This window comes from Schistocerca americana, chromosome 9 (assembly GCF_021461395.2).
Source record: "Schistocerca americana isolate TAMUIC-IGC-003095 chromosome 9, iqSchAmer2.1, whole genome shotgun sequence".
NCBI lineage: Eukaryota > Metazoa > Arthropoda > Insecta > Orthoptera > Acrididae > Schistocerca > Schistocerca americana.
Window position 1 is genome coordinate 104,052,980 of NC_060127.1, and position 504,824 is coordinate 104,557,803.

The 504,824-nt window shown below is 42.4% G+C and overlaps 3 protein-coding genes across 4 annotated transcripts; 2 read left to right on the forward strand and 1 right to left on the reverse strand.

Annotated features, from left to right (window-relative positions):
* Positions 1-36,110: 36,110 nt before the first annotated feature.
* On the reverse strand, positions 36,111-213,437 carry LOC124551143. 2 transcript variants are annotated; one of them, XM_047126106.1, is made up of 3 exons: positions 213,274-213,437; positions 117,040-117,145; positions 36,111-37,114 (listed from the first exon to the last, which is right to left on the reverse strand). In XM_047126106.1, the coding sequence occupies exons 1-3, from the start codon at positions 213,312-213,314 to the stop codon at positions 36,986-36,988; spliced, it is 276 nt and encodes a 91-aa protein (XP_046982062.1). In that variant the 5' UTR covers positions 213,315-213,437; the 3' UTR covers positions 36,111-36,985. The 2 variants fall into 2 exon arrangements, with proteins under 2 accessions (XP_046982062.1, XP_046982061.1); XM_047126105.1 differs by lacking the exons at positions 117,040-117,145; positions 213,274-213,437 and adding an exon at positions 69,743-69,830.
* Positions 213,438-213,594: 157 nt separating this feature from the next.
* Positions 213,595-314,469, forward strand: LOC124550913 (inositol-tetrakisphosphate 1-kinase-like). The gene is made up of 11 exons (XM_047125706.1): positions 213,595-214,466; positions 222,900-222,924; positions 233,725-233,823; positions 246,660-246,804; positions 267,347-267,439; positions 282,154-282,197; positions 291,359-291,518; positions 292,279-292,521; positions 300,038-300,181; positions 304,442-304,595; positions 310,033-314,469. Exons 1-10 carry the CDS (start codon positions 214,360-214,362, stop codon positions 304,585-304,587), a joined length of 1,206 nt encoding a protein of 401 aa, XP_046981662.1. The 5' UTR covers positions 213,595-214,359; the 3' UTR covers positions 304,588-304,595; positions 310,033-314,469.
* Positions 314,470-330,879: 16,410 nt separating this feature from the next.
* LOC124550706 (fibrillin-1) lies at positions 330,880-462,844 on the forward strand. The gene is made up of 5 exons (XM_047125428.1): positions 330,880-330,989; positions 363,735-363,819; positions 407,747-412,026; positions 442,737-442,888; positions 461,766-462,844. The coding sequence occupies exons 1-5, from the start codon at positions 330,880-330,882 to the stop codon at positions 461,870-461,872; spliced, it is 4,734 nt and encodes a 1,577-aa protein (XP_046981384.1). The 3' UTR covers positions 461,873-462,844.
* Positions 462,845-504,824: the final 41,980 nt, after the last annotated feature.

A 504,824-nucleotide genomic window follows, 5' to 3' on the forward strand; every position in this document is an offset into this window, starting at 1 on the left:
TTGCCCTGTCTCCCTTGTAATAATATTCCAAATTGTTTTGATTTTGTTATCAGAGGTATTAATCTCAGACATGGTGCACATGCTTCTGGACTTTTTAATAACCTTTCTTAATGTAGCACAGTAGTTTTTATAATATTTGGCTGTTTCTGGGTCATTACTCTTTCTTGTTGTTAGATACAGTTCCCTTTTGTGGTTACAAGATTTTTTATTCCTTTAGTAAGCCAAAGTTTTTGCATAGTTTCTTATAATTAGAATATCTGAACACATAGGGGTGGTCTGTTGTGGAGCTCTGTGTTCAACAGTATATGATGAACAGTGTACTCTGAAAAACTTGCGCCTGCACCAGCATTGTGCTCTTTCGGCAGAGATACCACAATTCACCATCTAATCTACTTTACAGAGCAGACAAGCCTCCATATCTCACATTCTAAGGAGCGTCATGGATGTCCAACCATTTGCCATGTAGTAGTAATTTCGAAGTCCTACCCCTTTCCATAGATGCTCACGACAGCAGCACGTGAACATTCGACCAGTTTCACCATTTTTGAGGTACTCATTGACTGTCACTGCGCAACAATAATCTGCCTTTTCTCAAAGTCGCTCATCTCAACGGATGTCCCCATATGCAGTCCATATCTTCGCTAGGGTGATCCCCTGTCTGTGTCTCCTCCACTTACATACTTTTCTTGCCACATCACATGCTTGCAACGCCACCAGATGGCATCCAACATCACAGGTGGCACCGGTCATAATTTTTTGGCTTATCAGTGTATATATTATACGTAAATGTGTGATTTTGTTGCAGACGTTGATGAGAAGCAAATTTAGGGACTAATTTTGTGAAAGAAAGGAGAGATGTTCATCCCTGAATTTTTTTGTGAAATCACACTGCAAGCTCAGGTCTGAGGAGGCCAGCTCAGGGTGGGTGTACCATGCAGAATGTCAACATAGTGTATCACTGATCTAGCGGAAGACACAGTGGTGGATGCAGAAAAACCTCAAGGATATCTTGAGCTACCTTTACATTTACCGTAATAAAAAATAATCAAGTCACATGCAAATTTTAAGAAAGTTTTATTTAAACTGAATACTTACATATACAAGACAATGCCATCTTATGATTGGAGAGAAAATGGACATGACAAACTATAGGCTAATTGCTATACTATCTGCCTTCTCAAAAATATTTGAATACTGTATGTTAACTAGATTAGAAATGTGTTTAAGTTCTAACAACATAATCACATCTTCCTAATATGGATTTTGGAAAAATGGGTCCACCACACATTCTCTGTATGCATTTCTAGAGAAGTGCTCAAGTTCTGTTGACCATAAACAACTTGCTGTAGGTACATTCCTTGATCAGTCCAAGGCCTTTGACATGGTCGACCACAAGCTGCTGCTTATGAAACTCCATAAGTATGGGATTAGAGGTGTAGCCCACAATTGGTTCCATAGCTACCTTAGTGAAAGAAAGCAATATGTAGAAATTAGAAAATCAGAGAGATTGAGGCACTGCAGGTCAGATATACTACACACAACAAATGGCGTCCCTCAGGGATCTGTCCTTGGCCCTGTTCTTTTCATATTGTTCATAAATGATCTCCCAGAACACATACCAAATGCCAGCTCCTTTCTGTATGCGGACGACACAGATATCCTGATAACCAGTAGAGGTGACACATTGCAAGAGGCAGTTAATGAAACTACTTGTCATTTACAATCGTGGTTTGAAGCAAATAGACTACTCATAAATACTCAAAAAACTGTAAGTATGAACTTCCATACTAGACAAAATCTAACCCCCTTCAATGGAGTTATAGTTATCGGCAAAGATGACATTATGTACAGGCAGGACACCAAATTTCTTGGACTTACCATCAGTAACACACTAAATTGGAAACCACATATTGAAGCATTGTCACAAAAGCTTAGTGAAACCTGCTATCTATTACGATCATTAAAAGACACAGCCAGTGTAGATACCTTGAAGCTGGTGTACCATGCCCTGTTTGAATCTGTCTTGAGCTATGGCCTAATCTTCTGGGGAAAGAGCTCTGATTCCCTCACAATTTTCAAGTTACAAAAACAAGTAGTAAGAATAATGAAATGCAAAAAAAGAACTGATCACTGTAAACCACGGTTTCAACAGCTAAAAATCCTGCTACTGCCATGCCTCTATATATTGGAACTAGCTTGTTTGACAGTACAACACTTGGACGCTCTCGACAGAAATGCAGACCACCACACACGACACCAGAAACAAAACACAGTTACAAATTATAGCCCACAACACAAAATTATATGCAAATGGGGATAAATGTATGGGCATTAAAATATACAACCACCTCCCAACAGACATAAAAACAACCAAAAACCCAAAAATAATGATAACTAAATTAAAGGAATTGCTGCTAAACCGCTGTTTCTATTCCGTACATGAATTTCTTGAAACAAAATTTTAATTACTTCTAATAAGCTGTGTATTCACTTGTAGATATTTCTACTTACTAAGATAATTTAATTATTGTTTGTTACTCATATTCTGTCTGTATCTCTTATATGTTTTCTGCTATGTGCAGTATGCACCACTGTCATCTCTCATCACACACCACTTTTTTATATTTTGTCTATGTATCCTGTATGTATTCTGCTATGTGAGTTATGTACCACTACTGTCATCTCTCGTCATATACCATCTTAACATAATTTTTCAAATTGACTTGTCCTATATCATGATGTGCTTTGCTGTACAAATTGTATGATCTACAGGACCAATAATAAATCAAATCAAGTGATATAAAAAAGTTCCAATTGTGGTTCTCTTCCTTAAATGCTTAATTCTATGCACGTTCTTACTGGCAAATTGGTTAATTACATTGTCAATAGGACAATCAATGTCAGGGTGAGTGTCCAACAGAGCTAACCCATTAAGTTGATTCTCCTCCATTGTCGACCTCAGCCATGTCATTGTACACCTCAATGTTGAAAAACTTCTTTCTACTATAGCAACAGATGCAGATAGACAAGCAAATATTTTGTACAGAGTGTGCAAAGTAGGATAGTCAGACCTAGGACAAACAGACAACTCTTGCATAACAGAATCACGATCATTAAGGGCGTTTGTGCTCATTTGCTTGTATTGAAGAATCTTTCCCATTAGTCTCCTTTTAATCACAAAGAGTGATTCTTCTCCAAAGAATGGTAGTAGTTCAGTTAAGCACTTTTTACTTATTCATTCTTCAGTCTTAATATTTCTGCTTCTGAGTGTAAACTGGCTTCCTATTCAGCAATTAGTCCATATTTTAACGGTATGTATTGGAGGTATTGTGTACAAGAAAACAGTAGAAAATTCGTGACTTTTTTCGCACAAATGTCAGACAGAATAACGTATTGAGATCACTAGAATGGCTGCGACTTTTCTTGTAGGTGTATGTTACCCATCCATGTGCCAGACAGAAATGTAAAATAAGATGACGCGGATGCGAGTGCTACATAGGAAAGTACAACTACTCGATAACTTGATTCAGTCCAGTCGACTGACGAAAGAAAAGAACGAATTGTATGTGGACTGGCAGGGGCAACGCGAGCGACCCCACAAGGGAGAGAAGACTGGACAGCACATGAGCATTGGCACTACCTCTAAGGGAGGGAAGCAGAAGACCGGCTGGTGAAATACAACATTATGGGACAGTGTGAAGTAACATCAGGCGTAGTGATGAAGAGTAAGCTGAAACTGAAGGGACTAGTCAGGAAGAAGTGGGATAAGGAATGACGAGATACAGTTGAAGTCCTTTAAGGCTATAGATATAGCAATAAGGAATAGCTCAGTAGGCATTACAGTTGAAGAGTAATGGCCATCTCTAAAAAGGGCAATCACAGAAGTTGGAAAGAGAAACATAGGTACAAAGAAGGTAGCTGCAAAGAAACCATGGATAAAGGGAGTCTACATTCTGTATCGCAGAAGTACCCGGATCATGCTATATTAGTCGGAGGCGACTTCAACCTACCTAGTATAGACTGGGATGTCTATGGATTCGTTACAGGTGGTACAGACAAGCCGTCGTGTGAATTACTTTTGAACACATTATCCGAAAACTGTCTTGAGCAGCTAAATCGACAGCCAACACGTAATGGAAATATTATAGATCCGGTAGCCACGAACAGACCAGACCTCATCGACGGTGTCAGTGTTGAGACAAGGATTAGTGATCATGATGTTGTCATTATGACTATGGTTACGGAAGTTAAAAAGTCGGTCAAGAAGGCTAGAAGAGTATTCTTACTAGAAAGAGCAGATAAGCAGTTGTTAGCATCCCTCTTCGTAAATGAATCGACTTCATTTACTTCCGGTACGATGGACGTGGAAGAATTATGGGCAAATTTTAAACACATTGTAAATCACGCACTGGACATGTAAGTGCTGAAAAAGTGGGTTACGGACAGAAAAGACCCACCGTGGTTTAACAGGGCAATTCGGAGAATGCTGAGGAAGCAAAGGCAGTTTCACTAGCGGTACAAGAAAGATCGGGAGAATAAGAACAGGCAAAAGTTAGTAGAGATTCGTGCTGCTGTAAAAAGAACGATGCGCGAAGCATTCAACCACTACCACCGTCATACCTTAGCAAAAGATCTTGCTGAAAACCCAAGGAAATTCAGGTCTTACGTAAAATCGGTAAGCGGGTCAAAGGCTTCCATCCAGTCACTCACTGATCAGTCTGGCCTGGCAACGGAAGACAGCAAGACGAAAGCTGAAATTTTAAATTTAGCATTTGAGAAATCTTTTACGCAGGAGGATCGTACAAACATACCGCCGTTTGAGTCTCGTACAGATTCCCATATGGAAGACATAGTGATAGACATCCCTGGGGTTGTGAAGCATCTGAATGGGTCGAAAATAAATAAATCGCCAGGTCCTGATGGGACTCCAATTCGGTTTTACAGAGAGTAGTCTACTGCATTGGCTCCTTACTTAGCTTGCATTTATCATGAATCTCTTGCCCAACGTAAAGTCCCGAGCGACTGGAAAAAGCGCAGGTGACGCCTGTATATAAGAAGGGTAGAAGAACGGATCCTCAAAATTACAGACCAATATCCGTAACATCGATTTGTTGCAGGATTCTCGAACATATTCTCAGTTCGAATATAATGAATTTCCTTGAGACAGAGATGTTCCTGTCCATGCATCAGCACGGCTTTACAAAGCATCGCTTCTCCGAAACGCAACTCGCACTGTTTCAAATGATATCTTGCGAACCATGGACGAAGGGTATCAGACGGATGCCATATTCCTTGACTTCCGGAAAGCGTTTGACTCGGTGCCCCACTGCAGACTTCTAACTAAGGTACGAGCATATGGGATTGGTTCCAAAGTACGTGAGTGGCTCGAAGACTTCTTAAGTAATAGAACTCAGTACATTGTCCACGATGGTGAGTGTTCATAGGATGTGAGGGTATCTTCTGGAGTGCACCAGGGAAGCGTGGTAGGTCCACTGTTGTTTTCTATCTACATAAATGATCTTTTGGATAGGGTGGATAGCAATGTGCGGCTGTTTGCTGATGATGCTGTGGTGTACGGGAAGGTGTCGTCGTTGAGTGACTGTAGAAGGATACAAGATGACTTGGACAGGATTTGTGATTGGTGTAAAGAATGGCAGCTAATTCGAAATATAAATAAATGTAAATCAATGAGATGAATAGGAAAAAGAATCCTGTAATGTTTGAATACTCCATTTGTAGTGTAGCGCTTGACACAGTCACGTCGATTAAATATTTGTGCATAACATTGCACAGCGATATGAAGTGGGACAAGCATGTAATGGCAGTTGTGGGGAAGGCGGATGGTCGTCTTCGGTTCATTGGTAGAATTTTGGGAAGATGTGGTTCATCTGTAAAGGAGACCGCTTATAGAACGCTGGTGCGACCTATTCTTGAGTACTGCTTGAGCGTTTGGGATCTCTATCAGGTCGGATTGAGGGAGGGCATAGAAGCAATTCAGAGGCGGGCTGCTAGATTTGTTACTGGTAGGTTTGATCATCATGCAAGTGTTACGGAAATGCTTCAGGAACTCGGATGGGAGTCTCTAGAGGAAAGAAGGCGTTCTTTTAGTGAATCGCTACTGAGGAAATTTAGAGAACCAGCATTTGAGGCTGACTGCAGTACCATTTTACTGCCGCCAACTTATATTTCGCGGAAAGACCACAAAAATAAGATAAGAGAGATTAGGGCTCGTACAGAGGCATATAGGCAGTCAATTTTCCCTCGTTCTGTTAGGGAGTGGAACAGGGAGAGAAGATGCTAGTTGTGGTACGAGGTACCCTCCGCCACGCACCGTATGGTGGATTGCGGAGTATGTATGTAGATGTAGAACAGAAGATATACTTCAGCTGGTTGATGAAAGAAGGAAGTACAAAAATGTTCTGGGAAATTCAGGAATACAGAAATACAGGTCGCTGAGGAATGAAGTAAATAGGAAGCTTCGATGAAATGGCTGCATGTAAAATGTGAAGAAATGGAAAAAGAAATGATATCGTAGGAGTGACTCAGCATACAGCAAAGCCAAAACAACCTTCGGTGAAGTTATAAGTGAGGGTGGTATCATTAAAAGTACAATGGGAATTCCAGATGCAGCGGATAGAGCGAATAGTTGGAAACAGTACACTGAAGGCCTCTATGAGGGGGAAGACTTATCTGATGTGACAGAAGAAAAAACAGGAGTCGATTTAGAGGAGATAGAGGATCCAATATTAGAATCAGAATTTAACAGAGCTTTGGAAGACTAAAGATCAAATATGGCAGAAGGGATAGATAACATTCCATCAAATTCCTAAATTCATTGAGGCAAGTGGCAACCAAATGACTATTTATGTCAGTGTGTAGAGTGTTTGAGACTGGCGACATATCATATGACTTCTGGAAAAATATCTTCCAAACAATTCTAAATACTGCAAGAGCTGACAAGTGTGAGGATTATCACACAATCAGCTTAACTGCTCATGCATCCCAGTTGCTGGCAAGAATAATATACAGAAAAATGGAAAAGAAAATTGGAGATGTGTTAGATGACAATCAATTTGGTTTTAGAAAAGAGAGACAACTCTGACGTTGCAGTTGATAGTGAAAGCAAGACTAAATAAAAATCAAGATAATAGACAATATGTACAAGAGCCAAGAAGGAATGATAAGGAATGACAAGACAGGGATGTAGCCTTTCGTCTTTACTACTCAATCTGTACATCGAAGAAGCAATGAAGAAAATGAAAGAAAGGTTCAATAGTGGAATTAAAATTCAAAGCGAAAGCATATCAATGATACAATTCGCTGATGACACTGCTGTTCTGAGTAACAATGAAGAATAATTATATGATCTGCTGAATGGAATGAACACTCTAACGAGTACAGAATATGGACTGAGAGTAAATCGAAGAAATAGAGTAATGAGAAGTGGCAGAATTGAGAACAGCGAGAAACTCAACATCAGGATTGATGGTCAAGAAGTAGATGATGTTAAGGAATTCTACTACCTAGGCAGTAAAATAATGAATGGCGGATAGAGCAAGGAGATCATCAAAAGCATACTGGCACTGGCAAAAAGGGCATTCCTGGCCAAGAGAAGTCTTCTAGTATCAAAAATAGGTCTCAATTTGAGAAAGAAATTCCTGAGAATGTACGTTTGAAGCACAGCCTTGTATGGTAGTGAAACAAAAACTGTGGGAATACTGGAACAGAAGAGAATCGAAGCATTATGTGTGTTGCTACAGACGAATACTGAAATTAGTTGGACTGATAAGGTAGGGAATGAGGATGTTCTCCACAGAATTGAGAGGAAAGAAATATGTAGAAAAGACTGACAAGGAGGAGGGAGAGGATGATAAAACATCTGTTAAGACATCAGGGAATGACTTCCACGGTAGTAGAGGGAACTGTAGAGGGCAAAAACTCTAGAAGGCGGAGATTGGAATACACCCAGCAAATAATTGAGGACATAGGCTACAAGTGCTACCCTGAGATGAAGAGTTTGGAACGGGAGAGGAATTCGTGGTGGGCCACATCAAACCAGTCAGAATACTGTTACTGTTGTTGTTGTTGTGGTCTTCAGTCCTGAGATTGGTTTGATGCACCTCTCTACGCTACGCTACGCTACTCTATCCTGTGCTAGCCTCTTCATCTCCCAGTACCTACTGCAACCTACATCCTTCTGAATCTGTTTAGTGTATTCATCTCCTGGTCTCCCTCTACGATTTTTACCCTCCACGCTGCCCTCCAATACTAAATTGGTGATCCCTTGATGCCTCAGAATATGCCCTACCAACCAATCCATTCTTCTAGTCAAGTTGTGCCACAAACTTCTCTTCTCCCCAATCCTATTCAATACCTCCTCATTAATTATGTGATTTTCCCATCTAATCTTGAGTATTCTTCTGTAGCACCACATTTCGAAAGCTTCTATTCTCTTCTTGTCCAAACTATTTATCGTCCATGTTTCACTTCCATACATGGCTACACTCTGTACAAATACTTTCAGAAACACCTTCCTGACACTTAAATCTATACTCGATGTTAACAAATTTCTCTTCTTCAGAAACGCTTTCCTTCCCATTGCCAGTCTACATTTTATATCCTCTCTACTTAGACCATCATCAGTTATTTTGCTCCCCAAATAGCAAAACTCATTTACTACTTTAAGTGCCTCATTTCCTAATCTAATTCCCTCAGCATCACCGAATTCGACTACATTCCATCATCCTCGTTTTGCTTTTGTTGATGTTCATCTTATATCCTCTCTTCAAGACACTATCCATTCCGTTCAACTGCTCTTCCAAGTCCTTTGCTGTCTCTGACAGAATTACGATGTCATCGGCAAAGCTGAAAGACCTGAGCTAGTCAGTGCATAATGATAATTGCACCACAGCATGGCAAGGATTGCTGACAAGACCAACAAATGAGGGCAAATTCGGTTCTTCGCTCCTAGAGACCACTTCGGAGGTAGGGCTCGGCTCTTGAAATACGAGGACTTTCAGTGACACATACAGTCGTGCCACCATTCTGTCCGAATCATCAGTACCAGAGTTGATGTCGGTCTATTGAGTTTCACTGAAACCACAACAAGCTGATCGATGATGGTCTGTCTGTTTTCTGCTTCCTGACAACAACGCCAAGATGCAGCCAACTTGAAGCAAACCACAGCTGTGGCCTGGCGTTGTGCAGCCCCTGGTCAACTCCTGATCATCTGATGCAGTCTTTTTGATCTGTAGTGCTTGGCTAGGGCTTAATATTCGCAACAACCGACATCCTGGACTGCCTAAGTGGACGACCGGCTGTCTATGATAGTGCAAGATGTATGGCGCCTGCCCATCTCCACACTGACGCCTGCACGACAACACAGTGACCTGTGGATCTGACATCACGACTCACTGCCGATGCACGTCTACACTTCTCTGCGGCAACCGCTGACACCTGGCAGCTTCATTATTCTGTAAAATCATCCTGGCGAATAAATGTTATTAAAGGTACCACTGTGTTTCTAACTCTCAGTCTACTCTCTGCACTCAGTGCTCAGCTTCTGCACGGAAGCTATCCGAGGTCCCCACATCTCGACAACAGCGAAGAGCTTGCAGTAGAAGGAATGTGTTTCACAGCAGTGAAAATTAATAAGTGCTCATATCTCTTAATCTGGTACCGCGCACCGCGGGTTTCGAATCTGCGCCAGGTAGCATGGACATTGAAGACCACTAAAGTGCACGTCATTTATGACGGCGGCCGAGTTTAGGTTCGTTCTGCGCATCTGACGTCACAAAACACAGTTAGCCAATGAACAGAGAACGACGTTGCCAGAGCTCCACTGCAGTGCAGAGCATGGACGGGTGTCTTTGGTTTTAACAAAAGTAATGTCTTGATAGCAGACTTTCTTTTATAGAAAGTTTGGAAAAAACATTCTTTATACCAATTGCTTCATATTCTGTTAATTAATTAACCAAACAAGCAATAAGCCTCCTAATCCAGGCGATAGCAAGGAAAGGTGTTTGTATCATTTCTCACTAACAGCTTTTTCGCAATAAAGAACAGCGGTCATTGTTTATTTCCTATTGTACTTCGACGAAACGTGAGTAATTCATAGTCATCCAACAGTGTTTGTCGGTATTTTGCGTTATATTGTAAACTCCTCTGGGAGACATATCGGATGACTAGCTGCGTTAGCGGAATGGTTAAAGTGTGTGGCTTCCAAGCGAAAGGTTCAAACTTCCTGCAGATTCCACTGCAGACTGCAATCGCCAGAGTCCTTCCCAGCCTGTGACCCTCAGCACCGCCACCAGCCACCTCACCTCACCACACTCACCACGAGAAGAACGTGTGCAGTGATAGTGAACAAGTGCAACACAAAAGATAAAGTGCTTTCTCTCCTCGCATCAAATAGTGAAGTATAGTAGTATAAAGTGTTTCTTCTTAGTGAAACAAGTGATACAAAGTCCTTCTCACCAAACATCTGTCATGCTCACAGCCAAAACAGTGTCAAAAGTATGCACAGTAGTACTACCAGTTTTTTTTAATTAACTTTTCTTCCATTATTTGTACTATACTGAATAGGAAACAAGCATTACTTAGTGGAAAGTGCCAACTACTCATTATTATTATTAGATTTTTTTTTTAATGATTTCCTTTACTTTGTGCGTATAAAATTCTATTGATTACTCACACTATCCTTTCTGCTTCTCTTATGTAATATGACAAAATTTTCTCTCTTCTTCAATTTAGGTATATTCTGTAGTATATGTAAAAAAAAAGTTTCTTCCACTTCTGCTCCACCTATCATGGTGACATTTCCCTCATACTGTCCCACTTAACAGTGTATCTAGAGGAAGAGATCAAACCAGAATACACATTGTGCCTGTGGCATCACAAGTACATCACATACAGAAACATAAACTCAAAATCAATGCATCGATGCCAAATATAAACTGTTATGTCTGTCCTGCAATGTCTACCCCCTCAAAAAAAAAGACGACAAATGGCCATGTAAAAGGGTTTAAGGAACAACAATAAGAGAAAAACGAAAAAGGAAAATATAAAAACGAAAACATATAAAATGACAGTAAATATTAACCAACACTAGGAATATAATAGATTAATAGAATAAAATGTCTTTTTTTAATGTATTGTTGTTAATATATTTAAATAAATATATATGATTACAAAAAAAAAAAGAGTTCAGACATTGTTTGGTGCCAAATATTTTCTTTATTTAAAAACAATATCGAAATGTCTTACTGCATGAATTTTATTCGTTTGAATGTAATTTTTTGCAATTTCTAGTGGCAACTAAAATCGACCATACAGAAAGTATACGCTATGGACTCTTACCTCTGCAAACTCTTCAAAATTTCGTGCAATAGTTTACTACATCTAATGCTGCACAATAACTGCATTGAACATCGAAACAAAATTAAGTCATTTATGGGGGGAAGGTATCAGTCAAGAAGATGCGTAAAAATCAAATTTTTGGGCCAAATAGTTTTTGTGAAATCGAATGATAAAGTGTGTCAAAGCAGTCGAAACACCATGTGTCTGCACAGGCGAGCAGTGCAATGATGACAAAATCGCGCACATCATGGAATGCGGGGAGCACGTCTCTGTAGCAGCGAAAGGGTTAATGTGGCCATGGTGGCTTTACTTCATAAACTGCGCGCACCCCCCTAAACGTAAGTTTGCGAACTATACTACGGCGCTGCTTCTCTTGGCGCGTACAACTGGCAACGCAGCAATCTCCCGCGTCTGGGCGGGCATGCGCGAACTGCCAAGATAAAAGAATTGATCAATAGAGGCCTCTGCCCTGTTGCGCTGTAAGCCGTGGTGGCGCGCGCCTCCTGGCCCGTGTATAATATGAGGGCACCACAGTGGAACACGTGGTCCCACTGGCCAATAGCGACGTCCCGGATCACGTATTTAAGCGCCTGTCTCTCCCTCAGCCAGTCAGTCTGATCTTTGCGTGCGTCTATCGACATCTCACCTACAGACAGAGTGTTTACATTACTTCGTTCCATGTAAGAGTGGACGTGGTTGATTCGTGAGGTTCTCTTGTGACTCCATTGCTTCTTGCGTGTTGTTGTTCATAAGGTCTCTCTCAGTTGTCATTCATTGTTCTTGTCCGTCATTTCCCATTTGTGTAGTTGTTGCGGGCCGCTTCGTGGGTCTCGCCGTGCTTTCCTTCACAGCAACCATTCTGGTCACGGGTACAACACTTTAAGGATGCGTTTTAGAGAATAGTTTAATTGGACCTTCTTCCTTTTTTGTGCTCCATACTACCACCTCTGAAAATATGGAATACTTTTCTAACATGAAATGCTTAACTGATTTTTTAAAATGTTCCATTACAAATAAAAGTCCAGAAGTATTACCTCAGATCAATTCTCATAGCACTGAAAATGAATGAAATACGCAGCAGTGGAATGAAATGATCACATTTACAGATCCCTCCCATTTTGACGCACAAGTTTGAGATTTGACTTGAAGGTGCGTGTGAGAGGTTTCGTGCACGCTTTTGCATGTCGGCTCTCATTTTCATCAATCTTATTAATGTTTTATGCCATTGCACAGTGGTAACAGACTGAATAAGGTTATTGTGATGAGAGTATTTCTACTGAGAGCTCAGAATACTTTTCACTTGATTCCTATGCATGTTGGGTTACTTCCCTGGGTAACCTGTGCGAGGCGAGTACCGAAGGACGCGGCACACTGCGTTTCCGGTTGGGGGCTGCACTTCTGTGAATACTGAGAGAATGGGCTTAAGCACCTAGCGGAACGACTGACGTCGGTCAAGTTTCGCCTGTTGTATGCAGGGCGAAACTACCTGCGAGACGTCTGAGTGTCGCCGCAGTTTACCGTTGCGGCGCGTCCGGAATGAAGACTGCTAGCACCGACTGACTGCATTGTCCTCATGATGCTGTGAATACTTGTGAACTGTGCCCTGTTGGGCGCAACTGTCTGGCGCCAGATAGCCAGTGGCCTAGGTACATTGTTTTCGTAGCTGGTCAAACGGCAAGTTCAGTGCCCTCAGCTGAATAGCAGAGGCATGATTGGTAAACTTAAACTGAGGCTACTTGACGTCATAAAGCCCTGCTCGAAATTCGAGGGAATGATCGCTATTGGCGTGAATGATTTTCTGAGACAGTGTGCGTGAAATTTTGGAATCAGCACGGAATGCTAATTCGCGGTTTTCGTGGACAGTAGGGAGTTCACCAATGTTGCCTTCACTCTTGCACTGTGCGGGCGCAGAGCATTCGGTACCTGAACACTGTTGGAGTCGCACTTTTTCGGCAGAACTTAGAATTCTCGGACAGCTTTCGAGGCCAGGGGTTGACACAGAGTTGCTGCACGGCAGAAGTAGGCGCCTACATCATCAGGACGCTGCCTACCGACGAAGTGCTGCAGTTTCAGGTCTGGTTCGGTATTTTGCGGCTCCGGCGTAGTAGGACCTTATCAATTTTATACTGAATCCCTCAGCAGCACATGCGCTCGCCTTGCCACAAGTCCATCTTGCTTGTTTCTCCATGCGATCGAATTTGAGCTCTCACCACCAATTGCGATGCTGCAATATAGTCGGGAGAGTAATATTTGATTCATTAGGAACTCCAGTCATTATCGTCAGTCTATTGCATCACAGAAAGTAGGAGCCCCTTGTTCTCGAGTCAACTCTTATTCTGATAAAAGTTCAGTATACCCTATCCTTTGCCGGCCGGGGTGGCCGAGCGGTTCTAGGCGCTACAGTCTGGAACCGCGCGACCGCTACGGTCACAGGTTCGAATCCTGCCTCGGGCATGGATGTGTGTGATGTTGTTAGGTTAGTTAGGTTTAAGTAGTGCTAAGTTCTAGGGGACTGATGACCTTAGAAGTTAAGTCCCATAGTGCTCAGAGCCATTTGAACCATACCCTATCCTTTAACCTACTGTTTGTGTCGATAATCATGTGCCTTTATGTTCTGATGTATAATAAATTTCATTGTAATATTTAATCTGCATGCCATTTGGTAGATATATGCAGAATCTCATGTCCTCTTGTTTATTATGGTAAACTTCTCTTTTTCTCTCTGAGTAGATTACGATTTTTACTAAATTATTGTGAGTGTGCACTCCTTATTTTACCAGCTAGCAGGGTCCAGCATCATTTCCTTTCGTTACGTTGTGCTCATAATTCATTAGGTGGTAGGTAAGTAGGGTGTCAAGTGCATGTCTCGCTCTCAGGCAAAACTCGTCAGAATGAAAGAGGTACAAACTCTTCTCCATGCCGGCACCCCTCACGCACAATGTTCCTCTGTAACGGTGCCAAAGCGTGATGCCATGTAACATTACTCTTGGATTCGACAACGCTTCAAACACCAAGGCGTCGGTATTTGCGAAAAAAAGGTAACAGCTCAGAAGTCCACGTGGTAGCTAAGGTGGATTGACGATATCATATTGGCACCAAAATGTTCAAATGTGTGTGCATTCCTAAAGCACCAAACTGCTGAGATCATCGGTCCCTAGACTTACACATTACTTAAACTAACTAATGCTAAGAACAACGCAAACAACCATGCTCGAGGGTGGACTCGAACCTCCGCTGGGACGGGCCGCGCAATCCGTGACACAGTGCCTTAAACCGCGCGGCTATTGGCTCCCAATTTCACCACAGTTCTGTCCAGGGCCACCGAGGCCGTGGTCACACGATCTGAAGGTCGTCACACCCCGTCTTTACCACATTTAGCCCCTTCTTTTGAGGGGACTGATGACCATAGATGTTAAGTCCCATAGTGCTCAGAGCCAGCCAGCCCTTCTTTTGACGCCTCAGCGATGGAGGCAGCAACCGCGACCCTCGGCGTTGAAATCACGTGGTTTCCTTACGAGTGGCCCAGGAAAACGTTCCGGAGACACCGCCGCTCACAATTGGCAAGAGCTGGCCGCTGTGACCGAGCGCTTCAGACCGGAACCGCGCTGCTGCTACGGTCGCAGGTTCGTATCCTGCCTCGGGGATGGAGTGTGTGTTGTCCTTAGGTTAGTTAGGTTTAAGCAGTTCTAAATCTAGGGACTGTTGACCTCAGATCTTAAGTCCCATAGTGCTTAGAGCCATTTGAACCATTTGAACTGGCACGAAAGGCTGCGGGTAGTAGCATAAAAGTTCATCAGTGAAATTACCCCTTTCCCTGCGCCCTTCAACCCATTTCGCGCCCTAAAACGAAAGTTCGCAGCACGACGAGCAAGAGGAAGACGTTCTTCACAATCTTTGGTTCGGCTGACACACTCCGGCGGTGCAAACCTTCTCTAAGGACATCGTGGGGATGCATCACGGTCGAAGTGATCACACCCGTTTGAAGTGTAAAATACACCTTGTAACCACAAGGGGCCATTTAACACAATTCGACGAAATTTGGACGTGATCCGAAGCAGGTAAAACTGCTTATGCTTCCTCGCAGTTCCTATTTTGTGTCCTCCTGTGGCGTGAGCATGTGGGATGGGGACATTGAGACATGGGTGAATAAAATGACAAAGAGTCTCTCAGAGACCCGCCAGCTTAGCAGACCTCCCGGTGGAGCTTGAAAGTTTTAAAAATGCACCTGTACAGACAGAACACATGACGGGAGAGTCAGAAGGGGCGTGCAACTTACAAGCTGCTCTTTCGCCTCTACAATGCTGCTCTTACGCTTATTAGTAGGAATTGCAGTGTGACATAGGGGTTGCGCAAATACACTCTTGAGAAAAAACAGAACGTCTTTAACGATTAGAGATAGGATGTTCCTATTCACAGGACATGTACACTCCTGGAAAAAGAAATAAGAACACCGTGAATTCATTGTCCCAGGAAGGGGAAACTTTATTGACACATTCCTGGGGTCAGATACATCACATGATCACGCTGACAGAACCACAGGCACATAGACACAGGCAACAGAGCATGCACAATGTCGGCACTAGTACAGTGTATATCCACCTTTCGCAGCAATGCAGGCTGCTATTGTCCCATGTAGACGATCGTAGAGATGCTGGACGTAGTCCTGTGGAACTGCTTGCCATGCCATTTCCACCTGGCGCCTCAGTTGGACCAGCGTTCGTGCTGGACGTGCAGACCGCGTGAGACGACGCTTCATCCAGTCCCAAACATGCTCAATGGGGGACAGATCCGGAGATCTTGCTGGCCAGGGTAGTTGACTTACACCTTCTAGAGCACGTTGGGTGGCACGGGATACATGCGGACGTGCATTGTCCTGTTGGAACAGCAAGTTCCCTTGCCGGTCTAGGAATGGTAGAACGATAGGTTCGATGACGGTTTGGATGTACCGTGCACTATTCAGTGTCCCCTCGACGATCACCAGTGGTGTACGGACAGTGTAGGAGATCGCTCCCCACACCATGATGCCGGGTGCTGGCCCTGTGTGCCGCGGTCGTATGCAGTCCTGATTGTGGCGCTCACCTGCACGGCGCCAAACACGCATACGACCATCATTGGCACCAAGGCAGAAGCGACTCTCATCGCTGAAGACGACACGTCTCCATTCGTCCCTCCATTCACGCCTGTCGCGACACCACTGGAGGCGGGCTGCACGATGTTGGGGCGTGAGCGGAAGACGGCCTAACGGTGTGCGGGACCGTAGCCCAGCTTCATGGAGACGGTTGCGAATGGTCCTCGCCGATACCCCAGGAGCAACAGTGTCCCTAATTTGCTGGGAAGTGGCGGTGCGGTCCCCTACGGCACTACGTAGGATCCTACGGTCTTGGCGTGCATCCGTGCGTCGCTGCGGTCCGGTCCCACGTCGACGGGCACGTGCACCTTCCGCCGACCACTGGCGACAACATCGATGTACTGTGGAGACCTCACGCCCCACGTGTTGAGCAATTCGGCGGTACGTCCACCCGGCCTCCCGCATGCCCACTATACGCCCTCGCTCAAAGTCCGTCAACTGCACATACGGTTCACGTCCACGCTGTCGCGGCTTGCTACCAGTGTTAAAGACTGCGATGGAGCTCCGTATGCCACGGCAAACTGGCTGACACTGACGGCGGCGGTGCACAAATGCTGCGCAGCTAGCGCCATTCGACGGCCAACACCGCAGTTCCTGATGTGTCCGCTGTGCCGTGCGTGTGATCATTGCTTGTACAGCCCTCTGGCAGTGACTGGAGCAAGTATGGTGGGTCTGACACACCGGTGTCAATGTGTTCTTTTTTCCATTTCCAGGAGTGTATATTAACATGTTCTGCAGAAATGATTACCATTTGAACAATGTCAGCCATGGGTTCGAGGTCAACTTCGATATCACGGTGCAACACCACCTACCAGTGAAATGTGCCTGCAGCTCTCGTCGTCGCTATAAAGCAAAGGTAATGGTTCAAATGGCTCTGAGCACTATGCGACTTAACTTCTGAGGTCATCAGTCGCCTAGAACTTAGAACTACTTAAACCTAACTAACCTAAAGACATCACACACATCCATGCCCGAGGCAGGATTCGAACCTGCGACCGTAGCTGTCCCGCGGTTCCGGACGGAGCGCCTAGAACCGCTAGACCACCGCGGCCGGCAGCAAAGGTAATGGATCAGTGTGACTTGAGCACACATGCAGCATGCCTCACAGACATATGCATAACTGCACCGTCAGATCTGTGAGTATGAAAGAGGGTGCAGTAATGATATGAGAGAATGTGATGCACCCATCTGAGGAACTGCTACTTATGTGGGATGAAGCGTTTCGGCAGTGCAACAGATGTGTGTAGACTGGTTCATGGAAGCCTGTAGAACATGACGAGATGGGTCAGGTCGCATCACAAAGACCAACCCCCGGGAAGATCAACATCTCGTCTCAATGGCTTTGCGAGACAGAACTGCATCGTTCTGGACTCTGATGCAACAGTGGGACAATGTAACACATACATTAACAGTGGTGACAGTCCATCGCCGTTAATTACAGCAAAGGTTACATGTGCATCATCCACTTTTCTGTCTACCTTTCAAGAATATGCAGAACAAGCTAGACAGCAGTGGTGTATGGAACGATGTCACTGGGGACAGGAATGCATCAGATACTGTGTTCAGACGAATCCATGCTCTGTTTGTTTCAAAATGGCGACTGCATTTTGGTTCATAGCAGATAGGGGGAGTGGCATCGAGGTGGCTGCACTTGCACAAGACATAAAGCGCCAGCTCAAGGCCTTATGGTGTGAGGTGCTACTAGGTACAACCGCAAATCACAGCTGGTGCGTGTCCAGGGCACTGTGACCGGTGTAACTTACGTGAGTGACATCCTGCAATCCGTAGCTGTACCCTTTCTGCACAACACGCAGACCCCATTTTTCAGCAAGACAATGCACGATCACGTGTTGCTGCATGAACACGTGCCTTCTTGGTGTCGCAGGATGTCGGCCTTCTGCCCTGGCCTGCCAAATCACCAGACTTGTTTCCGATCGGAAATGTGTGGGCTATGGTGAAACGATGGGTGGATCACTGTGACCGCCACAGATAAGGTGAATGCAACACAGATGGCTGTATCACAGGACGACATCCGTGGGTTATATGCATCCATGCCATTTATTTGTTTATTTATATACATTTTTTGTGTGTAGGCCATCAAGGTGATGTCTTTTGCAAACGTTATACAAAGGTTCAGTAGATTACTATAGACAGCATTTACATACACTAATGGTACATACATTTCTCTTAATATTCTACTTATACACACATAAAAAAAGTTTTGCATCACCTCGGTACAGAGCGTTCCGGAACCTGTACGGAAAATTGGAATAGGGATCAACATAAATATCCTTTCCACCCTTTCCATGGCTCATGAAAACCATACACTGCACGTAGTACCATGATACAGCGAGACCTTCAGAGGTGGTAGTCCAGATTGCTGAACACACTGGTATCTTTAATAGCCAGTAGCACGTCCTCTTGCATTGATGCGTGCCTGTATTCATCGTGGCACACTATCCACAAGTTCATCAAGGCACTGTTGGTCCAGATAGTCCCATTCCTCAACGGCGATTCAGCGTAGATCCCCCAGGTGGTTGGTTGGTCACGTCGTCCATAAAGAGGCCTTTTCGATCTATCCCAGACATGCTGGCCACTCTACTCGAGCGATGTCGTTATCCTGAAGGAAGTCGTTCGCAAGATGTGCACGATGGGAGCGCGAATTGTCGTCCATGAAGACGAATGCCTCGACAATATGCTGACGATATGGTTGCACTATCGGTCAGATGATAGCATTCACGTATCGTACAACCATCACGGCGCCTTTCATAACTACCAGCGGCGTAGGTCAGCCCCACATAATGCCACCCCAAAACAGCAGGGAACCTCCACCTTGCTTAATTCGTTGGACAGTGTGTCTAAGGCGTTCAGCCTGACTGGGTTGCCTCCAAACACGTCTGCGACGATTGTCTGGTTGAAGGCAAAAGGCGAAACCCATCGGTGAAGAGAACGTGACGCCAATGCTGAGTGGTCCGCTCGGCATGTTGTTGGGCCATTCTGTACTGCGCTGCTTGGTGTTGTGGTTGCAAAGATGGACCTCGCCGTGGACGTCGGGAGTGAAGTTGCATATCATGCAGCCTATTGCGCACAGTTTGAGTCGTAACACGGCGTCTTGTGGTTGCACGAAAAGCATTATTCAACATGGTGGCGTTGCTGTCAGGGTTCCTCCGAGCCATAATCCGTAGGTAGCGGTCATCCACTGCAGTAGTAGCCCTTGGGCGGCCTGAGTGAGGCATGTCATAGACAGTTCGTGTCTCTCTGTATCTCCTCCATGTCCGGTCACCATTGCTCTGGTTCACTCTGAGATGCCTGGACACTTCCCTTATGGAGAGCCCTTCCTGCCACAAAGTAACAATGCGGACGCGAGCGAACCTACATCTTTGAGCGGGCTTAGTGACATATCTGAACAGATATCTTCAGGAGTTCTGGGAACTGGGGTGATGCACAACTTTTTTTGACGTGTGTATTACGTGTTACAAGAGATGGCAAGCAGATTAAAATTCACTGAGTGAATATAAACATTTATTTACTAAGAGGGCTTTTAACGCCCTTTGGAACAGCTTTGGGTCACAAGTTTTCAAAGCTTGTGGCAGCTTGCTGTGCCATACCTGCCCATTAATAACTTCCTGATGTAGTCCCCTTACTTTTAGTATCATACGAGGGCAGTTCAATAAGTAATGCAACACATTTTTTTTCTGAAACAGGGGTTGTTTTATTCAGCATTGAAATACACCAGGTTATTCCCCAATCTTTTAGCTACACAACACTATTTTTCAACGTAATCTCCATTCAATGCTACGGCCTTACGCCACCTTGAAATGAGGGCCTGTATGCCTGCACGGTACCATTCCACTGGTCGATGTCGGAGCCAACGTCGTACTGCATCAATAACTTCATCATCCGCGTAGTGCCTCCCACGGATTGCGTCCTTCATTGGGCCAAACATATGGAAATCCGACGGTGCGAGATCGGGGCTGTAGGGTGCATGAGGAAGAACAGTCCACTGAAGTTTTGTGAGCTCCTCTCGGGTGCGAAGACTTGTGTGAGGTCTTGCGTTGTCATGAAGAAGGAGAAGTTCGTTCAGATTTTTGTGCCTACGAACACGCTGAAGCCGTTTCTTCAATTTCTGAAGAGTAGCACAATACACTTCAGAGTTGATCGTTTGACCATGGGGAAGGACATCGAACAGAATAACCCCTTCAGCGTCCCAGAAGACTGTAACCGTGACTTTACCGGCTGAGGGTATGGCTTTAAACTTTCTCTTGGTAGGGGAGTGGGTGTGGCGCCACTCCATTGATTGCCGTTTTGTTTCAGGTTCGAAGTGATGAACCCATCTTTCATCGCCTGTAACAATCTTTGACAAGAAACTGTCACCCTCAGCCACATGATGAGCAAGCAATTCCACACAGATGGTTCTCCTTTGCTCTTTATGGTGTTCGGTTAGACAACGAGGGACCCAGCGGTAACAAACCTTTAAATATCCCAACTGGTGAACAATTGTGACAGCACTACCAACAGAGATGTCAAGTTGAGCACTGAGTTGTTTGATGGTGATCCGTCGATCATCTCGAACGAGTGTGTTCGCACGCTCCGCCATTGCAGGAGTCACAGCTGTGCACGGCCGGCCCGCACGCGGGAGATCAGACAGCCTTGCTTGACCTTGCGGCGATAATGACACACGCTTTGCCCAACGACTCACCGTGCTTTTGTCCACTGCCAGATCACCGTAGACATTCTGCAAGCGCCTATGAATATCTGAGATGCCCTGGTTTTCCGCCAAAAGAAACTCGATCACTGCCCGTTGTTTGCAACGCACATCCGTTACAGACGCCATTTTAACAGCTCCGTACAGCGCTGCCACCTCTCGGAAGTCAATGAAACTATACGAGACGAAGCGGGAATGTTTGAAAATATTCCACAAGAAATTTCTGGTTTTTTCAACCAAAATTGGCCGAGAAAAAAAATGTGTTGCATTACTTATTGAACTGCCCTCGTAATTATGTGTATCACTGCACATATTTAGTCTGTTTTTACTACTCAGAAAAATATAATAAGTTTATACAAATACAAGGAATATACTTTCGCCCATGGAACAAGTTATCTGGGCCCAAAGGCAGACCCTGTGCCTACTAGGCAAGAGGACACATGCTTAACCGAAGAGACTGAAATCCTAATCATTTCTGCAGAACATACAAATATACAAGTGCTGTGAATATGAACGCTCTCTCTGTAGTCGTTCAATGTGTTCTGCTTTCTCTGAACATGAGTGTACTTATATGCCTCCACCAGAGTATTTGTTCCTACGGTTCGCCTTAATAGGACCGAGAATATTCCCTATTTCCCGAATTTTGTTCTTTATTTGAAGTTGCTACAGACCCTTCACCATCGCATCCATAACGTAAAACGCCGATCTATGCTGTTATTGATGTGGTCTTTATTCATGAGACTGGTTTGATGCAGCTCTCCATGCTACCCTATCCTGTGCAAGCTTCTTCATCTCCCAGTACTTACTGCAGCCTACATCCTTCTGAATCTGCTTAGTGTATTCACCTCTTGGTCTCCCTCTACGATTTTTACCCTCCACGCTGCCCTCCAATACTAAATTGGTGATCCCTTGATGCCTCAGAGCATGCCCTACCAACCGATCCCTTCTTCTAGTCAAGTTGTGCCACAAACTCCTCTTCTCCCCAATCCTATTCAGTACCTCCTCACTAGTTATGTGATCTACCCATCTAATCTTCAGCATTCTTCCGTAGCACCACATTTCGAAACTTTCAGAAACGACTTCCTGACAGTTAAATCTATACTCGATGTTGACAAATTTCTCTTCTTCAGAAACGCTTTCCTTGCCATTGCCAGTGTACATTTTATATCCTCTCTACTTCGACCATCATCAGTTATTTTGCTCCCCAAACAGCAAAATTCCTCTACTACTATAAGTGTCTCATTCCATAATCTAATTCCCTCAGCATCACCCGATTTAATTCGCCTACATTCCATTATCCTCGTTTTGCTTCTGTTGATGTTCATCTTATATCCTCCTTTCAAGACACTGTCCATTCCGTTCAACTGCCCTTCCAAGTCCTTTGCTCTCTCTGAAAGAATTACAATGTCATCGGCGAACCTTCAAATTTTTTTTTCTTCTCCATGGATTTTAATACCTACTCCGAATTTTTCTTTTATTTCCTTTACTGTTTGCTCAATATACAGATTGAACAACATCGGAGAGAGGCTACAACCCTGTCTCACTCCCTTCCCCACCACTGCTTCCCTTTATGCCCCTCGACTCTTATAACTACCATCTAGTTTCTGTACAAATTGTAAATAGCCTTTCGCTCCCTGTATTTTACCCCTGCCACCTTCAGAATTTGAAAGAGAGTATTCCAGTCAACATTGTCAAAAGCTTTCTCTAAGTCTGCAAATGCTAGAAACGTAGGTTTGCCTTTCCTTAATCTGTCTTCTAAGACAAGTCGTAGGGTCAGTATTGCCTCACGTGTTCCCGTATTTCTACGGAATCTATGCTATACGAAAGTAATTGCAGATACCTGAGCCATGAGGTAAGCGTTTGGGAGCTACGGTTGTGTAAGGATGGACGAGTATATTGGATGGCGGACTACCACTGTAGGAGGGGTGGGAAGGATAGTGGGCAGGACATTTCTCATTTCAGGGCACGACGAGAGATAATCAGAACCCTGGTGGAGATGTAATTCAGCTGCTCCAGTCCCGGATGGTACTGAGTTACGAGGGGAATGCTCCACTGTGGCGGGACTGTGGGACTTGGTGAAGTGATGGGATACTGGAAATATAAGGCACAGGAGATAATTGTGTGTATCTTTTTGTTATTCCTGTCTCCGCTATATGGTGAGTTGCAACTTTCCTTCTCTAATATTGTTACATTCCATCCTGAATCTGCCAAATTTTAACTAAGTAAACTACAAGACTGTTCTCATCACAGAATAAGTGTACAGTACACAAAAGCTTTGCTCTTGCTGCTGCAGGGTCTCTGCATTCCATTAAACATGTTCGTCCATCACTACATTTGCTAAATCGAAAACCGAGTAAATGGAGAAGACGAAGATGGAGGTCTCTGAGGCAGAATAATTATTTTTACATGGAGATCACCTCGAGTTTTTCTAGCCATCAAATACTATCCTCTGCCATAATAACCAAGTAAAGTTCTACAGCGAAGTTTTTGTTCAAATCGTCAATTTTGTAGACTACTCTTATCATTTATATCCCTTTCTTGGAGAATCAAAACCCGTACTCGTATGTGAAGATTCAAGCAACATTGCTGCACTGTTACTGGTAACTGTAGTTGATTCAGATATACCACAAGCTTTTGCTGTCTCTTATGAATCTGCACAAAATTTATGTTATTGCTGGCCTCTTCACTATTGGCCAATGGCCTCGTGGTAACACCAGTTCCCATCAGATCATCGAAGTTGAGCACTGTTGTACTGGATGACACTCAGATGGGAGACCATCTGGTCTGCCGAGCGCTGTTGACAGTCAGGGTGCACTCGGCCATTGTGAGGCAAACTGAGGAGCTACCTGATTGAGAAGTAGAGACTCCGGTCTCGTAAACTGACCCCCAGCTGGGAGGGGAGTGTACTGCTCACATGCCCCTCCATATACTCATCCTACGACACCTGAGGGCTGAGGATGACATGGAGGCCGGTCGGTACCATTGGGCCTTCATCACCCGTTCAGGCAGAGTTTAGTTCTTCACTACTGGCCAGACCAGTATAAAAACTTCAGTTTGTTCTATATGAAAATTTCAGTTCATTTTAGAATATCTTGTGGCCGTTTGCAGACACCGACAAGCGTAGCACTACACCTAGTACTGCATTATGCACACTACAAGACACAGGTCAAAGCAACTTTTCTACAGAAGACTGAAACAACACATGAATGCACAATAGCACATGGGGCACTGAACATATAACAGGTACTGACCTCCATCACAGCTGCAGTGTGTATGTGGCAAGGAAGCTGTGAAGCAGACAAGTCACAGCACTTTGCGCCTGAAGACATCACACAGCGTGTGTGACCTTGAGTTGTATACTTTCTTGATGGCCACTATAGCCATGCCACAAACAACACAGTCTGAAGGGCTAGTGGTGAGTAGATGACGCACACGGCGACTTCGTAGCCTCTGCATGAACATGCACAGATGACTGAAATCCATGTGTCTATAGCTCGTGCAAGGGCAAGTAAAAGCCCCCAAAATTTGCTCTAATGGTATATGAACTGTAATTTACGTATTTTTGATCCCCATCAATTGCAACAAGTTAGTTTCATTAGTTGGATACACATTTTTCAACATCTGTGTGAAAATTCACAGACAATAACGAAAATTGACATGAAATATGTCACCATAGCTAACAACCACCACCATTACAAAGTACACTGAAGCACCAAAGAAACTGGCATGGACATGCATATTCAGAGATAGGTAAACAGGCAGAGTACGGCACTGCACAATTGTTAGATCGGGTTATTGCTGCTACAATGGCAGCTTATCAAGATTTAAACAACTTTGAACGTGGCATTCTAGTCAGTGCAGGAGTGACGGGACACAACATCTCTGAGATACTGATGAAGTGGGGATTCTCCCATATGATCTTTTCACGAGTGTACTGTGAGTATCAGGAACGCGGTAACACATCAAATCTCCAACATTGCTGTGGCCAGTAAAAGATCCTGCGAGAATGGGAGCAACAACGACTGAACAGAATCATTCAACATGACAGAAGTGCAACCCCTCTGCAAATTGCCACAGATTTCAATACTGGGCCATCAACAAGTGACAGCCTATGAATCATTCAATGAAACATCATTGATATGGGCTTTCAGAGCCACTCGTGTAACCTTAATGACTGCATGACACAAAGCTTTATGCCTCACCTGGGCCTGTCAACACCGACACTTGACTGTTGATGATTGGAAACATGTTGCCTGGTCGGTCGAGTCTCGTTTCAAATTGTATCGAGCAGATGGACGTGTAATGGAGACCTCATGAATCCACAGGCTCTGCATGTTTGCAGGGAACTGTTCAAGCTGGTGGAGGCTCTGTAATGGTGTGGGGAGTGGACAGATGCAGTGATATGGGGGACCTCTAATACATCTAGATACGACTCTGACAGGTGACACATACGTAAGCATCCTGTCTGATTACCTGCGTCCATTCATGTCCATTGAGCATTCCGACGGATGTTCCAGCAGGACAATGCGACAAACGTCCAGAATAGCTATAGAGTGGCTCCAGGAAAACTCTTCTGAATTTAAACACTTCCTCTGGCCACCAAACTCCCCAGACATGAACATTATTGAGCACATCTTGGATGCATTGCAACATGCTTTTCAGAAGAGATCTTACAGATTTGTGGGCAGTCCTGCAAGATTCATTAGTTGAGTCCATGCCTTGCCATACTGCATACTCGCACGGTCCCTACACGACATTATGCAGGTGTACTAGTTTTCTTGGCTCTTCAGCGTATATGTTTGATAACAGGTTGTCTCAAGTTAGTTATAGATTTTTTATTAGTTTCCACAGGCATGTTTGAAACGATCCTTGCCTGCCCTCAGACACAATGGTAGTTTGCACACTGTCCATCTGTACACAGTTCAGACTGGGGTTTTTCTTGAACTACATGTCACATCTTCGAGACACTGAGTGAATGAGCTGGTGGTTAATGCTTTCATGACAAGTACTCGTGTCCACATATTGCCAACGTTTGAGTTATATATTATTTTCATGTTTTTGCTGGCAGCTTCTGGAAAATTATAAAAAGTTTATTCTCCCTCCCACTCACCAAACACAACTGCGTGTAGATCCTGCAGTTGCCCATATGGTTGCAGTCCTCTGCCTCATACCCTCATCCATCAACGATTTGTTGTGCCACTGCTTCACCAGGCACAACGAACTGTCCCTCCATCGACCAGCAAAATGATGTCATAGAGAAGGAAGTGGCTGTCAGCCTCAAGACCAGGAACTATTGAGCAAGAAGGCCTACTCAGAGTGTAGATAACTTACAGGGGATTCAAATGGCTCTAAGCACTATGGAACTCAACATCTGAGGTCCTCAGTCCACTAGACTTAGAACTATGTAAACCTAACTAACCTAAGGACATCACACACATCCATGCCCGAGGCAGGATTCGAACCTGCGACTGTAGCAGCCACATGGTTCGGGACTGAAGCGCCTAGAACCGCTCGACCACACTTACACAGGATACTTACAAAGTAGGAGGTACCAGCAAGCATCCCTGAAGGCTGAAGTTGTGAAATCCTATTACAGCTCCATCAGAGCTTCTGAGGGAGCTGACTAGACAGGAAAACCTGGGAAGTGAAGTCACTGATGCCCAGTGATGACACCCAGGCTCTCCAGGCTGTTACAGAATCCAGAGTTGGAGTGCCACCATCAGAGAAATACTAAATAGCCGGCCAACATACACCGATCAGCCAGCATATTATGACCACAGACTTACTACCGATATAAACCCATCCATGTAATAGTTGCGTCAGCTGGGGAGGAATTAGTGCTAGTCAGACACACATATGTTGCATGTAGTGCCCTTGTGTAGAACGGGGAAGGCTTGCAATCTATCTGAGTTTGACCGAGGGCAGATTCTGATGGTCTGGAGGCTCAGCTCGAGCGTTTCAGAAACATCGCGACTTGTTGGGTGTTCGAGAAATGCTGTGGTGATTGTCTTCAGCATGTGGCAAAGTCAGTACTGGCAGCGAACTGTAATGGAACTAGGATCAGACTTTAATGCTGGGCAGCGTACAAGTGTGTCTGAACACACAGTGCACTGAACACTCGTAATTTTGGGCCCCCACGCAGCTGATGATCCGTGCATGTGCCAATGTTGACACAACAACATAAGCAACTACTACTGAAGTGGGGTGCGAATACGTCACCTTCCAGGAGAACAGTTCCTTGACACCTGTACTGTGGGACACAGACAATCTGGCGGTAGCTCCATTATGCTCTGGGGAACACTCACGTGGACATCCATGGATCCACTGGAGCTCCTACTTGACAACACCCAAGGAGCATTGTATACTGGCTGCGGACTACTTATACCTCTTCATGACGATCATGTTTCCCAGAAGAAGTGGCATTTTTCAACAAGATAATGCGCCATGTCACAACACCAGGACTACCGTGGAATGGTTCGAGGAACACAGTGGCCAATACAATTGATATGAGGGCTCCCCATTTGGCCAAATCTGAAGCTAATCGAACACATCTAGGATGTGACTGAATGTGGCGTCAGAGCTCATCGCCCCCCCCCCCCCCCCCCCTCCCCAGTATTTATGGGAATTAGGTAGTGGCGGCTGTTGTGTGAGAGCACAGGTGCACGTGGACACCCTAAGTTTGGACACCTTGCGGATTTATTGGTTATTTTTCTTTGCAGTCTGTTAAAAATAACATAGATGGTGCAATCTGAAAGATACGGCGCTTACATCTACCACACTATTGCTGCTTGACTCCATGAAACTTGACAACAGAGTCATGAGCACACCTTTATTTGTGTACATTTTAAGGAGCTTTTGGGCAGGTGCAGTTTGTGTGACATAACTGCCTTACAGACCAATTACATATGAATTTGATGAACAACGTTCACGGTTCACGATTTTCACAGCTAGCCCTTGCCACTCAGCTAGAAGTTTACGTCAATGTCACCAGGTAGTACCTAATTGCAGCAGACTTTTATCCCCATTCGCTCATCATAAATCGTGCTAGATGACAGCACGCATCTCAATTACGCTAATTCACTCACTATACAGGGTGAGTCACCTAACATTACCGCTGGACATATTTCGTAAACCACATCAAATACTGACGAATCGATTCCACAGACCGAACGTGAGGAGAGGGGCTAGTGTAATTGGTTAATACAAACCATAAAAAAATGCACGGAAGTATGTTTTTTAACACAAACCTACTTTTTTAAAATAGAACCCCGTTAGTTTTGTTAGCACATCTGAACATATAAACAAATACGTAATCAGTGCCGTTTGTTGCATTGTAAAATGTTAATTACATCCGGAGATATTGTAACCTAAAGTTGACGCTTGAGTACCACTCCTCCGCTGTTCGGTCGTGTGTATCGGAGAGCACCGAATTACGTAGGGATCCAAAGAGAACGGTGATGGACCTTAGGTACAGAAGAGACTGGAACAGCACATTACGTCCACATGCTAACACCTTTTTATTGGTCTTTTTCACTGACGCACATGTACATTACCATGAGGGGTAAGGTACACGTTCGACGGGCGTTTCATAGGACGTGGAGGACGCATAAATTGGCCAGCCCGTTCTCCTGATCTTACACCTGTGTACTTCTTTCTGTGGGGTACGTTGAAGGAGAATGTGTACCGTGATGTGAATACAACCCCAGAGGATATGAAACAACGTATTGTGGAGCCTGCGGCGACATTACACCAGATGTACTGCGGCGTGTACGACATTCATTACGCCAGAGGTTGCAATTGTGTGCAGCAAATGATGGCCACCACATTGAACATCTATTGGCCTGACATGTCGGGACACACTCTATTCCACTGGTAATTGAAAACGGAAACCCAGGGTTATTGTGAGGTTCGGCCCCCAGTGGACCCCTCTCCCCCACCGGGAACGTCTACATCTACATTTATAATCGGCAAGCCACCCAACGGTGTGTGGCGGAGGGCACTTTACGTGCCACTGTCATTACCTCCCTTTCCTGTTCCAGTCGCTTATGGTTCGCGGGAAGAACGACTACCGGAAAGCCTCCGTGCGCGCTCGAATCTCTCTAATTTTACATTCGTGATCTCCTCGGGAGGTATAAGTAGGGGGAAGCAGTATATTCGATACCTCATCCAGAAACGAACCCTGTCGAAACCTGGACACCAAGCTACACCGCGATGCAGAGCGCCTCTCTTGCAGAGTCTGCCACTTGAGTTTGGTAAACATTTCCGTAACGCTATCACGCTTACCAAATAACCCTGTGACGAAACGCGCCGCTCTTCTTTGGATCTTCTCTATCTCCTCTGTCAACCCGACCTGGTACGGATCCCACACTGATGAGCAATACTCAAGTATAGGCCGAACGAGTGTTTTGTAAGCCTCCTTTGTTGATGGACTACATTTTCTAAGCACTCTCCCAATGAATCTCAACCTGGCACCTGCCTTACAAACAATTAATTTTATATGATCATTCCACTTCAAATCGTTCCGTACGCATACTCCCAGATATTTTACAGAAGTAACTGCTACCAGTGTTTGTTTCGCTATCATATAATCATACAATAAAGGATCCTTCTCTCTATGTATTCGCAATACATTACATTTCTCTATGTTAATGGTGAGTTGTCACTCCCTGCACCAAGTACCTATCCGCTGCAGATCTTCCTGCATTTCACTGCAATTTTCTAATGCTGCAACTTCTCTGTATACTACAGCATCATCCGTGAAAAGCCGCATGGAACTTCCGACACTATCTACTACGTCATTTATATATATTAAGAAAAGGAATGGTCCCATAAAACTCCCCTGTGGCACGCCAGAGGTTACTTTAACGTCTGTAGACGTCTCTCCATTGAGAACAACATGCTGTGTTCTGTTTGCTAAAAACTCTTCAATCCAGCCACACAGCTGGTCTGATATTTCGTAGGCTCTTACTTAGTTTATTAGGCGACAGTGCGGAACTGTATCGAAAGCCTTCCGGAAGTCAAGGAAAATGGCATCTGCCTGGGAGCCTGTATCTAATATTTTCTGGGTCTCATGAACAAATAAAGCGAGTTGCGTCTCGCACGATCGCTGTTTTCGGAATCCATGTTGATTCCTACAGAGCAGATTCTGGGTTTCCAGAAATGACATGATACGAGAGCGAAACAACATGTTCTAAAATTCTACAACAGGTCGATGTCAGAGACACAGGCCTATAGTTTTGCGTATCTGCTCGACGACCCTTCTGGAACCAGACGAGTGTAGCCCAAATGTTTACGTGGGAGAGTAATGATGGTGCACGCGTATGTCGAGACAGTGTTTGCGCAGCAATCGCCGACAGAGTGTAATTGAGGCGGAATAAGGGGAACCGGCACACATTCACTGAGGCAGATGGAAAACCGCCTCAAAAACCATCCACAGGCTGGCCAGCACATTCGACCTCGACACTAATCCGTCAGCGGTTATGCGCCAGGGACCCGCTTGGGAAGCAGCGTATTAGAGCGCGCGGCTAGCTGGGCTGGCTTTATCCAGCGGTACCGAGGTGTGTGTAGTATATCCTGCAATGCTATCCCTGCCAGCTGGTGACTACGAGGCAGAGACCACATGCAGCACAAGATGAAGCAGCCACCTGCCATTCGTGGACTTTGGTCGCAGCTAAGTCTGCATGCGGTGAACTCGGTGCCTCCGCTCCACTGGGTTATCAGCTGGGTGAATGCCTTCTTTTGTTGACACTTCCCTGGTGCACTGCGAATTCAAGTCTGGATGTGCTTGCTGTCCAGCTATCATTTTAACCATTATTAAGCACTCAATTCGCTGTAGCCTTAGAGAAATTTTTATATTTTTTGTCCTTTATATTATTTAAAAAAGCATTAACAACTGTATACCAGTAAGACTGTAATAATGAGAAGTGTTTGCTGTTGGATTTAGAAGCATCCGACCCACCTTACATTTCAAGGCAGTGGGTCACTCTTTACTGTTAATGAAATAAATAAATAAAAGAAATTTCCAGCTACACCATAGCTGAAATTTAACGCGGACTTCAATGTGCGATGCTTACAGCAGTTTTCACAATGAAACTTTCTCTCGAAACCTGGCAGAGAATCCAAAGAACTCCTGGTCCTGTGTAAGCAGAATCAATGCCTTCTCTGCACGATAGCACTGGAAATACTATTGATGACAGTGCTGCTAAAGCACGGTTACTAAACGCAGCCTCATAAGATTCCTTAACTTAAGAAGACAAAGTAAATATTCCAGTAAATTAAAAGTAGATATCCTCGGGGTAGTGAAGCAACTTAAATCAGTTAATAGAAGAATGTCTTCCTGTCCAGTCTGTATACCAACTAGGTTCCATTCAGAGAATGCTGGTGCAATGGCGCCATGCTTAACAGTCATACACTACTGCCCATTAAAATTGCTACACCAAGAAGAAATGCAGATGACAAACGGGTATTCATTGGACAAATATATCGTACTAGAACTGACATGTGATTACATTTTCACTCAATTTGGGTTCATAGATCCTGAGAAATCAGTACCCAGAACAGCCACCTCTGACCGTAATAACGGCCTTGATGCGCCTGGGTATTGAGTCAAACAGAGCTTGGATGGCGTGTACAGGTTCAGCTGCCCATGCAGTCAACACGATACCACAGTTCATCAAGAGTAGTGACTGGCGTATTGTGATGAGCCAGTTGCTCGGCCACCATTGACCAGACGTTTTCAATTGGTGGGAGATCTGGAGAATGTGTTGGCCAGGGCATCATTTGAACATTTTCTGTATCCAGAAAGGTCCGTACAGGACCTGCAACATGCCGTCGTGCATTATCCTGCTGAAATGTAGGGTTTGGCAAGGCTCGAATGAAGGGTAGAGCCACAGGTCGTAACACATCTGAAACGTAACGTCCACTGTTCAAAGTACCGTCATTGCGAACAAGAGGTGACCGAGACGTGTGACCAATGGCATCCCATACCATCACGCCGGGTGATACGCCAGTATGGCTCAATTGGCTCTGAGCACTATGGGACTAAACTTCTGAGCTCATCAGTCCCCTAGACCTTAGAACTACTTAAACCTAACTAACCTAAGGACACCACACACATCCATGCCCGAGGCAGGATTCGAACCTGGGACCGTAGCGGTCGCGCAATTCCAGACTGTAGCGCCTAGAACCGCTCGGCCACTCCGTCCGGCGTCAGTATGGCGATGACGAATACACGCTTCCAATGTGCGTTCACCGCTATGTCGCCAAACACGGATGCAACCATCATGATGCTGTAAACAGAACCTGGATTCATCCGAAAAAATGACGTTTTGCCATTCGTGCACCCAGGATCGTCATTGAATACACCATCGCAGGCGCTCCTGTCTCTGACGCAGCGTCAAGGGTAACCGCAGCCATGGTCTCCGAGCTGATAGTCGATGCTGCTGCAAACGTCGTCGAACTGTTCGTGCAGATGGTTGTTGTCTTGCAAACGTCCCCATGTGTTGACTCAGGGATCGAGACGTGGCTGCACGATCCGTTACGGCCATGCGGATAAGATGCGTGGCATCTCGTCTGGCGTTGGGATCCAGCACTGCGTTCCATATTACCCTCCTGAACCCACCGATTCCATCTTCTGCTGTCAGTCATTGAATCTCGACCAACGCGAGAAGCAATGTCGCGATACGATAAACTGCAATCGCGATACGCTACAATTCGACCTTTATCAAAGTCGGAAACGTGATGGTACGCATTTCTGCTCCTTACACGAGGGATCACAACAACGTTTCACAAGGCAACGCCGGTGAACTGCTGTTTGTGTATGAGAAATCGGTTGGAGACTTTCCTCATGTCAGCACGTTGTAGGTGTCGCCACCGGCGCCAACCTCGTGTGAATGCTCTGAAAACCTAATCATTTGCATATCACAGCATCTTCTTCCTGTCGGTTAAATTTCGCGTCTGTAGCACATCTTCGTGGTGTAGCAATTTTAATGGCCAGTAGTGTGTGTAACCGCTCGCTCGACGAAAGATCCATTCCCAATACTGAAAAGCTGCATACGTCACTCCAATATTCAAGGGAGCAAAATCTACTAAATTACAAACCCATATCATTAATTTCGATATGCCGCACGATTCTGGAACATGCATTGTGTTCGGACATTATGAATTATCGTTGAGAGAACGATCTATTGACAAATATGCAACACAAATTTAGAAAACGTCGTTCTTGTGAAACGCAAGTAGCTCTTTACTCCCGAGAAGCGTTGAGCGCTACCGACAAAGGATTTCAAAATGATTCCATATTCCTAAATTTCCCGAAGGCTTTTGACAGTATACCTGACAAGCTGCTTGTAATCAAATTGCGTGCTTATGTAATATCGTCTCAGTTATGAGACTGGGTTCATGATTTCCTGTCAGAGGGGTCACAGTTAGCAGTAACTGACAGAAAGTCATAGAGTAAAACAGAAGTGATTTCTGGCGTTCCCCAAGGTACTGTTATAGGCTCTCTGCTGCTGCTTACCTGTATAAATCATTCAGGAGACAATCTGAGCAGCCCTCTTAGGCTGCTTTCAGATAATGCTCTTGTTTATCGTCTAGTAAAGACTTCAGAAGATAGAGACAAATTGCAAAATGATTTGGTAAAGATATCTGTATGGTTAGAAAATTGGCAATTTACTCTGAGTAATGAAAAGTGTGAGGTCATCCACATGAGTTGAAAAACGAATCCGTTCAACTTTGGTTACATGATAAATCCATCAAATCTAAAGGCCATAAATTCAACTAAATACTTAGGAATCACAATTACGAAAAACTTAAATTGGAAAGAACACACAGAAAATGTTGTGGATAAGGCGGATCAAAGACTGTGTTTTATTGGCGGAATACATAGAAGACGCAACAAGAGCTGCTAGAAAGACTGCCTACACTACGCTTGTCCGTCATCTTTTGGAGTATTGATGCCTGGTGTGGGATCCTTACCACATAGGATAAACGGAGTATATCTAGAAAGTTCAAAGAAGGGCAGCTTGTTTTGTATTGTCGAGAAATAGAGGAGATAGTGTCACGGACATGATACCAGATTTGGGACGGACGTTATTAATAGACAGGCGTTTCTCGTTGCGCCGGGAGCTTCTCCAGAAATTTCAAACACCAACTTTCTCCTCTGAATGTAAAACTATTTTGTTGACACCGACCTACACATGGAGAAAGGATCATCATAATAAAACAAGGGACATCAGAGCTCGTACGGGAAGATGTAGATGTACGTTTCTTCTGCCTTCTGTTCGAGATTGGATTAAAATAGAACTGTTGTCAAGGTGGTTCAATGAACCCTGTATCAGTTACTTAAGTGGTATTTGCACAGTAGCCATGTAGATGGTGCTGTAGTTCCAGCCTGTGTGGGCCTACACTTTTGCTGACCATCACCCATGGTCAGCGCTTTGGTCATGCTGATCACCGTGATTTAAACACCGTCTGCCAAGGCATAAGAAGTTACTTCTGTCATACATCGCTGACGACACGCTGATGGCAGCATTGCCTGCCGTGTCGTGAATTGCTGATGCCAGCACATCTACATCCGCAAGCCACCTAATGGTGTGTGGTGGAGGGTACTTTCGGTACCACTGCCTGATCGCTCCAACCCTGTTCCATTCGCGAATAGTGCGTGGGAAGAACGATTGTCGGTAAGCCTATGTGCTGCCTCTAATTTCTCGAATTTTCTCCTACGTGAGATGTATGGCGGGGGGGGGGGGGGGGGGGGGAAGTAATATGTTGTCCGACTCCTTCTGAAAAGTGCTGTCCCGAAATTTCAATAGTAACTCTCTGTGCACCATGACCACCTACGTCACCCAGACTGGCAACCCGTCACTCCAGCAGGGCTTCTATCCTTGTAGCTGACACAAATAAAGAACTATTATAACCATAGATCTTTTACTGACGGTTCACCGCGTAATGGTACTTTAATTACGTAACTATTACGGCACCTCACCTTAGCCTCTCGATACCAGCAATATTGTACTGTGTTTCTGTAAAATAGTTGACATATTTCTGTGACAACAATCAGATTTGATTTGATTAATGTAGAGGTACTTCGAAACATTTATATGTATATATTGCAATGATATTATTCTTATGTGTATTCTTTCTTTTGTCACTATGATCTTTGACGTACTTGTAACTCTGATTTTTGGGCGCGTAAGCGGTTATTAGAGAGTCAAGCTTTGGCCGTCATGTTAAAAAGACGCAAATTGTAGTCAGTTTATGAAATGTGAACTTTAACAGTGAGGAAGATATTTTTAAGTATACTTTATATTGTGAAGTGATGTTCTGGAACGAGTTACGTGATATTGCAACAAAAGTAATAAAAAAGAAGTGTAACTAAATTCGGAGTGCTGATTACTTTTTTACATCACCAGTGTCCTAACTTGCAAAAGTTTAATCTTCAAGAATGGTTTATGAAACCCATCTATAAAACTTTTGAATATCGCAGAATAACACCTAAGCCTCTTTGCATCCGAGCTTGGAATCATCACTACCTAGATTTTCGTCGATTGAGCCATGAGTTCACAACGAGACCAGCGTGGGAAACACGAAAAGATGAGTGCCTAGTTTATCCAGTATTTCAAGAAATGACTTTATTAACTGTGCTCTAATGACACCTGCCACATAATATAACTTTGTTGTTGCCCGAAAATGCAATATTTAGCAGCGTGAGCAACTCTACAATCATAATTAATTTTTGATCTTTGTTGTGGTAGGGTTGTTAGAGCCGCGCGATTCCACTTACCAACACCTCCATAGCTCCTGCCTCATCAGGGAAACAAGGTTCCATCCCAAACTGCCAGCAAGCGATTCACCCACCACTGTAGGTGTCACGTCCTGAACCCTAAAGATTTCTCAGACCGACAGAAAGACAAAGAAAAGTAAGCTTTTTTATATAATGTTTATTGGCTCTAGGCTAGATCACACATATAGGCAGCAATAAAGTGTTTAATATATGTTCTTATCTGTATCTACAGTCACAATAATACTTGAAATACGATATTTTTAAATTCCAGTTACGGACAGAAAGAATATTTGAGTTTGCATTCCAACAATGCCAAATAAGATATCTAAAGCGTTAACTGTTTAATAGTAAAGATAATGGAAAAAATTACCAACAGACTCACGAAATAGTACAAAAACTAGATTTGTATTTGTTTTCAATGTCTTTCCACTCAGACCAGCTACATGTTAGGTTTTCAGGGTTTGTACATAGTCTTTTCTTCCATTTCTTCACACACTCGCACAATTCTTTGCACGCATTGTTGGTTTCCGCAGCTCCGGATCCTAACAGCTGCTTGAGTTCCTTGCAGATTTCACCCCTAATTTCTTTCACGCCCTTCTGTCCACAGAACATGAAGAAGCGTTCCATAAAACCGGGATCAAAATTATTTTTAACTTCCACAGGGTCGAGCTCGAAAATACAGCCGCCGGTGTGCAGAAGTTCCGCACCCACGAGAGCATCTGTCTCTCGTTCGTCGAAGTAGTCCCAGGCGTTTTCGTGCATGGACACGTTTGTTGAGACCACCAGTGAGTACTGAATACCGGTGTCTCTTAAACTCTTCTCGACTCTTTTGTAATAATCGTGGTACTTGTTGATGTTGAAATCGGATTTATTATTACTACTCGACGAAAACAGGTCAACTTTTTTTATCGGTTCAGATTCCTTCGACGCAATGTGCTTCAGCTGCACGAACAGGGCGTATTTGCAGCGACTGCCGCTCCAGATCACGCAGACGTCGTTAAACATGCTCGTTTCATAAGCATTGCACGTGACCTTGAATTCGGGGAGCTCTTTTCTGAGGCACCGAAGAAAGACCAGCACAGTCACCAGCACTTCGTAGTCGAACTCGTCGGCTGCCTTTCGTGATCCTTTCTCTGAGTCCCTGTAAAGAAGAAAGAGAACCCATTAGCGCCGTGTGTTGCCATATGGCAACGTTTGTAACAGTTTTTTAAAATCGTTGATTCCACGACATCAACCAAGCGAGAGTGTTGGCAGCACTGGATTCTGTTCCGCAAGACTGTAAAGATCACTACAAAGGAACAGTTTTAACAATACATTTAAATTCTGCTGCGTAAGCAGTGTTGGAAGTCGTTGTTTGCTGAATGACGAAGAAACATGGAGTATAAGGTCGAGTAAGTATGTTTTACACAGTAACTTACGATATATAATTTGGTTTTTTAGTATGTCTGTGCTTTAAATACCGAAATATATATTCTTTGGAGGTTACTGCTTGCTGTGAAATAAATTACGTTCATTTAGGCCGTTTTAACGTCGGTGTTGCCATATGGCAACGCTAGGCACTTTTACTCAGTAAAAGGACGAATTTTCCCTTTTTTGCTTTAGAAGAGGTTTCTCGCTTGCTTAGGCGCTGGAGATTCTTTATAATGACGATATTGAAGGTGATGTGTTTGTTGAGCCCCAAAATTATTTTCCAAGAAAGATCGGGGATATTTTGAAACAGCAATAGAGAAGAATGATGAATTAATGTATGTGCACTGGCTGGACAACTCAGTTGTCACAATGATCTGTTTTTCATGTGGTGCACAAGAAGATGGCCAAGTCAAGACATTCTCGCAACTAAAAAAGCGAAACATAATGATTCCCATACCAAAGCTGGTAATCAAATATAATACATATATGGGAGGTACTGATCAGATGGATCAGAATCTAGCATGTTATTGCAATAAGAAGCAAGAAATGGTACTGGTGTCTCTTTACATGGATGTTAAATGTCGCCATACAAAACAATTGGATTTTGTATAATAAAGCAAGAAACCAAACTATTTCTCAGCTTGATGTCAAGAGAGAATTAGCAACAGTGTACTTGCAAAGACACCAAGCATTACCAAAAGGAGCCGGGAGACCTGCATCAAGGGCATGTTCTGACAGCCGCATATCAGATTCAATTAGGTTTGATGAGACTGACCACCTCGTCCAGCACACAGAGGAAAGAAGAAGAAAAGGTGTGCACAAGAGGACTGTAAAACTATTGTGAGAACAGTGTGTTCAAAGTGTAATGTGGGATTGTGTATTGACTGTTTTATTCCATTTCATGTAAAATAATGCTGAGTTCAAGATTTGATTTTTGATTATTAATTGTACTGTGTTATAAAGTATCAATTGTATGATGAAGACTGAATAATAAATTTCCACAAAACTTGTGTATGTAATAAGAAATTTCAATAACCTACTTATTTTAGTTGAAGTTGTAATCCATACAAATTTAGGTAATGAAAGCGCCTAGCATTGCCATATGGCAACATCAAATATCTCGCTAATGGTGGTAATGACTTTTGTCGAAACAAAATTGTGTAATTTATGCCTTTTACAGACATAATAACGCAATTTTTTAAAAAAAAATCACGAAAAAATTAATTCCGGCGCTAATGGGTTAATTTTACTCCGAAGGTCTCGCTCCTTAGCTCATTGTCACTTTAATTTATATACACGGTTATTCTAAATGATGGACCCATTTTCAAAACTTCGTATGTATTCAAGTTCAAATCCGAAAGCTTTGTACCAATGAAAAGAGGAAGTTTCAAAGTGTTTGGCGGGCGGTGGCGCGCGGGCGGTGATGGTTTCCGACGCGGCCGGTAGAGTTTGCGCGGCATCCCGTTTCCCTGTCGGTTGTGAGTGAGATGGCGACTGTGAAGCACAAGGTTTCCTGCGTTCTTGTGTTCGCGAAAAGTGAGTCGCAAATCGCGGTGCAGCGGGCATTTCTTACCAAATTCGGTATTCAACAACCAACTCGCGAAAACATTATTCGTTGGTTTAAACAATCTAAACATACTGGGAGTGCGTGCAGAGGATAAGCAAAGGCCGACCGCGAGTGGCAGAGGATGATGTCCGACCAGGGGCGCCCGTAGGTTTTTGTCTCAGCGGGGGCAAAAAATTTTCACCACACACAATATATATTCCCAGATTTTAGATTTTATGTTTCCGAACCGTATTCTGACAATAAATTGTTTTCTTACCATTCATAATTGTTTCTTGCGATGGATGTGGAAGTATTTATGCGATATTTTCCTATTTGAACATAGCAAGACTCACCTAGAACGTTCCGGAAATGAAGGTAGCTCACGCCACACCCTGCTAGATCGCGTTCGTTGACAGTAGTTCCAGTGACGAATACTGCCTACTTCTACAGACAAGTAGCGATATTAGTGGCCACACGGTACCCTCGAACACTTCTTCAGCAAACGAAATGGAACATAATACAATACGCTAATTTAAATTAATGTCTGACAATTGTTAACCATTATTTGAAAATTGAAAGAATAAAATTTTGCCGAGTGTGTTTTGTTGTGCAATTGTACTGTGTTGCCAGTTGAGGTATATGAAGAGGTTTGTACCTAGCGAGGTGGGAACAGAGAGGGTGACATTTTAGTACTCTATAAGTCAACATTTTCGAGATGGAACTCTCACCATGGGTACCATTCTTAATGGGACCACGTACACATGTAGTAGTTTGTCGATCGGCAGAATCGCTTTATTTTATTATAGCTTATTAGTAATGCCCAGAGTTTGTTATCATGTAAATGGGCTATCCTTATCAGATATGCATTGTTTACAGTTATAAAATCTCGAATATTCCGGCTATAGATATCTATCTTTAATTTTGTATTTTTCGTCATATAGATACTGTATCGTAGATTATTTTTCAAGGAAGATATCATTTTTTTACGTTTGTGTTTAACGTCCCTTTATGACACAACTGATTCTTTTAATATGTAAAGAACGAACAATGGGCGTGCCTTCAGGAAAAACGCTTAAATGTTGCTCAATAATGCATTAGTAAAAGTTAACAATAAACTGCTGGTTCAACTGATTATTCCCATCATTGCCTCATTTGCTGTTGTTTATTTCTACCACGTGGGTGTAGAAATAAAAATAAAGATACTTCGTAGGCAATAGCTGTAAGATGGATATATATAATAATTTTGCACATTTTCAACGAACGAGATTTCTTAAAGAAAAACACACAACTTTTAAATTTATCATCATTTTTTAATTTTAGTTCGATTCTCCTTTAAAGTTTTTCATTGCTCTAGTTCCTCCTGTAATTCTGTTTACATATGTTTTATATCATTTTTACGTCATTTTATCGATATTTTCCGGTTATTTTAGTGGTAATTTTACAGGTATTTTAAATCATACATAACTGAGCCCTAAAGTTACAGGTATTTTTTATATTTGTAAACTGAATGAAGTCTCACTAGGGAAACAGCCCCTACTGCCCCCCGCCCCCCCCCCCCCCCCCCCCGGCGGGCGCCCCTGTGTCTGACGGATTCAAGAAATTTTTGTGCGCATTCCCAGTAAGTCTAGTAATAGAGCCAGTTGAGAACTTGAAATACCCCAAACAACTTTATGGAAAGTTCTGAGACAGCGTTTGCTGTACAAGCCCTACCGATTACAACTTGTGCAGGCTCTCAACCCCAGTGACAAAGAGTAGTGTCTCGCATTTTCTGGTTATGTGCTAGCAAAGATGGAGAGTGACACATTCATACAGTGTGTAATTTTTAGCGATGAAGTGACGTTCCACGTTAGCGGAAAAGTCAACAGACACAATATTCACATGTGGTGTTTGGATAATCCACATTCACCGTTGCAACACAAAAGAGACTCACCGAAGATCAGTGCGTTCTGTGCTGTATGCTGTACAAAGGTTTATGGACCATTTTTCTTTGTGGAAAGAACTTCGATGGAAATCACGTACTTGGACATGTTGGAAGAAAGGCTATTCCCTCGAGTTATGGAAGATTCCCAGAACTTAATTTTCCAACAGTCTGGAGTTCCGCACGGTAATGTACGAGGCTTTTTTAACGATCCCCTTCCTCAGCGCTGGATCAGTCGCAGGGGACTTGAGGACCTGGCTCTGCACTTAAGGCCACTGAGATCTCCTCATCTCACACCCTGCATCTATTTCTTATTGGGTTATGTAAAGGAAGCTGTTTACATCCCGCCCCTACAAACCACTCTGAACAATCTGCAGAACCGGATCACTGCTGCCGTGCACTCAGTAACAGCAGATATGCTTTCGAGTGTGTGGGACGAGTTTGGCTACCACATCGATGTCTGCCGTGCAGCCAACAGTGGCCACATTGAAGGTTTATAACACTTGTCACATTTCTAATCATTAAATAATTATTAAAAAATAATTAATTACAAATTATTAAATTTATTAAATTGACATCAAACACTCTGAAAAAAGCTTTGAAACTCCCTCTTTTCGTTGGTATAAAGCTTGTTCGTTTCAGATTTGTACTTCAATAAATGCGAAGTTTTGAAAGTTGGTCAATCTTTTAGAATAAACCTGTATTTAGTCCAGCGATCATACACAGCACAATCTATCGGATGAAGTCAGGCTTGGCTTAAATCTGGTGTGTTCTGATTACAAATTATAAAAACTAAAAATTACAGATGAATCAAGACTTGTTAAATGTCCTTAACTCCATTGGCTCTGCGTTTGATACACCAGAAAAAAAGTGTTTGCCATATGGTTCAATTTTGTGGCTTCCATTCAAACTAATGTAACTTCTGCTACATGCTTGGATGTGTTTACTACAACAATTTTCATTTCAGAAGCAATTTAGATGTATTTTAAAGTGATTGTAGTCCATGGAGGAATGAAATAAATAGTAAGTGCAAGGAACCTAAGACGAAAGAGCTGCATGAAAAATGCGAAGAAAGCTAAAGAGAAATGATTGTTGGAAGGACTGACTCAGCATATATAGAAAAGTCAAAACAACCTTCGGCAACATGGTGTGACAAAAGAAGAAACAGGAATCGCTATAAAACATATAGGGGATCCAGTATTAAAATCAGAATTTAAAAGAGTTTTGGAAGACGTAAGATGAAGTAAGGCTGAAGGGATAGATAATACTCCCTCACAGTTTGGGAAAGTGCTAACAAAACGAGTTTTGGTGTGTAGAATGTATGAGTCTGGCGACATACCATATGACTTTTGGAAAAATGTCATCCACACTGTTCTGAAGACTGCAAGAGCTGACAAGTACAAGAAATATCACACAATCAGCTTAACAGCTTATGCCTCCAAGATGCTGGCAAGAACAATATACAGAACAATGGAAAAGAAAATTGAGGATGCATTAGATGACAGTCAAGGAAAGGTAAATGCGGCAGAGAGGCAGTTCTGACGTTACAGTTGATAATGGAAGCAACACTAAAGAAAAAACAGGACACATTCATAGGATCTGATGACCTGTAAGAAGCCTTCGACAGTGTCAAATGGTGCAAGGTTGAAACGTCCCCTTAGAAAAATTATACATGACTGTGCTTAAACTGACACACAATATTTTTGGCGCAACGCAATCTGACTTTCAAAAATCCCTACAAAAGAATGGCCCTGACTAATATTAACCTATACGTTTCACAAATCACTTACCTCACAAAAATCTTCGTTACTCGAACTACTGCAATACAGCGAGCGCCACTACTGCCAGCTAAATAAAAGATTCAAACTACTAAAGGCACTAACTACTGATAGGCATAGTTAGCAAACGAAAGATTTTGACAGAGAACAAACAATGTATTGACCTTAATAGTGTTCAAAAGTCATAATATATATAGCAGTTCGTGACATCCAGTCTTACAAATTTCAAAACTCTGCCGTTTCTCTCCCCACATCCACCACTGCTGGCGTTTCACCCCCAACTGCCCAACGCTACGCGCTGTTAACAGCCAACTGCCTAACACTACAATAGCAGACAACAATGCAAACTAGCCACAGACTGCACACAGCACAGCCAGTGATTTTCATGCAGAGCCCTACGTGGCGTTACCAATAAGAAAACCTAAACAGCCTACTTACAAGACGTTCGAAATTCTGAGACAAATTGGGGTAAGCTATAGGGAGAGACGAGTAACATACACACATACAAGAGCCAAGAGCGAATACAAGGAGTGAAAGACCGAGAACGAAGTGCTCGGATTAAAAAGTATGTGAGACAAGGATATAGTCCTTAGCCCCTACCGTTCAATCTTTACATCGAAGAACTAATGAAGGAAACAAAGAAAGGTTCAAGAGTGGAAACAAAATCCAGGTGAAAGGATATCAGTGATAAGATTCGCTGATGACATGGCCAGCCTTAGTGAAAGTGAAGAATTACAGGATCCACCGACTGGACTGAACAGTCTAATAAACACAGAATATGGACTGAAAGTAAATTGAAGAAAGACAAAAGTAATGAGAAGTAGCAGAGATGAGAACTTTGAGAAACTTAACATTTGATGAATGGATAAAGGAGGTCATAAAAAGCAGATCAGCTCTGGCAGAAAGGGTTTCCGAACCAAGAGAAGTCTACTAGTATGAAACGTAGGCCTTAATTTGGGGAAGAAATTTCTGAGAATGTACCTTTGGAGCATAGCATTGTATGGTAGTGAAATATGGATTATGGGAAAACCGGACCACAGCAGAATCGAAGCATTTGAAATGTGGTGCTACAGACAAATGTTGAAAATTAAGTGGAGTGACAAGATAAGGAATGAGGAGGATCTGTGTAGAATTGGAGAGGGAGGAAATATGTGGAAAACACTGACAAGGAGAAGGGAAAGAATGATAGCACATCTGTTAAGACATCTGGGAATGACTTTCATGGTACTATAGGGAGCTGTACAGGGCAAAATCTGTAGAGGACGACAGAAATTGGGAATACATCCAGCAAATAATTGAGGACGTAGGTTGCAAGAGCTATCCTGAGATGAAGACGTTGACACAGGAGAGGATTTCGTGGCGGGTTGCATCAAACCAGTCAGATGACTGACGAGTCAAAAAAAGAAAGAAAGAACATTCGTTTGTAAAAATATTCCAGAAATAGTGTTTCCTATTTTTTTATATTGTTATTCTCAACTAGAATCATATGCTTTGCTCTGAAAGCATTATTTCTTTTTTAAACTCAATAGTGGGTTAATAAATTTTCCTGAATGACCGCTAAAATCAAGTAAAACAGGTTATCTCTTACATTTCTGGAGGTATCTAACAATATTCCAGGAGTAATATCATTCAATACTTTCAGAACATCCAAGCAAATAATAAACAAAACATAAACCATGGTTTTTAAACTTGGCACGAAATCAGTGATTTTACAGATAATAGTACAATATTCGACGATTTTCGCAGTTTCTTGCGACTGTTTATATACTATAATCCTTTTACATCAGCTAATTTTATTATATTCCTTGAAAATAAAGTGTTGTTCCCCTCACCCTTCCCCTTTTTAACATTTTTTGTTGTTTCATTGACTGTTACGCCAATTCACCCATCTTCAAATTCTAAAACAATCACGATAAATAAAAAATAAGAAATTCGCAGCTTTTTCTCTATTATCTTTGTGGTCACAGATTATTCTATTATTTCCACATGCAACGCCATTCATTCTGTTCACATACAGAGGTTGGTCTTAAGAGGACATATGTCCTGGACTAAAGTTCTACTGGCACTACACGAAAACCTGAAACCTCACTGTTTGGGCAAGGCTAGGTAGGAGTAAAATCCTTTTAACACTAATGGATGTATTTATGTGTGAAGATCTAGATAATATACACTATTGGCCATTACAATTGCTGCACCAAGAAGGTATGCAGATGATAAACGGCTATTCATTGGACAAATATATTACACTACAACTGATATGTGATTAGATTTTCACGCAATTTGGGTGCATAGGTCCTGAGAAATCAGTACCCAGAACAACCACTTCTGGCTGGAATAAAGACCTTGATACGCCTGGTCATTGAGTCATACAGAGCTAGGATGGCGAGTACAGGTACAGCTGCCCATGCAGCTTCAACACGATACTACAGTTCATCAAGACTAGTGACTGGCGTATTGTGACGAGCCAGTTGCTCGGCCACGATTGGCCAGACGATTTCAATTAGTGAGAGATCTGGAGAATTTGTTGGCCAGTGCAGCAATCGAACATTTTCTGTATCCAGAAAGGCCCGTACAGGACCTGCAACATGCGGTCGTGCATTATCGTGCTGAAATGTAGGGTTTCGCAGGGATCGAATGAAGGGTAGAGCCACGGGTCGTAACACATCTGAAATGTAACGTCCACTGTTCAAAGTGCCGTCAATGCAAACAAGAGGTGACCGAGACGTGAACCAATTGCACCCCATACCATCACGCCTGGTGATACGCCAGTATGGCGATGACGAAAACACGCTTCCAATGTGCATTCACTGCGATGTCACCAAACATGGATGCGACCATCATGATGCTGTAAACAGAATCTGGATTCATCCGAAAAAATGACGTGTTGCCATTCGTGCACCCAGGTTCGTCGTTGAGTACACCATCACAGGCGCTCCTGTCTGTGATGTGGCGTCAAGGGTAACCGCAGCCACGGTCTCCGAGCTGATAGTCCATGCTGCTGCAAACGTCGTCGAACTGTTCGTGCAGATGGTTGTTGTCTTACAAAGGTCCCCATCTGTTGACGCAGGGTTCGAGACGTGGCTGCACGATCCGTTACAGCCTCCAGATAAGATGCCTGTCACGTTTCACCAGGCAACGCCGGTCAACTGCTGTTTGTGTATCAGAAATAGGTTGGAAACTTCCCTCATGTCAGCACGTTGTAGGTGTCGCCACCGGCGCCAACCTTGTATGAATGTTCTGAAAAGCTCATCATTTACATATCACAGTATCTTCTTCCTGTCGCTTAAATTTCGCATCTGTAGAACGTCATCTTCGTGGTGTAGCAATTTTAATGGCCAGTAGTGTACTTCACTAAAAAGGCGAAACTGCGCTTAAGCCCTTTTAACAGATCATGATTCATATATTGAAGTTCATGTATTCGTGTAATGAACTGAAGCAGTGATCCTGTAGATAGTCTTCAGTACACTAGAAGATCAGAAGCACCCACACACGCTATGTAATGCGGAATCGACTGCTAGATGTCATGAGAGACGGATCAATCACCATAAATGGATTATCTATAGAGAAGCGGTGACAGCGGTGTAGCAGGAGGGCTGAATGACTTTGAATGTGGAATAGTAATTGGATGTCACTTGAGTAACAAATCCGTCAGGGACATGTAAAGCCAACTGTTGGTGATGCAACTGTGATGTGGAAATGCGAAGGAACAACCGCAGCTAAACCATTCCAATCATCCTTATGACCGAGAACTCGTGGAGCGTAGGTGCAAAATATCAAATGAAATCAGCAGAGCAAATCACTCATGAGTTCTACGAGATGCATTCAAGTTCTAAGGCCTCCGATTTTTTTTCTCTGGACTGGAAAGAGATAGAAACATGTGCATTGTTTTAAAATGAGGCCGCATTCATTGTCAATACGTCCCAGAGATGGCAGCACCGTACGGCAGATGGAATTTTATCACCAGCGGCGAGAATGAGAACTGTTTTAAATACTTAAAATGGCGACGTTTTCCTTAGTTGAACAGCGTGCAATCATTCGTTTTCTGAGTTTGCATGGTGTGAAACCAACTGAAATTCATCGACAGTTGAAGGAGACATGTGGTGATAGAGTTATGGATGTGTCGAAAGTGCGTTCGTGGGTGTGACAGTTTAATGAAGGCAGAACATCGTGTGACAACAAACCGAAACAACCTCGGGCTCGCACAAGCCAGTCTGACGACATGATTGAGAAAGTGGAGAGAATTGTTTTGGGGGATCGCCGAATGACTGTTGGACAGATCGCCTCCAGAGTTGGCATTTCTGTGAGTTCTGTGCACACAATCCTGCATGACGACCTGAAAATGCGAAAAGTGTCATCCAGGTGGGTGCCACGAATGCTGACGGAAGACCACACGGCTGCCCATGTGGCATGTTGCCAAGCAATGTTGACGCGCAACGACAGCACGAATGGGACTTTCTTTTCGTCGGTTGTGACAATGGATGAGACGTGGATGCCATTTTTCAATCCAGAAACAAAGCGCCAGTCAGCTCAATGGAAGCACACAGATTCACCACCACCAAAAAAATTTCGGGTAACCGCCAGTGCTGAAAAAATGATGGTGTCCATGTTCTGGGACAGCGAGGGCATAATCCTTACCCATTGCGTTCCAAAGGGCACTAAGGTAACAGGTGCATCCTACGAAAATGTTTTGAGGAACAAATTCTTTCCTGCACTGCAACAAAAACGTCCGGGAAGGGCTGCACGTGTGCTGTTTCACCAAGACAACGCACCCGCACATCGAGCTAACGTTACGCAACAGTTTCTTCGCGATAACAACTTTGAAGTGATTCCTCATGTTCCCTACTCACCTGACCTGGCTCCTAGTGATTTTTGGCTTTTTCCAACGATGAAAGACACTCTCCGTGGCCGCACATTCACCAGCCGTGCTGCTATTGCCTCAGCGATTTTCCAGTGGTCAAAATAGACTCCTAAAGATGCCTTCGCCGCTGCCATGGAATCATGGCGTCAGCGTTGTGAAAAATGTGTACGTCTGCAGGGCGATTACGTCGAGAAGTAACCCCAGTTTCATCGATTTCAGGTGAGTAGTTAATTAGAAAAAACATCGGAGGCCTTAGAACTTGAATGCACGTCGTACCAGCAGTTCACCTAGCGACTGTGCGTAGGGAGTTAAAATGAATGGGATGCAATGACCAGGCAGCTCCTCATTAGCCACCCTTGAGGTGGTGTTGGAAGGTTACAATCCGCCTGGCTTGCCTCCTTCCATTTATGCTACATTTATCTGCCACTGATCACGACTGTCGATTTGCAGCACACTTTAGTCGCATTACATTGATTTATGATGAGGAAATGCATTTTATAAAATTTCGGTGGTCGTCGGTAAAGGGGCTAATGGTTCCAGTCTGTGAATACGTGAGAACTGCACAGCCCGCACCATACTCTGAATGCGGTAGGTGTATCGTGGGGGCTGAGAGCTTTGTGCTAGGTTGCACTCGTCAAGTGGTCATCGACGGAAACTCGGGGAACCTACCAGTCCTTTTCACGAAGTCGAAGTTGCGGTTAGTCGCCTGTGGCACGACTTATCTCTTCAGATGGCCAAGGGAAAAAGTTTCAAGTGCCTGCTGGGACATCACGATTTATATCGGAAAGTACAAGTCTGGGAATGAGGTTTGAAGTGTTAAACTATGCTCTCATTCACCCATCGCCTGCTGACGTCAGAAGCAAATTTTCTTGGACAAACCAGCAAGGAAGATGTGCTCTGACTGGACCATGACTGACAACATTCCGGAGTGGGAATTTGTTAAATGTGGCATTAAGACGCTGCTGGCACAAAAGAGTAACATTTTCCCGATTGGCGTCTGTGGCCAGATCGTCGCAAACTGGTGGAAGAAAAAGGGACACGCTTGGTTTGGTGGTGGATGGGGGCAGGTCGCTGCTTCGAGCCATCACTGCATTTGGAGGTTTACGAGTCCTGACGAGCGAGCTTCTGATTTTCCACTACAACACGGCCGTCCGACCTATCACCACAGCAGACTGGGGAGGGGATACGGCTGCTCGGCTCACTAGATGGGGGGGGGGGGGTTGATGTTTATATAGGAGGCTTACTGCTCCACAGCTCCTCTGAACGAGCTTGATGCCTTAGAACAGTTTGATGTGCTGTTCAATCAACAACTGGAGTTTCTAAATTAATTGTTGGGTTGTAATGGATTAACGATTTAATGTGCAGATAGGGTACAGTAGGCATCCCTCTGCTTGCCTATCTTGCAAGTTGTTGTCAGGAAATAGCTTTGTTTTCTCATTCAATGCTCATGCAAGTACTTTGTAATTGGTTAATACACAGAGACTGGTGTCGGGACGCGTATGCAAATAAAGAGATACGTAACCAGGCAGAATACGGCGCTGCACTCGGCACCGCCTATATACAAGGGGAGACCCAAAAGAAACCGGACTCTGAGGGCGCTACCACTAGTAGACGTAGTGCAGGGTTCTCACGCTAGATGGTGTTAGTAGAGACCTTCATGAAACAGCTGTGCAGACGGCGTCAGTGTAGAGCTGAACGTGCAAGTGTGGTATTGTGTTTGACTGTTGGCGGATTACCTCTGCGAAGTCGTTATGACAACTTTAAAAGAACAAGGAGTGTGTGAAATTTTGTTTCCTGCACAAAAAAAAACTGCAACGGAGATACACCAAATGCTTCGGGAAGCTTTCCAGGAGGATGCTATCAGCCGCACACGGGTTTTCGAGTGGTTTGGGCGATTTAAACTTGGTGAGATGTGTGTTGAAGATCAAGCTCGTTCTGGACGCCCTTCAACATCGCGAAATGAGGAGAACATTGAAAAGGTCCGCCAAAAGATCAACGAGGATCGTCACCAAACGATCGACCCAATTTCAGCAGAGGCAGGAATCAGTTGGAGCTGGTGCCAGCGGATTTTGAGTGAGGATTTGCACATGAGACGTGTTGCTCCTAAATTTGTTCCGCGCCTTCTCACACAGGAGCAAAAATCCATCCGCATGAATGTGTGTCAGGACTTGAAAACAGAGATTGCACGTGATCCAGACTTCTTGAACAAAGTCATTACAGGGGATGAGAGTTGGTGTTACGGGTATGACCCAGAAACCGAGCAAGCGTCAAGCCAGTGGAGGACTCACAACTCTCCCAGACCAAAAAAAGCAAGACAAGTGAGGTCGAATGTGAAGACGATGATCATTGTCTTTTTTGATGTTCGTGGAATTGTGCATCGGGAATTCGTACCCCCTGGCCAGACTATTAACCAGCAATTTTACTTGGATGTTTTAAGGCGTCTGCGAGAGGATGTGAGGAGGAAACGCCCGGAACTTTGGCGGTCAGGTGACTGGTTTCTGCGTCACGACAACACTCCAGCACACACGACCTTACGAGTGACCCACTATTTGGCATCTCAGAGGTGGTCTGTCGTTGCCCACGCTCCGTATTCGCCGGACCTAGCCCCGTGCGACTTTTTCCTATTTCCACGAATGAAAAAAACGCTAAAAGGGGAGCGTTATGACGATGTGGAGGCGGTAAAAACAGCTTCGCAAAGGGCACTGGACAGTATCAAACTTGAAGAGTTCCAAACATGCTTCAAACAGTGGGAAAAGAGACTTGACAAGTCTCAAGGTGACTGAAGTAATTTTGTAAAAAGGTTCATCAATAAATTTTTATGACAAAAATCCGGTTTCTTTTGGGTCCCCCCTCGTAAGACAAGTGTCTGGCCCAGTTGTTAGATTCACAGGTGTACCGTGAATATCCCGAATCCGGTAAAACATCAAATCTCTGACATCGCTGCTGCCGGAAAAAGATCCTGCAAGAACGGGAGCAATGACAACTGAAGAGAATTGTTCAACGTGACAGAAGTGCAACCCTTCTGCAAATTGTTGCAGATTTTAATGCAGGAATATCAATAAGTATCAGTTTGCGAACCATTCAACGAAAAATCATTGATTCTGGAGCCGAAGGCCCACTCATGTACCCTTGATGACTGCACGACACAAAACTTTACGCTTGGCCTAGGCCCGTCAACACCGACACTGGACTGTTGATGACTGGAAACATGTTGCCTGGTCGGACGAGTCTCGTTTCAAATTGCATCGGATATGGGGACAGCCTCATGAATCGGTGGATCTCGCACGTCAGCAGGGGACTGTTCAAGCTGGTTCAGACTCTGTAATGGTGTGGGGCACATGCAGTTGGAGTGATACGAAACCCCTGATACCTCTAGATACGACTCTGACGGGTGACACGTACGTAAGTATCCTGTCTGAGCACCTTCTTCCTTTCAACAATTGATTTCTCCTGAAGTTCACTATTGTGTCAATAAAATTGAATGGTTTTGTTTTATTATTATTTATTTCGTAGTATTTATTTTCTGTTAGTTGCAATTTTAAGCCAAACAGCTTTAGACGCTAATCTGACACCCACTGAAGACGCCTTGTAAATAAGGCAAAATGGGTCTGTGTGCACAAGTTAAATAAAAAAACACTTAATGTGTAGCTTGAAAAAGGCCTTTTTCTTTTAAACTACTGCAATTTATATACAGCCTCTGCAAAAACTGCCACCACAAGTAACTTGTTTATGTCATTTTATCGTAACTCTCATGAACCAGTCTGCAAGAGTTGTAATATAGTTGGCAAAGCAAATTACAGTAAAATAAAATATATTTCAATATGTTCCCACTGGAATACCATCATGAGATTTAGTGCATACATTAAAAATAGTGTGTAAATAACAGTTTTAAAGGAACTCTAATTTTGAAATTTTAAGAATTAAAAAAAATGGGTTTGGAAGAATTCAGAGTTTTTGTGAAACTATTAAAGTAGCACACATCTTTAAACCTTAGAAGAAACTGAATAAAGTGGTACAAATTTCAGGTCTGTAAGTCAAATGGTTTTGGCATTGTGGCCTTTTTAAGGTTTCAAAGCAAGACATAAATTGCAGAATTTTGGTCATTTTAAAAATTAAGAACACTAAAATATAAAGCAGAAAAAATATTCAATTTTGGATTTTTCATCATTTTAATAGAATAAAATGAAATATGCAAAATTCCGAATCATCAACGTTAAACTAAATTTTGTACTGGTGGATTTCACAGGGAAAGATCCTGGTGTTTTCATTATTAAAACTGCTAATTTGTGTGTAGTTAAAAAGAAGTGTATAGGGCTAATGAAACCATCAATCCCGTTATAAGTTCTGGATTTGCAGTGTAGAAACAGGTAAGTTTTAATGTATTAGCGTATGAAATAATTGATATAAGAGAAATTTTGTTGAAATAGTGATGTGCGACACTAGAAATGATAATATGTAGCCAGAGAAAAGCGTTTCTAGAAGTGCCTGCCAGTAGAAGTTGCTCTTTGATGGACGGAACTGTATGACTGCTCTTTGCAGGCAAGCTGCTCAGCGCACAGGCCTTCTCTCTAGGTGGCGTAGCCTGGACTCGATGGAACGCTCCTGGGACACAATGGAGCCAGCTCCCGCAAACCGCCAGTCCGACATTTACAGGGACTGCGTGGCATCTGGGGCCACGAATCTCCGAAAACTACCGAGTGCTTTTCGAATCCATGGCACGCAGAACCTCTGCTGTATTTCGTTCCAAAACTGGAGCAACAAAGTGTTAAGGGGGGTAGGACATCAAACGGGCCGACTTGGAGCAGGAGAGTCACCATAGGAGATTTTAATTTCTACTGTCTATACTTTTACAAATAAATTCATAAAACTTTGTCACCGTGGCCAGGAAGGATTGAGGACTCACATTCATCACAGTGGAAGTTCAAAAACGTAGCAAAATACCTTTTTTTACATGTGAAATTTCATCATTTTTTCTCTGATTACTGGCTGCATTTGTTGCTATAGGTACACTTTTCTTCCTAAGTAAGAGAGATTCTTCGATGAATTTTTCATAGCATACAAACAGTAGTTACGGATGTATGAAACTCTACAATTTTCCAAATCTATTAAAAACTGTGGAAAAAATGGACATAATTAACTATAAAACTTGAGTTTTTTCTAAAAATGAAGTTTAGAATGTAACAGTTCATTCATTTTTTCATAAGTTAAATAACTTCTAGCGTTTCATACACCTGTAACTATGGTTTGTATGCTGTGCAAAAGTCATCGAAGAATCTCTCTTACTTAGGAAGAAAAGTGTACTTATAGCAACAAATGCAGCCAGTAGTAAGTGAAAAAATGATGAAATTTCACATGTAAAAAAATGTGTTTTGTTACATTTTTAAGCTTCCACTGCTATGAGTATGAATCCTGAATCCTTCCCGGTCATGCTGTTAAAGTATTATGAATTTATTTGTAAAAGTATAGACAGTGGAAATTAAAATGTCCTGTGGTGCCTCTCCTGCTCCAAGTCGGCCCGTTTGACATCCTACCCCCCCCCCCCCCCCCCCCCTTAAGCAGGTGACAATAATGTTTTGATTCATCGTTGTATGGTCCGAGTGACAGCGACTGAGGTCTCTAAAAAAAATTCCGGAACATTCGTAATTTGGCGCCAGTGATGTGTTGGAGCGAAATGCGGTTGCCATCCCTGCACATGCCTGTGTTTAATGTGTAACTTCCGGAAGTTTCATTGTTGTATGTCTGTAAGTTATTGTTCAGTGCTGTATGGAATTGAACGTTGTGTCGCACAGTTTACGAATTTCGAGATGGCGGAGTTAGAGGAGCAATGCTTCCTCATTAAATTTAGAGTGAAACTCGAGAAAACCTTTACAGAAACACATCAAATAATGCATGAAGCCTACGGTGGCGAGTACTAAAGCCGTGCTCGATGTTACGCATGGTTCATGCAGTTTTAAAATGACCGGATGGAAGTTAAAGATGACCCTCGTTCAGAACGCCTACCGACGACGCTCAAGCAGCATCGTCCACGAAACTGTGATTGCCAATCGAAGACAGACTGTCCGAGATATTGCAGAAGAATGTGATATTTCAGTTGGATCATGTCATGAAATCGTGACACAGCATCTCGGAATGAATCGTGATGCATTCGTCCCACGGCTCATGGTTCAAGACCAGAAACATCTTCGTCTTGCAATCTGTGAAGAGATTTTGCATCGCGCAAGTGAGGACATGTTCTTGAAGAGAAATTTTGGTGATAAACATATCAGATGCTTTCATACGGCATCATATTTTGGGGCAATTCGTCATTAAGAGAAAAAAGCGTGTAATCAGAATAATAGCTGGTGCCCACCCGAGATCACCTTGCAGACATTTATTTAAGGGTCAAATGGCTCTGAGCACTATGGGACTCAACTGCTGTGGTCATAAGTCCCCTAGAACTTAGAACTACTTAAACCTAACTAACCTAAGGACATCACACACATCCATGCCCGAGGCAGGATTCGAACCTGCGACCGTAGCGGTCGTGCGGTTCCAGACTGTAGCGCCTTTAACCGCTCGGCCACTCCGGCCGGCACATTTATTTAAGGAACTCGGGATATTCACAGTACCTTCGCAATACATACCGGGTGATCAAAAAGTCAGTATAAATTTGAAAACTTAATAAACCATGGAATAATGTAGATAGAGAGGTAAAAATTGACACACATGCTTGGAATGACATGGGGTTTTTATTAGAACCAAAAAAAACACCCCATATTGCTAGACGCGTGAAAGATCTCTTGAGTGCGTCGTTTGGTGATGATCGTGAGCTCAGCTGCCACTTTCCTCATGCTTGGCCTCCCAGGTCCCCAGACCTCAGTCCGTACGATTATTGGCTTTGGGGTTACCTGAAGTCGCAAGTGTATCGTGACCGACCGACATCTCTAGGGATGCTGAAAGACAACATCCGACACCAATGCCTCACCATAACTCCGGACATGCTTTACAGTGCTGTTCACAACATTATTCCTCGACTACAGCTATTGTTGAGGAATGATGGTGGACATATTGAGCATTTCCTGTAAAGAACATCATCTTTGCTTTGTCTTACTTTGTTATGCTTATTGCTATTCTGATCAGATGAAGTGCCATCTGTCGGACATTTTTTGAACGTTTGTATTTTTTGGTTCTAATAAAACCCATGTCATTCCAAGCATGTGTGTCAATTTGTACCTCTCTATCTACATTATTCCGTGATTTATTCAGTTTTCAAATTTATACTGACTTTTTGATCACTCGGTATATCCACTTATGAAATTTGTCATTAATAACCCATCCCAATTCAAAAATAACAGCGAAGTGCATAGCTACAACACTAGAAGAAAGGATGTAATTAACTATTCTGGATTAAAACTCACTTTGGCACAGAAAGGGGTGAATTATGCTGCCACAAAAATCTTCGTTCATTTGCCAGATAGAAGTAAAAATCTTACAGATAGCCAACCAACATTTAAAAGCAAATTGAAAGAATTTCTGAATGACAACTCCTCCTACTCAATAGATGAATTCTTAGATATGAAGTAGTAACTGTAAAGAAAAAAATAATTAAGTAATTAATTATTTTGTGTAAAGAAAACTTACGCTAAAGTGGCTCGTTCCACATCATTACGAAATGTCGTATTCATGATCTCTGGAACAAGGATAAATGTATGTATGTATGTATGAATCGCAACCGGTAATGAGATGTGAGTCTATGGTTATGATGTCGACACCAAGGTTCGATCTTCATAACGGGTCGACAAGGGTGCTCGAAGACCAAACAAACTCGTCAGGTCAGGTCAAATATCAAAGCCGCGTTAATAGTTTTATTTGACTTTGATAGATTAGTTCATCATTAATGCGTGCCACAGAGACAAACGGTTAATCTATGGTACTATCGAGACGTGACAACGCGGGCGAGAAGATAACGGCCTAAAATGAGGCGAGACAATTACGGCTCTTGTATCACGATAACGCACCCGCTCATTCATCCCTGTTGGTGCGTGACTATTGCACAAAAAACGAAGTCACTATGCCACCTCAACCTCCGTACTCTCCCTACCTAGCCACTGCGGACTCTTTATTTCCAGAGTTGAAAACCCCGCTGAAAGGACGATGATTGCAAAGATAGACGGGATAAAAGAAACTTCGCAGACGGCGCTTCGAGCGATCCAGCAAGAGGCGTATCAAGACTGCTTCTGGTAGTGGGAATGGCGTTGGGAGCGGTGTATCAATTGTGGAGGAGAGTATTTCGAAGGAGACCATGTACAGTAAGTAAAAGGTAAGTGTAGAAAAATTGTGGACAAAGTTCCGGAATTTTTTGAACGGACCCCGTATGTGATCTGTCAACCAAGTTGAAGAAACAGAGTTTCTGAGTGTTAAAAAATATATCGGCTCAACCACTTGTTTATAGTGTAAAACACTAATATTGACGCGTTTCGGAAGTCAAGCTTCCATCGTCAGAATAATAAAAAGTAAAAGAACCTGTTAAAACTCGCTAAAATGGAACATGCTCCGGGCACAATAAAAATGATAATAAAATTTGAAAATCGTGGCTACTTCCCTTGTTGCAGCCGTGTCTTCCAAGGTGCATCTACAGTCGTCAAAATATAAAAAACTCTAAAATGGTGTCGCCTATGGTGTTCAACATCTAACCACATGGCTCTCTCCTCTATCGTCGTAAACCGCCCGTGCGTCTTCGTTGATACCACACACCACGTAGCCAAACACGACACTGAAACGCGAGTGAGCTCACGAGCAAGTAAACAAGGAAGTCCAGAGGTGTCTATACAAACAGATAACGTATACAAGTTACAAGGACCTCATGAAATGATGGTATCCTGCCAATTGCTAAAAATGTAGTTACCAAAAGAAACCAGTGCAATGTTTGAAAAAGTTATTTGTATCACCAGTTAGCTGTTCATTCAGTGTCTCCTGATTATCCACACTATGTATCGTAATTTCCAAACCTTTTAAAGTTGATACCGCTTTTCTGACCAATAATACGCTGCGATTTAAAATAAGAAATAATTTACAGCAGGAAAGCGATAAATATGAGAGAGCTGGGGTCTATAAAATTCAGTGTAACACGTGCAAGGCCAGCTATGTAGGTCCTTTAAAGTACGTTACAAAGAACATAGCGATGCTTTCCGGCTTAATAATTTCGAAAAGTCAGCTGTAGCCACGCATATTTGGGAAACGAGACACCCCATGTTGGGAATAGATCAGGAGCTCATTATTTTACATAGACAGGACAAAGGCAAAAAGCTGGATCTACTAGAACAGCTGGAAATTACGATACATAGCGTGGATAATCAGAACACACTGAATGAACAGCTAACTGGTGATATAAATAACCTTTTCAAACATTTGACTGACTTCTTTCAGTAACTACATTTTTAGCAATTGGCAGGACACCATCATTTCATCAGGTCTTTGTAATATGTATACGTTATCTGTTTGTATAGACATCTCTGTGACTTCCTTGTTTACTTGCGCGTGAGCTCACTCGCGTTTCAGTGTCGTGTTTGGCTACGTGGTGTGTGGCATCAACGAAGACGCACGAGCGGTTTACGACGATAGAGGAGAGAGCCATGTGGTTAGATGTTGAACACCACAGGCGACACCATTTTAGAGTTTTTTATATTTTGACCACTATGTGGAGATGCACCTTGGAAGACACGGCTGCAACAAAGGAAGTAGCCACGATGTTTTAATTTTATTATCATTTTTATTGTGCCTGGTGCATGTTCCATTTTAGCAGGTTTTAACAGGTTCTTTAACTTTTGATTATTCTGATGATGGAAGCTTGACTTCCGAAACGCGTCAATCTTAGTGTTTTACACTATAAACAAGTGGTTGATCCGATATATTTTTTAACATTGGCATTCACAACCACGACTTCTCATCCAGTATGGATAAAATCGGAGTTTCTGAGGCTGCACGACCGGAATCTAAAGGATAAATCATTGCGCCGCGGAAACATTATGACACTGCAGTGATCATCTCTGGCACACTCGTGTAGAAGCTGCCTTTTCCAGGTTTATTTACATATGTATGAGCTACCTCAGGGATTTTGGTTTGAGTGAGACTCTGTGTGCCAGATAGGCAGGTTTACTATGTAAGACCATCCAGGGCAATAAAAATTTTATTTTCAGCATGGCACTTCATACAATTATCGACCTAATCTAAAACTTTAAAATGCTATCATAATCGACTCATTGAGAGGTACAGGGTGTTCAGAAATTCTCTCCACAATGCCGTATGATTGTTGTCCGCGCGTGCCGTATGATTGTTCGCCTGCCCGGGCTACTTCCCTTCAAGTGGACTCTCCCAACATTCTACTGTTTTGTTGATCTCAGCCAGCGTCAGTAGCATCGTTGGTGTGTGTCGTTACGTGTTGACGTAAACGTTTCAAAAAATGGTTCAAATGGCTCTGAGCACTATGGGACTTAACTGCTGAGGTCATCAGTCCCCTAGAACTTAGAACTACTTAAACCTAACTAACCTAAGGACATCACACACATCCATCTCCGAGGCAGAATTCGAACCTGCGGCCGTAGCGGTCGCACGGTTCCAGACTGTACCGCCTAGAACCGCTCCGCCACCCTGGCCGGCTCGCATAATTTCACAGGGACTTTGGCCTCCACGATCGCCTGACCTAACACCACCCGACTTTTTCTCCTGGGGCGCAGCGAAAGCAACTGTCTACAAAAACCGTCCAAAATCCACTTTCACTGCTTCTGTTACAGAAGTAATGTTACAACTTGTGTTTGGAAACATAATTAGACGAATTATGTGTTCAACAACAGTGGGGGACACTTTCAACATTTTATGTGAAAATTTGTAAGTAAAGATGAATATTCAATAAATTAATAACTTGTATTTCACTGAGTTTCATTTCGGTATATTCACTGTGGCATACGGCACGCGCAGCTAACAATCATACGACCCTGCGGAGAGATTTTTTGAACACCCCGTACCTTAACCATGACGGCGTGCGAATAATTTGCAAACTTAGCTGTTTCGGAAATTCAGTATATTCAGTGGCATATATGGGTACTGAGTGGAAAATATATTGCGAATGGAGTTAGTAGCATAGAAGTAATAAATTTCAGTGTCATGCAGCGTGCAGCAGTTTTACTCCACGATGAGCGAAAATGCACTGAGCTATAAATCTTTTTCCTTTCGTTTTGAGACGAAGATTCGCTGGCTTTTTATTTTACAAAGCATCTTAAGTGGCTGGTTTGTAAATACAGTGTGAATTTACATCTGTTGGTGAGAGGACAGTGAACTAAAAAACACTAGATCAGTGTTCGAGTTATTTGCAGACTAATAATTATAGTTGTTACAAGTCGTATGTTTCTAGGTTGGTTAGTACTTCTGGGTGGCAAGAGCAGGCCATTAATGCTTATTTTTCTCTGGGCAACATGTGTTGAAGTGTGGAGGCGCGGTTGCGAAACATGTTGTCTACACTGACAGGTGCGATCCACTTTAGGTTGCTGTTATGACCATGCAGAAATCCTCATGTAATACAGTTTGCAGCATGTTTGTGGGAAGACTTCGACGCAGAGAAAAAACATCCAACACACTGACGTGTGTACATAGTAAGGTACCACTTTTAAAAAAGACTGCACTTACACCTGTTACATCCCACATAGTACAGATAGACATCTGCATCCGTACTCTACTAGCCACCTTACAGTATGTGGCAGAGGGTACTTTGTGTATCACTATCATTTTTCCCCTTGTCGGTTCTGTTCACAGATGGCGCATAGGAAGTGCGACTTTGACATGAAATGAAATGATCGTATGGCATTGTTGGCCGGGAGGCCTCATGCGGGGAAGTTCTGCCGCCATATTGCAAGTCCTTTTTAGTTGACGCCACTTCGGCGACTTGCGAGTCAATAATGATGAAACGATGATGAACACACAACACCCGGTCATCACGAGGCAGAGAAAAATCCCTGACTCCGCCGGGAATCGAACCCGGCACCCCGTGCGCAGGAAGCGAGAACGCTATCGCAAGACCACGAGCTGCGGACACTTTGACATGATCTCTCATTTCTCTGATTTTTGTGTCGTGGACATTTCACAAGAGGTATGTGGGACAAAGTAATACGTTATCCGACTCTTCTTCGAACGTATCTCTCGAAATTTCCACAGTAATCTTCTCTGTGATAAATAACGCCCTCCCCACCCCCACCCTCCCACCCCCTCTTGAGCGTCGACTCGACTGCCATCTGTGTGAAGGTGTCCACACACGTAACTGCGTGCTTGACGACTGCGCTTGCATAAGCCTGCTTGAGCGTGTGTGGGATAAATTTGCACAAGTGCAAGAACTAAACAAGTAGCTTGATGCTTGATCAAATTTCAATTATGCATGCTTGCATAAGAGTTACTAGCTGTCATGTATAATTTTCGTATCTAAATACACTACAGGCCATTAAAATTGCTACACCACGAAGATGACGGGCTACAGACGCGAAATTTAACCGACAGCAAGAAGATGCTGTGATATGCAAATGATTATGTTTTCAGAGCATTCACACAAGGTTGGCGCCGGTGGCGACACCTACAACGTACTGACATGGGGAAAGTTTCCAACCGATTTCTCATACACAAACAGCAGTTGACCGGCGTTGCCTGGTGAAACGTTGTTGTGCTGCTTCGTGTAAGGAGGAGAAATGCGTACCATCACGTTTCCGACTTTGATAAAGGTCGGATTGTAGCCTATCGCAATTGCGGTTTATCGTATCGCGACACTGCTGCTCGCGTTGGTCGAGATCCAATAACTGTTAGCAGAATATGGAATCGGTGGGTTCAGGAGTGTAATGCGGAACGCCGTACTGGATCCCAACGGCCTCGTATCACTAGCAGTCGAGATGACAGGCATCTTATCCGCATGGCTGTAACAGATCGTGCAGCCACGTCTCGATCCCTGAGTCAACAGATGGGGACGTTTGCAAGACAACAACCATCTGCACGAAGAGTTCGACGACGTTTGCAGCAGCATGCACTATCAGCTGGGAGACCGTGGCAGCAGTTACCCTTGACACTGCATCACAGACAGGAGCGCCTGCGATGGTGTACTCGACGACGAACCTGGGTTCACGAATGGCAAAACGTCATTTTTTCGGATGAATCCAGGTTCTGTTTACAGCATCATGATGGTCGCATCCATGTTTGGTGACATTGCAGTGAATGCACATTGGAAGCGTGTATTCGTCATCGCCATACTGGCGTATCACCTGGCGTGATGGTATGGGGTGCCATTGGTTCACGTCTCGGTCACCTCTTGTTTGCATTGACGGCACTTTGAACAGTGGACGTTACATTTCAGATGTGTTACGACCCGTGGCTCTACCCTTCATTCGATCCCTGCGAAACCCTACATTTCAGCAGGATAATGCACAACCGCATGTTGCAGGTCCTGTACCGGCCATTGTGGATACAAAAAATGTTCGACTGCTACCCTGGCCAGTGCATTCTCCAGATCTCTCACCAATTGAAAACGTCTGGTCAATGGTGGCCGAGCAACTGGCTCGTCACAATACGCCAGTCACTACGCTTGATGAACTGTGGTATCGTGTTGAAGCTGCATGGGCAGCTGTATCTGTACACGCCATCCAAGCTCTCTTTGACTCAATGCCCAGGCGTATCAAGGCTGTTATTACGGCCAGAGGTGGTTGTTCTGGGTACTGATTTCTCAGGATCTATGCATTCCAATTGCGTGAAAATGTAATCACATGTTAGTTCTAGTATAATATATTTGTCCAATGAATACTCGTTTATCATCTGCATTTCTTCTTGGTGTCGCAATTGTAATGGCCAGTAATTTGGTATTGAATCGATTGTGAGCAAGCAGCGATGTTGTAAGCTGTATCGCAGAAGTTAAGCGAGTATCTTTGAGCTGCGCGAGGGTAGGGTGGAGCGGTCAATTTTTAGCGTTGGTAGAGCAGTCGAAGTTCTACTGTGTTGGAGTTAGACTGATAATGTAAAACACTGTTAGAGACAGGAAGCTATGGCAATACTAAGATTCAAATTTAAGGCCTCAATTCATCATGTGGTTCAATCAACAAGGCTGACTGATTTGTGAAGGAAGAAATCTAATGGAATGTCAGGTAAATACACTAATGTTACTTTTTTTTCACTATTGCTGCGCCATCGAACTAACTTGTTTATTGTACTGAAAGTTGTTAGATTTGTAAGATAGGAAAGTGTATTGTTTGGATGTTGAGAAGTTCATTAAATTTAAAACCTGCCTTGAGCACTTTTCCGCAATATACAAATAAATATGGTGTTGTCATTTTTGTGCATATTTCTTTTTCTTAAGAACCTTTCTCTTACAATTCTTTTTAATGGCTCATCCAACCAAGTATGTTCGATAAACTGTTCGATTTGCAATTAACAGAGAACACATTGCACCTCTCGAGTGTCTCTGTGTAGGTACAGTAACCTGCAGCTTTAGCATACCAGCACGCAAGACAGAGCAGTACTGCAACGCTTTATCCAGATTTGTGCAGAGAAAAGATTATGACTTTTTTTATTCAATCAGGGCTAACTTATGTTATTCAGCGACATTTTTATGATCAATATTTGCAAAGCCAATTACTCTAGGTTTCATGTCCAAGTTAATTATTCAGGCAGTTTATACCATTGATCAATAAACAAGAAAATGTCACCAGTTGGAATCTTTTGTGATCTGTCAAAGCATTTGATTGTGTAGATCACAAGATTCTACTAAGAAAGGCTGAGCATTGTGGCTTAAAAAATAAAGTAGGGAAGTGGCTTGAGTCGTATCTTGATGACAGAAATCAGAAGGTAGTATTAAACATTTGTGCAAAGGCACCTGCCAGCTCTGATTGGGGTGCATTAAAATGTGGAGTGCTGCAGGGCTCGGTGATTGGTCCTTTACTTTTCTTAATCTTTGTAAATGACCTCTCATGGTGTTGACCCAAAAAGCACATTTCACCCTATTTCCAGATGACACAACCATTATGCTTGACAAGGTACCCAACTGCAGTCTAGAGAACACCACGACCACTATATTCGAAGAAGCTCTAGATTGGTTCACTGCAAATGGTCTGTCCCTCAATGTTAATAAGACTCATTTCACTGAGTTTCAAACAGTAAACAAAAAATCGAAAATGTTGAAATAAAATGTGGAGACAAAGAAATAGTGAAAGTTGTATCTTCCAAATTTCTGGGTTCACATATTGATAACAAACTGAATTGGTCTGTCCACATCACTGACCTATGTAAAAGACTGAATTCAGCAGCATTTTTCATTCGCTCAATTGTATCTGTTTGTGACATGGAAACAATCAAAACTACATATGTTGGTTATTTCCAGTCACTTATGACATATGGCATCATATTCTGGGGAAATCAACCACAAGCAAATAAAGTCTTTGTTGCACAGAAGAGAGTTATCAGGATTATGAGTAGAGTGCATCCTAGATCTTCTTGCAGAATTTTATTCAAACAGCTGGGGATCCTCACCATGCCTTGTCAATACATGTTGTCACTAATGTGCTTCATGAACAAAAATTATGCAATTTACAAGATGAATAGTGCGTACCATGATCACAATACAAGAAGAAAACATGATCTTCACAAACATTTAAAATATCTCTGCATGGTACAGAAAGGAGTTCATTATTCAAGTATAAAAGTGTTCAATAAACTTCCTGTCCGTATCAAATCAGTCATTGGGGATCCTAATAAATTCAAAACAAAACTATAACATTATCTTTTGGATAATTCTTTCTATTCTTTACAGGAATTCTTTGATAATGTGTAATACTTCTTGAATTTTTGTTTATTTTCATGCATTTCTAATAGAACTGATTATGTAGATTAGCATTTCACTTGTTGTCAGAATATTTTTTAGATGAATTACTTTAAATTTGTTTATGTAACCATCTATGTCATTACTGCACTATTAATTATGCAATCATCTATGTCATTACTATACTATTATCTGTGTTATCTGAATTTTTGTGTGTAATTATTGGACATCTGGATGTCCTTTTTTATGTAACTGCTTATATATGTTAAATTGGTTGCTTCATGATCATCTACATGTGGCTATTACCGTAATAACCTGACAGGTTCTGCATCCTAGCGATACATTCGCGTCAAGGTTCCACGGAACTCGAAAATAAATAAAATAAAAATAAAGAAAATTCTTATACTCAGAGTGCTAACTTTTACAGTATGAGACTTCCCTTTTCATTACGACAGTTAATTACTTTTACAGTGCAACTTGTCTTTCACATTACGAGAATACAAGTTTCATTACGACAGTTCAGTTACTATCACAGCACTGGCCTGCAATCAGAAACAGAGTACTTCAGTCATATTTTTATTATTTAAAGACAACTTTCGGAGCGTGCATGATTCAGCGTGTATACCAAGAGTAAGGAGGCTTGAGCAAGCATTCGCCAGTGATTTGACCTGATTTAATTTTTATTTTGTCCTGTTAGATTACATTATGTACAAAGGTTGCAGTGTAATGCAGGAAAAGTCAAAGAATACAATATTATATAGGGAGACAAAGAAGAAACATGGGGAGAGTGTGAGACAGGTTCCGTACCGTGTTTACTGAGAATACTTAATATGCGTCTGATATTTCCGTTTCTTTAACCGCTCTTTACTCCATGTATCGCGTTTCCTCCTTTTTCGTAACACAAGCAAAACGGCTGGTAAAGCCAGCGCATCTTCGCCTCAACTCGACATTTTCTGGTGAAGTACGTAAAGTCGTATGGCACGAATGGCTGGGAGACCTCGAAGAGCAGGTTCAGCCGCCTAATTGGAAAGGTTTTCAAAAATGGTTCAAATGGCTTTGAGCAGAATGGGACTTAACTTCTGAGGTCATCAGTCCCCTAGAACTTAGAACTACTTAAACCTAACGAACCTAAGGACACCACACACATCCATGCCAGAGGCAGGATTCGAACCTGCGACCGTAGCGGTCGCGCAGTTCCAGACTGTAGCGCCTAGAACCGTTCGGTCACTACGGCCGGCAGAAAGGTTTTCGTTATTCCCGCTGGCACCTCTCGGACGCGAAGTACGACAGTTGTGTGAGTAAGTGTATCTGTTACGTGTAGGTGACTGTAATGTGTGGGTGTGTAGTGTTGCGTCTAAAGTTGCGCTCTGCCAAAACCATGGATCGGTAATTTTCGTACAATACATAGATGACGTAATAAATGTTAGAATTATCAGTAGTATTGGAAGAATTAGCAGGGAAAGAAATACAAATGAATGTGTAAGAGAGAAAATGGAAGACCATGCTTCCCTTTGTTTTGTTGTTTGTTTGGTTGGTTGTTATAAACATAATTGATACCGCACATTACTCAATGTTAGTCCATTGCGTATTTCACGTCTGCCTGCTTAGCTGAGTTGTTGTTGTTGTTGTGGTCTTCAGTCCTGAGACTGGTTTGATGCAGCTCTCCATGCTACTCTATCCCGCGCAAGCTTCTTCATCTCCCAGTACCTACTGCAACCTACATCCTTCTGAATCTGCTTAGTGTATTGATCTCTTGGTCTCCCTCTACGATTTTTACCCTCCACGCTGCCCTCCAATGCTAAATTTGTGATCCCTTGATGCCTCAAAACATGTCCTACCAACCGATCCCTTCTTCTAGTCAAGTTGTGCCACAAACTTCTCTTCTCCCCAATCCTATTCAATACCTCCTCATTAGTTACGTGATCTACCCACCTTATCTTCAGCATTCTTCTGTAGCACCACATTTCGAAAGCTTCTATTCTCTTCTTGTCCACACTGGTTACCGTCCATGTTTCACTTCCATACATGGCTACACTCCATACAAATACTTTCAGAAACGACTACCTGACGCTTAAATCTATACTCGATGTTAACAAATTTCTCTTCTTCAGAAACGATTTCCTTGCCATTGCCAGTCTACATTTTATATCCTCTCTACTTCGACCATCATCAGTTATTTTACTCCCTAAATAGCAGAACTCCTTTACTACTTTAAGTGTCTCATTTCCTAATCTAATCCCCTCAGCATCACCCGATTTAATTCGACTACATTCCGTTATCCTCGTTTTGCTTTTGTTGATGTTCATCTTATATCCTCCTTTCAAGACACTGTCCATTCCGTTCAACTGCTCTTCCAAGTCCTTTGCTGTCTCTGACAGAATTACAATGTCATCGGCGAACCTCAAAGTTTTTACTTCTTCTCCATGAATTTTAATACCTACTCCGAATTTTTCTTTTGTTTCCTTTACTGCTTGCTCAATATACAGATTGAATAACGTCGGGGAGAGGCTACAACCCTGTCTCACTCCTTTCCGAACCACTGCTTCCCTTTCATGCCCCTCGACTCTTATAACTGCCATCTGGTTTCTGTACAAATTGTAAATAGCCTTTCGCTCCCTGTATTTTACCCCTGCCACCTTCAGAATTTGAAATAGAGTATTCCAGTTAACGTTGCTAGAAACGTAGGTTTGCCTTTTCTTAATCTTTCTTCTAAGATAAGTCGTAAGGTTAATATTGCCTCATGTGTTCCAACATTTCTACGGAATCCAAACTGATCTTCCCCGAGGTCCGCTTCTACCAGTTTTTCCATTCGTCTGCAAAGAATTCGCGTTAGCTGGGTACTTTGTAATAAAAAAACTGAGCGAACGAATCAACGAACAAACTGAACGGCTGTCATCGGACGTCCGCCCTGAACAAATTCAACGAACAATATAGAACAAAATGAATTTTTTTAAAAAAAAAAAAAGGTGGCAACGTGCCTGCCTCCCATGCAGTGAGTCCGGGTTCGATTCCCGGCCGGGTTGGACATTTCCTCCCTTCGGTGACTGGGTGTTGTGCTGTCCTCATCATCATCTCATCCTCATCACCGGCGCGCAAGTCGCCCAGTGTGGCGTCGAATGAAATAAGACTATCACTTCGCGGCCGAACTTCCCCGAATGGTGCCTCCCGGCCAACAATGCCGTACGCTCTTTTTGTTGCGTATTTCATATCCTTAAAGGCTAAAAATTGCCTTTTATACGTAATGCAAATTAGTTGACAACGTAAATTCTGCGATTTTGTGTAACCAAAGCAATTTCTTTCGATGCGAGTACAGTTCACATCCATAGACACAAAAAATATATGTTATTTTTGCTTGTTATTTTGTACTCAGTAGCAAATTCTTCACCATGATCAAGGGCAAGAGTTATTATCGATAAATGCCAAAGTTCTTTATGAGTAACAAAAACATGTTTCATACACATTCGACGAAGAATTGAAGCGATGTTTGATATATTTTTCTTTTGTGTGTGTTTTTTTTTATTTTACCTTTTTGTTGACGAAATTACGTTTTCTAGCGTTAAATGATAAATCGTATTCTTTTCTTTAGCTTTACTACGACATCACTGCTTCATATTACAAATGAACAATTTTAGAATAAAACCTTAACTGAACATTGTCTATTTCAGTTTTTATGTAACTACTGTTTCTTGTTTTGTAACAGACAGGGCGACAACTATGTAGAATGAAATTGTTCTGTAGGTTGGTTCACTGCTTTTTTTCTTTGCTGGAATCTAATAAGACTCTGATTGCACACATAAAGAAAGTGATCATTATGAGGCTAGCGCCCAACAGGTATGCAACACACCCGACATACAGGTATTGTGGGTACTAGTAGAACTACAGTAGTCTATGGAAACCTACAGTAGTTTTACAACTCTGGTCGTCTGACGTTCGTGTTGGAAATGATGAGAGATGGGAGAGGGTGAAATCTTGTGCTGGCACACAGTGTGCTCCTCGCCTGCTTCTAAATCACCAAGGGCGCCACTGAGCTTAACGTCCCATCATATTCCCTCACTTCGTGACACGCTGCTCCGAGTTTTTGGAATTTAATCCAATATATTGGAATTTGAGGAGATGGGACCTTGACAAACTCAAAGAACCAGAGGTTGTAGAGAGCTTCAGGGAGAGCATAAGGGAACAATTGACAAGAATGGGGGAAAGAAATACAGTAGAAGAAGAATGGGTAACTCTGAGGGATGAAGTAGTGAAGGCAGCAGAGGATCAAGTAGGTGAAAAGACGAGGGCTAGTAGAAATCCTTGGGTAACAGAAGAACTATTGAATTTAATTGATGAAAGGAGAAAATATAAAAACGCAGTAAATGAAGCAGGCAAAAAGAAATACAAACGTCTCAAAAACGAGATCGACAGGAAGAGTAAAATGGCTAAGCAGGGATGGCTAGACGACAAATGTGAGGCTGCAGTGGCTTATCTCACTACGGGTAAGATCGATACTGCCTACAGGAAAATTAAAGAGACCTTTGGAGAAAAGAGAGCCACTTATATGAATATCAAGAGCTTTGATGGAAACCTAGTTCTAAGCAAAGAAGGGAAAGCAGAAAGGTGGAAGGAGTATATAGATGGTCTATACAAGGGCGATGTACTTGAGGACAATATTATGGAAATGGAAGAGGACGTAGATGAAGATGAAATGGGAGATACGATACTGCTTGAAGAGTTTGACAGAGCACTGAAAGACCTGAGTCGAAACAAGGCCCCGAGAGTAGACAACATTCCATTAGAACTACTGACGGCCTTGGGAGAGCCAGTCCTGACAAAACTCTACCATCTGATGAGCTAGATGTATGAGACAGGTGAAATACCCTCAAACTTCAAGAATAATACCAATCCCAAAGAAAGCAGGTGTTGACAGATGTGAAAATTGTCGAACTATCGGTTTAATAAGGCACGGCTGCAAAATACTAACGCGGATTCAATACTGACAAATGGAAAAAACGGTAGAAGCCGACCTCGGGGAAGATTAGTTTGGATTCCGTAGAAATGTTGGAACACGTGAGGCAATAATGACCCTACGACTTATCTTAGAAAATAGATTAAGGAAAGGCAAACCTACGTTTCTAGCATTTGCAGACTTAGAGAAAGCTTTTGACAATGTTGAATGGAATACTCTCTTTCAAATTCTGAAGTTGGCTGGAGTAAAATACAGGGAACCAGATGGTAGTTATAAGAGTCGGGGGGCATGAAAGGGAGGCAGTGATTGGGAAGGGAGTGAGACAGGGGTGTAGCCTATCCTCGATGTTATTCAATCTGTATATTGAGCAAGCAGTAAAAGAAATTAAAAAAATCGGAGTTGGTATTAAAATCCATGAAGAAGAAATAAAAACCTTGAGGTTCGCCGATGACATTGTAATTCTGTCAGAGACAGCAAAGGACTTGGAAGAGCAGTTGAAGGGAATGGACAGTGTCTTGAAAGGAGGATATAAGATGAACATCAACAAAAGCAAAACGAGGATAATGGAATGTAGTCGAATTAAATCGGGTGATGCTGAGGGGATTAGATTAGGAAATGAGACGGTTAAAGTAGTACATGAGTTTTGCTATTTGGGAAGCAAAATAACTGGTGATGGTCGAAGTAGAGAGGATATCAAATGTAGGCTGGCAATGGCAAGGAAAGCGTTTCTGAAGAAGAGAAATTTGTTAACATCGAGTATAGATTTAAGTGTCAGGAAGTCGTTTCTGAATGTATTTGTTTGGAGTGTAGGCATGTATGGAAGTGAAACATGGACGATAAATAGTTTAGAGAAGAAGAGAATAGAAGCTTTCTAAATGTGGTGCTACAGAAGAATGCTGAAGATTAGATGGGTAGATCACGTAACTAATGAGGAGGTACTGAATAGAATTGGAGATTAGAGAAATTTATGGCACAACTTGACTAGAAGAAGGGATCGGCTGGTAGCGCATATTCTGAGGCATCAAGGGATCTCCAATTTAGTATTGGAAGGCAGCGTGGAGGGTAAAAATCGTAGAGGGAGACCAAGAGATGAATACACTAAACAGATTCAGAAGGATGTAGGTTGCAGTAGGTACTGGGAGATGAAGAACCTTGCACAGGATAGAGTAGCATGGAGAGCTGCATCAAACCAGTCGGGGACTGAAGACCACAACAACAACAAATTGTCGCAAGGACTGGCGATGAGAAACCTTACAACACTACTCCTACCCTTTCTGGCCAAATACTGGCAGTGAAAATTTTATCCACAACAAGGATTCGGACATTCCTACCAGCGAATTAGGAGCCACCCCACAGGTGTGCGTTACCAACCTCAGTTACATTGGCACGCAACATGTTCTTATAAATGAAGGTGAACTGCATGTGATGTAAAACTCTCTCAAATTTGCAGTACGATTAAGACAACAAATTGGACACACAAGATTATCATAATATACGTACCCCATACTCAACCTGCTACTGTTCACCTGTTCACGTCGAGATGCTAGATTCAGTCATCACAGCGCAAGTTCGGCCTATTTTATTCAAGATGGCCTAATCTTATCGTTTCCGCTAATCTCCTTTAGAGACCACACCCTGCTCTCTCAAATGTTCCAGACAAATCCCGCTAGATAAGACGAGGAAATAAAACGGTTCGCCAACTGATACAGACGAAACGCAGTGAAATTAATATTTCTCTTTAGTCCTCTTACTAAAAGAAGAAAATCAATAATAAGACTCAAACCTGAGCATTTCGGGTGTTTGTGATGCTTCTAATCCATACAAATTATAAAAATAGATGTACACTGCAGGTTTTTCCCAGTCGTCTAGGATTCAATCGACATGGTTACGGTTCCAGAAGACACGCTGCAGGCGATCTCCTGCGAAGGGATTCAAGCCGGTCGTCTGCTGCCATAGCCCATTAACGCCTAATTTCGCCCCACTGTTCTAGCGGATGTTTCACGCAGTGTTGCTTGTCTGTTAGCACTCAGCCGGCCGGAGTGGCCGTGCGGTTCTAGTTGCTACACTCTGGAACCGCGTGACCGCTACGGTCGCAGGTTCGAATCCTGCCTCAGGCACGGATGTGTATGATGTCCTTAGGTTAGTTAGGTTTAAGTAGTTCTAAGTTCTAGGGGACTGATGACCAAGAAGTTAAGTCCCATAGTGCTCAGAGCCATTTTTGTTAGCACTGACAACTCTACACAAACTGCGAAGTCATAGGTCTCACCAGATTAGGAAAGGATGGGGAAGTGAAGTCGCCCGTGTCCCTTCAAAGAAACCATCCCGGCATTTGCCTGAAGCTATTTAGGGAAACCACGGAAAACCAAAATCAGGATGGCTGGACGCGGGATTGAACAGTCGTCCTCCCGAATGCGAGTCCAGTGTGCTAATCTCTGCGCCACATTACTCGTCTGTTAAGTGAAGGCCGAAGGCCACTGCATTGTCCGTGGCGAGAGGTAACGCCTGAAATTCGGTATTCTCAGCACACTCTTGATACTGTGGGTCTCGGAATAATGAACTCCTTAACGATTTCCGAAATGGAATGTTCTGTGCGTCTAGCTACAGGTACCACTCCGCGTCCAAAGTCTTTTAATTCCCGCCGTTTGACCAAAGTTGGAATCTTTTCACATAAATCGCCTGAGTACAAACGACAGATCCGACGATGCACTTCCCTTTTATACCTTGAGTTTGCGATACTACTGGCACCTGTGTTTGTGCAGATCTCTGTTGCATGATTTTTGTTACCACACTGTATGTATGTACATAAGCATGGCCGACCGGAGTGGCCGAGCGGTTCTAGGCGCTACAGTCTGGAACCGCACAACCGCTACAGTCGCAGGTTCGAATCCTGCCTCAGGCATGGATGTGTGTGATGTCCTTAGGTTAGTTAGGTTTAACTAGTTCTAAGTTCTAGGGGCCTGATGGTTCAAATGGCTCTGACCACTATGCGACTTAACTTCTGAGGTCATCAGTCGCCTAGAACTTAGAACTAATTAAACCTAACTTACCTAAGGACATCACACACATCCATGCCCGAGGCAGGATTCGAACCTGCGACCTTACCGGTCGCTCGGCTCCAGACTGAAGCGCCTAGAACCGCACGGCCACTCCGATCGGCGGGGACTGATGACCTCAGCAGTTAAGTCCCGTAGTGCTCAGAGCCATTTGAATTATTTGAACATAAGTATGTATCTATGTTCCACATGTTCCCCTAAGCCACTGGACCGATTTGAACCAAACTTGGTACACATATCACTTACTGTTGAAAATCATCGCTGTTGTGGTAAGAACCACCTTCCTATCAAATGGGGGGGGGGGGGGGGGAGAATAAGTTGGTTGGTTGGTTGTTTTTGAGGAAGGAGACCAGACAGCGAGGTCATCGGTCTCATCGGATTAGGGAAGGATGGGGAAGGAAGTCGGCCGTGCCCTTTGAAAGGAACCATCCCGGCATTTGCCTGGAGCGATTTAGGGAAATCACGGAAAACCTAAATCAGGATGGCCGGACGCGGGATTGAACCGTCGTCCTCCCGAATGCGAGTCCAGTGTCTAACCACTGCGCCACCTCGCTCGGTGGAGAATAAGTGCAGCCTATGACGAGCGTATAGCCAGACTTTACCATCCAACATTTGAGAATGAGAGCACTTACCGAGCTGCAACAAATTTTACACATAATTTCAAATACACTCCTGGAAATGGAAAAAAGAACACATTGACACCGGTGTGTCAGACCCACCATACTTGCTCCGGACACTGCTAGAGGGCTGTACAAGCAATGATCACACGCACGGCACAGCGGACACACCAGGAACCGCGGTGTTGGCCGTCGAATGGCGCTAGCTGCGCAGCATTTGTGCACCGCCGCCGTCAGTGTCAGCCAGTTTGCTGTGGCATACGGAGCTCCATCGCAGTCTTTGACACTGGTAGCATGCCGCGACAGCGTGGACGTGAACCGTATGTGCAGTTGACGGACTTTGAGCGAGGGCGTATAGTGGGCATGCGGGAGGCCGGGTGGACGTACCGCCGAATTGCTCAACACGTGGGGCGTGAGGTCTCCACAGTACATCGATGTTGTCGCCAGTGGTCGGCGGAAGGTGCACGTGCCCGTCGACCTGGGACCGGACCGCAGCGACGCACGGATGCACGCCAAGACCGTAGGATCCTACGCAGTGCCGTAGGGGACCGCACCGTCACTTCCCAGCAAATTAGGGACACTGTTGCTCCTGGGGTATCGGCAAGGACCATTCGCAACCGTCTCCATGAAGCTGGGCTACGGTCCCGCACACCGTTAGACCGTCTTCCGCTCACGCCCCAACATCGTGCAGCCCGCCTCCAGTGGTGTCGCGACAGGCGTCAATGGAGGGACGAATGGAGACGTGTCGTCTTCAGCGATGAGAGTCGCTTCTGCCTTGGTGCCAATGATGGTCGTATGCGTGTTTGGCGCCGTGCAGGTGAGCGCCACAATCAGGACTGCATACGATCGAGGCACACAGGGCCAACACCCGGCATCATGGTGTGGGGAGCGATCTCCTACACTGGCCGTACACCACTGGTGATCGTCGAGGGGACACTGAATAGTGCACGGTACATCCAAACCGTCATCGAACCCATCGTTCTACCATTCCTAGACCGGCAAGGGAACTTGCTGTTCCAACAGGACAATGCACGTCCGCATGTATCCCGTGCCACCCAACGTGCTCTAGAAGGTGTAAGTCAACTACCCTGGCCAGCAAGATCTCCGGATCTGTCCCCCATTGAGCATGTTTGGGACTGGATGAAGCGTCGTCTCACGCGGTCTGCGCGTCCAGCACGAACGCTGGTCCAACTGAGGCGCCAGGTGGAAATGGCATGGCAAGCCGTTCCACAGGACTACATCCAGCATCTCTACGATCGTCTCCATGGGAGAATAGCAGCCTGCATTGCTGCGAAAGGCGGATATACACTGTACTAGTGCCGACATTGTGCATGCTCTGTTGCCTGTGTCTATGTGCCTGTGGTTCTGTCAGTGTGATCATGTGAGGTATCTGACCCCAGGAATGTGTCAATAAAGTTTCCCCTTCCTGGGACAATGAATTCACGGTGTTCTTATTTCAATTTCCAGGAGTGTACTTATGAAACCTTTCATCGTTCGCAACCCCCACAAAATGATGAAAGGAAAAAAGTTAATAGCTTACAATATTTTCCCCGTTTATGCAGTAAAATTGCGGCATGAAGCATTACTTTTTAACTTATTTCTTCTTTACTACTAACTGTACTCACGACAAAGTTTTCAGACTACTCACATATACCACTCAATGTACGAGGTAAAAAATATTTCATTTTAAGAATTCAGGAAATACGACGTCATGAAAACTGAGATCCGTGAAAAACTGCCGCATCATTCATGACTTTTTATTTTATTCCCTTATTGCTACCAACTCTGTTCACAACGCATTTCGCAGGCAGTAGTCGCAACGCCACCTTACGTACCTGCAAAATTACGTACAGGACATAGTACAGGACATAGTTCATAAACATTCAGCTGCCTGAAAATGAAACTGCAGGGCGAAATTGGCTGAATATAAATGTGAAATATTTGTATAAATGCGTCTAAAATATATTAAATATGTGTGAAATATGTTTGATATTTGTGTACGTAGGCAAAGCCAGTTCTAAAAAACTCATCCTAAATCCCTGGAATGATTTCATCCAAATTTCTTTCAGATCGTTAGTGATATGTGTTCCAAATTTGGAACACATATTCCTTTCGATATTAAAGAAATTGTATGTGGGTAAGAGCCATCAACTTCCTATTGAGGTGATAACACGGTGAGAGAAGAGGGTTGAAGGAGTTGACAAACAGCGAGGGGACAGGGGGAGATGGACACAGATAGGAGAGAGGGGAAGTGGCAAATGGACAGAGCGATGAGTGACGGGGGGGGGGGGGGCGGGGGAGGCATGGACAGAGAAACGAAGAGGAAGAGACGGACATAGACAGGGAGGAGGAAAAGATTGACAGAGAGAGGAGAAAAGAGGAATTGAACAGAGATATGGAGAGGAGAAAATGAACAGAGAAAGAGAAGCCGAGGGGATGGACAGAGAGAAGGGAGAAGAGGAGAATGACAATGAGAGAGGGAAGTAGGAGATAGACTAGTAGAAGAGTGGAATGCATACATACCTGGGCAACTCTGAGAATATAGCTAGTAATACAATAAAGCATTGTTGTTATTTAATGTGGAACACTCTTCTTCAAATGCAAATGTTCGTTCTTTGGAAACTACCCACACACATCCTTTGAATGTGTAGGTGTGCATGAATGCGCAAACTGTTTGCGAAGTGGTTGTGTTACCACAGATGAGACAGACCAACGATGACGTCACTACACAGAAATCGTCATGTCAGTCAGCTGAACGATGGAGAGCGCTTGCACGCAGATTATCCAGTAAAGGTCAATTTTTTGTCACTGTAGCTTTTTTTAATATTATGGTGAAGTCGATGCAGCAATGGATTTCGTAAGAGAACATTTGAAAAGAAGTAATATGTTGAGCCATCAGGTTGTCTCAAAAAAACCAATTTTTTCTGACATGCTTTTTGAGATGTTGTTGTTGTTGTGGTCTTCAGTCCTGAGACTGGTTTGATGCAGCTCTCCATGCTAATCCATCCTGTGCAAGTTCCTTCATCTCCCAGTACCTACTGCAACCTACATCCTTCTGAATCTGCTTAGTTTATTCATCTCTTGGTCTCCCTCTACGATTTTTACCCTCCACGCTGCCCTCCAATGCTAAATTTGTGATCCCTTGATGCCTCAGGACATGTCCTACCAACCGATCCCTTCTTCTAGTCAAGTTGTGCCACAAACTTCTCTTCTCCCCAATCCTATTCAATACCTCCTCATTAGTTACGTGTTCTACCCACCTTTTTGAGATAAGGACACTGAATTAGGTATCGTAATGTTTCAAACCCTATTAAGAGCTGGAGGAAGAATGATACGCACTTGTGTATTAACAAGGACAGCAGTGAAATACGCAACTCTAAAACTCTTTTCTACCGTCTACTGACAGAAATAAAAAAACAACCGACGCTGTAGACTGGTATTAGTAACGATAACGTCTCCAGGATATCAACCAGGACTAGCTCTCTACCGGGCGGGGGACCGACCAATTGTGCTATCGCTCAGGGCAGGATGCGTTGCGGCTGACAAATTCTTGAATTTCAACATGGATCCAAAATAACGAATGAAAAAAGACAATGAAAGTTTCGTATACATGAAGAAGTGCGAGAAAAAGTTGTAAATACATATTACTCATCAAATCTAGCGTCTCACTGCAAACTACGGTATTGTGAAACAGATAACAAGAGAAGCTTTTGGAATTGGTCGCCTTGGTTGCGTCTTTCAAAATAGCAAAGATCGCCACTGGCAGTGTTGAGAGCTCTGTTTCTACCATGTGCCTCCGCAACACTTGAACTGTAGGCCTAACCAAGTCAGCCTGAAGGCCCCCACAGAACTGGATTCCTTCAGTACCTACACTGAAGAGCCAAAGAAACTGGTACACCTGCCTAACATGGTGTAGGGCTCCCGCCAATGCGCAGAAGTGCCGCAACACGACGTGGCATGGACTCGACTAGTGTATGAAGTAGTGCTGGAGGGAACTGACACCGTGAATCCTTCAGGGCTGTCCACAAATCCGTAAGAATACAAGCGGGTGGAGATCTCTTCTGAACAGCACGCTGCAAGGCGTCCCAGATATGCTTAATAATGTTCATGTCTGGGGAATCTGGTAGTCAGTGGAAGTTCTTAAGCTCAGAAGAGTGTTCCTAGGGCCACTTTATAGCAATTCTGGACATGTGAGGTGTCGCATTGTCCTGCTGGAATTGCCTAAATGCGTCGGAATGCACAATGGACATGAATACAGGTGATCAGACAGGATGCTTACTTACGTGTCGCCTCTCAATGTCATATCTAGACGTGTTAGGGGTCCCATATCACTCAAACTGCACAAGCCCCACACCATTACAAAGCCTTCACCACCTTGAACAGTCCCCTGTTTACATGCGGGGACCATGAGGTTGTCTCCATACCTGTACACGTCCATCCGCTCGATACAATTTGAAACGAGACTCGTCCCACCAGGCAACATGTTTCCACTCATCAACAGTCCGATTTCGGTGTTGACGGGCCCAGGCGAAGCGTAAAGCTTTGTGTCGTGCAGTCATCAAGGATACACAAGTGGGCCTTCACCTCCGAAAGACCATATCGATGATGTTTCGTTGAATGCTTCGCACGCTGACACTTCTTGACGGTCCAGCATTGACAGCTGCAGCAATTTGCGGAAGGGCTGCACTTCTGTCATGTTGAACGATTCTCTTCAGCCGTCGTGGACCCGTTCTTGCAGGATCTTTTCCCGCCCGCAGCGAAGTCGGAAATTTGATGTTTTGCCGGATTCCGGATATTCAAGGTACACTCGTGAAATGGTGGTATGGGAAAATCCCCACTTCATCGCTACCTCTGAGATACTGTGTCCCATTGCTCGTGCGCCGACTGTAAGACCACGTTCAGACTCATTTAAATCTTGAGAAGCTGCCATTGTAGCAGCAGTAACCGATCTAACAACTGCGCCAGAGACTTGTCTTATATAGGCGTTGTCGACCGCAGCGCCGTATTCTGCCTGTATACATATCTCTGTATTTCAATACACATACCTATACCAGTTTCTTTGGCGTTTCAACAACTTTGGCATTTAATTGTTTCTTTTCGGTACAATAAACAAAAGTGCTTCCGAAACTGCTTGTTTTGAGCCATAAATCAAAGTCATGGTATGTCGGAAAGCACGTATTCTCGATATTCCACCATAGCTATTTCTGCTTTATACAGGGTGGTCCATTAATCGTGACCGGGCCAAATATCTCATGAAATAAGCGTCAAACGAAAAAACGACAAAGAACGGAAGATGTCTAGCTTGAAGGGGAAAACCAGATGGCGCTATGGTTGGCCCACTAGATGGCGCTGCCATAGCTCAAACGGATATCAACTGCGGTTTTTTTTTAAACAGGAGCCCCCATTTTTTATTACTTATTCGTGTAGTACGTAAAGAAATATGAATGTTTTACTGGACCACTTTTTTCGCTTTGTGATAGATGGCGCTGTAATAGTCACAAACGTATAAGTACGTGGTATCACGTAACATTCCGCCAGTGCGGACGGTATTTGCTTCGTGATAATTACCACTGTTAAAATGGTCGGTTTACCAACTGCGGAAAAGGCCGATATCGTGTTGATGTATGGCCATTGTGATCAAAATGCCCAACGGGCGTGTGCTATGTGTGCTGCTCGGTATCCTGGACGACATCATCCAAGTGTCCGGACCGTTCACCGGACAGTTACGTTATTTAAGGAAACAGGAAGTGTTCAGCCACATGTGAAACGTCAACCACGACCTGCAACAAATGATGATGCCCAAGTAGGTGTTTTAGCTGCTGTCGCGGCTAATCCGCACATCAGTAGCAGACAAACTGCGCGAGAATAGGGCACCCGAACCTGTCCGGTCTTATGCGTGCCAGCAGTCCGCACAGAGCTGTGACTCCTGCAGTGTTGGAACGTGCGGACACTCTCATTCGCGGTGATCGAGCGATCACAATCAAACCGTTTACTGCACAGCTGGACGTCTCTATCGGTAGTACTGACACTCTCGTCCATGTCCGCAGCCTATGGGCTAGTGGCTAGCATTGCTGCCTCTGGATCACGGGGGCCCGGGTTTGATTGCAGATTTTCTCTGCCCGGGGAGTGGTTGTTTGTGTTGTCCTCTTCATCACCATTATCATCATTCGCGACATTGGCTAGATTGGACTGGGTAAAAATTGGACAGTGTAAAAATTGAGACTTTGTACAGGTGCTGATGACTGTGCAGTTGAGTGCCTCAGAAACCTATCATCATCATTGCTCATCCACCAGTTGGGCTACTCAAAAGTGTGTACCAAATGCGTCCGTCGCCGCCTGCCAGAAGACCATAAAGAACAGCGAACGACCACCTGTCAGTAATTGTTTGCACGTCACGAAGCTGATCGTGACAATTTTTTGTCGAACATTGTGACGGGTGATGAAACACAGGTCCATTACTTTGAATTGGAAACAAAACGGCAGTCCATGGAATGTTGCCACACCACCTCTCCTCCGAAGAAAAAGTTCAAAGCCGCGCCCTCAGCTGGTAAAGTCACAGTGATAGTCTCCTGTAACTGCGAATGGGGTTGTTCTATTTCATTTCCTCCCTCATGGTGCAAAGATCAACTCTGGAGTGTACTGTGCTACCGTCAGGAAATCGAAGAAACTACTTCAGTCTGTTTGTCAACACAAAAATGCAGATGAACTTTTCCTTCTTCATGACAACGCAAGGTGTCAGACAAGTCTCCACATCTTAGAGGAGCTCACATAACTTTGTTGCACAGTTCTTCCACATCAACCCTACAGCATGGATCTCGTACCTTCTAACCTTCATCAAGGACACACACCACGAGAATCAGTTCGTGGATGAGGAGGTTACTGACGCAGCAAGACGTTGGTTCTGACGCCGACCAGTACAGTGGTTCCATGTGGGCATACAGCCCCTCCCCCCCCCCCCCCCCCGGTAAGGTGGCGTAAAATTACATTGAAAAATATTGTTTTGCAGCCAAACGAGCGGGGAATAACATGGTGTATTGGAATCTTGAATAAAACCAACCTGCTTTTAGGAAAAAATGTGTTGCATTACTTATTGAACACCCCTCGTAGTTTTTCATGCGAATGTGGTGATGTTTCGATAGCCAAATGCCGCATATGAGTCGTGAGCCACTTAGGGCAGGATGGCCCTCTTTGTGTCCTCAGACAATGCAGAACCTTTGCATAATGCATTCGGTGGAGACTTGCCCACAGCAGTCACTTTACAAGTCCCGTAGGGGTTCTTTGTGGTCTGTTCCCTGTTTAAGGGGGGGGGGGGGGGGGGGAGGGGGGTCAAATGCTGACTTCAAGCAGGAGAGGCACCACAGGACATTTTAATTTCCACTGTCTATGCTTTTACAAATAAATTCATAAAACTTTTTTCAGTATGACCAGGAAGGATTCGGGATTCACACTCATAGCAGTGGAAGTTCAAAAACATAACAAAATAATTTTTTTAAATGTGAAGTTTCATCATTTTTTCACTTACTAGTGGCTGCATTTGTTGCTTTAGGTACACTTTTCTGCGTAAGTAAGAGAGATTTTTCGATGAATTTTGTACAGCACACAAAACATACTTACAGATGCATAAAACTCTACACCATCTTTAATTTATGAAAAATTGAATGAGCTGTTACATTTTAAACTTCATGTTTAAAAAACCTCAAAATTTATAGTTAATTATCTTAATTTTTACCACAGTCTTTAATAGATCTGGAAAATTCTAGAGTTTTGCATTTGTGTTTAATAATCATACCAAGTTTGAAAGCAACAGGATATTTATTTTGGATGTTATATGTAATGAAGTACAGAAATTTGTGTTTTGTGTAAAATGGCTGTTAAAGTTTCTACTTGTATTTGGCATTCCTATAGAACCGTCCAGCACCATAAGCAGGTTCTTCTTCATCTTCTAAATCAGTTTTCTTCCTTTTCACATTCCTTTGATGCACTCTTCTTGATTTTATCACCTCCAAAAACGATTCATCTGCTTTCACTACATGCTCTCTATTTATCACATACAAACCTTTGATACAGTTCACTCCAGACTTAATCCCCATTTTCTCTAAAATGTATTTCCTTCCTTCCACGCCATCATTAAAACATGAAACTGCATCGTAAACACCAATATCATGTGTATTTCTTCCCACAAAAATGGTTTTTGGCAATCTTTCCCATACACATTGGTTAAAACTTTCATTTGGGTTTATTGGTTTACTGCCATTAAGCCATAAACGAACACAAAACAACACAGCCAAATGAAAATGGTTTCGAAATTCGCAACACCACATTGCAAGGCCTTCAAAACAGAGAGCAAATAAAATCAGCGATCAAAACAATGGAGCAGAGAAAGTATCGATATCAATAGTCCTTCATTTCACGTGCGAAATACACTTACGTATTATGACAGAAGAATGCTGTACAAAGGGGTGTGGCGCTGCATCTTGGTACATGTAAGACCAAATAACGTGCCTTATAATCCCTCAAAATATATGTTTTATACATCAAACTATTCAGGAAGATGTTCACTACAAAATAGGCATATTTTTGAAAAATCGAATTTTTAAAAATTTTGACTCGATGGCTTCAGCCCAAAAACGATAGCCGGCCGCGGTGGTCTAGCGGTTCTAGGCGCGCAGTCCGGAACCGCGCGTCTGCTACGGTCGCAGGTTCGAATCCTGCCTCGGGCATGGATGTGTGTGATGTCCTTAGGTTAGTTAGGTTTAAGTAGTGCTAAGTTCTAGGGGACTGATGACCACAGATGTTAAGTCCCATAGTGCTCAGAGCCATTTGAACCAAAAACGATAGCTGAGAAACTGATGGCCATTTACGCACCCTGGAGACATACTGGCACCAGTACTGATTAAGTAGGAATTTACACCTCTCACATACGTACTGACACCAAAGGTGTTTCCCAAAAACGTGGGAAGAGTTGAGACACTTTCGAAAAACAAGCAGGATAGTAGGAGTAGATATGAGCATTTTATCGTGTCTCATAGGCTAACGCCTAGACTAGAGCTCACATTGTGATAAGATATTGCAATGCCTGTGTTGTTCAGAAGTACAGTCCAACGTTCCTCGGACATGCATGCCTGTCCGAAGGAAGAGGCGCTGACGTGACTGCAGCTGTCATTAAATACATGAAATGTACATGCTGTTGCGAATGTGGACAACCATCAGCTGCATAATTGAATGATGGCAATGAAAATTTGTGACAGATCAGGACTTGAACCTGGATTACCCACTTATGAGAGTGGTCATCTTACAATTAGGCTATGCGAGCATGCTCCACGACCAAACTCAAATTTTCATATGTCACTAACCGTGTGTCTACAACCTGCACTCGTAGATTCGTTATGTGTACTTCTGTACAGAGGAGACATTTTATGTAAAAGTCACTAGTCTGGTGTCGGCAAATAAATACGATACTGCAGTGCTTGAGTTGTTCGCAAGTATGATGCAATGTTCCTTCTGACATTAGAGCAAAACCGAAGGAACAGGGACTGCAAACAGGGACTGTAAACAGGGACTGCAACGACTACAGCCATTATAAAATGCATAAAATATATATTCGTAGTCGCGAATAATGACAATCATGAGCTGTATAATGGAATGACAAAAATGAAAATTTGTGCTAGTCTGGCACTCGAACACAGATTTCCCCTTATCATTTGGCTATCCAAGCAGGCCCCCCAGCCAGATCCAAACTTCTGTATGTCGTGAACCATATGTCTTCAACCTCTACTCTTACATCCATTATGTATATTTTGCGTTATAGCTTTCCTGTCACGGCAGTATGCCATTGCAAGACAATGGGACATTGAAAATGCACCACAAACATGTCACACTTGGTACGATTTCTTATTATTCAATCTCAGTTAATGACGTAATGGTGGTGAAAGCCCTCAGAAATCCTAAAATGGATAGTAATATTGTACAAGGTAGCATGTGTTCAGTGTGGTCTTCTGGTAAGAGATATCAAGTTTGATGGCTGAAGGAAATAGGTTAGAGTCTTGCTATATATATATATATATATATATATATATATATATATATATATATATGACAGATTCTAGAACTTCCTTATTAATGTAGTAGATGTACTGAGTGTTTAAAATTAAACTGATGGCATTATGCTCGGCAGTGTGGGCTGTATAGATCATAGAGCACTGTAACATCATAGGTATGTCCATTAATCGCTGCGTTAGCGAACTATAAGAAAAAAATAATAGTTCCGCTTCCTGTCACCAGCTAAAAATATGGCGCTGTAAGCAATCATAACGTGAAGTCTTTCTCGATTTGACATCAGTATGATGGGTAAGAACAGCTGCTTGCCATTGTGGGAATATTGCTGACAGAAATGGCTGCAAAGGGGGCTATTGTCAATAAATGGGATAAATTACATGATCAAGAAATTTGAGAAAAAAGATGAATTAAGCGGCGTAGTATGGGGAGGGAGGCGGACCATTCCCGTGCAGTTGTCAATGATGCAGCTGCTGTTCCTACAGCTGACCTTGCAGCACATGCGTCAAGCTTTGCAGCCAGTACTCGATCTGTGACACGGGAATTGTCTCTCTTTCCTGGTCGACAGTTCAAAAGATTTTGTGGCGCATTTTACACATACTACATTCAGCATGTGCACCAAATGAAGCACCAAGAGAACCTACAATGCGTTACTTTGTCCTTCATTTTTTGGCTCTCATGGAAATAGATGACATGTGGCCAGGGAATAATCTTTGGACGCTCGACCCGCATTTTACTCTGCATGGTGCTGCGAATGCACAGAACTGTCGCGTGAAGGGTTGTACTCCATCACATATTGTGCAGGAACATCCACTGCACTCAGTTCATGTGAGTGTATGGTGTGGTTTCACAAGCTCCTTCCTTTCCAGTCCATTTTTCTTTGGAATGATACCTCACGGCCCTGTCAGGTGTACAGTGACATCTGCACATTATAGGGTCCTTTTTGTGTAACACTTGATTCCAGCTATGCAAGAATGCAACTATGTCCACATCACTATTTACATGCGAGGTGGGGTGACACGACATGTAACTTAACAGGTGAAAGATTTGGTTTCAGAAATCTTCAGTAGCAACCAAATCATCTCGAGGCAATTTCAAGATGTGTGGCCTTCCAAATCATCCGATCTAAATCCATGTGACTTTTGGTTGTGGGGATTGAAAGGGTGACAGTCATTGAACTATATGAAAAAAACGTAAATTATTTACAAACTACAGCGTGCTCACGGTGTATTCAACATGTAGACGACTCTACAGATATTCCGATTTAGGTTATGACATGTTCAATATGCCTGCCATCCTTGTCGATAACGTGGCGCACACGAATAGCGAAATTCTGTATGACCCGCTGAAGTATCGGAACCTCGATGCTGTCGATGACCCCTGGAATGGTCGTTTTCAGCCCAGCGATGGTTTTGGGGTTATTTCTGTTAGAGCTTGTCTTTAATAAAGCCCCACAGAAAGGAGTGGCATGTGTTCATCTCCGCAGAATATGGCGGCCAATCGAGGCCCATGCCAGTGCCCTCTGGGTACTCCAGGGCCAGAATGCAGTGCCCAAAGTGTTCCTCCAGCACATCAAACCCTCCCCTGCTTCGGTGGGGTCGAGCTCCATCTTGCATGAACCACGTCTTGTCGAAATCAGGGTCAATTTGAGTAATGGGAACGAAATCCTCTTCCAAAACCTTCACGTGCCATTCGATAGTCATCATTAAGGAATATCGTACTGATTATTCTGTGAATGGACATTGCACACCACACTGTCACCCATTGACGGTGAAGAGACTTCTTGATCGCGAAATGCGGGTTCTCAGTCCCCCCAAAATGTGCCAATTTTGCTTCTGACGAACTCATCCAAATGTAATTGGGGTTCGTCGCTAAACCAAGCCTTATTCGCATGAAAGTTCTGTTCGTCAATTCTGTGGACAATAGTGTTAGCAGAACACAACCGTTGTTGCATGTCCCTGGGTCTTAATGGCTGATCGGTTTGAATTATGTATGGGAAGAGATGCAGATCTTCAACAACAATTTGTCAAAAAGTCTCCCGGTTGATTCCCACATGTTGTGCAGCTCGTCTGACCGATTTCCTGGGACTGTTTTGAAACACAGCGCGTGTCTTCTCGATGTTTTCGTATGTTTTCACCCTTTTTGGATGACCGAGACTGTCATCACAAACGCTACCCAATTTCTAAAACTTTCAAACCAAATTCTTGATTGTTAGCACCGGTTGTCTTCAGCTTGAATTCGCTCGCAAACTTCCTTTGAGCTCCAGTTGGGCTGGTGCTGCTCGCATAGTAGGCCATCACATACGCTACTCACTCAGACACGCTGTACCGTGACATTTTCACATGCAAATGGCTGATAACAACAAGGTGCGTGCACTTGCACGCACCTCACCCCGCAGTCAACTGCGCAGTTTGAACGTCCTAACGCAAACTGTTCACAAGTTGTCGCGATTTTATTTCATATAGTTCAATAATTGTCATTTTGTACAAAATATCGTGTCTTTCAGGTATGTATCCAGACTCTTCCTGATATCAAAGGTAGACCACATTGAACACATGTTATAGCTTGTGACCTTATCCTAATAAATGTGCCAGAACCACCATTGCCATGTATTTCATTGTTCCTCCTCTCTTCCTGCACCCACACCACATTCTGACTGCCTACAGCGCCATATGTTCACCTGGTGGCAGAAAGTGGAACTATTATTTCTTAAGCGCACTCCGCGAGTGCATCAAAAAGTGAACAAACCTATGATGTTTCAGCATCCTGCATTGTATACAGCCCACAATGCAGCACTGGAATCACTATTATTTTAATTATTTCTACAATACTCGTTTTATTTGTGTAATGGTATGCTCTCTCAGGAATGAGATTCTTCAATTTTGTAACTTATGTCCGATTAAAAACCGATGGAAGAGCTTGTGAGTATAATTTGTACAACTGTGTTAGCCAGACAGGTGGAGACAGTGTATAATTAAAGCATAACAGCATAGAGCTAATTTTAATGATCATCTGACCATGTATTGTCCATATTACCAGTTAACAGATTCTAAAGAATGTGTGCCTAAACCAATATAGTATGATGATAACTAGGCACTTTTCTAAAACAAAGTATTCATAAGTCACTCTGATCTCTGAGGAAATGGAGATAAAGACAGTTTGCTCATGAGTTTTCTGATTAAGCTAATGACCTAGACCATGGTACATGCAACAAATCAGCGCATCATTCATCTAATAATTCATAGTTACATTCATATGCTTGAGACTTTTACCATCCAGTCAAATTTATAACTGCACAGTGTATCAGCCTGTGACCGCATTTGAGGTTATCACACTTGTACCTTCTTTTTAACATATTTTAGTTACATATAGCCGAAGCTCCATGCTGCACACTATTGATTACTGATAGCTCTTCTAACTGTTTACAAAGTTTACGCCCGACAGGTGAGTCACGTCACTTGTGTCAAACGACAAGTTATGGACTAATGTCACCTGACCACATTCGTTACAAACTCAGATGCCTTCCTTTAGAGCCGGCCGTTGTGACCGTGCGGTTCTAGGCGCTACAGTCTGGTACCGAGCGACCACTACGGTCGCAGATTCGAATCCTGCCTCGAGCATGGATGTATGTGATGTCCTTAGGTTAGTTAGGTTTAATTAGTTCTAAATTCTAGGCGACTGATGACCTCAGAAGTTAAGTCGCATAGTGCTCAGAGCCATTTTGCACTTCCTTTTGACGTTGTGAACGTTACTCAATGAGCACACATTCGACTACAGATATTGATGCACAGTGTCCAGGAGGAGAGTTCCAGGTTTACATTTTCTCACATTATAAATAATAATAAGAATATGTATTTACCTCAATATCGTATGATTCAAACTCTAATACTTCTGTAGAGTTCAGTGACCTAATAAAACATCAGATACAATTCCTTATAAGGCGAACTTAAATAACAAATATTACTCCAACTTCCATTCTGAAGGTGCAGGAAATAGATTCAAGTTATTAGTAAACAACATAACTTGTCATTGTGTAGTCCGTCATAGTAGTTTCACTGTTATTGAACATGCAACTCCTGAGCATATACACTCCTGGAAATGGAAAAAAGAACACATTGACACCGGTGTGTCAGACCCACCATACTTGCTCCGGACACTGCGAGAGGGCTGTACAAGCAATGATCACACGCACGGCACAGCGGACACACCAGGAACCGCGGTGTTGGCCGTCGAATGGCGCTAGCTGCGCAGCATTTGTGCACCGCCGCCGTCAGTGTCAGCCAGTTTGCCGTGGCATACGGAGCTCCATCGCAGTCTTTAAACACTGGTAGCATGCCGCGACAGCGTGGACGTGAACCGTATGTGCAGTTGACGGACTTTGAGCGAGGGCGTATAGTGGGCATGCGGGAGGCCGGATGGACGTACCGCCGAATTGCTCAACACGTGGGGCATGAGGTCTCCACAGTACATCGATGTTGTCGCCAGTGGTCGGCGGAACGTGCACGTGCCCGTCGACCTGGGACCGGACCGCAGCGACGCACGGATGCACGCCAAGACTGTAGGATCCTACGCAGTGCCGTAGGGGACCGCACCGCCACTTCCCAGCAAATTAGGGACACTGTTGCTCCTGGGGTATCGGCGAGGACCATTCGCAACCGTCTCCATGAAGCTGGGCTACGGTCCCGCACATCGTTAGGCCGTCTTCCGCTCACGCCCCAACATCGTGCAGCCCGCCTCCAGTGGTGTCGCGACAGGCGTGAATGGAGGGACAAATGGAGACGTGTCGTCTTCAGCGATGAGAGTCGCTTCTGCCTTGGTGCCAATGATGGTCGTATGCGTGTTTGGCGCCGTGCAGGTGAGCGCCACAATCAGGACTGCATACGACCGAGGCACACAGGGCCAACACCCGGCATCATGGTGTGGGGAGCGATCTCCTACACTGGCCGTACACCACTGGTGATCGTCGAGGGGACACTGAATAGTGCACGGTACATCCCGTCATCGAACCCATCGTTCTACCATTCCTAGACCGGCAAGGAAACTTGCTGTTCCAACAGGACAATGCACGTCCGCATGTATCCCGTGCCACCCAACGTGCTCTAGAAGGTGTAAGTCAACTACCCTGGCCAGCAAGATCTCCGGATCTGTCCCCCATTGAGCATGTTTGGGACTGGATGAAGCGTCGTCTCACGCGGTCTGCACGTCCAGCACGAACGCTGGTCCAACTGAGGCGCCAGGTGGAAATGGCATGGCAAGCCGTTCCACAGGACTACATCCAGCATCTCTACGATCGTCTCCATGGGAGAATAGCAGCCTGCATTGCTGCGAAAGGTGGATATACACTGTACTAGTGCCGACATTGTGCATGCTCTGTTGCCTGTGTCTATGTGCCTGTGGTTCTGTCAGTGTGATTATGTGATGTATCTGACCCCAGGAATGTGTCAATAAAGTTTCCCCTTCCTGGGACAATGAATTCACGGTGTTCTTATTTCAATTTCCAGGAGTGTACAATTAGTTAAGCTCAGGTTACTTACGAAAATTTTAGAAAATTAATAACAAATAAGGCGCAGAAACTTCATGTTAGGTTATTCACATAGTAACATCAATGTTTTGTGCTTCCATCTTAAATTAATCACAGACACTGTCCAGTAATTAACATAAATTTCGGCACTTACTCATATAATTATTGTTACTGTAGTTTATTATTTTGTATTTATGGTTTTGTTATATAATACCAATGGCTGTCAAAAGGATCACATGACACAGCGCAGTAACAGTAAAGTTTGCATTATCAGTGCATGTGGCTATCAGTAGAACAAACATAAGGAAAGCGATAAAGAGTTTTTTGTGGGAGTCGGACAAACAACACGGAACGGCGGTTATTGATTCAGTGAGATATTGTGAAGAGTTAGTACAGAGTTGACAGTTATTTCTGTTTATTTGATAAGACGCGATTAGGTGAGGGAGAAACTTTCATGCTAGTTACACAAGTCTCCTGTCGTGACTCAGGTCAGTAGAAAATCACTTGACCGCCTGTTATCAGTTGCACACTACCTACATGCCTCCAAAGTGATTAATGTGTTCTTTTAAAGTGGCAGCTAATCATCTTGTGGTTGAAGCTCTTTCTTTTTGTCAGGAGTTGCTTCCTAATATGTAGCATGCAAAACATGGTTCTGCCATGAGCAAACACAATTCTACATCTACATCTCCAAACCACCGTGAGCTGCATGGCAGAGGGAACGTCCCATTGTACCAGTTATAAGGGTTCTTCCCGTTCCACTCACGTATGGAGCGCGGGAAGAATGATTGCCTGATTGTACTGTATTCCTAGAGTCATCATTTAAATCCGGTTATTTAAATTTTATTAATAGATTTCTCGGGATAGTTTACGTCTATTTTCAAGAGTCTTCCACTTTATTCAGTATCTTTGTGACACTCCCCCACGGATTAAACAAACCTGTGACCATTCGCGCTGCCGTCCTCTGCTTACGTTCAATATTCTCTGTTAGTCCTATCTGGTGCGGGTCCCACACACTTCAGTAATATTCTAGAACCAGTCGCACGGGTGATTTGTAAGCAATCTCCTTTCCAGACTGATTGCACTTCCGCAGTATCCTACCAATAAACCGAAGTCTACCACCTACTTTACCCACTACTGAACCTATGGGATCATTCCATTTCATATCCTTACAGAGTGTTACACCCAGGTATTTCTATGATTTGTTCGAGTCCAACAACGACTCACTGATATTTCAGTCATAGGATACTATGTTTTTCCGTTGTTTTTTAAGTGCAAAATTTCACAGTTCTGAAAATTTAGAGCAAGTTGTCAGTCTCTCCACCTGTTTGAAATCTTATCACGATCTGACTGAATATTTATGCAGCTTCTTCCAGATAGTACTTCATTATAAATAACTGCCTCATCAGCAAAAAGCCTGCTGTTACTATTAATATTGTCTGCAAGGACATTAACATACACACATCAGAAAAAGTTTTGCGTCACCCCGGTTCCGAGAGTTCCGTAACCTGTACAGAAACTTGACTAGAGATTAGAGATAACATAAACATCATTTCCAAACTTCTTATTGCTCATGAAAACCACACATAGCATGTTGTACCACCATACAACGAGACCTTCAGAGGTGGTGGTCTAGATTGCTGTACACACCAGTACCTCTAATAGCCGGTAGCAGGTCCTCTTGCACTGATGCGTGCCTGTATTCGTCGTGGCATAATATCCACAAGTTCATCAAGGCACTGTTGGTCCAGATTGTCCCACTCCTCAACGGCGATTCGGCGTAGATCCCTCAGAGTGGTTGGTGGGTCAGAAAATGGTTCAAAAGACTCTAAGCACTATCGGACGTAACATTTGAGGTCATAAGTCCCCTACACTTAGAAGTACTTAAACCTAACTAACCTGAGGACATCACACACACCCATGCCCGAGGCAGGATTCGAACCTGCGACCGTAACAGTAGCGCGGTTCCCGACTAGAGCGCCTAGAACCCCTCGGCCACAGAGGCTGGCGGGTGGTGGGTCACATTGTCCATAAACAGCCCTTTTCAATATATCCCAGGCATGTTCAATAGGGTTCATGTCTGGAGAACACGCTGGTCACTGTAGGCGAGCTATGTCGTTATCCTGAAGGAAGTCATTCACAAGATGTGCACGATGGGGGCGCGAATTATCGTCCATGAAGACGAATGCCTCTTCAGTATGCAGCCGTTATGGTTGCAGGATGGCATTCACATACCGTACAGCCATTACGGCGCCTTCCGTGACCACCAGCGGCACATAATGCCACCCCACCTTGCTGCACTCGCTGGACAGTGTGTCTTTGGCGTTCAGCCTGACTGGGGTGCCTCCAAACACGTCACTGATCATTGTCTGGTTGAAGGCATATGCGACACTCATCGGGGAAGAGAACGTGAGGCCAATCCTAAGCGGTCCATTCGGCATGTTATTGGCCCATCTGTACCGCGCTGCATGGTGTCATGGTTGCAAAGATGGACCTGGCCATAGACGTCAGGAGTGGAGCATCATGCAGCCTATTAACCATGGTTTTGAGTGGTAACACGACATCCTGTGGCTGCACGAAAAGCATTATTTAACATGGTGGCGTCGCTGTCAGGGTTCCTCCGAGCCATAATCCGTAGGTAGCGGTCATCCACTGCAGTTGTAGCCTCTGAGCACCCTGAGAGAGACATGTCATCGAAAGTTCTTGTCCCTCTGTATCTTCTCCATGTCCGAAAAACATCGCTTTGGTTCACGCCCAGACGCCTGGACACTTCCCTTGTTGACAGCCCTTCCTGGCACAAAGTAGCAATTCGGACGCGATCGAACCACACTATTGAATGTCTAGGCATGGTTGAACTACAGACAACACGAGCCGTGTACCTCCTTCCTGGTGGGCTGACTAGAACTGATCGGCTGTCGGACCCCCTCTGTCTAATAGGCGTTGCTCATGCATGGTTGTTTACATCTTTGGGCGGGTGTAGTGTATCTCTAATAGTCAAAGAGACTGTGTCTGTGATACAATATTCACAGTCAACATCTATCTTCAGAAGTTCTGGGAACTGGGGTGATGCAAAACTTTTTTTGATGTGTGTACAATATGAACAGCAAGGATCCCAACACACTTCACTGGGGCACGAGCAAAGTTTCTTCTACATCCGACGATGGCTCTCCATCCAAGATAACAAACTGTGTCCTTCCTACAAAAAATTCTCATTCCAGTCACAAATTTCACTTGATACTCCATACGACCGTACCATGGATGTATGTAAGGGGAGTTGGGGGTTCAGGGGCTCCGGACCACCACCACCCCCCTATCTTACGCAGAAAACGCCAATATTACCCAGATATCCGATTTGTGAAATCCCATGCCACAAGTTAGTAGTTACGCAACGCAGTTGGTTGAGATAGCAACAAAACATGGAGTTGCGATGCAATAAACGATACGGGTTTGTCCACCGCTCACCTCTCCAGCACCTCTTCCCCGCCCACACCCAGCGCTATGCGCTCCACAGACTGAAGCCAGTCGGATGTGTAGCTTCACTCTGGGCAGTCAACAATTAACGATGATAGTTTGTAAAAACTGTGAAACGGACAAGTCAGAAATCTCTTTCGGGGTTCGACCATCAGGGAGAATTTTCTTGAATTTATCTACGTAGAAGATGTTACAGCTCAACGACGATTATATCGCATCTCGTATCTTGTAACTTGGATATGGATAAATTTATTGGTCGAGGCTTTGATGGTGCTGCAGTGAAGAGCAGCCGGTTGGGAGGCGTAAGATCAACCACTGCCGAACGTTACCCAAGAGCGCAATTCATACACTGTGTGGCGCACGTTCTTAATTTAGTTCTGGCGCATTCACGCCAGATGTCTATAATACGTAACTGCATCGGAACTATAAAGAGTGTATCAAACTTTTTTCGACAATCTCCACGTCGGGACAACCTTTTGAAGAAAATTGCGGGACAAATTAACTATTCCCATTCGATTCTTATCTCACTATGTGAGACGCGGTGGACCGAAAAGCATGTGACCGTCGAAAGATTTGCAGAAACGCTTCCTGTAGTATGGGCATCACTTGAGACACTTCAAGATGCTGCCAGTAGGGATCACAGGAATGATGTTTACAGTGCTCATGGCATGAATGAAAAATATAACACTTGTGCTAATAAAGTACTTACCTTATTTGAACGCTATTTTCCCCCAAAACTAACCAAGCTTAGAGCAAAGTCTACAAAGAAGCCACAGGTTACTCAAGGAATAGAGGTATCTTGTAAAACAAAAAGAAAACTGTATCTGTCAGTCCGAAACAGTTCTGATGTTGGTGCTATAGCACACTACAAGTAATACTGCAAAATATTAAAGATAGTAATACGGAGACCAAAGCAAATATATTACAAGGAAAAGATAGTCATATCAGATAACAAAATAAAGACAATATGGGATATAGTGAAGGAGGAGACCGGTAAAACCAGATATGAAGAGGGGCAAATAGTATTAAGAGTAAATGATAACATTGGTGACAGATGTGTATAGTGTTACAGAGCTTTATAACAAACATTTTATAATTGTTACTGAAAAGATGAGGTTGTCAGGTTCTGTAGATGCTGCCATGGGATACCTCAGACTAGACATTTCAAGTAACTTCCATAATATGAATTTTGACCCTCACTACCCCAGCAGAAGTAATGTCCATCATAAAATCTTTAAAATAAAAAACATCTAGCGGGTATGATGAAATATCAATAAAGTTAATTAAAGAATGTGATTATGAGTGAAGTAACATATTAAGCTATCTATGTAACCAGTTGTTTAATCAGTGGAATGTCTCCTGAATGGTTGAAATGTGCTGAAGTTAAGCTATTGTTTAAGAAGGGAGATAAAGAAATAGCGTCAAATTTCAATTTTGTCAACATTTTAGAAAAGGCAATCTACAATCGGCTATATAACCATGTTATCACAAATAACATATTGCCAAAGTCGCAGTTCGGTTTTGTAAAGGGTTCTGATATTGAAAAGGCTACATACCCTTACAGTGAAAATGTACTTTATTTGTTAGACAAAAAATTGCAGGCAACTGGTATATTATGTGATCTGTCAAAGGCATTTGACTGAGTAAATCACAATACCCTTATAAATAAATTATAATATTACAATGTAACAGGAAATGCTGCAAAATGGTTCAAATCTTACATCTCTAACGGGAAACAAAGGGAGTTATTAGGAAAGAGATATGTATTAAGCTATCATCCAAGTGGGAACTAATTACATGCGGTGTCCCACAAGGTACCATCTTAGGGCCCTTACTTTTCCTTGCATATATCAGTGACCTTTCATCAGTAACATTACCTGATGCCAAGTTTGTTTTGTTTGCCAATGATACAAACATTGCAATAAATAGCAAATCAAATGTAGTCTTAGAAAGATCGGCTAATAAAATATTTGTGGGCACTAATGACTGGTACCTACTCAATTCTTTGTCACTAAACTTTGAAAAAACACACTACATGCAATTCAGAACTTGTAAGGGGTGTCCCACGAGTATATGCCTGACATATGATGACAAGCAGATAGAAGAAGTGGACAGTGTTAAATTCTTGGGATTACAGCTTGATGATAAATTCAACTGGGAGGAGCACTCCACAGAACTGCTGAAGTGTCTAAACAAATCTCTATTTGCAATGAGAATTCTGTCATACATACAGGATATAAAAATGAAAAAGCTGGCATATTATGCTTACTTTCACTCCATAATGTCATATGGGATGATTTTTTGAGGTAATTCATCATGCCAAGCTAAAGTTTTCTGGGCACAAAAACGTGCAATAAGAGTTATATGTGGTGTGAACTCAAGAATTTCCTGAAAAGACCTGTTTAGGGAAATAGGGATACTAACTACTGCTTCCCAATATTTTTATTCCTTAATGAAATTTGCCATTAAAAATATATCGCTTTTTTAAACAAACAGCTCAATTCATGGAATCAGTACTAGAAATAAGAATAATCGTCACAAGGACTTAGTCACTTACTCTTGTACAAACAGGTGTGTGTTATTCTGGACCACACATTTTCCATAACTTGCCAGCAGCCATAAAAAGTTTAACTTCCAATGAAATTCAGTTTAAGAGAAGCCTAAAGGGTTTATTGGTGGCCAACTCCTTCTACTCCATTGATGAATTTCTCAGTAGGACCAACTGATTTTGTGTGTGTGTGTGTGTGTGTGTGTGTGTGTGTGTGTGTGTGTGTATAAAGTACAATCCATCTTCTGCACCATTTCAGTGCAGTAAGGTGTTCATTGTAAATAAGTATTGTAGTAGTTCTAGTAAATGAGTGTTGTAAAATGATCGTTTCATATAGTGTTAAAAAAAAACAAAAAAAGACGAACATTTCACTTTGCACCTATGGAAGGTACATTAGCTTATTTGTTTTAGTTGTAAATATTTGTCATGTATTATTGTTTTTCTGACATGTTCTACATCCTTCAGGACCTCCTCAGTATGGATCGATTGGAATGAAAGTAAATCTAATGTAATATAATGTCTCCACTCAAGCATACCAACTGCAGACCACCTTAGAAAATAGCCGGTTCATTGTGTTGATAGTTACATTAAGAAAAAATTTTCATATACAGCGAACGTAAACAAAGCAATGCAGAAAGTCAATGTGGACTTGACCAACATTTGCAGCTATGCGAAAACAATAACAACTACTTTGCAAAATATTCGGAATGAAAGTCAGTTCTCAATCCTTTTTGAGCAGGCAAAACAGATGAACTCAAGGGGCATAGTTGTTCCAAGAACGACTGCAACGCAAACCCATCGCAACTATGTACCAGGAGAAAATAACGAAATATTTTACCGCCGAAACGAATTTTTCCCCTTTACGGGACATGTGGTTACGGAACTCGATGCTCGTTTTAAACCACATGAAGGAACGATCCAAGGGATTCAGATGCTTTTGCCTGAGAGAACCAGTAATGACCCCAGGACAAAAGAAAATCTTAAAAAGATGGCACAAATATTTCTGAGTGAAAATGCAGGCGCACTATTTCTGAGCGAATGTGAGGTACGGCACAGTCGCTGGCAAATTGTTGAGCAAAAACGAGCCACTGCAGCTGAAGCTGTTGATTAGTGCAATGAGCAGTTTTTCCCTTTGATAAAAAAGCTTCATGTCATTTTAGCCACACTCCCAGTGTCTACTGCGACCCCAGAAAGATGTTTCTCCACTTTAAACAGGCTATAAACTTACGTTAGAAATAAAATGGGAGATGACAAACTTACTGATCTTGCTCTAATGAGTGTCCATCGTGATCTAGCAGTGCAAGCAGATTCCGAAGAAATTATAAATAAGTTGGCAATAAGACGTAAAAGGCTAAATATAATACTTGAAACTAAAGTCTTTTGTTATTTACTAAATTACAGTAACTTATGACCTGAAGTTACAGCCAAACGCAAACGTGTCAAAAACTTCAATATAAACAAAAAATACTGCAATAATATTGTAAAATTTTATTATATACTACAATTAATTATATAATTTAATAATATATAAATATCCACAATTTTAGATTTGTTTCTTTTGTCATCCATTAAGTACCTTACCACTTACATTACACATTTTTTATTCGAAGGTGTATCTTTCCTTGCATGTGACATTGATTCTATTGTGCTTATGAAATTTTTAATTTCGTACTGATTGATTTTATTGGGGTTAAACAGCAGTCCCTTTTTATGGCGTGAACGAAGTTTTGGGGGAAAATCTAGTTCACCATTATACAGTGCAGTGATGGACACAGCCCCTTTAAGAGCTATAGGTACGTCAGTGGGTCGTACATTTGACAGTAAGCATAGGTGTTGTACTGAGTCAAATACATTTCGGAAATCGAGAAATATTGCATCTACTGACTGCCTCGATCCAAAGCTTTCAGTATGTCATGTGAGAAGAGTGCAGGCTGTGTTTCACATGATCGATGTTTTCGAAATCTATGCTGGTTGGCATTGAGAAGGTCTCTCTGTTAATGATACTTCATTCTATTTGAGCTCACAATATGTTCTGAGATTCTACATCCAATCGATGTCAAGGATATTGGACGGTAGTTTTTTGTGTCACTTCTACTACCCCTCTCGTAGATGGGTATGACTTGCACTTTTTTCCAAGAACTGGGGATGGTTTTTTGTTTGAGGGATCTACAATAGGTTGTAGTTAGAAGAGGGGCTAACTCAGCCGCAAATTCAGTATACAGTCTAACAGAGATTCCATCGGGACTTGGAGCTTTGTTTAGTTTTAACGATTTCAGCTGTTTCTCCACACCACTGACACTAATACTTATTTCATTGATCTTTTCAGAGGTATGAGGATTAAATTGGGCAATTCTCCTAGGTATTTGTCTGTAAAGGAACATTTGAAAACGAAGTTAAGCATTTAATCTTTTGCTTTGCTACACTCAGTTTCCGTTCCTGTCTCATTAGCTAGGGACTGGACACTAACTTTGGCGCCACTAACTGCCTTCAGGATTTAAAAACCATGGAGAAGAAATAAAAACAGCGAAGGACCTGGAAGAGCAGTTGAACAGAATGGACAGTGTCTTGAAAGGAGGATATAAGACGAACATCACCAAAATCGGAACGAAGATAATGGAATGTAGTCGAATTAAATCAGATGATGGTGAGGGAATTAGATTAGGAAATGAGACACTTAAAGTAGTAGATGAGTTTTGCTATTTCGGGAGCAAAATAAGTGATGATGGTCGAAGTAGAGAGGATATAAAATGTAGACTGGCAATGGCAAGGAAAGCGTTTCTAAAGAAGAAGAATTTGTTAATATCGAGAATAGATTTAAGATTTAAGTGTCAGGAAGTCTTTAGTGAAAGTATTTGTATGGAGTTTGGCCATGATGGATGTGAAACACAGACGATAAATAGTTTAGACAAGAAGAGAATAGAAGCATTCGAAATGTAGTGCCACAGAAGAATGCTGAAGATTAAATGGGTAGATCGCTTAACTAATGAGGAGGTACTGAATAGAATTGGGGAGAAGTGGAATTTGTGGCACAACTTGACGACAAGATGGGATCGGTTGGTAGCACATGTTCTGAAGCATCAAGGGATCATCAAGTTAGTACTGGAGGGCAGCGTGGAGGGTAAAAATGGAAGGAGATGAGTACACTAAGCAGATTCAGAAGGATGTAGGCTCCAGTAGGTACTGGGAGATGGAGAAGCTTGTAGAGGATAGAGTAGCATGGAGAGCTGAATCAAACCAGTCTCAGGACTGAAGACAACAACAACAACAACAACAACAACAACAACAGCGCCATCTCCCCTAATTATTGCTCCATGGTAATTTTCTTGACAAATCGGACTCAAGTAAATTTAAATATCATAATCACTGCTGAGCAGCACAGAAGTTCAATACTTCAAAATTACAACCCACCCCTTTAAGAAAACAAATCAAGTCAGCACTCATTCAATAATGTTCACTTCATAAATAGGCTGTAAATAACTTCACTTTCTTATCTTGACATCAAAACGAAAATATATTTCTTGAAAATGTAGTCCTGTTAACTCATAAACCTCATGTATTAACTATACTTTCCCTGTTGACAAGGCCAATTGTATAAAAATATACCGAACGACTGATAATAAACCTTCTAACCATTCTAAACATTCAGCCAAATTTTCAAACACACATAACTGGTGAAGTGAATAAGAAGCAGCTACTCGTGTTCAAAGTCAGAAGTTTATTCAGATATAAATAAAACAGATACAACCTTTCTCATATCTTCAATATTTCAGGACGAAATTTGTATGTCGTAGCTAGTAACAAGATACCAAACTGAATTAATAATATACATGGAGTAAACAGGGACAGTGCATCAACGTTGTGCTGGTGTGTGGTGGCTACCGACGAGCTACACGGCAATGTGGCCCATCTTCAAAATCGGCGCATATTTTCCAGCACTCACCTTTCACAGGAAAAGGGGAGGAATATAGTTCTTATAGTAAAAGAATGAACACGTACTGTAACACATAAAAGATCGTATTAAACTTTCCTTGTACATGCAGTGGACTGAGTACCGCTATAAAGCCCCCTTTACATGATAAACTTTCTTATCTCAACTGATTGCTTAATACGAGTGAATTTACTGCAGCGCACCTGGTGTTTCATTCCTGTGCCGAGCCTCTTCTCTCGAGTGATCATCTCATTTACACGTCAGCAGCAAATTTGTGTGCGTTGTGGGAGTGGTCTGTTGTGCGGTTTGACACCTGAACGGCAAAACTGAGTATGTGAGAGACTAGCCCTTCTACAAAAATAAAGTCGAAATATGGTAAAAAACCGCAAGGAAAAACAAGAGTTTTTAATGACTAAAGCAAATTTCTTAGCTGATGTTCTTCTTAAAATCCATGTCGTAAATTCGCTTTACTCTGAGAAGTGAAAGAATAGGAAAAGTCTTGTCCAAATATTTCAAAACATACACATCTATTTGCTCGAGAAAATATAAGCCTATTTTCAAATATATCAAACGATATTTCAAAAAATATTTTTGGTTTACAAGCCGCGTCACTTCAAATGAAACACGCCAGCTTTCGATAGCTGTCTCCGCTGTTGTCATCGGGACTTAAAATCACTGATTGCCAGGGCTAGTACCGTGTTCTGCTTATATACAGGGTGAAAAGTATTTAAACCGACAAATTCTGGGAGGTTGTAGGGGACAAATATTTTTCCCTGATGTCATTTTTTCCTGTGAGGATCATTTAAACCGGTGGAGGCCGTATTATGCTCTTCAGTTGTTAGACGCTGAATTACTATCTTCAGTTGTTAGAGGGCGTATTACTCTCTTCAGTTTTAGGCAACTGCTATCCACCAGTGTAGCAGTGCATTGTCTCTGTTTACTAATGGAGCCTGGAGTGAGTACACTGAATGGTTGGCGCTCAGTCCGGAACCGCGCGACTGCTACGTTCGCAGGTTCGAATCCTGCCTCGGGCATGGATGTGTGTAATGTCCTTAGGTTGGTTAGGTTTAAGTAGTTCTAAGTTCTAGGGGACTGATGACCACAGAAGTTAAGTCCCATAGTGCTCAGAGCCATTTGAACCATTTTACACAGCGGGTTTATCAACAACAATATCCTAATCGCCGTGTCCCGCATCATACGACCTTTGCTGCTGTGTAACAACGCCTGCGTGAGACCGGGCCATTTAGCAGATTACCTGGACAGGGACGCCGTCACACGGTAAGAACGCTGCAATTTGAGGAAGCTGTCTTGCAGCATATGGAGCGGGATCCTTCAATCAGCACTCGTGCAATTGCACGTAACGTGGGGACGAATCAGACGAATGTAAGAACAGTTCTTCGAGAGCAATTGTTACGTCCATTTCACATACAGCGTGTCCACAACCTGGAACCAGTGGATTATCCAACCAGACCACAGTTTCCACAGTGGTTCCTGGAACAGTGTGAAATGCATCCTAGGAGAACCCACATGCCACAGTTACTAGCGCTCATCGAGTGCGCTTCTTCGTTAATGTGTGGGTCGGTGTTGTTGGGGACTGTTTAATTGGGCCGTATCTGCTACCTAGGCCATTAAATGGCAGGCATTATTACAATTTTCTCGCCAGAGCATTGCCAGAATTGCTGGAAGACGACCCTCATCCTACAAGAGAATGCATGTGATTCCAAGATGGCGGGGCACCGGCACCTTTCAGTCGTCGTGTGCGTCGATTCCTGGACCGACGGTTCCCAGAAACGTGGATTGGCACAGGTGGTCCTGTACCGTGGCCTGCTCGGTCCCCAGATATGTCCCCTCTGGACTTTTTTGTGTGGGGAGAGATGCGCAACCTTGTTTACGCAACTCCTGTTGCATCAGAAGAGGATCTGGTTGCCCGGATAGTAGCATCAGCAGGAACAATTCAGGATACTCCTGGGGTTTTTGCCTGTGTCAGACAGAACATGATCCAACAGTGTCACCTTTGCTTACGTGTCAATGGAGCCATTTTTGAAAATCCCCTGTAATTGAAATTGGGTTGTGTTAATAAGTTGTCTCTTGGTCATAAAAAAATGGAAAAGTGATTGTTGGTTTAATTAATTTGCCGCTAGAGAAATCTTCCTCTGCCGGTTTAAATACTCCTCATAGGAAAAAATGACATTAGAGAAAAATATTTGTTTTGATGTCCCTTACAACCTTCCAGAGTTTGTCGGTTTAAATACTTTTCACCCTGTAGATGCAACGCCAGCGTCTGGAACCTTCCAGAGACAGCCAGAATGGCACATGCGCCGAAGCCGGTTCCTGGAAGTTCGGTGCAGCCACGGGACGGAGCAACATCTCGTGGTATGAGGGCCCAGCTCCATTTTTGAAACTTCTCCTCCCACATCCATATAAGCGAAAAGCCTCCGTATTTTGCTCTCACTGCATGTCCAGAGCCTGCACCCATGCCCTTCTACCAAAAGTGTGTACCCTCGTCTCTGATAAAAATTGTAGCTGTTTATTTCGATTTCAGCCATTTCTTTCATAACAGAATCCCAATATGATGATTGATCCAAAACATTCGCATTTTCACACCGTATTTTATCCCTGTTCTGCAGGCACTGTCCAGACACAGTTGACCTCTGGTTCCCTTTGTTCAATGTGTCCTACACTATGTGATCAAAAGTATCCGGACACCTGCCTAAAAATGACTTACAAGTTTGTGGCACCATCCATCGGTAATGCTGTAATTCAATGTGGTGTTGGTCTATCCTTAGCCTCGATGACAGCATACGTTCAATCAGGTGTCGAAAGGTTTCTTACGAATGCCGGCCCATTCTGAGGAGAGATATTGATGTTGGTCGATGAGGCCAGGCACGAAGTCAGCATTTCAAAACATCCCAAAGGTGTTCTATAGGATTCGTATTAGGACTCTGCGCAGGACACTCCATTACAGGGCCGTTATTGTCGTGTAACCACAGGCTGTATATTACGAACAGGTGCTCGATTGTGTTGATAGATGCAGTCACCATCCTAGAGTTGCTTTTCAACAGTGGGAGGCAAGACGGTGCTTAAAGCATCAATGTAGGCCTGTGCTGTGATAGTACCACGCAAAACAACAAGGATCCAAGCCCCTCCATGAAAAACACGACCAGACCGTAACACCACTGTCTCCGAATTTTACTGTTGGCACTAAACACGCTGGCAGATGACTGTCACCGGGCATTCGCCATACCCACACCCTGCCATTGGATCACCACATTGTGTACCGTGATTTGTCACTCCACACAACATTTTTCCGCTGTTGAATCGTCCAATGTTTACGCTACTTACACCAAGCGAGGCGTCGTTCGGCATTTACCAGCGTGATGTGTGGTTTATGAGCAGCCACTCGACCATGAAATCGAAGTTTTCTCACCGCCCGCCTAACTGTCATAGTACTTGTAGTGGATCCTGATGCAGTTTGGAATTCCTTTATGATGGTCTGGATCGATGTCTGCCTATTACACATTACGGCCTTCTTCAACTGTCGGCAGTCTCTGTCAATCAACGGACAGTCGGCCTGTACACTTTTGTGCTGTACATCTCCTTCACGTTTCCACTTCACTATCACATTGGTAACAGTGGACCTAGGGATGTTTAAGAGTGTGGAAATTTCTCGTACAGATGTATGACAAAAGTGACACCCAATCACCTAACCATGTTCCAAGCCAGTGAATTCTGCGCCCCATTCTGCTGTCTCGCGATGTCTAATGACTACTGAAGTCACTGATATGGAGTACCTGGCAGTAGGTGGCAGCACAATGCACCTAATATGAAACACGTATGTTTTTGGGTTTGTCCGGATACTTTTGATCACATAGTGTATGTGCTCTGCACGACACTCAGCAACAGTGTGAATAGTCGTCCGGCCATCTCTGGAAGCTTCCAGACGCTGCCATTCTATCCATATAAACAGAACACAGTACCAGCCTTGGCAGGCAGTGATCTTAGCTCCTGACGATGATAATGGAGACAGCTATCAAGAGCTCAAGTGCTTTATTCGAAGTGATGCAGCTTGTAAGCCAAGAAGATTTTCTTGAAGCATGCCACGATGAAAACTCCAAGGACACATCAAAGAATACCTACAATGTAGTAAATAGCAGCTTTTCCCTTATCGTTTGTATCTTGTTTTCTGGCTAGATGCCAAATAACATCGAAAATTATTATTCTTGTCAAGTAATTCGACTTCTTCATTGTAGAAATAATTTTCTTTAAATTATCTTTGTCTGTTTATCTTCTTATTTAAGCATAGTTTGGCTTTTGCTCTGCAAAGCACAAGTAACTTTTTACTTTCAGATATTTTGTCTCTCTTATAAGAGAAACACTAGCAGCAAAAATACCAGTACCTTGTGCAATCTTTTCGGTGTATCATGAAAACAGATCAAACAGTACATTAAAGATTAACAAGACACGAAAGCCCTAAATCCACTTCAATATTTCAATAATAGGAGTGAACTCAGCCTGAATAGATTAATATCCACTGTTAACAGACACCACTACAGTCCCCTGTTTCTGCACATGTGCATTGTGCAGCCTACTTGGAAAATGAGGACTCCACACTTGTCGCTGTTTAAACTGTGGTGATAAATGTCATGGAAAAGTGATATGCACGTACATGGTGTTTCCGTAAGAGCGTGCAAAAATGCTCCACTGATACAATTTAAGGTAGGGAACCTGGGGTCAGGGGCGCCAGCCTAAGGATATATGGAAGTAAACTTGTCTACCTAGCATTTCTGTTTTCCAACTTACTTACAACTAACATGCATACAAGTTTACATGTACTGTGCTGTCTATTAACATGTACATTCTTTATTTCCTGCGAGGAAGCAGGGACAATGAGCCTCATTGCCAGGAAGTCATGATAGAGGCTTTTCTTGCCTTTGTAAGGTGGCTCTGTTGTTTTGGATTTACATTGTCGCATGACAGAATGTGCTATGAATCAATGACAGACCCATTCATTACTCAGTGCTATTCAGAGACATATAGGATAACACAATGGAGCAGTACCAGTACAGTTTCGTAGAACTCACTGACATGCCCCCTCGTGTATGGGGAAGTACGTCGCAATGCTCTTGCTGCTGAAAGCCTGTACAGGGAACGATTTTCTAATAGCTATCACCTGTCACGGCGAGTGTTTATTTCCCTCGATTGGTGAATGCTGGAGGCTGGTTCATCAGAAAGAAGAAGCATGGTACCTGACAACATGGAGACTGAAACTTCCTGGCAGATTAAAACTGTGTGCTGGACCGAGACTCGAACTCGGGAAGGTAGGAGACGAGGTACTGGCAGAAGTAAAGCTGTGAGGACGGGGCGTGAGTCGTGCTCGGGTAGCTCAGTTGGTAGAGCACTTGCCCGTGAAAGGCAAAGATTACGAGTTCGAGTCTCGGCCCGGCACACAGTTTTAATCTGCCAGGAAGTTTCATATCAGCGCACACTCCGCTGCAGAGTGAAAATCTCATTCTGGAAACATGGAGACTGCTCGACCCGATTTTGAAAAGGAGGTGCTGGAACGTGATGTAACAGACCCCACAACAATTACTCGTCATATTGCATGTGAAGTGGGCACTACACATGCTTGCATATGGCGAGTAACTCCACAGGCAACAATTACTCCCTTACCACCCTCAATGAGTCCATGCAATGCTAGTGGCTGACTTTGCACCAAGGGTTGCATTGTGTCAGTGGTTGCTCCAACAGTGGATTGATCGACCAGATTTCCTCCAAACCGGGCTTTTTACTGACGAGGGCTCATTTGATCATAATGGTATTTCAAACTGTAGGAACAGCCATGTGTGGGATATGGAAAACCTTCAGACTGTGGTAGAATCACACCATCAAGTACGTTTTGCTGTGAATATCTGGACTGGCATTGTAGACGACAATCTCATTGGCCCATATCTTCTACCTGGACATCTGAATGACCACATGCACTTGGGGTTCGTGCAAAGAGTTCTATCTGTGTTGCTGGAGAACACACCCTGGCCTGTTGGTGAGAGGATGTGGATACAACATGGCGGTGCGCCACTTCAGTGTGGATTTTTTATGACCAAGAGACAATGCATTAACACAACCCAATTTTAATTACAGGAGATTTTCAAAAATGGCTCCATTGACACGTAAGCAAAGGTGACACCGTCGGATCATGTTCTGTCTGACACGGGGAAAAACCCCAGGAGTATCCTGAATTGTTCCTGCTGATGCTACTATTCGGGCAACCAGATGCTCTTCTGATGCAACAAGAGTTGCGTAAACAAGGTTGCGCATCTCTCCCCACACAAAAAGTCCAGAGGGGACATATCTGGGGACCGAGCAGGCCACGGTACAGGACCACCTGTGCCAATCCACGTTTCTGGGAACCATCGGTCCAAAAATCGACGCACACGACGACTGAAAGGTGCCGGTGCCCCGCCATCTTGGAATCACATGCATTCTCTTGTAGGAAGAGGGTCGTCTTCCAGCAGTTCTGGCAATGCTCTGGCGAGAAAATTGTAATAGTGCCTGCCATTTAATGGCCTAGGTAGCAGATACGGCCCAGTTAAACAGTCCCCAACAACACCGACCCACACATTAACGAAGAACCGCACTTGAACAGTGCTAGTAACTGTGGCATGTGGGTTATCCTCACTCCAAACATGCGAATTGTGAATGTTGAAGACTATCACACCCGAACGTTGCTTCACCGGTAAACAACACTGTGGATGGAAATGTAGAATGCATTTCACCCTGTTCCAGGAACCACTCCGGAAACTGTGGTCTGGGTGGATAATCAACTGGTTCCAGGTTGTGGACACGCTGTAAGTGAAATGGACGTAACAATTGCTCTCGAAGAACTGTTCTTACATTCGTCTGATTCGTCCCCACGTTACGTGAAATTGCACGAGTGCTGATTGAAGGATCCCGCTCCATATGCTGCAAGACAGCTTCCTCAAATTGCAACGTTCTTACCGTGCGACGGTTTCCCTGTCCAGGTAATCTGCTAAATGGCCCGGTCTCAATACTGTATGTCCTGGTCGCTGGACTGGAAGGGCAGGTCCTATTCCATGGCCTGCAAAGTCGCCTGACCTGAATCCCCTTGACAATTTCCTATGGGGATTTCTAAAGTCACTTGTGCGTGAGACCCCAGTGGATACAGAGATGCAGTTACTTGTCAGAATTGTAGCTGCCTGGGATGTGATTCGAAACACACCAGGGAGTTTTTTCTAGGTGTGTCAGAATCTTGTTTGCTGATGTCGTGCTTGCATTGAGGTTGATAGCCATCAGTTTCAGCACAGTTTGTAAGATACTGTACAAATGGCACCTTCATTTTGTCAATGATGGTATCTGCAGTTAACTGTAACTAGTGTAAATAAAAAGATACCCAGCAGTGTCTTTTTATTCCTGTTGTCTCTTTAAGGTGGCTTCTCTGACCCCATGTTCCCTACCTCAAATTGTTCAGTGGAGCATCCCCTACATCCAGTTAAATTTTTGCTTGCTCTTACAGAAACACTTTGTATACAGATGGTGGTAGTATCGCATACGAAAGGTATAAAAGGGCATTTGCGGAGCTGTCATTTGTACTCAGTTCATTCATGTGAATAGGTTTCCAATGTTATTGTGACTGCACAATGGGACTTTGAACGTGGAATGGTAGTTGGGGCTTGATGCATGGGACATTCCATTTCAGAAATTGTTATGTAATTCAATATTCTGTCAAATTTCATGCATTTCCTCTCACCACGGTCAACGCAGTGGTCAACGGCCTTCACTTAGTGACAAAGAGCAGCAGCGTTTGCGTAGAGTTGTCAGTGCTCTGTGAAATAACTGCAGAAATCAATGTGGGACATATGACGAACGTATCTGTTGGCACAGCGCAGTGAAATCTGGCGTTAATGGGCTATGGCAGCAAATGACTGATGGGAACGGCTTTGCTAACAGCACAACATTGCTTGCAGCACCTTGTGACAATATCGGTTAGACCCTACGTGGCTGGAAAACCGTGGCTTGGTCAGATGAGACCCATTTTCATTTGATAGGCGCTGATGGTAGGGGTCAAGTGTGGTGCAGACCCCTTGAATCTATGTACCCAAGTTGTCAACAAGGCACTGGCGAAACCAATGGTGGCTCCATGATAGTGTGGGCTGTGTTCACATAGAATCGACTGGGTTCTCATATCCAACTGAACTGTCCATTCACCAGACATGGTTATATTCAGCTACTTGGAGACCATTTGTAGCCGGTCATGGAATTCATGCATCCAAGCATCAATATAATTTTTTTACATGACAACACACCCTGTCACCAGGTCACAATAGTTCACAAATGGTTTGAAGAATATTCTGGACAATATGAAAGAATGATTTTCCTACCTAGATCACCCAACATGAATGCTATCGATCATTTATTGAATATAATTGAGAGGTCAGTTCGTGCACAAAATCGTGCACTGGCAACACTTTCTTAATTATGAATGGCTGTAGAGGGAGTGCGGCTCAGTATTTCTGCAGGGGGCTTACAGTGAGTTGTTGAGACTACGTCACATCAAGCAGCTGCACTAAGCTGGGGAAAAGGAGGTCCAACATGATATTAGAAGGTGTCTCACGGTTTTTGTCACTGACATTCACACTATAGACACACTTGTGATGTGTTTGAATCTTGTTACACTACAGAGAGAGAGAGAGAGAGAGAGAGAGAGAGAGAGAGAGAGAGAGAGTGTGTGTGTGTGTGTGTGTGTGTGTGTGTGTGTGTGTGTGTTTTGTGGTGTTGCCCGTATCACCCACTACTGTCAGAAACATATGTTTATGGACTTCTTGAAATATTCCTGGGTGAGTGGCTGCATGTTAACAGTCAGTCACCCTCTGGGAGGAACTATATACAGTGATCACATTGTCTCAAATGAAAAACAGCCCACAGTTACACTAAATTATGTTTTAAACCTTGATCATGGTTTCTGCTATAATAATATAGCCTTCTTCAGAAGTCCTAAAAAATTGATCAAAATAACATCTAGACCAATGATACAATCTACACACAAACTTCAAAATTACATAAGTGATAACATAATACTTACATACACACTAATAAATGAAAACTCTCTGAGCCCAGCGGCTGCATCACGACCAATAAAATAACTTCAACAGACATAAGCCTGTTTCGAACATAAGTAAAATTACATATGGCACCGTATGTCCTCCGCCATTACCTGTGTTATACTGGTCGCACGGTCATCAAACATGCTGCACCCCATGCACCATACGTGGCACTCACCACAGTGAGCTACGTCGCACCATTTATCAGGCAACTAGTCAATATATATGACAATAAATTAATAACAAGCCTACATGTGCAAATGAAGGACCATATACTTATTACTACAAATGTCCAACAGATGAAATACTGTTGCATATGATCATTAGAGTGGTAGAACATTAACAATTTCATATAACAAAGTTTGTCACATCACTATTTGATGAATCATTCAGAAATGAGACTATCATATGCAAATATAATTTCAGCTTACATTATATGCTCTAATAGCTTATAGGACTGATTCTACCAACCGACCGTAGTCATTGGTCATTAGTTCTACGACTAGCACCCTAGTGCATGAGTTTTTGTTGTGGTCTTCAGTCCTGAGACTGGTTTAATGCAGCTCTCCATGCTACTCTATCCTGTGCAAGCTTCTTCATCTCCCAGTGGCTACTGCAACCTACAGCCTTCCGAATCTGCTTAGTGTATTCATCTCTTTGTCTCCCTCTACAATTTTTACCTCCCACGCTGCCCTCCAATACTAAATTGGTCATCCCTTGATGCCTCAGAACATGTCCTACCAATCGATCCCTTCTTCTAGTCAAGTTGTGCCACAAACTCCTCTTCTCCCCAATTCTATTCAATACTTCCTCATTATTTAAGTGCATGAGTGTGGTAACATAATACAAGATAACAAAGGGCACATTAACATATCTGTCTCAACATAAAACACTGTTAACAAAAAGTAGATTATGACTCTTTATGACATATTCCTATTGGAGCTTTGTCTTGAAACATTAGTTTATCTCAGAACATAATCATACAATCATATGGCACAATTGAGTAACTACTAGTGCCTATCTGCTACGCCCATTACGGGCTGAAAACCTTCAATTAAGCTGGAATTTTTCAAAAAACACTGATCATTCAGTAAATTCCTATTATCAAACTTTTCGTGCTTGTAGACATTTTTCGTTTATTAGTGTGTATGTAAGAAATATGTTATCACTTATGTAATTTTGAAGTTTATGTGTAGATTGTATCACTGGTCTATATGTTATTTTTATCATTTTTAAGGCTTCTGAAGAAGACTATATTATTATAGCAGAAACCATGGTCAAGGTGTGAAATAAGCATAATTTAGTACAACTGTGGGCTGTTTTTCATTCGAGACAATTTTGTAACGTTTGCTGTTGTTGCTGTCATGACGAAAATAATGACAGGTGACCAGATGTTGACAGACCATGGGTAGGTCAGCACATAGCAATTGTTCCTAACCTGGGGTTAATTGTCATTTCAAGGACAAAAAGAAATTTTCTGAGGGTAGGAACAAAATGATTTGATTGGGTTTCTGTATCAAAACTAAGTCATTTTTAAAAGATAATCGGTATTATCACCTTCCATAAGACTCTAATACTGATCACATAAGTTACTAAGTATTATCTCTTTTCATAAGACTCTAATACTTATTACATAAGTTACCAGTAATCATGTGAGACAATTGTATGAATGCCTTTCTCATGTAGTCCATGCACAACACACATAATTTGTACTTTGTACCATTCATCTATGAAAGTAAAATTTATACATGTCATATATGCTTAAATATCTCACGTGAATGCCTACTTTGAATTATAGGTAGTGCCTGTAGTGGGTAAGAAGCTGCTTCATTATTCACTTGATAACAGATAAACAAAGTAATTGGCAGCACAACACAACAGAAACTGTGTAATGGCTTCCTCACTGCTGTGGGGCCCACACTGTATAATTATGATTGTCATTGTTGTTGTTCTTCTTATTATTATTCCTGGTGGCAGTGGTCAGGCACAAAGGATTGCCAGCCTGAAGTCTTCCCATTTCTGCCACTTCAGAAGAAAGCAGTCCAGCAGTCAAGCAATTTAGAAACAGTAAGTATAATGCACTCATTGTAACTTGGTTAATTTTGCATGGGAGAGGAAGGTATGTTTGAAGCACCTGTCACGAGGGAGAGGAGTGCGGCACAGGAAATACGTTTCGAACCAAATGTCTGCTCTCAATGCGGACAGTTAGCTTTCTTTTCGCAGGTGTTCTAGATAGCACTCACACTGGACTGAGAACTGCGTCATTCCATAATAAAAATTTAAAAAAGTTGTTAGACAAAACAGTTTGCGTTGTCTTATTGACTCATTAGTTTGTGGTTTAATTAAACACCTACAATATCTTCCATCTTCCATCATTTTAAAAATAAAAATCTTCAAAGAAAATTCTTTTACATTCTAAAGTTTAGTAATGCAATAACGTTGACTGTTGATCATAGTGGGGAATGGAGGGGGGGATACTGGTCAATATCTGATTACATGTAGGGGTAGAGTTGCGCTACACAATGCCAAATGCATTGAGAGTGCTAACAATAAATGCAAAGCTGCTTGGAATATCATAAACAGCATTGTGAAAGAACAACAAAAGGTCAAACCCAAGCATCTCTTCACAAGATTTCAACGAGTATTTTATTAAATTATTGGAGGAATCAAGCAATTGTATTAGTAAGCCTAATGTAAGTGCAGCTGAACTATTAGAAAGAAACTATCACGGAACAGCCTATGACAATATTCTCACTTTCTGTGAGGTACACCAACTACTATTTCAAAAATAGTTAGGAACTTCAAGTCATCAGATAGTGTTTATATTTATGACATGTCATGCAACTTGCTGGAAAAAAATTGATTCTATTGTGTATCCATTGACCCACTGCATAAATAAATGTATATCAGGTGGCTACTTTCCAGGGGAGCTGAAACTATCTAGGGTGGTCCCTGTCTACAAAAAGGGTGACAAAGACAACCCTGCAAGCTTCAGACCAATATCAATTGTTCCAGTCTTGGCCAAAATAATGGAATTTATCATATACCATCAGTCGTCAACCCACTTCGAAAAACTTGGAATATTTAATGAATCACAAAATGCATTTCGAAAAAAATTATCAACAATTGATGCAATAGACTCCGTAGTTAAGTATATACTTAGTGTCTGAGGAGAACGGCTATGCTCAGGCCGCTTTTTGTGCCTTGAGTAAAGCGTTTGACTGTGTAGGACACGATACACTGCTAGCGAAACTCCGTTTATATGGCATTAGGGAAAATAGCTTAAAACTACTAACTTCGTATCTCCAAGACTGTAGGCAAGTTGTGTGTATTGGCTCAGAAAAATCTACTGAGAAACATACTAAGATGGGAGTTCCGCAAGGCTCTGTCTTGGGACCATTTTTGTTTTTGGTTATGATAAATGACTTACCCTCCTTTATAAGTTCCAGTACAGTCCTATTTGCCGATGACACAATCTTCCTAAACTACAGTTATGACCTGAATAAGCTAAAAGATTCTGTGGACAATACACTTGCCCAAGCAAAACATTGGTTTAAGTCAAATGGTTTTCTCCTGATTAGATTAGATTAGATTAGATTAATACTTGTTTCATAGTTAATGAATATGACACTTCGTAATGATGTGGAACGTGTCAGGTTAATAAGAGATGTCTGTACAAGATATTACATTACACAAAACATTGCTTGACACTAATGTTTAAGTCGGTTTTTTTTGTTTTTTTATTTTCCCCCCTTAATTTATATCTAAAAATTCAGCCAATGAGTAGAAGGAGTTGTCATCTAGAAATTCTTTTAATTTATTTTTAAATGTTAGTTGGCTATCTGTCAGGCTTTTGATGCTGTTTGGTAGGTGACCAAAGACTTTTGTGGCAGCATAATTTACCCCTTTCTGTGCCAAAGCCAGATTTAACCCTGCATAGTGAAGATCATCCTCTCTCCTGGTGTTATAGCTATGCACACTGCTATTACTTTTGAACTGGGTTGGATTATTAACAACAAATTTCATGAGCAAATATATATACTGTGAGGTTACTGTGAGGATCCCTAGATCCTTAAATAGATGTCTGCAGGATGACGGTGGGTGGGCTCCAGCAATTATTCTGATTACACGTTTTTGGGAAATGAATACTTTTCTACTCAACGATGAATTACCCCAGAATATGATGCCATACAAAAGCAGTGAATGAAAGTAGGCATAGTACGGTAATTTACTGAGATTCTTATCACTAAAATTTGCAATAACCCTAATAGCATACAAAGCAGAACTCAGACGTTTCAGCAGACCATCAATGTGTTGCTTCCAGTTTAACCTCTCATCAATGGACACACCTAAAAATTTTGAAAATGCTACCTTAGCTACAGACTTCTGTGCAAAGTCTATATTTATTGCGGGAGTTGTGCCATTTACTGTACGGAACTGTATATACTGTGTTTTATCAAAATTTAAAGAGAGTCCGTTTGCTGAGAACCACTTAATAATTTTGTGAAAAACATCATTTACAATTACATCACTTAGTTGTTGGTTTTTGGATGTTATTACTATACTTGTATCATCAGCAAAAAGAACTAACTTTGCATCTTCATCAATGTGGAATGGTAAGTCATTAATGTATATCAAGAACAGTAAAGGACCTAAGACCAAACCCTGTGGTATCCCGTACTTGAAAGCCCCCCAGTTTGAGCTGTTGTTTTAACATTACATGAACCACTTATTTCAACTTTCTGCATTCTTCAAGTTAAGTATGAATTAAAACATTTGTGCACTGCCCCCTTCAAACCATAATGATTTAGTTTATCTAAAAGAATTCCATGATTTACACAATCAAAGGCCTTTGAGAACAAGACACAAAAAATGTTATTTAGCCTAAGGAACAAAAGCCCTGTTAATGATCCCAGCTATGTAAAGTTCTTGGGGATATACTTAGACAATAAATTGTCCTGAGAACAACACATAAAATATATTAGTATCAAACTGTCTAGAGTAATTTATTTATTAAGATGTCTTATAAAATATGTACCAGCAGCCTATGTTAAGACTTCCATATTTTGCATTCTTCCTAAGTATTGTGTCATATGGACTTACTCTCTGGGGAAACTAAAACCATGTTAAAAATTTATTACTTCTGCAGAAGAAAGCAATCAGAGTCATTACATGTTCCCAGCATAAAGCATAAAGCCCTTGTTTGCCGAACTCAAAATAATGTTATAAATCTGCACATATACCAAGTGTTAATCTATGCAAAAAATAACCTACATGAAGTGAAACGTAGAAATAATATCCATGTACACAAGGAAAAACAAGTCCATATATACATCATACTGTAGATTAGCAAAGACAGTCAATAGCTATGAGCTAGTGGGCCATAAACTATTTAATAAGCTTCAACAGACAGTACAAGATCTTCCAGAGTGTGAATTTAGGAAAACATTAAATAAGTAGCTTGTTGCCAACCCCTTTTATGAATTAAAAGAATTATTTGACTGGGACATTGAATTGTAAGTCAATAATGGTTTATTATTCTGTTTATTAATGTAACCCTTGTGCTGTACAAAAACTTGTCTATTGTGCAAAAATTTGTCTATTGCTGTAATGGCCTAACGACAATAAAATTATCTTAAAAAAATTATCTTATCTATACTAAAATCACAGTTTGCTTATTTTAGTGCAATACATAAATGAAATAGTAAATGGTGGGATTACTGATAGTATTGGTAGCACTGATAGGGAAAGAAACGTAAATAAATGTGTGAGAGAGAAACTTGGAGCCAATTTGTTTTTTGGTTTGTTTGTTTTTCACCTAGTTAGAATCGCACATCATTCAGAGTTAGTACATTGTGCATTCTAAACACTCACAAATACAAATTGCATTTTGCAAGTAATAAAAATTAGTTTGTCAGATAACGTCTGCACTTTTATGCAACCAAAGCAATTACTTTTGATGGAAATATGGTTTACATGCAGAAACATAAAAAATTATACTATTGTTGTTGATTTTTGTATTCAATAGAATCATCACATATATGGGAAAGGTAAATGTAGTTAGATATAAGCTTCCAGCACATGTAAGTACAGATGCAATGGAGAGGAGGAGTTGCCATATATTTTAAAATTTAACATAGTGTGAAAAATTTAGAAACTAAAATATGTTGTGTAGAGCAACATACACAGGATGGAGAAAAATTGTGTCACAAAATTTTAACCCTGGATAGCTGATGTCAGTAGGAACCATATTTACTACTGTTGTGTAGGTCGACAATGCACTATTTTTAAACTATAGAAACTTGGTGCCACATACTCCAATTGGCTGTGGGATTGCTCTGTTGCGAAGAAGAATTAATGGATTGCATTCAACATGCCACCAATCACATCAGGGCAATGGCAGGAATCTTTGAAAGAGTTCAGCAAAACACCATTTGACATTACCAAGATTGTGTCGTGTCAGAGGGTCAGCAGTATGAACACTTGCTTTGAGCAATCGATGTCCAAGCAACAAGAAAGGCCCTTTCCAGGAGCGAAACAATTTGTAAAACACTTTCTGTACATGAACTAACAGCTGTAGATGGGTTTATTCCCGGTACGTCTTATCATGAAACTACAATGGATGTGTTGGGACAACAGTGGATCTGCCTCCAGAGTGGAAGGCTGGCGCGTTACCACTAAGCATCCAGACTGCCTTGGATACATCGCAATCTCCAGCAGGAAAAGTATTTGCAGTCATGCGTTGTCCAGAGGATCCAGCAACAAAGCAATCCTGTGCCCAATTGGAGTGTGTGGCACCAAGTTTCCATAGTTTCAAAGTTGTGCATTGTTGACCTACACTACATTAGTAATTTTGGTTCCTTCAGGCATCAGCTATCCAGGGTTAAAATTTCGTGACACAATTTTTCTCCACCCTGTAGAAGCATGTGCATGTGAGCTTAAACTAAATAATGGTACTTTTATAATTATAGCTGTGTGTAGGTCCCCAATAGGAAATTTTCAGCTATTTTTGAAAAATTTGATTTCTTTGTTGTGCTATCTGTCAGGCAGAGGGAAGAAAATTATTGGGGATTTCAATGTAGATTTTCTGAAAGAGTCCAATAGAGAGCTTGACCTCGAAGTCAATTTGACACCGGTTACAGATTTTCCTACTTGAGTGGTACAGGAAAGCAGCACACTGATAGATAACGTTTTTATAGACCAAGATAAACTTATCTAAAAACAAAGATGATGTGACTTACCAAATGAAAGTGCTGGCAGGTCGACAGACACACAAACAAACACAAACATACACACAAAATTCAAGCTTTCGCAACAAACTGTTGCCTCATCAGGAAAGAGGGAAGGAGAGGGAAAGACGAAAGGATGTGGGTTTTAAGGGAGAGGGTAAGGAGTCATCCAAATCCCGGGAGCGGAAAGACTTACCTTAGGGGGAAAAAAGGACGGGTATACACACATGTGTGTGTGTGCAAGTGTATACCCGTCCTTTTTCTCTTGCAGCAGTCTCTCCGCGATATTTTCAGAAAATTTTATAAATTATATAACTCAGTATATATCTCGAAATATCTCTTCTTATCTTACCGATTATCAATGCAAAGTAGTTTCAAGCCCAATTATTCCTTGGAGCCATTTACTCCCTCGGAATAGCTTCTCTGCTATCTGTTTTCACTTATGAAAAGAAGTGTTCAACAATGTAAAATACTGCAAGATGTTCAAAATACTGAGAGAAATAGGAATAAGCTGTAGGGTGAGACAGGTAATATACAATATGTATAAAAGCTAAAAGGTGAACAACCAAGAAAAAAGTGCTCAGATTAAAAAGAGTGTAAGATGGGGATGTAGTCTTTCCCCCCTACAGCTCAATCCGTACATCGAAGAAGGAATTATAGAAATAAGAGAAAGGTTCAGGAGTGGAATTAAAATTCAATGTGAAAGGATATCAATGATACAATTCGCTGATGACACTGCTGTTCTGAGTGAAAGTGAAGAAGAATTACATGATTTACTGAACAGAATCAACAATCTAATGAGTACAGAATATGGACTGAGAGTAAATCAAAGAAAGACAAAGTAATAAGAAGCAGCAGAAATGAGAACAGTGAGAAACTTAACACCAGGATTGATGGTCACAAAGTAGATGAATTTAAGGAATTCAGCTACCTAGGCCGTAAAATAACCAATGATGGATAGAGCATGGAGGACATCAAAAGCAGACTAGCAATGGCAAAAAGGGCAGGCTACAAGTATCAAATATAAGTCTTAATTTGAGGAAGAAATTTCTGGGAACGTAAGTCTCAAGTACAGCATTATATGGTAGTGAAACATGGACTTCAGAAAAACTATAACAGAAGAGAATTGAAACATTTGAGATGAGGTGCTGTAGAAGAATGTTGAAAATTAGGTGGACTGATAAGGTACAGAATGAGGAGGTTCTGCATAGAATCGGAGAGGAAAGGAATATGTGGAAAACACAGATGAAGAGAAGGTGCAGGATGATAGGACATCTGTTAAGACATGAGCAAATGGCTTCCATGGTACTAGAGGGAACTGTAGACAGTCTCAGTATTTGGATGTCTGTGTCAGGACCTTGGTTTGGTCATAATCCAACAGCACACTAGACTGCAACAGCACAGTAAGTCAGCAATCACTGAGCGTTGCCTGTTGGAACTCCACAGCGTGGATTATGACTTCCAAATAGGGACTGTGTCATCAAAGAAGCCATAGAGATCAGAGTAATGGAGCCACAACTAAATCGTGACAGCGGTTACATCCTTAGCAAGGTGTGTGAACCCGCAATCACCCACACTAAGAAGAAAAAGGATATTTCCCAGAGTGTACCGACTTCAGGGGAGGAGGGAAGAATAATGAGAGCAGTGCTGGCAGCCCTCCCTGAACGAGAAGACATAGGACGCAGCACCCAGATGGTGGGAGAATGGACACAGACCACACCGAATCATAGGAAGCGCCTGAGGGAGGAGTGGGTGGGGGATTGTCCTATATATACATGGCGCCAGCCCACTGCTGGTCAGTAAATCAGAGCACCTGATGATGGCAATGTGGTCGATTGCCGAAATATTGTGTCCTATGCACACTCATACCGGGCTGTTCACCCGAGATTTATTTCATCATAAAATATGCCTGGAGAAATTGAAGAATCACAGGTTAAATATTGTTAATATTATAGCAAAACCAAAGTAGATAGCACAGTTAGAGATCACTCTTGGCAACCAGAGTAAAATAATAACTGGATTCTTTTATCAAGCTCCCAATTAAGGTGATACAATTACTGAAAGGTTCACAGAAAACTTGAGTCTAATTTCAAACACTTATTCAACTCATACAATTATAGTTGGTGGTGACTTCAATTTACCCTCAATATGTTGGTGAAAATACGTTTTTAAATATCCAGAGGACACATAAAACATCATCCAAAATTCTGCTCAATGCAGTTTCTGAAAATTATTTTGAGCAATTATTTCATGAGCCCATTCAGATAGTAAACAGTTGTGAAAACACACTTGACCTCTAAGCAACGAATAATCCTGAGCTAATAATGAGCATCAAAGCAGATACATAGATTAGTGCTGCATACCACAGCTCCCAAATCCACCAAAGGTTCACCTGTCGCCTTCCAGCGAGACTGTCTCCATTCCTTGCGAACTAACAGTATAGGTGTGACTTGAATTCAAAGAAATAGTATTGACAGCAACTGAGAGATTTATACCAAATGAATTAACAAATCATGGAGATGAACCCCCATGGTGCACAAGTAAAGTCAGAACACTGTTGCAGAAACACCAAAAAAAGCATGACAAATTTAAATGAATGCACAACCCCCAAAAAGCTCAAAATTTAGTGTGGACTTCAATGCAAGATTCTTATAATAGTTTCCATAATGAAACTTTGTCCCGAAACCTGGCAGAAAATCCTAAGAGATTCTGGTCATATGTAAAGTATGCTAGTGGCAAGTCACAGTCAATGCCTTCTCTGTGGGATAGCAACGGAAATAATATCGATAACAGTGCTACTAAAGCAGAGTTACTATACACAGGCTTCCAAAATTCCTTGACCAAACAAGCTGAAGTAAATATTCCAGAATTCAAATCAAGAACAGCTGCCAACATGAGTAACTTACAAGTAGATATCTCCACAGTAGTGGAGCAACTTAAACCACTTAATAAAAGCAATCTTAAAGTCCAGATTATATACCACCAAGGCTCCTTTGAGAGTATACTGATACAATAGCTCCATACTTAACAACCATATACAATTGCTCACTCGATGAAAGATCCCTACCCAAAGACTGGAAAGTTAAATAGGTCACACCAATATCCAAGAAAAGCAATAGGAGTAATCTACTAAATTACAGTCCCATATTATTAACACTGATATGCAGTAGGATTTAGAAACATACAAGGGTTGTAACTTTAATAGTGGCAACTATTTATTTACAGTGTGTACAAAATAGATACATGTTTCAAAGTTTTACTGACCTTCAAAATAGTCACCAGCATTGCGTATAACCTGTTGCCAGTGATGTGGAAGTCGTAGGATACTCTTAAGAGTGCCAGTTGTGTTTGAGCGGTGCCAACTGGTGATCTGTAAATGGCCAGCATATTGCCACTGACATATATCATGTATATGTAACCTGTTAACTGATTCATTCCACATCATCCACCACAAATTAATGGAATTTAATGAGCATATTTCAAAAGTTCTGTTGACCCTCACAGTGACATTTCCATCTTAGTGTAGGTTTGTCAAACATTACTGCAACTATTTAGATGTAGTTCTCAACATAGTATGGCTTGAGCATATGCATTTGTAACTTAGTGTCATCTTTCATACTTTGAGAATGACCAAACAATTGGCATGAGGGACATGGAAGCAATGTAATGACAAATAATGGAGACAATTGGCTGTGGTACAATGACTGCATAACAAGTGGTTGAGATGGTCTCAGGATAACAGTATGGCAAGAAGAATAGGCTGGGCCTTCCACAAGGATTACTCCATGAGAAGATTATAGGACTGTTTGACTGGCTCTGGCAAATAGAGAGATGACAACAGACGACATCTGGGTAGAGGTTACAGGCAGAGTGTCATCATGGACTACCAGGAATAGATTACTGGAAGCACCAGATGACATTTACCACTGACACCATGCCTCAGGCAACAGAGACCTGCATGATGTGGAGCAAGGATCACCTGAGACATTGAGTGGCATAACCGTTTGGTATCTGCACACCCATTGAATCAGGCTGAAAAGTAATTATCGAAAGTAGGCTACTTCACATGATGTAGTCCACAACAGCTTTGCAGTTCAGACGCTTCAACTTCACTTTGATGTTGAGTATCCTACAATTTATGGCCACATAAAGTCTCATTTACTATAATTTATAAACAGATAAATGGTTGGACACATACTATATTCTGTTGATGTCCTGTAATGAGATTGCTGGAGAGTGCTAACCTAACACTGGAGTAGCACAGAAGTTCACATGTGGCAAGTAAATCATTAATACATTCTCTAATTACACTGTCCTTCCAAGTAGACACCCACACAAAAATGAAAATGATTTGCACAGTAAGTATAATTTGGAGGTAACAACACAGTTCACAATTTGATCTTACTATCACAGTAAGCATTGTTGAAGTCTGGCACAGTCCATAATAATTTTTACACACTCCCTGTCCAATCAATCATTGAAAACAGTCACTAAATGCCAGAGTGATCTCCTGGATGCAAAATTTAGATAAAACTCATCACATTATACTAGCCTTACATTCATTCAGTGATGAAACTTGTCTCAAAAACATGGACCAGTTTAAAAACAACAGTGACATTCAATGATTATAAGAAACATTTACACTACTCTCTACTTAATGTATCTTTGGCTCAGAAAGGGGTAAAATGTGCTGCTGTAAAACTTTTCTATAAATTACCAAATGAAATAAAGTCTCTGAGAGTCAGCAGTAATAGTTTCAAAAATAAATTGAAATCATATGTCCTTGACTACTCCTTCTATACCAAAGATGAATTCTTGAATACGAATATATAGATCTGTAGGTATAATATACGCATTTTGTGCCATTTAAAATAATAATAAAAATTTTAAGTTTTTTTTTAATTTATTTATTTTAAAAGGAAAACTTGATTCATGTGTGCATTTCTTATGCACTTGGCTTGTTCCACATCATAATGGTCACCATGATATTGATCAATGGAACACATAACTAACTAACTAACTAACACCACAAACACCTTGAGTAATAGACAAACCCTTGATTAGCCTGCCCAGTTCCCTGATTTGAAATCCATAGAGAATGTCTTGGATGCAATGGATAGCCATGTACAGGGTCTTTATAAATTAATTATAGAAAAGTAGCCTTTAATTGTGAAAAAGGTAAATAAGTTACAGAAATGTTTGACACAGCACTGACTACAATATATCTTCAAGTTTTATGTACAAATGTTCACTGTGTCTACCTTTTGTAACATGACAAATGTCCCATCTCTAATCAATTTTAATTTTGTTTCAGACTGAAGCCAATAACAGCAACTCTGAACAGAAAGAAGGAAAAAGGATAGATAACACCTGAGATTACAGTATTATTTTGTGCTAAGATGAGAGCTCTTCCAGCCTATCATTAAAAAGCCAAACTTGTGCAAGAGACTCAAAAATAAAACACTTGTACATTATCCTACCAAATACATACACCACATTCAGAAGTTGCTACAGCCAGATGATTTGTAGTTTGTGTCACTTGAAATTCGAGGCGCACGAGCTGATAACAACAGGAGTGTTGCAATACAACATGACTTGTTTTCATTGAATCTTTTTCATCTCACAATTCCTTATTGTCTAACAAAGCTATTTTTCTATGAATATTTATAAGGAGCACACTAGAGGGAGTGAATCTAAAATGAAAAGCAAGAGAGTGTTTCCACAATATAACTGGAACAGAAGTGACACTGTCACACAGTGTCAGTTACCAGCCATGTCCTCCTGTATGGTTGATACACCAACAGTAATTCCTATAGTGTAGATACAAATGAATATGATCTCCTGTGCTATATTACAATTCTGGAGATGAAGCTATAGAACTTACATCTCCCCACAGCAAAAAATTTAATTCTTTGAAATAGTGTTTTGGTCTAAAAATGTTTTAAAAATAGAAAATCAAGAATTTTTTCTAAAACTGCACAATAATTGATTATGTAATTTGTAAATTTTCAAGGCTATTGTTAAAATACACCCAAAATTGTAAGAGAGACTACCATTCATAGCCCAGAAACAAAGCAGCATATCTAAAATATAACATACAAAACCCTAATTCCATAAATAAATATTGTAAGTAAATGAAGATATTAAGAATTACTGTCTCTATATGCATTTCTTCTGATATAGGAAAATTCCTGAAATATGTACAGTACATTATACATTAGCTACAGTTTTAGTGTGTCCAAGCAGCCTTCATTTCTTTTATGTATTAGTTTGGTGCATTAAGTCATAATGTTTCTGTTTTGCATGCCGATATTCCAACTGCTGTGGGTTTATTTCTCAACTGTCCTTTTTTATTTGTGGTTCACTGTTGCTGTTTGAGTTTAGTATCATTATTTTGTCATTTGGAGATACTGAGTGGAGATGTGGATGCTAGAAAATGTAGTGTCAAGTGGGTAAATCAGAATGTTTCTGAACATTCTTCTGTTTGCACTCAACAGAGGCACGAGAGCAGTGGAGGCAGCCAGTAACATTTTTGCTCCATATGAGGCTAATGCCATTGGATAGAGAATGGCAATAAAATAGTTTACTCATTTTAAGGAGGATTCTTTTGACATTAGTGACTCTCCACATTCAGGAAGACCTTCAGGATTTGATGAGAATCATTTAAATGCATTAGTCCACAACAACCCACTTCAGAGTACCTGAGAACTGGCAAATTTGATGAACTGTGATCATTCCACCATCATGCAACATTTGTATGCAATGGGAAATTTCAAAAATAGGGTGTATGCGTACCACATGCTCTAAGCCGAAATCATAAAAATCAGCCTGTGATCATACGTGCATCTCTGCTTGCTCGTCATCAATTGGCTTGTGCACAACACTGACCATTCCTACCATGTGTCATTATTGGTGACAAGAGATGGTGTCTTTTATGATAACATAAGGAAAAGAAGGGAATGGTTAATACCAAACAAAGCAGCAATTCCTCTCATTAAGACCTGCTTGCATCCACAAAAGATAATGTTATACATCTCGTGGAACAGCAACAGTGTGGTGTACTATGAAATGCTTCTCTGAGGTGTAATCAGCACTATTGACATTTATTGTTGACAACTAAGACGTCTTGTAGATACAGTCCAAGAACAACAGCCATGAAGATTTTCATGGGCCGACGCTAGTCCACGATAATGTCCGCCTGCATTCTGCTAGACTGACAAAAACACAATGCAGGAGTTAGATTTGAAGTCATTCTGACCCATCTTATTCACCTGATCTTGTGCCCTATGATTTCCACCTCTTCTGCTGTCTGTTGAACAACTTTCAAGGAAATTCCTATACCTATGTAAATGCACCCCTAACATGGCTTGACAAGTTCTTCACCTCTAAACAATATGGTTCCTATAGCCATGAAATTGAAAAGTTACCCCAGCACTGGCAGACTGTTGTAAATAGCAAAGGAAAATTTTTTATCAGTGACTAAAGTCTCTGTTATGTGGATCTGTTCTCTTTATTAAACTTACACAAAGACACTAAAAACTTATGCGCCTATCTATTGGTGTGTACTGTTTAATGTAGTTTAAATGTTCTGTACTTTTATTCATGACCATTTTGAGTTTATATGCTTCTCAAACCTTTGGCACCATCTGTTCTTACATAGCAGTTTAGCATTATTACATCACATTTCTATATTTCTACCAAACAATTCATGAAATTCCTGCTGAGTTTACAACTTGTGTACTGTCTTCAAGAAACATACATTAAGAGGATACATCACGCTTGTTTCATCAGTACATTAAATTGCTGTGAATAACAAAGATCCTTTTTAGCTTCTTTCATTAAGTAGCTTCCATAACTCACCAGTCTATCCCTTGGAATCGTCTGCACTTCCAAGGCAAGCCAAAGATCCATGGAATGTTTATTCCCATGTTTGAGCATGTATTTTGACTTGCAAAGTCACTGCAGTTGTGACCCCATGCTGAAGATATACATCATTGCTTGATATAGCTCACCACAAGTAAAATAAAAATAACAACACTGCACAACAATTGTACCTTTAAATCAACATGTTCTTTTATAACTTTTAGCTCCCAGTTTCATTCGGCCGTACGGAGGAGTGCACATACACATCACAATACAAATGCATGGGTGAAAGCAAATATTTGTACACAGATTAATACACAGCATAGTTCCATTGGACTAGTGCTACTTTCCCCTCACACAAATAGCCTAACCGCTCTGCAATAATTGCATTCATATTACTGTGACCCGGGGATCTGGAATCACATTGTGAGCAGGAGGGTAGGCACAGAGTGTGAGAGAGTGGTCCAGTTTCCACCTGAAGGCATCAGTGACACAGTGGCATCTGCAAAAACATTTATTTCTCCTGTTGAGTTTACAGAGTTGTAAAGTGACTCAGAGAGCTGTACAGCGGCCAAGCAAAGGTGTGTGCCGTAAAGAAGAGCTGACACTTCATCAGTGAGTCATGACATCATAGCTGTAGGTCAGTGACCCACTCCTGCATCCTTTGCTGGTGGCAGCCCAAGGTTGGAAAGGTGCCTGGTCTAGCGGCTAGCATTGCTGCCTCTGGATCACAGGGGCCCGGGGTCGATTCCCGGCTGGATTGGGGCTTTTCTCTGCACGGGGACTGGGTTTTTGTGTTGTCCTCACCATTTCATCAGCATCATTCATGACAATGGCTAGATTGGAATGCAAAAAAAATTGGACTGTGTAAAATTTGGGGCTTTGTACAGGAGATGATGACAGTGCAGTTGAGTGCCCCACAAACCAAACATCATCATCATCACTGTGCAGTAGTGTGTGACCCACACCTCGGTTGTCTCATAAACAGCCCATCGCTCACTCAGATGAAGACAGCTGACCGTATGGACCACAAAATCAATTTTCATGAATACTAGGCCCTGTGCATCCACCACGAATCGACCGAGGCTACAGCTGATGCTCACAAGTCGGCCAGAGGGCTGCACGAATGCACCATTAGTGCAGAGATGACAGCTTGCAGATCATCCACAATTGATCCTCAGTGGAGGAGGGCTGGCTCACACAGTCTTCTTCTTAGCCATAACATCGTAGTAGGCAGCAGTGTCAGACCGTGGTCGTGGACTGCTTCAAGCTGTGAGTAGCAGGCAGACTGTCGTCGATCAGTTTGTCGTGGTTTCTCTGAATCTCACTAGACCGGCATTCTCTCTGCTTCTAGCAACACAGACATCTTGGCAGCATGACTAGAAAGACCTTTGAGCTCTGAAACCTGTTATTTAAAGAGTCAATCCTGTGCCTATTATGCAGCGCCTCTGGGTGTAGGAGTGGATTTACCCTCATTAATTAGTCCCACCAGTGCTCCTTGCCTCACTGTAGTAATTCAATAATTATTGTGTGTCACTGAGCTCAGGCCTTTCTGCAGTGTTTGATATTTGCAGTGGCACTCTGCCACTGAAGTTGCTAAGTGTTACTTCAAACTGCATTGTTATGCATCATAGCAGCATTCGCGTTTCTGCTTTCCTCAATCAGAGGTTGTGTGGCAGTGCCTGCCTGGTGCCCCGACATCAGTCACATCAGTTGACATGGTTGACATTCCAATTGGCACACCAGCCAAGAGCTGAAGAGCTGCTTCTCTGTTCTGAGCTTGCCTGGTAGAACTTTAAGTAAGTACAGCTAAATTATACTGTACTGTAACAACATTATCCTCAGACTGCATATAATATCTATATCAGTACAGCATGCAACTTAAAAAAAAACATTTCTTCACTTTATAAATATGATATTCTTTCAGTCTAAAAGCATATATAACATACCCTTTGATAGCAATCACAAATTTTAAGCTAACTTTTTTAAAATAACTTGTACAAGAAAATTGGTTCTATATTTTACTTTCAGTCCCTGTCACAAATAAGTGAGAAACTTCTGTATTGTTCAAAGGTTGTACTTAACTATTTCTTCTCACATAACTCAAATATACTAGAAGCAGTTGAAATTTTCTATGAGGTTATTATGATTTAAGACCATGGAATAATGACAAAAGATGAATTCCACTATGTTGACTTTAATTACAAAGGAAACTAGTACTTTCACTCACTTTACCAATCAGCCATGTCTTCTTTATGGACTACTCTGTGGGTTGTATACACTGCAGGAAGCAAACCTTGTTTCCTGTAACCCAGCTATACCATAGATATGTCTTTGAGGAGTATTGGTAGAGTCTCAGAAGGTTCAATTTTCCCACACACAACCACAAACTGTGGAAGTATGTATACTGGAAGAGATACAGTTCACCCCTGTCTCCTGTTTGGCTCTCCCTTTTAATCAATGATTTGACAGATTTCCACAATTTTTCTATATTCTGTGTGTGAACAGATAGACCATACAAAGAGACACATTCCACAGAATTATTAACAAATTGATATTGGAATGTTTCTTCAAGCCACTGTCAGACTTAAATCTGTCTGTTATCAGTTTGGTCACTAACAAGATCTAGTGCTCAATAATAGGCACTTTCTGTTTTCTTGCCCTAAAATATACTAAACTACGAAGCACTTCCAGGATTCTCTTTCAGTGCCTCTGATGATCCATATGGGTTCACTTTCATTTTTTTTAGTGGTCATCCCTTCCTGTATTTCTTAGTGGCTGTATGCAGATAGTCTGTTTCAACCATTTTCTTTTGTCTATCAATATAACTACCCATGGTAGTCAGAAATTTTGTATCTCAATAGTTCAGTGTCAGAAGTGGTTGTTTGTAGGGTATGGTCTCTTACCCAACACACAACAAAAGTAAAGCTCTTTTTGATGGTCAAATTGCAGTTATCGAACTATGTGTTTTCCCTTATTAATGTCCTTTTCTGACACCTCACACAGTACAATTGAAAAGGAAAACCCAGGATCAGCACCTTTCTCTTGAAGTTTCACACAGCTGTCTCCACAACAATTCACATAATTACTGAAATCATGATTTGGCAGAAAATCATATTTCCAACACAAATACAAAAAAGACTGCACACTACACAATCAAGGAATTAAGTATAAGGACTAGAGACTAAAGTGGCTTCACTCATTCCTATTCACAATGCTAAACATTTCACAATGTTCCCTTGTTGTTGTTGTTGTCTTCAGTCCTGAGACTGGTTTGATGCAGCTCTCCATGCTACTCTATCCTACGCAAGCTTCTTCATGTCTCAGTACCTACTGCAACCTACGTCCTTCTGAATCTGTTTAGTGTATTCATCTCTTGGTCTCCCTCTACGATTTTTACCCTCCACGCTGCCCTCCAATGCTAAATTTGTGATCCCTTGATGCCTCAGAACATGTCCTACCAACTGGTCCCCTCTTCTTGTCAAGTTGTGCTACAAACTCCTCTTCTCCCCAATTCTGTTCAATACCTCCTCATTAGTTATGTGATCTACCCATCTAACCTTCAGCATTCTTCTGTAGCACCACATTTCAAAAGCTTCTATTCTCTTCTTGTCTAAACTATTTATCGTCCATGTTTCACTTCCATACATGGCTACACTCCATACAAATTCTTTCAGAAACAACTTCCTGACACTTACACCTATACTAGATGTTAACAAATTTCTCTTTTTCAGAAATGCTTTCCTTGCCATTGCCAGTCTACATTTTATATCCTCTCTACTTTGACCATCATCAGTTATTTTGCTCCCCAAGTAGCAAAACTCCTTTACCACTTTAAGTGTCTCACTTCCTAATCTAATTCCCTCAGCATCACCCGACTTAATTCGACTACTTTCCATTATCCTTGTTCTGCTTTTGTTGATGTTCATCTTATACCCTGCTTACAAGACACTGTCCATTCCGTTCAACTGCTCTTCCAAGTCCTTTGCTGTCTCTGACAGAATTACAATGTCATCGGCGAACCTCAAAGTTTTTATTTCTTCTCCATGGATTTTAATACCTACTCCAAATTTTTCTTTTGTTTCCTTTACTGCTTGCTCAATATACAGATTGAATAACATCAGGGCAGGCTACAACCCTGTCTCACTCCCTTCCCAACCACTGCTTCCCTTCCATGTCCCTTGACTCTTTTAACTGCCATCTGGTTTCTGTACAAATTGTGAATAGCCTTTCGCTCCCTGTATTTTACCCCTGCCATCTTTAGAATTTGAAAGAGAGTATTCCAGTCAACATTGTCAAAAGCTTTCTCTAAGTCTACAAATGCTAGACATGTAGGTTTGCCTTTCCTTAATCTATTTTCTAAGATAAGTCGTAGGGTCAGTATTGCCTAACGTGTTCCAACATTTCTGCGGAATCCAAACGTAATGAACTAAACACTGTCATTACCTACTGCCACAGCAGCCATATGTTTGACATATTTCATCGATCGATATATGTCATTTGCAGCCTGCGCATTTGATAAGTAATGCTTCTTGGAAATTACCCACAAAACAATGACTTGTCAGCTCCCTTGAAATCCTTCCTTGATGATTTTTGCTTCTGTGGACAGTTGGACTTATAGTGGCCACACTTCCAGCAGCTGAAACATTTTATTTTCTTCTTTTCTTGCTTGTCTTTGGACAAAACCAGCAGTGATTTCTTACCATATTTTGTGAAGAAGGCACTGTCACCACCACCCTTGTCAACCTTGGGATATTCTTCCACGCTTGCATTTAGCAACTTTGCTTTGATGTTTTCTGATGTGAAATTTACATATGTTTTACTGGAAGAGTGCAATGAAACCATCAACTGTTTTTTCCCATGTTCTACAGTTATTTGGCTACATCAATAGTATGAGTAACATAATCCTGCAACTCTGCAATGTTCCGGAGATTCATTCGCGTTGCTTTATTCTTTCTTACCAGCAGGCAGATTTTCCAGGGTACCACAAGCTTCCTTTTCCTTTGTTGCATATCCAAATGTGCTTACAGAGATCTATCCATATGCATCTATATCCTCCTCTGCATTCATAACAGTACTTGCACATATGTCTAATCCCATAATTTTCCTCACATTAGAATGAGTTTCATTTAACTTCTACATGTTGTAATCATCCTTGTTTCTCAGTTTGCCTGCCACTGGAGTGGTGATTTTAGTCAAACTTATATTTGAAAACATTTTCTGAAACCTGAATTCACAGGCATTAAATCGTGCAACTAATTTCTCTTGAAAACCAAGAGTTCAAACACCAGTGAATTTGATGAAACATAAATTGAAACAAGTATCACTCACACCATGATGACATAATGTGATATGCCTGTGGCGACTATCGACCAAGTCGCGTGTAATATCGAAGTTCCTATGCTTACTGTGTCACCTCCATGACGAACTGGATCTGATCTGCGACATTGTGGCTTCGCCCCCCGCTACGGACAAATATGCGTTCGCCCAACTCATCATCCTCGAGCGACTATCCACATCGACAGAGGAAGCTATCCGCCTCATCAGTCAGGAATCGCTGGGATCCAAGTCCCCGTCGCAACTCTGGCGTCATCTCCGCGCTGTGATTGACACGCATCACATGCCGGACATTACACTTTGGACCATCTGGTTGCTGAAACTTCCCCCGCAAGTTCAACTTCACCTTCTACATGTAACTTCGGCCCCACTAGATGCCAAACTGAAGATCGCAGACCAGGTTTACAACATTCTGCCCCCCCCCCCGCATACCCCCCCAGGGTGCCCTCAGGCCTCAGGGGTTGGCACACCTGCGCGGCAGTTCCCATCCTGCAGTACAGAGTGCGCACGACTCGCTCCACGCATGCGCGCGGAGCCAACGCCGCCTGGCAACCGCCGCAGTAACTCCTCTCCTACCAGCACTACTGCAGCGTCGCCATCGGAGGGAACTACGAACAAGTCCCCCTCCACTGCCGCTTCGACCTCAACCAGCGCGACGGGCGACGCCACGCGCCGCCCCGCTTGGTGTTATTTCCACTCCTGCTTTGGCGACGTGGCTAAGAAATGTCGTTCTCCATGCGCGTTCCCAAACTAATAACGCGACCCAATTCAGGCGCTATGGGCCGCGTTGCGCCGCACAGACGCCTATCACTAAATACGCGCCAGGACGCTTGTACGTGAAAGATGCAGTGTCTTGCCTTTCATTTCTAGTCGACACGGGGGCCGAGGTTAGTGTGATACCTTTGTCCGCAGGTATTAAATTCGAGCTTCAGCCTTGCCCCCCGCTTCGAGCCGCCAATAATTCCCTGATCCGCTCTCATGGAATAACGAATTTAAGCCTTAAACTGCAGGACATTAATACGCCCTTACAGTTGACTTTCGTTATCGCGGATGTGGATGAACCCGTGCTTGGGGTAGATTTTCTCTTAGCCCACGCACTGTCACCCAACCTACAACGAGGTACACTAACCTTTAACTCGGGAGACCGTACCACCGGTTCAGATATCTTACCCCTCTCATCCGAAAGCGCCATTCTGCTGTGTGAGCTAGCGGAAACTGCTGTTGCAGTGCTTTCTCTTAGATCACACAACGACGAACTTCGGGACAGCAATGGGGCCCTCCGCTTACGCATCGCCGCCGTGCAAGCCAAGCTCACGGACGCGCGTAAGCAGACCGCCCAGCTGTCGCACACGGCCACGCCCCCAACCCCCGCACCACTTCCTCGCACCTGCAGCCGACGCCGCGTGACATTTCTACTGCCGGACGGAAGCTGTACCCGCGACGCTACCAGGTACCCCACTGAGCTCTTCGACAAGGACTACCAGTGGATCACCGCCACTGCTGCTGAACTGTCGGCCTTGGACACACACACGTGTGCATTACAGGTTAGTCACAGTGCAACGGGTGCTGGTCCAGCATCCCCATCGGTGTTCGCGATCAATAACGGTACTGTCCACAGAATAAATACCACAGAAGGCCCACCGGTACGTGCAAAGGCTAGGCGTTTAAATCCGGAAAAACTTAAACACGCTAAAGCTATTGTTCAGGAACTTTTAGATAATAAGACTATCCGCCCTTCTTCTAGTTGTTGGTCGTCACCCATTCATTTGGTGCCCAAGAAAGATGACACTTTCCGCCTCTGCGGTGACTATCGGGCGCTTAACGCCAGAACAATTTTAGATAATTATCCCGTCCCAAATATTCAAGACTTTGCTTCCCAGCTGCATGGGGCACAAATTTTCAGTGTAGTCGATTGTAATAAGGCATACCACCAACTGCCAATGGCACCTGAGGACGTTGAAAAGACCGCTATCATCACCCCGTTCGGGTTGTTCGAGTATTTGTTTATGCCATTCGGCCTTAAAAATGCTGCACAGACGTGGCAATGGTTCATCGACTCGCTGGTTGGAAAACTGGACATATGCGTACCTGGACGACTTGTTAATTTTTTCTTCCTCCCTCGAGGAACATGAACAACATTTAAATACAGTGTTCCAACTATTAAAAGCAAACGGTATCGCAGTGAACAATACTAAGTCACAACTCCGCCGCACCAGTGTCACTTTTCTGGGCCACAGAGTTTCTGGCGACGGCATCCGCCCCCTAACTGAACGGGTGGAGGCCATTAGTACGGTGCCTTTGCCCAAAGATTTTCAGGGCCTCCGCCGCTTCCTTGGAACGGTAAATTACTACCGTAAACATATTCCCCGCGCCGCCGACATACAAGCCCCACTGACGGATGCCCTCGCAGGAAAAAACACATCAGGGTCTCGGGCGGTCACGTGGACTCCAGATATGCGTCGCGCATTTGATAATCTAAAGTCAGCCTTACAGACAGCTGTTACGCTTGCTCACCCCATTCCTGATGCTCCCATCTCGCTTACTACAGACGCAAGTGATACAGCAGTGGGGGCAGTACTTCAGCAATCCGTGGGTTCTGTTGTACAGCCGCTCAGATTTTTCTCCCACAAATGACCGCTTCCCAACGTAAATGGTCGACCTTCGACCGGGAACTGTTTGCTATTTACGCTGCTATCAAATATTTCCAAGACGATATCGAAGGTCGCCATCTCGTGGTATTTACCGACCACGAGCCATTGGTTTACGCTTTCCGTAACCCAGGTAAGGACTCATCCCCGAGACGTTTTAGGCATATGGACCTTATATGTCAGTTTATGAATGATATACGTTATGTCAGAGGCGCAGACAATGTCGTCGCTGATTTTCTGTCTCGGGTGTCGGTTTTATCTTCACAACTGGACCTCAGTGAGCTCCCTAAATTGCAGACAGAGGATACTGAACTCGCAGCATTGCGTTCTGATATCAAAACAGGACTCAAACTAGAGTTACGGACACTTCCTGGGTTTTCATCACCCATCTGGTGCGACATTTCAACAGGACGCATATGCCCGGTGATTCCTGCACCTCTCCGCCGGGACATATTTAATAGTATCCACGACTTGGCACACCCTGGCATTCGCGCCTCCGCACGTCTGGTATCTGAACGTTTTGTTTGGCCCGGGGTGATAAAACAGTGTCGCAGTTGGGCACGAGCATGTGTGGCTTGTCAGCGCGCAAAGGTAGGACGTCATGCACAACCCCCCATGGGTACGTTCGATGTGGCAAAAAGAAGATTCCAGCACATACACATCGATATCGTCGGGCCCTTACCCCCCTCAGGCCCCTTCCGTTACATACTGTCCGCAATTGACAGGTTTACCCGCTGGGTAGAGGTAACTCCTCTCACTACTATCACAGCCGATGCAGTGGCCCGAGCCCCGCTGTTAATGTGGATCTCGCGCTTCGGCTGCCCAGTCTCTGTCACCACCGACCAGGGCCGCCAGTTCGAGTCTGCCCTCTTCCGACAGCTTTGTGAACTGTGTGGGGTGAAACGATTTAGGACTACAGCATACCACCCCCAGAGCAATGGGCTTGTGGAACGCTGGCACCGAACGCTTAAAGCTTCCCTGATGTGCCACGGAGGTGAGTGGGCCGATGCCTTACCGTGGGTAATGTTAGGCGTTCGGGCCGCGTACAAAGAGGACCTTGGCGCATCCCTGGCAGAGGTACTGTATGGAGAACCCCTCACACTCCCAGCAGAGTTAGTCGAGCCTTCACTTCCTCCAGATCAAATCTGCGACTCGACATTCGTCGGGCAGGTCAAGGAGCTAATTGCTAACATCCGCGTGCCGCCTCCTCGACCACACACGCCCCCTCCCGTATTTCTGCATAAGGACTTGGCATCGTGCACTCATGTCATGGTGCATGATGACACCATCCGACCGGCACTCAGACCTCCATATACGGGCCCGCACAGAGTCATATCACGGCGTACCAACACGTTCGAAGTGCTCATTAACAGCACGCCTCAAACGGTATCCGTCTGCCGCCTCAAACCTGCATGGACTCTGGGAGAACTGCCCGATACCCCACCCAGTCAGACCCCATCCCCTGCTGCACCCACCTCGCATGAGGCATCTACCGACAGTCCGTGGATGAGCGACGCCCATTCCCACATGTGTGACATTCCCCACTCCCAGTCGTGTGACAGTGCTACAGGTGCGTGTGACATTCCTATGCAGAGTGATGCGTGTGATGACTTACCCTCCTACAGGCAGCCCCTCGCCTCTCCCCTGTTAGGATTCAGTGATGTATCAGGGACCAGCCTCAGAGCGTGTGATGTCACCGATGACGACTCGTGTGGAGATTCTGTCAACCCGTATAAGGAAGTGGTAGTGAATGTCAACACAGATCTTATTTGCAGCTCTAATGTGTTTTTTGTTATGCAGCCGGATAATGTGTACATCTTCTACGAACAAGCCAGCTTCCCCAGTGACAACTTAACTCACATTCATCTCCTCCAGTCTGTCCCCTTGCCTGTTGGTACTGACCCATCAACGGTCAAAGTCCTACGTACCGCCACAGGCATTCAGATCCGCTATCCTGGCCCCTCACAACCCACCATCCCCTCCCCAGATCCCTCAACTGCTGTACGAGGATTCACCCGGTCAGGCAGGACCATCCGCCCCCCTCGCTGGCTCGAAGACTTCAATTACTAATGTAATGTAATGTAAGGTATGGTTTCTGATTAAACACCCTCTCCCTCCCCCCTGGGTGTTCCCTTTACATGTATGCCCCAGTATTTATGTTTGTGCTCCACACTCTAGGGGGGGGGCTAATGTGGCGACTATCGACCAAGTCGCGTGTAATATCTTTGTTTTTGGCAAGCTCTTTGCCCCAGTCTGTGGTCGCGCGTGAAAGTGTACGGACGTGTACCGAGAATTCAGAATGTAAACAACTGTATATGTGTGCTTACGAGAAATAAAAATAGTGTTTATTACATGTGGTGTAGCGTGAATCATTGGATTCGGCAACCCTACAACGCTAAACACATATGCCTTTGCAGTTATCTTCCTACCTGCACAATATATGTAATTCACTGCATGGATTTACCATTCTGGACCCAAAACCTGTTAACATAGCAATCTTTGTGGTGGTAAAGACAAATAACAATTACATTGTCCATAATATCCCCCCCCCCCCAATACATCCAGAACATATACATAACTTTTATTATAACAGGTAGAACAGAAACCCAAAGTACTTCTCATGTCATTACTTTTTCCAAAAATGTTTACAAGTCTAATATAGTGTGGTGCACAGTTTGTACCAAATAGCACAATACTTCCCAAACGTGCAAAAAATAAGTATAATAGTCTAATAACTTCTCATAAACAATCAATATTCTATCAGTTAACCTCCTCTAAGCCTATAAAGTACAGAAACACAAAGCATTGTTAAATCTCATTTCATGCAAAACATTTTCTGTTTGTTGCAGTGATGTGCAAAATGATGTAACAGTTTGCAACAACAAATGAGAGTTCACTTACATAAATTTCCTTTAGCCAACCAGAACAAAATATAAACCATAATCATTGTCATTCCATGCGAAAAATATTTTTCTTCAAATGCAGTAAAACAGGTGTGCCCCATTTTCAAAACAAGAAAATTTCTCATCATCCAAGCACAACCATAAATAAGTTTTGTAAAGAAGAGAAATGGCAGCATCAGTCATAAGTAGTTTGAAATCATTTATTACAGCACATCGATTTCAGTCACTGTGTGAGTATCTACAGTTCAAGGCGGTTTTATTTACAAATCAAATACTGTAAAGACTTGAAGACTCAACATTGTGTCTATACAGAAGAACATAGGAGCTGATGAACAATTTTTTTTCCTTTAATGTATTTATAAAACTCAATGGAAGTCAGCTTGTAGTTAAGCTACCGTATGATCTATCCAATTATTATTGCACAGTGTTTGTACCATACTACATCATAGTATAACTTATGGACACTACCTCTTGGAAATATTCCTGTGGCATATTTTATTATTATGGTGCTTAATATGCATACTACAGTTAATTGACATTAGTTTGTTTTATTATTACATATTCATATGTACTACTACATGCCATATTATACAAAAATGATGAAGCCTATTTCATTAGAATGCTGTGTAAGTGTGCAAAGCAAAATACTATCTTGAAACCATATGTCAAGTGTTATAGGAAAAAGCACAGGGAAACTATAATTGCTGCAAAAAGGAAGGACAATCATTCATATATCAGAAAGGGTAACAACAAAATGAAATCTATGTGGAAAGTTATCAATAATCATACAGGCAAACATAGAAATGCAACTAATAAAATCATCATAAAACACAGAAATGTAATTGTTGATGATCCACTTCTAATAGCGAATATATTTAATGATCATTATATTAATGTAGCACAAAACCTGATCACCATTAAATATAATCCAAAGACAAAGATAACAACTCCAATAAATGAAAGAACAATATATCTACTTCCCATAACACCCAAATAACTACAAACAGCTATCAGCAAACTAAAGAGTAAAATGACCTGCAGATTTGATAGTATCCCTGAAAAAATTATTATATATAGTACCGATAATATTGTCTCCCAACTTGTGGACATAATCAATGACTCCTTTCAAACTGGTGTGTTTCCAAGTAAACTTAAGCAGTCAACAGCAATACCAGTTTATAAAAGTGGTGACAAGTTTGACATTAAAAATTTCGGACCACTATTATTATTATCTGTATTTTCGAAAATAATTGAAAGAATAATTTACGACAGATTGCTAGACTTCCTAAACAAAAATAAGATTCTTGTAAATGTTGTAAATGCCCAGAATGGTTTCAGAAAAGGCAAATCTACACAAACAGCTCTCTTCAGTTTCCTACAACTGGTTTACAAAGCTGTTGAGCACAAACAACTGATCTGTGGGCTGTTTTTGGATCTTTCCAAAGTGTTTGATCTAACAAATCATAATCTACTGCTGTTAAAACTGTATAGTTATGGTGTCCGTGGTATTTACTACGAGTGGTTCAAGTCGTATTTAACTGATAGGGAACAAAGAGCACAAATTTCTCAGGATGGAAATGTGTACCATTCTGGATATAAAAAAGTTAATTATGGGGTGCCCCAGGGCTCGGTATTGGGACCATTTTTATTCTTGATTTTTATTAATGACCTACCTCAACAGTTTTCAATGGGTGATCCGATGTTATTTGCTGATGAAGCCAGCTTCATTATAAAAGGGAAGAATGATTATGAGATGTAGCAAAAAATCGACAAAACAGCATAAGTGGTAGAAGAACGGTTTAAAGATAACTATATAGTTGTCAATGTCAAGAAAAGTGTAGGGATGAACTTCAACCATATATGGAACAAAAATAGGACCAATGTAAAATTCACATTATCAAATAGCCAAATTCAGCAAAAGAATCATATAAAATTTTTACGATTATGGGTGGATGAGCATCTAAAATGGGAAAAACATGTAGAAATGCTTAACAAAAAATTAAGCAAGTACTGCTACATTTTAAGAGTGCTTAAAGATTGCTGCAGCACTGTAACAGTGTTAAGTGCTTATTATGCATACATGCATAGTCTACTGAAGTACAGTATGGAATAATGTTCTAGGGAAATACCTCTTTTGCAAAGCAGTCTTTTAAGCTCCAAAAGAAAGCTTTAAGTGATGATGCATGCACAGCACCATGTAGAGGTATCTTTAAGGAATTAAAAATCATGACTTTACCATCTATACTTATATTTGAAAGCATTTGATTAATTAAAAACCAAGTTTCAGCTTTGAATAGTGAAATCCATGATTATCAAACAAGGAACAGGGATGACTACCAAAGGGATGTTCACACAAAATAAATATATCAGGAAAGTGTTGTTTACAAACTAAAAATTCTGTACAGTGCATTGCCAGTTAACATCAAAAAAATACCAAGCATTAACACATTCAAATAGAACTCAAAAATCTACTAATAAACAACAGGTTCTAGAGCATTAATGAATACCGTATCTGGAATTTTGCTCTAATCTGTAGGTTTGCTTCATAGCCCTCTAAACAAAAATTCGTAATTGTCAACCATTCCTAGATAAAACCAAACTTCTTTCACCAATGTATGTATGTAATTATGCACCTAGCTTTTGCGCTGTATGTTACTATGCCTAGTTAACTAAAGTTTGGTATTCAATAGTTTTAGTAAAATGGACCAAGGGGTTTCACAAGCTTTTATTCCATCTGTATGTATGTAAGCACAATAATGTTTTTGTTATAAAGGTGTATTGATACCAATGATAAGATTTTGTACATAATGTAAATATGAAATATTTCATACTATTCTATACTTTAACAATTCCAATGTCATGAATATGATAATACAGGTGCAAAAAAATAAATAAATATAAAATAAATAAATAGTAAAATGATCAACAGTAGAAAGAACTTCTTGATTCTCAATTCCACAGTCTCTGACAGCAGTCGATTTCTTTCATTAGTCCACTGGGCCGACATAGCAAAAACAGTCTTTCCACAGTAGTGTTGTGGGTGGGAAGAGACAACAAATAAATAGAAAACAAATACATAATTTTGGCAGTTGGCATTTGCATTCAGGATTTTCGGTTTCCATAAGAAAGTAAATCCACCTTTCTGCCACGGAGTGTTTAGATTTCCATTCTTCCGAGTCACGCTTTGTTTTTAAAAGAACCTCTTCAGATACGTATATTCCTGAAACAACAGTAGCCTAAAATCTTCACACGATTTTTTGCTCAGATATATTATACTGTTTTCTATCATCACTCTATCTGGTGTTTCAGATAGTATCATCCAATCAAATAATTGACATTTACTAAATGAAATAGCCCATTTTTCTAAGTAATCAAGTGCTGTGGTATAGAAAGTCTTTCTCTCTTCCTCAGATTTCGAAATCAAATTAATTATTTCTCGGTTAGGGTTCTCATTCTTTAATTTATTCAAATTCATCTTGATTGTCGATTAGTACATTTCTAATCTCAATTATCGAGACTTTGTTCTTCTTTGTGGTTTTTACATATTTTTCAAACAGAGCCGAGTCTGACTGGAGACACATGAAGTAAATTTCACTGATTGGGCCACTGAAAAAAATGTGAAATTATTTTAGGGGCCTGTCTTCGGCGTCAAAAAACTGTTTCAGTGGAATCCAAAGCTTAACAATTCTCTCAACTGCGGGCCGGCATTAAGGACGGCCATCTTGATTTCGGGTGAGACAGAAGAGTCTGATGACTGATATCAAAGTATAAGCAGAAATCTTGCAGCTTCTCTGTCCTTACTGTGTGTACTGAAAAATAATTAAATATTTTCATGACTATTATTGCAATGTCAGCATTTAAGACCCCAGCAGCGCTTGATATAGAATTGTGGAGAATATGGGCTGGGCATCCAATTCCCTCTACGTTTTTTCCTAGTTCTTCTTTAATTTGGTGAAACACATTCCACTGGTCACAGTCGATGAAGCTCTCAGAAGTTAGTACTGGTATGTCTCCACAAAAGCGATTAATTTATCTAATGGAATTTGTAAGTGTCTTAAAGTGTCTGGACAAAACTTTGCAATCGTCTCCAATGTTTCTTTATTCAGCGAATCATACTTCAACAGCTTCTGTTGGATTCCGTCAGTTTCAATGAAGTATTGAACAACTAAAGGAAAGACCTTTTCAGCCTTGTGGTTCGATGCGTCAGTGCTTAAGCTGTCAAATGAAACTTCTTGAAATTGTTTTATGCGCTCGGACATGCAGTATGGTGCAATTATATTTTTAACAATTACTGTAGCTTTGGTCCCGGCTGTACACTGTTTTGCGGAGACTCGGGAGTCAGGATACATTGCGGCATTCACCTGTGTGGTACGGTCAGGAGAACTGAAGGATTGATGATGTTTGAGAACCTATAAGTTGTTGCTAGTTCTGCAGCAGCAACGAGCAATTCCTCCTGGGTATCTACTTTAATCATGAGTGTAGAAACAGGCTGTGACGTCAATATTACTGTGAATCTATTTGTATGATTCTTTGAAAAAATATGATGCCTCACATCCGTGAGTTACTGAGATGAAACTGTTACAAATCACATACAACACTTCCTGATCTGTACGTCCTTTCTTGACAAAAGACCACTCTATTTCGTAATCATTCGAAAAGTGACACTTTCTCTTTCCATCCTCAGGAATTTTCGTAAGCTATGGTAAGTTTACTAGCCTGTAAACAGTCAATAATAACACTTTCGTCGTCGAAGTACACGTCACTATATGCTTCACGCCCTCTAAACCCGCAGTAAACATTTCGAACATTACTAACATTCACTCGTTATTCGTATTACGTTTAGAAAGAATCGTCGTATCAGATCACTGTATAAAATGAGAATTGTTCTTCCGCATGGCGCTGCTTAAATAGTTCCAGTCCCGTACTACTGGATGAGTCTGGTATTTTCTGGAATGATGGTGCTGGCATCGTCGATACAGGATATGCAGCGTGCGACGCCTTCTGTGAGACGACCTTGTCAGCATAAAATTGTTGACATAAATAAAACTAACTGAAGCTGCAATTACATGTTGCGCTAACAGATGGCATTATTACTCCAGTACTTCGTCCAAGCTTGAAACAGTATTTTACAAAACTGTGACAAACTTGGGTCTTTTCTGGATGTCAGTGCAAGAAGGTCCATAACTGTAACTGTCCCGATGTATCAGGATGGATGGCAACCCTAACCACAGAGGTGTTTAAACAATCATTGTTACAGTGCTTCACACGCAGTGGAATGGCAAAAAACCTTAATAACTGGTACAATGGTTCTACCCTCAACCATGCACTTCACAATGGTCTGCAGAGTATAGTTAGTCAGGACATGTCTCATAGATCACTTGAACGACTTTTTTATCTAAATGTTCGAGAACAAGTTGTTTTACAGTATATGTACGCATGATTAATGTTAACATTAAAGAACACAATATTATTTTTAGTCCTACTCATGAAATTACCCTGAATCCAGGGCAAACGATACTAAATATCTTGTAGAACAAAGTGGCAATTATATCAAAACGCAAGGTGCTTAAAAATGTAATTAGGAAGGCAAAAAGTATGTGGTATGCAGATAGAATGGCTAAGTCTCAGGATAAAATTAAAACCATATGGTCAGTCGTAAAGGAAGTGGCTGGTCTGCAGAGGCAGGTCGAGGATATAGAATCAGTGCGTAGTGGCAATGTCCGTGTTACTGATAAGTTGCATATATGTACAGTATTTAATAATCACTTTCTGAATATAGCAGGTGAACTAAATAGAAACCTAGTCCCAACAGGGAATCATATAGCGCTCTTAGAAAAAAGTGTTCTGAGACTGTTACCTGAAATGCTCCTCCATGATACTGACAAGAGTGAGATTGAGTTAATAATTAAATCACTAAAGACCAAGAACTCTCATGGATATGATGGGGTATCTAGCAGAATGCTAAAGTATTGTTCTATGTATGTTAGCCCAGTACTTAGCCATATCTGTAACTTTTCCTTTAGGAGTGGTCGGTTTCCTGACCGATTAAAGTACTTGGTAGTGAAGCCAATTTATAAAAAGGGAGACATTCATAATATTGACAATGTTAGACCTATTTCTATGCCATCGGTGTTTGCTAAAGTTATCGTGAAGGTTGTATATACAAGGTTACTGGAGCATTTAAATTCACATAATTTGCTGTCAAATGTTCAGTTTGGTTTTCGAAATGGTTTAACAACTGAAAATGCTATATTCTCTTTTCTCTGTGAGGTTTTGGACGGATTACATAAAAGGTTACGAACGCTAGGTGTTTTCTTTAATTTAACGAAGGCTTTTGACTGTGTTGACCACAAAATATTACTGCAGAAGTTGGACCATTATGGAGTAAGGGGAGTAGCTTACAATTGGTTCGCCTCTTACTTTAAGAACAGAAAGCAGAAGGTAATTCTCCGCAATATTGAGAGTGGTAGTGCTGTTCAGTCCCAATGGGGCACTGTTAAGTGGGGCGTTCCCCAAGGGTCGGTGCTGGGGCCAGTGCTGTTTCTTATTTATATAAATGATATGCCTTCTAGTATTACAGGTGATTCAAAAATATTTCTGTTTGTTTATGACACCAGCTTGATTGTGAAGGATCTTGTGTATAATATTGAAACAGTATCAAATAATGTTGTTCATTAAATAAGTTCGTGGCTTGTGGAAAATAATTTGATGCTAAATCACAGTAAGACTCAGTTTTTACTGTTTCTAACTCACAATTCAACAAGAACCGATATTTTGATGAGACAGACTGGGCATATTATAAGCGAGACGGAACAGTTCAAGTTCCTAGGCGTTCGGATAGATGGTAAGCTGTTGTGGAAAGCCCATGTCCAGGATCTTGTTCAGAAACTAAATACTGCTTTATTTACCATTAGAACAGAATCTGAAATAAGTGGCACTTCAACACGAAAGGTAGTCTATTTCGCATATTTCCATATCCTTATGTCGTATGGTATTATTTTTTGGGGTAATTCTTCTGATTCAAAAAGAGTATTTTTGGCTCAAAAACGGGCTGTTCGAGCTATATGTGGTGTAAGTTCGAGAACCTCTTGCCGACTCCTATTCAATTGTCTGGGAATTCTGACATTGCCCTCACAGTATATATTTTCTTTAATGTCGTTTGTTGTTAGCAATATTAGCCTATTCCCAAGAGTTAGCAGCTCTCACTCAGTTAATACTAGGCAGAAATCCAATCTGCATGTGGAATGCACTTCCTTGACTCTTGTGCAGAAAGGAGTGCACTATTCTGCTGCATCCATTTTCAATAAGCTACCACAAGAACTCAAAAATCTTAGCAGTAGCCCAAACTCTTTTAAGTCGAAACTGAAGAGTTTCCTCATGGCTCACTCTTCTATTCTGTCAAGGAGCTCCTGGAAGAGCTAAAAAATTAAGCAACTTCCAGTGTTACATTGTTGATTTTCTTTATTTAAACTTACGACTTGTCACCTGAATATGTTTTTTTATATTTCATTTTATCTGTTTCTAATATCGTGTTATAATTTCATGTATTGACTCGTTCCATGACCATGGAGACTTCTCCTTAATTTGGTCCCACGGAACAATAAATAAATAAACAATAAACAAATTAGATTTAAAACATGCTTCGCTACGTGTCACCCATTTTATGTTGTTGGGCAAATGATCAAAAATTTTTGTTGGTGCATACTGAACTTCTTTTTGAGCCACTGACATTTTAAGAATGACAGTTTTTCCTCTAGTCTTGTAGGGATGGACGTCACTCTTCGTCTCATATTGTGATGGATTATTTATGACGAATTTTATTACCGAATATATGTATTATGGCGGCACTGTTAAAATGCCTAGCTTCCTTAGGAGGTGCCTACATGGCTTCCATAGGTGAACACCACACATTATTGTTATTGCTCGGTTTTGTTTAATCAATATTTTGTTTCTAATTGATGAGTTACTCTGGGAAATTATTCCATAAGGCATTATTGAGTGAAAGTATTTAAAATATATCAGGAGGTTGATACATTTCCAAGATTAGTGATTATACAAAGAGCCAAAGTAGCTGAACTTAAATTGTTCGAGACGCACAGTAATACGCTTCCTCCAGTTAAAATTTTCATCAATATGTACACCCAAAAATTTGGAGCATTCTGCTCTATTTATTGATTCCTGCTCATGTGCTACCTCAATTGTTAGTGTGGCTGTATGTGTTATACTGAACTGAATGTTGTCTGTCTTTTCAAAATTAAGAGAAATATCATTTACCAACTCTTCTGTTGCTTTCTCACTAATGAGGTTTGCTATAACACTAGTATTGTCTGCAAAAAGTGCCAATTGTGCTTGTTGATAGTTAAATGAAAGGTCAGTCACATATGTAAGGAGTAGGAGAGGATCCAAAATTGATCCCTGTGGGACTCCCTTTGCGATTTTTTTTTTTTTTTTTTCCTCAGTCGCCAAAATGTTGAACCTTTCCAACATTGTCTGGGTTATTCAGCACAGTATTTTGCATTCTGTTTGATAGGTATGATTCAACCCAGCTGTGCATAAAGCCATCAATTCCATAAAACTCGAGTTTTTCGAAAATTATATAGATGTAGATGTAAATCAGGGCTTAATTTCGTTCTGGCACCTCCTAGGGAATGAGCATAAGTCAAATGACATTTAATGTATTTACTTAACATTACTCACATACCTCACGTCGCATCATGTATTGGTTTTCCTAACTTTTCAGAAAGCCAGAATTGTACGTGACCCCAATGAGCCAGGAGTAACATCATTGTCGTACATTCTTTACTATTAAAAATACTGGAAAGTCATTCACCGAGCACCTACAATGCAACTGTTTGAACGTCTAGGTTGGTAGCAGTCGAAAACATGACGTTATAGTCACAACGATTACCCACATGCGCCGATATGCATCTAGCAGAGAACTAGGGAGCAAAGTTCCACTGCTATGTTGACAGACAGTATCACCTGTTGTTTCTATTAAATCTTGTGGTTTTTATTGTTTTGATTATGAGTTTTAAAAATCCGAATTTAAGAACAGTATTTTGTAATAAATGGTTTCTCATTCTGAGTTTTTATCACCAGCTGTCAAAAATCTAAACTTGTGATTTTTTATGGCTGGGTTGGGGGGCAGTTAAAGAGATGCATTCCAGCGCTTAGAATTTTACAAATTAAGTGCTGATGTAAATGTGTGAAGGTTGGAAGTGGGGTTAGGGACGTCAAGTTTGCTTGTGTCGAAAAATGTTGTGTATCTCAATTTCTACTACAGTCAGGGCACATTCTGTCAGTGCCAATAACGTGTTGCCGTAGATTGCTTGTCATGAGATTTTCTTACTCTTTCCTATGGTTCCACTTGCCCAGTTTTAGTCTTCAGCACTGTTGTTTCAACTACTGTCAGCCACTGTCAACGGTCCAATTCCATGCCAGACGACCAGATGCTGTGGTTCCCCAATTACTTATGTCAATTTGTTATTTTTTAAAACGTAACTTCAGAACATCTTTGTACCACTTGAGCTGTTCTTCTTGTTTTCGTTATCCGTTTTTGATTTGGGTTCATTATTTGTTTCAGTAGACATTGTCGGGCATGTGGGTAGTATGACCAGCTCATTAAAAGTTTATGTTTTATGACGACGACCTCCATGCCGGTAGTATTTGTTTCCTCCATGATGCCGATGCTGGTACATCGGTCTTACCATTTCACTTTCAAAACTCTCCTGAGGAATCGCTGACGATATTTTTCAGCTTCAAGTATCTTCTGCAGGTGATCAAACCCATAATTGAGCGATGGGCACTAACGGACAGAAAAACAAAGACGCACCACGAAGGTGTACTGGTCACAAATTGATATACATACATCTACATCTACGAGGGGGGACCCAAAAATAACTGGAATCGTAATGCTGCACATCGTGCACTTGTAGTAGCAGGTTGCGCCGCCAGAGGGTTGTAGTAGGAGCTCTGCTGAGTAGTAGGAGCTCTTCCACGCGGCGTCACCCAACAGTGAGAAGTGTGGTTTCTTTGGCAGTTCTTTGAGTGTGCGTACAGTGGAGACGTGACACGAGGCAATGGCTAGTTCTTACGAAGTGCGGCAGTGAAGTTTTGGTTTTTTCTCGGCAAGGACGCAGCAGAAACTGTTGCTATGATCCAGACAGCCTACAGAGACCATGCTCTTAGTAAAACGCAAGTGTACGAATGGTTTTCTCGGTTTAAAATGGGAGAAATGGTGGTTGAAGATCAGCTCCATTCCGGTCGACATTCAACTGCTTGAAGCAAAGACAACATCGACAAAATTCCTGATCTCATCAGTGAAGATCGACGCAGGACAATCGAAAACTCGAGGACTTGTCCGGGTTGTCCTGGAGCTCAATTCAGCGCATCTTGACCATCGGTTTGGGGATGCGAAGAGCGGCAGCAAAATTCGGGCCGAAGATTATTACCAGAGATCAAAGAGATCATCGCGTTCAAGCCTGTCTCGAAATGAAGGATGCGTTCAAAGGTGATTCACAGTTTTTCAACAAAATCATTACAGATGATGGGTCATGGTGCTATGGGTACGATCCAAAAAGTAAACAACAGTCATCACAATGGAAGTCACCTGGCTCACGCCGACCAAAAAAAGCTCGACGCGTGAAATCGAATGTGAAAACAATGTTGATCTGTTTTTGTTTTTTTTTGACATCAAAGGGATCGTACACTCTGAATTTGTCCCTGAAAACCAGACAGTAAACCAACAATTCTATTTGGAGGTTATGAAATGGCTTCGCAGAAGTTTATCGTGCAAACGTCCGGCTTTGTGGGATTCTGGCGTGTGGTTCCTGCATCACGACAATGCTCCCCCGCACACGGCTCTCAGCGTTTGCCAGTTTTTGGCCTCAACAGAGACGACTACCTTGACCCACACACCCTGTTCGCCAGATTTAGCACCCTCGGACTTCTTCCTATTCCTGAAGATGAAAAGATATTTGACAAGGAAGCGTTTTGCGGATGTGGAAGACGTAAAACGCAATGTCATGAAAGTGCTAGCAGGTATCAAAGAGGACAAATTTAAAAGGTGCTTCGAACACTGGAATGTACGTTTGGACAAGTGTACTAATGCTAATGCAAAGTACTTCGAAGGAGATTAAGGTTGTATTTGAAAACAATAAAGTATATTCTTTCTAGAAAGAAATTCCAGTTATTTTTGGATTCCCCCTCGTACATGATGACTCTGCAATTCACAATTAAGTGTCTCGCAGATGGTTCGTTGAACTACATTTAAGGTCACTTGCTAGTGAATCTGCTTCAAAAATTCGATTTTTTCCGTCTTAAATCAATATTTAGAGTTTTGTGAACAAAATGGGAGCTAAATGAATCGATTCGGACACCGGGAATGTCTTTAAAAACAAATTTAAATATATGTCGGTATGCGGCAACGACCGTGTTTCCTCTGCGGTCGGATGTCAAATGGCGTCATTATTATTATTATTATTATTATTATTATTATTTTGCCACTTCGAAAAGATACACTGCGTAATCGTTTTCTGAGTTGGCAGCCCTGTTAGCACACACGCTTTCTGATGCTCCTTTGTTTTCCTTTCTATAACTCTGGTTTTCGAAAGTTGTTTGTGTTCAAACTTCTGTACGCTGTTGAGTTATTGGTGCTGTCTCATTCTCGGAAGTAGTTATGCCTCCAACAAGTGTTTTGGAACAGGAAAACGTAAGTTTTATGGTATCGGTTTAGTTCGTTGGAAATTAGAGACTGTGTAATTACATCCACAAACCAACTGAATGTTACGTCGACTCCGCGAAGTGCCAAGTGCCTCAAGACAGAAGCTACAATATTCGAGTACCCAGAGTTAAATTTCTATAAAATATGATCAAAACACTGTAATGGAATGTGTTTCCCTAATTGCTGAATTGAACACTTTATGTTTGCTTCTAAAGAATGCTGCTCTGTGTGCGCTTTGTGGAAAAGGTGGTATTAAAATCGTCGATGGTTTTGAAGGCAGGAAAAGTGTGGCTAGTAAGTTAAAAGTGTTTTGTGGTTTCTGTGGGGTAACTAAAACTGGGTATTCTTCTGAATTTGCCTGCACCTACAAGATTTGAGAATTACACACAGTTACTTCTTGAAAGTCTTGGTCAAGTGAGTGCTGTATCAATGAAGAAAACAGTAGAAGAAACTGTGTTATGCAATGAAGGTGACACTGATAAACCTGTAGCCTTTGATGAGACATGGCAGAAGCGTGGTCACCTGTCATTGAATGGTGTTGTCACCGCAACATCCCCAGAAAATGGAAAGGTGATTGACATAGAATGTATGACAAAGTACTGCCTTGATTGCAAAGGAAATAACCAGGATCATGTTTGTGTTCAGAATTTTTCTGGATACAATGGTGGAATGGAATCAGAGGCAGTTCTCAGAATATTTCAAAGGTCAGAAGAGAATTATGGTGTAAGGTACGTGAAGAACCTTGGAGACGGAGACTCTAAACGGTTTGCAAATGTGTTCAAAAATATGCCTTATGGAAGAACTGTAAAAATTGAAAAGTTGGTGTGTGATAGCTACGTCCAAAAGAGGATGGGCACACGTTTATGTAAGCTAATAAAAGACATGAAGGGGAAAAAGCTCATTGATAGCAAACCAATTGGTGATCAGGGTCGTCTTACTAAGGAAGAGGTGGACAAAATGCAGCTCTATTATGGTTTAGCCATAAGAAGGAATCGAGACAATATTGAAGCCATGAAGAAAGCAGTATGGGTTACCTTTTTCCATAAAGTTTCTATGGATGACCATCAACAGCATGCTCTCTGCGACAGTGGTGTAGGTACATGGTGTGGATACAAAAAAGCAAGAACAAATGGTGAGACCTACACACACCATCACTTCCTGCCATTTGAGGTACTGGAAGCAATTAAGCCAATATACAGGGATCCAAGTGCCACTAAACTACTGTCACGGTGCTTACATGGAAAGACATAAAATGTTAATGAATGTTTCAACCATGTGATGTGGGAACGCCTACCTAAATCTGTGTCTGTTGGTTTCAATACCATGAGATTTAGTGCATTAGATGCAGTTATTTGCTTTAATGGTGGGGCAGTTATCAGATGTGATGTTTTAGAGTTGTTGGGACTAACTCCCGGTTTCAGTATGAGACAAGCACTGATAGCAATTGATTCCTCGAGAGTGGCTGAAGGCGAAAAATGGGTTCTTGAGGCAACTAAAGATTCCAGAATAGCACAGAGGAGCAAGAAAAGGAAGAGAGAAGATGAAGAACACACAAACCAAGAACATTATGCAACTAGAGGGTTTTAAGAACAACAGAGGTAACAGATGAAATGTACCGTTAAACTGAATTTCCCGAGAATCAAATTTTCTGACATGTTTCTTTTATGCAAGGCACCGGCCTTGCCACAGTGGATGGGTGACCATCCAACCGCCATGTGCTGTTGACATTTTTCAGGGTGCACTCAGCCTCGTGATGCCAATTGAGGAGCTACTCGACCGAATAGTAGCGGCTTCGGTCAAGAATACCATCATAATGACCAGGAGAGCGGTGTGCGGACCCCATGCCCCTCCCATCCACATCCTCCTCTGAGGATGACACGGCGGTCAGACGGTCCCAATGGGCCACTTGTGGCCTGTAGACAGAGTGGTTATTTTATGCAAAAAAAGTTGAGCTAGAGGTCTGAAATCTGAAGTCTGGTTATTTTATGCAAAAAAAGTTGAGCTAGAGGTCTGAAATTTTGAGAAAAGTAGACTACAGACACCAGGAGGAAAAATATACCCTTATTAATTATAAAAAATTACCTTAATTTTGATTGTCTAATTTATGTATTTATTGTATAAAAACTGTTGATTGATATCATTTGATTGTAGTCTGCTTTTTAGATAACAATGTCATAAATGTGTGCACAAAGTTTTAAGCATCTAAGAAAAGTAGTTTATAAGTCTATAGACTTCAAACGGAGACTGGCAGGAAACATTTTCAATTACTGATCGACATAAATGTTTATATAATAAAGTTTATATCAAAGCTATTCTTATTATTCTTACACCAAAATCTTCATCCTTAAAACGCTTTCATTGTCCTAAAATATCTTTGTATTCAAAGTTCACATTATGTAGTCAGACCCTCATAAACTTTATGAACATTCTTAGTGTTTTTCCAGCCGTTCACTGGCAAGTTACCTTAAGCGACATCTCTACCTTTCCAATATTGAACAGAGTGCGGGAGAAACGAACACTTAAATCTTTCCACGCAAAACTCTGATTTCTCTTATTGTATTATTATGATCACTTCTCCCTATGTAGGTAAGCATCAACAAAATATTTTAGCACTCTGTGGAGAAAGGTGGTGATTAAAATTTTATGAGAAGTCCTACCGCAGCGAAAAGCGCCTTTGTCTTAATAACTGCCATCCCAATTACATCACATCCGTGGCACTATCTTCGCTATTTCGCGATAACATAAAACGAGCTGTCCTTTTTTGAACTTTTCGATGTGCTCCATCAATCCTGCCTGATGCGGATCCCACTCTACACAGTGATACTCCAAAAGGGGATGTTGAAGCGTAGTGTAGGCAGTCCCTTTAGTAGACCTGGTACATTTTCTGGGTGTTCTGTAGATAAATCGAAATCTTTGATTTGCTTTTGCCACAACATTACCTATGTGATCGTTCCAATTTAAGTGATCCATAATTGTAATGCTCAGGTATTTAGTTGACTTTGCAGCCTTTAGATTTGTGTAATTTATCGTGTAACTGAAATTTAGAGCATTCTTTTTAGTGCTCATGTGGATGAATTCACACCTTTTTTGATTTAGAATTAATCGCCATTTTTTGCGCCATCCAGATATCTTGTCCAAATCGTTTTGCAATTCGTTTTGATCATCTGATAACTTTACGTAATGGTAAATACAGCATCATCTGCAAACAATCTAAGAGGGCCACTCAGACTGTTTCCTAAATCGGTAATGTAGATCAGAAACAGTAGAGGCCCTAAACACTTCCTTGGAGAACGCCAGATATTACTTCTGTTTTGCTCGATGACATTTCGTCAATTATTATAAACTGCGACCTTTTGACAGGAAACCACGAATCCAGTCATACAACTGAGACGATATCCCTTTGGCATGTAAATTAATTAGAAATCGCTTGTGAGGAATGGTCTCAAAGCCTTCTGAAAATCTAAAAATATTGAATCAGTTTGACATCCCCTGTCGATAGCACTCATTACTTCATGAGTATAAAGAGTCAGTTGTGTTTCACAAGAAGGATATTTTCTGAATCCCTCTTGGCTGTTTGTCAATAAATCGTTTTCTTCGAGGTGATTCATAATATTCGAGCACAGTATATGCTTCAAAATCCTACTGCAAATCAACTTTAGTGATATGGGTCCATAATTCGGTGGATTACCCCTATTTTCTTTCTTAGACATTGATGCGATTCGTGGAACTTTCTAGTCACTGGATACAGATCTTTCTGTGAGCGAGCGGTTGTATATGATTGCAAAGTATGAAGCTGTTGTATCAGTACACTCTGAAAGGAACCCGTCTGGTACACAATCTGGACCGGAAGATTTGGTTTTTTTAAGTGTTTTAAGCCGCTTCACTACACCGAAGATATCTACTTCTAAGTTAATCATGTTGGCAGTTTGTTCTTGATTCAAGTTCTGGAGTATTTATTTAGTTTCTTTTGCGAAGGAATTTCTGAGATCATCTCTGCTTTAGTTGCACTGCCATCAATAATCTCACCATTGTCATCTTGCAGTGAAGGTATTGATTGCCACTGGTGTACCTTACATACGACCGGAATCTCTTTGGGTTATGTACCAGATTTCGAGACATAGTTTCGTTGTGGAAATTATTAAAAGCCATTTCGCACTGAAGTTCGCGCTAAATTTCGAGCTTCTGTAAAACTTCCGAAAGTCTTGGGGATTATGCGTTCTTTTAAATTTGGTATCGACGGAAAATGCAAAATTGTAAACTTGGAGGCCGATGAATGAATGATTGACGCTGCAGCGCAATTTCACCTCGCAGCTGGCAGTGGTAATAAAACAGGGGACCTGTCGACAGCCGGCCTTGTGGCCGAGCGGTTCTACGCGATTCAGTCTGGAACCGTGTGACCGCTACGGTCGCAGGTTCGAATCCTGCCTCGGGCATGGATGTGTGTGATGTCCTTAGGTTAGTTAGGTTGAAGTAGTTCTAAGTTCTAGGGCACTGATGACCACAGACGTAAAGTCCCATAGCGCTCAGAGCCATTTGAACCATTTTGAACCTGTCGACACTAGGTCACATCGTGTACTCGGTTGAACAGTAACTATGCCCCGCAGACAGGCACGTGAACAGTATACGCAGATGTCAGCACTTTAGAGAGGCCATGTAGTTGGGCTCAAACAAGCCGGTTGGAGTAATTGGCGAATCACTCGACATTTGAATAGAAGTGATGAGACTGTTCGACAATGTTTCCAGGAATTGGTTAACAACGGCCTTGCACTGCGTCAACAAGGAAACAATAATCCAGTTTGCAGTAGTGTCGGACACATTCGACCTGCAATCTGACTGCAGTAGAAGTGTCTTCAGCGTCGAGTCCCACTTCCAACTGAGCATCGTGCGGAGTGAAGAAGTGTCTGGAGATGCTCCAGACAGTGGCGGGATACCAACCCGATTGTCACCCGCCATACAGTTCAACAGCCAGGAGTAATGGTGTGGCGTGCCATTTTATTTCATAACAGAATCCTTTTGGTTGTCATCAACGGAATCCTTACAGTACATTGGAAAGGTGACGATATTCTGCGACCCGTTTTCAGAATGAAATTTTCACTCTGCAGCGGAGTGTGCGCTGATATGAAACTTCCTGGCAGATTAAAACTGTGTGCCAGACCGACACTCGAACTCGGGACCGCCTTTCGCGGGCAAGTGCTCTACCGACTGAGCTAGCCAAGCACGACTCACGACCCGTCATCACAACTTCAGTTCTGCCAGTACCTCGTCTCATACCTTCCAAACTTCACAGAAACTCTTCCAAGAGTGCTAGTTCCATAAGGTTCGCAAAAGTGCCTCTGTGAAGTTTGGAAGGCAGGAGACGAGGTACTGGTGGAAATAAAGCCGTGAGGACGGCTACTGAGTCGTGCTTGGATAGCTCAGGTAGTAGAACACTTGTCCGCAAAAGGTTTCGGTCCCGAGTTGGAGTCTCGGTCGGGCACACAGTTTCAATATGCCAGTAAGTTTCAACCGTGATAGTGTGCTACGATCCACTACACTATTTACACTCATCTCTCTCAAAGCGTTGTAAATTTTTGTTGGGTTCTTTCCACATAGGAATTCGCTTTGGTTTTTCAGCTTCCATTTTAAAACTGAAATACTCGCGACACAGCCAAGCAAACTAGCAAATTCACATAGAACCTTCACTTCTCAAGTCTCGCTCACAACTGACGTGAACTTCAACGTGATCACGCCACCGAAACGGTCGCGCATTCGCAATGTGTCGGACTTTTGGTTTTGGAACCACCCTCGTAATTACACATGATACGCATCTACCTAGCACCACGCCTCGTAACAAAGCTTTTGATATGCGCTATATGTGTTACATGAGAGACAACTTCCAAGGTAAGCAAAGTGCTCAACATTCCGCAGGATTTCACCACTGAATGTTGCAGTTGCGTCTTTATAGTTGTTATTTGGTGAAAATTGATGCAAAATGTGTGTTTCCCTGATGCTGACATCTAGGTCGATTCTCATGTATGCCTAACAGAATACTTTCAAAACTGCTTGAAGGGCCGTGTTAGCCATATCAAGTAATTAATAAGTACTAAGTTGTTGCGTAATTTCGTAGCGTTTCTGTTTTGTAAGTTGGTATTCCGGTTGTAATGGGTTTATTTATCCATTGCCATTTCTTATTTGTAGTTCACCGTTGTTATCTGAGACAGTACGTATACGCTCTCAGTGTGTATACTGTCCTTTATGATTTGGAAATAGTGAGTGGAGCAGTGAACCCTAGAAAATAGATTGCCAAGTGGAGAAATCGGAACACTGCCAGTGTATTCTTCTGTTTAAATTCAGCAGAGGGGTAATAGCAGCGGTGGCGGCCAGAAACCATTGCGCCGTGTATAGGGATAAGATTGTGGTGGTGGTGGTTAGTGTTTAACGTCCCGTCGACAACGAGGTCATTAGAGACGGAGCAGAGCTCGGGTTAGGGAAGGATTGGGAAGGAAATCGGCCGTGCCCTTTCAAAGGAACCATCCCGGCATTTGCCTGAAACGATTTAGGAAAATCACGGAAAACCTAAATCAGGATGGCCGGAGACGGGATTGAACCGTCGTCCTCCCGAATGCGAGTCCAGTGTGCTAACCACTGCGCCACCTCGCTCGGTAGGGATAAGAGATAATGTCATTGGATAGAGCATGGGAAGGAAACGGTTTTCTCGTTTTAAGGGGGAAGTTTTAGACATTAGTGACTCTCCACGTACAGCAAGACCTTCGAGGTTTGATGAAGGTCGTTTAAACACATTAATCCACAATGATTCACGTCAGTGTATTTGAGAACTGAAAAATGTGATGCGACATTTGCTTGAAGTGGGAAAGGTTCAAAAATCAGTTCTATAGCTACCGCACGTTCTAGGCCAAAATCATAAAAATCAGAGGCTGGCGATAGGTTCCTCTCTGCTTGCTCGTCATCAATTGGCTCATGAACAACGCCGATCATTCCTATCCTTACCATTACTGGTGACGAGAAGTGGTGTCTTTTTGGTGACATAAGGAAAAGAGAGGGATACTTACCTAGCCTAACCCAACCCAACCCAACCGAACCTACCTCAGAGTCTAAGCAAAGCAGCAACATCCTTAAATGAAGACCTGCGCGCATCCACAAAAAAAAATGTTGCGCATCTGGTTGAACAGGGGCTGTGTGGTGGGGTACGAATTGCTTCCAAGAGGTGTAATCATCATTGCTGACATGTACTGTCAACAACTGAGACGTCTTGCAGACAGAATCTAACAAGGAAACCTCCCCATCGCACCCACCTCAGCTTTAGTTATAAGTTGGCACAGTGGACAGGCCTTGAGAAACTGAACACAGATCAATCGAGAAAACAGGAAGAAGTTGTGTGGAACTATGAAAAAAAATAAGCAAAATATACAAACTGAGAAGGCCATGCGCAAGGTAGGCAACATCAAGGAAACTCTGAAGTCAAGAGCGCCGTGGTCCCGTGTTTAGCGTGAGCAGCTGTGGAACGAGAGGTCCATGGTTCAAGTCTTCCTTCGAGTGAAAAGTTTACTTTCTTTATTTTCGCAAAGTTATGATCTGTCCGTTCGTTCACTGACGTCTCTGTTCACTGTAATTAGTGTCTGTGTTTTGCGACCGCACCGCAAAACCGTGCGATTAGTAGATGAAAGGACGTGCCTCTCCAGTGGGAACCGAAAACATTCGATCGCAAGGTCATAGGTCAACCGATTCCTCCCCAGGAAAACACGTCTGATATATTCTATACGACACTGGTGATGGCATGTGCGTCACATGACAGGAATATGTTGCCGACCCACCTAACTTGTACACTTGGCGAATGGGTAAAAAGATTCTTCTACCTTGCCCGATTTAGGTTTTTTTGTGGATGTGATAATCACTCCCAGAAAAGTGATGAAAACATAAGAGTTTGTCGCATAAACTGCAACAAATTAATGCAACAGTTTCACAGTTGCACGCCGGCCGAAGTGGCCGTGCGGTTAAAGGCGCTGCAGTCTGGAACCGCAAGACCGCGACGGTCGCAGGTTCGAATCCTGCCTCGGGCATGGATGTTTGTGATGTCCTTAGGTTAGTTAGGTTTAACTAGTTCTAAGTTCTAGGGGACTAATGACCTCAGCAGTTGAGTCCCATAGTGCTCAGAGCCATTTGAACCATTTTTTTCACAGTTGCACAGTTTTCCCTGTGCTCTGTCAAAACATATCTTTTTTACGTTTTCAAATTTTTCCGTACGTAGACCGTCAAATCCTGCCTATGTCCAAGCAAATCTGAAAATGTCCTGGAATTTTGGAGAGCGAAGTTGATTATGTGTGAGTGCCTGAACTTTGATAATTGTTTGAAAATAAAAAAATTAAGCTTTTCACTCGAGAGAAGAATTGAACCAAAGACCTCTCGTTCCGCAGCTGCTCACGCTAACTACGGGATCACGGCGCTCCTGAGCTCACACTCTCCTTGGTGTTGCCTGTGTTGCGCGTGGACTACTCAGTTTGTATATTTTGATTTTTTTTTCATAGTTCCACACGACTTCTTCCTGTTTTCTCGATTCATTTGTGTTCAGCTTTTCAAGGCCTATCCACTGTGCCAACTTATAACTAAATCTGAGGGGGGTGCGATGGGGAGGTTCCCTTGTAAGAACAATGACATTGTACATAGTTTAGGAGACATGATGTCATAAGCATTGAGATGCGTGAAACAATTCTGCATCATACATGAAGTTTTACTACGGCTATTCCTTACGACTACTCATACCGTCGACTCAGCTTAGGATATCCCTGACACCTGGCAGTGCTTTTGACAGCTTCCGACTGCAAAGAGCAAATGGTAGTAGGCGATAACGACAGTCGTCTATAGAGCTATGAAGAGGCTTTGCCATAGAGACATTTACAAAAACGCGCTGTTGACACGCGACGCCGCTGTACTTTATGCATACTTCTTCGTGTGACTGTTTCACAATTTCAAAGGTGTTTTCATGAATGAATACACAAGCAATGCTGGGTTTGTCGGCTAGTACTGAAAATATTACAGATAATCTGCGGCCGGCCGCGAAGCCCTGACGACTGGGGGCAGAAGTGTCTGGGCGTGAGCCTGCCTGGAGCCGCCGTCGGTGCAGATCTTGGTGGTAGTAGCAAATACTCCAGCGAGGCCATGGAGGGCTGACACGGAGAAGGGTTTCGTGTGAACAGCCGTTGCACACAGTCGATCCTAAGCCCTAGGAGAAATCCGATTTGATGGCGGCCGTAACACAGGGAATGGCAATTGAATCTCAATGTAGACAAGTGTAATGTACTGCGAATACATAGAAAGAAAGATCCTTTATCACTTAGCTACAATATAGCAGGTCAGCAACTGGAAGCAGTTAATTCCATAAATTATCTGGGAGTAGGCATTAGGAGTGATCTAAAATGGAATGACCATACAAAATTAAACGTCGGTAAAGCAGATGCCAGACTGAGATTCATTGGAAGAATCCTTAAAAAATGCAGTCCAAAAACAAAGGAAGTAGGTTACAGTACACTTGTTCGCCCACTGCTTGAATACTGCTCACCAGTGTGGGATCTGTACGAGATAGGGTTGATAGAAGAGATAGAGAAGTAACCAACGGAGAGCAGCGCGCTTCGTTACAGGATCATTTAGTAATCGCGTTACGGAGATGATAGATAAACTCCAGTGGAAGACTCTGCAGGAGAGACGCTCAGTAGCTCGGTACGGGCTTTTGTTGAAGTTTCGAGAACGTACCTTCACCGAGGAGTCAAGCAGTATATTGCCCCCTCCTAAATATATCTCGCGAAGAGACCACGAGGATAAAATCAGAGAGATTAGAGCCCACACAGAGTCATACCGACAATCTTTCTTTCCGCGAACAATACGAGACTGGAACAGAAGGGAGAACCGATAGAGGTATTCAAGGTACTCTCCGCCACACACCCTCAGGTGGCTTGCGAAGTATAGATGTAGATGTAATCATGATGGCCGTATAGCTGAAATACGCCTATAGTTCAAATAAAAATATTCATAGTGCCGCAATTGGTGATACACATTTATTATGTCCTTATTTGCCCGCCCTGTTAGCCGTGCGGTCTAACGCATGGCTTTCCGGACTGGGTAGGAGCGCCTGGTCCCCTGCACGCATCTGCGTGGCAGACTCATATCGAGGACCGGTGAGCCGGCCAGTCGGTGGATGATTTTTAGGCGGTTTTCCATCTGCCTCAGTGAATGCGGGCTGGTTCCCCTTATTCCGCCTCAGCTACACTATGTCGGCGATTGCTGCGCAAATAAGGTCTCCACGTATGCGTATATCGCCATTACTCTACCACACAAACATAGGGGTTACACTCGTCTCGTGTGAGACGTTCCCTGGGGGGGACCACTGGGGGCCGAACCGCACAATAACCCTGGGTTCGGTGTGAGGCGGCGGAGGGGTGAAGTGGACTGCGGTAGTCGTCGTGGGCTTGTGGACCACTGCGCTTCCGGAGACAGATCCTCTCCATCGTTTCTAGGCCCCCAGTCAACATACAATACAATACAATATCCTTATTTAATCTTTGTTGTCAATGGAAGCCATTAGATAGGCAACCTGGACTGGAACTGTGAACCATGCGTCGTTTTAGCCTTCAGTAACATACACTGGAGCCCCAAAGAAACTGATGCAGGCGTGCGTACTCATATACAGAGGTGTGTAAACAGGCAGAATACGGCGCTCCTGTCGGCAACACCTATAGAAGACAACAAGTGTCTAGCGCAATTGTTAGATTGGGTGCTGCTGCTACAACGGCAGGTTATCAAGATTTAAATGAGTTTGAACGTGCTATTATAATCGGAGCACGGGCGATGGGACACAGCATCTCCGCGGTAGCGATGAAGTGGGGATTTTCACTTACGACCATTTCACGAGTGCACCATGAATATCAGGAATCTGGTAAAACATCAAATCTCTGACATTGCTGCGGCCGGAAGAAGATCACAGGAACGGGACCAACAATGACTGAAGAGAATCGTTCAACGTGACAGAAGTGTAACCCTTCCGCGAACTGTTTCAGGCTTCAATGCTGTGACATCATGTGTGAACGTACAAACCATTCAAAGAAACGTCATCAATATGGGCTTTCGGAGCCGAAGGCCCACTCGTGTAGCCTCGATGACTGTATGACACAAAACTTTTCGCCTCGCCTGGGCCCGTCAACACTGACACTGGACTGTTGATCACTGGGCACATGTTGCCTGGTCGGACGAGTCTCATTTCAAATTGTATTGAACGAATGGACGTGTACAGGTATGGAGACAACCTCTTGAATCCATGGACCCTGCATTTCAGCAGGGGACTGCCAAAGATGGTAGAGGCTGTGCATGGTGTGGGGCTTGTGCAGTTGGAGTGATATGGTTCAAAATGGCTCTGAGCACTATGGGACTCAACTGCTGTGGTCATCAGTCCCCTAGAACTTAGAACTACTTAAACCTAACCAACCTAAGGACATCACACACATCCATGCCCGAGGCAGTATTCGAACCTGCGGCCGTAGCAGTCGCACGGTTCCGGACTGCGCACCTAGAACCGCGAGACCACCGCAGCCGGCGGAGTAATATGGAATCCCTGATGCGTCTAGACAAAACTGACAAGTGACACATACAGGAGCATCCTGTCTGATCACCTGGCTCCGAAAGCCCATATCGATTATGTTTCGATGAATGGTTCCTATGCTGACACTTGTTGATGGCCCAGCATTGAAATCTGCAGCAGCTTGCGGATGCGTTGCACTTCTGTCACGTTGAACGATTCTCTTCAATCGTTGTCGGTCTCGTTCCTGCGGGATCTTCGTTCGGCCGCCGATTTGATGTTTTACCGGATTCCTGATATTCACAGCACGCCGGCTTGTGTGGCCGAGCGGTTCTAGGCGCTTCAGTATAGAACCGCGCGTCCGCTACGGACGCAGGTTCGATTCCTGCCTGGGGCATGGATGTGTGTGATGTCCTTAGGTGAGTTAGATTTAAGTAGTTCTAAGTTATAGGGGACTGATGACCTCAGATGTTAAGTCCCACAGTGCTCCGAGCCATTCACAGTTCACTCGTGAAATTGTCACGCGAAAATCCCCACTTCATTGCTATCTCGGAAATGCCGTGTCCCATGGCTCTTGACCCGTTCACACTCACTTAAATCTTGAGAACCTGCCATTGTAGCAGCAGGAATCGATACAACAACTGCGCCAGACATTTGTATTATATAGGCGTTGCAGGCCGCAGCGCCGGATTCTACCTGTTTACATATCTCTGTATTTGAATACCCATATCTGTACCAGTTTCTTTGGCTCTTCAGCGTATATTACTGAAGGCTAAAACGACGCACGGTTCACAGTTCCAGTCCAGGTTGCCTATCTAACGGCTTCAAAAAAAATGGTTCAAATGGCTCTGAGCACTATGGGACTCAACTGCTGTGGTCATCAGTCCCCTAGAACTTAGATCTACTTAAACCTAAATAACCTAAGAACATCACACACATCCATGCCCGAGGCAGGATTCGAACCTGCGACCGTAGCAGTGGCGCGGTTCTAACGGCTTCCATTGACAACGAAGGATAAATAAGGGCATAATAAATGTGTACAACCAATTACGGCACTATGAATATTTTTATTTGAACTGTAGGTGTATTTCAGCTACACGGCCATTACCAGACTATCTGTAATATTTTCATTACTAGCTGACAAACCCAGCATTGCTTGTGTATTGATTCATGAAAACACTTTGAAATTGTGAAACAGTCGTACGACGAAATATGCATAATGTACAAATGTGTAAGCGTGTCAACAGCGCGTTTTGGTAAAGCCTCTTCATAGCTATAGGTGTATAGACCGCTGTGGTTTTTGCCTACTGCCGATTGCTCTTCGCAATCGGAGCTGTCAAAAGCGCTGCCAGATGTCAGGGATTTCCTAAGTTGGCTTGACAGTATGAGTAGTAGTAAGGAATAACCGTAGTAAGACTTCATGTGTGGCGCGGCATTGTTCCCTGCATCTCAGTGCTTGTGACAGCATGCCTCTTCAGCTATGTGTCGTACAATGATGTATCTGTGTAGGTACATTCAGCGGCATATGTTGTTACTGTCTGGGAAATATGTTACGAGGAGAGTTAGTAACAAAGAAGTAATAAATTTAATTGTCATGCACAACGTGGCAGCTTTCCACATATCTCAGTGTTTATGACGTCACATCTTCTGAGCTATGTGTCATGCAGGGATACTATTTTGTAGGTACATTTAGTGGCACATGTGGTAACTGTCTATGAAATTTATTGCGAATAGAGTTAGTACCACAAAAATATTAAATTTAAACATCATGTCATGCATGATGCCACAATTTTTCACGCAAGTCATTGTTCATCACCTCATATCTCCTGAACAATGACAGGTAGATGGTTGTTACCCCGACAGCGATTGTTGCCTGACATTGAGGGACGTGTGTACAAAGTTTGGCTGAAATCCATCCAATGCTTTAGGATGGGGATCTGGACCCCCCTGGACCCCCCTCCCCCCCCCCCCCCACACACACACAAAGAGAGAGAGAGAGAGAGAGAGAGAGAGATGCATACATTTTTATTATCTTTATGGATTTTACATTATTATACCCAGAATTTAAAAATTTAGAATACTGTCATAATCTACTCATTAAGAGGTATAGCATTACGTTGAAGGTTTAACACAGTAAATCAAACTTTAATATCGGAAAGTGTGTATTTTCTTGAGGTAATGCAACTAACGGCGGCAGATTATATTCTTCCAGAATTTGTGAATCAGAGCACTTAACGACTTGTAATAAATTTTAAAGATAAGCTGAAACTTTTGTGAAACTTTTTCTCGCTGATACCCTTCCAGAACATAATGAAAGGAAAGATGTTGGTCGGTTCTGAATGACAACTCCTTCTGATCAATTATTAGATATGAAGTAGTAATTTGGAAAAAAGAAGATTAAATTGTGTTAAACTGACACGTTCCACATCATATCGAAATGTCGTATATCTGTAGAACAAGTATTAATGTAATGTAATGTTACTAAATTTTCACTCTTCATCTACGTCTGATTACTCTGCTATTCACAATAAAGTGCCTGGCAGAGGGTTCAGTGAACCATCTTCAAGCTGTCTCTCGACCGTTCCACTCTCGACCGCCGGCCGCGGTGGTCTAGCGGTTCTAGGCGCTCAGTCCGGAACCGCGGGACTGCTACGGTCGCAGGTTCGAATCCTGCCTCGGGCATGGATGTGTGTGATGTCCTTAGGTTAGTTAGGTTTAAGTAGTTCTAAGTTCTAGGGGACTGATGACCATAGATATTAAGTCCCATAGTGCTCAGAGCCATTTGAACCATTTGAACCACTCTCGACCGGCGCGTCGGAAAAACGAGCCCTTAAATTTTTCTGTGCGAGCCCTGATTTCTCTTATCTTATCGTCTTGATCGTTTTTCCCTATGTAGGTTAGCGCCAACAGAATGTTGTTGCAATCGGAAGAGAAAACTGGTGATTGAAATTTCTTGAGAAGATCCCGTCGCAACGTGAAACGCCTTTGTTTTAATGATTGCCACTCCAATTCATGTATCATGTCTGTGGCACTATTCCCCTATTTCGCATGCAGTAAAACTTCAGGAATGGTGTTTTGATATATTAACTCTTTTCTACTAACTCTGATCGCAACACATTTTGCAGACAGTAGCCACAAACACCACTGAAGGTACCTGCAAAATTTCATTGCTCTACGAGACATAGTTCAGAAGATATGATATCATAAACATTGAACGCGTGAGAAACTAGCTTTTCATTAAACAGAGCTCAGTTCTTTAACGAATTAGGGTATGAGACGTTACTGGTACACATTAATTGTCGATTTTCTTGTAAGCTCTTCGAAAGAAAGAATAGATGAGAAAACGTGTGTACACTATGGAAGTCTCGACTGCTTGTGCGCTGTTGAAACTCATACTGCATGCCAGATGTGCGTCGAGAGAAGCAATGACAAGCATAAAACTGTCCCACTCAAGTATCGGTTTCCCGCGCTCTGTCGCTTTCTCCAGGAGAGGTTACTGCCCCTTCTGCTGCTGGCCCACTTGCCTGCGTAGTCGGCAGTGTCTGGGACGAGTCTAGAGTTGCTATGCGACGAACACGCTTCCTCCACGGCAACGAACAGTCTTAACCCTAGGACGCCTAAGGGAGGGGGGGTTCGTTGAACCCACAATTTTTTTACGTCCCCTGCTTTTGCCCAAGTAACTTTCATACTACATATTACCTTTGAGTTATTGTTTATTGGCTATTTTATGAAACGTTAGTGTCAATATATTTTATAGAAAATTCCTCCTTTGAAAGAAAAAATAAATAAACTTATTATGTGTCCAACAACCCCCCCCCCCCTTAGGCTTCCATGCTATAGAAAATTTCCCTTAGTAGGATTTCGTATTTCTCATCTCCACAATGCAAGTTAGTTTCTTGTTGGGTGGTATTCTTGATATTCACAACAATCAGTTTACTTTCAGAGGAGGTGATTGTTGATGTCAGTCAGCTGTTATTTCTCTTGTAAACTTGCAGAGAGTTAGTGCAGTTCCCAACACGTAGGCCTCCAGTAACTTTGGTGTCCTACACAGCGACAACGAAACCAAGTAAGAACTTGCTGATGTTGTCAACAATGCACCAAGATAAAGGCACTGTTGGAGGAGAGAAGAATAACACAGAGATAAATGCATATTTCAATTCCACTAAAGGTGGAATTGATACCATTGATCAAATGGCGCGTACGTACAAAAAAGAGGGGAACAAAGAGATGGCCTCTATCTGTATTTTACTCTCTAATCGACATTTGTGCTATCAATGCAACCACCACATTCATCCAGCAACATCCAAGATGGAATGAAGAGAAACACAACAAACGGAAACTATATCCTCTGTAAGCTGGGATGGAACTAGTGAAATTGCAGGCAGAAGAAAGAAGTGCCAATGCATGAGGGTTTTCTAACCAAATTGTTCAATCAATGGAGACTATTCTACAAAATAAAATCAAAGAAGTGACAACAGAAGCACGTCAGCCTCCTGCAGGGAAAGGTTGGTGCCATATTTGTGTAAGAAAAGCTAACACAAAGAAGCAGAAGTACAACAATCTAAGTAAACCAAAACAGTATTGTGGACAGTGTCATCAACATGTGTGTATCACACATTCAGAAAAAAATTGTGAAGTGTGTCTCTTGCCTTGAAGTTGAGGACTCAGAGTAGTCTATTGTACATGAACACATTGTAGTTTGTATTGTAATATGTCAATTTTTTATTCACTCAATCCAACATTTATAACAATTAACAACATTTATAAACCGATGCCTTAGTTAAGATACATAAACCATTTTGAAAGTTGCAATTTTTCGTCAGTAAATTTATTTAATACCTGTGGGCTCGCCGAACCCCCCCCCCCCCCCCCCTTAGGCATCCAAGTTAGAAAAAAAGGCTTGGGCGTCCTAGGGTTAAGCCATCATCAAGAGATAAGCGATTCGGGGGCCAGAAAATAACTCGGAACAAACGCTCCTGTATTCTCACTGTTTATTTGCAGCGCGTCAACAACTCGGCATTGCAGTACTGTAGTTATTATGTTGGTGCATAAGTTCGTAGCGTTTTTACATAATTAAAGTTACACGTAACGGAGATTTTAGCCACCAATAATATATTCTCCTTCACAATCTAAAACCGTCTGCCAACGCTGGGATAGCTTTTAGATTCCCTGAGTGTAGAAACCACGTGGCTTCGAGGAAAACAACTCGTCGACCCATATTTGGAGCGAATTTTCATCCGGAGAGGAAGTTCCATGAAGGTTGTTCGATAGAGAGCGGAAAAGGTGAAAATCTGAGGGCGCAATATTAGTGAATATGATGGGTGTGGAATTACTTCCCAATCCAACTTCTGTATAGTCCTTGCCACGTCGTGTTGCGGCATTTCTGCGTGCTCGCGGTGGCGCAACTCAATATTTCGCAGCTGTTCCACATTATTTGGCTCTTGAGTGTCGATACCTGCGAGATTCGACCCAATGTTACATAACCCACCGCCGCATAAGCCAGCAGGAAATACAGTTCACTAACAAAAATTTTGGAACACATTTACGAAGTATTTATCCCCACACTGCATTTCCTTGAAGAAATACGGCAACTAGTCACAGATTTATTTTATGCAAAGATACGTTTCGGCTTTTCATCCACCCATTTTCAACTTGCGAAATAATTTAGATCTGTATTAATATAAAGTCTTCCTTGACCACTGCTCGAATGCCATAGCTGCCTTTTATTCTCTAACTTGCGATTCGTTTTTCCACATTTTTTCACTGAAGCTGCCCAGCTTTCACCATTTGACCGACTAATTAGTCGGCGCAGATCTAAATGTATTATGCCAGTCCAAGAAGGGCGAAAGCATAAAGTAAAGTTGTTCAAAATGGCTAGCCGCCATATTTTTCCAAGAAATTCAGTCCTCAGCAATGGGACTGAAGCACCATTAACATGCATAAATTGAAGGGGTCGGCAGAAGAAAAAGCTAATCTACCACATATACGAGGGTGAGTCAAATGAAAACCTTAAATATTTTTTAAAATATTATTTATTGTGCTGAAGTGGTACAAAGCTGTATCACTTTTCAACATAATCTCCCCCACGCTCAGTGCAAGTCCTCTAGCGCTTACAAACTGCACAAATTCCTTTAGAAAAAAATTCTTTTGGTAGTCCGCGCAAGCACTCGTGCAACGCGCGGCGTACCTCTTCATCAGAACGGAACTTCTTTCCTCACATTGCGCCTTTGAGTGGTCCAAACGTATGGGAATCACTTGGGGCATGGTCTGGTGAGTATGGTGGATGAGGAAGACACTCAAAATTCGGGTATGTGATTGTTGCAACTGTTGTACGGGCGGTGTGGGACCTTACATTGTCATGTTGCAAAAGGACACCTGCTGACAGCAATCCACGTCGCTTTGATTTGATTGCAGGCCACAGATGATTTTTTAGGAGATCTGTGTATGATGCACTGGTGACAGTGGTCCCTCTAGGCATGTAATGCTCCAAAATGACGCCTTTTTCGTCCCAAAAGATAGTCAGCAGAACCTTCCCTGCTGATGGTACTGTTCGAAACTTCTTTGGTTTTGGTGATGAGGAATGGCGCCATTCCTTGCTCGCTCTCTTCGTTTCCGGTTGGTGGAAGTGAACCCAGGTTTCGTCCCCAGTGACGATTCTTGCAAGGAAGCCATCTCCTTCTCGTTCAAAGCGCCAAAGAAGTTCTTCACAAGCATCAACACGTCGTTCTCTCATTTCAGGAGTCAACTGCCGTGGCAACCATCTTGAGACATTTTGTGAAACTGGAGCATGTAATGCACAATGTTGTGTGCTGACCCGTGACTAATCTGTAAACATGCTGCAATGTCATTCAGTGTCACTCGGCGGTTTTCCTTCACTCTGGCTTCAACTGCTGCAATGGCCTGACCTGGACGAGGAGCATCTTCCACTGAAGTCACATCATTTGCGAACTTCCTACTCTATTCGTAGACTTGCTGCTGTGACAGACATGCATCACCTTCTGAACCTTCATTCGTCGATGAATTTCAATAGATTTCACACCTTCACTACGCAAAAATCGAATAACAGAACGCTGTACTTCCCTGGTGCAAGTCGCAAGTGGGGTGGCCATCCTTATACTGATACTGCGACGGTATGTGTGCATCTGCACTATGTTGCCATCTACAGGCCATTCTGCACGCTGTTTCTAGCACGCTTACCAGCTTGCAGGATAACAGCGCGAAATTTCGATTTGTTTTTACAAATTTAAGGTTTTCATTTGACTCACCCTCGTATAATTGAGGCTCAGCACGTCGATCACTGAATCGCCGTTGAGTAATGAGGATAATGGTGAAAGGGCACTACATCAGTGGTGTTTGGAAAAGTTGAGAATTTGGATCTGACGGGATACTGTCAGGATTGTATATGCAGTTGCGCTGAGCACTGTGTCAGGATGGCGTAGTGATCAACGCATCTGTATAGTACGCGGGAGACCCGGATTCAAATCCCGATCCAGTACAGATTTTCAACTTTACCCATTGATTTAAAGCAATGAGCACTGGCAGTTAATGTTATTAACTGCTTCATGTTACCAGAGTGCTTGTTAAATTCAAAGACAAGAACATTAATACAATAAGACAAGGGTTATTACCTTTACAGTTTAAATGAAAAAAATTGTGAGAATGGGGAATTTGGAAATAAATAAGTCGCAAAACTGAACCAATACCTCTGAGCAGGAATAAAAATGCAAGTATGGTAAACTTCCAGAATCTGCCGACAATTTCGCATTTCGCTCAGAAAATAGGATAGAAGCAGTTACATAAATCTCCCAGAAAATAATAGCGAGTGGAATTGGTCTCAAATATCCAGATAAAAAAACAAAATTGATGGCAAATTTTTTAAAAAATACTCCAAAATATACAGAAGCAAAATTAAGTAAAACAGAGCAAGTTAGTAAATTTAAACATGTTGGAGAAACTATACGACAGAATTGACTAAAAAAGTTTGCAATACACGCAAGGGATGATAAAATGCATAGAGCACATTGTTTGACAAAAAATACCTACAGCAAGAAATACACATCTAGTAAAACTAAATTAAAACATTGTACCACAGTGGTAAGATCAGAACACTTAACGATGAACTATGAGCTGGAAAGAATAGAGCTACCTGAAGGATGGATTATTATAAAAATAATGGATACAATACAAACTACAAGTGGTTGGAAAATTAGAGGTAAGGAGGAGATCCAGGAAAATATAGAGAAAATATAAGAAGTAACGGCAAAAAAGGATAAAAATTCTTTGGAAGCTCTGGCAAATGGATAACAGGCTAATGGAACAAATATTCCTGCATTCCAGGAGAAGAAATCGACAACAGCATGAATTACAGAAATAAGAAAAGAACTAGAAGGGAAGACTATGGAGGAGTAGTAGGAAAATGCGCAACCACAAAGAGAGAAGAAGATCAGAAGTTGTCGAGTGAACGTAGTTTCTCAATATGAGGACAAAAAGACAAAAAATTTATGTAGCAGACAATTCTTTCAAGCAGTACATACGCAACTGCTTTTTACCAGCATGTAGTGAATTCTAAAAAACGATAGCACGATCATTGTAATCCTACTAAATTTCTTCTGCTGGCCACTTCAGTTAACAGAAGCAGAAAGCTGCTATCCAGGTAGCTGGTTGTGTTTGTGGGTTGAACACAACGGTTCCTTACATTAGATTAGGTGACCCTCATTCCATTCCAGACCATTCGACACCCTGGGCATTGGTGCCAGACCCAAAAAATCCCCCTCACAAATGGGACTATCAACATAGCAGTATTCAGGTTCCGAATCATTCGCAACCAAACCCTAATGCCCGTAAGAAGCAATGCAGCCCACTTAATGCAAGGGGCGTTTCATATTGATTTGTACGTTGCAATGTGAACATGTCATTTTGATTTTTGTATGTTATCTTTCAGAGAGACAGAGAGCAAGTTGTGGTACTGTTCAACAGTCTTTGATCTTGTAGTGGCTGAGTCTTAACCTCTCCGCAGTCTGATACATTTTTAGTTGAAGTGCGGTAGGCGATGAACACATGCAATACTGCTTTGTTGACTTGTGATTGTATCTGTTTCTGTTAGACGAAGGAAGCCTTATTGTAAAGGACAACAAGAATAGGTATGATGTATATACTGAAAGGCGAAAACGATATCAATTTCGAATAACCTTTTTTTAGCTTTGTTCACTCGCTGAGAGGTGAGAGAAAGACCACCCCACTTTCCTGAGTAACGCATTAACATATCAGCTGATTAAGGAGGGATGTAATGGATTTATAAAAAAATCAATTTTTCAGAAATATTATTTTCTTGATCTACACAGTTTAATCTATGTTATGTGTGAATTTTATCGTGATAGCAGGTTTGGAAATGCATTTAAATTGTTAAGCTGGGTAACTCTGCACTGGCGGCCACTCCCACCTTTTCCAACACTTGGGAAACTGCTTGCTTCAGCGGAATTTTTGTGTGTGAAGACTGTTCTTTTACGATATCTTTGGCTGACATCTATATCTCTGGCTGACATCTATATGTTTGCCTGAAAACTTTCTTGCGCCTGGTTTATTTATGTTTTGACAGCGAAAGGTTGAATTCGCAGACCTTTACGTGGAAGTCAAGATTTATGCATAATGGGTGGTGGAAAACTGCGTTTAAGAGACGGTGGTTTCATAAAAATCGGTTTACCAGCAAAAAAGAGGAAGCAGCTCGAAATGAAGAACACAGGCTCTCGGCTTCAGCATCGGAACTTAAGACAGGAGAATTGTACAGGTGCGTGAATGATGTTGTTATGGATTCCACTGTATTCAGACTTATTGATTTAGAGCTTCCCTGCCAGGCTATAAAGTTTTCATGTTCATGTGTTAGCTGTAAAAATATGGAATGCATGCTTGCTGTTGAAGAAACAAGAGTGGGAATAGCTTGTGATTTTAAATTGCTGCGGAACTGCCAAAGTTTCTGTGAAGAAAGCAATGGAGTAATTGGTAGAAATAAACCAAAAAGAAATAGGTCCTGGGGTAGATATTCATAACAGTCGATCTCCTACAAGTGTTACTGACCTGTGTGTGTGTCTGTCGATGGGGCCTGGATAAAAAGGGGTCATACGAGGTATGGAGTTGCATCTGTTATTGGTATTGACTCAGGTAAAGTTTTAGGTGTAGAAATTACGTCCAAATATTGCCACCAGTATGCAATAAGGAAAATGTCCAACTATGAAGACAGTGAGAAAATTTGGCACGAAAAATATGCAGTAGCATGATCTAAAAATTATAGTGGTTCAAGTGGGGGCATGGAGGCTACAGCAGTTGTGAGGATGTTCTCCAGATCTGAGGACCGGTATGGTGTTAGATATGCGAAATACCTTGATGATGGGGACTCCTCTTCGCTCAAAGCTGTAAAAGATAAAAATCTGTGCCATACAACAATAGAAAAGTAGGAATGTGTTGGTCACATCGAAAAGAGGCTTGGTGGTAGGCTTCGTTGCTTGCTGAAAGAGAAGAAAGGTGAAGCACTTGAGGATGGAAAACCACTAGGAGGAAAAGGCAGGCTTACTCTGAAAGAAACTGATTCTCTGCACTTATTTTATGGAAGAGCTATCAGGAAAAACACACATAATTTACAGGCAATGAGGCGTGTTGTGTGAGCATATCTTTTTTTTTTTTTTTTTTTTTTTTTTCTTGAAAACCTTAATTTATTGAGAAAGTGTCGTCACAGAAAGACACAATATGCAAGTGAAAGCCTCAATAATTTAGTTTGGATTAGATGCTAAAAAGGACATTCTGTGAACTTGAAGTACTCAAAATAGGTATCTACACTCCTGGAAATGGAAAAAAGAACACATTGACACCGGTGTGTCAGACCCACCATACTTGCTCCGGACACTGCGAGAGGGCTGTACAAGCAATGATCACACGCACGGCACAGCGGACACACCAGGAACCGCGGTGTTGGCCGTCGAATGGCGCTAGCTGCGCAGCATTTGTGCACCGCCGCCGTCAGTGTCAGCCAGTTTGCCGTGGCATACGGAGCTCCATCGCAGTCTTTAACACTGGTAGCATGCCGCGACAGCGTGGACGTGAACCGTATGTGTAGTTGACGGACTTTGAGCGAGGGCGTATAGTGGGCATGCGGGAGGCCGGGTGGACGTACCGCCGAATTGCTCAACACGTGGGGCGTGAGGTCTCCACAGTACATCGATGTTGTCGCCAGTGGTCGGCGGAAGGTGCACGTGCCCGTCGACCTGGGACCGGACCGCAGCGACGCACGGATGCACGCCAAGACCGTAGGATCCTACGCAGTGCCGTAGGGGACCGCACCGCCACTTCCCAGCAAATTAGGGACACTGTTGCTCCTGGGGTATCGGCGAGGACCATTCGCAACCGTCTCCATGAAGGTGGGCTACGGTCCCGCACACCGTTAGGCCGTCTTCCGCTCACGCCCCAACATCGTGCAGCCCGCCTCCAGTGGTGTCGCGACAGGCGTGAATGGAGGGACGAATGGAGACGTGTCGTCTTCAGCGATGAGAGTCGCTCCTGCCTTGGTGCCAATGATGGTCGTATGCGTGTTTGGCGCCGTGCAGGTGAGCGCCACAATACGACCGAGGCACACAGGGCCAACACCCGGCATCATGGTGTGGGGAGCTATCTCCTACACTGGCCGTACACCACTGGTGATCGTCGAGGGGACACTGAATAGTGCACGGTACATCCAAACCGCCATCGAACCCATCGTTCTACCATTCCTAGACCGGCAAGGGAACTTGCTGTTCCAACAGGACAATGCACGTCCGCATGTATCCCGTGCCACCCAACGTGCTCTAGAAGGTGTAAGTCAACTACCCTGGCCAGCAAGATCTCCGGATCTGTCCCCCATTGAGCATGTTTGGGACTGGATGAAGCGTCGTCTCACGCGGTCTGCACGTCCAGCACGAACGCTGGTCCAACTGAGGCGCCAGGTGGAAATGGCATGGCAAGCCGTTCCACAGGACTGCATCCAGCATCTCTACGATCGTCTCCATGGGAGAATAGCAGCCTGCATTGCTGCGAAAGGTGGATATACACTGTACTAGTGCCGACATTGTGCATGCTCTGTTGCCTGTGTCTATGTGCCTGTAGTTCTGTCAGTGTGATCATGTGATGTATCTGACCCCAGGAATGTGTCAATAAAGTTTCCCCTTCCTGGGACAATGAATTCACGGTGTTCTTATTTCAATTTCCAGGAGTGTATGATGCAGTTTTATGTTACAGTAACGGAAATAATGGAAGAATTGAAGTGCTGAAAAGAGCTGGTATAAATCCTGGCGTGTTCACAACAAAAGCATTTTACACCATCGACGAGAGCAGGGTCAAGAAAGCTCAGATCAGTGTCTTATGCAAATACACGCCAGGCAGATTCGAAGAGGAGAGAAGAGAAACCTGGAGGATGAGGAGGATTTTAAAATTGAGTTAAGCTTATTACATCTAGAAGTATGAGAAGAAAATCTTTGAACGGTATTTTCTCTGTTTTACATTTTTTTACGATATTAGAAGCCTTTTCTCAAAAATTATATGCGCTAATGCTATGAAATTTTCAGGAACTGTTCGCAACGTGTTGCTGTCTCCCTGCAACTAAAAAATGCAAGACCTTGATATTGCATTCCGATTTTTAGATGACTGTATGTAGAAAAAAAGTTAATTTTGGATGTGCAAAATTAAAAACTCTGTTGTAACTCTTCAGGCTTTCCCGGCGATCTAATGACATCCTGGGTTGTCGGGTGTTCTGCCGGATATCAGCGTCGTACTTGCATGATATTTCGGTCACGTAGCTCGTAACCTTCATCAGGTACGACCTGAGACTGCTCCTTGAGTGGACGCTGATATCCGGCAGAACACCCGACAACCCAAGATGTCAAAAACTCTGTTAATGATACAGTTTGTACCATATATTAATAACCATAGTTCATTGTTCTTATAATCTTCTCAAGACACTAAAATAAAATTTTCAGATTAATGCATGATTAGAATTTGAGTTGTGGCTTTTTATAAAAAAATACATTTAAAAATTAAAATTTCTGGAAAAATATTAATCCTGCATATTTCATTATATTTTTCCATCAAAACACAGCTTGGTTGCTTTACACAAGTAAAATTTTAGATTTGTGCATTAATAAATATGGCTGTAATGATTTTTAAATAAATGTTTACATTTTCCATTACATCCCCCCTTAAGCTGTTTGGTTTTATAGAAATTCTCTGTTAACATTGTTCCCTTTTTAAATCATTTTTCAATTTGTTAAGCATAGTATTGTTTAGACCAACGTTATGAGTGAAGATCATGTAAAGTTTTACTCTGTCTTTTTAAATATATCAAACAATCGAAAATCCAGGATGGAATGTAACAATATTATGAAAAGGGAAGTTGCTACTTACCATAGAGCAGAGATGCTGAGTCACAGATAGACACAACGAAAAGACTGTCACAAATAAGCTTTCAGCCAACAAGGCCTTTGTTAAAAATAGACTACACACACACACACACACACACACACACACACACACACTAACGCAACTCTCACACACATGATCACAGTCTCTGGCAGCTGGAGCCAGACTGTGAGCAGCAGGACATTGTGGGAGAGGCAACCGAGTGAGGGTAAGGATGCGGCTGGGACAGAGTGGGGAAGGGAGGGATAGCAGGGTAGGTGCGGGGATGGTAAAGTGCTGCTGGGAGCATGCAGGGATGAGGTAGAGAGTGGGGCAGCTAGGTGCAGTCGGGAAATTAGACGGACGGTGGAGGAGAGAGAGGGGTAAGTGTAAAAGGAGAGAAGTAAAAAGACTGGGTGCGTTGGTGGATCAGACGGCTGTGTAGTGCTGAAATGGGAACAGGGAAGGAGCTAGATGGGTAACGACAATGACTAATGAAGGTTGAGACCAGGAGGGTTACAGAAACATAGGATGTATTGCAGGGTGTGAGATAACGGGCGAGTGTGGTGCCCTGAAAATATTCTATGTTCGGAGTTGGCGTGGTCGCACTGGGGCCTCTCGGCGGGCCGCGGCAGCCCAGGTCCAGCCGTGTGGCTGGGAATTCCACGGTGATGCTGTGTCGATTAAGGAGACATGCCGAGAGCGCCAAAGATGGCGGACTTCATGAAACCTTAATGGCAGACATTTCGCAGTTCGTACAGAAATTAATAGTAGCCAGATGAATCACGATAACTCAAAAAGAAACGTGTACATTACCACTGCTTGCATGACCATTCTGATGGTGTAATCAGATATTCAATATCTTTATTAATTTAAAGTTTAGTATCTGATGATCAAGTAACACCCAGCAACGAATTTCCAAAATCTAAACGGTTTATCCGATTTTGTCGATCGCCGTGTGGCCAATTACTATCGATCACGTCAGGCCATAAGTACTCCACAGTTACACGAAAAAACTGTAGCAGCATGCTTATAGATATATTTATTCACCTATGTCTTTGTTTATATCCGACCTATGTCTTTGTTTATATCCGGTATATACTTTTCATGAAGAAATTGGTTAAATATTTACTGTGTTTTAGAAAGCACAGAGACATTAGGCTATTCCTTTGCTATATGTTTATTAATTTGTTTATGTATTTAATAACGTGTGTTAGAACATGTTTATGGTCCAGCAGTAGGAATATTTATTTAATTTCAAGTTGTTGCTGTTGTTGTTGTGGTCTCCAGTCCTGAGACTGGTTTGATGCAGCTCTCCATGCTACTCTATCCTGTGCAAGCTTCTTCATCTCCCAGTACCTATTGCAGCCTACATCCTTCTGAATCTGCTTAGTGTATTCATCTCTTGGTCTCCCTCTACGATTTTTACCCTCCACGCTGCCCTCCAATACTAAACTGGTGATCCCTTGATGCCTCAGAACATGTCCTATCAGCCGATCCCTTCTTCTAGTCAAGTTGTGCCACAAGCTCCTCTTCTCCCCAATTCTATTCAATACCTCCTCATTAGTTATGTGATCTACCCACCTAATTTTCAGCATTCTTCTGTAGCACCACATTTCAAAAGCTTCTATTCTCTTTTTGTCCAAACTATTTATCGTCCACGTTTCACTTCCATACATGGCTACACTCCATACAAATACTTTCAGAAACAACTTCCTGACATTTATATCTATACTAGATGTTAACAAATTTCTCTTCTTCAGAAACGCTTTCCTTACCATTGCCAGGCTACATTTCATATCCTCTCTGCTTCGACCATCATCAGTTATTTTGCTCCCCAAATAGCAAAACTCCTTTACTACATTAATTCGCTACATTCCATTATCCTCGTTTTGCTTTTGTTGATGTTCATCTTATATCCTCCTTTCAAGACACTGTCCATTCCGTTCAACTGCTCTTCCAAGTCCTTTGGTGTCTCTGACAGAATTACAATGTCATCGGCGAACCTCAAAGTTTTTATTTCTTCTCCATGGATTTTAATACCTACTCCGAACTTTTCTTTTGTTTCCTTTATTGCTTGCTCAATATACAGACTGAATAACATCGTGGATAGGCTACAACCCTGTCTCACTCCCTTCCCAACCACTGCTTCCCTTTCATGCCTCTCGACTCTTATAACTGCCATCTGCTTTCTGTACAAATTGTAAATAGCCTTTCGCTCCCTGTATTTTACCCCTGCCACCTTGTAAAAATGGAAATGCAAGTCCAGTATTTTGAATGAAACACATTGAAAATACTGGATTTACAATAAAATATTAATTTCAAGTTATTTAAATGCAAGTCCAGTATTTTCAATGTGTTTCATTATGTTTGTGTGGGTGTGTGGTTTGAAGTCATGGTGTGAGCGCTCTAGCCAATCACAGGACTCGTGAATGGGGAAACTGGGTGGAAGTGGAAGAAGAGTATGGGACAGGACACAGGGAGTGCTGGACGTGACGGCGCGATGGACAGAATATCGCGCCAGAGACTTGCGGAGTGTGGAGCAGGTTGCGTGTGGTCACGGCAGATAGAAATACTTCGGGTGCTCTTGTGAGATTTCCGTGGCTTCTACAGTGAAGACGTAGCGTGCCTTTAGAAGTGAATATCTTGTGAGCTATGTTGTTGTTCATAACTAATTACGTGCAGAAGGAATTTATTCAACTTATATTTTATTTAACTGCTGGACCATCGATACCAATAAGTGTTTTGCAGAAATATACCGCATTCTCAAAAGTACTTCTACTACCGTACTCATCATTTAAAGTCGTCAAAATAGTACCTGCAGATTTTATGTAATTGCCATCTTTCTTTTATAAATTTCTATATTAATTCGCAATTGCCGAGTGATAGGAACCTTCGACCATTCAATTCATGTGTGTATTCATATTGTATACTATAGACTCAGCAGTATTTGGCTTGTAATACGGCAACTACATATCCCAGCCACTAGACAACGAAACCAGCCAGAACTTTTAATATTTCAACTCTGAGACGAAAGGTACGTAGTTGAGGGCCACTCACACCACACATCATTTTTATTATTTGAAAGCCCACAAGGGAGAGTTCCCACCTGTGCAGTTCAGAAAAGCTGGTGTTGGGAAGAATGACACAGGCTATGAAGCAGTCACTGAAATGAAGGAAGACGTGTTGAGCAGTGTGCTCAACAACAGGGTGGTCCAGTTGTTTCTTGGCCACGGTTTGTCAGTGGCCATTCATGCGGACAGACAGCTTGTTGGTCGTTATGACCACGTAGAATGCAGCACAGTAGTTACACCTTAGCTTGTAGATCGCATGACTGGTTTCATGGGTAGCCCTGATTTTGAGGGGATAGGTAATGTTTCTGACAGGATTGGAGTAGTTCGTAGTGGGAGGATGTATGTGAGAGGTCTTGCATCTAGATTTATTACAGGGACATGAACCATGAGGCAAGGGGTTGGAAGCAGGGGTTGTATAGGGATGGATGAGAATATTGCCTAGGGTCGGTGGGTGGTGGAATACCACTATGGGAGGAGTAGAAGGGATAGTGGGTAGGACATTTCTCATTTCAGGACACGACGAGATGTATTTGAAACCCTGGCAGAGAATGCAATTCAGTTGCTCCAGGCCTGGCTGTTACTGAGTCATGAAGGGAATGCTATTCTGTGGCTGGATGGTGGGGCTTTCAGAGGTGTTGGGTGGCTGGAAAGATAAGGCATGTGAGATCTGTTTTTGCACAAGGTTGGGAGGGTAATTACGATCTGTAAAGGTCTCAGTGAGACTCTCAGTATATTTCGAGAGGGATCACTTGTCACTAAACATGCGACAGCCACAGATACCTAGGCTGTATGGAAGGGACTTCTTGGTATGGAATGGGTGGCAGCTGTTGAAGTGGAGATGTTACTGGTGGTTGGTAGGTTTGATATGGACAGAGGTACTGATATAGATCTTTGAGGTGGAAGTCAACATCGAGGACGGTGACTTGATGGATTGCGTAAGACCAGGTGAAGTTAATGAGGGAGAAGGTGTTTACTAGAGAAATGTGGATAGGATGTCCTCAACCTCAATCTGTATCATGAAGATGTCATTATTGAATCTGAACCATGTGAGGGGTTGGGGATTCTGGGTGTTTAGGAAGGAGTTCTCCAGATGGCCCATGAATAGGTTGGTATAGGATGGTGCAATGGGGGTGGCCATAGCCATTTATTTGTAGGTAATGCCTTCAAAGGAGAAGTAATTGTGGGTGAGGACAGTTGTTCATGGTGACTATGAAGGAGGTGGTTGGTTTGGAATCTGTCAGATGTTGAGAAAGGTAGTGTTCAATAGAAGTAAGGCCATGAGCATTATGGGTGTTAGTGTAAAGGGAGGTGGCATCAATAGTGACAAGTAGGGCACTGTGTGGTAAAGGGACAGAAACTGTGGAGAGTCTGTGGAGGAAATGGTTGATACCTTTTGTGTAGGAGGTTTGGTTGTGTGTAATAGGCTGAAGGTGTTGGTCTACGAGAACAGAGATTCTCACAATTGGGGCACAGTAAGCGGTCAAAATGGGGCACCCTGGGTGGTTGGGTTTATGGACTTCAAGTAGCACGTAGAAGGTAGATATACAGGAAATGGGAGGGGTGAGGAGAGAAATGGACGCCAGTGGGAGGTTCTGGGATGGACCTAAGGATTTGAGCAGAGACTGATCCTGCTGGATTTCTGGAACAAGGTCACTGTGGTATGGTTTGTAGGTGGATTAATCCGACAGGTGGTGGAGTCCTTTTGCCAGGTAATCCTTGTGGTTCAAAACAATACTGGTGGAGCCTTTGTCAGCATGTAGGATTATAAGGCCAGGATGAGTCTTTAGGTGGTAGATTGCGGATTTTTCTGTGGATGCAAGGTTGGTTTGTGTGTTGAGGGATTTGATGATGAGGCAAGATTCGAGTTTAAGAAATTCTGGAAAGTTAACAGGCGGTGTTTTGGGGCAGTGGGGGTGGGTCACGGTTGAATGGACGAGTGAACTGAGTCATGCACATTTCAACATTGGTCTTTGGTTGAGTCTGATTGGTAGGGTTGGTGGAAAAAAAGTGTTTCCACTGTAGGGACCAGAAGAAGGAGAGAAGGTCTTTAACAAGTCCTGCATTATTTAATTTGGGTGTGGAGAAAAATCTTTGGAAAGGACTCATACCTCTGTGGAGCTATGGCTTTTGGAGGAAAGGTTCATGACTGTGTTTCAGGTCTGTTTAGGTTCTGGATGCTGTGTGGTGGTGGGAGGGAATTTGGAGGGTGGGGTAAATGTAGTAGGTCTGTGAGACAGGGTCTGTGTGCCATGAGGGGACATGAGGGAGGTTTGGAGGTTGGTGGGCAGTGGTAGTCCAAGATGGGAGTAGGAAGTGAGCAGGTTGGAGACTTTTTTGAGGTGATGTTGTGGATGTTGCTCTAGGTAGGTCCTGGAGAGCAAGAGTTTCAATGTGTGTTATGGGATCCAGGATTTTGGGATTGCATAGCAGTAGAATTTTAAGAATGGAGAGAAGGTATTGCAAGGAGGTTTGGGCCTGATTGATACAGTTTTGAAGGATTATATTGGTGAAGCCTAAAGATTGGCGGAATCTGAATAGATGATGGTCACTGTGGAAGGAAGGGTGGCAGCTGGAGATGGGTAATTTGATGGTAAGGCCATTTGGGGACTCGTGAGCCAAGCAACAACGCAGGAACAGTATGTGGGACTGGGTACCGGCTAGCGATATGGAAACTATTCTGTACTGATGCAAATGGAAGGAGCAAGGATCCATGGTGGTGGGAAAAACGCGAAAAATACTTAAATAACGTAGAAATACGTCCAAAAAAATTTTCAAAAGTTCAGTCAAACACGTTTGAAAAATTACGAAAAGGAAGAAACGGATGAAATAAGAGGCAACAGGATGAAATCTGAGGGAGTAGGCCGATAGCGAAATGCGAAGGTGTGAAGTCACTATGAGACCAAAAAATAGAAGAATTGGTAATGTGGGTTGCAAGTCTGTGGGTGCGTAAAAGTCAAAAGGGGGACTGCTAAAGTGACTAGATTAGGTGAAATTAGTAGGTACGAACCGAAACAGAGGGGAAGGAGAGGCGAATCTGGAGGGGTTGATTGGATGTGAAACAAGTTCGTGTGGCACACGAAAGATGCGGGAGAGAACGCGTGAAAATACGCGAGGGTGACGCAGGAACAGTTCAATACAAAGGTATAGGATTAATGATATCGGCGAGTGTAACATGAGACATAAGATGCTACACCAACAATTAGCGTGGTCTTGTAACCGACTGTTGTGCGCGAAACTAAGGTGTGGCTCGTAAGTAGGGGATGCAATGCGGTTTGTAAAGCGATAAGAGAAAAACAGGAAAGGAGAGAAAGAAGGACTGCCACTGGGTACATAATATATCGGAAAATAGTAACAAAGGAAAACAACACTGGGTTGGAATGGAAGAAACGCCGTCAGGCAAAATAAAACAACGGAAATCCAAGATGGAATTAACAATATAATGAAAAGGATAATTGCTACTCACCATACAGCGGAGACGCAGTAAGGTACAACAAAACGATTGTCATGCAATAAGCTTTCGGCCAAAAAGGCTTTTGTCAAAATTAGACAACATACACACACGCGCATACTAGCGCAAACGCATCTCACACACATTTTGTATATATACTTCATTCTAAGAAGGTTGTCTTGAAATATCGTTTGGAAGCTGAAGCTGGAACTAACATGGGTGCCCATATAGGAGGGCAAGGGAGGCTGTGCCCCTCCCCCCTTTCCAGATTTCAGGGAAAGGAAAAAACATTCTGCAGTCACATTAATTTAGTTCAAGAAATAAATAAATATATATATACATATATATATATATATATATATATATATATGTGTATGTGTGTGTGTGTGTGTGTGTGTGTGTGTGTGTGTGTGTGTGTGTGCGTGTATGACAGAGAAGCCTCCCCCTCCCCCCCCCCCCCCCCAGCCCCTGCAGACTGTGATACGGCGTCCATAGGGACCAATTTTACACAGTAACTACTCACTGCTCGGAATATAACAGTGTTCTATAATTGTTATACTTTATTAAAGTTTACACTAAAATAAGTAAAAAGCGTCAAATTACAATATAACAAATGTCATACAAAACATAACACACATTCACCGTTACTGTATAATAATGATGCACCAAAATATTAAAGGTTTATCAAACATTTGCTTAGATAACTTTACACAACTTTTAAAAATTCAGTGGCTGGTCTTGGCGGAGGTTCGGGTCCTCCCTCGGGCATCGGTGTTTGTGTTTGTCCTTAGGATAATTTAGGTTAAGCAGTGTGTAAGCTTAGGGACTGATGACCTTAGCAGTTAAGTCCCATAAGATTTCACACACATTTGAACATTTTTAAAAATTCAGTTGCTCATGCCCCCATATTCCTGTGATGAATGAATTTTATTTAACAAAAGCTTGCTTTCTTTTAAGTTTAGAAAATCATAGAATTCTGAACAACTGTATTTCAGTTTAATCTTAACAGCCAGAATTTCATTTGAGATGTCCACATCTTATCATAGAAAAGACACACTCGATTGTTGCATTTGTACCTGGAAGACACAACGCAAGTGCCACAGTCCTCGAAATATTGTCATAAGGAATTTGTTTCGATGTGAAGTGCTGAAACATCTGTACCCAACGCATATTGGTGTCAGTTTTTTCTATGTTCCATTTGTCTGTTTTCTGAAGGATGACAAACTGCTGTATATTAAGACACTCTTGAAATTGCTGCATATTAAGACACTCTTGAAATGATTCATTGTCATTGATGTCACAGTTTGGCAACACCTTTATGAGAGATTTTTGACGTTTTTGGACCTCAGCCCATGTAGGTACATCGTTTAAGAGAACCCATTTGAAGACCAAAAATGCATTAAAATGATCTGTACACTGCTCAATATATTGTGCACTGCTATCATAAAATTCACATATGGTTTCAGTGAACTTAAGAACGTTTATGTCCCCCTCACATCCAAGTTCGCTTAAAGCACTTCTTATAACGTTTGGCACCAATCTGGTTATTCGTTTCTCTGTCGTGTTCACTTTTAAATCATGAAGCGCTTCTCCAACCTCTGCATCTCTGCATATGTAACATGCTGCCCTTCTATCTTCAACATTGCTGCTTGAAAAGTTGACATTTGATTATTTAAAAACATAAGGGGGCTTCAGAGCATGGGTTTTCAAAAAATTTCCTTAGTATTGTTGGGCATTTTTCTTCACTCAAAAACATTATTTTAGTGATGCAGCTCTTACGAATCGTATTGGATAGCGTATTATCAAAGGAGCTAGCGTAAAACCGTTTTACTTAAAATTTATCTGGTGAAATTTGAACTGCTGTGCAGACTTTCATGGAACATAGCTAAGAACCATACTGATTAAACCAGCTGTCAAATAAAAAAAACTGCATTAAAATCGGACCTTTCGTTTGGAAGTTATGGTACCACTGACATACGCATACAAACACACTTTAAATTTGTAACACCCCTCTGTTTGCGTCGCCGGGGTGCAGTAGTAGTCCAGAGTTCTGGCATCCATGCATCACATCCAATTGAAAGAGCCCACTTCGATTTGCGTGGGTGTGTCTTATATCACAATAGAAAAAAATTGTTGCACTTTGAGAGACGATCCATAGTAGTTGAGGGTTAATTAAAAGCAGAGTTACCACACTGTTTATGGCACTGAATTATGAATATGTTATTTACCTCTCATGAAATTAGGAACTGAAAACGCAGTGATGTTTGGGCGTTGCGAAGCTGGTTACAATCTGTACGCGCTACAATACTCACGCCAACAAAACAATCACGAAAAGGCTACCGCTATGGAAATCCAGCTCAGCAGTACCAACTTCAGGGCAAGTATTATTGAAGGTCTCGAACTTGAACGCGTCAGCAGACAGGTCGTGTAAACGCATTCCATAATGTGGTATGTCAGGTTTGGGATATGATATGAAAATAAAGTGTAAAACACTTTTACAGTGCTAAAAATGTGAGAAGCTACATGTTGAAACATCCCATGACCGAGACTTGGATTTGATTTGTAAAAACCGGAACATTTAGGCGTCCCGGGTGAACCCAGCCGGGGCAGGGGGACAGGACTCCAAAAACCGGAACTGTTCCGGCCAAATCGGGACGTCCGGTCACTTTATTTCATAGGAATAATTAAATAATTACTCTCTCCATCCCAAGGCCTCTTCTTCTTCTGTAGTGGTCAATCCAAGGATTGGTTTGCAACAGCTACAATGGCAGCTTGTCACCATTCTGTGCGTCTTTCAGCTTTTCTCTTCATTTCTTTATAGGTGTTACATCCCACATCTTTCACGATTTGATCCATGTACCTCAGCCGTGGTCTTCCTCTTGATCTTTTTCCCACGACATATCCCTCTATGATTGTCTTCAGGAGTCCTTTATGTCTTAATAGATGGCCTGTAAATTGCACTCTTCTTTTAACAAAGAAACTCCAGAAGTTTCTCTTCTCACCTGCTCTTTCCAGAACCACTTCGTTTGTGACCTTGACGATACATTTTATTTTGAGCATGCATCTATAGCACCACATTTCAAAAGAATTTAGCTTCTGGTCTTCCTCTGTCCCGAGAGTCCATGTTTCACACCCATAGCATGTCACACTCCACACATATGATTTCAAAAATCTTTTCCTGATTTCAAGGCTGATGCACTTAGATGTTAAGATGTTTTTCTTCTTGTTAAAAGCAGCCTTTGCTTGAGCAATTCTACTTCTCACTTCTGCCTTGCTCCTTCCATCCCTGGTAATATTACTGCCCAGGTAAGTAAATTTGTCAACTTGTTCAAGCAGTTCATTGCCTACATGAACTTGGACTTTCACTTGATCTTTTTTGTCGCATGCCATTACTTTTGTTTTTGCTTTATTAATTCTCATATTATATTCTTCCCCCATAACTTTATCCATTCTATTCAGTAGGACCACAAGATCTTCTTCACTTTCAGCAAGGACGGCTATATCATCGGCATATCATATCTATTCGTTGGCCATGAATTACTACACCTGTCTGTGAATTTTCCCTTACTTTTTTCAGCGCCTCTTCAATGTATAGGTTAAAGATAACAGGGTATAGTGTGCAACCTTGTCGGACACCTTTCCGTATCTGCACCTCTTCTTGTTTTGTCCGTCCACGGATAACTGCTGTCTCGTTTTTGTACAGGTTCCATATCATTTTTCTATCTTTATAGTCTATTCCTACTTTTTTGAGTACCTCAAACTTATCCCACTTAACATTATCAAAGGCTTTCTCTATATCTACGAAAGCTATGTATGTTGTCGGGTTCTTATCTAGTCGTTTCTCTATTATTAGTTTTAGAGCAAATATTGCTTCTCTGGTTCCTCTGTCTTTCCGGAATCCAAACTGGTCTTCGGTGAGTGTATCTTCGACTCTTTGTTCTATGCGTTTTAGGATAATTGTGGTTTCTATTTTAGAGGCGTGAGTAACTAGGCTGAGCGCCCTATAATTTTCACACCTTGTAGCATTTGCCTTCTTTGGAATGGGGATCATAATGTTTTTCTCAAAGTCTGTAGGAATTTTACCCTGCTCGTACATGTTGAAAACAAGATATACATCTCCTGATTCAGTTTTGCTCCTCCAGATTTCAGAAGTTCAGCTGGGATATTGTCTATACCAGGCGATTTCTTGTTTTTTGATTTTTTCAGAGCTAGTTCAAACTCTTCCTTAAATATAGGTTCACCTATGTTGTGTGCGTCTACTTCTGTTTCTTCTTGCATGATGTTTTCAGACAGTTCTGGTCCGCTGTACAGTTTTCCTATATATTGTTTCCATCTTCTTGCAACTTCATCATCGTCATCCAACATATTGCCATTTTCATCCATCACAGCCCTACACTTGTTTCTTCTGTCTCCAAAGAAATGTCTCACACAGGCCTTGTCAATATTTCCATTTCTCATGTTGTCCTCAACTGAAATACAGAGATCATCAAGGTATTTTCTCTTGCTTGTTTTGCCTCTCTGTTAATTCTGTTTTTCAGACTCTTGTATTTCTCTGGTCTTCCCTCTTCACAGAATTTTTTAATTTCCTTCTTTCTTCCATCATATTTAGTAGGTCATTAGTGATCGATTCCTTCCTTTTCTCTGTCCTTTCTTTTCCTATTACTTCTTCTGTTGCTTCGAAAATACCAGTTTTTATTTTTTCCCAGCTGCTTTGGATGTCATTGCAGCCCTCTGTGTTTGTTTTCTTGTCTGTTTCTAGTTGATATTTTCATTTTTCAGGTATGTCATATCCCATTTACATGTACTTCTTTTTTTAATGTTCTTGAATTTTAGTTCAGTCGTCATCATAACGAGTATGTGGTCACTTTCCACATGACAGCCTGAATATGATCTGCTGTCCTTAACTTGGTTTTTAGATCTTTGCTTCACTAATGTGAAGTCAATTTGATACCTGTTAATGTCACCAGGCATTTTCCAAGTATATCTTCTTCTTAGATGATGATTAAAGAAGGTATTTGTAATGCAAAGTTTATATCTTTGGCAGAATTCTACAAGTTTATCCCCTCTTTCATTTCTTAATCCTAATTCAAAATTCCCTGCCACACCCTCTTCTTTACCTTCCCCAAGAACGGCATTCATATCTCCCATGATGACAAGGTTTTCAGCTCCCTTAATTCTGGCAATTACTTCTTCAAGGTGGTCATACATCATGTCGATTTCATCATCTTCGTGCCCCGTAGTTGGCATGTATACTTGGATTATGATTGTGTCTCTTGGTTTAGTTTCCAATCTGACATAAATTATCGTCTCACTATGTTGAACAAATCCTTTGACTCTTAACCCCATCTCTTTATTGAGGTTAATTCCCACTCCTGCAATCCCGTGGTTGTCTTGTGCAGTTCCAGTGTGTATGATTCTGTAATCCAATGAACAAAAGTCACCAGCGTTTGGCCATCTCACTTCAGAGACTCCCAGTACATCAATATCCATTCGTTTCATTTCCATTTTCAAATTTTCCAGTTTACCACATTTAAGAAGTGAGTTGACGTTCCATGTTGCTATCCTTCTTACATGAATGCTTTTGGATTTTGGTCTCTCTTTAGTGTCCCCACCCGGAGATCCGAGTGGGGGACTATTTTACCTCCGGAGAATTTAACCAAAGAGCTTTCCATCATAAGCTGTTGATACTTGAGATACCCACCTGGGCCACCTTGTGGTTCCTCCGCCTTTAGGAGCAGTTTCCCACCCCAAGGGCAAGAGAGTGCCCTTCCTTCTAGCCGGTCATCCGCCCTCCTAGAAGGTCGTTGGCACTTGATAGAAAGTAATCTCCTTATCCCGGGAGATATTCGGCTCAGTAGAAGTATAGGTCTGAAATGAAAGACCCCTAGCCGTCGAAACCTAATAGCGTCAGGGTCGGAAAAGAACAAGAGTTGGCCGAGGGTGGCCAAATAGGAAAGATAAAAGTGAGGAGCCTGGCATAAAGTAAGTGGAAGCAAGGTCAAGACTCAGCTCGGGACCCCGTGGTCGCCAGCCATGTACTCACTAGGTGTGAGTCCCTGGGGACGGTTTAAAGAAGGTTTATTATAACGCATTGCAACATTTTTCCATATGGTATGCAACAGTTTGAATATTGTTTGGAAATTATATTTAAAAATAGAAAACTAGCTTAGCCACTGCCTGCTTGCTGTTTGCTGTTGTGCTTTCGAGAAGTCAGCAACATGTCAATACTCAAGGTAGATGGAGGTAGGAGGAAATTTTGATTAGGTCCAAACGATTTGTAGGGAAGCAGCATACTCACGCCTTATAAAATTCACATCAGTCTTTCCATTGTGTGCCAGCCAGTCCACTGTAACTAGCTCTGACGTCATAAATGTTGCGCAATACTTTAAAAATCAAGTAAATAACCTGAAACGTTTCTAGCATGTCAGGAGTAATACTAAATCAATATGTGTTGAATATCAGTTCAATAACTTTAACCATTTTCGAAATTTGAACGTTTTTCTGTAAAAATCATTGGCGCAACAGAAAAGAGCTAGAAACTTAAAATTTTATATTTAAATTCCTTTTGCATAATAATTTAGTAGAAACAGTATTCTGGATCTTGCAAATTAAAATTTTAGTTGAAATTCATGATTTTCTTGTTTTTGTCTTAGAAATTAAGGAAGCAAGATAGATTAAGTAGGCGAATAAATAAAGCTAGGATGTTTAAATTTAAATAGAAGTGAGATCCGCTATAATCATAAAACTATGAGAAGTTTCAACAGAATAACTATAAAACTATAGCTATAGCGTATCTCCAAAGAGCAAGTTCAGACCTCGTCTACTGCGTGTAGTGTAATTAAATTAATTCTCTCGCCCAAAATATTTGACTTAGCCACGTCAGACTATTATTATGATTACTTACTTGTGTGCTGATTGCACAATTAAATTGAAAGCTTCATCGGCCATCAGCAAAGGAAGCAATGATTTATTCAATAACTTAAAGTGGTGCATTACTAGCCCAGCGGCTAGTCGGGAGAGCAGATTTGATCAGGCGTTCCCTTAGCCGTCCGCACCGCGGCTTTATATGTAAGAACGCTGTGCAAGAAAGAAGAAGGCCCCAGTTCTCTCCAGACGCTGATTAGCGCACCACCTGTCGTGTAGCGTCGTTATCATTGCTATAAACAGCCTAAGATGCTGTAATAAGTTACTCGGGATATGTGTAACCATGAAATCGTTTTCGAGTGAAGTGTTAATTCTGGGATGACTTTAATGATCTATCTTCAGTTGCGTATGTCGCATTTTCACGTGCCGCCGCAGGACAGACATTCTACCATTATTTAGCGTGGCGTTTGATGAACATTATCATCAAATTATGGCCAGCATTCACTTAAACATTTAATTTGAACAGTTATAGTGGCATCAGCGCATTAGACTCTGAACTGCTCTGGTAGTTGGATTGTGTGGATTCTTTTTGGTCTGTGACTTTCAGAATATAGTGAACACTTTAGAGAGAATGGTTTTTGATTATGAATCCCAGACAATCTCCTAATTTCTCAGAGCTATAAGCTGTAGCTATAAATGTATTTCTCAGATGAAGTGGGCACTAGGAATTCTAATTACAGGCTTCACGTTTTGCTAATCACTTTCTGGTTGCCAATATTGTAGTTAGAGAGCCAGTGTTGAGAATGGCAAACAGCATAAATACAAAACATTTATTCTATTATTCCACCTGCCGCCCCACAGATTGTTTTACTTCAGTTAATCATTAGACAAGTTGTAACCAGACCAGTTATAGTTCAATTCAAATTAGGTTCTGTTTAGTCAATGGTTAGTTCAACTCAAATTTGGTTCTGTTTAGTCAAAGATTAGCATATGATTTTTAAGTTGGATAACAGTTTGTGGGTACATAGTCTTGGTACTACATAGACTATTTATAGACTGGGAGATAAATTTGGGCTCAATTTCATTCAGAAACACGTAGTGTTTCTACAAGCTTTTAGCATGTAGGATAAATGGCAAAGGTGAAAATAGAGAAAAACCTAGGATAGAGTTTGGCAGAGCTCCTGATGTATGGCTGGAATGGTTCCATGAGTAGAGCAATGAAAACGCTGAAGTGATATTGCTGACTCAGAGAACGCGGATTTTGTGGATGAACGTGGTTATGGTTAAGAAATGATATAAGAAGTGGCAGAAAATAATGAATATAACTCACAGGAATAAGTTATTCAAGAGGATGTATTTTATTTAGGAAAAGATGGAACAGTTGAATGGAGGAAAAGTAAATATCCTACCAACGTTAGAACAAGATCTTGTAATATTATTAGGCATTTACCTAGACCCAGAAATAAAGCATGTATGACAAAGACAGAAACAGGTATTTCAAAGTCAATTTTGGCTGAATGTGTAATACCCCCCATTGCAATGTGTACTAATTAGATTAGATTAGATTAATTATTCATTCCATAAACCCACGAAAGAGGGAATCCTCCTGGGTGTGGAACGTTTCAGATAAACACATTACAAAAATGTAATTAGAAAAACTTGAGTTTCATTAATTTTAATGATCCTCAGTCAATAAACAGTAAAATTATGTACATGAATTAAAATTAAACTTCTAATATTTACAGGTTTTATACTTGCGTCTTCTTTCATTGAATCCATCGTTCTGACATTTGCTAGTTTCTCTTCAGTGAACCTCAGTTAAGGGTATATGGAACGCCCCATGCTTACAATGTTACATTGAGCTAAAAGTTAGGAACATTTTCTCATTTGTTATTTGGACGATACTCTTGATTTTTTCACAGAACGCAGAGATATGTTCTGCTTTTATGCTGAATTATTAATTTTGAAAAAATAATGTATAGTTTTTCAGATATTTTATTTTTTGTAAATGTTAAAAAAAGTTATACATTTTAACAAGTATTTTAAAATCTACATCCATTAATACAAAATAATTCCACATATCTTTTAATTAAGATATATTAGAAGGTCTTAAGGAACAACTACAGAAAATTTCATCTTTCTACTATAAATAGGCCCGGAGAAAATGTACCTTATACACAAAAAAACTAAAGTTATGGGAAATTAGCTTCAAAGTTTTTACTTCAGTACAAGCCTGCTCCATAGCTTGTATCATCAGAATCGTCCAACAGCTTCCTCTTGATGGCTCTGCTACGCTGTCTAGCCATCTTTGAATATACTTTTATGGCATTATCTGAAGACCTGAGCTGTTCCTTGCCCAAACAAGTTCGTAGTCCTACACAGAGCCCCAACTTCTGCAGAACTTTGCACTTTGTTATATTGCCCTGATTGAATGATGAAACAGCATCATAAATGCCAAAGTGAAGTGTGTTTATACCCACGAACACAGTTTTAGGTAGTCTATTCCATATCACATGGTCCACACACTGATTTTGAGTCCAGCCATGAAGACATTTCTTTAGTAGACTAATATCTACGAGGTCTCAGAATATTGGTTTTATTTCATCCATTATGGCAGGTGGCAGGTGATGACGGTGATTGTATTGTTTCTTAGTTACCTTGCCTCTGTTGCACTTGCACCAACTATTGTCTCCTTTTGGACATAGCCCATGTTGGGGAATCTCATTGTTTGAAGCTGTATGAAAAAACATAGCCCAGACTGCTCTTCTCATTAATTCTGCATCTGCTGTATTCTGTCTTATTGTTAGACCATATCACTTCTGAATATGATCTATTGTAGCATCTGTCAGCCTATTTTTCCCATCTAAAGTTTTTCCATCGCTCAATTTCTTGCCTTTCATGCGAGCCTTGGGCTGTCGAAGTCTTGATCCCATCCTTTTCTGAACATGGCCAACACACTCCAGTTTGGAAATTTTCACATTGTTACCATAGGGTCTCAGTTCCTCAATTTCTTTGAAAGCCTTTGAGTCACCATCTCCAAGATAATTTATGTATCTAACGTTGTACCATTTTACTGAGCGTTGATAAATACTTCTTACACCAGCAACTTCCATAACTCTCTTCTGCCAGCTTCCATCAAAAGCTATGGACAAGTCTCTGCTATTATTATTTTCAACAACTTCTTCCTCAACAGCATCTTTCATGTTTTCCTGTGCCACATCTTCTACAGCAGAGCCTATTGCAATTATGTGTTTGTTAAATTTTGAAGGTGGAGGAGGGACTTTCATCACACCACACAACATGGCACCTGCAGCCCTGCCCTTTCCTATAGACCATAATCCATAAACCAGTCTAATGTTTATATCGTATAGTTTACCTGTATCTGCAGTAACATGTGAGGAATTGAAGAAAGTAACACTGTGTTTGCAATAACTGCACATCAACTCTAATTCACAAGCAAGCCCTACATGTAAGTTTGTTTTCAATGAAACACCACATTTTCCACATTTTTTGCAGCACACATTGTTCTCCAAAACGTCTGATAATAAAGAGACGTTAATTACCTAATATTTTGTAGTCCCAGCATTTAGTTTCTTGTATTCTTCTTCAATTCCAGCTAGTTTTCTTCTTGAAGCACTTTCCGGTGTAGTGGCAGCAGCATCACTCAATGTATCACTACCAGTGTTGAAGTTAGTCGCTACTGGGACATCAGATACTGATGAAGATGAATCAGACGAACTTTTACTACACTTTACTTTCTTGCGACAATGTACACGCTTTCTAAATACCTTCAGACTAGGTCTTGGCATGTTGAAGGAAAGAAAACTCAATGACTTCTCCTCATACGACTTTCACAACAATGACATGGATGTACTCACAAAGGAAACAATACAAATGGTGCAGAATCTATTGTGAACTGTCTAACAGTGTAGCCAAGAGAAAAGCTAACTCTCTTGTGCTCAATTATATCTCTGGCAAGGCTGTCTATATCAGGTATATTTCGCGTCTCATATACAAGATGTGGAACATAGTGTGTCGAAATTATTTTAAAAAATTATTTAAAATAGTTCTATTCACGTCATCCAAATATTTTATACATGGTATTAAACGGGAGAGTCTAAATTTTTCGAAAATGCATTTACCCAAAAATCGATTTTTTCATCGAAAACTCATTCCGTATACACTTAAGAACAGACAGATTATGTACAAGATTTAAAAATAAACTTCCACTATTTACAGACTTAAGACGTACATCCGCTTTCCATACATCCATCATTCACACAGTAGTAGTTACTTGGCTGTTACAACCAAGTAGTGTCAAAAATTAAAGTATATTAAACTTTCATTAAAATGCTCTACTGCACTTGTTGAGAAACTCATGGATGGAATAGAAGGAGTTGGCCACCAAAAATTCTTTTAAATTATGTTTAAATTGTGCCTTGTCTGAAACTAAACTCTTAATGGTTGCTGGTAACTCACTGAAAATATGCGTTGCTGAATACTGGACTCCTTTCAGGGCAAGAGCAAGTGATTTTAAATCTTTATGTATATTGTTCTTATTCCTAGTATTGATACTGTGTACTAAGCAGTTAGTTGGAAAAAGAGATGTATTATTTACAACAAACTTCATTAAGGAATGTTTACATCAACGAAGTTCTTGGCAAGTTTTCTAGCGGAAGGAATGCTAAACAAACAGATGTTATAGAAATCAAAGCTTTCATTGGTTTGTAATATCCGAGGATCTATGAGACTTTCTAGCATGAGTTTTTCGAAGTTGTGGGTAAGTTCAAAGGGCAGTGAACATGTATCATGCTATTTATGCATGAGTGAAAAGTGACGCAGGTTGCACATGAGATATTTGAGGTTTGTAGTATCCCTGAAAGAGGTGTTTGTAGAGAGAATGACAAGTTGGCTTCTATCGGAGAGTTAGTGGAGCTATTTAAGAAAAAGTAATTTTCGAGAACATTTCTCGTGGAGAATAGCGGTTTTTGTAGTACTTTAAAATGAACATAAGCGCTCTCGACCTCGAGAAACCTTTACTTTTGTGGTCACCGGCATTTTTTTTTAATTTACGAACCGTTGCCAAAAGTATTTATCACATAGTATATGCCTTATTATATTTGTGTGTTAAGTGTATTATACTTAGGTTTAAATAAAACGCTCTTAACATTCCTACACACTGTTGAACGTGTCCAAATACACCGTTTATGTTGCGGATGACACCTGTGTAAATACACCGTTTATGTTGCGCATGACAACTGTGTGTCAGGACTTATCGCTCGAGGAAGGAAGGGTTAAGAGATTTAGTTCTGCTGCCGTTTAGATAACGTGTGTATCACAACATGCGAGCGAAATGGAAACGTACTCCAAAGCCGAAATACGCGGGTCAGTGCGAATCTTGTAGGCAAAACGTCTAAATTGCACACAGATTCACTACGTTTACACGCGACACATCTTCCGAAAGACGAAAACCGAATTTCGGAAACTGTTTTTCAATGTCGTGTTTACACAAGTCAGAAGTGGATTTGCCAGCCTAGTTAAATATGGTGCCTAGAAAACAACTGATACAGTTTACGATTTAGTCAGCACAATCGCTACTTCTCTTCAGTTCGACGAGGTGTGAACAGCTCCAGTCTAATATTTCTACATATCCTTCACTGTACAAAAAGCCACTCCGTCCGCATTAACCAATTTTTTTTTAAAAACAAGATGAAACCTGTCGGTCCAACCACGTTTCAAAACCGGCTGCGTTTACATTGGAGCGGAAATCGATTGCGGAACTGGAAAATCGGCAACCAAAAGCGGATTCCAGAATCGATTTTGAAGTATTTACTTGAACACCCAGGAGCAGTATCGAGAAATCTGTTTACGAAATCCGCTTTTACGAGCCCCAAGTAAACGTGGGAATTCATTGTGAGATTCTAGCAGTATTCAGACCAAATACAATGTCGCATCGAACCCTACTGAAACGGTGCCAACGATTTGACCAAGGCCACACGGTCGAGAACGAAGGCCACCGAGATAGGCTTACCATATGTCCGGTATTAGCCAGGACAGTCCTGCATTTTTTATGCTGCCTGGGGTAACGTCCGGCGTTGCAAAGATGTCTGGGGTTTGAAAATTTTACAGCTGGGGAGGACTTTATAAATTTTAGAACTAGATACTCGGCATCGCGTTTTTAAAGATTCTCCTGCGGCCTTGGAGCAAGTGCCACAAGCGATGGGGAGATGTGGTTACTGGAAATGGGGAAAACCGACACCGGTATTGTAGTTCTGAATGTATTTTTCGGTATTTCTTTGGTTGCTGTTATAACAAAAAAATGGTTCAAATAGCTCTGAGCACTATGGGACTTAACTACTGTGGTCATCAGTCCCCTAGAACTTAGAACTACTTAAACCTAACTAACCTAAGGACATCACACACATCCATGCCCGAGGCAGGATTCGAACCTGCGACCGTAGCAGTCGCGCGATTCCGGACTGCGCGCCTAGAACCGCTAGACCGCCGCGGCCGGCGCTGTTATAACACGTTGTTTTGCTTTTTACAAATAACAGTAAAAAACCAAAATATCAATTAGCCATAGCAACAGTGCTAACATTTTTCGTTTTCAAACAAATCCTTTCTGAAAAAAAAAGTAATTTTTATTCGTAAAATTTGCACTGGTTTAAAATATTGCGTTAGTGTAGAAAATGGGAAAAGCGATCAGCGCTGTTTTAATAACAATGCCGACAGTAAAGAGCAACAAACGCGTGGCATAAAAATTTTTACAACAGTGTTGAGACAATAACGTTGCCGTTACCCTGTGTCGTGCCTTAAAGTTACGCGTGTACGTATAGCGTGCACTACTTGCAGTCGCCTGATCTGCACGTTCGATTCTCCAGTCGTCCCTGGACACCCATTGCGTTGCACAATAGCGCCAATCTTAGCCTGGAAATATATTTACTAGCAATCAAGTACAATGGCTTCGTTTGCTTTAAAAGATTAAAGATTTGTCTGCCCATTTCTATGAAACAATGAGAGAGGAATGGAATTATGGTAGCCGGCCGTTGGTGGCCGAGCGGTTCTGGCGCTACAGTCTGGAACCGCGCGACCGCTACGGTCGCAGGTTCGAATCCTGCCTCGGGCATGGATGTGTGTGTTGCCCTTAGGTTAGTTAGGTTTAAGTAGTACTAAGTTCTAGGGGACTTATGACCTCAGCAGTTGAGTCCCATAGTGCTCAGAGCCATTTGAATTTTGGAATTATGGTAAGGGCACTAAATTAAAAACTTAACAATAATTTGTTCATAGTACACAACAAAAATAGACAGAAGTTGATCTGGTATGTCTTTCTACATATTATGCCGTTATCTGCTCGTAGCCCTTCAGAATGGAAAATTTGACGTGAAAAACAGAGTTCTTCAACCTCGGTTTTTACCCTTTAGCACTGACTATTAGTAATTCCAAAATGGTATGGTCCCCGATTACAGTATGATTTCTGAGCAGAGTTTCAAAAAATTAGAATCAGTCGGAGAGTAGTACCGACTTTTTGTAGTATTCAACCCCTTATCCTGTTTCAAGAAAAGCAGCAGTCGATGAACGGATTGTGTTTTCTTTCATTTGCCTATTTTATATTTTGATTCTATGTATCTTTAAACTGAGAGAGTCCAAATGTTTGAAACTTTGTTTATTATAGGAAATAACGTGAATAAAAAACTGAAAATCTGATATTTCAGAAGCCGGTTATTTTGAGCGGTTGTAACAGTCAGTTAAACTGGGGTGGAAAAAAAACGATATAACCGAAAACCGGTTGTTTAACGGATAACCGCTATCCCTAGCGGCTACGTTTTCACCTCAACTTTTCACTTCGTCATTTGGGCAGAACAACAGGGAAAATATGTTTATGTTGTTTTCGTGCGTGGAGTACCTTTTCTATAAGTTTCTGATCATATTATCTCTATTCGGTTTTTGGTTCACCGTTTAGCGCTGGGGAGAAGGAAGCGTTTTTTTTTTAAATGTTAACCTGCAACAAAAATTCAAATTTTTGAAATTGTGTAATGACAGTAACAATGAACGTGTTCATTGCACCCTGTGTACTGGAGGACTTTCTGTTGCGCGTGAAGGAAAGCGTAATATTAAAGACCACGTGAAACCAAATAAGCGTGGGAGTACTTACTATCAATGCTACTACTTCACTCAACAGATTTTTTTAAAAACAAGGATGGGACGAACAGTGACCGGGAGTTTGCTGTTAAAGAGATTACATTTTCACACGAGACTCCTAGATACGACCTCTGTTTCAAAACATCAGACTGCACATCTAAACTGGTTAAAAAATTATACGACTCAAAATTTGCATTTGCTAGAACCAAACTGAGGTAGTTATTGTTAATGTTATTACAACACATGCTCGTATATATTTGTAATGTGTTGCATTCTATGGAAACCATGAATTTTATACCAGGTACGACCCCTGTAAGATATTTCAGTCTGGAGGAGTGATTTCAAGTTAAACTTTTAAATTGTGATGAAGTGTCAGATGAAACTCCTCAAATTTTGACTCAGTATCTTTTTCAGTGCACGAAAAAATACAAAGGCGAAGATAAGTTCGTCTTTTATACCGTTGATAACGATGACAGTAATTTTGGTGGTGTAAGTCATGGCTAGTGAAAAATACACTGTGTGATCAAAAGTATCCGGACACCTGGCTGAAAACTACTTACAAGTTCGTGGCGCCCTCCATCGGTAATGCTGGAATTCAATATGGTGTTGGGCATCCTTAGCCTTGAAATTGTTCAAATGGCTCTGAGCACTATGGGATTTAACATCTGAGGTCATAAGTCCCCTTCACTTAGAAGTACTTAAACCTAACTAACCTAAGGACATCACACACATCCATTCCCGAGGCAGGATTCGTACCTGCGACTGTAGCAGCAGCTCGGTTCCGTACTGAAGCGCCTAGAACCGCTCGGCCAAAACTGCCGGCCCTTTGCCTTGATGACAGCTTCCTCTCTCCCAGGCATACGTTCAGTCAGGTGCTGGAAGGTTTCTCGGGGAATGGCAGCCCATTCTTCACAGAGTGCTTCACTGAGGAGAGGTATAGATGTCGGTCGGTGAGGCCTGGCATGAAGTCGGCGTTCCGAAACATCCCAAAGGTGTTCTGTAGGATTCAGGTCAGGAGTCTGTGCAGGCTAGTCACTTACAGGGAAGTTATTGTCGTGTAACCAGTCCGCCACAGGCCGTGCATTATGAACAGGTGCTCGATCGTGTTGAAAGATGCAGCCGCCAACCCCGAATTGCTCTTCAACAGTGGGAAGCAAGAAGGTGCTTAAAACATCAATGTACGTCTGTGCTGTGATAGTGCCATGAAAAACACGATCACATCATAACACCACCGCCTCCGAATGTTACTGTTGGCACTACACACGCTGCCAGATGACATTCACCTGGTATTCGCCATACCCACACACTGCCATCGGACCGCCACATTGTATACCGTGATTCGTCATTCCACACAACGTTTTTTCACTGTTCAATCGTCCAATGTTTACGCTCCTTACACCAAGCGAGGTGTCGTTTGGCATTTACCGGCGTTGTGTGTGGCTTATGAGCAGCTGCTCGACCATGAAATCCAGTTTTTTCAGCTGCCGCCTAACTGTGATAGTACTTGCAGTGGATCCTGATGCAATTTGAAATCCCTGTGTGATGGTCTGGATAGATGTCTGCCTATCAAACATTACGACCCTCCTCAACTGCCGGCGATCTCTGTCAACCAACAGACGAGGTCGGCCTGTACGCTTTTGTGCAGTACGTGTCCCTTCACGTTTCCACTTCACTACCATCTCGAGTAAACTGTGCCTCACCAGTAAATAGAATGTATTTGCTTAACCGCCGATTAGTATTTAACCAGTTGCACAACTCCAAGTGAAGGGCAGGATCTTACGGAAGTAAATGATGCACTTTTCGTTTATGGTAAGGATACAGATTATTATACTTCAGTGTACACCATTCCTCAGATTGTGAAACGCCGAATCGTTGAGAGATACGTCGTATACTGGTACCCTGACTACGTTGAACAGCATCCATAATATCCTTATCATCATCTTCACGTATCGAGCGCTCATACTGATTGTGAACGCTAGGCAAAGAACCTGTCTGCCGTAACATTCGAAATATTTCGCTAATGGTTCGTGGATTCGGAATCTTCCTAGTTGGATAGCGTACGCGATTTTCGTTAACTACAGTCGTAGCATTACCATCATATTTTTCATAAATAAACACCATATCGGCGTATTCCTCTTTCGTAAATTTGAAAGGCACCCCTATTTCGTAAATAATCTACAAACTACAATAGTTACTATGTGGTTCCACTTAAATACACTCCTGGAAATGGAAAAAAGAACACATTGACACCGGTGTGTCAGACCCAGAGGGCTGTACAAGCAATGATCACACGCGCGGCACAGCGGACACACCAGGAACCGCGGTGTTGGCCGTCGAATGGCGCTTGCTGCGCAGCATTTGTGCACCGCCGCCGTCAGTGTCAGCCAGTTTGCCGTGGCATACGGAGCTCCATCGCAGTCTTTAACACTGGTAGCATGCCGCGACAGCGTGGACGTGAACCGTATGTGCAGTTGACGGACTTTGAGCGAGGGCGTATAGTGGGCATGCGGGAGGCCGGGTGGACGTACCGCCGAATTGCTCAACACGTGGGGCGTGAGGTCTCCACAGTACATCGATGTTGTCGCCAGTGGTCGGCGGAAGGTGCACGTGCCCGTCGACCTGGGACCAGACCGCAGCGACGCACGGATGCACGCCAAGACCATAGGATCCTACGCAGTGCCGTAGGGGACCGCACCGCCACTTCCCAGCAAATTAGGGACACTGTTGCTCCTGGGGTATCGGCGAGGACCATTCGCAACCGTCTCCATGAAGCTGGGCTACGGTCCCGCACACCGTTAGGCCGTCTTCCACTCACGCCCCAACATCGTGCAGCCCGCCTCCAGTGGTGTCGCGACAGGCGTGAATGGAGGGACGAATGGAGACTTGTCGTCTTCAGCGATGAGAGTCGCTTCTGCCTTGGTGCCAATGATGGTCGTATGCGTGTTTGGCGCCGTGCAGGTGAGCGCCACAACCAGGACAGCATACGACCGAGGCACACAGGGCCAACACCCGGCATCATGGTGTGGGGAGCGATCTCCTACACTGGCCGTACACCACTGGTGATCGTCGAGGGGACACTGAATAGTGCACGGTACATCCAAACCGTCATCGAACCCATCGTTCTACCATTCCTAGACCGGCAAGGGAACTTGCTGTTCCAACAGGACAATGCACGTCCGCATGTATCCCGTGCCACCCAACGTGCTCTAGAAGGTGTAAGTCAACTACCCTGGCCAGCAAGATCTCCGGATCTGTCCCCCATTGAGCATGTTTGGGACTGGATGAAGCGTCGTCTCACGCGGTCTGCACGTCCAGCACGAACGCTGGTCCAACTGAGGCGCCAGGTGGAAATGGCATGGCAAGCCGTTCCACAGGACTACATCCAGCATCCCTACGATCGTCTCCATGGGAGAATAGCAGCCTGCATTGCTGCGAAAGGTGGATATACACTGTACTAGTGCCGACATTGTGCATGCTCTGTTGCCTGTGTCTATGTGCCTGTGGTTCTGTCAGTGTGATCATGTGATGTATCTGACCCCAGGAATGTGTCAATAAAGTTTCCCCTTCCTGGGACAATGAATTCACGGTGTTCTTATTTCAATTTCCAGGAGTGTAGTTACTTTCGAAATTGATCACACATTAATTTCATTAAACTAGAACAATTCCATTTTTGATATGCGCATGTCATCAGCAAAGTGTCCAATTGGACTTGTCTAAGACTTACTCTCCTTCTCCCAATTCCTACAATGGAAAAAGCTTTGCCGTCAATCTCTCCAACCGAAGCCCGCCTAATTCCAACACTGAACCCAGCCTCTTCCATTTCATACCACCATCCATACCGTGATCCTTGCCTCCTTCCACCTAACCACCCACTGGTCACCTTCCAGGAATTCCTTCCCTCCAACTTGGCCTCATCATCCTTCTCCAGGTCCCTTCCTCGGAACACCAACATTTCAGCAGAAGAAAGAATAGCCATACACAACCTCAAAACAAATCCTGACCTAATCTTTCTACCTGCAGACAAAGGTTCCACCATTGTTGTTATGTATTCCAGTGACTACCTGGCGGAGGGCCTCTGCCATTTATCCAACTCTTCCACCTATAAACTCGTCTAGGGTAATCCCATCCCAGAATTCCAACACAACCTCCAATCCCAGAGTTCTGAATTAAATGTTCTTGGGTCATGTTTTCTTGGTACACTTAGTACAGAAACGAAGTCTCGAAAGATCGAATTAGAGTTAAAGTTAACAATGAGAAAAATTGATCAAAACCAAAATTGAGACAAACACAGAAATATGACAAGTCAGCGATATTTTCTAAGTTCAACGCAGCTGGTGACAAGAGAGTATTAACATACATACTGGGTGATCAAAAAGTCAGTATAAATTTGAAAACTTAATAAACCACGGAATAATGTAGATAGAGAGGTAAAAATTGACACACATGCTTGGAATGACATGGGGTTTTATTAGAACAAAAAATAAAGTTCACAAAATGTCCGACAGATGCGCGTCGTTTGGTGATGATCGTGTGCTCAGCCGCCACTTTTGTCATGCTTGGCCTCCCAAGTCCCCAGACCTCAGTCCGTGCGATTATTGGCTTTAGGGTTACCTGAAGTCGCAAGTGTATCGTGATCGACAGACATCTCTAGGGATGCTGAAAGACAACATCCGACGCCAATGCCTCACCATAACTCCGGACATGCTTTACAGTGCTGTTCACAAAATTATTCCTCGACTACAGCTATTGGTGAGGAATAATGGTGGACTTATTGAGCATTTCCTGTAAAGAACATCATCTTTGCTTTGTCTTACTTTGTTATGCTAATTATTGCTATTCTGATCAGATGAAGCGCCATCTGTAGGACATTTTTTGAACGTTTGTATTTTTTTGGTTCTAATAAAACCCCATGTCATTCCAAGCATATGTGTCAATTTGTACCTCTCTATCTACATTATTCCGTGATTTATTGTTTTCAAATTTATACTGACTTTTTGATCACCCGGTATAATCTGAAGCAAAAGGCCTCTAGAACGAAAGCAAACATTGTTGGAAAACGTTACTAGCTAATAGTTACTTAAAGTACTACGCTAAAAATTACATGTCCTGATAGGACTGTGACAACTTTAAGGTTCCAGTATGGCGAAAACATGGTCAAGTCCAAGGCCACTCAGAGTGTACTCACGTCCCGCCCTAATTACAGCCATCGGCGCCAGAACACAGCCAGTCTTGCTTCCTGTCATGTGGCCGGGGTAGGAAAGGGGTCTGTGATATCAACCACTTCTGCTGGTGCTTCACTCGCCGTCTGGTGGGCCTGTGAACCGTGCCAGCCCTCGAATGTCATCTGTAAGGTAGCAGGTTGCCTGCACAACTTGGATGTAATGTGGGTTGCTGCAAGAGAGGGCGTGAGTCCACTCTACAACATACTCGTTGTCGAGATACGGTTACCAACGTCTGGCCACCACAACGAATGATGGCCTTATTGTGTGCCCAATACATCGTAATGCTGGCGAGAGCGCTACGCCCAGCTGTCAAACCCCATCTACATTTTAATTAAAATAACTCCTGGAGATACAAGAACGTTTCAGATAGATTATATAATGGTAAGACAAGAAATTTAGGAACCGGGTTTTAAATTGTAAGACATTTCCAGGGGTAGATGTGGACTCAGCACAATCTATTGATTACGAACTGTAGATTAAAACACAAGAAACTGCAAAAAAAGGTGGGAATTCAAGGAGATGGGACCTGGATAAACTGAAAGAATCAGAGGTTGTACAGAGTTTCAGGGAGAGCATTAGGGAACAATTGACATGACTGGGGAAAGAAATACAGTAGAAGAAGAATGGGTAGCTTTGAGGATGAAATAGTGAAGGCAGCAGAGGATCAAGTAGGTAAAAAGACGAGAGCTAGTAGAAATCCTTGGATAACAGAAGAGATACTGAACTTAATTGATGAAAGGAGAAGTACAAAAATGCAGAATATGAAGCAGGCAAAAAGGAATACAAACGTCTCAAAAATGAGATCGACAGGAAGTGCAAATGGCTAAGCAGGGATGGCTAGAGGACAAATGTAAGGATGTAGAGGCTTACCTCACGAGGGGTAAGATAGATACTACCTACAGGAAAATTAAAGAGAACTTTGGAGAAAAGAGAGCCACTTGTTTGAATATCAAGAGCGTTGATGGAAACCCAGTTCTAAGCAAAGAAGGGAAAGCAGTAAGGTGGAAGGAGTATATAGAGGGTCTATACAAGGGCGATGTACTTGAGGACAATATTATGGAAATGGAAGAGGATGTAGATGAAGATGAAATGGGAGATATGACACTGCGTGAAGAATTTGACAGAGCACTGAAAGACCTGAGTCGAAACAAGGCCCCCAGAGTAGACAACATTCCATTAGAACTACTGACGGCCTTGGGAGAGCCAGTCCTGACAAAACTCTACCATCTGGTGAGCAAGATGTATGAGACAGGAAAAATACCCTCAGACTTCAAGAAGAATGTAATAATTCCAATTCCATAGAAAGCAGGTGTTGACAGATGTGAGAATTACCGAACTATCAGTTTAATAAGTCACAGCTGCAAAATACTAACACGAATTCTTTACAGACGAATGGAAAAACTGGTAGAAGCCAACCTCGGGGAAGATCAGTTTGGATTCTGTAGAAATGTTGGAACACGTGAGGCAATACTGACCTTACAACTTATCTTAGAAGAAAGATTAAGGAAAGACAAACCTACGTTTCTAGCATTTGTAGACTTAGAGAAAGCTTTTGACAATGTTGGCTGGAATACTCTCTTTCAAATTCTGAAGGTGGCAGGTGTAAAATACAGGGAGCGAAAGGCTATTTACAATGTGTACAGAAACCAGATGGCAGTTGTAAGAGTCGAGGGACATGAAAGGGAAGCAGTGGTTGGGAAGGGAGTGGGACAGGGTTGTAGCCTCTCCCCGATGCTATTCAATCTTTATATTTAGCAAGCAGTAATGGAAACAAAAGAAAAGTTCGGAGTAGGCATTAATATCCATGGAGAATAAATAAAAACTTTGAGGTTCGCCGATGACATTGTAATTCTGTCAGAGACAGCAAAGGACTTGCAAGAACAGTTGAATGGAATGGACAGTGTCTTGAAAGGAGCGTATAAGATGAACATCAACAAAAGCAAAACAAGGATAATGGAATGTAGTCGAATTAAGTCGGGTGATTCTGAGGGAATTGGATTAGAAAATGAGACATTTAAAGTAGTAAAGGAGTTTTGCTATTTGGCGAGCAAATAACTGATAATAGTCGAAGTAGAGAATATATAAAAGGTAGACTGGCAATGGCAAGGAAAGCATTTCTGAAGAAGAGAAATTTGTTAACATCGAGTATAGATTTAAGTGTCAGGAAGTCGTTTCTGGAAGTATTTGTATGGAGTGTAGCCATGTATGGAAGTGAAACATGGACGATCACTAGTTTGGACAAGAAGAGAATAGAAGCTTTCGAAATGTGGTGCTACAGAAGAATGCTGAAGATTAGATGAGTAGATCACATAACTGATGAAGAAGTATTGAGTAGAATTGGGGAGAAGAGGAGTTTGTGGCACAACTTGACAAAAATAAGGGACCGGTTAGCAGGACATGTTCTGAGGCATCAAGAGATCACCAATTTAGTACTGGAGGGCAGCGTGGAGGGTAAAAATCGTAGAGGGAGACCAAGAGATGAATACACTAATCAGATTCAGAAGGATGCAGGTTGCAGTAGGTACTGGGAGGTGAAGAAGCTTGCACAGGATAGAGTAGCATGGAGAGCTGCATCAAACCAGTCTCAGGACTTAAGACCACAACAACAACAACAACTCCTTGATTTACGTTTCAGCACGTCAAGTAGCAGGGGCGAGCCAGCAATCCGACACACTTCTTTGTCGAGTTCCACCTTCTCGCAGTACTGCGTGTTTTGTATGGGGATGCAGAACCTTCTCAGTTGTAGATAGCTGCGCGCCAGCAATCTGTGCATTAGAGGTTTAATCCAAGTCGGACTTAGAACAATCACGTTCCTACACATGTGTATGTGCCATCCGAGAACTAGTAATGGACTGCCCACAACATTCTATCTCACCGTGTACCACTGGCCGGAAACTAGCAGTAGATGGATGAAGAAATTACTGTCCATGTGCTAGCTGCGGTCAACACCACAACACGAACGGCTACGTTCGAATTGGTGCCATAACTAGGAACCACGTGCTGATAATGACTGGCGTCGCAATGTGTTCGCCATGAGACTGAGGTTCTGTACTACACTGGATGACCTATTCAATACTTCCTCATTAGTTATGTGATCTACTCATCTAATCTTCAGCATTCTTCTGTAACACCACATTTCGAAAGAGTCTATTCTCTTCTTGTCCAAACTATTTATCGTCCGTGTTTCACTTCCATACATGGCTACACTCCATACAAATACTTTCAGAAACGACTTCTTGACACTTAAATCTATACTCGATGTTAATAAATTTCTTTTCTTCAGAAACGCTTTCCTTGCCATTGCCAGTCTACATTTTATATCCTCTCTACTTCGACCATCATCAGTTATTTTGCTCCCCAAATAGCAAAACTCCTTAACTACTTTAAGTGACTCATTTCCTAATCTAATTCCCTCAGCATCACCCGATTTAATTCGACTGCATTCCATTATCCTCGTTTTGCTTTTGTTGATGTTCATCTTATATCCTCCTTTCAGGATACTGTCCATTCCGTTCAACTGCTCTTGCAAGTCCTTTGCTGTCTCTGACAGAATTACAATATCATCGGCGAACCTCAAAGTTTTTATTTATTCTCCATGGATATTAATGCCTACTCCGAATTTTTCTTTTGTTTCCTTCACTGCTTGCCCAATATACAGATTGAATAACATCGGGAAGAGGCTACAACCCTGTCTCACTCCCTTCCCAACCACTGCTTCCCTTTCATGCCCCTCGACTCTTACAACTGCCATCTGGTTTCTGTACAGATTGTAAATAGCCTTTCGCTCCCTGTATTTTACCCCTGCCACCTTTAGAATTTGAAGGAGAGTATTCCAGTCAACATTGTCAAAAGCTTTCTCTAAGTCTACAAATGTTAGAAACGTAGGTTTGCCTTTCCTTAATCTATTTTCTAAGATAAGCCGTAGGGTCAGTATTGCCTCACGTGTTCCAACATTTCTACGGAATCCAAACTGGTCTTCCCCGAGGTCGGCTTCTACCAGTTTTTCCATTCATCTGTAAAGAATTCGTGTTAGTATTTTGCAGCTGTGACTTATTAAACTGATAGTTCGGTAATTTTCACATCTGTCAACACCTGCTTTCTTTGGGATTGGAATTATTATATTCTTCTTGAAGTCTGAGGGTATTTCACCTGTCTCATACATAGACGTCGACATATTTATATACTTTTACGCATACAAACAACGAATAAGTGTGTATAATATAAGGTTAGCACAAAATCGTTTGCCTTAAATTTTTTCTGGATACGCAATTCATCGAAAACACCTGGTTTATGATTTGTTTCTTAAAAGAGTAAAAATATTTATTAGTAACATTTTACTGAATTTGCAGCTTTTCCAGTTTTGCGCGATTTTTGACAATCATATTAAGTTCTTTTCAGGCATGTTAAGATCCTTTTCAGCCTTTTTTGTCACTGCAGTACCACTCTGGGCAAATTAGTAAAGGCGCGAAGTGCCCATTATGCAGAGACAGCATGTCATGAAGTTTTTTTATAAAAAAATGCTGACTAAAAACATACCTCGCTGAAAATAGAACCCTCGCGATGACCCTAGAGCCCTTGCCATGTGTTCACTACTACATTTACACCTCTTACCGGATGTTATGTGCCTACTTTACGTCCGTAAGTACGATAACTTTGAATTCCGGTTGTATGTAAAGGCTGTTAGAGGCACCAAAGTTAGTGTCCAGTCCCTAGCGAATGAGACAGGAATTAAAACTGAGGGTAGCAAAGCAAAAGCTGAAATGCTTAGTGCAGTTTGCAAATATTCGTTTACAAACGAAACCCCGGAGAATTACCCTAATTTAATCCTAATATCACTGAAAAGATGAAGGAAATCCCCAGGAGAATTGCGCCAATTTAATCCCAGTACCACTGCAAAAATGGATGAAATAAGTATTAGTGTCAGTGGTGTTGGGAAGCAGCTGAAACTGTTAAAGTTGAACAAAGCTCGAGGACCCGAAGGAATGCCTATGACATTCTATACTGAATTTGCGGCTGAATTAGCTCTCCTCTAACTTTGTTCTGTAGTACATCCCTCGAGCAAGAAACAGTGCCCAATTCTTAAAAAAAAGTCACAGGCCACACCAGTCGACAAGAAGGTTAGTAGAAGTGATCTACAAAACTACTGGCAATATCCTTGACATCAATTTGTTGTAGAATATTACAACATATTCTGAGCTCAAACATAATCTACATCTACATCCATACTCCGCAAGTGTGGCGGAGGGTACCTTGAGTACCTCTATCGGTTCTCCCTTCTATTCCATTGTTCGTGGAAAGAAGGATTGTCGGTATGCCTCTGTGTGGGCTCTAATCTCTCTGATTTTATCCTCATGGTCCCTTCGCGAGATATACATAGGAGGGACCAATATACTGCTTGACTCCTCGGTGAAGGTATGTTCTCGAAACTTTAACAAGAGCCCGTACCGAGCTACTGATCGTCTCTCCTGCAGAGTCTTCCACTGGAGTTTAACGCTCTCGCGATTACTAAATGATCCTGTAACGAAGCGCGCTGCTCTCCGTTGGATATTTTCTATCTCTTGTATCTATCTGGTACGGATCCCACACTGCTGAGCAGTATTCAAGCAGTGGACGAACAAGCGTACTGTAACCTGCTTCCTTTGTTTTCGGATTGCATTTCCTTAGGATTCTTCCAATGAATTTCAGTCTGGTATCTGCTTTACCGACGATCAAATTTATATGATCATTCCATTTTAAATCACTCCTAATGCGTACTCCCAAATAATTTACGGAATTAACTGCTTCCAGTTGCTGACCTGCTGTATTGTAGCTAAATGATAAGGGATCTTTCTTTCTATGTATTCGCAGCACATTACACTTGTCTACATTGAGATTCAATTGCCATTCCCTGCACCATGCGTCAATTCGCTGCAGATCCTCCTGCATTTCAGTACAATTTTCCATTGTTACAACCTCTCGATATACCACAACATCATCCGCAAAAAGCCTCAGTGAACTTCCGATGTCATCCACAAGGTCATTTATGGATATCGTGAATAGCAACGGTCCTACGACACTCCCCTGCGGCACACCTGAAATCACTCTTACTTCGGAAGACTTCTCTCCATTGAGAATGACATGCTGCGTTCTGCGTTCTGTTACCTACGAACTCTTCAATCCAATCACACAATTGGTCTGATAGTCCATATGCTCTTACTTTGTTCATTAAACGACTGTGGGGAACTGTATAGAACGCCTTGCGGAAGTCAAGAAACACGGCATCTACGTGGGAACCTGTGTGGGAGTCTCGTGGACGAATAGCGCGAGCTGGGTTTCACACGATCGTCTTTTTCGAAACCCATGCTGATTCCTACAGAGTAGATTTCTAGTCTCCAGAAAAGTCATTATACTCGAACATAATACGTGTTCCAAAATTCTACAACTGATAGCCGTTAGAGATATAGGTCTATAGTTCTGCACATATGTTCGACGTCCCTTCTTGAAAACGGGGATGACCTGTGCCCTTTTCCAATCCTTTGGAACACTACGGTCTTCTAGAGACTTACGGTACACCGCTGCAAGAAGGGGGGCAAGTTCCTTCGCGTACTTTGTGTAAAATCGAAATGGTATCCCATCAGGTCCAGCGGCCGTTCCTCTTTTGAGCGATGAAGTATCTTGAACAAAATGACCTCAATACCATCCAGCATGGATTCCGAAAACATCGATAATGTGAAACCCAACACACATTTTTCTCGCATGACATACTAGAAGCTTTGGATCAAGGCAGTCAGGTAAATGCAGTATTTCTTCATTTCCGCAAAGCATTTGATTCAGAATCACAACTGCATTTGTTGTCGAAAGTACGATCATACGGGGTATCAAGTGAAATTTGTGACTTGAATGAGAAGGATGGCCTTTATCGTAGTTTTGTGAGTAGTGGGTTATGGTGTGAGAGTGTGCAAAGTATTTTCATTGGGGTGAATGCAGCGGGGCACCCAGAGGGCATTCTAGCGAAATCCTTTCCTGGAAATGCCGAATTTGTAACGGAAATAAATTGACAGAGGAGCAGTATCGTAAGATCTGTGCCCTTCAGGTGCAGTTACAAGACGCAAAGGAGGAACTACGAGGGCGGTTCAGAAAGTAACCTCCGATTGGTCACAGTGCGGGTTGTGGGGGGAGTAGCGACGCCATCTGTGCGTTCACGCACTCAACAGGTAAGTCGGCATCAAGCCGTGGTCGAGTGAACGTCGTACCTGCGCTAGTTCAGTTTTTGTGGCAGTTTGAAATGTGTGCTGCAATAGAAAACCCCGCCAAATGTGAAGTGCGTGCTGTCATAAGGTTTTTTACAGCCAAAGGATATTCTGCAGCAGCTATTCATCGTGAGCTTTGTGCCGTGTATGGACCAAGAGTTACGAGTGAAGGAGTTGTCCGTGAATGGGTACGTTTATTTAAAAGCGGACGAGAAAACGTTCATGATGAAGAGAGGAGTGGTAGACCATCATTGGTGACTGACGAACTCGTTCAGACAGTTGATGCAAAAGTTCGTGAAAATCGACGTTTCTCAATGTCGGGGTTGTCTTCTGGTTTTCCACAGATTTCTAAGACTCTCTTGTACGAGATAGTGACAGCAAGATTGGGTTACCGTAAGTTCTGTGCACGATGGGTGCCCAAAATTCTTACCGACCACCACAAAACTCAAAGAATGGCCTCTGCATTAGACTTTCTGTCACGTTATGAGGACGAAGGAGAACCATTGTTAAACAGAATCGTGACCGGTGACGAAACCTGGATTAAGTACGTGAACCCTGAGACAAAAGAACAATCAAAGATGTGGGCACATTCAAATTCGCCTACCAAACTAAGAAAAGCCTCGCAAGATTTTTCTGCCAGAAAACTGATGGCAACGGTGTTTTGGGATGCCAAAGGGGTGTTGTTGGTTGAATTCATGGAACGTGGTACGACCATTAATCAAGACATGTACTGTGAAACAATAAAAAAGTTACAACGGGCTATACAGAACAAACGCCGTGGTATGCTGACTTCCGGTATCGTTTTTATGCACGATAACGCCCGTCCTCACTCTGCTCGCAGAACAACGGCCCTTCTTGAGTCCTTCAAGTGGGACGTTATCAACCATCCACCTTACAGCCCAGACCTGGCGCCAAATGATTATCACCTCTTCATGCATTTGAAGAAATGGCTCGGGTCACAGCGGTTTGATGACGACGAAGAGCTCAAAGATGCGGTCACAGGCTGACTCCAGGCACAAGCGGGTCATTTTTATGCAGAAGGAATTTCAAAGCTTGTGAAGAGATACGATAAGTGCCTCAATCGCTATGGAGACTATGTAGAAAAATAGTGCAAAGATGTAGTTGTAAGATGTATACATTAAAATATTTTTATTTAACTTGGTGTATTTTTTTAAATCAACCGGAGGTTACTTTCTGAATGGCCCTCGTATATAGGTTGAGGAGGTGAAGGGCACCCGGGAATGGGAACTGGCAGTTGGTAAGAGGTCAGCTAGGAGGAGCAGATGTTCAGACAGTTGTACCTTGCGTATAAACAATAAATTTGACCAACTCTGTGAGCTGAATGGAGAGGAGCCTCTCGCAAATACTAACAGAGAGAAGAAAGTTCTGTTGTTAGGTAGTGGGCCACCAGTTGCAGGAAGTGTTGGGGAGTGAACACCAGGTCACCAGCATTGTGAAGCCTAGCGCAGGGTTGGCTCAGGTGACATAGGGGAGTTATGTAGGAATTTTACGAAAAAGGATCAAGTAGTGATCGTGGGTGGAGCTGAGAATAGTGTTGATATGGACGGGGAGTACGATGTAGTGGTGACCTGGTAAAGATAGCTACTCAAACTGGTGTCACTAACGCGCACTTCGTGCAACTGTTTCGGCGTCATGATCGGCCTCATCTTAATGCTTCTGTTAGGCGTGTTAATATGGTGCTGGAGAAGGCACTAACGGCGGAGGGCATGGCTCACATTGCAGCGGTGCCAGCTGATCAATAGATCGGGTTTCCCTAGGCATGGCCTGCACCTCAGTAGGTATGAAGGGGAGACTGACAAAGCTTATAGATGACAGTGTAGTGGGTGGCGGTGGGATCACTCATGAGAAAATTCCTGTAGAAGTTAGTGTTGCAGCTGCACTTTTTTTAGAGTATTGACAAGCGATTTCAGATCGATTCCGTATTTCTGGATTTCCAGAAGGCTTTTGACACTGTACCATACAATCGGCTTATAATGAAATTGCGTGCTTATGGAATATCGTCGCAGTTATGTGAATGGATTTGTGGCTTCCTGTCAGAGAGGTCACAGTTCGTAGAAATGGACTGAAGGTCATCGAGCAAAACAGAAGTGATTTCTGGCGTTCCCCAAGATAGTGTTATAGGCCCTTCGCTGTTCCTTATCTATATAAACGATTTGGGAGACAATCTGAGCAGCCGTCTTAGGTTGTTTGCTGATGACACTGTGGTTTATCGACTAATAAAGTCATCAGAACATCAAAACAAACTGCAAAACGATTTAGAAAAGGTATCTGAATGGTGCGAAAATCGGCAGTTGACCCTAAATAACGAAAAGTGTGAGGTCATCCACCTGAGTGCTAAAAGTAATCCGTTAAACTTTGATTACACTACAAATCAGTCAAATATAAAGGCCGTAAATTCAAATAAATACCTAGGTATTACAATTACGAACAACTTAAATTGAAAGGAACGCATAGAAAATGTTGTGGGGAAGGCTAGCCAAACACTGCGTTTTATTGGCAGGACACTTAGAGAACGTAACAGTTCTACTAAGGAGTGCCTACACTACGCTTGCCCGTCCTCTTTTAGAATACTGCTGCGCGGTGGGGCTCCTTACCAGACAGGACTGACGGGAGTACATCGAAAAAGTTCAAAGAAGGGAAGCACGTTTTGTATTATCGCGAAATATGGAAGAGTGTGTCACTGAAATGATACAGGATTTGGCCTGGACGTCATTAAAAGAAAGGCGTTTTTCTTTGCGACGGAATCTTCTCACGAAATTGCAATCACCAACTTTCTCCTCCGACTGCGAAAATATTTTGTTGACACCGACCTACACAGGGAGGAACGATCACCACGATAAAATAATGGAAATCAGAGTTCGTACGGAAAAATATAAGTGTTCGTTCTTTCCGCGCGATATATGATATTGAGATAATAGACAATTGTGAAGGTGGTTTGATGTAACCTCTGCAAGGCACTTACATGTGATTTGCAGAGTATCCATGTAGATGTAGATGTTGATGTAGATGTATATATTGATTCAAGTCAGTTCAAAATCAAGTATACCTGATTAAAGGAAGTCCGTCTAACAAAGGAATCACCTGAGGAAGTCAGGTATTCAAATAGACCAAACCTAATGGAAAAAAACCAGCTGATTTACTCAATTTGCCCGAGTTCGAGGAAGTGTGTAATGTTTAAATTTTGACCCTGTACTGAAGGATAGTTACAGTATGCCCGTTCTTTCGAGAGGTACACAAATGGTCATTAGGCGAAGGTCTTCGCAAAACACTTGACCTCTTATCTCTGTGATCAATAGGACCCTAGATATATGACCCCAGAAAAATAACATTTTTACACGCCGTTTTTTGGAACATACTGATACCGTGCATGCTACACACAGACGGATACATGAATAGCATAGCGTGGCCGTTATCTTCAAAGGCTATCGCGTGAACAGAATCAGGACGTCATCACAGAGTTTGTCGCGATTAAATTGTACAGTAGATAGGAACGGAGTCCTTGTACACCGCAGCAGTTAGGGAATAGTCGCCAGAATTGCACCACTGTGTTGGACTATTCCTTTTCTATAGCTCGACCTAACTGCTCGAGATAGCGACAGAGAAAAATGTGACTGTTTCGGATCTGTTCCACACAGATTCGCGTCCACCTTGATTGCAACACAGTGTCGAACCGCAACCGCGCCAGGGAAACGACATACTTTCCCGTCAGCTGTGTGAGAACAAAATCGTACATGACTGCGAAACACAGTATTTCACGTCGCTCTCGGAATTGTTAAATATTCGGTTTATTATAACCGCAGACGATCCTTATGTGAGAACTTTGTACTGAGTAGAAAGTCTATGCTCCCAGATTTGATTGAGTGACTGATTTCAGAAGGGGACATGTTCTACCTCTTGTCCTCGCTAGCGTCTGCTACGGAGGCCCATGCCTTGATTATTTCATCTAATTGAATAATGTGTCCAACACCTTCATAGTTCACCTATATGTAACTGAAACTCATTCAACCTGATACTTGAGCAGACCCATCACCTCAAACAGGTCCCATAATCGAAGTGTTCTCTGCGATAAAGCTGCAATAGTTTAGTATTGAAAGGTCTGATATTTCCCTTACTTACAGTTCCAATAAGCTTCAAATTGCATTACGCAGAAAGTACTGAATAAGTCTAATTTTTTAACTAACTGTCACACAGCTACAGCAAGTGCCAGAATAATATTCTGCATAGGCCTATATCTACATCTACATCTACGTGATTACTCTGCAATTCACTATAAAGTGCCTGGCAGAGGGTTCAGTGAACCACCTTCAAGTTGTCTCTCTACCGTTCCACTCTCGAACGGCACGCGGGAGAAACGAGCACTTAAATTTTTCTGTGCGAGCCCTGATTTCTCTTATTTTATCGTGATGATCATTTCTCCCTAAGTAGGTGGGTGCCAACAGAATGTTTTCGCAATCGGAGGAGAGAACTGGTGATTGAAATTTCATCAGAAGATCCCGCCGCAACGAAAAACGCCTTTGTTTTAATGATTGCCACTCCAATTCATATCTGTGACACTATCTCCCCTATTTCGCGATAATACAAAACGAGCTGCCCTTCTTTGTACATTTTCGATGTCATCCGTCAGTCCCACCTGGTGCAGATCCCACACTGCACAACAGTACTCCAGAATAGGGCGGACAAGCGTGGTGTAAGCAGTCTCTTTGGTAGACCTGTTGCGCCTTCTTAGTGTTCAGCCAATGAATCGCAGTATTTGGTTTACTCTATCCACAATATTATCTGTGTGATCGTTTCAATTTAGGTTATTTGTAATTGTAATCCCTAAGTATTTATTTGAATTTACAGCCCTCAGATTTGTGTGACTTATCGCGTAATCGAAATTTAGCTGATTTCTTTTAGTACTCATGCGAATGACTTCACACTTTCCCTTATTCAGGGTCAATTGCCACATTTCGCACCATGCAGATATCTTATCTAAATCATTTTACAATTCGTTTTGATCATCTGATGACTTTACAAGACGGTAAATGACAGCATCATCTGCAAACAATCTATGACGGCTACTCAGATTGTCTCGTATGTCGCTAATATAGAACAGGAACAATAGAGGGGCTATAACACTTCCTTGGGGAACGCCGGATATATGAGGTGTTAAAATATGTTGAATGATTTTTTTTTTTTTTTAAAAGTCTACAAATGGTAGAAACGTAGGTTTGCCTTCCCTTAATCTTTTTTCTAAGATAAGTCGTAGGGTCAGTATTGCCTCACGTGTTCCAATATTTCTACGGAAGCCAAACTGATCTTCCCCGAGGTCGGCTTCTACCAGTTTTTCCATTCGTCTGTAAAGAATTATCGTTAGTATTTTGCATCCGTGACTTATTAAACTGATAGTTCGGTAATTCTCACATCTGTGAACACCTGCTTTCTTTGGGATTGGAATTATAATATTCTTCTTGAAGTCTGAGGGTATTTCGCCTGTCTAATACATCTTGCTCACCAGACAGTAGAGTTTTGTCAGGACTGGCTCTCCCAAGGCCATCAGTAGTTCTAATGGAATGTTGTCTACTCCCAGGGCCTAGTTCCGATTCAGGTCTTTCAGTGCTCTGTCAAACTCTTCACGGTGTGTCATATCTCCCATTTCATCTTCATCTACATCTTCTTCCATTTCCATAATATTGTCCTCAAGAACATCGCACTTGTATAGACCCTCTATATACTCCTTCCACCTTTCTGCTTTCCCTTCTTTGCTTAGAACTGGGTTTCCATCTGAGCTCTTGATATTCATACAAGTGGTTCTCTTTTCTCCAAAGGTCTCTTTAATTCTCCTGTAGGCAGTATCTATCTTACCCCTAGTGAGATAAGCCTCTACAGCCTTACATTTGTCCTCTAGCCATCCCTGCTTAGCCATTTTGCACTTCCTGTCGATCTCATTTTTGAGACGTTTGTATTCCTTTTTGCCTGCTTCATTTACTGCATTTTTATATTTTCTCCTTTCATCAATTAAATTCAATATTTCTTCTGTTAGCCAAGGATTTCTACTAGCCCTCGTCTTTTTACCTACTTGATTCTCTGCAGCCTTCACTACTTCATCCCTCAGAGCTACCCATTCTTCTTCTACCGTATTTCTTTCCCCCATTAGTGACAATTGTTCACTTATGCTCTCCCTGAAACTCTGTACAACCTCTGGTTTAGTCACTTTATCCTGGTCCCATCTCCTTAAATTCCCACCTTCTGCAGTTTCTTCAGTTTTAATCTATAGTTCATAACCAATAGATTGTGGTCTGAGTCCACATCTGCCCCTGGAAATGTCTTACAATTTAAAACCTGGTTCCTAAATCTCTGTCTTACCATTATATAGTCTATCTGATACCTTCTAGTATCTCCAGGATTCTTCCATGTATACAACCTTCTTTTATGATTCTTGAACCAAGTGTTAGCTATGATTAAGTTATGCTCTGTGCAAAATTCTACCAGGCGGCTTCCTCTTCCATTTCTTCCCCCCAATACCTACTATGTTTCCTTCTCTTCCTTTTCCTACTATCAAATTCCAGTCACCCATGACTATTAAATTTTCATCTCCCTTCCCTACCTGAATAATTTCTTTTATCTCATCATACATTTCATCAATTTCTTCATCATCTGTAGAGCTAGTTGGCATATAAACTTGTACTACTGTAATAGGCGTGGGCTTCGTGTCTGTCTTGGCCACAATAATGCGTTCACTATGCTGTTTGTAGTAGCTTACCCGTACTTCTATCTTTTTATTCATTATTAAACCTACTCCTGCATTACCCCTATTTGATTTTGTATTTATAATCACGTATTCACCTGACCAAAAGTCTTGGTCCTCCTGCCACCGAACTTCACTAATTCCCACTATATCTAACTTTAACCTATCCATTTCCCTTTTTAAATTTTCTAACCTACCTGCTCAATTAAGGGATCTGACATACCACGCTCCGATCCGTAGAACACCAGTTTTCATTCTCCTGATAACGACGTCCTCATGCGAATGGGGGACTATTTTACCTCCGGACTTCTGACGCTACAACCATTTTATATATTTTTTTCCGATAGCCTGATACACAGGCAGAGTCAAGTTAAAACATATTCTGACTCGCCAGAGATGATAAAGTGAGGTTTTGTTTACCGTGTCTCGCTTTATGGATTTCGAGCGAAAATGTACCAAAAACGCATGACATGTTGAAATTGGTGTGTGACGATAGTACTGAAACTCTAAGATTGTTTATAAGTGGTATGAGCGATTTAAAAATGGAAATGAGTCGGTGGGAGACGAGCAACGTTCGGGACGTCCATTAACCCCAAATATAGGAGAAAACATGCAAAAAGTGGCAAAAATTGTTCGTTCAAACAGGCGACAAACTATTAAGAACTTATAGAAGAGCTTAGCATCTCGTATGTGTCCTGCACTTTCGGCCGCCATCAGGCCGGCCGCACTTTCAAATACGAGTGCCGTCTGTTACGCCGTCGCGTTTCATACAACCGCCACCGCGGTATGAGGTTGCTGCAACGGACGATTAGCTGCTGCCAATGAGATGCAAGCATCGCCTTTCTGGAGCACCATCGGAGGGTGAACTTGTTCGAACATTCATGCAGTGACCCCATCGTGTGTGTTTGCCAGTTGAATAACAGTTGTTGCTGCAAACTTTCACAGTGGCCAGGGGTCGATATCTTTTGAATAGACTTTGTACTGAAGTGTGACATATTTATAAATCTTTTTGTATCTGTATATATTTCTAAATTAAAATCTATTAGCAACTGACGTTGTCAATACAGTAACAAAGCAGTGACCCCATCGTGTGTGTTTGCCAGTTGAATAACATTTGCAAACTTTTACAGTGGCCAGGGGTCGATATCTTTTGAATAGGCATTGTACTGAAGAGTGACAGATTTATAAATCCTTTTGCATCTGTATATATTTCTAAATTCAAATGTGTTAGCAACTGACGTTGCCAATACGACAACAAAGCTATGTATTATTCTCACTATTTGATATTAGTTGTAGAATAAATTAATATGTGAATTCTCTGTTCGTGAATGGCATGTGTTCCTAACTCCTGTACCCACTAAAAAGCACACAGCGTGCAAAGGACAACACAATAGGTCCGTCCAAAGCATTTTAACCGGTAATTTGCAAGTGACATGGATGAGTTCAAAATTTGTTACCAGACTTTTGAGTGATGAATGGAAGGAAAATTTGTGTCAGTTTTCACAGAGATGAAGGATCGTCTTCATTCGGGTCTGGCCTTCTTTTTCAGGAAAATGGTTTAAGATTCGGAATTACGTAAGTTTTTAACAGTGTCGAATCTGGAACTTCAGCGTGCCTACTTACAAATCGCCATTCGTCTTACAAAATGTTAAATATCCTCCATATCCCAAACATTTCCTCCCCCACCCCCCATGCCCACCCACTCCCCTGCAAACTATGCTATGGGCGGTTTTGTTCATGTCCAGAATTGCATCTGGATATGAAATTTGGGCCTAAGAGTGCTACCATGAAACGAAAATTCGGAGTTCTCTATGGAAAACCAATGAACCTCCTCGTCTTGAAAACGAAAGTTATTCAGAATCGAATACTGAAGTCATATTCATTGGTTTTTTTTTCGATATTGAGGGCATAGTGTGATCAGAGTTCGTTCCATGAGGAACAGCAGTAAATGCTGAAGTTTACTAGGGCGTAATGCAAGATCTGCGAAATGGAAAGAGATCAGAAAACTAGCCCAATGGCTTCCTTCTTCATCACAACAAAGTGCTGTGCCACATCTCGCTTTTGATTCGCGAGTTTATGGATGGAAAAATTGTTCCTGCATGCCCATATACACCTTTCTCACCAGATTTAGCACCATGCGACTTCTGGCTCTTCCCTGGAATTAAAACAGGGTTTAAAGGAGAACGTTTTGACACCATTCGTGACACTGAATGGCCACGACAAAGCAGCCGAACGTCCTTCGAAAGGAAACCTTCGAGAAATGCTTCCAGTCATGGATTCAAAGTTCAGATAAGTACATCGCTAGCCAATGACAGTACTTTGAAGGAAATTAAATCAAATTTCATGTAAGCTTATTACTTTGTTTCTAATGAAATTATTCGCCGTATTTTTTGATCGCACCTCGCACATTTATATTCTGCAAACGACTGTGAAGTGAATAGCAGAGGGCGATATGTACAGGGTTACTGTATATTCCTCAAGTCCTCCTCTGATATTGGTTCTTGAAAATTTTTAGGTAGGCTTTCGCGGGATAGTTGGTTTCTGTTTCAGCATCTCCGTGACACTCTCCCAAGGGGGAAACAAACTTGTGATCATACTTGCTGCCCTCCTTTGTGGAATGTATACATTCAGTATTGCCTGATAGTCCAATTTCTCGAGCAATAATCTAGGATAGGTCACACAAGTGTTTCGTCTCCTTTGTGGACTGATCGCATTTTCTCAGTATCGTACCAGTGAATCGAAGGCTGCCACTTACTTTACCTACGTGAGGCAATGTGAACATTCCATTTCATATCCCCAGAAATTGTTATATCGAGGTATATGAGTTGACTGTTTTCAGTTGTGAGTCAGTGATATTGTAGTCACAGACTAATACGTTTTCTGTTTTTTTGAAGTGCATAACTTTATATTTTTGGACATTTAAAGCAAACTACCAATTTTTGCAACTCTTTGATGTCTCGCCGGCCAGAGTGGCCGAGCGGTTCTAAGCGCTACAATCTGGAACCACGCGACCCCTACGGTCGCAGGTTCGAATCCTACCTCGGACATGGATATGTGTGATGTCCTTAGGTTAGTTAGGTTTAAGTAGTTCTAAGTTCTAGGGGGGTGATGACCTCTGAAGTTAAGTCGCATAGTGCCGAGAGCCATTTGAACCTTTTTTTTTATGTCTCAGTGAATATTTGGACAGCTTTTTTGATAGAAAATGACATCATCTACGAAATGTACGAGACTCCAATTAATATTTTCCGCCAGGTCATTAATACACAATATGAAGAGCAAGGGTTTCATCCATCCTTCCTTTAGCATGCCTGAAGTTATATTTACATACCGGTACGTCGATGACTCTGCGTCCAAGATAACATGCTGCATCCTTCCATACTCATAAATTGTATGCGCTCGAACACAGAGAGCATATTTTCTTGTTTACAGTTATCTGTTATGGAAGGTTTCTCATTTCTGTGCTGCGTTCTCCGGCTATGAGTCAGGAGCCCAACCCAAACCTGTTTGTCAAGTGCATGCAGAAACCTTCCACGAATCGGCACGGCGCACCTTGCCCCCCTCTCTTGGTATCTGTGCACAGATCCCCACTCCAGACGGTACAGGTCACATTCCACTAGTCAAGGCAGGAGGGGGCGTTGCACGCGCGGATAACAAACTGGAGTAAATTAGCTGTTGGCCGCTTCTCGCTATGTGCTGCGCGACTCTTACGTCATTGGCACTGTAGTAAAGTTTATTTTAAAAGTACCATCGAATAATGAGTGCTGCCACGTGAAGTTAATCAAAAAAGTAATACAAGTCAGTGGCGGAAAAGTAAATGACACTCGTCGGTATTTCGTAATTTTGTTTTTCGCCCACGTTGAGAGTACTTTCATAATCGTTTGTCTCAGATAACATCTGTGCTAGATTACTTGCCAATCTGTGATCAGAGGGTATGTTTTTCAAACCTCATCTTGCTTCGTTGTGGTATTTGTTTTTGTAACCGGTGTTGTTTGTTTGGGTTGGCGGGTGAGTGAAAGTAAGGTTAAGGACGCAAGCTGGCAAAACTTCAGCAAGGTCACTCACGCTTTCTTGATCACGCCAGCAGTAATTGATGAATCATAAATTAGTGGCGTTAACAGCGGCTGTACTAGCGGGAGCTCAAATGTATATAGAACAGCCGTTTCCTGACGTGTTGCTGAATTCTTATCTTTCAGCTATAGGCGATAAATCGTACGACGTCACATTGTCGGAGGACGAAAAATAGACACTAATTATTGGATACTGATAAGAGATCTGTAGTAGTGAAACCTGTTTAAGTGTGTTTGCGCACCACCTTTTCAAAGAGATCTGCTGTTCAGAAGTTTTGTTGGGAATATGTGCCTTCCAGCAGAGTGAGAGTTCCAGTTCCACCGCACACGCAGAGAGAGAGAGAGAGATGTCCAAAATGACAGAACAGAAAGGTAGGCCACATATCATCGGATATTGGATGTCGGAGAAGAAGAGGCAGAAACTGAACTGGACAGAATTTGGAACTACGTGCAAGTAAGCGAATATCATTTAATACTTTTCAATAGATTACTGATAACTAATTCATTATGAGAGCCACAAGATATACGTAACCAATAAGTCATTGATAAACTGTTGAGTTGTATCCATTTAAATATTTCATAGTTCGTTGTTGCATGAAAAGCTAGCTAATATTAAAAGTAGGAGAAGTATCGGTTTAAATTCATCTGAGCTAGTTATTCAGTTAGCATTCTGTGACTCACAATCAACTTTTTCCCTGAAGTATTCATTTGGTGCAGGACACGTATTGATGCATGAAACCATTTCTGTGGTTGTCAGTGCATTCAGTCCTCCGAGACGGCAGAAACTTGAGCTTTCTGCTCAGTATATTAGGTTGCCGTTGTATAATCATAAACGTATATTGCTTTTTCCGATTTTATACGTTTCCAGTGAACGTGAATATGTTTCTGTACTTATAATTCCAACATGTAGCGTTCTTCTCTCTGTATTTATGTTCTTTCTCATACAAATTGTTGCCTCCAAATGTCCACCTTCTTTACTGGGTATTGCTACCAATTATGAGAACATCCTTCTGAAATATTTTACTCATAAAGCAAAGTAGTAGTTAGGCCTACTTGTATTTTGTAAGTTGTGTTTTGTAACAACGGGAATAATTTAGATAGACACACTAGTCTTTGACAGTAGGCCCATAGTGAGGAGATTTATGTATTTCCTAAGAGGTTCACAGTCCATTGCTTAAAAATATACCCTTTTATAATCTAGGCTCCCCTTAGATCATTGTGGATACTCTGAGTAACTTTTCACCAAAGAATTTGAAGTTAAGTCAGTACCTGGACTAGTGCCAATTCTTGACACACAAGATTTTCATATGTACCCAGTCATTGACAGTTAGCTGACTGCAAATTTAAAGGCTTCTAAATCATTCCATGGCAGTTCAGATATAGGGAACTTAGTACATAGAATATTATATAAATATATATCTTGTTAATGAAGTTTAAGGTGGTTAGGAAAGTTTGATAAATAATTGTGAACAGGAAAAGAAAACATGTCTAAACAATAACAGAAATCAAAAACATAGTTAATAAAGCTGTGGTCAAAATTTTTCACAACTGAGGCTTGGGAACCTGTTTTTTAGCCTTACTCCTGTGACCAAGAGAAATGTACTAATAACTTCCCAGCGGAAGAGTCGATACAGAGAGATTTATTGGCTGTAAAATATGTCTTGTGTTAGGGAACACTGAAATAAGCACTATGGTATACTGCTGTGAGAGCAGAACTCAGACATGTGTAATGTCAAGTAAGGTACACGACCGTCGATGAAGAATGTGATAGACCTCGGATTTATTGTTTCAGTTCTTGGAGCCAAGAACTCTCTCATTTGGGGAGGGGGAAAAATGTCATATAAGGAGTAAAATTACTAACAGCATTTGATTTTACAAATACAGAGAGATTTTCTTTGTCATCATGCCCTACACTGTATGCATAGGCCTGCAATGTTATTCCCCACACATGTGATTACTTTGCCTGTTGAGATTGCAAAGATCGACAGAAATTAATTTCCAATAGAGGATCGTATAATGTAGTTAGTTTTGGTCACAGGTATGTTTTGAACTCAATTTTAAAAATGTAAAAGTAACACCATGGTACCAGTCATTGATCATTGATTTTTGGGGGGGGGGGGGGTGAGGAGTGTTGCCAAAGACTGGAACATCACAGAAAATTATGGACCAGTCTTATATACTTCTGCTTAAAATTAACAGCTGGGACTGATCACCGTACAATATCATGGATCAGTCTGATGTAATACTATTGCTAAATTTTAACTTGCAGATATTTCTCATTATGCATTAGGGATGTGCTCTAGTGTAAATTTTGTCATTTTGAAAAAAGTAGAAGCTGGTCTCAGGCCATGGATCTGAAGACCTAGAAGACATACAATTTCCTTATGCATACTGAAGAGATAGGTTTTACTTTCTGTAATCATAACAAAAGACAAGTGTTAGTGACTGGAGCACTGGCAAAAACTTTTGCTTCTACCTCATCTGTTTCTTAATGGTGAGCTACTGTGATTACAAACAAGTATTAGTTAGTTAAGCTATAGATTTTTTTAAGAACTCTTTGACCATAATGTAATCATTGGAATTATTAAGAAGAGTGCTGCTGCATGACACTGTCTTCAATCTAAACTTGATCAATCCACCGGACTTCCAGGAGTCCCATTTCATAGGCTCGCATAACAGGGCGCATTAGCCTGCACCTGAAATCTTGTCTAGGCCTACACACTTTTATTCATTACAGAGCTCTGCCACTTTTTTTTAGAAATGATCACCTGTGATGGTACTAAACTGCAGATTTAGCATTGCCTAGAGCGACGTAAAATGGAGTGGATTAGCAAGCGTGGCATAACTTGTGTTTGATTATCAGTCTGTTCATGGTGAGTCATACCATTTCCTTGGCACAGCAATAGTTTCGATACTGTTTTACAGTTGTGGCACATGTGAAGCCTTACGGGACAGTGCTGAAATAGACACCCCAAATCTTTTATCTGTTGAAGTTTTCTTTTATTATATATTTCTACCCCATGTCAGACAAATGGTATCATTATGTTTTCACTTGTTACCAAGTCATCAGATGATTTGAGTACATAACATAGTAAAGTATAGACTGAAGAGACCCAGAGGAGCACTCGCAGTTTAAATTTGTCTATGTTTTGATATGTTTCAGTTCTAAATGCCCCTCTGAGCCTTTTCTATTGACAAATTGCTATGTCAGCTATTTAGATCATCTGATGACAGGAGTTGGTAATAAGTTATAACTGACAATGATACCACTTGTGTGAATTGAGACAGAAATACATAATTAAAAAAAAAAAATAGAATATTTCCCTAATGTGAGTATGCCTAGTCTGTATATGATTTCTGTGTTGGCATAATCTGTATCACTTCAGGCAGGGGGTTACCTTCATAGCCTTGGATGTTACTGAATTAAGCAAATGTTAAAATTCAGGAGTAACTAAGAAACACATGTTTTTCTGTTTTCTTCAAAAAAATTCCTGCTCCGAGATACAGGCCTCCAAAGATGAAACTGCGAACACCATTCTGAAGATGCGAATTTCGGAAAAAGTTTTTAAATGCTGTAGGCCTATCTCTGTAACAGTTCTAGATATTTTGTTATACTTTTTTTTTATTTGAAAGATAATTGCTTAATGATACAATGGTACCCTCCATTTGGACATAACTGTCAAAGTTCTTTTACTTTCGCCCTTTGAATCTTTTCTTTAAATTTACAGAATTTTTTTTTTTTTTTTTTTCCAAAAATGGCAATCCAGGAAAGTTTGATTTTTTTCTGTTGATTAGTACCGTGTAGTACAAGAAGTACAAGGCTATCATTGGAGTAATGTCCAGGTTTCAATTTTTACAGGAGTGACAGATTTTCAAAACAAGACCACAAGTGTTGCAGTTGTAACTGATGACACAGGACATGACAGCGCATGCTTTGCTAGCAATGCGCAAAATTCTTCAGCTGCAAACAGGGGCAGAGAAGATCATCATTATTTCTGATGGTGCTCCCAGTCATTTTAAAAATCATTACCAGCTGTTTGAATTGAGTAAATCACTTGTGCCGACTGACTTGGTATACAGTGCTATTGGTCATGGAAAGGGGTCTTGTCATGGTGTAGGAGGCCTGCTGAAGCACCATGCTACTAAACATAATCTTTCCAGACCAAATACAGTGGCAATTCAGAATGCTGAGGATTTTACGAGAGTCGTGAAATCTTACACATCCACAGCCCTCATTCTTTTGTCCAAAAAAGGAAATCGAAGAATTCCGTGAGCAGAAAAAAGAAGAAGAATGGTCCGAACAAACAACTCCTGTGAAACGAATACAGAAAACACATTTTTGTACTCAAAGTGATGGACGAACTCATATTGCACACACTTTAAAGAGCAAGAAAGAAGAAATTTTGTTTGTTCGTCCAACACCGCAGAAACAGCAGGATAATATTCAGATTCACAACCGGAGAAGGGGGATGTTTGTGGCTTGTGTGTATGAATGTGACTGGTGGATTGCAGAGAGTATGGACAGCAGTTATGAGTTAAACGAAATTGTAGTGAACTTTATGCTACCACATGGATCAACTGCTGGATATAGGTTTCCAGCTGAAGGACAGCAACACCACCATCAGTGCTCACTCCCTGTTCACAATGTTTTGAAGATTGTAAGTCCTCCAGTTCCTATTGGTTCAACAGGAAGGCATCACTCTGTATCAAAGGAAGATACTGAAGCAGTGGAACACATTTTTAGTTCATTGACTGGCTAATTTTAGTACAAAACAGAGCCCACAGAAGTTGTATAAATTGAAACCTTTAAGTCTTTGGACCTTTCACATTCACTTTGGAACCATTTAAAATGCTTGAAAAATTAATCTCTTACTCATCTCTCAAAACTAAAATTATGTTAAATAAAGACCAGCTTTCGATTTTTATGAGCCCGTAATGTGATAATGTGGTAATAAAACGGGTCATATGTATGGCAAAAATTTCAATTGTATATAAAACCTGTTCAACCTAAAAGTGGAAGCTCTCCTTTTCAGGGAATGTAGAACTTTATGGCACTAATTAACAGAAAAAAATTAAAATTTATTGGTTTGGTATTTTTGAAAAAAAAAATTCCATAAATTTTGAAAAGTTCAGAATGCTATAGTAAAAGAACTTTGACAGATAAGTCCAAATGGAGGATTTCTTTGTAGTCATAAAGCAATTATATTCCAAATAAAAAAACAACAAAATATCTAGAACTGTTCCAGAGATACAGCTTTTTAAAATTTTTCCAAAATTCACATTTTTGAAATGGTATGCGCAGTGTCATCTTTGGAGGGCTCTATCTCAGAGCAGAATTTTTTTTGGAGAAAACAAAAAATATATGTTCCTTCATTTTAACATATGCTAAATTCAATAACACCCGAGACTAGGAAGGTAAATTTTTTTCTTAGCCTGCCTGAATTATATGAACTATGCCCGCTTTCTTCCTCATACAGCCCTTACTGCTCTCCAGAAAGGGGCAGTTCGAACACCGTGCATAAAGTAAACGTTGCTGCAGTGTATCTCCCCAGTATATCTCTGTTTCTGTTCTCAAAAGCACATCCCCTTTCCCTGCAGCACAATTTACTCTCAACAGTACATTATCACACGTCTGTAGGCAAAAAGTGAACTGTCAGAGCTTGCTGAGACTGCATGTTCATCAAATTATTTCGGTTTATAGGCTGTGTCATTAGAAAAGACTAAAATACTATACCACAAATGTTTTGGCTGTATTTGCATTGGTCCTCTTCAAGGCAACTAAACTGCTAGATTTTGGACATGTTCTTCCTGCTCTGGAATACTGGTTTCATTCCTCTGTGATCCACTAGGACATAGTGTGTATAGGAAACCAATGCATACCAACAGATATCTGCATGCAGTCACATCACCATCCAGTACAAAAGATTACTGGGTCACATATGCAAACAGTCTGAGCTCACGTGATTAATGGTAGTGGTAGCCTCCAGTGTGAGCCAAACTAGCTCCAGTCAATATTCTGCATAAATGGATATAGGATTAAGAACCTACAGTGAGCAATGGGGTACTGTGATGTACAACAGAGGAACAGCTCAGTATTGCTCTCTTACCTAGGGTGAGAGGTGTCAGTGACCTTGTAGGCTAGGTGCTGTGCCACAGAGGAATTAAACCAGTACTCTAGAATGACTCTAAGATCTGTTGAGGTACACAAATGATTCCATAGATGCTCTCCACATTGCAGGCATCTATGAACCTCGATGTGAATGCATCAAAGTTGACACTGGTGGAACTGGGAGATTGATTAGCACTTGCTTGTCACAACATGTGCACTACTTGCAACTGCTGCAACATAACAACTGGCAACAGTTTGACACCACATGGACTGCGACTTACCCATCCATTTTCAGTGACATTATGTGCTAGCTCAGTAGCTTTGAATGAAGCAGTGGAAAATAAGAGAGACTATCAAAATGATGTCCTACCATAACGAAGAGGGAGAACGGCTGCAAGTCGCCAACAACCCGACTGCCGGCTATCTCAGTTTGACCGGGTTCTTGTGTTCACCAGCCAGCAACATTATAAAGAAGTGGCCATGAGAGAAATCCTGCGCAGTGTCAATACCTCGCTGCAGGAAAAGGCTGCTCCCGAGTCAGAGCTGCCGATTCATTGTTGCCAGCCAGCCTTCTGCCAGAGTAACACAGCCACCCATACATACGCATATTTGCTCGAACTGTCCAGCGGAATACCAGAATGTCACGTTAGCAATTACATCACCACCTAGCACTGGCAGTCAGTTATCAGGCTATAGCACACTGTAAATATTGCACCAAAAGTATGCCATTTCTCTTTGAATGCGAGTCCGGAATTGCACTAAAAATTACGCCATTTCTCTTTGAATGCAAGTCCGATACCACACTAAAATTGTGCCATTTCTCTTTGAATGCCTGCTGTTGTGCAAATAAAACAGATGAAAACCTGTTTTATAGCACCCTATCCATGATGACTAGAAAACTGTGTCGAGTGCTGACATGATGGTCAGCCATGATATGATCAACTCGGAGAAGGGATGCGGTTGTCTGTTTTCGATTGCACACACTCTGATGCGATGTCATCCTTCGTGGCACTGCGAGTGCTCATTACTCACAGCAGCGAGACAGTATATTTCTTTGAAAGTACATGTAATGTATTGTCCAAGCGTAGGATATGAAGGAGTTTTGAGGAGCAGTTGATGTAACAGTGCATGCCCGAGTGGTGAAGCACACTGTCAATTCATTTGCTTGGCTTTGATTCCGACTGTTGCCTTCCTGTTTTTTCCCTATTTAATCATCTCATTTTGTTCCTCACTGTGTTAGTCTATTAACTGTAAATTTTAAATATATTTAAACAGTTAAATTCATGAACATAAAATAAATATATCCAATTTAGTTACCATTACTACCAATTTAAGTTAAAAGGCTATAGATGGTGGTAAAAAGTGAATATATGAGGAAAATTTAGTATTGAAGTGTTTTTTGTAGATGATGTTCCAAAGAGGCCCTTTTGCAATAAGCTTTAGAAGAGAAAATCATTTTTTGAGAGTAAAGTAGATCTGCTCCAAATGTAATTCTAACAGCAGGAGTGTGTGGGATGAGGTCACTGATTTTGCTCTAACTGTGCGAGTAGAAGCAGGGAGACGCCCCATTCAAGCTCGTTGAATATTTCACCTGAGTGAGCTGTAGGGAAAGGTAAAACACACTTAGAGATTTACCCATAGGGTTTGAGGAATTTTTGAGCAGCAGTTCACATATCGGTGTGATAGCAGAGTGGTCAGGCACACTAACTGGTAATTCGTCTGCTCAGGTTCGATTCCTCCTGGTACCATAATTTCTTTTTCGTTGTTATTTTATTCCTCACAGTGTTACGTGATTAATTATAAAATTTAAATACATTCAAATATTTCATTTTATATATGAAAGAAATTAATATACTTAATTTAGTTATGATTACTAGCCTTTTAAGTCAAAGGCCGTAGGCTACCAGATGGTAGAACATTGGTAAAATTTTGGCTTAGCCACCACTGCATCAAAATAGGCATTATATAAGAAAGAACATCCTCAGGATCTCGTATCTTTGTCGCCCTAAAGAAGACCTCTGCAAAGATGGTGTAAATGTTGGTGGTATAGTCTTTGATAGTGACACAGCCTAACACAGAAAATAATTTTGTTCAACTTGACATTGGCTGTGGAAGCATACAAACTTATTCTATATATTCAGTTTAACATGACAGAGTGATTTTAGTAGGCTCCATAGAACACTGTAGGTGTGTTGGTCTATACTAGTTCCGTGGAATCAAAAGTGTCGCAAAGGATGAATACCATATTGTGCACCAGAAAAGAGAGAAGCAGCTTTGTGAACAAAAAAGTATTGGGTTCATAAAATCAAACATTTGAGAGACAATAACTTTTTATTTTCCTCCTGTCAAATTTTTATGATCACAAATTAGTTAAATTAAAATTGGCTGCCCCTTTCTCCCACTGTTGGCAAAATTTCTGTGGACATTCACAACATCATCAGTCTAATTCATTGGTTCACCTGATCTACAGTAATCTCCTGTAGCTCTGCATCTCAGAGGCTTCAGATCATTTGAGTTTTTTCTACATTTCCCTGTTGCACACCCACACAGAGCTGCAATACCAAACATTGCATTTAAATAATTTTAAGAAACTACTGTCTTTATGTGAACTCAGTGTCAGTAATATTAGGTAATTTCAACACATATTATTTTCTTATAATGTCAGCAACATTTGATATTGCTATGAAGTTAACTATATGATTTCTTCAGAGTTGTATTATGTCAACACGTTATTTAATGACAAAGTATGCATTTTCTTTTTTTATTTCTTTATTTCAGGAGGCACGGATTTGACTTAGTTAAGGTATGTTAACGTAACTATATTCAATCAGCATTGATAATTTGTTATTACTAGTTTATTTAAGATATGAAGTGATATGGTAAAATTAAATAATTAGCTCATTCCCTGGAGCTTAAAGTTTTTGTTGTGATACAGGTTCCATTACCGAGAGAGAGAAAAAAAAGGGAAGTGAGATGCTGTTATATTTATTAGGTTCAACTGTAACTGTGACTTGATTAAACTCAAATTTTCTGTGACCAGTACCATTAGAGGTGCAGCATAAACATATGCAGGGAGTTTCAGACGGAACTGTAAATATTTTATGATGTGGTCATTGTTATGATCTTTAGTCTGAAGACTGGTTTGATGCAGCTCTTCATGCTGCCCTACCCTGTGCTAGCCTCTTCATCTCATAACAACTACTGCAACCTACAGCCTTCTGAATCTGTTTACTGTAGTAGTTTCTTGGTCTCCCTCTATGATCCCCCCCCCCCCCCCCCCCCCCTCTCCAGCTCCTGCCTTTTCACACACAAATCCATCGAGTAATAAATTGGTCATCCCTTGATGTCTCAGAATGTGTCCCGTCAACTGATCCCTTCTTCTAGACGGGTTGTGCCAGAAATGTTTTTCCCCCCTAATCTCTTCAGTGCCTCCCCATTAATTACATGACTTACCCATTACAATCTTCAGCATTCTTCTGTAGTACCATATTTAAAAAGCTTCTATCCTCCTCTTGTCTAAACTGTTTATCATCCATATTTCACTTACACACATCTACATCCACACAGATACTCTGCAAGCCACCATATGGCGCGTGTTGGAGGGCACCTGCACCACTATTTGTCATTTCCCACATCTACATCCACACACGATCTTCCTACTCATTAAATTATATTTTTACAGACGTAGGGCTAGCTGCCATTCATCACACCAACTGGAAATTTTGTCTAAGTCGTTTTGTATCTTTCTACAGTCACTCAACTTTTGACACATTACCGTACACAATGGCATCATCAACAAACATTTGCAGATTGCTGCCCATCCTATCCGCCAAATCATTTATGTGTATAGAGAACAACAATGATCTTATCACACTTCCCTGGACACTCCTGATGGTAACCTTGTCTCTGATGAACACTCGCCGTCGAGGACAATGTACTGGTTTGTATTATTTAAGAAGTCTTTGAGCATCTTGCATATCTGTGAACTTATTCCGTTTGCTCGTACCTAACAGCCTACAATGGGACACCATGTCAAATGCTTTCCGGAAATCTAGAAATATGGAATCTGCCTGTTGCCTTTCATCCATAGTTGTCAGTACATTATGTGAGAAAAGGGCAAGCTGAGTTTTGTCCAAGCAATTCTTTCTAAAACCATGCTGATTCATGGACATAAGCTTCCCAGTCTCTAGATAGTTTATTGTTAATTTGTTCAAGGATTCAGCACCAAATAGAAGTTAATGACATTGGTCTGTAATGTTGCGGGTCTGTTCTTTTACCCTTCTTGTATACTGGAGTTATCTGCACCTTTTTCCAGTCGCTTCAGACTTCATGATGGGCAAGAGATTCACAATAAATGCAAGCTAGGTAAGGGGCCAATGCCGTCGAGAAGTCTTTGTAGAACCGAACTGGGATTCCATCCAGACCTGGTGATTTATTTGCTTTCAAATCTTTCAGTTGTTTCTCTACTCCAGGTATGCTTATTACTATGTTGTCCATATGTGAGTCTGTCTGATGGTCAAACGATGGTATGTTTCTACGATTCTCCTGTGTGAACGATTTCTTGAATGTGAAATTTAAAACTTCAACTTTCCTTTTACTGTCTTCAACTACCCCACCAGACCTGTCGACAACCCACTGAATGGAAGTTGTGCACCCATTTAGCTATTTTATATATGACCAGAATTTTATGGGGTTCTCTGCCAGATTAAGGTGTGACGGTAGTAGTTATTGTATGTTTTGCGTATAGCTCTTTTCACAGATACACAAATCTCTACTGACCTCTGCTCATTGTCATTCATGCGTTCCCTTTTGAACTGAGAATGCAACAGCCTCTGCTTCTATAGCATCCTCCAGATTTCATTATTAAACAATATTAGGTCTTTTCCATCCTTTATCCAGACACATACCTCTCCAGACCATGATTTACAATCTGTTTAAACTTTGCCCATAATTCCTCTACATCCATCTTACTGGAACTAAGTGATGCCAATTGACTGTCTAAGTGAGATGTTAATAACCGCTTATCTGCTCTATCTAGCAGAAACACTCTCGTAGCCTTCGTGACTGACTTACTAACTTTTGTAATCATGGTTGCTATAATGACATCATGATTGCTAATCCCCGTTTCTACACTGACATTGTCGATAAGGTCCAACGTATTTGTATCTGCAAGGTCTAAGATATTTCCATTGTGTGTATGTGTGTGGGCTGCCGGACTAGCTGCTCAAGACAATTTTCAGAAAACGTATTCAAAAGTACTGTGTGACACACAGGAGACGGACGGTTTTGAACTGCATAGTACTGAGGGCGCGGTGGTGGGAGGCGGTTGTGGTGGGGATAGTTCTGATTCACACAAGAAGCCATTCCATTTACTCAGTCACTATGGAGCAGTCGGACTTGCAACGTCGAATGTTTGTCTATGACTGTTTCATGAAAAGTGGTGAGTCTATTATTGCTACGCAGCGATTGTTTCGTGCGCGGTTTAATGTCGGTCGACATGGAGCTGTTCCGAGCCGTAACACAATCCTCAGATGGGTGGAAAACTTCAGATCAACTGGAAACACACTGGATAAGAAGCATCCTGGCCCAAGACGCAGAGTAACGACCCCAGAAAATGTTGAAAGGGTAAGGCAAGCGGCAGTCAGAAGCCCAGGACGGTCAGCTAGACGTCATGCTAGTGAGTTACGAATCAATCATGAATCGGTTAGATGAATTTTGCATAAAGAACTAAAATTCCATCCCTACAAAATGCTCATTGTCCAACAACTTAAGAAAACTGATTTTGCTGTACGAGAAGACTTCGCTTACAGAATGCAAGGGATTTTCGGATCGAGTGAAAATGAAATTTTATTGATGAGTGATGAAGCTCATTTTCATTTAAACGGGACCGTGAATAAGCAAAACCTATGTTACTGGGCTCCAGAGCATCCACACCTTATCCACCAGTGTCCTCTACACTCAGAAAAAAGGTAACAGTCTGGTGTGCTCTTGGCTCTGTTGGCATTATTGGACCCCTTTTTTAAAAAAAAGAGAACGGGGCCACAGTTACTGTTAATTCGGTTCGTTACATTCGTATGCTTGAAACATTCTTGAAACCAGAACTAAGAAGACAACAAATCCCTTTAAAACGCATTTGGTTCCAGCAGGATGGGGCAACATCGCACACCCCAAACACTTCGATGACAGTTCTTAGACGCATGTTTCCTGGCCGGATTATGTCACGTTTCGGCAATGTTCCTTGGCCTCCCAGGTCTCCCGACTTGTCAGTATGTGACTTTTTTCTGTGGGGGCACCATAAGAACTGTGTCTATAACCACAAACCACGAAATTTGGACGAGTTTAAGAATGCAATCGTTCAAGCAATTGCTACCATCCCTGTAGAGATTTTAGTCCATGTGATGGAGGATTTTGAGAAGATACTTGAGTCCAGCATTCGAAATGATGGACATCACCTTGATGACATTATTTTTCACAAATAACTTTGTTAACTAAAATGGCAAATAATGAGCTTTGATTTTGTATAAATAAACATGCATTAATTTTAAAGTTGGCTGAGTATTATTTCAGTAAAAACCGCCAGTCTCCTGTGTGTCACCCTGTATTTTGCATGTCTGTCTGTCTGTACCCCACACAATGAATCCCTGGGCGTCCCAGTCTGTACTCAACAGGTTAAAGTTTCCTGCAACTAGTATTGCATGATGTGGGTATTTACACACTATTGACTGTGGACTTTCTTTGAATGACTCTAGAAACTGTCACAGCAGAATTGGGTGGCCATTAAAAACTCCAGCAATTAATTTGGTTTCACCTACACCTGTTCTACGCATCAGATGACTTCACTGTCTCTCAGAGCTTTGACCTCAATAGACACCATGTTTGCATCAACTGCAATGAACACACCCCCTCCTATGGCCTTTAACCTGTCTTTCTAAAATATGTTCTGTGACTTGCTAAATATCCCAGAGCTTTCCACTTCAGGTTTCAGCCAGCTCTTGGTCCCAAGAATAATTTGAGCATGAGCACTTTCCTGGAGTGCAGTAAATTTGAGAACTGTATTACAAATACTTTGGCAGCTTACTGATAAAACTGTGACAGGAAATGTGTCTTTATTCTGAACACTGTTTGACTTTCCTTGCTCGGTATCGACCGGCAAGTGTTCCTCAGAGTACCTCAAACAACTGCCTAACCTAAAAAATCCTCATGTGGACTCCACAGGTACTCTGCTACCCGAGTAGATGCTTCCTTTGTGTTGTGCATCTATTACCTATCGAGGGGAGACTTACACTTCCCACACAATAATGCAGGTCTAGAAATCTGTAGCCAAGACTGTCACAGAGTCGATGAAGCCCTTGGTTGAGACTCTCCCCTTGGCTCCAAACAGAAGGACCCACATCAACTTTGGGAATGATGCTGCATATTGAGAGCTCTGCTTGTGCCCCGTGCATGAGGTCAGCAATCTTCACCACCTCTGCCAGCTGCACATACGAACCCATGCAACAGGTGTCATTGGTGCTGATGTGAGCCACAACATGCAGATGACTGTACTCTGCAGGCTCGATAGCCACAGGCGAGGCCACCTCCAAATCATGGATGAACCCTCCCCCTCTGGCAGAGATACTGAGTGCACACGGAGTTTCTTTCCAGCCCTGAACGTTGTCTGCCTAAGGGGCTCCATAACACACCTAACATTGGAGCTCCCAGTAACTACTAAACCCCTCTTCCCCTATGCCTGCTCGGACCCTGCTGAAGGAGTGGTCACCTGCCCACTCACAGGGTGAATGGGCGAGGCCAGGCAGCCATTGGCACTCTGCCTTGAATGACGTGAATGCATTACCACCTACCATTCGCCCTGTTGCGAGGGCGAGTCCACCACATCGGGTTCACTAGTAGGTGCCTCGAAAGCAGAGCCCATGGGCAAAACAAGCGACACCTGAGGTGTCCAATACAATGTGCCAGATTCTCCACCACTGTTACACCCCAAGGTAGCAGCCTGAAGATGACTGACCTTAGTCAAAAGCAGATGCAGCTTTCGTGAACTGCAGCCAGCTCCTCCTGCATCCACAGACAGTATGCACATATCCTAGTCCTCCTAGCAAAACTAACCGAGGAAGTGAACTATATAAGTAGACAACACTAGATATGTAATTTGCTACCCTCCTGATGTGTCACCAGTGGATGCTGATGCGTTACTGAATTACGTAGCTAGGCCTTTCACTGAGCAACTATTACAGTACAGACTGAATGAATTTACATGTACAAAAATGTGAGATTAAACCTCTCATACAGAAAAACATGCACAAAATTTAGTAAATGTGCTACTTGGAAACACAGAAAAAGATTAACACTCAACTTAATGCTCCGTAGATGTATATCAGCCGAGAGCTGGAGCCTGACCTGCTTACTAAATGGACGACTAAACTCCGTACAAATACTTTCAGGAAAGACTTCCTGACACTTAAATCTATACTCAGTGTTAAGAAATTTTTCTTCTGTAGAAACGCTTTTCTTGCCATTGCCTGTCTACATTTTATATCCTCTCTACTTCCCCATCATCAGTTATTTTCCTGCCCAAACATCAAAACTCATCTACCACTTTAAGTGTGTTGTTTCCCAATCTAATTCCCTTGGCATCACCTGGTATAATTCGTCTACATTTCCTTTATCCTTGTTTTGCTTTTGTCGATCTTCATTTTATCTCCTCCTTTCAAGACACTGTCCATTCTGTTCAGCTGCTCTGACAAGTACTTTGCTGTCGCTGAAAGAATTACAGTGTCGTCGACAAACCCAAGTTTTTATTTCTTTGCCCTGAACTTTAATTCCTTCTCCAAATTTTTCTTTGGTTTCCTTTATTGCTTGCTTATTATATAGATTGAATAACATTGCGGGTAGGCTACAACCCTGTCTCACTCCCTTCTCAGCCACTGCTTCCCTTTCATGTCCCTCTTGTTTCTGTACAAACTGTAAGAAATGTTTCGCTCTCTACATTTTACCCCTGCTAACTTCAGAATTTGAAAGAGAGTATTCCAGTCAACATTAGCGAAAGCTTTCTCTAAGTTTATAAATGCTATAAATGAAGGTTTGCCTTCCCTTAACCTATCTTCTAGGGGACTTCGTAAGGTCAGTATTGCCAGGTGTGTTTCCACATTTTTCAGGAATCCAAACTGATCTTTCCCAAGGTTGGCTTCTACCAGTTTATCCACTCTTGTGTAAGGAATTCGTGTTGGTATTTGCAACCATGACTTACTAAACTGATAGTTCTGTAATATTTGCACCTGCCAGCACCTGCGCTCTTTGGAATTTCTTCTTGAAGTCTGAGGTGGTAATGTAGAATAATTCTAATAAAACAACCCATGTGTCAATATTATGAAAAGGATAGATTGTTACTCGCCATGTTGTGAAGATGTTGAGTTCCAGACAGGCACAACTAAAGGACTGCTAAACACACAAGCTTTCTGTAATAGACAACATACACACACACACAACCACACAAACACAGCTCACACACACAACAACTGTTGAGGCTGCCCCCAGCAGCCTAGGCAGTGGTCACGTGTATATGAACTGTGTTTATGTAATTCAGTATGAGTATGTTTTATATTTCAGAAGAAGGTGTTCTGGCCAAAAGCTTATGTGCTTATATATCTTTTTGTTGTGCCCGTATGTGACTCACCATCTCTGCTATACTGTAAGTAGCAATCTATTCGTTTGATAATATTGTCATTATTCCGTCCCGGATGTTCCATCGTTTTGTTTCATATAGCATGTGTGTGATTTTTATTAGTAACAGAGATATAGCTGTCAGAGAGTAATACAGACAAATACAAAAGGTACTAAGGAACAACAAATGTTAAAGTTCAAAGTTGGTTTCACAAATTTCACCCACGACTGAATTCTCTTTACATCTCGTGTAGCTCTTTATATGTCCTCTTAGCACCTGGCCTGCTCTTAAATGGCTGCCTCTGGCTGAGTACTCAGCGCACTATTTTCAATGACGTGTCTGTGAACGATAAACTAGTCCGTGTACGTCGTGACCTCTAGCAGCATATCTGATGCCTTCCAACAGCCGCTGGTGTGACTAGGACTCAGCTTGATGGCCGACAGTTGGCCCCTACTCAGTGCGGGACCTGCTTGATGGTTCTGTTGTGCAGGTGGCTGGTGTGAGTAGATGCTTAGCTGAGATATAGTAGTAAGTAAGTGTGACATGTTAAAATGATACAGTAGAATTGGTCAGCAAATCATAAACACAGTTGAAAAATTCAGTTATATGCACTCCAGCACAACTTCATAGCTGGAATCTTAAATAAAAAAAAGACAGTTGTCAAAGCAGCTAGAGTACCATCACGTGAACTGAAAGTCTGTTTCTGTAACCAGCAGTATCTCTGTAATCAAAAGAATTGGAAGGCTAAAGTGCAGTTATGGTGTACCTGTGTGTTCTGTTATGTACTGCAGTTGGCAACTGTGTGATGCGTATGGTAAGTGGCTGACTGCATTTGTATTCAATATGGAGGGCAGGAAGAAAACTAAATGTTGTGACAGAGTGACCTGTAGTGAAGCATGAGGCCGAGGTTAGCTTGGAATGTGACAGTTTGGTTGTGAGTTGGTGAAACCAATGAATTTCAACAAAAAAATACAACAATCCGTTGTGTTCAATTCTCGCCATGCAGCATGCAATGGAAGATACACCGTAACTGCATTTGTACCAAATACACATGTGCTGTGTGGAATGTGTTACTTGAATTAATGTATAGTGCTACTTCCTAAAATATTTTCTATTCCTGCTGAAACAACCTGTGTAACTGATATTAGGAGTATTTGGTTCTGACATGAATGTAGTAGCTTAGTTGATTTGCAAATATATGCATGTCACTTGTGTGACATTACTGAAACTTTATCTCAGAAATATTGGTACCAAATAAACAAATAATATCCAGACATGTAGCATGGAAACAGGTCACTTACCAAATGCATCGACAGAGAAATGGGATCATGGTTTTTGATACACACTAAGGACCATTATGTAGACTGTAACAACTTTGCTATTTTTCACACTTGCATTCACAAGATGCTTTGGAGTAAAAACTTTTTTTGTCCTGTTGTCAGATATTCAGATAACGTGCTTCTTTACTTGCACGTGGACCTTATGGCTAATTTTCTGTAGCCTATTGATTTAAAAAGTTGGTATCTGCAGTTTCATTGTTATGCCACACCCCTAAGGTACCATATTTTGTGCTCTGGATACACCTATTTGACAATCTAGTAATCAGTTTAACAATCATTTTAAAATCAGATATAATCATATGTATTAGATATAATCATATATATTAGACATATACTATTTTATATATAATTGAGGGAAACATTCCCCGTGGGAAAAATATATCTAAAAACAAAGATGATGTGACTTACCAATCAAAGCGCTGGCAGGTTGATAGACACACACAAACTAACACAAACAAACACACAAAATTCAAGCTTTCGCAACAAACTGTTGCCTCATCAGGAAAGAGGGAAGGAGAGGGAAAGACGAAAGGATGTGGGTTTTAAGGGAGAGGGTAAGGAGTCATTCCAATCCCGGGAGTGGAAAGACTTACCTTAGGGGGAATCCACAATAGAATCACCATAAATCAACTATGTGTGGATGGATGTGTGTGTGTGTGTGTGTGCGCGCGAGTTATACCTGTCCTTTTTTCCCCCTAAGGTAAGTCTTTCCGCTCCCGGGATTGAAATGACTCCTTACCCTCTCCCTTAAAACCCACATCCTTTCGTCTTTCCCTCTGCTTCCCTCTTTCCTGATGAGGCAACAGTTTGTTGCGAAAGCTTGAATTTTGTGTGTTTGTTTGTGTTAGTTTGTGTGTGTCTATCGACCTGCCAGCGCTTCGTTTGGTAAGTCACATCATCTTTGTTTTTAGATGTACTATTTTATATCCTACAGTTAGATAAATGCAGTACATAAGCTCTGATAATTTAAAATAACTTCCTTTGAGTCCTATTACATTGCATTCCTGTACCATTACTACAAAGGGAAGATCACATTTTGGCTTAGGTTTTCATAACTTGTTGCGGTAATAGATGTTTGTCAGGGTTTTTTTTTTTTTTTTTTTTTTATTTTTTTCCTTTTCCACCCACTTTACAATTATTCTTGTTGTCTCCTCCTTACACACCTCATAAAAACTGTAGTCTATAGCTGAAAAAAAGAACACATTGTGGAGGTCTCAAGTAAAGAACTATTACAGTCCCATTGATGAAAGTACTAATGAGATAACTGCTGCCCGTTTTATACAGATAATGAAAGTTACTGTTATAATATGTTTATTAAGAACTAAAATATTCCATTAATAATATTTTTAGAAATTTAATAAGCAGATTAAGTAAGGAAATATCCTGAAACTGTATTAAGCCAACATTTATAAAATTACACATTTTGGGATTAATTGCTTTTATACTATTTAAAATTTTCAGCTGCTGGTAATGGGCCACCTTGAGCAGGAATGGCAGACATAGCTTTTCAGTTCCCTTCTCTGACGTGAAAGACAAGTAATAATGAAAAATATGAATAAAATTTATGGGTGATGAAATAAAAATGTTCTTTGTAAACTGTAGATTAGTACACACTCAACATTCAGGAGATCAAGAAGTAAGACCACCCTAACAGCTGTGATTCATGTAGCGCTGCTGAAATACCAATTGGTTCTGCTAAGAAATTAATCAGTGGACTAATATAGTTGAGGATACTTACTAGTTACTAGTTATTATGTGTTGGGAAGCACCACAGCTATTGCCGAAATGAGATGGGGGGGTAATTGTTTTCTGGCTGCTATTTAATTATGTGCTCACACCACGAGTCGTGCTCAAAATATTTGGCTGTGGTATGGAACAAACAATGCCGTGGAATATAACAGCTTGGATGTAGATGCTTTTGTCACTACCCAAGTTACCCAAATTTCCCCTCTTACCTACATTGCTTCTCAATCATATGCTTCAGCATTATTTTATTTCTGTACCTCTTTTCAAACCTCATCCATTCTATTTCCGTCTTCCCCCTTCACATATTTTATCTGCGGCTATCTACCACTAATTTGCATTCTCAGCGCATTATTTCTTATGAGTTAATCTCTCAATTTCAGTTACCAGGAGCCCATTATTTGTAATACTTTGAATTTGGAACCTCAACAGTCAGGTTTTTTGTTCCCTCCCCCCACCCCTCCACCTTCTTGTACATTGTCAGAACTGTGATCAGCATGTGGAATGTATTTGTGGTTACCTCAACACCTGCCTATCTCACGCAATCCTCTTCCCATTCTCTGTCTTTTCCATCTCCGAAAGTATGTAACATAGGTGGAACTACATTTTTATACTTCTGTCTGTCAGCTTTATGACAGGTGTGTTCATTGAGTGGGTGACAAGTTGACATTTTGTCTTTTGTTGCAGACATTACCATTAAGTTTACTTGAATTTCGTATCTGTGATTATATAGGTTCTTGAATACTTTGTGATGGAAACTTATTGATCAAAACTCATACTGTACAAGATGAGAAGCCAATGTTGTGTTGCAAAATGTCATTTATCTAAAAGATGCTCTTAAATTTTTTTTGTCCCTCGACAGCTGGACTTGACGAGATCACTAGAAGACCAAGGCCCCTTTTGTGTAATCCTGCACAAGCTTACTGATATCATTGTTCTTGCTGGTCAAGGAGATAAAAAGGTATTTTTTTCCTTTCTTTACAATTGTCTGTCTTGAGTTTTAACAGTTTAAGTGTTGTGTGGAGTAAAAAAAAAAATACTTTGAGGCCAACCTTTTTTTTTCCCCCCTGTGTATATAGACTGCAACAGCGAGCGAAAATTTATACAAAGCCCGGGAATCGAACTTGGGTCTCCTTACTAGGCAGGTGTGCTAGCCACTGAGCCACCATGGCACAGTGGTTCGCACAACTTCACGAAGTACCCTGGCACACCTCCCTCCTTGATCCAGATTCTCACTGCCACCGTTGATACAAATTTTGAATCGCTGCTTCAGTCTGTATACGTAAAATCATGTATATATGAGACCAATAAAGGCTCTGAAATTGTGTCATTTCTATTTTCTTGTGTGCAAAATACTGTAATTTACAATAAGATCTTACAGATTTACTTTCTTTGATTTAATCCTTGTTTGTTGTGTAAATATGAGACTTTTCCAACATACAGCACCCATGTGGGAGATCCCAACATTCATTTAGTTCAGCCTGACAAAGAGAGATGAAGTATATGATGAGGATGATGATGATGATGATGGAGGTCCCATATTCCAAGGAGTGTAGGGGACGATACAGGAAACCTGCTCCACCTTAACTAGGCAAGGTCCTAATGGAGGTGGTTAGTAATTTAAAATCCAGATATGCAAAGGCTGCCTGAAAAGTTCTCAGCTTCACCCAGAGACTGAAGCACTACTTGCATAATTTTTTCCCTTTATGTTAGTGTACATGTTAGTAGATGGCATGTACATTGCAAATCATACCAGGCAGCAGTTGACTGTAACCTGTTGCGTGAGGCAGTTGCGATGAACGTGGTGTCTGAAATGGAAAAAAATCAAGTGTCGTGCAGTGATTAAAGTCTTCATAAGAGAAAGTTTAACACCATCGAAAATTCATTTGTGGCCTGTAAATGTGTGTGGTGGCTCTTCACCATCAGTTTCCACCTTGGGAAAATGGGTGACAGCTTAAACATGGCTGTGAAAGCACCCAAGATAATCCACGAGAAGGGCATCCAAAAAGTGCAAGCACACTGCATATCATCGACAAAGTGCATGAAATGATTTTGGAAGATTGGCATTTAAAGGTGCTTGGAATTGCTATTGCTCTAAGGATATCACAGGAATGTGCTTGTCATATCTTGCACCAGGAACTGAACATGAGAAAGCCTTGCACAAGGTGGGTGCCACATGTGCTCACTGCGGACCACAAATGCATTCGCACAACGCTTTCCGAAATGTGGTTGGTGTGTTTTAAGAAAAATAGAAGGGACTTTTTGCTCTAGTATCTGACAGTGAATGAAACATGGATTCACCACTACACACCTGAATCCAAACAGCAATCCATGCAGTGGATAGAAGATGGTTCTTCAGCTCCAAAGAAGGGAACAACAGTGCCATCAGCGGGAAAGATCATGCGTCGGTGTTTCGGGATGCGAAAGAAAAATTTTGATTGACTTGTCTTGAAAAAGGTAAAACCATATCTTGAGAGTCATACTCTCAACTTCTAGTGAAACTGAATGCAAGGATTTGTACCCAGCTGAAAGAAAAAAGAAAAAAAAATCATCTTCTATCAGGTCAGTGCCTCTGCTCACAAAAGTGTCTTGGCCATGGTGAAATTGAGGGATCTGCACTATGAAGTGCTTGAACGTCCACCTTATTGCCCAAATTTGACCCCCTTGGACTTCCATCTATTCGCAAAACTGAAGAAATTCCTCACTGGTTAGCACTTTTCGCCCAAATGAGAAGCCGTTGTGGCTGTAGATGGGTATTTTGGAGCATCTCTGGAAGAACACTATGAGAGGAGATAATGACATTGGAACACTGCAGGATGAAATGTACTGATATTATGTTGAAAAATAAAAAATAAAAAACTGCTTTGAAAGCATAAATTGTCATTTTCACCATCAGGCCAAGAACTTTTCATACAGCCCTGGTAGATTCTGATTTGTGTGTGTGTGTGTGTGTGTGTGTGTGTGTGTGTGTGTGTGAGAGAGAGAGAGAGAGAGAGAGAGAGAGAGAGAGAGAGAGAGAAGGGGGGAGGGGCAGATTGGACTTTGTTTATCGAGGGGAATAGCAGGCATATTTAATGAGCTAATAAATTTGATTGGCATTTTTCCTTTTTTCATTCTGATAAATAATTTTGCTGACAATTTTGGCATGACCAAAGTCTTCCCAAGATAGATAACTGCTGGAGGAGAATATCCACATAAAATGTCATTCTGGAAACATCCCCCAGGCTGTGGCTAAGCCATGTCTCCGCAATATCCTTTCTTTCAGGAGTGCTAGTTGTGCAAGGTTCGCAGGAGAGCTTCTGTCAAGTTGGGAAGGTAGGAGACGAGATACTGTCAGAAGTAAAGCTGTGAGGATGGGGCGTGGGCCGTGCTTGGGTAGCTCAGTTGGTAGAGCACTTGCCTGCGAAAGGCAAAGGTCCCGAGTTTGAGTATTGGTCTGGCACACAGTTTTAATCTGCCAGGAAGTATCAATATCCACATAATTTTCTTCTTTCTAGAAGCCAAATTAGCAACATAGTCCCAAGATGACAGCTCCATTGAAAAGGCAGATTTTCAGCCATTTTAGCTTCACAGTGTCCTTTTGGCAAAGGAAGATTGTGTTTTTTGTGGAAGGGTCTATTTGGCACTTCTTCAGAGTGACCAGCATGAATGTTCCCAAGGGTCACCCACTCCATTTGTCTGACTTGCTGCAGGAGGAACAGCACTGCCTACCTAGTTAGGTCAGCAGTGTAGGACTATTGTGTGTCCTCGAGGTGATAAAACTGGGAGGCACACACTCCAGAGCCCAATGGGAAGCAGCTCATGCTCGCGATCTGTCAGTTAATTGAAAAATAGGCATACAAGTCAGCAGCCATCTTAGTTAGTCATAACACATACCGGATGGTTTTGCTTTGAAGCCAGAGGTATTCAGTAAATGAGGAAGTAGAGTTTGATTGCATGTTTCAATAATGCAATCACAGATACAACACATACTTATTTCCGGAACAGCAGGCGATCTGCATACTCCTGTACATTGCACTGATGGCAACCAGTGTCCCAACATGCTTGTGTTCTTGTTTTTGGCTGTATGTTTATCTTCCCTTGATTGGTTCTCACTAAATAATACCTGCATTTTTTTTAAATGTTTGACAATATCATCGTATTATTTACTTCTGTAATATTCATGTTCAAGTATTCCGTGGGTAGGTTGCTGCGGCCATTTGTAGTCCAGAACTGTAGTCTCTTGGCTATTCCCATTTTGTAAAGGCTGTCTCTTTTTTTATATTTTGATTCTGAGAACAATATACTGAGCTCAGTACTGAATTCAGTTTGCAGTATCTCAGTTACTTCTGTAGCCGTCCCCTCATCGCTGAATAATTTTCAACACTCTGCAACTGAAACACCTGTTTTCATTTGTGAGGTATGATACTAACACTCAAGCTGGCAGACAGTTTTGCAGGTAAGGTCTGGATTACCTGATAAATTATAGGAAGGAGTAGATGAGCTGCAAATACCATTTGATAACTCATTCTCCAGTTTTTCTCCTTATTAATCTCGTTACAGAGACTGACAATTTCCTCAAGCGTCTCACATGCCTTGGCCCTTCCCAAGTAATAAACACAGCTGCACAGGCACTGCAATGGATTTGAAGGTCGGTGCCTGTACATTGGTATTCTGAAGCAATAAGGCACACTTCCTGAAAACATTAAAAAAAGTTAACTTGAAAATTTACGAACTCCCCTCTTGTGTAAATTATTAACCATTTTGAGCATTACCTAATAGTGCTGTTTCCAGATATGTCTGTAGAGTTCCTGTCTGCAGATCACAAGTTTGCATCTTTGAGTTTCATTAGAAGCAACTCTTTTTTTATGTGAAGTATATATTTATTTTAAAATTTTACTTTTCTGGGGGTCTACAGCCTCAACATGTTTTGAGAATGAAAACGTTATCCAAGAGGCTATATTCTTTCTGATATATGTGCGAGTGACCAATTTCAATTGTGGGACATTTTCAAGCATGTATCTTAAGATTACAGCTTCATTTCACATTGTAATACAACATTGGTACATGCGGAAAGGTATGCATCATATTTCTGTGCATATGTGGTACAAAAACAATTACATTAGTGTACTTGATTATGTCCATTAGCTGACAATTCCAAATATTAATGACAAATAGTGAATCAGTGTAACAAGGGGTAATTAACATTTCAATTTGATAATAAATGTAGAATTCAAATATAATAAATAAGAAATGCCTTGCTTCTAACAAGTGACACAATTGACCATTTTGTTGGAGGATTAGACTGCTACACACACTGTCGTCACCAGGTGTGTCAAGAACAGTTGAAATGCTATGTACATTGTATGTAATAAGATTCAGAAATGTTCAGTGTCTGTTTTTGTTACAAGAAAGTTTTTGAGAAGTGAGTCTTGTTGCTTTTGGATATTGGTATTAGGGCCCCAAGGAAAGTGTAGAAAATTAAAGAGGGCCTAGTAAGATCCCCTTTTTAGGCCAAAATCCAGATTTTAATTTTTTCTGGCAGAGAATGCAAGTTGAATTTTGTTAAAATCACAGTGACACTACAAAAGTTAAGTTTCTACCAGTGTATAGAATTTTCAGATACAAGGATTAATCCAGAAGAAATGCACAGCATTTTTTTAACCATCCAATTTATTTTCCCTACCTTTGATGTTTCTACAATTGTTGATACATTTGTGAGAGACAAAATGTCATTTTTCCACATTTCCCCCCTCCCTTTCAATTGCCCAAAGTCAGGACCAGCACATTTGAGCCACTGTTTATCAGTCTTCATAAGTCATCGTCAGATCTTGGTCCACTTCACCAAAGAGTGCCACATCAGGGCCGTAAATGGGTGTTTCAACATTCAGGATTCTCGGAACCACCTGACACAAACGCTTTTCATCTTCAACTGTCTCAATATTCTGCACACTTCTCCTGCTTCCATTCAGATTGACAGTTTATTCACTGTTATACTTTTGTCAGCCAAAATGTGATTGTGAATACACTGAACATTGTCAGGAGCCTGAGCAGTGCTCGGTCTGCCACTGTGCAGGAGATCGTGAGTATTGGCGTGCCCATTTTCACCAGGTAATCTGCTGGTCTGGCTACAAACATGCATCTTCTTCAGTAGTGAGTGTTTGTGACACTCTTGTTCTCACGACATAGGAACTCTAGAACAGCTTGTTGCTTCAAATGAACATGAAATGCAGCAGCCATCTTGAGAGTGTGCTACAAAAGTGCAACTTGCAGAAGTAGTGTTTTGAATGCAAGTGGGAAGTATGTTTCTATGACTTCTGCGAATAACAAATATGTAGAACAAGAGTTGGCTTTGTGAAAAAATGTTTTTCTTTTGGAGTAACCCTTGTAACTCACGGGAATGCTGCTGGGGAATGTCCACCACAGCAGTTCATTGAGGAAGTTACGCATCTGCTTTTCTGTAAGTTATTTGAATGTCATGATGGCACAGTGCTTTCACTGGACCATTGATTTTACATTCCAGCTGTTTAGTCCATCTGATAACAAAGTGTCTCAGCATGGTTTGTTCCTTCTTATTGCCTTTGTCTTCTTCTTCTTCTTCTTCTTCTTCTTCTTTTAAGGGAATAGAACATAAGAAAGCAAAGTGTTAGTTGCTCTATCAGATTAGAAGAAGAGGTACACCACTTCCCTCAGACATAAAGTAAAAGATATCAAAAGGTAGCCGTACATAATCTGGTTCGTTAACAGACCATGTGCAGTACCGTATCAGCTGGCCTCTCACATTAATTTAACATAGTTGTAAATGATAAATTAATGCCATTCTCACACTGTGAGGCCTCATACATTAAAAATTGTGAACTGTCACTGGAGTTGCATGGCTTGGATGGCAGCAAATCATTTTGGCTTAATGTATCATTTAAGTTGTTAATGACTGTTTTAGAATCCTTAATTTTGTTCCCAACATCATGTACGTTCTTTTGTGACCAACAGCTTTGCAGGTGAGATATGCAAAGATAAATGTGTAATTTAATGTCATTGACTTCTGTGCTTAAAAATGCTGTTTGTATCAGCAGATAGAAAAATTTCACAGGGTGTGCCTTCCTTCAAACATCAGGAAGGTGTTATCATCCACTTATCTCTCCTGTTAGCTCATATCTAATCTGTGACACCTGAACTTTGTTTATGACTGGCAGTTTGACGCCACACTTCCTGGACACAGTGTAGCCTCAGCAAAGAATCTCTTATCTTACACTTATTATATATATGAAATTTAGACAAGTCCATTACATACACAGGGTATCCTTAATTAAAGCTCAGTTTCAGAATGCTGTCGAAAGAGCACTACTGCTCAGAGTGACATCAAATTTGGGTAGCGTATTACTGACGCAGGGGGATGAAGTCATGGAACAAAAAAATTTTAAGGAAAATTTTACCAGTGGATGGGCACAGTAAGCATCTAAATGTAAATGGGGTCAACTACAAAAGACAGATGAATCACAATACAATGGCTGGGGAGTGAGTTGCACAATACACCATCTGTACTGTTCAGCATACACGACTGCACAATCTCGGCAGTCAATAGTTGTTGCACTGTTGTTAGGTAAGCCCACCCATCACAGCAAGGTCGTACCACATTGGATGGGAAAAATCAGTTTTTAGTCATCCCGAGGCCATAAACCACATAAAAATCAATATGACATTGGTTTCTAATTGTCGTGAGACTTGCAGGAGGCATGTTTGATATACTGCCCATTGTTTTCTGCCATAAGTTGAAATCTGGAAACAGTACGTTTCTCGGGGATCACGTTGTGAATGTGTTGTGCAGTGTATGCGTTCAGTTCTGCTATGTTCATAATTGGAATACTGAACACAACATCTTACAGATAACCCTACAGCCAGAAGTCACAGGATTAAGATCAGTTGATTTGAGTGGCCAGACTGTTGGGAAATGACAGCTGGTAATAGCAGCATTTGCAAAGTGCCTCTGCAACAGCCACTTCACTGGCTGCGAAATGGGTGGAGCAGTGCCGTCTTGTATAAAAGTGATCCTATCCACACTGTTGAAGAATTGAAGTGATGTTGATGTGCAAAAAACTGTCATAGCATTTACTAGTGAGTATACGGGTAACAGGAACCCACAGGACTGATCTCCCCCCAAAAAATATGGCCCTATGGCAAACAACACCGTCAACCCACAGCACACAGTCATGTTTGCAGAATATAGTGGTACTGGTCAAAGTGCCTGCAGATTTTCTGTTGCCCGTATTCTCAAATTCTGTGTATTGACATGTCCTTTGAGATTGAAATGGATTCCATCTGTCCGCAGAATGTTCCTTGCAAGCAAGAGATTCCAGAGCGAATGTTTGTCTTCTTGGCAAATCAGCAGGATGCAACTCCTAAACATGGGTGATTTTGCACAGATAGGAATGTAGGATGTTACTAAGGATTTCGTGCACTGTGCCAACAGGAATGTCCAACCTTCAGACAGTTCCCCATACACTGCCTGTTTTCACACCACCACTTAGCCCTGCTGCAGTGCTGTGGTCACATCTTTGACAGACACTATATCAGCTGCTTTCCTCCCTCTGCACATTGCACTTCAAAAGAATGTGTCTTTTTGAATTTTGTAATAATTTTCTCCAGATCATTAGCAAGCATCAGACCAACACCGTGGTTCATACACTTTCAGGGCAACTGGCACACAGTCACTTTCCTTGTAAAAGATCTTTACCAGCAGTGTGGGATCCTTCACAGAGACAGTCATGCTGGGGGTGGTCTTGGATGCAAACTGAGCAATAGCCATGTGCCGCGCATCTGTTGGTGTGGATATTCTGATGCTGACAGCACCATCTGTTGGACAACTTTTCGTTAATTCCCCCCCCCCCCCCCCCCCCCCCCCCCCGCCTCCCCCAAGGTGTTTCCCCATGTCAGTAATAAGCTGTTCAAATTTATTGTCATTGTGAGCAGTGGTTCCCTTGACGTCATTGTTTGTGAGCAGTGGTTCTCCTGACGTCATTGTGAGCAGTGGTTCTTTTGACGTCATTGTGAGCAGTGGTTTTCTTTCTACAGTGTTTTGGGACTGGAACTTTAATTATGGACACCTACACTTTAAATAAGTATATCCTGGATGCGTATAAGAAATACCAGTGGGATTGTGACTGATTGTTGTGTTCCTATCATTCCTTACAGAAATAAGTTAGCACGACTTTCTCTGTTCTTGAGAAAATGAAATTCATAAATGTTCAAAACAAATCTCATTCCCTGAATATTTTGTACATGTTTGTCACCGGAGCTTAATTCTTTCTATGTGACTGTTTTTTCCCACTACTTGGTTCAATAGCTCAAGCAGAGACCTTTGCCTTTAGCATGCAAGTGATCTGCCTCCCAAGCTATCCAAGCGCTGCTGATGACCTGCCCTCACGACTTCTTCCTGAAAGGCATACAGGATGTGTTCTATGAAGTTCGGAAGGTAGAAGACGATACTAGCTGTGAGGAAAAGTTGTGAATCATAGCTCTGTCGGTAGAGCACTTGCTCATGAAAGGCAAAAAAACTCGGGTTTGCATCCCGGTCTAATGAACAGCTTTAACCTTCCAGGAACTTTCAGCTACACAGTCTGCAAATTGCTGTGAAGACTTGTATGACAATGAGCATTTGGGGAGCTCACATACGTCACTGACTGATGATAACATTTCCCGTGTGGACGCAATGGTGAAAACAGATTGCTGTTGGCACCCCAAGGACATGTCCCGGGAACTTGGCATTTCAAGAGGGAGTGCTTACGATGTTGTTCAAGGATCCTCATGATACCAGAAGGTTTCTTGTCTGGGGGTGCCTAAGCACTAAGCCGTTGGATGACATTATGAAAGACGAGCAAATGATTGCTTCACTGAATCATCTACAACAGCATACCAAGGAGGGTGACGTTTACCTGGACTGCACAGTTATGTTACTGGTGGTGAAGAACGGATTCTGCATTTCACACTAGAATCAAAGCTGCAGAGCATGGTGTGGGAACACCTGGGTTCACCTGTGACAAAAAAGTTCTGTTGGGAAAGTGATGTTATCAGTCTTCTGGGATTGCCTTGCACTGCTGCTGCTAGATTTCATGCCACTAGGTGCAACAGTCAATTCTGACAGTTACTGTTCCACACTGCTATGACTGCAGACTGCTGTCAGGAAGAAGCTATGGTGCACTATCAATGTGGACAGTGTGATTATTCTCCACAACAACGCGAGGTCAAGTGTGGTAATCAGAACCACCGACTAGCTCTCGTCATTTCACTGGTAGAGTCTGGACCTCACTCCATAGTAATTTCCACAATTTTGATCCATTGAAGAACTTCCTGGTACGACAGTGATTCACGTGTAACGATGGAGCCAAGAGAGCAGTCTGCGGGACAAATTATACCATAAGGGATCTCAGATTTAGTCCAGTGATGGGACAAATGTCTGAATTGCTGTGGAGACTATGTGGAAATATAGTGTAAGGTACATAGAATAGTATGTATACAGGGTGAAAAGTATTTAAACCGACAAACTCTGGGAGGTTGTAGGGGACATCAAAACAAATATTTTTTCCTGATGTAATTTTTTCCTATGAGGAGTATTTAAACCGGTAGAGGAAGATTTCTCTGGCGGCTAGTTAATTGAATTAACAAACACTTTTCCATTTTTTATGACCAAGAGACAACACATTAACACAACCCAATTTCAATTACAGTAGAGTTTCAAACATACCTCCATTGACACGTAAACAAAGGTTACACCGCCGAATTGTGTTCTGTCTGACAAGGGCAAAAACCCCAGGAGTATCCTGAATTGTTCCTGCTGCTGCTACTATCCGGGCAACCAGATCCTCTTCTGATGCAATAGAAGTTGCATAAACAAGGTTGCGCATCTCTCCCCACACAAAAAAGTCCAGAGGGGACATATCTGGGGATCGAGCAGCCCATGGTACAGGACCACCTCTGCCAATCCATGTTTCTGTGAATCGACGAACACGACGGCTGAAATGTGCCGGCGCCCCGACATGTTGGAACCACATACGTTGTCTTGTAGAGAGCGGGACATCTTCCAGCAATTCTGGCAATGCTCTGGCGAGAAAATTGTAATAGTGCCTGCCATTTAATGGCCTAGGTAGCAGATACGGCCCAATTAAACAGTCCCCAACAACACCGACCCACACATTAATGAAGAACCGCACTTGATGAGTGCTAGTAACTGTGGCATGTGGGTTATCCTCACTCCAAACACGCGAATTGTGCATGTTGAAGACTCCATCACGCCTGAACATTGCTTCATCGGTAAACAACACTGTGGATGGAAATGTAGGATGCATTTCCATTGTTCCAGGTACCACTGCGAAAACTGTGCTCTCGGTAGATAATCAACTGGTTCCAGATTGTGGACACACTGTAAGTGAAATGGACGTAACAATTGCTCTCGAAGGACTGCTCTTACATTCGTCTGATTCGTCGCCATGTTACGTGCACTTGCACGAGTGCTGATTGAAGGATCCCGCTCCACATGCTGCAAGACAGCTTCCTCAAATTGCAGCGTTCTTACCGTGCGACGGTGTCCCTGTCCAGGTAATCTGCTAAATGACCCGGTCTCACGCAGACGTTGGTACATAGCAGCAAAGGTCATATTATGCGGGATATGGCAATTAGGATATTGTTATTGATAAACCGGGTGTGTAGTTCGTCCGTTGTGGTGCGCTACGTAGTACGCACCAACCATATCAGTGTACTCACTCCAGGTGTATTGCTCCATTAATAAACAGAGACAATGCACTACTACACTGGTGGACAGCAGTTGCTTACAACTGAAGAGCATAATATGCCCTCTAACAACTGAAGATCGTAATACGGCCTCTAACAACTGAAGAGCATAATATGGCCTCCACCGGTTTAAATAATCCTCATAGGAAAAAATTACATCAGGGAAAAATATTTGTTTTGATGTTCCCTACAACCTTCCAGAGTTTGTCGGTTTAAATACTTTTCACCATGTATTTGTAATTATCTGTATGTAGTTTATTTCCACTAGTAAAAAATAGCGGCAGAGACTTTCTGATTTGCCTTGTACATCCATTTCAACCTGCTTACCGTTTTCAAGCCTTTGTCTATCTCCACAATTTTTATGTCCCACATATTCCTCCATTACCAAATTGACAATTTCTTGATGCCTCAGGACGTGCCCTATCAACTCATCCCTTCTTCTAGTCAGGTTGTACCATAAATTTCTTCTCTGTCTTATTCAGTTCATTACCTCCTCATCAGATATTCAATCTATCCATCTACAGGGTTCATTCACAAAGTTTCAAGACAGATTTAGCTGACCAGCCACACCAACGACTGTTCCCTCTGAGATGCTGCAGTGCCCAGAACGCTAGTGCTGGGAGTGTCAGTTGCCCCCGTCGAAAACTCGTAGAGCTAAAATGCAGCATCATTTTGAGCAACATTATTTGGTAAAATTCTAAGCAAAACTGAACAAAACCACCACAGGAACTTTTGGTATGATTAAAGAGGCCTACAAAGAAAAAGCCACGTCACATGAAATGGTTTTTATGTGGCTTAAGAGATTCAAAGATGGCCACAAGGGCATTGAAGACGATGATTGCACGGGAGTAGCTTCAGCAAGCTGAACTCGTGAAAATTTGGTGAAAGTGTCTGAACTTTTTAACACTGATTATTGTCTTAGTGTTAGGTTACTTGCCGATGAATTGGGATTGGGTAAGATTACACTGTTCAAGTTAGTGACAGAAGATTTGATGATGAGAAAGGTGTGTGCCAAGCTTATTCCGAAAGTTCTTCTGGATGAGCAGAAAGTTCCCTGAAAGGGAACTGAATTGACACGATCCCAGCAGTTCAGGCTGCTTTGACAAGGTCTCTTGACAGCCTTTTCACAGGAGGAATTCCAGGGAACCTATAAATAATGAAAAAATGCTGGCAGTGGTGTATTGATACTCAAGGGTCACGTTTGCAGATTTTTAGTTCGCTGTACAAAAATGTGTAATAAGTTTTTTGGTTCTGAGACGAATCCTGTACTTCATGAATGCATCCTGTAATCTTCATCATTCCTCCGTAACATCACATTTAAGAAGCTTTCATTCTATTTTTGGCTGCCTTACTTATCATCTACATTTTGCTTCTGCGGAAGGATACAGGCCAGACAAGTACCATCAGTAAAGATTTCTTAATAGGTAAATTCCCCTTCGTATTCTTCAACTCGTACGGCTGCTCTCTGGTTTCTGTATAAGCTCTAAATAATCTTTCACTCGCTTCATTTTGCCCCTGCTACCACCAGAATTTCAAAGAGTGCTGTCCAATCATCATTGTCAAAAGTTTTCTCTAGAACCACAAATGCTGTAAACATAGGTTTACTTTTTGTTAAGTCAGTTTCTAAGAAGTCCCACATTTCTCTGTACCCAAACTGATTTTCTCCGAGGTTGGCATCTTTGTGTATAAAAAACTTTCTAACTCACATGGTACCTGTCCAAAGTCCAGAAAAAGAAAAGGGTGAGTGTTAGCAAGGGAGTAAAACGTTTTGAGCACACAGAACCCATCGAGAGGTGTGAATGTGCAGCACCCACCAAGCCTTGCACATTGCAGTCAAAAGGTTAATACAGTGTATGGATTATTGTTCTACATCTTTCTTATGTTTTAGTAACAGGTTCTTTTAATTGTTTCATATTCTTGAAGATTCTCTTTCTTCATGGGACCTACAAAATTTATTTAACGAAAAGTGGTGATGCCACCATTTGAATAATTGTTTTTTCAGTCACCAGTTTTTGTCAACGATTTTCAACTTTCCAGGCAGAAGCAATGGTTCAGAGGGTCGAGAGTTACCTAGATGCCCATCCGGAGGTGGCGGTCATCGATCCCCTCGACAATGTCAGGAAACTACTTGACCGATTCCACTCGTACAGCATCAGCTTGCGCAGTGGTGTCGATAGCCTCGGTAAGTGATCGGTGATAACATATGCCTGTTGAGTTTATTTTAATATTGAATAATTACACTGAGATCCCAACTAGATAAGGAACAATTCAGCTAGTTTTTGTTTCTCGTATTTTTAAATTTGCATTGACTGTAACAATTTGTGCAGATTGGAAATCACAGACAGTCTACAAAGGAGACTGGTCACAAAACACTTGTGCGACACTTCATACAATATTGCTTAGGTGCAAGGGTCCCAACCCAGATATGACTAATAAAGGATTTTGAATGCATTAAAAGGAGGACAATGCAAATGCTCACTGTTTCTTTTTTTTTTTAATCTATTGGAAAGCATCATGGAGATCCTGAAAAACCCGAGCTGGAAAACACAGTATCAACCACCCCACGATATCACTACTGTAGGGACTACACAACATTTATAATCCATTTTTCAACAGGTGAATTCCAAAACAGGACATCACTGTGAATTACCTTTGTGACAGTAATAGCAGCGAGCTATCCAGTGCCATTTCCCGTAAGCCTACGTCATTATTGTAGATAAAGGTGAGGCTCAGTACATCTGAAAAACATCACCCGTATACGATTATCCACTGAGTCATAATGTGTGCAAAAATGTGTGTTGAGTGATTGTGATTGACGCTCATTGAAAAGATTGTGATGTAAAATAAGAAGACAATAGCTGCAAAAGTCACTGTGGATCTCAATCTTGTGCTCATGAGCACTGTCAGTACCGAAACAGTGTGAAGGGAGCTCTGTAAACAGGGAATTGTTGGGCAAGCTGGAATTTCAAGTCATTTGATTGGCTGTGTCTTGTTTCAGACTGATTCCAACTTCTGACCCCTTTTACATCCCAAGAGTGAAACATAGCAGGGGTTTAGTGGTGATACAGGCAGCCATATTGTGATATTCCGTGAGCCCCTTGGTTACTCTGCAATTTGACTCTTTTGGCTGATCAGGTTCATCCCAGTGGTACAATGTTTGTCGTCCAGTTGTGACACTGTGTTCCAAGGTGACAGGATCACTGTTCATACAGCTCGTATCGTCCAGTACCAGCTTTGTGGGCAGGAGGATGAACTGTCACATGTCCCGTGGCCACCACAGTCACCATATCCTAATATTATTGAGCCTTTGTTGTCTGCTGTGAAGAAAAGGGTATGTCATCAGTATCCACCTCTATCATCATTACCTGAACTTGCCACTATTTGGCTGGAAGAATGGTATAGGATTCCCTTGAAAACCATTCACGACCTGTATTTATCCATTCTGAGACAACAGGTTTCATTGTGTTTTGATGTGTCCATATTTTTGCCTAACCCCTGTACGTAAGGTTCATTTGGCAATAGATGTGAACAGTTCTGCTATCTTCCATAATGTGACTTAATTGGATCAATGATGAACACACATCAAAAAAAGTTTTGCATCACTTCGGTTCCGAGAGTTCTGGAACCTGTACAGGAAATTGGAATAGAGATCAACATAAACATCATTTCCGCTCTTTTTACTGCTCATGAAAACCACACATTGCACGTTGTACCACCATCCAGCGAGACCTTCAGAGGTGGTGGTCTAGATTGTTGGTACCTCGAATACCCAGCAGAACGTCCTCTTGTATTGATGCAAGCCTTTATTCGTCGTGGCATACTATCCACAAGTTCAGCAAGGCACTGTTGGTCCAGATTGTCTCACTCCTCATTGGCGATTCAGTGTAGATCCCTCAGAGTGGTTGGTGGGTCACGTCATCCTTAAACAGCCCTTTTCAATCTATTCCAGGCATGTTCGATAGGGTTCACGTCTGGAGAATATGCTGCCTACTCTAGTTGAGTGATGTCGTTATCCTGAAGGAAGTCGTTCACAAGATGTGCACGATGGGGGCGTGAATTGCCGTCCAAGAAGACGTATGCTTCATCAATGTGCTGCTGATATGGTTGCACTATTGGTCAGAGGATGGCATGTTTGAACTACAGACAACATGAGCCGTGTACCCCCTTCCTGGTGGAATGACTGGAACTGATCGGCTGTTGGACCCCCTCCGTCTAATAGGTACTGCTCATGCGTGGTTGTTTACATCTTTGGGCAGGTTTAGTGACGTCTCTGAACAGTCAAAGGGATTGTGTGTGTGTGATACAGTATCCACAGTCAACATCTATCTTCAAGAGTTCTGGGAACCGGGGTATGCAAATTTTTTTTCAATGTGTGTATTTGGAGCACGTTTTGGTGTTTTCTCTCTGTTTTCGACTTTGTGTATAGTCTGCTAATGTCACCTGTATGTTAGTTTGTACATGTTGTAACCTCCCCACCGTAATTTGAAAGAAAGAAACACGACAATATTTAATTAGGGATGCTAATGGACATTGTGCTAAGCGTAACCTGCCCACAATGAAATGTACTGACAATGGCAACAAAAATGTGAAATACGCAATCTGACTCCAATAAAAATTCTTCACAAAATTTAAAGTCCGTTCAGTGACAAGAAAATACAATTAAACCGAAATATCGGTCTTTGGCCCTGTGCAAAACAATCAGAATTAAAGTCTTACCTCAGAATAAATGGATGTCACATTTCTGCTCTTGTTGTTGCGCACCGCTTGGAGGAACTGCATTGCAAATAATAATATTCTTTTTTTTTTGTGATTCTAGTGAAATTTTTCTTCAAAAGAAGTGGAATGAAATGGGAAGTGCAACGAAATCTTTAGTTCAATAAAAAATTAAATTTTTGAAAAAATGCTTTTGAAATAAAAATTATTATTGGGGGACTTGTTGAAGAATAATTACAATAAATAAAATTTTTCATTATCTAATGATTATATTAATTAACAGTATACCTTATTCACCATCTTGACCAGTGTTGCCGACCGCCTACATCACACAACCGCACTGGGCTGCTACTACTGACCGACCGCTCTGCGTGACGACTATTAGCGTACTGCACGCGACGACTACTGACAGAGTACTGCTCTCAACTAGACAGAGCTACAGACTCGCAACGACTGACTGACCGACTCGCAACGACTGACTGACAGACTGAGAACCGCTCGCAACACTCGCGCGGTCAAGCGCAAACTCTCTGGTCACAAGATGCTACAATGCCTCGCCATCGCTGCTATGTTACATACGTGTTTCATAACCCTCCACTGGGGGGGCAAAAATTTGGCAGCGATGGTGAGTCATTTGGACTTGCCAAGCGCGGCAAAATTTTTCTTTAATTAACAAAATCCTACAACTTACAGAATATTTAAATGTTGTGCACACGCACTAAGTACAAAATATATCAGACAAAGACAAAATGTGAGTACAAAACATAGTAGCAAATCAGAAAAATGTATATACAAATTATTTGACAGATAACAAAGTGCACAGGCACTGAAAAAAAATTCTTTAGCATATTCAGAACAAATAAACAGACTGGCAAAAAATATTATGTTGACAAGTGACATAAGTGCACCTGCACTGCAGTTGAGAACATATCAGTAAATGATGAAATGTATATACAATTAGTAACAAATGACATAAGTGCATACGCAATTAAGTATTGAATATACAGAATAGTACAAATCATATTGAAAAATGAGAAAAGTGTACAGGCACTGAAGTTCAGTAGAAAACATATTAACACCTAACATAAGTGCACATGCACTGTAGTTCAGAACATATCATTAAAATAAAAATGTATGTACAATATAAAAGACAAGAGTGTACATATACTGTACTTCAGAACAAATCGAAAAATGTCTTTAGCATTTTCACAATAAATAAACATAATGGCAAAAAAAAATCATGTCCAAAGTGCACACGCACTGAAAAAATGTCTTTAGCATTTTCAGAACAAATAAACATAATGGCAAACATCATGTCGACCAGTGCCATAAGTGTACTCGCACTGGAGTTCAGGAATCGAAAAAATGTATAACCTATGAACATAAATGATGTTACCAAAAAAATTTTTTTCTTTATGTGACAAGAATCAGGATAGGAAAGGGAAGGATTGCATCATGGTTGTAGCACTTTAGATTGCACACAGCTGCTCTGAAAGTCCATATCTTTCCACAGAAGTACAACACCAAGTGACACAACTTGAAGTTCTTTTCCCATCAGAATTTATCAGTGTAGCCAAGACACTGAACTGTCGTAGTAATGTTCCATGTTTTCATTTTGGCAGTACATTACGTACACCAAACAGTGGGACCATAATAATGTCTTCATCGCTCATGGTGGTGGACAGCATGTCGTGTCAACACCACACTCTTACAAGGCACACCAACGTAGAATTAGTGCAAAAACCAAATATAGTGCTCCATGATCAGTGGGATAAACAGGACAAATGGACATTGCAGTAATTCAGGGTAGTTAACTCATGAGGTGAAGGACATTATGTCACATAATATTGACAATTACAGTCTTCATTGATAGTTTGTGGCATTCATAGCCCAGTTATTGAACATTTCTGTACCAAGTATGTAGTATTACAGAAAAATGTTCATTAATTGTTGTACATAGAATCAGTAGCCTTCTTTTCCTAGTTACAAAACATTATTAAATAATCGCATTCTTTTCAGTTACAGAGTATAATTAAGAATCATTAACCTTCTCCTAATTACAGTTAATTAATCATTTGTCATTCCAATAATAATCATTAGCCTTTTCCTATCATTTGTCGTTAATTAATCATTTGTCTAATTACAGTTAATTAATCATTTGTCTAATTACAGTTAATTAATCATTTGTCGTTAATTAATCATTTGTCATTCTAATATAGTAAGAATCATTAGTCTTCTCCTAATTACAAAGCATTATTAAACAGTACCATAGTTAATTAATTATGTGTCATTCCAATCTATTAAGAATCACTAGCTGGCATCATGGGTAATCGTATTACAATAAACAGTGGTGGTCCTTGGCCAGTTACAAAGTATATTTAGTAAGACAGAATAATGTTCATCAGAAGCCTTAATTGAAAAGGAGAGTCAATTATTGGCCTAGCATTAACATAATACATTGAGTGATACAAATTATTGGCACTCATTGGCCATTAACCAAAACATGAAAACTCAACATGGGAAAAAAGAAAGGGCTAATTAATGGCATAATTAATAACAATTCTTCAAGTGACATTAATTATTGGCACTCAGTGGCCAGCAAGTATTGAATAGAATCATCATTCAGTATTATTCAGATTATTACGAAGTCATTATTAAAAATCAGTTAATTACAGTCAAATCATTAATAATCACAGGCATTATAAGTAGTATCATTACAATAAACAGTGGCAGTTATTAGCTAGTGACAAAGCATTATTTTGAATATAGTCTCATTAAGAGGTCATTACTCAAGTGACATGCTATTCAGAGTTGATCAGTATTATTCAGAATTATCATAAACTAGTGACATTATGTGCGACTGGTAATACATTTTTTTGGTAGCAATGCATTGCGTTGGGATCGATAATTAATTGCTGAAACATAACACTATTTGCTTTTGACCTATTGCAGCAAATGAGGATAGGTAACGTCATTCGTCATGAGTCAGCTGTAGCAAGATTATGTAACAAGGCAGTACATGTGATCACATTTATAAATGATAGACACAAATGGGTAATAAAAAAAAATGCAAGTACTAGAACAGGTATAATAAGTAACAGGTTTAGTAAGTATCATGAAAGGCTTCTCCTGGAAAAAATCTGAAAGAAGAAACGCACACTATGCTGAAAAGTAGTGAACTTCGAATTAACAGGTAGTGAAATGTGTATAAAAATGTATTCCATAGCTGTCCTTTCCAAAACTTTCTGTCATCCTACTATGCAATGTAACACCTGCTGTCAAAGCAAACTGCAACAAATACTTAAATAACTACGTAGCATAAATACATAACTTCAACATTATCCTCGTCTGTCAAGAAAAAAACTTCATTATCCATATCATCATAACTTCACCATTATCATCACCTGTAAAGAAAAACTTCATTATTCATAATACCATATCCTTCATCATTATTCATCAGTATTCATTATCATCTGCAAAAAATCACTTCATTACTCATTACATAACTATTCCTTATCTCTAGCATATTTCATCACTAAAACTAAGATGTGTAGTTCTCTCTGACAGCCTGCATCAATCACCTTGTATTCTGAAGGAAAAAATTAGTTAAGACTGCTATTCTGTGATGAGTATAGTATATTCTTGTTAATGTTTGTTAATCCTGATCCATTTACTCTTCCTCATAAAGTTATTGCATCTCCTTTCGTTTATTCCGTAGGTGAAATTCCCATTTATGTTAAATTTATTTCTTAGAATCATCATTCCTTTCTGAAATTGATGAACAAAGATTAATGTCCTGCATTTAAATCATATACCCACTAGATAATGACTGGTTTATGGTGACATATTTAACCATACAGCATAACATGACAGAAAACGTAATATGTCAAAAACATTGACAGTGTTCAAATGCAAAAATATACACAGAATATCACAATGCAGCAGCAAAAGAAAAAATGTAAAACAGTCACGATATTGAGATATCATAGGGCAAAAAAAAAAAAAAGTCAAAGTCGACTGGTGTGTGTTATATCATAACTATTTCACAATACATACAAACAAAACTGGAGTACAATCATATACACAAAAAAGTGGAAAATGTGCACGGTCTGATGTGTAACGACAAGAAAAGCGACCTGCTAACCTTACCTTGCCGGGCACTTGCCAAGAAAAAATACGATAATCGTCAGTAATTAGTCACGTGAAATAATTGCATTAGTAAATGGCATCATAGTGTGTTGAATCATACAGTGGTTTCACTCAATAAACGGTTTAATGTTTGAGATATGGTGATTGCCTTTCGATTTTCTGGTTCTCAAAGTTTCGACGTGTACAACATTAGGGTGAGGGATGCTGCGAATCCGATATGGACCTGCGTATAGAAGTTCAAATTTACTGCACTTACCTTTTAATTTGCTGGATAAATAGTGTGTACGTACTAGTATCTTCTGTCCAACGTGAAAGACGCGGCGTGTACAAACCTGTTTTTGCTGTCTTCTCCGGCGCTCTGCGGCACGTTTGATGTTGTTCAGCGCAATGTCAATTATTTCGTGGTGTCGTAATCGACGAGATGTAGGAAATGTTATTAATTCTTTAATTTTGTTAGGTGGTTCAGCATTTTTCAGTATAACAGACGGAGATAGCATAGTGGATTCATTTGGAATGGAATTAATTACATCTTGGAATGAGAGTATGTGTGTATCCCAATCAATATGTCTTTTGTGGCAGTATATTCGGCACAGCTTACCAATTTCTTTCATTAATCTTTCACAAGGGTTCGAAGAAGCGTGGTACTTGGATATATAGATCGGAGAAATGTTTCTGGCTCGTAACATGCGTGTCCATACGCTACTACGAAATTGAGATCCATTGTCAGAAATTACTTTCATTACATGCCCTACATGAGATAGAAAATGTTTTACAAATGCTTTTGAAACAGTTTTAGCAGTAGCTTTGCGTAATGGAGTGAAAGTAACAAATTTTGAAGTAAGCTCAACAGCGACAAATATGTAGCAAAAACCTCTGTTAGTTCTCGGAATCGGACCAAAAATATCTACTGCGGCCATATGTCTTAATTTAACAGGTATAATGGGATATAAAGGAGGAATATGTGAAGTGGTGTCTGATTTAGCTTTCTGGCAAATTTTACAAGACGCTAAAACTCGTCGTATACGTTTCTCCATGTTGGTAAAATAACAGTTCTGTCTCAGTATAAGAAAACATTTTCGTGCTCCGTAATGTGCGTAGCTTAAATGAGTGTACCAAATTAATTTGTTGACCAATTCGTCAGGTATGCATAATAACCAATTGTTGCTGTCAGGATGAGAGCGGCGAAACAAAATGTCATTGCGTACAGTGTAGTGGTTCCTAATCGTAACATTTTTCCTATCTTGCCAAAGGTGTTTAATTTCTTTCCACACATTGTCTTTGTTTTGTTCTTGTGCTATGTCCTGTAATGATGATGAAATAAAGTTTTCAAATGCAACTTGCTGAATGTACATGACACTGAAATTTGTTTTGCAGAAGTTGGTTGCTACGTCTTGCTGATTGTTGCCGAGAGAACGCGATAGTGCGTCTGCTATAACATTTTGTGTGCCAGGAATGTGAACTATTGTAAAATTAAATTCCTGTAAATAAAGTTTCCATCTACTTAACCTGTCGTGAGTAAATTTAGCCGAGAGTAAAAATTGTATCGCTCTGTGGTCTGTGTAAACGGTGGTATGTCTGCCATAAAGAAAGTGCCGAAATCTCGTAAAAGCCCATACAACACATAATGTTTCAAGTTCTGTAACGGAATAATTTCGTTCAGCGGGTGACAAAATGCGACTTGCAAATGCGATGTTTTTAATTACTGTAGAACCATCTTCTTCAATTTCCTGGAAAATATGTACGCCTAAAGCGGTGTTGGAACTGTCGGTGGCAATGGAAAAATTTCTAGTGAGATCTGGGTGCGATAAAAGTGGAGCATTCAACAGAGCATGTTTCAGGTTCATGAATTCAGAGTGTGCTTGCTTATCCCAAGACCAAATACTGTTTTTACCTGTTAATTGGCATAGTCTAGGCGTGTCTAAAGCGGAGTGATGAATAAATTTACGAAAAAAGTTAATTAAGCCCAAAAAACTGCGTAATTGCTTCTTCGTCGTAGGAACGGTAATGTCACGTAGAGCTTGAAGTTTTTCCGGATCAGGTCCAATCCCTTCTGCTGAAATCACGTGTCCAAGAAATTTTATAGAAGTTTTGCCAAAATGCGATTTACTGAGGTTAACTGTAAGTCCTTGTGCACGAAAAGTTTGCAACAGCTGTTCAAGAATCAGATTGTGTTCAGACCAGTTAGCTTCTGCGATAAGAATATCGTCTACGTACGTCGTAATTCTGTCTTTAAGTTCTGTCGGAAGTATAGTGTTCAAACCGCGAATAAAAGCTGCAGAAGAAATAGTTAAGCCGAACGGTAATTTGCAAAATTGATAACAGTCGCCGAAACAGAGAAAAGCTGTGTATTTTCTGCAGTTCGGATGAAGTTGAATTTGCCAAAATCCCGATTTCAAATCTAATGTAGAATAAATAGCTGTACCGTGAAATTTCTGTAAACGTTCCTCTAGTGTCTGTGGTCGATCTGTTTCATTAATAATAATGTCATTAATGTGACGTGAATCAAGTACAAGGCGAAGTGAGCCATCTTTCTTCTTAACAATATGTAGCGGGTTTATGTACGGACTAACTGCTGGTTCAATAATTCCTTGATCAAGCATATCCTGTAATTCTTTTTTAACTTGTTCTCTGTGAATATATGGAATGGGATAATGCTTTGCTTTAAATGTGTCGTGCTGTTTCACTTGAAATTCATACATAAAGCCGGACATAGTACCAGGAATGTTATCAAAAACTGCAGCTTGCTGTAAAAGAATTTTATGTAATTGCGTTCGTTCGTCGTCTGTAATTGCACTGCTCTCTTTAACTTTATCAGAAATCATTTGCATTACGTCGTAGTCAGCTTCGTCTGGAGTATTATAGTTATGTACGTACGTATCCGTGAACAATGTGGGATTACAGTCTATGCTACGTGTTGCGGAAATGACCTCTGTGCGGTTAATTGTTTGTTCTTCCGCAGATAATGAGTGCTGAAATTCTAAAGCAAGTTGTACATTTTCATCCTTTAACATTAAATAAGAATTCTGAAAATCAATAACTGCGTCGTGTTGTACCAGAAAATTCGTACCTAAAATAACGTCTGTTGTCAATAAAGGAACAATCCAAAAATTAGAGTGGAAAGTATGACCTCCAATACAAAATGATAAATGCGTCTGTAATTTAACGTCTACTCCTTTACTCGATACTGCTCCTTTCACTTTTGTTTTGCCTAAAGGTAATGTCGGATAGGTATTCTCTTTGTTGCACTCATTAAAAGTCTCCTCATTTATTACTGATATAGGTGATCCGGAATCAATTACTGCTGAGAATTTCGATGAACCAATTTTAATTTCGATAACAGGATGTGAAATGGTTTTCTAAATAACCGGTCTTTCCTGTAAAAGAGTGTCTCTGATGTCGTCAAAAGTAATTACATTTTCGTGAACAACATTTTGCGTGTCTAAGGTAGTGCTTGTATTATTGCAAGATGCGTCTTGTACATTATCTAGTCAGATTCTATCTGACGTGTTATTATTATTAGGAGGATTCTGTGGCATTTCGACTATTTGAACTGTTCTATTACTTCTTCCAGACGTGTTACGCTCTGGATGGTACCTACTGTCGGGTTCATTCATGAGAATATGCTCTTGCGTATGATTTTGCTGTTGGTGAGACCGACTGTTATTATATGTACGCTGGTAACTGTGCTCATCGTTTTTACGTCTGTCGTAATAGTCATTCCTATACGGTGTATTACGATAGGAACTGAAATACTGTCTTCTTTGTACGTAGTTGTTTCCTTGCTGACGTACGTTACTATTTGTTGGACCAGGGGCTATACGTCCACGCGGCGAAACATTAAAGCCTGGTTGACCTTGTGTGTTCCATTGTTGGTTAGGTATGTTAACCGGCTGGTTTTGATGTTGTTGTTGTGAAACACCTCTATTGTTACTAAAGTGTTGTTCCTGTTGCTGAAAATTTTGACGGTATTGATAATTAGAATTTTGCCTGTTATTAAAGTTTTGGTAGTTGTCGTTCCTAAAACGTCTGTTATCTTTCCGATTGGAATTACGTCCCTGATCATAATTGCAGTACTGTTGTTGACCTTGGTTGTTACTCAAAAAGTTTTTGTTTACAAAAGAATAATCAGATTGCTGTACTTCCAAGAGCTGTAAAAGATCTCTGAATGCTGAAATGTTTTCTTTTTGCTGACCCGTTAGAAGTGACACTCGTAATGACCGTGGTAATTTGGAAATGCGTAACTGTATAAGTGCGGATTCACTGTACGGTTCACTCAGGTATTGGTTTTGTTGTACCATGTGCTCAAAAAATTGCGTTACACTGGGAAAATTTGAGTTTTCATAGTTTGGCAAACTAATTTTTTGATCTTTAATTCCGCGCTGTGTCGTCTTCGACCAGTACGCTGACAGAAAAGCATTCTGAAATTCCTCTACCGAGTAACACTGTCTCGCGATCGGTCTCATACGAGTTGCCGGTTCGCCTTCCAAAAAACTGCAAATAAATTCAAGTTTATGTGTTACAGGCCAAGTCGGTGGAAGAGCAAAACTAAACTGTTGAATCCAATCCAGTGGGTGAATCTGCGTTCTATCGTTTTTAAATATTTTGAACTTTCTTACTGACAGAAAATGTTTGTAGTCGAAACTATCATCTCTGTGTGATGGAACATGTTCAGGATCGTAAGAGAATCTATTGAACTGTGGTTGATCGCAATCTAAGTCCCGTACTCTCTGTAGATTACCCAAATTATACGCGCTGCGTGTATCTGACGAATGTTCATAAAGTGGTGTCTGTTGTATGTTATTAACTGAAGTGTTTTTCATTTCTGTTACTTCTTGTTGTAAACTTGACAACTTCCTACGTAACGTGTTGTTAGATGAATCGATCTCATTAATTGTCTGTTGTAAATTTTGAAATTCAGGTGTTTGGATAAATGAAACCGGTGCAGTATCGTCTGATTTATTGTCATTAGCATTTTCGATAACATCAATACGACTGGCCAATTCATCACATTTTTCAGTCAGTATTTTAACCTGATCATCGGTTTTAGAATCAGACGCATTAATCTGTTTTTGCAACTTACGCGTAGTTTCGCTCAGTTTTTTAACATCAGCTTTGATGACATCGCAATCCTGTGTTAGATCTAATTGTTCTAATCTGTCTGTCACTGTTTGAATATTTACTGTGTGTGTATCTGTTTTTGATTTAAGGTCAGAAATTTCATCCCGTAATTCCGCGTTCAATTGTTCTATGGTATTAATTTTGTCGGACACTGTAGTAATATTATTGTCTACATACGTCTTCGCTTTCGCGAATATTTTACGTTTGTCCTCTTGTCTTTGTGCAGTGATTGTTTCCATAACCTGACGTTTGACTTTATTTTGATCCTGAATAAATTTGCGGAAACGCGTATCACTGTTTTGTATGTGAAGATTAAAGCGTTCGTCAATCTGAGTGTTCTGCTGTTCGAATTTCGCGTCTATCTTTGCGTCCACTGTGCGCGAAAGTTCTACCGTCATTGCTTTAAACTCGTCCCGTAATTGTGTAGCTTTTTCAGAGCACTGTTTGGCGACTCCGCTAATTTCGTCTCTGAGTGTTTCTGTTGCGGCTGTTTGCATTTCCCTTAATTCTTGCGCAACAGATTTAATTTCTTCGCTATTTTTTCGTGAACAAGCCTCAATTTCCACTCGCAACTGTTCCTTAGTGTCATGACACTGCGCGGCAACGGCTCTTATTTGTTCACTAAGCTGTCTGGAATTGTCGTCTAATTTTTCATTTAACTGTTGATTGAGTTTTTCATTATCTTGTTTGACCTGTTCACTAAGTTGTTGTTTGAGATTTTCGTTATCTTGTTTGCTATCCACACTCTGTTTTTTGAACCTGTTCGCTAAGTTGTTTGAAATCTTCACTCTGTTGTTTACTCATTTGTCGCAACAAAGCCATAATTGGATTCGACTCAAGGTCAGCATTTCTATTCTCTGTGCTGTTCAACAGTGGATCTGGAATTGTTTCACTTTCTGTAACCATTTGGTCATTTTGAGATTTACAAAAAGGTTTGTCAGTCAAATGTATACTATCAGTCATTGTTTCGGAATTAAATAAATCTGTCCTACTTTGTGTGATCTGTTCATTTTCATTAGACAAATTTGTCTGTTTGTTACTTGAGTTTTCCAAATCGGGTGTGTTAAGCTGGGCAGCGCTCATTACAATAGAGCGTTCTGCGTCATCAATTGTCGTCAAATTAACAGACGACATAACCGAGTTCGTTTGTTCGTCATTAAGACAAAAATCATCATTAGTGGTTGGAACGCATTGATTGTTAGTGAACGCAGGATTGTCATCATTACACTGCATGTCACATGTCCTATCGGTAAAGTCGTTTGACCCGGTAATTTCATTCATAATACCTCGCGATACACTATTCACAGTCTTTCGCGGCATTTTTACAATAGTCAAAATTTTTCACAAAATAAATAAGCACAATGCAAAAATAACACACAAATACAACAGAGCAAAGAATTGCCGTTGACCTGTAGAAAGAAAGTCACAAGTTAATAAAAGCGTTGCGCCAAATCCTAATTATATCTAAGCAAATAAGAGCAGATATCTGACTGTTGTTCAAAAGATTCTCAACGAAATACGATCCTGGACTGGGTGTCGCCAAGTGTAACCTCCCCACCGTAATTTGAAAAAAAGAAATATACATGACAATACTTAATAGAAATGGGAGCCGAGTGTAACCTCCCCACAAAAATTTGAAAGAAAGAAACACTACAATATTTAATTAGGGATGCTAATGGACATTGTGCTAAGCGTAACCTGCCCACAATGAAATGTACTGACAATGGCAACAAAAATGTGAAATACGCAATCTGACTCAAATAAAAATTCTTCACAAAATTTAAAGTCCGTTCAGTGACAAGAAAATACAATTAAACCGAAATATCGGTCTTTGGCCCTGTGCAAAACAATCAGAATTAAAGTCTTACCTCAGAATAAATGGATGTCACATTTCTGCTCTTGTTGTTGCGCACCGCTTGGAGGAACTGCATTGCAAATAATAATATTCTCTTTTTTTTGTGATTCTAGTGAAATTTTTCTTCAAAAGAAGTGGAATGAAATGGGAAGTGCAACGAAATCTTTAGTTCAATAAAAAATTAAATTTTTGAAAAAATGCTTTTGAAATAAAAATTATTATTGGGGGACTTGTTGAAGAATAATTACAATAAATAAAATTTTTCATTATCTAATGATTATATTAATTAACAGTATACCTTATTCACCATCTTGACCAGTGTTGCCGACCGCCTACATCACACAACCGCACTGGGCTGCTACTACTGACCGACCGCTCTGCATGACGACTATTAGCGTACTGCACGCGACGACTACTGACAGAGTACTGCTCTCAACTAGACAGAGCTACAGACTCGCAACGACTGACTGACCAACTCGCAACGACTGACTGACAGACTGAGAACCGCTCGCAACACTCGCGCGGTCAAGCGCAAACTCTCTGGTCACAAGATGCTACAATGCCTCGCCATCGCTGCTATGTTACATACGTGTTTCAATGTCCACTTGAAAAGATTGTTAATTTGAAATTTATCAATGGTGCTGAGTAGGGCATCCTATTCAGTTACCTCCTCAGCCAAACCATGACTTCTTTTAAAACTAAAATAATAGATTGAAAAGAAGTCCGCCTCCGTATCCAGATGTAAATGCAACTGACAGCCATTGGAGGATCTGAATTTGATTCCCGGTACTGTCAGGGATTTTTTGCACGATGGGAGAAAAGGCACGGCGTGCGCTCAACCTTGTGAGTCCAATTGAGAAGCTACTTCACTGGCTACTAGCGGTTCGAAGGACAAGAAACCCAACAGTGATTGGAAGAGCAGTGTGCTGACCACATGCCCCTCCACAAGGCATGCAGTGACACCACTGGCAGAGGACGACACGGCATTTGGTAAGGCCTGATCGGCCCATCTAAGGCTAGAATGTAGAACTTGACCTCTATCTTTATAACGGAATGAAAACAGCACAAATTACCGATTAAATCACGGAATGCATAGATAAGTCTCCTTATTTAGGTCTCTTGAAGACAACACCAGGATGGATAGGAGAAGAAAAATAAACGTGGAAGTAAAATGGTGTGTGCTGTGCATGGTAGACTGGATAGTTTCAAAAGTAAACTACCAGTGTATGTGATAAAGATAGATTGCAATCATTGTGTGTTAACAGTTTTTAATTATGGTGTTGAGACAAGGACTATTAATGTGAAAACCATTCAGTTTTAGTATGGGAAGATGGATGTCGGAATTACTAATTGAGACAGGAAGACAAATTGCTCGGGGTGTATACTGGGGCCGGAGGGGTAATTATGACTAAAATGAAATGGTAATGGGTGGGACATTTATCCAGGCTAATAGATTGTACATGGATGAAGAAAGTTTTTTATTATATTCAACACATAAGAAAATATCAAAATCAAGACCTAATGGAAGACTGGTGAACATGCCAAAACAACTTGGATGTGTATAGATTAAGTCCACAATGCTTTAGAGAGTTTAGGAGAGGCCAGTATTTGTCCCAGCACCAAAAACTACTTTAAAAATTGAAATTATGTTGGTTTTTAATTTTCCTGAAACTAAAAACTGCTTAGAAAGCGAAACGACATCAATTTCTAATTGTTGTGAGACTGGCACAAGATGTGTTCAGTATGCTATCCACTGCTCTCTGCCATAAGTTGAAATCGAGAAACGCCATGCTCCACAACAGATCAGAGTGTCTTGGAGTTTATGTTGAGAATGTGCTGTGCAGTGTGTACATTCACTTAAGCTACATTCATGACTGGAGTACTGAAAGCAACATCTTTCAAGTAAACCCACAGTCAGAAGTCACAGAAATTAAGATCGGATGATCAGCTGATCTAGACAGCCTGGCTGTAGAGAAATGACGACCGATAATTCTAGAATTTCCGAAATGTCTCTGCAGCAGCCACTTCACTGACTGCAATATGCAAAGGAGCACCATCTTGCATAAAAATGATCCTACCCACACACCACACTGTTGAAGGTTTGGAATGACATTGGTGAGCAAAAGTCTCTTGTAGCATTTATCGGTGACAGTACGAGTAACAGGACCCACAGGACTAATCTCCTCGAAAAATTCAGCCCTGTGTCAAGTAATGCCGTCGACCCACACCACACAGTCATCTTTGCAGAAGGAAGTAGTACCAATTGCTGCATGTGCAGATTTTCCCTTGACTATATTTTGCCATTCTGTGTATTGACTTGCCCTTGGAGATGGAAATGGGTTTCGTCTGTCCACAGAATGTTCCACAACCATTCGTTGTTCACTTCCATGTGAGTAAGAAATTCCACAGTGAACATTTAACTTGCTGGCACGTCAACAGGAAAGAACTTGTGAACATGGGTGATTTTGTATGGATAGCAGTACAGGTTGTTTTGTAGGATTTTATGCACCATTCATGTGCAATGTTCGGGAAATTCCCCATGCACTGCATGTTTGCACATCACTGCTCGACCCCTCCTGCAGTGCTGCAGCCGCATCATTGACAGGTATCAGATCATCTACTTTCCTCCCTCTGCTACATTGTATTTTCTAATTTTGTAATCATATTCTCCATAACCTTAGCAAACTTTGGACCAATGCCTTTTTGTATACCCTTGAGTGTCTGGAATGTCTGCAGGGCTACTGGCACACAGTCACTGTTCTTGTAAAAGAGCCTTACCATCTCAGATGCAAATTGAGGAACAGGTGTATGCCACATGCGTGTTGGTGCACATATTCTGACACTTACAGTGCCATGTATTGGTCAAATTTTTGTTAGCTTTTTCGTGTTACATAATGGTTCCCTCTGCGTCAGTAATATGCTGTTCAAGTTCGACATCCTTATGAGCAGTGGTTCTCTTCCTACAGCATTTTAAAACTGTAACTTCAATTATGGACACCTCGTATTTTAATATACAAATACACATTTATTGAAATGATGAATCCCGAACTATTAATTTGTCTTCTGTTTCTCGACGATTGATAATGAAATAATGAAATGAAATAATAAAATTACAAGTATATCCATTTCTAAACACACACACACACACACACACACACACACACACACACACACACACACACACACAAGAGAGAGAGAGAGAGAGAGAGAGAGAGAGAGATTAGATACTGTGAAAACGCATATGTTATTGTTGACCATAACAGGATGTTCCTTTCCCAAGTGGAGATGAAGCAGTACGTTCTCCTGTTTACCACATAAAATTATTTCTATATTTTATGTGAAAAGTAATAATATGAAAATAATTCATATGTTAAAACATGAAAATTGACAGAAATATGTAGTCTTACAATAGCCAATGGTAGGTCGAAGTCAAGATCCAAAAGAACAATGATAAATGTTTACATCATTGGGTGACATCTGGTCACGTGTGTCCGATCGCTAACCCACTTTTTTCCGTGTTTTGTATTTTACTTTAAGATGCTACAGGCTATAAGATGCACCATAATTTTTAAGCAGTTATTAAAAATAACATATTTACAGTTTTTATTATTAGATTTCAGAACAAGACCAACGAAAAATTCTTTGTTTATAAAACCGAACTGACCTTTAAAATCCCTGAAAATAGTCATCTGAACTTTCTTCTTCTTCTTCTTCTTCTTCTCCCCCCCCCCCCCCCCCCTCCTCCGCCCCTATATAAGATGGTCTTCACTGCCATCAACAGCATCGCTTATGCCGCACTTAATTGAAAGATTTAACAATTTTGTCTTATCTCACTCTAGACAACGACTGTTTTATACACTGACACGCTTGTTTGGTAATAGGTCATTTTAACGCTACCTTCAGCGTGAATTCATGATGGGTTTCATCCCTCATCCATTTGTTCCATTCCTCTCTCATAAGCACTTTAAATGGTTTATTTATCGAGACATTGAGAGTTTGTAATTGTGAAGTAAGTCCTCTCCAAATAACAGCAACCTCTGTATTTCCCTGTCTCAATTTATCTTTCACAGAATTTTTCAAATGACTACTGAACTGATCCAGCACAAGAAGAGAACTCTTCTTCAGTATGTTGCACCTTTTCTTGTCTCGCGCATTCTGTTAATCCATAATTTCATACCAGCCTCATCCATCCAACCCTTTTCATGTACATGAACACCACCATCTGGTGTATTTCAGAAGGTTTTACGCATGAAAATGATCATTGGATTAAGTTTCGTACCACCAGCACAACGTGAAGTGACAACAGTGTAGTGCTTGTGAATCCCCGTAGCTCATGTTTGTCGCATCAGTGCACTGCTGGTGCCAATTGAATCCCTTGTTGGCATATAGAGAAAGGTTTCCTGCGGCATCGAATATATGGCAGTTTTTAGGACTGGTGGGAATTTTAAATCAAACATTGGACATTTTTATATTAGTTTCAAATATAAGAAGCACCTGAATTTTGGAGGCAATTTTCTGAAGGAAAAAAGTGTGTCTTGTAGTTAATAAACACGGTATGGCACAGAGGATTCTGTACATTAGTGTCTAAATACTTTTTCAGCAAGGATTCCTCGTACCCAGCTATCGGTCATTCCCTTTCCTGTTCCACATGCAAAGGAAGAGACAGAAAAACAATTGTCTGTATACCTCCAAATGAGGCCCTATTTCTATTGTCTTGTTTTCACAGCACTTATGTGAACAGTACATCAGCGACACTAGAATGCAGAAGAAGGCTAGTTCTGTAAATTTTCTCAATAGGGTTTTGTGATAAGAACATTATCTCCTATCTGGGAATTCCCATTTGAGTTCCTGGCACTCTGAATTGGTTCGATGTCTTTCTTTGAGCCAACCTGGTATGGGTCCCAAACACTCGAGTAGCACTCAAGAATGGGTCACACAAGTGTTCTGTATGTGCTCTGTTTTATAGAAAAGTTGCACTTTCCTAGAATTCTTCTAATAAACCAAAGTCGACCATTCACCTTCCCTGCAGCTGATTTATGTGCTTGTCCCATTTCGTGTTGCTTTCCAACATTACGTCTAAATATTTAATTAGCGTGACAGTGTTAAGCAGCACACCACTAATCCTGTATATGGACATTGTAGGATTGTTCTTCCCATTAATCTCCATTAACTTACATTTTTCCACATCTATAGGAAGCTGTCGTTCATTATACCAAGTAGAAATGCTATCCAAGTTATCCTGTATCCTCCCACAGTCAACAATGACACTTTTCTGTACACTACACTGACATGAGCAGTTGTAAATTGCTGCTCAACCTTTCCGTCAGATCATTTATGTATAAAGACAACATGAGCGATCCTAATCACACTTCCCTGGAGTACTCTCTGACGAACACTCGCTGTCGGGGTAACACACAGTTGTCTATTACTTAAGGAGTCTTTGAGAATCACTCACATATCTGAGAACCTATTCCGTACGCACAGGCCTTTGTTAATAGACTACAGTGGAGCAGTGTGAGAAACACTTTTCAGCCTGTTCCTCTCACCCACGTTTTGTAGGATATTGTGCAAGAAAAGCGAAAGGTGAGTTTCACACGAGTGCTGCTTTCTAAATTTGCATTGATTTGTGGACAGAAGCTTTCCTGTCACAAGGAAACTTACAATATGCTCAGGTATTGGGCGGTGAAGCAGTTTTAACCCTTTCACTGCTACAGACACGCTTTCTGCATTCTGGACTGAGGTGGCTTTGTTGTGGCTGTGCTGCTCGCCAAATGCTGCTACTTGTGCTCAGAAACGGCATTCTGGTTGCTATGAAATACTCGCCGTCCAATTTCAAGAAAACTATTTGCTGAAAAAAATTGATTTTTGCACTTCTTACAGTTCGATATCTTTTCTTGATAAAGGACTGAATTTCTTTTCATTATTCATCTTAGTTACTGTGCCGCACCAGATTAGGTAAAACATTGCATGAAATTTTAAAGAGTTTGCAGAGGTAAAAATGCATAGCATAGACTTTGCACATCATTGAATTTAGTTTGTACATTGCAGTATGTGAAGTGTCGGTAAGATAACAACATTTTAAGTAAAATTGAAAGCAGAACAGTATCTCATTTCCTTTTTGAGTTATTAATTTTTATATCTGACAGATTGTCACGCACAGTGCACCCACTTCTGTACCTGCACACCGTGAACTATGTGGTCATAACAATCTCCATACTTCATAAACAATTCAGGATATAAAAATGAAGTTATGTTGCAAATGACAGCACACAAAGAGGCACATGTTGTGTAAATACTTGAATCTTTTTTATTCGGCAAGATATGGAAGAAACTCGTCTGCAGCAATGAGAGTTTGGTGGCCCAGGATGCATCCGGTCATCAACAGCACTGTAGGAAAACCCAAACGGCATGGTTATACATGTCCACAACACCTGTAGAACATGGAGCAGGACATATCTATACGTCTACAGCAGCAAGAGGGTTAAGAACGTCGGTCTGTAATTTTGCAGATTTGTTCTTTAATCTGTCTCATATACAGGACTCGTCTGGGTTTTTTTCCAGTCATTTGTGACCACACTGAACGACTACTGCTGGTGTTAAAAGAGTTAACCAATGGGTATTGGTGTCACATGTTGCCTGAATGAAAAGGTTTGCTCCTCTGATCTTTGGTTCTGAGTGACCTGTCACTCTTTTGCAACCATCCCCAACCTATCTGTTTCCCTCCCCGAAGAAGAAATTAACATTTCTGAAAGCTAGGATATTTTTATGCTTTTGTATATATGCCTATTGGCAGTGCTTAGAATTTCACTTTCTAAATTTACCACACTGTCTCCTCGTATATAATAACTGTCGTGAAACTTTAAGTAATTGGTGACATTTTTCATTCCAGATGCCTTCACGCCAAATTTTGTGGAGCTGTTGTCTGAAGACGTGGAAGACAACCTGAGACGGCTGAAGGAGGCGGGTGTCACATTCCCATTTGGTGAGAGCTGTAGCAGAAATTTTCTGCTTAAAATCTAATGAAGCTTGACACTGTGTAAGAGTCCATTCTTTCGCTCCTTAGCAATGTGCACGACTGTTTGGACATTACTTGTGTCATTAACAGTGTTCTCTTTTGTGACTGCATACTGCTTCAGATGGCCACAATTCTTATGAGGCATGTATTTCAGGACAAAGTGGCTTGTTGCTGATTTTGTGTGTGAGAGAGAGTATTTCCCTGTTTAAAGTTGAAAGCTTTCTGGTAGTATACTGTTGGCTATTAAAACTGCTATGCCAGGAAGAATAAGAATAACAAACAACAAATTTTTATTTATTGAGCTGGTATAGTATGGCTGGAAGAACACATGGTTAAATTTCGAGGTATGATCATACAGTGTAGGCTTTCACGATGAGTACTGATTTCAGTTGAAACTTTTAGGCTCCTAGGCCATGGTCAAAGTAGAACATTTCTCCTAACATTTCATCTCTGGCTGTGGGGGAGATCTTCAGAGTTAAAACGATGAACTTCAACTGGGACTGGAGGGAGTGTTGAATATATAGGCATTGTAGAGAACACCACATGACGTCGGCTATGATATAACCTCTGGTAATGGCAGCATTCTCCATTTAAAGTAATCGCTCACCATTTTTATGGTGCAAAGTTTGTTTTATGTAATTTTAACACCTTCCTCTGTCATGTTAAAATTATAGTGTTTATAAATGTTAGTAACCCCTCAATACATGTGCGCATGATAATACAATATTTTTGATATGACACTTGCCTGACCAAATTTTATGTCATGATCGCCCTCTTGGAAAACACGGTCCATTGTGGCTGATTTATCCATATGTCCCAGGCGGTAATTCTTCTTGTGTTAAAATTCGCAGCTCGTGGTCTAGTGGTTAGCGTTGGTGCCTCTGGATCACGGGGTCCCAGGTTTGATTCCCGGCCGGGTTGGGGATTTTCTCTGCCCGGGAACAGGGTGTTTATGTTCTCCCCTTATAATTTCATCATCATCATCATCATCATCATCATCATTCGTCGAAGTGGCTAAAATTGGACTGTGCAAAGATTAGGACTTGTATGGGCATTGATGACCGGTCATTTGAGTGCCCCACAGACCAAACATCATCCTCTTGTGTTAAACCAGGGGGATGTTATTGCTTCTTTTCATTGTACTGTTATAATGGAGTTCACAATTACAAGAGAGGAACAACACAATAGAAGCCATGCATGCTGACTGTTACCTTCATAAAGATTCTAACCAACACCTCAGACGAAAAAAAGGTGTGGTTAAAACCTTGGTAGACTGGGCATACAAAATTTGTGAACTGACCTACTTAAAGGATGAGACTGAACATCCACAGTCTACATTCAAGAAGTATGGCTGTTCTAACAATGAGATAGATTAAGCACTTCACCCTAGGAATAGAATCAGCATTGATGAGGAAGAGTGGCTGCCCAAGGGTAAAATTTTCATTCCATTCATTAGTAAGATTACAGATCGCATTGTTAAAGTGTTGAGCAAGTATGGTGTGGAAACTATCTTCAGACTTACCAGGAAGATAAAAGAAATGCAAAAAAGTGTATGAAATCCTGTGACTATGTCAGGTGTATACAAAATTCCTTGTTGTTGTGAACTGGTATATATTGGTACCACAAAAAGAAGTGTTAGCACTCGTCTGGTTGAACACATGAGGAACTGCAACCTGTGACATACAGCTAATCAGCCATAACTGAACATGTTTACCAAGAGGGTGATCATGAAATAAAATTCAATTAGATGAACATCATATCGAAAACATCGTATGTAACATATGCACAATTGTAGAGAGGCTATTGAGATTTATAAACACCATAGCAATTTTAACATAAAAGAGGGAGGTGTTAAATTAGATAAAATATGGATGTCAATATTGCACCGTAAAAATGACGATCGATTACTTTCAATTGAGACTGTTGGCATTACTGGAGATAATCTCATAGGCGAAATCATGTGATGGACTGTAGTGCCCTCTACATTGTCTATATATGTAGAGGGTTCCAGTTTGCCTCTGTACCTCTGAAGATGTCTCCTGCAGTCAGAAGGGAAATGTTGTGAGAAAGTTTTATACCTTGACCACGGCCTATCAGACTGAAAGTTTCAAGAGAAGAAAAATTTGTAGGTAATTGAAGAGTGGACAAGGGGTGAAATTTATTATACAAAATGGCCACCTCTGGAAGGCATAATCTCTCTAACCTGGCTGGGCATTCAATCAAACTGATATCGAATGTTGGATATGGGTACAACATTTGATGCGGCTTTAGGTCAGTGGCAGAGCTCATAATTCGTAGTGGCAGGTGAGAGGAGGAAAGAAATGAGAGGCGTTTTCAATGAGTGAGAGGCTGAGAGAATGTGCTGGCCAGGGCAGCAGTCAAGCCCCTATTGTATAGAAGTGGATCAAGACAGCAAGCGAAACATGCAGTCTTGCGTTAGAATTCTGAAAGATAGTGTCACTAACAACTCGAAGATAGGGCACTGCTGCTGGACAACAGACATTAGAAGAGTAATGCTTTCTGTCCAAATTACTGGCCATGCAATCAAAAGTGATTGTGTTGTTTATGTGTACATCTACACTCTGCAGAACATTGTGAAGTGCATTGCAGAGAGTATGTTACATTGTACCAGATATTAAGCTTTCTTTGCATTCAATTCACATTGGAACACAAGAAGAATGAATGTTTAAATGCCTCATTGTGTTCTGTACTTAATATAATCTTGTTGTCACAATCCTTAAGCAGGCAATACAGAGGGGATTGTAGTACACAGAGAGAGTCATGATTTAAAGCTGAGGTCATTTACCTTTGTCTTCAAGAGTCTGCCACTTCAGTTTCTCCAGTATTCTTGTGACACTCTCCCATGGGTCAAACCAAACTGTGTCCATTCAAGCTGCTCTTCTCTGTATACATTCAATATCCCCTGTTAGTCCTGTTTGATATGCGTCCTCCACACTTGAGCAATATTCTAGACTGGGTCGCACAAGTGATTTGTAAGCAATCTCTTTTGCAGACTGGTTACTCTTCCTCAGTATTCTACCAGTAAATCGAAGTCTACCATTTGCTTTACTTGCAACTTGAGCCTGTGCGATCATTCCGTTTCATATCCCTACAAACTGTTACACCCAGGTATTTGTACGAGTTAGCCATTCTGAGCTGGGGGTCACTGATGAATATTTATGCAGCTCCTTTCAGACAGCACTTCATAACAGATAATTGCATCATCTACACATACTCTAAGGTTACTGTTAACTTTTTTACTGCATTCTGTGCTGAGGGCAGCTTTTATTGTGGCTGTACTGCTCACCAAATGCTGGTAGCTGTGCTGAGAGACGACATTCCGGCTGATATGAAATACTTATCTGATTTTTCGAAAACTGGTAGGTGAAAAAATTTGGTCTTAGCTCATCTTACAATCTGGTATCTTCACTCGATAAAGAACTGAATTTCTTTTCATTGTCCATCATACTTCCTGCCCTGCATCAAATTGAGTAAAACATTGCACAAAATTTTAAAGATTTTGCAGAGGCAACTGCATAAACTTAACACATAGTTCATTTTAGCTCCTACATTGCAGCGAATAAAAAGTAGATAAGATTTCAGAATTTTATTTAAAATTGAGAGCAGATTGATATCTTATTTTGTTCTCGAATTATTGGGTTTTATATTGAACTAACCACCATAGTGCACAATAATCTCATTCACATCGCGAATTGTGCGATCGTAACAATCGGCGTATCTCGTTAACAATTCAAGGTATGGAAATGAGGTTTTTTGCACACAATACCCCACAGTAAGGCACATCTGTTGGATGACAAATAGTCGAAAGATTTTTATTCACTGAGATAGGGAAGTGACTCTTCTGCAGCAGTGAGAGTTCAGCATCTCAGGACACACACAGACATCCGTAGCAAAGCAGGAAAATCCAAGCTGGTGCACTCACACATGTCCACAGCAGCTGGGGAACAGTGTAGCAGGACGCGTATACACGTCCACAGCAGCAAAAGGATTGATATCACCTGCAAGTTTGTTAATATACAACATGAACAGCAAGGGTCCCAACACATATCCATAGGCACACCTGAAGTTACTTCTACATCTGATGATGACTCTTTGTGCAGGATAACAAGTTGCATCCTTTCTATGAAAAAAATCCTCAATCCAGCTGCAAATTCCACTTGATACCCTATAGGATTGTACTTCTTGACAATAAGCATAGATGTCACACTGAGTCAAATGATTTTCAGAAATGTATCTCACAGGTTTATGACAATGAGAAGTTCAGTACAATAAATCTCCTCAGAGTCTTGACACACTAACGTAGACGCTGTGTGCAGCACAGTGTCTTGCACGAAAAAATGGCAAGGTGCTATTCCTGTGCTCACTGTCATCATCCGTGCACCACTGTCGTTGCACCTTTCTTTGCTTCTGCATCACGGGAAGCCGTTGCAGTGGTCTCCGTGTTGGCAGTCTTTGGTGCTCCAGATGTCCCATGTTTCAGTGGGTACTTGTCTTCTTGCAAACAACCCCATTTCACGACCTTATATGACGGGCAACATGATCGTGGGCAGCCGAATGACTGATGTGTCTGTCTCCTCTGGCACTAATGTAAAATGATAACCTACAGTCTCGATAGACCACGATACTGTGACTGCCAAACACCGGTACGTGCCGGTAGAGATTTCTTCGTATTACAAGAGGCATAACATGATCTTCCATTGTGATTTCCAAATGTGAAACCTTTTATGTAATCTGTACTTACAGGCAGAATGTCTATGCTCTTCTTGCCGTACTCACCACACTGCACACTCTACTTATGAGCTGCACTATATCGACTGTCTCGGCCGCACGCAACAGACGGCATCGAGACCAAGCCGATTGTTAGTGCAGCATCTTAGGTCGCACATTACTCCCGCCGATATAATGAAGCCTGTACCTTCAAACTGATCACGCTCCCTGTGTCAATTCCCATATTTTTGTGTGTTATCTCCCGCACTTTCCCGGTGCCACACAATCTTACATCTCTAACTACGAACCTCTCCCCACCCCCCACACTTTCCCTGTTCTATGCCTGTTCGCACCCACTAAATCACCTCATCCAGTCACATTTGCCGTCCCCCTTACACTTATCCATCTTCAAACCTGCTACCCACAGTAATATACATATATTTATTATTGATTAGTTATTCTCTACTTTGACCCTTGTGACTTCTCGCCAATTTTAGTGAGTTTTCGCCTTCCACTATCTTCGTCTTCCTCAGATTTTATCTCGTTTTTTTCCCGCTTGTGCATCCATTTTGTCCTTTTCGTACTTTTGATGCATATTTGAGTGTATTTTTGTGTAATTTTTCAGACGTAATTCTACTTTCTTACATAATTTTTCACATTTTTTGCACCACCGTGGATCCTTGCTCCTTCCATCTGCATCAATGCAGAAAAGTTTCCTTATCCGTAGCCAGAGCCCAGTCCCACATACTGTTCCTGCATTGTTGCTTGGCTCATGAAATCGCCCCTAATGGCCTTACCATCAAATTACCCATCTCTGGTTGCCACCCCTCCTTCCACAATTACCTCCACCTGTTCAGATTCCACCAATCCTTAACCCTCACCAACATAGTCCTGCAAAACTATATCAACCAAGCCCAATCCTCCTCACAGTACCTGCTCTCCGCCCGCAAAATTCTCCTGCTATGTAATCCCAAGTTCCTGGAACCCATATCACACATTGAAACTCTTGTCCTGCAGGAACTTGAGCAACAGGCGTAACACCACCTCAAAAAGCTTCTTATCCTACTCCTGCCTCAGAGTGCTACTGTCCACCACTTCTACAACAACCTCCAAACCTCCTCCACCCGCCCCCCCCCCCCTTTCCCATAGCTGACAAACCCTGTCTCGCAGACCTACTACACTTAACCCCCCTCCAAAACTCCTTCCCACCACCACACAGAACCCAGAACCTAAACAGACCCACAACACAGTTATGAACCTTTCCTCCAGAAGCCTTAGTCCCACAGAAATATCAGTCCTTTCCAAAGGCCTCACCTTTTGCCCCACTCCCAAATTCAACCATGCAGGACTAGTTAAAGACCTTCTCTCCTTCTCCCGGTCCCTACAGTGGAAACACTTTTTTGCCACCAACCCGACCAGTCAGACTCAACCAAAGACCAATATTGATCCTTGCCGAACTCAGTTCACTCCTCCATCCAACCGTGATCCACCCCCACTGCCTCCAAACCAGCCCATTAACTTTCCAGAATTTCTTAACCTCGAACCCTGGCTCATCATCATTCCCCAAATCCCTCAACATGCAAACTAACCTTACATCCACAGAAAGAAGTGCAGTCCACCATCTAAAAACTGATTCTGACCTTATAATTCTACCTGCTGACAAAGGCTCCACCACCGTTGTTTTGAACCACAAGGATTACGTGGCAGAAGGATTCCGTCAGCTGTCAGATACTTCCACCTACAAACCTTGCCACAGTGATCCCATTCGAGTAATCCATCAGGATCGCCAGTCACTACTTAAATCCTTAGGCCCATCCCAGAACCTCTCCCCAGAGTCCATCTCTCTACTTACCCCTACCACTCCCTGCACTCCCACTTTCTACATGCTTCCTAAAGTCCATAAACCCAACCACCCAGGACGCCCCATTGTGGCCGGTTACTGTGACCCCACTGAGAGAATCTCTGCTCTCGTAGACCAACACCTTCAACCTAATACCTGGAACCTATCCTCCTATATAAAATATACCAACCATTTCCTCCACAAACACTCCACAGTTTCTGTCCCTTTACCACACGGTGCCCTGCTCATCACTATTGATGCCACCTCCCTGTACACTAACGTTCCTAATGCCCATGGCCTTACTGCTATTGAACACTACCTTTCCAGACGCCCTATGGATTCCAAACCAACAACCTCCTTCCTAGTCTCCATGACCAACTACATCCTCACCCACAATTACTTCTCCTTTGAAGGCATTACCTACAAACAAATCTGCGGTACGGCTATGGGCACCCGCGTGACACCATCCTATGCTAACCTATTCAGGGGCTATTCAGAGGAATCCTTCCTAAAAACCCAGAATCCTAAACCCCTCACCAGATTCATTGATGACATCTTTGCTATCTGGATTGAAGGTGAGGACACCGTATTCACATTCCTCCAGAACCTCAACAACTTCTCCCCCATTTGTTTCACCTGGTCCTACTTAACTCAACAAGCCACCTTCCTAGATGTTGACCTTCACCTCAGAGATGGCTACATTATTACCACCAGCAATACCTCCACTTCGACTGCTGCCACCCGTTCTGTACCAAGAAGTCCCTTCCATACAGCCTAGCCACCTGTGGTCATTGCATCTGCAGTGACGGGCAGTCCCTCTCAAAATATACTGAGGGTCTCACTGAAGCCTTCACTGACCGTAATTATCCTCCCATCCTTGTACAAAAACAAATCTCCCGTGCCTTATCTTTCCAGTCTCCCACCACCTCCCAAAGTCCCACAGTCCAGCCACAGAGGAGCATTCCCCTCATAACTCAGTACCATCCAGGACTGCAGCAACTGAATTACCTCTCTGCCGGGGTTTCGATTACCCCTCGTCATGCCCTGAAATGAGAAATGTCCTGCCCACTATCCTTCCCACCCCTCCTACAGTGGTATTCCGCCGTCCACTGAACCTGCACAATATACCCGTCCATCCTTACACAACCCCTGCTCCCAATCCCTTACCTCATAGTTCATACCCCTATAATAGACCTAGATGCAAGACCTGTCCCATACACCCTCCTACCACCACCTACTCCAGTTTGGTCACTAACATCACCTATCCCATCAAAGGCAAGGCTACCTGTGAAACCAGTCATGTGATTTACAAGCTAAGCTGCAACCACTTTGCTGCATTCTGTATAGGCATGACAACCAACGAGCTTTCTGTCCACATGAAAGGCCACCGACAAACTGTGGCCAAAAAACAAATCGCCCCTCCTGTTGCTGAACACGCTGCCGAACATGATATCCCTCATCTCAATGGCTACTTCATAGACTGTGCCATACGGATCATTCCCACCAACACCAGCTTTTCTGAATTGCGCAGGTGGGAACTTTCCCTGCAATACATCCTACGTTCCCGTATCCCTCCTGGCCTCAACCTCCGTTAGTCACTGTCCTCACTCATCCAGCCCCCTCTCTGTTCCCATCCCAGCACCACACAGCCATCATTCCACCGCTACTTATCCCCTCCCCCTCCGCACCTTCTCTCCTGCCCTCCGTCTAAACTGCAACACTTCACTGCCCACCACTCCCACCATACTATCCCTCCCCCTTCCTGCCCCAGCGTCCTCCTTACCCCCACCCAGTTGCCACTCCCATCATGCACTGGTGCTGCTGTTCGCAATGTGGTTTCAGCTCTCCGAGACTGCAGACGTGTGCAAGTTGCGTTTACGTGTGTGTGTGTGTGTGTGTGTGTGTGTGTGTGTGTGTGTGTGTGTGTGTGTGTGTGTGTGTCTAATGCTGACAAAGGCCTTAATGGCTGAAAGCTTTAATTGTGTGCCTATCGCGACTCAGCATCTCCGCTATATGGTAAGTAGCAGCTTTCCTTCTCTGGTATTGGTACATTCCATCCTGGATTTTCCATTGTTTGATGATGTTACTCCGATGTATTTTGTGCAGTTCTGCTGAAATGCTAATCATTTGTGTATTCAGACATATAGTACACTTCATACCAGTTTGACATTTGTTGCCGGCCACGTTTATGGTATTGCAGTTTTAACAGTCAGCAGTGTATTTTCTGTGTTTCTCAGTGACGTATGTAGTTTGCATGCTGATTGTTGCCACAGAAAAGCTGGAATGTACATCACAATAATAGGGTTTCTATGATGGAAATGACAAAGGAAAAATGAAAACTGAGTGCAGACATCCACTCACCGGAAGTTGAATAAATGAGCGACATTTCAAAAGTTCTGCGCACTGTAAGATAAAATTGGAGAAAATATCTTTACAGGCCTTCAGTATAATCTCCATTCTTGTTTATGACAGCTTTCCAACATTTTGGCTGCTTCCTTATTCCGGATAGGGCACCTTCATTGTTGTGCTATCTGAGTGCTCGGGTCACCTCACTGGAAGCTTCATCATATGTATCAAAACATTTTCCCCAGAATTGTTTCTTCAGTTTGGGAAACAAACAAAATCTGATAGGCTTATAACGGGATCGTATGGTGGGTGCGGAGGTATTTCCCATCCGTATTTGTTGAGCATTTCTCTCACTGGTAGGACAATAAGCGATTTTGCATTATCGGGCAAAATGTGGACACCAGCTGCAAGCTTGTCAGACCGTTGACGAATTTTTGATGGCCTTCCACTTCTTGGGCTGTTCTCAGTGCTTACTCAACTTCATGGAAAGAAGTATACCACCACGATACTTTGCTACGATCCACTACACCGTTCCCTCACACCTCTCACAAAGTGTCGTAAATTTCTGTTGGGTTCTTTCCACATAGGGATTTGATTTTGATTTAGGAAACTGGTCATATGTGTAATCCAATCTGACTCCATTTCAGGTTCCACTTTAAAATTGAATTACTCATGACACACCCACACAAACTAGCAAACTCATGTACGACCATAACTCCTAAGGTCTCACTCACAGCTGACACGAATTTTGGCTTGATTGTGCCACCGTAATGGTTGCATGTGTACAGTGTGCAGGAATTTTGGAATGACCCTCATATACTGTAGGCAGTGCACACATTTAAAAGGTCTTAAAATCACATTAATGTTCAAGCTTTTGGTATTTTTTTATTATGTTAGTACAAAGTTATTCCCTCCATTTGGGATTGAGTGAGGTGCCACAATTTGCTACCAGCATAGTCTGAAAAGTTTGCAGAATCACCACCTGATGTCAGTGCTGGCACTAGGTTCCATTGTAATAATAGGTCATCCTTTGTGAGTAAGTATGATGCATCAGAGATCTGTGGTGCAGACATCTCTATGTTGTCGTTTCCATGGGGTGGTTTCTAAAGATGCTAAAAATCGAGATTTGGGTAGTTGTTAAGTAATCTGTAAAGAAAAATATGAAAGCAAAGGAAATTTGTGCCAATTTACAGAAAATGCTGGTGCTCTTCTCCATCTTATTCATTTGTTGTCAAGTGGACAAAGAGGTTTAAATTTGGTCGGGACAGCTTAGATGATGATCTGCGTAGTGGTTGGCCACAATGTGCCACTAAGACAGAATTATTGCAGAAGTGCATAAAATGGTCATAGAGGATCACCAAATGAAAATGGGGAAACTGCCGAACCTGTAGGGACGTCATCTGAATTACATTTTACAGTGAAATTGGCTATGAGAAAATGATCTGCTAGATTGGTGCTATGACTCTTAACACAGGATCACAGATACATTAGAATAGAAATTTCCAAACAATGTCTGATCCATTTTCAGAACAACCAACAATATTTTGTCTGCAGGTTTGTGACCACAGATGAAACATGGGTCCACTACTGTAATTCAATGGGAAAGACCATGGTGTCAGTTTTGTTGGACAGTAAAGGGATTCTTCTGGTACATTATCTTCCCACTGGTAAAACAATTATGGGACAGTACTATGCTAACTTCCTGGACCAACCATCAAAAGATACGCAATAAAGACCAGGTTTGGCAAGGAAGAAAGTCATATTTCATTAACACAGTGGACATCTACACACGAGTGTCATTACCATGGTAAAAATACGTGAACTGAGGTATGAATTGTTACCACACTCACTTCATTTGTCTGATGTGACTCCATCAGACTCCCATCTCTTCCCCAAACTCAAAATTTTCTTCAAATGGGTTTCCATACTGGCCACTGTGGGACCTGCAGATACACCACATCTTTCACATGTCCCCAGAGGAAAAAGTCCTTGGAGGTGAGGTCCAGCAACCGTGCTGGAAACCCCTGAATGGACCAGCCCCATCTAATGCGTCAACATGGGAATTGTTGGTTTAGCGCCTGTTATGCCACCGTGGCATTATGTGCAGGGCATCCATCATTTTGATACCACGTTATTTGACACAAATGAAGGGCTAGGTCTTCCATCAGTACAGATAAGGTACATCCCAAGAACTGCTCGTACTGTCACCTGTTAGAGTGCCATCAACGAAATATGGATCAATGAAGTGGAGTCCTACAATACTGTGTGATACATTGACATTCCACTGATGTTGATGTTCAACTTGGCAAATCCAGTGTTTGTTTTCTGGTGACCCATAGTGCATATTGTGTAACGTGATGTTCCCAGGGTTTGTAAATGTGTCGTCATCAGTAAACAGTGCCCTACACATAACGTCATGGTTTTGCTACAGACCCCACCGACAGTATTCCAGGCAATTGTGAACATTGTTGCTGTGGAGGCCTTGATGTAGTGCCACGTGATATGGATGGTCCTATGTGTGTGCAGAATATGCACCATGCTTGCTCAAGAGATTCCCATCTGTCTTTCCATTTCACAAAAACTTGCATGAGGGTTTACTGCAGCAGCCACCAGAACAGCTGCTTCATAAGTTATGCCTGTGCTCTGGAGCTGTGTTCTTGGAGACACCTGCTGTGTCGTGCAATATTCATGGAGGTAGAGCGAGTTGGATGACTTCTATTAGGGTACCACTCGACATGCATCTGTACTGCACAGGTGCCATTTTGGTGACATTCTCCATACAATAAAATCATGTCAGCCATTTCCTCATTTGTGAATACCATGTCGAATGCCTAGAATAGATGGACATGTAAATTAATATCACAATCACAACAGTGATACAAATTGCAGTGTACACTACACCGGTGCAATGTACCTGTACACACTTCCATGCAGACCAATCTGCTTCATAGTGAGCTGTTCCCACACACAGTGCTGATTGCCACCTGTCCCTGTACACAACTGCAGAGGCAAAGTGTTGATTGGGCGGTATAATGGGGCGGCGTACACTAGCCAGTACTCTTCTGTTGTCTGTACATAGATAAATACAACATGCATGAGGGACATCGTTATGTCATATTAATGTTTCTGGCAGGAATCCCTATTATTACTTTCAGCCATGCGATAACATTAAAAGTAAGAATACGTACGTCAATCACATCGCGATTACGAGGAACGTGCAGGTCACATTTGCATCACGGGAAGTGCAATAGGGGTGTGTTTCATTCATTTTGCACCCCAACATCACATTCCAATTTCTCGGGATGCGATGCACCCACCACCATTACTATAGTGATTTCTCGTGTTATTGATAGCGTATGGAATAATATGGGGTATCCATTTTAAAAGATACAAGTTTGTGTTGGAACCAATATTTGCACATGGTTTAGAACGTCTCATAGTATTAACTTTTGTAAGCCGCTGCTGTACATTCATACCTGTAAAAGCCGTTTGTCAATATCGGTTGTGGTTCCAGAGATATAGGTGGTGAAAAGTTTAGGGGGGACACCTTGTATGTGACCTGAGACTGAGATTACTGCTGCATTCTTTGTTTTAAGGTCTGTCAGTTTTTTTGCTGCAATAATATCAGTGCATTGCCGAAGTGTTTTTGTGATGCAATTGGAATTTTTACAAGTATATCTGTGGGTCAATGTGTCTAAACAACCAAACAGTTATCAAATATTAATGTAAACATGTGTGAAATCTGCTGAAAGGCACTAAGTGCTGTCATTCTCAAATACTGGAGGAATGTAGTCTGCGTAATTTGTAAGCTGTGATCTCGAGTATATAATTTTCCTGTAAAAAGCTTTACAGTGCGACCACATAATGTGACAGATGTTCTAGCTGTTACTTCTTTAATGATTATTAATCCCTAGTTTGAATTCTGTATGTAATCTTTAATTTTTTAATGTGAATTATTTAAGAGATATGCTATTGCCTTTTTAAATAAACATATTTTAGTTACCACTTTCAAATCCTTGGGAAAATTATTTAATAATTTTAATCTCGTATGGAAAATACTGCTTAGAGTGTTTCAGTTCTTAACATTTGGCAAATGTAAGCCCAAACTGTACCTTGTTCCATGACCATGTTTTGAACTATTCAGAATGTAAGTAGAAAAGGGAGAAGGAAAGTCTGGACTGCAAAGCCTGTTCTCCAGAGGACATGTGAGCTTGAAAAATTACCCACAATGCACGTGTTTTGCCGGCCTCTACTCTGCGGACGTGGTTCAAATGGCTCTGAGCACTATGGGACTTAACACCTGAGGTCATCAGTCCCCTAGGACTTAGAACTACTTAAACCTAACTAACCTAAGGACATCACACACATCCATGCCCGAGGCAGGATTCGTACCTGTGACCATAGCGGTCGTGCAGTTCCAGACTGAAGCGCATAGAACCACTCGGTCTGTGGACGTGACTGCTTGCACAATATTCATGTGTACGATCATGTTTAAACAGAATAGGGTGGATCTCATTCTCACCTGTATGAAAGTGCTTTGTGGATTCACAGACAACCAAGTGGGGAGCCCAACTGATAATCACATGAAGTTCTTTTGAATAGTGTCTCCTGCTCAGTGAAATGTTGTAATTTGTTCGTCTCATAAATAGTTAACTGGTGAAAGAGCTGCTGTAAACACTCATTGTAATTTAAATGATAAGACAGTTATGCAATGAAATGAATGTAATTCAGCAATCTGGGTCAATCTGGAACTACTCTTAAAAAATTTATTCTTGTTCACTTGTACATACATTCACAATGTAAGCAGAGGTGAGCCACTATGTGTCTTCTCATTAAAGGAAAACTTGTCTTCAATGAGTAAATTAACAGCGTCAACAGAAGAGCAACATTTATATTGCTTTATCCATAATTTCCAGCTTTTATAATGAGTTCGTTTACACATATGGGCAATTTACTTTCACCTAAACTGGATGAAAACAAGTAATACAGCATCACCGTGTCAGTCTAAAATACAGATATATACATTAATCATTACAAAAGGACATAAAACACTTGATAATATAAAAAAGTGAATTTAAACTGTCTATTCACATGTTGCAAGTTGACAACAAACACAGTAGACATGTGAAGCAGACGATTAGACTGGCACATACTGTGTAGAGATTTTCTTGTAGCCGGACAATCTGTCATGTGGAGCGCTGCAGTAGACGACGACTTTCTTGTTCTGTCGCACGTGCCGCGTAAAATAGGCTTAAGAGAATCCAGAAACCAAGGGAGAAGAGACCAGCCTAAATTAACATCGTATGACTGGCGAGAACTTAGTGTGAGCGGTACTGAAATGCTGAAGCCCAAGTTGTGTTCCACTTGAAATAAATTGTAGTTCATATCACTTGCTTTCAGAAAATAATTTTTCAATATTTCCCATCCATAATAGCTCTCATTTGTGTCCTTGTTTTTTCCTTTGGAGGGGATGTTTTAATATAATGAAACCTGAGATTCAGCACTGGTTTTAAAATTATCTGTCTATTAGCTCTTATTCAGTTTTTCCCATTAAAGTGACCAGTGTGTACACACACCTGTTTTGTTGCAAGTGTTGTTAATATTTGGTTGCTGTTGTTGCTTTGAAATAAATAAATTTGTATAGTCCCATAAGAAAAGAAAATCCATAAATTGCATCTGTGGATGTATAATGAGAATCTCAACTTGTAGTGATTTACTTTCAAAACATTAGTGTGGTTTTCAGTAGACATTGAACTTCCTGTTACAGTGTGCAAGCCTTCTGTTGCCCATGGATCAAGCAGAGCTCACAAGGTTAGTTGTTTTGAAATATATATAAATGATGTTTGTGTGTGTGTGTGTGTGTGTGTGTGTGTGTGTGTGTGTGTGTGTGTGTGTGTTTTACAAGTGTATGCATGTGCATGTTTGTGTTTGCAGGGAGTGAGTGGAACCATTAGTCTAAAACAAAGATGATCATATTGTAGATTTATAGCAAGGTCCCTATTATCTGGGTTAATGTGGATCTGAGACTGTATGCATAATTCAGAATACACATTTTTACCAGAAATTGCTATTTTCTGTATTTACAAAACATACTACATGTCACATTTGAAAACCCACAGCATTATTTATGTGTTACTTGCTGTAAAATTACAAAGTTGCACTTAAAATAAATTGTAGTTCATATCACTTGCTTTCAGAAAATAATTTTTCAATATTTCCCATCCATAATAGCTCTCATTTGCTGGAGAGTCAAAATACACATTTAATCTAACAGATTTTGCCTCACATACTCAGATAACTGATCGACACATTTCAGTGGCTCAGAGTGCATGGTAATGGGTTCCTCAATTACTCTTCTTTGCTCTCTTTTTCTCCTGGGCACACTGCATTCACTGTGTCTGCGTCACATGACTGCTCAAACCCTGATTCCTGGGCGTAGCTATATAACCAGTTTCGGGTGGTTTCATCATCTATATATTCACAATCATATACTTGTATTCTGAATGAAAATATTTGTTCTAATTATATCAGAATACTTCCAGCTTCATTTTTTTATTTCTTTCAAAAATGCACCAAACTATGTATGGATAATCCACACCCAGGTAATTAAAGCTTGCTGTACTGTCAAATGTACAGTAAGATTGATTTTAGCATTTTTGTATGCAATATTTTGACAAGTGACTTACACATCTCTTCACCTGGTGTTGCAAGCGAAGATCTGGGACCTGCCCTACCTGCAACCAAATTATCTCAAAACCTTCACTGAAATCCCTTGGTGAAGAAGATTGGATAAGTCATTGATATATTGTGTAGAAAAGCCATAGTCACACTTCAGCTGGATACATGGAGGTATATTTTCAAAATCATAGCTGGGGGGGGGACCTCAGAAATAAGAACAACTAAGTAGCATAGCTATTTAAAATTGCCAGGACTATATTAATAATTGTTGGTGTTGAGTAAACATTTACCCCTCTCACAGGGTGCTTTCAGGCTTCTCACTTTTTGTATTATACTACTGTATATCTCAATTAAAAACTTGATCTTTATTTGTGTATAACTTGCAGTCAGCATAGAAAGTATTTTCAGTAATTTTTTAAATATGGTATTGTGTAACTACAGATCAGCTTTTTGATTGAATTCGAGTTGTCCTAGCAGATAGAAGAAATCGTCAGATGGGAAACTAGCTTCATCCATCCACAACTTGCGTTCTGGACTCTGTATCTCAGGGAATAATTTATGTAGAGAGGTATAACTTGACACACATGTGTGAAAGGATGTGGGGTTTAATTGAAACAAAAAATTAGAGCAAAAACTGCTCAACAGGTGGTGCTGAACAGCAACATGTTAATGACATCACATGAGAATCTTGTATAAAATTCAGTATGATGCATGCGAGCTATACCAGTACATTACAGGATGATGACATCCCTAGCCTGGCTGATAAACTCATGCTGGAAGGGAAAGCTTTTATGCAGGATGGCGCTTCATCCCACATTGCTACACATGTGAAAGATCTCTTATGCGTATTGTCAGGTGAGGATTGCGTGCTGAGCTGCGACTTCTGTCATGCTTGGCCTTCCAGGTTCCCAGATCTCAATCTGTGTGATTAGTGGTGATGAGGTTGCCTCAAGGCACAAGTCTACCACATCATCCGACCTGATTGGAGATGCTGAAAGACAATATCTGACAGCAATTTCTCACCCTATCTGCTGACATGCTGTACAGTCCTGTTCGCATTGTCCCTCAACTGTAGGTATTGTTGATGAATGAATGATAGACATGTTGAGCATTTGTTATAAAGAACACGAATTGTTATGCTTATTATTGTTTTTGTATCATATGAAGCTAATGGTCATTTTGTACATTTTGTTGTGGCTTCAATAAAACCCCATGCCATTTCAAGCACATGTTAATTTTACCCCTCTATCTTCATGTGCTCCTGAAATGGCACGGAAAATATATAAGTAGAGCGAAGAAGAATGGGACTCATTCTAGTGAAAATGTGAGCTGCAAATGGATAAGTCCATTGATGTAAACAACTTTGGCAAAGTGCAGATTGTTATGACCTGATACCTGGGAAGGAGCTTCTCTTAAACAGTGATGCTGGTGAGCTTTACATGTGCTACTGTTTTGACATTTCTGGAAAGTGTGCACTAATAAAAATACCCTCAGCTGTATGTACCAATTTTCTATGTATTGTGACCTGATCAGTGATACAATCCACCATCTTCAGGCTCCTCTGCAACTCATGGTGATCACGTTTTCAGTGGTGTATACACTGAGGAACAAAAGTCATGGAATACCCTCTAATATTATGTCAGATCTTCTTCTGCCTAGCATAGTGCAGCAACTCAATACGGCGCGGACTTAACAAGTCGTTGGAAGTCCCCTGCAGAAATATTGGGCCACGGTGCCTTTTTTTTTAACTGTACATAATTGCAAAAGCGTTACCAGTGCAGGGTTTTGTGTACGAACTGACCTCTCAATTATGTCCCATAAGTGTTTGATGGGAAGCGCATTGGGTGATCTGGGAGGCCAAATTATTCTCTCAAATTGTTCCAAATGTTCTTCAAACCAATCACGAACAGTTCTGGCTCAGTGACAAGGTACATTGTCATCTATAAAAATTCCATAGTTGTTTGGGAATATGATAGATGAACATAAATATTTCCAGTCAATAATAAACTCACTTATACCAGAGGACCCAGTCCATTCCATGTAAATACAGCCCATACCATTATGGAGTCACCACCAGCTTGCACTATGTCTTCTTGATAACTTGGGTCCATGGCTTTACGGGGTTTTAAACCACACTTGAATCCTACCATCAGCTCTTAACAACTGAAATCGGGACTCATCTGACCTGGCCATGGTTTTCCAGTCATCTAGGATCCAACTAATATGGTCATGAGTCCAGGATGGGCACTCCATGCGACACCATGCTGTTAGCAGAGGCATTGCGACGGTCGTTTTCGCCACAGTGTCCTAACATATATGTTCCTCGCATGTCCCTATTGATTCTTGTGGTTATTTCACGCCATATTGCTTGTCTGTTAATACTAACAACTCGACGCAAATGCCACTGCTCTCAGTTGTAGTGTGAAGGCAGTTGACCACTGTGTTCTCCTTGGTGAGAGGTATAGCCTGAAATTCGGTTTTCTAGGCATATTCTTGGCACTGTGGATCTTAGAATATTGGATTCTCTACCAATTTCTGAAATGGAATGTCCCGTGCATCTAGCTACAACTGCCATTCCACATTCAAAATCTGTTAATTCAGGTCGTGCAGCCCTAATCACGAGATGTTGGACATCCACATTTCATCACTGAATGTGAAGGTGGAGGATGGGAAGCAGTCTATGGTAGTTCTGACAGCAGAACATTATGCTCATACAAGCATGAGTTTTATGAAGCAGACCATTCAACATATATTGTTGAACATGAGGCTCTGCAGAGACAATGTCTACATTTTCCCATGTTGACTGAATGACATTAACAATTACAATTGCAGTGGGTCCTGGGTCAAAGAGATTGGATGATGGATCAATGGAAATTTGTTTCCTGTTTGTTGAATCATATTTCCTTTTCACCAGGTCAATGGTTATGTCCGGATACACCACTGTCCATGTGAATGAATGCTCAAAACGCGCACCATGCCGTAGTCACTGGCCACTTGAGGCAGTATTATGCTATGGAAAAAATTCACATTGGCTTTAGGAGCACCTGTGATACTAATCAAAGGCACTAAGACAGTTGTACACTTTGTGAAAATTATTTCGGATCACCTGCATCTCTTCGTGCTTGATGTCTTTCCTGGTCACTATGGCATCTTCCAGCAGGATAACTATCTGTGTCACAAGGCCAGAATTGTTCTGCAGTGCATAGAGGAAGATGGTGGTGAGCTATGTTGATGTTTTTTGGCCACAAAAATTGCCTGTTCCGAAACTGGTTAACACATCTGGTATGCTGTCGGGTGCCAGCTCTGAGTTCAAAAACCACCGCCCCATAATTTACAGGAATTGCGTGGTCTGTGTGTAGACATCTGATGCCACATACATGTGGAAACATTTTGAGGAGTTGTCAAAACCATGCCACACGGAACCCACACTTTATTCCGTGCTACAGGTGGGTAAACACACCATTAAGTAGATGGTTATAAAATTCTAGCTAATCAGTGTATGCAAATGATTTGGTGCATAGCTATGTCAGCTCTGTGAATCTGTTATCAAATAATGCTGCAACACCAGAAAGCTGTATTGGAACGTGAAAATACCTGCAGAAGACTGTCAGTTCACCCACAGAAATGTAATGTGTTGTGCAGAAATAGGCATGATACAGGTTGGTGATCATTATTTTAAACTGTCCTGTCTCGAAATGTTCATGTTGAGAAATTTAAAGTTGGACATCTGCAGAGAACTTAGATTGATTGAAAAATCCCAAGAAAAAGTAAGTCTCAGAAGAAAGATTATATGAACGTGTGATGTCTTCTTTCGGACATGTTCGAAACAACATACACCACGCGGAATTCGCAGATGTGATACATACTATGTAAATTGAAGGTAGAGAAGAGAGAAAGCAAAAGAAAGGGAAGGAACTAATGACAGCAATGACATCGGGACTTTATATGGAATCGGTGGACTGAGTAAGAGGTTTATGAATTAATTTTTTCACATTGTTAACATGCTTTGTTCATTGTATCAGAGTGCACAGTTTCTAACCTGTTGTTGCTGCCAAGGACCTCTCTGCATTGCACATTTTTATGTTTGATTAAAAAAAAGCAGTGTAAATGAGTGAAACAAATTAGTTGTCATTAAAGTAGTAGTGTAGCACTATTCAGTTATTAACACCACTCTTGTGCATTATTTTCTTCTGGTTTTAAAGGTATGACTGTTAAAGTGAAGTACATTTGCAGGAGATCTACTATTTTTCAACATGATTGGCATGATTAAATTTTAAATAGAAAATCATTAATTTCATTTCATAATGATTCTACAGTCGCTTAGGTTTTTCATTTTGATTTAGAGGCTTAAATATAACTGCAGAATATCAATACAAGAATACTGTTATAATGATAATTTTTTTAAAAAAAGACATTATCAGCGATCTTATATTAATATGATAATTATAAAACAGTCTTGATCGCAAATTTCTTTTAATCGGAGAGACCGGTTTCAGTCCATAAGGATCATCTTCAGACTCCAGAATGGCAGGTGAACTTCCGTAGAGCAAGCCGCACCGATCCACAAAGCTGAACTGACTGCTGGAGCCTCATTGAAAATATATGTACATGAGGTGGCATATTATGTAGTCATGGTGCTTAGTATATATATCACGTGGGAAAAATTATATATAAAAACAAAGATGAGGTGACTTACCGAACGAAAGCGCTGGCAGGTCGATAGACACACAAACAAACACAAACATACACACCACGTGATTTACCAACTGACCTGCCTACACTGTGATGCATTCTATGTGGGAATGACCAGCAACAAACTGTCCATTCGCATGAATTGACACAGGCAGACAGTGTTTGTTGGTAATGAGGATCACCCTGTGGCTAAACATGCCTTGGTGCACAGCCAGCACATCTTTGCACAGTGTTACACCGTCCGGGTTATCTGGATACTTCCCACCAACACCAACCTATCCGAACTCCGGAGATGGGAACTTGCCCTTCAGTATATCCTCTCTTCTTGTTATCCGCCAGGCCTCAATCTCCGCTAGTTTCAAGTTGCCGCCACTCATACCTCACCTGTCTTTCAACAACTTCTTTGCCTCTACACTTCCGCCTCGACTGACATCTCTGCCCAAACTCTTTGTCTTTAAATATGTCTGCTTGTGTCTGGATGTGTGGATGGATATGTGTGTGTGCGCGAGTGTATACCTGTCCTTTTTTCCCCCTAAGGTAAGTCTTTCCACTCCCGGGATTGGAATGACTCCTTACCCTCTCCCTTAAAATCCACTTCCTTTCGTCTTTCCCTCTCCTTCCCTCTTTCCTGATGAGGCAACAGTTTGTTGTGAAAGCTTGAATTTTGTGTGTATGTTTGTGTGTCTATCGACCTGCCAGCGCTTTCGTTCGGTAAGTCACCTCATCTTTGTTTTTTTTATATATATATATATATATATATATATATATATATATATATATATATATATATAAAATCAAAGATGATGTGACTTACCAAATGAAAGTGCTGGCAGGTCGACAGACACACAAACAAACGCAAACATACACACAAAATTCAAGCTTTCGCAACAAACTGTTGCCTCATCAGGAAAGAGGGAAGGAGAGGGAAAGACGAAAGGATGTGGGTTTTAAGGGAGAGGGTAAGGAGTCATTCCAATCCCGGGAGCGGAAAGACTTACCTTAGGGGGAAAAAAGGACGATTACACTCGCACGCGCACACACACACACACACACACGCATATAATATATATATATAATTTTTTTTTTTTTTTTTTTTTTTTTTTTTTTTTTTTTTTTTTTTTTTTTTTTTTTTTGCATAGAGTGACATGTGCTCTCAAACAAGATTTCCAAATGTATTGGGCAGAAAACGTCTCCTCCTCTTTCCTCACCTTCAACATCACATGAACGGGAGGGCTCCGGTTGTGATTTTGGTGTGCAGTACTTCTCACTCAGGCTGTAGGGAGCTTCACTCAGTGCACGTGGAAGTTTAAAATCTACAGTATAATGGAAAGGATGGAGTGCTACTCCCCATATAGAGGATACCTTGAACTGGAGACAGTCACAACAAAAAGGCTGCTTTTGGCCACAGGGCCTTCTTATAAAGTAGAAAACACCCCACATTCTCACAAACACAGCTCATACACATATGACCACTATCTGTGGTTGCTGAGCGGCCTCAGCAGAAAGAGACAGTGGTCTCATGTGTGAGTTGTGTTTGTGTGTTTTCTACTTTAGAAGAAGGCCTTGTGGCTGAAAAGAGAAATGTTTAGCAGTCTTTTTTTTCTGCCTGTCAGCAACTCAGTGTCTCCTCTATATGGTGTGTGCAGCAAATCCTTTCCATAATATTGTTGTTATTCCATCTTGGGTTTCCCAGTGTTTAGAAAAATTAGGAGCTGTACTTTCAGAAAGCCATAAATGCATACTATCAGAATTATGGCTCGAATTTTCACATGGTATCAATTGCTGGGGCTGCCATCTTACAGATATGCTTTTTTTTTTCTCCTTAAAATATGAGGTCAGCTTGGTGATGTTTCCTTGTAAGACTTGCTTGAAACACCGTGTGTTAACACATGCAGTACTCACAGAGTCATGCTTCTCAAAATAATAGTTGTATGATCTTTCCTTATTTTTCATATAAGTGCATATGTGTAGTTTCAATAAAGTGATCAAATTACAGCAGAATGGAACAGTGTGCCTGCTTGACAGTGGCAACAGATGGACATGCTACATCATTTTCAGTCTATTTCCACTGCAGTTGTTCAGTATCAAAGCCACAGCAATTACTTTATGATTTTTACCCCAAGAATCCTTATTCTGCTGGTTTTAATCACATTATTGAAACTCCACATTTTTCGTTCATAGTGGGGTACTGCATTGTAAGTGCTCTCTAGTTCCCATTTTTGTCCTTTGCTGCCATGTACTTACACCTGAAGGGTGCTATTATTCACTGTACATTTAACCAAACTGTGCCTATTGTATGTAGAACTCCAGTCTGAATGCTAGATGAGGAGGCAAGCCACAGCAATTACTTTATGATTTTTACCCCAAGAATCCTTATTCTGCTGGTTTTAATCACATTATTGAAACTCCACATTTTTCGTTCATAGTGGGGTACTGCATTGTAAGTGCTCTCTAGTTCCCATTTTTGTCCTTTGCTGCCATGTACTTACACCTGAAGGGTGCTATTATTCACTGTACATTTAACCAAACTGTGCCTATTGTATGTAGAACTCCAGTCTGAAAGCTAGATGAGGAGGCAGTTATAAATGTAAATTATTTCCATCATGTCTTATTATTTTACATAATACAAATGACTGTAATTGGACTTTTGTTTTATAACTGCTAATACCAACGAGGAATAACTGTACAGTGAAGTAAGTCCAAGCAGTCTAACTTGAATCTCAGTCATTTACTTTACACAGTATAATGAAACAACATATAATTATAATTGACAGTCACAGCCTTCAGAACATAATCCATAATCAATGAATTTGATATTGATTCTTTACACGATATTACTATTCCCAATTTTTTCAGACTGAACTGCATTAATTTTAGCTGGCTGTCTCCAAAAGATAATTTTATAAAGCAAAACAGACTGCAAAAACATGCTTTTTCAAATTGAAATAGTTGCAAATGAAATCCTAAGCAGAAGCTCAGAGCTGTTAAAACAGGAAAATGAGTACAAAGATGATGCCACACTTGCCACTCTTTGTGAGTAGTTTTTAATATATTTCTTTATTTATTACATTGTTTTGGCTGCTGCCATCATCCCCAACATTAGTGCATACCTCGTGTAACACTTGTATCTTTGTAAACATTGAGAGCTGAGTTGACAGTTGACATCCCACTTAGATGTACATTTTGTTGATACTAACACTGAGCATTGTTTTACAAGTTCTACATTTTTGTGAGTGTACTTTTTAAAAGTTTTTAAGTTTTAATTTTTGATCTTTTGCAGCTTGATATTGTATAACAAACACCTCCCACTCTTATGTTCCTTTAATTTTAATTACAAATCTGATGATGATATTAGCTAAAATCATGTATTAAATAAAGAAGTATATTAAGTGAACTAGAAGGTTTTATTCACAATATATCCACAATGGTAGCAAACTCATTCAGGAAATCTATTTTCTATATTAATTTGCTAATTTCTGATGCAAAAAAATGAATTTACTCAACCTTGACTTTTGAGCAATAAAGGAATTTGGAGTCCTCCGAATCTTGTGTTAAGAATATTCCAGTCCATCCTGCAAACACAAGTTTCTTTCCTTTTCAAGATGTGCCTCATCTTTAACGAGCGTGGAGTACGTGACTGTCAGCCTCCGTGTGTGGCTCAGAGCTTCATCAATCACAACGCCATCCTGTACAAGATATATGTGGTGGGAGACAGACAGCACATCGTCGAGAGGCCATCCCTCAAGAACTTCTACCCGTGTGGTGAGATGCGCCATCTTTGCTGTTTTTGCGCTGCTTTAAACTTTGGACTTAGTGCTGTTGTTGTTGTTATTGTATTTGGTCCAAAGCCTGGTCTGATGCAGCTCTACATACTAGTTTATCCTGTTCAAGCCTCTTCATCTCTAAATGACTACTGCAACTGACATCCATTTCAACCTGATTACTGTATTCATGCATTGGTTTCACTCTACGAAGATTTCGATTTTTACCCCCTACACTAGCACAGCTGCACCAGTAAAAAGATTCAAATTACTCAAACTTAATGTATCCATAAGATATTGTCCCAACGAACCCTTCGCCCTATCTCTCCATCCCTCTGCTGCATCTTCAGACTGTCAATAGATAAAAAGAGCTGCCAAAGAATAATTATAGAATCTGTAAAATCAGTCAAGTAACTATTTACACTATGTAATAAAAATATACCTAAAGGCAGATACTCCAACATTCTTGTTGCATTTTCAAGAAAAATGAAGACAACAGCAGGTAGAGGTCAATGTTTTATAGGTGGAGTAAAATATTTTCTGTGTCTTTTCATACAATCTACAATTGTGAAAGGAATAGATACTTCAGCAGATTTTACAATTAAATTCTTGACACTAATGTTATGTGACTTTTTAAACAGTTTCAAAAACTTTTGAACAGATTTTAAGTTTCAGCATTTGCACACGAAAAAGGAAGAAAGAAAGATCAGAGATTGGTCAAGGCAACATTTCACAAAAATTTCTTCACGTGTGTTTCACAGATCGAGACACGATTTTTTACGACAGCCACGACGTGTCGAAGGCAGATTCGCAGTCGGCGCTCTCTGTGCTGGATCCAGAGGATGCGGCAACAGTTCCCCAGCCACCGCCCCCAGACCCCGAGAGACTCCGGGCGGTCGTCAACGCACTACGCTCCAAGCTCGGTCTGGCGCTCCTTGGTGTGGACGTGGTCGTCGAGAACTGCAGTGGCCGCATCGCCATTATTGACATCAATGCCTACCCTGGTGGGTGTACAGCATGCTTCGGACTGTTCCTCTGGGTTGTTTAATTGCTGTGCCACGTATCTGAGATAAAATTTATGAATGAATGAATTGAATATGCTTCATAAATCCAGTTATCTCTACTGTATTTGGATTAAATTCTCTGGTCTCAGAGCATAGAACACGAGTGTGCCGTCAGATTTCTGTCATCTGCATCATCCACCGTGTTACAGTTTGTTAAAAAGTTTTGATGAGTCTGTACTTGATTGAGGGTTGTTTGATTATATGTAGTTTTATTCCTTATATCATCGACAGTAACAGTCTTGGAGGCGAGGAACTATCGAGTCAGTAAAACGATTCCAATACTTCGTTGGAAGATGCCCAAAATATTTTCTGTATACAGAGCTGCACGGCCTTAGTCTATCTACAGAACAGAATCACGAAACCACTGAAAGTTCCTGTGAGGTGTGTTTATTTATAGATAGCCATTTGTGGTCAAGTGACCGTATTTAGTTCACCTATGTATTAACAAAACGTGTAGCATGTTTAACACTACGTTTCTACGGCTGGAAGACTTGTCTGGTGTAGTGGTAATAAAGTGTACACAAATTTTCTTCATGAATCGTTCTATCTATTAATGAAAACTGTATCAAAATCCTTGCAGATATTCCTGAGATTAACCTCCACATACAGATGGAGAAACAAGACAGAGGAATTTAATTCTTCGCAGTCGCCATTTGTAGACTCAGAGAAAGCTTTTGACAATGTTGACTGGAATACTCTCTTTCAAATTCTGAAGGTGGCATGGGTAAAATACAGGGAGCAAAAGGCTATTTACAATTTGTACTGAAACCGGATGGCAGTTATAAGAGTCAAGGGGCATGAAAGGGAAGCAGTGGTTGGGAAGGGAGTGAGACAGGGTTGCAATCTATCCCCAATATTGTTCAATCTGTATATTGAGCAAGCAGTAAAGCAAACATAAGAAAAATTCAGAGTAGGAATTAAAACCCATGGAGAAGAAATAAAAAACTTTGAGGTTTTGCTGATGACATTGTAATTCTGTCAGAGACAGAAAGGATCTGGAAGAGCAGTTGAGCGAACAGGATAGTGACTTGAAAGGAGGATATAAGATAACATTAACAAAAACAAAATGTGGATAATGGAATTCAGTCGAATTAAATCGGATGATGTTGAGAGAATTGGATTAGGAAATGAGACACTTGAAGTAGTAGATGAGTTTTGCTACTTGGGGAGCAAAATAACTGATTATGGTCGGTGTAGAGAGAATATAAAATGTAGACTGCCAATGGCAAGGAAAGCGTTTCTGAAGAAAAGAAACTTCTTAACTTTGAGTATAGATTTAAATGTCAGGAAGTCCTTTCTGAAAGTATTTGTATGGTAGTGAAACATGGGCAATAAATAGTTTAGAGGAGAAGAGAATGGAAGCTTTCGGAATGTGGTGCTACACAAGAATGCTGAAGATTGGATGGGTAGATCATGTAACTAATGAGGAGGTATTGAATAGAATTGGGGAGAAGAGGAGTTTGTGGCACATCTTGACAAGAAGAAGGACCACTTGGTGGGACATGTTTTGAGGCATCAAGGGATCACCAATTTAGTATTGGAAGGCAGTGTGGAGGGTAAAAACTGCAGAGGGAGACCAAGAGATGAATACACTAAGCAGATTGAGAAGGACGTGGGTTGCAGTAGGTACTTGGAGATGAAGAAGTTTGCACAGGATAGAGTAGCATCGAGAGCTGCATCAAACCAGTCTCTGGACTGAAGACCACGACAACAACAGTTCAGCCAATTTACAGAAAATATTGATAGATTATATATGCAAAGCTTCCTCAAGAATTCAGTTTATTAGTGAAAACCACATCAAAATCGACAGTTCCTGAAATTGGTCTTCACAAAGAGACAGAAAAACACAACTGGAGATTTTATAATATGTATATATTCTGGTAGTAATAATTTCATGCGGCTCAATGGCCCAGGGCAAGTCTTACAGTTGGATACCACTTTGGCAACATGCGTGTCCCTAACCTTCCCCAGTTATTCAACTGGGCAAAGAGGACGTACTGTACAACTCAGTGTGAAATCCAAACCACTGCCATTACTGGTGAACCTCCACATCATTAAGAGATAACTGATAGGTTAAAAGACAAACTGAAAAAAGCAGTGGTCTGACCAAGATTCAATACTGTCACTTTTTGATTTTAATGCGCACCCTTTACCACTAGCCCTCCAGGCCCAACATCAATTCTAATCAAACTTTGCTGCTCTCTGGAGTTGTGTTGCCTGCTTACTTTACTCCTTTTCTCATCACTTACTGCCTCCTCTCTAGCTGAGAAGCTAGTGACTTATTGTTGCCATGAGATCTGCTCCAAATGCTGCATAAATATGGAACTGACAACAACACAGAAATTATACATTTGTCGTTATGTAGTCGTAATACATTATATGCCCAGACCTTCCTTGTAAACCAGTTTATCTATTAGTGAAACCGCATCAAAATCCCTACAGTAGTTCCTAAGATTAACCTGAAACATATAGATGAAAACTGTGATGAAGAATTTTAATTTGTTATATGTTTAGATAGTATATGTCAAAATAATAGTAATGCAAACTATTGTATAGAGCAGATACTCATGGACACCATTACTTCAGGTTAAAAGATGGGTTCTTGTCTGAAAATTAAGGTCTCCAATGCTTTTCCACATGGTAAACATCATTTTATAGCAAAATCAGTTACAGATTCTGAAAGGTTGGACTTTTAGCTATTTTTCAATGTAGTCCCCATCAAAATCGATGCAATTTTAGTCGCTCCAGAAGCGTTTTCATACCTGCATTATACCACTCTCCCGCCGACTCGTGCAAAAAGGAATGGACAGCTGCCTTCATCTCTTTGTTGCTTGATAATTTAATTCTGCCCAAGTGTTGTTTCAAGTTGGGAAACAAATAGTAGTCACTGAGAGCCAAATCAGGGCTGTACGGAGGATGGTCAACAATTTCCCATCTGAATTTGGCGATGAGACCTGTCATGGTGCTCGTGACATGAAGGTGGGTGTTGTCATGGTGCAAACAAACTCCCTTTGTCAGCCAATCCCTCCTTTTGTTCTGTGTAGCCCGGCCTAGTCTTGTTAGTATCTTTCAGTACCTTGCCACATTGTTTGTTGTACCTCTTTTCAGGTAGTCAACCAGCAGAATGCATTCTATACCCCAGAATACTGAGCCATCACCTTCCACCCTGACGGCATTTGCTAGAACCTCTTGACATTTGGAGAACAGAATGCTACCATTGTTTTAATTGTTCAGTAGTCTCTGGAATGAAGTAGTGAACCCTAATCTTGTGTCCGATTATAAATGAATCCAGAAATTCTTCACTCTCTTCCTGGTAGTGGCACAAAAACTTGTGAGCACTTTCGATGCACTTCTTTTTGTGTTCATCAGTGAGTATCCGTGGCACCCACCTGGCATACACCGTGTGATACTTCAAAATGTCCGTCAAAATCTTGTCCACAGTATTCTCAGACACATCCCCCATCAGTTCAGCAATCTCTCGCAGTCACACACTGATCCGCAGGCAGAACTTCTTCAACTTTCCTCATTGTCTCATTCAAAACTCGCAGTCACACGCTGATCCGCAGGCAGAACTTCTTCAACTTTCCTCATTGTCTCATTCAAAACTGATGGACGCCCACAGCTTGCCTCATCGTGCAAGTTTGTACAGCCAACTGTGAAACACGTACACCACTTATGAACACTTTTTTACATTCATACACTTTTTTCCATACTCATTTGTCAACTGGTGGTGGATTTCAGTAGGAGTTGGCCCCTTAAACCACAGAAATCTAATCACAGAACGCAATTCACACTTGGCGGGAGCATCAATTTTCCTTTCCATCGTTAATGGCTACTATGCCAAGAATGAGTGTCACAGAGGGGTGGAGACTGGCAAAAATAGTGGTGTGGGAAGCAAGGAACACAGTGCTGTTATCAGATTTAAGCTAGCTTGCTCCGTGCCGGTGGGAGCTTGTTGAAGACCTTGCTTTACAGACAACCCTATCACATAATTATTTATCAGTTGCAGGATATAAATGAAATATTTAAAAATATAGTACACGTAAATCTGCCATTGAGTACCTATTGTCTCTTATATGTGCATCCTTGATATTATACATTTTTCTGTTAGTCACTAAGTATAGAAACTTACAGTCCACATACTGTGTCACCAAACTCACATCGGTAACTTATGACTGAATCATTTGATGTTTGTGCAGTGATTTTACTTACAATTTAGGGCAATTGATCATAACTTCATCAGAGATGTGTAACTTACAATTTCTGTGTCCTGGATTGTAGACGATGAATAAAATGAGTTAAACAGAGGAAGCAACAAATTTTGTTTGCATAATGAAAAACGACCAAATATCAGTTTTATTTTATAACTAGACTAAAAAACATGTCATTTATTGGCAGCATAGTTAAAAATATTTCTATATTGTACTAGTTTGTAAAAAATCATATAGTATCCAAAACAATCCACCAGTCACTCTGCTGACCAAATACAAAAACTAATCTACTATTTCAGCATCTCATTTCCTAATCTAGTTCTCCCAGCATCACCTGACTTGCTTCAGCCTTTTTTATAAAGACAGTTTCCATTCTGTTCCAATTCATACTGCAAATCCTCAACAGAATAACAATGTCATCAGTACACTTCAAAGTTTAAATATTTTACCATGAACTTTTCTCTTTTCAAATTTTTCCTTATTTTCCTCCCCAGCATGTTCAATGTACAGTTCAATAACATCGGGGACTGGCTACAACCCTGCCTCGTTTCTCTCTTAACTACTGATTCGCTTTGATGTCCTTCAACTCTTATAATCGATCCAGTTTCTGTTCAAGTTTTGGATAACCCTTCACCCCCTGTATATTATGTGGTAACTCACACGTGTTACCGCATTACTAGGCCTTTCTGTCTCTGATGGCAGCAGTGGCTGCTGCCTCTCGTCCGGCCACCATTTGAAGCGTGGACGGTTGACATGTGGCCACGCAAACAGCATCCTACCATTTCCACCTCACTGAGCTACATTGTCGAGGCTCACCTGCTACCCGATGGCGTCCATTCCAGAATCGGCACCTAGAAACAACACCTACTTTCCTGTAGAGACTGTCCCGAAACAGAAGGGTGTGCTGATTGCTCAGACTGTGCCAGTTGGCACACCTTTGAAGTACAGTGACTTACTAAAGCCACCGCCTCAACTCCACACTTCACTCTGCTAGTTGCACTCTGGTGATCGTGTAATAGTACTCTGTGCTATGACTGTATTGGCTCTATTATTGGACTTCTGTTTGGGTTATTCTATTTGAATCAGTTCCTTACCAGTGCTTGCACTTTTGGTCACTGTGTAGTGGTCACAACCTTTATCACTGTTACCTTCATTATTTCAAAGAGTGTAGTACCACTCAACACTTCCACAAGTCTTCCCTAAACCTGCAAATATTCAGTTTATCTTCTAAGAGGAGTCATAGGATCGATACTGCCTCGCGCATTCCGACGTTTCTTCAGAACTAAAACTGGTCCTCCCCGAGGTCAGATTCTACCAGTCGTCGTGTCAGTGTTCTGCAAGCATGCCTTATTAAACCAGTGCTTCAGCAACATTCACACTTGTCCGATCCCGTCTTCTTTGGACTAGAAATTATTACAGTTTTCTCGAAGTCTGAGGATATTTCGCACGTCTCATTTGTCTTGGCCTCCGAGTGGAATAGTCTTCATCTTGACAGGCAATACCAATGATCTCGTGAATTGTGAGAGATAGTTGTGTAGTCCGAGGAACTTGTTTCGATATAAGTCTTCCTGTGCTTTTTTGAATTCTTCTCTCAGTATCGTATCTCCCATCTCATCTTCATGTGTCTCCTCTTTCTTCTCCATAGGATTCCCTTCAAGTTCCTTCTCCCTGTTTAGCCTTTCCATATACTCGTATTACGTTTCTACTTTCCATTTTGTGCTTAGTACTGGCTTAGTATCACCCCAGCCATTCCTGCTTTGCCATTTTGCACTTCCAGTCAGTCTCATTATTTGGACATCTGTATTCATTTTTGCCAGCTTCATGTGCTGCAGTTTTATATATACTCCTTTCATCAATTATATTCAACTAACTGAAAAACCTGGCATTGCCCAGGTATTCATTTTGCCAATAATTTTCTGTTAGAAACGAAGATAAAGAAATTAACTGCGTTTGCAGCGAAGCACCAACATACTGATTTCCGTGCGTTCGTGAAAATACCTTTGAAATTAAGAAACAGTTGTACAGAGAAATATTCATAAATTACACATGTATAAGTACAGTATCCATGTCAAGAAATATGATCCCAGACAGTTTCTGTACACAGGACACAGCTCCTTCGCATGCCTGCAATGCGATTTTGTAGACATCCCTGTGGCAGTGCCTGTTCGTAGTGCTACAAATGGCTATTGTATTCACCTACAGCTGTTTGTGTGTAGCAGTGGAGAGTGAGCAAAATCGTTGCCAGGTATTAGGGGTTTCATTAAGATGACCTGATTCTAGATGTGTCTCAGTTAGTAAGGAATAATTGTATTAAAACTTCATGCTTGATGCAGCACTTTTTTTCCACATATCTCAGTATTTATTAACCGTATCTCTTCAACTGTGTGTCGTGTAATGATATATCCTTGTAGGTACATTCAGCGACATATGTGGATACTGTCAGGAAAATGTGTTGTGAACAGAGTTTGTAGAAAAGAAATAATAAATTTAAACACCGTACACAGTGCTGCAATTTTCACGCAGCTCTGTGTTTACGATGTCTTATCTCCTGAACTATGATAGGTTGGTGGTTCTTACCCCCACAGCAATTGTTACCTGACAGTAAGGGATATGTGTACTAAATGTGGTTAAAATTAGTCTAGTGGTTTAGGAGATGTGGAAAACACACACACTTTTTTTGCTATATGTATGGACATGTGAACTGTACAAGGGCTCCATTCATCTTCTAGTGTATTCCTTTTCTCCATTTCAGTCAAATGCCTAGTGTCCACTTCGCAACTCTTAACAATCTTTGGTTCCTTCGATTTACTGTGTCCAAACTTCTTAGTTATCTACCTTTCTGCAGTTTCTTCTGTTTTAAATTGCAGTTCATAACCCATGCATTATGACCAGAGTGCACATCTGCCCACGGAAATACTGTGCTGTTTAAAATCTGGTTTGGACATCTGTCTTAGCATTATGTAATAAGTCTGAAATCTTTGAGAGTCTCCCAGTCTCTTTCACATACGCAGCCCTTTTACACGATTTTTAAACCGAGTGTTAGTGATGATTAAATTGTGCCCTGTGGAAAATTCTCGTCCTTTCGTTCCTTTCCCCCAGACCGTATTTTGCTATTATTTTTCCATTTTTTTTGTAATAAAATTGAAATTCCGAATCTCCATTAAATTTTCATCCGGATTGTGAAATCAAATGTGTTAGTTCTTCTCTTATTAGAACTGTGTAAGGTTTGTGGCACTCGTGTGCAGGTTATGACGGCTTCCCCAACTTCTTTGAGAGCCTGATGACGTGCATCCTGGGAGCCGTCGAGTCACATCGAACAGACGTGCCGGATGCGGTCCTCTCCAACGGATCAGACAGCTTCTCCAGTGGACCTGGCAGTTCTGCTTGCAGTGAGTTTAAGTTTTAAAAAAATTGTTTTTAATCAATGAGTTTAGCAATTTATTCATTTTAACTTGCAAGAGGTGGTTCCCAAGGATGGAATAGACTTTTTGAAACCACCTACGCATTTCTGTAAGATAGGATATCAGATATCACACACTGCAACTTTTCAGCCTAGTGAGCCCTTGTTTGTAAGTAACAAAAAAAATCATATGATTGATTAGAACAACGAAAACAGCACTGATTTTGAAATGGCACCATAACGTGGCAATAAGTTTATCAGAATGACTGTGATCATTATTTTTATTCAGTTACTTGCTTTTTTTTCACATTTCTCGTCCTTTGTCGCATCATTTTAATCATTATATTCACTTTTTAATTTGCTCTCATTATTATTATTATTTCTTTTTTTCCATCTGGAATCTTCTCCCATATGATTTTAATTACCTTATGTATTCAATTCAGGGTTCAGTGTGGGTGGTCTTGGAATATTAATCACTTAAGTATGTTACCAAGACAAATGTATTCCATAAATTTCATGACTACACTAATTAGTTTTTGGTGTTGTGATTTTTTTCTGTCAGAGTATTTATGATACTTTATCATACAAATAGGAATCTTGGAATAGGAAAACTGCTGTGTTCAAAAGAGTCAATGGAACTTACGATTTAAATTACTGGTCGCTCAAAACGCAAATCTTACGGTCTCACGAGTGTTGTCGAATGTCATAATCTTGAGGAGGTCGGTCAGTGATGACTGGTGCGAAATTGCTCCATATCTGAAGTTTCTGACACTTATTAATTTTGTGCTGTTTTCTTCTTTTCCAACTGCAGCCCAGATGTGTCATGCTTGTGAGAAACTCGCACGCTTTTAACTTGCACTTCAGAAAAGCATCCGATCACAGTCCGCCACATACGAGCCAGCTGCAGAGCTCTAACAACGTGTCCTGTAGCCATATCCTCTCCCTGTGACTGGCATGTACACCCAAGCATGCATAATTTCAAAAGTCACTGTTAGGAAGATGTGGCAATCCTCAGCTACACAATTTTCTTCACCCTATCTTATCTCAGTGATTACAATTGTTAAATAACAGCATTATAGGCGTTAATTTTTATTATTGAAGTGGACTTCATCCAGATTGCCCAGAAATAAATAAATCTATGTTACTTTATGTTTGAGAAACAGGAAAAATCATTTGTAGCTGACACCATGTTAGGGTATTACAGTTGGAGCTATAGTCACAAGGACAGCCTGTAGAGATGTCTCATCCTTTGGTAGCACAGCACAAGTATGCTTTGTGCATGTCAGTGAGGCCTATTTGCCAAATTTTGTGGTTTGGTCCTCACTTGAGCCTGTACAAAGTCACATGTAACGAACTGAAGAAAATGATCATCTGCAAGTGTTTACGTTTCCAGAAATGACCTTGGAAACCTGGCACATTGACTGTATTCTGTAAGAAGCTGTGAGGCTCATTTCTACCTATCAGGTACTTTAAACAAACGGAACTGCCAGTATTGGCTAGCAAGTAGTGCTTGTAAACTTCATCAACCCCCTCATAGTGACCAAGTAACTGCAAAATGTGGAATTCCACGATTTTTACTTATTATAACGTGCGTTTTTCTGGAACAACAGATAAGTCACAGCGTTACCTTATACTCTGGTAAGAATTTTTTTTGCTTAATCTGAGAAGATGCTGAATTTATATCAGTAGGGTTTGGTTTCAGTGGTGTGGTGCTACTTCCTGTTTCTTCTTCTTCTTCTTCTTCTTCTTCTTCTTGCATTACAGCCTCTGTAGGACCACTGGTAGCCCCATCATAGATTGCATTTTCTGCTTCTGCTCCCAGAATATTTTCATTCTTTCTCTTCTTCCATCTTGACTGTCTTCTGAGATATTCAGTATTCTCTTTTCTTGTCTGCTCCACTGGAGACTGTTTTTGCTTCCCTCGTATCCTTCTCTGTTGTCAGTCTCCGGCATATTAGTTGGTGTGTACTTGCTTCTCCAATTTTCCTTTCCTTTTATTTTGATCCTCAATTCAACAAATACTTTTGGAGTTCAACAACCTGCACAGTTCCTGTCTTTCCGCTTGTATTCCCTGTTGTTTCCCATACTCTTTTCATCATTCCATCCAGATTCACTCTGATTTCATGTCCGGTAAACCTTGCCCTTCTCACTCCGATTTCTTCTAATATTGTCCTTATGTTCCGACAGTTTTCCCTACATTTTTGCATCCATCTTTCACCACTCTTTTTAGGGCCTGGTATTTTCCTCACTGTTTCTCACTCTTACTTCTCTGGTTTTCTGCATCCTAGTCCCATCATCGCAGTTACCTGTGTGTACTTACTACGCATCATCTCGGCCACATATAATACTGCATTCCTCCTGTTGCCGTGTAGTGTCTCATCTTTGCTTCAGTAGATATTTGTTATTTTTCGTGTCTATATCTCTGGTCATACAGAAGGCTGACCACATCTTCATCCTCCCTACTATTTCCTCGTTGCTCCTGTTTCTCCCTGTCATATATTCTCCCAGGTATTTAAATTCGTCCTATTTCCGCATAGTGCCTCCTGGTGATTTCCATCCCACTAGCTATTTTGCTAAGGTTGTCTACATGTGCTGTGTTGTGCCATGTCTTAAGAGACTCCATAGCTTTCTTGAGAGAGGACATGGCGTTTTGTCTGTCAGGTATGTGAAGTGGCCCTTCAGTCTCTGGATCTTGCACCAAGTACTCATTTCTAGTTGGGCCACCTAATTCTTGGACGTAATTGGAAAACCGATGGTCATGAAGCTCTTTTGGAAAGTATGACTGGTGATATCCAAGCAATTCTATGTGCTATGTCTGAAAGCTGTATGGACATTTTTTCCATAATCCTGCAACTAATCCTGAATAAGAATAGTTGTCTCACGTGTTAAGCCATTTTTGACACCTATTGATAATGCATTTACCAAATGACATTGTATATTTAATTTTAAGGAAAAAAATTCTAATCCATTCGGAAACAACTGGGTTTGGGTTTCAGAAATGTAACACTTCCTGATTGTACCCTGTATGTAACTGAGTACCCATTTCTGTCCTGAAATGCCACCAGAATATGGAACGAATAACTTTACTCTAACCAGGGGCCCTTACAGGCTGCTCAGCTTCTTCAATTTTCTTCATATGTAGACAATTTGAAGGTCATTGCCTGGACAGCAGGCACAGTATGGTGCAATTCTCAGAAGAAGTTGGAAGGAAAGAGGCCTTCAAAAATGTTTTCCATTCACAGTTAAGTGCAAAAAAATTTTGTCTTATCAACGTATATGCCAGTAGGTGAATGCGTACCATAAGAGGATGGTAATCCTAGAGTCACTAGTTTGAACTTCACATGTAGCGTGGTTTTATTTTATTATAAGTCCATGTTTATTAACAAATGGAAATATATACTAGCAAATGTTTTTGATAAAATTAACATCTTTTTATTTTTAATTACTATTTGTATGAAAATGTGAAACATCAAGTAAAAAACAAAGTATGTTTTTATTTCTAGAGATTTAACACTATTATTTATGTATTTAACTTTCTTCGTGTAATAAAGAGCCATTTTGCGCATGTTTGTATTGAGTTTTAATTTATTTACATATAACCAGTAATTAAAAATAAAAAAGTTATTTTTATAAAAAAAATTATGATTCAGTATTTGTTAATTAAAATTTCCATTTGTTAATAAATGTGGAATTTAAATAAAAGTAGAAAAAATAACTATGAGCAAGATTCAAACAAGTGACATCACAATTAATTACTGTGTGTGTGTGTGTGTGTGTGTGTGTGTGTGTGTGTGTGTGTGTGTGTGTGTTACTGCTGCAGGACATTGATGTCCAGGCACTGACGTCCAGATGCTTTGAAGATGAAGAAAATTGGAGAGAAGGTGTCTTTAATGTTGTAACTGTTCTAATTTGAAAACCATTGCTGTTGTCTGTTAGGCAATTCATTTCTGTGGAGAGAGTGTTAGTTGCATAACTTTTGATTCCATTCATTTCGTTGTCATAGTTGGTCAATAAAGAATGGTGCAAGAACTTTTCTTTCGTGCTAGACGGAATTTGTACTTATCATTCAGTTGTCAATGAAAGCACAATCACAGTAAAATGCATAGTGAAATTAGTAACTACCATTCCATAAATAGAGGCTTTACATTCTTAAGGAGATGAAAAAAGATGAAATGTAGGCGCAGTAACACAGTCATTTTATTTTTGGTGGAACATAATGTACACACACACTTATTTTCTTCTGGCTTAGGCAAAACTAGCAGCAGCACGAGCTCACCAGGTGACCAGGACGATTCCGGCTTCGACACAGGGGGCGACTCGAGTGACGAGAAGAAGAAGAAGTGGGGCCGACGCCTTCGTGGGAGCGGCGGCTTCGCGGCAGTCGCCGGCAAGTAACAGCTCAGGTACGCAGCTGTTAAACATCTCTGTTTGTGATTCTGTGTGTAGTGGGAACCACTATTTGTAATGTAACTGCATGTAGCGTTGTCTGCATTTGTTAATTAATTGGGCATTTTGAGCCTCATTTCCATTGTAATGTTACAGTTCTTTTAATTTAGAAAATTGGAGTTGTGATCTTTCATTTCTGTAAGTACCTCATTAATATGTGCAGCATACTGTAACCTGTCATAGTAGACTAATGTTTTTATCTGGTAGAAACTGCAGTGCTCGAGACGTGTTTAGTTCATAGATCTCGCTGTGACAATAGGCGTAAGTTTTTAATCAAACAGCGCTGTACGGGCCATATCAGTAGCAGTACAGTTATGTAGTTACTGCCTGTGAGAACACTGTGACAGTGTAAATAAATGTCACCAGAATTTCAATACTGCAGTGCCTATATTATTCCGAATTACAATGCAGTGTTCCTTTGGACATACATGCATGCCCACGGAACATTGCATTGTAATTCATAATAACACAGGCACTGTGCAGTATCGTATTTACCCATTGACTCCCGGCAAATGGCTTTCACGTAAAATGTCTCCCCTGTACAGGAATGTATCTATATATAATGGATGTACGAGTACAGGTTGTAGATGCATGGTTCACGATGTATGGAAGCTTGGGTCCAGCCACGAGTCGTGCTTGGATAGCCAAATCCTAAGGCAGCTGCTTGTGATAAGCGGGAAATCCGGATTTGAGTCCCAGTCCGGCACAAATTTTCATTGTCGGCATTCTGTTATACAGCTGACAATTGTCCATATTCAGCTGCGAATGCATTTCACCTGTATAATTTACCAACCATCTTTCAACAGTATTTATCTTAAATGCTGGTACTACATGAAAAATTGACATCATGTGAAGTAGGAGTGGTTCAGCACAGCTTTCTCCAGTAGAAGGAAACTACAACAAAAATGACGCATTTGGCCAAACAATCCTGTTAACACTGCACAAAAAATAATTATTATAATGATGAAGTTAATCAGAGTATAATTTGAACAGAAAGTTGAGTTGGCCACTGAAGCCAAAGTGGCAATCTTAATTAAAATCAGTCTGTTTGAAAAGCTACACAAGTTGACAGCAGCAAATGTAATTGAAATTCAAATGTATTTTCTTCAAAGACTACCATTGCTCCGAGTGAGTGATTCAGGCTCATATAATGTGTAATTACCCTTTTAGGAACATTGGTAATGATACATTACTGACTTAGAATTTTAGCAATGTTTGTCAATGTTAGGCCTCATAAAATGAACATACACACTTATTCAGGTGAGGCAGATGCTATTTCAACTAATCACAAAATAATTGTACTATCTGATTATAAAACAGATAACTTTGTTTAAATATTTAACCCTTTGACTGCTTTTGATGAATTAATTCTTTACGCACTGCCGCTCCCCAAGCACTGTTTCAAAGTTTAAGTGTACTCTCTGGGTTTTCCTCCACCGCTGTTGATAATTTAACTTTGGCCTCCTTGCTGATCCCTGAGTGCTGATGACCAGTATGGACTCACGTCAGCTGTTGGCGAGCTCAAATGCACAGCAGAGTCTCTGCCCCATATTTCAAAAGCATTTCACAGACCTAGCTGCTAAGTTGTGACCATGTACTTGATCTGTCATTATTTTGTTTTGCTGCGTCCGACTTCTCTTTTCATCTGTCTGTCCCTCAGGATTGGCATCACAACGTTTTTCTCGTACTCTGTTGTACAAGGAAAATGACAAGGCATAGTGGTTGCACTTGGATATACTCCCAAAGAACAACAATGAGGACGAATTATTTGATGTCGACATACGTGATAATTCCTTCAGAGATTCTGAAAGTGACAGTCGTAATCTACACACGTCAGCTGGAGTATTGCTACAGTCTTATGTTTCGACAATTACTGTATCATACTTACCTGACTATAACACAAATTGTTTCCCAAATTCATCATTTGAAAAATATGGGCTCATCTTGCATTCGCAGATTAAGATATTGCTTCTGAGGTCAACATTTTTACACTGTTTAATAGAGTAATACAGGGGTCATATTATGTTTACAGATGAAATTTGACTATTGAGGTTTCATACAAACTTATTTTGAACAGTGCCGTAGGGTACGGCTTGTCACACAATACTTGAGTTCAGATGGTTCAAGAATTCCCAATACATCGAATTGCTCAATACGTTATCGACCTTGCTCGAACAATCACGTGACCTGTAGCTTGAAGCGCTATCGTAAGGGATACAACAACAATCTAATGCTCTGAAAAAAAAAATTGACAATTTTGTGAAAGCCAGGAGGAACAACTTTAAATTCTATCAACTTACAAACTTTTGTTGTATTTAAGATACTTTGCACATACATTTTTGCTGCTTTTTAAGTAAATGTAACATTCAGAGGTGAAAAACCCATTACTTGATTCTTAACCCATGTCTATATTTTATTTGGCTGTGAGGAACTAATGATTCACCAGGTAGGTTGCAAACGAGTAATTCCACTGCTGATCTCATATTATAATACTGGAGAAAATCATTACTGTACAAGCTTTAGAACTTTAGAACAAGATGATGACATTCAAGTGCAACAAGAAAGAAAATTAATCCAGAATGAAATGTCTACGTTTACATCTACATCTGCATCTGCGTGGATACTCTGTAAATTTCACTTTAAGTGCCTGGCAGAGGTTTCATTGAACCACCTTCACAATAATTCTCTTTTATTCCAATCTCAAGCAGTTCACAAAAAAAAAAGAATGAACACCTATATCTTTTTGTGCGAGCTCTAATGTCCCTTATTTTATGATGATGATCATTTCTCTCCCTATGTTGGTTGGCATCAACAAAATATTTTTGCATTCGGAGGAGAAAGTTGGTGACTGAAATTTCGTGAGAAGATTCCACTGCAACAAAAAACACCTTTGTTTTAATTATGTCCACCCCAAACCCTGTATCACGTCTGTGACACTTTGTTTCTCAATCGTGCAAAACGTGCTGCTCTTCTGTGAACTTTCTCGATGTACTCCATTAATCCTATCTGGTAAGGATCCCACAATGTGCAGCAGTACTCCAGAAGAGGACGGACAAGCGTAGTGTAGGCAGTCTCTTCAGTAGATCTTTTGCATCTTCTAAGTGTTCTGCCAATAAAACGCAGTCCTTCCCCACAGCATTTTGTTCGTAATTGTAATTCCTAGGTATTTTGCTGAATTTGTGGCCTTAAGATTTGACTAATTTATCGTGTAACTGAAGTTGAAAGGATTCCTTTTAGCACTCATGTGGATAACCTCACAGTTTTCATTATTTAGGATCAGTTGCCGAGTTCCACACCATACAGGTATCTTTTCTAAATTGTTTTGCAATTTGCTTCGATCTTTTGATGACTTTACTAGATACTAAAGACAGCATTATCTGCAAACAACCTAAGGTGGCTGCTCATACTGTCTCCTAAATTGTTCATATAGAAAAGGAACAGCAGAGAACCTATAACTCAATGTGGGGAACACCAGAAATCCCTTCTGTTTTACTTGATGATTTTCCATTACTGCGAACTGTGACCCCTCTGACAGGAAATCACGAATCCACTCACTCAACTGATATGATATTCTATAAGCACGCAATTTGACTACAAGCCACTTGTGAGGTAGTGTGTCGAAAGTCTTCTGGGAACCTAGGAATACAAAATTGATTTGAAATCCCTTGTCAGTACCACTCAACAATTCATGCGAATAAACAGCTAGTTGTGTTTCACAAGAACGATGTTTTCTAAGTCTGTGCTGACAGTGTGTCAATAGACCATTCTCTTCGAGGTAATTCATACTGTTTGAGGTTATGTCAAACAAATTAAGTAAATCATATTAAAGTGACTGTAATTGTTGTCGCGAGAATATATTACAGCGGAAAGACCTGTTGTGGAGATTATATGAAAAGTCATCACTAGATTGTGGGACAAGCAAAAGTTCAAGAATTGGACCAAATAGTGATTGTGACCTTTTATTTATTTATTTATTTGTTTTTTGTTGTTACATATGACCTGCCCTTTAGAAGATATCACCATCCGCGTTTCACCGTTGCTTACAAACAGTGACCGATTTGGCTGAAGAACTGCAATCGGTGCGGGGTTGGGGGGCTATTGTTGAGCAACAGAAATTTCGTCATGCTGCCAACCATGGGAATGTGTATTGCATTACATCTACCATGTTTAAACTGCAGTTTGCCTGAACCCATTTGTACTTAGAAGCAAACTGACTTTAAAATTTGTCAGATACTCAACAATAGCATACATTTCTGCAGGAAACACTAAAAGACTAGATGGGCACCAGTGGTTTACTTACATGTTTCGTGCAGCACTGTTGTCGACACTCACCGTGAGGTACGACGGGGACAATTGGGGGTGTCAGCTGCTGGTTGTACACAGCCAATTAGAGAGTGGTGGACAGGCAATATGTTTGGAAGCAAGAGACATTGTAACATTCTCATGTCATTATAGAAGTGATATCTGCAGTACGTTCAGAAAATAAATAGCTGTGTTCTTGGGTCCCACTGTAACAACCACCTCAGAAATGGCAAAATATTTGGAACCAACGGCCAAATATTTGTGACAATGAATATTATAAGTTTCACAGCTGTCCTGTTAGGATGATGGCAATGATGATGGTGGTCATGATGATGACTATGATTGAAACTAATGATATTACAGATGATAGGCTAAGTAAACTAAAAAGCAGTGAAGATAAAAACTAGTGTAAAATTTTTTTTTTATTCATTTTATTTCTCCTTGTATTGTCAAAATGTAGACAATCAGTAAATGGCATAAATTTAGAATAGGTGTAATGTTAACTTTTTAGACAAATCTCCTACAGCAATAAAAGTTTGTAATTTTGTTTAGTCATAATAAGTTAAACAATAATTTTTTCTCTTGTATTCACAGTCATCTTTCACTCGGGTAAATATGGTAATTCATAGTTCTTATTACAAAGTATTTGAAAGTTATGGTTACCAAAACTGGGTTTGACACTGTTGAAAAAGCCATCTTCATATCTGGGCAGATTTGTTACAATTGTAAATTTGCAGAGTAACTACTAACATACAATAATGTTCACCTCAGCAGTGACAAATCTGAGAGCAACAGGGGGAGACGTTGCAGAAATCACTCAAAAAATATTCAGCACAGGACAAGCCAGACCTTCGGGTAGCCCTGGCCCAAACACGTAAAGTAGTGCGGGTAGACGCATCAGGCAAGAAGCATGCAACATGCAGCTAAGCCTGTATCGAGCACACCTGTGGTGGTCAAAGGGTTCATAAAATATTTTAGGTAGCTGTCGTGTATTATAAATCTTTATAAAGATGTCAGCATCTGTTTGTTACATTAAAACCATATGGTACACTGGTGTCTCTTTGAATGAAGCTTTATGGTGTTGTGTTGCAGGTTCCTGGGGACAGTTGTGCCAGATGAACTCCCGAAGCAGCTTTGTGTTAGCTGCCTCAGTGTGTACATTCTCTTCTTCATTGGCCACCAACAGAGACAGTGATTTACATTCCAGTTTCTGCACTTTTGTCTCTCTGGAACCTCTTCGGCTGACTTTTTTGTGTGTATTGACTGTGTTTGAAACAGGAGGAACTCTGACTTTTCAACTGTGTTCATTTAGTAGACAAAAAAAGGGGAGATATTGCTGAAATTTAAAAAAGTGTTACACCTCTGTTGCCTTCAAGATACTGTTTCCTGAATAAGACACTCTAAGTCCCAAGAACAAGTTAAATTATTGTATTCAGATCTCTCATAAAGCATTTATTTAGTGTCTAGAAATGTTTCACTATTTTAAGCATGTATTAATGTTCGAGTGTTCTTTAGGCATTGCTTTTGTGCAACTGTCATTTTAATATGTCAGGTCATTGTCCAGGCTGTGATTTGCATTTGAGTGTGCCATTCCAGTGTCTGTCGCCTTCTCGCTTTTTATGCTTCTACTGCTAAACTAGATGATTCACTCACATTTCTGTAAAATTGGTATTTCCACAATCTGTTTTTCTCCTTGAGGAATGACAATTTATTATATCTTGTAACAGAGCTGGTGACAGCTATCACAACAGTATTAGAATTTGCTTTTAGTACTGCTCCAGGTAGTAGAGTATTGCTATTCCAAAATGTTACTTTCGGTATTGATAGGCCAGCAACACAACTGTGTTCTTATTCCAAGTCAGTGTGAATGTACTGTAAGCTGCACGAACACCATGTTCATCTTTAAAAGACTCCTCCAGTGTTACAAATGTAATGGGAGTACATATCAATGTTTCTCTCATTTAAATAATTCCTGTTAGATTAGTGGAGAGTGGTTTCATATCTTTTTTTCTGTACATTGCTCACATCACTCCCAAACCAAGTGGTGGGTTATCATTCGTTAGCTGCTGCTGTAGGAACACAAATGCCTGACAAACCTGTGTAATGTCTTCTGAGAGGAAAATGTTCTACAGAGAAATTTGATATTTTTAGACACTTGCCTGAAGCAAATCACAATACCTACTTACCAGTTATTGAAACAGGAGGAATAAGCTGAGCCTACAGAAAAAAAGAAGAAGAAAATAGATGTTCAGGTTAGAGCTTTCAGAAAGTGCTGTTCCTTTATAAGAAAAGGGGGGGGGGCATTGACTACTTCCTCAAGCTGTCAGAAGATTTCTAAGTAAATTGTCCTTTCCTTTCTTCTCCAATTAAAGTCTTATACTCACATGTCCCTCTTTCGTCAACTATTTCCTCTCTCAAAGAAGGAAGCACTAATTCCAAAAATTAGCTAGTTCAATATTGTGTGCACTGCCCCCCTCATTACCATCAGCTTTAGGTCGGCCCTGATTAGCTGGCTTCTGTTTCAGAAATTCCCTTTCTGTTTTGTGTAGTACAAATTTTGGTTTTTAGCATTTGTATTTTAGTTTGCAATTCAGTTCATTTCTGTGTTATTTACTTTACGCAGCTAGTCCTTCTAGAACTGATTGATAAGATATTTTATACGAAAAAGGCTGGTCTTTTATTCACCGAAATGTCACGTTTTTGCAAGACTGAATTTCCTTTCTTCATATATCTGTTCTGAAACCACAGAAACAATTTACTGCAACATGTACATTACTTTTTGCCACTGTTCTCATACTGCCATTTTCAAAGTACCGATGAGCAGCAAAATATTAGCTTGCTTCAAGAGAACTACTGATCCGAACAGTTAATGTGATGTGATGTGTGTCAATTCAGAGAGTAAAATGTTTTTCCTGCTCTCTGTGACAAACCTGATGGCTGATCTTCCTAATGTTAAAGGAGTTATTAGAAAAGAAGTAGCTTCCCAGTGAAATTCAGAAGTGAATCATCTGTGGAGGTGAGGCAGTTGTAAATCTTTGCATTAATTGCCTTGAAGATTTATAGGTTGATGCCAACAAACATTTTAAGATATTCCAACCTTCTTGTTGTTTCTGTCATCATATAGAGGCAGTGGAGTCTAAAAATATCATTTCTCAGATTCGATGGATTGTAGCAATTTTGGAATTATGTTTTCATAGTAACAGTATTATGCGTGTTACAGAAAGATGGAATGATATTCAAACATTCAGTAGTGCTGTCCATTCTGCAGAGAACCCTGTGACATACTTAATATGTACAGTGGATAAATGCAGATATTTGCTAAATTTGTGTTGCTGTACTTCTGTGCTAAGAACATACTAAAAATCACTTTGTTCTAACTTGTTGCTTCCAGTGATATTACTCAGCATCTTGCACTATAAGAAATATCAAGTAATACTTGTTTAAATGCCCATAGTTTATTATATTTCCAACACTACAAGGGAACGACTTTACTTCTTGTGTAGAAAATTGTCGATTCCAATTTCTTCTTCTCTGTGTAGAGCCTGGTCATTGACCTCAGACTATTTAAATATTGGCATTTACTATTATTAACTGATACAGACTTATGAATTGTATTATAAAGAATGCTCTGCTCGGTTTTAAAGAAGAATAACGCTCTTGATGTCCAAAGGGAAGATTTTTACAAGCATAACACACAAATTTCTCATCTGTTAGTTCATATAATTTAGCTCTGAACTTATTTTCAACAAATTAGTGAGCTATAAACTATACCGTCAATTGCAGAAAAACATTATATTTAGTGCTTGAGAGTACACGACTGTGAGATCGATGGTACAAAATCTGCCATTGACCTTTTTAGATTGTCATTTGCTCTGGGGGCTGTTTATGAACATACCCCAATAAGGAGACCAGGAAATAGTGGTTTCCACTATCTGTTGCAGATGGTACAATGCTCTTTTGATAGGCTGTCAAATTTAGCTTTGCTGGATCTCTGTTTGCACATGGTCAGTTTTGTAATTGTGAGGAACCACATACAAGTTTCTTTACAAGAGATATGTATGTTTCTCACAGTTCGTGGTGAATTTCCATTATGTATGCTCTGAACAGACTTTATTTTCACTGTCACACAGTGGCAGTGTGGAAGCTGGTATTTGTGATCTAATCACAGTTATCTATTACTCTTCACAACCAATTGACCCTTACTGTTCTGTGCACAGGTGGCTGATGGGTGTAATTGATTCGATAGAAATCAAATTATGTTGACCTTTATGTATTATTTTCAGGCCACTGCCATCATTGATTAACAGACAACATTATGTTTAGTGTGTCTACGTCTAAAGAAGCAGAAATAATGTGAAATTAGCAGCTGCTGAAATTTTGTGTGTAATTAACTTGGAAATCATTTTACGGATTTCTTTAAGCAAAATACCCATTAATCTCTATGTCATCTGCTAACTTAAATGGTAGTGAACAGAAATTATTCAGTACTTTTTGATATCAACTGATTTCTCTCGATTCAGCTAATCCCATTAGTTGTCTCACCAATTATCTTCTTGGAATGTATGTGTGTAGTATTGAAATGTTATTTGCGTTATTATCCATTCAGTGCAACTGGCAACAAAATATTGTTCCAGAGAATGAGTGCAGTCTTACAGAACTACAATTTGACTGTGTTTTTTATGCCTTACCTTCCAATGATTGACATCACTGCTGCTTCCAAGTCTTTAAAAGTTTCTATTACAAAATGTAAACTTTTTGAAATTCTCACTTTGTTTAGAGCTCCAGTAAGAAATTTTTATCGGTCATTCCTTTTTGAGATGTATATTAAGAGAGAAAACAGACTGTTTGCAGATGGTTGCCTCAGGTGATGCAGTAGCTGTATATCCAGTCAGTCACTTAACACTTAAAAATACTTTTTCAGCCAAGTATGCTGAACAACTATCTAGCTTTTGTATTTGGAAGGCCTACATAGACTTTTTACATTTCTTGTGTACCATTGCACGAATGATTGCTGCTGGAAGAGATGTTTTGCAGTTTTGGAAAATTTCCAGTTTTACAGTGACAAAAGTAGAAAATTGGTTGTTGTCGACCTCGAGTAGCATTTACTGCAGGTACTGGTAGTTTTATACTTCAGGGTCCAATAATGCAACGATGTGTGTTCTCTGTGTGCTAAAACTGATGATGATTGTCAATTAGCAGTTACTGATTTTTGTTGACTGTGTACATAAACTTGTTTTTATTGTGCCACAGTAGCGATTGTTTTGCCTTATTTCAGACATGTAAATTCAGAATGTACTTTGAAGTTAAAAATATTTATTACCTCTGTCATATTATGCAGAAGTGGACATTTATGTCACAGATGTGTGTTAATTTGTACCACATGAGAGGAAAATGTTGTGGCATGTGTGATTTATTTAGCAGGTCATTGATAGTAGTAAATGTTACTGTGGTGAGCTTACAACAAACTTGTGGTGTTGGATGCAATGATAACTTTTTATTGCAGTGACATTAAACTGTATTTATTTTTTATATAATATGTTTATTCATTTCATTTTGCCTTTATGCTTGCCATATGGCTATCAAAACAATGCTTCTGTGGCTTTCATTTTTGGGGCCACTCTGACAAGGTATGAAGGTCACTTTGATAGACATATTTTGTGTGTTAGTTTCTATGAGAAAAGAAAAACATCCAGTTTTTCGCAGAAGCCTGTTTCATTTGTGATGACATATCTACATACAGTCAAACCCCTTTTTAAAGAAACTCTGGGGACTCAAATATTTTTCCCTTACATAGGATTTTTCCCTGAATGGGGGTTTTTGCCAGAGAACATGATAAAAATGACCCAGAATCATAATTTAAGCATGCAAAAGTGGTAAAAGTGCTATTTTGTTACAAAATTATTTATATCCTGTGCTACAAATTTAAATGCAGAAATAATATTACACTCTTTACAAAACATGTCCTTTAATTATTTTATAAAAAAATCAGTAAGTCGTGTTTATTTTGTCCTTCTAGGATATTATACTGAAAGAAGTTCTTTCTCAAGCTGATTGATATGAGTTAGAATCGATTCATCTACATTAAAAGAGGAAAAGAAATTCCTGACATCAATTTCTTACAAAGCATCGGTGTCACTTCCAGCACTCCTACCTATATCCCCTCATAAGCATTTCAGTGGCATAAATCTCGGGTATGGAAATTCGGATGTCATCATCACAGCAGATAATATCCTGGAATGTTGCATTTTCAGAAATATTAGTTTTGCTTCCTTGTGCTGAGTCTCATCACTTCCTTCCTCTCAGAGAGTGAAAGTGACTTCTACAGAACTGCTACTGTGTATCTGTATCTAACAGAGCGTGTTATGTCCAGGTCAAGAGGATACAGATGACTCGTGTGGTTTGGAGGAAGTAACACATCATTTACTTTCTTCTGAGATTATGTTTCCTTGGGATGTACAGGGCATAGATCAATAATAAGTACAACTTTCCCTCCTGTTGCTCCTATCTTGGCATCTAAATGCTTGAAAAAGTCATAAACATTTTTGACATCTCCAGGGACTGCTGTTGTGCACATAAGTACAAAGCAAAAAACAAAGATGCTGTGACTTACCAAACGAGAAAGCGCTGGTAGGTAGACACAATAAAAAACACACACACAAATTTCAAGCTTTCGCAACCCAAGGTTGCTTCATCAGGAAAGAGGGAAAGACGAAAGGATGTGGGTTTTAAGGGAGAGGGTAAGGAGTCATTCCAATCGCGGGAGCGGAAAGACCTACCTTAGGGGAAAAAAAGGACAGATATACACTCGCGCGCACACACACACACACACATATCCATCCGCACATTTACAGAGACAGGCAGACGTATGTAAATTCAAAGAGGTTGGACAGAGATGTCAGTCAAGGCGGAAGTACAGAGGCAAAGATGTTGTTGAATGACAAGTGATGTACAAGGGGCGGCAACTTGAAATTAGCAGAGGTTGAGGCCTGGTGGGTAACGTTACCCAGCAAGCTTCAACCTCCGCTCATTTCAAGTTGCCGCCCCCTGTACATCACCTGTCATTCAACATCTTTGCCTGTGTACTTCTGCCTCGACTGACATCTCTGCCCAACCTGTTTGAATTTACATATGTCTGCCTCTGTCTGTATATGTGCAGATGGATGTGTGTGTGTGTGTGTGTGTGTGTGTGTGTGTGTGTGTGCACGAGTGTATACCTGTCCTTTTTTCTCCCTAAGGTAAGTCTTTCCGCTCCCGGTATTGGAATGACTCCTTACCCTCTCCCTTAAAACCCACATCCTTTCGTCTTTCCCTCTCCTTCCCTCTTTCCTGATGAAGCAACCTTGGGTTGCGAAAGCTTGAAATTTGTGTGTGTGTTTGTGTTTTTTTTTTTTATTGTGTCTATCTACCAGCACTTTCTCGTTTGGTAAGTCACAACATCTTTGTTTTTTATGTATATTTTTCCCGCGTGGAATGTTTCTCTCTATTATATTCATAACTACAAAGTAACATTTTTATATTTTGGGAACATGGGAATTAATAGTGGCAGCAACTTCTCACTTCCATCACTATTTACACACCATAGTGTCATCATCCTCTCTTTTCTTTTACCTCTGTGGCACTTTTCTCCCTTAACAGAATATGATTTTGCAGGAAGTAAATTATAAAAGATGTCAGTGTAATCAGCATTTAAAATGTATCTGGGCTCATAACCCTATTTTATTATTTGAGGAGCAAAACAACATGTGATGGTTGAAGTAGAGAGGACATAAAATAAAGTCTGGCAATGGCAAGAAAAGCGTTTTTGAAGAACATAAATTTGTTAGCATCAAATATATCAGTTTAGTATTGGAGGGAATTGTAGGGGTAAAAATTGTAGAGGGAGACCAGGAGATGAATATATAAGCATATTCAGAAGGAAGTCTGTTGCAGTAGTTATTCGGAGATGAGCTTGCACAGGATAGAGTAGCACGGAGAGCTGCAGCAGACCAATCTTTGAACTGAGGACAAGAACAACAGCAACAACTATTACTTTGTATCAATCATGGCAATTCAATGTTCTTGCAGTAGTGCACAATTTCCAAGACTAGAACCTCACTTTCTCCACTTACCCTTTGAAATTACAGATTATGCCATTTTTTTCCTTTTGCAAAAGAAAAATTCAACCAGTCATTCGATGCACTGAAATCTGTGCACATATTTCTGCTTATAGGACTTCTTCCATTTCTCAGTCCTTGAAACAACTTTTGAAGAATATTTTATACAATATTCAATGTGAACATGCAAATGTTTTTTTGGATCCACAGGAATTGTCTGCTGCGACATCTAAAAACGCTTCCTCATTTTTTCAATATGCTGCACGTGTAGACGGCGGTGTTAAGATTGTGATTCTCAGCTTTCGCTGAACTGTAAGCATTCTACAATTGTAGGCTGTTATTCCACAAAAGTAAAACTGATAACTTCAACACTTAACTAACTGAACAACTACACTTTTTGTGCCTCATAGGCTCAGTGATTGTGACATCAGATCATGTAACTGTTATAACGTCAAGTTTAACAAATATATTTCAGAACGACACAACACATATAAGTCACAGAGTAAGTTGACAAGCAAGACATGTGTACACGTTAGCATTCGAATGAGCACTGAGTCCCAGTCTAGCGGCCGCTGCTCGGCTGGCCGCTTAGGTGGCGCTGCTGCTGCATGGCTGGGAGACAGCGCCGCACGGTAGAGGACGCGCGTAATTGCGCGGCGGCGCTTTTAATGATTGGCGCGTCACAACAGTAACCTAAGTCACATGGAGATTGGTTTCTAATTCTTTCAACGTATCTGTCAGTATGACTACGAGGGAAGTAGAGCTATTCACCATGATCTAAGTACACATCAAACGTGTTGAATCGATTACCATTCACTGTGTCACAGGACAAAAATTACAACTTCTGTGAAGTGGAAATTAATCAGAAACTCATTAGAACATTTTGAGACTTCTTGAAATATGGATTTCAGTTTGCAAAATGTTTCAAGTTTATTCCTTAAAAGCAGACTTTTTCTTAAAGTTCACTAAGAGCGGGGAGAAATAAATTAGTTTGGAATTTCAATGTAGCTCTTTCTTTTATTATTATTTACATAAATTATCCATGTAGTGACAGCCATTGACCAACCCTGATAGCTACACATATTAAAGTGCCTGCTTTCGGGTCTCGAGGAGGCGCAACGGTCCCAGATTACTTCCCACATTCACCTAAGTGAATGCCGAGCCAGTACCCTTGTCCCATCTCAGATACTTTATATGCACAGTTGCACATGAGATTCACACTAGACACAGACATATGCGGTACACAAATTCTGTCCCAGAGACAAGCATCAGGAAGGGCATTCAGCCACCAACTTGCCACTAACAATGCCAAAACTGGTATAACAGTGTAGATCCCGAATGAGATTTTCACAGTTCTGCAAGTTTCGCAGGAGAACTTCAGTAAAGTTTGGAAGGCAGGAGACGAGGTACTGGCAGAAGTAAAGCTGTGAGGACGGGGCGTGAGTCGTGCTTGGGTAGCTCAGTTGGTAGAGCACTTGCCCGCGAAAGGCAAGGGTCCCGAGTTCGAGTCTCGGTCCGGCACACAGTTTTAATCTGCCAGGAAGTTTCAGTGTAGATCCTGTAGAGAAATGGAGCTAAGACAAAAGAAGAAGAAGTGACGCATTATTACTACTACTACTATTACTACTACTACTATTATGGCTTGCCAGAATTTAATCCTCATAGAGTACTTGGAAAAGAACAGACTTATATAAATGGTGTTTTTCAAAAGACATAACAACTTTAATCATACGACTTACAGACCTAGTTTTTTTTTACATTTTTTAAATTGAAGTACATCAAATTCTTTTATCTTACAGCTAAAAAGTGGAATATGTCAACTATTGGTTATGTGGCACTCATCCCGTCTGAAGCAGATTTCTTGACAAACTTGCTGCATTATGTCAGGCATAACTTGTTCAGTTGCATCGTTAATTGCTGCTCCGATGGTTAATTGTTGCAGCCTTCTTTGCTCAACTCTTGCTAGCACTTGAGACGGTATGGTTTGGTGCTGGCATACTACGTGAGTCAAAACTTTCGATCTATTTTCTTTCGAAATTAGATTTGGTCCGTATGTTATACGAATAGGTTTGTGTGAATTTTCAAAGCTGTACAGGTGGTGCAAACACCGTATCTCTGATGAATCCCCACGAGAAAAAATCAAGAGGTGTCAGGTCAGATGACAGAGAGGACCACGCAGTCAGCAAATCGTGCCCAATAATTTTAGTTGAGATGTGGTGGTTTAGGAGTTACTGGATGAGGTGAGGCAGTGCAGTGGCTCACCATCTTGAATATAGAGTATGCTGCAGTCTTGGTCAGCCTTGTTAATCACTGAGGTAAAAAAAGTTGCTGCAGTCTTGGTCAGCCTTGTTAATCGCTGAGGTAAAAAAAGTTTTTGAGTGTATCTAAGTACACTATTCTGTAGACTGTTTTCACTTGGAAAAGAAAGGACTGTAAACTTTGCAACTGCTCAGCACCCAAAAAGATATCAACTTTTGGGTTGTCGTGGAAGTGTTCTGAGACTTCGTGGGTTGCCCCTATCCCAAAACCTGTAGTCGTGTTTATTAACTCTGCCATTTAACTGAAAGGCTAACACATCACTAACGGTAATGTTTCCAGTGTTATCTTCATCCTTATATAACTTATGTAATATTTCCACACAAAACTAATTGCTAATTTGTGCTGGTTGAGAAGCAAATATTTTCTTAACTCATGGCCAGTCATGTGGTGGATACCCAACTCGTGAGAAGCACGTGGGGTCAATTTTGTAGGACTGTTAACAAGGCTTTGTCTCACTTGCTCTATGATGTTGGCAGACACACAAGGTTGACTTAAGAATATTTTATGGCTTACCGAGTACTCAGTTTCGGCAAAACATTTATGCCACTCCTAAATGCTAGGCCTGCTGGGTGAAGCTTTGCTTTACCCATTGCGAAAATTACATTTTGCTGTTGTTGAAGACACGGATTCTTCAAACCAAAACATGCAGCAAACATGATCAAGACAAGTGAACGCGGCCATTTTTGCTTAAACTCTCACCAACACTTGTAGTAGTGTGATTCGGTACTACGTGCATCAAAACTTGATCCATTTTCCTTAGAAATTTGGCCAGCACTAGGTCTGTAAGTCTTTTGAATAAGCTTGTATAAATTTACAAGGTTGTTTAGTCCTTTTAGAAATTCTCTTCATTGAGCCTAATATGTTTCTTTGTTGGATCATTTGGTACAGGAGTTGAATGGAAGACATCTAAGATTGGCAGGCAAAACACTGGTTAATGCACCATTCCAGACTGCACCAACACGTTCTCCACAGTAGATCCAAGTTGCTTCTTCCTGTTTCACATCTTCAAGATTATCCCTGTCAGGAGAAAGTTTCTTCAAAGAGAACTACTGTTTCCACCAATGAGCATATTCCAGGGTTTGAAAAAGCTAGTTTGTTCCCACAAGCATAAAAAAAATAAACTTCTTGAACAAAATGTGCATTGTAATAATAAGTATTGCAGTCTACATGGGCAAGATGACGACAATTTTTTATTTATTTATTCACATATTCCTGTAAAAATACAGGTATATACATTAGAACATGTATGTAATGAGACTACAGAAAGACAGAAGTACATATAAAACCAAATGTCAATATCTAAGATCCTAACCTATTTCATCAGCTTTCATGAGGCTACTCCAACTCCCCTGATAGGATTGCATGGGGCACTCATCCCTAATGTGCTTGATTGTCTGGCTCACAGTCACAAATCAGAGACTCAGTAGCATCCCATTTGGAAAGCTAGTTTGCGCATCGACCTTTCCCAGTGTAAGCCCTGTTCAATTTGACCCGTAGTGTCCTGTTGAGTTCTGCCCCAGCAGTATCACAGTTACACTTCTGGAACCACTCACACTCTTCAGGATTTTCAATAAGTTAACAGCTCTGATCCCACAGGTCTCTCACCTCGATACTAATTGCATTTAGCTCTTCTGCTTGCCATAACGGTGGATTTCTTGAATGGAGTCTATTTCGTAGTAGACTTGGTATGCCTTCCTGTATGGGTAATTCCAGGTTCTCCTGCAGCTTGCGGTTTTCCAAAAGCGAGTCCTCGCTTCTGCAGATTGTGGGTGGATGGGTGTTACTCAGCAGAGGAAGCCAATTGGTGGCCGTTGGCTGGATTGTCCCTTTTATTAAGTGCGTAGTGTGGTCCAACTGGACGTCATTCAAGTTGCGTTGACAGCTGTATAGCCACCCTAGGACACAATGTTCTGCTACCGAGAAGATCAGCACGATGAACAATGTGCGCAAGGTATGAGCTGAAGCTCCCCGTGCCATTCCACACAATTTTTGAAGTTACAAGTTTTTATCTTGGCAGCAGTATTTTCAAGATTGTTTTATATGAAGGAGTGCAATCAAGGAGGACACCGAGGTCCTAGGATACCTGTTATGGCTATGAGTGTTTCCATTAGGTTTCACTGTGGGCTCTGTGTCAGCTGGTTTGCTGTAATGTACATACTTCAGTTTTACTTGTGCGGGGTTTAATTTGCTACTTTCTATAATAATAGCTCATAATGGATAGATCTTCTGTGAGAATTGTCTCTGTGGTAGACCATTACTTGATTTCCACTCCTCACAAGTAAATGCCAAAGTGCCTATTGTTTATAATAGTGGTGATGAGAGTTACAATTTTTCAGCATCAGATTGTTTTTTTTTTTTTTTTTTTTTTTTTTTTTTTTTTTTTTTTTTTTTTTTTTTTTTTTTTGTATATCATCCCTTCTCGCCAGACTGTGACATATACCAGGGTTAGGTCAACAAATGTGACAGGTGTCTTCACGTTTTCGTGGAAGCCGGCCTCCGTGAAAGTTGTTAGGACAGATACCTGGTCGCTGTATTTCTCTCTGGTCTGAAACCTACTTGCTCAGCTGGGATACGTTCCAGAATGAAGCTGCTAATTCTGTTACAAAGGAGCCTCGGAAGAGTTTATCGAGACGGTTCACAAGGGAAATGGGTCCGAAGCTTTGAGGGTGGTCAGCCGGTTTACCTGATTTCGAAACTGCCACTATTTTTATTGTCTTTGGCTCGTTGAGCAGTGATCTATTATCTAGGATGTTGCAGAAGAGGTGAACCACTCTTTTTTTCCCTTCCCTACCACTACCCCACCCCTGGCCTGCTATCCCTCCCCCTCCCCACCCCACCCTCCTCCTTACCCCCACCCAGTTGCCTCTCCCACCATGCACTGCTGCTTATAGTCTGGTTTCAGCTGAGACCGACCTTGGCCGTGTGTGTTTACATATACATCTACATCTACATACATACTCCGCAATCTACCATGCGGTGCGTGGCAGAGGGTAAGTCGTACCACGACTAGCATCTTCTCTCCCTCTTCCACTCCCAAACAGAACGAGGGAAAATGACTGCCTATATGTCTCTGTACGAGCCCTAATCTCTCTTATCTTATCTTTGTGGTCTTTCCGCAAAATGTAAGTTGGCGGCAGTAAAATTGTACTGCAGTCAGCCTCAAATGCTGGTTCTCTAAATTTCCTCAGTAGCGATTCACGAAAAGAACGCCTCCTTTCCTCCAGAGACTCCCACCCGAGTTCCTGAAGCATTTCCGTAACACTCGCGTGATGATCAAACCTACCAGTAACAAATCTAGCAGCCCGCCTCTGAATTGCTTCTATGTCCTCCCTCATTCCGACCTGATAGGGATCCCAAACACTCGAGCAGTACTCGAGAATAGCTCGTATTAGTGTTTTATAAGCAGTCTCCTTTACAGATGAACCACATCTTCCCAAAATTCTACCAATGAACCGAAGAGGACTATCCGCCTTCCCCACAACTGCCATTACATGCTTGTCCCACTTCATATCGCTGTGCAATGTTATGCACAAATATTTAATTGACGTGACTGTGTCAAGCGCTACACTACTAAAGGAGTATTCAAACATTACGGAATTCTTTTTCCTATTCATCTGCATTAATTTACATTTATCTATATTCCGAGTTAGCTGCCATTCCTTACACCAATCACAAATCCTGTCCAAGTCATCTTGTATCCTCTTACAGTCACTCAACGACTACACCTTCCCGTACACCACAGCATCATCAGCAAACAGCCGCACATTGCTATCCACCCTATCCAAAAGATCATTTATGTAGATAGAAAACAACAGCGGTCCTACCACACTTCCCTGAGGCACTCCAGATGATACCCTCACCTCCATGAACACTCACCATCGTGGACAATGTACTGAGTTCTATTACTTAAGAAGTCTTCGAGCCACTCACATACTTGGGAACCAATCCCATATGCTCGTACCTTAGTTAGGAGTCTGCAGTGGGGCACTGAGTCAAACGCTTTCCGAAAGTCAAGGAATATGGCATCTGTCTGATACCCTTCATCCATGGTTCGCAAGATATCATGTGAAAAAAGCGCGAGTTGCGTTTTGCAGCAGCGATGCTTTCTAAAGCCGTGCTGATGCATGGACAGCAACTTCTCTGTCTCAAGGAAATTCATTATATTCGAACTGAGAATATGTTCGAGAATCCTACAACAAACCGATGTTAAGGATATTGGTCTGTAATTTTGAGGATCCATCCTTCTACCCTTCTTATATACAAGCGTCACCTGCACTTTTTTTCTAGTCGCTCGGGACTTTACGTTGGGCAAGAGATTCACGATAAATACAAGCTAAGTAAGGAGCCAATGTAGTAGTGTGTGTGTGCGTGTTTGTGCATGGGTGTGCATGTAAGTGTGAGTGTGCACACATGTGCATGTGTCTATTGTCTTTTTTCAACAAAGTCCTCGTTTGCAGAAAGCTCACAACTCATTTTGTGACAGTCTTTTTGTTGTGCCTATCTGTGACTCAGCATCTCACTATGTGGTGAGTGGGAACCATTCCTTTCATAATATTGTTACACTCTATACCAGGTACTGTCAGTGTAAATAGTGAAGAGAAACTGGATTCGTTTGGGCACTGAGCTTTTAGAGGTGAGTTCTCGTCTTATTCTGGAAGTACGTTGTTTGTCACAGGATGATCTAGATGTTTCAAGTATATGGTTAGTGATTTGGTTACCTGAAGTACAACCTGAAGTACAAGGTTTGTGACTGGGTTCATTGGAAGCTCCACTAAGCTTACGCAGCAGGCTCCGTGCCTCTGTACTCGAATGTTCGAAGTTTACGTTTTCTACCATCTCGCACCATCGTACTCTTCCAGCAGCCTTCAGACTTCGGAGGAGGTCATCTGCAATTTGCTTTTGTCAGTTTCGCTATATTCTTCATAAAGTTGTTCGCAATGTTCATTCCGTCCCGGTATATATTCCTTTCTGAATCCACGAGGGATAAACGTTTTAGCAACGTAAGAACAACCCTGACCAGTCGGGGGTAGTTTTGTAGGTTCTGGTTTAATAAAACAAATATATATTTATCTAGGTGGTTGGCAAAACTCCGCCAATCGGCCCTGCAGAAATTCCGTCTTGGTCACAATAGAGATCTCACAATTGGGTGAGAGAGTCCAATATTGAGGATTACTGGTCTCTGTTGGCTGTGTGGGAAATTAGGTATTATTCCTCTAGATATAAGCATTGGATGCTGCCTGCAGTCGCAGGATGTAAAGCAGAGATCGAGGTTGTAATCTCTTCGCCAGGTGGCAAATCCAAAAGTTCACAAATGCTTGGTATCATAAACCAGATACAAGTTTCCATTTTCAGCCCAGTATTCGAGTGCGATAACACATTCGTTGTCGTGTGCTTAGTTCCAATGAAAATGGTGACTATAAAAATCTCCAACATAGAACAATGCGTGGGCAATAATTGGCAGACATTTAGTGGCAACGGCACGTTTGGTGGCTTGTAAATATTTTTTATAGAGGTCGCCTTCATTTGTATCGAGGCATAATGGAGCTCATTTTCTGCATTTGTTGAAATGAGGTGAGCACGCTCGATGTTGCTCCTTGCATAAGTGGCAACGTGGTAGACACTGTGATATGTAGCACCCGTAAGATTGTCGCCACGGATCCTGCCTCATTTACGCAGGTCTTCCGTAGTTAGAGCATGTGTTTCCGTCAATGTCATTATCTACAAGGAGTTGAGATAGGTATTCACTTTTGCCTTCTCTGTTTAAATGGCATACTTGGACTGAAGGGCCAAGTCTTTTAATCAGTTGGTGCTGAGAAGGTCCATTTCTTAAGACTTTTTGATTTTGATTTCTCTGCACGTTTGTAGCCAGGAAATCCAATATTTGTTCTGGCTGCCGATTATACTAATGTTGAACACATTTGTCTCATTAATTCTGTTGTGGAAATCCAGGTAAGCTGCAAACAGTGGGGGCGAAGACTCTGCGGTGTACGGAGGATTGGGTCTTTCCTGGAAGCGTGCGCGGATAACCGAGATGGTTAAGCAAGAAATTCTGGTTCGAGTGCCGGCCTGAAACCTATTTTTAAGTGTCACCCGTAGGTACGATTTCCGTGCCTAATATAGCTGATGTCAAAAGTATTCGCATTACGACAAAATTTTGTAATATTACTACAGTTGCAGATTGTCACCAAAGTCTGTTCCTCCAGACTTGCATGCATGTCTCAAGGCCCACGAAATGGTTCCATTCAAAAGTAATCACCACACCTGTTAAAACATTTATCCCACTGGGAGAAGAGAGGATCAGTTCCTGTTTCATAGTACGCAGTCACTCACTGACAGATCCACCACTGCAGCCACTCTCGCAATTGCTTGTCGAGCTGGAACTGATGTCCACGTATGCGTTTCTTCAAGTCACCAAAGGTTTTGAAATAATATGGTGAAAGATCCAGGCTGTTCAGGATACATTGCAGTGTTTCCCAACCAAATCGCTGAAACATAGCCTTCATCCAATTGGCAGTGTGGAGATGGGCAATATCGCGCAACAGCTTGATTCTGTCTGACACTGTTCCTGGGCGTTTTGATTTTATGGTCCCTTGCAGTTTCTGCAAAATGTGTTCATAGCTCTGCTTGTTTGTTGTGGTTCCACGTTCGAGGTACTCACTGAACAGAGGACCCCTGCAGTCGAAGAAGGCTGGATCGTGACCTTATTGGAATTTACACGAACAGCTTCGGATGACTTTGGTGGGTAAATGTCGGATGTTGTCACTGTTAGTTTTGCTGTTTTCCCTCAGGCTCAAAATGGTTGTACCACGTAAGGTCAAGATCGTCTTCTTCTTCAACTGTAGGGACCTTCTGCTCTAGAGTTCCTCGCGTGTGGAACCATAATCAGTATGGAACACTATGAAGATACTGTGCAGAAACTGAGATGGGCCATAAAGTGAAAACGCCTAGGTATGATGTCGGGTGGAAACATTGTGTTACACGATAATGCCCAACCCTACAATGCATCGGATGAAGGCTGCTACACTTCATCGATTTGGGTGGGAAATATTGCAGTATCCTCCATATGGCCCAGATCTTTCACTGTGTGATTTTCACGTCTTTAGTGAACTGAAGAAAGATGTGTGGATGTCAGTTCCGCTTGGAGGAAGAGTGGGTGCGGTTGTGCATCTGTTAAAGGCTGATCGTGTTCTACCAAACGGGAATGGATTGTTTCATCTCCCAGTGGGATAAACGTCTTAACGTGTATGGTGATTACTTTTGAATGGGACCTTCCATGGAACTGTTCTGGTGAGTGTTCAGTTTTCATTAGACTGTTTTTCATCGTTATGATGGATCGCCTTGAGCAGCAGGTTGATGAACTATCTGGGTTTTCCGACATGTGCAAAGAAAATGACTATGTCCTGTCGTGAGGGAAGGTATGGATTTGATGTGGAAAACTGCAATAGCCGTAAGGGGAATGAAAGATTTTTAGACTGCTTATGAGGGAACAATACAGGAACCCTCTCGTATATAGTTTGCTGGATATGTCTTCCTCCAGTACAGACGACAAAATTCTGTGCAGATCTGTGTGGAGGATTTCGGGCATTGGCCTCCAGCCCCAATGGAGCGATATGGTATATGTAATATGCTCAATGACAACACACAGACGGTAATTGTTTTTCGATATACCAGGAGAGAGAGATGCGGTAAGTCTTGTCGGAGGTACTATTACAAGCAGTACTATAAACGGAGCAAATCTACTACGATTTTGTTCCTAAAACTTATAGCAATCGGCTGTCTCTATTCTCGTGGACTGTTTTTTATTTATTGTCACGATAGTGTGTTTAAAAAAATAGGTTTTTTTTATACTTCACAACCTCTACTTATAAGGTAGACATCACTTGAATCACAGATCGTAGTGGAATCTAGAAATGATAGTGGATTTTTTTCTGACGTGTGAGCAGATTGTGTAAGTTAGGTTGTGATGATCAAATTGCTTGCAAAACCAGAACGCAAGAATCTGCTGCTGTATAACAGAAACTTTACAGACATGTCGGAAGAGGTTAGTTACGCATCAAAAATGTCCCATGTAAGCATGCAGATGGTAAATGGTTTCGATGTAAAGGAAGAGACTTATAGGATGTGTTACAATACAGATTCTCACGATCTGTTTGTTATACGCCTGTACGATATAGCATCGCAGTGGTAAAGCGAGATCTGCCAGTGTACAAAACAGCTACGTGCTCTTGAATTATAGCTTGTTGTTGTCGAACATAAAATGATTGTATTTTTTTTTTTTCGACATATCATCTGATGGTGTGAAGGATTGTATTCTCCGACGTTATTTCACGTGTCTGAAATGTTTGAGATACACACGAGATCACCTGTGTTCAAATGTTCAAATGTGTGTTAAATCTTATGGGACTTAACTCCTAAGGTCATCAGTCCCTAAGCTTACACACTACTTAATCTAAATTATCCTAGTGACAAACACACACACACCCATGCCCGAGGGAGGACTCGAACCTCCGCCGGGACCAGCCGCACAGCCCATGATTGCAGCGCCTGAGACCGCTCGGCTAATCCGGCGCAGTGCACTTCTCTCCAAGTCTCAAAATAATGAGCTGCAAATTGTATCATGCAGGTAAAAACTACACTGATTTTGCTCATAAAACTAAAAGAAAATGGACTGTGCCTATTTTCGTGGAAACAGGACATTTATTATCATTGCGATTGTATTTTCCTTTTTTAATACACTACTGGCCATTAAAATTGCTACACCAAGAAGAAATGCAGATGATAAACGGGTATTCATTGGACAAATGTATTATACTAGAACTGACATGTGATTACATTTTCACGAAATTTGGGTGCATAGATCCTGAGAAATCAGTACCCATAACAAACACCTCTGGCCATAATAACGGCCTTGATACGCCTGGGCATTGAGTCAAACAGAGCTCGGATGGCGTGTACAGGTACAGCTGCCCATGTAGCTTCGACACGATACTACAGTTCATCAAGAGTAGTGACTGGCGTATTGTGGCGAGCCAGTTGCTTGGCCACCCTTGACCAGACGTTTTCAGTTGGTGAGAGATCTGGAGAATGTGCTGGCCAGGGCAGCAGTATAACATTTTCTCTATCCAGAAAGGCCCGCACAGGACCTGCAACGTGCGGTCGTGCATTATCCTGCTGAAATGTAGTGTTTCTCGGGGATCGAATGAAGGGTAGAGCCACGGGTCGCAACACATCAGAAATGTAACGTCCACTGTTGAAAGTGCCGTCAATGCGAACAAGAGGTGACCGAGACTTGTAACCAATAACACCCCATACCATGACGCCGGGTGATACGCCAGTATGGCGATGACGAATACATGTTTCCAATGTGCGTTCACTGCGAAGTCGCCAAGTCGCCAAACACGGATGTGACCATCATAATGCTGTAAACAGAACCTGGATTCATCTAAAAAAATGACGTTTTGCCATTCGCGCACCCAGGTTCTTCGTTGAGTACTCCATCGCAGGCGCTCCTGTCTGTGATGCAGCGTCAAGGGTAACCGCAGCCATGGTCTCCGAACTGACAGTCCATGCTGCTGCAAAAGTCGTCGAACTGTTCGTGCAGATGGTTGTTGTCTTGCGAACGTCCCCATCTGTTGACTCAGGGATCGAGACGTGGCTGCACGATCCGTTACAGCCATGCGGATAAGATGCCTGTTATCTCGACTGCTAGTGATACGAGGCCTTTGGGATCGAGCAGGGCGTTAAGTATTACCCTCCTGAACCCACCGATACCATATTCTGCTAACAGTCATTGGATGTCGACCAACGCGAGCAGCCATGTCGCGATACGATAAACCGCTATCGCGATAGGCTATAATCCGACCTTTATCAAAGTCGGAAACGTGATGATACGCTTTTCTCCTCCTTACGCGAGGCATCACAACAACATTTCACCAGGCAACGCCGGTCAACTGCTGTTTGTGTACGAGAAGTCGGTTGGAAACTTTCCTCATGTCAGCACATTGTAGGTGTCGCCAGCGGCGCCAACCTTGTGTGAATGCTCTGAAAAGCTGATCATTTGCATATCACAGCATCTTCTTCCTGTTGGTTAAATTTCGCGTCTGTAGCACGTCTGAAGGTGGCAGGGGTAAAATACAGGGAGCGAAAGGCTATTTACAATTTGTACAGAAACCAGATGGCAGTTATAAGAGTCGCGGGGCAGGAAAGGGAAGCAGTGGTTGGGAAGGGAGTGAGACAGGGTTGTAGTCTCTCCCCGATTTTATTCAATCTGTATATTGAGCAAGCAGTAAAGGAAACAAAAGAAAAATTTGGAGTAGGTATTAAAATCCATGGTGAAGAAATAAAGTCTTTTAGGTTTGCCGATGTCATTGTAATTTTGTCAGAGTCAGCAAAGGACTTGGAAGAGCTGTTGAACGGAATGGACAGTGTCTTGAAAGGAGGATATAAGATGAACATCAACAAAAGCAAAACGAGGATAATGGAATCTAGTCGAATTAAGTCGGGTGATGGTGAGGGAATTAGATTAGGAAATGAGACACTTAAAGTAGTAAAGGAGGTTTACTATTTGGGGAGCAAAATAACTTATGATGGTCGAAGTAGAAAGGATATAAAATGTAGACTGGCAATGGCAAGGAAAGCGTTTCTGAAGAAAAGAAATTTGTTAACATCCAGTATAGATTTATGTGTCAGTAAGTCGTTTCTGAAAGTATTTGTATGGAGTGTAGCCATGTATGGAAGAGAATAGAAGCTTTCGAAATGTGGTGCTACAGAAGAATGCTGAAGATTACATGGGTAGATCATATAACTAATGAGGAGGCATTGAATAGAATTGGGGAGAAGAGGAGTTTGTGGCACAACTTGACAAAAAGAAGGGATCGGTTGGTAGGACATGTACTGAGGCATCAAGGGATCACAAATTTAGCATTGGAGGGCATCGTGGAGGGTAAACATCGTAGAGGGAGACCAAGAGAATGAATACACCAAGCAGATTGAGGAGGATGTAGGTTGCAGTAACTACTGGGAGATGAAGAAGCTTGCACAGGATAGAGTAGCATGGAGAGCTGCATCAAACCAGTCTGCGGACTGAAGACCACAACAGCAGCACGTCATCTTTGTGGTGCAGCAATTTTAATGGCCAGTAGTGTACGTTTGGCGACGTCACCTACTGAAGCTTCATGAAACTATAGGGGCTGAAGCGGAAATATTCCACGATGTCCCACAATAAATTTCGTTTTTTTTTCTTTTTTTTTCAACCGAAATTGGGAAAGAGGAAAAAAATGAGTTACGTTACTTATTGAATGGCCCTCGTATGATGAGAAGAGTACTAGGCCCAGTAGTGATCCTTGTGGTAGTAAATCCCCGCACTGCGACCCGGTGTGGGTGTGGATGCAATGACGACACGGACCAGCGAGATGCAGATTGTGCGGCGGCGGATCCGTGATGGGTGCGCTTCCGTCCGTTTATCTGCGGGGCAGGAAGCTGGAAGGGCGTCTGCCGGCGCTCGCTGCCCGCCTGCGAGTCCGCCGCGATGCCGGCGGCCGCCTGGACGCTGCTGGCCCTGCCGCTGCTGCTGCTGGCGGCCGCGCACGCCCCCGCGCCGGTGGACGCCGCCGCGGGAGTCTGCTTGAAGCCCGTCACGTGAGTGCCGCTGCTCGAGCCACGCCCTGCGCGTGCGTCGCTCTCTGTGTGCGGACGTTTGCCACCATTTCACCTGCTCCGAATGGTTGGGTCCCTTGTCTCCATCTCCTCCTCCTCCTCCTCCTCCTCCTCCTCCACCCCATCGCTTAGTGAGCCTTTCCGCTAGTTTACTTGACTTACAACCAGAATCTCTCTTGATTGTCCAACACATGTCTAGAGAGAGTTTCGTTGTTGTGGTCTTCAGTCCTGAGACTGGTTTGATGCAGCTCTCCATGCTACTCTATCCTGTGCAAGCCTCTTCATCTCACAGTACCTGCTGCAGCCTACATCCTTCTGAATCTGCTTAGTGTATTCAACTCTTGGTCTCCCTCTACGATTCTTGCCCTCCACGCTGCCGTCCAATACTAAATTGGTGATCCCTTGATGCCTCAGAACATGTCCTAACAACCGATCCCTTCTTCTAGTCAAGTTGTGCCACAAACTCCTCTTCATCCCAGTTCTGTTCAATACCCCCTCGTTAGTTATGTGATCTACCCACCTAATCTTCAGCATTCTTCTGTAGCACCACATTTCGAAAGCTTCTATTCTCTTCTTGTCTAAACTATTTATCGTCCATGTTTCACTTCCATACATGGCAACACTCCATACAAATACCTTCAGAAACGACTTCCTGACACTTAAATCAATACTCGATGTTAACAAATTTCTCTTCTTCAGAAACGCTTTCCTTGCCATTGCCAGTCTACATTTTATATCCTCTCCACTTCGACTATCATCAGTTATTTTGCTCCCCAAATAGCAAAACTCCTTTGCTTCTTTAAGTGTCTCATTTCCTAATCTAATTCCCTCACCATCACCCGACTTAACTCGACTACATTCCATTATCCTCGTTTTGCTTTTGTTGATGTTCCTCTTGTATCCTCCTTTCAAGACACTGTCCTTTACTGCTTGCTCAATATACAAATTGAATAACATCGGGGATAGGCTACAAACCTGTCTCACTCCCTTCTCAACCGCTGCTTCCCTTTCATGCCCCTCGACTCTTATAACTGCCATCTGGTTCCTGTACAAATAATAAATAGCCTTTCGCTCCCTGTATTTTACCCCTGCCACCTTTAGAATTTGAAAGACAGTATTCCAGTCAACATTGTCAAAAGTTTTCTCTAAGTCTACAAATGCTAGAAACGTAGGTTTGCCTTTCCTTAATCTATTTGCTAAGATAAGTCGTAGGGTCAGTATTGTCTCACGTGTTCCAACATTTCTACGTAATCCAAACTGATCTTCGCCGAGGTCGGCTTCTACCAGTTTTTCCATTCGTCTGTAAAGTATTCGCGTTAGTATTTTGCAGCTGTGACATATTAAACTGATAGTTTGGTGATTTTCACATCTGTCAACACCCGCTTCTTTTGGGATTGGAATTATTATATTCTTCTTGAAGTCTGAGGGTATTTCACCTGTCTCATACATCTTCCTCATCAGATGGTAGAGTTTTGTCAGGACTGGCTCTCCCAAGGCCGTCAGTAGTTCCAATGAAATGTTGTCTACTCCCAGGGCCTAGTTCCGATTCAGGTCTTTCAGTGCTCCGTCAAACTCTTCACGCAGTATCGTATCTCCCATTTCATCTTCATCTACATCCTCTTCCATTTCCATAATATTGTCCTCAAGTACATCGCCCTTGTATAGACCCTCTGCTTTCCCTTCTTTACGTAGAACTGGGTTTCCATCTGAGCTCTTGACATTCGTACAAGTGGCTCTCTTTTCTCCAAAGGTCCCTTTAATTTTCCTGTAGGCAGTATCTATCTTACCCCTAATGAGATAAGCCTCTACATCCTTACATTTGTCCTCTAGCCATCGCTGCTTAGCCATTTTGCACTTCCTGTCGATCTCATTTTTGAGACGTTTGTATTCCTTTTTCCCTGCTTCGTTTACTGCGTTTTTATATTTTCTCCTTTCATCAATTAAATTCAATATTTCTGCTGTTACCCAAGGATTTCTACTAGCCCTCGTCCTTTTGCCTACTTGATCCTCTGCTGCCTTCGCTATTTCATCCCTCAAAGCCACCCATTCTTCTTCTACTGTATTTCTTTCCCCCATTCCTGTCAATTGTTCCCTTACGCTCACCCTCAAACTATCTAGAACCCCTGGTTCTTTCACTTTATCCAGGTCCCATCTCCTTAAATTCCCACCTTTTTTTATACATACACCTGTCTATTTCTACAACGGTTTACAACAGTTTACAGCTCGAACATTTAGCTATTTTTGACATAAACACCATTTCTGTCGATGCATTTTTGTAGACGCTGTGGCAGTTTTTGTATGCCCATGTGATACATTGTTTTCGGAACCCATGTTCATTCCTACAGAGGACATTTTTGATCTCTAGAAGAGTCATACTACGCGAGCGTAAAACACGTTCCAAAATTCAACAACACATCGACGTCAGAAATAAGAAACGTGAAATGTATTCGCAGTTGCGAATATGGACATGTATCAGCTGTTTAAGGGAATGACGACAGTGAAAATCTGTGCCGGACCGAACTCGTACGTGGATTACCAGCTTACTGCGAGCAGTCGCTTTGCCATTTGGCTACCCCAGTTCGATTTATTGCCAGACCCAAAGTTCCATGTGTCGTGAACCATGTGTCTACGAGGGTAATCCTAAAAGTAAGGTCTCCTTTTTTTTTTATATAAGTACAGAACTCTGTTTGTGTGGCAGTTGGTCACACTGTTATGAAGAGTGCTTCACGCGCTGTGAGTAAACATGCATACGCCGCGCTGAGGCGCTCAGCCTTGGCTTGGCAGCCGTTGAGATTGGAGCTCCCGTCGGATGTTGCCGCCAAGTGCGAACTGCGCGCAGATATTCGGTTTTTGAACGCAAATGGCACTACGCCGATTGAAATCCATCGCCAATTGGCGGAAGTGTATGGTGAGTCATGCATGGATGTCAAAAATGTTCGTAAGTGGTGTAGAGAGTTTGCAGCTGGTCGGACGGAAATTCACGCCAAAAAAAGGAGCGGGAGACCTTCAGTTTCTGAGGAATCAGTGTTAAGGTTGAGCAAAGCGTGCGTGAAGATCGGCGGATCACCCTGGATGACCTCTGCACGTTGGTTCCTGAGCTTTCCCGAAGCACCGCTCACAGAATTTTAACGGAAACATTGAACTACCGGAAGGTGTGCTCAAGATGGGTGCCACGCAAACTGACTGAGGACCACATGCGGCAACGAGTTGATGCTTCCCGCGCGTTTCTTCACCGCCTTGCAGCCGAACAGGACAACTTTCTGGACTCAATTGTCACGGGTGACGAAACCTGGGCATATCTGAGACCAAGCAACAATCACGCCAGTGGCGGCATCCTTCTTCGCCAAAGCCGCGGAAATTCAAACAAACACAGTCTGCCGGTAAAGTCATGACAACCGTTTTTTGGGATCGGAGCGCCAAGTTAGCGGCTGGCGCGCTGCCAAGATGGCCTTGAGCCGGCTTATCGGCGGGGTCAAAGGTCACGCGCTCAGAGAGCTTACGTAACATGCTGTTGCATACTCTATGTCGACAGATTCTAGATGTACATTCCCCGGTTCTCAGCTACGCTACAGATCAATTTATTTATGAAAATATAAAGTACAGTCTCCAACAAATTTTACATATTCACATGTACCTTTACCTTTAATCCAAATAAATACAGTTTCATTAACAGATATTTTACGTCTATTGCGGGTATACAAGGAGAAGGGTGAGGGTGACATATATGATGATTTGCCAAAGTCTTTATTTGCATTTTCACAAACATGGTATGTGCGGTTAGCTATGACGTCACGGTCGACAAAACTTTCCAGTCCAGATACATTGGGTACACCTGTACCACCTCGTACAATTGCGACAGTTAGCCAGCCATTACCATGCGAAAATGTATCATTCAGGTCAACACTGAAGTTCAGTCTACATCCACAGAAGACAGCAGGTCCATCTAGTCCCTACAGAAGATATCGTCGTCGTGCAAGACAGACAATATATAAAACAATTGAAGACGTCGAAATGACAACATCTGTTGCCGACAAGAAGAAGAATACTATAAAATCTGTCGCTGCACATTCTTTACTAGATGGACCTGCTGTCTTCTGTGGATGTAGACTGAACTTCAGTATTGACCTGAATGATACATTTTCGCATGGTAATGGCTGGCTAACTGTCGCAATTGTACGAGGTGGTACAGGTGTACCCAATGTATCTGGACTGGAAAGTTTTGTCGACCGTGACGTCATAGCTTACCGCACATACCATGTTTGTGAAAATGCAAATAAAGACTTTGGCAAATCATCATATATGTCACCCTCACCCTTCTCCTTGTATACCCGTAATAGACGTAAGCTATCTGTAAATGAAACTGTATTTATTTGGATTAAAGGTCGACTTTATGCCTACTGGGACCATAATTAACGCTGACAGGTACTGTGAGACTCTGAAAAAATTCAAGCGGGCAGTTCACATCCGGAGAAGAGGAATCTTGAGCAAGGGCGTACACATTCTCCATGACAACGCTCGGCCACATGTCGCTCGGCAAACAGTTGCACTCCTGCAACAGTTTCAGTGGAACATAATCACCCACACACCCTATAGGCCTGACTTGGCGTCCCGTGACTATCACCTGTTCCCTGGGTTAAAAATACATTTGGCCGGAAAGCGATTCAGCTCCGACGACGAGGTGAAAGAAGAGGTTCATAACTTTCTGAATGGCATGGCGGCGAGCTGGTATGACATGGGCATACAAAAACTGCGTCTACAAAACTGCATCGACAGAAATGGTGATTATGTCGAAAAATAGCTAAATGTTCAAGTTGTAAAGTAATGTAAACCAGTGTAGAAATAAACAGGTCTATGTACTTATAAACAAATAGGAGACCTTACATTTGGGATTACCCTCGTATACTGAAGAGCAAAAGAAACTGGTACACCCGCCTATATCGTACAGGACCCGCGCGAGCACGCAGGACTGCCGTAACAAGACGTGGTATGGACTCGAGTTATGTCTGAAGTAGTGGTGCAGGGAATTGACACCACGAATCCTGCAGGTCTATCCATAAATCCTTAAGAGTACGAGGGGGTGGAGATCTCGACTGGACAGCAAGTTGCAAGGCATACCAGATATGCTCAATAATGTTGATGTCTGGGGAGTTTGGTGGCCAGCGGAAGTGTTTAAACTCAGAAGAGTATTCCTGGAGCCACTCTGTAGCAATTCTGGACGTGTGGGGTGTCGCATTGTCCTGCTGGAATTGCCCAAGTCCGTCGGAATGCACAATGGACATGAACGGATACAGGTGATCAGACAGGATGCTTACGTACGTGTCACCTGTCAGAGTCGTATACAGACATATCAGGGGTCCTATATAATTCTAAATCCACACGCCCCATACCATTATAGAGCCTCCACCAGGTTGAACAGTCCCATGCTGACATGCAGAGCCCATGGATTCACGAGGTTGTCTCCATATCCATGCACATCCATCCACGAGACTCGTCCGACCAGCAATGTGTTTCAGATCTTCAACAGTCCAATGCCGGTGTTGAAAGGCCCAGGCGAGGCGTAAAGCTTTGCGTGGTGCAGTCATCAAGGCTACACGAGTGGGCCTTCGGCTCCGAAAGCTCATATCGATTATGTTTCGTTGAATGGTTCGCACGCTGACACTTGTTGACGTCCCAGCATTCATATCTGCAGCAATTTGCGGAAGGGTTGCACTTCCGTCACGTTGAACTATTCTCTTCACTCGTCGCTTATCCTGTTCTTGCAGCTTCTTTTTCCGGCCGCAGCGAAGTCGGAGGTTTGATGTTTTACCGGATTCGGGATATTCACCGTACACTAGTGAAATGGTGGCACAGGAAAATCCCCACTTCATCGCTACCTAGGAGATTATGTGTCCCATCGATCGTGCGCCGACTACAACACTACGTTCAAACTCACTTAAATCTTTATAACCTGCTATTGTCGCAGCAGTAACCGATGCAAGAACAGCGCCTCACACTTTTTGTCTAATATAGGCGTTGCCGACCGCAGCGCCGTATTCTGCCTGTTTACATATCTCTGTATTTGAATACGCATGCCTATACCAGTCTCTTTGTCGCTTTGGCGTAAAAACCGGATATTGCGGCTGAGCAAACTAAACGTTTTATGCAGTAAAAAGACAGATCGTCAGTTGCACAAGTTACAATGTAAGAAATTGATTTAGTGATTGGCCAGCCGCGGTGACCATGCGGTTCTAGGCGCTTTAGTCTGGTACCGCGCGCCTGCTACGGTCGCAGGTTCGAATCCTGCCTCGGGCATGGATGTGTGTGATGTCCTTAGGTTGGTTAGGTTTAAGTAGTTCTAAGTTCTAGGGGACTGATGACCTCAGATGTTAAGTCCCATAGTGCTCAGAGACATTTGAATCAGTTTTTAGTGATTAACTGAAATGTAGACACAGAGGAATAGAAAATAATTGCCGCACACTAATACGTAAAAACACATAGACAGTTGCGTAAAACGGATAGGACAATGTGTTGACTGATTGAAATAGCTACATTGGTGAGTCAAGAGATGAGTTCATGAGTTATGAAGAAAGAGTAAGCAGGTTGACCTCGATCTTCTTCAAATCTTTCTTTTTACACCTTTTGTTCTCCAAAACATTCTGAGTCTTATTCATTGAATTTAGGTATTATCTCTAAAGCCGATGTTATTCATTAAAAATAATGTATTTGCTGCAGTTATTGTTTCAAACCCGAGCGATGTGACGCACTGGTTAACACGCTGGACTCGCATTCGGGAGGACGACAGCCAGCTCGATTTAGGTTTTCCGCAGCTTCCCTAAATCGAATTAGGCAAATGCCGGGATGGTTGCTTTGAAAGCGCACGGACGACTTTCTTCCCTATCTTTCCGTACTCCGATGGGACCTATGACCTAGCTGTTTGGTCCCCTCCCACAAATCAAACACCCAACAAGTCTCTTGTTGCAAGTGTCAACGACTAGACTGATATATTTCCCCACTGGCCATAGATCCTCATGTGATTTCCAGTATATTGCTACTTACCGTAAAGAAGACACGTCAGGCTGCAGACAGGTACCATTGAAAGACACTCACACGTAGCTTCCGGCCACAGGTTTCGTCAGCAAACACACACACACACACACACACACACACACACACACTCACACACACACACACACACACACACACACGATCGCCAACTCTACAACTCCAGCGTCTCGGGCCGGAATGCAGGAGATGGCGATCGCGTGTGCGTGAAGTGTGTGTGTGTGTGTGTGTGTGTGTGTGTGTGTGTGTGTGTGTGTGTGTCTGTCTGTGTGTGTGTGTGTGTGTGTGTGTGTGTGTGTGTGTGTGTGTTTGCGTTTGCGGACGAAACCTGTGGCCGGAAGCTACATGTGAGTGTATTTCAATGGTATCGGTCTGCAACTTGATTTGTCTTCTTTACGGTAAGTAGCAATCTATCTTTTCCTACAGTGTTGATATTCCTACCTGGATTTTCCATTGTCTGCTATATATACAAAGTGTACAACTTTGCTCAGAGGCTCAAGTAGGTATAAAGACGAGGGCTAGTAGAAATCCTTGGGTAACAGCAGAAATATTGAATTTAATTGATGAAAGGAGACAATATAAAAATGCAGTAAATGAAGCAGGCAAAAAGGAATACAAACGTCTCAAAAATGAGATCGACAGGAAGTGCAAAATAGCTAACCAGGCATGGCTAGAGGACAAATGTAAGGATGTAGAGGCTTATCTCAGTAGGTGTAAGATATATACTGCCTACAGGAAAATTAAAGAGACCTTTGGAGAAAAGAGAACCACTTATAACCCAATTCTAAGCAAAGAAGGGAAAGCAGAAAGGTGGAAGCAGTATATAGAGGGTCTATACAACGGTGATGTTCTTGAGAAAATTTTATGGAAATGGAAGAGGATGTAGATGAAGATGAAACGGGAGATATGATACTGCGTGAAGAGTTTGACAGAGCACTGAAAGACCTGAGTCGAAACAAGGCCCCGGGAGTAGACAACATTCCATTAGAACTACTGACAGCCTTGGGAGAGCCAGTCCTGACAAAACTCTACCATCTGGTGAGTAAGATGTATGAGACAGGAGAAATACCCTCAGACTTCAAGAAGAATATAATAATTCAAATCCAAAAGATAGCAGGTGTTGACAGATGTGAAAATTACCGAACTATCATTTTAATAAGTCACAGCTGCAAAATACTAACGCGAATTCCTTACAGACGAATGGAAAAACTGGTAGAATCCGACCTCGGGGAAGATCAGTTTCGATTCCGTAGAAATGTTGGAACACGTGAGGCAATACTGACCCTACGACTTATCTTAGAAGATCGATTAAGGAAAGGCAAACCTACGTTTCTAGCATTTGTAGACTTAGAGAAAGCTTTTGACAATGTTGACTGGAATACTCTTTTTCAAACTCTGAAGGTGGCAGGGGTAAAATAAAGGCAGCGAAAAGCTATTTAAAATTTGTACAGAAAGCATATGGCAGTTATAAGAGTCGAGGGATAGGAAAGGCAATCAGTGGTTGGGAAGGGAGTGAGACAGGGTTGCAGCCCCTCCCCGATGCTATTCAATCTGTATATTGAGCAAGCAGTAAAGGAAACGAAAGAAATGTTCGGAGTAGGTTTTAAAATCCATGGGGAAGAAATACAAACTTTGAGGTTCGCCGATTACATTGTGATTCTGTCAGAGACAGCAAAGGACTTGGAAGAGCAGTTGCACGGAATGGACAGTGTCTTGAAAGGAGGATATAAGAGGAACATCAACAAAAGCAAAACGAGAATAATGGAATGTAGTCGAATTAAGTCGGGTGATGGTGAGGGAATTAGATTAGGAAATAAGACACTTAAAGTAGTAAAGGAGTTTTGCTATTTGGGGAGCAAAATAACTGATGATGGTCGAAGTAGAGAAGATATAAAATGTAGACTGGCAATGGCAAGGAAAGCGTTTCTGAAGAAAAGAAATTTGTTAACATCGAGTATTGATTTAAGTGTCAGGAAGTCGTTCCTGAAAGTATTTGTATGGAGTGTAGCCATGTATGGAAGTGAAACATGGACGATAAATAGTTTGGACAAGAAGAAAATAGAAGCTTTCTAAATGTGGTGCTACAGAAGAATGCTGAAGATTAGATGGGTAGATCACATAACTAATGAGGAGGTATTGAATAGAATTGGGGAGAAGAGGAGTTTGTGGCACAACTTGACTAGAAGAAGGGATCGGTTGGTAGGACATGTTCTGAGGCATCGAGGGATCACCGATTTAGTATTGGAGGGCAGTGTGGAGGGTAAAAATCGTAGAAGAAGACCAAGAGATGAATACACTAAGCAGATTCAGAAGGATGTAGGCTGCAGTAGGTACTGGGAGATGAAGAGGCTTGCACAGGATAGAGTAGCATGGAGAGCTGCATCAAACCAGTCTCAGGACTGAAGACCACAGCAACAACACAACTTTGCTTCCGCCGTTTGCCGATACGTGGCGACAACGGTAAGTAGCGGTCGAAAGAAAGAGGTCGCAGATGTCAGGCAGTTAGCTTGGGGTTTGGTTGTTTTGGGGAAGGAGACCAGACAGCTAGGTCATCGGTCTCATCGGATTAGGGAAGGATGCGGAAGGAAGTCGGCTGTGCCCTTTCAAAGGAACCATCCCGGTATTTGCCTGGAGCGATTTAGGGAAATCACGGAAAACCTAAATCAGGATGGCCGGACGCGGGATTGAACCGTCGTCCTCCCGAATGCGAGTCCAGTGTCTAACCACTGCGCCACCTCGCTCGGTCGGCAGTTAGCTTGGACCTCGGTCAATATAACCTCATTCAAACGTTAGTCGATTTGTGTCTGCATCATAAAGTTGTTCTTGATTGAAAATGTCAGTTTAGGAGCCTCGTTCTCGTCATGTGCGGGAGGTGTTACCGTTTTGTTTCAATATGAAGAAAACAGCGGCTGAGTCACGTCGAATGCTCTCAAGTACGTATGGTAAGGACGCTGTTAGTGCTGTTAGTGAAAGAACGTGTTGTGAGTGGTTTCAACGCTTCAAGAACGGTGATTTCAACGTCGTAGACCGGCATAGCGGCGAAAGAGAGAATTTTTTCGAAGATGCAGAATTGGAGACACTGCTGAGTGAAGACTCGCGTCAAACTCAAGAAGAATTGGCACGATTAATGTGAGTGACGCAGCAAGCGTTTTTTAAACGTCTCAAGGCTATGGGCATGATTCAGAAAGAAAGAACTTGGGTCCCGCGTGAGCTGAAACCAAGAAATGTTGAACGGCGTTTGTGTGTTTGTGAACAGTTGCTTCAGAGGCAAAGACGGAAGGGATTTGTGTATCGCATTGTGATCGGGTACGAAAAATGGGTTCATTACAATAACACTAAACGGAAAAAATTATGGGCATATCTTGGCCATGCTTTCACGTTGTCGGCCAAACCGAATATTCACGGCTCCAAACTCATGCTCTGCATTTGGTGGGACCAGCTCGGCGTCATGTGCTATGAGGTGTTAAAACCAAGTGAAACATCACAGGTGCTCCTTATCGAACGCAATTAATGCGTCTGAGCAGAGCATTAACAGACAAACGGCCGCAATACAGCGAGAGGCACGATAAAGTGAGTTTGCAGCACGACAACGCTCGACCCCACGTTGCAAAAGAGGTCGAAACGTACTTGGAAACGTTAAAATGGGAAGTCCTACCCCACCTGCCGTATTCTCCAGACACTGCTCCCTCTGACTATCACCTGTTTATATCAATGGCGCGTGGCCTGACTGACAAACACTTCCGATCTCGTGAGGAGATCACAAATTGGATCGATTCGTGGATCGCTTCAAAAGATGAACAATTTTTTTCGACGCGGGGTTCTTACACTGCCCGAAAGATGGGAGAAAGTAGTGGCCAGCGATGGAAAGTACTTTGAATGATACATGAAAAATAATGTATACACTCATTGAAACTGAACATCTCTTTCATGAAAGTGGTTAGAAATAGAGTTTTAGTGGTGTTAGGTGCCTCATGGTCCGACTTAAGGTGGTAAATGTTCAAACTGGTGTCCGTCCACCACAATCACCGTCGACAACGACTTACGACTGAGCGACTTGCAACCTTTATTGATTCCAACGGAACAGCATCACAGGTTTGCTTAATTTTCTCTCTAAGATCATCCAGTGTGTGTGGTCTCGCAGCGTAAACTGTATTCTTGAGAGTACCCCACAGAAAGAAGTCTAGAGGAGTTAAATCTGAAGATCCACACTCTCTCTTCGTCCTGTCTATCTGGCAGGGAATGTACGACTGAGAAATGCCCTCACATCCAGGTGAAAGTGAAATGGCGTCACATCCCGTTGAAAGTAATAATCTTCACTTCCAAACACAACGCTAAGACCAGGAGTTAACATTTCCAACATTTTTCCGATTCGCCCGTGACAGTGTTGTCAAAGAAGTACGGCCCGATTAACCCTCTAGAAGACAGACAACACCAGACTGTTACTCCAGGTAGATTAACATGCCTTTGCACGGTTACATATGGATTCTCCCTGGCCCAGTACACGCAATTATGGCGGTTAATTGTTCCATCAAGCTTAAACGTCGCTTCATCTGACCAAAGAATTCGATCTTGGAAACGTTGCTCTTCTTCACATCTGTTAATCAACCACTCATAAAATTCGCTTCGCCTATCGGGATCATCCTCGTTAAGAGCATCGAGAAGTCTTGGAATGTAAGGCTTAAAGTTCTGAGACCAAAAAATTCTATGAACACTGCTTCTGCAGATCCCAGTCTCACGAGATCATTGCCTCACAGATTTCTTCAGGGATCGTGTGTGTGCCTGGATTACTGCATCAACAGTCTCATTGTCTGTTGAACTTTTCTTTCGTCCGCTACGTCCCTTCTTCATATCGTGCACCGTTCCTTCGGCTTCAAACTTAACACTGATTCTTGTAACTGTTACCCTTGTCGGTAGAGGTGTTCCAAATTCAACTCTCCAACGTCGGCATACCGCACTCACATTCTCTGTTTTCCAGTAACACTTTAGCACCCATTTCCGTTGTTCAAACGATAACGCCATGTTTGCTGACAATCCTGAAACAAAAGAAAGCATTGTTATGTTTTTCACTGCCTTCTAAATTATTACCAATAAAAATTGTATTTCTGTCTCCTTTAATTAAAGAGACATACTGTTTCAAACAGTGTATACATTATTTTGGGGCACCCTGTGTATATAGGTTTATGGGTTGGTTCATGTTCGTATCTTGGTGGTAAATACCTATTTCGAATTAATATTCTCTTCCATTCGAATGTGGGGTGTCGCATTGTCCTGCTGGAGTTACCCACGTCCGTCGGAATACACATTGGACATGAATGGACGCAGGTGATCAGACAGGATGCTTACGTACGTGTCACCCATCATACTCCTATCTAGACGTATCGGGGGTCCTATATCACTCCAACTGCACACGGCCCACACCATTACAGAGCCTCCACCAGCTTGAACAGTCCCCTGCTGACATGCAGGGTCCATGGATTCATGAGGTTGTCTCCATACCTGTACACGTCCATCCGCTCGATACAATTTGAAACGAGACTTGTCAGACCAGGCAACATGTTTACATTCATCAACAGTCCAATGTCGGCGCAGACGGGCCCAGGAGAAGGGTAAAGCTTTGTGTCGAGCAGTCATCGAGGGTACAAGATTGGGCCTTCGCCTCCGGAACTTCGTTATCAGTGGTCTTTCGTTGAACTGTTCGCACGCTGATACTTGTTGATGGGCCAGCATTGAAATCTTCAGCAATCTGCGGAAGGGTTGCACCTCTGTCACGTTGAACGATTCTCTTCAGTCGTCGTTGGTACCGTTCTTGTAGGATCTTTTTCTGGTCGCAGCAGTGTGCGAGGTCTGATGTTTTATCGGATTCCTCATATTCACAGTACACTCGCGAAATGGTCGTACGGGAAAATCCCCACTTAATCGTTACCTTGGAGATGCTGTGTCCCATCGCTCGCGCACCGACTACAACATCCCGTTTAAACTCACTTAAATCATGATGACCTGCCATTGTAGCAGCAGTAACCGATCTAACAACTGCACCAGACACTTGTCGTCTTATATAGGGGTTGCCGACCGCAGCGTCGTCTTCTGACTATACCAGTTGGTTTGGCGCTTTAGTGTATGAGGGTTCCGTTTTTTACCGGTCTTGTACGGTACCCTAAAAATGAATCCCATTGCAAGACACATACTCATTGCAATTCACCAACACCATACGTTTTCACTTACTGCTCCCGTAAGTCTTCTTCTTGTTGTAACGTCAACACCAGGGTGGCCTTTTTCTTGAATTTTTCCTGTTCCATACAGCACCTTGAGGACTGTATGACCCGTCGTTGATCTCTAGATAAGCAGATCTTCTTCTGGTAGGGTGATGTGCGAGTTCTGGACCTCTGCTTTCTTCAGTCTTCAAACATCTCACACTGAACTGAGAAACAGCTGCTACAAGACATAATAGTATCTTTTCTTTGTTTGGAACACTTGCACGAAACGATACTATAAAACAGTCCATTTGCAGTTTGTGTCTTGCCAGTAGTGCATCAGATGCAAATCACCGATTGACAGGTACTGTCTTGACCACTTTGGCAACAGCCAGTGTGCCATGGCCCCTCGCACGGTCCATGTTCCTAATATTTCTTCGGCGTACCTGTGATTCGAATACAGCTAAATCGTTTTGGAACCTAAGGTTCAAATGGTTCAAATGGCTCTGAGCACTATGGGACTTAACTTCTGAGGTCATCAGTCTCCTAGAACTACTTAAACCTAACTAACCTAAGGACGTCACTCACATCCATGCCCGAGGCAGGATTCGAACCTGCGACCGTAGCGGTCGCGCGGTTCCAGACTGTAGCGCCTAGAACCGCTCGGCCACTCCGGCCGGCGGAACCTAAGGCTAAACACTTCAAAGGTCTGAAATAGTTATTAAATATTTTTTTTTAATGAAGTTTCATGCAGAAGTCTCCCCTTACATAGTCTTACTTTCTTCTGCTGAGCATTTTTTGCGTCCCACCTGTGCCCGATCCCCGGCGGGCGCCCATCTCGCCATCGCCTCGTTACGGCCATGCTGTGACGTCAGACACTCGTCACGCAGCACCTTGACGCTCGAATTCACGGCAAGTGTGCGGCTCTCAAGGGACGTGAAAACCCACGTGGACGAGGAGGTGGTGGCGTCACAGCTTGGAATTCCACTTTCACTCCGCTGCGGAGCGTCAAATAAAGAATCTGGCACTTCAGAGTTTTGCCTCGTAGAGATGGACGTGGCCAATAAGATGCGTCATCATTTACTTCACAAGGAGAACACAGCAGGCGCTATATTATGCATGAAGATGGTATCTTCATATAGTTAAGGCTAACCGGCCATTGACCTCCTTCTTCTGTGCTAGATGCACACGCATTGCTCGAACTTTTACGGGTTCGGTAAGATTGTCTGCCGCGAGTAATGAGTGTAATGGGCAGGGGCACTACGAATGTAGTGTGTGGACATTAAGATGGGAATGTGCGTCTCACGGGGAGCATGCAAAGGATAAATCCCCGCAGTCGCTCTATCCTCTGTGCCCTGGCCAACTACTTAATAAATTTTTAAAATCTATTCTCTCATTAATTTGTTTTTTCAAGTTCAGTGCCAACTTTTTTATCCTACATATTAACCAATCTCCTGTAAGCAGGAGATCCTGGGTTCGAATCCCAGTCGAGGCATACATTTTCAATTGTCTCTGTTGATGTATATCAACGCCTGTCGACAGCTTAGGGTGCATTATCATTACACGCTATATTATATGGCGTTAAACATCGTATTTGCTGTGTCTTCTTTCTCACGGAGTACGTGGTATGTATACAGCTGTTTCAAAGCATCAGCAAATTGTGGATTTGTCCTTTAAGCTACGATTTGTTATAATATAATAACAGGTAACTACATATGGGTAAGGTGAAGTCATGCTTCAGTTGGTCTTTTTAACGTTATAGCTTGTGTGTTACGAAAGTATACCGTTTCAATGGTACAGCACGCTGATGATCAGTCAAAATCGCGTCGTTTTGGTACAATTTGCCTGTTAAATTACAAATAACGACATCTGTTGATACGGGTATTACACAGTGTGTGCCATACAGGGAGAATCGGTTGCAATTCGAAGCTGCAGTTCATGAGATGTGAAGAAAGAGGAAACGGGTTCGCATCGACCACCTTATAATTTTTTGGTTCAAATGGTTCAAATGGCTCTGAGCACTACGCGACTTAACTTCTGAGGTCATCAGTCGCCTAGAACTTAGAACTAATTAAACCTAACTAACCTAAGGACATCACACACATCCGTGCCCGAGGTAGAATTCGAACCTGCGACCGTAGCGGTCGCTCGGCTCCAGACTGTAGCGCTCAGAACCGCACGGCCACTCCGGCCGGCTCTAATTTTTTCTCACCTTTTGCTTTCTAAACGATTCCAGGTCTTTATTATTCATTTAATAGAAGTATTATCTCAAAAGTCGATGTTATTTATTAAAAATAATGTATTTGCTGCAATTATTGTTGCAGATGCTGACGGCTGGATTGGAAAGTTTCCCCAGTGGATAGAGACCTTTACACGACTGCCAGTCTCTCTTTGAAAGCAAACACAAGTTACAGTCTGGAAGTTACTGCTACTACGAAACTTTATACACACTGAAGCGCCAAAGAAACTGGTACAGGCATGCGTATTCGAATACGGAGATATGTGAACAGGCAGAAGACATTCTCGAAAGTCTGGGAATCACTCGGACCGATAGCTTGCCAGTATCAGTGTCGATTAGAGGCAAAAATCGGCGAGCAGGGCGATTCCCGGAATGGATGAACTGTCTCCATACATAGTTTAAGTTTGTACGGAACACTCAATGCGCTACTCCTGCTCGCAACTTATTAATAAAATTTTAAAATCCATTTTATCATTAGTTTGTTATTTCAAGTTCGGTGCCAACTATTTTATCCTACATATTAACCAATTTCGGCAACGGCCTTGCCGCAGTGGCTACACCGGTTCCCGAGAGATCCCCGAAGTTAAGCGTTGTCGGGCGTGGTCGGCACTTGGATGGGTGACCATCCAGCCGCCATACGCTGTTGCCATTTTTCGGGGTGCACTCAGCCTCGTGATGCCAACTGAGGAGCTTCTCGACTGAATAGTGGCGGCTTCGGTCAAGAATACCATCATAACGACCAGGAATGCGGTGTGCTGACCCCACGCCCCTCCTATCCCCATCCTCCACTGAGGACGACACGGCGGTCGGATGGTCCCGGTAGGCCACTCGTGGCCTGAAGACGGAGTGCTCATATTAACCAATTTCAGTGAAACTTTTTCATGAAGTGTCTTGAGGCTTTTGCATACTTCTGTGCACTAATGTTGTCGAAAATGTAGTGTTTTATTATCACATTTATGTGCCAATAATAAAAGAAAATTTGAGATCAAGAACTTGAAAAAACTAAGTGTAAATTAATAACATTTGTCATAAAGTGAATGCACAGAATTGCTGAACAAGGTCTTGTAAATTTGCCTAAAAAATCTGGAATGTGAAAATTTGGGTCTGAGTATCAAATGTCGCTTTTCAAATATACCATTAAAAATTTATGACTCAAAAACCAATTAAGTTCTCGACTTGAAATGTTGGATATTGCTATGTCTTTACGCGAGAGACATGATTTTAAAACTCGGTGAAATCGGCAGAGTAGACGGAAAGTTAAATTTTTGGGTGGTGTCTCCCCTTAAAAATTAACTGGGAGATGTACGAGGACGTGCTGAAAAGTGTTGCCTCAAAACTTCGTACTTCAAAACTCTTAAAGCCTTATGAATAAAAGAAACGTCATTAACATTCTATATGTTTATTCTTGACCGCGTGGAGTGGCTGAGCGGTTAGAGAAACCATGTCACGAGTCGCACGGTCACTCCCGCCGGAGGTTGGAGGTTCGAGTCCTCCTTCGGGCATGGGTGTGTCTGTCACTTTTAGTTTACGTAGTGTGTGAGTCTAGGGACCGATGGCCTCAGCAGTTTGGTCCTTAGAAATTCACACACATTTGAACATTCTTTATTCTTCATGTCTACATAATTGCAGCCCTCTGACTCAAGATACGTCTGATGTCAACAACTACCACCCAATCTCTCTTCAGACTGCCTGTGGGGTGGCGGGTGGAATAATTGTTGATGTTCCTATTATTTATTTAATGCTGTTGTTTGCCATTCTCAACACTGGCTCTCTACCTACAATATTGGCAACCAGAAAGTGATTAGCAAAACGTGAAGCCTGTAATTAGAATTCCTAGTGCCCACTTCATCTGAGAAATACATTTATAGCTACAGCTTATAGCTCTGAGGAATTAGGAGATTGTCTGGGATTTATAATCAAAAACAATTCTCTCTAAAATGTTCACTATATTCTGAAAGTCACAGGCCAAAAAGAATCCACACAATCCAACCACCAGAACAGTCAGAGTCCAATGCGCTGATGCAACTATAACTGTTCAAATAAAATGTTTAAGTCAATGCTCGCCATAATATGATGATAATGTTCAACAAACGCCACGCTAATAATGGTAGAATGTCTGTCCTGCCGCGGCACGTGAAAATACGACATACGCAAACTAAAGATAGATCATTAACGTCATCCCAAAATTAACACTTCACTCGAAAACGATTTCATGGTTATGCATATCCCAAGTAACTTATTACTAATCCGAGGCTGTTTATATCAACGATACCGACGCGACGCGACTCCCGGCACAGGTGGTGCGCTAATCAGCATCTGGAGAGAACTGCGGCCTTTCTTTTTCTCGCACAGCGTTCTTACATATAAAGTCGCGGTGCAGACGGCTAAGGGAACGCCTGATCAAATCTGCTCTCCCGACTAGCCGCTGAGCTAGTAATGCACCATTTTAAGTTATCGAATAAATCATTGCTTCCTTTGCTGATGGCCGATGAAGCTCTCAATTTCAATGTGCAATCAGCACACAGGTAATTAATCATAATAAAAGTCTGACGTGGCTAAGTCAAATATTTTGGGCGAGATAATTGATTTAATTACACTACATGCAGTAGACGAGCTCTGAACTTGCCCTTTGGAGATACGCTATCGCTATAGTTTTATAGTTATTCAGTTGAAACTTCTCACATCTTTATGATTATAGCGGATCTCCCTTCTACTTAAATTTAAACATCCTAGCTTTATTTATTCGCCTACTTAATCTATCTTGCTTCCTTAATTTTTAAGATAAAAACCAGAAAATCATGAATTTCAACTAAAATTTTAATTTGTGAGATCCAGAATACTGTTTCTACTAAATTATTATGCAAAAGGAATCTAAATATAAATTTTTAAGTATCTAGCTCTTTTCTGTTGCGCCAATGATTTTTACAGAAAAACGTCCAAATTTCGAGAATGGTTAGAGTTATTGAACTGATATTCAACACATATTGATTTAGTATTACTCCTGACATGCTAGAAACGTTTCAGGTTATTTACTTGATTTTTAAAGTATTGCGCAACATTTATGACATCAGAGCTAGTTACAGCGGACTGGCTGGCACACAATGGTAAGACGGATTTGAATTTTATAAGGCGTGAGTAGGCTGCTTCCCTACATGCCTTATCCAAAATTTTTGAAAAAGTAATGTATTGTAGAGTACCTTCACACCTTTGTAAAAATAAAGTTTTAACAAAATGTCAGTTTGGTTTCCAAAAGGGTTTTTCAACGGAAAATGCTATATATACTTTCACTAATGAAATATTAAATGCTCTGAGTAACCTGAAGTCACCCGTTGGGATTTTTTGTGATCTATCATAGGCTTTTGACTGTGTAAATCATGGAATACTTCTAGACAAGCTCAAGTACTGTGGTATGAATGGGACAGTGCTCGAATGGTTTAAATCATACATAACTGGAAGAGTGCAGAAAGTTGAAATAAGCAGTTCACATAATATGCAAAAAACTAGTGATTTCTCAAACTGGGGAACAATCAAGAATGGGGTGCCGCAAGGTTCGGTCTTGGGTCCTCTGCTGATCTTAATATATATTAACGACTTGCCATTCTATATTCACGAAGATGCAAAACTGGTACTTTTTGCCGATGATACAAGTATAGCTATCACACCTGACAGACAAGAATTAAATGGTGAAATTGTAAATGATGTTTTTCAGAAAATCATTAAGTGGTTCTCTGCAAATGAGCTCTCATTAAACTTTGACAAAACACAGTATATACAGTTCCACACAGTAAATGGAATGACACCATTGATAAATATAGACTTCGATCAGAAATCGGTAGCTAACGTAGAATATTCAAAATTTCTAGGTGTATGCACTGATGAGGGGTTGAACTGGAAAAAACACACTGAGGATCTGCTGAAACGTTTGAGTTGAGCTACTTATGTTATTAGGGTCATTGCAAATTCTGGCGATATACATGTGAGTAAATTAGCTTACCATGCCTATTTTCATTCTCTGCTTTCGTATGACATCATATTCTGGGGTAACTCATCATTGAGTAAAAGAGTGTTCATTGCACAAAAGCGTGTAATCAGAATAATTGCTGGAGCTCATCCAAGATCATCCTGCAGACACTTATTTAAAGAGCTAGACATCTTAACTGTAGCCTCACAATATATATATTCACTTACGAAATTTGTTATTAACAATCCAAACGAATTCTAAAGTAATAGCAGTGTACATGGCTACAACACTAGGAGAAAGGATGATCTTCACTACTCAAGGTTAAATCTAACTTTGGCTCAGAAGGGAGTAAATTATGCTGCCACGAAAGTCTTTGGTCACTTACCTAATAGCATGAAAAGTCTGACAGATAGCCATATAGCATTTAAAAGAAAATTAAAAGAATTTCTCAATGGCAACTCCTTCTACTCATTAGATGAATTTTTGGATATAATAAGTGGGTAAAAAAATTAAAAATATTAAGTGTCATGTAATATTTTGAGTAATGTAATATCTTGTGTAGACACCTTTTAGTAATCTGACACGTTCCACATCATTACGAAGTGTCGTATTCATGATCTATGGAACAAGTACTAATGTACTCTAATCTAATCTAATCTAGAGGGCTCCAAACTGTAGCGAGTAACATGGCGGCGTGCAACGTAACGTAACTGAGAAACAGCATGCTGTAATCGAGTTTCGCGTTCGCAGAGTTCGATCACACACGAAGCATGAGAATGCCAGACCACACACGGGCGCTGCAAGATATCCGACGCTTTGGGTTCCCTGTCATCGACCATCCTCCATGACCCCATCCGATTTGGCCCCATCTGATTTTCATCTGTTTCCAAAACTTAAAGAATACATTCGAGGACTTCACTTTGACAGTGGTGGAACTATGCAAACAGAGGTGAAGTTGTGGCTCAGTCACCAAATATTCTACAGCGCTGTTCCTCAAACATTTTTGCTCGAGAGCCAATACTGACATTGTTGGACAAGACAAGTGAGGATGTCTTATTGTGCTTGAAGCTTCGACAGACTTCATAGTAGAAAGAAAACCAGCGTTCAAAGCATCAATATCAAAGCATTCAGATGACTATCACTCTGAAATGACCTACGCTGTCTTCATGCAGCGGTCTGTATAACAGGTAGCATATCTACCGATCTCATTGTTAATTGGTAGCCTGCATAAATTAATGTTTCAGGAGCCCCCAGAAGACCAGCTGTGGTAAGGTCGCGATAAGTTGGCCGCGGGCCCTTGAGTACTGATCATTTAAAGTCCGGACCATTCGAAACTTTTCGTCTCGACTGTTCTCTGTTTCACATTGCTGCCAACCTCAGCGGTCTAACAGGTGTGACTCTACAGTTGCGTGGTGAAGTATTATTGGTTTTGAAACTTTCTGGCAGATTAAAACTGTGTGCCGGACCGAGACTCGAACTCGGGACCTTTGCTTTTCGCGGGCAAGTGCTCTACCAACTGCGCTGCCCAAGCACGACTCACGCCCCCCCCCCCCCCCCTCACAGCTTTACTTCTGCCAGTACCTCGTCTCCTACCTTCCAACCTTTACAGAAGCTCTCCTGCGAACCCTGCAGAACTAGCACTCCTGAAAGAAAGGATATTGCGGAGACATGGCTTAGCCACAGCCTATTATGTGTGCAAATGACTAAGATTAATATTAGTATTTGTGCTTATACACTTATAACCCTACCACTACTATTGTAATTTAGTATGCTTTTACCTAAATAACAGAAAACCCTGTCTCTATGTTGACACGTATAACCCTCTCACTAAATTTCGTTTCGTTGCCAAATAAAGCACGCTATGGGTGGATAGTCGTTTTAATAGGAAAAGCTAATCAATACAGTTACTCTTTTGTGTTCTGTCTAATGGATAAGTAAGTCAGACTATTCAATTTTTTTTCCTAAGATCTTACCAAGCGGTTAGCAAGAAACGCAGTTACACTGAAACTAGGACAACTCAGTTCCAAGTTCATTTAGCGGTTTAAAATATGTACTAATGGCCGTCAGCCTATCCAGGCAAAGAAACACAGAATTTTGACTACTTTATTGCTACTGTTTAAGCTACTTCTTCAAATAAATATTACTCCACGTAAACAATGTTGGATTACACCCTTGTACATTACGTTTTTGAAAGAGTAAAAGCTCAGTAGATAAATTCAAGGAAGCTAAAAAAAAATTTGGCTGGGAGGGGGGGGGGGGGGAGGCTTTAGAAAAGCACTTTCCACAATAAACAAACTGAAATATTAAAATACTTAGACTCTAAAGCACACACTTTTTGTACTGAACATATCGCTTAGAGAAAACGTCTTCCTTACTGGAATTTACTTTCAAAAGCTATTATTCTTTGAACTGACTCTATATAGTCATTTAACAGATTCTAGTAACTTGGCTTCACTCTTATTGAATTTTACGTGATCCAACTTTTACTATAACACTTTGCAATATTTAAGGAAACTTTCTCATTATTTGCACAAAAACAATTTAAATGGTGCCGTTTTATATTAACTTGGCACTTCATAAGTCTAAAACAGAATACTCGGAATAATCAAACGCCAGGAATGAACCCTATGTAGATGTATGACTACGATGAAATAACAGGGTGAGCCAGTTTCTTTAAAGTTCAAGAATGATTATTAAAACACAGTTTAAATTAATGGTTCACGCTGTACAAAAGTAAAATACCCAAAAATATCTTATCTGGTGGCTGTAGGCTTGGGTGTGGTGAACACTTATGACGGCTACACTACCCACAGTACGACCTGCAAGTCTACATCTACATCTACATCTACATTATTACTCTGCTATTGACAATAAAGTGCCTGGCAGAGGGTTCAATGAACTACCTTCATGCTGTCTCTCTACCGTTCCACTCTCGAACGGCACGCGTCAAAAACTAGCACTTAAGTTTTTCTGTGCAAGCCCTGATTTCTCTTATTTTATCGTGATGATCATTTCCCCCTGTGTAGGTGGGTGCCAACAGAATGTTTTCGCAATCGGAGGAGAAAACTGGTGATTGAAATTTCATGAGAAGGTCCCGTCGCAACGAAAACGCCTTTATTTTAATCGCCGGCCGCGGTGGTCGAGCGGTTCTACGCGCTTCAGTGTGGAACCACGCGACTGCTACGGTCGCAGGTTCGAATCCTGCCTCGGGCATGGATGTGTGTGATGTCCTTAGCTTAGTTAGGTTTAATTAGTTCTAAGTTCTAGGGGACTGATGACCTCATATGTTAAGTCCCATAGTGCTCAGAGCCATTTGAACCATTTAATGATTGCCACTCCAATTCACGTATCATGCCTGTGACACTATCTCCCCTATTTTGCGATAATACAAAAAGAGCTGCCCTTCTTTGTACTTTTTCGATGTCAGCCGTCAGTCCCCCACCTGATGCGGATCCCACACCGCACAGCAATACTCCAGAATAGGGCGGACAAGCGTAGTGTAAGCACTCTTTAGTAGATCTGTTACACCTTCTAAGTGTTCTGCCACAATATTATCTATGTGATCGTTCCAATTTAGGTTATTTGTAATTGTAATCCCTAAGTATTTAGTTGAATTTACAACCCTCAGATTTGTGTGACTTATCGCCTAATCGACGTATGGGCTCAATTTGTCTTCTTGGCGTCGTTCAATTTTACATACAGTAGCCGAATATGTCGCAGCTATGGCGTAAGCCGTTTGCAGTCTTCATCCGAGGCATTTTTGTGCAAAGCTTCTCCTGCTCCACAAGGGTGTTGCTTCGATCGCTGCTGCCTACAGACTGTGTGACTTACTTCCCTCGCTTGCTCTAAGTAGCGCGACAATTGGCCCTTGCCGCCTTTTCCATTCCCCAGAGCCACTTTCGTTTCAAACAAGAGCACACTGGCTTTTACGAAACACCTATTTCTTACCTTGTTCCTAAGCGTGACCATTTCTTACAATTGTTAAATTTACGTCAAAATGAGTAGTTTATACACACAAATATTTTATACAAAATGTCATCAGGAAATTATTTAACGTAATAAATCATTTACATAGTTTTTTTTTTACGTACAGTACTCACATACAATGCAAAGAAGTTCAATCTCCAGTATAGGACATTTTACTTTACATACAGAGTGGAAAGCATTTAAACCGACAAACTCTGGGAGGTTGTAGGGGACATCAAAACAAATATTTTTCCCTAATGTAATTTTTTTCCTATGAGGAGCATTTAAACCGGTGGAGGCCGTATTACACTTTTCAGTTGTTAGAGGCCGTATTACGATCTTCAATTGTTAGAGGGCGTATTACGCTCTTCAGTTGTAGGCAACTGCTGTCCACCAGCGTAGTAGTCCATTGTCTCTGTTTACTGATGGAGCGATACACCTGGACTGAGTACACCGATATGGTTGGTGCGTACTACGTAGCGCACCACAACAGACGAGCTGCACAGCGGGTTTATCAACAACAATGTCCTAATCGCCGTATCGCGCAATCATGCGACCTTTGCTGCTGTGTACCAACGTCTGCGTGAGACCGGATCATTTAGCAGATTACCTGGACAGGGACACCGTCGCACTGTAAGAACGCTGCAATTTGAGGAAACTGCCTTGCAGCATGTGGAGCGGGATCCTTCAATCAGCACTCGTGCAATTGCGCGTAACATGGGGACGAATCAGACGAATGTAAGAACAGTACTTCGAGAGCAATTGTTACGTCCATTTCACTTACAGCGTGTCCACAACCTGGAACCAGTTGATTATCCACCCAGAGCACAGTTTCCGCAGTGGTTCCTGGAACAGTGTGAAATGCATCCTACATTTCCATCCACAGTGTTGTTTACCGATAAAGCAACGTTCGCGCGTGGTGGAGTCTTCAACACGCACAATTCGCATTTTTGCAGTGAGGATAACCCACATGCCACACTTACTAGCGCTCATCAAGTGCGCTTCTTCGTTAATGTGTGGGTCGGTGTTGTTGGGGACTGTTTGACTGGGCCGTATCTGCTACCTAGGCTATTAAATGGCAGGCACTATTACAATTTTCTCACCAGAGCATTGACAGAATTACTGGAAGACGTCCCGCTCCCTACAAGACAACGCATGTGGTTCCAACATGACGGGGCGCCGGCACATTTCAGTCGTCGTGTGCGTCGATTCCCGGACCGACGGTTCCCACAAACGTGGATTGACAAAAGTGGTCCTGTACTATGGCCTCCTCGATCCCCAGATATGTCCCCTCTGGACTTTTTTGTTGGTTTAGTTAATTTGTCGCCAGAGAAATCTTCCTCTACCGATTTAAATAATCCTCATAGGAAAAAATGACATTAGGGAAAAATATTTGTTTTGATGTCCCCTACAACCTCCCAGAGTTTGTCGGTTTAAATACTTTTGACCCTGTATGCAGTAAATACAGCACCAATATGCGAACATTTTAAAGCAAAAAAATTATAAAAATTTAAATGAAACATAAACAAATAGTTCCATACGATGACGCAAATAAAACCGCAACACCAAAAAATAATTAATCTAGAGTAATGAAATTTCGAGAATACATTTGTCTAGGTGACATATTTAAGTGATTAACATTGTGAGATCACAGGTTAATGGAAGTGTGGCATTAGCAAACGCAAATGTGAAATACTGGTACACTAATAACCGCTGTAGCCGGCAGAATGTTGAATGCAAGCATGCGAACGTGCCAGATGTCAGTTTGTGGGATGGAGTTGCATGTCCATAACAATTGGCCGGTCAATGCAGCGACGGTTAATGTTTGTTGTGTAGAGATGGGCAAACTGAAACACGTAACTGTTTCGAAACAAATGAAACAGTACAATGTAATGTTTCGATACGCTGTTTCGAAACAGTGAAACAGTTTGTGTTTTGTGATCTAATAAACCTACACATTTTATCATCTTGAATGTCTACTGTATAAGTATGTCCGTATAAACATAAATGAGGTGCGAGAGCGCTAATCATATCGCAGAAAGTATGAAACTATCACTTAGGCGTCTTGGCAGTTTCGTATTTCCTGCAGCAAATGCACTGCTTTCGTGTCGTGTGACTTTCATACTTTTCAATTGGCTGAGGACAGCCATAGCTGAAGACAGAAGAAGAAGCACCACGAACGGAACTGGAGGTGGGAGCAAACTGCAGAAACTACGGATATGCTACTGGGATTCCCACATTCCGTTAGTATGGGTAATATACCCATCCTGCTAATTTCCATGCACACAAAGGGAATCATTGTGGATAATAGGCACATTGACTATAGACTCGCAAATAATTCGAATAAATAACAAAACATAACAGAAAAAATTTTGCCTTTCAAGGTGTTTCGAACCGTTACTACAAATTCACCATGCTCCCCAGCCCTTCCCGTTCACCTTTACACTATCAGTGATATGTCAAACAGATGCTTGCAATAATACCTACATCAAATTTATGTATATGTCTAATAACGGTCACTTTACGCTTTTTTTTATTCAAAATGTTGTAGGCTTACTTGCGTTTCTTAATATGATTACTGTACATGACCAGAGAAACGTATGTTGTAAAAAAAGTGTAATTTAACTGAATGATTTTCACATATTTATTATTTTGAATGTGAATAGTATGTGTTGTTTTATTGTTTGGTTAGTGTTTATAAAGCAGATGTTACGCCATTTAGGAACAGGACAGTCAGAAACGAAGCTTTATTTTCGGATATCTTAAGCTTCATGCTATTGCTTGTCAAAAAGATTTCGACACTCTTGAAAGTGTTTCACGAAGTGGTATGTTGTGTTTCAGTACCTATGCCGAGCCCGAATCTCGTCCGACACAGCGCGGAATGAAACATCACTGTTTCGATACAATTAGTCCGTTCCAAGCAGAGGTGGACTGAAACAGCCTTATTTTGAAACAACGATACAGTTTCTGTGTCTGGCTCGAGATCGAATCTGGTCCGGTTACCCGAGACAGGGGCGGAATGAAACACCACTGTTTCGAAACAGTGAGCCACAGCCGTTCCGAAACACTGAAACAGTTCCACGTACCGGTACACTGTATCGAAACACAGAAACAGGGGCCAAGTCTATTGTTGTGGATGACGGTGGAGTTGTCGTCCTTCAGTGCCCCACGAGTGCACGCCTGATCGAGCAGGTCTAGGCCAAATGTCGGCACTTTTTAGAGCATGGTGGGCTGCAACAGCGGTATGTGGCCGAGATTTATCCTGATTTTAACGTGCTGCTGGGTGACTGGCTCACCCAGGCTTTAGGTAAGAGGTCCGCCAGTCACGATTACCTACTTGTTTCACTTCGATTTCTGTTCTCTTTTCCTTGTGTTTCCTTTCCTTTTTTAGTGCGTTTCTTCTCCTCCTGTTTTGCCTCTGTATGTGAGGATTTGTAACTGCGTCAGGTCTGTGTCTTTTAGCCGTTCTCCTTGTTCGCTGTCCGTCTTCGTCCCTTCACTGCATGTGTTCCTGTTTCTATGCGTTTGGGCGCTGATGACTACGCTGTTTAGCGCCCGAAAACCTCAAACCACACACACACACACCTACACACACACACACCTGTCGCGGAACACCCCGTGGAATGTTGTTCATGAATGGCAACACAACATGTCGAACCTCAAATTTGCAAACAGGATGTGTGGGATAACCACGAGAGTGTTCCAGTTGTCATACAGATCGCACTCCAGACCATAACTCCAGGTGTAGGTCGAGAGTGTCTAGCAAACAGACAGCTTGGTTCCTGGCCCTCAGCTGGACTCCTACCAACCGACAAACGGCCTTCACTGGCACCGCGGAAGAACCGGCTTTCATCAGAAAACACAAGAGACCTCCTCCCTGTCCTCCAACGAGTTCTCGTTTGACACCACTGAAGTCGCAAATGGCGGTGGTTTGGGATCAGTGCAATGGACGCTACAGGGCGTCTGACTCGGAACTCTCTTTCATGTACCGATATGTAACACTTCATTGTGTCACTGTGGTGCCAACTGCTGCTCAAATTGCTGCTGCAGATCCAATAAGATGCGTCAGAGCCACACGCCGAACACGATGGCCTTCCTCTCGGCTGTACCACGTGGCCTCCCGGAAGATCTGCAGCGGATACGCACTTGGTGCAGGGAGTGGCAACTGGCCCTTGTTGTTGTTGTTGTGGTCTTCAGGCCTGAGACTGGTTTGATGCAGCTCTTCATGCTACTGTATGCTGTGCAAGCTTCTTCATCTCCCAGTACCTACTGCAACCTACATCCTTCCGAATCTGTTTAGTGTATTCATCTCTTGGTCTCCCTCTACGATTTTTACCCTCCACGCTGCCCTCCAATACTAAATTGGTGATCCCTTGATGCCTCAGAATATGTCCTACCAACCGATCCCTTCTTCTAGTCAAGTTGTGCCACAAACTCCTCCCCAATCCTATTCAATACCTCCTCATTAGTTATATGATCTACCCATCCAATCTTCAGCATTCTTCTGTAGCACCACATTTCGGAAGCTTCTATTCTCTTCTTGTCTAAACTATTTATCGTCCATGTTTCACTTCCATACAAATACTTTCAGAAACGACTTCCTGACAAATCTATACTCGATGTTAACAAATTTCTCTTCTTCAGAAACGCTTTCCTTGCCATTGCCAGTCTACATTTTATATCCTCTCTACTTCGACCATCATGAGTTATTTTGCTCCCCAAATAGCAAAACTCCTTTACTACTTTAGGTGTCTCGTTTTCTAATCTAATTCCCTCAGCATCACCCGACTTAATTCGACTACATTCCATTATCCTCGTTTTGCTTTTCTTGATGTTCATCTTATACCCTCCTTTCAAGACACTGTCCATTCCGTTCAACTGCTCTTCCAAGTCCTTTGCTGTCTCTGACAGAATTACAATGTCATCGGCGAACCTCAAAGTTTGTATTTCTTCTATATAGATTTTAATACCTACTCCGAATTTTTAATTTGTTTCCTTTGCTGCTTGCTCAATATACAGATTGAATAACATCGGGGAGAGGCTACAACCCTGTCTCACTCTCTTCCCAACCACTGCTTCCCTTTCATGTCCCTCGACTCTTATAACTGCTATCTGGTTTCTGTACAAATTGTAAATATCCTTTCGCTCCCCGTATTTTACCCCTGCCAGCTTCAGAATTTGAAAGAGAGTATGCCAGTCAACATTGTCAAAAGCTTTCTCTAAGTCTACAAATGCTAGAAACGTAGGTTTGCCTTTCCTTAATCTAGCTTCTAAGATAAGATGCCCCTTAACATAGACGTAATGTATTGCGAATATATAGAAAGAAGGATCCTTTAGAGTATTATTATATGATTATATGATAGCAGAACAAACACCGGTAGCAGTTACTTCTGTAAAATATGTGGGAGTATGCGTACGGAACGATTTGAAGTGGAATGATCATATAAAATTAATTGTTGGTAAGGCGGGTGCCAGGTTGAGATTCATTGGAAGAGTCCTTAGAAAACGTAGCCCATCAACAAAGGAGGTGGCCTACACAGCACTCGTTCGACCTATACTTGACTATTGCTCATCAGTGTGGGATCCGTACCAGGTCGGGTTGACAGAGGAGATAGAGAAGATCCAAAGAAGAGCGGCGCGTTTCGTCACAGGGTTACTTGGTAAGCGTGATAGCGTTACGGAGATGTTTAGCAAACTCAAGTGGCAGACTCTGCAAGAGAGGCGCTATGCATCGCGGTGTAGCTTGCTGTCGAGGTTTCGAGAGGGTGCGTTTCTGGATGAGGTATCGAAGATATTGCTTCCCTGTGCTTATATCTCCCGAGGAGATCACGAACGTAAAATTAGAGAGATTCGAGCGCGCACGGAGGCTTTCCGGCAGTCGTTCTTTCCGCGAATCATACGCGGCTGGAACAGGAAAGGGAGGTAATGACAGTGGCACGTAAAGTGCCCTCCGCCACACTCCGTTGGGTGGCTTGCGGAGTATAAATGTAGATGTAGATGTAGCCGAGTCTTCTTGTGACCGTACATTCTCGTGATCACCGCTGCCAGCATTCGTCTACAGTGGCTACACTCCTGCCAAGTCTTTCTGCAGTATCGCAGAAGGAACATTCAGGTTCTCGTAGCCCTATTACACGACCTCTTTCGAACTCAATGTGGTTTTAGTAATGGCATCATTGTCGCTTTAAAGGCATTCTTGACTAACATCAGCTCACCACGTCTAATCTCGCGAACGTTAGAGCGTGTATTTAAAAGAAACCTGATTTGCATCTTCGTGGTGGCGCTATTACGCGACTGGCACAAAATTTGAATAGACATAAACCAGGTGTAAAAGCAAGCCTATCACCTTTCCTTTATGACGCCCAGCCCCTTCTTGGCGTTGCGATTTTCTCCGTTAGTGTACTTAAATGCAGTTCTGAACACGAGACATCATCAATAAAGTTTATAAATGAATTACATGCCAGTTTTCTACTATTTATTATGTTTATTACAGCAGGCGTAATTAATTTAAAGTTCCTTGCTACAAATAACTTCCTCATTTGAAGATGATCGTTTCTGTTATGCGCGTTCACGAATCTGCGTTACTTCCGCGTGAAAATTTATACAATAGCAGAAGATCGATAAACGTCGCCACGCCCGCAAGTTGCCAGTACTGGAAGGCAAGCGGTTAAACGTACCTCTCACATAAATACTTGTTTGTAAATAAAACTGCCTTTTCCTGCTGCTAGTTACTTTATTTTATTTACGCGTTTCGCCTTCCCCTGTTCTAAGGCATCATCAGTGGGATATATAACGATACAATTTTGTTAGTTATAGATTATCAAACAGTTCACTTCGCGACTTTTTTGTAAAAAAAAAAGTAATTACTTACGATTTGCTGATCTGCGTTTCCTCACATCTGGTCTGGAGGTCGCACTACCACTTTTATCACTGCCACATAATCACACCTTTGTGTTCTCGCCTTCCACACACTGTTCACCATGTTTCTCACTGTTTTTTGTGGTGGACTATTGTTCTTTTGTCACTCGATACAACTATACTGCTTTTCACAGCGTAAATATTGCGACTCCATTACGTGTTTCATCTTCTTTGGTATGTTTACCTATCCGCTGCCAACCTGACGAAGTATATGTTCGATACTAACTTCTATTGGCGAACGAGGTGGCCGAGCGGTTCTAGGCGCTACAGTCTGGAACCGCACGACCGCTACGGTCGCAGGTTCGAATCCTGCCTCGGGCTTGGATGTGTGTGATGTCCTTAGGTTAGTTAGGTTTAAGTAGTTCTAAATTCTAGGGGACTGATGACCTCAGATGTTAAGTCCCATAGTGCTCAGAGCCATTTGAACTTCTATTTATGATGTTTATACCGTGTGTGTGTATGAGTGAGAGAGAGTGGGATAGAGCGGATATTTTTTATCTTGGGGGGTGGGGGGGGGGGGGGAGGCGGATGGCGGGTATACTAGCTGTTAGTGAGTGGCTGAAAACTTTGGTTACAGGTGTTTTGACTTTTTGTTTCAATATTCTGTGGAGGGGTTCATGGATGAGTGAGTGTGAAGATGTTGGGTTCTTTTATTATTACATTCGACAGTATTATTATATTAATACTTTTTGTGAACGTTATTGTATTATCCTATCTATTAGTGTAAATAATGAATTGCTTGGCAAGTGTACTTGGTCATTCAACAGGATTTCCCCCTCTGCTTTGGTTTTATGTGTGTGGTAATTTTCTTGCATGGTCAGGAGGTGTTTTTTATTGTTGATTCTAATTATTTTCATGTCATCTTCTCTAGTAGTTGGCTTGTGGTCAAATCGTGAAGTGAACTGTTTGATAATCTGTAACTAACAAAACTGTATCGTTATAAATCCCACTGCTGACGCCTTAGAACAGGAGAAGGCGAAACGCGTATGGGATAACTAAAGTAGCTAGCAGTAGAAAAAGGCAGTTTTATTTACAAAACAAGTATTTATATGCTTGCTGCGGAGGATGGCCACACAAACAAACTTGTTGTACCTCTCACATTCTCTAGCCCCACAGTGGCTATATTAATTAAGCGTAGTTGAAAAGTGCGAATTCGTCCACTTGAGTGCTGCGATGTATCCTTTAAATTTCGGTTGCACGATAAATCACACAAATCGAAAGCCTGTCAGTTCAACTAACTACCAGGAGTTAACAATTACGAACAACTTAAACGCCGGCCGGAGTGGCCGTGCGGTTCTAGGCGCTACAGTCTGGAACCGAGCGACCGCTACGGTCGCAGGTTCGAATGCTGCCTCGGGCATGGATGTGTGTGATGTCCTTAGGTTAGTTAGGTTTAATTAGTTCTAAGTTCTAGGCGACTGATGACCTCAGAAGTTAAGTCGCATAGTGCTCAGAGCCATCTGAACCAGCAACTTAAACTAGTACGATCACAAAGATAAATTTACGGGGAGTGTGAACCAAAGACTGCCAGAACACCAAGAAGATGCAACAAATCCACTAGAGAAACTGCTAAACTACGCTTGTCCATCCTCCGCTAGAGTATTGTTCTGCGTAATGGGATCCATACCTGAAAGGATTGCGTGAGGACATCGAAGTTGAGAAGTCATATCGTATTGTATAATGCCGAAGTAGAGGAGAGGGTGTCACGCATATGATAAGCAATGTGAGGTCTTCATTGAGGTGAAATTTCAGTTATCAGCTTTCTCCTCGGATTACGAAAGTATTTTGTTGACACACACCTACATAGCGTGTTATAATCACCGTAGTAAAATAAGAGAAACCAGAGCTCGCACAGATACATTTAAGCGTTGGTTTTTCTCGCGCGCAGTTGGTGAGTGTAAAGGTAGAGAAATAGTGCGAAATTGGTTCGAAGAACCGTCTGTCAAGTACTTAAGCGTAAATAGCAGAGCAAGCATGTCGATGTAGTTGGAGAAAACTCAAATGTTCAGATGTGTGTGGATTCTTAAAGGACCAAACTGCTGAGGTCATCGCTCCATAAGCCTACACACTACTTAACCTAACTTACGCTAAGGACAACATACACACCAAAGCCCGAGGGAGGACTCGAACCTCGGACAGGAGCGGGCCCCCGGACCGTGGCAAGGCGCCGTAGACCGCGCGGGAAGAACACTCGTAAGCTGTCTAATTGAAACGTAATGTATTCAGTCTCGGATGTGAAAGATGTCGACCTGACAGTAGTTGGTTTTAAGTAGAATGTCCTGAGCGAACTGTTTATTCTGACGTTACGTTCTGCACCACACCGTGTTATCAATTTGCAGCACATGCGTTTCGAGTGAATGTTCTTTTTGTGGTTGGTTTGACATAAACGGTTCTGATTGGGCGTTTGTTTTCAGGTACACCGAGACGCAGTTGGTCACCTTCAGGCGATCTGTACGGCTCGGCGGTCTTGTTAAATGGATCACGGGGAAACGTCCGCAGGTAAGGCAGAATTAAGCCTACCTATATACTTGGGTTCGAGTCCCGGCCTTGGTTCAAATTTTCTCTTGCTGCTTCTGTCTATTTACACAAAATCAACGTATTTTCCACAACGTTTACAGTGAGTGGAGGGGTTCGTTACCACCACCATCTAAACCTGAAAATATGAATTTGATCATACAATGTAAGCTTTCACGGCCGGTATTGTCTTCACTTAAAACTTCCGGGCTGATGGGCCGTGGTCGAAGTATAAAACACTCCCCCGACGTTTCGTCTCCGACTGCGGGAGACATCCTCGGAGGTACAGCGGCGAACTGCGAAGAGAACTCGAGGAAGCGCTGATTATATAGGCAGTACAGAGGGCGCCACTGTCGATCACGTGGCGTCGGCTATGAGATTATCTCTGGTAATGCCAACATTCTCGATTGAAAGTAATCAATCGTCACGCTTGCGGTGCAACGCTGACATCCAAATTTTATCTAGTTTAACACCTTCGTCTTTCCTGTTAAAATTATTATGATGTTTATCAATCTAGATAGCCTCTCTATATAAGCGTGGATAATAATGTAAGGTTTTTGATATGACGCTCGTCTCGCTGAATTTTATTTCATGATCTCATTCCTGGTAAATATGTTCCGCTACGGCCGATTTATCCGTGTGACCCAGGCGGCAATTCCTCTTATGTTCAGCAAGACGGGTGTTCACACTTCTCTTTGTGGTACCGATATATGACTTTATGGCTTACCCAAAGTTCATAAACCTGGGATTCCGTTGAGACCAATTGTCAGCGCTATAGGCGGACCAACACACGAGTTACCTAGACACTTTGCCTCATTGCGGCAACCTTATGTCGGTAGGACGGACAGTCATATTAAAAAATTCAGCTCATTTCATTGACAAGTTAAAGGAAACGAGCGTGCGCCCGGATGATATCCTCGTCAGTTTTGACGTTGTGTCGTTATTTACCATGATTCCGGTAAACGAAGCTATCTTATGCATAGCGGATATTTTCCCTACCGAAATTGTGGCATTATTCCGACACTGCCTCACCACAACCTACTTTCAATACAATAATAACTTTTATGAACAGATTGACGGGGTGGCTATGGGCAGTCCTCTCAGTCCTGCTGTGGCTAACTTATTTACGGAGACTTTTGAACAACGGGCGTTGCAGACTGCCAGTAAGAGACCAGCCAGATGGTATCGCTACGTCGATGACACGTTCGTAGTACGGACACACGGAGCAGAGGAGTTGGATGCCTTCCTGACGCATTTAAACAACATTTATCCGAAAATCCAATTCACTATGGAGACGGAAAGGAATGGGCAATTGCATTTCCTGGATGTGTCTGTGATTAAACGACAGGACGGAACGTTGGGCCATAAGGTGTATAGAAAGGCCACTCATACTGATCGTTATCTACATAAAGATTCAAACCACCACCTAGACAAAAAAGAGGTGTAATGTAAACCGTGGTAGACAGGGCGTGCAAAATTGGTGAACCTGTTTATTTAAAAGGTGAGATTGTACATCTGTGGTCAACTTTCGTGAAGAATGGCTATTCTAGCAAGGACATAGATCGAGCACTTCGCTCTAGGCAGAGAATCAGGAGTAACGACGAACAACAGTCGCCCAAGGGCAAAGTTTTTCTTCCGTTCATTAGTGAGGTCACAGATCGCATTGGGAAAGTTTTAAAGAAGTATGGAGTGGAAACTATTTCCAGAGCCACCAGGAAAATAAAAGAATTTTTAAGATCGCCAAAAGATGCACGACACCCTTTGACTACACCGGGGGTATATAAAATCCCTTGTAGTTGTGGACAGGTTTATATCGGTACCATATCAAAAACCTTCCATTATTATGCGCACTTGTATAGAGAGGCTATCGAGATTGATAAACACCGTAATAATTTTAACAGGAAAGACGAAGGTGTTAAACTGGATAAAATTTGGATGTCAGCGTTGCATCGCAAGCGTGACGATCGATTACTTTCAATCGAGAATGTTGGCATTACCAGAGACAATCTCATAGCCGGAGCCACGTGATCGACAGTGGCGCCCTCTGTACTGCCTATATAATCGGTGGTTCCTCGAGTTCTCTTCGCAGTTCGCCGCTTTACCTCCGAGGATGTCTTCCGCAATCGGAGACGAAACGTCAGGAGAGAGTTTTATACTTCGACCACGGCCTATCAACCCGGAAGTTTTAAGTGAAGATGAATATGACCGTTGTTGCGAAAAGTACATTTACTACTAAGAATTAAATTTTTGGATTAAGTTATACTAAGAATTTAAAACAGTTACGGAATCTGATTATCATTAAAACAACAACGTTTTTTCAAAATTTGAAAGTGCGAAGTACCAGACAATACTTTCAAAAGGTGGTTACAAAGTAACTGCCCCCCCCCCCTTCTCCCTTGATACTACGTGAACGTTAAGCCCATCAGTGGGTACTTGAGCCTTCCAAACTTAAAACCGAGACACTTCTATACCGCCTACGCTCCACTTTTACATCTACGTCTACGTACATATTCCGCAAGTCTTCGTACGGTGCGTGGCAGTTGGTACCCTGTACCACAACTACTCGTTTCCTTTTCTGGTCCACTCGCAGATAGGACGACGGAAAAACGACTGCCTATATGCCTACGTATGAGCCCTAATTTCTCGTGCCTCATCTTCGTGGTCGCTGGGCGAAATGTTTGTTGGTGGCAGTAGGATTGTTCTGCAGTCAGCTTCAAATTCCGGCTCTCTAAACTTTATCAGTAGTGTTCTTCGAAATGAATGTCTTCTTCCCTCCAGGTATTCGCATATCCGTAATACTCACATACTTATCGAACCTACCGGTAACAAGTCTAGCAGCCCCCCTCGGAATTGCCTCGATGTCTTCCTTCAATCCGACCTGGTGTGGATCCAAAACACTCGAGCAATGCTCAACAACAGGTCACACCAGCGTACTATATGCGGGGTCCTTTACAGATGAATCGCACTTTCCTGAATTCCCCCAATAAACCGGCGTCGGCCACTCCCTATCACAATCCTCACATGCTCATTCCATTTCATATCGCTTCGCAGTGTTACGCCGAGATATTCAAACGACGTGACTGTGTCATGTTGGACACTACTAATGCTGTACCCGAACATTACGGGTTCGTTTTTCCTACTCATCCGAATTAACTTACATTTTTCTACATTAAGAACCAGCTGCCACTCATCACACTTACTAGAAATTTTGTCTAGGTCATCTTGTATCAACCTACAGTCTCTTATCTTCGACAACTTCCTGTACACTACAGCTCATCAGCGAATAACCACAGATCGCTGCCCATCCCTGAATGCCAGATCATTTATGTATATGGAAAATAGCAACGGTCCTACCAGACCTCCCTGAGGCACTCCTGGCGATACCCTTGTCTCTGATGAACACTCGCTGTCGAGGACAACACACTGGGTTCTACTACTTACGAAGTCTTCGAACGAGTCCCATATCTGGGATCCTATTCCAGTGGACGTACCTTCGTTACCAGTCTGTAGTGCGGTACTGTGTCGAATGGTTTTCGAAAATCTAGAAATATGGAATCTGCCTGTTGCCCGTCATCCATAGTTCGCAGTATATCATGGGTTTCGCAAGAGCGATGCTTTCTAAAACCACACTGATTCGTGGGCATCAACTTCTCAGTCTCAAGGAAACTTAATATATTCGAACTGATAAAATGTTCAAGGATTCTGCAGCAACTGAAGAAGGGGATATTGGCCTGTAATTTGGCGGGTCCGTTCTTTTACCCTCCTTGTATACTGCACTCGCCTGCGCTTTTTTTCATTCGTTTGGCACTTTGTGCAAAGCAAGAGATTCACGATAAATGCAGGCTAGGTAAGAGTATTCCAGTGGTCTAGGGGTAGCGTCTTTGATTCACAATCAAAACGTCTTCGGTCCCGGCTTCGATCCCCGCCACTGCCTAAATTTTGTTAAATAATCAGCATTGGCGGCCGAAGACTTCCGGCATAAGAAGTCAGCCTCATTCTGCCAACGGCCTTGTCAAAGAGGGCGGAGGAGCGGATAGAGTTTGTCCTAGGGGTGGGAAATTGCCCCTAAAGGCGGAAGAATCAGCAATGATCAACGACATGAGGATGCAGAAGGCAATGGAAACCACTGCATTAAAGACACGTAACGTGTATCCACAGGACATGTGGCCTGTAATTGAAGAAGTGTCATGATGATCTCTCCATTGGCAAAAGATTCCGGAATAGTCCCCCACTCGGATCTCCGGGAGGGGACTGCCAAGGGGGAGGTTACCATGAGAAAAAGATTGAATAATCAACGAAAGGATAACGTTCTACGAGTTGGGGCGTGGAATGTCAGAAGCTTGAACGTGGTAGGGAAACTAGAAAATTTGAAAAGGGAAATGCAAAGGCTCAATCTAGATATAGTAGGGGTCAGTGAAGTGAAGTGGAAGGAAGACAAGGGTTTCTGGTCAGATGAGTATCGGATAATATTAACAGCAGCAGAAAATGGTATAATAGGTGTAGGATTCGTTATGAATAGGAAGGTAGGGCAGAGGGTGTGTTACTGTGAACAGTTCAGTGACCGGGGTGTTCTAATCAGAATCGACAGCAGACCAACACCGACAACGATAGTTCAGGTATACATGCCGACGTCGCAAGCTAAAGATGAACAGATAGAGAAAGTGTATGAGGATATTGAAAGGGTAATGCAGTATGTAAAGGGGGACGAAAATCTAATAGTCATGGGCGACTGGAATGCAGTTGTAGGGGAAGGAGTTGAAGAAAAGGTTACAGGAGAATATGGGCTTTGGACAAGGAATGAAAGAGGAGAAAGACTAATTGAGTTCTGTAACAAGTTTCAGCTAGTAATAGCGAATACCCTGTTCAAGAATCACAAGAGGAGGAGGTATACTTGGAAAAGGCCGGGAGATACGGGAAGATTTCAATTAGATTACATCATGGTCAGACAGAGATTCCGAAATCAGATACTGGATTGAAAGGCGTACCCAGGAGCAGATATAGACTCAGATCACAATATAGTAGTGATGAAGAGTAGGCTGAAGTTCAATACATTAGTCAGGAAGAATCAATACGCAAAGAAGTGGGATACGGAAGTACTAAGGAATGACGAGATACGTTTGAAGTTCTCTAACGCTATAGATACAGCAATAAGGAATAGCGCAGTAGGCAATACAGTTGAAGAGGAATGGACATCTCTAAAAAGGGCCATCACAGAAGTTGGGAAGGAAAACATAGGTACAAAGAAGGTAGCTGCGAAGAAACCATGGGTAACAGAAGAAATACTTCAGTTGATTGATGAAAGGAGGAAGTACAAACATGTTCCGGGAAAATCAGGAATACAGAAATACAAGTCGCTGAGGAATGAAATAAATAGGAAGTGCAGGGAAGCTAAGACGAAATGGCTGCAGGAAAAATGTGAAGACATCGAAAAAGATATGATTGTCGGAAGGACAGACTCAGCATACAGGAAAGTCAAAACAACCTTTGGTGACATTAAAAGCAACGGTGGTAACATTAAGAGTGCAACGGGAATTCCACTGTTAAATGCAGAGGAGAGAGCAGATAGGTGGAAAGAATACATTGAAAGCCTCTATGAAGGTGAAGATTTGTTTGATGTGATAGAAGAAGAAACAGGAGTCGATTTAGAAGAGATAGGGGATCCATTATTAGAATCGGAATTTAAAAGAGCTTTGGAGGACTTACGGTCAAATAAGGCAGAAGGGATAGATAACATTCCATCAGAATTTCTAAAATCATTGGGGGAAGTGGCAACAAAACGACTATTCACGTTCGTGTGTAGAATATATGAGTCTGGCGATATACCATCTGACTTTCGGAAAAGCATCATCCACACAATTACGAAGACGGCAAGAGCTGACAAGTGCGAGAATTATCGCACAATCAGCTTAACAGCTCATGCATCGAAGCTGCTTACAAGAATAATATACAGAAGAATGGAAAAGAAAATTGAGAATGCGCTAGGTGACGATCAGTTTGGCTTTAGGAAAAGTAGAGGGACGAGAGAGGCAATTCTGACGTTACGGCTAATAATGGAAGCAAGGCTAAAGAAAAATCAAGACACTTTCATAGGATTTGTCGACCTGGAGAAAGCGTTCGACAATATAAAATGGTGCAAGCTGTTCGAGATTCTGAAAAAAGTAGGGGTAAGCTATAGGGTGAGACGGGTCATATACAATATGTACAACAACCAAGAGGGAATAATAAGAGTGGTCGATCAAGAACGAAGTGCTCGTATTAAGAAGGGTGTAAGACAAGGCTGTAGCCTTTCGCCCCTACTCTTCAATCTGTACATCGAGGAAGCAATGATGGAAGTAAAAGAAAGGTTCGGGAGGGGAATTAAAATACAAGGTGAAAGGATATCAATGATACGATTCGCTGATGACATTGCTATCCTGAATGAAAGTGAAGAAGAATTAAATGATCTGCTGAACGGAATGAACAGTCTAATGAGTACATAGTATGGTTTGAGAGTAAATCGGAGAAAGACGAAGGTAATGTGAAGTAGTAGAAATGAGAACAGCGAGAAACTTAACATCAGGATTGATGGTCGCGAAGTCAATGAAGTTAAGGAATTCTGCTACCTAGGCAGTAAAATAACCAATGACGGACGGAGCAAGGATGACATCAAAAGCAGACTCGCTATGGCAAAAAGGCATTTCTGGCCAAGAGAAGTCTACTAATATCAAATACCGGCCTTAATTTGAGGAAGAAATTTCTGAGGATGTACGTCTGGAGTACAGCATTGTATGGTAGTGAAACATGGACTGTGGGAAAACCGGAAAAGAAGAGAATCGAAGCATTTGAGATGTGGTGCTATAGATGGATGTTGAAAATTAGGTGGACTGATAAGGTAAGGAATGAGGAGGTTCTACGCAGAATCGGAGAGGAAAGGAATATGCGGAAAACACTGATAGGGAGAAGGGACAGGATGATAGGACATCTGCTAAGACATGAGGGAATGACTTCCATGGTACTAGAGGGAGCTGTAGAGGGCAAAGACTGTAGAGGAAGACAGAGATTGGAATACGTCAAGCAAATAACTGAGGACGTAGGTTGCAAGTGCTACTCTGAGATGAAGAGGTTAGCACAGGAAAGGAATTCGTGGCGGGCCGCATCAAACCAATCCGGACCTGGTGATTTATTTCCTTTCAAATCTTTCAGTTGTTTCTGTACGCCAAGGATGCTTGTTACTATGTCTTCTATACTGGAGACTTTCCGATGGTCAAATGGCGGTTTTTTTAATACAATTCTTCTGTGTGAACGATTTCTTGAACGTGAAATTTAAAACTTTGGCTTTCGTTTTGCTATCTTCAATTGCCAAACCAGACTGGTCAACAGGGGACTGAATGGAAAGTCTTAAGACCCTCTTAGCGATTTTACGTAGGACCAAAATTTTCTCGGGTTCTCTGCCAGACCCTTTGCTAAGGTGAGACGGTTGTAGTTGTATGCTTCACGCATAGATTTTTTCACAGACGCACGAATCTCTACTAAATTTCGTTCGTTGTCATCTGTGGGTTCTCTTTTGAACCGAAAATGCAACAGCCCCTGCTTCCTCATTATCTTCCGAATTTCGTTATTCAATCACGGCGGATCTTTTCCATCCTTTATCGACATACTAGGCACACAACTCCCCAGACCACGATTGATAATCTGTTTAAACTTTGCCAACTAAGTGGTATTAGATTTCTGTCTAAGTGAGAACCCAACAACTGCTTACTTGCCATGTCTAGCAGAAGCACACTCTTAGCCTTCTTGATTTATTTATTAACTTTCGTAGTAATAGTAGCTATAATACATCATGATCTCTAAACCCCGTTGCTATACTGACATCGTCGATAAAGGCCTGCCTAATTGTAGCCACAAGATCTAAGATATTTCCGTTGCGTTTGGGCTGCCGAGCTAGCTGCTCATGACAGTTACCAGAAAACTTGTTCAAAAGTATTTCGCATGACTGTCTGTCTTTCCCCCCCCCCCCCTCCTCCTAGTCAATCTATAGACATCCCAGTCTATACTTGGTAGGCTAAAGTCGCCTCCAACCAGTACGAGACGGGGCCCAAAAAAACGGTGAATTTATCGTAACGTTTTTATTTCTTAATATTTTTACACAAAATTTTTATCGCCTTTGAAGTATTCTCCTTTGACCATAGCGCACTTCTTCAGACGATGCTTCCATTGTTCAAAACAGATTTTAAATTCACTTATCACCATGTTCCGTATGCCTTCCAGCGATTTTTGTTTGACCTCCTCCACAATGACAAAACGCTTTCCTTTCATGTCCTTTTTGAGCCTCGGGAACAAAAAGAAACTACTGGGCCTAGATCCGGTGAGTAAGGGGGAGGGGGGTTGGACAATCGGTGTCATGCCGTTTTTAGTCAAAAACTGCTTTACGGAGAGGGCGGTGTGGGAGGCGCGTTGTTATGATGGAAGAACCTGTCGCCTGTGCGCCAAAGATCTGCACTCTTCTTCTGGATACTCTCCCTCAATCTCTTAAAAACCTCCAAGCAGAACTCCTGGTTGACAGTTTTACCCGGGGGAACGAATTCCGCCGGTCAGTGTGGCCGAGCGGTTCTAGGTGCTTCTGTCTGGAACCGCGCGACCGCTACGGTCGCAGGTTCGAATCCTGCCTCGGCCATGGATGTGTGTGATGTCCTTACGTTAGTTAGGTTTAAGTAGGTCTAAGTTATAGGGGACTGATGACCTCAGATGTTAAGTCCCATTGTGCTCAGAGCCATTTGAACCATTTGGAACGAGTTCTGCGTGCACAACACCTCTGCATTCTAAGAAACAACTGAGCATTGCCTTATGTTTGACTTCACTTGGCGAGCTTTCTTGTGTTCCATTGGCTTGATTGCTGCTTTGTTTCGGGGTCGTATCCATAGAAACACGATTCATCTCCAGTGATCACCTTGGAATGAAATTCAGGGTCCTCTTTGAGCTGATTTTGAAGCTCAAAACACCCCTGAAATCGGCGCTCCCTTTGCTCGTCTGTGAGAAGGCGAGGGACAAATTTGGTTGCAACCCTTTTCATGTAGAAATCTTCGGATAAAATCCCCTGAATTGTACTCCATGATATTCCAGACATCTCGCAGAGCTGATGAATGGCGACGGTCTTCACGAACGAGGGCATCGGTTTTGTCGACGTTGTAGTCACTTCTTGAAGTTGAGGGGCGTCCTGAACGGGGTTGGTCCTCACTTGACATTTCTCCATTTTTAAAACGTGAAAACCACTCGTAGAATAGCTACCGCGGCCGATTTCCGGAAGAGGAAACAAAATTTCACAGTCACGCGTTACCCTTGACAATCTGCCATCACGTTTTCGCCGAAATGGAACAAGTTGTGTTACTAAAAAAACTCTCACGGGCGAACCGATGCGCCTACAGCGACACAACTTTGCACACTGACTCTGGTGGCGTGACCGTAACGGACAATTGGTCGAACAATGGCTTCCCCCACTCTCCCTACCCACCGCAGCCCCATTCCCGTTACTTTTGGGTCCCCCATCGTATTGGATGGTCTGGGTATTTACGGATTACTGAATGTAGACTTTCTTTGAATGACTCTAGAACTGTCAACTGGATGGCCGTTGTGCAGTTGTGCAGTTGGAGGTGAGTGGATGTGGCTAGAGAAATCCCAGAGTTTTGAGATGTTAATATGAGCGGACGATCTGGACGTGTGCCCGTCAGAAAAATGAAATCTGTTAAACTACAAAAATGCATCGACAGAAATAGTGATTATGTCGAAAAATAGCTAAATGTTCGAGCTGTAAACTGATGTAAACAATTGTAGAAATAAACAGGTCTATGTACGCGTAATTTAACCGACAGGAAGAAGATGCTGTCATATGCAAATGATTAGCTTCTCAGAGCATTCGCACAAGGTTGGCGACGGTGGCGACACCTACAGCGTGCTGACATGAAAGTTTCCAACCGATTTCTCATACACAAACGGCAATTGACCGGCGTTGTCTGGTGAAACGTTGTTGTGATGCCTCGTATAACGAGGAGAAATGCGTACCATCACGTTTCCGACTTTGATAAAGGTCGGATTGTAGCCTATCGCGATTGCGGTTTATCGTATCGCGACATTGCTGCTCGCGTTGGTCGAGATCCAATGGCTCTTAGCAGAATATGGAATCGGTGGGTTCAGGAGTGTAATACGGAACGCCGTGCTGGATCCCAACGGCCTCCACTAGCAGTCGAGATGACAGGCATCTTATCCGCATGTCTGTAACGGATCGTGCAGACACGTCTCGATCCTTGGGTCAACAGATGGGGACGTTTGCAAGACAACAACCAGCTGCACGAACAGTTCGGCGACGTTTGCAGCAGCATGGACTATCAGCTCGGAGATCATGGCTGCGGTTACCCTTGACGCTGCATCACAGAGAGGAGCGCCTGCGATGTACTCGACGACAAACTTGGGTGCACGAATGGCAAAACGTCATTTTTTCGGATGAATCGAAGTTCCGTTTACAGCCTCCTGATGGTCGCATCCGTGTTTGGCGACATCGCGGTGAACGCACATTGGAAGCGTGTATTCGTCATCGCCATACTGGCGTATCAGCCGGCGTGATGGTATGGTGTGCCATTGGTTACACGTGTCGGTCACCTCTTGTTCGCACTGACGGCACTTTGAACAGTGGACGCTACATTTCAGATGTGTTATGACCCGTGGCCCTACCCTTCATTTGATCCCAGAGAAACACTACATTTCAGCAGGATAATGCACGACCGCATGTTGCAGGTCCTGTACGGGCCTTTCTGGATACAGGAAACGTTCGACTGCTGCCCTGGCCAGCACATTCTCCAGATCTCTTACCAATTGAAAACGTCTGGTGATTGGTGGCCGAGCAACTGGCTCGTCACAATACGCCCGTCACTACTCTTGATGAACTGTGGCATCGTGTCGAAGCTGCATGGGCAGCTGTACCTGTACACGCCATCCAAGTTCTGTTTGACTCAATGCCCAGGCGTATCAAGGCCGTTATTACGGCCAGAGGTGGTTGTTCTGGGTACTGATTTTTCAGGATCTAACCACCCAAATTGTGTGAAAATGTAATTACATGTCAGTTCTAGTATAATATATTTGTCCAATTAATACCCGTTTGTCATCTGCATTTCTTCTTGGTGTAGCGATTTTAATGGCCAGTAGTGTGTTAATAATAAAGGGACTGGCAAGGGCATCAGATCATGACTTTATTGACTTATGATGAATATGAGGCACTGTCGAGTAGTATTCCCTGCATGTCTGCATGATTAAGTCACCAACTTAAAGCGTTGGTGAAAAGTGTCGGAAGTTGAGGATTGTGGAATGTAAAGTCTGCAGATGGCCGTAGCTCGCCGGGCCGCCGTGGGCGGCAGGTAGCGGTCACCCGAAACGCGGGACAATATGGCGCTTTTGGGGTAGCCCGGAATCCGGAGCCACCTGTGCTGGCCAGCACGAGGCGAAGACGGGAATTTCGTTTGCCTAGGGGCGTTATGACCTACTAGATCATTGGGTAGGATCTCAGAAATGGCGTTGGAGCGATTTCGGCGATATTAGAGCGTTCGACATTGGTCGAAAGTGAGTATTCTTCCGCCGCGTTTTCGTACGCGTGGGAGACGGGAGAATTGTGGAGAGAGAGGACTTCGCCTTCAGCCATCGAGCGGTACAGACTTGGAGACGGCGTCTTGGCCATCGCCTTCGAAGGGAGATACACGGTCAGTATCGCAGCACTGCACCAACGCGTGTTCCGTGCAGAGTTCGGCGCTTAGAGCTCTTTGTGTGCTCAGAAGCGAGATTTTCACCAACGCTTAACCACTTCCAACAACTTACATAGTATTTTTGATCTTGTAGTTATCCTTGCGAGGTGCCGAGTATTCATCAACGTAGCTGCCGGTAATTGGGTCGGGTAATTGCAAATTAGTCGATGTGCCATTCTCAGGAGAGTGTGGGTGGTCAAAGAAAATTCGCATTTTTGTAATTTCTGTCAGTTATGAGAAACATCAAAAGTAAATGCCAGTATTACAATCGAACTGTCGACTTCATTATAGCTAGCATTCAACTTGTCCCAGCAAGCTTTACATGTACCCTAGTCACTGCACAACTTGCCCAGACGGGAAGGAAAGAAGGTTTGCGATCTTCTATGTCAGCGACGTACGTGTAAGCTTACACCCAGATCTGTTGCGTGGGACCATCGCAGATGTCGGGTCCATTCCATTGCCAGACTCCTGGATATCGAGGAACAGATAGAGCAGTTGTGGACCAGTTTGCCTTGGTACGTTTTACGACACACTTTCCCAACCTAACCAGTGCATACATCCAACCAGGAGGGGGGAATACATCGTAGTGATAAGTGACCTCATTCTGCCAAGTTCTCTACAAATTTCATTCGATTCTGTAATGACCGAAATAACGTCATATGGCCTCTCAAGCCGTGAAGTTGCATTTCGTTTCCTTCTCGCCCCAAGACTTCAGTTGTTTTGCCAGGCGCTGTAGATTTGCCTGGTCCCCCTCCATCCTGCCAGGCAGTTGCATCACCATTACGGGAACGGCCTGTATATGTAGATAGCGCACACAGGGAAACTACGAAAGAGGACACGGGCTGAACTTCTCGGTAAGGATGCGTCTGGCTGCCGTATCGCGCAGCGCAGTTGCTGCTTCCTACGTTACATATCTGCCCATGTGCGCGTTCCCGCACTTGCGTAAAGCGCCTGTCACGCAAACATCCCGTGCAAGGGCGTGTCGCCGACCTGCCCCCCTTCTTGCTTCTACACGGTGGCGCGTGGAAAACCGGCCCCGAGTGCAGACTGTCCGCCAGCTACGCACGAATTGTTGCCCGGCACGAGCAGATACACCACGGCAAATGGATCATAACTTGTTGTTGTTGTTGTTGTTGTTGTTGTGGTCCTCAGTCCTGAGACTGGTTTGATGCAGCTCTCCATGCTACTCCATCCCGTGCAAGCTTCTTCATCTCCCAGTACCCACTACCACCTCCATACTTCTGAATCTGGTTAGTGTATTCATCTCTTGGTCTCCCTCTACGATTTTTACCCTGCACACTGCCCTCCAATACCAAATTGGTGATCCTCCGCTGTCTCACAACATGTCCTACCAACCGATCCCTTCTTCCAGTTAAGTTGTGCCACAAGCTCCTCTTCTCCCCAAAAAAATGGTTCAAATGGCTCTGAGCACTATGGGACTCAACTGCTGACGTCATAAGTCCCCTAGAAATTAGAACTACTTAAACCTAACTAACCTGAGGACATCACACACATCCATGCCCGAGGCAGGATTCGAACCTGCGACCGTAGCGGTCGCGCGGTTCCGGACTCTTCTCCCCAATCCTATTCAATACCTCCTCATTAGTTATGTGATCTACCCATCTAATCTTCAGCATTCTTCTGTAGCACCACATTTCGAAAGCTTCTATTCTCTTCTTGTCCAAACTATTTATCGTCCATGTTTCACTTCCATACATGGCCTCACTCCATACAAATACTTTCAGAAACGACTTCCTGACCTGTAAATCTATACTCGATTTTAACAAATTTCTCTTCTTCAGTAACGCTTTCCTTGCCATTGCCAGTCTACATTTTATATCCTCTCTACTTCGACCATCATCAGTTATTTTGCTCCCCAAACAGCAAAACTCATTTACTACTTTAAGTGTCTCATTTCCTAATCTAATTCCCTCAGCATCACCCGACTTAATTCGACTACATTTCATTATCCTCATTTTGTTTTTGTTGATGTTCATCTTATACCCCCCTTTCAAGACACTGTCTATTCCGTTCAGCTGCTCTTCCAAGTCGTTTGCTGTCTCTGACAGAATTACAATGTCATCGGCGAACCTCAAAGTTTTTATTTCTTCTCCATGCATTTTAATTCCTACTCCGAATTTTTCTTTTGTTTCCTTTACTGCTTGCTCAATATACAGATTGAATAACGTCGGGGAGAGGCTACAACCCTGTCTCACTCCCTTCCCAACCACTGCTTCCCTTTCATGCCTCTCGACTCTTATAACTGCCATCTGGTTTCTGTACAAATTGTAAATAGCCTATCGCTCCCTGTATTTTACCCCTGCCACCTTCAGAATTTGAAAGAGAGTATTCCAGTCAACATTGTCAAAATCTTTCTCTAAGTCTACAAATGCTAGAAACGTAGGTTTGCCTTTCCTTGTTACATGGGCTAAAAGCTAGTTTCACCTTTTTGTAGTGTAGTTTGTTGTCCGGATCTTGACACATCAATACACTTAGGTTCAGAAGAAATGTTTCAGATGGCTCTGAGCACCATGTGACTTAACTTCTGAGGTCATCAGTCCCCTAGAACTCAGAACTAATTAAACCTAACTAACCTAAGGACATCACACACATCCATGCCCGAGGCAGGATTCGAACCTGCGACCGTAGCGGTCTCTCGGTTCCAGACTGCAGCGCCTAGAACCGCAAGGCCACTTCGGCCGGCTGACGTTCATATTCACAGGACATGTATACTGGTATCTGCAGCAAGGATTGAAACATCCCCTTAGAAAAATCTATGATATACTGTTGCTGGTAAACCTCTTACGTTATTTGATTTTCAAGCAGCTGAGCAAGACTGAACGTACTCAGACATTTCTCTCTTTACTTATTCTAATCATCACTAAACTGACACACAATATTTTTAGCGCAACGCAATCTGACTTTCAATAATCCCCACAAAAGAATGGGCCTGACTAACCTATACCTTTCATGAATCACTTACCTCACAAAAATCTTGGTTACTCGAACTACTGCAATACAAAGCGCCAATACTGCCAGCTAAATGAAAGATTCTAACTACTGAAGGCACTAACTACTGAAAGGCATAGTTAGCAAATGAAAGATTTTGACAGAGAACAATGTATTTACCTTAATAGTGTTCAGAAGTCGTTTTATATATATATATATATATATATATATATATATATATATATATATATATATATATATATATGACTTCCAGTCTTACAAATTTCTTTTTTCTGACGGACACACGTCCAGATCGTCCGCTCTCAAAACTCTGCCATCTCTCTTCCCACATCCACCACTGCTGGCGGCTCACCTCCAACTGCACAACACTACGCGCTGTTAACATCCAACTGCCCAAAACTACAATAGTGAATATTCCAACAATGCCAACCAGCCACAGATTGCACACAACAGAGTCATTGATTTTCATACAGAGCACTTCGTAGCGTTACCAGCATAAACACCTAAACAGCCTACTTACATGATTAACATTTCATCCTCCTCGAATCAGTATGTGTGCTGTTGCCTAGTGGCCGCTGATAACTTCTTCTATGCGTGATGGCATCGACGCGTATAAGAAGCGAATGGCGTCCTTTGGTATATTCATCCATGCAGCATTCACCTGGTTCCAAAATTCATCTGTAGTGGTTCCGATTGGCACTGGGTCACACCGCTGCGCCTGTCGTTTCACCATATGCCACACAAAAAGAAAGGTTCAAATGGTTCTGAGCACTATGGTACTTAACATCTGATGTCATCAGTCCCCTTGAACTTAGAACTACTTAAACCTAACTAACCTAAGGACATCACACACATCCATGCCCGAGGCAGGATTCGAACCTGCGACCGTAGCGGTCGCGCGGTTCCAGACTGTAGCGCCTAGAACCGATCGGCCACCTCGGTCGGCGGTTCAGAAGAAACAGAAGAGCTTGTACGACTAGAGATGAGACGTCCGTATTCACAGGACATGTACACTAGTAAGTTCTGCAGCAATGATTAACATTTCAGCCACCTCGATTCAGTATGTCTGCTGTTGCCTAGTGGCCCCTGATAACTATACGTTATGGCATCGACACCTATAAGAGCATGTAATGGCAGTTGTGGGGAAGGCGGATAGTCATCTTCGGTTCATTGGTAGAATTTTGGGAAGATGTGATTCATCTGTAAAGGAGACAGCTTATAAAACACTAATACGACCTATTCTTGAGTACTGCTCGAGCGTCTGGGATCCCTATCAGGTCGGATTGAGGGGGGACATAGAAGCAATTCAGAGGCGGGCTGCTAGATTTGTTACTGGTAGGTTTGATCATCACGCGAGTGTTACGAAAATGCTTCAGGAACTCGGAAAGGAGGCGTTCTTTTCGTGAATCGCTACTGAGGAAATTAAGAGAACCAGCATTTGAGGCTGACTGCAGTACAACTTTACTGCCGCCAACTTATATTTCATGGAAAGACCACAAAGATAGCCGGCCGGTGTGGCCATGCGGCTCTAGGCGCTTCAGTCTGGAACCGCGTGACCGCTACGGTCGCAGGTTCGAATCCTGCCGTGGGCAGGGATGTGTGTGATGTCCTTAGGTTAGTTAGGTTTAAGTAGTTCTAAGTTCTAGCTGATGACCACAGATGTTAACTCCCATAGTGCTCAGAGCCATTTGAACCACAAAGATAAGATAAGAGAGATTAGGGCTCGTACAGAGGCATATAGGCAGTCATTTTTCCCTCGTTCTGTTTGGGAGTGGAACAGGGAGAGAAGATACTAGTTGTGGTACGAGGTACCCTCCGCCACGCACCGTATCGTGGAATGCGGAGTATGTATGTAGATGTAGATGTAGATGTAGAAGAGGTGAATGGCGTCCTTTGGTATATCCATCCATGCTGCATTCACCTGGTTCCAAAGTTCATCTGTGCTGGTTCCTCAATTATTCAAAAACAGTCTTAATCGCATTTAGTATTATTATACCGCCAACCGGTTTCAACCCGACGTAGGGGTCAAAAAAATGGTTCAAATGGCTCTGAGCACTATGGGACTTAACTGCTGAGGTCATCAGTCCCCTAGAACTTAGAACTACTTAAACCTAACTAACCTAAGGACAGCCGGCCAGTGTGGCCGAGCGGTTCTAGGCGCTACAGTCTGGAACCGCACGACCGCTCCGGTCGCGGGTTCGAATCCTGCCTCGGGCATGGATGTGTGTGATGTCCTTAGGTTAGTCAGTTTTAAGTAGTTCTAAGTCTAGGGGACTGATGACCTCAGATGTTAAGTCCCATAGTGCTTGGAGCCATTTTAACCTAAGAACATCACACACACCCATGCCCGAGGCAGGATTCGAACCTGCGACCGTAGCGGTCGCGCGGTTCCAGACTGTAGCTCCTAGAACCGCTCGGCCATCCCTGACGGCCGTAGGGGTCATCTTCTGGGCATTTACACTGTGAAATTATAGATATCTGTCAGAGAGACTCCATTGTACAACAGCTAAAATTGCGTAAATTTAAAATATGTTATCCATTGGTCGACTGCTCGTGGTGTCACTCCTATTCACATAGCGGTAGGAAACTATGCGAGACTAACCTTTCGTTTGGGCTTAAATAGCGTGCTGAGATCACGTGATCAGACGGCAACACCCCTAGCGGCGATCAACGGCACTAAATACAGTTTTTAAATGTAAATACTAGTCATCTTGGTTTAACATAAATTTAAGTAACAGTAAATAACAGAATACGGGACCATTCCATTTAAAAAGAGTTACAATTATAGTGTTAATTATAAAATAATAACAAATGCTGTGCAGCCAACTCGTAAAATTCGTAAAAGTATATTACATTTTATGCCATAATATAAAGTAAAACAATTTGTGTACACACAAAAACTGGTGTTGTCTTGTGTTATAATATATCTATTCGTACATTTACGTAGAAAACATTTGAGTCAATTTACTAAAACAGCTAATACGGAGATACCACAAAGCTCTCTACTCCTTGTGGTTAGGACGATGCTGCCATGGATTATAAAGCGTATATCAGGCGCCCTCTAGTCTGTGTAGCGAGGACGCCGTCGTCATGGTAGTAGCTGATGTGTTCGTATGGTATAATAATAATAAATGCGATTAAGACTGTTTTTGAATAATTGATTAATCATACTAATCGCTAGTTCATCTCCACAACCATGTCGTCCAAAAATCTATGTAGTGGTTCTGGTTGGCATTGGGTCACAGTGCTGCAGCCATCGTTTCACCATACGCCACACATTTCCGATTGGCAGCAGGTCTGGTGATCTGGCGGGCCAGGGCAGAAGGCCGACATCCTGCGACACCAAGAAGGCACGTGTTCGTGCAGCGAAATGCGGTCGTGCATTGTCTTGCTGAAAAATGGCGTCTGGAGTGTTGTCCATAAAGAGTAAGGCTATCAGTCGCAGGATCTCATTCGCGCGGGTCACGTGGTCACAGTGCGCTCGATACGCACTGACTGTGGTTTGTGGATCGTGCAGCGACATGTGGTCGTGCGTTGTCTTGCTGAAAAATGACGTCGGGGGTGTTGTGCATAAAGAGTAAGGCTACCAGTCGCAAGATCTCATTGGCTCAAGTCACGTGGTCACAGCGCACTGGATACGCACCGACTGTGGTTTGTGGATCGTGCAACGACATGTGGTCGTGCGTTGTCTTGCTGAAAAATGGCGTCGGGGGGGGGGGGGGGGGGTTGTCCATAAAGAGTAAGGCTATCAGTCGCAGGATCTCATTCGCGCGGGTCACGTGGTCACAGTGCGCTCGATACGCACCGACTGTGGTTTGTGGATCGTGCAGCGACATGTGGTCGTGCGTTGTCTTGCTGAAAAATGGCGTCGGGGGTGTTGTGCATAAAGAGTAAAGCTACCGGTCGCAGGATCTCATTGACGCAAGTCACGTGGTAACAGTGCACTGGATACGCACCGACTGTGGTTTGTGGATGCGCCTAACAGCAGCCTACACCAAAGGCCTCGAGCTGGCGCTGTATTTCGTGTGAGAATGCCATCTCTGTGATGCCACTCCCCCTGTTTGTCGCGAACCAAAATGCGACCATCACTTTCAAACAAACAGCACCTGTATTCCTCCGAAAACACTATCCGATGCCATTGCTGTCCCCAGTGACGTCGTTTCGTACACCATTGCCGTCTAGCTTGTTTCTGCAGATTCTTGGAGGATTCTTGTAGGTGGAAAAGCGGACGACGCGTACGTAACCCGTGCCGTAATAAACGGCGACGGACTATCACCTGTGATGAGATGTGTTACACTGTTCTACTGTTGCGCCAGAGCCGAGGAGGACGTAAACCATTCCGATGAGGTGTCGATCTTCCCTGGGCGGTGCGACCTCATCCATCTGGCCATATTCTACGGCTTTCCGTGAAACATTCCGCACACAACCGTTGCACGGCCGGAACACTTCGTCCCACACGATGTGTAGTTCCTGGATAGCTGCATCACGTCATCTCACGCCAATAATGTCCGCCCTTGGTAGCTGAGTGGTCATCGTGACGGATTGCTGTCCTACGGGCCCGGGCTCGATTCCCGGCTGGGTAGGGGATTTTCTGCGCTCAGGGACTGGGTCTTGTGCTGTATTCACCATCATTTCATCCCCATCCGGCGCGCACGTCACCCAATGTGGCGTCGAATGTAATAAGACCTGCACCAAGCAACACCACCTAGACTACAGGCCTGCGCGCACACTTGTGACGTCACATACTGGTGGCCGGGTCTGTATCGGGACGCTCCTGTTAAGCACTCTGCAGCTGTACGAACTTCACGAGTTTCAGAGTTGAGACCGCATAGAGATTCTCGTGCTTTCCTCTTCTACATGGCCTTGTAATGAAAGCATGGAAATTTATATCATTGCGTAAAGTAACTGAACAAAACCGCCCTATGATATTTCAAGATGTAAAATTATTTTGACGATTTGCCTTAAGTACGCGTTTCTAAGCTCGAATACAGACTGTAATTTTAAATTCTGTCTTTTACCTGAGGAGTTACGTTTTCTTGCAGTAAAAAATCGGCGATATGCAATAACAAGCAGATGTTTTCAGTTTTAAATAAAGCAGCTGGAGCTCCTACAGAAATTAAGAATTTGTTTCCCTGGTTATTTTCGTAAATTTTCCTCTCCACTTCAAAATTTGCTGACCTCATACGAAACTCAGATCATTCGACGAAATGGAGCACCTCATGATGTAATGCTTAATAAATCAAAAAACCCGAAAAAATATGTTATTTCCCTGTTTCTCCAGAACTTTAGAACCTTAAACATTAAAAGATTGTTTCTCCTATACCCTTGACTGAAATTCGTGTCACAGAGTGCTGTTAATTTAATCACAATGCACTTACATCGAAATCCTGCTTTCTATACTGCTTGATCTGTCGAACACTGAATTCATTAAAGAAATTTTCTAAGGTAGTTTAATCACAATACACTCACATCGAAATCCTGCTTTCTGTACTGCTTAATCTGTCGAACACCGAATTCATTAAAAAAAATTCTAAGTTAGTTTACTCAAATTGAAATTATTTCCGAATAGCTGTATATGTAAAACTGAACAAAATCATTCTGTAGCTCTTCCAAATAAAAGTACTGGAAACTCAATAATCTGGTAGGAATGATAAGGAATACTAAACATTTTCGAGCCACGCTAATTAATATAACTGTTCTGTGTGACAATAGTTGCTTCGTATTAACCTCGCAGGAATGGTCTAGAATTAAGAAACAAATTATACTGGTACATGATACATAACTGCTTTTAAAAACAATTGGCAAATGTGGTGCAATGGAAACAAATGACACGCTATAAATTTTTTGTCATTTACTTACCCTTCAATGATGCGTAGACACAAATTCCTGTCTGGGAATAGCTGCAATCCAGCGATTTCTCAACTTCACACATTTGGGAAATCGAAACATGTGCACTTTCATGCCTTTTTGGGACTTATAATTTCCCTAGCAAAAGGGAACGCAACACTTGTATCCCATACGTCGAAGAACTGTAGGCGAATACTGTATGAAATAAATGTCACTTTCACGTGGCACACGGTTTCAACACAACATACACGCCGACAGGTCTGCCGAATACAGTTAAGATGGCCAACAGTTTGTCATGGCACATGCCAATATGGCCGCTGTGCGTAGGCCTTGTATATAGAAGGCTTTGCACCAAGGCGGCCGGACCTCCTGGCCCATGACGCCAAACGCTTATTTCCATTTCCACGCCAATAATGCGCCCTCTTTCAAATTTGACGGTGAGATTCGCGCATAGGTCTGCGAGGCATACTGCACGTCTGAAGTCACACTGATCCATTATCTTCTATTTATAACGACAACGATACCCGCAGGCACATTTTACCGGTAGGTGGTGTTGCTCCGCGATATCGATGTTGACCTTGAACCCGCAGGTCGACGTGGTTCAAATGCTAATCATTTCTGCAGAACATATCCTGTGAATATGAACGTCCTGTCTCTAGCCGTTCAAGATGTTATGTTTTTTTTCTGAACATGAGTGTACATACCTTAGTGTTAAAAGAATTTTACTCCTACCAGTCCTTGACCAAACACCAAGGTTTCAGTACTTTCATGTAGTGTCAGTAGGACTTAAGTACTTTTAACCCTGAACTCTGTGTGTGAAGGGAATGAAAGCGATTGCACATGGAAGTATAAACTAATCTCTGACCTCGAAGATAATAGAGAAGAAGATGCGATTCTCTTGTTTTTTATTATTCATGATTGTTTTAGAGTTTGAAGATGGCTGACTTAGGTGAAATTGTTAATGGAACAAAAAATAAATAAAATTGCCATCCGTCCCAATATATCGGGACCGTCACCGTTATGGACATTCTTGTCCCGACATGACCCATCTTTGTCCTGATTTTACAAAATACTGTTACGAGCTTGGCTCAAGTACTGAAGTAACGCCAACTGTTAGCGCAACATGTAAATGCTGCCCCGGTTAGTTTTATTTATGCGAACAAGTTTACGTTGACAAGGTCGCCTCGCAGATGGAGTTGCCCGTTGCGTATCCTGCCTGTATCGACGATGCGAGCACCTTCCAGATGTAGCACCATCATTTGAGAAAATTCCAGACTTCTCCAGTAGTACGAGGCTGGAGTTGTTCAAGCGGAACGATGCACAAGAATCGGGCAGTTCCCAAATGAACAGCGATCTCACAAGACAATTCTTTCCAAACGTAATACGAACGACGAGTGCAAGTCAGTAATGCGGGTACACAGGGAGTGAAGTGTGTAGTGATGGGTGCTTCGATGACTAAAGTGTTACTGTCTACTTGAAACGCCCCCTTAGAAAAATTGATGAATTACTGTGCTGATAAACCACTTACGTTATTTGATTTTAAAACAGCTGAGCAGACCTGAATGTACTTAGACATTTCTCTCTTTACCTATTCTGATCAACACTAAACTGACACACAATATTTTTAGCGCAACGCAATCTGACTTTCAATAATCCCTACAAAAGAATGGCCCTGACTAACATTAACCTATACCTTTCACGAATCACTTACCTCAAAAATCTTCGTTACTCGAACTACTGCAATACAGCGAGCGCCAGCTAAATAAAAGATTCTAACTACTGAAGGCACTAACTACTGATAGGCATAGTTAGCAAATGAAAGATTTTAATAGAGAACAAACAATGTATTTACCTCCATAGTGTTGAAAAGTCCGCTAGGAAGAGTAAATTTGTAAGACTGGATATCATGAACTGATATATATATATATATATATATATATATATATATGTCCAGATCGTCCGCTCTTAAAATTCTGCCATCTCTCTCCCCACATCCACCACTGCTGGCGCCTCACCTCCAACTGCGCAACGCTATGCGCTGTTAACAGCCAACTGCCCAACACTACAACAGTGAATATTCCAACAATGCCAACCAGCCACAGACTGCACACAGCACAGTCAGTGATTTTCATATGGAGCGCTACATGGCGTTACCAATAAAAGAACCTAAACAGCCTACTTCCAGACTGTACCGTTTAACAAACTTATCTCATCATAGCTTACGAAAATACCGAAGGATGGAAAGAGAAAGTTTCACTTTTCGGATGATTATACAAAAGAATGTCCGCAGCCCGTGGTCTTGCGGTAGCGTTCACGCTTCCCGCGCACCGGGTCCCGGCTTCGATTCCCGGTGGCGTCGGGGATTTTTCTTGCCTCGAGATGACTGGGTGTTGTTGTGTTGTCTTCATCATCATCCATCCCCATTACGGTCGGAGGGAGGCAACGGCAACGGCAAACCACCTCCATTAGGACCTTGCCTAGCAAGGCGGTGCGGGTCTCCCGCATCCTCCCCTACGCTCCTCGGAGTATGGGACATCATCATCATACAAAACAGTGCTCTTTTCTCAAAAAAGGACGTACGGATTAGGAAGTACTGTGCGACATTTGTAGCTGTTTCATCTCAGTAACTCACGGGGGTAAGGCAGACGTGAGACAACACATTTCTACGAAGAATCATACAAACAGATTCGCGGTAGCATCGACACCAAAGCCTATTTCTACGTTCGTGACTGAAGAAGATGCCCAGGAAGAATTGCTCGCTGCTGCTGCAGAATGATCAACAGCTCATAAAGTTGTGAAGCATCATCAATCCTCCATTTCTCTTGACGGTACCGTACAAGTGAATGCCGCAATGTATCCTGACTCCAAAGCCGCCGCAAAGCAGGCTACAACGATTGTTAAAAATATTCTCGCGTCACGCTCCGTGTCCGAACGCACAAAACAATTGCAAGATGTTTCATTTTACGGCATAGGCCCCGATACATCGAACCACAAGCACTGAAAAGATGTTTCCTTTCTTTGTTCAACATTTTACTGAGACTCATGGAATCCAACAGAAGCTGCGGAAGTTTGATTCGCTGAATAACGGAACATCGGAGACAATTGTAAAGTTCTTTCTAGACACTTTAAGACAACTGTAAATTCGATGAGATAAATTATCCGCTTTTTGTGGAGACAATACCAGTACCAACTTCGGAGGGCTTCATCGATGCGGCCAGCAGTGCGTGTTTCGCCAGTTTAAAGAAGAATTCGGAAAAACTGTAGAAGGAATTGGATGCCCTGTCCATATTCCTCACAATATTGCAAGCGTATCTCGCGCATCAAGCGCTGCCGGAGTCTTCTGTCGACTAATCGTCATGAAAATATTTAATTATTTTTCAATATACACGGTAACGACAGAGAAGCTGAAAGAGTTCTGCTTATACATTGGTGCCATTCATCAGACACTTCTATCTCACTCAAAAACAAGATGGCTGTCGTTAATTTCGCAGCTGAGAGAATTCTTAAGCTTTGGATTTCATTAAAACAATTTCTTGACGCCGACGACAGACCACCTAAAATAATTTCAGATTTTTTCCAATAGTCCGATCAGTAAAATTTACATCATGTGTCTCCAGTCAAACTTGGCTCCGTTAAGAAATATATTAATCGACACACAAAGATGTCCGAATGAAAGGAAGACTGCCAATTTTATTGGCTCGCAAACCAAGATGAACTTGAAAAAATTAAACAATATAAACCCTAACCAAGAAATAATTTGATTACGGAATTTGAGGCAGAGACAAAGGCTTTCTATACCATAGCATTTGACTGCTTAGACAAAAGGACTATTTCTTTTAATAAATATCAAGTATTTGATTGGATGACCCCATCTGTAACGGGTGATGATCGAAAACACTATTATATACCTGAGTAAAGCTGATGTGAAGATTTCAGGTCACAAATGTGTTCGGGAATAAAGGTATCTGACGAGGTTTCTAGAAACTAAGCGTGACTCGGAAGAATGGAAGTCTAAACACTCCATTGAAGAAAGTGGATGTACTTTCTTAATGAAACCGAAAATTCTGAACGCAAATGCCAAATGCTAAAATTATGCGGGTATTTGTTTTCTATTCCCGCACACTACGCCGCTGTGAAGAGAATTTTCGTTGATGTCGGCCCAGTGGACTAGTGAAAGAAATCAACTGGTGCCAGGGACTGTGGAATAAATTTTACAGTGTCAATTTAACTACAAGCTGACTTACATGAAGTTTTATAAATACGTAAAACGGGAAAAAAACTTGTTGAATAATGCGAAATCTTCCGATAAATATGATGTACCAACGACTTCTGCCACAACAAGTTCCACAATTTTTTACTTAATTTCTAAACTCCCATCTCAAGAGGGTCCCGACGAGGTCCCAGCTAGATATGGTAACCGTACCTGTACGTCATACTTTCAAGCTTTCACGCTCTAATAAAATGGATCGTGTAGTTTTTTTCCATAACATCTCAGTATATCCAAACTGCAGCGTCCCCGTCAAAAGCAAGAAAGCAGTAGACATTCAGCAAGTACAGGGGAAGAACGAAAGATTTTCTGCCAAGCGGTCGTTAACTGGAATAATACGGCTCGAGTAGATGATGTTAGTGAAGAAAATTGAAAGATCATTGTCAAACCAGTATTTGTAAAATAACCGACTTTGTGTCATGCTCAAAAGCCAGAAATTACATTTCGTTCATCATGTGTCTGGATCTTCTGCTTCCGGAATGTAGTTAGATACTTGCAAAAATGTAACAGATAAACTATTTTAAATGAAACTATAGTAAGATAAACTATTATAGATTAATTTAGAGGTCATTCAAGAAACTGTGTTAAGATATATAGGGCCTAAAATACCGTCTCAGGCCTGCGATCACTTTTATGTTAATAATTGGCAACCAGTGCTGTACAATCGCAATAAAGTCACGAGATGCTCAATTGACTCTTTTATTAGAACATGTTCTAATAAAAGAGTCAATTGAATATCTCATAACTTTATTGCGATTGTACAGCATTGGTTGCCAATTATTAAACTATGTTAAGCCACTATCGAGCCTCAAAAATAATACTTTCAGATAAAAAAAATATTGGTTGAGGATAAAAATATAAAAAACAATATGAAATACTATTTTTTAATACTTTTACAAATAAACTGTTGAATGGACTTATGTCCACGCACTATAAGAACCTAAAAAAAGGTCTAAATTGGTTTTGAAATGAAAAGTGTTACATGTCCAAGAATGACGGTGGCAGCAGTTACAGTAGTCTGAATTGTAGTCAAACAATTGAAGCAGATAGCAAACTACATTTTTAGCTTTCACAAAAGTATAGTCAGTGGACTGAAGTCCATATGACAAGTCATGATTTAAATATACAAGACGTTTCAGGAATGGTGGTCAATATTCAGGGATATAACAGGAATGATCATTCGAAACAAAAACGTCTACTTGACTTTTTTGGGGTCTAAAACGCATACCTTAAGAGCTGTAAGCAATTCTTGATCTTATATACTGTGAAACAAATCTCTTCTGCTGCAAGCTCTTTGCGTTCCATATTTTGGGAAGTGGTAGTAACGACCAAAACAAGAAAAAATGTCCAGTAAACATGTGCTCGAAAATGCATACCTTAAAACTTATGAGCGCTTGTACATTGGAAGAGTTGTGTTTCAAAATAGCGAAGATGAACAAGTGCTCATAGCTATTAAGTTATGCGTTTTAGGGAATATGTATACTGGACTTTTTTTTCTTGTTTTAGTCCATACTGCCACTTCCCAAAATATGGAAAACAAAGAGCTTGCAGCAGAAGAGATTTGTTTCACAGAATGGAAGATTAAGGATTGCTCATAGCTCTTAAGGTACGCGTTTTAGACCACATGCTTATACTTGACTTTTTTGTTTCGATTGATTATTCCTGTCATACTGAAGAATACTCAGTATTGTAGAACACTCAGTATAATGTCGTTTATTGAAACTGAACTACACTTCTCGAACAATCAATCACTATATACACACAAAGGAAAGAAATAACATGTAGACGACCATTCATCAAGAGCGTCGGTGAGGTCTGTCGGAGCTGGTCCTAGCTCGGCTAGGAACTGGCTGTACTGCTGCTGCGCTGGCCTTATAAAGCCGGCGGAGTACTCCAACTTTCCCTGTATCTGTGAGGTGACCTCTGCACAAAAAGGTTCGCATTAGTCTCTAGCAAGTTCTGTTTTTCCTCTTGGTTGCGCCTGCAAGTGCTTGTGTATGTTATATGGTACACAGAGGTGTCTTGAGTGCAGTCTGCCTGGCAGGGGCCGTCTGAGTCCACTTTGCTTACCACTGCGCCACCTCGCTCCGTTTTCTTCTGTGACTCTTTCATGAATTCTTGTGACTAACTCGCGTGAAGTGTGACAGCTTGTCCCATCCTGCTGAAAGACAGCATACGCATGCTCACGGGGGTCAATTGTGCGTAAAATTCCCGAAAGATTCCTATATACACAGCAGTTGTTTCAAAAAATATGAGGCCCACAATCCGACTTCGTAACTCGGCACACCACACTCTTGATTTTTTCGCCGTGGATAGGTATCTCACTAAGCGTACGAGGACTGCTAGTTGACCAATGTCTGTTCTGCGAGACCATCTCTCGTGAAATACAGAGGCGCATCCACCATTCCACTCTCAACTGTCTGACATAGCCACGCACAGTAATTCACACGTTTTGCCTTATCTTCCTCCTTCACTTCTTCGACACATGTCATTTTCTACATCTACATCTACATCCATACTCCGCAAGCCACTTGACGGCGTGTGGCGGAGGGTACCTTGAGTACCTATATCGGTTCTCCCTTCTATTCCAGTCTCGTATTGTTCGTGGAAAGAAGGATTGTCGGTATGCCCCTGTGTGGGCTCTAATCTCTCTGATTTTATCCTCATGGTCTCTTCGCGAGATATACGTACGAGGGAACAATATACTGCTTGACTCCTCGGTGAAGGTATGTTCTCGAAACTTCAACAAAAGCCCGTACCGAGCAATTGAGCGTCTCTCCTGTAGAGTCTTCCACTGGAGTTTATCTATCATCTCTTTAACGCTTTCGCGATTACTAAATGATCCTGTAATGAAGCGCGCTGCTCTGAGTTGGATCTTCTCTATCCCTTCCATCAACCCTATCTGGTACGGATCCCACACTGCTGAGCATTATTCAGGCAGTGGGCGAACAAGCGTACTGTAACCTGCTTCCATTGTTTTCGGATTGCATTTCCTTAGGATTCTTCCAATGAACCTCAGTCTGGCATCTGCTTTACCGACAATCAACTTTATGTGATCATTCCATTTTAAATCACTCCTAATGCGTACTCCCAGATAATTTATGGAATTAACTGCTTCCAGTTGCTGACCTGCTATATTGTAGCTAAATGATAAGGGATCTTTCTTTCTATGTATTACACTTGTCTACATTGAGATTCAATTGCCATTCCCTGCACCATGAGTCAATTCGCTGCAGATCCTCCTGCATTTCAGTACAATTTTGCAGTGTTACAACCTCTCTATATACCACAGCATCATCCGCAAAAAGCCTCAGTGAACTTCCGATGTCATCCACAGGGTCATTTACGTATATTGTGAATAGCAACGGTCCTACGACATTCCCCTGCGGCGCACCTGAAATCACTCTTACTTCGGAAGACTTCTCTCCATTGAGAATGACATGCTGCGTTCTGTTATCTAGGAACTCTTCAATCCAATCACACAACAGGTCTGATAGTCCATATGCTCTTAGTTTGATCATTAAACGACTGTGGGGAACTGTATCGAACGCCTTGCGAAGTCATCTACCTGGGAACCCGTGTCTATGGCCCTCTGAGTCTCGTGTACGAATAGCGCGAGCTGGGTTTCACACGATCGTCTTTTCCGGGTCTTCATCCCCATATGGTGTAAAACAAGTTGACAAAACCTACGCGGAACGCTCATTTGTTGCGAAAATTTCCGTGTCGACTTCCTTGCACTCTGCAAAATTCGTTCTCGAATATCCGTGATCACAGAATGGCCGGCCTCTGTTGTGTTTTGCTTTCTCAACTGCCCCTACAGTACACCAGTTCGTCACCAAATCTTTGCTGGTATGGAAATGCCAGGAAACTTGTTTGCCGAAATGTCACGTTTTTCCTTAAATGAAACAGTAGACACGTACAACCTTCTCTATTGCGATTCTTTCTTGAAGATGATACACCTCGCTGAGATATTTACTTCACACGTCTTAACCAAGTAGCAACAGCTTTCGCACTGGCAATACGAAACATAATAGCAACAGCTTCGAAACAACGGACGACAATTGGCATGCGACATTAAGCAGTCTAGTACTAGGAGCCGACTTTTCTCCACCCAGTACGATTAGATTCTACACAGTAAAATAGTGCAGACTGAATCTTCGAATACTGTGTCCTTCAGTGGACAGTCAACTGTTGTCAATTTATCCAGGTAGCTGACAGGCGTAAAAATTACCGAACTGTGTAACAAGTCATGGTTCCAAATTACTGACACGAATTATTTGCAGAAGGCTAGAAAAACTCGTAAAAGTGAACCGCGGGGAAGATCAGTGTTTGATAGAAAAGAGATCAGGCTCGTTACTTTTATCGTATTATGACTTTGTTTCAAGAGGCTGTCACTGATGCACAGTCAACAGACAAAGCAACGATTTTGACAAGTGTTCGTCAGTTACCTCACCAACAGACTACAATATCAACTGGCAGCTCATCACATCACGAGCAGTGCCGTTCTCCAAGATATCAACAGCATATTTTACTTCCGATGGCAGCGTGACCGTGACTTTAGGGTGAATTGGAGAGGTCAGGTAATGTTGTAATTAGCTTTCATTTTACATACAGGGACAGCAAAAATTCCTCATGAAATTTAAAATTTACTCTTTATCGGTAATTCTCCTATTATTTCAATCCACTGCAATAGTCTGCTTCCGGCTAATCATGAGCTTTCGTTTAGTCAAGAAAACGTGCAAGCTAAACGAAAACCCATGATCGCTACATACAACTGCTGTTGTCGTCCTTAGTCAGAAGACTGGTTTGATGCAGCTCTTCGTGCCATACAGTTCTATCCTGCATAAGCCACTTCATCTCCGAATAACTTACTGCAGCCCACATTGATTTGTACGAGGGCTATTCAGAATGTAGAGTATGTTTCCGTCTGACGCCGCTAGGCATCGATCGCGTATATTTTGGCATGTCCATGCTCTGCAGCTCAGTTGGCATCCATCCGTGACAGCGGGTACGTCTCTGCACGTCTGGTTTTTTCGATATTCGTATTTGAAATGTGCGCTGTGAACGAAAATTCCGCCAGTTGTGAGGTGCGGTCTGTGGAACGGTTTTTGTTAGCAAAAAACCTAAAACCCATAAAAATATATCGTAAACTGTGCGAGTGAATGATCCGTCCGGAAATGGTGCATTCGGTTTAAAAATGGCCGAACCAACGTTCATGATGAAGAGAAGAGTGGACGCCCAAGCATTGTTGCTAAAGTTGATGAAATGATTCGTGAAAACTGTCACTTCAAAACAACGGAGCTCTCGCTTTCCTTTCCACAAGTTCAGGGACTTTGTTATTTGAAACTGTCACTCAAAAGCTAGGCTACCACATATTTTGTGCACGATGGGTGCCCAAAATGCTTACAGAGCATCATAAAGAACAGCGAATGGGGGAAACGTTGACGTTTCTGGAGGCCTACCACAAACAGGGTTCGAACTGGATCGAATCGTAGCGGGTGACGAGACTTGGGTGAAACAGGTCAATTGCGAGACAAAATTGCAGTCCATGGAGTGGGGGCACTCAAGATCCCCCCAAAAACCAACAAAATGTTTGCAGCAAGGAAGTTGGTGGCGACAGTGTTTTGGGATAGGCAAGGTGTGCTTCTTACTGATTTTCTCGAACGTGGAGCAACCATAAATTGTCTCCGGAACTGTCAAACTTTGCCCAGCCTTAGAAGAGCAGTTCAAACCAAACGCCGAGGAAAGCTGACGCCCAAAATTTTGTTTTTGCACGACAATGCCCGACTTCACACAGCAAACTGCACTAAAAAACTCCTTAATTCATTCAAACGGGAAATTTTTCCTCGTCCGCCCTACAGCCCCGACCTTGCACCAAGCGACTTCCACTTGTTTACCAAGATGAAGAACTCGCTTGCAACGCAGCGCTTTGATGACGACGCGGAACTTCAGACGGGTGTGACTCACTGGCTGAAGTCTCAGGCGGCAGAATTTTACGATGAAGGTCTTTCAAAGCTTGACCACCGCTATGGTAAGTTCCTCACTGTGTTTTGTGACTATGTGGAAAGGTAGTATGTCAGACGCTCTTTCAGACGTATATAATAAAATGCATTTCTTGTACTTGGGTTTTTTTTTTAATGCCAAAAGGTTCCCCACTTTCTGAATAACCATCGTACATGTTTACTATTTCATCTCATGGCTTCTGTCTACGATTTCTACCCCCATACTTGCCTCCAGTAGTAACTCGGTGATCCCTTGGTGTGTAAGTAAGTGTCCTACCAAGCGATCCCTTCTGTCACTCAAATGGTGACATGAATTTCTTATCTTCCCGATTCTATTCAGTACCTCCTCATTTGTTACCTCATCTGCCCATCGATCTTCAGCATTCTCTAGCACCACATTTCAAAAGCTGTTTATCGAGCGAGGTGGCGTAGTAGTTAACACACTGGACTCTCATTCGGGAGGACGACGGTTCAATCCCGCGTCTGGCCATGCGGATTTAGGTCTCCTGGCTCCAGGCAAATGCAGAGATGGTTCCTTTGAAAGGGCTGACTTCTTTCCCCATCCTTCCCTAATCCGATGAGACAGATGATCTTGCTGTTTGGTCTCCTGCCCCAAACAACCAAACCGACTAAACTATTTATCATCCATGTTTCATTTCCATACGTGGCTATACTCCAGATAAATACTTTCAGCTTCCTTACACTTAAATCTATATTCGACGTTGACAAATTTCTCTTCTTCAGAAACACTCTTCTTGCTTTTGACAGTCTCATCGTCAGTCGCTTCACTGCCCAAACAGCAAAACTCATCTACTAATCTCATTCCATCACCAGAGCCGGATTTAATTCAGATATCACAATCTTGAACATGGCTGCCGACAGCATCTGTGAGTAAACTCCTGTTAATAAAGTAAATAGTCAAGCAGTTGCTGGGAGCTCATTTATTTAAACTTGACCTAGGTTTCGATGCTACTATGAAAGTGTTTGCGTTTGTTGAATGCCCAAGGAACTTCACCTGGTATCATGTATAGTGCCAACAGTAAAATATGGAGGGCGTGATCTTTTGATATGGGGGGGGGGTGTTTTTCGTGGTTGGGGTATCGTCCCCTTATGGCGATTAAGGAAGCGCTATATGCGAAATAACATCAACACATTTTACAACATCGTGTACTGCTTACAGTACAGATACAGTTCGGATACATCATATAACTATTTAGGGATATCACTAAGGAGAGTTTTTCACAGAAAGGTATTTTTTAAGTGTCATAATGCTTAAGTAGAAGCCGACATCGGGGAAGATCAGTTTGGATTCCATAGAAATATTGGAACACGTGAGGCAATACTGACCCTACGACTTATCTTAGAAGAGAGATTAAGGAAAGGCAAACCTACGTTTCTAGCATTTGTAGACTTAGAGAAAGCTTTTAACAATGTTGACTGGAACACTCTCTTTCGAATTCTGAAGGTGGCATGGGTAAAATACAGGGAGCGAAAGGCTATTCACAATTTGTACAGAAATTTGTACAGAAATTCACAATTTGTACACAAACCAGATGGCAGTTATAAGGGTGGAGGGGCATGAAAGGGAAGCAGTGGTTGGGAAGGGAGTGAGACAGGGATGTAGCCTCCGCCCGATGTTATTCAATCTCTATATTGAGCAAGCAGTGAAGGAAACAAAAGAAAAATTCGGAGTAGGTATTAAAATCCATGGAGAAGAAATAAAAACTTTGAGGTTCACCGATGACATTGTAATTCTGTCAGAGACAGCAAAGGACTTGGAAGAGCAGTTGAACGGAATGTACAGTGTCTTGAAAGGAGGATATAAGATGAACATTAACAAAAGCAAAACGACGATAATGGAATGTAGTCGAATTAAGTCGGGTGATGCTGAGGGAATTAGATTAGGAAATGAGACACTTAAAGTTGTAAAGCAGTTTTGCTATTTGGCGAGCAAAATAACTGATGATGGACGAAGTAGAGAGGATATAAAATGTAGACTGGCAATGGCAAGGAAAGCGTTTCTGAAGAAGAGAAATTTGTTAACATCGAGTATAGATTTAGTGTCAGGAAGTCATTTCTGAAAGTATTTGTATGGAGTGTAGCCATGTATGGACGTGAAACATGGACGATAACTAGTTTCGACAAGAAGAGAATAGAAGCTTTTGAAATGTGGTGCTACAGAAGAATGCTGAAGATTAGATGGGTAGATCACATAACTAATGAGGAGGTATTGAATAGGATTGAGGAGAAGAGAAGTTTGTTGTACAACTTGACAAGAAGAAGGGATCGGTTGGTAGGACATGTTCTGAGGAATCAAGGGATCACCAATTTAGTATTGGAGGGCAGCGTGGAGGGTAAAAATCGTACAGGGAGACCAAGAGATGAATACGCTAATCAGATTCAGAAAGATGTAGGTTGCAGTAGGTACTGGGAGAAGAAGCTTGCACAGGATAGAGTAGCATGAAGAGCTGCATCAAACCAGTCTCAGGACCGAAGACCACAACAACAACAACAACAACAATGCTTAAGTGTCAAATGCCTATTTTGGCGCAACAAGACTTCTGTCCTCAAGGCTCCTGACTCGTACCACGAAATTAGCTGTGTACAAATCACTTATACGACCAGTGCTTACATATGCCTCTGAAGCCGGGACATTAACAACTAAAGATATTGAAACACTGGAGGCATTTGAAAGAAAGGTACTTAGACGAATTATCAGCCCAATCTGTGAAAGAGGAAGATGGAGGAGGAGATACAACCATGAGAGGTATACCATATACAAAGACCAACCCATCAGAAGGATAGTGAAATCATCCAGACTGAGGTGGGCGGGACATGTGGCTCGCATGAATGACACAGAAGTACCAAAAAGAATATTACAAGGATAGCCAGGAGGGCAGAGAGGACGTGGTCGACCAAGAGCCAGGTGCAAAGATGGAGTAATCGAAGATCTTAGGAAGATGGGCTATAGTAACTGGCAAAGGACCGAGAGAGATGCAAGGAAATTGTAGAAGAGGCCAAGGCTCTTCATGACCTGTAGAGCCAAGAAAGAAGAAGAAGACATAATGCTTACTCTTTCACTCCATGTGTTCTTTGAATCTAGACCCATAGATCGGCTTGCCATGTGACTGGGGCAATGTGCAGAGTTGCAAAAATGTTCAGGGTTTGAGAATTGCAGGACTAGCGAGGATTTTTTTTTAAATTTAGACCTATTGTTCGACATGGCGTTTTTAAACATTCTCTTACTGCCGCGAATTTCTCTGACGAACTCGGAGCTGTGGCTGACGTAGAAGGTGAGCTGTGACTGACTTCCGCCGTAGCTTTTGTCACTTAGTTGGCAACCCAGCAGGGGAAATGTGTTTCTGTGGTTTTCGTGTGTCAAGTAAGCCTGAGACGTGGTACTTAGGAAATGGCAGATTTCGAAGTGGATAGTTACCGTTGGTTGCTCAGTTTTTTTAAAAAAACGAGATACACTTTATTTGCAACCAATTGCATGTAAGGCTGACAATAAGGAACAATTATCAAATATGACTGTTAAGACAATATCTAATTAAAAATTCTTAAGACAAATTTCATTCACAGCTGATGGGCTTATTGACAATAAATTCAAATTAAATGTCCGCTGAAGGCCCCAATAGTAATTTACTCAAAAACAATTTGACGGCTGAAGGCCTAGATAGCAAATTCTTACTAAAATATTATTTTAAAAAAGGGACAAACATATTGAGAGACAATGTCTAATTAAAAATTCTTAAGATAAACTGCATTCACAGCTGTAGGCCTTATTGACAAGAAATTCTAATTATTCGTCATCTGAAAGCCGCAATAGTAATTACTCAAAAACAATTTGACGGCTGAAGGCCTAGATAGCCAATTCTTACTAAAATATTATTAAAAAAAGGGACAATCATATTAAGAGACAACATCTAATTAAAAATTCTTAAGACAAATTGCATTCACGGCTGAAGGCCTTATTGACAATCATCACAGTCTGATCAAAACAAGAGAAGTGGGCCTCAGACAGTGCTCCAAGGATCGACCTGGGAAAGTCGGTCAACTTCGTAAACGATGAGACAGGCAGCCAAGAGTTGTATTCACTTAACCGGATGGCAACTCAAACTAGTGACAGTTTAAACGCAGGCCATCACTCTTGCAACATCTACCTACCGTCTGGTAACCAACACGACGACGAAATAACCCAGGCAAGGCGGAACTGGTGGACAGCACTGCGTCTTTGGAATCCGGTGTTTAGAACATCCAGAAGCAGAAGGAACCACTACGACCGAGGTAGTGCAAAAGAACAAAATATCCGAACCACAATCAAGGAGGCTGTCGAACTACACGCCTCACTGGACAGCCGCAGCAAGGCGAGGAAAGGTACACTGCCGCGAAAACACGCTAACCTCCAGGGCAGGTAACTGGGGCGTTAGCGGTTACTACGCAGGAAAATATCGCTGGATGAACTTCACCAATAATAACAGAAGGAACTCAATGAATAATAATAAGAAGTGGAGGATGGCTAATTAATTTCGCCAACTCCAAACACTCCACTCATTGTTCTTCCTTTCGGCGACCCTATGAGCAGCAACGCACGAACAAACGGCGTGATCTCAAAATACTGGAGGTTTCACTGCTGGGTTAATGTTCTCTCAACTCAAACGTCCTGGGTCCGGTGGACAACGAGGCTGTGGCCCTCACAACTACAGCCCCTCGACCCGGCAGTGCCTGCGTGCCGACGGCCGCTGTGGCCGAGCGGTTGTAGGCACTTCAGTCCGGAACCGCGCTGCTGCTATGGTCGCTGGTTCGAATCCTGCCTCGGGCATGGATGTGTGTGATGTCCTTAGGTTAGTTAGGTTTAAGTGGTTCTAAGTTCTAGGGGACTGATGACCTCAGATGTTAAGTCCCATAGTGCTCAGAGCCATTTGAACCATTTTGAACCTGCGTGCCGCCAGCGGTCCCGGCATGTCCTCTCGCTGTCGGGCCTCACCTGCTGCTCCGTACCAACTGAACTACCCGACACACTCTGACCCGGAAAACACTTGATGTGCCTCCAAAGATGGTACTACCGCACTAGATATCGATAACCGCTGCCGCTGCCACTCGCGGACAGACAACGCTAGCAAACGTAGTGGCGCCAGTGAACACAAGAAGAAAACGAGACGCCACTATCCCTATTACACGATGCTAACCTACCAACGGCACCAACGCGAGCCGCAACACGCTTCAAAGCCGTTTAAAAGTTTTTCTCGGTTTATATCTATTGGTTTTTTGTCTTCGTTTAGCACTGGGCAAAAGAAAATGTGTGTTTCATGTCAAACTGCAACAACAGGAATACAAATTTTTGAAACAGTTTAGCGACAGTAAGAATAAACGCGTTTTTTCAAATACACCTTCTATACACCTTGAGATGCACTAGAAATACACTAGAAATGTCATCATTGGCATCTGTTGCAGAGGACTAAACAACTGCATGTGCATCGACTTCTGCAAAACATAACTGTACGTATTTAGCACTAATATAAGTTTACTTACATCGCAATGACATGATTGTCAGTTAATACAAAAGGATCTGAAATGTGTCCTGTAACATAGTACACATGTTGTCATGTGTGTTATTGCTATCAAATTATAGGCAGTGACAATTGTTGATAATGTTTGAAATAAATATCACATAGAGCAAACGCTTCTAGTGCAGCTCATGATGTATAGAAGATGTCTTTTAATTAATATATCTGAAAGCTGTGGAGTGTCAAGCATTCATGATTGTTAACTGAATATGTTTATTGTACACTACGTACAGGATAATTTTCTGTTGTACATGAAGAAAAAATTGATATTAAAAGCCACGTAAAAAACAGCTACTGCATCACCAAACGAGATTTCTTTTTATAACCAAAGACGGAAATAACAGTTGAGAGATTTTTTTTTATTGTAGGGAACATTTAGTCTACCGAAAGGGGTAGACTTTCAGTATCTGCTGTTATATGTCAGCTAAATGTTAACATTACCAGTAATTCAGAAATTAGCTACTGTGTATTTTATGATGTAATGAAAACGAACAAACCATTTATTCCAAGACTCGTTTCTAGTGCAAAATACAGCTCAGTAATTAAAGATTAATGTTACAGTAAACTCTAAAGACTTAAGTGGTTTAAAAAAATATATCCTAGGTTGGACGCAAAAAAAAAAAAATGTGGTAAGCCTACGCACGACGTTTGCATACATGGAGGCGGTGTAAAACTTTATTTGATCAGTTTAGTCATTCATAGTAATTATTGATTGTTGCTAAATTAACTATTTTGCATCCTTATTATGTGTTACTGATAGTAATACAATACTACAAGGGTGGTTTGAAAAGTTCTCAGAACAGAATAGAAGAAAAGTACTTACATCGCTGAAACTTTTTTTTAATTTTACAATGTAGGCACCTTGTAGATTAATTCACTTGATCCAGCGATGTTCCAGTGCCTTGATCCCATCTCGAAAATGAGTTTCCTCCAGGCCTCAAAAATAGTTGTCAACTCCAGCTATCAATTCTTCGTTTGAAGTTAATCTTCGTCCACCAAGAAAATTGTTCAGTTTTGGGAAGATATGGAAGTCTGACGGAGCAATATCAGGTGAATAACGCGGGTATGGCATCAATTCATAGCTCAGTTCATGTAACTTTGCCATGGCGACGGCACATGTTTTTGATCCAGCGTCAAGAATTGCGGTACACATCTTGCAGATAATTTTTTCATTTCTAATTCTTCTGGCAAATTCAGGCACTTTCAATCGTCGTCTTCCATGACCATTTTGTGCACTTTTGCAATGATTTCTGGAGTAGTGACACATCTTGGCCGACCACAGAGCGGATCATCATCTAAGCTCTCCCGATCAAACTTAAATTCACTTGTCCACTTGGCAGTAGCTGAATATGAAGGAGCAGAGTCCCCCAGTGTATTCTGGAAATCGGCATGAATGTACTTTGCTTTCATACCACTTTTTACAAAGAATGTATCACTGCTCGAATCTCGATTTTTTCCATCTTCGCAAATCACTATCGGGAACAACAACAGAGCCACGTCACCGCCACAGCTCTATTCCAAGAGCACTGACACGGCACGTGCTTACAGGCAACAGTCCAATGAACATCACGTGAACAACTCGTTGCGCTAGCGCTGACCTCTGGTGGTAATTCCGAGAACTTTTCAGACCACCCTCGTAAAACTCTATGTTGAAATCAATCTCACTAATTTGCTGCTGGAGAGAGATACTTTCAACTAAATTGCAAACATGGACATCCAAAGAAATTTATTCTGGAGATGGCAAGCGTCTAATATCACTATTTTTGGAACAACTTTTTCAAAGTTTGAGAATGTACACCCCCCCCCCCCTTCTCCAAGAAGTAAACACTGGAAGACTTACAGATAACTTATTTTACCTCAAAAGACTGGTAGACTTCCAGTCAATCGTTTTAGACAGTATGCTTAAAAGCAACTGGCAAGCACCTTCCGTAAGTACACAATAAGTACGCATTTTTATTTGAATATGAATGCCAGTAACGCAAATTTATAGGCTTCTTCGGCCAGACCAACCCGAATAAAATAATTTTGTGAAATAATTACTTTAAGGATACAGCCTAACACCCAAAAAGATTTTATTCAAAAGGAACGCCACCACTTCCATACTTCATCAATAATATTATTTTGTCACTGTGGATTAACACTAGAATGGCGGAAGGGGTCAAAATGACCCCCGTCATATGTTTTTCGTTCATTGTCATATCCAGTTTATTTACTTCATTAACGAAATTATATGACTTTTTCTAGTTTTTATCCTGTTTCTGAAGATGTTTTAGTATTTACAAACTACTTTAATTTTCTTCGCCATTTAATTCGGTATACCTAGAATGGTAGAAGGGGTCGATTTGACCCCACTGTAACTTCTCGTCTCAATATAACTAAATTATCCAACAATACAATGGCAACAGTGAGCAGTAACGTGAAGCAGTTGATCCTCATTGTTGCAACTTGTAACGAGTATATTCCAGTTCGCTACAATTTAACGTTGTGTCACTCAGGCCGTCTTTGTCCGTGTAGCACGTTTTCGAACATGTACCGTCAGCATGGACTTTCTGATGAATTGTTACATCTCTTAGAGTAATTGAATCGGAAATTGACTTCACTGATGAAGATGATGATTATGTACCTAACACAAGTGAAAACTAAGACATTGTGAACGAGGGGCGATTAGTTGAAAAGGATTCAGATGCTGATATACCTCAGTCATCACCTCTTTCACCACAGCAGGTACAGTTGGAAGCGTCTACAAAGATGACTGCAAGCAATGGAACCGTGTGGGAGATTGGAAATTATTCATCTTCTGGAAGGTGGTCAGCTGTGAATGAGAGGAGGTTCCATTGCTTATGCTTGCCAACGAGTAGACAGCTCTATCATCAGTACCTTCCTCCTTATTTTTGACGAAACAATGCTACGACTCTTGAAGAAATACACAGAATCAAATGCTCGAAAAGTACTAAAAAACAATGACTGGACTGTGTCACTTGAGGAACTGGAGAAACTGATAGCCATCATGTATGCTCAGGGTGTACTGTGCACAAAAGGTATGTCTATGGATGATCTCTGGTCGCACTCTGAACGTCTGGCAGCTTTAGATTAGAGATTAGATTAGATTAATACTAGTTCCATGGATCATGAATACGATATTTCGTAATGATGTGGAACGAGTCAAATTTTCCAATACATGACATAATTAAGTTAATTTAACAACATAATTAAGTTAATATAACAACTTTTTTTTTAAATTTATATCTAAAAATTCCTCTATGGAGTAGAAGGAGTTGTCATTCAGAAATTCTTTTAATTTCTTCTTAAATACTTGTTGGTTATCTGTCAGACTTTTGATACTATTTGGTAAGTGCCCAAAGACTTTAGTGGCAGTATCATTCACCTCTTTCTGTGCCAAAGTTAGATTTAATCTTGAATAGTGAAGATAATCCTTTCACCTAGTATTATAGTTATGCACACTGCTAATACATTTGAATTGGGTTTGGTTGTTAATAACAAATTTCATAAGAGAGTATATATACTGAGAAACTACTGTGAATATCCCTAGATCCTTAAATAAATGTCTGCAGGATGATCTTGGGTGGACTCCAGCTATTATTCTGATTACACACTTTTGTGCAATAAATACATTATTCCTCAGTGATGAATTACCACAAAATATGATGCCGTATGCAAGTAATGAGTGAAAATAGGCATAGTAAGCTAATTTACTAAGATGTTTATCACCAAAATTTGCAATGACCCTTATTGCATAAGTAGCTGAACTCAAACGTTTCAGCAGATCATCAATGTGTTTCTTCCAATTTAATTTTTCATCAATGGACACACCTAAAAATTTTGAATATTCTACCTTAGCTATATGCCTCTGATTAAGCTATATGCTTCTGATAAGCCAACAAATTAGTTCTTGTCTCTGAAATTTTGGGAAAGTTCATTGAAAACTGTTGACAGGCAACTGTTACCAAGCAAAGCAAGTTCCAGGTTTACTCAATTCATGTCCAACAAACCAGACAAATATGGTCTCAAATTCCGGTTAGCTGTTGATGTAACTACAAAGTATATACGTAATGCTTTCCCATATCTCACCTGAGAGGATATGCATAGTGAGGAACTAACACTTGGAGAGTACGTCATTCTGTGTCTCATGGAGCCATTTGTAAATCAAGCAAGAGATGTCACCACAGACAACTTCTTTACATCTCTTCAACTTGTTAAAAAACTCAAAGAAAAGAAAACTTTGTTAGTTGGTACAATGAAGAAGAGCCACCGTGAAATACCTAATGAAGTAAGGAAGCTGAATGCTGAAAACACTCCACCACAATACTGCACAAGAGTGGCAACACAGACTGTACCTTGACTGTATATCAAGGAAAGAAGAATGAAAATGTCATTCTTCTGAGTACGCTGCATGCTGAAGTAGCAAGAAGCAAGTAAGGAAAGGAAACCGTAACGTCCTGCAATGCAGCAAAGTATAGGGTGAAAGTGGTTGATCAAACGACCTGTAAATATACTAAGAAGATTGCATGTAAAAGATGGCCAATGCATGTCTTCTACAACATACTGGACATGACAGCAATAAATGCGGGGGCCATCTATAATATAATAACTAACAAGAAAATGGAAAGGAAGAAATTCATACTGTAACTGGAAATTGAACTCAAGGAAACGAAAGAGCAAGACCATCAGGCAAAGGAAGAGGATATTGAGCTGAAATCACCTAGAATGCGGAGGAAGTGCACAGGCAACAAGATCAGCGAAAACTATGTAAAGTGCCACAAAGCTGTGTGTGGAAAACGTAAAACAGAAATCATCTGAGCTAAGTGTGTCTAGCAACTTCAGATGACTTGAGTGAAAAGTAATATAGAGCTATTTGTAAAAGACATATGAGAGTAAAATGGACCAAATATACTAAATGTGTCTAGAAGGTTGTATGAATAGCTAATAAATTAAAATATGTAGTTAAGAAACTTGTTAGTAGTAGCAACAATAAATTTGTATGATACATTGTTGTTCAAATAAATTAGTAATTATTATTTATAATTGTAAATAATTATTGTGATTACTAGAAATAAAGTATGGGTTAAATAACACTAAGAAAAGTACTTATTTAAATGAAATATGAAAATATTTTATGTTGGATGAAAATGAACCATTTCCACCATTCTAGGAATGTCGGAAGTTCCGCCGTTCTAGTGTTAACAATCCAAAATAGAAAACAAAATCAAAATGACTGAGTACTCCATGTTAGAAAATCTAAAAATAATGATGAGAAAACGACAAATGAATACTACTCAAAGTGGTGAAACAGAAGTAAACTTTAAAAACCACAGCATTAACCATCACATCATGCTAAACCAAGTCCATGATCAAGTAGGACTGCACACAAAAATGAAGATATTTTATTTAGACTACCAGTTTCAGTATCTCATTAATGCCATTTTCAGATCCCTATGCACTCCATATAGAGAGGATCAGAAACATGTATAACTGGAGCCATCCGTATCTTGATTTTTTAAATTTTCCACAAAAAAATCACGGAATCCAAAGATATTGACGTCTCCAGTTACATGCATGCTTCTATTTCTCCATATATGGAGTGCATAGGGGCCTGAAGATGGCATTAATGAGACGCTGAAACTGGCCATCTAAATCATCAGACCAGCCGCCTTCTCGTATCCACGATGGATCAACAGAGACTGCATGCAAAACTTGCTGGTTATGCACGAAAACCTTGTGCTAAATATTAGGTGTATGCCCCCTCCTGCCTCCACCCCCACCCCTCCTCTGGGACCCCTACAGTTGAAATGAACATTGAAATTTTAAAGAAAAGTTCATTTCCCAGTTATTATTTTTCATTTTAGTTATGCAGTTATGGTATTTCCCTCATCCATTATGTAAAAAATATCCTGTTTCTTTTAATTTGGCACATTTTCTGTATTAATAATCAGAACCCGCAAGTGTGTTATGATATTCAACTAGCGAACTGACAATGCTTTGCAATTGCTAAATATGTACTAGAGTCAGATATAAGTCCTAATGTCCTTCCCTCTCCTCTCTCTGTCCCTCTCTCCCTCCCCCTTATCTGCCTCCATTCCTTCTTCCACCCTCCCTCTCTCTGGCCTTGAATCTCGTTTATTGTTATAGCTGAGCAAACCTTGATTGGCTACGGAAGTCACTTATACTGAATGAGCAAATAAGTTTGAGATCATTGGTATCCCGGATATGAGAGACCTTTCCTGCTTCTGGGTTTGTGAGAATAATAGCTCCAGTGACAGTATTTCGTATAGCTTTAATCTGTAAACGGGTTAGATTAGTAAGTTTCGGACATTTCAGATTCCGTAGTAGTATTCTATCTAATCATAAGCCGATATGCCATAAACACAACTTCCCTGTTTCTTGTTAAAACAGACCTCGAGGGAGAAGACAAAACAGTACATATTTGTGAGTTCTGTTTCTGTTTAAATTATTCGGGAGGACTACGGTTCAATCCCGTCTCCGGCCATCCTGATTTAGGTTTTCCGTGATTTCCCTAAATCGCTTCAGGGAAATGCTGGGATGGTTCCTTTGAAAGGGCACGGCCGATTTCCTTCCCCATCCTTCCCTCACCCGAGCTTGCGCTCCGTCTCTAATGACCTCGTTGCCGACGGGACGTTAAACACTAATCTCCTCCTCTGTTTAAAATTGAAGAGAAAGAACAATGTTCCTCATTATACATACATGCATGTGTGTATGTGTGAGAGAGAGAGAGAGAGAGAGAGAAAGAAAAACAGTTTGTCTAATGTTTAAATGTGCCGTCAACGTAGTTAAAAATGACTGCGAGAAAGACAAGAAACTGCACTTTCTTTTCAGTACAGCATAGTACAGCATTTACTTTCTCACAGTCGGTTTTAACAGAAGACCTATATATTGTTGTTAAGAAAAGTATATAACTGTCTAAATGTTGATCATACTACCATTTAAAAATCTGAAATACATTAGTCAAGAACTTTTTGAGTTATTTGATAATAAATCTTTTGGCAGATAGTATATACATTTATGTATTATTTATATATTTAGTTACTCAAATAACACTTTTGCAGTATATGATAAATCAACATTGCTTTTGCTTCTTTATTTCACTAAAAAATATACATAGCCTATGACCATTCAAATGTTTGTCAGAGTATCATGTAAAATTTTGAAGCAAATTACTCAAGATCTTTTCGAGATTTTTCCTAAGAATATTTCTCAAATATACAGTATACAAATATTTATATAAGATATATATCTTTTTTAAATGTAGCCTTTGTAGGTCCAAATGTTTATTAGAGCATTGTGTAAAAATCTGAAGGAAATTGGTCAAGAATTTTTCGAGATTTTTCGTAACAAAGTTATACAACGACTTGTCTTTGTTTAGTAGTATAGATGTTCAGGATGGCACTGTTAAGCAGAGCTTACTAATTAGGCAGCATTTCAGGACTTTCGTTGTAACTCACAGTGGCGTTTTGTTCGCAGAAATTTACCAAGAAGCGCAACGTCTTTGGCTGCTGCACTGGCTACAAGAAGAAGGGGAGCGTTAACATCTGTGAGCCTGTGTGCAACGGCGGCTGTGCAAATGGAAAATGCGCTGCTCCAGGAGTCTGCACTTGCAACAAGGGTTACCAGCGGGATTCCAAGAACAAGGCTCTCTGCAGGCCTGTGTGTGCTGGAAATTGTCGGAATGGCAAGTGCGTGGGACCCAACGTGTGCAACTGTAACAAAGGTTATGCACAAGACGCTAAGAACAAAGCAGTCTGTAATCCTGTATGCACAGGTAACTGCCCCAATGGAAAATGTACTGCCCCAAACGTGTGCACTTGCATCTCCGGATATCGGCAAGATCCAAAGACCAAGACAAGCTGTTTGCCAGTCTGCACGGGAAACTGCCAGAATGGCAAATGTGTGGCACCAAACGTTTGTAGCTGCAACAGTGGGTATGTGCAAGATTCTAAGAACAAGGCTCTTTGCAACCCTGTATGCAAAGGTAATTGCCCCAATGGAAAGTGTACTGCTCCCAACGTATGCACTTGCAACTCTGGATATCGGCAAGACCCAAAGACGAAGACAAGCTGTTTGCCAGTGTGCACGGGAAACTGCCAGAATGGCAAATGTGTGGCACCAAACGTTTGTAGCTGCAACAGTGGGTATGTGCAAGATTCTAAGAACAAGGCTCTTTGCAACCCTGTATGCACAGGTAATTGCCCCAATGGAAAGTGTACTGCTCCAAACGTGTGCGCTTGCAACTCCGGATATCGGCAAGACCCAAAGACGAAGACAAGCTGTTTGCCAGTGTGCACGGGAAACTGCCAGAATGGCAAGTGTGTGGCACCCAAAGTTTGTAGCTGCAACAGTGGGTATGTACAAGATCCTAAGAACAAGGCTCTTTGCAACCCTGTGTGCAAAGGAAACTGTCCCAACGGAAAGTGTATTGCACCAAATGTATGTTCATGCAATACTGGTTATCGACAGGATCCAAAGAACAAAACTGTCTGTGTGCCTGTATGTGCAGGTGACTGCCGCAATGGAAAATGTGTATCTCCAAATGTCTGCAGCTGTAATAGTGGATACGCTCAAGAGAGTAATAACAAGCATTTGTGCACCCCTGTGTGCAAAGGAAATTGTTCAAATGGAAAATGTACTGCTCCAGGTGTATGTACTTGCAATTCTGGATACAGGCAAGATCCGAAAAACAAGACAGTTTGCACACCACAGTGTGATGGAAATTGTAAGAATGGGAAATGTGCAGCACCCAATGCATGTAGTTGCAATGCTGGTTATACATTAGACCTCAAAAATAAGACACAGTGCAATCCTGTCTGCAAAGGGAACTGCCCAAATGGGAAATGTTTTGCTCCAAATGTATGTTCTTGTAACTCTGGTTATCAGCTCGACCCAAACAACAAGACAATCTGTAGGCCAGTTTGTATAGGTAACTGCCAAAATGGTAGATGTGTAGCTCCTAACATATGCAGTTGTAACAGTGGTTTTGTGCAGGATCTAAAGAACAAGACATTATGCAACCCTGTATGTAATGGAAACTGCCGAAATGGAAAATGTATAGCCCCAAATGTTTGCTCCTGCATCTCTGGCTATCAGCTAGACCCAAACAACAAGACAATATGTAGGCCAGTCTGTGTAGGTAATTGCCAAAATGGAAAATGTGTAACTCCCAACGTATGTAGTTGTAACAGTGGTTTCATGCAGGATACAAAGAACAAGACACTGTGCAACCCTGTGTGTAAAGGAAACTGCCCAAATGGAAAATGTATAGCTCCAGATGTATGTGCCTGCAACTCTGGTTATCTACTAGATCCTAACAACAAGACAATCTGTTGGCCAGTCTGTGTCGGTAACTGTCAAAATGGAAAATGTGTAGCTCCCAATGTATGTAGTTGTAACATTGGTTATGTACAAGATAAGAACAAGACATTATGTAAACCTGTGTGCAGTGGGAACTGCCCCAATGGTAAATGTATAGCCCCCAATATCTGTACGTGCAATTCTGGATATAAGCAAGATCCAAATAACAAAATTGTCTGTACACCAGTATGTGCAGGAAATTGTCAATATGGGAAGTGTGTGGCACCAAATGTATGTGCTTGTAACAATGGATATGCTCAAGATCAAAAGAATAAGACATTGTGTAATCCTGTGTGCAGTGGAGATTGCCCCAATGGGAAATGTATAGCCCCAAATGTTTGTAACTGCAGTATCGGATATCAGCAAGATCCAAACAACAAAACACTTTGTAAGCCAATCTGTGTGGGTAACTGTCCAAATGGCGAATGTGTTTCACTGAATGTATGTCGCTGTAACAGTGGATATGCTCAAGATGCAAGGAACAGATCACAGTGTAACCCAGTATGCAAAGGAAACTGTCCCAATGGCATATGCACAGCACCGAACACCTGCACTTGCAATTCAGGCTTTCAGCAAGACATGATGGACAAGAATGTTTGTAAACCTATTTGCTCAGGCAACTGCCCAAATGGAATCTGTGTTGCCCCAGATGTATGCAGGTGTAGCAATGGATATTCCCAAGATCCCAAGAATAAGACATTATGCAAACCCAACTGCAGTGGAGATTGTCCCAATGGGAAATGCACAGCCCCAAATGTCTGCACTTGTGATTCTGGTTATGAGCAAGGCGAAGGAAATAAAACGGTCTGTAAACCCATCTGTGTAGGTAAGTGTCCAAATGGGACATGTATTGCTCCAAACGTTTGTAAATGCAACACAGGGTTTTTGCAGGATCCAGAAAATAAGACTTTGTGTAAACCCATTTGCAGTGGAAACTGTCCCAATGGGAAATGTTTAGCTCCAAATACCTGCAGCTGCAATTCTGGATACCAGCAAGATCCAAAGAACAAGCTTATGTGCACACCATATTGCAAGGGTAACTGTCAAAATGGGAAATGTGTAGCACCAAATATATGTACCTGTAATGATGGATATGTACAAGACGACAAGGATAAGACAATATGCAAGCCCGTATGTAGTGGTGGCTGTCCAAATGGGAGATGTACAGCTCCAAATGTTTGCAGTTGCAATTCTGGTTATCAGCAAGATGTAAAAGACAAAACTGTATGTGCACCCATCTGTTCAGGCGGATGTCCAAATGGGAAATGTGTGGCACCTGACATGTGCAGTTGTAACAGTGGCTATTCACTAGATCCGATCAATAGTTCTGTTTGCCAGCCGCTCTGTGCCGGAGGATGCTCCAACGGAAGATGCACAGCCCCAGATGTCTGCTCTTGTGATGAAGGGTACAGTCGGGATGTGAAAAATATGTCTGTATGTAAGCCAGTTTGCTCCAAAGACTGTACTAATGGTGTGTGTGTTGGACCAGACATCTGTTCCTGTAATGCTGGGCACCAGAAAAATGCAAATAATAAGACGGTTTGTGACCCAGTGTGTGACAATGGTTGCCAGAATGGGAAGTGCACTGCACCCAACACGTGTACATGTCTTGCAGGTTACCAGCAAGACGTCACGAATAAAAGTGTTTGTGTTCCTGTTTGTAGTGGAGGATGTCATCATGGGAGATGTATTGCACCAAACACTTGCAACTGTGATTCTGGTTATGAACCAGACCACAAGAATGCCCATGTCTGTCGCCCAACTTGCTCTAGAGGCTGTAAGAATGGAGAGTGTGTCGCTCCAAACCAGTGCTCCTGTAATCCTGGGTACATGGAAAGTGTAAAGGATGAGAAAGAGTGTGTTCCTGTCTGCCCTCAAGGATGTTTGAATGGCAAATGCCTCAGCTCTGGGGACTGCACCTGCAATTCTGGTTATGTCAAGGACCTGTTGAACTCCAGTAGATGCATTCCAGCTTGTGAAGGAGGTTGCCCAAATGGGACGTGCTCAGCTCCAGGGATCTGTGAGTGTAATGAGGGCTACGCTAAGGATGGACAGAAATCGAACACTTGCCAGCCAGTATGTCACAATGGTTGTGGAAATGGCACTTGCGTAGCCCCTGGTGTCTGTCGCTGTGAGAGAGGTTTTGCACAGGAGCGAAACTCGTCAGGGAAATGTGTACCGAGGTGCAGTAGTGGCTGCGTCCACGGGAGGTGTGTAGCACCAGACACTTGCTCTTGTGACAACGGCTACACGTCAGACTCGTCGGGCGTGTGTGTACCACAGTGCTCAGGAACCGACACCTGCTCTTGCAGTATTAACGGTACAGCGGTGAGAACGTGTCGGTGCGAGAAATCTGGAGCGAGCTGCAGTAGACCAACTGTGGGAAGAGTCAACACGTAAGTCGGTCCTAGACCAACCTCACCTTTCTCAGCAGTGTTTCTTTCTACTTCTTCTTGAATTCTCAGGTTCGAATCCTGCCTCGGGCATGGATGTGTGTGATGTCCTTAGGTTAGTTAGGTTTAATTAGTTCTAAGTTCTAGACGACTGCTGACCTCAGAAGTTAAGTCGCATAGTGCTCAGAGCCATTTGAACCATTTTTTTGAATTCTCATTTTAATCTGTTTAGTGCTTATTACAGTCTCCATGTTTTCCTGTATCTTCCAGGGTATCGGTATGCTTTGGATTTTCCTTTAGTTTCTATTGGTAATACACTCCAAGGCAAAAAAAGGACCCATCCCGAAGGGATTATCCGAATGGGACGGAAATCGGTAGATATGATTTACAAGTACAAACATTTATAATACACACTAGTCGCCATTAAAATTGCTACACGACGAAGATGACGTGCTACAGACGCGAAATTTAACCGACAGGAAGAAGATGCTCTGATATGCAATATAGCTTTTCAGAGCATTCGCACAAGGTTGGCGTCGTTGGCGACACGTACAACGTGCTGACATGAGGAAAGTTTCCGACTGATTTCTCATACACAAACAGCAGTTGACCGGCGTTGCCCGGTGAAACGTTATTGTGATGCCTCGAGTAAGGAGAAGAAATACGAACCATTACGTTTCCGACTTTGATAAAGGTCGGATTGTAGCCTATCGCGATTGCGGTTTATTGTATCGCGACATTGCTGCTCGCGTTAGTCGAGATCCAGTGACTGTTCGCAGAATATGGTATCGGTGGGTTCAGGAGGGTAATACGGAACGCCGTGCTGGATCCCAACGGTCTCGTATCACTAGCAGTCGGGATGACAGGCACCTTATCCGCATGGCTGTAACGGATCGTGCAGCCACGTCTCGATCCCTGCGTCAACAGATGGGGACCTTTGCAAGACAACAACCATCTGCACGAACAGTTCGACGACGTTTGCAGCAGCATGGACTATCAGCTCGGAGAGCATGGCTGCGGTTACCCTTGACACCGCATCACAGAGAGGAGCGCTTGCGATGGTGTACTCAACGACGAACCTGGGTGCACGATTGGCGAAACGTCGTTTTTTAGGATGAATCCAGGTTCTGTTTACAGCATCACGACAGTCGCATCCGTGTTTGGCAACATCGCAGTGAGCGCACATTGGAAGCGTGTATTCGTCATCGCCACACTGGCGTATCACCCGGCGTGATGGTATGGTGTGCCATTGGTTACACGTCTCGGTGACCTCTTGTTCGCACTGGCGGCACTTTGAACAGTGGATGTTACATTTCAGATGTGTTACGACCCGTGGCTTTACCCTCCATTCGATCCCTGCGTAACCCTACTTTTCAGCAGGATAATGCACGACCGAATGTTGCAGGTCCTGTACGGGCCTTTCTGGATACAGAAAATATTCGACTGCTGCCCTGACCAGCACATTCTCCAGATCTCTCACCAATTGAAAATGTCTGGTCAATGGCGGCCGAGCAACTGGCTTCTCACAATACGCCAGTCACTACTCTTGATGAACTGTGCTATCGTGTTGAAGCTGCATCGGCAGCTGTACCTGTACACGCCATCCAAGCTCTGTTTGACTCAATGCCCAGGCGTATCAAGGCCGTTATAACGGCCAGAGGTGGTTGTTCTGGGTACTGATTTCTCAAGATCTATGCACCCAAATTGCGTGAAAATGTAATCACATGTCAGTTCTAGTACAATATATTTGTCCAATTAATAACCGTTGATCATCTGCATTTCTACTTGGTGTAGCAATTTTAATGGCCAGTAGTGTAATAAATGATTATAAAACATCATTATAAAACGTTATTATACTTGCAGCTATTGTTCCTCATCTGACAGTTTAATAACGTTTATTATGTAGATGAGAGTAAAAATAATAATCATTCCAATGACTATACGGGCCGCCAAGGTGTAAGTCACGGGCCTCCAAGTTGTTAAGTCCACTGATGTAAGCGATTTTGAAAAATATGGAAAGTTCTGGCCCTGCATCTGGGAGGAACGTCTGGAGAACGGCGAAGCTGTACGATTTTTCGCGTGCTTCTATATTAAGCATCGATCAATAATGATTGAAGGACTGCGAAACCACTGGTAGGTGACAATATGTCTGACGTCCATGACTTCACAGAAGGTGGACGTCAGAGGACTGCCCGCTTTGTAAAGCAGCATAGGCGGCTATCTGTGGCAGATCTCGCCGCAGGGCACAGAGCTGGTGCAGGCACAAATGTGTTGGGGCACACCGTTCCGTGCAAATTATTGAACGTGGGTCCCCTCCAGCAAAGACCCCTACACGTTGCCTTGTTGAGAAAATGACATTGTCAATTACGACTGCGGTGGGCAGGCGGTCATCGAGATTGGGCCGTGAAGCGATGAAAATGTGCCGCCCGGTCGGATAGAACGCGTTTCTCGTTGCACCAGGTCGACGATCGTGTCCGCATACTTCGTCGTCTAGGCGAACAGCTCCTCAGCACGCTATTTCGCTCATTCAACTGGGTTTCCTTGAGAATAATCCAAGGCCCCATGAGAGTTGTGGACTGTAAGAACTTTATTGCGAACTACCTGCTTCCCTCTCTGCTTGGTATCTTCCCTGGCACTGATGTCTCTTCGGTCACGATAACTACCATTGTTATAGGGCCCGAATCGCCCTACAGTGGTTTGAGGAGCATGGCGGAGAAATTACGTTGAAGCGAACCCATGGAGCTCATCTAGGACGATATCAGATTTTAGGTTTCCGACCAAAAACCACCTGCCTTTAATATTCTGAAATTGCGTCACCTTTGCGCATTCGAGGGGGGGACCCAGAAGAAACCGGATTGTTGTCATAAAAAATTTATTAATGAACCTTTTTACAAAATTACTTCAGTCACCTTCAAAATACTCTCCATTACATTCAATGCACTTGTCAAGTCTCTTTTCCCACTGTTGGAAGCATGTTTGGAACTCTTCAAGTTTGATATTGTCCAGTGACCATTGCGAAGCTGTTTTTACTGCCTCCACATCGTCATAACGCTCCCCTTTTAGCGTTTTTTTCATTCGTGGAAATAGGAAAAAGTCGCACGGGGCTAGGTCCGGCGAATACGGAGCGTGGGCAACGACAGACCACCTCTGAGATGCCAAATAGTGGGTCACTCGTAAGGCCGTGTGTGCTGGAGCGTTGTCGTGATGCAGAAACCAGTCAACTGATCGCCAAAGTTCCGGGCGTTTCTTCCTCACATCCTCTCGCAGACGCCTTAAAACATCCAAGTGACAGTGCTGGTTAAGAGTCTGGCCAGGGGGCACGAATTCCCGATGCACAATTCCACGAACATCAAAAAAGACAATGATCATCGTCTTCACATTTGACCTCACTTGCCTCGCTTTTTTTGGTCTGGGAGAGTTGGGAGTCCTCCACTGGCTTGACGCTTGCTCGGTTTCTGGGTCATACCCGTAACGCCAACTCTCATCCCCTGGAATGACTTTGTTCAAGAAGTCTGGATCACGTGCAATCTCTGTTTTCAAGTCCTGACACACATTCCTATGTGAGAAGGCGCGGAACAAATTTAGCAGCAACACGTCTCATGCGCAAATCCTCACTCAAAATCCGCTGGCACGAGCTCCAACTGATTCCTGTCTCTGCTGAAATTTGGTCGATCGTTTGGCGACGATCCTAGTTGATCTTTTGGCGGACCTTTTCAATGTTCTCATTTCGCGATGTTGAAGGACGTCCAGAACGAGCTTGGTATTCAACACACATCTCACCACGTTTAAAGCGCCCAAATCACTCGAAAACCTGTGTGAGGCTCATAGAGTCCTCCTGGAAAGCTTCCTGAAGCATTTCGTGTGTCTCCATTGCAGTTTTTTTTTAAGCAGGAAACAAAATTTCGCACACACTCTTTGATCTTTTAAAGTTGCCATAACGACTTCGCAGAGGTAACCCGCCAACAGTCAGAGAAGCACAATACCACACTTGCACGTTCAGCTCTACACTGACGCCGTCTGCACAGCTGTTTCATGAAAGTCTCTACTAACACCATCTAGCGTGAGAACCCTGCACTACGTCTGCAAGTGGCAGCGCCCTCGGAGTCCGGTTTCTTTTGGGTTCCCCCTCGTATGTCTACCAAGGACTTGTCGAATGTATGACACGTAAAATAACTACTTTCGTGAACCAGTACAGTGTTGAACAGGTGGTCAGAATGTTTCAGCTCATCACCGTACATATAAACGAGACACAGCAGTACTTGTTGTGATTCTTGAGTTTCTCCCGGTGTATTTGATAGTCAAAATATCCACGGGTGTGCTGCCGGTCTATAGTGTCCAATGGGCACAATATTTCGGCGATCATACATGTCGCCATCATCAGGTGAACTGACGGACTAGTAAGTTTACTTCTTGTTCCTGGAATTGGATTGATGGTGTCACCTGGGTGTCAGCTGATTCCGCCCATAAGAAGGCTACGGAACGTCAAACAGCTAAGTTCTCACGTCTCCTTGACAAACCATCTCTGCAGGTTCCGTGCAAGACTGTCATCAATTTGAGTGGCATGGTCTTGAGTGATGATGCAGTCTCGGTTTTGCAGAAAGGTCTCAACTTCGCTCCCACCCCCAAGTTCACTCCAGTCGCAGAAATTGTTAGTGCTGTTGAACAGGTTGCAGCTCGACTTCCGCCAGAATCAGCCGAGGAAATACGTCGTCAAACTTGTCGTGCGTTGACGAAATCCAAGCCGATGAAGTCAAATATCAGCAGTAAAGAGAGGGCGGCCATTCGTGATCTGAGGGAGCGCTCTGAAATTGTTGTCTTACCGGCTGACAAAGGCAATGCTACAGTTGTTGTCTCCCATAAGGACTACACTGATAAGATGCAGAGCCTGCTAAATGACGATTCCTACCGGAAGATCAGCGTTGACCCTACAAAGAAGGTGGAAAACAAGACGAGGGCGCTTCTCAAGGACGCAGATTTACCGGAGGGTGACGCTAAGAAATTGTTACCCCAAGGTCCGGTACCGCCTAGACTATATGGACTCCCGAAGGTTCACAAAGAGGGGATACCATTACGCCCCATTGTCAGCAACATCAGGGCACCTACATATTTGTTGGCCAAATACCTGACGGGAATATTAAGTCCTTATGTGGGTAAATGCCCTCATCACATCCGTAATTCCGTGGATTTTGTTAAACGCCTTGACAGCTTCAGGTTGGATGAGTCAGATATCATGGTGAGTTTTGACGTCGTTTCCTTGTTTGCGAGGGCAGCCCTTCGAGAGTCACTAGAATTGATTAGTCAGAAGTTTGACGAGAAGACCACTGAATTTTTAAGGCATGTCTTGACTTCCACGTATTTTCTTTTTAATGGAGAATACTACGAACAAACGGAGGGAGTCGCCATGGGTAGCCCACTCTCACCGGTGGTAGCGAATTTGTACATGGAGAACTTCGAGGAGGAAGCCCTGTCGTCATCCGTATGGAAACCTACTTGCTTTTTCCGTTACGTGGACGACACGTTCGTCATCTGGCCACATGGTATGGATAAACTCCTTGACTTCCTTACACATCTAAACTCCATACACCCCAATATCAAATTCACTATGGAGATTGAAACGGAGGGTAAATTACCTTTCCTTGACGTCTTGGTCAAGAGAAGGGCTGACGGCACCCTAGGTCATGGGGTGTATCGGAAGACTACGCACACTGATCTGTATTTGCACGCAGACAGCTGCCACCACCCTTCACAGAGGAATGGGGTACTTAAAACTCTAGTACATAGGGCGCGCACTATCTCTGACGCAGAGAGTTACCCCAGGAATTGGAACATCTGAGAACTGTATTTCGAAAAAATGGGTACTCAGAGTGGCAGATTCAACGTGCTCTCCGCCCAACCACTGCAGCACAACCTCTTGAGATGGATGAAGTCACGAGGGAGGAGGTAGGCACTGCATTTATTCCATACACAGGCGCACTCTCGGGGAAAATCGCTCGCATTCTGAAGAAACACCGGGTCGGAACTGTGTTTTGTCCTCCAAATAAAACTCGTGCACTGGTGGGGAGCGCCAAAGATGACCTCGGTTTGAGGAAGGCCGGCGTGTACCAGATTCCGTGTCAATGTGGCAAGTCGTATATTGGTCAGACGATGCGTACCGTCGAGGATCGATGCCGTGAACACCAGAGGCACACTCGCCTGATGTATCCGAGCAAGTCGGCGGTCGCTGAACATTGTTTGTCGGAAAATCACGCCATGGAATATGACCGCACGAGGATTCTGGTACAGACGTCGAGATACTGGGACAGCGTTGTTAGAGAGGCCATCGAAATTCGCACCAATGACGACCTCATAAACCGTGACTGTGGCTATAATCTTAGCAAGGCTTGGGAACCAGCGATCGGGTTAATCAAGAGTAAATCGAGCAAACGTATAGTTGTGACGACCACGGCGGACAGAGCCATCACTCCGACGTCATCTCAGACGCCGTCGCAATCTGTTCCACCGCGCGACCGTGGCGCGGGGCGCGGACGGCGGAGGGAGCGCGCCGCGGGCGGAGGGTATTTAAATCGGCCGCCGCCGCGACCGAACCCAGTTCACTCTGAGCAGCCATAGCGTACGGATCTCCGTGCCGGCACGTTCACAGGAGCTCAGTCCGTCAGTTCACCTGATGATGGCGACATGTATGATCGCCGAAATATTGTGCCCGTTGGACACTATAGACCGGCAGCACACCCGTGGATATTTTGACAGCAGTACTTGTTTACAGGTCACTCCACATCTCGAAAATCAAATTCGTACTGCTTTCCAGACAAAACTCTCGGTATTTGACTCCTTGCTGACTTACACCACGTTCGAAACTTACAGAACTGGACACTTCTCCATAAGTTTAGGTTACACCTTCGTACCTCCAGTACACAAAAGCTGTTGCAACTCACTCCCTCAAAAATGGCTCAAATGGCTCTGAGCACTATGGGAATTAACATCTGTGGTCAGCAGTCCCCTAGAACTTAGAACTACTTAAACCTAACTAACCTAATGACATCACACACATCCATGCCCGAGGCAGGATTCGAACCTGCGACCGTAGCGGTCACGCCGTTCCAGACTGTAGCGCCTAGAACCTCACGGCCACTCCGGCCGGCTATCTCATTCCCACAGGAGTTATTCGAGCTAATTTTCAATCAGTCAGTCAAAAGCCCAAAAAGGTACACAAATCTAGGTCAAGTGATTATAATTTCAGATGACTATAAATTAAACAAATGAATATAATTTCAGTAATCTGGATGATTTATTCAACAGAAGGAGCTTCACGGACTGAGCAAGTCACTAACGTGTTGGTTCACCTCTGGCCCTTGTGCAAGCAGTTATTCGGCTTGGCACTGATTGACAGAGTTGTTGGATGTTATCCTCAGGGATTTCGTGCCAAATTATGTCCAATTGGCGCCTTAGATCATCTAAATGCCAAGCTGGTTGGCAGACCCTTCCCATAATACTCCATACGGTTTCAACTGGGAAGAGACCCGACGACCTCGCTGACCAAGATAAGGTTTGGCAAGCACGGGAAGCAAGCAGTAGAAAGCATCGCCGTCTATGTGCGGTGATCATCTTGCTGAAATGTAAGCTCAGGATGGCTTGCCATGAAGGCAACAAAACGAGGCGCGGAATGTCGTCGACGCACCGCTGTGCCGTGAGGGTGACGCGGATGACCAGCAAAGGGGTCCAGCTATGAAATGGGACGGAACTCCCAGCACGGCGAGCGACAGTCAGGTCCGCATCCCACTGCCGTCGAGGCGTCTACAGACACGTTTCCGCTGATCATCGGGGCTCATCTCTAAGCAGGACTGGTCACTCAAGACAATCCTACTCCAGTCAGTGAGATTCCAGGCCGAAGACGTGACCAGAGAAGTTCCAGACAGAGGTGGGATACCAACCTGACACATAGCCCGAGAACCAGGAGTGATGGTCTGGTGTGCCACTTCATTTCATAGCAGAACCCCTTCAGTTGTCATCTGCGACACCCTTAGATCATAATGCCACGTTGACGATATTCTATGCGCCATTTTGTTGCTCTTCGTGGCAGTCCATCCTGCCCCAATATTTCAACAAGATAACGCTCGCCCGCACACAGCTAGAGTTTCTGATGCTTGTCTTTGTGCTTGCCAAACCCTATACTGGCCACCAAGTTCGCCGGAGCTCTCCCCAGTTGAGAACGCTGCAGGGCCTTAAACCAGCTCGGGATTTTGACGATCTGACTCGCCAATTGGACAGAATTTGGCACGATAGCCCTCAAGACGATACCAAACAAAGCTATCAGTCAAAGCCAAGCCGAATAACTGCTCAATATGGACCAGAGATAGACCAACACGTTATTTTTGAGAAGGTTTTTCTCTTGAATAAATTAACCATTTTTTCTGAAACCCTATCTTGGCCAGCGAGGTCGCCGGTATCCCTCCCTAGCTGAAAACGTTTGGAGTATTATGGGCATTGTGCTGCAAACAGCTCGGTATTTTGACCATCTAACACGACAATAGCACAGAATTTGGCGCGATATCCGTCACGAGGAATTCCAACAACTCTGTCGATTAATGCCACGCCGAATAACAGCTTGCATAAGGGTCAGAGGTGGACCAACATGTTATCGACTTGCTCAATTTCTGAAGCTCGTTCTCTTGAGTAAATAATCCAGTTTTGCTGAAACTGTAATCATTCGTTTCCTTGTACATGTACGACACATCTGCCGACTTCCGTCCCATTCCTGTTTTCTTCTAACTTCTCTTTTGCGCAAATACACTTACCTCATTTGTAATACTCACATTTCTATTTTTAATTTGTATTAACTATCTTAGGGAATCAACAAAGGGTTGTTAAGTGAATCGCTATTCAGCTATCTCCCAGTTATTGGCTCTGAGCACTATGGGACTCAACTTCTGAGGTCATCAGTCCCCTAGAACTTAGAACTACCTAAACCTAACTAACCTAGGGACATCGCACACATCCATGCCCGAGGAGGATTCGAACCTGCGACCGTAGCGGTCTCGCGGCTCCAGACTGTAGCGCCTAGAACCGCACGGCCACTCCGACCGGCCCCAGTTATTAGAATGCTGATTATCTACTTGCCAACTGTCCTTGTAGCGACAATTTCTTAAATTAAAAAAACAACGCCTGGAGTCATTTTTAAAACTATATTTTCCTTTAGAATAGATTACTGCACATGACACTCGTGTTTCACCGCCAGAAGGCAACACAGGATGAAATGCCCTGCTTAACCCGCAGGACAGGACAGAGAATAAATTGTGGAAAGGGACCAACATAGAGGGCTCTCAGTTACACTCGAACATACAACTTAATTATTTGATCAAACATTACAAGACCCCAAAATTTTTTTAAACACACAGCTTTACTCTTTGGGACTTAATTACTGGCTGAAATCCACTTTAATTTAAAAACAGCTGAAGGCCAATAACTTAAAATGCAAACATAACGAGAAAGTTAAAAGGCAAGCCTTATCTTAAAACAGTTCTTTAGTTAGGCTGAAGTGCCGGCCGGAGTGGCCGAGCGGTTCTAGGCACTACAGTCTGGAACCGCGCGACCGCTACGGTCGCAGGTTCGAATCCTGCCTCGGGCATGGATGTGTGTGATGTCCTTAGGTTAGCTAGGTTTAGGTAGTTCTAAGTTCTAGGGGACGGATGACCACAGCAGTCAAGTTCCATAGTGCTCAGAGCCATGCGAACCATTTTTAGGCTGAAGTAAACAAGTTAAATTCAAATCGGCTGAAGGCCGAAGACTTAAAAATTCAAATTTTTTTTAAATGCCAAAGGGCTTACGTGAAAATGTACTTTAAACTAGGCTGAAGGCCTTAAGAGTAAAACAACTGTAATATAAAACACACAACCGGCTAGAAGGCATACAAGTACCAACAACAATAACAAATTTAAAAAAATAAGGCAGTACACACAAGGGCGCCCAGATGTTCGAGGGTCGGCCTGTAATTCAAACTCTAACGCTCGCTTAGGTGAGGCAGGCAGTCGGGCCAACCATTCACGATCCGACGATAACCCAACCGACCGACAGTCAGTGGTCCCACCGACAAGATAACTTCCACTTCACCCGACCAGCGCACAACAGGGAGTTCAATGGAACAACGTAGAAGATATTAGCGCCCACAACCAATCATACACGGAGCTGTCAAACTACACACCGTGCTGGACAGCAACAACACGATGAGGAAACAACACTGCCTGAAATTTACGTCAACGCCCAGGGCAGGTAACCAGAACATTAACGGCCACAAGGCAGAAGACTCTACTGGTACACTTGAATTCAAACCACCAAATACAGTGAAACTCCACCGGAGGGTGACTAGAATTCTCCAACTTGAAAACCATGTTGTTGTTCGCGGGAATATCCCAACAGCCGGCAACGAATTCCCAGCGACACAATGTGTACAGTCTTGACTTGCTGGTAGGTTAAATCAGAGCTCAGCTTCCGTGTCCAGGTTCAGCGAGCCACGGACCTTGTAGCAATGGGAACAGCGCCACACTCTCTGACACCGCGTACAGACCGCCAGTGGGTCCGGGCCAAACTACGCCCCGCCGAGAATTCGTCACTGCTCCACGCCAACCGACCGACTCCCCAGAGCCAGTACGCCGACAACATTTAAAAATAACTCGTCAGTCAAAATCACACAAACTACACACAGTGTCATGAACACTTGGGCGGAGAACTAGACAATGCTAATGGCAGTGCCTGTACAATAACAGGGACGAATCACGAGTCGGCACACACAGCCAACGAATAAGCGATCACCGGCCAAATACACGTTGTCCAGTAAGACGACCGACCGACAACCAACCAAAGTCGTACCCACTCCAATCATGTGTGTCGGCAACCGTCCGGCGAGTCATGGCGCCTCGACTGGACTTGTGCCTCGTGCCAACTCAAACAGTGCCAGGTCCAAACCAACTGGTGGCACGTTCCAACTGACTGCCAGATACGAACTAACTCTGAAGACATGGCAGTCGGGAAGTAATAGCAGTCAGCAAAAATAGCCGGCCGAAGTGGCCGTGCGGTTAAAGGCGCTGCAGTCTGGAACCGCAAGACCGCTACGGTCGCAGGTTCGAATCCTGCCTCGGGCATGGATGTTTGTGATGTCCTTAGGTTAGTTAGGTTTAACTAGTTCTAAGTTCTAGGGGACTAATGACCTCAGCAGTTGAGTCCCATAGTGCTCAGAGCCATTTGAACCATTTTTGAATCAGCAAAAATAATACACCATGGCTTCTATCGATAAGCGCCGCTGCTGCCGCTCACGGGCAGGCAAGGCGGCAACTCAGTGACACCAGTAATTGAAATTAAGATAACGAGGTGGTAGTACAGTAAAAACAGGATGTCAAATGAGATATGGCACGAACTCGAGCCACGCACAGCTCACAGGATACTCATGAAATCTTTTAGGGCGTTAGAACTAAACATTTGCGCGTTTCTATCTTCTTCCTAGCACTTGTACACCGTCTATAGCCTTAACAACAACAAATGCGATATAACAAAGGGTAAGGGTAAAATCGGCAGTAACGGAACATCTCTAGAACTGTGGCTCTGACACCGATTTTAATAACGTACTTGTACTGGCTAAAGAAACAAACATTTATAGAAGAAAGGTCCGAGAAGCGGTTGAAATTTCTAAGAATCCATCTAATTTCAATAGAGAGGACGGCTATAGGCTTCCAGCATTGTGCCTCCCCGCCATCAAGGAAGTAAATACGCGGCCGCGATGTAAACAACGCGCTGTAAGTCACCTCGGAGGACAATATTTTGGGTAAACATTCCACCTTTCTTGCTCTGTCGGTTCGAGTCTAGCCACTGATGACGACCAACCAATAGCGGTAGCAGGCATTCCAGCTAATAACGCTTCTCCAGCATAAGTGTGGAATATAGCCTTTCTGTCCAATGACGATGACCGCCAATGGTATCCACAGGAGATGAGCTAACAACGCCCCTTCTACTGCATTAGGCTATGACATGGCCTAACAATGGTAACCATATGAATTTTAACCAATACAATCTCTATTCCAGCACGAACACCAGAAAACTCCCCCTTTATAAGTGGATGTGACACTCGTCTTTCTCCATCCAATCCAAAGCCCACAACCGCCTCCGACTCCTCAAACTCCTCTCTGGCCGGACATGGGGGTTGCACCCCTCTACCATCCTCCACACCTACAAATCCTTAACCAGTCCCATCATCTGTTATGCCAGTCCCGCCTGGATATCTGCTCCCCCCAAATTTTATAAGTCCCTCCAGATCCTTGAGCGTCATGCACTCCGCCTCGCCTTCCGTATATGCCTCCCGTCCCCCACGCGGATCCTCTATGACCTCATTCCTTTCCCCCATCTACTCCTATTCGTCGAACATATCCGCATCCTCTACACCTCCCGCTGCCTTGATCCCCCTCACCTCCTGGTTGCTCTCCTCCCATCCCCGCCCCCTGCCACGTCTTCACTGTTGTGTCGCCCCTACCCTCCATCTCCACACCCTTCATCTCCTTTCCCAAGGTGGCTTCCATCAACTCCCCCTCCCAGATGATGCCCTCTCTCCCTCCATTTATCCCTCCTATCTGACCCTCACTCCCCCTCCTTTCCTCTGTCGTTTTCCCGGGCTCCCCCTCCCCCCTTCCATCCTCTTTTTTCCCCACCTCCCCTCTCTCTGCCCCCTTTTCTCCACCGAGTCCTTTTGCATTTCCCTCCTCTGCCTCTTCTCATTCCCTCTCGCGTCTGCCCTGCCCCTCTCTTCCCTTGAGTCCTCTCCCTCCTTGGTTCCCCCCCCCTTTTCGTTTTTCCTCTCCTCCCTCCTTGTTTTTCCCCCTTCTCCAGGTCCCCCCCCCCCCCCACATCTGCCTTTGGCTCTGGAGTGTCATCTTTGTGCCGCCATTTTCGTGCAATGTTTTACAGTGAGTGTTCCGTGTTGTGTCTTTTGGGAAGTATTGCGAACGGCCATCATACTGTCGCTGGGTGTGATTTTTTATCTCTTGCGAACAGAAACCAGACTGTCGCCATGTTTCTTAATTCTGTGTCTACTGTGTTACTTGTCTGATTGCTGTGTATTTTATTAACATTGCCAACCCCTTTGCTTTCTGTTTTAACTTTCCGCATTTTTCCGCCATTTTACACTTTAAGTCACCGTTTTATCGCCTGTTTTTCTTGTTTCTTTTCTTCTTCCGTTTTTAAAAAAGTCTGTAGGCTGTAGAGCAGCGTACTAAGCTGCTGCCAGCCCGCCCTCTTCGGGGGGAATTGAAAATCAATAAAGAAAAAAAAATCGTCTTTAACAGTGTTCTAGCAGTAGTGGACACGAAAAGATCCTGAGGAAGATCCCAGTAGAGGTGTCGAAACGTCGAACTTTTTAGAAGAATCAGGACGCAGTCTAATAACCCAGAAGATTTTAACTTCAAATGCGATATAGCTTAATACTCATGGCCAATGATCTATTTTATACGCTACGGTACTACGGAGATACTGCCGGCCGATGTGACCGTGCGGTTAAAGGCACTGCAGTCTGGAACCGCAAGACCGCTACGGTCGCAGGTTCGAATCCTGCCTCGGGCATGGATGTTTGTGATGTCCTTAGGTTAGTTAGGTTTAACTAGTTCTAAGTTCTAGGGGACTAATGACCTCAGCAGTTGAGTCCCATAGTGCTCAGAGCCAATTACTACAGAGATATATCGACGGCTAGAACAGTACAATCAACAACGCATTTCTGCTGTAATGTTCAACAGTATTCATTCATTTCCTCTCAACACACATGAAAAATTCTGAACGGAATTGTCCCACCATAAAAGCTAAATAAATTTCGTTTACTATTAACTTTAAGTGAATTGACATTTATTGACCTTCAGCATCTAGTGAAAGGGGTATGCAAACACGCAGACCGTAAATCGCCGGGGACATGTTTCAAGAGTTCTCGCATTGACATGAAGATTACAATAATAATAATAATAATAAATGCGTGTCGCTCAACCGCCTGGTACAAACGTTTCTATTGGACGCCACTTTGGCGATTTGCGTGTCACTAACCTATCCCTGTTACCCAACCGGTGAAAGGGGACCAACAGTGTACATCTACATCTACATTTATACTCTGCAAGTCACCCAACGGTGTGTGGCGGAGCGCACTTTACGTGCCACTGTCATGAACTCCCTTTATGGTTCCAGTCACGTATGGTTCGCGGGAAGAACGGCTGCCGGAAAGCCTCCGTGAGCGCTCGAATCTCTCTAATTTTACATTCGTGATCTCCTCGGGACGTATAAGTAGGGAGAAGCAATATATTCGATACCTCATCCAGAAACGCACCCTCTCGAAACCTGGCGAGCAAGCTACACCGCGATGCAGAGCACCTCTGTCGCAGAGTCTGCCACTCGAGTCTGCTAAACATCTCCGTAACGCTATCACGGTTACCAAATAACCCTGTGACGAAACGCGCCACTCTTCTTTCGATCTTTTCTATCTCCTCCGTCAACCCGACCTGGTACGGATCCCACACTGATGAGCAATACTCAAGTATAGGTCGAACGACTGTTTTGTAAGCCACCTCCTTTGTTGGTGGACTACATTTTCTAAGCACTCTCCCAATGAATCTCAACCTGGTACCCGCCTTACCAACAATTACTTTTATATGATCATTCCACTTCAAATTGTTCCCCACGCATAATCCCAGATATTTTACAGAAGTGACTGCTACCAGTGTTTCCCGCTATCATATTATCATGCAGTAAAGGATCCTTCTTTCTATGTATTCGCAATACGTTACATTTTTCTATGTTAAGGGTCAGTTGCCACTCCCTGCACCAAGTGCCTATCCGCTGCAGATCTTCCTGCATTTCGCTACAATTTTCTAATGCTGCAACTTCTCTGTATACTACAGCATCATCCGCGAAAAGCCGCATGGAACTTACGACGCTATCTACTAGGTCATTTATATATATTGTGAAAAGCAATGGTCCCATAACACTCCCCTGTGGCACGCCAGAGGTTACTTGAACGTCTGTAGACGTCTTTCCTTTGAGAACAACATGCTGTGTTCTGTTTGGTAAAAGTTCTTCAATCCAGCCACACAGCTGGTCTGATATTCCGTAGGCTCTTACTTTGTTTATCAGGCGACAGTGCGGAACTGTATCGAACGCCTTCGGGAAGTCAAGGAAAATGGCACCTACCTGGGAGCCTGTATCTAATATTTTCTGGGTGTAACGTGGAATCCGAACCAAGTCCGTTGGTGACGAATTTTCCCAACATTGAGAGGTGAAGGTTAGACTAAGGACAGGCTGAAAATCTCCATGATCGGAGCGGGACTAGATTCTGCGACATCTCTGCGTCCAGGTATGCGCTTCATCGCAGGACTACCAAGCCCGAGAAATGGTTTTATGGCAAACAGTGCGAAAAATGGGGAGTTACAGGACTATAGGGCGTTCGTTCGAGGGTCTCCCATCGGGCTGACGTAACTACAGCGTTATGGCATTTGTGATGTGGGGAGATGCGTTATCATGAGGCAGCAGTACCCTTTGTCACACTACCCACAACGGAGGTTTTCTAGAGGTACGCTGCCCCATACACATTCTTCATTCTCTGACGGATGTCTACCGGTGTTTGGCCTTCGGCAGCCAAGAAAACAATAACGGCATGTTAGTCCTGTTTCGATGCCCTGATACTAACGTCGCCGTTGTTCACTTTTTCTGCTTCTAATGCACGCACGTCGAAAAGACACGAATGCCGCACTAATTCCTTGTCTGCATGTCGGCGTTCTTATACCCGCTCTAGAGTTGCGCGTCGTACACTGAAGCTCCAAAGAAACTGGTACAGGCATGCGTATTCAAATACAGAGGTATGTAAACTGGCAGAATACGGCGCTGGATCGGTACGCCTATATAAGAAAACGTCTGCCGTAGTTGTTATATCGGTTACTTCTGCTACAATGGCAGGTTCTTAAAATTTAAGTGAGTTTGAACGTGGTGTTACAATCAGCACACTAGCGATGGGACACAGCATCTCGGAGGTAGCGATGAAGGGGCATTTTCCCGTACGACCATTTCACGAGTGTACCGTGAATATCAGGAATCCGGTTAAACATCAAACCTCCGACATCGCTGCTGCCGGAAAAACATCCTACAAGAACGGGACCAACGATGACTGAAGAGAATCGTTCAACGTGACACAATTACAACCCTTCCCCAGACTGCTGCGGATTTCAATGCTGGCCCATAAACAAGTGTCGGCGTGCGAACCATTCAACGAAACGTCGTCGATAAGGGCGTTCAGAGCCGAAGGCTCACTCAAGTACGCTTGATGACTGCATGACACAAAGCTTCACGCCTCGCCTGGGACCGTCAGCACCAGTATTGGACTGTTAATGACTGGAAACATCTTGCCTAGTCGGACGAGTCTCGTTTCAAATTGTATTGAGCGGATGGACGTGTGCGGATATGGAGACAACCTCATGAATCCATGTACCCTGCATGTCAGCAGGGGACAGTTCAAGCTGGTGAACGCGCTGTAATGGTGTGAGGCGTGTGCACTTGGAGTGATGTGAGACCCCTGATATGTGTAGATACGACTCTGTCATGTACGTAAGCAACCTACTCTGACAGGTAACATGTACGTAAGCATGCTGTCTGATCACCTGCATCCGTTCATATCCATTGTTCATTTCGACGCACTTAGACAATTCCAGCAGGACAATGCGACACCCCAAAAAAATGTTCAAATGTGTGTGAAATCTTATGGGAATTAACTGCTAAGGTCATCAGTCCCTAAGCTTACATACTACTTAACCTAAAGTATCCTAAGGACACTCACCCATGACCGAGGGATGACTCGAACCTTCGCCGGGACCAGCCGCACAGCCCATGACTGCAGCGTCTTAAACCGCTCGGCTAATCCCGCGCGGCTGCGATACCCCACACGTCCAGAATTGCTACGGAGCGGGTCCAGGAACACTCTTCTGAGTCTAAACACTTCCGCTGGCCATAAGACTCCCCAGACATCAAAATTATTGAGCATATCTGACATGCCTTACATCGTGTTGTTCAGGAGAGATCTGCACCCCACCGTACTCTTACGTATTTATTGGCAGCCCTGCAGGATTCATGGTGTCATTTCCGTCCAGCACAACTTCAGACATTAGTGCAGTCCATGCCACGTTGTGTTGCGTCACTTCTGCGAGCTCGCGGGGGCCCTATGCGATATTAGGCTGGTGTACCAGTTTCTTTGGCTGTTCAGTGTATATACGCGGCAGCGACGTATAAGCTGTAGCAACAGCCACAACGGAAAGTTTTGACCGACGCTTATAGAATAGATACAGAGATTATTCTGAATTGTATCTTATAAAGGCATCTCAAACCTTTTGGGCGAGATTGAAGCAGTTGATAGTGGGTCCACAATGGAAGCTTAGGGACTGATGACCTTAGCAGTTAATTCCCATAAGATTTCACACACATTTGGTGCTCCCTGCCGCCGTTGGATAAGCAGCTGAGCAGCAAGTCGTATACTCCTAGCTCACTCATTTGTTACATAGTTTAATTCTTAATTTCTTTGCGTGTTTTTGGTACTTGCATTGTTTAATTCACAAATTTCGGGCGTATTATAGTATTTGAGAGTTGTAGCATCGCGTTTTAGTACCTGAATAGTGTAAATTCGCGTAGTCGTTTGTCTACTGTTTTTGTTTTGAACGGCCAGTGTCGGTTGGTCACAGTCAGTGTGCTCCCTGCCGCCGTTGGATAACCAGCTGAGCAGCAAGTCGTATACTCCTAGCTCACTCGTTTGTTACATAGTTTAATTCTTAATTTCTTTGCGTGTTTTTGGTACTTGCATTGTTTAATTCATAAATTTCGGGCGTATTATAGTATTTGAGAGTGTAGCATCGCGTTTTAGTACCTGAATAGTGTAATTTCGCTTAGTCTCCTTCCGCCGCCGAGCAGTGTCAGCAGTGCGCAAGTAGCAGCATTACTGCATTTACTAGGCAATCTTGTATTTTAATAACCGTTTAAATTTTGTCGATTTGTTTGCGCTCTCTGTAGATTAGTTCAGCCGTTCTTTGCAAAACAGTTTTTAGCATGGATAGGGACTGCAACTGCTGTGTTCGGATGCAGGCTGAGTTGGCATCCCTTCGCTCCCAGCTTCAGGCAGTGTTGGCTTCGGTCACACAGCTTGAGGCTGTTGCCAATGGGCATCACTGTGGGGGTCCGGATGGGGGTTTGTCGGGGACGGCCAGCTCGTCCCACGCATCCCCTGATCGGACTACGACTGTGGTTGCCCGGGATACTGCCCGCATTGAGGCTGATCCCTCACCTGTGGTAGAGTGGGAGATCGTTTCAAGGTGTGGCAGGGGGCGAAAGACATTCCGGAGGGCTGAACGGAAAGCCTCTCCAGTTTGTCTGACGAACCGGTTTCAGGCTCTGTCTCAGGCTGATACTGATCTTCGGCCTGACATGGCTGCTTGTCCTGTTCCAGAAGTTGCCCCTCAGTCTGCAAGATCCGGGCAGTTGCAGAGGGTGGGCTTACTGGTAGTTGGGAGCTCCAACGTCAGGCGCGTAATGGGGCCCCTTAGGGAAATGGCAGCAAGAGAGGGGAAGAAAACCAATGTCCATTCCGTGTGCATACCGGGGGGAGTCATTCCAGATGTGGAAAGGGTCCTTCCGGATGCCATGAAGGGTACAGGGTGCACCCATCTGCAGGTGGTCGCTCATGTCGGCACCAATGATGTGTGTCGCTATGGATCGGAGGAAATCCTCTCTGGCTTCCGGCGGCTATCTGATTTGGTGAAGACTGCCAGTCTCGCTAGCGGGATGAAAGCAGAGCTCACCATCTGCAGCATCGTCGACAGGACTGACTGCGGACCTTTGGTACAGAGCCGAGTGGAGGGTCTGAATCAGAGGCTGAGACGGTTCTGCGACCGTGTGGGCTGCAGATTCCTCGACTTGCGCCATAGGGTGGTGGGGTTTCGGGTTCCGCTGGATAGGTCAGGAGTCCACTACACGCAACAAGCGGCTACACGGGTAGCAGGGGTTGTGTGGCGTGGGCTGGGCGGTTTTTTAGGTTAGATGGCCTTGGGCAAGTACAGAAAGGGCAACAGCCTCAACGGGTGCAGGGAAAAGTCAGGACATGCGGGGACCAAGCAGCAATCGGTATTGTAATTGTCAACTGTCGAAGCTGCGTTGGCAAAGTACCGGAACTTCAAGCGCTGATAGAAAGCACCGAAGCTGAAATCGTTATAGGTACAGAAAGCTGGCTTAAGCCAGAGATAAATTCTGCCGAAATTTTTACAAAGGTACAGACGGTGTTTAGGAAGGATAGATTGCATGCAACCGGTGGTGGAGTGTTCGTCGCTGTTAGTAGTAGTTTATCCTGTAGTGAAGTAGAAGTGGATAGTTCCTGTGAATTATTATGGGTGGAGGTTACACTCAACAACCGAACTAGGTTAATAATTGGCTCCTTTTACCGACCTCCCGACTCAGCAGCATTAGTGGCAGAACAACTGAGAGAAAATTTGGAATACATTTCACATAAATTTTCTCAGCATGTTATAGTCTTAGGTGGAGATTTCAATTTACCAGATATAGACTGGGACACTCAGATGTTTAGGACGGGTGGTAGGGACAGAGCATCGAGTGACATTATACTGAGTGCACTATCCGAAAATTACCTCGAGCAATTAAACAGAGAACCGACTCGTGGAGATAACATCTTGGACCTACTGATAACAAACAGACCCGAACTTTTCGACTCTGTATGTATAGAACAGGGAATCAGTGATCATAAGGCCGTTGCAGCATCCCTGAATATGGAAGTTAATAGGAATATATAAAAAGGGAGGAAGGTTTATCTGTTTAGCAAGAGTAATAGAAGGCAGATTTCAGACTACCTAACAGATCAAAACGAAAATTTCTGTTCCGATACTGACAATGTTGAGTGTTTACGGAAAAAGTTCAAGGCAATCGTAAAATGCGTGTTAGACAGGTACGTGCCGAGTAAAACTGTGAGGGACGGGAAAAACCCACCGTGGTACAACAACAAAGTTAGGAAACTACAGCGAAAGCAAAGAGAGCTCCACTCCAAGTTTAAACGCAGCCAAAACCTCTCAGACAAACAGAAGCTAAACGATGTCAAAGTTAGCGTAAGGAGGGCTATGCGTGAAGCGTTCATTGAATTCGAAAGTAAAATTCTATGTACCGATATGACAGAAAATCCTAGGAAGTTCTGGTCTTACGTTAAATCAGTAAGTGGCTCGAAACAGCATATCCAGACACTACGGGATGATGATGGCATTGAAACAGAGGATGACACGCGTAAAGCTGAAATACTAAACACCTTTTTCCAACGCTGTTTCACAGAGGAAGACCGCACTGCAGTTCCTTCTCTAAATCCTCGCACAAACGAAAAAATGGCTGACATCGAAATAAGTGTCCAAGGAATAGAAAAGCAACTGGAATCACTCAACAGAGGAAAGTCCACTGGACCTGACGGGATACCAATTCGATTCTACACAGAGTACGCGAAAGAACTTGCCCCCCTTCTAACAGCCGTGTACCGCAAGTCTCTAGAGGAACGGAGGGTTCGAAATCATTGGAAAAGAGCACACGTAGTCCCAGTCTTCAAGAAGAGTCGTCGAGCAGATGCGCAAAACTATAGACCTATATCTCTGACGTCGATCTCTTGTAGAATTTTAGAACATGTTTTTTACTCGCGTATCATGTCATTTCTGGAAACCCAGAATCTACTATGTAGGAATCAACATGGATTCCGGAAACAGCGATCGTGTGAGACCCAACTCGCTTTATTTGTTCATGAGACCCAGAAAATATTAGATACAGGCTCCCAGGTAGATGCTATTTTTCTTGACTTCCGGAAGGCGTTCGATACAGTTCCGCACTGTCGCCTGATAAACAAAGTAAGAGCCTACGGAATATCAGACCAGCTGTGTGGCTGGATTGAAGAGTTTTTAGCAAACAGAACACAGCATGTTGTTATCAATGGAGAGACGTCTACAGACGTTAAAGTAACCTCTGGCGTGCCACAGGGAAGTGTTATGGGACCATTGCTTTTCACAATATATATAAATGACCTAGTAGATAGTGTCGGAAGTTCCATGCGGCTTTTCGCGGATGATGCTGTAGTATACAGAGAAGTTGCAGCATTAGAAAATTGTACCGAAATGCAGGAAGATCTGCAGCGGATAGGCACTTGGTGCAGGGAGTGGCAACTGACCCTTAACATAGACAAATGTAATGTATTGCGAATACATAGAAAGAAGGATCCTTTATTTTATGATTATATGGTAGCGGAACAAACACTGGTAGCAGTTACTTCTGTAAAATATCTGGGAGTATGCGTACGGAACGATTTGAAGTGGAATGCAAGAGAGGCGCTCTGCATCGCGGTGTAGCTTGCTGTCCAGGTTTCGAGCGGGTGCGTTTCTGGATGAAGTATCGAATATATTGCTTCCCCCTACTTATACCTCCCGAGGAGATCACGAATGTAAAATTAGAGAGATTAGAGCGCGCACGGAGGCTTTCAGACAGTCGTTTTTCCCGCGAACCGTACGCGACTGGAACAGGAAAGGGAGGTAATGACAGTGGCACGTAAAGTGCCCTCCGCCACACACCGTTGGGTGGCTTGCGGAGTATAAATGTAGATGTAGATAGATGTAGAATACATTCAGATAGGGAACCAAAGGCCACAGGCCCATATTTATTGTATTATGGGTATACAAAGCGTGCAGTGAATAATAACAACGTAGCTCGTATAATTATTCAAAATGACGACGACCAGTCTCAATCCATGCGTGGCAACGGCGCATGAAGGTCTGCCGCACGCTCTCTAACATCTCTGGTGTAAGTCGTACCAGGTGACAGGCAGCTTGGACCCTAGCAAGCAGATCTCTATCCTCCAAATAACTTCCGGGAATTCAGCCAGGTAACACTTTCAGCGACCGCCGATATTTCGGCGGGAGAACACCCCGCCATTTTCAAGGCAAACAGCAACGGACAGGCGACTTCCATCCAAATTTAAAACGGACTGAAGCAGGAAAGATAACACCCACACTGAACACTAGTGCCACCAAAGATGACCAAAGTCAGAGCAATCGATAGCGAGATACGAACTCGCAGGTGAGGTAGCACTGTCTCTGTCCCTCTGTTTTTTGAAAAGGGAGAGAGCTGGATTCCAAACAGAGTTTAAACAAAAACCTCCATCCCTGTTAACGAGGTTGGTCGCTAATATAATCTCAATTTCCTCCCTAATAACACTGTCCCAATAGCTGGACGTGCATGCCAATATCTCGGTGTTATTATATAACATGGGGTGACCAGTATCCAAGCAATGTTCGGCAATAGCTGATCTACTTGGCTGCTGTAATCGAGTGTGCCGTTTATGCTCAGTACATCGCTCCTCCAAGGTCCTGATAGTTTGACCAATATATGCCATGCTGTAGCTACAAGGACTGCGAATTACACCCGCCTTACGCAGACCAAGATCATCCTTAACAGAACCCAAAAGCTCTCTGATTTTAGATGGAGGGCGGAAAACACATTCCACATCGTATTTCCGTAAAATACGACCGATCTTGTTGGAAGTGTTTCCTACATAAGGCAAAAAGGCAGTAGACTTAGGTGTCGACTCAGAATTATCATCAATCACCCGATGTACAGTTGGTCGATAGCGCAACGCACGTTCAGTCTGTCTATCACTATAACTTCAAGATGGGACAGCTCAGCTGGCAAAGTCTCAGCGTCAGAAACGACATGTGCCCTGTGTACCAAGGTACGAAGTACCCCTTCACGCTTGGCCGGATGGTGACAACTATTAGCCTGTAAGTACAAGTCGGTGTGAGTACGTTTCGTGTAGACTGCATGTCAAAGTCTGCGATCCATTCCGGATGTTCTAATTTTCGTCCCTGCGATCCCATTTTTTTCATAAATTCATCAGTAGCGGGTTTTAAATCGATAAATAGTTCGAGGCAGGCCCTTAACTTCACCAGTGAACTTCGTAGTAATATATAAAGTCTCCATACTCTTCATTCAAATCCATCTAAAACTTTCGGAAATAACAGTAGAATAATGCGGGCACCTTCAGAAACTTTACTATTTGCACCATGAGATTCTACACGAGCTCCCGACCTCCAAATTTGGCACAAAGTGCTTCCTTATACACAGCACAATGAATCCCGTCTGTCTATCCTTGTAATTTTCTGCTCTTTCATTGTCAACTAAGTCTTCAAATTCTTCCTGCTCCGTATTACAATGTCATTTTATAGCAAACTTACAGTACCCGTCGATGGTGCGACAGCATAATACACACATAAGAAAAAGTTTTGCATCACTACAGTTCCCGGAACTCCTGAAGATAGTCGTTGACTGTGGATATAGTGTCACAGACACAGTCCCTTTGACTGTTCAGAGATGTCACTAAACCCGCCCAAACATGTAAACAGTCATGCATGATCAACGCCTATTACACGGAGGGGGTCCGACAACCGATCAGTTCCAGTCTTCCACCAGGAAGGAGGTACGCGGGTCGTGTTGTCTGTGGTTCAACCATGCCTAGACCGCTGTTCGTTCGCGTCCGCGTTGTTACTTTGTGACACGAAGGACTCTCAACAAGGGAAGTGTCCAGGCGCCTCGGAGTGAAACAAAGCGATGTTGTTCGGACATGGAGGAGATACAGGGAGACAGGAACTGTCGATGACATGTCTCGCTCAGGCCGCCCAATGGCTACTACTGCAGTCGATGACCGCTACCTACGGATTATGGCTCGGGAGAACCCCGACAGCAACGCCACCATGTTCAATAATGCTTTTCGTGCAGCCGCAGGACGTCGTGTTACGACTCTAACTGTGCGCAATGCGCTGCATGATGCGCAACTTTACTCCCGATGTCCTTGGAGAGGCCATCTTTGCAACCATGACACCATGCAGCGCGGTACAGATGGGCCCAACAACATGCCGAATGGACCGCTGAGGATTGGCATCAAGTTCTTTTCACCGATGAGTGTCGCATATTCCTTCAACCAGACAATCGCCGAAGACGTGTTTGGAGGCAACCCAGTCAGGCTGAACGCCTTAGACACACTGTCCAGCGAGTGCAGCAAGGTGGAGGTTACATGCTGTTTGGGGATGGCATTGTGTGAGGCCAACGTACGCCGCTGGTGGTCATGGAAGGCGCCGTAACGGCTGTACGATGCGTGAATGCCATCCTCCGACCGATAGTGCAACCATATCGGCAGCATATTGGCGAGGCATTCGTCTCCATGGACGACAATTCGCGTCCCCATCGTGCACATCTTACGAATGACTTCCTTCAGGATAACGACATCCCTCGGCTAGAGTGGCCAGCATGTTCTCCAGACATGAACCCTGTCGAAAATGCCTGGGAAAGATTGAAAAGGGTTGTTTATGGACGACGTGACCCACCAACCACTCTGACGGATCTACGCCGAATCGCCTTTGAGGAGTGGGACAATCGGGACCAACAGTGCCTTGATGAACTTGTGAATAGTATGCCACGGCAAATACAGGCATGCATCAATGCAAGAGGACGTGTTACTGGGTATTAGAGATACCGGTGTGTACAGCAATCTGGACCACCACCTCTGAAGGTCTCGCTGTATGGTAGTACAGCATGCAGTGTGTGGTTTTCATGCGCAATAAAAAGTTTTGAAATGATGTTTATGTTGGTCGATATTCCAATTTTCTGTAGAGGTTCCGGAACGCTCAGAACCTTGGTGATGCAAGACGTTTTTTGAGGTGTGTGTGTTTATTTTTATTCTAGGTACCTTGCAAAGTGTAAAGCAAAAATCTGAGGGAGTCTTAGAATTGTTCAAACATTTTTCGATGTCTACGTTTAACTGGCGAGAAATAACAATAAAAACCGAAACACAGTTAATTCGGAAACCGGTTATATTGAGTATTTTAACAATCAGATAATTATTTTAGCCCCCCATGAACCATGGACCTTGCCGTTGGTGGGGAGGCTTGCGTGCCTCAGCGATACAGATGGCCGTACCGTAGGTGCAACCACAACGGAGGGGTATCTGTTGAGAGGCCAGACAAACGTGTGGTTCCTGAAGAGGGGCAGCAGCCTTTTCAGTAGTTGCAGGGACAACAGTTCGGATGATTGACTGATCTGGCCGTGTAACATTAACCAAAACGGCCTTGCTGTGCTGGTACTGCGAACGGCTGAAAGCAAGGGGAAACTACAGCCGTAATTTTTTCCCGTGGGCATGCAGCTTTACTGTATGGTTAAATGATGATGGCGTCCTCTTGAGTAAAATATTCCGGAGGTAAAACAGTCCCCCATTCGGATCTCCGGGCGGTGACTACTCAGGAGGACGTTGTTATCAGGAGAAAGAAAACTGGCGTTCTACGGATCGGAGCGTGGAATGTCAGATCCCTTAATCGGGCAGGTAGGTTAGAAAATTTAAAAAGGGAAATGGATAGGTTAAAGTTAGATATAGTGGTAATTAGTGAAGTTCGGTGGCAGGAGGAACAAGACTTTTGGTCAGGTGAATAAAGGGTTATAAATACAAAATCAAATAGGGGTAATGCAGGAGTAGGTTTAATAATGAATAAAAAAAATAGGAGTGCGGGTAAGCTACTACAAACAGCATAGTGAACGCATTATTGTGGCCAAGATAGACACGAAGCCCACGCCTACTACAGTAGTACAAGTTTATATGCCAACTAGCTTTGCAGATGACGAAGAAATTTATGAAATGTATGAGGAGATAAAAGAAATTATTCAAATAGTGAAGGGAGACGAAAATTTAATAGTCATTGGTGACTGGAATTCAAGCATAGGAAAAGGGAGAGAAGGAAACATAGTAGGTGAATATGGATTGGGGATTAGAAATGAAAGAGGAAGCCGTCTGGTAGAATTTTGCGCAGAGCATAACTTAATCATAGCTAACACTTGGTTTAAGAATCATGAAAGAAGGTTGTATACATGGAAGAACCCTGGAGATACTAAAAGGTATCAGATAGATTATATAATGCTAAGACAGAGATTTAGGAACCAGGTTTTAAATTGTAAGACATTTCCAGGGGCAGATGTGGACTCTGACCACAATATATTGGTTATGAACTGTAGATTAAAATTGAAGAAACTGCAAAAAGGTGGGAATTTAAGGAGATGGGACCTGGATAAACTCAAAGAAACTGAGGTTGTACAGAGTTTCAGGGAGAGCATTAGGAACAACTGACAGGAGTGGGGGAAAGAAATACACTAGAAGAAGAATGGGTAACTTTGAGGGATAAAATAGTGAAGGCAGCAGAGGATCAAACAGGTAAAAAAACGAGAGTTAGCAGAAACCCTTGGGTAACAGAAGAAATATTGAATTTAATTGATGAAAGGAAAAAATATTAAAAGCAGGCAAAAAGGAATACAAACGTCTCAAAAATGAGATCGACAGGAAGTGCAAAATGGCTAAGCAGGGATGGCTAGAGGACAAATGTAACGATGTAGAGGCTTATCTCACTAGGGGTAAGATAGATACTGCATATAGGAAAATTAAAGAGACCTTTGGAGAAAAGAGAACGACTTTTATGAATATCAAGAGCTCATATGGAAACCCAGTTCTAAGCAAAGAAGGGAAAGCAGAAAGGTGGAAGGAGTATATAGAAGGTCTATACAAGTACTTGAGGACAATATTATGGAAATGGAAGAGGATGTAGATGAAGATGAAATGGGAGATATGATACTGCGTGAAGAGTTTGACAGAGCACTGAAAGACCTCAGTCGAAACAAGGCCCCCGGAGTAAACAACATTCCATTAGAACTAGTGACAGCCTTGGGAGAGCCAGTCCCGACAAAACTCTACCATCTGGTGAGCAAGATGTATGAAACAGGCGAAATACCCTCAGACTTCAAGAAGAATATTATAATTCCAATCCCAAAGAAAGCAGGTGTTGACAGATGTGAAAATTACCGAACTATCAGTTTAAAAAGTCACAGATGCAAAATACTAACGCGAATTCTTTACAGACGAATGGAAAAACTGATAGAAGCCGACCTCGGGGAAGATCAGTTTGGATTCCGTAGAAATGTTGGAACACGTGAGGCAATACTGACCCTACGACTTATCTTAGAAGAAAGATTAAGGAAAGGCAAACCTACGTTTCTAGCATTTGTAGACTTAGAGAAAGCTTTTGACAATGTTGATTGGAATACTCTCTTTCAAATTCTGAAGGTGGCAGGGGTAAAATACAGGGAGCGAAAGGTTATTTACAATTTGTACAGAAACCAGATGGCAGTAATAAGAGTCGAGGGGTATGAAAGGGAAGCAGTGGTTGGGAAGAGAGTGAGACAGGGTTGTAGCCTATCCCCGATGTTATTCAATCTGTATATTGAGCAAGCAATAAAAGAAACAAAAGAAAAGTTCGGAGTAGGAATTAAAATGCATGGAGAAGAAATAAAAACTTTGAGGTTCGTCGATGACATTGTAATTCTGTCAGAGACAGCAAAGGACTTGGAAGAGCAGTTGAATGGAATGGACAGTGTCTTGAAAGGAGGATATAAGATGAACATCAACAAAAGCAAAACGAGGATAATGGCATGTAGTCGAAATAAGGCGGGTGATGCTGAGGGAATTAAATTAGGAAAAGAGACACTTAAAGTAGTAAAGGAGTTTTGCTATATGGGGAGCAAAATAACTGATGATGGTCGAAGTAGAGAGGATATAAAATGTAGACTGGCAATGGCAAGGAAAGCGTTTCTGAAGAAGAAAAATTTGTTAACATCGAGTGTAGATGTGGGTGTCAGGAAGTCGTTTCTGAAAGTATTTGTATGGAGTGTGGCCATGTATGGAAGTGAAACTTGGGCGATAAATAGTTTAGACAAGAAGAGAATGGAAGCTTTCGAAATGTGGTTCTACAGAAGAATGCTGAAGATTAGATGGGTAGATCACATAACTAATGAGGAGGTATTGAATAGAATTGGGGAGAAGAGGAGCTTGTGGCACAACTTGACTAGAAGAAGGGATCGGTTGGTAGGACATGTTCTGAGACATCGAGGGATCATCAATTTAGTATTGGAGGGCAGCGTGGAGGGTAAAAATCGTAGAGGGAGACCAAGAGATGAATACACTAAGCAGATTCAGAAGGATGCAGGCTGCAGTAGGTACTGGGAGATGAAGAAGCTTGCACAGGATATAGTAGCATGGAGAGCTGCATCAAACCAGTCTCAGGACTGAAGACCACAACAACAACAACAACATTTATTTTAGATTAATCCATTTCACTCGCACCATTATTTATCCAAACCACGACCGGTTTCAAGATGTTTAAATCCCAACTTCTACTGTATGAAATTATTGTATTTGGCAACACACAACATTCGTTCAGGGCAGTCAGTGTAAGAATTTTGATCATTGCATGTTGGCAGAAACTGTCAGTGAACTGACTTAGTCAGCGATGATATAGAGAATCTGGACTTTTTAAATGTTGGCGAAGTTTTCAATAAGGATAACGGTACCTCTTAACTTTTATTGTACGATGCCTCTTATGGTGAGGACTGATGGATGTGGTAAATTGGATTAAAATGAAACTACTTTATGTGTGGTGTTTGTGAATCTGTGAAAGTTGTTGGTGATTTGACTGTATATTGTCATAAATAAAAACCCTGACCCCACCAAAAAATTAAAAAATAACAATCTACACATTGATCTTGCCGAGATTTTGGTGTTGTAGCTCTCGGGAGCACCCTGTGTGAGACACCTCTGTGCATATGACTCACGCCGGTGGGGTGTAGCTGCACGGTCTGGGCACCTTGCCACGGTTCACGCAACTCCCCCCACGTTGGTTCGAGTCCTCCTTCGGGCATGGGTGTGTGTGTTGTCCTTAGTAAGTTAGGTTAAGTAGATGACCTCAGGAGTTTGGTCCCATAGGAACTTACCACCACCACCACCACCACCATTACCCCCACCACTATCACCACCACCACCACCATGTGAGTTGCAGAGCTGTATTCTGAAGTGCAGCTGTGCCGGTTGCTTGTGTGCCTTGACTGCAGTCCAGGTTTCCCTGTATCGCTACTGATACCGCAAGTTCACTCACACTTACACCGTTGGTGCCTGCACCGTGCCACGCTTCGAGACCTCAGTAGCGGTTAGCATTCCTGCCATGCGGCTGTCTGGCGCTAGGCAGTTTCCGACAACATGAAAGGACTGGAAGTCTCGCACTGACTGGTCCGACCGCATGTTATTTGTTACCAAATACAATAGTTTCATACACCTGAAGATAGGATTCTAAAATCTCGACACCGGTCGTGGTTTGGATAAGTATGAGTTCAACTGAAGCGGATCCCTCTAAATCAATTATCATACCTCTCACAACGAGGGGTCCCCAGCAGTGTGATCAACTGAAACTACCTGTACAGTTATGTCTATTAAGATTTGCTAGTACCTGATGATAAAAGATTTTCCTAATTTATGTGACACTCAATAGTGTCAAAAGAAACTGCATCAGATAGACTTGTTGTATGGTGTAATGGAGTGATGTGATGGGCAGGATAGTAGTTTCATGTGTAGGAGATTGAGAGTCCACATCTTGCCAGGTGCATGAAGTTTTCTTGATTTTTAAATCTTTATCGAAATGAACTGGATCATCATTTTTATTCAGTTTATTTCTTTTAACCTAAATTTTTGTTTCCGTTTCTTTGTCATATCATTATAATTGTAATATTAACTTCTTCATTTAGTCTCATTTTTCTTCCTATCATTCTTTTTCCACTTGAAATATCTTTTCATTTGTTTTAATTAATTTTATGTATTAATTTCGATTTAATTTCTTGTCTTTTATCACCCTGTGTTTTTGTCCACATTATTGTGTTCATTATATCTATTTCTCATTTTGTTTCAGTTTCGTTATACTTATAATTTTATTTAAATCACCATCTGTGTTATTTTTTCTATAGTGCAATAGGCATTTAGGTAGTGTTTTAAATTTTGTATGAGAAATACAATGCAAAAAAATTCCATATCTGATAATGAAAAGTACATTTCTCACACCACTGTACAGTCAGTATAAATATATTACTTGGTCTTTTGTTTTTTAACTGATAGATCAGAATTTTCAAATAATTGAATATTGTAATAGATAAATATAATTAAGTTCATATCCACAATAATTCCAATTGGAAAAAGAATGATATAAAGAAAAAATGAATCAAATGAAACAAGTTGATAATGCAAAAAATAATATGACAAAGGAATAATGCAAAAAATTATATTTAAACCAATTAATTGAGTAAAAACAATGATCAAAGTCATTTCAATAAAGATTCAAAATAAAAAAGCATATTGTACCTAACAAGACTCGAACCCACATTCTCTTGCATGTGGAGCTATTATGCAATCCATCACACAACAAGACCATGTAATTCAGCTTTTTTTAACGTTATTGAGCATAACACAAAATTCTGAAATTTTTTCATCATTTACTCACAACCAAGGGTCCAACTGGGTGAATGGTAGCAGGGTGTGATACTTGGGATCTTAACCTACATCACAGTATATTTGGTTTCAAAAAGTCGATCCCACTGCTGGGGACCTCTCGTCAGTTGAAGATGTCCTACATACGAAATCTTGCCCTTTAAGAGTCATGTTAAACTGCAAACGAAAATATCCAGTCGAAGCGAAAATTGTTTGTTCCATCGATGCCTGCCATCACAATTTTCTGTTGTTGCAGGGTGAGTTCCGGGCTGATGAGCCCTGCGGCGTGGGTGGGCGTGGCCGTCTTCTTGGGCGTGCTGCTATTGGGCAGCTCCGTGCTGGTGGTGGTCGCCATCTGTCGACGGAGGCGCCTCTACAGGCCAATCGCCAAAGCCTCGCAGCCTGCCAGTGAGTAATCACACATGTCCTGACCCTGCCCATCTGCAGGATGATTCAGCAGGAGTGTCACATAATTTGTGAGGTGATTCTACATGTGAAAATAAACCAAAAAATTCCTATGAAGATGTGTCGGATTTTCGATAATTGTAGGACTGGAGCGGGTTCAAGACTACACACATCCATGAATGATTATGTGGACAAGGGTGAATATTACTTACCGAAATGTTGCGTAGGCACTGTGGTGGACAGAATAATGGTGTGGCAGATGACTCATTCATCCTACAAGAGGTGTTCAAAAAGTCCCTCACTCACCTTAATGCACTCAGCAATGCCTCAGAGGGTGTGTTGTGCTGCACACCGAACACCATATCGGCAGGCTTCAATGTGGGCAACAAGTTCTTCACATGTATCCACCCTTGTAGCATATATTTGTATTATTGTTTTTATTTGCTATTTTATTTGAGTCCAACAGAATGTTGGACACGAATACAGCACAGCATTATACTGTTTAAGAGGGGGGAAAGTCTACATAGAATGTCTACATAAGGAAAAATAACAAAAAAGTCTATGTACTATCATCTGGCAATCTGGTTCACAGATACTGTTCATCCGAAATCCAGACTACTGGTCCATAGCACTACTATGCACTACTCTGTTATACAGCACTACACTACATTACACTATACTACTGTGCTTGGTATCAGAACCAAGCTGGATTTCTCATTTGTCGAGATGGTTAGTCTGTGGCACAGTGAGACACAACTCAGGATTCACACATGCTGCACTTCTGTGGCACCCAAAGTGTGGAGATTGGGAGATGGCTGCCACGGTCTCAGGAAATTCTTCCTGGTCCTCCCCGAGGCCCATCTCCACACTGCTCCAGGAAGGTTGACGTAGCTGTGCTGTGGCGCGTACCGTTATCATGATGTACGGCCTCTTCTTGCTTGCATCTCAGCCATGTAGGCTTGCAGTTCATAGGTTGATATTTTAGCTGTCAGCGTGCTCAGCTTACTCCACAGTTCCTCATATTATATTACAGACTTTTGCATTTCCAAATGCGTTCCTGTCCTGGTCTGTAACATGTCGTATAACAGACACCAGACAATGTGATCCAGGGTGCCGATTCGTCCACATTCACAAGTGTCTGTGATGCACTGTTGTATTCTTAGTAAGGAGCTGGGAAATCGGCCATGTCCTGACAGGTGGTGTGTAGCTCGCTTGGTCAGTAGGAAGTATGTCATTCTTGTTCTTTCTTTTATGCTAGAAAGCATGTGGTGGGGTCTCCTCGCTGTTTCTGCCCTGTCCCAGATTTCTTGCCCTTCTGTATCAATGCTTGCCTTTATTTCCTAATTCAATACGGTTCTTGTGCCCATTGTCTCCCTTATTGTATCATATTTGCGCTTTTTGAGCCAGTATTGAGCACCTCTCTTCCTTATTGCTGGATCTAGCGGCTGCAATCCTAACACCACCAGCAGTGTCTCAGTTGGTGTTGAGTATACAGCCGCGTGCTCGCTATAGAGCCCCTGCTGTTCTACGAGCCCAAACGCTCGACCCTTGGCCCACAGTAGCGAGTAAGACTCCATTGTTGCGTGTTCTTATTGCACCTCGTGGCAGCTGAAAACCTCTTTGGTCAGTTGCTGCTATTTTATTTAGGATTTTAATGCCTCTCTGGCAGACGATTTCTACATGTGCGTGAACGTTTTGTTTTTCGTCGATGTTCATTCCAAGATACCTATATACGGCCTTTCTTTTCACAGGTTGCTCATTTATTCTGATTGTGGGATTTCTCGTTCTCGATTATCTATCTTTTGGTAACATATAAATTCTTTTGTGCACTGCTATCATTAGTTTGTTTTTTATGCAGCAGTAACTTAATCTTCGAACGAGTGCCCTGCTGTTTTCCTCTAACTTAGTCCTGGCATTAGCAGATACTATAATTAGCGGATCGTCAGCATGGGTGATGCATTCTCTAGTGCTTGTTAATCCCCCTTTAATCAGTCCCGTAAACAGAAGTCTAATGGGGTTGGGTCGGATGATCTTTCAGGCCAGTTAGACAGTCAGTCGTGGACAATCGAGCGCTGAGGAAATATGTTTTCAGATACTGATATACTTGTCTGTTACAGTTAATTGGTGATCCATCGTGTTGCATGTACATTTGCCGTCATTGCTCAAATATCACATCTTCCAAAAGTCCTGGTAGCTCTTCTATCAGGAAATGTGTGTATGCTGCGGCTGTCATGCTATTTGGCAGGAACACAGACGCTACCACCAGGTCATCAGTCATACCACACCAGACGTCCACTGAGAACCTGACTTGGAAAGTTGTTCCTCTGGTGTTAATAAAAATGGCTCAGAGCACTATCGGTTGAACATCTGAGGTCGATAGTCCCCTAGAACTTAGAACTACTTAAACCTGACTAACCTTAGGACATCATACACGTCCACGCCCAAGGCAGGATTGGAACCTGCGACCGTAGCGGTCGCACGATTCCAGACTGAAGCGCCTAGAACCTCTCGGCCACACTGGCTGGCTCTCTGGTGTCATGTAGGTACTCCATCACCCATGCATGAGAACTGCAGTTGTTCATGGTACGACCACGTGTAAATGTAGCCTCATCTACACTCCTGGAAATGGAAAAAAGAACACATTGACACCGGTGTGTCAGACCCACCATACTTGCTCCGGACACTGCGAGAGGGCTGTACAAACAATGATCACACGCACGGCACAGCGGACACACCAGGAACCGCGGTGTTGGCCGTCGAATGGCGCTAGCTGCGCAGCATTTGTGCACCGCCGCCGTCAGTGTCAGCCAGTTTGCCGTGGCATACGGAGCTCCATCGCAGTCTTTAACACTGGTAGCATGCCGCGACAGCGTGGACGTGAACCGTATGTGCAGTTGACGGACTTTGAGCGAGGGCGTATAGTGGGCATGCGGGAGGCCGGGTGGACGTACCGCCGAATTGCTCAACACGTGGGGCGTGAGGTCTCCACAGTACATCGATGTTGTCGCCAGTGGTCGGCGGAAGGTGTACGTGCCCGTCGACCTGGGACCGGACCGCAGCGACGCACGGATGCACGCCAAGACCGTAGGATCCTACGCAGTGCCGTAGGGGACCGCACCGCCACTTCCCAGCAAATTAGGGACACTGTTGCTCCTGGGGTATCGGCGAGGACCATTCGCAACGGTCTCCATGAAGCTGGGCTACGGTCCCGCACACCGTTAGGCCGTCTTCCACTCACGCCCCAACATCGTGCAGCCCGCCTCCAGTGGTGTCGCGACAGGCGTGAATGGAGGGACGAATGGAGACGTGTCGTCTTCAGCGATGAGAGTCGCTTCTGCCTTGGTGCCAATGATGGTCGTATGCGTGTTTGGCGCCGTGCAGGTGAACGCCACAATCAGGACTGCATACGACCGAGGCACACAGGCCAACACCCGGCATCATGGTGTGGGGAGCGATCTCCTACACTGGCCGTACACCACTGGTGATCGTCGAGGGGACACTGAATAGTGCACGGTACATCCAAACCGTCATCGAACCCATCGTTCTACCATTCCTAGACCGGCAAGGGAACTTGCTGTTCCAACAGGACAATGCACGTCCGCATGTATCCCGTGCCACCCAACGTGCTCTAGAAGGTGTAAGTCAACTACCCTGGCCAGCAAGATCTCCGGATCTGTCCCCCATTGAGCATGTTTGGGACTGGATGAAGCGTCGTCTCACGTGGTCTGCACGTCCAGCACGAACGCTGGTCCAACTGAGGCGCCAGGTGGAAATGGCATGGCAAGCCGTTCCACAGGACTACATCCAGCATCTCTACGATCGTCTCCATGGGAGAATAGCAGCCTGCATTGCTGCGAAAGGTGGATATACACTGTACTAGTGCCGACATTGTGCATGCTCTGTTGCCTGTGTCTATGTGCCTGTGGTTCTGTCAGTGTGATCATGTGATGTATCTGACCCCAGGAATGTGTCAATAAAGTTTCCCCTTCCTGGGACAATGAATTCACGGTGTTCTTATTTCAGTTTCCAGGAGTGTATAAATAAAGTGTATTGCACGATGTCTCCATGTACAGCCAATTATTCAGAAAAATTGTGACTGCTTAGTAACTGTACAGGTAATGATTACAAGCTCTCAATTACAAGCACTCGCATTTTTAGACTATTGATCTGATAGCTAATGTGCCATGTACTGGTTCTGGGGCTCCATTGTACCATTGCAAAAAAGTGGTTCCCTTCCTCAACTGATTGGACAACCTCACATTCTCAAGTTACGTGTTAACCGGGTAGTGTTCTAGATTCACTTAATGCTTGGAAAACCCTCGGGAATAACCTGGCACATGGTGTTTGTCAGTCAGGAAAACATCTCTGGTTTTCTGTCAATCCGCATGGGCACTGCCATTAGAGAACCTGTACACAAACGACATGTCTGCATATTCTGCACAGATGAACTTATACAATATCTTGGTAGTCGTGGGCACAATGGACTTACTCAATTAAACAACACTCAAGAATGACACTTACACGGGCTCAAGAGAGCTCACTGATTCAACTGACGATTGAACACTGGGTACACTCGCAGCTGTTGTCTCAGTGTGGCATAACAGTGCTGCCATCTGTTACAGAACCCGCACGCCTCTTGTAGGATGGGTGAGTCATCTGTCCCACCATTATTCTGTCGACCACAGAGCTGACACAACATTTCAGTAGGTAATATTCACACTTGTCTTCATATTCATTCATGGATGTGTGGAGTCTACAACCCATTCCAGTTCTGTAATGATCGAAATTCAGGTACATGTTCACAGGACTTTTTCGGTTTATTTTTACATGTAGAATCGCCTCAAAAATATGCGACATTCCTCCTGAACAGCCCTGTATATTAGGTGAGACTGGGGCTAACGGTCGCACAGGGCAATCTTTTACATACGAATTTTGATCTAACTGCTGTTAGCAATGCACTTTTCTTCCAATAGTGGTAGCACGTTATAGCACGTACCTCTCTCCCATCACTAGAGGGCAGGTTGTCAGTATTAGGCGTATTAGACGAGGCTCAACAGGGGCGATACAGTATGCTGTACATTTAGTTATAATGAAGGTCACGTGATACGACGCTCATCGATTCCCACTGGGGCAATGCGAAATGCGATATGAGACAGCTCAGTACAGAGAGTGCGCACACTCATAGCGTCGAGTGTGGCGTGTCGCAGCACATCGCGGCCAAACGCCAAAATGTATCACGTATTTACTCAAGACTGGAAAGAGCTACAGCTTTCCTCCCAGCGCTAAAGACAATTTGGATGGGTTAACTACATTTCTTATACAACAATATCTGTCATAAAATGCACCAACTGCCCAACGACTCTCGTTTCTCACTGCAAACTTTTCAAAATATGAGCAGCGCTGCTCTTTACTTTGAAGTATCACAGCGACTGTGGCTCATCTTCTTCTTCTTCTTCTTCGGCACTACAGCCTTTGGTGACCCTTGGCCTCCTCAGCAATCTTCCTCCATACCTCTCTGTTCTCAGCGTTTTCCTTCCATCCACGCATCCGCATCTGGGCAAGGTCAGCCAGCACGTCGTCCATCCATCTAGCTCCTGGTGTGCCCTTCCTTCTGGTGGAATACACTCTGGCAACCATTATTCGTTTGGGCGTCATGTCTTTCGCCATCCTCTCCACATGTCCTAACCAACGTATTCTTTGAGATTTGACAAATTTCCCTACAACTATGGGTAATAAGGAAAAGAAACCCAGTTCATTGTCAATCTGTAGGGGTTGTAGGAAAATAATTTTTTTTACTGAAAAGTTTCATTATGTTTCTATGCACTCCACCACTTTTGCTTCTGCATCGCATCATGTACACCAGAGAGTCAAAGAGACTCATACACATGCCTAATAGCGTGTAGGACACCCGCGAGTACGCGGAAGTGCCGCAATACCAGTGGCGTGGCTCTGAGCACTGCTGTGGTCATCAGTCCCCACTACTTAAACCTAACTAACCTAAGCACTTCACACACATCCGCGCCCGAGGCAGGACTCGAACCTGCGACCTTAGCGGTCGCGCGGTTCCAGACTTCACACACATCCATGCCCGAGGCAGGATTCGAACCTGCGACCTTAGCGGTCGCGCGGTTCCAGACTGTAGCGCCTAGAACCGCACGGCCACTCCGGCCGGCCACGTGGCGTGGATTCGACTAATGTTTGAAATAGTGCTGGAAGCAACTGACACCATGAATGCTGCAGGATTGTCGATAAATACTCAAGAGCAAGAGGGCGTGGAGATCTCTTCTGAACAGCACGTTGCAGGGCATCCCAGATATGCTCAATAATGTTCATGTCTGGGGAGATTGGTGGCCAGCGGAAGTGTTTAAACTCAGAAGAGTGTTCCTGCTCTTTAGCAATTCTGGGCGTATGAGGTGTCGCATTGTCCTGCTGGAAATGTCCAAGTTCGTCGAAATGCATAATACACATGAACGGATACAGACGATCAGACAGGACGCTTACATACGTGTCACCTATCAGAGTCGTATCTAGACGTACCCGGGGTCTCATATCACTCCAACTCCCCACGCCCCACAGCATTACAGAGACTCCACAGGCTTGAAGAGTCCGCTGCTAACATGCAGGGTCCATGGATTCATGCGGTTGTCTCCATACCTGTACACGTCCATCCGCTCGATAAAATTTGAAACGAGACTCGTTTGACCAGGTAACATGATTCCTGTCATCAACAGTCCAATGTCGGTGTTGATGGGCCCAGGCGAGGCGTAAAGCTGTGTGTCGCGCAATCATCAAGGGTACACGAGCGGGCCTTCGGCTCCGAAAGTCCATATCGATGATGTTTCGTTGAATGGTTCATACGCTGACACTTGTTGATGACCCACCATTGAAATCTGCAGCAATTTCGGATGGGCTGCACTTGTGTCGTGTTGAATGATTCTCTTCAGGCGTCGTTCGTTCCGTTCTTGTAGGATCTTTTTCCGACCGCAGCGATGTTGGAGATTTGATGTTTTGCCGGATTTCTGATATTCACGGTACACTCGTGAAACGGTGGTACGGGAAAATTCCCACTTCATCGCTACCTCGGAGATGCTGCGTCCCATCGCTCGTGCGCCGACTATAACACCACATTCAAATTCACTTAAATCTTGATAAGCTGCCATTGCAGCGGCAGTAACCAGTCTAACAACTGCGCCAGACACTTGTTGTGTTATATAGGCGTTGCCGACCGCAGCACCGTATTCTGCCTGTTTACATACCTCTGTATTTGAATACACATGTGTATACAAGTTTCATTGACGCTTCAGTGTATCATGTCCAACATCGTATCGCATCAGTATCACAATGTAACAAGTAGCCACAATGAAATTGTAATAAGTCGTCCCCATATAATGGCACATCATATTCAGTTACAAAAAAACATCAATTTTCAATTATAGGGAAATTTTATACACTTCATCACTCACATGAAACTGCATTTGCACTGATATTGCATTGACGTCCGCCCCGGTAGCTGAGTGGTCAGCGTGACAGACTGTCAATCCCGGGTTCGATTCCCGGCTGGGTCGGAAATTTTCTCCGCTCAGGTACTGGGTGTTGTGTTGCCCTAATCATTATCATTTCATCCCCATCGACGCGCAGGTCGCCGAAGTGGCGTCAAATCGAAAGACTTGCGCCAGGCGAACGGTCTACCCGACGGGAGGCCCTAGCCACACGACATTTCATTTATTACATTGACACATAAATCGGCAAAGGGACTTTCTAAGACCCCTCAGTTGGGAAACACCCTCGGTGCCAACCGTACACCTTCATTGGTCGCTTTAAAAACGTTCTTGTACAGAGACAGCCATTCACTGATTTCTAAGCGCTGGCGTGGCAGCTGTCCCTTCCGACACCCCTCAGATTACGCACGTGGCCTACAGGCTCTAGTTCATTGATCTACTGCCACTCAGGTGGCTGTTGTCAAAATGGTTGCCCGTCACACCAGCGTCTAAGAGTCACTCAATCGTTCTCTCTCTGTACATGGACATTAAAGTTCCGGTTCTGTACCGAGTATGCCGAGTCCTATTCCGAATCAGTGCAACCAACAAGCCATTTTCTGCATAATATATGTGGAGAATGGGCTCACGACTATTGTGCAAGTACTGATAAACATTGCATGTACAAGAACTGCTGTTCCGATAGTGAAATTGATGTATCAGAATAAGAACCCTTGACAACGTCAGATTACCAGCGATTTGTAAAAATACAATAGACTTTTCTGTAATACTGATAAGAAATTACATATAAGAGAAAAACCACAAAAATTAATACAAAATTACAACTTTTTTTTATCAGTGCTTAACAGGCTATTCTATGTGCCACAAGTTACCTGATCCACTACAACAACATGCCACATTGCTGGGTAATTTGTTACAACCCGCAGCACAGAAATAATATCAAGTCAATGATATCCTGGTAGCGAGCATAAGGAAAAAGTTATGCTATGCGTATATAATAATGGTCTATGTTGTAAGATATTTCACACTAAAGTAGCTCTAAAGCTTATTCGAGCAAATTGTAACAACTAGCTTGGGTCTGTCCTACCAAATGTCTAAAATGGCGCACAGTCACAGCTGCAGGGAGCCTGCCTAACGACTTCCAGGGCAAAAACAATTATTTTCAGTATTTTTCTGAAAAGGGAAATACAAAGGCTCAATCTAGATATAGTATGGGTCAGTGAAGTGAAACGGAAGGAAGACAAGGATTTCTGGTCAGATGAGTATCGGGTAATATCAACAGCAGCAGAAAATGGTATAACAGGTGTAGGATTCGTTATGAATAGGAAGGTAGGGCAGAGGGTGTGTTACTGTGAACAGTTCAGTGACCGGGTTGTTCTAATCAGAATCGACAGCAGACCAACACCGACAACGATAGTTCAGGTATACATGCCGACGTCGCAAGCTGAAGATGAACAGATAGAGAAAGTGTATGAGGATATTGAAAGGGTAATGCAGTATGTAAAGGGGGACGAAAATCTAATAGTCATGGGCGACTGGAATGCAGTTGTAGCGGAAGGAGTTGAAGAAAAGGTTACAGGAGAATATGGGCTTGGGACAAGGAATGAAAGAGGAGAAAGACTAATTGAGTTTTGTAACAAGTTTCGGCTAGTAATAGCGAATACCCTGTTCAAGAATCACAAGAGGAGGAGGTATACTTGGAAAAGGCCGGGATATACAGGAAGATTTCAATTAGATTACATCATGGTCAGACAGATATTCCGAAATCAGATACTGGATTGTAAGGCGTACCCAGGAGCAGATATAGACTCAGATCAAAATATAGTAGTGATGAAGAGTAGGTTGAAGTTCAAGACATTAGTCAGGAAGAATCGATACGCAAAGAAGCGGGATACGGAAGTACTAAGGAATGACGAGATACGTTTGAAGTTCTGTAACGCGATAGATACAGCAATAAGGAATAGCGCAGTAGGCAGTACTGTTGAAGAGGAATGAACATCTCTAAAAAGGGCCATCACAGAAGTTGGGAAGGAAAACATAGGTACAAAGAAGGTAGCTGCGAAGGAACCACGGGTAACAGAAGAAATACTTCACTAGACTGATGAAAGGAGGAAGTACAAACATGTTCCGGGAAAATCAGGAATACAGAAGTACAAGTCGCTGAGGAATGAAATAAATAGGAACTGCAGGGAAGCTAAGAAGAAATGGCTGCAGGAAAAATGTGAAGACATCGAAAAAGATATGATTGTCGGAAGGAGACTCAGCATACAGGAAAGTCAAAACAACCTTTGGTGACATTAAAAGCAACGGTGGTAACATTAAGAGTGCACCGGGAATTCCACTGTTAAATGCAGAGGAGAGAGCAGATAGGTGGAAAGAATACATTGAAAGCCTCTATGAGGGTGAAGATTTGTCTGATGTGATAGAAGAAGAAACAGGAGTCGATTTAGAAGAGATAGGGCATCCAGTATTAGAATCGGAATTTAAAAAGAGCTTTGGAGGACTTACGGTCAAATAAGGCAGAAGGGATAGATAACATTCCATCAGAATTTCTAAAATCGTTGGGGGAAGTGGCAACAAAACGACTATTCATGTTGGTGTGTAGAATATATGAGTCTGGCGACATACCAGCTGACTTTCGGAAAAGCATCATCCACACAATTCCGAAGACGGCAAGAGCTGACAAGTGCGAGAATTATCGCACAATCAGCTTAACAGCTCATGCATCGAAGCTGCTTACAAGATTGGGGGGGGGGGGGGGGGAGGGGAATTAACGGGACCAGACTGCTACGGTCATCGGTCTGCTTACAAGAATAATATACAGAAGAATGGAAAAGAAAACTGAGAATGCGCTAGGTGACCATCAGTTTGGCTTTAGGAAAAGTAAAGGGACGAGAGAGGCAATTCTGACGTTACGGCTAATAATGGAAGCAAGGGTAAAGAAAAATCAAGACACTTTCATCGGATTTGACGACCTGGAAAAAGCGTTCGACAATATAAAATGGTGCAAGCTGTTCGAGATTCTGAAAAAAGTAGAGGTAAGCTATAGGGAGAGACGGGTCATATACAATATGTACAACAACCAAGAGGGAATAATAAGAGTGGACGATCAAGAACGAAGTGCTCGTATTAAGAAAGGTGAAAGACAAGGCTGTAGCCTTTCGCCCCTACTCTTCAATCTGTACATCGAGGAAGCAATGATGGAAATAAAAGAAAGGTTCAGGAGTGGAATTAAAATACAAGGTGAAAGGATATCAATGATACGATTCGCTGATGACATTTCTATCCTGAGTGAAAGTGAAGAAGAATTACATGATCTGCTGAACGGAATGAACAGTCTAGTGAGTACACAGTATGGTTTGAGAGTACATCGGAGAAAGACGAAGGTAATGAGAAGTAGTAGAAATGAGAACAGCGAGAAACTTAACATCAAGATTGATGGTCACGAAGTCAACGAAGTTAAGGAATTCTGCTACCTAGGCAGTAAAATAACCAATGACGGACGGAGCAAGGAGGACATCAAAAGCAGAGTCGCTATGGCAAAAAAGGCATTTCTGGCCAAGAGAAGTCTACTAATATCAAATACCGGCCTTAATTTGAGGAAGAAATTTCTGAGGATGTACGTCTGGAGTACAGCATTGTATGGTAGTGAAACATGGACTGTGGGAAAACCGGGAGAGAAGAGAATCGAAGCATTTGAGGTGTGGTGCTATAGACGAATGTTGAAAATTAGGTGGACTGATAAGGTAAGGAATGAGGAGGTTCTACGCAGAATCGGAGAGGAAAGGAATATGTGGAAAACACTGATAAGGAGAAGGGACAGGATGATAGGACATCTGCTAAGACATGAGGGAATGACTTCCATGGTACTAGAGGGAGCTGCAGAGGGCAAAAACTGTAGAGGAAGACAGAGATTGGAATACGTCAAGCGAATAATTGAGGACGTAGGTTGCAAGTGCTACTCTGAGATGAAGAGGTTAGCACAGGAATGGAATCCGTGGCGGGCCGCATCAAACCAGTCAGTAGACTGATGACCAAAAAAGAAAAAAAATTTATGACTGTCGACCAAATTTAAAAATTTCAAATGCTACTATGTTCTACTCAGTGAGAGATACAGTCTTATGTTAAACGTATCACATATTAAGTCAAGTATAAAACTCAGAAGCAGTGTATATTCCCCGAGACGGCTTAACTGACTGTGAAAATGACTCAGACTGTATTCATCCAGTATTTGAAAGTGTGAGCTCAAAGCGACTTCCAGAAAACATTACATATAACTTCAAGTCTTTTCGAAACTCTTTCTCACCAAAACCCCAAACAAGATAATGTAAGGAAAATCACTTACTACATTTTCGCTATTTATGCATTAAAACTTCAGTGTCAGGGGCAACGTTTTCATTTGTTACTTCTTTACTGCTAAACTCTATTTGCAACACGTTTTGCAGACAGTACCGACACACACTTCTGAATGCACCTGCAAAATTATATCATTGTACGGTACACAGTTCAGAGATATGATGTTTTATACATGGGGGTTCAATTCACTAATAAATATATCGTTTTGCAAGGAAGGTTTTTTCTACGTATTTTATTGCTGCTGAATGTTGATGAATGTATAATATACTCGTATGTACCATTATCTGTTCCACATTTAATTGGCTTTGGAGAGACATCTCGTGATAGTGATGGGAGCTACGAGCTGGTCAGCTACAGAGAACACGATATCAGGTCAGAAAACGGCAAGGAAAACAGCCATCACTATTCCAGAGAGTAGCCAAGTTTGATGAGAATCAGTGTCTGATGTGGTGGCCTACCAGTAAAGGTCATGTCTGAAACCCACAAGTCCATTGATTTAATCCCAAACGTATCCCGAATTTTTCAGTTTGCATTTTAACCTAGCATTGAGGAGGAGATTCACCAGAAAAGATGTGTGGTTCAGATGCCACGTTAAACTGTAATCCCCCTATCCCCAACTAGGAAATGCTAGAGACACACAAGTCGCAGAAATGGCGTCCAATTGAAATACTTGCACCAGCCCATTTAGCCACATGAAATTATTTCTTCCAAAATCTATACATGCATACGAAATTTCTTTTTCTGTACATTCTAGTCTTTTCCCTGCAGCTCCACCCACATATGTGTTTGACACATGTATTCAAGACACCCCCACTTCCCCCTCTCTTTCTCCATTTCCCTCCACCCACTCTACCTCTGACCATATCTTCTTCCCCATTCTTCTGACAATGTCCTCCTTCCCCCTTCTCTCTTCCCATCTTTGCATCCCCCTCTTCCTTCTTCACCTACCCACCACCTCGATCCAAATTCCTCCTGCCTCATGCATACCCCCTCCACCCCTCTCTTTGTCCATATCCTTTTCCCTTTCACTCTGCATCCCCTCCTATATCCACATCAACTTCTCTCTAGACACGGCAGTCAGCACATGTAGTCCCTGCAACACAATTCAATAAAGTAGGTCAGCACTACTCCCACAACATGCCTATCATGCATAAAATAATTTATTTGACTCTGATGTACAGACAGCCGTGCAAAGCAGGTCAATAAATCAGGTCAGTACTACTGCAAAACAACACTCCTGTCATGAAGTGCAGCCTACCCGTCAGAGATGCAAAACCGTCTCTTACCCCTTGTATGTACGTCACCCCGCAAAGGAGGTTGATCTGGTAGGCTGATACTGTTCCCACACAACAAGCAGGACAGCCTATACGTCAGGGCCTCAATAAACACGTTTTTGCCAATATCTCCACTCCTATTTGAGCTAGGAGGCTATAAATCCAACTGTGATGGTACTCATGAGTCCTCCTGTTTCTGTGCCAAATTTGGTGGAAATCGATCCAGTGTTTTCAAAGGAGATCCCAAATACACACACACACACACACGCACACACACATACATACACTCTGCTTTATATAGGGTGTACATTTTAAGTTGACAAACCAGAATAGGTTAGGTTACTGGTGTTTAACGTCCCGTCGACAACGAAGTCATTAGAGACGGAGCGCAAGCTCGGGTTAGGGAGGGATGGGGAAGGAAATCGGCCGTGCCCTTTAAAAGGAACCATCCTGGCATTTGCCTGAAACGATTTAGGGAAATCACGGGAAACCTAAATCAGGATTGCCGGAGACGGGATTGAACCGTCGTCCTCCCGAATGCGAGTCCAGTGTGCTAACCACTGCGCCACAAACCACAATAACTCGAAAAATAAGCTTTACACATAAAAATGTGTAGGATCCAAAGTTGATTATCTTCGAGGGGTGGACATTAGTCCGCCACCCCAGCCCCCTGGGAGTGGTGCGGGACGTACCTTTAAAATTTCAAAGGGGAACCCCCATTTTTTTATTGCAGAATCAGATTCTACATAAAAAGCTACGTACATTTTGTCTCAAACATTTGTTTTGATTCTTGGTAGTTGACGCTGTAATTCACAAATTTTGATTGGCTGAAATTAAAACTCTCCCTCACTCCCCATAGGGTGGGGTTTGAGAGAGAGAAATTAGAGTTTTACCAATGTTGACCCACATATTATTTTTTTTGGGTCAACATTTGTAAAACTCTAATTCCTCTTTCTCAAACCCCACCCTACGGGGAGAGAGGGAGAGTTTTAGTTTCAGCCAATCAAAATTTACTAAGTAAATAAGTATTTTTTATTTATCTGTAACCATCTTCCACCCTAAAATAAGAACATGGATTTTCTTGAATTACAGCGCCAACTACCATGAATCAAAACAAATGTTTAAGGCAAAATGTATGTAGTTTTTATGTAGAATCTGATTCTGCAATTAAAAAAACGGGGGTTCCCATTTGAAATTTTAAACTTGCCTCCCACCCCACCCCTAGGGGACTGGGGTGGCGGGCTAATTTTAGCACCAGCAAGTGTCCCCCTCGAAGATAATCAACTTTGGATTCTACACGTATTTTCGTATGAAGCTTATTTTTCGAGTTATTCTGGTCTGTCAACTTAAAATTTACGCCGTGTATAACAGCTTAAAAATTAAAGCTACGTTGCATTTTTCTGTCTACCTGTGAAGGATAATCTCAGGAATTACTATAGGGACTTTGGTATGATCGTTAAAAGATAGAGTGACTCATGAGGAATGTTTCTGTATATAATCTACACTGATACATCAGACAGCTTGTCCAACTGTAGATACTCATGCGAAGCCACAACGGATCACTAATTAAATAATAAAGGAATCATTGGTGGGACAGGCAAAAATGTTACAAAAGTGACAAATGGTGCCTCTTCTTAGATTGAAATGACGCTCTAAGGCACGACAGGTTGGGGTTCACTGAACAGTTTACAAGATTTACCTTCCGACCGATTGATTAGCTATGGGTTCTCCATTAGCGTGTAAACTGGCACATATTTTCGTTAGTAATTTGTAAAATAAATTCTTCAAAGATCGCCCTGAAATTAACGACAGTACACTGTGCTACAGACGTTATTTTGATGATGTCCTCATTTTGTTTCGTGGCTCACAAGCAGAAATTCACCAGACACACTTCTCAGGTTTGCCACCAGATCGCTTTGTGTAAATCGCACAATATTTCTTCGACGCAACTGCTCGGCATCTTCAGGTGCTGGTAGTTGCTGCTGTCACTGTTGCGAGACGTGTCTGACGATAATCGCGCTACGGCGTCGGAATTTATGAGGCCAGCAGCAGGCAATATGTATGCTCGTGTATTACCTGCTCCTCGCCTGAAAAATTTCGACGCCTTAGAGCGATTATCGTCAGACACGTCTCGCAACAGTGACGGCAGCAACTACCACCACCTGAAGATGTCGAGCAGTTGCATCGAAGAAATATTGTGCGATTTACACAAAGCGATCTGGCGGTAAACCCGAGAAGTGTATTTGCAACAGATCCGCTGGGAAAGCCTGAGGAGGCACAGAAATTCATCAGTCTCTAAAAGCCTCTAGTAAAATGCATAACAATATTAATTTGACAGTCGAGCACCAGTATTAATTTTTTAAATCTTTCTATTGCCAAAAATCAACACAGACGTTATTTCGAAATTTATCGTACACCTTCATATTTCCGTGTCATTATTACCTGCCCATTATGTCATCCTGCACAACATAAAAAGACCTTCTAGACACTTTCAGCTGCCGCTATATGCTATTGAAGTAATGGAACTTAGCTCCCTTGAAGTTACTCCGGAAGTTCGTTGCTGCATCTAGATGATCGTAAACATCATTTTTCAAGCAGTCCAAGCTTTGCTAGCACCCTCTACTGACAGCTGAGTTTTAATTTTTGTACACTAGAAGTCGTAACTTTACCTTCAACTTGGTCACTCTGTCTGTTGCAAATATTTTCCACTTTTATTAAATCTAATAATTATTTTTAGCCTCTTAGTGCTAAAGCATGGAATTTGAAATTTACGATGTGTTGAAATATAACTCTTCTTAACCCTATCATGGTAAAAATTTATTTTTCATATGTTTGAAAAAGAGAAGGTCGAAAGCTGACTTCCTTTCTGATAAAATAATATACTTTCACTGCCAAAAAGTTTAAGCTGATCGATTTTGAAAATCGATGAAGTTTTTCCATCTGAACCTACTGTAAGATTATCAGAGTCTATTTTTGAATGTTACAACGATTTTACCAGAATAGAAATTATGGAAAAAGTATAACGAGTAAGTAGAAAAACACATTTAGTCTCCTGACATGAAAATACATGAAATATCGTACATAGATTTTCAACATAAAATTTGAAGACGGCTTTGACATACCACACAAACCAATGTTTCTATGAAGTTTTCTGGAGCATATACGTCCCACAACATACAAATTATGTAGAAACCAGCATAATTATTGAGGTGTGTAGTAATATTTCAAAACCATGTCTGTAATGTACAAGAAAACACAATTAGTTGCTTCAGATATTCTCGGAATAGAGTGATTTGATCTGATTTGCACGAATCAGACGGACTGTAAACACACGCCGCCCCATTTGATCACCCGCAGTATTTTTCTCCAAGTTCCAGAAGCATCTCGTTACATGCTGGCATTAGACAGGTACGAGAAACATGTTCCAACACTAAAAACTGCGTATTACTTCAGTGGGGTGTATGTATCTCATCGATCACAAAAGTGTTAAAGCGAAAGCATGTCAATACTTTTAATGTACCAAACTGTACAGTTTTTATAATCTTGACACGTACATTTTTCTGACGGTTGGCGTTGCTCCTCTACAGCATAATGTAAGTTGTATGTTATCTTTGTGCTTCCTTATTAAGCGTTTACAACGGCAGTTTCAGAGCCACTTGAAAATGGCCTCATGTGAAGGCCGAAACCAGTTGTGGACCTAGTGATGTTCTTATTAGCAACTGGAGTTGCTTTTCATTGATTTAATTTGATCTGTAGACTGGCCAGTGTACACACGCTGCATTATCCAGTTCACGATTGGAGACACTAAGAATTCAGGAAACACTTTACTCAGATGACTGTACATGCCAGCTTGGTGTGGTAAAAAGAGTATTGGACCAGAAATTTCCAATCAATAAACACGAACTTTACTAATGATGCAAAACATTATTTGAATTTACGATAATGATAAAAGGTGAAGAGATGAATTACAATTTTGTGCCACAGCCAGGACTTCAAAGCAGGCGTCCCTCTTACGAGGCAGATGCCTTAGCCTACTCGGAAGCCCTCCCCTAACAATGAGCCGACCCTCACTGGTCTTGGTTAGTCTGGGCAGCTGTGTTACCCACGCTGCTATGGTTGTACGTACACTCCTGGAAATTGAAATAAGAACACCGTGAATTCATTGTCCCAGGAAGGGGAAACTTTATTGACACATTCCTGGGGTCAGATACATCACATGATCACACTGACAGAACCACAGGCACATAGACACAGGCAACAGAGCATGCACAATGTCGGCACTAGTACAGTGTATATCCACCTTTCGCAGCAATGCAGGCTGCTATTCTCCCATGGAGACGATCGTAGAGATGCTGGATGTAGTCCTGTGGAACGGCTTGCCATGCCATTTCCACCTGGCGCCTCAGTTGGACCAGCGTTCGTTCTGGACGTGCAGACCGCGTGAGACGGCGCTTCATCCAGTCCCAAACATGCTCAATGGGGGACAGATCCGGAGATCTTGCTGGCCAGGGTAGTTGACTTACACCTTCTAGAGCACGTTGGGTGGCACGGGATACATGCGGACGTGCATTGTCCTGTTGGAACAGCAAGTTCCCTTGCCGGTCTAGGAATGGTAGAACGATGGGTTCGATGACGGTTTGGATGTACCGTGCACTATTCAGTGTCCCCTCGACGATCACCAGTGGTGTACGGCCAGTGTAGGAGATCGCTCCCCACACCATGATGCCGGGTGTTGGCCCTGTGTGCCTCGGTCGTATGCAGTCCTGATTGTGGCGCTCACCTGCACGGCGGCAAACACGCATACGACCATCATTGGCACCAAGGCAGAAGCGACTCTCATCGCTGAAGACGACACGTCTCCATTCGTCCCTCCATTCACTCCTGTCGCGACAACACTGGAGGCGGGCTGCACGATGTTGGGGCGTGAGCGGAAGACGGCCTAACGGTGTGCGGGACCGTAGCCCAGCTTCATGGAGACGGTTGCGAATGGTCCCCGCCGATACCCCAGGAGCAACAGTGTCCCTAATTTGCTGGGAAGTGGCGGTGCGGTCCCCTACGGCACTGCGTAGGATCCTACGGTCTTGGCATGCATCCGTGCGTCGCTGCGGTCCGGTCCCAGGTCGACGGGCACGTGCACCTTCCGCCGACCACTCGCGACAACATCGATGTACTGTGGAGACCTCACGCCCCACGTGTTGAGCAATTCGGCGGTACGTCCACCCGGCCTCCCGCATGCCCACTATACGCCCTCGCTCAAAGTCCGTCAACTGCACATACGGTTCACGTCCACGCTGTCGCGGCATGCTACCAGTGTTAAAGACTGCGATGGAGCTACGTATGCCACGGCAAACTGGCTGACACTGACGGCGGCGGTGCACAAATGCTGCGCAGCTAGCGCCATTCGACGGCCAACACCGCGGTTCCTGGTGTGTCCGCTGTGCCGTGCGTGTGATCATTGCTTGTACAGCCCTCTCGCAGTGTCCAGAGCAAGTATGGTGGGTCTGACACACCGGTGTCAATGTGTTCTTTTTTCCATTTCCGGGAGTGTATAATGGCTAACACATCTGCCGCGTAAACAAGAGACTTGTGTTTTCAAGTCTTGAATTTGGCACAAAATTTTAATTCATTTCTTCAACTTCTATCACTATCGTAGATAAAGTTGAGATTCGTATGTCTCAAGAAAAATTTAATTATATATTTTTTTAATTGTTCGTGTTACGACATGGCAAATTCCTGACAGATGTGAATGGTTAGTTGCAGGTCAGCGGGACTTCAGCAACCCAATCTTCCAGATGGAGATAGACGAAGGCCCCAGCCTGCAGCCATTGGGGGTCAGCGGCAGCCTCATGGCCGTCTCCTAGACCTAGTCCAGTCTAGGCTGATCTAGCCTACAACTACTTCACTTTTGGTCCAACCGCCAGCTGGGACTACTCAACACTACCATAGCTCGACGACGCTTACCGAGTCCCATTGGATCAGCAGTAGACTCAAAACAACTGTCTAGAGTGGGGCAGAGGGTACTTCCAACCAAGTTACAAGGATACGCTTATAGAAAATAGGGAGACTTGACTCTCAGCATATACTGGGATATTTTGCACTTTACAACAGCCTGTCATCGTCTGTCTAGAAAAACAAATGCCCTGTGGAGGTAGCAGCATTGTTCTCCTAGCCACATAGAGCAACGATCTATTTCACAAAAGAAGAATATATTCATAGCAAAGATACATTTCACAAAGAAAGCTTATACCACAAACAATGCTGCATCATTACGATACATGCCTCAAGGTGTTTAGAGAATCGAGAATCAAAGTTCTCGGAGCCTGTTGAATAGAATACGAGACCGCCAGCTATCAATTAGCGACGTTTGCGCAGCGGGTTAAGGTGGCAGGCTGCAGATCTGTACACACTAGGTTTGACTCTTGTCATTCACGTTTTTGTATATAATCTTGTAGCGTTACAACGAATCATCGGAAAGAAACAATAGTAGTTGTGGTATATCTGTGGAGATATAATCGACGTATAATAAGGTGTGATGATGAAACGAATATTTATTTAACTAAACATTTGTAATCCCTAAATTCATTTTGAATTGCCCTGTACGCTGATACATACAAACGTTCACTGTACCAAGTTACAAGATATCACAATTTACAAAAATCAATGAAAACAGAACTTTCCTCTTGCTTCCCGCTTTTAAGTACTCACTGCATTACGCTGACTTTGTAGATGTTCTTTTCCCAACATCAGGAGCTTAACTGAGACCAAGGTGATTATAGGGTAGCTCACAGAAAGTTTTCTTGTGACTCGAGTTTTGAGACATTTAAGTGCATTTATGAGCAGATACTACCGTCAGTCCTAGACTCTGAATAAGCCACCTTCATTGAATGATAGATACCCGTCGACTGCAGATACTTAATTTTCTCCATTTTTAGCAGTGCAGTGAGTCACTGCGAAAGTAAACCTCTGTTATTAATTAATCAACCACGTTTTTTAGTTGCAAATGAATTTCCATAAGAAGAAGAGCTTTACAAAGATCAGATTATGTGAACCTATACATTCACTCGTAAATTTGTCATTGATTGCTCATATGATAAATGTTGAAACACACAACTGTCATCAAGTATGTATTGTATATATGGAATATAATGATTGAGTAAACAGTTACATAATAGTGTAATGCGCACAAAAGATAGAGTGACACGCGTTTTCCTGAAAGCGTAATCTATTCCATGTGTCAATGTGCAAAACAGACTACATCAACGTGCTTTTCTCAATGGGTCACTGTCTCGCCTGTCTGTTACATTATGTGGTGGGGTTATATAAAGAGACTGATGGTGTTTTGAAATGCAGCAGCCAGGTGGTAGTCGTGGTGGGGGAAGGCTAGTGACGCGATCTGAATTTGGGAGTGTGCACACGCTACTTCAGATCTGCATGTGGAAACGTGCCTTAACTGAATGTACAGCAAAGGCGCTAATTCACTTAGGTAGTTGCTGGGATAATCTGATGTGTCAACAACAAACAGGCAAAATACGAATTGATACTGTGAATTTGTTCTAGTTAATATCAGTGCGTACATTTCAATGAAATGAGACCAAAGATTATTGTAATACCAAAGAATAAACTTGTTTATTTTTTTATTCTGATTTTTGTATTTAAGTTTCTGTGCTGCTGTACCATACAGCCAAAATAAACTTGTAAATATTCTGCTGTCAAAGCAACAGAAAAATTAATCGCGCAAAAGATAGCAGTAAACAATGTGAGTTACTGGAAAAGCAACAATATAGTCTTCGTTGTCTAGGGAGCACTTTGAGGTATCCAGACATGAAATTTGGGTATATTTTAAAATCTTTGAGACCAGTATTAGTGTCAGACTGGATTATGTCCGTCTGGTAACTGTGTCCAACAACTCAACTTCCTGCAGCATCGCAGTACATTAAACGCTCATAAAAGTTTGTAACGTTATACATATGACTTTATTTCCAGTAACGTTCAGTACGTAGAGGAGATTCCTAGTAGAGAAAAGTACTTTCATTTAATTCATTGTAAACGACCTTAAACATCGAAAGTGTTGTACACTATTTGTGATCCAGGATTAACAAAGAAACATATATGTTAATGTAAATGAAACTGGAGCGTCGTATCACTTCTTATCTGGAAGGTGCCATGAAGTAACAAGCTCACATGAAAACCCGTCGTTTTATTTTATTTGATAATTAAGAAAAAAAGCCCTGCTCATACTTCCATTTTATTATTCATAAATAGCACAGCGCATATCTGTTGCAGTATTTCAGGCTGTTCTCTACAGATTTGGGTGCTAATTTTTGTTCAGAGTTTTAAGAACTATGTTAATAGATCTCTGTTTATGGCCTTTGTATGTGTGACTGACATTAAAAGTCGTGTGTTTTTGAATTGCATCCATCACACGTAATTACGATTTTTTCACAAAAGTCGTGCCCAGTACTGTCTGAGTATGTCTTAATTCTCACTGCATCATCCCTTAAACGGGTACACGGTCTGCACGGCTTCATCTCGTTGTGACCGGGGTAAGCGTCTTCATATGTTAAGAGTTGTTACAATGTGGCGGTCGTGTTGTGATACTTCTTGAGGTATTTACTCCAGAATGCTGCTTTGATGTATTTTGAGCTGGTAGTCTACTTTTTGTAAGAATGTGTCATAAATGTGTTAGTAGCGCAGATAACTACCTTCTGCTATATTTGTGCCGAAATGCTTCCAGGAAAAGTTCTGTTGCTCGTGCTGTAAAAAGATGCATATGTGTTGCTTTTAGGTTGTAAAGTAGGGGACAGGCACCAAAAACGGGCACCATACGACTGTATTCTGTATTAAGTGTTCATCCAATCTCAATTAGTGGAAAATGAAACAGGGTTTTGCGTGAATATAAAACCAAAGTTTGAATACTCCAACATACGCAAGGCAAATTAATGTAAATTATCCGAGTATGTGCAGAACAGTAACGCCTCAGATTTTTTTATGTGGAAACTCTTTAGGGTTTTTAAATAAAACAAACGTTATTAACTTTCTACATCTCTATTCTTCATGTCTACAAATTTATTTCTCAACATAGTGGCCCTGGCGCCGAACACATTTCTCCCAACGAGAGATTAGTTTGTTGGCACCGTCACTGAAGAATGTTTGACTTTCTCGACGGAGTCACTTCCTCACCTCTGGTTGCACCGCTTCATCACTATCAAAGCGAAGTCCTCGAAGGTGCTCGCTAAGTTTTGGAAAGAGATGAAAATCGAATGGGGCCAAATCGGGACAGTACGGAAGGTGGTCGATGGCTGCCATCCCGAGACGTCGCATTGTTGTGTGGGCTGGCGCCGCCATGCTGAAGGAGCAGGTTACGCCCCACGTGTGGACCAACGCCGCGAATTCGAAACTCGACTACAGCTCGCTGTTTCTCAAGCACCGACATAGTTACGTCACACACCGCCATGTTACGCTCTACAGTTCTCAGCCCTCTGGCGGCAGAGGACTGGAAATACGTACACACGAAGAAAAAAGATGTAGAATGTCAATAACATTTATTTGGTGTATTAGGCCTGCTTTTTTAAAATAAGTACCTTTTTGAAATAAAAATAAAACAATTCAGCTTTTCTTAGAAATTTTATTTTTCTTGAAAGCATGTACCTTACTTTTCAACGTAATCCCCATGAACATTAAGTCATTTATCATATCATACAAACCGCACTGAATACAATTCTAGTACAAATCTCCCACCTTACCATAACTGTCGATAATTTAAAATTCCAGTTGCGGGGTTTCAAATAAAATTAAAATGGTGTGGGTGTGTGGTCCTCAACTACGTGCCCTCTGACTCAGAGTTGGAATATTAAAAGTTTAGGCTGCTTTCGTTGTCTAGGGGCCGGGATACGTAGTTGCCGCATTACAAGCCAAATACTGCTGAGTCTGCAGTATACAATATGAATATACACATGAATCGAATGGTCGAAGGTTCCTATTACTCGGCAATTGCGAATTATGAATGTAACATACAAATTTATAAATGAAAGATTGCAATAAATAAAATCTGCAGGTACTATCTTAACGACTTTAAATGATGAGTACGAATGTAGAAGTACTTTTGAGTATGTGGTTTATTTCTGCAAAACACTTATTGGTGTCGATGGTCCAGCAATTAAATAAAATATAAGTTGAATAACAGGGAAACAGTAGATTCCTACTGCTCGTAATTAGTTATGAACGACAACATATGTCGCAAGATATTCACTTCTAAACGCATACTGCGTCTTCACTGTAGAAACCTCGGAAATCTCCCAAGTTCAGAAGTCCGCACTCCGAAGTATTGCTACCTCACGCGACCACTCGCAAACCGCAGCACACTCCAAGTCTCTCTCGCCACCGTGTGCCCCTCGCGCTATACTCCACGACTCTCCTGTCCTCTCTCGTACTGGTCTCCCACTTCCATCCAGCATCCCCATTCACGAGCGCTGTGATGGGCTATATCTCTCCCGCCCTGTCTCCAAGCCAACACACACTCACAAATATAATGAAACACATTCGAAATACTGAATTTACATTTAAATAAATTGAAATTAAATAAATATTCCTATGGGTGGACCATAAACACGCTCTAACACACATTATTAAATACTTATCAAATTAAATAGACATATATCAAAGGAATAGCAAGCTAAAGTAGGCCAGTAGACAAACGTCTCTGTGCTTTCTATAACAAAGAAAATAATTGACTAATTTCTTCATGGATAGTATATATCGCATATAAACAAAGACATACATGAATAAACATATTTATAAGCATGCTGCTACCGTTTTTTCGTGTAACTGTGGAGTACTTATGGCCTGACGCGATCGATAGTAATCGGTCACTTTGACCTCCAATAACTCACGTACTATTCCAGATACACGCCTGTAATTTATACCAATTTAGGTTTGCAGTAATAGCTTCCTAAAGACACGTCGATCGACGAAAGCGGATGAGCCGTTTAGATTTTGGATATTTGTTACTGGGTATTACTTGTATAATTTACAGTCAGATAGTAAATTTTAAACTAATAAAGATAATTAAAATCTGATTACACCATGAGAATCGTCGTGCAAATAATGGTAATGTACAAGTTTCTTTTTGAGGTATCATGATTCACCTGGCAACAATTAATTTCTATTTCTCTCTTTCTTTCTTTCTTTTGCTTGTGTCTTTTCCCGCAATGACGCAGGGTCGGCATGGTTAATCGGAATTGGCAGGGTTAATTTAAGGGGTGGCCGGATGCCCTTCCTGCCGCCACCCCGTACCACCCAGGAGGGAATCAGTGCACCCCAGCTGTCCGTGTGTAGAGTAATCCATGGAATAGTGCGAATGTGTTCAGATGTCTGCGAGCTGTGTAACTGAGGCGGAACGTGGGGACCAGCCCTGTATTCACCTAGGGGGATGTGGAAAACCGCCTGAAAACCGCATCCAGGCTGGCCAGCGCACCGGCCTCCGTCGTTAAGCCACCGGGCGGATTCGATCCGAGGCCGGCGCGCCTACCCGAGTCCAGGAAGCAACGCATTAGCGCTCTCGGCTAACCTGGCGGGTCGCAACAATTAATTTCTATATGAACCGTGAAACGTCTGCCATTAAGGCTTCACAAAGTCCGCCATTTTTCGCTCTCCCGGCGTACAAGACTCTTTCATCGACACAGCGTCGCCGAGGAATTGCCAGCCACGTGCCCCCTGGACCACGTGCTCTGGCCGCTGTGAGGCACCACGCGGATGCTGACGAGCTCCGGCCTGCCACGTGCCCTGTGCTGCCACGTCACTCTCAACTTACAACATTTACAGGGTGCCACAACTCGACCGTTACCTCACACAGTAACAGTTGAATAAAGCGCACTTCTTGACACTTGAGGAAACTCATCACATTTGTCGAAATTGTAAAGCATGTGTTCTCTCTCACTATTTCATCAACTTTCTGCACAAAATTGTCAGTTACCACTGATGGTTGACCCACATCATTCCCCATCATGCACATTTGTATGCCTTCTTCTCGTCATCACCCATTTCCATACACACCATCCAATTGCTCATAATTATGAAGAAGTGTGCTTCATGCAACTGTTACAGAACGATTAAATTATCGAAAGTTGTACTCAGGCGGCAGATTTCTAGAAACGTAGTATTAGAAGTTCGTTGTATGATATGATAAGTGTCTTAATATTCGTGAGAATTATGTTCGAAAGTAAATTAAAGTACGAGTTTTCATGTAACCATAGAATTTCTATGAAAAATTACTTGTTTTATTTTAGTTCAAAATGGAACTTATTGAAAAAACGCGCATTGTAAAAAGGTTTAACAGTTTTCACTTTAAGAAATTCAGGGGCATTATTTTTCAGCAGGTCCTCGTAAAGAATTGGACTTATTAAGAATTTTCTGAAAGCGTTAAATGTGACTCAGCATTTACTTTCTTACTTCAGAAGTACCCTACCCTTATCGAAAATTTGAAAGCAAAAGTGTTTACCCGTCCACAAACCAGAGAGGTTCTTAAAGACAGTTTGGAATACCGGTAAAGAAGAAGATAGAAATATCACGGCAATCTTTTAAGAATATTTAAATTGATTTTCTGGGACGTTTCAAAGTATAAAATTTCAAAGAGCTTGTGGATGACCTCACATACGAACAGCTGTAATGTAACCTGTTCTCTATGAAGCTGAACTATGGGCCTCATGGAAAAGGGGTGACTCGGCTGAGTCACGCCATTTGATTCCTAGTCTGATCACGAGGTGTGACCATTAATTGGACGCGCTGATCACGTAGGCTGACGTGAGGATCAATGAACTATACTTGACGGGATGTATCTGGAACATCTTAGGTGATTAGAAAATAGTGGACAGGAATGCAATTAAATACATAGCTTTAATTCAGCATCAGTGGTGAACGTCGATCTTGACTTTGCACAATAATATTTACAAGTGCAGTTATAGGCTGAACTGTGAATATTTCTTTACAATTCTGACTGCTTAGATCAATTGTCAATGCATAAACTGTATGTGGCGCCTGGCCAGGTCGTAGCTGCTGATTTAGCTGAAGGCTATGCTACCTAGCGTCTCTGCAAATGTGATCTCTGAAGCTATAACAAGTGAACCATTCCTATTAACGTCGGCTGTAGAACTGGCCAGTGCGCCAGCTTGTCTCGTAATAAAGATCAGCCGAGTGGCGGCGCTTGGTCTGCTAGCGTCGACGGTGGCGACTCGCGGGTCCGATGTGTACTGACGGACGGCGGCCGATTTGAAGCCTACAACCTAGCAAGTGTGGTGCCTTGCGGTGACACCACATAACCTGTTACTAAAAGTGCACCTTTTCTTAACACTCCTCGATTTATTCGTGTCTAATGTCGTTGATGTAATATGACACTAACTTATTATACGTAAAATGGTTATAGAACTACGAAGTATTTGAGAGTCGTGAACAGACTGTTTCACTGACGTAACAAAACGGAATGCACAGCTGCTACGTGAAGCAATTACTGCTGATTGATAGAAAGGTATGCTCCGGTAACAGAGCACCACGGGAACACCAAAAAGAGACGCTCTTAAGGTAGGCAGTTGAATTTTTTTTCATCGACTCTTCAAAGACATGCTGCCTGGGCCGTATATGAGTCACCCCTGGGTGTGGTGGCTATCCCTCGTGATGTAAATCACGGTAGTGAACTGGCGCGAATGTGCCAGTCGGTTGGATGGGGAGCGCAGCGATACGGGTCGAGGTGCAGACGTGACTCAACGTCAGATAGGAGCTCCCGTGTTTGGACGTACCCAAGGCTCCACCGCGAATGGAATTGCCCCGTTTGTTTTGTGTATCATCGTGAACTGTCGAATGTGTCTGCCAGGAATGGTGAATCACCCACAGTTATGTACCACAGTACAAGAACGAAAGTCGTAAAAGGATAACCGACACAAACCAGGGGCGAGGTGTCAATGACAATTCCTGCTGCCAGTCAAACAGGTCCATCTCGACCAGGTACCAAGTGAACATTGCAAAGAGGTCTGCATCCAATCGAAAGTTCGAGGAGGATATACAGAGTGTTACAAAAAGGTACGGCCAAACTTTCAGGAAACATTCCTCATACACAAAGAAAGAAAAGATGTTATGTGGACATGTGTCCGGAAACACTTGATTTTCATGTTAGAGCTCATTTTAGTTTCGTCAGTATGTACTGTACTTCCTCGATTCACCGCCAGTTGCCCCAATTTTCACAATCAACATGCGTGGGCTGACGAAAATCCGCACGCAATTGTGCAATCACGTCATCAACACAGATTTTCTGTGAACGTTTGGGCAGGCATTGTTGGTGTTGTCTTGATTGGGCCCCATGTTCTTCCACCTACGCTCAGTGGAGCACGTTATCATGATTTCATACGGGCTACTCTACCTATCTGCTAGAACATGTCCCTTTACAAGTACGACACAACATGTGGTTCATGCACGATGGAGCTCCTGCACATTTCAGTCGAAGTGTTCCTACGCTTCTCAACAACAGATTCGGTGACCGATGGATTGGTAGGGGCGGACCAATTCCATGGCCTCCACGCTCTCCTGACCTCAACCTTCTTGACTTTCATTTATGAGGGCATTTGAAAGCTCTTGTCTACGCAATCCCGGTATCAAATAAAGAGACTCTTCGTGCTCGTATTGTGGACGACTGTGATACAATACGCCATTCTCCAGGGCTGCATCAGCGCATCAGGGATTCCGTGCGACGGAGGGTGGATGCATGTATCCTCGCTAACGGAGGACATTTTGAACATTTCCTGTAACAAAGTGTTTGAAGTCACGCTGGTACGTTCTGTTGCTGTGTGTTTCCATTCCATGATTAATGTGATTTGAAGAGAAGTAATAAAATGAGCTCTAACATGGAATGTAAGCGTTTCCGGACACATGCCCACATAACATATTTTCTTTCTTTGTGTGTGAGGAATGTTTCCTGAAAGTTTGGCCGTACCTTTTTGTAACACCCTGTATATTAACACTTTGCCGTTCTCACGTCTCGTACAAATTTATTCGCTTGGCGCCGGCAGTGCTAATTCGAATTACTTGACTTGTCGCCGGCCGTTCTTGATATTATTGAGAGATTATAAATTGTTAGGTTTTACTAATCTCATCGTTATTTCTCAACCCTGTTCCCCTACTTTCATGAAATTTCGAAGATATACATACGTAAATAAATACAAAATTTCTTTGTTTAATGTATGTATTTGTATTGTCTTTGGCACTTTTATTTCTCTTTCATACGATATGCAGCAAAACAGTCTCCAAGATGTAACGAAACTCCGCAAGACTTGCACATTAAGTTTGTTGTTTTTTATTTTGTTTTGTTTTTGGAACATACATGGCACTTTCTTCGTTTTCGTTTATCGTTTCGGAAATACGTAGGGCTATTAGTTGGTGTTGTTTTAGGTGACCGGAAAGTCTGTCGACCAGATCATGAGAAGTACGCGATGTAGTGGCAACCCCCAAGTTTTGCTCCGCTCATTCATCGTAAATAATCGTATCGTCTCTTTCGTCTGCCATGATGGAAGGGCACAAGTACTTATAAGAACAAAAAACTTGTTGATATGTGTAACTTGTTGTTACCTAAACAAAAAACCAACTGAATGCAAAAGATACTAAAGTGCTGTCGCCGGCCACTGAGCGATACTATACAGACGACAGCACTGTGGTGTCGCCGGATGGCAGAGTGTTAATTAGATAAATTATATGTTCCAACTTTAAGGAGGGAGGCGTTCTAGGTTAATCCGTGCAGCTGTGTTGGCCACGGTGAGAGGGCGGCGCAGTGCTTACCGTATTTTACGGACTACAAGAAGCTACGGACTATAACACGCACCTTAAGCTACAAGCAGCTTTTTAAAAAATAACATTTTTACCATTTATATTTTAAGAATTCAAAGTCAGACTAAAAATTGTTAGTTTATAAAACCGAACAGACTTTAAAATTCCTGAAATTCGTCATCTGAACACGCACTTGTTTGACTGTAGGTCGTTTAAAAGCTCCCTTCGGCATGAATTGATGTTAGGTTTCATCCATCATGCATCTGTTCCGTTCGTCACTGATATGCGCTTTAAACAGTTTACGTATCGAGGCATCGAGAGGTTGCAATTGTGAAGTAGGTCCTCCCGGAATATCAAGAAGTGCTGCATTTCCCTGTCTCAGTTTCTCTTTTACAGAATTTTTCAAATGACTACTAAACTGATCCAGCACAAGAAGAGAAGTCTTCTTTAGTAAAGCACATTTACTTCCTTCCCGCAGTCTTTTAATCCATAATTTCCTACCAGCCTCCTCCATCGAGCTCTTGTCATGTTCCTCGCAGTATTTCAGAAGGTTTTGGAATGGTTTTGAGCTTGAAAATAATCATTGGATTAAGTTCAGTACCGTCAGCACAAGGATGACAGTGTAGTAACTTTTTCATGTCCACTTTTTTTATAGTTATAGTTTTAGTACCTTTGGTAGCAACAATTCTGTTACTCCTCACATTAAGTGTCAGAGGAGTTACGTCCGTACTCTTTATTCGGCTTTTCTTTCGATGTTGAGTAATAAAGCGATGGAAAGACAATATTTTCTCTTCATACTCTTCTGGCATTTGCTGAGATATTTTGGTTTTGTTTCGCACGTGAAGTCTACGACGCTTCATAAACCAACTCCACCCTTAAAGTCTGCCAAGTACCGCTGTAGCGGTAGCTAATGAGCGTGTATTTGAATCGTTATTGTATAATTCCAGAGCCCTTTTGACGGTGTCCTAGATTGCATTTCATTACGTCATCATCCAGTTTTGGCCGTTCTGCATTCAGTCCTCTATTTGCACATTTAGTCCTCATTTTTTTCAGTCCTTTATCAGTGTGCCAATCGCGAATGGTTTTTTTCTGTTGTGTAGCGCCGAAATGCCGCTCAGCTTCTCTGTTCAAATGGTTCAGATGGCTCTGAGCACTATGGGACTTAAGATCTGAGGTCATCAGTCCCCTAGAACTCAGAACTACTTGAACATAACTAACCTAAGGACATCACCCACATCCATGCCCGAGGCAGGATTCGAACCTGCGACAGAAGCAGTCGCGCGGTTCCGGACTGAAGCGCCTAGAGCAGCTCGGCCACCGCGGCCGGCTAGATTCTCTGTTTCCATGTTCTTCTGCATATGCTATAACTTTTAATTTATAGAAATGGTTCAAACTGCTCTGAGCACTATGCGACTTAACTTCTGAGGTCATCAGTCGCATAGAACTTAGAACTACTTAAATCTAACTAACCTAAGGACATCACACACATCCATGCCCGAGGCAGGATTCGAACCTGCGACGTAGCCGTCGCTCGGTTCCAGACTGTAGCGCCTAGAACCGCACGGCCACTCTGACCGGCTTGAATTTATAGCACGCATCATATGAATATATTTTACTTTTTCCCATTACGAAACTAGCTGCTAACCAAAACATTGTACTGTTGCCGATCACACAGAACACTTTCACTTCAAGTTTCGCTGGCAGCGTAGACTGCAGTGACGCATCACGGGCTACACAGCGCTGTGGGCAGGACGGGACGGAGACTGTTGGTAAGCCTGCGAATCGCCGCAACGCGTGTTCGTCGCATCGGTGCACTGCGGTTGCCAGTTGAATCCACTGTTGCCAGCCAGAGACAGATTTCCCGCGGCAACGGCACTCTTTTAGTCACCAACCTTACCTATGAAGAAACACAAATTAATAAAACTGCCTGTAACATAACTAATTTAAATTCTTGATGTTCTTTTATTATTAGGGCTTCGTTCTTTTTTAGTTAAAATTCGACCAATTAAAAAGAAGATTTGAGTACGAAATTCAGAGGTTTCCAGGCTTCAAAAATCCTGGCAGCGTCGCCATAATCTTATGGGGACTGTTGGTTGTACTGTTTGTCGTACTTCTATCACACTATAGTCGAATGCAAATTATTTTTAAGTAAATGATAATGTGACACAACTGAGCCGTCTTAATGGAATAATAATTAGCAGGCGTGGCCCAATCATCTGTGAAAATATGGGTACCACACCAAACACAAACATACATACACACACACACACACACACACACACACACACATATATATATATATATATATATATATATATATATATATATATACTCCTGGAAATTGAAATAAGAACACCGTGAATTCATTGTCCCAGGAAGGGGAAACTTTATTGACACATTCCTGGGGTCAGATACATCACATGATCACACTGACAGAACCACAGGCACATAGACACAGCCAACAGAGCATGCACAATGTCGGCACTAGTACAGTGTATATCCACCTTTCGCAGCAATGCAGGCTGCTATTCTCCCATGGAGTCGATCGTAGAGATGCTGGATGTAGTCCTGTGGAACGGCTTGCCATGCCATTTCCACCTGGCGCCTCAGTTGGACCAGCGTTCGTTCTGGACGTGCAGACCGCGTGAGACGACGCTTCATCCAGTCCCAAACATGCTCAATGGGGGACAGATCCGGAGATCTTGCTGGCCAGGGTAGTTGACTTACACCTTCTAGAGCACGTTGGGTGGCACGGGATACATGCGGACGTGCATTGTCCTGTTGGAACAGCAAGTTCCCTTGCCGGTCTAGGAATGGTAGAACGATGGGTTCGATGACGGTTTGGATGTACCGTGCACTATTCAGTGTCCCCTCGACGATCACCAGTGGTGTACGGCCAGTGTAGGAGATCGCTCCCCACACCATGATGCCGGGTGTTGGCCCTGTGTGCCTCGGTCGTATGCAGTCCTGATTGTGGCGCTCACCTGCACGGCGCCAAACACGCATACGACCATCATTGGCATCAAGGCAGAAGCGACTCTCATCGCTGAAGACGACACGTCTCCATTCGTCCCTCCATTCACGCCTGTCGCGACACCACTGGAGGTGGGCTGCACGATGTTGGCGCGTGAGCGGAAGACGGCCAAACGGTGTGCGGGACCGTAGCCCAGCTTCATGGAGACGGTTGCGAATGGTCCTCGCCGATACCCCAGGAGCAACAGTGTCCCTAATTTGCTGGGAAGTGGCGGTGCGGTCCCCTACGGCACTGCGTAGGATCCTACGGTCTTGGCGTGCATCCGTGCGTCGCTGCGGTCCGGTCCCAGGTCGACGGGCACGTGCACCTTCCGCCGACCACTGGCGACAACATCGATGTACTGTGGAGACCTCACGCCCCACGTGTGAGCAATTCGGCGGTACGTCCACCCGGCCTCCCGCATGCCCACTATACGCCCTCGCTCAAAGTCCGTCAACTGCACATACGGTTCACGTCCACGCTGTCGCGGCATGCTACCAGTGTTAAAGACTGCGATGGAGCTCCGTATGCCACGGCAAATTGGCTGACACTGACGGCGGCGGTGCACAAATGCTGCGCAGCCAGCGCCATTCGACGGCCAACACCGCGGTTCCTGGTGTGTCCGCTGTGCCGTGCGTGTGATCATTGCTTGTACAGCCCTCTCGCAGTGTCCGGAGCAAGTATGGTGGGTCTGACACACCGGTGTCAATGTGTTCTTTTTTCCATTTCCAGGAGTGTATATATATATATATATATATTAATGAGAGGAGGGATCATCTTCCTATAACAGAAACAGGTGGTCACTATAATAATGAGGCTTATTATTGTAAAACATCAACATGGGAGTTACCCGCTGATGTAACTTAATGAAGATTTAATAACTAAACATGGGATCATAACTGTAAAATGTAATCTTGGCACAGGTAGAGGGGCATGGTAAAAGCATAATTATGAGAGTATTTCACAGATACAACAGGAGTGGTTAGTTGATTACAGAAAGAAGACGAAAAAATAAGTACTCACACGAGTAAGATCACTAAAGCACATAATGAAGACAACTAGCAGGCTGCGAGACGTTAAAGCTGTCCACTTTCTCCTGATGGAAGTTAGCTGTCACACACTATGTGATCAGAAGTATGCGGACATCTGACTGTAAATAACTTACAAGTTCGTGGCGCCCTCCATCGGTAATGCTGGAACTCAGTATGGTGTTGACCCGCCCTTAGCCTTGATGACAACTTCCACTCTCGCAGGCATACCTTCAATCACGTGCTGGAAGGATTCTTGGGGAATGCCAGCCCATTCTTCACGGAGTGCTGCACCGAGGAGAGGTATCGATGTCGGTCAGTGAGGCCTGCCACGAAGTCGGCGTTCCAAAACATCCCAAAGGCGTTCTGTAGGATTCAGGTCAGGATGTTATTGTCGTGTAACCATTCCGCCACAGGCCGAACCTTTATGAACAGGTGCTCGATCGTGTTGAAAGATGCAATCGCCATCCCCGAATCGCTCTTCAGCAGTGGGGAGCAAGAAGGTGCTCAAAACATCAGTGTAGGCGTGTGCTGTTATAGTGCCACGCAAAACAACAAGGGGTGCAAACCTCCTTCATGAAAAATACGACCACACCATAACACCACCGCCTCCGAAATTACTGTTCGCAATTACACACTCTGGAAGATGGCGTTCATCGGGCATCCGCCATACCCACTCCCTGCCATCGGATCGCCACATTGTGTACCGTGATTCGTCACTCCACACAACGTTTCTCCACTGTTCAGTCGTGCAATGTTTACGCTCCTTACGCATTTACTGGCGTGATGTGTGGCTTATGAGCAGCCGCCCGACCATGAAATCCAAGTTTTCTCACCTCCCGCCTAAGTGTCATAGTACTTGCAGTGGACCCTGATGCAGTTTGTAATTCCTATGTGTGGTTTGCATAGATGTCAGCCTATCACCCATTTGACCATCTTCAACCGTCGGCGGTCTCTGCCAGTCAATAGACGAGGTCGGCCTGTACGCTTTTATGCTTCACTATCACATCGGAAACAGTGAACCTAGGGATGCTTAGGCGTGTGGAAATCTCCCGTACAGACGTATGACACAATTGATATCCATTCATCTGATAACGTTCGACGTCCGTGAATTCCGCGGAGTGCCCCATTCTGCTCTCTCACGATGTATAATGACTACTGAGGTCGCTGATATGGAGCACCTGGCAGTAGGTGGCAGCACAATGCACCTAATACGTGCGTATGCGTGTGTCCGCATACTTTTGATCACATAGTGCATCTGTGTTTGCAACGCTGGCCAGTTCTTATCAAACTAGCATAGCGTAAAAGCGGAAGGCAGCATCAGCAGCAGCTGGAAAGTCTGAATTCGGCCTGCATCCTATGTTGAGTGCTACAGTGGAGACATCCTTCTATGCGACAGCAAGAGTCGTCTCATCGGTTGTTCTTACTCTTCAGCAGTCGGCCCAATTCTCTTCTTCAGTGCTCTGAAACTTGGCTGTTTCTGTCGGACCAGGAATCTCACTGTCCAATAGTAACAGACTTTATGAGTTCCGTCCAGCGAGAATTTAGTAATGAGGTGTGGAGTTCCGATTATTAACCGGCAGTACTTTGGAGTGAGGAGGAAGACAGAAGACTTACTCCACACCATGAAGTGATTCTGAAGCTGACAAATAGGCGGGCTCATACGTAGATGCACAGAAGAAAGTGCACGCTTTATGCAAAATACCACTACGAGCCAACAGGCACGTTTCCTTCTGAAAGTTTAAATTTGACGTTCTGCTGTAGAGTGGCCATTGAGGCAAAGACGTTCCTCGCACTCATTGAACCATACTGTTTTTTTTTTTTTTTCAGCAGATAGCTGTCCCCATGAGCTGGGACTGGGGGAAGTGAAAGCCCTGTCGGTTACCTGGGTTGAAACCCAGCTTTGGGAACTTAACAATTTTATGGCGCAGACTGTTCCTTTTACGATAACCCCTATGCTTTGGCAGCGAGCTCGAAGAACTTCAACTCTACAGAGCCTCATCGTGATAAAAGAGAAGGGAAATGAAGGCAATAAACTGGGCAGTCACTGGTGGTACTGAATATGGTCTGCAGCGTAAGAGACCGACTAACTGATCAAGGGAATAAGCGTATGACATTCTGAAATATCTTGTGTAACAGCTTTCGAGGAAACTTACCATCTAACACCACGAAAGACGCCCCCACATCGTAACACCAGCTCCTTCGTACTTCACTGTCGCACTACACATGATGGCAGGTTACGTTCTACGGGCATGAGCTACAATCAAACCCTTCCATCGGAATGTCATTGGATGCAGATGATTCACCACTTGTTTCCTGTCATCCATTGACCAATGTCGTCCGTCTTTACACCTTTAAAAGAATCGCTTAGCAATTAAAACTTCTTTCTTTAAGTGGTGTGGCGAAATAAATAAAAAAATTAAATTTATTGATTTTTTGAAAAGAGAAAAAATTATGGGTATGGAACTGCAAATTTAGAATTTGTGAAAGGCTTTTTTACGGACTGTATTGACCTGCTTGAATGCGGACAAATTCAGTGCTGTGTGAAATTTGCCTGTAATATAATTTACAATTCCGATTAATTACATTTTGAATTCTACGTCATTGTTGATTTAATCAGAGTTCTCACCTTAGACGTAGAATTAGTCCTTCTGCCACAATATTAATTCATTAGTCGCCATCGATGTTCTTCTCTTTGTTGACCGTGCGTATCTTCCTAAGTCGGCATCTGTTTACTTCACGAAGACGGTGGAAACCAAGAAATACAATGCTACGTCACTTTAAATAATTCTCGTAAAACTTTGATACTTGTAATATTGCTACACGAATTTGCTATGCTGATATCGGTGCTAATTGACAATGAAAGCGGGTTAAAAGCCGTGATCTGTCTGGGGACGTTAACCGTGGATTACTGGGCAACTGTTTCATCAGATATTTAGTCTACGTTTACCAAGCAGACTAACATTAATGATAATCTTTTAATAGTCATACAAAACCGGTAATATATATATATATATAAAAAGAGAATTTAAATAAAAAGAAAGAAATCAGTTTATATTTGGAAATTTATTTTATGATTGTTCATTGAAATTTCAGCATATTATACGTGAGTTATAACTGAGCTGGTGCCTTATTTAGGATGGTGAAAATCTTACGGAACACACAAAATATGGAGCCAAGATTGGGAGACTGCATACGACACTGCATTCATAAAATAACTCACGAAGAACATTGAAACATAAGCAAGAAGAAATTAACCACAACCAACAGATTCAGTTTTTTACCCAAAGAAATTACGTTCATACCACAATCCTGTCCGTCATGTAATTACCATACACTGGTATACTAAATTCATATTAACTCTTTGTGAAGTCTTCGCAAAAAGAATAGCTGAAGGCTACTTTGATGATTATACCACATGCTCCACGTGGTCAACTTGGTTTACACAAAGCGTACAACTCCACAATAATTTTGATAATTAAAATACATTAGATCGAAAAGCAATTGACAAAAGCAAAACCTTGAACTGGTTACTAACGTCTTACTATTAACCTGATGGGTCAAACAGTTATATAAGCACGTGGTACTGGTCTCGCAAAGTACACTCCACGTGGGTTGAACATAAAGAAAAGCATAAAGAAAAGTTGTTATATTGTAAAATATTGTCAAGACGAGACGTTATAATCACACAAGCATTCACATTTAAGATTGATGAACTTAGTTAGAGTTACTGATCAAAACGTGGTTCCACTTTACTCGCAAAGTAATGACAAACCAACTACCCCAAAATAATCTGAACTTCACACGAGAATTACACTACGCTGCAATTTAAGATAACCTTAGATATTTTAGAGCTAAACCCGAGATAAAGATGATTAAATTTTCAGTTACGCTGAACTTAACAAATCCATTGTCCTACGGACTTAGCAGACACGCGCTTAGCCGGAGATCTTACCACTTCAGACGCTCGCCACCGCCAGACTGCAACTGCCTACTGCCGAGCGTGTTTCCTGAGGGTGGCTCACAAAGACAAACGGAAGGGGCCAGAGGGGCAGCTTCCTATACCAACATGACAACGGACGGACAGAACCATACTAAGGATAGAAACCTCTCTGCTTTAAGAAAGCGTAGCTACCTGTTCCGACGTTGGTCCTACTGTTCTCTAGCAGACAGCCTTGTCTGCTACCCTCAAGCATGCAACTACAAATACATTTGCTCATTCATACTCTCACACAGAAGGGAAGGGGAATGACAGTATCTTATCATATACAGTATATAAAAGAAAGCGGATGTAGGTTCCGTATGAGACTGTGTGACATGAATTACATATAAACTGTGTTTTAAAGTGTAGTAGTGTGACAGATCGTTCTTGTTTATGTGTAAAAGTAACACGTTCCACTACTCAGTCTCCTCCCAGATAGTCAGAAACGCCACAGTACATTTAGAAGAGGAATTTATTCCATAAATGGCAACAGATTTAAGAAATTAAACATGAAAGGAATCCAACAGAGACCTTTCATACTTCTCACTATTTTTTGTTCACAACACAATAAGACTTGCTCTGCTCATCACACAAACCATAAATACTAACAAGATGGCTGCCCTTCCGCACACACCAAAAATTACGACCATCCCCTACAAGGTAACAATCGAAAGTGTCTCTTAACTCCTTCTTGGAATATGAAACAAAAGAGAATCCTACATGAACATTACAGAGATTATATTCTACATCCCTCTCAATTTAATCTTTGGCGCAGCCTTTAAGGTATTGTATACACTCCTGGAAATGGAAAAAAGAACACATTGACACCGGTGTGTCAGACCCACCATACTTGCTCCGGACACTGCGAGAGGGCTGTACAAGCAACGATCACACGCACGGCACAGCGGACACACCAGGAACCGCGGTGTTGGCCGTCGAATGGCGCTAGCTGCGCAGCATTTGTGCACCGCCGCCGTCAGTGTCAGCCAGTTTGCCGTGGCATACGGAGCTCCATCGCAGTCTTTAACACTGGTAGCATGCCGCGACAGCGTGGACGTGAACCGTATGTGCAGTTGACGGACTTTGAGCGAGGGCGTATAGTGGGCATGCGGGAGGCCGTGTGGACGTACCGCCGAATTGCTCAACACGTGGGGCGTGAGGTCTCCACAGTACATCGATGTTGTCGCCAGTGGTCGGTGGAAGGTGCACGTGCCCGTCGACCTGGGACCGGACCGCAGCGACGCACGGATGCACGCCAAGACCGTAGGATCCTACGCAGTGCCGTAGGGGACCGCACCGCCACTTCCCAGCAAATTAGGGACACTGTTGCTCCTGGGGTATCGGCGAGGACCATTCGCAACCGTCTCCATGAAGCTGGGCTACGGTCCTGCACACCGTTAGGCCGTCTTCCGCTCACGCCCCAACATCGTGCAGCCCGCCTCCAGTGGTGCCGCGACAGGCGTGAATGGAGGGACGAATGGAGACGTGTCGTCTTCAGCGATGAGAGTCGCTTCTGCCTTGGTGCCAATGATGGTCGTATGCGTGTTTGGTGCCATGCAGGTGAGCACCACAATCAGGACTGCATACGACCGAGGGACACAGGGCCAACACCTGGCATCATGGTGTGGGGAGCGATCTCCTACACTGGCCGTACACCACTGGTGATCGTCGAGGGGACACTGAATAGTGCACGGTACATCCAAACCGTCATCGAACCCATCGTTCTACCATTTCTAGACCGGCAAGGGAACTTGCTGTTCCAATAGGACAATGCACGTCCGCATGTATCCCGTGCCACCCAACGTGCTCTAGAAGGTGTAAGTCAACTACCCTGGCCAGCAAGATCTCCGGATCTGTCCCCCATTGAGCATGTTTGGGACTGGATGAAGCGTCGTCTCACGCTGTCTGCACGTCCAGAACGAACGCTGGTCCAACTGAGGCGCCAGGTGGAAATGGCATGGCAAGCCGTTCCACAGGACTACATCCAGCATCTCTACGATCGTCTCCATGGGAGAATAGCAGCCTGCATTGCTGCGAAAGGTGGATATACACTGTACTAGTGCCGACATTGTGCATGCTCTGTTGGCTGTGTCTATGTGCCTGTGGTTCTGTCAGTGTGATCATGTGATGTATCTGACCCCAGGAATGTGTCAATAAAGTTTCCCCTTCCTGGGACAATGAATTCACGGTGTTCGTATTTCAATTTCCAGGAGTGTATCTCTGCGTCGGAATGTGTCATTACAGTGGGTGTGTCTGTACTTAAATTGCAGAATGACTGAGAAGATGAAACTTATACATTATTTGGTTCTGAAACAGCTGAGTAAAACTGAACGTCCTGAGCCTATTTTCGCTTTACTTTTTCTTATCATGTCAACACTGACCCACAATATTCCAGGGCAACGCAATCTGACTGCTCAAAAAACTTACAACCTGACTTTAAATAATTAATTCAAAAGAATTGCCCTGACTAAAAAGAAGTCCTAACAATAAATCTCATTAAGCACTTACCTCACAAAAATCTTCATTATGCGAACTACTGCAATACAGCGAGAATCAATACTGCTAGCTAAATAAAAAATTCTAACTACTAAAGCCACTAACTACTAATAGGCATGTGGTTAGCAAAGGAAAGATTTTGATGCAAACCAAATAATGTATTTTTTTACCTTAATAATGTGACACCCAGTTCAGACACGAATATAAATCGCCATTGACATCCAGTACAAAGGTATATATAATCATGAATAATATTCAGTCTCCAAGTCGAACATGTACGGATCGTTAGCCTACGCTATCAGTTCAGACCTCTACCCTCCATCAATGGTAACTTCTCACATTTCACATCAATCACTGCTGGCTGTTCACCTCCAACTGCCCAACTGTTCTTCCATCACTGCTGGCGACTAACTTCCAACTGCCCAACAATACTGGCGATTAACTTCCAACAACGATTCCGACGAGCCAGAGAGTCTCTTAAAAAGAAAGCGCAGTCAGAGATGCAATGCAAAGTGCTACACAATGCTGCCAACACAGAAGCAGCCCACTTACACAGTGACTACAGAAATGTGTGGGTTATGAGGAACTGCTGCACCAATCTCCCCGTTCTTTTTAAGCCTGTACCCGTTCTTATTGTGATATCTGGACTGCTCGCAGCAGTTTGTAACAGACGCTGGTGTCATGCGATTCTTCACGACCGTCCTCTGCAATGCCCGACGTCATCTGTGCGTCAGTACACGAGGTCTTCCTGGTTTTGGTTTACCTGTTGTTTCTCCTTCACGTTTCCACTTCACAATCCCATCACCGACAGTCGATTCCGGCCACTTTAGAAGGGTTGAAGTGTCCCTGGTGGGTGTGTTGCGCGCCTGACACCCGCTGACTAGATACAAAGTCAAGGAGCTCTGCCGACCACCCCGTCCTGCAGCTGCCGCGCCGGCCGAAGTGGCCGTGCGGTTAAAGGCGCTGCAGTCTGGAACCGCAAGACCGCTACGTCGCAGGTTCGAATCCTGCCTCGGGCATGGATGTTTGTGATGTCCTTAGGTTAGTTAGGTTTAACTAGTTCTAAGTCCTAGGGGACTAATGACCTCCGCAGTTGTGTCCCATAGTGCTCAGAGCCATTTGAACCATTTTTGCGGCTGCCGCTTGTGTGCTGACAACGCAGTACTCCCCACCTCGTGCTATACTGGTGAGACCGTCTGTCGTGACATCTAGCGGTCAGTTCCACATTACTTAGGGCTGTCGGAACACCTTCGATCAGACAGTGTGTCTATCGCCGTGCATTTGTCTGCCTACAATGGCCTACGTGAGACAGTGTTATTGGTGAGTCACTCTGCGTTAATTTTGATATGGTAACGAGTTCAGTCGGTTGCAACTTCAACTCTTGTCATTAACGCCAGAACAGGCACCGTGACTTTTCGTTAGGAGGAGGGCTGAAAGCACGTTTGGAAATGGTATCTGTTCTTTCGGACATGCCTGAAAGAACAGATACCACCTTCATATAGTTAAGGCTAACCGGCCACTGACCTCCTTCTTCTGTGCTGGATGCACACGCATTGCCCGAACTCTTACGGGACTCGGTAAGATTGTCTCCGGCGAGTAATGAGTGTAATGGGCAGGGGCACTACCAATGTAGTGTGTGGACATTAAGATGGGAATGTTGGTCTCACGGGGAGCGTGCAGAGGATATATCCCTGCAGTCGCACTATCCTCTGTGCCCTCAGTGGCTCAGATGGATACAGCGTCTACCATGTAAGCAGGAGATCCCGGGTTCGAGTCCCGGTCGGGGCACACATTTTCAACTGTCTCTGTTGATGTACGTCAACGCCTGTCGATAACTTAGGGTCTTCATTTAATTATCATTTCATTTCTGAAAGCAGGTTGATGTTATTCAGGATTCCGATGCACCATATAATTCCCCACTCTTTTGGCTACAAAACTATTTTTCACCATAATTTCCTTTTAATGCAACTACCTTACGTCATCTTACTGGCAGGGCCTCTATGCCCGTACGGTCGACATCGGAGCTGCATAAACAGCCTCCCGTCCGCCCCTGGTAGCTGAGTGGTCGGCGCGACGGAATGTCCAGACTGTGTACCAATTAGGTTCCTTTCGGAGTACGCTGAGGCGTTAGCTCCATACTTAACAATCATATACAACCGTTCGCTCGACGAAAGATCCGTACCCAAAGACTGGAAAGTTGCACAGGTCACACCAATATCCAGAAAGGTAGTAGGAGTAATCCACTAAATTACAGGCCCATATCGTTAACGTCGATATGCAGCAGCATTTTAGAACATATATTGTGTTCGAACATTATGAATTACCTCGAAGGAAACGGTCTGTTGACACACAGTCAACTTGGGTTTAGAAAACATCGTTCCTGTAAAACACAACTAGCTCTTTATTCACATGGAGTGTTGAGTGCTATTGACAAGGGATTTCAGATCGATTCCGTATTTCTGGATTTCCGGAAGGCTTTTGACAGTGTTCCACACAAGCGGCTCGCAGTGAAATTGCGTGCTTATGGGATATCGTCTCAGTTATGTGACTGGATTTGTGATTTCCTGTCAGAGAGGTCACAGTTCGTAGTAATTGACGAAAAGTCATCGAGTAAAACAGAAGTGATTTCTGGCGTTCCCCAAGGTAGTGTTATAGGCCCTTTGCTGTTCCTTATGTATATAAACGATTTGGAGACAATCTCAGCAGCGGTCTTCGGTTGTTTGCAGATGACGCTGTCGTTTATCGACTAATAAAGTCATCAGAAGACCAAAACAAACTGCAAAACAATTTAGAAAAGATATCTGGATGATGCAAAAGTGGTAGTTTACCCTAAATAACGAAAATTGTGGGGTCATCCACATGAGTACTAAAAGGAATCCGTTAAACTTCGGTTCCACGATAAATCAGTCTAATCTAAAGGCTGTAAATTCAACTAAATACGTAGGTATTACAAATACGAACAACTTAAATTGGAAGGAACACATAGAAAATGTTGTGGGGAAGGCTAACCAAAGACTGCTCAAAATGGTTCAAATGGCTCTGAGCACTATGGGACTCAACTGCTGAGGTCATTAGTCCCCTAGAACTTAGAACTAGTTAAACCTAACTAACCTAAGGACATCACAAACATCCATGCCCGAGGCAGGATTCGAACCTGCGACCGTAGCGGTCTTGCGGTTCCAGACTGCAGCGCCTTTAACCGCACAGCCACTTCGGCCGGCACCAAAGACTGCATTTTATTGGCAGGACACTTAGAAAATGTAACAGACCTACTAAGGAGACTGCCTACACTACGCTTGTCCGTGCTCTTCTAGAAGACTGCTGCGCGGTTTGGGATCCTTACCAGATAGAATTGACGGAGTACATCAAAAAAATTCAGAGAAAGGCAGCACGTTTTGTATCATTGCGAAATATGGGAGAGAGTGTCACAGAAATGATACAGGATTTGGGCTGGACATCATTAAAAGAAAGGCGTTTTTCGTTGCGACGGAATCATCTCACGAAATTAATCACCAACTTTCTCCTCCGGATGCGAAAATATTTTGTTGACACCGGCCTACATAGGGAGAAATGATCACCACGATAAAATAAGGGAAATCAGAGCTTTCCGCACGCATTGGAAATTGGAATAATAGAGAATTATTGTGAAGGTGGCTCGACGAACCCTCTGCCAGGGACTTAAGTGTGATTCGCAGAGTAGCCATGTAGATGCAGATGTAACGACCTGGGTTCGATTCCCGGCTGGGTCGGAGATTTTCTCCGCTCAGGGACTGGGTGTTGCGTTGTCCTTGTCATCATCATTTCATCCCCATCGACACGCAAGTCGCCGCAGTGGCGTCAACTCGGAAGACTTGCGAACGGTCTACCCGACAGGAGGCCCTAGCCACACGACATTTCCATTTTCCAATAGCCTCCCCAGCAGCCACGTACTGCTTGCTGAGGAATGTACCCCTGACTACCCCACACAGAGGGAGGCCGGAAGGTGCGAGATCCTGGCTGTACGATAGATGAGGAAGGACAGTCCAGTGAAGTTTTGTGACCTCATCTTGGGCGCACAGACGTGTGTGAGGCCTCGCATCGACATGGAGAAGGAGAAGTTCGTTTGCATTTTGACGACGGCTACGTTGAAGTCGTATCTTCACTTTCCTGAGCACAGTGCAGTTCAGAGTTGATCGTTGCACTACGAGGGAGAACATGAAACAGAATAACGGCTTCAGAGTGCTAGAGGACCGTCGGCCCAGGGTGCAGCGTTGGAAATGGAAATGAGCTTTCGGCGTCATTGGCCGGGAGGCCCCTTATGGGGCAAGTCGGGCCGCCTTGGTGCAGGTCTTACTACATTCGACGCCACATTGGGCGACCTGCGCGCCGGATGGGGATGGAACGATGATGAAGACAGCACAACGCCCAGTCCCTGACCGGAGAAAATCCCCGACCCAGCCGGGAGTCGAACCCGGGCCCCTTAGGACGGCAGTCCGCCACGCTGACCATTCAGCTATCGGGGCGGACGGTGTAGCATTGAACTTTCTCTTCAGAGGAAAGGCGGTCGGGCGCCAATCCGTGGATTGCCGTTTTGTTTCCTGTCCGAAGTTATGAGCATGTTTCACCGCCTGTGACGACGTTTGACAAGAAATTGTCACTGTCAGCCTCGCAACGCGCAAGCAGTTCCGCTCAATGGTCTTCTGTAAGGCAGCGAGGAACCGAACCGAGCGAGGTGGCGCAGTTGTTACCACACTGGACTCGCATTCGGTAGGACGATGGTTCAAAACCGCGTCTGGTCATTCTGATTTAGGTTTTCCGTGATTTCGCTAAAACGTTTCAGGAAAATTCAGGAGTGGTTCGTGAGCCGTGTGCAGCTCGTGTTGATGCCGTTCATAGCTGGGCATCTTCTAACAGCGATAGTGGCGTCTCGTTTTCTTAGTGTGTTCACTAGCGCCACTACGTTTGCTCGCCTTGTCTGTCCGTGAGTGGCAGCAGCAGCGCTTATCGACAGCGCGTATTGCGGTACCATCTTTGGAGCGGCCTCTACTATTTGCAGGTCGTCGTGGGTCGAGCTGCCAGCCGGTGTGGCCGAGCGGTTCTAGGCGCTACAGTGTGGAACCGCGCGACCACTACGGTCGCTGGTTCGAATCCTGCCCCGGGCATGGATGTGTGTGATGTCCCTAGGTTAGTTTAAGTGTGGTGTCACCGCCAGACACCATGTAAGTAGGCTGTTTATGTTTTCTTATTGGCAACGTTACGTAGCGCTCTGTATGAAAATCACTGGCTGTGCTGTGTGCAGTCTGTGGCTAGTTTGCATTGTTGTCTGCCATTGTAGTGTTGGGCAGCGGCAGCTGGATGTTAACAGCGCGTAGCGTTGCGCGGTTGGAGGTGAGCCGCCAGCAGTGATGGATGTGGGGAGAGAGATGGCGGAGTTTTGAAATTTGTAAGACTGTCATGAACTGCTATATATAATATGACTATTAAGGTAAATACAGTGTTTGTTCTCTATTAAAATCTTTCATTTGCTAACTATGCCTATCAGTAGTTAGTGCCTTCCTTAGTTTGAATCTTTTATTTAGCTGGCAGTAGTGGCGCTCGCTGTATTGCAGTAGTTCGAGTAACGAGGATTTTTGTGAGGTAAGTGATTTGTGAAACGTATAGGTTAATATTAGACAGGGCCATTCTTTTGTAGAGATTATTGAAAGTCAGATTGTGTGTCAGTTAAAGCACAGTCTTGTATAATTCTTCAAAAAGGGGGCGTTTCAACCACACTTGCTAGGTGGTAGTCTTTAAATCGGCCGCGGTCCGTTAGTATACGTCGGATCCGCGTGCCGCCACTATCAGTGATTGCAGACCGAGCGCCGCCACACGGCAGGTCTAGTCTAGAGAGACTTCCTAGCACTCGCCCCAGTTGTACAGCCGACTTTGCTAGCGATGGTTCACTGAAAAAATACGCTCTCATTTTCCGAGACGATAGTTAGCATAGCCTTCATCTACGTCATTTGCTACGACCTAGCAAGGCGCCATTACCAGTTACTATTGATGCTGTAAAACCTGTACCGTCAAGAGCGATGTTCACCATTTATGGATTAAAGTTAAGGATTCCACAGCTACGTCCTTTTTTGCTAGTCTAATTTCCTTGACCTGTTCCAGACCTCACGCCAGCCTGCGTGAGCTAAAACGCGTGCCTTTCGGCTTCCTCTCATACCGGGTTGGCTCTCTTGCCAATCCACAACATTAAGTAGTTCTAGGGGACTGATGACCTCAGAAGTTAAGTCCCATAGGTGAATGGACCGTGATATTTGAGTAGTGTAACTTTCACTTGCGTGTGTGAGTGTGTGTATGTGTGTCCGTCTGTCGAAGTGACCTTATGGTAATAAGTTGTCAGTCGACGATTTATACTGGGATCTCTCCCGTGCCTGACTCGAGTGGGGACGACCGTTTGTTGGTCGTTCGGTCAGTCGTCGCAGCGGGCGATGTGCATTTGGTCTTCCGACCGCTTCTGGCTTCTCTGTATTTGTGCCGACTCATAATTCGCCCGTGTTGTTTCACAGCGACTGGTTTTAGCATTGTAAGATGTTGGCAACGAGTGAAGTGTTTCGAGGCGGTGAAACATTGCAGCCGTCTTTCCCTATTTGTTATTCATCATTGAGTTTAATATTATTCTTGTAGTGAAGTGCAACCAGTGGTATTTTCTGCCTTGTGGTCGCTAACGCCCCAGTTAGCTGCCCTGGAGGTTAGCGTACTTTCCTCGTCGTGTTGATGCTGTCCGACACGGCGTGTAGTTCGACAGCCTCTTGTATTGTACTGTGCATTTTTTGTTGTTGTTTTGTTTTGGGAGGTCTACCTTGGTTCTAGTGTTTCCTTCGGCCTTGGATGTTTTCTCAAGACGTAGTGCTGTCTGTCTCTTCACCCTCGCCTACTAGTATTCCATTGTTGTACCGGTGATTGGACGTTAGGCGCATTGGTTAGTCGGTCGGTCGGCGCTTAAGCTACCCCTAGTGTGAGTTGCCATCCTGTTACGTGAGTACAACTCTTGGCTGCCTGTGTCACTGTACCCTATGCTTGAGTTACCTTCCCAGGCCGGCCCTTGGAACACTAGCTGAGAACCGCTTGTCCCGATTCCTTACATTCTGATGTTTCTTTTAAGGATATTTGTAATTTTCTAATTATTGTTGATGTGACCTTCAGCCGAGCAGTAATTTCACTTCTTTGCTAATAAGTAAGTTTTTTTTAAGCAAACTTGTTTTAAAAGCAAGGGATTTATTTTAAAAGGTGCTATTAGGAGTTGTTTTCTTGACTTCTAATTCAGGCCTTCAGCCGTTTGTTGTTTGAGGTTGCTGGCCGGAGTGGTCGAGCGGTTCTAGGCGCTTCAGTCTGGAACCCGCGAGCGCTACAGTCGCACCTTTGAATCCTGCCTCGGGCATGGGTGTGTGTGATGTCCTTACGTTAGTTAGGTTTAATTAGTTCTAAGTTCTAGGGGACTGATGACCTCAGCTGTTGAGTCCCATAGTGATCAGAGCCATTTGAACCATTTGTTTGAGGTTGTTCGTCGCCCCCAAAATTGTGGAATTTTTTGGTGATAAGGCCTTCAGCCGTCGTACAGCCAATGATGTTTTTTTAAGGGATTGTTTTAAATTTGTTTAAATGAAGTTTACGTATTTGTTGCGCAACCAGCCGGCCGCGGTGGCCGAGCGGTTCTAGGCCCTTCAGTCCGGAACCGCGCGACTGCTACGGTCGCAGGTTCGAATCCTGCCTCAGGCATGGATGTGTGTGATGTCCTTAGGTTAGTAAGGTTGAAGTAGCTCTAAGTTCTAGGGGACTGATGACCTCCGATATTAAGTCCCTTAGTGCTCAGAGCCACTTTTTGTTGTGGAACCGAGAGTAACTGATTACGACCCCGTCCACAATCGTAACCCTGTCGTGTCACATCCTGAGAAACCAGCTCTCAGTTCCCTTGAAAGGGCACGGCTGACTTCCTTCCGTGTCCTTCCATTATCTGATGGGACCGATGTCCTCGCTGCCTGGTCTCCTCCCCCAAAGTAACCAACCAACCGAGGAACTCAGTGGGCACAGTCTTTGAGTACCCCAACTGGTGGCAGAGTGAGTCACCACTACCAACTGACACATCCAGTTGAGCAGCGAGGTGTTCGATCGTGATCCGTCGATCACCTCGAATAAGAGTGTCCGCACGTTTCAACATTGCAGGAGTCACAGCTACGGCATGAGGGACATCCGAAAGGTTTGCGCGGCCTTGTTGCGATGATGAAAGACGCCTCGCCCAACGACTTAGCGTGCTTTTGTTCACTGCCAGGTCACCGTAGACATTCGCATGCGCCCCTGACTATTTGCGAAGCTCTGCTTTTCCGGCAAAAGAAACTCAGTGACAACTCTCTACTCGGACCGCACCTCCTTCACAGACGCCATTTTGAAGACTGCGTATATCGCCGGCACCTATCGGAACTTCGTGAAACTGTAGGGGCTGAAGTGGAAGCGTTCCGCATATTTTTAACCGCAATTGGCCGAGAAAAAATTGTGTTGCATTACTTACTGAAGGCCCCTCGTATGTAGAAGAGAAAAAGCTGTTCGGGAAAGAGACACGACTCATATGGCACATTCGCGAAAAGATTTATATTCACAAATTGCTAGTGACGAAAGTAAAGAGCGACGAATGCTTTGCAACACCTCTACGTGTCAAGAATACAGAATATACAGGGTGAAAAGTATTTAAGGGGGATAGGACGTCAAACGGGCCGACTTTGAGCAGGAGAGGCATCTCAGGACATTTTAATTTCCAGTGTCTATACTTTTACAAATAAATTCATAAAACTTTGTCAGCAACACCAGGAAGGATTCAGCATTCTCACTCATTGCAGTGGAAGTTCGAAAACATAACAAAATAATTTTTTTTACGTGCGAAATTTCATCATTTTTTCACTTACTAATGGCTGCATTTGTTGCTGTAGGTACACTTTCCTTCATAAGTTAGAGAGATTCTTCGATGAATTTTGCACAGCATACATACCATACTCACAGGTGTATGAAACTCCAGAATTTATTTAATTTATGAAAAAACGAATGAACTGTTACATTTTAAACTTCATGTTTAGAAAAAATACAAATTTTATAGTTAATTACCTCAGTTTTTACCACAGTTTTTTATAGATTTAGAAAATTCTAGAGTTTCATACACCTTTAAGTATGGTTTGTATGCTGTGCAAAATTCATCGAAGAATCTCTCTTACTTATGAAGAAAAGTGTACCTATAGCAACACATACTGCCATTAGTAAGTGAAAAAAATGATGAAATTTCACATGTAAAAAAATCATGTTTTCGAACTTCCACTCCTATGAGTGTGAATTCTGAATCCTTCCTGGTCATGCTGACAAAGTTTTATGAATTTATTTGTAAAAGTATAGACAGTGGAAATTAAAATGTCCTGTGGTGCCTCTCCTGCTCCAAGTCGGCCCGCTTGACGTCCTACCCCCCTTAAACCGACAAACTCTGGGATGTTGTAGGGGACATGAAAACAAATATTTGTCCCTAATGTCATTCTTTCCTATGGGGAGTATTTAAACTGGTAGAGGAAGATTTCTCTGGCTGCAAATTAATTAAACCAACACACATTTTTCCATTTTTTATGACCAAGAGACAACACATTAACACAACCCAATTTCAGTTACAGTAGATTTTCAAAAAGGCCTCCATTGACACGTAAACAAAGGTTACACCGAGCGGTTCTAGGCGCTACAGTCTGGAACCGCACGACCGCTACGGTCGCAGGTTCGAATCCTGCCTCGGGCATGAATGTGTGTGATGTCCTTATGTTAGTTGGAAGTTAAGTCCCATAGTGCTCATAGCCATTTGAACCAAAGGTTACACCGTCGGATCATGTTCTGTCTGACACGGGCAAAAACCCTAGGAGTATCCTGAATTGTTCCTGCTGATGCTACTATCCTGGCAACCAGATCCTCTTCTGATGCAACAGGAGTTGCGTAAACAAGGTTGCGCATCTCTCCCCACACAAACAAGTCCAGAAGGGACATATCTGGGGATCGAGCAGGCCACGGTACAGGACCACCTCTGCCAATCCACGTTTCTGGGAACCGTCGGTCCAGGAATCGACGCACACGACGACGGAAATGTGCCGGCGCCCCGTCATGTTGGAAATACATGCGTTGTCTTGTAGGGAGTGGGACGTCTTCCAGCAATTCTGGCAATGCTCTGGCGAGAAAATTGTAATAGTGCCTGCCATTTAATGGGCTAGGTAGCAGATACGGCCCAATCAAACAGTCCCCAACAATATGGACCCACACATTAATGAAGAACCGCACTTGATGAGCGCTAGTAACTGTGGCATGTGGGTTATCCTCACTCCAAACATGCGAATTGTGCACGTTGAAGACTCCATCACGCCCGAACGTTGCTTCACTGTTAAACAGCATAGAGGATGGAAATGTAGGATGCATTTCACACTGTTTCAGGCACCACTACGAAAACTGTGCTCTGAGTGGATAATCAACTGGTTGCAGGTTGTGGACACGCTGTAAGTAAAATAGACGTAAAAACTGCTCTCGAAGGACTGTTCTTACATTCATCTGATTCGTCCCCATGTTACGTGCAATTGCACGAGTGCTGATTGAAGGATCCCGCTCCACATGCTGCAAGACAGCTTCCTCAAATTGCAGCGTTCTTACCGTGCGACGGCGTCCCTGTCCAGGTAATCTGCTAAATGACCCGTCTCACGGAGGCGTTGGTACACAATAGCAAAGGTCGTATGATGCGGGACACGGCGATTAGGATATTGTTGTTGATAAACCGACTGTGCAGCTCGTCCGTTGTGGTGCGCTACGTAGTACGCACCATCCATATCAGTGTACACACTCCACGTGTATCGCTCCATTAGTAAACAGAGACAATGCACTACTGCACTGGTGGACAGCTTTGCCTACAACTGAAGAGCGTAATACGCCCTCTAACTACTGAAGATCGTAATACGGCCTCCGCCGGTTTAAATAATCCAATAATTCCAATCCCAAAGAAAGCAGGTGTTAACAGATGTGAAAATTACCGAACTATCAGTTTAATAAGTCACAGCTGCAAAATAACTAACGCGAATTCTTTACAGACGAATGGAAAAACTGGTGGAGGTCGACCTCGGGGAAGATCAGTTTGGATTTCGTAGAAATGTTGCAACACGTCAGGCAATACTGACCTTACGACTAGATTAAGGAAAGGTAAACCTACGTTTCTAGCAATATTGACTGGTATACTGTCTTTCAAATTCAAAAGATGGTAGCGGTAAAACACAGGGAGCGAAAGACTATTTACAATTTATACAGAAAGCAGATGGCAGTTACAAGAGTCGAGGGGCATGAAAGGGAAGCAGTGGTTGGGAAGGGGGTGAGGGTTGTAGCCCATCCCCGATGTTATCCAATCTGTATATTGAGCAAGCAGTAGAGGAAACAAAAGAAAAATTAGGAGTAGGTATCAAAATCCATGGAGAAGAAATGAAAGGCGTAGTGGTTAGTGTTTAACGCCCTGTCGACAACGAGGTCATTAGAGACGGAGCCCAAGCTCGGGTTAGGGAAGGATTGGGAAGGAAATCGGCCGTGCCCTTTCAAAGGAACCATCCCGGCATTTGCCTGAAACGATTTAGGGAAATCACGGAAAACCTAAATCAGGATGGTTGGAGACGGGATTGAACCGTCGTCCTCCCGAATGCGAGTCCAGAGAAGAAATAAAAACCTTGAGGTTTGCCGATGGCATTGTAATTCTGTCAGAGACAGCAAAGGACTTGGAAGAGCAGTTGAACGGAATGGACAGTGACTTGAAAGGAGGATATAAGATGAACATCAACAAAAGCAAATCGAGGATAATGGAATGTAGTCGAATTAAATCGGGTGGCGCTGCGGGAATTAGATTAGGAAATGAGACACTTAAAGTAGTAAAGGAGTTTTGCTATTTGGGGAGCAAAATAACTGATGATGGTCGAAGCAGAGAGGATATAAAATGTAGACTGGCAATGGCAAAGAAAGCGTTTCTGAAGAAGAGAAATTTATTAACAGCGAGTATAGATTTAAGTGTCAGGAAGTCGTTTCTGAAAGGATTTGTATGGAGTGTAGCCATGTATGGAAGTGAAACATTGACAATAAATAGTTTGGACAAGAATAGAATAGAAGCTTTCGAAATGTGGTGCTACAGAAGAATGCTGAAGATTAGATGGGTAGATCACATAACAAATGAGGTGGTACTGAATAGGATTGGGGAGAATAGAAATTTGTGACACAACTTGACAAGAAGAAGGGACCGGTTGGTAGGAGATGTTCTGAGGCATCAAGGGATCATCAATTTAGTACTGGTGGGAAGCTTGGGGGCTAAAAATCGTAGCGGGAGACCAAGAGATGAATACACTAAGCAGATTCAGAAGGCTGTAGGTTGCAGTAGGTACTGGGAGACGAAGAAGCTTGCGCAGTACAGAGTAGCATGGAGAGCTGCATCAAACCAGAAAAAAAATGGTTCAAATGGCTCTGAGCACTATGGGACTTAACATCTATGGTCATCAGTCCCCTAGAACTACTTAAACCTAACTAACCTAAGGACAGCACACAACACCCAGTCATCACGAGGCAGAGAAAATCCCTGACCCCGCCGGGAATAGAACCCCGGAACCCGGGCGCGGGAAGCGAGAACGCTACCGCACGACCACGAGCTGCGGACCCATCAAACCAGTCTCAGGACTGAGGACCACAACAACAACAACATAGGGAAAAATGACATTAGGGAAAAATATTTGTTTTCATGTCCCATACAACCTCCCAGAGTTTGTCGGTTTAAATACTTTTCGCCCTGTATATGGTAGAAAATTTTGTCGTTACCTTTACAGCCCCTCTGCCAATTGGTTCTGCGCCCGACCTCCACTGTTTAGTGTAGAAACACAACGTCGGATGCTGCAGTTTCTCCTGCTATCTGCATCTCAGTGTCTAGGTCCGTGGCAGTGCGTGTGTTCTGCCCAGCTCGTCGGTTCTGCGTCGTTCCACGCGACGCGGCCGGGGTTCTGGAGACGTCCCTATTGTCGTGAAGAAGCCGGGGGAAAGTGGGCGGCGGGCTTTCGCTGCAGCGCGCCCCACCTGATATCGACGGCTCGTCCCCGCACTCCTGTCACGTTCCACGTGCCTGCCCTACCCGCACACTGTTCCAGAAAGCCTGCTATGCAGTTCCCCTACGTCGCCTTTTACACAAAATACGAGCACATCGAATAGCCGAAGAGCTGTGCGGTGGGAGTGAAGACTTCCTGTGTTGTGGCGTTGAGTTTGTTTTGGCTCTTCTCCTCAGTCTAACCTTGCAAGCCTCTGCATCTCTTCATAACTACCGCAGCCTACATCCACCAGAACCTGCCTTCAAGCCTTGGTCTCCCTCTACAATTTTTCCCCCTCACAGTAGCTCGCATTTCCAAATTTACGATGCCTTGATACCTCAGGTTGCGTTCTACCAATCGATGCCTTCGTTTACTCAAACTGTACCACAGCCGGCGAGAGTGGCCGAGCGGTTCTAGGCGCTACAGTCTTAGGATAATTTAGGTTAAGTAGTGTGTAAGCTTAGGGACTGATGATCTTAGCAGTTAAGTCCCATAAGATTTCACACTCATTTGAATATTTTTTTTGTGACCACTGTACACAGCTGCACAAAAGTGCCAATGACATTCTTTTAGATATTGCAATAGTAGTAAAGAGCAAAAATGTGTGGGTGTGTGGGTGTCAGTGGGTGGGTTAGTGGGTGTGTGTGTGTGGGTGGGTGAGTGGGTGTGCATGTGGGTGTGGGTGGGTGTGCATGTAGGTATGCCGACGTGGAGGGAGTAGAAGTAGATGGCTGTGTTAGTTGATAGCAAAAGGTACACAGTAAATACTGTGGGAGCCTGCCACCACACATGGGCAGCCACTCACCTGGCATCTCTCAACTCCACGCAGCAGCATGCAGATGGTGCTCACAGACGAATATCTCTTCCTGCTCCCATGCCTCTTCCTGTACGTCCGCCAATAGCGTGGAAGGTTACAGTTTTGTGTACCGCTGACTACTTCGCTCCACCTTGTGCTGGCGCATCCTGAAACCTAACGACTGACAGGCACCAAAACACGACATGCTGCGGGCACTCAGACGGTTATGAACCAGCAGTTAGGCAGTTCAGTTCAGCAGTAGCAGACTATTCTTTACAATAACCTGAGACTATCTTATGACTCAGCGGTCACTGTTTATAGACTAATTCACCTATTTTTGGTGTCTGCAACATTACTATAACTTATATATCACAGACTGGCAAGAGACAGCAATGTTCATTACATAAGTTTATCAGGTTTAGGACATCAAGTGCCGACACATCAAACTGTGCCAAATTTAAGTACCACTCTGCAACATACAGGGTTATTACAAATGATTGAAGCGATTTCACAGCTCTACAATAACTTTATTATTTGAGATATTTTCACAATGCTTTGCACACACATACAAAATCTCAAAAAGTTTTTGTAGACATTCACAAATGTTCGATATGTGCCCCTTTAGTGATTCGGCAGACATCAAGCCGATAATCAAGTTCCCCCCACACTCGGCGCAGCATGTCCCGATCAATGAGTTCGAAAACATCGTTGATGCGAGCTCGCAGTTCTGGCACGTTTCTTGGTAGAGGAGGTTTAAACGCTGAATCTTTCACATAACCCCACAGAAAGAAATCGCATGGGGCTAAGTCGGGAGAGCGTGGAGGCCATGACATGAATTGTTGATCATGAGCTCCACCACGACCGATCCATCGGTTTTCCAATCTCCTGTTTAAGAAATGCTTTTGCTTTAGCCTTTTCCGTAAGATTTTCCAAACCGTCGGCTGTGGTACGTTTAGCTCCCTGCTTGCTTTATTCATCGACTTCCGCGGGCTAAGCATGAAACTAGCCCGCACGCGTTCAACCGTTTCTTCGCTCACTGCAGGCCGACCCGTTGATTTCCCCTTACAGAGGTATCCAGAAGCTTTAAACTGCGCACACCATCGCCGAATGGAGTTAGCAGTTGGTGGATCTTTGTTGAACTTCGTCCTGAAGTGTCGTTGCACTGTTATGACTGACTGATGTGAGTGCATTTCAAGCACGACATACGCTTTCTCGGCTCCTGTCGCCATTTTGTCTCACTGCGCTCTCGAGCGCTCTGGCGGCAGAAACCTGAAGTGCGGCTTCAGCCGAACAAAACTTTATGAGTTTTTCTACGTATCTGTAGTGTGTCGTGACCATATGTCAATGAATGGAGCTACAGTGAATTTATGAAATCGCTTCAATCATTTGCAATAACCCTGTATTTTAAATAAATATATTTTTTTTCTTATTGTGTTGCCACATCTTTGTTTTAGTGCCACTATACCAAACAAGTGTCAAGTAGCACTCGCGCAATGGCTATCCTAACTGCGCTATAGCACTTACCCGCTGCTCTGGCTGTTTGGGCTGTAGTAACTGTAGCATTTAGCTACTAATTTCCCTACAATAGTAGTCACCCCGCTCCACCCACCTAGGATGGGCAGCTTTCTGGGATTAGCCCAGAGAGGCTACGAAGGCCAATAACATAACCCATCTTTGTAATTTAAACTAATAACTCTTGTAAACAACATCCAAATAGGAATAGTTTTCAACTGGCTCTGAGCACTATGGGACTTAACATCTATGGTCATCAGTCCCCTAGAACTTAGATCTACTTAAACCTAACTAACATAAGAACAGCACACAACACCCAGCCATCACGAGGCAGAGAAAATCCCTGACCCCGCCGGGTGGAATAGTTTGTCAAAGTAGTATTGCGTAGTCAAATAGAGCCCATTCAGAAGTGTAACTGATGCGTTATCCACGTACTGTATTTTACGGACTGTTATTCACTGCAGACCATGAGATGCATCTTTTTTTTTTTTTACAATTGTATTGACCAACTAGGATCACATTAACAGCTCCCCTTCTTCCTTTATTGTTGTTTCCTATTTTTCCAGTATTCCCTCATTTTCTCCCCATGAATTCTTTTCCTTTCTTCTGTCCTTGTTGTTCCCGAGTTTTTACTTCTGATTCCTTGATGTTTTTTTTCTAGTTCTTTCCTTGCTTCTGTAATCCAGGCTATTGTCGATTTCTTCTTCAAGAAATATAGGAGTATTTGTTTGGTTAGTCTATTTCCATCCATTCGATAGAGGTGTCCGAAAAAGGTTAATCTTCGTTTGGCCATTACTTCAGATATTTTCGCTATATTTTTGTAGATCTCCTCATTACTTCTTATTTTCCAACCATCTGCAATTTTTATTGCACCCATTATTTTTCTAATAATCTCATCCATACTCCGCAAGCCACCTGACGGTGTGTGGCGGAGGGTACTTTGCGTACCTCTATCGAACCCTTCTATTCCAGTCTCGTATTTTTCGTGGAAAGAAAGATTGTCGGTATACCTCTGTGTGGGCTCTAATCTCTGATTTTATCCTCATGGTCTCTTCGTGAGATATACGAAGGAGGGAGCAATATACTGCTTGACTCCTCGGTGAAGGTATGTTCTCGAAACTTCAACAAAAGCCCGTACCGAGCTACTGAGTGTCTCTCCTGCAGAGTCTTCCACTGGAGTTTATCTATCATCTCCGTAACGCTTTCGCGATTACTAAATGATCCAGTAACGAAGCGCGCTGTTCTCCGTTGGATCTTCTCTATCTCTTCTATCAACCCTATCTGGTACGGATCCCACACTGCTGAGCAACATTCAAGCAGTGGGCGAACAAGTCTACTGAAACCTACTTCCTTTGTTTTCGGATTGCATTTCCTTAGAATTCTTCCAATGAATCTCAGTCTGGCATCTGCTTTACCGACGATCAACTTTATATGATCATTCCATTTTAAATCACTCCTAATGCCTACTCCCAGATAATTTATGGAATTAATTGCTTCCAGTTGCTGACCTGCTATATTGTAGCTAAATGTTAAAGGATCTTCCTTTCTATGTATTCGCAGCACATTACACTTGTCTGCATTGAGATTCAATTGCCATTCCCTGCAACATGCGTCAATTCGTTGCAGATCCTCGTGCATTTCAGTACAATTTTCCATTGTTACCATCTCTCGATATAGCACAGCATCATCTGCAAAAAGCCTCAGTGAACTTCCGATGTTATCCACAAAGTCATTTATATGTATTGTGAATAGCAACGGTCCTATGACACTCCCTTGCGGCACACCTGAAATCACTCTTACTTCAGAAGACTTCTCGCCATTGAGAATGACATGTTGCGTTCTGCTATCTAGGAACTCTTCAATCCAATCACACAATTGGTCTATTAGTCCATATGCTCATACTTTGTTCATTAAACAACTGTGAAGTCAAGATACATGGCATCTAGCTGGGAACCCCTGTCTATGGCCCTCTGAGTCTCGTGGACGAATAGCACGACTTGGTTTTCACACGATCGTCTTTTTCGAAACCCATGCTGATTTCTACGGAGTAGATTTCTAGTCTCCAGAAAAGTCGTTATACTCGAACATAATACGTGTTCCAAAATTCTACAACTGATCGACAGAGATATAGGTCTACAGTTCTGCACATCTGTTCGACGTCCCTTCTTGAAAACGGGGATGAACTGTGCCCTTTTCCAATCCTTTGGAACGCTACGCTCTTCTAGAGACCTAGAGTACACCGCTGCAAGAAGGGGGGCAAGTTCCTTGGCGTACTCTGTGTAAAATCGAACTGGTATCCCATCAGGTCCAGCGGCCTTCCTCTTTTGAGCGATTTTAATTGTTTTTCTATCCCTCTGTCATCTATTTCGATATCTACCATTTTGTCATCTGTGTGACAATCTAGAGAAGGAACTACAGTGCAGTAATCCTCTGTGAAACAGCTTTGGAAAAAGACTTTTAGTTCTTTCCAGTACCTCTAGTCTGTCCATCTTTGTTTATAAAACCGAATTGACCTGTAAAATCGCTGAAAATCGTGTCCTGAAATTTCTTTTTTTTTTCTTTTTCTTCTACCTCCTCTTCGTCCTCTTCGTTGTCCTCTTCATGCAAAGATGATCTTCACCGCTATCGAGAGCGTTACTTATGCCACACTTCTTGAAAATTTAACAAGAATGTCTTCTCTTACTCTAGACCTCGACTGTTTTATCCACTGACACACTTGCTTGATAGCAGGTCGTTTAAAAGCTCCCTTCGGCGTGGATTCATGTTGAGTTTCATCCTCATCCGTTTGTTCCATTCCTCTCTCAGACATACTTTAAAAGGTTAATTGATCGAGTTGCAATTGCAAAGTAAGGCATCCCAGGAGAACAGTAAGCTCTGTATTTCCCTGTCCCAATTTCTGTTTCACACAATTTTTCAAATGACTACTAAACTGATCTGTCACAAGAAGAGAACTCTTCTTCAATAAAGCACCTTTCCTTCTCACCCACACTTTGTTAATCCATAATTTCATACCAGCCTCTTCCATCCAACCTTTGTCATGTACATGAACAATACCACCTAGAGGGTATTTTAGAAGATTTTGACATTGTTTTGTGCTTGAAAATGATCATTAGATTAAGTTTAGTACCGTCAGAACAACATGAATGGACAGCATTGTAGTGCATTTTATCATGTCAACTTGTTTTTATGGTTACAGTTTTAGCACTTTGCATGGCAACAGTTCTGTTACCCGGCACATAAAATGTCAGAGGAGTTTCGTCCATATTCACTATTTGGCTTAGTCTGGTCTTCTTTCGATGTTGAATAATAAAACTATGGAAAGATAATATTTTCTTTTCATACTCTTGTGGCATTTTCAGACATATTTTGTTTTAAATTCGGATGCTGAGTCCATGATGCGTCATATACCTGTAGCACCAACCAACTCCAGCCTTAAAGTCCGTTAAGTTCCATTGTAGCGCCAGCTTAAGAGCGTATATTTTTGTATTAATTCCAGTGCAATTTTGACGGTGTCTTTGAATCTGTATCAATTCGTCATCTTCTTGTTTTGCTCAGTTTGCATTCAGGCTTGCATTTGCACATTTCGGCTTCTTTATTTTGTTTCAGTTCTTGTTTACTAGCCACCAACTGCGAATTGTTTTTTTCTGTTGGTGTAGGACCAAAATGCCGCTCAGTGGCTGTGTTTCCATTTTCTTCTGCACGTGCTGTTACTTTCAGTTTATAGCCGGCATCATATGAAAATCTTTTATTTTTTCCATTACGAAACTAGCTACTAACAAAAATATTGTACGGTTACCGACAATACAAATCATTTTCAATTCAAGTTTCACTGGCACAGTAGTCTGCAATGATGCGTCATAGGCTAAACAGTGTTCTGGGTTTGTGATGGTGGGGCGGGAGGAAATTTGGAAATTTGTGGTAAGTTCTGTGGGTCCAAACTGCTGAGGTCATCGGTCCCTAAGCTTACACACTACTTAATCTAACTTAAACTAATTTACGCTAAGGACAACACACACGCCCATGCCCAAGAAGGGCGGGAGGGAGACAGAGTTAGCAAACTTGTGAATCTCCACAATTCATGTTCGTCGCATCGGTGCACTGCTGTTGCCAGCTGAATCCAATGTTGCCAGATAGAGACAGGTTTCCCGCGGCATCGAATATATGGCCATTTCTAAGACTGGTGGGAATATTAAATCAAAGACTCGTCATTTGTATATTTATTTCGACTATAAGACGCATCTGAATCTTGGAGCCATTTCTTCGAAGGAAAAAGTGCGTCCTATAGTCCGTAAAATAAACACAATTGTAAATTTCTGTATTATACTGCAGTAGTTCTTTCTACGTATGCTCCAAGTTTCGTAAAGCTATGTAACTTGGCGGTGACATGTCATGCGAAAGGTACTTTCAAAATGGTTCAAATGGGTCTGAGCACTATGGGACTTAACACCGGAGGTCATCAGCTCCTAGAACTTGGAACTAAATGGCTCTGAGCACTATGGGACTTAACATCTGAGGTCATCAGTCCCCTAGAACTTAGAACTACTTAAACCTAACTAGCCTAAGGACATCACACACATCCATGCCCGATGCAGGATTCGAACCTGCGGCCGTAGCGGTCGTGCGATACCAGACTGAAGCGCCTAGAGCCGCTCCGCCACTCCGGCCAGCGAAAGGTACTTTCCTCCTCAAGTTTTGTACACCAGTGTACCAGCCGGATGATGTGGACAGGTGAGTCACAGGTGACAGCCCCACCCGCCGGAAGCTTCCGCCTGTTGCGTCATTACGGTGATCCGCGGGCGTGAAGACGCTGCGTGCGTTTCCCCCTCGCGGCGGCGTCATCAGGAAAGCGAAATTGGCGCGGCTGCTCGTCGCGGCCGTCGCGGAGGTTTGTTCCAGCTGTGCAGCCTGAGGTAAAGGTCTCGTGGCGACGCACACTCGCGGCTGGGGATCATACCTAGGCTGAAACCGGTCTCCACCACTTCGAAATCCAGCACGTGTCAACCTCCGACCATCTCGGTTACGAGTCTCCCTGTCAGAAATCTCTCAACCTTCCTCCGTGGGTGGAGATTGTGATATCAGTCCGATCCGTTGGATTGGATTGCATGCCTGGAGATAACAATCCAAATTCGGCTTTACAAAGAGTGCTCTTTGGCACTAGCCGCTTACCTAGTCTGCATTTGTCGTGAATCTACCGTCCACCACAATGTCCCAAGCGCCTGGAAAAAAGTGCAGGTGACTCCAGTGTATAAGACGGGTAGAAGAACGGACCCGCAAAATTACAGACCGAAATTCCTAAATTCCGTTTGCTCCAAAATCCTTGAACATATTGCCAGTTCGAATATAATAAACTCTCTAGAGACTGAGAACCTTATGTCCACGTACCAGCGTGGTTTTAGAAAGCATCGCTCGTGCGAAACCCAGCTTGCCCTTTTCTCACATGATATACTGCGAACTGTGGATGAAGGGCAACAGCCAGATTCCATATTTCTAGATTTCAGGAAGCCGTTTGACACGGCGCCCCATTGCAGACTGTGAACGAACGTACGAGCGTATGGAATAAGCTCCTGCCATATGTGAGTGGCTCGAACAGTTCTTAAGTAATAGAACCCAATACGTTGTCCTCGAACACGTGGCTGCTACGGTCGCCGGTTCGAATCCTGCCTCGGGCACGGATGTGTGTGATGTCCTTATGTTAGTTGGGTGTAAGTAGTTCTAAGTCTAGGGGACTGGTGACCTCAGATGTTAAGTCCCATAGTGCTTAGAGCCATTTGAACCATTTTTTGTTGCCCTCGACGGCGAGTGTTCATCAGAAACAAGGGTATCGTCAGGACCGCCCCAGCGAAGTTTGATAGGACCGCTGTTGTTCCCTATGTACAAATGATTCGGCAGAGAGGGCGTGCAGCAATCTGTGGTTGTTTGCTGATGATGTCATGGTGAACGGTAACGCGTCGAAGTTGAGTGACTGTAGGAACATACAAGATGACATAGTTGGTGTGATGAATGGCAGCTAGCACTAAATGTGGGGAAATGTAAGTTAACACGAATGAGTAGGAAGATCAAATATGTAATGTTCGGATATAGTACTACACTACTGGCCATTAAAATTGCTACACCAAGAAGAAATGCAGATGATAAACCAGTATTCATTGGGCAAATATATTGTACTGGACTGACATGTGATTATATTTTCACGCAATTGGGGTGCATGGATCCTGAGAAATCAGTACCCGGAACGACCACCTCTGGCCGTAATAACGGCCATGAGACGCCTGGGCACTGAGTCAAACAGAGCTTGGATGTCGCGTACAGGTACAGCCGCCCATGCAGCTTCAACACGATACCACAGTTCATCTAGAGTAGTGACTGGCGTATTGTGACGAGCCACTTGCACGGCCACCATTGACCAGGCGTTTTCAGTTGGTGAGAGATCTGGAGAATGTGCTGGCCAGGGCAGCAGTCGAACATTTTCCGTATCCAGAAAGGCCCGTACAGGACCTGCAACATGCGGTCGTTCATTATCCTGCTGAAATGTAGGGTTTCGCAGGGATCGAATGAAGGGTAGAGCCACGGGTCGTAACACATCTGAAATATAACGTCTACTGTTCAAAGTGCCGTCAATGCGAACAAGAGGTGAGCGAGACGTGTAACCAATGGCACCCCATACCATCACGCCGGGTGATACGCCAGTATGGCGATGGCGAATACACGCTTCCAATGTGCGTTCACCGCGATGTCGCCAAACACGGATGCCACCATCACGATGGTGTAAACAGAACCTGGATTCATCCGAAAAAATGACGTTTTGCCATTCCTGCACCTAGGTTCGTCGTCGAGTACACCATCGCAGGCGCTCCTGTCTGTGATGCAGCGTCAAGGGTAACCGCGGCCGTGGTCTCCGAGCTGATAGTCCATGCTGCTGCAAACGTGGTCGAACTGTTCGTGCAGATGGTTGTTGTCTTGCAAACGTCCCCATCTGTTGACTCAGGTATCGAGACGTGGCTGCACGATCCGTTACAGCCATGCGGATAAGATGCCTGTCATATCGACTGCTAGTGATACGAGGCCGT

Excerpts from the sequence above, each read along its gene's own strand:
- LOC124550706 (XM_047125428.1), top strand. The coding sequence starts at position 330,880 with ATGCCGGCGGCCGCCTGGACGCTGCTGGCCCTGCCGCTGCTGCTGCTG. Across the intron at positions 363,820-407,746 it reads TCACGGGGAAACGTCCGCAG|AAATTTACCAAGAAGCGCAA; the intron begins GTAAGGCAGAAT and ends TTTTGTTCGCAG. Across the intron at positions 412,027-442,736 it reads ACTGTGGGAAGAGTCAACAC|GGTGAGTTCCGGGCTGATGA; the intron begins GTAAGTCGGTCC and ends CTGTTGTTGCAG.
- LOC124550913 (XM_047125706.1), top strand. The coding sequence starts at position 214,360 with ATGTCCAAAATGACAGAACAGAAAGGTAGGCCACATATCATCGGATAT. Across the intron at positions 246,805-267,346 it reads CAGTGGTGTCGATAGCCTCG|ATGCCTTCACGCCAAATTTT; the intron begins GTAAGTGATCGG and ends TTTTCATTCCAG. Across the intron at positions 267,440-282,153 it reads GGGTGTCACATTCCCATTTG|TGTGCAAGCCTTCTGTTGCC; the intron begins GTGAGAGCTGTA and ends TTCCTGTTACAG.